Source organism: Pelobates fuscus, chromosome 5 (assembly GCF_036172605.1).
Source record: "Pelobates fuscus isolate aPelFus1 chromosome 5, aPelFus1.pri, whole genome shotgun sequence".
Taxonomy (NCBI): Eukaryota; Metazoa; Chordata; class Amphibia; order Anura; family Pelobatidae; genus Pelobates; species Pelobates fuscus.
The window spans coordinates 101,496,396-102,073,111 of record NC_086321.1 but is presented as its reverse complement, the minus strand read 5'-3'; the positions used below and the strand labels follow the sequence as shown (position 1 = coordinate 102,073,111).

General features: G+C 40.3%; 2 protein-coding genes across 2 annotated transcripts; both read right to left on the bottom strand.

Annotated features, from left to right (window-relative positions):
• Positions 1-126,060: 126,060 nt before the first annotated feature.
• COMMD10 (COMM domain containing 10) lies at positions 126,061-519,023 on the bottom strand. The gene is made up of 8 exons (XM_063456932.1): positions 518,966-519,023; positions 518,852-518,935; positions 507,298-507,388; positions 495,034-495,144; positions 482,259-482,414; positions 410,236-410,346; positions 130,538-130,597; positions 126,061-127,630 (listed from the first exon to the last, which is right to left on the bottom strand). The coding sequence occupies exons 2-8, from the start codon at positions 518,881-518,883 to the stop codon at positions 127,592-127,594; spliced, it is 600 nt and encodes a 199-aa protein (XP_063313002.1). The 5' UTR covers positions 518,884-518,935; positions 518,966-519,023; the 3' UTR covers positions 126,061-127,591.
• Positions 519,024-523,253: 4,230 nt separating this feature from the next.
• ARL14EPL (ADP ribosylation factor like GTPase 14 effector protein like) lies at positions 523,254-541,794 on the bottom strand. Its single transcript, XM_063456931.1, has 5 exons — positions 541,754-541,794; positions 539,058-539,238; positions 526,749-526,858; positions 525,432-525,568; positions 523,254-524,290 (listed from the first exon to the last, which is right to left on the bottom strand). The coding sequence occupies exons 2-5, from the start codon at positions 539,104-539,106 to the stop codon at positions 524,065-524,067; spliced, it is 522 nt and encodes a 173-aa protein (XP_063313001.1). The 5' UTR covers positions 539,107-539,238; positions 541,754-541,794; the 3' UTR covers positions 523,254-524,064.
• Positions 541,795-576,716: the final 34,922 nt, after the last annotated feature.

The window sequence follows — 576,716 nt, the reverse complement described above, 5'->3', positions numbered from 1 at the left end:
AGCATGTCTGTGTCAGTATGTCTGTCTGTGTGTGTGTCAGTATATCTGTGTGTCAGTATATCTATGTATGTGTCAGTATGTTTGTGTGTCAGCATGTCTGTGTGTGTGTGTGTGTTAGTATGTCTGTGTGTGTGTGTCAGTATATCTGTGTGTGTGTTTCAGTGTGTATATATCTCTGTGTGCGTGTATATGTGCATACATCTCAGCATTCACACACTAACACTACACACAAATACACCCCTACATTCAAATTTCAACACTACATACAAACACATGTCTGTGTTACACACCAAAATTATATGTAAATACACCCCTGCATTCAAAAACCAACACTACACAAATACATGCTTGCAGTCACGCCAACACCACATACAAACATATTCCATACAAAAACCTGTTTACATTCAAACACACAAAAAACGCTTAGTGCTAAGACCTGGAAACATGGGTAAATGGTAGAGCCCCAGCTGTCAATGCATTACTGGAGTTGCACGCCAGATGGGGATCTACCTTTTAATCACTCGTGCAACAGGGAGGCCCAAAAAAATTCTTGCACCTCTCTACTTTAGGTCCGCCACTGCGTTTAGGTGGAGGACGTGATTGCACGCCTGGGGAGGGGGGACAGGGTCCAGGGGGTCCCAAACAAATGCTTTGCCCAGGGTCCAGTCAATATTAAAGACGGCCCTGCATATACGCACAAATACAACGATACAAAGCAATTACAGTAAAAATAACACAAGCAGGATACGGCAGCATACACACCTCATTTAAAAAAAAAAATAGGACCGGCACGCTACGGGACATCACAATCCTATATCGGCACAGTGCTGCTAAAAGGTTGCCTACCCCTGCTCTAGGTATTGATGATTTTGTATCATCTCTTTTTTGTTCCCTTCTATGTAACTACGGTCGTTTATTCCATACTAGACCGTTAGTAACAGTCAGGGTTATTGTGATTACGTTTGTGTTCGTCCCTTCTATGTGACTACGGTCATTTACTCTATACTAGACCGTTAGCAATAGTTTGGGCTATTTTGATTACCTTTATGTTTGCACCTATTTTCTACGTTTGTCTGTATCATTAAAGTATTATTTTTTAACTGCTTCACTTACTTCACCACGTATAGTTATTCTACTATTTGGAGTGACAGACTCTCCTTTCTCTCTTATTTGTATCATATCAACCCTGTCTCGTCTTTCCTCCAAGCTTTACATGTTAACTTTTCATGGTAAGTTTTATCCTGCAAGCCCTTCTCTGAACTCTCTCTAAAGTATCAATATCCTTCTGGAGATACAGTCTCTAGTACTGTGTGCAATACTCCAAGTGAGGTCTCACCAGTGTCCTGTACAATTGCATGAAAACTTTTATCTTTCTACTGCTAATACCTCTCCCTATACAACAAAGCATTCTGCTAGCATTTTCTGCTGCTCTATTACATTGCCTGCCTACATCCAAGATGCAGTATCTTGCACTTATCCACATTAAATGCCACAGCTCTGACCATTTTTCTAATTTACCTGCATCATTTGCCCCTTGGTTTATCCCTTAGCTGGAACATCAACACTGTTGCAAATTTTAGCATCATCATCAAAAAGACATACCTAACCTCAAGACCTTCTGCAATATCACTAATAAAAATATTAAAGAGAATGGGTCCAAATACAGATCCCTGAGGTACCCCACTGGTAACTAGACCTTGCTTTGAATATACTCCTTTGCCTACAACCCTCTATTGTCTGTCATTCAGCCACTTCCTAACCCATTCAACAATATTGGAATCCAAACTTAAAGATTGGCTTCCAATCTATTGATGAGCCTTCTATGTGGAACAGTGTCAAAAGCCTTACTGAAATCTAGGTAAGTCATGTCTACTGCACCACCCTGATCTATTATTTTAGATACCCAATCAAAAAAATCAATAAGATTAGTTTGGCATGATCTCCCTGAAGTAAACCCATGTTGTCTCTGATCTGGAAATCCACGTGATTTTAGATGTTCAACAATCCTATCCTTTAACATGGTTTCCATCACTTTCCCCACTACTGAAGTAAGGCTTACTGGCCTATAGTTGCCCGACTCATCCCGACTACCTTTCTTGTGAATGGTAACAGCATTCGCTAATTTTCAGTCTTCTGGGACTACTCCTGTTAACAATGATTGGTTAAATACATCCGTAAATAATTTTGGTAGTACACCACAAAGTTTTAATAACGTTGAGTGTATCCCATCAGGCACCATCAACTTATTTGTCTTTACTTTCAACAAATGAAATAGAATCTCTTCCTCTTTAAACTCACATATAACAAATTACTAATTTGCCCCTTTTCTTAACTGAAGTCCCTCACTTTCATTTTCATCTGTAAATACTGAACAAAAATATTCATTGAGGCAGTCAGCGAGACCTTTATCCTCTTCTACATACCTTCCTTCTTTTGTGTTTAATGTATTTAATCCTTGTTTTACTTTCCTTTTCTCATTTATATATCTAAAAGATGTTCTATCCCCCTGTTTTACTGACTGTGCTATTATCTGTGTGTGTGTGTGTGTTGTAGGCTCTTATAACTTGCTTTGCCTCTTTCTGTCTAATCTTATAGATCTTTCTGTCTTCCTCACTCTGGGTTTTGTTATAATTACTAAATGCTAACTTTTAGTTTTTTACTATTTTGGCCACTTCTGTACCACAGGGGTTTCTTATTTTTTCTGCTCTTCCTTTCAAACCTAATGGAATTTTCTGTTGCTTTCAGTAATGCAACTTTTAAATAATCTCATTTATCTTGGACTCCATTTAAATTGCTCCAGTCTAATAATGACTCCTTTACACATAGTCTAATTTTAGAAAAGTCTGTTTTTTCTAAAGTCTAAAACCTTTGTTTTTGTGTGGTGTGACTCAGTCACCGTCTAAGAATGTAACACCTGGGTGGGTCTGTGCTTATTTGCAAACAATAGCAAACACCTAACTACAGGTGGTCCTCATTTAGCGACCTGCCTGTTTTTCGACGGCTCGCACTTATGACCAGGCATAAGTGCGAGCCATCATGGGGATTTCCTGCTCTGGAGGATTCCCTGCTCTGGCATGTCTATGTTCTGGAAACTTTCCCGAACATAGACAAATGCACAAGAGCAGGGAATCTCTGTAATCTATGTTCGGGGAGTGTGGGACCAGTGGCTGGACTATGCAATAGTTTGGTTTGGATTCTGCTGAGGGTAGGTTATTGTCCACTTTGGGTTATCTTTCGTCCTTGTGGGAGCGTGCTGCGTCGGTAGCTTCGGTGGAACGTAGTTTGCTCTTTCTTTTCTTATGCGGCTTATGGGGTGGGAGGATGTTTCCAAGGATTTTGTGGGTGCTTTGAGGATGGAGGAAGGAGTGGGTTCCAGATGGTAGGCGGCTGGTGTCTCTCCACCTGTTGGAATAGTTGTGTGGGGTTCTTTCGTCGGTGTGCTTCTCCCCCTTCGAGGCAGTTTGGGGTGGCCTTTTCTCTTTGTTTTTACGCAGCACTGTGGATTGGGGAGTTGGTTGCCTCGTCGGCTAGGGTAGGTGCATCTCTCAGGAGGGAGGACGATCGCATGGGGTCGGATGGAGTAGAGCTGTTCATACGGAGGTCCAAAACTGATAAGCTAGGGTGTGGTAGGATGGTTAGTATTGGGATTATGTGGGGTAGATGGTGTCCAGTGGTGCTGGTGGGTTGATACCTGGGTTCCCGGCCGTAGTCTGCTGACTCCTTTTTGCTTCACGCTGATGGTTCGGTCTTAACTTGATGTTAGTTCTCTAGTGTTTTTAGGGTTGGATTGTGGGTGTTGGGTGTGGTGGATACTCGCCACACTCTTTCTAGATTTGTGTACTGATGCAGGCGCGCCAGTTAGGGCTGTTCGATGCTGCGATTCAGCGTATGGTTCATGGGATTCCCGCAGATTTCAGTTGTATATTCGTCCTTAACTGTTGTAAAGCTGTGTTCAGTTAAGCTGTGTTGTGTTCTCTTTACAGGTATGCCCCATTTTGTTTGTATCCTCGGTCACTCCTTTATTTATTGGGCGGCTCGGCGGGCGGAGCAGAGACCTTACAGCAGGAATCTAGGGCTCCCACATGAGCAGGTCAGGGTATGCTGGTGGGGGATACGGGGTACATATGGTGGACTTGATTTATGCGTGCAAACACGACTTGGCTCAGTGTGTGGCGTTGTTCAGCGACGTAACGCTGGTGTGGGCCAAAGTCATTCCTCGTCCGGGTTGGGGGGGGTCGCTACCACAGGCTAATGCACTGGAGCTCATTAGGCACCGGTTCAACTTGACGATTTCATGTTTTGTGCAGAGGTTGGGTGGTGTAGTGGTTTGTCATGGTAAACTGGAAGGGAACAACTCAAGCTTGATGCGTGATGATGGAGTACATCTTAATGACATTGGGTTGGACATTTTGCAATTTGGGGCTGCAATCAGCAGTTGGAAAAGCGCTGACTTCGGGGGGACGCAGCCGTCTCCAGTTATAAGGGAGAGGTGGTGTTTTTTCTTTCGCCAGCAATTGGAACGGAATACATTGCCCGGATGGCAGTTGCAGCCTGGTCTGGTCAAGGATGGACTTAAGGCTGAAGAGGCTAAGGAAGATGGAGTTGATTAGTAGCTGTCTGTTGGGGAATACTGGCATTGGACAGTGGTTATTATGTTATGCTGGTTGATGAATAAAGCTGTGGCCATTGCTCTTACCCACAAAATTTGGTTGTCTGTGAGTTATTGGGAGGGAAGGGTAATGAAAGGAGGAGTAGGGTCAGCATCTTTTAGACAGTGACCTTTCTCCCTTTGGCACTTTTTTCTGGTGCTTAGGTACTAAGTGGAGATTTACTAACACCCTATGCATTAAAGGGCCAGGACTAATAAAGCCTATATGTATAATGCAGAATAAGGCTAATTCGGTATTTATTTTTAGTTGGAGTTAGTTTTTTTTTGTGTTGACACTTTGTTATTTCAGATATTTAGTGGTCTCCCTCTTGTCACGTTGTTCCATACCACTGGATGCTTTGGTGCCTACATTTTTATCTCCAGTCAACATTATATTTAGTTTGTGAATTTTTGCTTCTTTGTTTCTGTTCTCAGTGAGACAGCCTCTCTTCTTAAATTAGCCTCTCTTTAAATGCAGTAATTATTTAATTCCAAATAGTTGAATCTGACACATTATGTCTTACACGGATTATTTGCCTATGTTGTAGAGAATGAATGACATGAGGTGGGTGGAAGATATCAGAAGAAGGCTATTCTGAACAGTGGGTTTGGGAACAAGATCTGTAAAAAAAAAAAAAACACTGATCAGACTTGTTTAATTGTAAGGTCAGAAATGTATCTCCCAATTGCATAGTAAAATGCAGTTCATCTGTGGCATTACTCACTATGTAAAATAATTTTATTATTTAGGGTACTGGGTCATGACTGAGCCCATTTCACAGCCTTTTATGCTTGTTTTCAATCAATAGTTTAGAATCTATTGCCTCTGTGTTCTTTTATTTTTCATGTTACCACTAGAACCCATTTCCTGCCTCATTACACCTATAAACATACTGCTAAAAAAGGATAATTCATACAACTCTTCTTGCCCCAGGGTCTGTCTGCTCTGTGTCTTGGCTTTCTGACAAACCATAAAACAGTTATCCCTGTTCCTCGACTTTAATTTAGATACACAGGGAAGTGTAAAGGGCAAACACATCTGGTTTCTTACACACAATAGAACAAGATATAACATGTTTATGAAACTAAATTGACTTTTCTTTCTAGATTTGTGTTCTTTGATCTGTTTCACTAGATTCAGAGAGGTAATCAACCTTTTATTTTGTATTTCCATTAAAGTGAACCCCCTTGAATTCAGGTGCCTGAGAATTCAGCATCTCATTAAATCTGATCTTTATGATAGTGATGTTCTTCATATGTAGCTTGATATGTTACATCTAAATTTAAAAAGCAGAATAGCAAGCAAACTCATTGATCAAAACATATGGAGGTGCAGTAAGTATTTTTACCCATCCCTTATTATAATTTGTCAAAGCAAAACTAAAACTTTACAGTTACTCAAAAAACAATAGAATTTCTCATTTTTACATTATCAGTTATTATTACTGGTATAGAAATAGCACCAACTTATTCTGCAGTGCTGCAGTGCTGCAAGCTTACAATACAGACGAGTGGACAGCAAACAAACAAGGTTAATAAGTAGCAAAAAACAAGTAATGGTTGGTTCTTTGGGAGAGAGCAAGAGACAGATTTGAGATTTGAAAGTTACTCTGGGAGACCATAAGCATTTCTAAAAAGATGCTTTTTGAGGGACTTCTTAAACAATTGAAGACTAGGGGAGAGTCTGATGAGGGCAGGCAGGCTGTTCCAAAGGAAAGGAGTCACCCGTGAAAAGTCCTGCAAGCAAGAGATAGCAGTAAAGGTGCGAGCAGCGGACAGAAGAAGATTACCAGCAGAGACTGAGAAGGGAAATACCTACAAATCATTGAAGAACTGTAGCAGGGGCTAGAGTTTTTTAGACCTTTATAGGTAAGGGTTAGAATTTTGAACTGACACCTAGAGAATACAGGAAGTCAGTGTAATGATCGACAGAAAGGTAAAGTATGAACGGAGAACAGGAAAGAAAGATCAGCCTGGTGGCAACATTCATTACCGATTGTAATGGGCAGTACGGCTTCTGAGGAGACCAGTTAGAAGAGAATCACAGTAATCCATGCGAGAAATTACCAGAGCATGAAAAAGTTCCTTGACAGCGTCTTGCATAAGAAAGGTGGAATCAATAGGTTGTAGCAACAGACTGGGTATGAGGCAGAAAGGTGAGTCCAGGATCAAAGGTAGCACCAAGTCAGCGAGCTTACAGGGATGCGCTAATGCAGGTACCATCGACTTACAGGAGAAGCATAAGAGGATCTTCAGAATTATGATGAGGAAAAATAAGAAGCTCTGTTTTAGAGAGATTGAGTTTCAGAATGCTGGAGATAATCCAGTCAGAGACTGAAGAAAGGCAAGTGGTAACATGCTGTAGGACAGTGGGGAAGAGATCGGGGAGGAGAGATAGATCTGGGCGCCATTGGCATACAGTGGTAGTGGAAGCCAAAGGAATTAATGAGTTTGCCAAGTGAGGCAGTATGCAGAGAGAACAGAAGGACACCAAGAACAAAGACAGGATAATGGTCAGTATCATTGGGCAAGCAGTCACTTAACTAACGTTGGGAGAGATAAGAGGTGGACCACGAGAGGACAGTGTCTCAGAGACCGAGTGATTGGAGAGTTTGGAGAAGGAGGACATGATCAACAGTGTCATAGGCAGAGTAGAGAGGTCAAGACAAATTAGGGTGGATTTTTGCTTTTGGATTTAGCTGTGATTCGGTAATTTGTAACTTTAACCAGAGCAGTCTCAGTAGAGTTGAGGGAGCAGAAGCCAGATTGGAGAGGGTCGATGAGAGGGTTAGAATTGAGGAAGCAAGCAAAATGAGTAAATACAAGTCTTTCTAGAAGCTTTGAGGAAAAATAGAGCAGGGATATGGGCGGAAAGGGAAGGCATGTCAAAACATAGCTATTTTAGGATGGGAACGACAATAATATGTTTAAGGGGAGTAGGGACAACACCAGAAGAAAGAGAGCAGTTGAAGATCTGCTCTAATGATGGTACAAGACAAGGGGAGAGAGATGTTACCTCTGCGTAAGGTGTTTACTGCAGTGCTTGGATGCTTTGAGTCCTGGGAGTTACTTATGAATGCTATTGTGTGGGGCCCTCTCTCTGCACAAGGCATTTTCTGGAGTGCTTGGTTGCTCTGAGTCCTCTTTGGTGCCCAGTCTGTAAAAGAAACTCTGTGTTTGTGTAAAACAGCAATTACAGGTGGGGAGACATGTAGATATTGAGGTAAATTAAGGGGAAAGCAGAGGAGATAACATATGAGATTTAAAGAAATGATGGAATGATAGAGATCAAATAGGTGAAAGTCATAAATAGTGAACATAATTATCAAGACTACGAGTGTAAAAAGTAACACCAACTAAACAAACATTTAACAAAGCAAACGTTGAGGATGGAAGATACAATAGTTATTAATTAAGCAGTGAAACTATAGGGGAGGGAGGAGGAAGGGAACACAATTTAAAATTAAGAAATAGAGGAAAAAATAATTAAAGGGACACAATGGTCACCAGAACAACTACAGCTTAATGTAGTTGTTTTGGTGAATACAATCATTGCCTTCAGGCATTTTCATGCAAACACTGCCTTTTCAGAGAAAATGCAGTGTTTACATTGCCCCTAGGGACACCTCCAAGTGGCCACTCCTCAGATGGCCACTGGAGATGCTTCCGGGCTCAGTGCTGCACAGTAGGCAAAAGTCTCCACGCTCTGCATGGGGATGCTGAATTTTCCTCATAGAGATGCATTGATTCAATGCATCTATATGAAGAGGTGCAGATTGGCCAAAACAGTGTTTGGCCCCGCCCCTTGCCGATTTCAGCCAATCCAATGCTTTCACCATGGGAAAGCATTGGATTGGTTAAAAATCGTCAATTCTAATGTCACCAAGAGGGGGCGCGCACTGGAAATAAGGTGAGTTTTAATTGCTTTTAAGGGGACTAAGGGGGGGGGGGGGGGCAAGCCACCTAAATGGTTGGTTTAACACTATAGAGTCAGGAATACATGTTTGTGTTCCTGACCCTATAGTGTTCCTTTAAGTTCTTATTATACAGTTAATCTGCACAGAAATTATATCTAAACCAGTTTTGTGAATTAAATGAACACACATGTTAATCCTGTTTTAAGGAGACAGAATGTTTAATGGCTGAAATCTGCACATCTTATAATTTTAATGTGAAAAGGCTATGTTTCTCATGTATTATAAAAATGGATTGAATCACAAATGAGGGAGAACTGCCAAACTGTTTAATTTTGACAGTAGCTTAACTAGCTACAAGACAGAATCACTCTCATCAACTAATCTATTTTCCCCTTAAAACATATTCCCAGTCCAGAATTGACTGCGATGTGAGTTATCCATGAGTAAGGCAGAATTCTGTTAAAAAATTAAAAGAAGCTCTAATTATATCATCAGGATTTATTCACATTTTAAATCTCTAATATCCAGCTCACAGACGATAGCATTTGTTATATAACAACATTTGTCTTCATAACGAAAAACATTCAATAACAAATTTTATTTATTTTACAGGAAAAATATCAAGATAAATGTAACCTGACATATCACTCCCATGAAAGATGATGTGTATTATATAAAATCTGGCTCCACAGCTTGAGTGGAAATTCTCTGTTCTATTTAGCGACTTCAACTGTTTGCCCTGCCTTTGTGTCTCTGCCTTACAGAGTCCTTGACTTGGTACAAATCCTTCCCAAGCAGCGCACAGCCTGATGCAGTATAGACCTGCAGGTAGCTTTATTTCCATCTGTACCTCACAGATGGCACACAGTTTTGAAAGGACATTTTCTGGTTTTTTTTCCATAAAAAACACCAGCCAGCATCTGAGCCTGTGAAGAACGTTGTTGGATATGTAACAAAAGAAGTCAATATCTAACTGATTCACCCATTGGTAGCTTAAATACTTACAAATAAACATACAGGTGAAAATTAGACTTTAGGATTCTCGTTAAGCTGTATGTTGTTCCGCTAAAGCTCTCAGAATTATAGTTATGGCTAAAACCTAGGGAGAGGTTAATTTATGAGGAAAATGGGTTAAAGCGAAAATTGACCCCATAAAAGTCTAGATGTTTTTCATTGTATCTCTCTTTCCACCCTGGTCTTATTAGTATGACCTCTCCAGAACACTTGGAAATAAATAGAAGCCTAATTGGCTATCTCAGAACTCATCACAGGCAGGCTTTATCTCACAATGCAATCGCTAAAGGAACTGTTTATAACACGACAAAGTCCCATTGTCATCTCCTAATTATTTTGTCAATACTTTGTTGTAGACCAACTTCTACCAAATCATTATATTATTTTATTTTATTTTATCCCTACAATTATTTCTGGTCTGCACTGCAATCTCGTGAGAAAGTGACAGTTTTAAGACATATAAAATATACAGCAAAATATACAGGTGAAAAGTTTAATATAATTATGGCTGAAGTCAGAAATTGCAGGGCTGCTTTTTTTAAGGGATCCCCAGGACATAATCCGAGATATGCAGGCAGATATATACTCAAAGACATATGCATTCACAGACAAATGCACACATGGATACTCTCTACCAGATTTACAAACACATTTGCAGCTTCACATATGCATTCTCATACAAACACAGAGATACACATTCACATAACACACACACATAAATACATATTGCTAGACACACACAAAGATACAGACACTGATATACACAATATTCACTGCTGACAAACATATTCCGAGAACTACAATGTCACACACCAATGCATACTGCTACGCTGACACAGAAATAATTGCAGTGTATTGCAGCAGACGTGCCGGGAGAGGCAAGCGTGTCACACTCACTCACCAGCCGCCGACTCCTGCAAGAGTTCCACATGAGTTGCAGCGTGGGAGTTGGGAGAGAGAGGAGACTTTAAACCTGTTTCCTGGTCCTTAAATTTTGCTGCCTGACTTTGACTTTTGCTTGCCTGACCCTGCCTCTGGATTATCCTATTAAAGACTTATAAGGGACATTATAGTCACCAAAACAACTACAGTTTTATTTAGTTGTTCTGCTGTGTACAGTCTGTTCCTGTTGGCATTTTAATATAAACACTGCCTTTTCTGAGAAACAGCAGTGTTTGCATTGCTGCCTAGGAACAGTGGCAGTCACTCAAATTGCCACTAGAGGTGCTTCCTGTGTCAGTGCTGCACAATGTGCAGTACTGGCATTTAGCATCTCCATTCTCTGCATGGAGGCGCTGAACTTTCTCCATAAAGCTGCATTGATTTAATGCATCTCTATGAGGAGATGCTGACTGGCCAGCGCTGTGTTTTGCTGCACATTTTCATTAGCTTTACAATGCTTTCCTATGGGAAAGCATTGGTTTGGCTGAGATTGTCAATTCTGATGATCTCAGCAAAAGAGGCGGAGCAGAGGAGAAGCCAGTGCAATGATGGCTTAAAGGTAAGTTTTAACTATATTTAAGGGGGTAAAGAGGGAGCGGGGGCTTAACCTATGTTTTAGAAACTATAGGTACAGGAATACACATTTGTATTCCTGACCCTATAGTGATCCTTTAAGCCTGCTTCCTGATCCCGAATATTTGCTGCCTGGCTCTGACATTTACTTGCCTGACCCTGCCTCTGAATTGTCCTGCCTGTTTAGATGCATTCTGAGTTTCAGAGACTTTCTTAAAGTGACAGTTCCTTGCTGCTATCTGTCTGCATACAGAGCTGATTCACCTCAAACTATTTAATTTACCCACCATCCTATGTCCATACCTTTTGGATGCAGGAATGAGGTTTTGCAGGGACCCATTAGGAGAGTGCTGGTCCAAGTGTCTGACTTTTTACTTTTGTGTCTCTGTATGTGCAAAGCGGAAGTGATCTGCGATCACTTCATCACAGTCCCAGTGCTGTCATATGAAGTTGCTGCCGGGGCAAAATGGACACAGTCAAGGGGCTGATCCAATGCAGATATTTAATACATTTCCATTTTGAGGAGATATTTGTGTGTATCCAAAGGGATCACATAGTATTAAACTGCCCCAAGCAGGCCCCTACTCCACGGGGTATCTGGACACAGTATGGGCTTTCACACCCTGATGGCAGGCCCATGATGCTACCTTCCATAAGATGACCAGCACAAAAACTAGTTCAGCTAGTAAACATGTAAATAAATGTGAAACTGGTCATTAGAGATGTCCCGAACAGTTCGCCGGGAACTATTTTCCGGCGAACATAGCTTTCTCGCGGTCACCGCGGTGGGCGAACATATGCGATGTTCGTTCCGCCCCCTGTTCGTCATCATTGAGTAAACTTTGACCCTGTACCTCACAGTCAGCAGACACATTCCAGCCAATCAGCAGCAAACCCTCCATCCCAGACCCTCCCACCTCCATGACGAATAGGGGCGGACCGAACATCGCATATGTTCGCCCGCCGCGGCGACCGCGAACAAGCTATGTTCGCCGGCGAATAGTTCCCGGCGAACTGTTCGGGACATCTCTACTGGTCATGTTATGTTGTACATGGCACTGACGGCAGTGTCATGAAAGCATTCCATGAAATTACAGCATCAGTAAAATGTCTATGCTTTTTATTGTTGGCAAAGCATGAGATTTGTGTGTTACTTGCTCTGTGTTTTAATAAGATCTCTCGGGATCATTACATTTTGAAGCACGGAGTGTTGTTCCTGAGAATATATGGAACATTTCCTTCAAGTATCTGCATGTAAAAGTGTTCCAGAACAGTGACTTTACAATAAAAGACAGTAGAGAGGCTGTCATGGGCAGGAGTCCTGGCCAAGATACACACTAAAGCATCTACAAACACACAGCCAATAGACAAGCACACTACAGCCCCTAGCCACACACAACACAACTGAAATCAGCCTATTTAACCAAAACATCAAAAACAGCTCACTCTAAACACACACAGTCCTTCGAGCATTCTACAAATACATTCACAACACTCTTTCCTGACCCTTTTGTCCTTTGGTATCGCAACTATCGAGATACCAGAGACAAGTCACAAGCAAACACTGTGCATGCATGCCATTAAATTTGCTTGCGTTGCACAGAACAAGCACAGAGCTCTGCACATGGGCTGCCCTGGAAGAGCATTGAACTCACTTGGAGACTTGTTACTGGCACACAGTTTGGAAAGGACATTTCTTGTTTCTTGCTTGTTATTGGTGATGACAGAACCAGTGGCGGATCCAGAGCCTGATCTCGGGAGGGGCACTTGTAGATTATTTAAATAAATAATCCAGACACAATAACCACTACAGCTCAGTGTAGTGGTTATAGTACCAATAATGCCAAGACCCCCTCCCAGAGTAAGTAGTCAAACTGTTTAAGAACTGTTTGACAACTTACCTGAGGTCCTCTGGGAAATGGGGCTGTAGTAGGGCAGAGGAGCAGTGGTATGTGTGAGTGGTGCAATGTGTGAGGGGTGCAGTGTGTGTGTGTGTGTGAGGGGGACAGTGTATTAGCAGTGTGTGTGTGTGAAGGTTGCAGTGTGTACGTGAGGGCGGCAGTATATGTCAGGGGTGCAGTGTGTGTGTGGGTCAGTATGTGTGTGTGACAGTTACAGTGTGTGTGGGGGCAATGTATGTGTGTGGGGGCAGTGTGTGTATGGGGGCAGTGTATGTGTATATGGGGGCAATGTGTTTATGGGGTGCAGGGGCAATGTGTGTATATGGGGGGCAGGGGCAATGTGTGTATATGGGGGGCAGGGGCAATGTGTGTGTGTATGGGGGGCAGGGGCAATGTGTGTGTGTGTGTGTATGGGGGGCAGGGGCAGTGTGTGTGTGTATGGGGGGCAGGGGCAGGGGCAGGGGCAATGTGTGTGTGTGTGGGGGGGGGGGCAGGGGCAATGTGTGTGTAGAAGAAGGATAGGGGGGGACTTTTTTTTTTATGTGTTTTTTTTTAAATTTTATTATTAATTTAATTAATTTATGTCCCCCCTCCCTTCTTACCTTTACTGGGAGGAGGGGGACATATTTCTTTCCCTGGTGGTCCCAGTGGGGATTCATTGGTGGTCCCAGTGGTAGGAGTGAACTCTAGCCCGCGCTCCAGGGCTAGAGTTCACTCTCGCGAGATTTGGAGCGTTGCCGTGGTAACCGCGGCAACGCTCCAAATCTCGCGAGAGGAGGACCCGGAGGAGCTGCTGGTAACAGCTCCCGGGTCCTCTCTCCCTCCCCTGCCGGTCGGCTGTCACTGATCTCCCTCCCCGGTCTGCAGGCACAATGCAGGGCTGGCACTTGGGCAATGTCAGCCCTGCATTAGCCGGCAGGGGAGAATCTCGGGGGGGGGCAATTGCCCCGTTGCCCCCCCCTGGATCCGCCACTGGACAGAACACACACCCTCTCTGGCCACACCTTCTCACTTTTGGCTGTCCTGACTAAAATTACCCAAGCCATGTAGCCATGTATTGCTCCCAGTCCAGAACTGTCTGAAATGGACTTCCTATGATGTCAATCTGTTGTTATTATAAGAATCATGTTAGCGTACCCATACATGTGCACTGTGTATGGAATGTAAAAAAAAACAAGATTGAAATAAACAAAATGTCCGTAGATTATTTTGAGGAAATTATTAGATGTTTTGAAATAAAGAGTATATAACACATTCCATGTTCAAACAACTTGTTCCACTTTGGTAGAACCATTAGAATAAATCCCAATATTATCCTATAAAGCTATTCAGCTTTATGTAATGACTGTCTTTACTTTTTACAATACATACCGTTTATTCCAAATTACAATATTGTTTCACCATCTCATACCATAATTTATTCTTATCAACTTGTAGTATGTTTCCCAACCTCTGAACATTAAATGATAATAGCACACATGCATACACTTTTCTTTGACTGTACAAAGCATTTTGCCCTCTTTTATCTCTAAATACTAATTGTAAATAACACAAATCTGAGCTGAAACCTCATTCAAAATATCTCAGAGTAAAATGTATTTGTTTGGCATCATGCTATTTACCTCCAAGGTCTGTGCTATATAAGCTAGTTTTCTATGCTTGGCCTTGCCAAATCTAACTTGTGACAGATGCAGCTGCTTTGAAGGCCAGGTGATGAAAGATGCTGGCACAGTGTAGCCTGATTGTATCCATATGCACCCAATACTCCCATATTCGACTTCTGCTGCCACAGCAGGGTCTTGTTGGTCATTTCTAGTCTATCACAGCTTGTGGGATTTGGAGAGCATGACACATTACTATCTGGACTGTTGCACACATGGTAAACACTATCCTTCATTAAACTTGGACTGCACAGGGATATCCAACTCTGTTGTTGCTATTGGCAACCAGTATCCTGACTCCTAACAAGAGACAAACGAAACAGGTGCGTTTTTCTGTACGCTCACAAGGATGCACTGAGCTTCATTTATTACAATGCCACTAGCTCCTAGTGAGACCTTACTCTGCAGGCTTTGGCTTTGTAAAATATCCAGCTGAGGAACCCTTAATTATGATCAGCCTTGCCTGAATAATCACTTTAATCTGCTAATGAGTTATGTACTAACAACTCACTGCATATACATCATTTTTATGAGCATGTGGCTTGGTGATAGCAGCTCTCGAGTTAATACTTTCAAAACAGCCGTAAGGGCGTCCTCTTCCTACATTGAGCTAGAATGACAGCTTTCTCGTATGTCCTGCGGAGAATTTGCAATACAGAGTTACAAACACATTACAATTTATTGCAGAACTTGGTCAATACTGAGTTATACATTAATATACAGTAGAATTAATAAAGATTTGGTAAAGTGAAAATTATATATTATATATATTTATATAATGGCATAGAGGAAATTATTTCATACTATATTAAAGTGAAGAATAACTAAGGTATCATTATACCTACCTACTGCTCTCATCCTGCTTAGGAAGCCACAGTCATCCATTAACAATATATCGTCATGCAGTCTGACAAATACACAAGGGTCAATGATTCACTTGATAAGTAAATGATGTTAAAAAAAAAATCACAGACAGTTTATCACTACAGCAAAAGTTTTAATTAAGTTTGAATGAATGATTATTAAGAATTATAAGTAGTAGTGTTATTTATAAAGTGTCAGTGGCTAGGGACAGGCAAAGGTAAGATTTAATTACCTGTACTTGTCCCCTTAATGGGTGAAACATTTTCACCCAGTGGGTCCTCTTCAGCTCCTGGTGCTTCAACATGCGCAAGAGTGCAGCTTTAAGGTCTATGGGGCTTGCAAGTATTCCACGGTATTCTCCATAGATAAAGCCAATTCCCTGCAGCAGATACATAGATAGATAGTAATCTAGATGAGAAAATACTCATGTCCATCAAGTACAAACCAAGTTTAATTGATATGCCTAAGAAATTAGTTTTTCGTGTTTATTGTAAGATGTGCATTTGGAATCGAATGAATCCTATTTTGGAATTCAGAAGCTTCCTAATTAATTTGAGGGAGGGAGGGGGGGAGAGGGTACTGTTTTCATTTGAGTGAGGGAAGGGCACTGTATTAATTTGAGGGACGAAGGGGTCACTGTATTAATTTAGAGGAGGGAGGGGGCACTGTATTAATTTGAGGGAGGGAGGGCAGTGTATTAATCTGAAGGAAGGGCACTGTATTAATTTGAGGGTGGGAGGGGGCACTGTATTAATTTGGGGGAGGGAGGGGGCCAGTGTATTAATTTGAGGAAGGGAAGACAGTGTATTAATTTGGGGGTGGGAGGGGGCAGTATTAATTTGGGAGAGGTAGGGAGTAAGTGTATTAGTTTGATGGAGGGGCGGCAGTGTGTTAAATTAGGGGGAGGGCAGTGCAGAGTGGTAGAGGTGTGAAGGATCAGTGTGTTAAATTGGGGGAGAGGACAGTATATTAATTAAAGAGAGGGAAGGGGCACTGTAATAACTCGGGGAGGGAGAGGGCCAGTGTATTCAATTGGGAAGTGGTGGCAGTATATTAATGGGAGGAAGGCCAGTGTATTAATTGGGAAGTGGTGGCAGTGTATTAATGGGAGGGAGGGTGCAGTGTATTAATTTGGGGAAGTCAGGGGCCATTGTATTAAATTGGGGAAAAGGGGGGTAGTGTATGTATTTGAGGGAGGGAGAGGGTCAGTGTATTAGAGTGGTGGTGGGGCAGTGTGTTAAATTTGGGGGAGGGACAACGGTGTATTAAATAGACATGTGAAATTAGTTTCGGTCCGAATATGAATTCGGACGGATTTCGGGCAATTCGGACATTCGGGTACTTCCGAATGTCCAAATTGCCGAAGTGCCGAGTTGCCGAAGTTCCGAAATTACTGAATTTCCGAAGTGTCGAAGTGCCTAAGTTCCGAAGTGCTGAAGTTCCGAAGTTGTCGAAGTTCCGAAGTGTCAAAGTGCCGAAGTGTCAAAGTGCCGAAGTGTCAAAGTGCCGAAGTGCCGAAGTTCCCAGTGAAAGAAGAATGTTACATTGTATACAATTTTAAATAAAAAGTATACAAACATAGCCAGGATTCAGCTGTAAGCATTTGCAACACTTACAGCAATCAAGTAACATACATTCATATAAAATGTAAGTTACTTGGCCAGTCAATGTAATGACAGGAATAATGAATAAGTAGATAACTCCCTAATTCCCACGGTATTAGGGAGCTATCTACTAAAAGGCTGAAATACCTAAATTGGTCTTTAAGCCAAATTTACTAATACTAAGTAAAGATTACTTATTATTAGTAAAATATGCCCCTACTCGCTATACCGCGAGTAGAGGCATGTCTATTAAACAGTGAGCAGCCTATAGCTGCTTACTGTTAAAAAAAATATGTTTGCCCCCCCCGGCCCCCACCCCTGAGCGGCGGGTGGGGGCCCCAATGTAAAATAATGGGGGGTACCTATTGTCCTCCCCCCTGGCCCCCACCCCTGAGTGGTGGGTGGGGGCCCTAAATACTAATAAGGGGGGGACCTAATGTCCTCCCCCTGGCCCCCACCCCTGAGCGGGGGGTGGGGGCCCTACAGTAAAATAAGGGTGGGACCTAATGTCCTCCCCCTTGGCCCCCACCCCTGAGCGGTGGGGGGGCCTAAATTATAATAAGGGGGGTCCTAATGTCCTCCCCCCTGGCCCCCACAACTAAGTGGTGGGTGGGGGCCCTAAATACTAATAAGGGGGGGGACCTAATATCCTCCCCCTGGCCCCCACCCCTGAGTGGTGGGTGGGGGCCCTAAATACTAATAAGGGGGAGCCTAATGTCCTCCCCCATGGCCCCCACCCTTGAGCGGCGGGTGGGGGCCCTAAATACCAATGGGGGACCTATTGTCCTCCCCCCGGCTCCCACCCCTGGGCGGCGGGTGGGGGCCCTAAAAAAATCCACCAATCAGAGTGTTATGAGTCAAATTACAAAGCGTGGGAAAATTCCAAAGAACTTTCCCACGCTGTCTAAAATGACTCAGAGCACTCTGATTGGTGGATTTCAAACCAACCAATCTGAGTGCTGTGACAGGTAAATGTAGAGACTTACCTGTCAGTCTCTTCATTTACCTGTCAGAGCACTCTGATTGGATGGCTTAAACCCACCAATCAGAGTGCTCTGAGCCTAATTGAAGGGTGGGGCAAGGCTTTATAAGCCTTCCCCCGCCCTGCAGAGCTCAGTCTGCGCGAGCCCTCCATGGGTGAAGATGGATTATTATTTTTTTGTGCTCGTTTTTTTTTGTTTGTTTTTTAATTGCGTCGGTTATTATGGTTTTTTATTTGGCCTTTTTTGGGGCTGAAAAAAGAAGATTTTAGAAAAACAAAAACATCGAATGGTGTTTTCTCATTATTTTTAGGGTGAGAGGGGTAGGTAGGGAAATATTTTTTTTGGGGGGGAGGGGGTGACTAGGGGTTTGGGTACCCCTAGTCACCTGGGGGGGACATTTTATTTTAGGGCCCCCACCCGCTGCTCGGGAGGACAATAGGTCCCCCCCATTGGTATTTAGGGCCCCCACCCGCCGTTCAAGGATGGGGGCCAGGGGGGGAGGACATTAGGTCCCCCCCTTATTAGTATTTAGGGCCCCCACCCACTGCTCAGGGGTGGGGGCCAGGGGGGAGGACATTAGGAATTTCGGAATGCCGAACCGAACCAAAAATTTTCCCCATGTACATGCCTAGTATTAAAGTATAGTGGTGAGAGTGGGGGCAGTCTATTCAATTAGACAATTAGAGAGGAGGGGCAGTGTGTTGGATTTGTGGGCAATGTATTGGATTTGTGGGCAGTGCATTAGAGTGGGAGGAGGAGCAGTGTGTTAGATTGGGTCTGCATGGAGGCGCTGAACGCTCCCCATGGAGATGCTGATTGGCCGTGCAGATTTTTGCCACACATGCACAATAACCTCCCAATGCTTTCCTATGGGAAAGCATTGGATTGGCTGAGATCATGTCACGACTAGTAATGTGGTCCAGCACGCAGAAACTATGTAAACATATACATAAGAAAGAAAAGGAAAATAATAGGATAGAGCGTAAACCGGACCTTAGAATGGCCGGACTAATACGCTAGAGACAGAGAATGGTCAAAGGGAAAGCCGAGGTCAAGGAAGCCAGAAAATACTCAATACCGATTAAACAAGCCAAGTCAGGGAAACCAGAGATCAGAATAACCAGGGAAACGCCAAGGATCAGGATACCAGGAAATCAGAAACACGAGAATAGCACTTTCAGGAAACCAGGAAACTGAAACCACGACATGGCAAAGTAATGGGGAAAGCTAGGGGTTTAAATACCCCTCTCTAGGTTATGATTGGTCAGAGGGCGACCTCTGACCCCAAAACGTGCGTGTGCGTTGACGTCGTGACGTCACGCACACGTTGGTATAATTCTCGGGGGCGGGGCTAGCAATAGACGCGACCACGCGGTCGGCGCCATCTTGGATCTGGGCGCGATGCCCGGAAGAACTACGTGCGCGGTTCCCGGCTCGCCGACGAGCAGGTAAGCTCGTGTAGTCGGAGCGGTCGTGCCGGTCGGGCACGACCGTGAGGCTCGGCGGGCCGGTGACCGCAACAGATCATCAAGTTTGATGATTTCAGCCAAAGTGAAGAACACACTCATAGAACTTCAAAATCAACAAGATAATGTAATTTGTTTTTTTACAGCTGTGCAACAGCATACATTCGCCATTTCAGTCCCATTACCAAGGTTGTCTTAAGATGTCAAGGTAGTTGGACTGAAACGTTGTTCATATGTTAATGCATTTCTTAAAATAAATTTGCTCTTTTGTTTGCTTTGAAGCCCTACGAGCGCGAGGATGTCCAATGTCAGTTAGGCAACTTTTATAATACCGTACTTTTCTAAATAAACCTATGTTTCTATGGAAAATGAAGTTGTTGTTTTTTGCAGCCGACATAAACGTAAACCTTTTTTTATTTGGCCTGTCTTAGCCTTTGAGTTTGAAATGCTTGGGTTAGAGGGAGCAAGTGGTGGGTCAGGATGACAGAAGAAAGACAGAAACATCGTCTTGTTTAGTGGATATGAATGAGCTTAGGATAGAGGAGGGTATGGGGCTAGTGGGAGTGTGAGTAGGGAAGCAGAAAGTGTCTCATTGCATCTTCTCTGTGTTGTGAACTGCAAAGTTTGGATTGGTCTTGTTAGTAGGAGAGGGAATGATAATGGGCAAAGTAGTATGTTTATCTTTGTATGTTTAGACTCGGTTTAATGCCATTGGATCAGAAACAGATAATACTGGACTGTTGGTAGACTAGAGGTATAATTTAATCACTAGCAGGGTTACATACTAAAGAGTTCGGCTATTTTGTTTTCCAGTTCGGCTTTTTTGACTTTAAATTTAATATCCACTTTGAAATCACAAGTAATAAAAATTTTTTAAAAAAAACAACATCAGCTTTTGCACATGTGGGCCTCCATTTAATATTTAAAAAGCTTTTCAAATTATTTCATATTTTTGGATAAACTTTTCAAATGATTTCATAGTTTGAAAAATATTTTAATATTTTGACATATTTACATATTTATTTATATGTGATGTATTTTTTTTATAATTTAAAGGAACACTATAGTCACCTAAATTACTTTAGCTAAATAAAGCAGTTTTAGTGTATAGATCATTCCCCTGCAATTTCACTGCTCAATTCACTGTCATTTAGGAGTTAAATCACTTTGTTTCTGTTTATGCAGCCCTAGCCACACCTCCCCTGGCTATGATTGACAGAGCCTGCATGAATAAAAAACTGGTTTCACTTTCAAACAGATGTAATTTACCTTAAATAATTGTATCTCAATCTCTAAATTGAACTATAATAACATACAGGAGGCTCTTGCAGGGTCTAGCAAGCTATTAACATAGCAGGGGATAAGAAAATCTTAATTAAACAGAACTTGCAATAAAGAAAGCCTAAATAGGGCTCTCTTTACAGGAAGTGTTTATGGAAGGCTGTGCAAGTCACATGCAGGGAGGTGTGACTAGAGTTCATAAACAAAGGGATTTAACTCCTAAATGGCAGAGGATTGAGCAGTGAGGCTGCAGGGGCATGTTCTATACACCAAAACTGCTTCATTAAGCTAAAGTTGTTCAGGTGACTGTAGTGTCCCTTTAATATTTTGAAGAAAATAAAAACATTTTCAAAATGTATCCAAAACCATTACATCAATTGAAAAGCTTTTCCAAAAATATTAAATAAAGACTGTGATTTAAAAATTGTAAAAAAAAAACATTGCCTGTGTAGACTAGTTTGCAAGTTACGCACGAATGGCCTTTTCTAACTTTTTAATTATTTTCCCTCTGTTTAATTTTAATGAGTGCATTATGTTACATTTTAATCTTTAGAATTTCAAGATTCTGCATTTAACCTTGCCATATCAGCGTTATTGTGGCAATTAGCGCAACATATGTTTGGGCTTCTAAGGTCACAGAATACGTGGTACCTCATGTGTTAGTGACATATTTAATATAATACTGCATATAAAGTATTCACTAGGTATGGGAGAAATCTCCCTGTCTATTGGAATAGAATAGAAAACTGCCTAAAAATCTGTTTGTTTGTTTTCCAATTATAAAAGGAGCTCTTAACTATTGTGAATTGAAAGAAAATCTCTTATAAAAGGTTTATGAAAACTTTCACAAAAATTCTCAAAAAGTCCTGCCCGAACACTTCATAAAACTAATATTTAGCTACAAGATTTCTAGTCATCCCACTGCATTGCATAGAGATACTAGAAATTATGTCAGTTGTCACACACAGGAGCTTGCAATCAGATCTTACTATTAAAGGGTTTTGTGCACACAGAGCATATTTGCAGATGTCAGTGCTCTGCAATCTAATATAGATGCCTGGTTTTATGCAGGCAACTATATTTACTGTTGGAATTATATGCAGGCAACATCATGATGTTTACCTTCTGGTGGAATTTGGAAATCCATATTTTTACAAATACCAGTACATTTTCTACAATCACCATTTCTCTATCACAGTTTGTAAATTTACTTTTATCTTCGAGCATGTATATATTATTAAATTGCTATTTTGTCTTTATACCTTAATTTTTCTCAACTTGTCAGAAGTGTTGCAAGATAAGGAAAGATAAGGATGTAGGTTCCGGGGACTGGAGTCATGATGCAAAGGTAGACTTGCTGCATACCGACACTTGCAGAATGATGATTTTACCAAGTGGCCACTTGTCCCAACAGGATATGTTCTTGATTATGTAGAGGCCACTTAAATATTTCCTGACCCTGGCATGGTAATGTGGAAAGTTAGTGCGACACCAGAAAGCATCAGACTGCAGAGGAACTCAAATTACATACAGGTTAAGGTCAGGACAGTGTATTAACTCTATTTTGCAATGAAATAAAATTCAAATCACAAAACTGAAAGAAAAACATCTGATCTGAAAAATGTATCCAACTTGGCTAGATGCAAAGCATAGTCATTTTAGCCACAATTTCATGATTTCGATTTTAATTTGATACAATTCTAAATTTAGAGTACAGGGAGTGCAGAATTATTAGGCAAATTAGTATTTTGACCACATCATCCTCTTTATGCATGTTGTCTTACTCCAAGCTGTATAGGTTCGAAAGCCTACTACCAATTAAGCATATTAGGTGATGTGCATCTCTGTAATAAGAAGGGGTGTGGTCTAATGACATCAACACCCTATATCAGGTGTGCATAATTATTAGGCAACTTCCTTTCCTTTGGCAAAATGGGTCAAAAGAAGGACTTGACAGGCTCAGAAAAGTCAAAAATAGTGAGATATCTTGCAGAGGGATGCAGCACTTTTAATATTGCAAAGCTTCTGAAGCGTGATCATCGAACAATCAAGCGTTTCATTCAAAATAGTCAACAGGGTCGCAAGAAGCATGTGGAAAAACCAAGGCGCAAAATAACTGCCCATGAACTGAGAAAAGTCAAGCGTGCAGCTGCCAAGATGCCACTTGCCACCAGTTTGGCCATATTTCAGAGCTGCAACATCACTGGAGTGCCCAAAAGCACAAGGTATGCAATACTCAGAGACATGGCCAAGGTAAGAAAGGCTGAAAGACGACCACCACTGAACAAGACACACAAGCTGAAACGTCAAGACTGGGCCAAGAAATATCTCAAGACTGATTTTTCTAAGGTTTTATGGACTGATGAAATGAGAGTGAGTCTTGATGGGCCAGATGGATGGGCCCGTGGCTGGATTGGTAAAGGGCAGAGAGCTCCAGTCCGACTCAGACACCAGCAAGGTGGAGGTGGAGTACTGGTTTGGGCTGGTATCATCAAAGATGAGCTTGTGGGGCCTTTTCGGGTTGAGGATGGAGTCAAGCTCAACTCCCAGTCCTACTGCCAGTTTCTGGAAGACACCTTCTTAAAGCAGTGGTACAGGAAGAAGTCTGCATCCTTCAAGAAAAACATGATTTTCATGCAGGACAATGCTCCATCACACGCGTCCAAGTACTCCACAGCGTGGCTGGCAAGAAAGGGTATAAAAGAAGAAAATCTAATGACATGGCCTCCTTGTTCACCTGATCTGAACCCCATTGAGAACCTGTGGTCCATCATCAAATGTGAGATTTACAAGGAGGGAAAACAGTACACCTCTCTGAACAGTGTCTGGGAGGCTGTGGTTGCTTCTGCACGCAATGTTGATGGTGAACAGATCAAAACACTGACAGAATCCATGGATGGCAGGCTTTTGAGTGTCCTTGCAAAGAAAGGTGGCTATATTGGTCACTGATTTGTTTTTGTTTTGTTTTTGAATGTCAGAAATGTATATTTGTGAATGTTGAGATGTTATATTGGTTTCACTGGTAATAATAAATAATTGAAATGGGTATATATTTGTTTTTTGTTAAGTTGCCTAATAATTATGCACAGTAATAGTCACCTGCACACACATATATCCCCCTAAAATAGCTAAAACTAAAAACAAACTAAAAACTACTTCCAAAAATATTCAGCTTTGATATTAATGAGTTTTTTGGGTTCATTGAGAACATGTTTGTTGTTCAATAATAAAATTAATCCTCAAAAATACAATTTGCCTAATAATTCTGCACTCCCTGTATAAATCCCATGATAATCAAATAAACTGTAGCCATAACCAAGATGTTAAATCTTACTAGAGCAAAGGGGAAATTTGACAAAATGATGGATTTCTGGTTTATATGCTAAATATACATCCCAATTAAATATTATGTTATTTTTTTAATGAAATGTCTTTATAATGCCTTCAGGACCAACATTATTCAAAATATTAATAATGCTCATTGGTCTTGGTTTTATGATAATATGTAATACCATGCCTATATATCAACAGCAACTTTGTAAAGTATTGCAATGCTAAAAAGGCCAAATATCCCAAAACATAGTTTTTAAAGGCCAATTTGAGAATTGTGATAATAGTTTAGATAACTATAAATTCAAAATCATTCTACTCTATGTTTGCAATATCATTGACTAGTATAAAGCATAGTTATCCACTTATTTGTAGATGGCAAGATTTCTCTAAAAATCAGATACAACTTTTCTAAACATAAGCTGTTTTAAACGGTAGTGGCATTTCAAATGTCAGGGAATCAGTAAATCGTATTGGGAAATGACCATCAATACGGTATCCTGATGCTTATCTCTTGGTTTGCCACTGTGGGATAAGCAGTGTGCTTAAGTCTGATAATGTTAAGACCTTAAGGATGGAGAGTACAATTGCAATGTATCTCACCATGTGCAACGGAATTTTGCGACAAAAAATCCATAAAGTTAGCTTAGATGTTTGGGTTACAGCAGTATAAAGTAATTTTGAAGGTCAAATGAAGCTAAAAGGATCTAAAGACTCAATCTACAAACAATTACCCCTAATCCTAGTGGTTTTACTACAGAACAATTGAAAATAAAGTATTTTTACTTTAAAAGTTTATACTGGATTCTAACTAGAGACATTACATTTACACCCAATGTTTTCAGCCAAATTATTATTATAATTTTTTTTTTAATTTATATGGAAACCTCTGAATATAAAAGAAAAAGGAGAACTGGTCTCAGACAAAGAACTGGTACCGGACTCACAATGTTACCACTATAGATATCCAGGTCCTATGTGTAGCAAAATTGAAAAAAAGAAAACTTTATTAGATGGCAATGACGTATAGTAGTGCCACAAACAATAAAAATGAACCACAGATAAACACTTAACCGTGATAGTGTTACACACAGTGGAAAAACAAAAGTAATTAAAAAGAGAACCAATTGTTTTCAATGATTACATATGGTAGTGAAAACACTAGATGTAATATTTAATAGCTTGGGGGTAGATTATATCATAAAATGATTGTAACCAAAAGTTATCCACCTGGCTGTTTGATACAAAAACAGTGTTGCCAGGTTAAAGAGAGTCACTTAATAGTCTCCTTATGATTGGTTTCCTTATGAATTCTAGACTATATTCGGTGCACAGTAGCTATAATAAAAAATGGTAAAAGAGATAGCACTTAACCAGTTGTAAGCCAGAATATAAATCCATAAGTACTATTCAACATGACAAGAAGCCTCCTAAAACATGTACAATCGAGTATAATTTAGAATAAATGCCAGGGGTAAAAAATATATACCAGATAATATATCTTAGTAATACAGCATTCGTATCTACCGCAGAAATAGTCAGAGAACCAGGAGGGGAATAGGGAGTAAAAAGGTCTGGCGTGGGAAAATGCCCAATAACGTTGCTTGTTTGCTAAACAACCTGCACCAATCCACCTCCTCCACCCTCCTTACTGCTTTGTGGCAGTCCCCTTAATAGCAGTCTAGTATACAGCCGCCGCAGTGATAGACAGGGGATCGGGAGGGAAAGGGAGTAATGAGGTATAGCATAGGAAAATGCCCAGTAATGTTGCTTGCTAAATAACCTGCACCAATCCACCTCCTCCACCCTCCTTACTGCTTTGTGGCAGTCCCCCTCAGCATCTGACCTAATAGTGAATAAAGAAAGTTACATGAAAGCAAAATAAATTGGAATCCCTGAATAAAAGAATGAGTAGCATCCGCTTGACGCATGTTTCAGCACTCAATTGTGCCTCTCTCAAGAGCAATGAGGCTGGTCTCAATCTACAATAATATAGACCATAAAAGTGCCGTTCGCTTGTAAAAAAAATGCGAAAAACATCACTTTTACTTAAAATATCATCGTTGTAATACAATTTACCAGTTTGAAACACTAATATTTGAGTTCAGCGAAGTCTCCCGAGTAAAACAGTACCCCCTATGTACAGGTTTTATGGTGTCTTGGAGAGTTACAGGGTCAAATATAGTGCTTGCAAATTAAATTCTCTGCACTTTCTCCCTGTGTTGTCAGGCATGTCAATCAAATTTTAATCAATCAAATCACATAATTACGTTAAAAGATTATTTAAATATACACGTAGAATTTTAATATATATGCATTTATAGGTATTTAAATTCTACGCGTATACTAATGTAATCTTTTATGTAATTATATGTATTTATCTATATATATATATTTGCGGTTATTTGTATTTTATATCTAGATAGATATATATAGAATGTCATTCTAAGTGTATTTTGTTACCGATATATATATATTAATAACAAAATACAGTTAGAATGAAATTACATATGCATATATAATTTATATTAAATTTTGTTTCAATATTTTATTTATTTATTTTATTATTTTATTTATTTATTATTTTAATTATACGTATTTATATAATATATATCTATATATGTACATCTATTATATATATAATATATATACATATTATATATATGTAACGTCATTCTAAGTGTATTTTAATATTAATATATGTACTTATATTAATATTAAAATACACTTTGTATGACGTTACATATATATAATATGTATATATATATATTATATATAATATATATACATATTATATATATATATATAAATATATTTATTTTATTTTTACACATGTCTAATTTATTTTTTTTACACCTCCTACCAGCAGGGGGACTGTCTGATATTTCAGACAGTCCCCCTGCTGGCAGTTCCACAGCCAGCTATAGGGGGCCATGTGATCGCTCTTTGAGAGCGATCACATGGCCCCCGGGGGCCTCATTTGCCGGAAGGGGGCTGCCTGGGCTCTCAGGCAGCCCCCCAGAAGAGGATCGCGGCGGAGGTAAGTACACCTCTCTTCTTGGGGGCTTAAGCCGTTACGGCGTACCATGCCATCGCAACGGCTTTAAAGCCCATTTAATGCGTGACGGCATGGTACGCCATAACGGCGTTAAGGGGTTAATATATTACTATATGTTGGAGCAGATTGATCAACTATGCAGCTAGAGACCACTCAGCACATATCAAAATGAGGTAAGGACCTACCAATATTGGGTATTTTGATATAATGGTTAGATTACACAGTATGAACATATGATCCCCCGTCTTTATTTAATATATCCTTTTTAGAAGTCTTGAATGATTACATAATGAATTAGAAATAGTGTTGAGTATATTGAGATAGAATTATGATGCAGATGCTTAGTGCAACTTTATAGTCAATGACCAGCATTAACAAATGTTTCACACAGGAGCAGATCCAGGGGGGAGCAAGTGAGAAGGAAATATGAGGGAAAAAAGTACTTGATCCCCTGCTGATTTTGAATGTTTGCCCACTGACAAATAAATGACCAGTCTATAATTGTAGAGGTAGATGTATTTTAACAGTGAGAGACAGAATATAAAAACAAAAAAATCCAGAAAAAGGCATGTCAAGAAAGTTATAAATTGATTTGCATGTCAATGAATGAAATAAGTATTTGATCCCCTATTAGCAAGATTTATCTTTTATACAAGTAACAAGATGAGATTAGGAGCACTCTCTTAAAGTGAGTGCTCCTAATCTCAGCTCATTACCTGTATAAAAGATACCTGTCCACAGAAGCAATCAATCAGATTACAAACTCTCCACCGCGGCCAAGACGAAAGAGCTGTCCAAGGATGTCATGGACAAGATTATAGACCTACACAAGGCTGGAATGGGCTACAAGACCATTGTCAAGCAGCTTGGTGAGAAGGTGACAACAGTTGGTGCTATTATTCGCAAATGGAAGAAACACAAAATAACTGTCAGTAATCTTGTTAATGATCTCAAGGCAGCTGGGACCATAGTCACCAAGAAAACAATTGGTAACACACAACACCATGAAGGACTGAAATCCTGCAGCGCCCACAAGGCCGCCCTGCACAAGAATGTTTGCCAATGAACATCAGAATGAGATTCAGAGGAGAACTGGGTGAAAATGTTGTGGTCAGATGAGACCAAAATCGAGCTCTTTGGCATCAACTATACTCGCTGTGTTTGGAAGAGAAGGAATGCTGCCTATGACCCCAAGAACACCATCCCCACCGTCAAACATGGAGGTGGAAACATTATGCTTTGGGTTGTTTTTCTGCTAAGGTTACAGGACAACTGCACCACATCAAAGGGACGATGGACGGGGCCATGTACAGTCAAATCTTGGGTGAGAACCTCCTTCCCTCAGCCAGGGCATTGTAAATGGGTCATGGATAGGTATTCCAGCATGACAATGACCCAAAACACACAGCTAAGGCAACAAATAAGTGGCTTAAGAAGATGCACATTAAAATGTCCTGGAGTGGCCTAGCCAGTCTCCAGACCTTAATCCCAAAGAAAATCTGTGGAGGGAGCTGAAGGTTCAAGTTGCCAAACATCAGTCTCGAAACCTTAATGACTTGGAGAGGATCTGCAAAGAGGAGTGGGACAAACTCCCTACTGAAATGTGTGCAAACCTGGTGGCCAAGTACAAGAAATATCTGACCTCTGTGATTGCCAACAAGGGTTTGTCACCAAGTACTAAGTCAAAGGGGTGAAATACTTATTTCACTCATTGACATTCAAATCAATTTATAACTTTTTTGACATGCGTTTCTCTTTTTTTTATTTTATTTTTTATTTTGTCTCTCGCTGTTAAACACCTACCATTAAAATTATACACTGATCATTTCTTTGTCAGTGGACAAACGTTCAAAATCAGCAGGGGATCAAATACTTTTTTCCCCTCACTGTAAGTGTCCTATTCTTCTTCTCATGCATCAGCAGTGCTAAACCTATTAGAGGCGAGTGGATGCGAATATATTACCTCATCGCTGCAACCCTGGGCAACCTCATCTAACATTCTGCATGGGGACAGTTATATACAGAAGGAAACATGGGATGTGGACAGTAATATACAGAGGGAAACATGGGATAGGGACAGTAATTTACAAGGATAAAACAGCATGGGTGGGCAAAGTGGCATGGCTGCAGTGAAATGGCAAATGATATACAGGGAGAGAAGAACATTGGCTGTTGGCATGGTTGGGGTAGCTTGGGGAGAAAGTGAATAGAGCAAGTGGGATGGAGGTAGTTAATAGAGTATGCAACATGGAAGTAGGTGTTAATAGGGCATGTGATCTGGGGGAGGAGTTAATAAAATATGTGATATGGGAGGAGGGGGTTAATAGGGTATGTGACTTGGGGGAGGGATTAATAAAGTATATGGCATAGGGTGGGGGTTAATAGGGAGGTGTTTTTTTAGGATATGTGACATCGAGGAGGGGGTCAATAATGTATGTAACATGGGAAGCAGGGCTTTTTAGGGTATGTGACCTGGAATAAAAATGTTTAGATTAGGCTAGTGAATAGGGCAAGTGTCATAGGTAGGGATGGGATGACAATGAGTAAGTGCATGGGGCAAGTAAAACACTCATTTGCTCTGTTGTTGCTGCAATAGTGCATGGACATGGGCTCTGGATCTGTCCCTGGTTGCATAATCTGTAGTTTTACAAGAAAACAAAGCAACATTTGTTTGTAGTGTATCTAGGGTAGGCTTCTATTACAAGAGACAAACTCAACTCAATTCAGACTGAATAGCATGTCTCCCTTTGACATCTAATGGAAACTACTTTTTAATAAGCAGAAATATGCTTTTCTCCTGTAATAGAATACAGCATCCCTTTGGATTATAGATTTTCAATATGTAACTCATGTGGATATAAATACATGTGGATGTTGTATTCATTCTAATTATGTTGGGCTTTGTCCAGAATACCATGGAACAATAAATGTGTTACTAGTGGTCTATTATTAAACCTCCGATAAGCATTTGATTTAACTTTTCTAAATAATGGAGTCACTTGCGTACATGTGGATATATGGTAGGCAATTAATAAAAATGGCATCAAGTAGGGTCCAAAATTGTACATTGGGACATTCCACATATAACTTTCGTGCAAGGGGGGCGGAGCCTGACACGGACCGGAGCGGCCGCACATTACCGGAGCTCCGGTACAATCCACTGCAATCTGCAGAAATCGGGGAGAATCCACATCACCCACAGCCACACAACCGAGCACTGACCTCGGAGAACCACACTGACCCACCGATGCCGTTCCTCCTGACACCCGGCTCCAAAACTAAACGCCGAGGCGGCAAGGCCTACAGGACGGGAGGGCAACCTCAGACCCATTTGGGAACGCACTGGCCCTGGAACGTCCCAGACTTTGAGGACTGGTACCCCGACACACTGAGCTCAGGTGAGATGGGCCGCAAGACGCAAAAAACGCCCCAAAACACCGCAAAGCCACAGCGCGATATAGGCCAAATGCTACAGGCCTCAAACGCAGTAAAGGCCCAAACTCCCCGAGACACATCCCCACAGCCTTCAGAGGAAGGAGACACACAGGACAATCCACACCCCAGTCCCCAGCACCCAACACCCACATGGACAGCAGACACTAGAGCACCGGCCTCCAAAAGTGACATACAGGCCATGCTGACAGGCCTTCAGCAGAATCTCAGACAAATGAGGGAAGCAGATCTAGCAATACTCAAATTGGACGTACACGCGGTGTCAACGCGCACACAGGCAATCGAAGAAGAGGTCAAGGGACTGAGGGAGAACTACCTAGCCCTAGGGGACAAAGTGCGACAATTACACACCTCACAATTGATAATGGCCAGGCAAGTTAATCTCCTGGATGACAGAGGGCGCCGTAAAAATATAAAAATTCGAGGGGTGTCGGAATCAGTGCCATTGGAAGAATTGCCACACTTCGCTAGACGCCTTGTGGCCACACTTTTACCAGCCAAACAGGCAAAAACATTCCAATTCGACGGGATCTGTAGGATAGCTAAATCCCCACAAGCACCCACCTCAGCTCCACGGGATGTAATATTAAGATGCCAATCAATGGCAGACAAATTGGGGCTAATGGCAGCAATACAAGGGCAGACCCCATTCGACTTCGAAACATGCAAAATTTCCTTCTTCCAGGACTTGAGCAGAGCCACACTACAATGGCGCAAAAACATGCACCCGATCACCAAGCAACTCCAAGCAGTGGGTATAGCCTATAGGTGGGTGACCCCAGGGACTCTCTGGATCACTAAGGACGACAAGCACTTCAAGGCCACCGAACCCACGGAGGGCCCAGCACTGATGACTGCCCTGGGACTACCAAACATCACAGCGAATATGGGGACACCACTAGACCCTCAGCCTGGGACATCCGAAGCTGACATAACCGAGACTCCTGGAAGAGGCAGATGTGCCAAACCCAAGACCTGAGGGACATACTTAAGCCGACAGCTGACTAGGCTTCTGTTCGAACATTTTATTTCGTTTAAATGTTTTGTGTAGCTAACCCTGATTTTTAAACCATATGTGGTTCTTTATTTTTTCTCGTTCTCACAATTGTTGCAGTACGAACGAGGCTCACTAGAGCCAACCACCTTTGCTCCGACGACACCTCCCCCCCCTCTCCCTGGGGTTATAGGGAACCGATATCGAGGGCGACATAACTACACGGACTGGCATCAGGCACGTCAAATAGGTTGTTAACCATAACCTGGAACCACACGGGTTCGACCTGATCCTGTCATACTATAGTGACCTGTAATCGTCTAGACATACTAGCCATAGCTGTGAACTGATTTAGCGACTATACGCAGCCACCAATAGACAGAAGGGGCACCTTAAGACTCCTTACATGCCATGCACACAGGTGCACCTAATAACCTTAGTCAGATACGAACACGAGAGCGGAACCAGACCTAAAAGAGACACCCACAGAGGGATCCCACGACCACCATGGTCTACTCCGGACCTATGTACAGATGGGCCACATCATAAACCCACATCTTCGGGACATAGGGCAAGACGTTAGACATAGTACCCAGACTTAGTCATTCCCACCCTCTCCCCGCAGCTCACGACCCTGAAATACAAGGGGTGATATTAGCAGACAGGTACCCTTTACCATCACGATTACATGCCTTACATTACTCATTATAACATTGAGACCAACTGTAATTATAAAATGTTTGTGAAACGATTCTAGTCATCCATGTGCATGATATTTACTGTTTCGATGTGTACAGGCTTTTGTGACCTTACACATAAGTTCATAATTTTCACATACGAAAAATAAAGATTTATAAAAAAAAACAAAAAACTTTTGTGCAAGGATGAAATTAAAGATTCCACCGATAATTTTGGGGTAACTGTCCAACTCCTAAATTGCAATTACAAAGGAACGAGCTATAAGATGTTTCCAGGAAAATATAATTTATCAAGGAACACCCTTTTAAAAAGATTTTTGAAAAGAACATTTTAGTGACAGCTCTAGTACAAGAATCTTTGACAGAACCTCATTCATTGCAGCCAATATCACATATCAGATGAACACGAATGAATATTTTACAGCTATTGAAAGATTAGCATTATTAAAAAGCAGTGCAGTGTTTAATTGTACAACCCTGTATTATAGTTAGAAAATGAAACTTTAAGAAAGCAGGAAATTAAAATCAGCTGAATACACAGTTACCTCTGTAAACTAAACATTTGTGGTCACCGCTCTAGTTATAAAATTACGAGCAGGCCAGACAAGTTATACAAAGGAATGAAATACATGCAGTTGCTAATCTTGGATGCCCTGGTGGATTACAATATATTGGACAAGGAACACTTAGAACGTGATATACAGGAACACATTCGAAATATAAAAGGTTACCAGAAATAACAGTGCTTCATGATGTTACACATTACATTTATATATTATATAAATGTATGTGCATGTGTAAAAATGTTTAAAACACATAAATCAATAGGAGACATTAAAACTGTTATAAATAACAATAATCTAAACATGTTTGTAGTATGTTTGCAACTGACATGAACCTTTTAAACCGTTACGTCATGTTAATAATATAGACTAAAAAGACTCGCCCATCAAGTTCATCCTTTACACATGACTGCTTCTGCTGTAAATCCACAAAAAGGATATTGAAGTGATTTCCAATGTCGCAACAAAATGGCAAATTATTCATTCTTGACTCTAAATGGTACTCCGATTTTCCATTGGATCATCAAGCTTGGATAAACTATAGCATCCTTGATGTTTCTATTTTTTTTCAAAAAAAGCATCTAAATGTTGTTTAAAATCATGCACATAATTTGATTATAAAGAAAAACCTCTATGGGCAGAGATTCTCACATCCTTTTGTTCTTGCTGTTCATGCTTCTCTTCATGTCTAAATGGGTGACCTCTTGTCTCTAGTACAGTCAAATTAACAGTTTAATATAGAGTTGTTTGTACTGACCCTGTGTATACTTGTACAATGTTAGCATAAGACTTTTGCGATTTTCTTTTTTTCTAAATTAAACACATTCAACTTTATAGCCTTTTTTTTTATAAATAAAATCTTCCATTCCTCTAGTAAATTTTGCTAACCACCTCAACATTTTTTTCTTTTTCCATAATATTCTTTAACCCCTTCCCGACATCGGACGTACCAAGTATGTCCGACGAAATATGGTCGCTAACAACATCGTCCGATAGCAAATCTCCCCTTACATGATTGCTGGCTATCCCCCGCCCGCGATCGCGATGTGGGGACTTGTTTGGCATCCCAGGCAGTCCCTCTGCATCTGATCCGGCCCCCCCAGGCCATGTGATAGCAGGGTCCTCGCGATCACATGGCCAGAATACACAGCTTGTGCAGTGCCTGCAAGGGGCCTGCCTGAGCTCTCTGCAGTCCCCCTAATGCCTGCAGAAAAGTTTTACAAAGTTTGTAAACCTTAAATAATAGTTTAAAAAAGTAAATATATATATATATATATATATATATATATATATATATATATATATATATATATGATCTATATATATATATATATGATCTAAGTACTTTTACATACATACATCATTATTAAAGTGTATTTTAATCTATATAATTATAATTATATATATATATATATGTATATATATATATATATATATATATATATATATATATAAAATTACACTTGGAATGGGGGAGGAGCGATGACGCGCGTTTGCCTAGGCTCGCGGCGATGCTGTGAGTCCACGAGGATTATACCGCGAGGCTGAGCGATGGGGAAGCTTGTTGGTGGTCTAGAGAGAAGGGCTGAGCAACTAAGAGAAACCGTGAACAATTGTGAGTCGCCGCTGAATTCCACGCTGCTGGTTCACCGTGGATTGGCCTGCATGATATTCAGAGGAAACTTAGCAGGTCTCTGCCAGCACCCCCTGTAAAAATGTGTTAAAGGAGAACGGGGAGTTATTAGGTCCCTAGTAGGACCACGTTTGAAGAGGACGAGGGGTATAACATACCTGTGCATAAGATAGGCCCGCTAACTAGCCTGAGAATCCGAGGATAAAAAAGAATATAATGCTTTCAGTATCCCTGATGCTATTCAGCTGAAACGAACAAGTCCCACTGAAGTGAAAACCAAGGTAATTTGTGAGAGACGTTTGCTTGAATTAGCTTTTTTTAATGTTTGCTTATTATAAACCTATCTCCCACACTATTAACCCTGACTCTGCATCGTAGAAATACTAAAAGTGCGTGAGACAGCATTACCAGGGGATCTAAAAGTTTCTTCAACCATAAGGAAAGGGGAAGGAGAAAAAAAAAAAGGAAAGGAAAGAAAAGAAAAGAAAAGAAAATCTGAACCTACTGATTAAATGCGCTGAAACACTGCTTAATTATAACTGCAGATTTGGCAGCACCCTTCATTCACCTAACGTCTGCTACCTGATAGCAATATTGTCCAAACAGGCAATGCAGCCTTGAAACTCTAGTAAAAAAAACAAACAAAAAAAAACATATCAAAATTACCTACTTAATAAGTTCTTAGAAGGGGGATAAGAGAGAGTGTGCACCAGAGAGGCACATGATATAAACTTAATTAACATCAGATAAATTCCACCACAAGCCTCTAGAACTTGTAAATAGACCGAGAAGAAGAAATACTTTTTGTATTTTTTTTAAAATGGCTTTAAAAAAAACAAAACACAAGACAGCACCCATCTTCCTAACGGAATAAAATAGACAACAAGATTGAAAAAAGACTGTCTTTATTTTACTCCACCTCATGTCCAGAAAGATGCAGTGCCGCACATTTACTTCAATCAATCATCCTCTTCAATTGATATTTCATACATTCCAAAATTAAACCAACTCCCAGAAGATTTTCCATCGGTAGGCAATGATCTGCAGCTGTATTTACAGACCTGCTTTGATCAACAATTAGAAAAAAGGAAATACAAACAGGACTTGAGCACTGGAAACTAGAGTTAAATCTAATGAAGAAAAACTTGAAGTGATAGAAGTGCAATACAATCAACAAGCTAAATCTGTTGAAGATCTAAATAAGAAAATCTCAGATTTGGAATTTAAACTAGCTGATGCAGAAGACAGATCCAGAAGAAATAACCTACGATTAAGGGGAATTTCTGATCGAAGATTCTCCTAAGTCCGAAATCAATCTATTACAAAAGACAATCTTGAAGAATATATATTGAATTTCCTTCAACATCTCGGTTTACAGACAACTCCTTCAATAAAACTAATAGAACGGTGTCAGAGTGTTTAAACCATCCGTTATACTGGATCCCTCACCAAGGGATATCCTTATGTGCTGTTCATCTTCTAAGATTAAAGATCAAATCTTGAAAGCAATCAGAAATGTTTCCTCTTAAGGAGCCCTATAATAAAATTAGATATTTTGTGGACTTGTCTTACTACACAAGAATGAAAAGGAAACCATTTTCTAGTTATACGAACGTTCTCCGACAAATAAATCTTCGATATATGTGGGGATATCCATGCAAGATAATCATCTTTCATGAAGCCAAATCTTACCCTATATCTAACATAGAAGATCTGAAAAAATGGTTTAAAGAAAATAACATAGAACTGGGAAATGAATCTGGAAAATAAGCTTATCAGATAAAAATCTAACTAATGACTGACTTGCATTAATATCTCTTGAATTCGGTACTACTTAATTGTAGGAATTGGGAGATTCACATTCACAAGAATTTAAGATAGAAAGGATTCTTAAACTAAAGAAAGGTGGCATAATTAAGGTATGACATTCCAAATTTGATCATTTAGAAGAAGCACTTAGTTCTATTAGAGATAAGAAATAAAAAAGAGAGTATATGAGTATATGCACTTAAATTTAGCACAATAATGCCGTTTCCCCCTCTCTTTGGTGTGTTTATTATCACATTTAAAAGTAACACAGGCCCTAAAGGCTAAAAATGATAAAATTCAAACAAACAATGTTCACTGTAACAGCACGTAAGAACTAATAGGAACTGAAGTAAGATTCAGGTTTTACACATATATATGAACTTTACTTTTCACCTTCACAGGAATTAAGCTATGGAAAATAGGGGTATATTAAATGGCATGATAGAATAATTACAATTGTTGATGAAGTTACGCTGAGGTAACATTGAACATACAGCTATGAAGAAGTCAGCTATTATTATTATTATTATGCCATTTATATAGCGCCATCAAATTCCGCAGCGCTTTACAGTGGGTGGACGAACAAACATGTAACCAGACAAGTTGGACACACAGGAACAGAGAGGTTGAGGGCCCTGCTCAATGCTATAAATATGTACAGCGTTAATTCTGTTACAAAAGAAACAAGATAGAGATTACATGCACTTCATTTAGATACAAATAAGGAGTTGCCTATTGTTGATCATTTAAATAGTGGAAATAGTGGTATTTTATGTCACTATATTAGGGAAAATGGGGATAAAAGGAGAAATTTTTTTTTTTTCTTCTCACAAGATAATTTTTTTCCTCTTGCAATGATTGCACAGCATCTAATTGATTGTTGTTTTTTTTTGTTTTTTTTTTAATTGATCACACTGATTTGGAAATTGAAAAAGTGTTTGCCCAGGGAATCCCTTTAATACTTCCTAATAGGGTCATACATATGATATTTGTATTTCTATGTATATGTATTTTTTGTGTGTGTTTTCATGAGAACGGTAAAATGATTGCAAAGTCAATACATATTATATATGTTTGCTTGGTTTCCCCGCTGGTTCTGTTGGCTTAATTTTTTTGATAATATTTAAATGGTAAACATAGTGTCTATAAACGCCCAAGGCTGGAACTCCTTCCAGAAAAGGAAAATTGTGATATGATCTCCTGAAAAAAGAAAATATCCATATTGCAGGTATTCAGGGGACCCATTGGAGATCAACCAAGATTTTCCAATAGTAATTAAGTACTCAATGAAAAAAAAAAAAGGAGTTGCTATTTTTTATCAAAAAATATTGATGTATCAATTAAATTCTAATTAATAGAGAAAATGGAAGATTGGTCATATTGATATGTTCCATTAATGGAATAATATATACAATTGCCAATATATATGCTCCAAACTCCACTCAAATTGAATTTTTATAAAAATTATTTTCAAAATGGAACAAATATAAGCAAGGATCTATGATTATATCAGGAGATTTCAATTGTGTTCTACACCCAAATGTAGATATAAAAAAAATCAGAACAATCTAAAAAGCCATCAAACAATGTCTATAATCTAGCCAAAAGTTTTAGACAGCTAATTTCAAACGAAGCTTTATTCGATTCATGGAGAATATTTCACCCTAAAGATAGAGATTATTCATGTTTTAGTAAAACTCATTGTGCCTACTCCAGAATAGATTATATACTACTTGATAGAAATACTATAGATAAAACAAAATCTTCCAATATAATTTAAATAACAGGACATGATGAAAGCTCCGTACAAAAGCTGAAACGTTAACCGTTTGGAACTGTAAGAATAAAGAAGAACTTTTTTTTACCAAATCCTGGAGTGCCAGTATTTCTTTCAATATTTATACTTTATGTGACCAGAGCACCAAGTATTTATTTTGTTAAAGTTGGAGTGCAGGAGCTTTGGATATATATATATATATATATATATATATATATATATATATATATTATTTTGTTCTAAGTGTATTTTGATACGGTGTGGACGTGCTAGAACCGGGTCCACAAGGAAGGCATAGCACGCCCAAAATCCTTAAGGAGTTACTGCTGTGTTACTCAAGTCTGGACTCACTCTAAGACAAAATTGTATTTCCTTTACGTTCTCATTATCTTTTTATTTGTATGTGTTTGTTAGCAGAGTATTGCTATAGACATTCTCTTGCAACAATGCTTATTAAGCAATACTCTGTTAGTTTTTACATTTCCTGACTTATGAATATATTTGTATGTCCTTTATATCTTGAAAACCTAATAAAAAAGACGTAAAATATATAGATATATATATATATATATATACACACCGGTAGATACACAATCCAGCGCACTCGCTTATTCACTAAACAATGATTTCAAATCTTAGAGATTGTTATAGTTTTATTTAAAAACACCTTGCCTAGGCAAAAAATAATGGGGGTTTAGTTACATTATATGATCATATATTGCATAAGTACACAACGTTAATGTACCCCATTCTTGGCAGGTCCTATCCTAGTAGCAGCCTAATGCTTGCTCTTATGAGATTAATCTACTTACTTGGGAAATACTTCCTTACTGGGACTCTCTGAAAGTCAAGGCTAAATAGGATCCTGGAATGAGTCACCTGTGACAGCGATGGGTGCAAATCAAGGAGTTGGCTTGGACTCGGACATATATAAATGAAACCAAGAGGGCTGCACTCACCTGAACATGCATACATTGTAGGGTGCTGCTGGGGCTAAAATATACAAAATCCAGTGTACTCGCTTATTCACTAAACAATGATTTCAAATCTTAGAGATTGTAATAGTTTTATTTAAAAACACCTCACTCAGGCAAAAAATAATGGGGTTTAGTTACATTATATGATCATATATTGCATAAGCCTGCCACAACGTCAATGTACCCCATTCTGGGCAGGTCCAAGATGTGTAAGTGGTTGTGGGGGTTAGGGTTTGGGTGGGGGTAGGGTTAAAGATTTGTAAGTCCTGAATTTCTGAAGTCCTGAATTTTGGAAGTCTCGAACTAAACTGATTTTTTTTGCCCATGCACATCCCTAGTGTTTAAAATAGTAAAACGCATCACGATGATGAAATCACCTGTAAAAGTGCAGTTTTTGTGTAAAATAAAATTTGAAAAAAAAATATGAACGCTAATTTTGGCAAGTGTTTGTAGACGTGGCTACTTCAAAAGACTGGACATACCGCATTTTGAGTACCCTGGGTTGTCTACTTTTTCAAACGGTATGTCATAGTGGGGTAAATTTTCATTTCTAGGCTGCAATACCGTCTCAAAGGCAACATAGCCAATCTGGTAAATAGCAATTTACAAAAACGGAAATTGGCAAGTCTTATGTTTGACCCTGTAACTTATCAAATCACCATAAACCTGTACTTAAGGGGTACTGTTGTACTCATGAGACTTTACTCTACACAATTATAAGTGTTTTAGAGCAGTACAATTTAATATACTGATACTATCATCAGTGAAATGGCAGTTTTTGTGTGAAAAATGCAAAAAAACTAATATAAATGCTAATTTTGGCCAGGATTTTTTAAATAGGTGGCTACTAAAAAAGACTGGACAAACACCATTTTGAATAACGTGGATTGTCTACTTTTACAAATGTTATGCCATGATGGGGTTAATTTTCATTCCTTGGCTGCCATACGGTCTCAAAGGCAGCATAGGCCCAGTAAACCAATCTGGTAAATTTCAATGTGCAAACATGGAAAAGGGGAAAGCCATAGATTTGACACCTGTAAGTTTTAAAAAAAAACAATAACACCTGTACATTGGGGGCACTGTTGTACACAAGAGATGTTGATGAACACATATTAGAGTATTCTTTGTCAGTAACACATAACAGAAACTAAGAATACGTGCTTAAACTACAATTTGATAAAAAAAAATGACCAAAAGTTTGACAAAGACTGGTGGTAGAATTAGAGCATGGAAAGTGTTAAAATACCATACAGGGCTCGGCCACGCTACAACAGAGTTAGGGGAGGGGGGAGGAAGAGAATGACAGGGAGGGAGGGGGAGAAAAAAGAGAGTGACAAGGGAGGGAGGGGGAGAAAAAAGAGAGTGACAAGGGAGGGAGGGGGAGAAAAAAGAGAGTGTCAAGGGAGGGAGGGAGGGAGGGAGGGGGAGAAAGAGTGACAAGGGAGGGAGGGAGGGGAAAAAGAGTGACAAGGGAGGGAGGAAGGGAGGGAGGGGGAGAAAGAGTGACAAGGGAGGGAGGGGGAGAAAGAGTGACAAGGGAGGGAGGGAGGGGGAGAAAGAGTGACAAGGGAGGGAGGGAGGGGGAGAAAGAGTGACAAGGAAGGGAGGGGGAGAAAGAGTGACAAGGGAGGGAGAGAAAGAGTGACAAGGGAGGGAGGGAGGGGGAGAAAGAGTGACAAGGGAGGGAGGGAAGGGGAGAGAGTGACAAGGGAGGGAGGGGGAGAAAGAGTGACAAGGGAGGGAGGGAGGGGGAGAAAGAGTGACAAGGGAGGGAGGGAGGGGGATAAAGAGTGACAAGGAAGGGAGGGAGGGGGATAAAGAGTGACAAGGGAGGGAGGGAGGGGGAGAAAGAGTGACAAGGGAGGGAGGGAAGGGGAGAGAGTGACAAGGGAGGGAGGGGGAGAAAGAGTGACAAGGGAGGGAGGGAGGGGGAGAAAGAGTGACAAGGGAGGGAGGGAGGGGGAGAAAGAGTGACAAGGAAGGGAGGGAGGGGGAGAAAGAGTGACAAGGGAGGGAGGGAGGGGGAGAAAGAGTGACAAGGAATGGAGGGAGGGGGAGAAAGAGTGACAAGGAAGGGAGGGAGGGGGAGAAAGAGTGACAAGGGAGAGAGGGAGGGGGAGAAAGAGTGACAAGGGAGGGAGGGAAGGGGAGAAAGAGTGACAAGGGAGGGAGGGAGGGAGGGAGGGGGAGAAAGAGTGACAAGAGAGGGAGGGGGAGAAAGAGTGACAAGAGAGGGAGGGAGGGGGAGAAACAGTGACAAGGGAGGGAGGGAGGGGGAGAAAGAGTGACAAGGAAGGGAGGGAGGGGGAGAAAGAGTGACAAGGAAGGGAGGGAGGGGGAGAAAGAGTGACAAGGGATGGAGGGAGGGGGAGAAAGAGTGACAAGGAAGGAAGGGAGGGGGAGAAAGAGTGACAAGGGAGGGAGGGAGGGGGAGAAAGAGTGACAAGGGAGGGAGGGAGGGGGAGAAAGAGTGACAAGGAAGGGAGGGAGGGGGAGAAAGAGTGGCAAGGGAGGGAGGGGGAGAAAGAGAGTGACAATGGAGGGAGGGGGAGAAAGAGAGTGACAAGGGAGGGAGGGAGAGAAAAAAGAGAGTGACAAGGGAGGGAGGGGGAGAAAAAAGAGAGTGACAAGGGAGGGAGGGGGAGAAAAAAGAGAGTGTCAAGGGAGGGAGGGGGAGAAAAAAGAGAGTGTCAAGGGAGGGAGGGAGGGAGGGGGAGAAAGAGTGACAAGGGAGGGAGGGAGGGAGGGAGGGGGAGAAAGAGTGACAAGGGAGGGAGGGGGAGAAAGAGTGACAAGGGAGGGAGGGAGGGGGAGAAAGAGTGACAAGGAAGGGAGGGAAGGGGAGAAAGAGTGACAAGGGAGGGAGGGGGAGAAAGAGTGACAAGGAATGGAGGGAGGGGGAGAAAGAGTGACAAGGAAGGGAGGGAGGGGGAGAAAGAGTGACAAGGGAGGGAGGGAGGGGGAGAAAGAGTGACAAGGGAGGGAGGGAGGGGGAGAAAGAGTGACAAGGGAGGGAGGGAAGGGGAGAAAGAGTGACAAGGGAGGGAGGGAGGGGGAGAAAGAGTGACAAGAGAGGGAGGGATGGGGAGGAAGAGTGACAAGGGAGGGAGGGAGGGGGAGAAAGAGTGACAAGGAAGAGAGGGAGGGGGAGAAAGAGTGACAAGGGATGGAGGGAGGGGGAGAAAGAGTGACAAGGAAGAGAGGGAGGGGGAGAAAGAGTGACAAGGAAGAGAGGGAGGGGGAGAAAGAGTGACAAGGGATGGAGGGAGGGGGAGAAAGAGTGACAAGGAAGGGAGTTAGGGGGAGAAAGAGTGACAAGGGAGGGAGGGAGGGGGAGAAAGAGTGACAAGGGAGGGAGGGAGGGGGAGAAAGAGTGACACGGGAGGGAGGGAGGGGGAGAAAGAGTGACAAGGGAGGGAGGGAGGGAGGGGGAGAAAGAGTGACAAGGAAGGGAGGGAGGGGGAGAAAGAGTGACAAGGGAGGGAGGGAGAGGGAGAAAGAGAGTGACAAGGGAGGGAGGGAGAGGGAGAAAGAGAGTGACAATGGAGGGAGGGGGAGAAAGAGAGTGACAAGGGAGGGAGGGAGGGGGATAAGGAGAGTGACAAGGGAGGGAGGGGGAGAAAGAGTGACAAGGGAGGGAGGGAGGGAGGGGGAGAGAGTGACAAGGGATGGAGGGAGGGGGAGAAAGAGAGTGACAAGGGAGGGAGAAAGAGAGTGACAAGGGAGGGAGGGGGGGAGGGGGAGAAAGAGAGTGACAAGGGAGGGAGGGAGGGGGAGAAAGAGTGACAAGGGAGGGAGGGAGGGGGAGAAAGAGTGACAAGAGAGGGAGGGAGGGGGGAGAAAGAGTGACAAGGGAGGGAGGGAGGGGAGAAAGAGTGACAAGGAAGGGTGGGAGGGGGAGAAAGAGTGACAAGGGAGGGAGGGGGAGAAAGAGAGTGACAAGGGAGGGAGGGAGGGGGATAAAGAGAGTGACAAGGGAGGGAGGGGGAGAAAGAGTGACAAGGGAGGGAGGGGAGAAAGAGTGACAAGGGAGGGAGGGGGAGAAAGAGAGTGGCAAGGGAGGGAGGGAGGGGGATAAAGAGAGTGACAAGGGAGTGAGGGGAGAAAGAGTGACAAGGGAGGGAGGGAGGGGAGAAAGAGTGACAAGGGAGGGAGGGAGGGGGAGAAAGAATGACAAGGAAGGGAGGGGGAGAAAGAGTGACAAGGGAGGGAGGGGGAGAAAGAGAGTGGCAAGGGAGGGAGGGAGGGGGATAAAGAGAGTGACAAGGGAGGGAGGGGAGAAAGAGTGACAAGGGAGGGAGGGAGGGGGAGAAAGAGTGACAAGGGAGGGAGGGAGGGGAGAAAGAGTGACAAGGGATGGAGGGAGGGGGAGAAAGAGAGGGACAAGGGAGGGAGAAAGAGAGTGACAAGGGAGGAAGAAAGAGAGTGACAAGGGGGGCAGAGGGGGAGAAAGAGAGTGACAAGGAAGGGAGGGGGTGAAAGAGTGACAAGGGAGGGAGGGGGAGAAAGAGTGACAAGGGAGGGAGGGAGGGGGAGAAAGAGTGACAAGGGAGGGAGGGAGGGGTAGAAAGAGTGACAAGGGAGGGAGGGGGTGAAAGAGTGACAAGGGAGGGAGGGAGGGGGAGAAAGAGTGACAAGGGAGGGGGAGAAAGAGTGACAAGGGAGGGAGGGGGAGAAAGAGAGTGAAAAGGGGGGAGGGGGAGAAAGAGAGTGACAAGGGAGGGAGAGAGATTGACATCCATCACACACACACACACACAATCATGCAACCCTTACACACACAGAAACACACAATGCATTCCTTACACACACTCAATGCACCCCGTACACACACTCAATGCACCCCTTACAGACGCACACACACTGCATCCGGTACATACACAGAAACACACCTTGCAGCCCTTACACATACAAACACAGATTCACACAATGCATTCCTTACACACATATCAGGACATCCCCTACACACTCCACCCCCTGTTAACAAACTCATTGGTGGAACATGAAGGTGGACCCTGGGACCCAGACCTTGAGCTGTGTAAAGGGCCCCCAAAAAATGGAGCTGCTTCCCGTTCTCCCAGAACATTGATTTTTGTGACCACAGTTACAAACAGCCTCCAGAGAGCCTGTTCTACACCAGACCAGTGGAGCCAGACTGCAGCTAGAGCCCATCATCATCCTCATCTGGTTGTAAGTAGGCAATCTAGTATATTATTCGTGGCACTAATCTCTAATTTACCTCACATTAAAGAAACACTATAGTCCCCAGAACCACTGCAGCTTAATATAGTGGTTCTGGTGTCTATAGCCTGTCCCTGCAGGCCTTTTAATGTAAACACGGCGGCACTCCAGCACTGGCGTTAGTTAACATGGCAGAAAAATAATTGGAAAGGGTTAGGGGGGCTACTAATAAGGATAGGGGGAGAGGGGTAGGTAGAAAAATAATTGGAAGGGTTTAGGGGGGGGGCTACTAATATGGATGGGAGGAGGGGGGAGGTAGAAAAATTATTGGAAGGGGTTAGGGGAGTACTAATATGAATGGAAGAGGTAGGGTGGGTTCTAATATGCGTGGAAGGGGTAGGTGGGGTTCTTTGGTGCATGGAAGGGGTAGGGGTGGTTCTAATATTCATGGGAAGGGTAGGGGTGGTTCTAATCAGAAGGATCCCGGCGTTGTATCCGGGTAAGTAAAACCCCTTCCCTGTAGTGACCCTTTAATGTTATTATTTAATCATTTATATAGCGACTGCAATTTCCGTAGCGCTGTACAATGGGATAAACAACTCCTAGTTTACGGAATAAGAATATACCCGGTGAGTAAAAATGCTATCCCCCCCAGATTTTTTGCTGTTCCTACGCCCATGCTCGGGAACACATATTGGGGTATTCTTTGGCAGTAACCCTTAAAGTCCTCAGTACATGTATTCTAAAATTGCTATGTTTGTCAAAACAAAATCACGAATTATTATTATTTTTTTACATTTGGCATAGATTGGTGGTAAAATGGTTGCATGAAAAGTTTAATACCCTAGGTTGTCTTCTTTAAAAAATATATATACATGGGAAGGGTTATTCAGGGATTCCTGACAGATATCAGTGTTACAATGTAACTTTAGTTAAATTAGAAAACAAAATTGTATAAAATAGCAAAGTGCTACTTGTACTTATTGCTTTATAGATTTCCAAAAAAAAGCTAAGAACATGTTAATATTGTGTATTTCTAAACTCAGGACAAAATTTAGAAACTATTTAGCATGGGTGTTTTTTTGGCGGTGGTAGATGTGTAACAGATTCTGGAGGTCAAATTTAGAAAGTTTTTTTTTCATATTTTATAAATATTTTTATAGTAAATTATATGATATGATGAAAATAATGGGATCTCTAGAAAGACCATTTAATGGTGAGTAAAAAAGTATATAATATGTGTGGGTACTGTACATGAGTAAGAGGAAAATTACAGCTAAACACAAGCACAGCAATAAAGTAAAAACAGCCCTGGTCCTTAATGGTAAGAAAATTGAAAAACAGTCTGGTCACTAAGGGGTTAAACAGGTGTCCAAAGCTACATTGCATTTTCAAGTGTGGGACTAACACTGATTATTAAAGAGAAAAAATTATGTTTTAACTCCATGAGTTAATATTCCTTTTAATATATGATGATACCTCACTAGCTTCAGCAGCTGCAGTCTGACCTTGCACATGGTTGCCTTGTCTTTTGACTGTAATTATTTGTACGTCCTTCTTATTTATTGTTCTCCTAACTCAAAGGCATTTAGGATATAGTTTGTTTGTGCATTCTTTATCCAGATATGCATACATTCACATTTATCTACATTAATTCTTATCTGACATTTGCCTGCACAGTTCCTTAATTTATTCAAATCCATGGAAACAAAAGTAGTATCCTGTTTTGACTATATTACACTAATTCATGACTTCCAATGCTTATTGCAAGATAATTAATAAACCGACAAAACAATATTATAATATAACAAAATTCAAATATTTTTCATAATATTAAAATTATTCATTGTAAAAGTAAAATCATTTTAAAGGTTTATCTAGAAATATGAAATCATTTGAAAAGCTTATCCAACATTATGAAATCAAGGCCTTGACATGATCGGTCTTTAATTAAACAAGGCTTATGCAATCAGTTTTGGCTGATTCGGCAATTTGGAAGCATCCAAAATTCCAATCACAAAAAAGAAATGAAAATGAATGGATCCGTAACAAATCTACTTTTTTTTTTTTTAATTTTGATTTTTCAACAGTTTAGTGGATATCTCCCTAATTCGGTATCCTTAAACATGGGAATCCCACATAGGTATTGCAAATTAGGAATTTATCTATAGTTACTTCTTTGCAATATACGAATTAAGTGATTAAAATGTATTCCTTCCTTATCCTCATTTACTAACACACCATTTTGTGAAGGCTGTCATGCAGGATACAGAGCAGCCATTTATCCACCGTGTTACAGGAACCATATCTTGTACAGAGCATATTGAAGGTGCTCTCAGAAGGCTGGCCTCATTAAAGTGTGTGAAATTTGGGTATTATTTGATGCCTCGGGATTGAGGCATCAGCCCTTTGGGGGTTTCTATTTGAAAAGCTGAGTTTCTGTTATTTTTCTACCATTTACAGTCATTCTGCTGAGATGCAGAAGAGTAGAGATGGGCCACTCTGGAATGAAAAAATAACACTTTAACAATTGGGAAGGCAGGTGTAAATTAAGGATTATTTATCTCCAATTTATTTTGCTATGCAAAATAAGTGATGATGGTATATATTTAGTCCAGAGAGGAAGGGAGTTAATTAATATTTATTTTAAATATATTACCTTATTTGGGATAAACCATAAAAAATCTCTAAATGAAAATGTGCAATGATAAACAAGAAACATTTTTTAATAATTAATAGAAGATTAGCTTGCTGAATCTTCGTCACAAATATCTACTACACAGGTGAACCAGAGTGCCATACTTTCACACTCCAAACCTTCATACATATAACCCCGGTGCCAGAGATGTAACTAGAAATTACAGGGCCCTGGTGCACAAATTGTGTACATGTTCTTGACTCTGCTTTCTGTCCTTCTCTGGTTCTGGGTTTGTCTAGTCTAAACTTGTCTTATATTCTTTGGTGCCGGTTCTAGTCTTGCCTTGTTTCTAGTACTGGATACATATCTGCTGCAGAGCCTCCCTATCCAGATCCTGGGAGGTCTGCATATTTTTTCCTAGTTCCTGGGATCCGCAGAAGCTGCATTAGGGCCCTGGTATTTGGCCGCACAAACCCTGGTGCCAGTGGCGTACACACAACCCATGGGGCCCCGGTGCGAAACCTGATCCGTGGGCCCCCCCCCCCACGCTTACTCTGCGCGGGCTGGGGTCGCAACACATGGCGGCGGGCACCTGGTCGCAGGGCTGCGACCCGTGCGACTGCGGTATGTACGCCAGTGCATGCATAAACACATACACTTAAAGGACCACTACAGACACCCAGATCACATCAGCTCAATTAAGTGGCCTGGGTGCCAGGTCTCTCTAGTTTTAACCCTGCAGCTGAAAACATAGCAGTTTCAGAGAAAACGATTGTCACTGTGAAAATCACAGTGAGAAGACGCTGAACGTCCATAGGAAAGCATTGAGTAATGCTTTCCTATGGGCGGTTTGAATGCGCGCGTGGCTCTTGCCACGCATGTGCATTCGTAGCTGAGAGGCAGATCGGGACGGAGAGATCCCCAGCGCCAAGGGAGCCCGGCGCTGGAGAAAGGCAAGTGCTTTAGACACACACACACACACACTCTCATGAACAGACGCACACATTTACTGACAGACACACACTCAGTGACAGACGCACACAAACATACTCAGTAACAGACACACACACTCACACACACACTAACACACACACACTCACTAACACACACTAACACACACACACTAACACACACAAACACTAACACTAACACACACACTAACACTAACACACACACTAACACTAACACACACACTAACACTAACACACACACTAACACACACACACACTAACACACTCACTAACGCACTCACTAACGCACTCACTAACGCACTCACTAACGCACTCACTAACGCACTCACTAACGCACTCACTAACGCACTCACTAACGCACTCACTAACACAATCACTAACACAATCACTCACACTAACACACTCACTAACACACTCACTAACACACTCACTAACACACTCACTAACACACTCACACTAACACAATCACTCACACTAACACACTCACTAACACACTCACTCACACTAACACACTCACTAACACTAACACACTCACTAACACTAACACTAACACACTCACTAACACACTAACACACTAACACTAACACACTCACTAGTTTTTTGGTTTTTTTTTTAAATTTAATCCCCCCAGCCTCCTTACCTGTGGGAGAGCTGAGGGGATTCCCTGGGGTCCAGTGGTGTCGCTGGCCCTGCTGTCACCCGGCTGGCGGGCGCGCGAGGGAGCACTGTCCCCTGAGTGCTCCCTCTTCAGCTCCCTCGCGCGCCGCGTACTGATGCCGGAGCCGGAAGATGACGTCATCTTCCGGCTCCGGTTTCAGTGCGGTGCGCGAGGGAGCTGAAGAGGGAGCACTCAGGGGACAGCAGGGCCAGCCTAGGGGGGCCCGGAGGTGGCCGGCTCCTGGCTCCCCCAGCAGAAGAGTCTGTACCTGTGGGTACATACCTGTGTCGCAGGGCGGCCGGGCCCCCTGGTGGGCTGGGCCCGGTCGCAGCCGCGACCCCTGCAACCCCGGTATGTACGCCACTGCCTGGTGCTCAACACCGGGGGGCGTGTGGTTACCCTGCACCATAAAGAGGGGCTGAGGAAGGGAAGAAAGAAAGAGGGGCTAGGGAAGGTAGTAAGAGACACAGAGAGTGGCTGGGGAGGGACACACAAAGGGGCTGAGGGGAAGAGAGAAACACAGATGGGCTGGTAGGGAAAGAGAGACACACAAAGGGGCTGTGGAAGGGGAAAACAAGGCACACAAAATGGACTGGGGCATGGAGAAGGAGACATAGAGAGGGGCTGTGGAAGGGAAGAAAGAGACACACATGAGCACACTTAGTGGGCGAGAAAGACACAAAAAGGGTCTGGAGAAGGGGAGAAAGAGACATACAAAGGGGTTGAGGAGAGAAAGTCACACAGACTGTGGTTAAAAAAATAGATACACAAAGGTGGAGAAAGAGAGACACACAAAGAAACAAGGGGGAGAAAAAGACAGAAAGCGGCAGGGAGAGAAAGAGACGCAAAGTGACTTGGGTAAAGCAAGAGGCACAAATTGGCTGTGGAAGGTAAGAGACACAAAGGGGGAAAATGGGTGATATAATACACTAACAGAGGTTGTAAGACACAAAATGGGAATATGATACACTATATAGGGGTGTTTACTTTATCACTAAAGAGATTTAAAAGAGGAAATAAACACAAAAGAAGGTAAGACATTTAAAAGAGAGTTAAGAAATACATTTTTGTTGTGGTAGGGAGGAGGGGGTGCAGCAAAATGCATTTTGCTTGTGTAGCCAAAAATCCTTGCACCGGCCTTGAATTTATCAAATATTTTCTGCAAGCTCTGAGGCAAGAAAGAGTTAACTGACAATTTTGCTGTACATGCTCTCCATCTACCGTAAGTTGTTTCTCCATTGCAACTTAACCTGCCATTGACCTAAAAACAAATAGAGAACTTTCACTACAATATCTAACACTTTGTGACAGTGTTCTGGCATTCTGCTTCAGCATAGTCTAACAGGCCTCAGTCCGAACAGACCTCTCCTTGCAGGTTCAATTCACTAAACAGCACATCGTGGAAACTTGAGAAGTTATGACTGTATCTGTTCTATTCTAAAATTTGCTATTCCGTTACAAAAACGTACTGAATATGCCCTTATTTCTCTTCCTATAGATATAGGTTTATATTTAATAAAAGAACATGGTGCGTAGAACAAAGTTAAAAAGCTAAATTTTTAGCAACTGCCCATGCCAAAATATAAAATGAGCTGTGAATTGCTATCATTTTTAGCAATATATTTAATATGCATATTTAAAGATCAGCTCTCAGGTTTATGATGCATGCATATGTGCAGAATAAGATTTTACTGTCATGCAATCGTGTTTCTATTTATTCCAGATATATATTTCTGTAAATAGTGTCAAGATACCTATATGCATCTGAGCCCCTGAACATTTTAACAATTATGACATTAGACTCTGCCCCCATTCAGTCCTTTTTATGATACACAGGTCTACCATCCTTTAAAGTAGGAGTGTCAAAATAATTTGTTTTGGAGGGCCAAATTGTCCACTGACATAGGCATAGGGGCCGAATTCATAAAATGTATATCTACACATGCACATGTAAGAAAGCCGGCACAAAGAAAAAACTTTACATAATGTTATCAATATAATATATGACTTTCTTACAACAATAAAAAGTGTATTTGTATAGTGTTGGTGTTTGAATGTAGCTGTGTGTTTGTATGTACTCTTCCATTTAATGCAGTGGTGTATGTGTGTAGTGTTGGCGTTTGGGGCGAGAGAGCCACTTTAAGATTAGGTTGTTTTGGTGCTTATAGTGCCTCTTTGAAGTTATGAAATCCCATTGGATCAAAACGGTCAGGTTTAGAGGCAGGGATTGGCTATGGGAAGAACTGAATATGTTTCTCTCTGGTTATTAGAGGCCCATAGAGGTTCTGGGTTAATCACAACATTTGGGTTGTCTGGCAGCCCAAATAATCATGCCATAGAAGTTAGCACACATTGTAATCCATTTTGGTATCCTTTTTTTCCTTATCTTAGATATCTAATCACAAATAAAATTATGGACCCCTATTTATTTAAAGCATAATCTACCATTGCTATTAAGCTTGTAGATCAGGCAGCAATGACCCTTGAGGGAAAGAACTAGAATAGTGATTCTGGCCCTTGATCACTTGGCCAGATTGCGTATTAATTAATACATTGCACATTGCCCCATTTCAGGAGGATATATGCAATGCACTAGGGGGGGTCTTTCCGGACTGTCTGGATAGGGGAGGTGGTCGTGGTCGACTCCATACCAGACATGTTGTGAGTACTCTGCAAGTTGTTTGAGTCTTATAAACAGTCCCGTTCCCCTATCGTTCCTGGTTTGAACCAAGAACTGGTGAATGGAGACTAGAGGTGACTTAATGGTTAGACCTTTGCTTTCTTCAGTGTTACACTAAGATTGAGAGCTATTCAAAATATCCCAAGCAGCAATCAGCAAGCACGTGTATTACAGGAAGGGACATCACAATTCAAACTACACACTCCACGTGTACTGTACTCCTGCAGACTCTGTTGACTATCTTTCCTCCTGAAGCCACAGATAGCATTAGGCCAAGGGTGCAACTTGCACAGTCTCAATTTCCACTCAGCCTTTGTGAGGGGGCAAATTGAAATTCTGATCTCTGAATTACTAGTTGCCTCCCATTCTTGCTGCTGTCTAAATGGGCCATTTTTTATTTTTCTTAATAAACTATCTTTCCAAGAACTGTAATGCAATGCATTGGGACCTTCAACAGGGAGTTTTAAGGCTTAAGGAAAATGTAATTTTTTTTGTCATTAAGTTTATATTGCAAGACGCTAATCCCTGGCTGCTCTAAATAACGAATCAGGATTTCTGAAAAACTCTGACAAAGCAGCAATTACATTAAAATAAACAAGTTTCTACTAAACGTAACTGAAAATCCATGAAACAGACAGTAAGAGCATTAATGAGAAAATGCTATTAAGGTAGATGCAATGTTAGATAATGAGTCATACGGTAGGCCGTTTTTCCAATGTGTTCAAACTCATAAAAAGGAATATGGCACCGTATTCTTAACAAAATCATAATTTAGCACTAATGTTTAAACATCTCTAGCTAAAGAGCACTTAAAGGCAATTATTTACATTTTATATTTCCAGTACTATAATTATATCAGGTGTGTTCTCACACTGTAGGATTCCATGCCATCAAAATTATATCAGAACTATCACAATAAGTTTATATCATAGAAATTATAATTTAGCAACAGGTTACATTGGACAGTAATAATTTTACAAAGAAATCACATGAACACCAACAATGCAATGAAGGCAGAAAGGGCCAGTCTTTGTATTTATGGGACATTTTTCACTATCGAATCTTATCTTTGTACTTATGTATAATCTAAGATTTGTTTTCAGTTAATACTAAGTATTAATAGTATTAATACAGCAGACCTGCTAACTCGAGAGATGGAGGGGGTAAGTGCAGTTAGTCACAGAAAATATGTCTGCTTGCAATAGGGGGACCACCATGCTGATGTAGATCATGTGGATCCGGATAACTGGTCGCCCAGCAGAGCAACCAATCAGAGCAGCTCATAATCCTAGCTTTGTTCTAGTGCATGTGCATGGGCTTAAAACGCACCGTATTGCATAAAAGTTATCCTCCCAACCAGAAGGATTGAGGGCAGGTGGTGTGTCACATGAAGATATATTGTAACATGGCAGATCTATGATAGATCAACAGACTGACAGACAGGATCAAAAAGGATCATTCACATAGACTGCATACTTCATCCATCACCATATTTTATCCATCATAACTTTATTTTTCATAATCTACACCACATCCCAAAAACACCTGTTCCCAAGGGCAAATGCCTGAGCAGAAACGGGCAACTAATCCATATTCATCTATCCTGAGATATATCCTCCATTTTCTTAAGTGGGTTTGTATGTACACAACTTGACTGAAACAAATTGTCAGTAAATGTGATTATTTCTTTATGTACACAGTGCCAGCGTATGTGTTTAGGTGTTTCTGGCAGACAAGTGTTAGTGTGAGTCTGCCTATACCTTGCCTCCCCTCCCACCTTAAAAAAAGAGCATATTATATTTTTTTTAACAAAGATAAAATCTCATATTGTTTGTGTTGGTATTGCAGTGAAATTGTAACCCAGTCAAAATGAATGATAAGACAAAGTAGGGCAGGGCTGTTAATAGCTGGGTGGACTAGAGCCCCGAATGTGGGGCCCTATAACCTCAGATCTTGTCTCACTGCACGCACTTAGACACAAAATGGCAGAACTACCGCCAGTGGAGCTGCAAAAGACCCACAAGATTGGAGATCCATCAGCTGCGACACTTTCATAGCGCACCATACCGGGCCACTGGTAAAGCTGCAGTTTGGTGCGGGTAGAAAGGGAATACCAGTGTACAGTCTTCCCAGTGTACAGAGAGCCACAGAGGGAGGTGGACAGTGAGGAGGGGGAAAGGAGAAGGATGCAGTGAGTAGAGAGCTTAGTCACAGACTCCCATCAACATCAGCCAGTACTTGCTGCAGCCAGTGGAAAACAGGATGGTAGCTAAAATATGTAAATTCTGACTTCTATATGTGAGTGTGTGTGTGTGTGTGTGTCAGTGTGCATGTATATCTGTATGTCAGTGTGTGTTGTGACAAAAGTACTCATTTCCCTTGGTACCTTGTCCTGGGATTGGGGTGTTACACACAGTCTTTTCAGGCTTTAGAGACACTTCACACGCTGGATGAGGTAAAAGGACTTGCTCGTTTATTGTGGTTCCAAAATAAATGCACAGTAAGGTATAAAAGGTAACAAAATATATAAAACAAAATCCTTGCTCTTCTGAGCACTAACTAAACAAAATAATTAGCTAACTGGGTTGGATGGCTTGTCCATTTCCCAACATAAACATAAACAACCTTACTGTTTCAGGGTTTTCAGCTCTCTGTTTCCACTCACAGAAATCAAACACAATCTCCCTCCTTCCTTGGCAGGGGAGTACTTAATAGCACCGGTAATTGACAATCCTTTTCAGGTGAGTTAAATTAGGATTCAAACTCTGGAACTGGACTTCTCACCTGTAGGTTACAAGCAACTTCCAAAATGTGGAGTGGAGCACTGGCCCACCCTACTCTCCAAGTGCTCCACCCCAGGGCCCAAATATACACATATTTAAAGTGCAATATTCATTTTAAAATAACACATTTCCCTGGGGACAAAGTAGGAACCTTGCAAAATCTGGAGAGGTATATAGATTCCCTCCAGCACAATTCCTTGCTTTTGGTCACAGTGTATATGTGTGTGTTTGTGTGAATGTGCATACATTTAGCATTCAAATGCCCTCACACCACACACACATATCCCTGTTATCAAACGCCAACACTAAACAAACACACCAGTGCACTGAAATACAAACTCTACACACAAATACACCCTTGCATGCCCAGCTGGCAAAGCATTGTGGGACTTGAAGGATCTACCTTTTGACCACCCTTGCACTACATGGTGGCCCAAAAAAATAATTGCCCCAGGGCCCCCTCTGTATTAGCTCTGCCTCTGACCCCATGCCCATTCTCCTCCATGCCCACTCTCCTTAGATAATAGTTTGTCTTGGAGCATAAGCAGTGCAGAGATAGAGATGTGCCTGTCTGTATCTGTGTGTTCCTTGCTTGCCTGTTTCTGTCAGGGATTGTCTTTGTCTGTATGTACCTATCTGTGCTGTCTATTTCTGTCTATTCCTGTCTGTGTGATGCTGTCTGTACCTATCTGAGCCTTTCTTTGTCCACCTCTTCCTTTCTGTGTCTGTCGGTGCATGTGCATACCTGTGTGTTTACCTGTCTGTGTGTTTCAATCTGCACCTGTGTGTCTATTGGCTTGTGTGTGTGTGTGTGTGTGTGTGTGTGCCTGTGTATGCCTGCCTGTGTGTGTGTGCACACCTGTGTGTGCACCTGTGTTAGTCTGTAAGTAACTGTGAATGTGTCAAGAAGCGTGTTAAGGGGCCAGGTCTTAGGAAGGGTGTCACCAAATTATTTGTAGCCCCAGGTTTTTTAACTCTAGCAATGCCCCTGAAGTAGCAACTATTTTGTCTTATGTATTTTTCTGCACTTGACAAAAGATAGAGCTACCGCTGTCAAACTTTGTCAAGCCCCCAGCCATCACTAACGGAAGATGAAGCACCAGAAGCAAAAAAGGATGTACCGGATCAAGATGGCGGCTATGAGGAACAGGTTCAGGTAAATAAGGCCTACTTTTCCCTGCACCCCTGGGCTACTGCACTGCAAGTGGAATAGTCACCATTGGAGGTCTTTGCAAAATATGGAAAGACCCCAGAATAGAGCTGTGCCGCTTTGAATACATGTTAGAGGTTCTGTATTTTCAATATCGCATGTGAATGTATACAGTCATTTTAAAGTAAGTGGCCAAGAACCAGGGCCCACATATTCTCTGCATTCTCAGTTGTTTATTTATATTTACATAGTCTGTCACAGCTAATATATCCTGTGTTTTCAATTTTAGGTACAGGCCATTTTTCTGAATCCTAAGTCCTACTGCACTTCTATCCTCCGCAAAAAATCTAAAACTTGCATACAGCAACTTAAACATATATCCTATAGTATGAAAAACCCCAGATATCAGCAAGCAATCAAACCATTATATTTAGGAATGTTACATAAAACATGTTCATCTTTCTTTGCTCTTAAAATGGTTCTCGATACATTTCAAAACAAATCTATCTCACTCAAACACTCTAGGAATGTTTCTTACTCCTGATATATACTTTCCCCGGTTTACCTCTATCCTTTTTTGTACTGGCATTGATACAAACCTTATCAGGCCTGTTATCAAACCTTATCAAAGCCTTACCTTGGCTGTTATCCACCAGTCTTGACTCATCAACAATAGTTTTAGTACTATAAGGAGGTAATGATGCCAAGGGGAAATCTTCTATTCTATTCAGGTAGGTTTCAGTGACTTGGACAAATCAAATCACTTTAGAGAAATGCCTGAAATGTTCACTTTTCAAAGCTCAGTCTCAGCTGTTAAAAGAAGGCAATTTGTTCACACACTTGCCAAATGCTGTTTACCAATGATATTCACAACTGGATTATATAGATTTGAAAGTCAAGCCTCCAAATCAAATAAATCACTTGGAATTCTATTGCTGTTTGGGAAATAAAAATAAGTTTTTCATTTTCTAGCAGATATCTGTGTTACAGGTCACAAGTTTAAAACAGCTTTCACAAAGGTATTCCAATCACACTGAAGTGAAGTGCTGGTCTTTGTTAGTTTTTTGTTTTTGTTTTTTTTCTGTTACTATAAACCAGTGATGGCGAACCTTTTTGAGCCCGAGTGCCCAAACCGCAATAAATGCCAACTTTTTTTCCCCTCAAAGTGCCAGCACAGCAACCTGAATACTGAGGTTTAAGTTTATAAAAAACAACTCGTACAGTTGTCCGAACGAATTAACATCTTTTGTTATAAAAGAACATAACAACAGAGAGTTCAATGATACAAATTTTAAATAATGATATTAATAATAGCTAAAATTAAGCTTATATTTATTAGTATCTCCAACAAATGCAGTACATACACACAGACTGCTGAACACATTCACACACCGACTGCTGAATACATACACACACCAACACATAGCCTGCTGAACACACACACAGACTGCTGAATACATACACACAGTCCGCTGAATACATACACACAGACTGCTGAATACGTATACACAGTGTGCTGAATATGTACACACAGACTGCTGAATACACACACACAGACTGCAGGATACACACAAACTACTGAATACACACAAACTGCTAAATACATACAAACTGCTGAATACACACACTGCTGAATACACATACAGACAGACTGCTGAATACACATGCCCACGCACACTGCTGAATACACACACATAGTCTGCTGTGTGTGTGGGGTGCTGTCTGTGGGGGAGGGGTGCTGTGTGTGTGGTGGGGGAGGGGTTCTGTGTGTGTGGGGTTAGGGGTGCTGTGTGTCTGTGGGGGGTGGTAAAGATACACACACAAAAAAGATACATAACATCTTTATCCCCTCCTCCCTTCTTCTTACCTTTGATGAAGGAGGGGGGGATACAGTTAGCCCTGGTGGTCAGGTGGTGGTAAGCATTTGCCTGGCTGCAGCTCTCCTGTCCTCCCGCTCAAATCTGTGTGGAGCGTTGCCATGGGAATGCGCGGCAACGCTCCACACAGATTGCTCGCAGGAGGACAGGAGAGCGGCTTCCCAGATCCCTCCCCCTGCCTCCAGGTACTCCCGACACAAAAGCAGAGTAGGCGCCTGTGGGGTGGGGTGCAGGTGAACTGTGTGTGTGTGGGGGGGTAGGGGTGCTGTGTGTGTGGGTGGTAGGGGTGCTGTGTGTGTGTGGAGGTAGGGGTGCTTTGTGTATGGGAGGTAGGGGGGCTGTGTGTGTGTGGGAAGAGGAGTGCTGTGTGTGGGATCTAGGTGTGCTGTATGTGTGGGAGATAGGGGTGTTGTGTGTGTGGGGAGAGGAGTGATGTGTGTGTGGGAGGTAGGGGTGCTGTGTATGTTGGGGTGCTGGCTATGGGGGGGGGGTGCTGTGTGTGTGGGGGGGTAGGGGTGCTGTGTGTGGGGGGGTAGGGGTGCTGTGTGTCTGTGGGGGGTGGTAAAAATACACACAAACAAAATACATAAAATCTTTACCCCTCCTCCCTTCTTCTTACCTTTGGTGAAGGAGGGGGGGATACAGTTAGCCCTGGTGGTCCGGTGGTGGTAAGCATGTGCCTGGCTGCAGCACTCCTGTCCTCCCGCTCAAATCTGTGTGGAGCGTTGCCATGGGAATGTGCGGCAACGCTCCACACAGATTGCTCGCAGGAGGACAGGAGAGCGGCTTTCCAGATCCCTACCCCTACCTCCAGGTACTCCTGTCACAAAAGCAGAGTAGGCACCTGCCGTTTTGGGCTGGCAGGTGCCTACTCTGCAGCGCCAGCAGCCCCCTTCCCCGGTGACCTATGGCCGCATGCCCACAGAGATGGCTCAGCATGCCACCTTTGGCAAGGGTGCCATAGGTACGCCATCACTGCTATAAACCATATCATTTTATAATACTTTGAATATAAATATTATTAAACTGTAGGAGATTATATATATCTAGTCAGTGTCCATCAAGCAAGAGAGCACGAGGTCAGCACGCAAGAGTAATGTTCTACTGTTACATAGTTACAATTCATCAAATGAATCTTTGATCTATCCCCATCACAGCGCTATGGGTGGGGTTGGTATAGCATAAAGTGGGAATTAGTGTATGGTTAGCATCAGGGCACAGGCGGCCGCCTTAGGGCGCACCGGCCCGGGGGCACAAAAGTCCGGGTGACCGGCAGGAGGGGAGCGCACAGCTCCCCTCTCCGGCCGGTCACTTCTTGTAGCGTGGCCGAGCGCGAACTGCAGTGCCGCGGACTGTGTGGAGGGGCGGGGATATGAACACGTCATATCCCTGCTCCCTCTGTAGCACACAGCGCGGTTGAGCAGGAGAAGGCAGAGAGGAGGGGGGCTGGGCAAGACCAGCTCCTCCAACTCCCAACTACCTATGGCAGCACTTTGGATCCCAGGTAAGCCACCCTCCTGAACCTGTCTGTCAGTGTGTCTGTGTATGTATATGTCTGCCTGTCAGTATGTGTATATGTCTGTCTGTCAGTGTGTCAGTGTGTCTGTATATGTCTGTCAGTGTGTGTATATGTCTGTCTGTCAGTGTGTCTGTGTGTATATGTCTGTCTGTCAGTGTGTCAGTGTGTGTATATGTGTGTATATGTCAGTGTATCAGTGTGTCTGTGTGTATATGTCTGTCAGTGTGTCTGTGTGTGTATATGTCTGTCTGCCAGTGTGTCAGTGTGTGTCTGTGTGTGTATATGTCTGTCTGTCAGTGTGTCTGTGTGTGTATATGTCTGTCTGTCAGTGTGTGTGTGTGTGTATCTATATGTCTGTCAGTGTGTGTGTGTGTATGTCTGTCTGTTAGTGTGTCTTTATGTGTTTGTGTATGTCTATCATTGTGAATGTGTGTATCTATGTGTCTGTCAGTGTGTCTGTATGTCAGTGTGTGTTTATCTGTATGTCGGTCAGTGTTTGTGTGTATCTGTATATGTGTGTGTATCTGTGTGTCTGTCTATCTGAATGTGTATCAGTTTGTGTATATGTGTATCTGCATGTGTGTCAGTGTGTGCATCTTTGTGTATGTGTATCACAGTGTGTGCGTGTGTGGCAGTGTATGTGTAAATGTATATGTGCATATATCTCAGCATTCAAACACCAACACTACACACAAATAAACACCTGCATGCAAACGTCAACACAACATACAAACACACCCCTGCATTCAAATGTCAACACTACATACAAACACACCTCTGTATCAGACACCAAAATTATATATGAACACACACCTGCGTTCAAAAACCAACACTACACATAAATGTATGCTTGCATTCAAACGCAAACACTACATACAAACAAACCCCTACAATCATACAAACATACTCCATACAAACACATGCTTACAGTCAAACACACAAATACTGCTCCGTGCTAAATACAATCCTGCAAGCATGGGGAATCGGTAGAGCCCCAGCTTTCAAAGCATTGTTGAAGTTGCACGACAGATGGGGATCTATCTTTTAGCCATCCTGTGTACATACACAGACAGTCATACAGAGACATACAGTCTGTATGTCTCTGTATGACTGTCTGTGTATGTATTCAAAAGGAATAAACGCAGGCAACACTCCAATAGTAAGGATGCTATATTTATTGATAGGTGAACCACCCCAAAGAAAGTGCGATGTTTCGGCTCAGCAGACCCTTATTGCGGGAGCTGAAACGTCACACTTTCTATGGGGTGGTTCACCTACCAATAAATATACCATCCTTACTATTGGAGTGTTGCCTGTGTTTATTCCTTTTGAAGACTTTACTGGTGGATCCAGGGACGTCCTCCTGACACGGAGCATCCACCACTGTGGATGGCCGGAGCATTTACACGGTATCAGTGTGCAGGGTTCTTTGTTTGTCTGTGTTTGTATGTCTCTGTATGCCTTGTCTGTATGTATCTTTATGACTGTCTGTGTATGTATGTCTCTGTATCATTGTGTATGTATGTCTCTATATGCCTATCTCTATGTTTCTTTATGTCTGTGTCTGTATTTATGTGTGTGCCTGTGTCTGTGTTTGTACGACAATGTACCTGTATGTGTAGATTGTATGACTGTGTTTTTGTGCCTTTTATGACTGTGTGTATGTATATCTTTGTGACTGTGTGCCTGACATTCAAGAGAGTGGATATGCAACACTAATGGGGGTAAGAAATTCAAAAGGGGGCTACGAGACACAGAGGTGAAGATGCATTGTTTATTTTTTTGGGGGGGGGGAGCAAGGGGCGTCAAAATGCATCTTCGCCTGTGTAGTCAAAAATCCTAGCACCGGCCCTGGTTAGCATTAGCTACCAAAAATTAATTTAGATCCTAGAAATACGAGGCATTTAACATTCAGGACTGATACATGAATCCATTTGGAGTTCTATTTTTTTTTAGTTGCACTGTATATGTTAGCATTTTTAGAAGCAAACATATGTTGCATTGGGTATCATCTCATCAAAATATCCTGGAAGGTTCAGTAATGTTAGGGTCATAAAACTCCTTGCTCCAGCAAGTAAAGTATGTGATCCAATGATCTTGACAACCTTTTGGCTCACCATTGGCCCATTTATTTTTACACAAACTGAATTTCAATGTGTTAATCTAAATTGCTAATTATGTAATTGGACATAAATAGCCAGAATCCTTTGTACTTAGTGGATGTTCTTTATGCACTGTCATATACAAAATCTGATTGTTATTTTCTATGTAGGTGTCATGTGTAGGTGTCCAGGACATATATCACTTATACATATTGATGGCCTCGACATGAGAAGTTATGCTGTATGCCGTAATACGCAAAGCTCAGTGGCTGCTGTATGAAATTAAAGGGACACTTCGAGCACCAAAACTATCTAAATAAAGTTGTTTTGATGCCAGGAGGCCCCTGGGGGCACTCTTACCTCAAGGGGTAAAACCATTCTAGAACAGTTTAACACTTAAGTTGCCTCCAGTGCTGTCTCAGCTCCACCTGGTAGCATCCTGCTTCAGAATTTTCACTTACAGTAGGTGCGGAGTGCTGCCACGCAGGGGTTCCGCAGATTGGCTGAGATACCGCAGTCAGCTGATGCACTCTGCCAATCAGTGACTCCCCATTCACTAAACTAAATTTTGAAAAAGTACTTCAGCTGGCAAGCTTCAGCCAACCAATGGTGCCTCTTCCTGGTGGCACTTCCCGACTCCTATAAGTGGAAATCCTGAAGCAAGATGCTGCAAAGGGGAGTACAAGACGGCACTGGAGGAAACTTACACCATTCGAGAACAGTTTAACGCCTTCAGGTAAGAGTGCTTTTAGGGGCCTCCTGTCACCATAACAGCTTCATTTATATGTGAGGAATCCTGCAGCGTTTATGTTATACATACTGCAGGGATCCACTTTTTATGTGTTGCCATTTACTTGATGAAATTATGTGTGCCCTGGAAATCATGATGGGCATGGCGACCCTATTTCTATTATAATTTTTACTATTTTAATATTTCTCAGCCAAGGTTGGCAATTTGTAATCATCTTTCTTTTTTTTTTTTTTTCTGGAAATGCTATAAATAAACTTATTCCAGTAATTTTGCAATGAACAGATTAATGCAATATTAAATGTGTTAATTCCCCCTTAGATAGGAAATGATGCTTGTTGCCTTGTGACCTATAGACAGAAAAAAGATGAAGCTTTGTTTACCGATGAATATTGTAGTAAACCCTTAGTGTGTGAGGTCCACACCTAAACTTCCACTGAGTCAGCATACTTCCTGTTATGGAACACTAGATTATCTGGGAACAGTGTGCAATACATTATGGGTGTCAGGGAACAGGAGGCTGTGCAAACACCATTTCCTACGTGTATCCTTCCTTTAAATATTATTCTGTACAAGAAGTTACGAATACACGATACGCAGAACATAGTTTAACAAGGTTAAAGAAATCTAAAACAACATTTGGCATTGAAATTAAATCCTTACTTTCAGCAATGTTAATCAACTATTATGAAATTACATTTAAAGGAAGATGATTTAGAATTTAATCATAGCTAAATGTGATAAAATAGTTATTGTAATACCAAATCTTCCATAATTCCCCCCAAAAAGGAAAATTGTGAAAGTTTTAAAATAGTCATTGTTAAACTTTTCTTTAACTTATATTTAGTTTCAGATAGTATGTTGTTTTTATGGAAGAGTTCTAGTTTACTATGATATATAGTGATGTCCTGAACGGTTCTCGGGCGAATAGTTCCCGGCGAACATAGCTTGCCACGGACGGCGAACATATGCGATGTTCGGTCCGCCCCCTATTCGTCATCATTGAATAAACTTTGACCCTGTACCTCATAGTCAGCAGACCCTCCCTCCCAGACCCCCCCCCCCCCCCCACCTCCTAGACAGCATACAATTTAGATTAATTCTGAAGCTGCATTATTTTTTTTGTTTTTGTATTTTTTGTATTTTTTTATACAGAAGTGTGTTATATTTGAGCATGCTAGGCTGAACGTGCGTATATCATGGCTAGTTGCACTGAGGGTATGAGTATATAGCAGTACATTGTTGTGAAAGATGGCTGTCATGTTTAGGGTGTAGCTTGCACGTTATCAACTGCGTATTTATATCAGCAGCTCCACCACTAGTTATAAATCAAGTGTGAGTCGCCCCATGAGATGAGACTAGTGAATAACATAATACATGAATGGTTAAGGTAAAGGCATGTAAGGAACTACGACAATAAACTCTTTAGGAGGCGAAATAATGACATGTTTAAACGCTTGCTACTTTACGATTAGTTAATGTGCAGAGAGCAGTTCATGTGATGGAGGATGGGCTATAGTGGGACATGCTTGGCAGGCTGCTATTTACTGCTTGTGCTCATCCGATCCCTTCTGGGCGCCAGGTGCAGACCCTGGGAGTCCCTGATACCTGGAACAACAAAGGCAAGTCTCGCTGATTACCGGGTTCGCGGCCTGAGGTGGTGGAAGCTTGTTTTGTCGGGTGGTCAGATCTGTCCCGGTGGTGCTTCACGTCCGGTGCGGGATTGTGGTGGCTTAAGGTGGAGGTGAGTGCTTGACGTGGGGCAGGCTCTTTATTTCTGTTTATGCCTCCGGTCCCGTCTTAGACGCCTTTTGCGTTGGTGGATTTTAATGGGGACTGCTTCGCTTAGCTGTGGTAGAGCTTGTTGGGGCTGTGGTGGAGCTTGTTGGGGCTTCCTGCTTGTTATTTGCTTCCAAAATTGATTAAAGAGTCTGTCCAGCTTAGACTCAATATCCTGCCATGCTTTGCAGGTACCAGGAGGACACGCGGATGCCGCCATATTGGGAGAGTTGCAGATGAGTATGTCAGCCTGGGCGGCTGTGCTCTGTGCGTCCATTAGCTCCAGACAGCCTCTCAGGGGTGGACCGGGATAACCCCCACCGGTCCGAGGTGGGGGATAACGGAGCTCCTGCCGGGAAGTAGCTGCTCCTGGGCATCCCAGGATCGGGAGATCGGCCGCCTCTCCTGCCCGGTGAGCACCAGGCCACACTTGCCACGCGGAGGTAAGTAAGACTCTGTCGAGTTGCTGACCGCTATTAAGCATGTCGGGTCGGTCAGGTAGGAGCAACATTGCTGGGTCATCCCCTTCTAATATAATAGCAATCAGTTTCCTTCACATGTGTGCGTTTCAGGGCCTGCCAGGGCACAGTGTCACACCAATGCAACTCATATCTGGTGTAACAGTAGTGTACATAAAAAAAAAACTAGAAATTTGACTGTGAAATAATAGCAGTCAGTTTCCTTCACACGTGTGCGTTTCAGGGCCTGCCAGGGCACAGTGTCACACCAGTGCAACTCATATCTGGTAGTGTACATTTAAAAAAAAAATACAGGGGGCTTGTTGTCACCTTTCGGGGACCCTTGGTGTTGTACATGGCTGGGTGGAGGAAGAGACCTTCAATTACATCAGTGAGGACAAGGAACAGGACATGGCTGGATACAGCCTTGTGCAAATGGGGAGTTTGCGGTTGTGCAAATGGACTGTTTGCGGTTGTTTGCGGTGCGTTAAACGGGGAGTTTGGTCTGTCACTGTGAAGCGGGTGTAACCCTTACACTTCCTGATTGATACAACATCATACCTGATGTTTTAAAGCATGTTATTCCAAACAATTTTGGAATGTTAGGTGATTTATGCCCTTTATGGATTAAAACCAGACTCTGCATCAACTGTGCAATTTTCCATGGGAGTTTTGCCATGGATCCCCCTCCGGCATGCCACAGTCCAGGTGTTAGTCCCCTTGAAACAACTTTTCCATCACTATTGTGGCCATAAAGAGTCCCTGTGGGTTTTAAAATTCGCCTGCCTATTGAATTCTATGGCGGTTCGCCCGGTTCGCCCGTTCGCCAACATTTGCGGAAGTTCGTGTTCACCGTTCGCGAACGGAAAATTTTATGTTCGCGACATCACTAATGAAATATTCTTAACCATCAGAAAATGATTTCCACTAATATCAACACATTCACTTCACAGTGATTGTGTAAACATGGCAAAAGTCCATAGCTTAAAGTCAAAACTGTGATTTACGAAGAAACAAATCTATTTGTCTTCATAAAGTAACTAAACTTTATACTTAATTCTCAGTAAAAGTATTTATTCAACCAACATCTCACAGATGGACCCAGCAATGTTTCAGCCCCATAATGCCTTTGTCAAACCTGGGTTATATTAGCACATACATTCCATTCAAACCTCAAGGTGAACAGTAGCCATAGCAGTGAGAAAATGTGTGTGTGACTATACTATTTTTTCTCCCCTATAGTATAGTTTCAGAAGCTGTGTAGGTGTACATTATCAAGTCCTGCTTTGCGTGTATGTCACCTACATATATATATATACATATATAAATGTCCCAGACTCTGGCACTCAACCTCAACGAAAAAATGTATATCAGCTGTATATTACCAGGGTGCCTCCAGGCCCTTGATAAAGACCCTGAAGGGTCGAAACGTTGATGTTGAAGGTGTGATTAAATAGTTTATCTACATTTGGAAAATCCAAGCGAGTGCTCCTGATTTCTACCTTTTTATATATATATAAGGTCCCGTACTCTAGCCTTCCTGTCCTCATTGGTCTTTTTCCCACTACTGAGTTGCAGGGATTTTGCTGACTGGCTACAAAAAACCCTCTTTAATTAATTAATAACTATTAATTGTCCCACTGCATCAAGTGTATGTCTGGGTCTGTGTCTGGGATCCAGGAAAGAGCTAACTACCTTTGGGTAGTAATCCAGCTAATAATCAAGTCGTGCTGGGAGAAACAAATTGCTGCTGAGATCCCTCATAGAGATAACATGGGCAAACATCATGGGTGGGACAGGGTTGGATTGACTCTCAAACTAGAGACTGGCTATCACAGTCCCAATAAAGCCTGCATTACCAAAACCTCACCGTATTATCTATTATTGTTATTATCATTACTTACAAATTACCGACAAATTCTGCAGCATTGTACAATGGGTGGACTACAAGACAAGTATTTGTAACTAAACGAGTTGGATCTACTTAGCTGTTGGCATATGTCATACATGGAATGGGATCCAAGAAACCGGTCTTCTACTAATAGTCCGATACAATTACACCCACTCTATGAGTGAGTAAATTACACTTTTGGTGATACGAGTAATTAATAGATGTGTTGTCCACATGTTTACATATTTGTACTGATAGTCCCTATAGTTATGTGAGTCAGTCACACTTGCCACAAACTGCGTGATATTGGATTCCTATTTATCCTTATTTTCAGGCTTGTTCATTTTAGTGCAATATTACAGCTCATCTCCTATGTTTTTAATACATTTACATGAAAAAGACAGCTGAACAGCAGACAATGTGGGTACACATCTCCCCTCCCCCAACCTCAGCCTGTGTTCTATATTGTGATATTTGTTAGAAAGCTCAAATATTTTAATGACTTGTGCAGCCATATTCCTTGGACTGCTGCCAATTATTGCATCTGCTGCTAGCTCTTTTGTAATTGCAGTGCTGAAACTCTATACATGGAAGAGCACACAAGGTTACATTCTCTGCTTCCACATTTAGTTTACATTGTCCCGCACGCCCAGCGCCAACCACTGATTGGTCCCATCAACTCAATTTTCTATTTAATAGAAGACTACATTCTAGGTAATATTCACTGTCAATCATAAGAGCTCAGTGAATTTCTCATGTGTAAAATTTACATTAATATTTATATTATTCTGATTATTGCTTATTAAAAAATAACCCTTGATTTTCATAGCAATTAACATGTGTATGACTATTTGCTTTATTGCTTTATTGAATTTCACTTAATAATTATAAAGAATTAATGTCACATTAGATTAGCTAACAATATTTCTAGATCTAGCGGCATTTTCATTAGCATCTTCGCTAATATATTAGCGACACTAGATTGAGGTTGTCTAACCGGTAAAATCAGCGTTCTGCCTTACAGAAACTTTAGATGTATCAATACCATTTAATGGGGTTTATTTATCAAACTGTTTTAAGGCTGCAGACAAATGGAGCTATTTTCTAATTTTTAAGAAAATATATTTATTGCTATATACTTTTAATTCAATATCCACAAGTCAACATACACTAGACAAAAGTGTGAGAGCTGAAATACTGTCTATGGCGTAGATGTGTTGTCATAGACTTGCTGACATCATAACGACCACACAGCACATTGCGAAATGAGGGCCCATAAATGGGCAATCTGTGGCTTGGTGACAACAAAGTAAGAATGGTGTCTGCCTTCTTTTCAAACTAATTTGTGAGTAGAAAAACTGAAGTGTTCCCATGGGCACTGCACTGTTTTGTATTTCCCCGTCATATATTGAAGCACCCATATAGAAGTTGTAGACTTTTTTTAAAATAAAATGTATGTATCAGAATATCTTAAATTCTTCATAAATGAAAAGCTTAAAGGAACACTATAGCACTGGGAATACAAACATGTGTTCCTAATGTAATAGTTTTTAAAGTGTACAATATTAATGTCCCCCCTGCCATGTGAGGGTTGAAATTGTGAGTTTTGCTTATTTTATAACCACTCACTGCACTGGTGTCCACAGGGAAGCTTCAACTCCTTGTGTGAGATCATCATGATCGATGATTATCAGCCAGTCCAATGTTTTCCCATAAAGAAGCATTAGGAAGATAGTGCGCATGCACGGTAAAAAAAAAAAAAAACACGCGGCTCCAATCAGATGGCCTCTGTAAAACCATCACGTTTTACTTGGCAATTTCAGCAGAGGCACCTCTAGCGGCAATGTTTTGACTTGCAGGAATAAAATTACAGAGACCACTTTATTAAGATAAAAGCTTCCTGGGTGACTATGGAATCCCTTTAAAGAAACAGGGAGAAACTTTCTCCAGTTGAGAATATCAGAAACAGGGAGAGTCGATAACTCATTAACAACATTTAAGTGATCCCAACATTTGTCATCTTGCACTATGTTTTAGATACAGTGAACTCATGTTTATAACAATATGTGTTACTGTAAAACGGTAAGTCAGATACTGGAACCACATGTATCTCAGTGATATAACTCCCACAGGACATAAACTCTTTATCACGTTGCTTTGGAAGACAGAGCACATCCTTCTGGAAGCGATATGACTAATTCAGTCCAACAAAACAAGCCGATATATTGTCAGAATTCTAGATAACTCGTTTCCTAGTTAATAATGCTATAGCGAACACAGGTGTTCAGTTCTCTAGGCTGATCATGCAATTGTAGTTCCACCAGGTAAAAGAGAAAGACACGAGGGCTCTGATGTTGATGCTTTGATTACTGCCTCTTGAGATCAAAGGCTGAGTTTCTGATCAATGCTTATTTTATTAGCTTGTCATCACTGAGAAATACATTTAGCAACAGTAGTGTTTAGGGATAGAATAATTTTATGTACTAAGCTCATAAATGTAGATCCCATAGCTCTTTTCTAAATACAAGCTGTTTAATACTTAGTCACAAAGGTATATTCTGTTTAAGTCATCAAAAAGTAAGGCTATGTTGTACGTGTGATAATTTCACTTACTGCCTTACTGTACAGCTCTGCTGTGTGTGTTATCACTTTATAAATAGGCTAATGATTTTATTCAATATATTGCATCCACAGCAAATGATGTATGCTATAAGCACACTTAATGAAAAGTGAGAATTATAACAGCTGTAGATAGGAACTGTTGACTTCTAACCTTGTGTGTTCAGTCATCATACCAGTATTTCAGCTAACATAGGCCTATATATAATGTGTATGGATAACCTTTGAAAATCATGTATCTGCAGCTGGCACCATTAATGCCTATAGGGATATTTGTAGATACATCTCTTGAAAAGCTTATCCAAAAAGACTAAATTGAAGCCATAACAGGCCGGCATAATATGCTTACCATGTACCAGCAGTTTGTTAAATGCTCACACACACACACATTATATAGAGAAGAGTAATATGTGACATGTTATGGAAATGTGTTAAAGACACAACCATTTTAGATTACTATACTTTATAAACAATCAATGTTATTTATATAGCGCCCACATATTCCATAGTGCTGTACAATCGGTAAATCATGGCAAACTATTAATTCTTACAAAGGACATATGACATAAAAGAACAGTAAGTAAAGAGGGTCATGTCCACATGAGTTTCCAATCTAAAACCATTAAGTGAGCGGATCAAATGAAGGAAGTGAGGAATATAAAGCTACACTATTTCAACAGATCAGTGTAGCTCAACGTTTGAGAAAGACTAGAGCTATACACCACAACATTAAAAGAAAGATCTAATATCATGTAGGTCCCCCCTCATGCTGCCAAAACAGCTCTGATGCATCAAGGCATGGACTCCACAAGACCTCTGAACGTGTACTTTGGTATTGTTCCAGCACATCCCACAGAAGCTTTATTGGACTGAAATCTAGGGATTTTGGAGGCAAATGCAACACCTTGAACTCTTTGTCATGTTGTAACGAGAATATACCCCTACACGCAGGATCCAGCTAAACAGAAGGCAGTACAGAGGTGAGATACGTCTACCGGACCTTAGAATGGCCGGACTCGACGTATATAGGAGAAGTACAGAGTCAGGAATGATCCGAGGTCAAGGGCACAAAGAGACAGCGTAAACGAGGACAAGCCGGGGTCTGGTACACAGGAAACAGCAAGCCGGCAAACAGAACAGACAAGGATAAAGCAAAAACGAAGTCAGAATACAAAGCCAAGGTCAAATACGGAGGAACACAACTGAACACAACAAGCGCTAAAGGGAACTGAGACAGAAACCACGATAGGGCAAGGAACTAAGGGAAAAGGGTAAGTATAAGTAGTTTCAAAACTAATTTGGCTCCTGTCACTTCCACACCCCCAAAAGGTAAGTGTATGGGGTGTGTGGGATGACAGGGGCCAATGGGAGCCTTTTGGCAATTTAGGCTCCCACTGTCTCTTTAAGAGCGCGCCCGAGACTCGCGGCGCGCTTTAAGATTCAGGCGGGACATGTGACCGCATCTCGCGGTCACTGCCCGCCTTCCTGCCAGAAGCGTCGGATGAGCCGTGCGCGGCTCGTGCAGCCGCAGGACCGCACGCGGCTTGAAGAGAGGACCACGGCCGGCCCCTGGGAAAGGTGAGTAACGCTACACATGTCCATTAAACCATCCCTGAACATGTTTTGCAGTGTGGCAGGGTGCATTATCCTGCTGTAAGAGGCCACTGCCATCAGGGAAAACCATTGCCATAAAGGAGTGTATGTAGTCTGCAGCAGTCTCTAGGTAGGTGGTAAGTGTCAAAGTAGCATCCACCTGAATGCCAGGACCCATACAGAACATAGCCCAGAGCATAACACTGCCTCTGCCAGCCACCGACCGGTCTGCTGCAATGCACCCCCATACGCAGCAAACTGCGATGCAACGTGTGTTCTGACATCATTCTATTGTAACCAGCATTACGTTTTTCAGCACTGTTTCAGCAATTTAGGATACAGTGGATTTCACCACTTTTGGTAGGTAGTAACCACTGCATACCTGGAACACCCCCATAAGACTTGTCATTTTGGAGATGCTCCGACACAGTCGTCTAGCCATGACTATCTGGCCCTTGTCAAAGTCACTCAGATCTTTTCACTTGCCCATTTTCCTGCTTCCAACATATGGTATTCAAGAACTGTTCACTTGATGCATAATATATCACACCCCTTGACAGGTGCCATAGTAATAATCAGTTATTCACTTCACCTGTCAGTGGTTTTAATATTGTGGATGACCACTATTATAAATTACAGACGTTATGTCTGAAACACATTCAAATCAATGTTGAAATAAAATGCATTTCTGTTTATTTATTTTTTTTCATTTAAACAGTGCAACTCATACCAAGAACTCATATCATGGAAAATACCAAGAAGTGAAGATAATAAAAAAAAATTGCAGCATAAAAGGTTTACTTAATATACTGATTCATACCTTAAAATGTATTTTATGTAAGAAAATAGAGGGCCGAGCTAGGACCCATACTCCTATTGTACTACTCAATACAAATAACTATGATGTATGTATTCAACACAAATAAATATCCTTGTATTTCATTATGCTAGTTAACATTTGGTGAATGTCATGTACAATCATTCTGTATGAATTGTCACGAATTAAAAGAGAATTCAAATTTAGGCTACAAAAGCCAAACTGGAACAAAATCTTAGTTAGCTATATGTACTTTTTGACTCTTTTGGTAAAAATATTAAATACATTTTGAGCTCACTGTGAATTCACATCAATCCACAATTTTGTGATGCAAAATAAATAGATGAATTATCAACTATACATTAGATTATTGCATATAAATAAATAATTACCCATATAGATAACTAAATCAAAGTTTCTTTCCAACAGTATTGGCAATGTAGTATGTAATAAAGATGGAGATTGTAGTATTAAAGTTATTGTAGTTTGACTTTTTTTAATCAGTTGTACCATACTAATAATGTATTTTATCCCTATCAATTCCATTTTTGTAATCGGTAGATACTTTCTGTAATACATAAATACAAAGTAATTAAAAATATACGAAGTATATTGCTAATAGAACTTTTTTTTTCTATTAGCAATATATGAATTGTATAGTTGCTATAAATAAATCATTTTGGAATGATGTTTACTTGTAATTAGTAATGCATTAATGAGGGAATTTAGCCTTAGGATAAATGAGAAAAATGAATACGAGAGCTGTCGGTTCAAGGGCTGGCATGCTGCCCTATTACTATAAATCTCTTTTTCAGCTGCAGACATAGCAGGGTCAGTTATATAAGCAGATGGACACACAGCTATGTCACACAATATTCCAGAGGCCACTTTGGGGATAAGAATACTTAGAACGTCTACTGTCTCCTGAGGATGAAAAGGTCATTTCCTCAGATGGGTACAATTGCCAAATCAACAAAGTTGACTTCATAATTGCAAAAAAATCTGTTTTCCTTATTTAGAAACTTTGACAGTCACAAGAGATCACTCTTTCTAATTTGCCCAGTCAGCTGCTCCATATTAAGGGTCTTAAAATATTAAAGAGCAAGAGAAGCCGTCTCATGTTGGCCTTTAATATTTTTTTACCGACTTGTCATTTGCTTGCATACTAAAAACATATACAGAAATATAACAGATTATACTAAAAATACTGAAATAGGAGAACTCTCAGGGTTATTTACTAAAATGTGAATTGTTGAGAATTTAAAGTGAATTCGAAAATAGCTAAATTGGAAACATTGACTTTGATTCTATTCGTATGGCCTAACGTATAGGATTCACTTTAATTGTAGTGGTGTTGCCAGGGGTGGCGCTATGAGACATTTTAGGTTTACTAATAATAATTTGATTAAAGGCAGAAAAGTATATGGGTAGTCAATGAAAAAACAAAAGTAAATGCTTGCAGAGGTTGTCTAAGGAATATAGGCCTTGATTACATTTCCACTAATAACAATTATCGGCCCCTGATAAGCCTTTTAGTGGTTCAAATTTATTTATTTCCAGCCACTAAAGGCTTATTGATTACTGATATATATTGATTCTAATAATATATATTCTCAAATATTTATGCTGGTATAATGACATAATGCTATTGGTCTGTTATACAATTATTTCCAAAGCTGGATTTTATCCCCATTCTGTCACTGATGTGGTGTGATGTCCCTGTGTTATGCTTGTAAAAAGGTGTGCTTTACCTATGTTGTACTTGCAATAAGGTATGTTTTACTTATGCTGTGTTTGTCATAAGTTGTGATGTGCCTGTACGATGCTTGCAATATTGTGACAAGCATTCCTCTGGCACATCAATATCATCACACAAGTATAAATATGTGTGTGTAAATATATATTTATGATTTGAGGCCGATAACACATATTATCATTGGCATTATTGGGAAAGCATTGTGTATGGAGCTTTGCTATTTCATGTGTACTAGCAGATAGGGGGGTTTGTAGGAGTTCTCCTTGCACTGATTTCATATAGAGGGGAGGACTTTGGGTGATTGGCAGGATTCTGTTCCTAAGAAACCTCAGGAACAGGTTTTATATTTCTTTTGAATGTGATACAGCATGTTTAGCCTAAATCTCATGTGGATACTATGCTCAAATACAAGTACCATGCTCACTATAGAAATGCAACAATAAAAAATGATTGAAATAGATCTAAAAAAAAACAACCTGAAATGTTTACTTTTCCATGGGTGGGGGGGGGGGGGGGGGGTGCCAATACAGCTTCTCGCCAAGGGCGCTAGAGACACTAGGTAAGCCTCTGCATATGGTAGCCCAGGAATGTGAATTAACCTAATCATGGCATACCATTTTCAAATGTAGACAATCCAGGGTATTCAAAATGGGGTATTTCCAGTCTGTTGTAGTAGCCACTTAGTTACAAAGCTGGCCAAAGTTGGCGTTTTTATTATTTTTTTGCATTTTTCACACATAAACTGCCATTTCACCGATTATATTATCCGTATAATACATTTTACTGCTCTAAAACACTTTTATTTGTGTAGAGTAATGTCTCACGAGTACAATAGTACCCCTCAAGTACAGGTTTTATAGTGATTTTGGAAAGTTACAGGGTCAAACATTTTAGTTCATAATGCTTTTTTATTGGAATAGATTCCTTTTCGATGTCATTGTTGTAGAGACAAACAAAACAGCAACATAGGATATTTCATGCATACATATACATACAACTACATACATTTATGATACAATATAAGTAATTTACATTATATACTTTACTCAGATGGCCTCAACATAAACATTTGGCTGAAACAAGAAAATAGAGGGATGGGCAAGTCAGCTAGGGTGATCTTTTAATCTTAGATATCATATTATCAGAGTGATGAATATACTTTCTATCGTTATTAAAATATGCAACTCCTCTTTCCATTTCAAACTAGGCTACCAATTGAAATACTATATAAGTACCATACCCTATATACTTTGCACAGCTGGTATCGGCATAATTAACATTAAACAATACTTGGATAAGACAAGGAAAGAAAGAGATGGTCAAATCAACTGAAGTGATCTTTGATTTTAGATATCAAGTTATCAAAGTGATGGATATACTTTCTGTCATTATTAGAATAAGCAACTCCTCTTTCCATTTCAAGCTGATATAATAATTGAGTTATAAACTGTCTACTGTCAGGTGTATGAGTTTGTTTCCAGGTTCTTGCAATTAATATCTTCGTCGCTATAAAAGAGTGGATAGTTAATATTAACTGATCTTTTGGGAGTTTATCCCACCTAAGGTGGAGTAAGCCTGTATATGGGCACTTTTTAATCTTAATATTAAAAAACTCTAGGAAGCAATATACTGAATCCCATAAGTTAGAAATTATTGGGCAACTCCACCATATGTGTAGCATATCTCCTTCATACTTGTGGCATCTCCAACATAAAGAGGAATTAGATACAGATATTTTAGCTAATCTCGTTGGTACTAAATACCATCTATGGTAAACTTTAACCTTTACTAGGTTTCAATTAAGTTTAAACAATGTATATGTTTTCTCAATATTTTCATGGGTGTACACCAATCCTTATCAGTCAATACTATGTTAAAATCTTTTTCCCATTGTTTTTTAGCCGTGGGATAAATGTCTGAATAAACTTGTCTGATCAAATCAGTAGCCATAGAGCATATCGATTTTGTTGTTTCTTTCTCAAAAATCTTATATACCAAGTTATTTAAGCCACTATCTCTTCTTAGTAGAGATTAATTTATAAATCCTCTAGCCAATTTCTGTTTTTGTAAATTGCTATTTGCCAGATTGGCTATGTTGCCTTTGAGACGGTATGGCAGCCCAGAAATGAAAATAAACCCAACCATGACATACCATTTTGAAAAAGTAGACAACCCAAGGTATTCAAAATGGGGTATGTCCAGTCTCCTATTTGTTTTTTGCATTTTTTTACACAAAAGCTACACTTTTACTGGTGATATCATCGTCGTAATAAGTTTTACTTTTGAAAACACTCATATTTGTGTTCAGCGAAGTCTCCCGAATATAACAGTACCCCCCTGTTACAAATCGCTATTTGTAACTGGCCCTTTAAATGGAAAATTGCCCTGCTTCCCTGGATTGTGGAGAAGCCTATTTGCCAGCCTCCTGCCTCATGACTATGGCCCCTGGAAGATTGTGCCCCTGAAAACTTATTAACCTATATTGGGCTGCTGCTGGCCCTTTAAGAACTGTCTGGGGCCAGATTGGGACTTTGGGTAACAATACCCTTTAAGACTATGACCCCTGGAAGGTATTACCTGTTAAAGACTCTTTTAGCAGATTGGAGTTTATAAGACTGTCCCTTTAAATAATTTGGAACAGTGCTGCAGCTTTAAATGGGTGCAGCCGAAGTGCTGAAGTATTCGAAGTGGCCACCATTCGACAAACGAACACGTGGCGGCGGCCATCTTTGTTCATTCGAACGAGGTCAGCGGTATGTGTAGCCAAATTCATGGAACTGAAATCGGCTACACATTTTACCGAACACCGCTGACCCTTACCTTCTCCTACACTTCGTTTTTCAGCTCCAGAGACTAAGTCCCGTTTGAAATGGGACTTAGTCGTTTTTTCGGCATGAAATTGACCGGCCGCACAGCCCAAATCTATGGAACTGTTTTGGGCAGGAAATTGTGCTTGCGGTCGGTCAGTCACTTTTGATCCACTGGGGGGATTTGGCTGATTTTTGGAAGTGTTTATGTTTGAAGTATGCTGATTCCAAATATGTTATGGAGATTGAATGTATAGTTTTAAAGTTACAGTGTATGTGTGAAAACTGTATTTTTACTGTATGCTATAATTATGTTATATGTTTATCTGAGGGGAGGAGACGTGGGGGTGGTACCATGTATGTGATTGGTTAATTTCATCCTCCCCCTGGGAGTGTCCTGTGTGTACCTTTTTGTAATAAAAAGCAGGCTGGGTGTTCCAGTCCTCAGTTCTTCTTGACCCTTCAAAACGTAGCCTTGTCTCGTTATTGGAGGGAATTGCTGTATCACACTGGGGATTGCTATGCTCTGCATATTCCCCTGAGCTTAATCACTTAGCTCTTTTAAGAGCTTGTTCCGGATACGCTCTCCTGGAGGAGGGGTCTTCCCCACACGGTCCTGGAGGACAGAAGCCGATCCAGGGTGGAAGGAAGACGGCGCGGCTCCAGTTAAACTACGGCGGTTGTGGGGTCTGCGGAGGTTGTGGTGTTGTCTGCAGTGCTTGGAGTCCTCTGTAAGCGCTAGGAGCATCCATCAACGGAGGGTACTCGGTCGGAGTGCACGGAGCTCCGTTACACCCCCATGTACAGGTTTTATGGTGTTTTGGAAAGTTACAGGGTCAATATAGTTAGATATGGTTTGCTAGATTGGTTTGCTGGATCTATGTTGCCTTTTGAGACCCTATGGTAGCCCAGGAATGTGAATTAAGCTTATCATGGCATACCATTTTCAAATGTAGACAACCCAGGGTATTCAAAATCTGGTATTTCCAGTCTTTTGTGGTAGCCACTTAGTCACAAACGCTGGCCAAAGTTACAATTTTTATTAGTTTGTATATTAATATCAAAATACAGTTTGAACAAATTTAAACCGGTATATAATTGTTTTTAAATGTAATTTTTTTTTTAATTTTCAATTTATCTATTTCTTTTATATATATATATATATATATATATATATATATATATATATATATATATATTAAAATACACTTAGAATAATGGATTGTGTATATAAAAGTACTTGGATCATATATATATATATATATATATATATATGATCCAAGTACTTTTTATGTACTTTATTAACTTTTATTTAACGTTTACTAACTTTTAAAAACTTTCTTTCAGGCTCTAGGGGGACAGCCTGAGAGCACAGGCAGTCCCCCTGCAGGCACTGCACAAGCCAGCTATCCTGCCATGTGATTGCAAGGACTCTGTGATCACATGACTCGGGGGCCGGATCAGCTGCAGGGGGACTGCCCGGGATGCCAGGTAAGTTTCCACATTGCGATCGCCAGCGGGGGATAGCCAGCGATCAGGTAAGTCCATATGTGCCGTGGACGTACCACGTATGTCCGATGTCGTTAACAACCGTTTTTTGTCAGACGTACCTGGTACATCCACAGTCAGGAAGGGGTTATACAAATTTTAAACAATAATTATTTCTATTTTATGGATTCCTTCCATATACAGATACTTGGGACGGCGATGGGGACCAGGTTTGCATCCAGCTATGCCAACCGCTTTATGGCATATTGGGAAAAGTCATATATATATGAGATGCATGGCTGGGTCGGGAACCTGGTCACCTATCATCAGTATATAGACGACCTATTCTTCATTTGGAGAGGGTCTGAGGAAGACCTCTTATTATTTATGACCCACCTGAATTCAAACTCCTGGGGAATCAAACTCACCATGAACCATAGTGAATCACAAGTACACTTTTAAGACCTGGACATCTACATTATAGATAGTCAGATCTGTACACAAACATTTTTCAAGTCTGTCAATGTAAATAGTTTCATTTTTTTCAGATAGCTGCCACTATGGCCCATGGTTGAGGAATATCCCTAAGGGACAACTAAGGAGGGTGAGAAGAAATCGCTCCAATTTAGAAGAGTTTACACAGCAGGCATTAAAACTTATGGAAGATTTTAAAGAAAAGAACTATTCCGTAAGTTCAATGGAAGGAGCATATTGTAACGGATCACGTGGCACCCCGACTGTGTACCTCCGTTGATGGATACTCCTAGCGCTTCCTGAGGACTCCAAGCACTCCATCCAACACCATAACCACCGTAGACTCCCTCAGCAAGCAAGGAGGGAACAAGCTCTTACAAGCGCTTAGTAGTGATTTAGCAAGGGAGTATGACAAGCATAGCAATCCCTTGTAGCAGATTCCCCCAATAAGAGACGGCACTCCAAATTGATGGTGAAGTAGAACTCCCAGAGCTGTGGGTTTATTGTTCTTACATACACATTCTTACACATATTAGTACCACCCACAGGGTTTTGTACAACAACCAATAAACACGTACAATACACTCAGACACTCCCACACAAAATCCTCCCCTTTGCCTGTGATACAATTACCTTACACAATGGGTTAATGTAATTATCACAGGCAGGAAAATACACAGTTTTACACAATATTCATAACTTTAAAAGTATGCATCACATTCACATTCAGAATCAGCATACTCCAAATACAAACATATGTCAAAATCATACAAATTGGTCCAGTGGGTCAAAAGTAAGATCGAAGTCCTTTGTGACTAAATGAAGCATGGCTTTTCTGCCCAAAACCGGTTCCACAGAGTCTTCTATCCTAGAGATAATTGGGAAGTAATCCAATTATCTCCAAGGACAGAGGCAAAACTCTATTAGCCACATGGTAGCAAAAGACAATAAAATACATAAATATATATCACTGTGCAGCTATTGCATAAAACAGGTACATATCCCCAGATAGCTTAGATCTGAGCGCACATTATTACTGAATGGCGCTCAGATCACATACATACAGTTCAATTGCCATGGAGCCAAAGTTTTACACATAGTGTTTTTTTATACAAATGGGCTTAATGGCATAGCTATCTGGGGTATCTCTGTTCAAATAGGGAAAGTGCTGAATGACCCGGCTTTCGGGTCTTTGCAGGGGAAAATTAAGCATTTCAACATGGGGCCATAGTCACAGGGCAGGAGGCTGGCAATCAGTCTTCTTCAAAGCCCAGTGGCGAGGCTGGTTCCGCCACACATATAATGAAGTCTACCATATGAATAGGTTAGAGCTAATTAAAGGAAAGAAAACAGAGGAGAATAAAATTAAAGAAATCATAATGGAGGTACCATTAATCTTTTATTATTCAGGGAATGAAAAAGTTTTTAAAAAGATTATAAATAAATATTGGTTCATCCTATCTGAAGATCTCCAACTGGGAGATATGATTGGAATAAGACCTAAAATTATTAATAGAGACGTCCCAAGTATCAAATCCAAAGTGGTCAAGAGCAGTTTTAACATTATGAGTGGGAAAGGAGAAAATATTTTTTTAAATGATGATAAAGGCTTTTTAAATGTGGCTATTGTCTAGCCTGTAGAAATACAGGAGCACATAAGGAAGCAATAAGGAACTTTACAGGTGGCCGAACAGGGAAAGAATATAAAATAAAACAATTAATTACCTCTCATACAATTTTTTTTTATTTATTTATTAACATGCCCCTGTAATCTTCATTATGTGGGTAAGACAACAAGACAAATTCACATAAGAGTGGAGAAGAGTGTTCATAATATCAGGAGGGGCTTTAAAGAACACACGCTATCCTCACACTTTATCAAAGAGCATCAATGAGATCCAAGCCAGTTACCCTTTTTGGGATAGAAAAGATTAAAAAGGATTGGAGAGGAGGGTATTTTAATAAATTGTTATCCCAACAAGAGATGAGGTGGATTTTTAAATTAAAAACATTACACCCCACCGGATTAAATGGAGATTTTGAGCTATGCCACTTTTTATGATTTACCCCTTTAAGAACTTTGTATGTATATTGTTTTAGTCAGTGACTTCTTATGATTTATCCTCTTAAGATATTTTTATTGAATTGCGTATTGAGAAATTTTGGCTTAAATATGATTATGATAAGATTTTACTTTAACAATAAATTTGCAGATGTTTTATTTTCAAAAAATAGAATTTATTTTAGGGTTAAATAATATTAAATATTAAGACTGAAATCCCTAATGAGGAATGCATTCATGTTTTATAACTTTTAGAAGTTTTTATAAATAAAAGTAAAATCTTGATTTAGGGAAATAATCCCCCTTTTTCGAATAGAGTCATTTTTTGTGTTCTTCTTTTATGTATACAATATACAGAGAGCACTGTAACAAAATATAAGTTCCTTTTTATTTATTTATTTTTCAATAAAAACGACATTTAGTGGATAATCCCCAAGTATCTTAATAATTGTTTGTAGACCTTAATTTAAAAAAAAAATCTATTTCACTTTGAGGCTAGATACTAATAACATAAATAATGAAATCCCTAATAAGAAAATGTATGAATATTCTATAAGTTTTAACAACCAAAAATAAATGTTGATTTAGGCAATAATCCCCTTTCTAGTTAAGGAAATACTTTTTCTCTATGTAAATGATTTAAGTGAGACTTTGGACAAATAGAGAACATCTAAACAAAAATTAAATTCCTTTTTTATTCATTTATTTATTTTAAAATATATATATTTTTAGTAGATAATCCCTGAATTATCTGAAAGGAACATATGAAGGAGGATAAATGATAACATGGGGTTTATAATATGTGATGTATCTATGTTCTGAACAAATAATGAAACAATTCTTTGTCTTTCAACATGAACATTTATCCTTTTAATGCCGATATGTATGAATCATGAGCTGTAAGTATGAGGACTCTGAATAACTTCCATGAGGAAGATTGAATGGGGAACAAGATTTGCATATCCAAGGACATAGTTCACAGACTCAGCCAATCAGAAACGAATGGGGGTGGAGCTATGGACGTAAATAGGCAGTGAGCAGCATGAAGAGGACGTCTGAGGAAGCCCAGGTCAAGTAGGTGAAACGCGTTACATCACAAGGGGCAGAGCCAGGATCTGAGATAAGGGAGCAACCAATGAATTTAAAGCACTTTTTGTGGGAACTTGTACATCACAAGCCCACATGTTATTGAGTAAGCAGTTTTAATTGTGTTACTAATAAATCTATCTTTTATACTGTGCCATTGGTGTGCTCTTGGTTCTGTCTTCCATACAGTGCTGCAGAATACGCTTGGTTTGGTGGAATACGCTAGGTTATCCCACCTGAATGTGGGATTTTTCCGTCTCCATAGGAGCCTTCCCCACCCAGAGACAGGGTTGATTAGGCTCTGGGAAATGTGAGCGTGAACTCCAATTTTTAATAAGTGTGCACAACTAAAATATTTAAGATCTGATGGTCTGCACTATATTCGTTTTATATGTATCTTTGCAGATGATTCCATGAAAAAAAAAAACATTTCTGGTGAGATATATGAACTGACTAAGTATAGTGAATAATAATTTAGCGCAACACAATTTCTTTGTTTTTGGATGTTATCAGTCACTTATTTGGGTGATTGCTGCTGGTTTTATCAATTTTGTGATTTTGTGATTTTTTTTGACAATCTTTATTTTGGATTTTCAAAAACAAAGAAGATACAGAAAAAAAGAATACGAGAGCTTTGCATTAGTGATACATTCCAGGGTACACTCAAGAACCACATAAAAGTCATTCTATAAAACAGTACTATCTATAAAACAACTGTGAAATACAGCCCATCTTACTTCTTTTTCCCTTCTATTCTATTTTTTTTTTTTACAATCTTCATTTATCTGTTATTTTCAGGGTTAGATGGGGATATAGGAGAGAATAGGGTAAGGATTGTAGTCAGGAGTAGAAGATTCGTCTTAGCTGTAGCGAACTTCCATAGTTACAGGATTATTACGTTAAATTTTGTCTCTCTTTTAGCTTCTTGCGATTATCTAGGTTATAGCGGCATGAATAGAGTTTGCTTGCTTATCACCATGTTTCAAATTAGCGTTGGACATATATATCGTACGTAGTGGTTCTCGTCAGTGTTTTAGATGGTCAGCCGCATTTGGATGGTTACTTCGCCTCTTAAGTATGTTCGTCCTGGTGGAGGGTTGTCTATGTGTGGGCTAGTCGGGCAGGTGTACCTATGTGGCTGGCCCTACTGCGGTGTCCATAATGTGTGTAGATATAAGTCGATGGGCATCTAGGGTGACTTAGGTGCACGCGGTATAATATTCTGATTATGTGGGTCTTTGTCTGTCAGTCTCCCTATCACCTGCGTGGGCTGTGGCGTCTGTGCCCTGATCTTTCATGGCGTGCATGTTCTGGACCATATCTAAGAGTGAGACAGTCTAGTCCAGCAACGGTCTGAATGGGGGGTGGGGGTGAGGAAGAGGGGAAGGGTGTAGGGTGGGGTGAGAGAGAGAGAGGAGGGGGGAGATGGAAGTGGAGGAGAGGGGGGGAGGAAAGAAGAGGGCCAGGGTTAGGGTGCCTTTGTTTTAGGGTACAGCTCTGTCCGCAGCAATGTACAGGAGCCAGGGGGTCCATGTCAGGGTACATTTTTCTGTGCGGCCCTGGATGGATGCCATCATGCTTTCCATAGTATGAATTTCGCCCACTCTATCTACCCGCTGCTGGAAGGTGGGGGCTGCCGTTTGTTTCCATAGGGTGGGTATCAGGGATTTTGCTGCTGTTTCGTCAAAGATTTCGTGTTTCGTCAAAGATTTCTTAGAGGTTTTTAGTGTCATGCTTGTGTGGTGTAGTAGCATGGGGAGGGGCTAAAGCGGGAGTTCCGGGTCCGATATTTCACGTATTTTGGTATTTACCATCTCCCAGAAGGGGGCGATGGCTGAGCATGTCCATGGAGCATAGTGCCTTTCTCCTCTCTGCACCGCCAACATGTATCTTTCATATCTGGGTTCATGCGGTGTAGCACGTCAGGTGTTCTGTACCAGGTTGTTAACAGCTTGTAGCTCATCTCTTGAAATTTTGAGCTAATGGAGCTTTTGTGTGTGAGCAAAAATATCTTGTCCCAGTCCTGGGTTGTCAGGGATTCTCCGGTTTCTCTTTCCCATCTGGCGATAAATTTTGGAAGCGGCTCATCTCCCCCATCTATAAGCATTGTGTACAGGGTCGAAATCCCCCGAGCCATGTGCCGCCTACTAGCGCAAAGTGTTTCAAAGTGCGTGTTTGTGATTTTATGTGCTACACTTTGTATTAGAACTTTTAGCGCTGTCTACATTTTTGGGTTACTTAAACATGTATTTATCTAAAAACCCCAGATGCAGGGCACAAAGAAATAAAAGGTCCTTATAATAATACAAGTTCATAATTAACAGGTTAAAAGACACGTCATTTCATCTTTTACTAGGAAACACACTTGTATATAGATATAAAAGTCATGGTTGATTATATATTTCCTACCTGTTCTATGTTAAATTTGTATATATTGTGTTTTAATATTGTTTTTGTATTTTATTTTACCCTAATGTAACAATGCAATGATTTGTTGACCCAGGACATACTTGAAAATGAGAGAAATCTCAATGTATCTTTCCTGGTAAAATATTTCATAAATAAATAAACACTACAATGTTAAAAACAAAGGACTGGCTGATAGGACTAAAAAAATCATTTAGAAAGATTATTATTTGGTGGCTTAGTCCCTTTAAGACAAACGTGGTTTCAGCCTCCACATAAAGTGTAACTAGGCCGTATTTAGACCATATGCCTCTTGCATCTAACACCTTCCATGCAGTAGGTTACAGTACAGTAACGACAGTCACAAGAAACTGTATAAATTAGCAAAATAGCTTATTTGTTATGTAGCTACAAATTAGAGAATATATATATATATATATATATATATATACACACACTCCTAGAACACCCTGAAATTCATAAACACTAAAGGGACAAGAAGATACTTTCAGTATTTGACAAGATGGTGGAAGTTATGAGTTGTAAATGTTACAATGTATGCTGTTTATATAGCTAGTCTTACACATCATACTAAATATAATGGTTACAATTTATCCTAGTTTCTCGGTGAAGATCAATATTATCATAAACTTTAACAGAGTAAAGAGAAGAGGGGTTTTGTCTCAGTCCTAAAATACAGTAACAGCTAAGGGAATCCTACATAGGAGCTACTGTCTGACTATCACATAATCCAGTCCGCTCTTCTAGATTCTCAATCAGCTGATTCACACCTTTTTCCTAAGGATTCCCTCCTAACAGCCGTGCTAATCATGTTTTAGTACCCAAAACGTGAAGTGTGAGAATAAAAGATAAAAAGAATGTCCAACACGCGTTTCGGCAATTAAGTGTGCGCCTTCGTCTAGGGCTGGATCAAAATGATCACCTGTATGACATTTTAAAGGGGAGAGGGGTCCTCTAAACCCACCCATTAATCAACACCTGACTGTCCATCTAACATAGGTGGCAACGGAAAGAGGATGAAAAAGGAGTATCATTACAAGGCACACACCTCCACCAATGGTAGAAGTCCACATAGTAAGAGGGAGGGGATTAAACCTCCCGCTGTCACAATCTTTCTTTGAATGTTGAATATACCCCACAATTAAGTAATTCTGAAACACTGTACACGCTACAAATCTGAATCTGGATGGATCATAAAGGGAAGACAACCGATAGGACCAAAATACACTTTTTTAGTTGGTCTTTTTTGGTGGCGAAGAAAGGAAGTTTTAAGAAGACATCAAATAATATCTTTTAATTTAACTGGGCCCTCCTTCACTATTATTAGGGTGAGGGGCATACACATTGAGTTATTTTTATTGGGTGCATGGCAAGGGGCTTGGGAACCCCTAGTCACCCAGAGAAATAGACAATGGCATGGCATTGGGTCTCCCCATTTATTAATATTAGAGCCCCTACATGCTGTCAATTGGTGAGGACTGGGGGAGGACATCACGTCCCACCCCCTCATTATTATATTAAGAGTACCACCGTGGGGGCACAGTGGGACCCAACCTGGAGCTCATAGGTGGCAGCACAAAGTCCCCCCAGTATGTTTAAAGTAAACAATTGCTGGACAGTCACCAATCTTTTATTGTTTAGCAACGTGCTCCCACTCACAGCATGGCAAGTGGTGACACAGTGGTTGTTTAAAACATCCCTTGCACTAATATGGGAGTCACATTGACCCCCACAGCTATTTATGTTGTTCTGTGAATAATATCTAAGCAGATCATTAGGAAGAAAGAGACATGAGACACAGGTAACCAAACTGTCCCAGTCCACCAACATTGCAAAGACATAGCTTAAATGGTTACTCCAGACATCATAACCACTATAGCCCACTGTAGTGGCTATGATGCCAGGGGTACCCTGGGCCAATTACCCATAAATGGAGTACCCTTTCAGGTTCTGAGGCTCCTTGCTTGTTGGCTGATGTGCTTCTGGCCAGGGCTCTTTTACTTCTAGGGGGCTCAACACAGCTGCCTGCCCCGTGGACCCTGCTGCCCTCGACAATTTTCTCCCCTCACACCCATGGGCCCTTGGTGCATCCTGGGGATATCTAAGGGCCACCGGGTGGGCGTTTGTAAGCAGGGGCCCGGTCGCTTTTGGGCAGCATTGGAGGAAGTGACTGCAGTGAGTCACTTCCTCCCAGAGAGAGCCACGTGGGAGAGACAACACCAGGAAGCAGAGAGGAGGGGGGCTGGTGCAGAATGCCAGTCGGCAACCCCCAACAGCCTCAGCCACCACTCTGGACACCAGGGAAGCAGTCCTTCAAGGTAGGAAACAGGGAGTAGATTTAAAAGTGTGAATGTGTCAGTATGACTGTGTGTCTGTCAGTATGTCTGTCAGTGTATGTCTGTGTATCTCAGTGTGTCTGACAGTGTATGTGTGTGTCAGTAGGTTGTCTGTCAGTATGTCTGTGTGTATGTATGTGTGTCTCAGTATGTCTGACAGTGTATGTGTGTGTCAGTAGGTTGTCTGTCAGTATATGTATGTGTCTGTGTGTGTGTCAGTATGCCTGTCAATGGGTATGTCAGTACGCCTGTTAATGGGTATGTTAATGGGTATGTCAGTGTCTGTCAGTGTGTGTCTTTGTGTATGTGTCAGTATGTCTGTCAGTGTGTGTCTGTGTCAGTATGCCTGTCAGGGTATACGTGTGTGTCATTATGTCTGTCAGTGTGTTTGTGTCTGGGTGTGTCAGTATATCTGTCTGTGTCAGCATGTCTGTCAGTATATGTGTGTGTGTGTGTCAGTATGCCTGTCTGTGTGTATGTGTCAGTATGTCTGTCCGTGTATATGTCTGTGTAAGTATGTATGTGAAAGGTGCAATTGCATGCCAGGGAGTAGGGGTGCCCAACGGGGCCCAAGAAAATGCTTTGCACAGGGTCCTAGTGATATTAAAGATGGCCCTGCTTCTGGCTTCTGTAGAAGCCTATCCAATCAAAATTCATTATTTAAACAAATATTTTAAATCACTGAAATAAACAATATTTAAAAAAATAAATATATCAGTGCTCCAGAGATTTATTTATTGCCTGGTATTTAATTTTCTCTTGTCCTGATTGAAAACATTCTCTGACCGACTCGGAACACAGCGCCAAGTAAGTCCACCCCTAGATTGATGTATTTATTAATGTCAATAGCTTAATGCTGTGGCCCTGATACATTTTCTCTGAGTCTGTGTAGCACCTAATGCTGTGAAAGGTTAAGGTATAAGGCGTGCATACTTGTTTGAATGCAGAAAAAATACTAATAATTATAACAGCAGCTCCAAGTGATTCAAATCATTGTAAGTAGTGCAGCTTCAAGGCTGCCGGCTTCAAGGCTACAGAGATCACATTTGGGAAACTCATTTCTATTTGATGTTTCATAGAAAGGACACACACGTGTATTATGAAATGAAAACCTGCTTATTTAATATCTTATGCTTGTTCTCTGGCAAGGTCAGTCATCCTACTAATATCGTATACAGAAGTTACAGTACATGTAATCAAATTAAAGATTCATCAGAAATACAAATTTATTTTATAAAAATAAATGACTCTGTGCAACATCAATCGAAGTGTCTATGAAGTAAATGGCATATTGCATTGGAAAGATAAAATTAAGAAAAAGAATCCCACATTATTTTACTTGTCACATTTCATATAATCTGACAGAAGTCCAATGAGTGTATTAAGTCCAATTCTATTTATGCCCAGGTGTGGGAGAATATTTAGCTAACATCTGCTTAGCTACCCAACAACACTACCCTCCATTGATTAAAAGCTTAAAATAAAAAGCCACACTTATGAGTCAGTTTCAGATACCATCTGTTTGCAGAATGCTGCAATTTAAGCCTTAGAACCCCTGCAGTTTACTAAATGTTTCATAATATCTCACCCAATTCTGAAAGGGGCCTGCGGGTACCATTGTGTCCCCATCCCACCGGGGGTGAGATAATATTTTTTTCCCACACCCTTTCTATTTTATTATCCACTTTATTTTAATGCATGTGATATTTGTGTGTGTATATGTGCATATATATATATATATATATATATATATATATATATATATATATATATATATATATATATATATATATATAAAAATAAATATACACACACACGCAGTTGTAATCAAAATTATTCAACCTCATTGAAAATCAGGTTTGTTGTCAAAATGTACAGACCTTCAGTTGTTTGCAATGAACAAATCAAACAAAAGCAATTGGAATAGCTCAACACAAGGTATGCTTCAAGTGGTTTCCCCCAAATTCAACTGAAAATGAAACTTAAAATGACTTCTCCAGTCACAAACTATTCAACCTTTGCATGGCAAGCATCTTTAGTACTTAGTAGAGCATCATGCTGCTGTTATGACCTGCTGCAAATCAGCTGCCCTTTGCTCATGAACAATGAGTTCATATTCTTGGGTTTGCATGCTGCAAGTGCCTTCTTCAAATCCCACCAGGTTTTCTATGGGCTTCAAGTCAGATGACTGTAATGGCCACTGTAGTATTTTCCAGGACTTCTTCTGCAACCCAGCCTTGGTGGAATATGAAGTATGCTTGGGATCATTGTCTTGTTGGAAGGTCCAATGACACCCAAGCTTCAGTTTCCTCACAGATGGCATGACGTTTTCTTCTAGGATTTCCTGATACTTCAATGATTCCATCTTGCCTTCCACACACTACAGTTTTCCAGTGCCAGAAGTTGCAAAGCAGCTCCAGAACTTCACTGAGTCACCACCATGCTTAACTGTAAGTAGAAAGTTCTTTTCAGTGTATGCTTCATTAATCTTCCTCCTGTTTGTATTCTGTTCCTTATTTGTGGAGAGCTCTTCTCTTAACTTAGTGGACTGAGTGTCAAACGTGACACTCAGCAAACCAATAGCCAGTGCAGGTATTGCAAGTGTTCCAGCTCAAGGACACCTGGTGCAACTAATGAAGCCCTTGATTAGTTGCATTGGATGTACTTGAGACAACACCTGGTTTGCAAATTTGTGCTGTTGTAAGAGATTCTATTCAGGGGGTTGAATAATTTTGAGACTGAAGAAGGCATTATAAGTTGCTTTTTCAGTTGAATTGATTTGCTTTTGTTTGTTTGTTCATTGAAAACAGCTGAAAGTCTGTGAATTTTGACAATAAACCTGATTTTCAAAGGGGGTTGAACAATTTCGATTATAACTGTATATGTATTATATAGATCATAGGAATATATATATATATATATATATATATATATATATATATATATATATATATATATATATATATATATATATTGTGTCCAGGAACTTTAAAGCCATATAGAATATAACTATAGTGTGAATAGGAAACCATTGCATGAAGAAGTCGGTTGTAGTGTGCCGAAACCGACTGGTGGTTAGACCTGTAACAAAGAGGTACAAAAAGGTAAATAGGTGTGTAGGCGCTACCAATAAAGATAGGAGTGACAGGTGCAATATAAGTGTATCCCACAACACTTAAAAGATAAATGACACAGACTAAAAACTAAATACTACACCAATCAGCAGAAATTCTAAAAACTGGATCAATCTAGAAAACAAAAGTATCATACATAGTGCAGATTGTAAACAAAAGGAATAAGCCCCTATATAGGATAAAACGCACAGGATGTAGAGCCGTCCCAGGCTCTATATGACATGCTGGAGGGTGCCTGAACAGATCCGCATTAACCTCTCTGTCAAACTGCTCCTGAGTGTAGCGGGGCGCCATGCTTGCTCTTCCAAAGTTGGTTCCTTTGTAGATAGGGGTACTGTATGGGTACTAGTGTTGCCCTCAATTTGTAATCTAGGAATTGGTGTTGTCTTGTAGCTGTCCTTCTGGGCTGTGGGAATGATCCCGACGCTTGCCACCAATTGTAACGGACCATTTTGCACACAAGAGGTTAAAAACCGTTTAGGCGATATTCCCCTTTTCAGATACACAGACAGCTACTGCAATCACCAATCTCCCGAACTGCAAACACATGAATTCACCAATCTCCCAAACTGCAAACACATGAATTCAACAATCTCCCAAACTGGAAACACACGAATGCTGTAAACAGCCGAACAGGAAAAACCATACGAACAGTTTACACTCCTGGCAGTCGCACTGTAACAGCATACAATCCAATTCCCCCCAAGAACGAGACGACACTTCGTTTGAGGGTCAAGCAAAACTGATTTACTGGGGCTACCTGCCCGGCTTTTATGCAGGTCTCCCACCTGGTGGACACTCCCCTAGGGGACCAGATGGAAGACAGGGAAACATATTGGACATTGACCAATCACAAGCTCACAATCCCACAATGCATCACAATCCCTACTCTCTGTCCTGGAGATAATTGGGAAGTAATCCAATTTTCTCCAAGGACAGAGGCAAAACTCCATTAGCCACATGGCAGACAAAGGACAATAAAAGACATAAAATTACATACTGTTACATTTATCACATAGAACATACACATTCTACATATCCCCAGATAGCTTAGATCTGAGCGCACATTATAACCGAATGGTGCTCAGATCACATACCTACAGTTCAATCGCCATGGAGCCAAAGTCTTTCAGTATACGAATGGGCTCCATGGCTTAGCTATCTGGGGTAACACTGCTCACATAGGGAAAATAAAAGGTTTTTAATGCAGGGCCATAGTCCAGCGGCAAGAGGTGGGCAACCAGGCTCCTCCAGTGGCAAGTGGTGAGGTTGGTTCCGCCACATATGCCGCACCGGAAATAGGAAGTATCACAGGTGTACCGAGTTCAAGATTGATTCAACAGTATTTATTGCGACCAAGAAGAGAGCACTTCAGCACTGAGGAAGACTCCAGCCGGAGTTGAAACGAGTCTGCTGTTTTACTCAATTATTGTTCTTTGGGACTTTTTTATTTACTTGCGGTGTCTATTTAGGCTATATGCCTTTTTATACTTATTTGTATATACAACACTGCTTAATTGTCCCTTCTTTTATTATGTATGCCCAATGCATTTTGTTATACCTTATTTGATTCCTGTGCTTCTCTCCATCCAGGATGTCATTTTAGACCGTTCAGGCACCCTCCAGCGTATCATATAGAGCCTGGGACAGCTCTAGATCCTGTGAGTTTTATCCTATATAGGGGCGTATTCCTTTTGTTTTCTAGATTGATCCAGTTTTTAGAATTTCTGCTGATTGGTGTAGTATTTATTTTTTATTCTGTAACAAAGAGGGCCCACCAGTTGTAATTGATGTAAATAAGGGGAAGAGGTGGGAGGGCCACTTTGAGAATATGGCTGCAGGTAAGGAGAGGGTGTTGGAGGCTTTATATGCTGTATAACCCCTCTCACAATTCCAGGCTCATGCCTTCTGTTTGTGTCCATAAACTTTAAAGTTATATAAAATATAATTATAGTGTGAATGGGAAACCACTGTATGAACAAGCTGATTGTGGTGTGCTGAAACTGATGAGTGGTTAGGCCTGTAATAAAGAGGCAAAAAGTTTAAGAATGCAAGTTTATTAAACATAATTACAATTAACAATTACAGTGCTTTGTTGTGAAATGCTGATCTAACCTCTTTCTCAGGGTTAGGGATATACCTACTGTAAGCGGATGATTTGCATCTGCCCATGTTTTTGATGACATGAGTGGCTATATTGTGATTTGATGCTGAAGTGGCTGATCCAATCCTAAAAGAATGGCCGGTAAATGATCCTGGGTTTAAACCTAATCTTACTACCAACATCCCAATATATAGCATGCATTTTTGAGTGGTCAATGGTTTACTATGAAGGCTTAACAATGGTGACTCTGGTTTATATGTAGGAGAATAACTTATTAGTGATTTAACCCCTTAAGAGCCAAACTTCTGGAATAAAAGGGAATCATGACATGTCAGGTGTCCTTAAGGGGTTAAAGGCCTTGACTGAACACCATTTATTACCTGTTGGGTAGAATGGAATGTTTGTATGGTGTCCTATTTGGTCTGTTTTAGACTATTTAGTAGATAGAGAGAAGTGATCTTCTATTTTAACTAGATCACCATTTCTAATGCATGTTTGCATGTCTGTAGATTTGGCAACCGTAAATTATTTTGGTCTTAAGAACCTGTAAAATGCCAAGTAGTAACGCTTATCGTGTGGTATTCAAAAGGGTTGGTGTCCAGCAAATCTGAGATTGCTCGGAAAATCTTACTATATATAGGCAATTGTTTGGGGGTTTATGGACCTGAAGGCGTTGAATACCTTTAAGAACGCTCTTCACTGGTTATGTCCTTAGAAAGGGATTATGATTTGGATAAGATGTTAGTAGGCAATGTTGGATACATGTTAAATACAGTTTGATGGTATTGTAGGCTAATTTTAATGAAATATGGCAAAAATATGTCAAAAAGTTGTGAAAGCAACAATAGATTCTATGGAAGACATTTATTATATTGAAGTCTGCAACAAACTTCATGAACAAGTTATAAACTATTTGATAAGCTTGGGACAGCATTTTACTTTGAGCTAAGAAATAATTAGGCCATTATTAACTCCCTGAACTCTTTAAATTGTGGGTTCGTTATAGGTTGTAACCAAAAGAATTCCTGAAATTTAGATCGGGACAAGGTGTCAGCAGTTTCGTAAAGCACTCCTGGAACATGAATGCATTCTAAGAAAAAGTGATGAGTAGCAACCAACCAAGTCAGTTTCTAATCAACTTTATACTGGTAAGAGACCTTCCTTTATTAACAATATGACAATCTGCCAACTGCATAGTTTCAGGAGGCCATCGGGGTTGTACCCACTTGTCACCAAATATGGCTGCATAGCTGACTGAACCAGCAACATCTGTCAAAACAACTGGCAAATTATCCAAAATGTCTGGAATAAATAGTGATCTGCCATTCCATGATGTCAGGAATCCTTTCCACATGGCCAAATCAGCCTTGGCTTGTATGTCGAGAGTAACCCTAGAGTCATCGTCTGGAAGGCCATGCAAAATATTAAGTAACCTGGAAAGACCTAGTGGTATCACCCTCATTGCAAAGTTAAGTGAACCCAACAACGATTGGAGTTGTTTCCTGGTGCACGAATTTTGATTGAGGTATGTTTGGATGTATTCTAATATTCTTTGTTTATTGTCTTGCGGTAAACTTGCCTGCATCAATTCGGTATTTAGATGAACCCCCAAAAAGGTGATTTAGTTACTAGGACCCTCCGTTTTATCTAGCACCACAGGAACATTAAGATTTTTGAACAAGTCTATTGTGTACTGTAGGCCGACAGGTATGGTGTCAGATGTTTCGATAACAAGGAAATCGTCAAAGTAGTATATAATCTTTGGCCACCTGTATGCATTAAGTAATATCTAGCACTCACCTACGATGAGGTTTCTATTGATGCAGTCAGTTTACATGTTGGTAATGACAGCCAGAGTACGATATGACCAGCAGCAGTCCACGCCACCTTTAATACCAGAGGACTAGTAGCATACCTGCAATTTGCAGAACACATAGTTGCACCAAGTAGCATTGACATTTTTATAAACTAGATCCGCAAGACATTCAACAGGTGAAGCAGAGTACCGGCCTCAAGATCCAACAAAAAGGATTACCCAAATTTTCATATGTGGTAATATTTATGTAATTTTAGTGTGCTCTCACCATTTTGTTATTTGTTAATATCTAGCATAAATTTCGACAAAAATGTCGAACAGCCTGGGGCTGCTCTTAGAACAGAACGTTAGCTTCGTAGCAAAGAAATATTGCTGATCAGACTTAACTCCATGCAGGTGCCACAGAGAAGGATGTATGGGGATATATAAATCAGGGAAACCTCATGTGAGAATCGCTAATTTGGTATTTCATAAAACTAAGTAATTGAATTAAATGTCTTCAACAGTAAACAATGTGTGAGAAGATTGCTGCAATATAGCAAAAGATAACCATTTAACCGTCTGTTCAATTATATAACAGGCTTTATTTATCCATTGCCAAAAATGAACATAAAACTGACAGTTGTATCTATATGATAATTAGATATTTTGATCCTAAAAACCAAGCCAACAGATGATATATATTAGTATAATAAACATCCATTTAGAATCATTTACAATAATTACAATGTCCAAATTATCTGGGGAAAAACAAACAAAAAACAGTATTTATAATAGGGAGAGATCACCTAAATTGTCAATTGGCTGTAATGGTAGTACATAGGGTTATTGGAGTAGAAACGTAGGGTAAGAATTGTAATATAAGTATGCAAAGCGAGATGATATTGGAAGATCTGGAGAGATAGGAGGGAGAAGCTAAGTAGCTTTTGACACAGCTTACGTAAGTATGACGGTAATCAAAGGTAGCAATTATCTGGAGGCTTAAAAGTGCCTATTTCTATACATATAAGCTGCTCCTTATCCTGCAAAAAGTCCACTTATCTATAGTCTGGACTATTAAAATACAATTGCCAAAGTCCCTTAATTACTGAACCTTCAAGGGTGCAAAAAAAGAAGTAAGTATAAACTCCTGCAGCTACACGAGGTTCTATTAGTGCCTGATACTGGTATCCTTTATCACCTTCATGGATGCTAATGGTATAAGTCCCTGTATAAATGGCTGAAATGGAGTCTCCTATCTTCTAGTATACATAGGTAAACCCTAACTTAACCCCCTGGAGCATCCTCACAATAAAAACAAAAGTGGTGATCAGGCTTTGTGCATAGTGAGTAAAGTGCTAAGTGAAAAGTAAATAAAAAAGTCCTGACGCGTGTTTCGGTGCCATTAGAGTACTGAAACGCGCGTCGGGACTTTATTTTTACTTACTTTAGTATTAGTATTAACCCAAGATAATATATATATATATATATATATATATATATAGTAACCATTTTTTTTTTTTTAAACCAACATTAATATTCTTCTTGGCTTGTATAGATTTTAACTGAATTGCTTTTCATGACATTGTAATTCGTGAGATTTGAGCGGTTCGTTAGTTTCTTATATCTGTTTGTGGTTTTTAAATGGTTAGTGCGTTTAACTGTTCATGGTTTTATTCACATTCGAGAGCTAGAGTACCTGAATTTGAGCAGTTCATGAGTTTGTGCTGGCCATTCGTTTGAACGATCGTGAGTTAGTTAGTGAGTTTCAATACAATAAAATAGCTGTTTGCCGAACAAAGTGCATGAGGCGCGAAAGGCTAGGTTACTTACGATTGGCAATCTGCTGCCAGAGGGTTCTAGGCTGTCTGGTTCACAGAACGAAAGTCGATACTTACAGCGGTTGAACTGTTAGACCAAGTTTGTTCCTGAAAAATGGGAACTTCACAGAGGGTCACCTTCTCCTTGTCACGATTCCGGGAACCCAACACGCTAACAGACACACACACACACAGAAAAGATGCCGTACCGGACCTTAGAGTGGCCGGGCTAAGCACCCACAGAATAGTCAGGAGACAAGCCGAGTCAGGGGAACCAGAAAACAGGATAACGATAAACAAGCCGAGGTCAAAGGGTAGGAGAAAGTCACAGAGTCAGATTAACAAGCCAGAGAGTACGTAACCAGAAATCACAAGTTCAGAATCAATACTATACAGCAAAGACCACAACAGGGCAGGGAGGAACAGGAAAGGTGAGTATAAATACCCTAGGTTAAATTCTGATTGGATAACTTCCAATCAGAATTAACAATCACACGTGGGAGATATCTAAGCCTCCCACTGTGATTGTGGTACTGTTGCTTTAACGCCGGGTCACTCACGTGACCCCGGCGTTTGCATAAATCAACGACCTTCCAGCGTGCAGCGTTATACATGCTGCCGCTGGGAGGCGTGACGGATGCGAGCGGCGAGCGGCGGAGAGGAGACGCCGCTCGCCGACAGGTAGGAGGAGGGGAGACCACGGGCGGCGATGGACTGAGGGTGAGTGCTGCGAGCTGCGAGCAGCCTCCCCTACTAGCCGCCCGCGGACCCCTGACATAACCCCCCCCTCGAGGACCGCCCAACGGGCGGGAAGCCGAAGGCTTCAAAGGAAACCGCGCATGAAAGGAGCGGACCAAAGAGGGCGCGTTCACGTCAGAGGCAGAAACCCATGACCGCTCCTCAGGACCGTATCCCTTCCAGTCAATCAGATACTGCAAGCGACCCCGAGAAAAACGAGAATCAAGCAGGGCAGCCACGTCGTACACGTCACTAGAGGCTGCGCGGAGGGAAACTGGACACCTGAGAGGACCAGATAATCGATTACAGAGCAGGGGCTTCAAAAGGGAGGTGTGAAAGGTGTTAGGAATACGCATGGAAGGAGGCAAGGCCAGGGAGTAGGACACAGGATTGACCCTACGCAATACCTTGAAGGGGCCAAGGAACCTGGGTGCGAATTTCATAGAGGGGACCCTGAGGCGGAGATTCTCAGAGGACAACCAAACCCTATCACCCGGAACATAAGAAGGAGCAGCACCTCTACGGCGATCAGCAAATCTCTTCTGAGCAACAGCCACTCGAGAAAGAGTAGCATGGACCTGATCCCACATCTTCCGTAAGGAGGTTAGGTGCTCGTCCAAAGCGGGTATTCCCTTGTCGGAGAATACGCCGGGAAGGACAGAGGGTTGGAACCCATAAGCAACCAAAAAAGGACTTAAGCCAGTGGACGAATGAGTCACAGTGTTTCTGGCGAACTCAGCCCAGGGAAGGAGGTGAGACCAGTTGTCCTGGTGTGCATTCGTGAAGCAGCGTAAATACAGCTCCACAGATTGATTCGCCCGTTCGGCAGCTCCATTGGATTGTGGATGATAGGAGGAGGTAAATGACAAGGAAATCCCCATCTCAGCACAAAAGCCCCTCCAAAACCGAGAGACAAACTGAGGACCCCTGTCGGATACGATATCCTGTGGTATACCATGCAAGCGGAAAACCTCATTGGCAAACACCCGAGCCAACTGAACCGCAGAAGGTAGTTTTTTGAGTGGAATAAAGTGTGCCATCTTAGAGAACCTATCAGTCACAGTCAAAATTACTGTCATTCCATCGGATGAAGGAAGATCAACAATAAAGTCCATGGATAGGTGGGTCCATGGTTTCTTGGGTACGGACAAAGGCATCAGGAGACCCTGGGGTTTAACAGTAGGGGACTTACACTGTGCACAAACACGACAAGCCCGCACATAATCCACTACGTCTTTCTTAAGTGAAGGCCACCAGAATTGTCGAAGGAGACCTTTGTATGTTTTGGTAACCCCTGGGTGACCAGCCGTTTTGGCGGTGTGAAATAAAACCAACAATTTCTTTCTATCTCTTTCTTTCACGTATAATCTATCAACAGGTGTCTCAGAGGGTGCTTGGGTTTGGTATGCCTTGATACCATCCAGGAAAAGGGACGAAATAACCAAACGGGTAGCGGCTATTATCTTAGACGTGGGTACAATGGGTTCAGGAGCGGGGGCAATAGACTCCAAAGGTTCGTATTGTCGGGAGATAGCATCAGCCTTGACATTACGGTACCCAGGCCTATATGTGATAATGAACTGAAAGCGTGAAAGAAATAAGGACCATCTGGCTTGACGAGAGGACAATCTTTTAGCATCAGCTATATAGGAGAGATTCTTATGATCAGTGATAACCAGGATTTCGTGTCTGGCTCCTTCTAATAAGTATCTCCACTCTTTAAAAGCCATCACAATAGCTAATAGTTCCCTGTTCCCGACATCATAATTTTTCTCCGAATCAGATAGTTTTTTAGAAAAGTAGCAACATGGATGGAGGGGTTCGTTATAGGATAGTCTTTGTGACAATACAGCTCCCACACCTGATTCTGAAGCGTCTACTTCCATTACAAAGGGAAGGGAAGGATCGGGATGGTGTAACACAGGGGCAGTGGCAAATGCCTTTTTGAGAGTCTCAAAGGCTTTAATGGCTTCAGGAGTCCAAACCCTGGGGTGCAAACCCTTTTTAGTCAGTTTAGTGATAGGAGCAATGACTGATGAAAAGTTTTTAATAAATCTGCGGTAATAATTGGCAAAGCCTATAAACCGCTGTATTGCTTTAAGGCCTTGAGGAAGAGGCCAAGACAACATGGCTTCTAATTTTGAAGGATCCATGCTGAACCCCTGTTCAGAAATGATGTACCCTAGGAATTGTACTGATTTTTGGTCGAATAAACATTTCTCCAATTTACAATAAAGACCATTTTGTAACAATCTCTTAAGTACCTTCCTCACATGGGCATGATGAGACTCCAGATCAGGAGAAAACACAAGTATATCATCGAGATAGACCACGGCACAGACATGTAGTAAATCTCTAAGGACATCATTGATGAGGTCCTGAAAGACAGCAGGAGTATTACACAGTCCGAAAGGCATGACTAGATACTCGTAATGCCCACTGCGTGTATTGAACGCTGTCTTCCATTCATCGTTTTCTTTTATGCGAACCAAGTTATAAGCCCCCCTGAGGTCTAGTTTGGTAAAAAATCTAGAACCTTTGACACGGTCAAACAACTCAGTAATGAGAGGGATAGGATAAGCATTTTTAACTGTTATATTATTCAGGCCTCTATAGTCTATACATGGCCTTAAATCGCCCTCTTTCTTGGCAACATAAAAGAAACCAGCACCAGCCGGAGAGGAGGACCTTCTGATAAAACCTTTACGTAAGGATTCCTGTATGTACTCCTCCATGACCTGGTTTTCTTTCTCAGAAAGCGGGTAGACCTTGCCCCTAGGAGGCATCTTTCCAGGTAACAGGTTTATGGCACAATCATAATCCCGATGTGGGGGTAGTCTATCAGCTTCCCTTTTTTCAAAGACCAATGCGAGGTCTGCATAGACAGGGGGGACAGAAACAGAAAGGGGTTTAGCTGTAGGGACATTGAGTAAACAAACGGGACGTAAACGGACCATACAGTCTCGTTGACAGGATTCCCCCCAGGAGAGTATATCCAAACAACCCCAATCAAGTACCGGGTTATGCTTAACTAACCAGGGGAAGCCCAGTATGATGGAAGCTGTAGGGGAGTCAATTATTTGGAAGGTTATCCTTTCTTTGTGTAAGGCACCCACGGCCATTACCATTTCTTGGGTCTCATGGGTCACCAGGGGTTTCTCAAGTGGTCTACCATCTATGGCCTCAACGGCCAAGGGTGTGGCCTTTTGGATCAGATTCAAGGCTGCGGTTTTAGCAAAGTTCTCATCGATAAAGTTATCTGCAGCACCTGAATCGATCAAGGCTTTAGTTGTAATCGTGGTTTGATTGACCAAAAGAGTAACCGTAATGAATGGTCTGGAGATGGACACATGAGGGGAAAAAACCATAACACCCGAGGCCGACCCCTCTCTAGGCCTTAGGTGCTGTAGTTTCCCTGCAAACTAGGACAGTTACTTCGGAGATGCCCCCTCTTACCACAATAAAGGCACAAACCCTCCCTTCTGCGGTATGTCCTTTCAGCTTCAGATAAGCCTACAGCACCTAATTGCATGGGTTCGGGAGGTGGTTGAGTAGGGGGAGGTAACGCTAGTAGTGCAGTACTGGGTAAAGCAGGTAACCCCTGTGTATTCATTCTTCTTTGACTACGCCTCTCTCTTATACGGTTGTCAATTAGAATGATATAATCTATTAGATCATCCAGAAGAATAGGCAATTCCCTGGATGCTATTTCGTCTAATATGTAAGCGGCCAAACCCTCCTGAAAAGCTGTTACGAGGGAGTCGTTATTCCAAACCACTTCAGCTGCCAGAGTGCGGAATTCAATGGTATAATCCGCTACTGATCTACTGCCCTGTCGGATCCTGAGCAGAGCTTTGCCAGCAGAAGCAACCCGGCCGGGCTGATCAAACGTACGTTTGAAAGCTGTTAGAAAGTCTGCAAAGGACATTGGGGACGTGTTCTCCCACATGGTGTTGGCCCATGCTAGAGCTTTTCCTGACAAATGGTTGATCAGAAAAGCAATTTTGGCTCTGTCAGTGGGGTATGAGCGCGGATTCATCACCAAATGAATATCAATTTGGTTGAGGAAACCACGGCACGATGCTGGATCACCGCTATAGCGCTGAGGTGGCGTCATGTGAACCACGTGAGCAGGAGCGGTTACCGGATCAGGGCTGGGTTCTGGCCCAGCAGCAACAACTTCTTGAACGGCAGGTTGCAAGTGGGCAGTACGAGCCAGTATGGTTTGTAAAGCCTGGGCAAACTGATCCATACGATGGTCTAAACCATCCATTCTAGCCTCCTGATTAACTAGGAGCTGTGGAATGTCAGCAGGTTCCATAATGGCCCTGTTGTAATGTCACGATTCCGGGAACCCAACACGCTAACAGACACACACACACACAGAAAAGATGCCGTACCGGACCTTAGAGTGGCCGGGCTAAGCACCCACAGAATAGTCAGGAGACAAGCCGAGTCAGGGGAACCAGAAAACAGGATAACGATAAACAAGCCGAGGTCAAAGGGTAGGAGAAAGTCACAGAGTCAGATTAACAAGCCAGAGAGTACGTAACCAGAAATCACAAGTTCAGAATCAATACTATACAGCAAAGACCACAACAGGGCAGGGAGGAACAGGAAAGGTGAGTATAAATACCCTAGGTTAAATTCTGATTGGATAACTTCCAATCAGAATTAACAATCACACGTGGGAGATATCTAAGCCTCCCACTGTGATTGTGGTACTGTTGCTTTAACGCCGGGTCACTCACGTGACCCCGGCGTTTGCATAAATCAACGACCTTCCAGCGTGCAGCGTTATACATGCTGCCGCTGGGAGGCGTGACGGATGCGAGCGGCGAGCGGCGGAGAGGAGACGCCGCTCGCCGACAGGTAGGAGGAGGGGAGACCACGGGCAGCGATGGACTGAGGGTGAGTGCTGCGAGCTGAGAGCAGCCTCCCCTACTAGCCGCCCGCGGACCCCTGACACTCCTCATCTCTAAACCGGAAGTGGATCAGGTACTCTAGCTCTCAAATGTGAATAAAACCATGAACAGTTAAACGCTTCGAGAATACGGCTGCACGTAAGGGGAGGGTTTGGGAAGCTTTATATGTGGTATAACCCATCCCCCAATTCAAGGCTCATGCTTTCTATAAATACAAGGTTATTGATTCTCCATTTTTACACCCCAGTTAAACAGAAAAAAAAACAACTTACTTAACTGATGCAAGGTAGGGATAGGTTTTGGTGGTATTTTAGATTGTTCAAGATATTTTTTGAGTATATAAGGAATCCTGGCTTCCTGGATAATCTTCCATGTACCATTTCTGCTACCAATATTTAGACTTGCATAAATGTTGATGCAGAACACTGCGACACAAGACCTTATTATTTACTTTTGTACTTGTGTCATTCTGGTGATGCTGTGATTCAGGTGTTACCTTTTTTCGATATACATAAATGTTCTGGAGACACAGGAATGTAGTCCCCTATTTAACCACCATTTATATATACAATATGACAATAACAACATAATTGCAGAGAGTAAATACATGGAAAAGAAAGAAACTTCCATTTATAACAACAGATATATCACAATACTTCCTCTGGTCTTCAGTGTAGATGTGATAGGGGATGTTGCTATAACAAAAAAATAGAAAACCAAAACATAGTGTGTAACTATATAAACCAGAATATAATTATGTGATGCAATTGGCCACTCACACTTAATATGTAACAATGTGCCTTGTAACTATCCTCCAATATGGTATCGATGATGATATGTCTTGGCTGAGCCAGATACCCAGCATCAAAATTAGTTCCTAACAGTATGAGACCATAGGCATGGAAAAGATGAACAGATGGATGTAACGAATGCATAAAGATATATCCAAAATAAATTATTGACTTACAACTTGGTTAAAAACAGCTAGTGTATTAAAAAATGGGTCAGCACAAGTCGACCAACACGTTTTGTCCTTTTGGGACTTCCTCAAGGATAATTATAATTTACAGTTAAAAAAAACCCACACAAGTACATACTACCCCTCCCCTCACACCCAGCCCTTCTTTGAAATCCCACTCATATTGGTGCTCCTCTTCTCCCGGTAGATTGGATTCTTCTCTTCTGATCATCTTGTTCCAGGTGCAATGACTTCACATCTGAGACACGATGGCATGCTTTCCATCACTCATTTCATTCACGAAGGCGCATTGCGATATTCTCTATGTGCCACCCAGGTTTCTGAAACTATGTGTTCCACAGTGCATCCCACTTAATGATGTTGCTGATCTTAATTAAGTGAGCGATTCAGATTCCAACAGTATTTCAGCGGGGGCATTTAAACTATAGGAAGAAGAGAGTATAAACATACAAACGAATAAAAAAAGATTACATAATTACCCCTAGAATATCCATCTGCTGATATAAGGACAAGGAAGGCAAAAAAAAAAAAGATAACACAAAAATATATATGTGTAAAAGCTGTCTATCACTGTACACATGTAAATGCACAATTCCAACGTAATCCGCTTCTACCCTTGCACGCAGCGCAATGAGCTCACCTGCACGTAAAAGCTTACATTTCCTCTCCCTTTCTCCCTGCCTTCTTTCAGGCCTCCTTGCCTCAATGCATTTTTCCCAATTAGTCTGCTTTGTTACTTTGTTTTATGAAAAAATTAGAAGCATTTTCTTGGACCACAGAGAGGGAAGCAGTGATGTGGGACAGGACATGGAAACCAATGAGGGGAGCTTTGCCAGGTGCTGGATTCATGGTCATTTTATGTTCATTTTACAACTTTATATGAGGGATAGGGCATTATAAGTAAAAACAAAAAAATTAAACAACATTGGAGTAACACGTTAAGATCAAAGTAGCTAACCAGAAACCATGGCTGACTTAGAGAATGTTTCCAGTTCAAATATTTTGACCTTAAATTTGAAATTCCCTTTGAATTCTAATTTTAGTTAATAACTCTGTATGTCTGTCTGTGTCTTTCAGCCCTACAAATATTTTGTAACTTTATTTACTTACCCGTGTCTATCATTTTAAATCCTTCATATGCCTTTTAGCAATATCATGAGCTTCACCCAATTTGTGAGTTTCACCCCCTTTGCCTAAGGAAGTCCCTGATTCCTATCCTCACTGTCCTAGAAGGGTTCGTTGCTAGTAAATCATGTAAATTCTGTCTCCAAATGTATCAACATGTGCTTTTCAAGATTAATGGACATGCTGTGGAATGGAACAAGACCCCCATTTCTAGTGATATTGCTGTGTATGTGTAGTCCCATAGTCAGTGGTCATTTCCGTAATAAGTCATCAAAATAAGTACTATTCTGGCTAATAACACTTTGTAAAGGAAGCAATAAATAAACAAATAAACAAATGAAAAAAGAAAACACAATACAAGCACAGAGTCTACTGATCTACTGCTCTAATGGAATAAAAATTATACACAGTTATGGCAGACTGACTTGTTGAGCAGTCAAATACAATTTAAAATTTTGGGCCTAAACAGTCAGTTTGGAAATTTCTCCAAAGAAGTAACGCTATCAGTTTCGCAAATTCCCATCAATTCATGCTTTAATGTATAACCTGTGTATATCTATATTTATTAACTGGATTTTTGTCTATGGATGTCTTTAAAATATATTATAATTAAGCTTACCAAGTGCAACTGTATCAAGTTTTGCTTTGTAATGTGCAGCAAAATATAACGTTTTATTGTGGTCATACAGCCCTTCTTTAAGGCATGATTAATGCAATCTGCAAATACTGAAATAAACTATTTTCTCGAGTGGTCCTCGACCCTTTTTCAATAAATCAATCATATTCTACCATATCTACTTTTTCCCAGACATAAAGAAATTTGCTTCACCTACTATTGCTCAAACCCACGCTCTCTTCTTTATAACTTTGCTTTTCATCTCTGGCCCATATCCAACTCCATAATGCTCTTTTGTTTTAGCAGACTCACTGTTCTGTACGATGTATGTCCTATTTCTATTTTTAACGGCAATCTCCAAACCCTGATCAAAATTTCTGCTTTTCGTAATTTGAACTGTGAAAACTGCATCGACTGTACAATGTTTCTTTATTCTGTTAAATTCCCCCGAGGAACACGCTCTAGTGAATTTAAATAGCAACTTGAAAAATGAGCATAGCTATTAAAGTCTGCTTTTCAAACTTTGTTTGTGGTTAACAATGTCATATATCACATAGAAGGGAAGATATAAAATATTTCGCAACCCCATTTCGTACAGTTATAATCAGAGATACTGATTTGGGGTATTCTACAAACATTCGCAGCTTCAGTTGACCTACATGTTTTGATTGTGGAAGAGGAGATATTAAATTATTTAATCAACACCGTATATTATTTTGGATTCTAACTATACATGTAGACCAATCACCCTGGCCAGATTACCAAGAGATTACTTATGCATATGATTTCCTGTGTTATCATAATTATTTTATTGTCAACAGCTGCAAGGAAACACTTTATCATTTCTGCTGCCCACACATTTCACTGATAGTTTAGAAATGATTTCAGAATTCAAAAGTCACTTCAGGATTGTTCATCTACAATTGCTGATTTGAAGTTGTTTTATTTCTGATGGGCTGTGTACATATATATATATATATAATCAGGATAAGTGATTAAAGCGTACATAGTGCTGACGTGTAAAGTCTGATTGCTGACAGCTTGGTTGCTATGTGATGCATCACTTGTCCCGCATGAGCACTTCCCATTGATTGGGAAGGGGATCCCACTCAGAGATTGGCAAGTCACTTATGTTTTTTTATCTTTCTAAACAGTAAATGTACATTGAACTGTTGATTGTGAAAGAGACCCAAATGGGTCAAAACGTCGATTAGGGTGCATGTAATTGATTTCATTTAAATAAACACTAAAATTCACTAAAAATATATTTTAGTGCACCCTATCTATTTTTTAATATATACACATTTTGAAATTTTAGCTGTATTAGACAAGTGATGCAGAATAAAACCACAGATTAGTATCTTGTAATACTATGTTTATAGAGAGAGAGAGTTCCTGGGGCCCGGCAATGAAGTCTCCCTGTGTTCTTGCCTAAGTGCAATAACTCCAGCCAAAAATATGTAGCTTGATAGAGAGCACTCGAAGGTCTTAGAATAACCTTTTAATTCTGCTTTTATTGTGCAGTAAGTAACGATAACTCAACATTGGTCCATTCTCTGACTTTTCTCGAGACAAGCAATAACCACCAAATGGAGATTTAAATAGAGGTGAGGAAACAAAAATGAGGGCTACTGTGATGAAAAAGTGGCTTATGGCATAAGAACTAGCGTAAACCAGATACAACACACTTGAAGACATGTAAACAAAGCAGTGAAAGTAAAAGAGAGAATAAAAATGTGTGATATTCATGGCAAGAAAAAAAAAAGAGAATATCAAAGCAAGAGGAGCACAAATTGATACAATATATTATAAAATATACAATGCCTCAAGTAATAGTTTGCAACTCACTATGTCAAGGCATGTCAATCTTATCATTACCATACCATCATATCATACCCAAACTAAAACAATGTACAACAGATACTATGTTGCTGAAAAATACTTCTAATTTAATCAAAATGGTAGCCAATATATTACACTCACCATGCAAGATCGTGCATGCAATATATCGCAAAGCTTCAGAGACCAAAGTACATGCAGCAGATTGCATACCAACGTAGGAGATTAAAAAAAATGAAAAAGGACAAGAGGATAAGAAAGCAGGACATAAAGTCCATTGGTTTCCTGTCTCATAGAATGTCCACAGATTGATAAATCATTTCAGAGGCAAAAAACAATATAAGGAATGCTATTCATTTAGGCGCAAAGGTGATAATGTTCTCAGGGTATGTATCCAAAAGACCTCCCTTTTCAGAAGTTCCAAATCCTGATTGCCCCCATTTGTAGTTTTGATATGTGATCAATACCCATGAACCTGTGTGAAGGCAAAATCTTTTGCCTCCATAGATCAGATTTTTTGGATTGGGATCTGGGTAAACACCTTGAACTCTTTGCCATGATCTTCAAACCATTCCTAAACATGTTTTTGCAGTATGGCAGGGTGCATTATCCTGCTGAAAGAGGCCACTGCCATCAGGGAACATAATTGCCATTAAGTAGTGTACAAGGTCTGTAACAACCTCTAGATACGTGTCAAAGTAAAATCTACCTGAATGCAAGGACCAAAGATTTCCAAGCAGAACATTGCCCAGATAACACTGCCTTCTTCCCATAGTGCAACCTGCTGCCATCTTTTTCCCAGGTACATGCATGGGCGTAGGGACCGGGGGGATGGAGGGATGCATCCCCCCCCAGCAAATCATGCAGGGGGGGGACAGGTTATGGGGAAATCCCCGCCAGCTCCGCCGGCCCCCTTCATGCTGCAGCCGCCCGAGCGCTCTGTAGAGAGCCTCAGGCGGGTGCAGCTTTGCCTGGGATGGTGCGTCCATGAGGGTGCACCGCCCGGGCGCAGCATGAGGAGAGGGGCTGACAGGAGGGAAGCGCTCAGCGCTCCCTCCTGTCACTCCCTCACTGAAGCATGGCCGAGCCCTGGATGGTCCGCGGGTACCGGGAGCATCTGTCTCCTGTACCCGGCCGGACTAACAGGAAGTGCACACTGAGTCAGTGTGCACTTCCTTTTAGTCCGGCCGGGTACAGGAAACAAAAGCTCCCTGTACCCGCGGACCATACAGGGCTCGGACACGCTACAACAGAGGTAGGGGAGGGGGGAGGAAGAGAGTAGAGAGGGAAGGGGGGTGAGAAAAAAGAGAGTGACAAGAGAGTGGGGGGGAAGAGAGTGACGAGGGAGGGGGAGAAAAAAGAGAGTGACAAGGGAGTGAGGGAGGGAGGGGGAGAAAGAGTGACAAGGGAGGGAGGGAGGGGGAGAAAAAAAGAGTGACAAGGGAGGGAGGTGGTAGAAAAAGAGAGTGACAAGGGAGGGGGGAAAGAGAGTGACAAGGGAGGGAGGGGGAGAAAAAAGAGTGACAAGGGAGAGAGGGTGGGAAGGAGGGAGGGAGGGGGAGAAAGAGTGACAAGGGAGGGAGGTGGAGAAAAAAAGAGTGACAAGGGAGGGAGGGAGGGAGGGGGAGAAAAAAAGAGTGACAAGGGAGGGAGGGGGAGAAAGAGAGTGACAAGGGAGGTAGGGGGAGAAAGAGAGTGACAAGGGAGGGGGAGAAAGAGAGTGACAAGGGAGGGAGGGAGGGGGAGAAAGAGAGTGACAAGGGAGGGGGAGAAAGAGAGTGACAAGTGAGGGAGGGAGGGGGAGAAAGAGAGTGACAAGGGAGGGAGGGGGAGAAAGAGAGTGACAAGGGAGAGAGGGAGGGAGAGAAAGAGAGTGACAAGGGAGGGAGATGGAGAAAGAAAGTGACAAGGGAGGAAGGGGGAGAAAGAGTGTCAAGGAAGGGAGGGAGGGGGAGAAAGAGTGACGAGGGAGGGAGGAAGGGGGAGAAAGAGTGACAACGGAGGGAGGGAGGGGGAGAAAGAGTGACAAGGGAGGGAGGGGGAGAAAGAGTGACAAGGGAGGGAGGGAGGGGGAGAAAGAGTGACAAGGGAGAGAGGGGGAGAAAGAAAGTGACAAGGGAGGGAGGGGGGGAAAGAAAGTGACAAAGGAGGGAGGGAGGGGGAGAAAGAAAGTGACAAGGGAGGGGGAGAAAGAGAGTGACAAGGGAGGGAGGGAGGGGGAGAAAGAGAGTGACAAGGGAGGGAGAGAGATTGACATCCAACACACACACACACAATCACACAATCATGCAACCCTTACACACACAGAAACACACAATGCATTCCTTACACACACTCAATGCACCCTGTACACCAGGGGTAGTCAACCTGGTCCCTACCGCCCACTAGTGGGCAGTTTGGGATTTTAGGTGGGCGGTGGTGGGTTCTGCAGAAAACGCCCGATGGGCCTCGATGGCTGTGGGCCAAGGTCAGCAGGGGAGATCCTTTCATCTCCCCTGCCAGCCCATGCAGAGCCAGCTTTGTTGTAAGCCTTCTTGGGCTGGTGAGGAGATAAAACATCTCCATCACTGGCCCGCTGGCACTTCGTTCCAGCAGAGGGAGGGAAAGTCCTGGGAGAACTGTGTTCCTCCCGCGTGCAGACTGGTCAGAGCGTTGCCGTGTGCTGCCATGACAATGCTCCGATACAGTGCTGTGCTCGCAGGAGGACAGGAGAGGCAGCTTGCAGCCGGAGGACCTGCAAGCTAAAGTGAACATGCCACCACTGGACCACCAGGGCTTGCAGCATTATGTCCCCCCTCCATGGTAAAAGGTAAGAAGGGAGGGGGAGACATTAAGCTAGATTTTCACATCTCACCCACCTACACACAGCATAGGGCACCCTTGACACAAACACACACACACACTGCCCCTCTCACACACACCTCCTCTTACAAACTACACCATCACACATACAGACACACTGCTCCCTCCCTACCCCCAGCAATGTTTCAACCTCTCAAGCTTGAAAAAGACCTTTTAGAAGGTCGAAACATTGCTGCTTTTTTTGTTTCATTAAATCTGCCTGCGGCTTTAACACTCTGAGTGCCTGGGAATTTCTTTGTTACACACTGCACCTATGACACACACTGCACCCCCCACTCACACAGTACTCCTCACACACACACACTGCCTCACAATGGACCCATCACACACACACACTGCCTCACAATGGACCCATCACACACACACACACACACACACACAGACTGCTCTCCTCAAATAGACTGCCTTGTCACACACACACACACACACACACACACACACTGCACCCATCACACACACACAAAAAAGTAGAATAGAAAAAAAGGGGGGGGGGAATAGATAAATTACATATTTAAAAAAAACAAACTAATATTTGTTACTGCGGCACTGGTGGGCAGTAAGGAGATTTTACCATCCACAAAGATACAAAAGTGGGCGGTAGGTATTAAAAGGTTGACTACCTTTGCTGTACACACACTCAATGCACCCCTTACAGACGCACACACTGCATCCCGTACATACACAGAAACACACCTTGCAGCCCTTACACATACAAAGACAGATTCACACAATGCATTCCTTACACACATATCAGGACATCCCCTACACACTCCACCCCCTGTGAACAAACTCATTGGTGGAACATGAAGGTGGACCCTTGGACCCAGACCTTGAGCTGTGTAAAGGGCCCCCAAAAAATGGAGCTGCTTCCCGTTCTCCCAGAACATTGATTTTTGTGACCACAGTTACAAACAGCCTCCAGAGAGCCTGTTCTACACCAGAACAGTGGAGCCAGACTGCAGCTAGAGCCCATCATCATCCTCATCTGGTTTTAAGTAGGCAATCTAGCATATTATTCATGGCACTAATCTCTAATTTACCTCACATTAAAGAGACACTATAGTCCCCAGAACCACTGCAGCTTAATGCCCTGCAGGCCTTTTAATGTAAACACAGCGGCACTCCTGCACTGGCGTTAGTTAACATGGCAGAAAAATAATTGGAAAGGGTTAGGGGGGCTACTAATAAGGATGGGAGGAGGGGGAGGTAGAAAAATTATTGGAAGGGGTTAGGGGAGTACTAATATGAATTGAAGGGGTAGGGTGGGTTCTAATATGCATTGAAGGGGTTAGGGGGTACTAATATGCATGGAAGGGGTTTGGGGGGTACTAATATGTATGGAAGGAGTAGGGGGTTAATATGCGTGGAAAGGGTAGGTGGGGTTCTTTTGTGCATGGAAGGGGTAGGGGTGGTTCTAATATTCATGGGAAGGGTAGGGGTGGTTCTAATCAGGAGGATCCCGGCGCTGTATCCGGGTAAGTAAAACCCCTTCCCTGTAGTGACCCTTAAATGTTATTATTTAATCATTTATATAGCGACTGCAAATTCCGTAGTGCTGTACAATGGGATAAACAACTCCTAGTTTACGGAATAAGAATATACCCGGCGAGTAAAAATGCTATCCCTCCCCAGATTTTTTTGGGTTCCTACGCCCATGGGTACATGATGCACATGCACCCGGCTATCCACCTGATCTAAATAAAAATGGGATTTGTCAGACCAGGCAACCTTCTTTTATGGTTTAGTTCTGATGCTTATGTCCCCATTGAAGGATCTTTCAGCAGTGGAAGGGCACATCATGGGTATTCTGACCAGTCTGGGGCTAGGCAGCAAAGATACACAGACAGGCATATGCATGCACATACAGACAGGTACACAAAAACATAGACAGGCTCGCACAGGTACAGATAGACAGGTATACACAGGCATAGACAGCAAGATGCTGTCCTGAAGAAAGTCCCGAACTGGGACTGGAACGTTGACGCTATTCGGCATCACACTTGTACTTTTACGTAAATAATAAAAGTTAGGTTTTATGACGACCGTGCGTGCGGACCATCGTTTTGATTTTGTATACAGTATATTACTGTGTATATATATATATTAGCAGTAAGTAAGTCTGGCACTCTACTTGAAAAACGAACTATAGACTTAAACCAAGAAGCTGCACTGTGCTGGGTGAGTATATGCAAAAAATATATATAAAGATTAGTGCACTCATTGGATTTTCAATGTCATTAGTGTATTCAAATGTTGGCAATAAGGATCAAGGTTTCGACCTTGCGGTCTTTATCAAGATGATAATATATATAAGCACATATACTTTTCATGAAAATTGTACATTGCTAATTGTTATTACCAATGACCAAGATTTTTACTGTATTTCCCATGGTTTTGGAACCATTGGAATAACATGTTGCCTCTAGCATCTGTGACAGTGGCTATCAGCTGTGGTTCCATTTTCAAAGCAGCACATTGTGACTATATTCCCTACTACATAAACAGTTCAAGGCAAATTCCTCTCATGATAGCGGTGTGCCATTAATGTGACATTGAAGTATTAAACCATGAAATATTCAATGATATAATTGTCATGGGTTCCATGTACTAGACCACCACTCTGTGGTGTCAAATGCTTCTAACGAAGTGTGACTTGGGAAATAAATATCATACGTGTACATATTCATAAAGAGCAAACACTCAAAAACCTCTCCCACGCCATCGTAACACGCACATCTGAATAAACAAACAAGAATATTTTTTGGTTATAACGACACTGTTTTCATTGTGCTCCCTTGGAATGTATATAATTAATGCTTTGTCTCAAAATAACCAACTGGCTTAAAGTGAACCTGTATAGGAAAAATGTACTTGTTAAATTGTTCCTGTATACATTTAATGCATCGTATATCACAAAGACTCTGATGTATTTGATGTAAAATATAGAGAGATATACTCACATCTCCTCTGTTTTGTGGGTACACCCATGTAACACCACCTGTATGGCTGTACTTAACTCTGCCTCTAGTCTTCTTTGATTTGCCCTACTTGGTGACACTTTCCCAAGCAGGGCAAACCTCCTGATGTCAGCATGCTGGCTTGGTTGCCAATTTACCAGCATCAGAATGGAATGACATTGCTTCACTCAGTTACTATACTGCCCGACCAGCACTAGAAGCATCGGCCATAGCAATTGTAGCACATGTGCCATGGCTGCTATGCAGTGAGTGTCTGCAGAGACATTGACTGAGACCTAGGAGAAAAAAAAAATATTTTCCAATAGCTATTCTCCCAAACTATGTATTTGGTAGTAAAAATGCTAGCACAGAATATAGATCAAATCTGAAGATCTTTAAAAAAGAACATAAGAAGAATACAGACTGCAGGTATCCATAGGGCCGGCCTTAGGGGTGTGCGGGGTGTGCGGCCTGTGCGGCCGCACAGGGTGCCATAGGAGCAGGGGACACCGTGCGGCCGACACAGCTCACACATGGTCGGCCGGAATAAAAATAAAATAAAAATTGCAGCGGGTCGGAGCTGCACTGCCTTTACAATGAACAGAGGTAACAATGTGTGATTGTCTGACTGTCTGTGTGTTTGACTGTCTGCCTGTGTGTGTCTATGTGACTGTCTGCGTGTGTGTGTGTGACTGTCTGCCTGTGTGTGTATGTGACTGTCTGCCTGTGTGTGTGTGTGACTGTCTGCCTGTGTCTGTGGGTAGGTATGACTGTCTGCCTGTGTGTATCTATGTGACTGTCTGCCAGTGTGTATGTGACTGCCTGTGTGTGTGTGACTGTCTGCCTGTGTGTGTGGCTGTCTTTGTGTGACTGCCTGCCTGTGTGTATGTGTGTGTGTGTGTGGGGCTGTCTGCATGTAAGTATGTGTGTGTGTAAGTCAGACTGTACGTGTGGCTGTGTCTGTCTGCCTGTGTGTGTGTGACTGTCTGCCTGTGTGTGTGTGTATGTCTTTGTGTCACTGCCTGCCTGTGTGTGTGTGGCTGTCTGCATGTAAGTATGTGTGTGTAAGTCAGACTGTACATGTGGCTGTGTGTGTGGGGCTGTCTGCGTGTGTGTGTGTGGCTGTCTTCCTGTAATTGTGTGTGAGTGTGTTTATCTGCCTGTAACTGTGTATGTGTGTTACTGCCTGTATCTGTGTGTTTCTGTGACTATCTGCCTTTGACTGTGTGCATGTGGTGTATTTGAAAGTGTATAACTGTGCATCCGACTGCAGGACTCTGCAAAAATATACACCGGGGGGGGGGGGGGGGGGCTGTGAAGATTTTTCGCACAGTGCGCCTAAAGCCGGCCCTGGGTATCCTTTAATTCTCTTGATTGACTTACGATGTTCTGCTTAAACAACCTAGGAAATCCCAATTAAGCCAAGGTGCAAAGAGTTTTTATTTGCTTATGCTGTAGGAATGGAAAGGTGAGTATTACTTACCTGAACTTGTCCCTCGCGGCATCCACCATCCTCTTCAGCTCATTGTGCTTCATCTGCCAGGATCCAGTGTTGGTGCTGTACTCCTGTGCATGCAAGACCATGGGACCCTCTACAGACAAAGCCTTTTTTTTTACCTTAGCCATCACTAGTGATAGCCCTGATCTGCGTGTCCAACATATCCAAAAATCACCAAGTCATTTATTTGACCGACCGCAGGCATGGTCCCATTGCCGAAAATAGTTCCATAGAATTGCCGCTGGAGGACCAACTGGGAACCACAAAGTTTTCATGACGAAAATAGTTCCGGGGCATTCGCGGATAAGATGCGAACAATGCGAACAAGATGGCCGGCATCCCGTGGTTGTCCATAAGAATTGCGGCCACACAGACGAACACTTAGACCACTGCGGTGGAAATTGCAACAATGTATCAATTAAGCTTAACAAGATCCAGGGTGGTCTCCGGTTCGTGCGGCTGTTTGGTAAACGAACCATATAGTCCCTGTTTAAAGTATTTTAGCCATGTCTATTGCAGGGGCCATAGTCACAGGGTAGGAGGCTGGCAAACAGGCCCCTCCAAAAGCCAGTGGCGAAGTTACTATTGTCACAATGTGCAATTCATTTTGGTCAGAATTTAAATTCGTCCGAATTTCGGCAATTCGGATGCTTGGGATTTCTGAAAAGTGGCAAGGGGAGGTAAAATTAAGGAAATGATGACAGGAATCTAACCCTAGCCCTAACAAGCCCCAACCTTCCTCTAACCTTAACCCTACCTCTAGTAGGGTTAGGTTTAGGGTAACGGTTAGGGTAAGGGTTAGAGGTAGGGTTAGGGTAAGAGGTAGAGTTAGGGTTATGGGGTAGGGTCATAGAATTGCCGAATTTACGAAGTCCCAAACCGAAGTGCCTATTTTTTGCCCATGCACATCCCTAATTTTCATAGAGATTTTACCTTTTTTATTTTCTGGAAAGGGGGGTTTAAAAGAGCTACTTTGAATACTATGTGGTCTCCTTAGAATAATAAGAGAAATCCAGGAGTATATTAGTAGTGAGATAAATACTTCCTGTGCTTGTCCAGCTTTAGTGGGTTCTTAGGATCTCCACAAAAACCTGAACACGGACTTGAACACAGCCTTTTTGAATCATGAACAATGTGCAATGCAGTTTGGGGATATACAATTGGAAATTGTTTCAGTAAGATTTCTTTTAAATTGTGATCAGTAACAAAGATCTCGAGTTCATGGATTTTAATTTATTTATTTTATTTTCAATATATCTTTATTCTTAGTTTTTTTTCCATTATAAAGAAAACAAACTACAAAGCACAGACATAACATATAGACATGCATGAATTGTGCCATGGACTTAATATATTAATTACTAAGTTCAGTTATTTGTCTGTGCCCTCTTAGTTAAATAGCACAAACCAAATAGATTATTCCTATAGCATACATCTAAAACATGTAAACACAAATACACATAACATTTCCCTTTTCCTCGCAAAGCCATGATTTTATCTCCATTCTATACAGTAAATGTTGCTATTATCATTATTGTTCAGGGCTCTCTACTCTTTCTAGCCCATCACCAGCTATCCCTCAATAAATGATAGCCACCTTTTCAATCCCTTTGATATCTCACTGCCAGAGTTTGCAATAATGCCTTCTTCCATCTTCAGTTAATATGTTATTTGATTTTTAATCTGGGGCCAAGTAGGAATTTCCTGATTTTTCCAATTCCTTGCAAGTGAAATTTTAGCTGCAATCAGGATATTTGTAACTAAATATTTAGACATTTTATTCATTTTGGGCCATGTAAGATGTAAAATAAATTATTCTAACTCAAAATGTATCTGTCGGAGCTCTAAATTCAAAAGAAGATTTCTAATTATTTCCCAATTTTATTTTACCATATACCATCTATGGATGATTTTATATCATTATTTTGTACCAGTCATTCATTTCAAAGGTTCTACCTATATTTTACTCCCAGTTTTGGAAAGCATTTAACTTCACATCTATTTTCTTATTTGCGTCTATTTATCCCATGTCCAAGATTTTTATAATATTATAATCCTTGTTTAGGACTTCCTGAAGTTGTTTTTCCTTTTTAAAAGGGTTCCCTTTAATATTTTGGATAAAGAAGTATATAACTCTTAAATACACAAAAATTTATTTTTGACCCATATTATATTCTTGAACAAGAGAATAAAAAGGTTTAATTTCTCCGTTATTAAGTAGAGTGTCAACTGTAGTTATCCCTTTTTCAATCCATTCTTTAAGATTAATATCCTGTATTTTATATTCTAAAACTTTTAACGGAGTTGATTTTATTCTTAATGGATTGAGATTATTCTTATTAAGAAATTTCTTCCCAAATTTTACAAGGTTTTCTACAATTAAATGTGACCAGCTTTGATTCCTACTATCTATCTACAAAATACAATTTAAATCAACATTGTCAAATGCTTCCGTTTTATATAATACTTCAGAAAAAACTTTGATCACACCATTTCTTTAGATGCAGAATCATAGATGCACCGTGATATCTATTAATCAAAGGTCATTTAAAAGGTGGCATTCCTTGAAAGGATAGATTTTGCAATTCTAGGTCTTTTAGAAAACCATATATAATGATTAAAAACCCTTAGTACGGGGCGGGGCCTGACAGCCGACCAAGATGGCCGCGTAGAGCCGGAGCTCCTCCAGAGGGAATACTAATAATGCCGCAAATGGGCCAAACGAGACCCCAAACAGGGCCAAACCCTGCATCTCAGCCCGGGGGACACCCTCGCTGCCCCCCGGAGCGAAATAAGCCTGCAACTCACGATCCCAACCGGCACCAGACCTGCGCGACGCCCGCAGCAACACACCTCGTTCTCAAAGTGGACTCAGCCGGTCGGCTCGGGGCACCAATCACCCCCCTCTGGGCCGGCGGGGGATATCCCAGCCCCCAGGAGACTGCCTAGATGCTCCCCTGGACAAGCGACCAGCCAAACTTAACTGTTGGGGCCCACCCAAGGTGGCGGCACGGCCAACGACGAACACACACATCCAGCCACCCAAGCATACCTCAGAGTTCTTTGAAAAGATCTGTGCAAGCCTCTGGACGCTGCGCTGTACTCTGGGACGGTCCTTCAAGCTAGCAATCAGGGAAGTGGCAGCATGGATTCGTCCTGCAACCCACCGCCTGTGTGGATACCCGGCTCAAGCCTCCAAAGCGGCCACCCGATGACAAAGACGCCATAGCGCAGAAAGGCGGGAAGCAGCATTATGTTCCTCAGGCGCAGGCCCTTGTTCCCACGAACACCAGAGTGGGACCAGCAAGCATGACAGACCTGCATACTACTCAAAGGCATCAGAGTCTCCTACCCAGCGAAGCACACCTTTGCACTCCAGGACTCCTGCCGAACGCTGCGAAACTCAGAAAACATGCGGAAATCTACCTGCGATCACTGCCTACAGCACCCAACACAAGCTATACAAGAAGAAGGCAACGAAGGAGCCTAGCACTGGAACTCTCAAAGGGCTGATGGTACCGGGGGAAACCCCCACACGTTATATGGCTACCGCCACACTTGCTGGCCCGCCACTATACCTCCCATTGCGAGACTCAGCTGTGATGGTGACTGGCATAGGTTGATCTGAGCTCCCTAACTCGTAGCCATTACACCAGACTATCCCATGCTGTATATATGCCAGTAAAGTGTACCTTGGAACATTATTTTACTTTTTTCACTATTATTTTCTGGTCTCACCACTTATACCTATATATTTTTTGGCAGCCTTTTATTGTGCACTCTCTCCTCCTGCTGTTTTGCTTGGTTGTTATTTAGATATGCATTTACTGGGTAGGGCAATGCAAGCCTCTCACCTGTCGGCGCTAAGCAAGCGATTTATATATAATCAAGCGCAGTGTTCATAAAGTACAGCTCAGAGTAAAGGGGATTTTTATCTGTTCTACTGAGATACAACCTGCTGCAATGTTAGCGAGAATGCCTAAAATACTACTATGTGTTTATGTGTAACCAAGCATAGTGCTTATAAAGAACAGCGTAGAGTAAACGCGCTCTCTATTTGTCCTACTGTGATATAACCTTCTGCGATGTTAGCGAGAACCACTGAAACACTTATTATATTGCTTATTATAGCGGACCTAAAACAACGCAAGTTTAAGCCAGTTTAACTTTTAACTTACTATAGAAATGTCTAAGCATGTACAAACATTAACAGGTTGGTAAATATGATGGTCAACCTTCTAACAAAGTTCTGTCATATCCTAACAATACCTAAGCAACATAAAACCAGATTGTTTATAACTTTAAAAATGTGCTTGTTTTATTATGTACCTCTATGTTTGAGTGTTTTAATGCGCTGGAGGATTGCCTTTGGGGTACCTCTCGAGCGATTGTTATAAGCTTACGCACAACCTTTGGGGGAAAATTAATGGTACCATCCTAAATAAGTAAGTACATTTAGGGAGAATATAGGATCCTATTACATTTATTCTAGCCCACCATGACAATACGTGAATTTATTAAGATTTTCTTTAGTTTGAGATAATAAATCTTGAAAATGTAATTCTAATATATATATATATTTTTAAATTCTTTATTTTTCGGTTTTGGTGCAACATATTTAATTTTTTACAGACAAGTGTGCACAAAAGTGCACCATTAAAGTATAGATTCAGTGTCGTTAGAGATTTGCACCATTTTGGGTCAAGCAGCAACAAGTTCTGGAACAACAGTAACGTGTTAAACAGTACATAGTGATCAATACAGAGGTGTTATGATGTTTTGTGTACCTTTGGGTTTAGGATGGGACATGGTGTACTGCGGCAGCGCATGTTAATTGTGGGTCTGGTGGTGTTGGTAGTCTATGTGAGCGTTAGGGAGTTAGTTGAGTCGTGGAGTAACAATGCTTCATGGTCTGGCTCTTTGTGCTGTGCAGAGCGTAGGTGTCTGTATGCTTTAGTGAAGATAAGCTTTTTGTTGTGAGTGATGTATCTAGATTGATTACCCCTAACCAAGGGGGGCAGCGGGGGGGGGGAGGAGATGATGTGTCGGTCGTCAAATGATTGGGCGTGTGATGTGCTGGCTCTCCTTGACTTGAAGAGCCAAGGCTCCCTATGAGGAAGGGGTAGTGAATCATTGACCTGTGGTGTTAGAACATTTATAACGGACATTAAAAAACAGTTAAAGAAAATGAATACGTAATTAAAGTCACAGTAGGAACTCAAAATTTAATGTATGCAACAGTTGCGTTGGCAAAACTGGTGGGATCAGTTCACACCGCTCATGGTACAGGGTGTTGTGATCCGCTGGGTCTCGGTTCAGATTGTCACATTGTCATTGAATATTTACTCAATATTTATAAGTCCCCGTTCCTTAAAGCAGTTTGTGCTGCTACCTTATACTGGAGCGCCGACGCTTACGTCATAACTCCACCCCAACTGGATTTTTATTTATTTTCATTCTGGCCACTAACCATATTTAGTTGTAATACATATAAGTAAATTGTCTACTTTCTTGTCTTTATTCCATTTTTAGAACAGTTCGAAAGTATATTTAAATGGTGAACAATTTTATTTTCACTTTTATTTATCCAGAAAATATACATTTGATAGGATATCGAGGGTCTTCCTTTATATGTGAGCATTTTATACCAGAACAAAGCTTTGATCTCATGTTTTCCTTCTGTTTCTCTACACTGCTTTCTGAGTTCTTTCTAAAAATAAAAAATAGAACAATATTAATAGCACAGAGTTCTAGTACTTACACAGCTCACACATATATATGTGATTTTATTGTTTTACTCATAAAAATGAAAGAAAGCCATTTATATTTAATAATTGAAAAGCCCGTTATATAAAATATATTTGTGCATTGTGTTTCTTTCCTTTAGACTTTCATTTACATCATTTATTTAGTCCAATATTCAATTACACAGACATACCTTTAGGGTGTTGACCACCCTAGATTGAAGGGTAAAAGCATAATTGAGTGTCTAGTGTTTTGCCACAATTGCGGTTAAAAAGGGGATCTTTTCAGACACATTTGGCTGGGATATACAGGGCTGTTTCTCAGCACTCGTTTAATAAGTTCAGACAGGTTGATAGCTATGTGCCCTAGAGCATAAACTTAACTGAAAGACTAAAAACAAGATTTTACAGCAGAAAACATCACTCACATTTCTGATCTAAGGGAAGTGAGGATAAAATTGCTTATAAAAGAAAGAATAAAAAATGAAATCAAAATTGATCCAAATTCATACGTGGGAATAAAATAGCCACTTAAGATGAATGTAGACACAGTTTCGTTTGCTACAGGTGGAACAAGTCTAACAGACTTAGAAAAGTCATTAACATTCATTACAATTAATCAAAGACTTAACAATATTGTTCTTATATATTGGGTCCATCACACAGTAAAATTGCAAGACACCTGTAAATCTAATGTTGATGAAGGACACCATTCATTGCGACAAGGTGGATAAACTGATTAAGTCCACTTTCTTGGCTAAACAGATTATTGCTTTCTTACTTTTTGGACCACAGGCCCTATCTTTCTGGAAGTAATAAAATGGTTTATAGGCACATGATGGGGAAAGTAAATAACTGCTTGAAATGTTGACAAACTGCGAATATGTACCTCAATGAAACAAGCCTGAAGCATTTTATTTTGGCTAAAAAGTACTAAAATCATATTCTCTTAACCACAAGCACTTTATGAGAAAAGGGTTATTTTATGATTTCCATGATCTTTGGAAGACCTTCCAGTGAGAGGTAAATATTCTGCTCAGCACTTCTGCAATGATCATGAGCTTTAAAGAAATATTATGTCCTTATCCTGTAATCATAGCATGCTGGGCAAAATAATGTAAATTCGGAAGCATTTTGTGTTCGCTGATAAAGAGGCACATTTCACTTTTGATCAAAAAATTCATTTTACTCAGGAAATGAAAAGTCTTGAATTTAATAACGCTAACCTTTTTTTAAAAAAAGGATTGAAAAAAGTAAGTATTATAAAATCGCAATTCCTCTGACCAGCACACATAATAAAATGAAAGCACCCGACTATGAAATAACATCTCCACTATTTTGAACATTTGTTTGATAATTGAAGATATGATTAATAGCTTTTTGCAGCCTTAAGGATGAATGTCCAATTCCAAAGCAATACAATGGTAACCTTCCATAGAGCTGATGGTTTCTTGACCAACAATAGACCACGAGAAGGAGGTCACTTCCTGAAGTGTCCATTCTTCGTCATTAGAAAGGAACTTATAAAAAAAATCTCTCAGGTGTAAAGATAAGCTTAAACTTTCAAGTAGAAAAATTATATTTTGTAGAATTTAGAGAAAAAAAAAATCCACGGGGCATATTTTATAAAAGGAGAAGAAATGAAAGATGGTTATGGAATCATGATAAAATTGTAGGAACCAGTGACATGTTCATTGTAGGTTAAAAATGTTGCAATAAACCATACCAATTGTATTTCTTTGGGAGGAAGCAATGTAACTGGGGATATTTCATTATTTACATAGTTCCAGTATATGCTGTAGCATTTTAATACACTGATTAACAAAACAACAAATACATGACAAGTTAAGGGTCCAGGTCCAGGAGAGAAGATCAGCATCATGGTATGACTTCTGCATCTCCTTAAAATAATTAAATAAATTTAACAGAAATAAAATAAAATATATATATATATATATAAATATGCATATGAAGTTTGAGGAAAAGCTCAAGTAGAGTAGAAAGGTGAAAGTGAAAGTATATAATATATTAAGTGGGAAGAGGCAGGGGCCAACTGATGTAGAAAACATTAATTCCCTAACCTGTTTATTTTGAGGGATTCCTTTAGGATGGCAGACCAGGGAACATACCAACAGGAAAGGTAGGGAATTTCATCTTATATTCTGGGAATAGGTGAATTATTATACTTTTTCCCATTCCCATCAATGCATATGAAATTATACATTTCTGAAATATAAAGAACTTTCGTTGAAAACCATTTTTACTTTAATTTCACCTTTAACACATTCACTAACAGAATTGTGTAGTATTATATTTTTAGCATTTATATGGGACCAACATATTCTGCTTCGCTTTACAGTTATACAGAGAGAATGTAAAATTGCCATACAAAGTAATGTTGACAGAAACAAGAGGCGAAGAGGCCCCTGCTCAAACGAGCTTACATTCTAGAAGGAAAGGGTAGAAACACAAGTGGGGAGGAGAGGATAATAGATGTAATGTTTGTGTCTAGTTAATTTTGTGGAATTTTCCTATCACTGTAAATTAGGGGGTCTCTCGAAACTAACATTTTTACATAAACTGGCAGAACTTACTATGAAGAAAACTGTAACTTTGTCAATAACTGTTCAGAATACTATGATCAATACTCCCCATTACTTCTGTAACTCAAAATGTTTGTACATTTCTGTGGCTCACATGTTAATATCTACGCATAGCATGTATTCTGGTTTTAGGGCCTTCAACAAAAACTTTTAAAACCAGAAAATGGTTCACCAGCTTGACTATATACTCAGCTGGAGTATTTTCAAAAATCATTGTTATTATAAGTGCACTCATCACTCAAAGGAATGTGCTTCCAGACATCATACATGTTCAGTCTAATTATCCTCTGAGAGGCTCAGCGTGTTCTAGGGAGGAGCTGGTGCTTCTAATTTTTTTTCTTAATTTGCTCTATTTAATACATTTGAAAAGGCAGTACTTACATGTGTCCAAAATAACACCTCTAGTGGCTGTCACTCAGGAAGCCTCAAGAGATGCTGCCTATTATGGCCCTTTATTCTTTGAAATAATGCATCTCTATGAGGAGATGCCGTTTGGCACAGCTCTACGATTGCAATGCACACTCAGTAGGGCCCTCAATACTTCTCTATGGAGTAGAACTGAATTGTCTGATATCATCAGTAATTATCTCAGCCTGGGGAGGAGCGAAGGTGAGACTGCCACTGTATTTGAAAGAAGGTAATTATTTATGTATTGTAGGGGCCGAATATCTAAACAGCAAAGACCTAGCTCTAAGGTTAGAAGTACATGTTTGTATTTGTTAGCATGCTTCTTTATTAGCAGGGTGCTAAAAGTGAGTGCCAATATTTCCAAAAGGGTGAAGTAAAAGTGTAGCATAACAAACAAATCCTATTAGCAAATATTTGTTTAAAAAAAAAAAAAAGTCAACATCCTCAAAAACAAAACAGAAAAGTAACCTAAAGGTAGACATCCACAACTCCTGTGATATGAAGCCAGCCTTTAGGCTTTAACAGTTTTTAGACTTAAACCTCCTTATCCCAACATACAGTTGCAAGAAAAGGTATGTGAACCCTTTGGAATGATATGGATTTCTGCACAAATTGGTCATAAAATGTTATCTGATCATCATCTAAGTCACAATAATAGACAATCACAGTCTGCTTAAACTAATAACACACAAGGAATGAAATGTTGCCATGTTTTTATTGAACACACCATGTAAACATTCACAGTGCAGGTGGAAAAAGTATGTGAACCCCTAGACTAATGACATCTCCAAGAGCTAATTGGAGTGAGATGTCAGTCAACTGGAGTCCAATCAATGAGATGAGATTGGAGGTGTTAGTTACAGCTGCCCTGCCCTATAAAAAACACACAACAGTTCTGGGTTTGCTTTTCACAAGAAGCATAGCCTAATGTGAATGATGCCACGCACAAAAGAGCTCTCAGAAGATCTACGATTAAGAATTGCTGACTTGCAAAAGCCTTGCTGTTCATCAGTCCACAGTAAGACAAATTGTCTATAAATGGAGAAAGTTCAGCACTGCTGCTACTCTCCCTAGGAGTGGCCATCCTGTAAAGATGACTGCAAGAGCACAGCGCAGACTGCTCAATGAGGTGAAGAAGAATCCTAGAGTGTCAGCTAAAGACTTACAAAAGTCACTGGCAAATGCTAACATCCCTGTTAGCGAATCTACAATACGTAAAACACTAAACAAGAATGGATTTCATGGGAGGATACTACAGAGGAAGCCACTGCTGTCCAAACAAAACATTGCTGCATGTTTACAGTTTGCACAAGAGCACCTGGATGTTCCACAGCAGTACTGGCAAAATATTCTGTGGACAGATGAAACCAAAGTTGAGTTGTTTGGAAGAAACACACAACACTATGTGTGTCGAAAAAGAGGCACAGCACACCAACATCAAAACCTCATCCCAACTGTGAAGTATGGTGGTGGGGGCATCATGGTTTGGGGCTGCTTTGCTGCGTCAGGGCCTGGATGAATTGCTATCATCGAAGGAAAAATGAATTCCCACGTTTATCAAGACATTTTGCAGGAGAACTTAAGGCCATCTGTCTACCAGCTGAAGCTCAACAGAAGATGGGTGTTGCAACAGGACAATGACCCAAAGCATAGAAGTAAATCAACAACAGAATGGCTTAAACAGAAGAAAATACACCTTCTGAAGTTGTCCAGTCACAGTCCTGACCTCAACCCGATTGAGATGCTGTGGCATGACCTCAAGAAAGCAATTCACACCAGAGATCCCCAGAATATTGCTGAACTGAAACAGTTCTGTAAAGAGGAATGGTCAAGAATTACTCCTGACCGTTGTGCACGTCTGATCTGCAACTACAGGAAACGTTTGGTTGAAGTTATTGCTGCCAAAGGAGGTTCAACTAGTTATTAAATCCAAGGGTTCACATACTTAATCCACCTGCACTGTGAATGTTTGCATGGTGTGTTCAATAAAAACATGGCTACATTTCATTCTTTGTGTGTTATTAGTTTAAGCAGACTGTGATTGTCTATTGTTGTGACTTAGATAATGATCAGATCACATTTTATGACCAATTTGTGCAGAAACCCATATCATTCCATACTTTTTCTTGCAACTGTAGATATAGCAGTATAAGGGAATGGCGGGGAGATATTGCTAGTACCATGGGGAACGTGGATGGAGATAGAGGGATAGGCACCTAGTATCTGGAGAATGAGTATCCCTCTGCATAATAGTTTGGAAGGCTAATTAACGCATTTGTGCTGTTAGAACGTGTCAATATGTCCTGAATGGCATGGGCTTTAATGATGTTGGGGCGTAATGAAACATCCTAACGTCAGTGCCCCTGCAGCTTCACCGAATCATACTTACCTCACCGGACGCTATCATCAGCGGGACTAAAAGACAAACCAGGCAGCCAGCACCAGGGGACACCACAATCACATGATTCAGATCAGCTTGATTGGCAGGATTGGCTGCAGGGGGCTGCTTGGGTTGTCAGGCAGAACCCCCAATATATCATTAATAAAATAATGTAATTATATATATATATAAATAACATATATTATATAAAGAAATTGAATATGCACACGCAGGACGTGGAAAAGGTGGCGCTAAATAGTTATAGAATTAAAATGAATCTAGCTGCTATACACACTCCGTGGGTACTCCTATAAACCCAACACACATAGAAAATCACCAAAAACAACAAAGAAAATTTCCAGATTTATCAGGTGTCTATCCCTTTAAACCCTTAATTTTCATGAGTGTAGCGCTAAGTATAAATACCTGCACTGTGAATGTTTTTTCTACAGAAAGTTGGTACCGCTATGGGAACCAGGTTTGCTCCTAGCTATGCCAATTTATTCATGGCATTTTGGGAAGAAGAATATATAAATAATAATGAAGATTGGAGAGCAAACCTGGTTTCCTATAAGCGGTACATAGATGACATCTTTTTCATTTGGAATGGTTCAGAGGATCTACTTAAGACATTTTTAACTTTTTTAAACACAAATGATTGGGGAGTAAAATTAACCACGGAACACAGTACAGAGAGTGTAAACTTTTTAGATCTTACAATTTTTATAGAAGATAATCATATCAAGACAAAAACCTTTTTTAAACCTGTAGACGTCAATAACTATATCTTTTTAAACAGTTGCCATTTTTCCCCCTGGTTGAGAAATATTCCAAAAGCACAATTAATGAGAATCCGTAGGAATTGCACTGACCAAAGCACTTTTGAAGTTCAAGCCAATAGAATTAAAAATCAATTTATGGAGAAAGGATATGAAGAAAGCTCCCTTACAGACACTATAAAAGAAGTAGAAATCATGGAGAGATCTTCACTACTAAAATATAAACTCAAAATAAAAAATGAACAAAACACCTTACCTTTTATCTGTAATTTTAATCAAGAAAGTCACAAAATAAAATGGATTATAAATAGACACTGGCCTATGTTAAGAAATGACCCAATGCTACACGCCATACTACCAGAAAAAACGAGATTTATATATAGAGGAGCTCCCAATTTAAAACAGAAACTAGTACATAACCATATAAGAAACCAAACATCTACCCCTTTTTTTTCAAAATAAAGGTTTTTACGGTTACAGACAGTGTCTAGCCTGTAGGAACACAAAAAGTGGAAAAAGACACATTACAGAATTTTTTTATTCCAAAAGGGAAAGAAAATATAAAATACACGAAATGACTACATGTTTCTCAAAAAGAGTAATATATATACTGAAATGCTCTTGCAATGTCCTCTATGTAGGTAGAACGAAACGCCCTTTGAATGTAAGAATAAATGAACATGTACGGAACATAAGAAAAGGTTTCAAGAAACATAGTGTTTCAGATCACTTCAGATTAGTACACAACAATGACCCACAATTTTTAGATTTTTATGCTATCCAAAATGTTACACTAAATTGAAGAGGGGAAGACGAAATAAGGAAATTAGGAAGAATTGAATCAAAATGGATTTTTAACCTGAACACTTTAGCCCCCTTAGGTCTAAATGCAGACTTTGAATTATGCCATTTTTTATAGTTTTTTACCAATGTACATATATCTTTTTATATTTACATATTTAATATATGTTATACATATTACTGTGAATTTTTAATTAATTAACTTTTTAATAAATTAATTTAAACCATTTTATAAATAAATCTTCTAAATTAATACACTTTTTAAAACAATCAATTATTAATTTCATGAATAAGTTTATATTTTAAAGTATTTTACATGATTGATTAAAAGGCAGGATGCATTTACTGCAAGTGAAATTAACATTAAAACTATTTAAAGTTATATATAGTCATAATTCTTCCATACTAGAGGAATCTGTGTATAAGTCTGTTATATAAACACATAAAGTATAATGCATTTTTGATTCAGATGTGTCATAAATGAGATTTAGGGGTAATATTATTCTTAACATTGATATAATACATTTGAAAGTCCTCAATATAAGGTCCACTTTGAGTATCCCCCCCCCCCCTTCTATCTTTGAATAAGTACACAGTAAGATAACAAGGAAATATTTACTAACTGTAAATTATGAATTGTCCACAAGATGTATTTTATGCACTTTTTATTCATTTATACTTTGAAATTTATATTTAATATGTGGCATTGAACATTGATATATGTTTTTCTGTTCCTTTGAAACTCCTTTTCGTCATTTCGGTTTTCTATTTTGAGTCTTATACGGACTGAAATATAAACTAGAAAGTGGCGATATTTAGGACTACATTACCCATCACCATAGTGAAATTTACCGGAAGTGACACCCACGAACGCAAAGGACGATGGGACATGTAGTACGAACGAACCGGAAGTGACGTGACGATATCTGGCCGCGTCACACCAAATATCACGGATTGGTAAAGAAGAATTTTGGTGGGCAAATAAGGATTTAAAAGAGACAGAAGACAGAAGACACCTTGAAGCTGACTGAGGAAGCCGATTTTCGGTGAAACGCGTTTTGGCTGCATGTGGACCTATACTAGACCACTTAATACATTAGTATTGTCCTCATATGATTTTATATTTTTTTGTTTTTTAGCATATAGTATGTATACATTTTAATGTTGATAATAAATATAGTTTTTATTAATTTTACTTACTGCATCCTGTACAAGTGAATCCTGAAAGGGATAGTGTCACCCTACAAATTGACACTGGGCCTATACACTTAGAGCCAGTTATCAAAAGACTCTAAATAAGGTGAGCACTTTTTGTATTTTACCTATATTGATATATATCAGTATTTTAAAATACTACACAGTTTGGATCATCTCTGTTTCCTCTTGTATACTTTGGAGAGCAACACACACTTCTTCGCTGTGAGAGAGGGGTTGTGTGGTCTACCCAAAAGACACAGACGCCTGGAAGTTTAGAGCCTTACAACTGTAAAAGGCTCTAAAAAATGTGAGTGTATTTATATTATAACTCACACAAACAATTTTAATACTATTTTTTCTGGCATATTGCACTATTATTTGTATATATTTCTTTTTTCTCTATATATATACATGGAAATACAAGTATGATATAGAGGGTAAGTGCCCTTCAGCACTATATACGTATATTCACATATTCTTATATTTATACTTAGCGCTACACTCATGAAAATTGAGGGTTTAAAGGGATAGACACCTGATAAATCTGGAAATTTTCTTTGTTGTTTTTGAACATATATTATATACTTACAATGAAATTACACACACGTAATGCCTTCTGTAAAGTTTGGTGGAGGAGGGATAATGGTCATGTTGACTTGAATGAATTCCAATTTGTGGCAACAGTGAGGAAGGTCTTATCTTGTGACTGTGCCCGTGTGCACAAAGCGAGGTCCATGAAGTCATGGTCTGACAAGTCTGGCATGGAGAAAAATGAGTGTCTGGCACCAGAACCCTAACATTTGGAAGGAATTGCAACGCTAGTTTCAAGCCAAACCTTTTCACACAACATCAGTGTCTGACCTCACACATATAGTTATGGGTGAAAGGGCACAGATTCCCACAGAAATAATGCATGTTCCTGTGGAAATCATTCCCCAAAGAGTGGTGGTTGCAAGAGTTGCAAATAGGAGCTGCAAATGGGAGGAGCAACTCCATATTAACGCCCATTGTTTTGGAATGGGATGTCCAACAAATTCATATAGGTGTGGCAGTCAGGTTACCACATACATTTGGCTATATAATGTATTATATTTGACTTGGCTTTTAATCATGTAAATCATGTATTTTTGCAGAACATGTGTTTCCTTCACTTATAACTTGTGCTTTAACGGCTAGACCCTTGTGTGAATAAGAATATACTGCCAAGTATAGTTTTATTGTGGATATATCCATACATGTGACTGCGCATTGAAATACTACACAATACATTCTCACACAGCACAGATCAGTCATTGTTTCAATCCACCATTTTATTTCACAACATTAGCCTTCAGGGAAAATCATTGCATTTCAGAAGTAAACATTTGGTTTATCGGTACAATATTAAGAGTTCTATTCTGATGAGTCATATTACATTATACGTATATACTTTTTTATTTAGTTTAATGATTCCCAGCAAATGAACAGCACTTGCAAATCTTTAAAATTATATAACAAGCGGCCACAGTTTCGACTTTCAAGTCAATCAATATGTTATATATCACGTTTCATGCAATAAACGCACAATATTTAACAATCTGCAAGTACTGTCCATATTTGGAAATCTATATAGCTACTACATTAGCAGACATGCAGTGAGCTACTAAACATTTTTTATATATTAAAACCAACCCGTATATATTTAACTTGCAATGATTAAGCGGTCTTGCAAAAATTAAGAAAATACTGCAAACTAATTGTGGCGCTGAAGATGTTAAGGTGTGGAATAAACATGTCTTTGTATGTTTTTCTATATACCGGTATGTAATTGTGGTGCTCCCAATACAATTGATTAAACCACATGTTTAAAACCCCGCTATAGAATTCTGTTTATAGGTTATAAGATCATTGCCCTTAAGTGTATATAATATTCTTCCATACTGTGTAGTTTACACGGATTTCATTATACAGAATATTTTATAATCCCGAAGGAAGAGCAGAATCATCTTGAGTATTACTATTGAAGTAATATATAATGCACCTTGTAATCACAGAACTCAACCAGAAAGTCAATTAGGCTCTAGGCATTGTTCACAGTGATATCCCTTGGCTAATGTTGCTAGTCTAAGAGGAGATAAGCCATATAATTTTACAGGAAGCAGACCATTGATTCCTTTAGCAAACACAGCTTGCCAATCTATCTTCAATACAAAATAATGAGGTGGCAGGAGTGCGGCAGAGGAACCCGTCTTTAAGACATCACGTAAGGGAATCCAGCTGTGCTTGGATAGTCTCGAGCTATTAAGAAAAAAAAAAGGAGAAGAAAAGATTTCATGTATACAGATTATTTACACATACAGAACAGTGTCTGAAACTATGCATATTAAATATATTTGCCTAGGGTTATTAAAAACACAACAGAATCTCAGAATATCTATTTCATAAGAATCCATTTAAAATTGAAGCTTTGATGAATATTCAAGGATTCAGAGAATTGAACACCTGTTTTGTATAATGGCAAATTACTATTTCTCATTTGGAACTATAGAAGAGGATGAGCCATGATGTAGAACGAGATTTGCTCCTTTGATTGTGCTTAATCTTCTATGCATAGGGAGGTAAATTGATGCTCTATGTAAAAAGAAATTAAGCACAACTTTTCAACAGAAAAGAGAAAAATATCTTTTATATCCTTTAAAAAGGTAAAGCCTGTAAAACCCAATAACAAAAATCTCCACTGACGCCACTAGCTATTTTATAGCAGATTGGTATCAAGAACCTTGAATACTTGTCCTTGTATATCATATGAAGATCTCATAAACTAAGCCTAAGGTATTGAATTAAAACAAATGAAAGGCAAAGGATAAAGTAAAAATGCAACACTAATACAGATCCCCAAGCTAACCATGATTTGCAAGTTTTAACAAGGCACAAGTACCTTTTACCCCTGAGTCACAAAATGCAGTGAGCCTATTACAGACCCATTGGCTACATTGTATCTGGCACCCAGACTGAATTTTATTTATTTGTATTTTTTTATCAGAAATTATTCTCATGGAAAACCAAGCTTGTCAGGATTTGCAAATGTTACCTGAATCACTGCTAAAGCTTCAACTACTTCAAAATATGAGTTTATTTCTTAATAGAATATTGTTTTAAGGGCTAGACTGATTTTAATTTTTACAAGCGCAACTGCTGTAGGATTGCTTAAGCAATCACTTTAAAGAGTTAAAACATGCAGATCGCAGGGGCTTTCAATGTTATAGTACCTGCAATGACTTGAAACTCTCACCCGATCAATGCCATTCAAAACTAACAATGTTGTACAGACGCATAACTTTTAAAAAATTATAATATGGTGAGCGAGAATCCGGATCACAAGCCTCTCGCAGATCCCTCTGTCTGTGTAAAACCTCTGGAAAAATGTTTGACACAGAAAAGGGGGATGTGCCAGTAGCCTGTTAGCATCATAGTCATTACAATTGATTATGGTGCTTAGAGCGTCCTTTTCAGAACTCGAGTGATCCGCATTTTTTAATAAATATGATATTTACACTTAACTAAAAATAATTAATGTGGAACATTGAAAGTACACATGCTAAGTATGTAGGTTAATGTTTGTAGTAAAATGCAAGCTGTCAGGACTAAGCGGACATGGTTATAGCTATCATAGTAATGCAAATAAAGGGACACTCCACTGCCCAAACACAAAATAAATAAAAATCACAAGTTAGTAGATATATCCCAAATGACAGAATGCATGCTTTTAACTGTGCATTGTTTCATTGGAGATATATCGAAAAAAACTTTTGCAAAACCTGCAGTTGTCTTGTCTGCAGATTTTTTCAAACCCTGCCCTACTAACCCAGCCCAGACTTTTGGTGACTGTCCAATCACAGGCTTTCCAATGCAGCTCAATGAGAAGTCTTTGCAAAGCAGGTGATATGGGCAGTTGCTGCCTCTTGAGTTTAGCTGCACTAAACTAGCCAAACCAGGAAGTAAAATCACCTCGTCTTCTTGAAAGCCAGGGTGTGTAAACAGTTTAATTAATGAAAGTGTCAATTTCTATAGAAATCTGCACTTTTGTAAAATGAAAATAACAGGACACACTCTTAACATATAAAGCTTTTTAGCAAGGTAAAGTGCTTTAAGATCTGAAGGGTCCCTTTAATCTCTACTCCAGCAAATAGAAAGCTGTAGCACACACAATGGTAGTGCATTTTTCTGTCATTAATGTTATGATCCTGCAACTGTACACTGCCTTTAGTGGTTTGGTGGTGCAGCAACATCATGACATCATGCATTACATTGGCTGCAATGGAAAAGAAGGAAAGGGCATTGGAGCAAAGCACATACAGACTATCTTCTAGGCATTATAAAAAGTCCAAGTCCTCATTTGTGTTAGATAGGGATTAAACATGCAGAAAACTCAGTGACACCATGCATAATGGAATTGACTCTGTGGCTTGTTGACAAAATCATTGTGTATGATTTTGTTAATGACAATATCAATTAAACCAATTACATAGTATGTGATCAGCATAATCATATTAATTATTTGAGTATGCACCATAACACTTAGCAAAATTTACTCTGAATAGTCTTATTATTCTGCCAAAGTAAAGCTAGGTTACATGTACAAATCAAAAAGCATATGGTAGCAAATAATAGCTGCTTTTATTCTTTTGTCAAAATTGCCTCCAACATTGTCATGCAACATTGAAAAAACATAGTAAATTAAATGGTCCCATTGTCCGTTTCCATTGATATGTAAGCAAACCAATCTAATTTATGGAGAACATCATTACTTATGGTATTTGATCTTTAGTGGTGCAATACTTCCAAAGGCCAGATTTTAATGCTCACAATTACATGTGTTATGGTGTTAGGCTGACTACGGCAATATTGGTTTTCTTTAGCTATGTCAGTGCTACTTTTGAAGCCCATATCAAACAATGACAAGGGGAACTTTAATAACATATTAATACATTAATATTAATAACATATTACCACTGAGGTGTGAACCAGCTACAAATAGTTGTTCCAGAAGCACATATGTTAATAATTGCTCTGCTAGTTTTGTCATTTAGATGAACAGATGTGCATTACACTAGAATTCACAGTTACCAGAAAATAGGGCAAGGGTTCAAAAATAAAAAATAATGGATCTATGGAAAACATAAGCAGTTTGTGAACAATCCTCACCTTGTTATAGAATTCCAACAGCTCCTCGTGGTTAAACTCCACAAAAACTTTCTCCAGATCCTAGAGAAACAAGAACTCAGATTTAGTAGAAAGCTCTAGAAAACCGATTTAATCAATATAAGTTCCCAAAATACTCTTCAATCTTATTGTTATGGTCGCATTATGGAATAATACTGTTTGAAACTTGCAAGCTTGGCATAAAACAAGTTTAGATTAAGTAATACATTTTAGTGTATAGACAATGCCCCTGCTCTCTCAGTGCTCAAATTTCTGCCCTTTAGAAGTTAAATCACGTTTATTCCTGTTTATGAAACCCTAGCCACACCTCCCCAGCATGTGATTAACACAGCAAGCATTAAAACATGGTTTTATGTTCAATCTGATGTTAACTTGCTTTAGAAGATTTTATCTCATGCGCTGTAAATTCAACTTTAATCACACACAGAATGCTCCAGTCAGGTCTAAAAGGCTATTATCAGAGAGATTATCAGGAGATAGGAAATTCTAAATTGAGCAGAATGTTTCAGGAAGTGTTTAGGCAGGCTGTGAAAGTCACATGCAGGGAGGCATGACTAGGGATGTATTAACCAAGTGATTTAACTCCTATGTGGCAGATAATTGAGCAAGGAGACTGAAGGGGGATGATTTATATACCAAAACTGTTTTTTAAGCACCTTTAAAGGTGCATTCTAGGCATTATTACTGTACATGACCACTATGTCCCCTAGTTTCTGGTTTATTGGTCAACACTGGGGTGTCTGAGGCACAAATGTCCTAAAATTGCTAATGCAGTAGGTCTAATTTCTCAATTCTTATAAATAAATAAAATAGAGTGTACAATGGCTATAATGTAATATATTTTTATATCACCCATACATGGTACAATGAAAACATACCAATACATATATATTATCGTAGAGGAATGCACTCAGTTAGATTTTTATTTTAGTAGATAAGTAACATTTATTTACATAATAAATTCTTCAATTCTTTAATATACTTTAAAATATATAAAAACCTCCATAGTGTAATATGCAACAATCACACTTTTCTGAGTTATAGCTAGGGTTACCATATCCACCATGTATTTGGGGACACATATAATTTGGTCATATTTATGAAAAGGGTTTCCTCTGCAGTATGTATAATGCATATTCTGTAGGATTGTATACACCTTCTAAATTCTACATACTACAGGGCTGCCCTTGTCTTGTGCTGCCCATCAATATATATACTTAAGATGCTTACCTGAAAACATGGTGAATATGGTATCCCTAATTGTATTTGACCTGGAAGCTTTATGGCATATGCACAACTTTTGCATTGGCCATAATGGATCCCAACAGCAATGTTTCTAGTTGTGGTCACAGCTGATTGTATTTTTTTCAATTGCAAGAATATTGGGTGGGCATATAAAGATCGGTAATAGGGGATGTGGCTTTTAAACCTCTAAAGAAGTCGATAGGATACCAATCGGACTTTGTGTCTGTGATTCTATAAGTCGAGAGTGCCATTGCTCCAAGAGTGGATCAAAGCAATTCCGCTAGTGGAGGCAGGTAGTGGAGGACCTGGGCTTCTCACTTGTCAGCTTTTTACCCGGAGGGGCGAGGGTGGCCACAAAGCCTGCTTAGCGGTGATGTGTTTGTAAGTGATATGTACATCTTCTATATGTAAATTGTGTGGTTGCTACATTTTACATTATAGAAGTTTTTATCTTTTTCAAATATATTAAAGAATTGAGTATTCTGTCATTTGCATATATACATATATATATTGACATGTTTTCATTGGATCACATCTGGGTGATAATATATTTCACATTATTTTAGACAAAAGAAAAGGGGTTTCTGCGCACACTTTGGATGTTTGGATATTTGATGTACTCTTTAGCACATTGTTTAGATGCTGCTCTGCACAGACCTGTTCTCTCTCTCTCTCTGAGAGAGAGCAGGTCTGTGCAGAGCAGCATCTAAACAATGTGCTAAAGAGTACATCAAATATCCAAACATCCAAAGTGTGCGCAGAAACCCCTTTTCTTTTGTCTAAAATTTCATATGTAAGTGTTTTTAGGTGACTAAAACACGGGTTTGGTTTTTAGACGCACTGGGATTTTATGTGCATATTGCCTAGCGCCATTTCACCTAAAAAGTTTGTGTGTGTGTATATTTCACATTATGTTCAGATAGAATATATATATATATATATATATATATATATATATATATATATATATATATATATATATATATATATATCTTTCAATGACAATGCTTTAGAGTTTGACCTTGGGTGTTGGTGAAAGTTTATCAAATAATTGTTTCAAGGTGGTTTCAGAACCCAACTTGGTTTTTGTTTCTATTTTCTAATCAGCAATATCTATTTTAGCCAAGTTTTAATGTTATTCATTGGTTCAGCCCATCATATAACATGCATAGCCATTAAGTGATGTTAAATGTGGCTGAAACTGACACTGCTAATGTGTAAATGGAACCGCCACATTATCAATATGGCAAGCAACAGTGAGTGCTTTAGGGACTCCAGGTTTTGGTTACACAGCTCAAAAACAGCGAGCAACAGTACCCAAAGTCTAATGGCCCCATAACCACTACACTGCTTTTTTATGTAACTAGAATTTCCTCTGCTCCCACCTTTCATTCTATTTTAAACTGCTTGAACGTCGGTAACACTTAAATAATTATCGAATAAAAGTTTATAATTTTCCCTCTTAATCTCAATACATTTTCTTTTCCACAGAACTTTCTCTACATAACCGTTTGTATAAAACATTAATACAATATGTCAGTATGACATACATGTGTTTTTTTTGCTAAACACCAATTGTGAATTGAACATCAAACTGCAGCGTTTAACTAACAAGTGCTGATTAGGAAACAATATTTAAAACCTCCTTAGCCATAGCTTGGCTATCTTTTGTAATTTGATTTTTAATTCATCACAAGTAGTTGCATAGTGAATAAGCACATAGAGATACACTTTTATACATGGTTAAAGTATTACATGTTCCATGGTGGATAAAAATCTGAATATTTAAAGTAGCACTCGCATTTTCTTTCATTTCCTTGTATTTTCATGTATACTTGCCAACTCTTCTGCCACTTGTTTTTATTTATTTTATCATCATGTTGAGATAAGAAAACTAGTCTCTCTCTCTTTTTTTTTTTTTTTTACACATATGAAAAAAGTAAAGGGGGGGAATAAAAAAAAAAGACAGAACATAAGTAACATGTTGAGATAACAAAAACTTTTTTCATATGTGTAAAAAAATGAAAAAAAGGGGAATAAAATGACGGGAAAATATAGGACGCAAAAAACATTTTCTTTAAAAAAATAAATAAAAAATAACTACTTGCAGAGTGACAATTAATATTCCTAAGGAAATACAATACAACAATACAAGTATGAGATAACTGTTGCATATGAGCATACTAATTTAATTTGTTTAGTTTAGTTATCTGTAAATTATATGAGTGAACACCCACATATTGTCATATTTATTATCCACACAAAATAGACACTGTACAAGCAATAGAGGCCACGATTACGATATTGTTGTACACTGTTAGTGGAAATTTATATCGATACAGATAGTGAATATATTACAGATAAGTAGACATGTGTGAAAGATCTTTTTTTTTTCTAACACTTAGAAACACTTATGTGGAAAAACATATTCCATGATGGTTTATATATAAGCACATATTCTAAATCTTTTTTACAGACTTAAAGGATGCCCAAGAGGTTCAAACTTGTTTAGGTTTTATGTTTCATACACTGTAGGAAAATGTGTGCAGTCACCCAAAGGTTATATTCCAGACATTATCTATGTAAGAAGAACTCGCATTACAGCTAAAATGTTTAAGGGGTTAGTTATACTATTTAGAAATAGAAATGTTTAATAAAATTAAACAATTCTCTGTGGCTTTTTATGATTCCAAGGTATTTGCAACACAGATGTAAGTGTTTAGTGATTACATTTCTATACCATTTATCATACCATTCCATAACAGAAATGGGATTTAGTTCTACTGGTATGCTTGAGAAGTTGTACTTATTTACGTTAAAAGAAAAAAAAAAAAAGGATATGATTATATTATACAATTATGTATAGAACCTTTACTAACATCTGTGACCTGCAAAAAAGTTAAACACTGAAACTATTTTTGAACATGGTCCACACCACCTCTTCTTCCTGTAAGTCATACTTGTCATGTAATCATTTTTGTCTCATCCATCCATTGTACATTGTTGCAGAATATGTTTGTGCTACATATATCATTTCTAATACACTGAAAAGAAATTTCACTTCCATCTAGGGAAATGGGTATTTACAATAAGAACAATGCATATTTGGCATTATCTATTTAGAAAGGTTGTTCTACTCTGTGAAATATAGCGATAGAGCAAAACCTATCAGGGAGACGGTGTCAGGTTACTCTGAGGTAGGGGGGGGGGATAACCCCCCAGGATCAATGAACTAAATAATAGAGAGAAGAAACTAAAGGGTGAACAATTTAGTAGGTGAACCCTTCTGAAATACAAGTAACCCAGATAAAACTTAACTTTTAATGAATAAAGTGTAAAAAAATTGATGTAATAAAAAAATAAGAACAAGCAGAGTAAATATAGCTTCTGCTTAGATGGGAGTTAATAAAACTCCTAAATCACATAAGGAAAAAATAAATAAAGAAATAATAAATAAAGAAATATAACCCTATTATTTGGATAACGGAAAGAAATAACAGAAAGAACGAAATAATAAGAATTCAATAATATCACTCTGTGAGTCAGTGGTAGTTAGAAGTAAGAGGAAATACTGCAAAAAGTAGAAACAGAATAACAGCAAATGTAACTGCTAGCAAAAGTAACAAATGTTGCCAGTCTAATAAATAGAGAGGAGGGACAAAGATAAATGCGGTTTGAATACTAGCAGAACGGCAAGCCGTGCAGGAGATCATATATATATAGGCAGGAGAAGAAGCCTATATTTGTATGGTGTGGCTTCTATGATGAGGGAAGACATACTTTAATATATTCAGACTATACCACCAATACAAGATTTATCATTTTATATTTATTTATTTTGTTTGCACTTTTTCTTCTATTCCTTATTCCAGTTTTCGTCCTGTGATTTCTAAACATCCTGCATTTACTCTACTTAGAGGAGGGGAGGTGGTTACTAGTATTTAAGGGGTGCCCTCGGAGGCACAGCAGAGTAGGGAAGCTAGTCTCTCCACTTTTAGCTTTCTCTCCTGCCTATATATATATGATCTCCTGCACGGCTTGCCGTTCTGCTAGTATTCAAACCGCATTTATCTTTTACCTTCCTCTCTATTTATCAGACTAGCAACATTTGTTACTTTTGCTGTTATTCTGTTTCTACTTTTTGCAGTATTTCCTCTTCCAACTACCACTGACTCACAGAGTGATATTATTGAATTCTTATTATTTCTTTCTTTCTGTTATTTCTTTATGTTATCCACTCTGCTTATTCTTATTTTTCATTACATTGATTTTTTACACTTTATTAATTAAAAGTTACGTTTTATCTGGGTTACTTGTATTTCAGAAGGGTTCACCTACTAAATTGTTCACCCTTTTGTTTCTTCTCTCTATTCTTTAGTTGGTTGTTCTACTCTATTCATAGAGATCTTTAAAATCGGTCAATGTAATTTTGTTTTTGGCACAAAACAACGGTCTCTCTACCTCTAATTATTTATAAAATATTTACCAGGAAGGTTACATTGAGAGGTTAATTATAATACACAAATACAAATTTAGACCACCCAGGTGCAGTGTAAAACAAGAATAAAAAGAATAGTTACTTCCTTTTATGGTCAGATATAACAAAAGGATTCCTCTCAATCCTCACAGTACATATAGGATAAAACAGAATATATCTAGACCTATAGAGAAATAAAAGAAAGCGCTCATAGGGGATTAATCCCCTATGAGCGCTTTCTTTTACTTCTCTATAGGTCTAGATATATTCTGTTTTATCCTACATTGAGAGGTTGTTTTTTTTTTTGTTTAGAATTTTTTTTTTATTATTCTTTTTTAAAGATGTTTTAAGTATGTTTCCAGTATGTCATGGACTGGCAGAATGTACACAAAATTAGAAAATAATTATGTGTATATATCACGTTATAAGCCAATAAACAATATCATCCTTAACTTCCAAAATGTAACATTTGATATGAGTGCTAGTAACATCTTGTTGATTGAAGTTGGGTTTGTTGACTTCCTTTGGATCGCCAGCAGACACCGGAATGTGCAACGTTTGAGATTGATGGGCTTGAGTCTCTCCTACCCATGTTTGAAAACGTGGACTACCCTATTCTTTCAATCACAATGATATTTTCAAAGTGAAATATATATTTTGCATAATTTAAAATATAGTATAGTCAAATAAAACATAAAAGTATAGTTGCACTATACAATAAAACATATGGTCTTGCAGGCAACTCAATATGTCAATTTAATTCCATTATGAAGTTTCTTGGCACTTATTATGGATTTATATCACAATTGTGCATCACTGGGTCATGTATTTTCTTTGCATGAGATTCCAGCATTGTGTGTTTCCTGTGTTAATATTTATATTTGGCATCAATATGTCTTGTTACAATTTTTGAAATGTGGTTATTATTTTAGATACTTACTCGTACAAGTTTGTTGATATGAGCTATTAGAATTCTTAATGCACAACATTTAAAAATAAACAACATTTTCAGCTCTAAACCACGCCATAAATCTAGGCCATTGGATATTTGCTTCTTAGTGTAAGCTTACATTCTTCTTCTATCTCAGTTCTTGTTACTATGAACTTACCAACTTAGGCCCCCATTTAATAAGCTTTCCAAATGATTTAATACTGTTAGAAAAATTTCCAAACCACTTATCTACAAGATATTACATAGACTTTAATAGTGACTTCTGTAGATAAATCACTTGGAACTTTTCTAACAACACTGAATCATCAGGGTTTGTCCGACTTATACATCATCCATTAAAACAAACTGGTTCTCATGACCATGGAATGTCCCCTCTTTTATCATATCCTTACGGTCTTATATACAGAGTATTTTTTTAAATTCTATGGCCATCAGCCATAAAGCACTGTGTCCCGGTAATGCTATATGTTCCATATGGAGAGATATAAAAGTCTACTCTAACTGGACCACATTATGGATTGATGGATTGGTAGTGAATCAGGCACCTTACCTGCCTGTGCAGCAGCACTGGGGGAAGTAATGTCATATAACATCCTGCCAGTACATGAAAGTAGCCAAGTGAGTGAACACTGTCCTTGCACTGCGGTAGCCTGATCCCTATCCGACTCCTGGGAAGCAATCCTCCTGATGCAAATGTGTAGATGAATCTGAACTGTATTTAAATATTTTTGTGTCAGTGTGTGTGGATAAGCATGTGTGCAGTGGCGGAATTACCGCTGGTGCAGTCGGTGTGGTGGCGCTGGGTCTGTCAGGGACCCCAGGGGAGGAAGTGAGTACAAGTGAGTATTTTGTTGTGTGTATAGGTGAATGTGCCTAGGAATGCATATATGTGTGTAAGCAGTTTGTCTTGTTTGTGTTGGGAACCTTGAGAAATATTTCTTTATTAATTAATTGTAGCTATCACATTGCATAATATATAGATACAAACAAGAAAAATTGGATTTGTTATTCAGCACGAGGTTAGTTCATCGCCACAAAAAGATCATACATTACGGAGTAAAACATAAGTACAAATGTTTACTTTGTGTTTCAATACTACAGAAAAAGCTTTTGTTTTTCCTTAAATGACCTTACATCAAATGTCCATCTATGCACCCCCCCCCATCTCTTAGCCCATCTGACCCGAATATACATCTCTCGCCCACAGTCTGATTTTTAAACATACCCAGTCCAGCATAGAACTCAGAGCTCCATCAGCTGTTCCATGGCCATTTGAAACAGGTAGCCTTCTGGAAGACTGATTTCCCTCCCACCCTACCCCTCGCCCACCCACCCCATGCTTAATTCCTCATTTATAGATAGTCTGCCACACAACTTTCAATCTCCTGAAATGACAGGTGCAAACACTGATCAGCACACCCTTCCAATCTCTTAACCCCATAGAACACATACCCTCTCTTCCTACAAATAGATATATCACACACAAATACTATATACTTTTATTTAATTTTAGTTTTTCACGAATTCTGTTTCATTTTCAAATACACACCTCATACCACTAACATGAATCCAAATATAACCATACTGATACTCTTAATAACCCTTTTTTCAATCCAATTTTGTTCACACCACTACCAGCATAAGCACACACCTCAAACTGGAAAACAAATTATCATACACCATGGCCTGCTCTGTTCCTGTAACTTATCTGCTGAGTGCTGGTGGAGAGTTCTAAAAAATAGCCCTCCTACCCCCACCTCACACAATTATAAAGTATCCCATTCACTATATGGCCAAACAAAAATTATGTCTAAATTCCTATTCCTTATGTTACTTGCCCTTGCAAATGATGTGGAGTCTAACCCTGGTCCCCCAGCTAATTCTAGTCCTAATCTCAAGGGCTCTCTTTTGTGCACTGCAACGTCCGTAGTTTACTCCATTACAAACCAAAAATCATTGTGCTCTCTGAATCTTGGTTAACGACTAAAATACCAGACACCGCCATTGCAATACAGGGGTATTCATGTTTTAGAAATGACAGAGCAAAGAGAGGACGAGGCATTGTTATTTATGTTGACAATTCCATAAAGTTTACCCCTTTAAAAAACCTTAGTCCTCCTGCCACCTTTGATTTCCTTTCTGGCACAATTGAGATCCCATGCAGTAAATCAATCATTGTTGCAGGAATCTACCGCCCACCTAGCTCCCCTGTGCATTCCCTTTCTGACATAGCCCATCTCCTTAGTGAAACCATAGCTCAAAACCCTAAAAGTGAACTGTTGGTCTTTGGAGATTTTAATTTTGATTTGCTGAATCCAAAAAATAATAGTTCTTGCACGCTGTTTAAGACTTTGCAGCTAACGCAATTAATCTCCTCCCCAACTCGCATAAACATTAAAAGCCATAACCATACCCTGCTAGATTGGATTCTCTCCACTTCTCCTGATAGAATCCAGGAGGCCGGTGTTCTCCCAAACACTTTCAGTGATCATTGTTTAGTGTACTGTGTGCGCAAAATAAAGGCTATTAAATCCTCTCCCAAGGTTAAAATAACTAGGTCCTTCAAAAAATGTAATCTTGAATCCTTTCTAAAGGACATCAAGAACCTCCCATGGCACAGATTAAACATTATCCCAGATCTAGACTGTTCTGTTGAATTCTTTCAGTCTGAACTTGGAAATTTGGAATTTGCATGCCCCGCTGCGTAAGTTGAGGGTAAAAGGAGCACATATGAACTGGATCACAGCTGACCTCATCCAAATGTACCAGTTTCGGGATTCTTTGTGGTCAAAGTTTAAGCGTACTGGCTCTATGAATGATCACTGTTCGTATAGACAATGGCGAAATATATGCACAAAACAGACTCTCCCAGTCACGTGTGGTGTTCCCCAAGGTTCCATTCTAGGCCCCCTACTATTTAAATTATTTATAAATGATCTGCCTAATGTCTGCAAATCCTCAAATGTACACATGTACGCAGATGACACGGTAATCTATGTGAGTAATTCCGATCTACCGCAGCTTGAGGCTGTGCTCCAAGACCAGTTTACAGAGGTAGAAAAGTGGATCGCAAAAAAAAAACCTCTTCCTGAACACTGACAAAACTGTCACAATGATCTTTGGAACAGTACCTAAATTACACAAATTACACAATTCCCACCTATCCATCAAAACAAATGCAAATGGCACACTGACCGCAGTCCACTCTTTCAAATACTTGGGTATGTTGTTAGACCCCAATCTATCTTTTGGCCTGCACAGAGAAAAGCTTGCATCTAAACTTTATCCAAAACTAGGTGCCCTGCACAGAAACAAATCCTGCCTAAGCCCTTCAGTAAAGGAAAAGATTGTACAGCAAATGCTGATGCCAATCATTGATTATGGGGATGTAGTATATGCATCTGCATCGCAATCCCACATTAATAAACTCAACACATTGCATAACTCGTTCTGCTGATTTGTGCTACAATGTAATTACAGGACTCATCATTGTGTCATGCTAAAAGAGCTAAACTGGCTGTCGCTGGAATCCAGACGCACCCTTCATCTTTCCAGCCTTGTGTTTCAGAGCTTTTCTGGGAAACTCCCACCCTACCTGAACACAATGCTTTCCCCGGCTGTTCCCACTTCCTATAACCTCCGATCCAGTACCAACACTTTACTTAGTCTACCTCAATACAAAAAGAAAGCAGCCCGATCCTCCTTCTCCTACAGAGCACCACATTTGTGGAACGACCTCCCGCACAATTTAAAATCTTCCCTAAGCCTAAAGTCCTTTAAGAGATCCCTCTCTACATACCTCAAAACAGAATGCACCTGTCATGGTTGATTTTATATTTCCTACCTGTTCTATGTTACATTTTGTATTTATTGTGTATTAATATTGTTTTTGTATTTTATTGTACACTAACTGTAACAATGCAATTATGTGTTGACCCAGGACATACTTGAAAATGAGAGAAATCTCAATGTATCTTTCCTGGTAAAATATTTTATAAATAAATAAATAAATAATAACAGTACTTTTGTTTATATTGTATTACTTGTTGAAAACTTTTTTTTCATTATGATTGTATTTACTTATCCCCTTAAGGACACGACTTCTGGAATAAAAGGGAATCATGGCAGAATATTTCCATCATGTGTCTTTAAGGGGTTAAATCATTACTGAATTTTGGTGCCATTTTTTAAGTGCTTCCATTACTCTTTCAATACATTATATAATACATTTACACACTTTTGTTTTGGACAAATGAATTCAGATGACATGCAGGGTTATCAAACAAAGAGACAAACTGCTAAGAAAAAAAATCTGATTATATACACCAAATTCTAATTCTCTTTAGCAGTTCAACAATGCTTACCATTCACCGAGTTTGCAAACTGAATAGGCAGACAGATGTATAAATGTATGGATGTGACTTATAAGAGCCTTGCAATTTAGATGTGATAACAGAGTAAATCCTATTACTGTCACATAATTCACTGGCATTTAAAGGACAGAAAAAATATATATAATTTCTGTTTTATTGTTTTGTATATACAACCAAAGCTGCATCTTTTTTCTTTCTTTCTTTACAAAAATATAATTGAATGTATTCCCTATTCACTATTTTATAATCTGCAGAATCCTTCAGAAGGAAGAGTTCTACATAATATTTGGTTGCCAATGTAACTCCAGCACCCCTATTCAATAACATTCCTATTCTATAGGAAGTTAAGTTATACAAATCCAGTAATGCGTTAGCTTTACATCAAGTGCAGGTATGTTAATTCTCCATTAAGCGCCAACTTTTCATGATTTAAAAGCTGGATGAGAAAGTAACAAGTAACCAGATAGATACAAAAACATCAAGTATGCATTCCTAAGTATTCCTGCTGTGTAAAAGCATGGTTCTGGAGTACACATACTTTACAGCACTCTTTTTTTACTATAATCTACTGTGACCTTTACAGGACAGGTTTAAAAGGAAATCCGTGTTGAGGCTCAGGTGAGTCAATTAATTGCTGTCATTTTGACTTCAACTCAGGCACTTTGCCTTTCATATTCCATTAACAGACTGGATTCTAAAATTTTTACAGCATAAAAGCCTTATTATTTTCATCTGTTCTATTAAAACCTACATTTAGAGTTTAGAATTAATATGCAAACTAAAGTTAGTAAGACTTTAAAAGGGAAAATGTATTTCACAACTCTGCGTTTGATATTTCATATAATTAGTATGGCCCGATATGCGGTTTAAATTGAGTTTAGTTCCCGAAGGATTTATGCATGAATCTATGTCTAATGTAACACATTTTTTACTTTTAATTTAATATTTTGGTAAACTGCAGGTAATTAAAAACAAGACTCCTGGCAGCATCTACACTACTGTGGTCTTTAATGGCCCGAGAGCGAATGCTCAGAGTATTTCATATCTGTCAAATACCTTGACATCCCAAAAATATTAAATAAGTGTTTTGATTGACGTCACTTCCTGTATGCATAATGCAAGTTTGTTTTCCATTAACTAGTAGTAAGTAATTATGTAATTTATGATTTAAATAAAGACATTTGAAGCCAAATATTACCTCCTTGGAGATACACTTGGCCAACACAACTGATCAGTAATGATTGTATTTACACTACCTTAACCAGAGGCGTAACTAGAAACCACTGGTCCCCGGTGCAAAAATTGCCCTGCCCTCCCCCCCCCACCCCAAGTGCCTCTTTCCTCCCCGTGTCTCATTCTTCCCCCTTAGCCTCTCCATGTGTTTCATTCCCCACCCTGCCCCTCCACATGTCTCATTCTCCCCCTGAGTCCCTCCACATGTCTCATTCTCCCACCCAGTCTCTCCACATGTCTCATCACCCCTCCATGTGTCTCATTCCTACCCCTTAGCCCATCTATGAGTCTCTCCCCCTCCCCAGCCCCTCCATGATCTCTCCCCCCTCCTCTGCCCCTCCATGATTCTCTCCCAAGCCCCTCCATCATGCTCACCTGCCTCCCCTGCCCCTCCATGATGCACACCCCCTTCCCCAGTCCCTCCATGAAGCTCTACCCCTCCCTAGCCCCTCCATGATGCCCCCCTTTCCAGCCCATCCATCATGCTCTCTCCCCTCCCCTGCCCCACCATCATGCTCTCTCCCCTCCCCCACCCCTCCATCATGCTCTCTCCCCTCCATCATGCTCTATCCCTTCCCCCATCCATCATGCTCTTTTCCCTCCCCTTCCCCTCCATCATGCTCTCTCCCTTCCCCTGCCCCTCCATCATGCTCTCTCCCTTCCCCTGCCCCTCCATCATGCTCTCTCCACTCCCCTGCCCCTCCATCATGCTTTCTCCCCTGCCCTTCATTGTGATCTTTCCCCTCCATCATGCTCTCCCCCATCCCCTGCCCCTCCATCATGCTCACTCTCCCCTCAGCTGCTCCGTTATGCTCTCTCTATCCCCAGCCACTCCATCATGCTTTCCTCCCTCTCTTGCCTCTCCATCATGCTCTTTCCCCTCCCCTGCTCCTCCATTGTCATGCTCTCTCCCCTCCCCTGCTCCTCCATCGTCATGCTCTCTCACCTCCCCTGCCCCTAAAAGTCAATGGTGCTACCATCAGCTCCACCACGCAGGCTCGCTGCCTAGGTGTTCTCTTTGACTCTGACCTCTTCTTCAAGCCTCATGTTCAATCTATCGCCAAATCCTGTCATTTCCATCTCAAAAACATTGCGCTCATCCGCCCCTACTTAACGCCAGATGCGACTAAGGTGTTGGTCCATTCCACTGTCCTTTCTCGCCTTGACTACTGTAATCCGCTTCTCAGTGGTCTTACGTGGTCCCAACTTGCGCCGTTACAGTATATAATGAATGCAGCAGCGAGGCTCATCTTCCTGTCCGCCCGCACCTCCCATGCCTCACCATTCTGTCAGTCCCTAGATTGGCTTCCTATAAAATATAGAGCTCAATTTAAAATTCTGGTTCTTGCTTTCAAATCGCTACATAATGCTCCTCCCACCTATCTATCCTCCCTTATACACAAGTATGTCCCGTCTAGGCCCTTACGTCTATCTTCTGTCCGTACTCCCACCTCTGATGCTCGTCATAAAGATTTCTCGAGGGCTGCACTGTTCCTGTGGAACTCGCTTCCCCCCTCTGTTAGATGCTCACCCAGTCTCCACTCCTTCAAAAAATCGTTAAAAACCCACTTCTTCATAAAACCGTATCAATTACACTGTTAATAGCTCCTGACTGATTCCTCTTCTGCAATTGTCACTAGTCTAATACTATCCTTACCTTTTTGTGTCATTTTACCCCACTCCCTCTAGCATGTAAGCTCATTGAGCAGGGCCCTCAACCCCTCTGTTCCTGTGTGTCCAACTTATCTGGTTACAACTACAAGTCTGTTCGTCCACCCATTGTAAAGCGCTGCGGAATTTGATGGCGCTATATAAATAACATAATAATAATAATAATAATCATGCTCTCTCCCCTCCCCTGCCCCTCCATCATGCACTCCCCCCTCTCCTGCCCCTCCATCATGCTCTCCCCCCTCCCCTGCCCCTCCATCATGCTCTCCCTCCTCCACTGCCGCTCTATCATGCTCTCCCCCCTACCCAGCCCCTCCATGATGCTCTCTTCCGCCCTCTCCCCTACCCCCCATGATTCTTTTCCCCCTCCCCTCCTTACCTGCTCGATGGTAACGGTTCCCGGTCTGCCAGGAAGTGCTCTCTCAATGAGCACTTCCTGTCAGACTGTGCACCTGCTCGGCCACGCTACACACAGTGACCGACTGGAGGAGAGCACTGTGCTGTGTGCTCCCCTTCTCCCAGTCTCCAGGTAACCATGGAAGTGATGTGGGTGGCCCATGGTCGCAGGGGTCGACCGTGCGGCCGGGCCCCCTGCAGTGACGGGCCCAGTTGCAGTTGCGACCCCTGCGTCCATGGTAGTTCCACCACTGACTTCAACACAGATGCAGCTAACGCACAGTTAACAACTCTTAGTAAGATAATACAATAATGTGAAACATTTATATAGTTCAGTGCTTAGTTTATCTAAAAATAAAACACTTAGGCACATGTTCGAAGCTCACGGTTTCCAAAATCCCTCTGCCTCCAATCACTAGTTTACTTAACATAGAATTACTGGCCAGATACTGTCCTTTAAGAAGTACATGCCACATGCCAAATCGTAAACTATGTTTTTTTCTATATAAATGATTGATCACAATGTAGACAGTTATAAGACACGCAAGTGTTCATGAAAAATTAATGTGTTAGGAGAACTGGACTGGCTTTGCAATACGAAGGTAGTAGCACACATTAGTTGGGCTAAAATATAACAGCTGGCTGTGCTTCTCGAAATACACAACCATTCATGCGCTTGAATGTTGCTTTCGTAATCAGGCACCCTACAACAGATGGATGTAAGCAAAAAAAATAAAAATACCACAAGCCATGAATCAATGTTATACCTTTCACGACTGAGCAACAAATATATTGTTTCCGATTTTAACATTTAACCACTTCTGGGCACAAAATTAGAATTTGAATGAGCTGTAGATCTGACATAAGGAGGTGATACAATGTATTTAATGTCATATGAAATAATGTTCGGGGTAGTTCCAAAGACAGAAATATGTGCACTCATGGGAACAGCACTAAATATTCAGGTACTAATACTTTATAAATTGGATCCTGCAAAAATGTAACAAAAATATTCTCAGAGTTACCCTTCCAAAAGCAGTGACTATATTAATGTGTGATTTTGGATAGAGGAAATCCCTTAAAGGAACACTCCAGGCACCATAATAACTACAGCTTCATGTAGAGGGTTTGGTTCCACGAGTGCCCTGGAGCTCCTCACTGGTCAAATTGTTTGTCGAGTCTGGTGCTTGAGGGTGTTCCTTAAAAAGTGAAGCCTTCTGGAACATCTCTGTGCATTAATTTCTTTTCTTTATTTATTTAACCAGAAAGAATACAAGTCATACTTATTAGTGTTTGAATTTTTTAAGGTGTGGGCACAGAGTTGTATGACTGAATGATGATAATATAATTGAAGAAGCCTGCTATAGCGCATCAGTTCACAAAAAATGCTCCGCAGGATTTTGTTTTGCATATAATTTACAGCGTGTGGAGCCTATCAAAGCCTCCTATAGTGAATAGGATTTTATGTGTGGCAGATTATTACAGTAATATTCAAAAGGGAAAATTGAAGATTCTGGTTAAGTTGCTGTGAGATGATTTTTTTAATAAAGAGAATGTTTGGCGATGATAAGACTACAGGTTAGATAATTGCAGTGGGCATGTGGTTAGACGATTACGAGAATGTATGGAGTTGGAAGAAAACAAGGTCAACAGCCTGTCATTGACATTGGAGATATTACAAAAAGTCAAAATTGACAAGTCCACTGTATGACAATAGATTAAGAAGGAAATATGTTTGGAGCAAAGGTTGAAAGATAATTTGCACATGGTGACATTCTTACTATTATATTTACATATACCTTAGATTTAACAAATCCATATTTGCAAGATCTGAAGAAATAAAATTAAATGTACAAATCTGTATTGCTGTATTTACTTTATCCTGAAACGGAGTGCCTCCATCTTTGTTCCTTGTCACTTTTTCCTTTCCATCATTAATCTAGTTTGTGGAGGTGGAGAAACAAAAACATGGAGGAAATTTATTAAAGTGGCATCTTCTAATAAGTCCCAAGTCCATCGAGTTGGTTCTGCTGATTTCCATGGCAATCACCAAACTGTATAACTTTTTACCACTTTCAGATGAAACTTTGATAAATCTTTACCAATGTCTGTTTCATTTACTCCAAAGCAATATGTGCCCTGGCTGTGCCCTGGCTGTGCCTGGCCTGAACTAGATTGTGATGCCAATTGCATAAATTTGAATATACATTTAAAGGAAAACGAAGCATTACATCAAATTGTGGAACACTGAAAGGTATACAATTTGAGAAAGACATATGGTACGGTGATCCAACAATTTGGAAAGTGTTTGTAAAGAAAATCTACTAAAAATACATCTAGAGTGAAATTGAAGGGAAAAAGAATATAAAGAAGATGGTCACACACAAAAAAAGAATACACTGTGTGCAGAATTATTAGGCAAATGAGTATTTTGACCACATCATCTTCTTTATGCATGTTGTCTTACTCCAAGCTGTATAGGCTCGAAAGCCTACTACCAATTAAGCATATTAGGTGATGTGCATCTCTGTAATGAGAAGGGGTGTGGTCTAATATCAGGTGTGCATAATTATTAGGCAACTTCCTTTCCTTTGTAGAAAAGGGTCAAAAGAAGGACTTGACAGGCTCAGAAAGTCAAAAATAGTGAGATATCTTGCAGAGGGATGCAGCACTCTTAAAATTGCAAAGCTTCTGAAGCGTGATCATCGAACAATCAAGCGTTTCATTCAAAATAGTCAACAGGGTCGCAAGAAGCGTGTGGAGAAACCAAGGCGCAAAATAACTGCCCATGAACTGAGAAAAGTCAAGCGTGCAGCTGCCAAGATGCCACTTGCCACCAGTTTGGCCATATTTCAGAGCTGCAACGTCACTGGAGTGCCCGAAAGCACAAGGTGTGCAATACTCAGAGACATGGCCAAGGTAAGAAAGGCTGAAAGACGACCACCACTGAACAAGACACACAAGCTGAAACGTCAAGACTGGGCCAAGAAATATCTCAAGACTGATTTTTCTAAGGTTTTATGGACTGATGAAATGAGAGTGAGTCTTGATGGGCCAGATGGATGGATTGGTAAAGGGCAGAGAGCTCCAGTCTGACTCAGACGCCAGCAAGGTGGAGGTGGAGTACTGGTTTGGGCTGGTATCATCAAAGATGAGCTTGTGGGGCCTTTTCGGGTTGAGGATGGAGTCAAGCTAAACTCCCAGTTTCTGGAAGACACCTTCTTCAAGCAGTGGTACAGGAAGAAGTCTGCATCCTTCAAGAAAAACATAATTTTCATGCAGGACAATGCTCCATCACACGCGTCCAAGTACTCCACAGCGTGGCTGGCAAGAAAGGGTATAAAAGAAGAAAATCTAATGACATGGCCTCCTTGTTCACCTGATCTGAACCACACTGAGAACCTGTGGTCCATCATCAAATGTGAGATTTACAAGGAGGAAAAACAGTACACCTCTCTGAACAGTGTCTGGGAGGCTGTGGTTGCTGCTGCACGCAATGTTGATGGTGAACAGATCAAAACACTGACAGAATCCATGGATGGCAGGCTTGTGAGTGTCCTTGCAAAGAAAGGTGGCTATATTGGTCACTGATTTGTTTTTGTTATGTTTTTGAATGTCAGAAATGTATATTTGTGAATGTTGAGATGTTATATTGGTTTCACTGGTAAAAATAAATAATTGAAATGGGTATAGATTTGTTTTTTGTTAAGTTGCCTAATAATTATGCACAGTAATAGTCACCTGCACACACAGATATCCCCCTAAAATAGCTAAAACTAAAAACAAACTAAAAACTACTTCCAAAAATATTCAGCTTTGATATTAATGAGTTTTTTGGGTTCATTGAGAACATGGTTGTTGTTCAATAATAAAATTAATCCTCAAAAATACAACTTGCCTAATAATTCTGCACTCCCTGTATATATATATATATGTATTTGTGCTCGGAATTTATCTAATACGTAATGGAATGTAGAAGGAGAAGCAAAGTTGGATTAGGTGTGCCCAAACCAACGTACGAGTAGGCCTGTAAAAGAGGGCAAAAAGAGGAATCAAAGAAAACACACTTTATGCAAGTTAAATACAGCGTGGGTATTGAAAGCTTGTAAGGAGCTTATACTCTGATTGAGGTACCGTATTTTTCGCTCCATAAGACGCACTTTTTTTCCCCTCAAAAGTGAGGGGAAATGTCTGTGCGTCTTATGGAGCGAATATGATGCTTTACTTACCTGTCTTGCAGCGTTGGCCGGCAGCACAGGGCGCACCGCGGTAGTGGAACTTGAATTTCATGTTCCGGTTTCCGGCGGGACTGAAAGGAAGTGCGCACAAGCTGAGTGCGCACTTCCTTTCAGTCCCGCCGGAAACCGGAACATGAAATTCAAGTTCCACTACCGCGGTGCGCCCTGTGCTGCCGGCCAACGCTGCAAGACAGGTAAGTAATTATAGGACAAGGGGAGGGGGACAGTATGGGAGGGGGATGAAGTCTATGGGGAGGGAGGGGGATGAAGTCTATGGGGAGGGAGGGGGATGAAGTCTATGGGGAGGGAGGGGGATGAAGTCTATGGGGAGGGAGGGGGATGAAGTCTATGGGGAGGGAGGGGGATGAAGTCTATGGGGAGGGGGGGGATGGAAGTCTATGGGGAGGGGGGGATGGAAGTCTATGGGGAGGGGGGGATGGAAGTCTATGGGGAGGGGGGGGATGAAGTCTATGGGGAGGGGGGGGATGAAGTCTATGGGGAGGGGGGGGATGAAGTCTATGGGGAGGGGGGGGATGAAGTCTATGGGGAAGGGGGGATTGAAGTCTATGGGGAAGGGGGGATTGAAGTCTATGGGGAGGGGGGGATGAAGTCTATGGGGAGGGGGTGGGTGAAGTCTATGGGGAGGGGGTGGGTGAAGTCTATGGGGAGGGGGTGGGTGAAGTCTATGGGGAGGGGGTGGGTGAAGTCTATGGGGAGGGGGTGGGTGAAGTCTATGGGGAGGGGGTGGGTGAAGTCTATGGGGAGGGGGTGGGTGAAGTCTATGGGGAGGGGGTGGGTGAAGTCTATGGGGAGGGAGTGGATGAAGTCTATGGGGAGGGGGTGGGTGAAGACTATGGGGAGGGGGTGAGTGAAGACTATGGGAGAGAGGAGAAGACTATGGAAGGGGGGGACACTATGGGACAGGGGAGAAAAAAAATATTCTGTACAAACTGTCCCATAGTAAGAAACACTATGGGACAGTTTGTTCAGAATATTTTTTTTCTGGGTTTCTTCCTCTAAAAACTAGGTGCGTCTTATGGTGAGGTGCGTCTTATGGAGCGAAAAATACGGTATATATGTAACTGCGCTGAGGATTAGCCGTGGCCCCATCACTTAGTGATGTAGACTGGGGTGTAAGAGCTTGAAGCTGCTGATGCAGCGCTTTGTGACAGAAAGACCAGCGAAGGAAGCCATGATGTATCTCCATCTTAATGGAAGGTTTAGACGTGGAGTAGTGGATTAGGACTGATAGTGTGTGGTTGACCTTGGATGTGACAGCATAGGAGATTTAAGTAAGATGCTTGATTTGCAGGTTTGGAGAAAGAGGCAAAAAAAAAACCCAAAACATATTGTAACTGCAAAAGGAAGCCATGATGTATCAAGCAAACTCTAATTGTGATATGCACAATATACAAGGCCCTGGCGTGAGTGATGGAGTAGTCATGAAACTGCGTGACGCGTGCACACCTGTACGTGGTAAAATTGTGTGCTTAATCCAAGATTAGCTCATGGAATGGTGGTATCTTGGATGGTATGTAGTGGATCGTAGGGAGTGCCTGAAAGAAAACCTTAAATTGAGAGTGTGCAAAGTGTCAGCAGTTTGGGCAATGCGCACGAAGATTACAATATAGTCTTGCTACTGCAGGGAACGGGCCTGGTCCGGGAAACCTAAGGGGAAAAAGATGCTAGTGGGTCTGAGGCGTGCCACTAGTATAATGAGTGTAAAAATGTTGAACGTATGGGTAGGTGTGTATCAGAGATACTGTAACGTAAGAACTTGAGTAAGCTGAGGGACCTGAATGTAGGTCCGTAAATTAGAGACAAGCCCCTGGGTTCCCACAAATGTGAATATTTTTGAATGAAATGAAGGCGAAGTGAGGCCTTAAGAAGAAACGTAAACGTAGTGAGTAAGATTACCAATACCTGATACTGTAATGCAGGGAACCAGGTAGCCTGTATGTTATCGATGGCGCAGGACTTGGCGAGCTGCGGTAATGACGCAGGTCTAAGTAATGATATGTAGAACTGAATGACAAAAACATGTACCGTTAAATATGGTAGTAATACAGTGGATTATGATAATGAGATTGTTGTTGAGGAATCTTAGACCAGGTACGTTTTAAAGTTTAGAACCCACTTTGGGAGGTGGGGGGCTGTATGAGACCGCAGAGGCTGAATGAGGTCTCAAGGGAAAACTTAACATTTTTAAAACTTCTTACCTGTTACCGAAATGCGGGGTACTAGGAACCTCTTATTGGAGCTTTGCTTGAAGAAAAGTATAAGTAGAAGCAAGGTGGTGTAGGTTTGTGTGATTGATGTTATAATCGTAGTGAGGAAACACAGATCTGGCCCGTTTGAAGTTTAGAACCCACTTTGGGAGGTGGGCAGGCTGAATGAGGCCGTGGAGGCTGAATAAGGCCTCGAGGGAAAAGAGAACTGGTAAACCTTTTTACCTGATACAGTAAAAAAACTAAAAAACATATGCAGACTAAGTGTAAGGAACCAGTATATAAGGACTTTTAAGGAGTTTTTTTTAAACCGTGCTAATGGTCTGTAATGAGCCTGGTGAAAAAGAACCGTAAGGCTTAACCTATGAGCGGAGACCTTAGTTGCGTAGAAGACTAATACATAAGGGAAAGTACAATAGACTAAGTCTCAGTAGGGTATGATAATGCCTGGAGGTGTACTTTATAACTTAACTTATAAGAGAAAGTGGACAAACTGTGCCTTTAAGAAGATTTACCCTGTAAAAGATAGGTGTCCCATAATTATGTGACTATAGCGGAAAATTAGAAACACATTATTTAACCAGTAGTGACTTTAAGAGCCATATAATACACATAAATACATATAGGATAAATAATGCGAGTGCTTAGATACGTGAAAGCATAACTATGTACTATTAAAGTAGATTAGTGAATTTAAACACTGAAGCCTCTTGTGTTCGATAAACGAATGAACAGGAGAACTGTAATGAGAAAGAACTCCTGCGTTCGGCTAAATGGAGCATACAAAACAGATTTTTAAACGAAAGCCAATTGTACCTGTGGTCGGATGAACAAACAAACGAACGAACAGATGAAATAGTCGAACGTAAGTTCGTTTAGTGCGGTCGGTAGTTAGCTTATACGAAAATAAACGAAAGGGGTGTGTACTCTGAGGTCGGCTGTTAGCTGCACGAATGCAGAAGTACACGAATGGTGTAAAATCACAAATGGGTAATAAATAAAGGGAGCCTATCCCGTGTTTTTAGGCCCGAACGTGGGAAAAAGCTGAACGCCATTTCCCACGTTTATGCTTACGTGGACGTGGACGTGCCGGTCTCGTGACCGGAAGCCGGGTAGCGAGTGGCGGAGTCGGGTAGAAGCCGGTGGACGGGCACGGAAGATGGAGGCAGGAGCTGCTGGCGATGGACTGCTTGATGGAGACAGCTTGAGACAGGACTTGGGAACGACGAACCGGAAGTGCAGGTAACTATGGAGATGACAAACAGCTTGCACGACAAAGGTAAGTAGGGGGTAGGGTTTATATAGGATCATAACTCCTCCCACAAATGCAGGTCAAATGGCCTTCCAACATATATATTCTGATTTCTTATCAAGATGCATACAAAAGAAAAATGGTAAACAGTAAAACGTTATATTTCTTTTAATAAATCGAATTTGGAACTGGCAAATCTCTAACTGCATTGCTACCTCTTTTTTATGTATTTATGTATGTGTATATATATATATTGTGTGTATGTAGTCATACAACACTTCAGCACAAACATTTAAACTTCTCCATCTATGTAATATATTCCACACTGAGGCTGCAACATAAATCGGAGAGCAGACTTGGGCACTAATGATAACATAATTTCTTAAAAGTCAAAGAAAAAATGAGTTTACAATAGGCCTGATTAAGCAAATGGTTAATACGGGTACTGGTTGCATTATTTGTAAAGAGAACATATATTGGCACAACAATGAAAAACTAAATGACATTCAGTAAAAATGGACATGGTGTACATGTAGTTAAATGGATAATGTGACTTGTAGTACGAGTAGTGTTATCCAACTTCATAATGAGAAGAGTCATGCACAATTCAGGAGGGGCCCAGACAGTATTCTATTAAAGATTCAATTAGGAAGTTAGATAACCTCATTGTGATATTGTATGCTAAATGCATAGACTTCAGGCACTAAGGTTTTCCTCAACAAAAATAAATTTAAAAAAACATGGCATTCCTGCATCATAACCACTACAATAAGCTACAGTGGATATAGTGGATGGACTATTCTTTTATAGAATGGCTTTTTGCATTTAAGTTAGTGTCATTATCCTATTTATTGATTAATCATTGCCAACTTTTTTTTTGGACGCTGTTTTCCTTTGCACTTTCATTAACTATGATTACGTGTTCTGGTTAGGTTATGTTGTGTTTTATTTCTAAAAAGCAACTATTTCTGCCAACCCGTTTCATCTAGTTGGCATATCACAAGGTGAATGGAATTGCAAAATATGTTTAAAGGTGTTTAAAAAACATGTTATTGATCTCCGTACAACAACCAAATGGATTATAGCTTGAATATTCCGCTGAGGGAACTGCATACTCCAAAGAACATACAGACAATTATGGTTGTAATAAGTCATGTTGGTAGATACTGCTTCAACTTACAACTTTACATGTGTCACAGCTACAGTCTATCTGGATATTATGTTGCTTTACTGTGTACTCGTAAAATTAAATAGGGGGAATAAAGAAGAGGAACAACAAGGTCAGTGTTTCTTAGAATATATACAGTACAGATGTTCAGCTTCCTGTCTGTTGATTAAGACCAATTTGTAGAAATAGAAAATAATATTAATTTATTTATTATAATGTATACAGATATTTATATATGTTGTATTGTAATGATTTCACTCTAATGTAATCACCAATACTTTAAATGTATTAGAAAATAACTGAGAGGGCACAATTGTTACATCTGCTTACCCTAATGTGTACTTTTTCTCAATATACTGTGTGTGAATATATCTATCTATCTACACACATACAAGGCAGCACTAATATTGTTCAAAATTATACAGTAAACAATATATAATATTTGTTCACAAAGAAATGCTAGAAAACAAAACCCGCAGAACAAAATATCAAGGTGAAATTCAACTGTGAATGTACTGTGATTGGTTGGCATTATAACTCTTGCTCATATAATTTCTACAGTTGCATCAGATTTTTTTCCCTCACGTTTTTGGCTTAATATAGAGAATACATTAACAATATTCAAGAAATACTTTTGCAAGTATTGTGCACATGCCATAAACCTTTGCTGGGCTGGTGTTTATGTAATATGCTCAGTTCTGCTACAGAGAGCAACTGTATGGCCAAAATGGGCATGCAAAGAGTGGCCAAAGGTAGATCCTCAATTGCCTTGATGCTATGCCAGCTAGGGAGCTACCATATGCCCATCCTTACAGGGTTGTATTTGTGAGCAGTGTTTGTGCACTGGAATGTAAGCATGTTTTTGCAAAGAGTATATGTGTGCATGAAGGGGTGTATTTGTTTTTACTGTTGCCATTGGAATTCAGCAGTGTACTTGTGCGTGTTGTTTGTGTTTGAATGCAGGGGTATGTTTGGATGCAGTGTTGACTTTTAAATGCAGGTGTGCTTTTGTGTGCAGTATTGGTGTTTGAATTAAGCAGGGTTTGTATAGAATGTTTACATTTTAATACAGGGGTGTGTTTGTATTTAATGTTTGTGTTTGATTGCAAGAGTGTGTGTGCATGTTTGTGTTGGTGTTTGATTGTTGGGATGTATGCACATACACATATGTACTCCCACATAATTACACAAATATACATACACATTAACACACAGATACGCTCCCTGAGACATAGACCCTTTTACACACACCATGACACAGATATGCAAACTGGCATATACACACACAGTCTGATACACTCACATAGACACATACATGTCATATTTTTATATTTGCAACCACTATAGGCACCCAGACCACTTCAGCTTAATGAACTGGTCTGGGTGCCTGGTCCAGCTAGGTTTAACCCATTTTTCTATAAACATAGCAGTTTCAGAGAAACTGCTATGTTTATATTTGGGTTAATCCAGCCTTTAGTGGCTGTCTCATTGACAGCCGCTAGAGGGCTTGCGTGCTTCTCACTGTGAAAATCACAGCGAGAAGACGCCAGCGTCCATAGGAAAGAATTGATAATGCTTTCCTATGAGACTGGCTGAATGCGCAAGTGGCTCTTGCCGCGCACGCGCATCCAGCCGAAGAGGAGGAGAGGAGGCGGAGAGGAGGCAGAGAGGAGGAGGAGAGCTCCCTGCCCGGCGCTGGAGAAAGAGGTAAGATTAACCCCTTCCTCTCCATTCTGCCCAGCGAAAGTGGGTCCCTGAGGGTGGGGGTACCCTCAGGGCACTATAGTGCCAGGAAAACGAGTATGTTTTCCTGGCACTATAGTGGTCCTTTAAGCTTACCTTCTGTGTACAGGGGGTGGTATGCTTGTGGTCCTGCTGCTGCTGGCTGAGTCTAACAGAGAGTGTGGGGGTCTGTGCTTCTTTCCCCCCTGCTGCCAGTGCGGCACATCCTTCTCCCTTGCGGAGCTCTCTTTTTTTAGCTGTGAGGAAGTGACTGGCTCTTACTTCCTCCCAGCATCTTATATTACAGGGGCCCCTGTTCAGCAATACCTATTGGGTGTCCCTAAGTGCATGGGCCACCCGATGGCCCCTAGAATGTTGGCCATGGTGTAGCCTCATTGGCTGCACTGGCAGTAGCTCTGCCACTGGGCAGTGGTGTTAGGAATGGTTTACTAGAGAAGATTTAAATCCTGAAGATTTGCAAAACGGAGACATAAAATGTAAGTAGCCTTTTTATTTTTTAATGTTTCTAATTAAGTATCTGCAATATTCCTTGCATAGTGTCCCTTTAAGTGACATGGCAAAGTATTTCCCTTCAGTTGAAGCTCATGGACAGCAAGGGGTTACTAGAGATGGGCGAAAGTCCCTGTGAGGATGCTTGGGAATGTTTTGTACTGCCCTACACAGAAGAGTTTTAACAGCTTCTTCACATCTTTTCTCACACCAAAAAATATAAGGCATAATGTATTCAGTACTCAGAATTTTCTCCGCAGTGTTTGTCTTAAAAGGCAGAAAAGAAATAGATTAAGTGAAATATTAAACATTGTGCAGCTGTGAAAACAAGAAATCTGGAATCCAAGCATCTAGGATGTAGAGACAGGGTTCTACAAATCCTGATATCAAGTTAATAAAGTTAAGTGCAGAATTGTTATAATTTCCTGTTAAAATAAAAAATCAATTTAGAAAACGATGTTAGAATAGGAATGAAAATACTTGAAGCAGTTCACTTTTTGATTTTATTACAAACTATTACAGTCTGTCACCTAAAAATATTGAACACTTAATTAATCAAAAGAGCTTAAAAAACATGTCATACTCATGGCTACACACACGGGTCTGGCGTCGAAGTTGAAGTCTTTCTAAGAGTGTTTGGATTCAACTTCCAGATCAGAACCAGCGCCTTGCTGACAAGACTATAGTCCATGGCTGACTTCTGGTCCTTTTTGGATCATAACCCATAGCATCCAATGATAAGGGTATGCAAGGTGAAGTCTGAAACACAATGCCTGTCTGAGCTTATTTGCATATCAAGCCAGGAAATCTGGGATTGCTAAGGAGATACGATAGCTCAAACTTCCAAAGTCTAATTTGAGATAAACAGATGATGCAAAACAGCCTTCTATCCATCAATCCATCAAATCCGTGCTGCTATTTAATTCACTTTGGTGTCATGCTGTGTCTATCTGCATGGTTCTTGAAGTGGCACTATTAGACGAAGTGTGATTATTTCCTACTAAATGCAGTCAACTACTTGAGTAAGATATTTCCCTCCATCTCATTTTAATCCCATATACCTTAAGGTTTTCTTCTGATTCTCCTTAATATCTCTTACATGTTTGGGTAGTATTACTGAAATCAAACAATTTCCCCAATGTAGTAGCATGTAACATGCCCAAAAACCATCTAAATAAATTGCCATACTTTGTGCTTACAAAAAAGTCTGTTATCTAAATGTAACATTATAAAAAACATATAAATCCTGCTCCAGTTGTACATCAAGGAAGAAAGAAGACCCCCAAAAAAATATATCACACATTGAGCAAACATTCGGAAAGAGAATGGTGTTAAAAGCTGCTAAATAATATAGATAAGTAAATTATGGTCGACTGTTTATATAAATATCATTGTTTGTGACAAAACCACTTCAACCCCTTAAGAAAGATGGCCATTTTAGATGTCAGTATTAAAGGACCACTACAGGCACCCAAACAACTTCAGCTCAATGAAGTGGTCTGGGTGCCAGGTCCCTCTAGTTTTAACCCTGCAGCTGAAAACATAGCAGTTTCAGAGAAACTGCTATGTTTCACTGAGGATAAATCTAGTGGCTGCCTCACTGACAGCCGCTAGAGGCACAGTGAGAAGACGCTGGACGTCCATAGGAAAGCCTCCGACGTCGGGGAGACAGCGGGGGCCCACTGAGGCCTGTAGGCGACGGGGCTGGGGGGGGACAGACGACTCCCCCGCTCTCAAGTCTGCTGAGCAGGCCACCCTCGCTCTGACATCCCCCCCCCCCCCTGGACCAGTGGGGGCTTTCCCGGTCCCTGCCGAGCCGACCCACTCAGTTCTAATGCCATTACAGACGGCACCTCTACCCACAGAGTGTACACGCATGCCTGCCAAAATGGCGGGAAGGCCTTCAATGAAAGAACTGAGCCTGACACCAACCAGTGGGACGGAGGGCAGCAGCGTGGAGAGCACCTCGAAGAGACTGGCGGCAATTTTCCAGGAGTTTTGGACAAGATTGGAAAGTCTCATGGCAACAACCGAGCCGCATCCTAAAGAACAAACATGAAAGAAAACGCCACTCTCGGTCAGATCGCCTCAGAGTTGCAGGCCCCGATAGCATCCTGCCTCTCTACTAATGTGCACACCCAAGCCGCAAAACAACGGGAATCTGACCCCTTCCCAACCACCAAGAGGGAAGAGGGTTGCACCTCGCAAGATGACAGGGCACAGAGCCAAGTTCCGACTCCAGCGGAGGAGGGAGAGGGAGACCACGCTCCAACACGGGCGGTAGCGGAGAGCTGCGCTCCGACTACTGTTTAGACGGAGGCAGAGTGCTCAGCACCTACCCCACCCATGCACAGCAGCAAAGCGGAGGGAACCGGAGAAGCCAGGGCCTCCTCGGGCGCCCACAACATCAGGGGGGACCCTGCTCCAACCGCACGGCCCAGCAGTTCGAGACCAGAAGAACTCATGCAGCGGCACTCATGGACACAGGGAAGTGACTCCCGATCCAAACCGGACACGGAGATCGGTGCGGCTCCAGCACTGCATGAGAGAGCTCAAGCGACACCCGACCAAATCTTGTTCCCAGCAGCACCTTGTCACGGCAGAAGGCTGCTTAGCAGCCGACACAGAGAACTCTGTACCACGGCCTGCACGTGGCGTTGGTTGAATGGCGACCAGTGATGCTACCTGCCATTTGTCCCTAATAATGCTTAGAAATGTTTAATTTCATGTTTGTCATTGCATGTATATTGTTTCATTGTTTTATCAATTAATGTCCACTTCAACAGTACCCAGCGGTATATCTAAAGCTCAGTAATCTAACTACTCTACTCTGACTAATAGCTACACATACATGTCTTGACCAGCCTAGCATGCAGCCTGATTGCTTACCCTTGCTTTATTACCCACATAGTTATACAGATGTATTTGCTGGGCTCACTTAATATGTCTTAAAAGTCACTGAGAGAAATTCTTTTTTTCTTAATACGCTTCTCACAGTTAATCACATGATCGTAAGGGCATCTCACTTTCTATATAACAGTGGCTTGTTTAGCGACATTAAGCACATAAAATACGCCATGCTGACAGCCATACTAACAATACACATGTACTGGTAATTTTTATTTTAATTAATCGTACTGTTATCCTATGTTGAAATCTCCGCCATATAGTCTATGCCTCTCATACAACAGTCTAACTAGAAAGACATCACTAACAGAATAGCTTGTTCATAACATAACAACTATAAAATGTGCCGACACTCTCATGCCATAAATGTAAAACCACTGTGTTTATGCCTTTAAATATGCTGTTATGGCATTGATAAATGCTTTGTTATTCCCTGATAGTGTGGTTTAAAAGCTCAGAACCTTCAACATAATGGGGCAAGTGACTACTTGTAATCTTCACACAGTGCCAAGCTACAGAAATGTCAGTTTTATATTTGAACAATAGTTTTTGTTCTGGTCAATGATAACCATTAACCACTTTTTTAGAGTTTGCAACACACTTAAACGAATACAAAGATACCTTTCGACAGAACTTTTACAGCCAGAAATTCATATTTGAAGAAGTATATAAAAAAAAATTGCATAAGCATTTCAAAATAGTTGAACCAAAAAGGATCAATTTACCTTGTAGCTTGTTATCACATATATTGTGATGTTCTCATTACAAAATGTAACAGTGTTCATTATGCCAGCCTCAGAAGAATGAGCAGATGGGTTCACTATGTCAGGGATAAAACTTGCAGCTCTCTGCCTCGTTCTATTGGGCCTTATAATTGAAACATTTTATATGCTGACAGGTAATTTCATGATCAATCACTCTGAAATATGATCTTGTGGCTCATATTGTGACATTTCAGCCAAAAGTAACCCAATCCAAAAGACTACATATCTAAGCTAGACTTTCTAATACCTTTACTGAGAGTATGTCACATTTCAAAAATATACAATTTATACAAAAAAAGGACACAAAAATGTTCTGTATTTGTAAAACTGAAATAGTATTCTGATTCTGGATATATAGTAATTACCCTTAAAAAAAATTAAAACAACCCCCCCCCCCCCCTCATTTGTGTGAGACAAATGAGGGGTGTAGGACTGAAAAAAATGAGAGTATAAATGTTCCACTATAACAGCTTGTATCCACCATTATAGCTTAAAATAAAGATATGTGAAACATAATATCCAAGATAGCTACAGGTTTAAACTAAGAAATAAGGGAGCAAAGTGGGTTTATATGAACAACAAAAAACTTTATAAGTCCATTCAATATACAACATATTTTGATATACACTATGAGGATTGAGAGACTTGCTTATGGTTCAACTTGGATATCACAAGTGGAATCCCAAATAAAACAGCCAGGCACTGTGAACATTTTGTTCCCTGCATCAAGGAAACCTGTTTCTAGGCCTTGCACGAAAGCTCTCCAGAACACTGCATTTCTCCAAAATGGGGGGCAAAGATTTTTTCAGTATTCTATAGACAGTGGAGAAAAGCGTGTTTAACATGTTTTATACATTCAATGTTTTTTTTTTTAATGCATCTATAAGCAATTACATATGTAAGTTTCCTTGGAATGGTGCATTTAAAAGAAAAATGCTATTTTTTTCATTTCAAATGTTTGTTTTGCAGAAAAAAAAAAGAATATTTCTATTAAATTACATAAGCGAGAAACAATTTTCAACATGCTTGTCTCCTTCTCTGTAATTATCAATTTAAATTCCCCTGGTTTTCACAATTTCCAGATGCTAATTGCTTTATTTAATGTTCTTTCATATAGCTTTTCCTCTTTAGAGCACATTCAAAACGCGTGTCTGTGTATATTTTCAATTATGTGTTTCTTTAATGTATATGATCAATTTGCATTTTAATTTTTTTTTAGCTTTGGTAACTAACAGAAACCACCCACTGAATAAAATACAGCAATACTCCACTCTCCTATGTAGACTCAAAATCCATACAAACTACTATCCAACTACTGACGATATTTTGGAGTAGTGGTAGGTAACCTTCGGCACTCCAGATGTTGAGGATTACATCTCCCATAATGCCACACACAGTTACATAGCTTAAAGGAGACATGCATCCATCAAGTTCAGCCTCTCTCATCTGTTTTTGCTGTTGAACCAAAAGAAGGGAAAAAAAAAACTGTTGGTAGCGCTTCCAATTTTGCAACAAACTTGGAAAAAAATATTACACCCCAAATTAAAAATTATATCCATAAAAATTATGTTTTTGCAAATATTCATCCAGTTTCTGTTTAAATATCAGACTTTAATAAAACCACCTCTTCAATCAGAGAATTCCACATCGTTATTGTTCTTACTGTAAAAAAAAACTTTATTTGCCTTAGACTAAATCTCCTTTCTTCCTGTCTAAATGCATGTATGATCTTACAGCCATAATGCTGGTAAAGATGCAAGCAAAAATATAGTCCACAACATCTGGAATATCAAAGGTTGCCTAATCCCGGTTTAGGGTATACCACCATACCACTGAATTATTAAATTAATCAAAAGGCTGGCTTTCACCATGTTTTTCGTGAATTTTTCACTATGCAAAATTTTACTGACTTCTGATGAAGCAAATTATAATGATAACATCAATGTTCTATCACACTTTCGGAGATATCTACTCTTAAAGAATATTTAAATTCTTAGTGATTATGGACTCTCTCAATTACACGAATAAGACAAAATAATGTTTTATCACATCATCTATTTAGCTTTGAAATTGTTGTTAATAGTCAATAGTTTGTTCATATATAACACAATGGATATAAAGATGACAGCCTTAAATGTTTAATTTCTGTTAGTGGATGAAGCTTTCATGATGTTTTTCCTACTGCTGTAAGTGCCTTTGAGCTAAGACAGATGGAAGTAAAGGGTATGTTACTTTCACTTCATGTTTACTACCCCAATTTTTGTCAAACCACTTCAGTATGGCGCTTAGAATGCCGCCATAAAGAGATTACCACCAAAAATTGTAACATTTAATCCATGCTCATCAACATGAAGGCTGGAGAATAGGAACCAATGAGAGGTCTAATTTCCGATGCATTTCACATTTGTGTTGGACTTGATGAAATATAATCATTACTATGTAATCAATCATTTGTACCTTGATATTAATTTAACCCCTTAAGGACGCAAGACGGTTCAGGACCGTCATCGGCATTTTTGCGTTGCCGACCGACGACGGTCCTGAACCGTCCTAAATTTAAAATGTACTTACCCGATCGCCGTCGTTCCCCCGGCGGCGATCGGCGGTGCTCCCGTTGTGGGGAGACTGCCTGCAGCCCAGACAGTCTCCCCATGGCGGATTAGGACCCCTGGGGCCATGTGATCGCCCAACAGGGCGACCACATGGTCACAATAGGTGTCCTAGTCTCTGCCTGCAGGGGGACTGTCTGTGCTGACAGGCAGTCTCCCTGCAACTGTAAAATCATAAAAAAATTTAAAGTGAAAGGTAATAAAAAAAAAAATTATTATATATGTGTATATATATATGATATATAGACATATATTATACCTATATAATATATGTCTATATATCATATATATAATGTCATGCTAAGTGTATTTTTATATTAATATGTACATATATTAATATAAAAATACACTTATAATTAATTTACACACGTATATATATAATATATATAATAACTATATATATATTGTATATATATATTATTATAAAATACGAATAATAAATAATTTAAATTAAATTAAAAAAATTAAAAATAATAATAAAAATTAAAAAAAAATTATATATCTATACGAAATGTTATTCTAACTGTATTTTGATATTAATATATATATATTTATATCAAAATACACTTAGAATGAAATTGTATATATATCTATGTATATATAAATAAATAAAAAGAATACGAACTATTCATATGTCCATATACAAAATGACATAAATAATTATATAAATATACACGTAGACTTCAAATATATAAATATGCATATATATTTAAATTCTACGTGCGTATTTATGTAATATTTTTACATAATTAAGTTATTTTATTGATTGCAATTTAAGGGACCTGCCTGCCAACCCAGGCCAAAAGTCTAGAGAATTTAATTTGCTAGCACTGTATTTTACCCTACGACACCCTAAAACCTGTACATGGGGGGTACTGTTTTACTCGGGAGACTTTGCTGAACACAAATATTAGTGATTCAAAACAGTAAAACATATCACAGCGATGATATTGTCAGTGAAAGTGACTTTTTTTGCATTTTTCACACATAAACAGCACGTTTACTGATGATATAATTGTTGTGATACATTTTCCAGTTTTGAAACACTAATATTTGTGTTCAGCAAAGTCTCCTGAGTATAACAGTACCCCCCATGTACAGGTTTTATAGCGTTTTTGAAAGTTACAGGGTCAAATATATGGGTCAAATATTTTTACATTGAAAATGACCAGGTTGGTTACGTTGCCTTTGAGAGCGTATGGTAGCCCAGGAATGAGAATTACCCCCATGATGGCATACCATTTGCGAAAGAAGACAACCCAAGGTATTGCAAATGGGGTATTACCAGTCTTTTTTAGTAACCACTTGGTCACAAACACTGGCCAAAATTAGCGTTCAATTTAGTTTTTTACTTTTTTCACACACAAACAAATATGAACGCTAACTTTGGCCAGTGTTTGCGACTAAGTGGCTACTAAAAAAGTCTGGACATACCCCATATTGAATACCCTGGGTTGTCTACTTTAAAAAAAATATGTACATGTGGGGTGTTATTCAGCATTTATGACAGATAATAGTGTTACAATGTCACTATTGATACATTTTAAAAATATATGTTTTGAAACCGCAATATCCTACTTGTACTTATAGCCCTATAACATGCAAAAAAATAGCAAAAAGCATGTAAACACTGGGTATTTTTAAACTCAGGACAAAATTTTGAATCTATTTAGCAGTTTTTTTCATTCGCTTTTGTAGATGAATAAAAGATTTTTCACATAAAAGTCAAAAAACATGTATTTTTTTCAATTTTTCATCATATTTTTTCATTTTTTAAAAATTAAATTACATGAGATTATATAAATAATGGTATGTAAAGAAAGCCCCTTTTGTCCTGAAAAAAACAATATATAATTTGTATATGAACAGTAAATGAGAGAGCGGAAAATTACAGCTAAACACAAACACCACAAAAGTGTAAAAAGATGCCTGGTCGCAAATGTACAACATCGCAAAAAAAGTCCAGTCCTTAAGGGGTTAATATTGCTCAAAGTATTATTTGACAATACCATATGTGTTGTTGTTCCTACAGTCCATTAGTATGGCATCTTTTTCCTACATTTTCAACATACCGCATGATAATAATGATTAAGGATAACTGGTCGCAAAAACATTGTCGCTAACAAATAGAGAATTTCTGAACTTATGAAGTTTGGCACTATGTCATCAACACGCAGCATACTTCTATCCAAGGGGATCTAGAAGCTGAAGTAGTTAACAAAGGAGCAACATTCTATTCTCTATTCTCTTGTATTCTAAACACTGCACACAAAATCTATTGTATGATTTCTCACATCTTTGAGCAAACATTAGCATACTTCCATTCTGTTATGCTGTGATAAGAGAAATCATTTATGTAAATCCATCAGTTCACTTTGTAGCACTCTCAAGAGTAAGGAATATATTATCCTTATTGCTCTTCGTATACCTATCGATATATTATATTTAGCTTTACTAAGGTTAGAGAGACTGTTTTCATTACTCTAATCTGATAAATCATATATTTCTTTTGCACGCACAATTGTCTGAGGTGGTAGATTTAAAATACATCGCATAACGTTGATCGTATTTGAATCCGTATCGATGAGATTAGTCTATTTATGGTCACCTGGTGGGAGTGTAATATTATTTTTCCATATTTAGGCATGGATGTCTGCAAAGCTAAGTTGATCTTTAAAAAGTATCACCTAAAATTCAAAGTGAGCAGATCGTAGTGGACAGCTGGCCAGTGGGATATTGGAGTATGGAATTTATTGGAGATATTAAATATTTGTATGCCCTATGGGGTTAATTAAAAGTTTCTGCTTTTTAAGTGACTGCAGTATGAGACTTCTATCTAGATTCCGAGAAGCTAATTCTCTATATTTTACCAGATTGCCAAGTGGATGGACTGATAATCATGAGGATGTATAGCTATTCTGAGTAACTGCCGCTTTGTAATTTGATCATATATTTTATGTGTTCTTTCATTGTAATCCCTTTGACCACTGCAACGTTTTAATAGCCAACCAGGCGAAGTGATTTTTTTTGTCCTTGTTGACTTTGATTTCAGCAGGAATAGCTTGGTATTGTTGTGGTTAGTGACACCTGGACTTTCAATCAATGACATACACATGCAGGCTTATTCACGAATGTGAGAATTGAAACGGAATTCAGAGAGAATTACAAACGTAAGGTCAAAATAGTCAAACTGGAAAAATTCCCTTAGACAGCTATGCCTCCAGTTTGGCTGCTCTGGCCTTAAACTTGAAATTCACTTAAAATTCTCTTTAGTAAAGTGCCCAGTAAGAACATACATTGTGTCTCTTTGGTTACCTTCCAACATTTTGAGGAATAAAATTGGGATGGAAGAGGGCAAGGCTTCAGTACAAAAGTGCTAATGACTTAAAGCAGGACTTCCATATATGACACATTAGTCATGCTAACCATTCAACTGACCTTTCGTTTGCATGGGCATTAAATTGCATTAGCTGTAGTGCAAAATGGAGGTGCTTAAATGAGGTTATTGTGCTGCACATTTTGGGGACTATTCTCTAATGATTTCAGAAGCAAGATACCAAAAAGCAAACAAAGGACTAACTAGTGTGTGTATGGGGGGGGAGGGGGGAGGGTCATATTCGGAGTGTACCTCTAAATGTAAGACTGCTAGAAGGTTTGGAGAAGCTTGCTGTAGTGCCTGACTCAGCCTCATTCTCTAATGTGGGCTATCTAGACTGCCTTACAGGCTTTCGAACAGTCAACACAATTATGATTAAGTTTAGGTTCAATTCTAAACCCAGCCATCACAGCGAGTGCATTTGGAGAACATTCAAGTATGAACATGTATGCACTCATGTGTACTAGTGTGATTTTCTATGGTTACTGGGTCTATCCGCTCAATCTGTGATGTGAAAAAAACGATGGATACCCATCCAGCAATTCTGCGTAAAGCTCAATATTCTTGCCAATGAAGCACAACATGATTGATTAGCTTTACCAGTCCCAGGGATTTAAACTATTCGCTGTTCTTTTAAAGGTATACTATAATTTTAAAACTGCTTGTTCGATTTTTGTTTACTATTTTACAAGCCAGAAAAATGAGTACAAAATCAGTCTCAAACTCATAATTAAATCATAAGTAAAACTAATGACACGAGAACAAGTAAACCAATCAAAAATTTTTGTTTATTTTTTTCAAAACAATATGGCCATAACAAATAATCTAAAATTATCATTTTATTTTATTAAGTTTATTATTATTATTATAATTATTTTTATATCTTTTGAGATGTTACACATGGTATGTAGATTCTCCAAGGATGTAAAACCATATTTTATTTAGTTTATATATATTTGCTCTGCCTTTCTCATGGGCACCAGATAATTGTACTGTTATGCATCAGTAGTCCACTGTGTGTCATATTCAATTTTTCACAGGTATGGAATGATGCAGTAACGACATTATGTGAAATCCTACAGAACACACATTTCTTTCTTTTGCTGGTCAATCTAATTAAACTGATTATTTTAAATTGTTCCATTTTTATTGGACATTATAATATATGGCTGATCTATATGACAAAACTAGTTTCTCTATTTTGACAGCTAACAGCATTTCCTACAACATCTTGCGACATATATCTGCTAAGAGATATTAATAATATGCTTTATCATGATACATTATCACATTTTTAAATTGCATGTGTTCATAGAAAGAAGATGTATATCACAAGGTAAAATATTCCACAAAAAGCAAATATATGTTCCAATATATGTTGACAGGCATTGGAACTAAAGAAAATCCCCACACATACAGATATGCACTGCTTGGCTAACGCATGTAATAACTTTATATGACAGTAATCACTCAGCCTCGGGGCAAATTCAGTAAACAGGTTTCTGTTAGGGTAAGAAATAGAATGATAGCCTATTGCTGGTCTGAATAGTGACGCAAATAGTGTCACTCGAACAAACAGCTTCTTTGGAAGGCAAGCAAAGAGCCATGTCCAAATTAGTCGCAAGTCTCCTCTTGCATTTGATCAAATACCGTATATACTCGAGTATAAGCCGACCCGAATATAAGCCGAGGCCCCTAATTTTACCCCCAAAAACTGGGAAAACTTATTGACTCGAGTATAAGACTAGGGTGGGAAATGCAGCAGCTACTGGTAAATTTCTAAAAAAAAATTAGATCCTAAAAAAATATATTAATTGAATATTTATTTACAGTGTGTGTGTATATAATGAATGCAGTGTGTGTGTAAGAATGCAGTGTGTGTAAGAGTGCAGTGTGTGTATATATGAGTGCAGTGTGTGTGATGCAGTGTGAGTGTGTGCACGAGTGCAGTGTGAGTGTGTGCATGAGTGCAGTGTGAGTGTGTGATGCAGTGTGTGTTTGTGTTGCAGAGCCTTGGTGGGGGGTGGGCATTTTTATAAATTTTTTTTTTTAATTATTATTTTAATTTTTTTTGTTATAATATTATTATTATTATTATTATTTAATATTAGTTTATTTATTATTTGTTTTAGTCCCCCCTCCCTGCTTGATACATGGCAGGGAGGGGGGCTCTCCTTCCCTGGTGGTCCAGTGGATCCCAGGGAATGTTTCTCAGTGCTCTTGGCATAGAGGAACCCTTACAAGCTCCATCAAGGCCCACTCTTAAAAGTAAAAATTTCTCTAGAGTGGTTCCATTTCTCCCAAGTGATGGATAAAACTCATTAACATAAGTGAATATACTTTTGTTTTACAGTATACGTTTTATAATTATTTTCTGTTTTTTATCCATGTCATTGCAACAAAAATAAATTATGCTCTTGAAATGACTATGTCCGTACTAACATACGTTACAGAGTTGAGTATTATATGTCCCCCCTTTTTGACCCACTTAGTTAGAGGTACTTTGCCACCTTGGAGTCTTTTATGCAGATTTGTAAATATACATGCTTACTGCACATATTAGGTACATATGTATTTCTTCTATTATGCTCTCATATGAAACTATCATCCATATACTAAAAAAATGGGTGTTGATTATCACTAATGTGCTTTTCTTTTACTACTTTAATGCATTGTAGAGTTCTTAAAATTATGCTGTATTGTAACCACCCACAAAAAATATTAAATAAAAAGTCCCACATACATTTTAATTTACTCCATTGCTGGTTTACACCCCAGAAAAAAAATCTAAATCTGTAATGGATCTTAAACGCACTTACCTCTCCTGCAGCTCCTGTCAGCTCCCTCCTCCGCGCCGGTCCGTGCAGCTCCTCTGTCAGCTCACACTGTAAGTCTCGCGAGAGCCGCACTATGACCCCGCGGCTCTCGCAATACTTACACTGGGAGCTGACCGAGGTGCTGAACGGACCGGCGCGGAGGAGGAGGGAGCTGACAGGAGCTGCAGGAGGAGGTAAGTAAACGCTCTGCCGCCCCCACAGCCCCCAGTCTGTATTATGGCAATGTAAATTGCCATAATACAGACAGTGACTCGAGTATAAGCCGAGTTGGGGTTTTTCAGCACAAAAAATGTGCTGAAAAACTCGGCTTATACTCGAGTATATACGGTACATTTCCTTGGGATATGCAGCAAAATACAATTATAGGGTCTTTGAAGGAGTAGGACCCCCTTCAATACCATTGAAACTCACCTTTAAAGTTCAACAAGTATGTGGAAGAAATACAAATAAAATTTTTAAAATAAAAATAAGATTTTGGTCAAACTGGTGATAAAACAGCCAAGTGAGAAGACTGATAATGATCAAAACAAATAGCCTAAGCGGTTGTCTTGATATATCATGATAGGGACAAAGTTCTTTACCTATACCCATACCTATATGGGCCCAGTAAATCGATTGGTCCCCCCCCACCCTTTGGGTCCCACTCCCGCCAGGCTCTAGGGGGAGGAAGGGGTTAAATTCTTACCTTTCTCCAGCGCCAGGCTCCCTCAGCGCTGGGGACTCTCCTCCCTCTTCCAACGTCATCCGTTGAATGCGCATGCGTGGCAAGAGCCACGAGCACATTCAGTCAGTTTATAGGAAAGCATTACTCAATGCTTTCCTATGGACGCAGGCGTCTTCTCACTGTGAAAATCACAGTGAGAAGCGCGGAAGCGCCTCTAGCGGCTGTCAATGAGAGCCACTAGAGGCTGGATTAACCCGAAACTGCTATGTTTACAGCAGGCAGGGTTAACCCTAGAAGGACCTGGCACCCAGACCACTTCATTAAGCTGAAGTGGTCTGGGTGCCTATAGTGGTCCTTTAATGTTGCCCCACTGCCCCTGGCATCAAGAAATTAGCATGCATTACGCTAGCACACACATGGGTTCAAAAAAGCCCCATTAGCCTCTGCTGGCAACCAAACATTAAAGGGATATCCTCACCTCTGAGATGCATACACCAACAAGATATACTTGCATCACCCACACATATGGCATCATGTAAAGCAGGTAGTGATAGTGTTTCAGACGAAAATTCTGCAAATTAATATCATTATTATTTTTACACTTCTAGGATTCTTGGAAAGGCATAATAACCCGTCTTAAAACCTTTTCGAAGCTAGGGCACAATTATTCCTCTTCATGCAAGTGGAAAAGTAAAAGGGAAAAAAAAGTAAAGAAAAGAACAATGCAGCCGTACTGTTTCTGACTCTAAACACTATTAATGCTCTTCAAATGGTCACTAAGAGACTTCCCAACATTATTTGCGCTGGCGAACAATGCAGAAACAGATTTCAGGCCACTTGGCACAGCTACACTTCCAGTTTTGACTGAGAGGTGATAATTAAATAGGCAGGAGAAAAACGCGATTGCAACTACCAAGGGGGATTGAATTAATACCACCATGTAGTGCTGCTTCACATATACTAACTCACTGTGTAACCAATTCCCACGTGAAGAAAAAAAATAGAACACATTACATGTAATTTCATTTCATTTGTTTTTCATTTTTGGAAGTTTAGCTATTTTTTTTTTTCAGTCAGCCGTATAGGGAAATTCGCCTTAGCGTGGCAAAGGTTATCAGGGCGGAAAGTTACCAAGCCGAATCTTTTTTTTATTCAGGATTCTGTGTGAATTATTGAAAAGCAGAAGGGATTACTTGTGTTTTCAGCATGCCGCCATTTCATTTGCAGTTCCCTGTTTAAATCAGCAGTAGATGGAAAGCGCCTGTCACAAGCTGTGTTATCTTTTATTAAATCAACAGTACATTTATTTACAGATAGTATGATATATATACAGACTTGAGATCATACTGCTTCTTTTATTTAAGCTTCCATCTAAAAGGGAGATTGTATTTCTTTAACCCTGACATTTTAAATATAGCACCATAAAATGTAAGGGTAGAAAATATTAACAAAATATCGCGTATCCCTCTAAATAATTATGACAACTCAACTTTGAATTCTATGTGTCGTCTTGCTCAGAAATTCTTCAGACTTGAGAAAGGGAGGTTCTCCCGAAAGCTTGTCATTAAAAAAATATGTTAGTCCGATAAAAAAGGTATTCCAAGATATGGATTTTATCTTTTTTTGTACTTCTAAATAATTAGGATAGATAGTTAAAGGGACTCTCCAGTGCCAGGAAAACAAACCGTGTCCCTTGGCGCTGGGTCAGGGTCAGCTCATGCTTGGGATGACGTCGGCGGGGGAGACCCATTGAGCATACGCGATCGCCGGCGTGGGAGACCTAATGCGCGTGCGTGGCGATGATGAAATCCTATGGGGATTTCAGCAACGCTGGAGGTCCTCACATAGCGTGAGGACGTCCAGCGACATTATAGCGACTTTTCATGTGCTATAAACACGGAAGTGCCTTCTAGTGGCTGTGTAGTAGACAGCCACTAGAGGAGGAGTTAACCCTGTAAGGTAATTATTGAAAACTGCAATAATTACACTTGCAGGGTTAAGGGTAGTGGGAGTTGGCACCCAGACCACTCCAATGGGCAGAAGTGGTCTGGGTGCCTGGAGTGTCCCTTTAACACATGAATGGTTGGAGTTGAAATATATATTTTATTTTTGGATCTGCATATTGGGTAAATATGTATGTATATATACAACTATAGAGAATCTTGTAATTCATGGTATGGCATAATCCCATGATTTTATTCCTGTAATTCACTTCATACTGTGAATTATGCTTGTTTTTTTAAATCTTAGTGCAGCTGTGGGAGGTGGGTGGTGTAAAGCAATATGTATGACCTAGACTGCCTAAAGATTGATGATCTCAGCCATGAAGGCGGGGCCAGCTGTGGCGAGGGAGAAAAGTAAAATTACAATTTCACTGCAATCAGAGAAAGCCTGACCCAAAAACAGCCACTCCAGCACATCCTCTAAAGGAGCACTCTAGGGACCATAAGAATTTAATTGTGATTAAGTTTTATGTTTCCCGGAGGTCCTTGATGCTGGCTTAGCTTATGGGGTCAAACCCTCAACCATTTAACCTCAAAGTCTTCTCACCAGTACCGTTTAACTTTGCCCCTGTCTTTCCGTTGCGCTCATATTGCTTAAACAGGAAGCATTGGACTGCCACAGACAGGTGCGCCACTGATTGGCTGAGAACAACACTAACACCTAAGTCACAGACACAGCCTTTGCCTAAAACTAATGCATGTTATCCACTCCAACAAACTCTGTAAATACATGCCCCATAAAAAAATAAGACGTATTTCTCTACACTATCTTTTACCTACAATTCACAACAATTATACACTGAGATATTCACAACAAAACCTACTACTGTCTATACTACTACATGCCCCCTCCTATCGGACCTTTCCCATCCCTTGTCCCTATTTTTGTACTTTTTTTATGATTCTACCTCCTCTGTTTTGCCTGTTTGCATTATTTTTCTTTGTTCTCAACTTTCTCCAATTCATTGTTCCTTGATAAGTATATATGGTGATCAGAATTGTGCTTTTTGTGTTCGCTCTTCATTTAAAAAAACATTACCTATGTATATTTTGAAGGTACAATATTGGGTGATTCTGCAAGTACAGCTTTAAGGAACACTATCATTATATAAAAAAAAAAACTTTTTAAATTTTTTTTACAAAAGTTATTTTTGTTTTTTTCTTCCCATTATTTATTCAGCCCACTGTGAAAGATTTTTTTTTAAAATGATCAACGCTGCAGCTGCTTCTCCATTTCTGATTTCATCATTACTGATGTTCTTGGGCAAATCCAATGTTTACTGCAGAGAAGCATTGGTGCCCAACTTTATGGGTGGGGCAATTACCATATTCAGCCAATTGGAGGTTTCCCATAGAAGTATTAAATCCAATGCCACTGTTTGTCTATGAAAATCATTAAAGGATCACTATAGGGTCAGGAACACAAACATGTATTCCTGACCCTATAGTGTTAACACCACCATCTAGCCCCCCCCCCCCCCCCCCCGGGCCCTTCATGCCTCCATAAATATAACAAAATCTTACTTTATTCAAGGCTGAAGCTGTAACTCTGCATGCTGTTTGACTCAGAAAAACAAGCAGTCTGCTGATATCATCAGACCTGATCCAATTACAATGCTTCCCCATAAGATTGGCTGAGACTGACAAGGAGGCAGATCAGGGGCAGAGCCAGCACAATTCAAAAACAGCCCTGGCCAATCAGCATCTCCTCATAGAGATGGATTGAATCAATTAATCTCTATGAGGAAAGTTCAGTGTTTGCATGCAGAGGGAGGAGACGCTGAATGTTTGGATGCATTTTAGGCAGCCATGACCCAGGAAAGATCTCTAACGGCCATCTGAGGAGTGGCCAGTGAAGTTATCACAAGGCTGTAATGTAAACACTGCATTTTCTCTGAAAAGACAGTGTTTACAGCAAAAAGCCTGAAGGTAATGATTCTACTCACCAGAACAAATTCAATAAGCTGTAGTTGTTCTGGTGACTATAGTGTCCCTTTAACAGTGTTCGGTGTCTTTATGCTATGCCTGATGACACCAAGCGTTGAGACTTAAAATTATTGAAAGTCTTATAAAGTAAGTCAGACAACCACTATAGGCACTCTGGAAAAAAGTACACAGTGCTGTTTTACATAAAGGGAAATGTTTACATTTGTCAGACTGCACAGATAGGGTCTATAGTGGTGTTTGTGCTTAGCATGATCCTTTAACTTTTCATTAGAACTAATAATGATTTCCATGTATGTTATATATAAGGAAGCCAATAGAAAAATACCACCTAATGTCAAAACACCATATAGTCTAGTATTCTGACTACAGACCTTCTTTGTTATGATTGCATTGGAAAGCTGCAGAAGATTGACTTAAAGGGCCTAACACGGCGACTGGCTTAACCCCAGGTATTGAGTGAATGGATGCCAGCTACTTGTAAGTATTAAAGGCTTGGAGAAGTGGGACAGAGGCAAAAGCATGATCTTGGTTCTTTGTTGTGACATAGACAGTTATACAATAGCATAAAAAGAGGGAAAGAACTAAGATCATTAGCAGCAAAGGGTCCAAAAACGCACAGATAAAGACTGCCACCTGTTTCAATATATTTGACTCGAGAAAGTGAGCCTAGCAACTGAGGGGAACAGTATTAGTTTTAAGGAGAGAGCAGCATGCAAGTTACTGAATAATATAGAGATATACAATATGCGTAATAATGGATTATGAGCCTAGCAAGCCTGCTGCTAATGATTATGATAGGCCAGAATCTTTTTCATAGAAAGCACTAGAACAGCCATAGCTCCCAACTTTCTTACTCTCTAGTTTTCATTCCTTAACCTTGTCCATCTTACGATCCACACAGCTCTCATCTCCTCTCTCACTAATCACAATGTCTGAATTCTCTCTCCCCAGCATTCACTTATCCACTCTGTTCTTTCCCTTCTTACTAGCAGGTTGAAGCTCCTACTATGTAGCCTTGAACAGAGAAAGAGGTGGATATAGTGAGTGTAGCAGACACCCCTTTGTGTGTCTCTTTCTCCCCATCCCCATCCCCTCTGTGTGCTTCTCACCCCTCTATTTTTCCTTCTCCCCCAAGCCCCTCTGTATTTCTTTCTCCCATATCCCTTTCTATGTGTCCCGTTCTGCCCTTCCCAGTCCCACTGTGTGTCTCTTCATCCAGCACCTTGTCTCTTTCTCTCCCCCAGTGTCTCTGTGTCTGTATTGCGCTTGCTGCTGGCCCCCCCAGGACTTAACAAACCACTGGACCACCAGGGAATACTATATCCCCCCTCCCTGGTAAAAAGCAGGGAGGGGGGACTAAAAGAAAAAAAAAAACACAATTTAAATATTAAAAAAAAAATATTTACATAACCCCCCCCCATATTTACACAAATTACATCACTACACAAACACACTACACACACTGCAGTACATACATGCACACTACACAAACACACACTGCATTACATACATCACTACACAAACACACTGCATTACATACATCACTACACAAACACACACACACACACACACACACACACACACACACTGCATTACATACATAAATACACTACACAAACACATGCACTGCATTACATACATACACAAACACACACTTCATTACATAGACACACACTACACAAATACTCACTGCATTACATACATACACACACTACACAAACACACACTGCATTACATACACACACACTACACAAACACACTGCATTACATACACACACTACACAAACACACAATGCATTACATACACACACTACACAAACACACACTGCATTACATACATACACACTACACAAACACACACTGCATTACATACATACACACACACACTGCATTACATACACACACACTACACAAACACACACTGCATTACATAAATACACACACACACTGCATTACATACACACACACTACACAAACACACACTGCATTACATAAATACACACACACACTGCATTACATACACACACAACACAAACACACACTGCATTACATACATACACACACACACACTGCATTACATACATACACACACTACATTATATACACACACTACACAACCACACACTGCGTTATATACATACACACTACACAAACACACACTGCATTCACTTTACCCACACTACACACACTGCATTCACTATACACACTACACAAACACACACTCTGCATTCACTATACACACTACACAAACACACACTCTGCATTCACTATACACACTACACAAAGACACACTCTGCATTCACTATACACACTACACAAAGACACACTATGCATTCACTATACACACTACACAAACATTCACTATACACACTACACAAATACACACAGCTCCCCTGTCTAAATACACTTCATCCACTACATGTGGCATGTATATTTTGTGCATTTACCGTTAGAAATTGTTTATTTTTTCAAAATGGTAAGTGTACAGAATATCGGCAAGTTATCGGCTATCGGCCTGAAAGTTCACAGATTATCGATATCGGCTCTAAAAAATCAATATCGGTCGATCCCTACCATGTGCCCCTCAAACTGGTGCACCCTAATGTGGCCGCCTGTGCCGCCTTATGGAAGTGCAAGTCCTGCAACCAGAGCACAAAACGTTTCTCTCCCCTAAGTTCCTATACTCCGTTACCATGCTGTAACATCCTACAAGAAAATCACATGATGAATTGTGAAGCATACATAAATATAAATATATATGTATTTATATATAAACTATATAGTTTCTGTTTTATATTTTCCACTGGGCCTATTGCATGGGCTTAGAGCAGCAGCTTAATTCGCCCCTATGTTAACCTGGCCCTGTATGTAATATGGAGGTCATTTAGTTACTCCAATTGCCATTATATACACCCCTATATACTTATTAACCCTTAATAGGGTTTCCTATTAAGGGTTAATAAGTATATAGGGTAGTGGTCCTTTTGACGGATGCTCCTAGTGCTTCCCAAGGACTCCAAGCACTCCACTAGACACCATAACCACCGCAGATCCAAGAACCGCCACAGCTTGGTTGGAGTCTAGCCGTTGTCCACCCACTCTGGACCCAAGACCAGGATCCAGCTTCCAGTAGGTAGACCTCTCTTAATCCAGAGAACAGGAACAGGAACAGGAACAAGCTCTTACAAGAGCTTAGTGATTATACTCTGGGGAGTATAGTGATTATAGAAATCCCCAGAGTGTGAAGGTAGTTTTCCAATCCCCCAAACATGAGCCAAAACTTCATGAAGTCTGAGGCTTTATTGGTACAGGTTTGCTTATATACAATTCCTCAGCCCTCTGCCTGTGATACAATTAACAAAGACAATGGGCTAACTCAATTAACCCTAAACAGAAAAAACATAAATTTTTACAAACCCCAAAAAGTACCCCAAAATACAACATATCCCCACATCCTCTGATAGCCCCGATCTGGGTGAACAACATATCCAAAAAATCCCCCAGATCGGTTCAGGGTTTCAGGAATTTCTTGGAAGTCTTATTTTTGCCCCACCGTGAACATGGTCCCATGCCCAAAACAGTTCCATACACTCGACGACAAAACACAGTTGGACAATTTAGGATGGCTGCCACCACATGTTTGAATCTGTTCCAGTTAAAAGTCCAAAGGGCAGAAACAGTACTTTTGAATATGGGTTATCACAGAGCCCATAGTTCCAAAGTAGGAGGCTGGCAAACAGGCTCCTCCAAAAACCAGTGTCAAAGTGGATTTTGTCAGTTTATAAAAAATACCTCTCTGTTTCATTAGAGATATCTTTGCCAGAGGCTCAAGGAAGCAGGGTGAAAGGTCAGTGTAGGACCAACCTAAGGGGGTCTGCCCTGACGTTGGCAGGCGGGTATTCCCTCCAATGGCCATTGGAGTAACTAAATGACCTCCATTTGTTTAAATTTACATAGGGATTAAGGAGAGAGCGCAGGTAACTTTTTATTTGTTTTTACTGTATGTATTGGGGCTGATGTGTACTGTGGTCGTTGCTGCTGCACAGGAGTGATGGGAGTGAGCGCAGGACTTTTTTTTTTTTTTATTTGTATTTGTATTCACTTCCTGTGCGTAATATGTTTAACAAGATGCTAACCGAGAATTTTGTTTTAGAATTGGATGTCTGCCTTCAAAGAAGAAATGTATACAAGAAATGGATGCCTGCCTTTCTTCAGCTTTGTAGAACTACCACATGTTTTTCCTAATAAGCAAGTAAACACTAAATACTTTTTTATCATTACAAAACTATTTTTTATTGTAATTCATACTCATTAATTCCCAGCTGTATGAATTTTTTTTTCCACAAAATACTTATTCTTGTTTTGACATCTCAGTTTCCACTGCTGACAGCCACAAGATAAAAAAAATGATCATGTTTAATACAATCAGCAATTGTACATATCCATACGTATCAAATTAATGAAGTTGTAGAACATTCCAATTACGTCAACAGGACCACATGGTGAATAAATTCATCCAGGTCAATCTTTTCACATTGTTACTACCTCTCTACACAAAAATATACATCATGCATTGTTTTTATTTTAATTTACAGACAATGGTTTCTATGAATTATTGACTGTAGTTAAAATATGCAACTTTGCCATCAGATGTAGCAGAACAGTAGTATAGTATCAAATATAAATAGGCTAGGCAATAATAAAAAAAAGCATTTTAACGTCTCATAAACATACAAAGGCTAACAATGTAAAAAAATCTAAACAAATTATTTATTTCTAATTAATGGTGGGTAATAGATTGGTGGAAGCCAGGAAGAGTGGTATCACAGAGCACCTCGTCCTGGTGTCATTATTGCTCTTCCTAAGTCTTGCTCTGCCATAAAGCAAGTGTATGGATAGGATTGCACATGGGGAAAGATATTTGGAAATGGGAAAATTAAGAGACATAAAAAGGGGAGCAGGGCGCATTGGGACAAAAGAGCACGATGAGTAGGGAGAAAATGCACAAGTGGAGAGAGATGGGGAAGGAGACATAAGAAGGGAAAAATGGAGCATGAGACACAAGCGAGAAAGATCAGGAGGTAAACACAAGTTGTGAGATATAGAGACGGAGTTAGAAATGGGTAGATAGAGGTACAAATGAGGAAGAGATGGCGGAGGCAGACAATAGTGGAATAAAAACAACAACGGGTGATGCACGTGAAACTGAAATAAGCGGAATTCCAGACAATTTACAATTCAGTAAATAATTCTGTGAATTTCTTATAAAATAAATATTCCTTGTTTTTGTTCACTGATGTAATGCAGTCACGGTAGATTTCTAGATGGCGTGCAGATTAACTATGGCAGCTAAGTGTCCTGGAATTTGTTTTCATTATCTGCCACGGAGCAATGGCTTTCAGCAGAATTAGTGCTGAAATATTAAATGACATATGCAATGATCCAGCAGCAAATTTGGAGAAACTGAACATAGGTGGATATGGAGATATTTTTCAGAAAGATGAGAGAATGCTTCACTTTAAGATGTACTCTCTGCAGTAATTGGTATTAAATATTGTTTCTTCTGCTATCCATTCATTAAAATACACATCATATCAAGATTGTTTTCATTTTAAATAATGCTATGTACACAAGACTTTACTAACAAAAGTAATTCCTCTGGGCATTCTAAGCATATATCAAAAGGGTTAAATACTTCAATTAGTAACATCTGCATATAGATTCCTTTAAGTTTAGTATGTTAATTACTTAAATATATGGTTTGTCTTTGGTCTAATTATAAAGCTGCCATTCTGCTTAACTAAGTTTGAGAAAGCTTACAAATAACAGTGGCTATAGTGGGCACTCATAACAATTTAAACAAAAAATTCTTGTCATATTCTATTTCTCTTGAATTTTTTTCCAATATAGATTTTTTTTTAAAGGGATATTCTGGAGCACACTTTATGTGTGAAGAGGATGTCCTCTTTTTTCATTTTACAAAAAGAATAGAAATTGACACTTTTCTAATTTAACCTTGTTATACCCCATGGCTTTTAAGTAGACAACCGGTTCTGTTACTTCCTGGTTTGTTTAGCTCAGTGGAGCTAAACGCAAAAGGCAGCAATTGCTCAAAGCACCTTCTTGAAAAAACTTCTAATTGAGCTTCATTGGAAAGTCTGTGATTGAACACACACAGAAAGTCTGGGCGGGGTAAGAAGGGTAGGGCATCAAACATAGTACTGCATGTTTTGCAAGTTATTTTTAGAAATACCTTCAATGAAAAATGCATTATTAAAGGGTGCAAGATTTAATTTGGGGTGTATCTGCTAAACAGTGATTTTTAAAATGTATTTTGTACTTGGGCAGTGGAGTGTCCCTTTAATGCATTTCATGCCTTATTGGACATTATTCTTTAGCCGTCCCTAAAGAACTATGGCCTTCATTTAATTTTTTGGGGGATAAGCTTTCCAAATTACCACAATCTGTTAGGAAAACTTTTCAAATTTGTAATCTAGAAAAAAAAATTGAAGACTTAAGTCTTATAGCGTATTTATTTTAAAAGTTTCTATAACAGATTGTGATCAATTGAAAAGCTTATACAAAATAATTACATTTAGTCAAATGTAAAATGATTTTAATTGATTGAGATTTATATTTATTGGTGTATTTAGAGGGGAAGAGCATAGCAATGCCAGCATAAAAAAGTATATGCAAAAAATCTCAAATATACAACACCCAGGGGTACAAAAACAGAGAAATGAAAATATTCTATAAATAAATCACCAACAACATGCCGTTGTCAACCCCCTATTTCTAATTTTAACAACTTAAAAAGTTAACACATAAAAAGTGTTTTTTTTTATTAAGTTGTTAAAATTTAAAATATGGTTGACAACTGCATGCTAAAAAAAAAGACAAGGGGGGGCGGAGCTAGCGCCCAGCGGGATCGGACGCACGATTGCAGCTCTCCCGGTCGGCTAACACTAAAAGCTTCAATACAGCCGATATAAACCTGCACAGGACCCGGCCGACGGTCGGAAAGAGCGCCCACACCGATGGGGAGAAAAAACAAAAAAACGTGAGCGGATCAGCCGCGGTTTACAGCAGACATAGGAGACCTGCTGAGGAGACCGCATGGCGCGGTCATATCCAATATGGCGGCCGAGTACGACGACTTCATGGACAGCTCAGAAGAGGCTCCAGTATACAGCCCAGGTACACAGGTGTATAAAGGGCCCCCCAAACCACCACAGCAGACAGCTGGCACCTCCACCCGGTCACCACGGAGATAATTACCAACCTTCTCACAGACCTCCGCCAAACACTCTCCACTGAAATTTCACAGGTGAGGGAAGACATCAGGGGGTTCACTGTCCGCCTTACTACAGTGGAGCAGACCTCCCAAACAACCTCAACACAGGTCCAGGCACTACAGAAGCAGGTCACCGACCTGACAGCTGCTCACACCACTCTCATCCACCAACTAGCATCTATGGAGGATAAACGACGGTGGAAACACGTTAAAATCAGGGGCCTCTCTGCCGAAATTCTCCCAGCAGAAATGCCTCACTTTATGCGAAGGCTATTCGCGGCCCTCTTATACCCCAGGCAAGCTAAAGGAATACAACTAGATGGGATGTTCCACCTGCCCAAAGCAACAACACCCTCAAGCGCAACTACCAGCGATTTACTGATTAAGTTTCAAAACGGGCAGGACAGAGCAGCCTTCATGAGCGCCATCAGAGGGAAAACCCCCTATAAATTTGAAGATATGGAACTGTTGTTCTACTCTGACCTCTCCTGCAATACTCTGCTCTGGAGGAAATCCCTTCATCCGCTGACAACTACGCTGGCAGCTAGGGGAGTGAAGTATCGTTGGGGACCTACACATGTACTCCTCATTCAGCAACAAGGCACTGAACAAAGGGTGGCAGACATTTCTGAGATGGACGCTGTCCTGGCGGACCTGGGCCTCACGACCCCACCCCCCTCTACAACCTGGGACCCAGCAAAAACTGTCCCATTCATCCCTGCTTCAGAGGGAGGACCTGGGAGGGAGAACTCCTGACTCATCAGCCTAAACATTCCTTATATGTTGTTTCTCTCTATGTTGGGCTTAGCCCTTTATTAAATGTTAACTATGTGACAAACGTTTAGTACACTACACAATGTTATGACACGACCACCCACAGAGGCCATATACGGCCAAGACTGAGAATTTCCCCAGACACGCTGGCTCCTTTTTAATAACCACCCCCCCCCCAGCTCCCATCATATGCACTTATCATACACAATCCACGGAGAAGCTGTATAAGTACGCATTCGGAGGCGAATCAGTCCAACCTACCCAAAAACCACACTCACCACAACAAGTGCCATGTAGTCACCCTCTAATAATAACCGCATGCCGGAGCTACCAATGTGGCTTGAAGCTCTACTTTACCTACACACAGAGGTACATGACTCAACCACCTACAACCCAGACACTATTCATAAGGGCTCGGTCCCAGCACACCAGGAGCAACCGACCAATCCCTCTCTGAACCCTCTGACACATATACTCTACAGCCCCATGAACATCGCTCCGCAGTACCTATATTACAACATTTTGCTTACTTGCTCTGTTTAAACTCAATTAAAAATGTGCAAATTTCTCAACTGTCATTCTAAAGCCTAAAGTTATAATACCTGTTCCAGCTGATGTGGCCAAACAGGCTGATGTGTAAACTATGCACGACAAAAATAAAGAATAATAAAAAAAAAATGTAAAAAAAAGACAAAACCAAGAAATAAAATACAACTGAAGCCATTCAAGCCAATTATTTCAAGGAGAAGCATCCATCAGGATATACTTTCCAAGAAAAATACTATGCTTTAACCTTAAACAGAACAGCAAGTCTGTAATATACAAAGCTAAACTAATTCTGTTTCTTAGTGGGATTTGGAGGTGTCTTCACCTCTTTGTGAGACTAACTCTGAAAGGAAATTGTTATTCTTCTAGCTTTTTCCTTGACAATTCCGTATCTTCTCAGAAAAAGAAAGAAGATCTTAAGCTCTGAATTACTGACATCAGACCACTATTTGTTATCCAGCTCTTGTCTGCGTATGAAAGAGATACTTTACTTAATCAATGAGCTAGCACCTAAATCAGCTCTACACTATTATTTTCTGCTCAAATTGTACAACCGTATAAATGTGTGACGCATCTTCCTCTGGAAGAAAAATGTCTTATATTATCTTACACATCCCTGAGCTTGTGGATAAGCTCATGCCTAACTGTAAATATTGTATTCCAATTTATGTCTTTAACTGTTACTGTTGAATATAAATGGTGAAACAATAAAAGAGAAGAGAAGATCCATTAATTCCCGGACAAAATTAATGTTTAAATAGAGCAATATTTCTAGAAAACACTATTTTATATGTAGGTTTTATATATGTCGCATGTTATTCATGAGTTAAGTTTTTTTTTAAAATCATTCAAAGGAGTCAAAGTAGCTCTGTCACTATGAGGAGTCTATGCATATTTTGCAAAGACACCCGATGGTGACTGCTCCGCTTCCCGTGCGGTGGCCATGGGGTGCAGGGCAAAATTAGTTTTAATTATCTAAAGCTGTCCTTCGTGGCTGCTTCCATCCTCATCCAGACGGTCTTCTTCAACACCTGGCACTTCACTAGTCAGGAGCCCATGTCAATGTTGTACTTTCATACATGTAAAATCCTCCATTGACAATGCCTTTTCCCCCATAGCTCACACTAGTGATGACTGGGGGAAATGATAAACTCGACAGTGGCAACTGACGTTTGTCAAGTGTAGGGAATATACATAAGACAAAGAAGTCCATATTTTGTCTTAGAAGATTTTTTGACTGCATTGGAATTTTAGTGAAATTCCAACACAGTCAACATTAGTTCATATAGATTTTAACTTTATGAAACAGTCATTTTACAAAGAGGGGTGACAGAGGCACTTTAAGAATAATTTTAACATAATACTGACTTACTGCATTAATGTTTTGTAGCAGTCTAACAAATAGAAGAAAAGAAAAGAAATAGGGTGGATGTATAAATAACATATTTTACCAATGACAACGGTTACAGGTATATCGTTAGTCTTAATTAAGAACGGTTATATAAGAACTAAATATCACAGCTCGAACTTAGATTTGGTAAATGAAACAGGACATTTCCAAAAATGTCCAAATATTTGGTGAGGATTCATATGACCATTCCTTCAGCAATTTCAGGTGTTTATAATACCGTAATGAGACGTGTACTCATTCCTACAACCAGAGTAATGCACTTGTCATAAAGGTTTACCATCACTATTAACAATCCTTACTGCTGTAAAGACCCATGAATTAGACTTTCAGCATCACAGATCCTCACAGAAATGTCCTCTCTCCTTGCTGTTCTCGGAGAAATTTAAGAATATTTCTGCCAACAATCTAAGTTTACAAGTTGCCAACGTTTATCCTTTACAAGTAAACTTAATTTAGAAACATTCTTTATTTTATATATACATTATCAACAAAGTCATGATATACACTAAATATTTAGGGTATATCATTTCAAGGTTAATGTTCTTTGTTTTCAGACTTCAAAACATTGTCTTGGCAACAAGCGAAGGTAAAATTTAAAAACCTTTTATGAAACTCCAGACCCCTCCTGAACGTTCTGGTGAAACTAGAGATAGCCACATCTGTGACATACAGGATGAAGATTTGGAGATATCAGAGACCTGTAATGCATGGTATTTAGATATGAAAAACAAATGTTAAATAATCACAATATGACCACAGCCTAGTTGACATGTGGTCATTTTGCATATCTGGCTTCCAAAGAAAATTTTATCAAGGTTACATAAAAAGATTTAAAAAAACCAAAAAACTGTTTAAGGTGGCTGTGGCACTGATATTTTTCTTTCTGTTTTCCTTACCTTCTGACCCTTGTATCGTAATGGATATATTTATCTCCCCCTGCCACTTGCCTTCAATTATATTTATTATTATTTTTTCATTGCTATGGATCTCAATACCCAGATGCCTTCATGTTGTTCTCCTGTATCCATGATGTCTACAGTATGTCCTCTTTGCGAAACAGTTTCACAGATCATGCTCTATATAAGAAGTAGCAGACTGTACTTTTACTTATTTATGAAAACAATTTAAGTTGAACTGCAAACATTTAAAACTAAGGAAAATTAGAGGGACTGAGAATGATTCATTAAAAAAAAAAACAAAACAAAAAAAACAACCCTACAAAGTCACAGTGCCTCTTTAAGTATATCTAGAAGGAATCATTTGATGTTTTTAATATATTTTTGACCTCACGAGGTAACAAGAAATTGCATTGGGTTTAGAAAGATTGTAGCAGTTATTAACTGTTGTGTTGGAGGTTTAGGTTAGAAGTAATAGTATCCTCTAATAAATCCTAATTGGTGGGTAAGTTTAATCAGCACCACAAAGCTGGAAGGCCACTTTTCGTTGAAACCAGTGCCCTTGATTACACTATAAATACATGAAGGCAAATACCGTCCAGGTGTTTCATTAAGAGACATTATTTAAAGAAATAACTTTAATGTTATTAAAGCCTTTACATAAATTAGGGATAATGGGATAATTATGTGGAAAAAGTAAGTAAGTAATATGAAAAAAGTAACCAAGTAACCAATACCCCCAAGTCACACTGAATATCAGGCATACAGGTCATAAAGGAGGGAGATTAAGACGATAAGATTGCCTACTAGTTGTCCCATATATACCGTAATTATTTATTTGAGATAACCTAAAATATTTTTCCATGCTCCTAAACCAATTTTTTTTTTTCAAAGCATTAATATACTGGGTATGATATGTTGTACTTGGCTTCATGTGATAAATTAATAAATATAACAGGCAAGTAAGTGGCAGTAAATGATTGGTGAGTTGAAAGTATTTCGTATTACAATTCAATCAAATCTACGCCTGTATCCCATGATATTATATGGCTGCCACTGGCATGACCAAACTATCTTTTTAAATATTTCATATAATATATCTGTGCACTCCATGGAACATCATATTTTTTTTTTACATACACCCGTTGACCACTATTAACACAAATGTAGACTGATTCGCATAATAGTAGATATGCCTTAAATATTAATGTATAGACGTCATTAAAAGCGCGTAGGATAATATATTCACAATCAGTATACCTTCGAATTTGCCCATTAAATAAATATTTAAATGAAATCTACATGTGCGACAATCAACAAATATCACAGAACAAAGGTGTTGTAGGCAAAGCCACTAATCAGGGATTTGACATATATATTATAATTAAGGGAACATTGTGTAAGCTTTTAGCAAACTATGCAAGGATCTCATGAAACGAGGCACAGCTTTTACTGTGTAAAATTAGGTTTTTCCTTCAGTGTGCTATAGAAGTGGGAGTAAAGATTGGTCTTTAGACAAAAGAGAAGACTGTGGCTGATTACAGTTTCTGAGATGCATTGTGTGCCTAAATACAGTTCTAAATTCTGATTCTAAAATCCTAACACATTTAGAATAAGACAAAACACTAAACTTTATGAATATTCTGGTAAAACTATACTGGATGTTTGTAATGGAGGCACGAGATAATGCTTATATTGTGGGATATCTGTTGAGCCATGGATTTAATTCCTCTCTTCTCTACAGATAAGACTTGGGATAATGTTAACGGCACAGATACATTTAATGTTAAAGCGGACTATTCTTAACAAAATTTGTACTGTATAATGTTTTGATCTTCCCACACAGCTGCGTACCAATTTCCACCTCTAAATTATTGTTACCGGTACTTTTTCTTGTCATTATTTAGGTATTGCCTTTTATCAAATATGCCAGAATGTATAGAATGTTGTATTTTGGACAATATCTTCATTGAGTCTATGGCTTTTCTGCTTTCTGTGATGTAGAACCCTAGCTGTAGATATACACTGTGACTACGTGCTATAATCACTTAGTGCATCTTGCAGTTATACTATTATTAACAGCAAGCATAAAACAAAGTATTCTAGTGAATATGGAGAAAACAAAAAACAGCAACTTATCATCCCATGCTGTTTACGCTATGTAATATTTATATTGTGATATTCCCTCTGATGGTTAGTTTACCATCCTGTAAAGACCACACAAAACTAGTTTGTTGTTTATTTAGTAACTGATGTTACTAGATTTCCACGACTTCCTAACCTCAGCTAGTCAAGCTTGGGTTCATCTGCTGAGAAATTGCCTTAACATTTGAATCCATTTGGTACCATGTGGAGAATATAGCATGTTCCATATTATATTTATTTTAACTGGTGTAAGTAGTGTCATTTCTATCACCCACAAGTTGGGTGTCCAGAGCCGCAGTTATTTGGGTTTACAACCTGCTATGATGTTGGAGTTGTCTAATATAATGACATCATCTAGCTTGTGTATTGATAAGACCATCTATAAATGATACATCCATACACAACCCCTAGAAATTATAGATACTAAACTTGTAGTTGAAATGCTAGTAAAACCATGTCTCCCTTCTGCCAATTCATTGCTGGAACAATCAAACTCATATGCCTTTTGCATGATATTCATATACCTAAAATGTGAAGAATTCCTTTTTTTTTTTTTTATTCTGTGTTTTTCCTATTATTTCTCAAAGAGACACCTTGCACAGTTTGTAATCTGTTAAAAGACTGCAGGCTACTCCATTTAATAAATTTTCTTAAAAGGTCCTTTGCCTGCTAAATCATCCATTAAGGATGCCATTCCCATTACATGCATCTCCAGAATAGCAGGGTAACGATGTAAAAAGCCATTGTTAATCACAAATGGGCATGCTTGTGTAATAGAAAGCAGGCATTTATAGATAAACCTTCATTATACAGCTGAATTAAACAAGAGCAGTTATGTTAAAAAATATAAACAACCAAACATTAGCTATGATCCTTTTCATAAACGCGCAATCACATGGCCCAGGGGGGTGGATCTGACGCAGGAGGGCTGCCTGGGATGCCAGGCAAGTCCCCCCATCGTGATCGCCGGCGGGGGGTCGCCAGCGAGCAGGTAAGTCTCCTGGACAGCGGGAATGTACTATGCCGCCTGCCTGCATTTAGAGCCGGATCCCCAAGGAGAGCATAGCACGCACACCATCCTTAAGGGGTTTAGACTACCGGATCTTTGTTTACCAATTACAATATACTGCCCACCCTTCTCCCCCTGCTTATCAAGAGACCAATCTTCTCTATCCCAACGTGCTGCTAACACAACGAGAAACGAATGGGGTACAGATGTCCAGATGTTGTGGGGAACAGATCACTCAGGGGTCCAGTAAAAGCAGGGATATTTAAACTGTTTAGTTTGTAGTTAAATCCCCCTCTTTAAACAAGTGTCCAGCTAACATTGTAAAGTTCTGTAAAATACGATAGTACAATATAAATGCCAATAATATAAACTGCACCTACCTTCTGCAGTGATGCACTTTTTAAATTGACGTGGACAGGGAAGAAAGGAGAAGTCCATGGGTCACGTATCTCATAGTAAAATGTATTCCAGTCCATGGGTTAAATATTTTCACAAGAGCACCTGTTTTCTATCCTCTTCTTCTCAGAGAACACAACCCTATTACACACAGACCGGTCGGCCATCAGAAATATTGGGGTCCATTTCACAGCTCAAGGCCTGGGCCCTGAGGACCCACCCCATAGTCTGCATATATCTATCTATCTATCTACCTCATACCTGAAGTCAGGGAGGATGGACATTACATTTCCTGGTGGACTGGTGCCACAGTAGCTCAATTTTCACCTCCGGCAGGTCCTCTCCTATTGCACCAGCCAAAGGTGAAAGATGGTGTCTGCTGGGCCACATCTTCAATATAAAAGCCAGGAGTGGCTTAGGGGTCCCAGTGGGGCCTGGTCCCATACAGTTGTATCAGTTTTACTCACCTGATGGTGGCCCTGCACACAGGGCACTGAAGTATGAACTGATGTCAGCACTATAGTCTAATTGAACTCTTAGAGACAGAATACATCAGATGTGCTCATTGACACAAAAGTTAGATTGGGTCATTACTGGCACCCCAATACCTAATAAAGAACAAGTCTCATTGAACTGTGGTTGTTGTAAAGCTATGAGAGAAACTCAATTTTAGAAAGGTATTTCTAAAGTATCTTACACTCTGCCCCGTCTGACTAAAACAGATTCAGTTTCGTAGTAAAGAAATATGTAGGATTAATAAAAAAGAGAATGTACAGTCTCCACTTCCATTGACTTACACTATATAAGCAATCTAATTATGTACATGATGATATATACATGCTACCTAGCTTTTACTGCTATTAAATGACACAGCAAATAATTTATTTCAATCCAATGTGACAGCCCTATAATTTTGTGATTATAGTACAGCAGCAATATAGGCCAGAATTAGTTGGTAAAAAGCAAAGAAAACTAATAAATATAAGATTTATTTTTTTAGATACAAGCCAAGATCGGATTGCTTTTGTGCATTTTTAAAAATATTTTTTTTTTAACACTGGCCCTCATCAACAGACAAATATACCAGGGCAGTATGTATTTTTTCTCATGCAAACAGCAAAATTATTTTGCACATAATTCAATGTCATATAGTAATTAATATAATATTTAATATAATTAATATAATATTTAGTAAACATATTTCTTCTCCACCCCAGACTCCGAGGCATGATATCTATATGTATCTTCACTAACAAACCTCCCAACATGGAATGCACAAGTATATTCAGCACTGTATTTAGCACGAGGCTAACAAGGCATTTGCCTTGGGAGGCGGCAAAAAAAAGCTTCCCTTCAAATGCCCTGGCAGATGCCTTGTCAGCATCTTGTTCTGGGGGAACCAAGAGCTGGCCGACTGGCCACCTCAGGGCCTCCCCAAGACTGGCATCTGTTAATACTGAAAGCAGGCAGCGAGGGAGCGCTGTCCCCTGAGCTCTTCCTGCTCAGCTTCCTCACATGCCCCACAGTGATGCCGGACACAGGATATGACGTCACTCCGGCCCATGAGGGAACTGAGCAAGAAGATCAGAATTACCTTGCCAACTCCATTGACCGCCTGGGCCATTGAAGGGATCCCCACTAGACCCCAGGGAAATAGAGAATCCACTCCAGCAATCCCAAAGGTATGGAGGCTGGGTGGATTAAAATAAAATAAAAAAAATAAAAATTGTGAACGTATCAGTGTGTATCTGCTACATAGAATGTGACAGCAGATAAGAACCATTCGGCCCATCTAGTCTGCCCAATTTTCGAAATACTCTCATCCCCTGTCTAGTTAGTGAGTGTATGTGTGTCTGTCCGTGAGTATATGTGTGTCTCAGTGTGTGTGTGTCTGACTCTGATTTGGTGTGTGTCTGATACTGAGTGAGTGTGCATTTCTGACAGCTAGTGTGCATGTGTGTCCGGCAGTAAATGCGTGTCTGGCAGTGAATGTGAGTGTGTGTAAATTGAAGTGAGTAACTGTGAATGAGGCAGTATGTATGTCTGTGAATGTGTCTATTAAACAGTGTGTGTGTTTCAGTAAAAGTGTGTGTTGATTAAACAGTGTGTGTGCCAATAACTGTGTATCTGTCAGTGCATCAGTGAGGGTGTGTGTCTGTCAGGGGAAGAGCGTGTTGGTTTTAAAAAGGAAGAGAAATTTAGATTGAGAGGGGGGCAGGAGGAGGGGGGGCTGCCCAAGGTTCGTCATGCCTAGAGTAGCGCAAAATCAAAATACACCACTGAGTATATTATTATTACTGTCTTATGAGAGAAACTTGAATCCACGTGTGATGTGTGTATTTGGTTATTTAACCTTTCTGGAAGGTAATGGGACAGACTACTTATTCAAACCTGTCAGTAGAAATTAGAGTAAACATTAGACAAGCTAAAATTCTGGAGTACAGAGAACAGAATAGTCGATTATCAAGCCAAGATCAAGTATCAGGGAATCAGAAATGTCACAAATGCATTATTGTGCTAAGCAAGAACTACAACAGGGCAATTGTGACAAGAAATCCTGGGATTTAAGAACTATACACTTTATTTTGATTGGGCCACATCATAGGGGAAGGCCAGAAGATGCGAGACCAGCAGATTGCCGATTTCACGTCACATCATTAGTGAGTGCCAAATAGGCACTCAGGGAAGAGCCATTCAGGTGCTGGCCTTCTATTGCACTATACTAGAAAGGTAACCCAGCAGAGAGTTGTATCATAGTGTGTAATACTATATCAGCAAATAATTGAAAATTCCACTGCAAGGCATGCGTCATTTGCTTAACATGGGAAAGCTATCACACAACAAACCGAACAAGTAACTGAGATGACAATGCCAGCTGATTTCAGTGCTCAACCTCTGGACGGGGGATAACCAAAACAAATTTACTGCTCCCAGTCAATGGGCCATGTTAAAGAGAAACAGTTTAGCTGGACACTTAGCAATCAGCAGTTAAATGGACTGATATTAAGAAAGAAATACAGTTGTATTCATTATACTACAGTCAAATTAATTAGTATGCCATCTTTAAGAGATCCATCTGTCCATTGCATCAGACGATTAATTTTAATATCCAGGCTACCGGCTCTTTCTTGCCTATAACAGCGTGTTTGGTCGATTGAGCACTCTGTGCAGTTCTGCATCAGGCAATGTATAAATAAGCCATGCATATTAATCCTATTAAATGTGTCAGACTCTCCATCCCAGCTTGTACATTTTCCTTCATTTTAAAGTCGTCTGACACCTACATTCTCTAAATAGGTTAATACATAATGTCAGCTACTTCTTTTCCTTAGAATTTAGAAAGTAATTATATTCTGCATGTAGGCAATGCTCTTAGCTGTACAACAAACCTATACTCCGTCACTGCACCCTTCTGGCTTAAAAAAAAAACATAGGTTAAGGACATGTCATGCAAGACATTATTACATTCTTTATTCAAAGTTTCTAAAACCAAGTATAATATTAAAATAACACAAACATTCATTTAACCATAGATAGACACTTTAGTAAGTTTGTTAAATCTTTACCTTGGAACTTTTGCAACATACTTGTTAAAATTGGTGGATTTTCTTTTTGTTATAGAATGATAGATTACTTATAAGCTGCTTTTTTTTCTGGCTCAGGTAAACTAGTTATAATATATTTAGTTATAGTTATATTATGAGTAATTCATAACACTATTAGTCCAAAAGTCACAACCATCTTTGAAGGCGCCGGACGTATCCTACAACATCTGGTAACCACACACGAGGCTCCAGCATCCAGCGGATGCTGGATTCAAACTATCTTGCTTGGCACCTTAAGCATTCCAACGAGTTTAGATCGTGGACGGTCTGCTTCAGTGCACGAGGCAGACGCTGGCTCCTCTGGAGGATCTGGTAACCCATCTGAATATCTTGCTGATCCTATTGCTTACTAAGCTGTTAGAGCGCTGCTAGAGATAAGTACCACGTTTTTACCCTGTAAGAGTTTCTGATTTGGGGGGATTTTTTGTACAAGGATATTAAACTCACATTGTTACACTATATTCTGTTTCCTTAATTTTTAAGGTATATCCAGTATACTTGGTGGTTCAACACAGAAGTGGACACAGATTTTGACCATTCCCCTTTGTGACTATTATTTTTATTACTATTTTTACTATTATATTTTATTTTTTATGGGACCTATAGACTCTCTATTAGGAACTCTAATTACACAGAAATGTTTTCTCTGATACCCCTGAGAATATCCCATAGGGACACATCTATTAAGCACTGACACTGTGGATTGTATTGTTATTTTAGAATTTGGGAAAGTTCTTGATGTGTTTTAGCAGCTGGTTCATATATTATGCCTATGGTATTTTAATTTATTATTTAATTTTGTCTATACCGTAAGTTATGCAGATTTAGGTTTTATACAATTTAACCATACTGCACATCTCAACTCACATATTATAGCTATTTTTTGCTCTCTCTTTCCTATAGTCGCTTTTAGTGTATGCCTATATAAACATATTCATCCCACAGAAAGCTTTTCAGCAAGCTAATGTATTTAAGGTCTAGAGTGTCCCTTTAAACGTCCAATGTGAGAGATTGTTGGGGCTAAAGCAGGAGTAGTGCTGTCATGGCCCATTACGGGAATAGAAAATATGGGAGTATGAATTACATTTCTATTTTGGTACTGCTGATATTGCAAATTTTTGTATACTGTTATTGTGTATTTCAAATAAATAAAATTCAGAGGTAGCTAATCATAATCATCCTTTTTCCCTTTTTTTTTGTACTACGGACTTAACTCCGAGTCACAAAACAAATTAAACTGCTTTGTTTACTCTATGATTCATCCACATGCCAATTTGGAATTACAGAATTCGAGCGACCTGCTGATCACACAAAATTTGGACAAATTTGTTGTATAGTATATATGAAAACAGCTTGAAATTTGCTGTGGGCTGATAATCTAAATTACTAAACATAACAGATTTAAACTGTACTATAAACTGTGTTACTAACAAAAAAGTTTGTTTTATTTATTAAAATCTGAATGGCAAAATAAGGCTAAAAAAGCCTAGATTTCACTGGCATAAGTTGGAGAATTATTCTAGATCCGCAATTTTTACCACTCAGATTTTACATTTGCACAATACGGGGTGTAATGTATAAACCAGTCGGAATCTACCCATTGACTATGATACCAGAGTAAAACCTACACTTGGAAACATTCTATAACATTGTTGTTTTGGCATACATTGTGTACCTCTATTTTCTATTTGCCTCAATCCACTTTTTAGTGAATAAACTCTGTAATCAATTGCCAAGCAAGATAGTTTGAAACAGACGTAGGGTGAAGTCATCACCAAGACCCAGGCCATACACATCTGCTAATTTGGTTTATTATTAAAATGGCTCTGTCAGCAGAATTATTCTTTGCACTATCATATACCGATTTAATAACTGCCTTCATCCTGTACGGAAAATATATAAATCTGTTCAGCAACTGTTTTCTTCAACAAATGCAGTCAATAATGTCTTCCTAACCTGCATTTTCTATGTGTCTAGTAGGCATTCTGGATAATCACACTATATATTTTGTTTTTCTTTCAGATGAAAGTGCAACTTTACATCATACCAATTAACTATAGATAATTTTTATTGGTGCTTAGTTCTAATTCTCAGTTAGCTACAAAGCTAGATCTGTTCACCTCTTTATATATAATGTGCAATGTACCCAATGTTCTCTAGAGTGCTACTGCATCTAGAACCTTGCCTCATGCCGTATGCGGTAGGAAACTATTTAAAACTCACTTCCACGGGAGGCCATATCATTTATCAGATTTCACTTTTATCTAGTTTACATTTGCCAATCCATACAGTAAAGGGATGATTGTCAGTGGTGTTAAAGAGATTGAATTGTCTTGCACCGGCTGTTCAAGAATATTTAATTAGGAATTCATCTTGATGTAGCCCTTCAGGACAAGTGTGTTAGAATCAGATACTGCGCAAAGCAATTCATTACTGCAGATATGGAAATATGAAGTTGCTGTAAAATGCGTATAGGCATAAATGTACTAAGATGGAGTCATAAACAAGTTGCGATGGTGTTATTGCTTCTTATGTAATCTAATTTACTTGTTTTGTTTTATTACAATTTCCTGTATTTCTCAGCCGGTGTGCGGTTTTATTGAGCTATTGAATTTGTGATGTTTGTAAATATTGTTTTTAGTATTCAGCTATTAACAATTTAACCTTTGAGTGCCAGTAACATGCCCATCTTTGGTGCTTGAAATGGTAATGTCATATTGCATAAGAAATAGGAGATTTATTTTTTATTAAGTTGCTCCTTCCCCCACTGGAAGTGGGTGCTACATTAGAATGTCAGCCATGGACCTCCATTCATGATCGCAATTGGACGCTGTAGAGGAAGTAAGTGCCTCTCTGATACTGAATACTGAAATACATCTTTGGGACCCAAATCCCCCTGCTGTTCTATTGTTTTATTTGTGTAGACAGCATTTGCATCTATTTTCCACCACTAGGACAATTTATTCCTTGTTTTTTACTGTGATGTGTCAATTTTTGTTCTCTAGTTTTCTAGGTCATATATCAATAGAACAATTTCGTAGGAGAGTACATGAATATAATATCATCATCTCATTTCCCTAGTGTTCCTCTTCTCGGTAAAAGAAAGCATTGTATACCCTAATTGATGGGAAAATTGTTCATTTAAAAACCATATTGAATAGCATTGTGTTCACTCTTATTGGAACCCATTTGTCATTGAATACTAGTTGGGAACCTATTAGTTCCTTTACTCAGAAAAAGCTGTATAGAATTCTATCCATTTAATTATCTCTGTATTTAGGCTACTTACATACCAATTAGAAGTACATTTGCTGTAAAATGATATTTAAAGCAGAGAGGAAATGACTTATTTCTGTAGATCTAAAAATTGTCTTTAGTTATAAAACGGGTAAAAGAAGTGCCTACTCACGTTAAGTAGTCCACAAGAACTAATTAAAATAATGCTGATTTTGTCTTTTTATTCAGTCCCGCACTGGGTATATATTGTTGCCAGTACTCTTTTTTCATTTTGAAAATAGTTTAAATTTCAATAGAATTTGACACATTTATAAATTAACCTAGTTACACCCACTTGGCTTTGAAGCATACAACAGGTCCTGTTGCTTCCTTGTTTTGTTCGCTCAGTGGAGTTCAAGAGGCAGCAATTGCTCAGTGCACCTGCCTTGCAAAGATTGAGCTGCATTGGAAAGTCTGTGATTGGACAGCCACAGAAAGTCTGGGCGGGATTAGAAGGGGAGGATTTGTAAAGGCAGTAGACCTGTAGGTTTGGCAAGCCATTTTTAGATATACCCCAATGAATACATACGTATGTTTTCATTTGGGGTATGTCTAGTAAATGATGGTGGAAATAATTGCATCTGAGAATCCCTTCTCTTTTAGTTGCAACCTTTCAGTCTCACAGCCATCAGATGAAGTGTTTGCGGAGCTGGATAAAGCAATGGCCCTTGTGTCAGAAGATCCTCCTTCACTGGAAGATACATGGGGTCCCCCTTGGAGAGGCTCAACAATAATGGAAACTATGGTCTTCTTGTTTAATAAAGAATCACAGCAATAACCTCCACCTGTTCTCTCTGAAACCTCTTGATATTGATATTATAGCAATCGGAGGATTTACATAACCCTTTTGGAAGTTCCAGGAATGGGACAGGGTATCCCAGTCCTCTGCTAGAAGGTAAGTAAATCAGGATAGGAACATCTGTACCTGTGTGTTCTTTGCATTGGCCATCATGTCAATTTTTGGAGGACCCCAACAATGAATCATCATTTAAAAAATACAAAAAAAATTAAAAAGTAGACATGGGGAGACTCAGCGCAGTAACACATAATGCACTAGAAGAACTTCAATGTTACAGAAAATATCAAATGAAAGAAAGAAAGTTGCCAGAAGGCAATCTTTCTCCCTACTTAGAGAAAATCATGTGTCTGGTATGCATGCGTTTCATAACCAGAGCATCCATGTAGGGCGATGCATTTTGGTGTGCTGTAGGTTTTCACATGAAACCATAAGTGCACGCAAGAATGCACTCACGCTGCACTTTGAGGAACATCAGAGAAAATAGGGGAAAAACATATATGACCGTTGACAAACATTGTTATAATTTAGTCCTTGCTCAGGGCACAGAGTTTTAACCTTTACATAGGTAAACTATTTAATCAACTTATTTGACTGTGTACCTAAAGTCTAGCAAGGTTCCCACTATTTAGGAGATACAGCAACCCTAGATGATTGTCTCCTTGGGCTTTGTCACCGAGTTATGGTATACTGAGCAAGGGATTTTAATCTAGATTACTAGTTAAACTAAGTGAGACCGTAAGAATATGCAAACATGGTAACAAATTAACAGTTTGCCTTTTCAAGTAAGCCATGTTCAAGTTTTAGCTCACACGTGCTACTCCATTTGTATTGCAGAGTGACACCCAAAATGCCAGTCCAGTACCAATACTTCATGCAGGACCCCACTACACAAGAGAAAGAGCCAATGCTCGATTATAATAGTACACCAAGTATTGCACAAAATAGACTTTATTCACACAACATGTGCATAACAGTGCAACATCAAATACCACAATGACCCACAAATAAGGTGCGCATACATGAACCCACAAGTATACTGACCAAGGACTGGAGACCAAAGAAATCCCCCAAAATGTCGGCTAGTTGCCTTCCTTAATGGGATCATGATCCACCCTGAGTTAACAACCCCTGTTTTGGTGCTTTTACAACAAAGGGAGAAGTTTGGACAACTAGAACAGGGTTCCAAATCAGGACTGTCCAACCGGATCTGAAAAATGTGGCGCTGTTACGGGATATATTCAATGTGCCCTTAGAAACATACAGGAGCAACAAGAATGTTTTAAACTCTTCTAGGACTGGTAAATGAGGGTTTTTGTTTCTCATAATCTCTATAATGCCTTAAAAAAAGAGTTCCTTAAAAATCAGCAGTGAAGCAATCACAAAGTTAAAAAAAAGAAAACCCTGCAATAATGTCCCATATCCAATATGACCTAAATAATACACAATGCAGAGAGATCAAGCTGTTTAGACCTGGATTGCAAACTCCATCATTGCAACGTGTGCTGATTAAAGGCTGCAAAGTGCATAGACAAAGCCAAGGCAGCTGTCAAATAATGAAGAAACCTACATGCTGCTGACTATTATTACCATTGAAATGACCAGTTGTGCGTCATTTAAATAAGCATCTTGGCTGGAAGCAACTCCCTTATGTAAATAATTCAGTGGTTTTCCCGAGGCTGGAGCTGGGCTGTACATTTGCTGTAGATGTTTGAGCATCGACCATTATATTAAGCATAGTGGAATACAGCGTTTCCACATTACATCAAGGACTGGTTATCATAATGTGCTATGTCTTAATATATCAAATATATGTATTGAGCTGACTTCTACCCAGGGAGTATCTTCATAGCAGTTTATTATATTGTTTGATAGCTGCAATAAAATCCTCACACACAAACACTGCTATTTGGCACATGAATGTGTGCACCATATAAAGACTCCTCTGAATAATATATACTGTGCTGATTGCACAATTAAAAGCTTTTGTTAAACCCAGGTATTAAATAGTAGACATGAAAGGCATATATCGTAAGAAAAAGTGCATAAAATATTAATGTTCCTGGATTATAATTCACTGAAATGCCAGCACAATCAAATTATATACATAAGACAAAGCAGAAATGATTAAGGAAATAGCAGAATAATGCCACAGACTTGGGGTGAGGGTACAGAAGTGATGTAGTCCATGCCAGCCTACATTCCATGGGTTGAGGAGATAAAAATGGCAGTGCCAAGAATAGAGAACATCAGACAAGCTAATGCCCCTCATTTTGTCTTCCTCAGTGCACCACCATGCAGCAGACATGCCACCTGGTGGTGTCATTGGAAAAACTAAAATTAAAAATGTACAGAAACACACACAGAAGTGTTCTAATGGACTAACAACATATATACCTCCATGTATACCTTCTGACCTTTATCTCTAATATATTATTGTTAATAAAACTAAATAAATAAAAAAAATCTCATTTACCAAGTACTAGCTAAAGGAAGCACCATAATTACTATAATGTAAGTAGTCAAACTCTTTGCTAATGGTTTGACTTCTTACCGGGAGTTCACCGGGAGTCCACTTTGTGCCAGTCGCTTTGATCTTGATGAAGTGCCTTGTAGTGCAAAAATATACGCGTGGATTGCTGTGGCGTCGCTAAGCGGGGGATTGTTACCACTGTATGTAAAGGATATCTGTATATTTGAAAACTCAGTGGTATAATCATTTTGAAGATCACAATATCCAATTTAAATTTCTGTTAACATGAGGACTGACCTTCTTTCCGGAGATCAAAAGGAGGGGGCTATAAGTTGTCGCATGATATCTAAAATACTATAATGGCAAATTTTTTTGAAGGCTGCTTAAGAGGTTAAGGAAGCTGAAAGTATCTGATGTAGTATTTCGTACACATATATACACATGTGAGTCAGTTCAGTCATTAAGAGCTGAAAGCTCTCAATAAGCAGCTTCAATAAGTTCCTCTAAACTCAATTCTGCCATGCATAGTCAGCTCAGTGGCTGAGAGAGTTGCATCTCCAGGCTTCGATCTATGCAGAGAGCTTCTGGCTCTGAAGACGCAGTGACCCTAGGTAAGTTGCAAAACCAATAGCAAATGATTTGACTACTTACACTGGGAGGTGACTGTACACTCCTGGCACCAAAGCAGTGGCAGTCGTCTTGTTATTGTGTGTGACCACAGATTTGTACTCACAACTGCAGAGCCAATATATACAACTTAAAGGGTTACTCCAACCTCCATGACCACTTCTGCATTTAGAGGTGGTCATGGCTCAAGGAATTTATATTTGCAGTGCTTGAGGATTCCACTACCACCTGTACGCTGATGACACCCAGTTATTTATCTCTCCTCCCCTAACCTCTCCCCCGTGCCGTCCTGCAACGTGACACTGCTTGCCTTTCCTCCATCTCTGACTGGATGTCCTCCCGCTTTCTAAAACTAAATCTCTCTAAAATTGAACTCCTTGTCTTTCCTCCTCCTAATACTGATCCTCCTCTTTCGCTCTCCCTTGAAGTCAGTGGTATCCACATTAGTCCATCCTTGCAAGCGCACTGTCTTGGTGTCACATTTGACTCTGGCCTCACCTTTGAGCCTCACATCCAGCATGTTACTAAATCCTGTAATTCCATCCTAAATACATAGCCCATATCCACCCCTGTCTTACGCAAGATGCTACTAAAGAGTTTGCCCATGCTCTAGTAATTTCCCGCATGGAATATTGTAACCCTTTCCTAATTGGTCTTCCCAAAAAACATATTGCCCTGATACAGTCTGTAATGAATGCTGCCGCCAGACTGATTTTCTTCTCTAGTCGGTCCTCTTACCACTCACCCCTCTGTCAGTCCTTACATTGGCTTCCTGTATCCTATAGGAGTCAACTTAAAGTGCTAACCCACACCTATAAAGTATTGACCAATTCTAGCAACTCATATCTCTTCACAGATCCATAGGACCCTTTCTCGGTCTCTCCGCTCTGCCGTGACCTTCTTCTGTCCGCTGCTCGCACCCATAAGGCCAAATCACGCTTGCAGGACTCCTCGCAGGTGGCTCCCTTCCTATGGAATAGAATACCTACTGCCATCAGACTCACCCCTAGTCTTCAATCTTTTAAGAAGTGCCTTAAAACCCATCTCAATAGGAAGCTTATGGCCTCCCAGAGTAACCTCTACCTTATATACATGTATCTTGCTCTCTCCTAAAGGGCAGCACTCTACTCTCTCCTCCAACTCTGCTTCACTCCAACCTATTTTGATTGCTATTGCATGTCCTATTGTGTTTTACACTTCACCTCCTATAGACTCTAAGCTTGTTTGAGTAGGGTCCTCTTCAACCTATTGTTCCTGTAAGTTTTCTTGTAATTGTCCTATTTATAGCTAAATCCCCCCTGTCATAATATTGTAAAGCGCTACAGAATCTGCTGGCACTATATTAATGGCAATAATAATAATAATACCCATTTCAAAATGTGTTTTTTTCCCTTATTTTTTCTTGTAGTGCAACATTAAAAAAAACTTTTAGAGTAACCATCTAAAAGAGGTTGGTTAATGTAAAACCAAGGCTGTAATGACATGGTACAGATCAGTTTTAAAAGTAAAATACTCTTAAAAACTGGAAAAGTTGATTTAGTATTACACGCTTTTGTTACTCACAATCTACACATAAACCTGTGATAATCAGTCAGCACTATCGCCATGCTGTGCAAAGTGGAACAATAACAGGTGTTGCAGTGAGTCTAGTTTGATTCATAGCAATCATCACAGGAGATTGTTTTCCAGAGCATAACGGCATCAGACATTTAACATGCAGATTCCTACTTTGTGAATTTTTACAAATCAGGAAATGTGGGGATAGATGATAAAATTAGTGTTTTTATAGATTGTGTTATAGTGCAGATAGTTCCAGATAATAGTCATTTTGTGGGAAATGATGACAGGAAACGATCAGCAATAAAATGCTGAAAGAACACATGTCCCAAACAAACATGTTTTTTTCTATGTAATTGCAGCACTTGCCGCAGATCGGTGTAGACCGTGTAGACTATTACGCAATAGAGTCTTGAAATAGCTAGGGAGATACTCTAACATTATTTCCCATTAGAAAACCTGTGTTCACATAATTCTGACTGTTCATTTGTGTTCCACTACACCATAGGTGATTATTCTAATACAGTGATTACTAACCATGGCTACATATCCCAAGATGTGTTCAGTTCTGAATTATCTGGGGTGCTAAGAATAACCACCACTGTAGTATTACATACAGGTAATTTTTGTACTCTATAAAGACTTCTTGTTCATATTCACATTTGCGCATATTCAAATGTTTTTACTTAGAGGGTCACTCTAGACCAGTGACGTCCACACAGCCCATGGGGCCCCGGTGTGAAACTGATCAATGGAGCCCCTCTAACTCCCCCACCCCCCAACAGACACACACATACATAGACACACAAACACACACACACAGAAACAGACAGACAGATACATACTGACACATACATACAAACAGACAGGCACACATACATACAGACACAGACAGACACACACACCCACCACAAACATACATACAAAGACACATACATACAAACAGACAGACAGGCACACATACATACATACATACATAAAAACAGACAGGCACACATACATACAGACAAGACACACATACATACATACATAAAAACAGATAGGCACACATATATACATACAGACAGATAGACACATACATATAGACACACATACACACAAGACACACATACATACATACAGACAGACACACACACACACACACACACACAAAGACATACATACAAAGACACATACATACAAACAGACAGGCACACACACATACATACAGACACAGACAGACACACACACCACAAACATACATACATACAAAGACACATACATACAAACAGACAGGCACACATACATACATACATACAGACAGATAGACACACAAGACACACATACAGACACATACATACAAACAGACAGGCACACATACATACAGACAGACACATACACATACATACAAACAAAGAAACACACACACACACACATAATATTTAAGTCACCCTCCTGTTTCCTACCTTTTAAGTGCAGCAGGGTGACCTTTCCCTGAGTTCCAGTGGTGGCTCAGGTTGATGGGAGTCAGAGCTCCCACTCTGACTCCTTCTGTTTCCTCCCGCGCGAGCTCTCAGTGATAGCTGGGAGGAGTGACAGGGAGTCACTTCCTCCCAGCATGTGATGATCTCATCACAGGGGGCCCAGTCGCGCTGTTAAAGCGCCGCAGCGCTGACTGGGCTCCCTGAAAATCTATACCCATTGGGTGGCCCTGACAGCATGGGCACTGTAACATGCGCAAATGATGATGGCGGGCACCCGATCGCAGGGGTCTGCAGGGTGGCCGGGCCCCCTAGAGTGACGGGCCTGGTCGCAGCTGCGACCCCTGCGACCGCTATACGTACGCCAGTGCTCTAGACTCCTAAGCAAATTTAACTTGTTGAAAAGCTGTATGTGCTAGGAGTGTGACCTCTTTTTTTCATTTTGAAAAAAGTGCAGATTTCAATTGACTCTTTTATAAATGAACCAGGTTACATCCCCTTGGCTTTCAAGCAGTCAACAGGTAATGTTACTTCCTGGTTTTGTTAGCTCACTGCAGCTGATCTAAAGAGGCAGCAATTGCCCAGAGCACTCGACTTACAAAGTCTTCTCATTGAGCTGTATTGAGAAGTCTGTGATTGGACAGCCACAGAATGTCTGGGAGGGATTAGAAGAGGAAAGCTTTCAAAGGCAGCAGACAAGAGAACTGCAGGTTTTGCAAGCTGTTTTTTTAGATATGTCCTCAATGAAAAATTACATAAACATATGCAGTTTTCATTCAGGGTATATCTATTAAACAGTGATGTTTATTTATTTTGCATTGGGCAGTGGAGTGTCCCTTTAATATATCTTCCTGTATCATATAAAATACACCCTACTGGTCATGTAATGTCTTCTTCTTATAGGGTTTAATCTTAGATTTGCACAATGTATTTTGTCTTCAAGCTTTTAGCTAGATGTATTCTTTTATCCTCCACATACAATTAGTACATTTAATGCAAAAGTACTACAGCCAATAGAAAATAAATAAATCATTGGGCGTTTAATGTAATTATTAGACAGTCGTCATTTGACAGCAACTCAGCACATAAAAGCAGGAAAACAGTAAAGATGTTGAGTTGTTGTTCAAACCAAAGATTGGGATAGGAGATAAATGTGATCTTAACGGAATGGAATGACAAAGGAATGACTGTTGGTGTTACAAATCTGCGATAAATAAGACTTTCAGGGTTAATTACTAAAGTGAGAATCGTCAGAAAATCTGAGTGAATTTCAAATTTTGGCTTACATAGCTGGAAGCATAGGTGACTTGTAGCATTTTTTCCAGTTTGGACTTAATTCCCAGTGTTTCTCACTTTAGGGAATACCGTAAACATAGGACCTTATGTTTGAAATCTTTAAAAATGTATTATTAATACAACATGAGTTATTAAGTAACAATTTGGCTATTCCAATTTCTCATTAATGGCATACTCTTTAAAGTGATACCATGGTGTGTTTTTTATGATGGTTATGTTTTAAGACAATTGTGCCAAAACAGTTAGTAAATCCTGTTAAAGGAACACATATTCCTGACCCTATAGTGTTAAAACCATCATCGAGTACCCCTGGTCGCACCTTGCTTTCCTAAATATAGTAAAATCTTACTTGTATTCAGGTCTGAAGCTGCTGCCTCTGCCTCTGATCTGCCTGCAGTCTGCTGACATCATCAGAAGTGATTCTGTGAGCCAATCACAATGCTTTCCCATGGGAAAGTTCAGTGTCTGCATGCAGAGAGGGTGGAGACACTGAATGGTAGTACGGCCCCAGGAAGCGGTTCTAGTAGCCATCTGAGGAGTGGCCAGTGGAGGTATTTCTAGGCTGTAATATACTACTATAATGTTTATACTACATTATCTCTGAAAAGACAGTGTTTACTGCAAAAAGCCTAAAGTGAATGATTCTACTCACCAGAACAAATACAATAAGCTGTAGTTGTTCTGGAGGCTACAGGGTCCCTTTAAGCACCTAATCAAATCCCATACAATATGTACATTTTATTTAATATGGTTTTATCTCGCAAACATTAAATACATTTTTCAAAGGAATATTGGATTTAGGTCCAAAGTAAATTACCCACAATATTTAAACATGTTCAATATAAAAGGTCTGCTTCAATGTTTAAAATATGTTACTAGCTACTAACAATGATATATTTTAGAGGTAAAATCTGAATAATCCTGACACATAATTAACATTTATTTTAATAACACAAATCTGAAATAAATCCGTAAGTTTGTTAGATTTTTACATTGTCAATTAGTACATGCAAAGACATTAGAATCGTGTTCATAAACCTGCACAGTAAAGGTAAGACTGCAATGTCACTTTATTCCCATGGGATAAAACAAGGTCTAAAGTCTGTAAAGAACATTTTAAATGATATCTCCTTTTGCCAATTAGAAAGAGTAAAGACAACGGCAATTAATTCTTTTTTAGCTCATGAAGGACACGTACAATGCCATCATTAGTCCACCTTCCAGTCTGCTGAGCGTTTACCAGGTCTTACAAAGTCAAACTAACAAATCCAATACTATATAAATGTTTTTTCTCTGAAATAAATATTTTAACAGTTTTTCACAAACAAAATGGTATTTGGTGAAAGAAGCAAAAAGCACAAGTGCCTATGATGCTATAGTGTGCAATACATATGTACCGCCAGAAACTCCATAAATTGTTTTCTAATTATAAGTAGTTTATTTATGCACTTGCATTACTCTGTATTTTAAAATAAATATATACCATTGTTCACTGCTATGTGTAGTGTTAATGTGTGGCACACTTAGAAGGTTTGCACAAGCTCTTATTGCATTGCAGGATAAACGTCAGTGTTTGGGTGCCTCGACAAGATAGAAAGGGTAGAAAGAACTTGGGACCGTTTTGGTACTGGAATGTTTGGGTGATTTGAAAGCTGTGAAAAATAAAAACAGCATCTAAAAAGATGGAACAGTACACGAGAAACATACGATAACACAGTGGTTCCAAAACCAGCCCTCAGGGGAGCCCTACAAGTCCAGAGATTTAGGGATTACCCACTTGTGTCTAAGGCGTTCTTAGAAGAAGACAACACCTTAGACACAACTGAGTAATCCCTAAATCCTGGACTTGTAGGAGTGCCTCGAGGACTGGTTTGGGAACCACTGGGATTACACATAATGTAGAGAAAGGTGGGACCAAAAAAGAGCAAATGCCACAAATTTGATGGGATATTCTGGTTTGAGTTTAGAACTTCACCATTTTCTGGAGCATAAAGAATGATCATTCAAATTGCAAATTGCATGTGCAATGTCAACTCAAGTGATATCTCATATTTATCCACAATGTCACTTGAGGATTATTATTCAGACCATATGGAGAATGCATGAATCAGTAGACAGGATTAGTAGCATCTATCTAGGTTGAACCACCTGCAGGAGTAGCAACTATTCCCATGAACTCCTCTACTGAGGTCACGACCAATCAAAAATATATATATATATTTTTGTCTTCACCTTCGAATCTTAGATATGATTGCCTGGCATTCTAGATAGTGTGTGAATGCAATACTGATTGACATGCCTTCAATGAAAGAACTTCGTTTGAAGTACCCACTTTGCATTTTTGCAAATCACCCAATCATTTTTTAATTTCAAATTGAATAACTGTTTTTCTGTGGTCTTTGTTGTCTGTCAGTTTGGTTATTCGAATATTTTAATAGGATGTCAGCTTAAGAGCAAAGACATGTCATGTATAATATTTTAAAGTAGATACTTTGAGGGGTGTTGCAAAGTAACATATTTTCTTGTTTTTTTGATGTTCTTATTTTTCTAATATGTCGACATTTCAAAGTTATTGTTTGGTAGAAAAAAACCACAAAGATAGTATATACTGTACTAAAGGTAATGACGGCTGTACCTGAAATATATTCATTAATGGTATAAGACAAAGTATTATTTTCAGCACATTCCACAAATCAAACTGCATTTCAATATATTGTGTTACACTTTATTTTCCATTAGGAGATCGGATTCCACCAACTGCTGACTATATGCAATGCAATAAAAATCAATAGCCATATTAAGGTGCTGTCCTTCTAATTTGATAGTAACTTAAAATATTGAGGATGAGGTAATACATTTTCAAAGATGTATAGTTTAATTCAGAATCCTATTTTCTAAAAGATTGTTCCATCTCACATGTGAATTGGGAAAATTACCCAAATGAATTGCACTCCAGAACTCTATTACTTTATAATTTTCATGTGTCAGGGAGTGAAAAATGTAATGCCTCTGATTCAGTACTATACTTCAGAGACATCATTTTCAAGTCATAAGACAAAATATCATACCACCTTTCAAACGCGCAAATTCTCATCATGCATGTGAATAATGTCACACAAAATTTGTTTTTTAATGAAAAGATGAACAAATGAACTTAACTTAATCAATAAATGTGTGTTCACTGATGTATATGTGTGTGTATATATATATATATATATATATATATACACACAATAAGGGAAAAAAGTATTTGATCCCCTGCTGATTTTGAATGTTTGCACACTGACAAACAAATGATCAGTCTATAATTTTAATGGTAGGTGTAGGTGATGTATATTAAAAGTGGGAGACAGAACAACAAAAAAAAAAAAAATCCAGAAAAACGCATGTCAAAAAGGTTAGAAATTGATTTGCATGTCAATGAGTGAAATAAGTATTTGACCCCTTCGACTTAGTACTTGGTGGCAAAACCCTTGTTGGCAATCACAGAGGTCAGACATTTCTTGTAGTTGGCCACCAGGTTTGCAAACATCTCAGGAGGGATTTTGTCCCACTCCTCTTTGCAGATCTTCTTCAAGTCATTAAGGTTTCGAGGCTGACGTTTGGCAACTCGAACCTTCAGCTCTCTTCGCAGATTTTCTATGGGATTAAGGTCTGGAGATTGGCTAGGCCACTCCAGGACCTTAATGTGCTTCTTCTTGAGCCACTCCTTTGTTGCCCTGGCTGTGTGTTTTGGGCCATTATCATGCTGGAATACCCATCCACAACCCATTTTTAATGCCATGGCTGAGGGAAGGAGGTTCTCACCCAAGATTTGACTGTACATGGCCCCGTCCATTGTCCCTTTAATGCGATGCAGTTGTCCTGTCCCCTTAGCAGAAAAGCTCCCCCAAAGCATATAGTTTCCACCTACATGTTTTATGGTGGAGATGGTGTTCTTGGGGTCATAGGCAGCATTCCTCCTCCTCCAAACACAGCGAGTTGAGCTGATGCCAAAGAGCTCGAGTTTGGTCTAATCTGACCACAACACTTTCACTCATCATTGGCATACTTCAGACGGGTCTGTACATGTGCCTTGTTGAGCAGGGGGACCTTGCGGGCACTGCAGGATTTTAATCCTTCATGGAGTAGTGTGTTACCAATTGTTTTCTTGGTGACTATGGTGCCAGCTGCCTTGAGATCATTAACAAGATCCTCCCGTGTAGTTCTGGGCTAATCCCTCACCCTTCTCATGATCATTGAAACTCCACGAGGTGAGATCTTGCATGGAGCACCAGACCGAGGGAGACTGATAGTTATTTTGTGTTTCTTCCATTAGCGAATAATTGCACCAACTGTTGTCACCTTCTCACCAAGCTACTTGGTGATGGTCTTGTAGCCCATTCCAGCCTTGTGTATGTCTACAATCTTGTCCCTGACATCCTTGGACAGCTCTTTGGTCATGGTGGAGAGTTTGGAATCGGATTGATTGCTTCTGTGGACAGGTGTCTTTTATACAGGTAACAAGCTGAGATTGGGAGCGCTCCCTTTAAGAGAGTGCTCCTAATGTCAGCTCGTTACCTGTATAAAAAAAAGACACCTGGGAGTCAGAAATCTTGCTGATTGATAGGGGATCAAATACTTATTTCACTCCTTGACATGCAAATCAATGTATAACTTTTTTGACATGCGTTTTTCAGGATTTTGCTTTCTGTTTTTCTGTCTCTCACTGTTAAATATACCTACCATTAAAATTATAGACAGATTATTTCTTTGTCAGTGGACAAAGGTTCAAAATCAGCAGAGTATCAAATACTTTTTCCCTCACTGTATATATACACACACATAATGGTTAACTATGTATCATGAGAAAATAATGCTATTTAGGGGTTCAGGATACATCCTAATAAATCACAAGACCAAAAATCTCGTATTTTTTAAGTTTTAAGTGAAGGAGTTAATGGTTAGAGTTAGAGTACTCTAAGAGTTAATGTATAGTGATAGTGTAACCTAGTGCAGTTTAAGGGACACTGTAGTCACCAGAACAAGTATTATTATTATTATTGCCATTTATAAAGCGCCAACAGATTCCGTAGCGCTTTACAATATTTTGAGAGGGGGGATGTAACAATAAATAAGACAATTACAAGAAAACTTACAGGAATAATAGGTTGAAGAGGACCCTGCTCAAATGAGCTTACAGTCTATAGGAGGTGGGGTATTAGAAACATTAGGATAGGAAATATCAAGTAAGAGTGAAGCAGAGCTGGAGGAGAGAGCAAAGCACTATCCCATAGGAGAGCAAGAGACAGGTATGTAAGGGAGAGATTACTCTGGGAGGCCATACACTTTCCTGAAGAGATGGGTTTTAAGGCCCTTCTTAAATGATTGAAGACTAGGGGAGAGTCTGATGGCAGTAGGCAAGTTATTCCATAGGAGAGGAGCCGCCCGTGAGAGGTCCTGCAAGCGTGAGTTGGCCGTACGGGTGCGAGCAGCGGTCAGGAGGTGGTCGAGGGCAGAGCGGAGGGTACGAGGAGGGGCATACCTCTGGATCAGTGAAGAGATATAAGAGGGGCTGGAATTGTTCAGTGCTTTAAATGTATGAGTTAGCACTTTGAATTGACTCCTATAGGATACAGGGAGCCAATGTAAGGACTGGCAGAGGGGCGAGGTGTGAGAGGACCGACTGGATAGGAAAATCAGTCTAGCTGCAGCATTCATTACAGACTGTAGCGGGGCAGTACGGCTTTTGGGGAGACCAATCAGGAGAGGGTTACAGTAATCCATGCGGGAAATTACTAGAGCATGGACAAGCTCCTTGGTAGCATCTTGCGTAAGAAAGGGGCGGATGCGGGCTATGTTTTTGAGTTGGAACCTACAGGACTTGGCAACAAACTGGATGCGAGACTCAAAGGTGAGACCAGAGTCAAGTATGACGCCAAGACCGCGCGCTTGTAGGGATGGACTTATGTGGATATCACTGACTTGAAGGGAGAGTGAGAGAGGAGGATCAGTATTAGGAGGAGGAAAGACAAGGAGTTCAGTTTTAGAGAGGTTAAGTTTGAGAAAGCGTGACGACATCCAGTCAGAGATGGAAGAGAGGCAAGCAGTGACACGTTGCAGGACGGCCGGGGAGAGGTCCGGTGAGGAGAGGTATATCTGAGTGTCATCAGCGTACAGGTGGTAGTTGAATCCAAAAGAGGCAATACGTTTTCCAAGAGAGGCAGTATAAAGAGAAAATAGAAGGGGACCAAGGACAGAGCCTTGGGGACACTAAATGAGCGTTGGGAGAGATAGGAGGAAAACCAAGAGAGGACAGAGTCACAGAGACCGAGTGATTGAAGAGTTTGAAGGAGGAGAGCATGATCAACTGTGTCAAAGGCAGCAGAGAGGTCAAGGAGAATTAATATGGAGTAGTGACCTTTGGATTTAGCGGAGATTAGGTCATTAGTCACTTTGATAAGAGCGGTCTCAGTAGAGTGGAGAGGGCGGAAGCCAGACTGAAGAGGGTCAAGGAGAGAGTTGGAATTAAGGAAGTGAGACACACGGGTAAAGACAAGTCTTTCCAAAAGCTTTGATGAGTAAGGGAGCAGGGATATGTGACGATAGTTAGAGGGGGAGGACGGGTCAAGAGATGTTTTTTTCAGGATAGGTATTACAGTGGCATGTTTAAGGTCAGCAGGAACAGTGCCAGAAGAGAGAGAGCAGTTAAAGATGTGTGTTAGGATAGGCACAAGACAAGGGGAAAGAGATATGATGAGGTGAGATGGGACAGGATCAAGTGGGCAAGTGGTGGGGCGAGAGGAATGGAGAAGTGCAGCCACCTCTTGTTCAGTAGCTGGGGAGAAAGTCTGAAGGGTATGGAAAGCATGATTTGTGTGTGGTTGAGAAAGAGAACGGCAAGGAGGGGAGAATTGTTTCCTTAGCTGTTCAATCTTGTCAGTAAAGTAATATGCAAAGCTATCAGCTGTAAGGTTAGTTTAATGCTGTAAGTATAGCTTAATGTAGTTGTTCTGGTGAGTATAATAACTCCCTTCAGGCATTTTCATGTAAACACTGCCTTTTTACATTGTCCCTAGGGACACCTCCAAGCGGCCACTCCTCAGATGGTTACTGGAGGAGCTTCCTGGCTCAGGGCTGCACAGTAACCAGCCCTGCCGTTCAGCATCCCCATGATTCAATGCATCTCTATGAGGAGGTGCTGATTGTCCAAAACGGCAGTTGGCCCAGCCCCCGTGCCGATGGGAAAGCATTGGATTAGCTAAAAATTGGCCATTATGATGATGTCACAGAGGGGGAGGAGCCATTGCTGGCAGGCATGTCCAGTGCTGGCAGACCCGTCCAGCGCTGGAAATAAGGTGAGTTTTTAACTTTTATCGTGGGACTAAGGGGGGGGGGGGGGGGGGCAAGCCACCTAAATGGTGGGTTAAACACTATAGGGTCAGGAATACATGTTTGTGTTCCTGACCCTATAGTGATCCTTTAATGCTGTGGTTGAGCAGAGGATTTTACTATAAGGGCAGATTTAGGACATGCATGACCCAATGCTAGTTGAGATTAATGGGCAGTCCTGGGCAGCAGCTATTTCAGTTCCTGTCCTTAAAACAGTGGCAGGTGCAGCTTGGGAGTGTAACACCCACTAATTATGGGCAAACTATGTTTCTGTTCTGCCCAAGATTAAAGGGACTCTACGAGCACTATAACCATCTTATCTTACTGAATTGGATATAGTGCCAGGAGTCCCCTGGCTCTGTCCCTCCATTCAGTGTTTAAAAGGACATGCATCACTTAAGACAACTGTCTCATTCAACTACTTTAGTTTCACTCTGTATGCTGAAAAAGCTGCTGAAAAGAAGGCAATCATGACTTTTTCATATTACCTGTTTCTTCTTACTTATGCTTTCCACACACTCCATAAGGGGCAGTGATCTAGCCAATAAGCATCATATTCCTAGGAATGCTGGAAATGCTTTGGGCATGCTTGACAGAGTCACACATGAGCAGTTGGAAGATCTTTCCACCGTGCAGCATTGTGACACACCATAGGAAAGACTGTGCTGTCAGTGGCCAGCTTGCTGCTGCTGCTGCTGCTGCACAATGATGTCCTGCTTCTGTCATTAGTGGACTGGTCTGAAACAGAGATGGGTGGATACCTGGATATGTAAGAAGCGGGGAGGGAGAAACTCGACTAAGCGGAGAGTTGTGTCCAACAATGAAATCTGTCCAAGTTTATAGTAAGCTAACAAAGCTTTCTTACATACTTTTCACAATTCTCCTGCCTTATTTTGCTCTCTCTATTTGTTTAAAAGTGTGTGCTTCGTGGTTTGTTTTTTAAATAAAAAACATTAAGTTATGCATTTAGCCAAATTCTAAAAGTTCAACCAACTACTGGATGTATGGCTTAGTCAGAAATCACACACTTCCTTCTATTCATACCATATCATACCAGCACTGGGTACTTTAATGGGTTGAAAGCAATCTGACACTTTCAACCAATCACAACGACCCATTGCTGCTCCAGCTAATGCTTCCTCATCATCCCATACAGTGCAGAGGGGATGGGATGCTGGGCACTATTGCTTAGCATTAAACTATCAAAAAAGAATGGCACCAGGTGACTCCAGACACTAGAACCACTTAATTTAGATAGAGTAGTTACAGTGACTACAGTTTCCCTTTAATAAGGACACATGACATGTGTGCCGTGTCATGATTCCCTTTTACTCCAGAAGTTTGGTCCTTAAGGGGTTAAGGCCTGCCAACTGCATTGGGTTGATCTGTGCATTGCTTCATGTTCATTACAGCAGAAACAGCACAGATCATGTCCCCTTGCATGCAGTATGGGAACCTAAAACATGAGATGTCTGTTGAAATAACAGGAAGATCATGTAATATATTAAAAGCACAGATTACCAAAAATATAAGAACAACTTAAAAAAAAGCCTCTATTCATAGATTGTAAGCAGAATAATAAGGTGTCAGCCGACCCACGTTGTAAAAATAAGTTTATTATGTTATTCCTGATTTCACAGAAAGAGAGAGAGATATTGCCTTTATTATATATTGCTCACAAACAAACTTGCTTAGCTGTGTACGGTAGATAATGGTAGACATTTATAGGGACAGGTCACAAGGAACTCTTGGCACCATAAACACTAGAGTGCACCGTAGTGGTTATGGTGTTTGGACTTCTCACATAAAATTAAGAAGTACAGTTGACCTGATAAAACTAAATACTGAAGTGATGTAACCTGACCATCAGGTAGGATTGGTACTGACAATAAACTGACTTTATAGTCTTGATGAATTATACGACAAACAAGCTAATGATTCCTAGAAGGATAGTGATGTACCACAAAGAAGGCTTTGTGCCAAACCGTGAGCCATGAAATTTCCAGTCAAATAATCACTAGAAACAAAACAAAAAACACTGACTTTATGCAGGTCTCAGATTTTAGATTATACTAAAATTAACACAATTCAACTGGACACTGCTGAGTCATCAGCTGTACTACACTCAGCTGACAATGTTTAGGAATAAATGTGTCAACCGTATCTACTATAGAAGTATCTCCAGTTTAACAGCCACATTATATCTTTCTTCAACAACTCGCTATAAAAATAAATGACAGACAAAACTGTGAGAATTAGAAACAAAGAAAGATATTGTTCCATTCCAATACAATAGCAATACAATAGATATAACACCAACAGTGACTCTAGAATTTTAGTGTGAATCGCAACAAGTGAGCAAAATCTAATTAACTAACACTTAACTAAACCCTAATAATTGTCCTATTATTTAAACCCATTCTTTTATCTCAAATGTAACTAAAGGAATGTGGTGATCTGCTAGTTTTGAAGTCAATTAGGCTATGATGAATGTGAGTACTATCAAGTAGACAACCATTTGTTAGTGTACACCAGAGTAATATAACATAAACTAGGGCAACTAGGACATAAGGTAATAGATAAGTAAAATTAAACTTGATTTGATTAAAATAAAATCGTCAGCTATTTTAATTTAATCAGTTTAATTATATTATTAGGCTCACATTTTTGGTCAGGTAAAACCACAATGCAGCCTATACATAAAAAGACAAGCCTTCAAACCCACATCTTAAGATTATATTAAACCGTTTTTTTTTTTTATTCTTTATTTTTGTGTGCAAAGTGGTAACAACATTGTGAACGATGCCACAACAGCTATTTGCTCACGAGTAACACATGCATTTAAAACAAATGTGGCTATATTATTCTTGCACTTTTTATATTGATATGAATATTGCAAAACAGGAAAAACATAGTGTTGTAATGATTTTAGGCCCTGTGAGGGATCAATATTCGTGTAGCCTAGTGGTTAAATAGTTGGCTCCAAAGGGCTTCCCCCCATGGGGGGGGGGGAGGGGGGGAGGAATGTCGGGGTATCACGCTACAATTTGGCTGTATTGTGCCTTTATGTGTAGTGTGCTCGTGCCAGCGTCTGTGTGCGGTTTAGTTGGGCGTGTACTCTTTTGTGTGGTTGGCTATGTCATAAACGGTGGCCATCCTCGTGAGAGCGAAGCCCCCTTGTATTGCCCACTAAAGACATAAGAAATAGGCTGTACCCCCTATAACTGAGGTGTATGAGAAACAAAAACAAAAGTATATCTAATAAGTAAGATTATGACAACGTTATATATTAGTGTCCAGAGAGAGTTAGGAAGTCCGAGTGTTGAAGTCTCTGACTATGCGGACCATTGCTTCTGCGTGGTTGGTGGAACGGGGTGGTGAGGGTAATCCTTCTAGTAGTGGCTGGTCTCCATCTTTTCAGGTGGGCGATCCGCCAGAAGAGAATCTAGGGGAGTCCCGTGGGACGAATTCTCGGATGCCGGCCGGGTTCAACTGGGACAGGCTTCTGTTGTTTTCTGGCGCCTTTGGCAGTATGCCGATGGTTTGCAGGTGGGTTTCCAACTCCTGCCGGTTCTGTGCCTTGAAATGGGTCTCGTTATGGGTAAACTGTATGGCCCGAGGAGTGCCCCATCTGTATTGGATGTCTCTGGTACGGAGGTGGTGTAGAAGGGGCTGCAGTGTTTTCCGCCAGTTGATCGTATTTCTGGTCAGGTCAGGAAACACCGTGAGCGACGACCCTTCAAACTTTAGGGGAGTTTTGCCCCGCAGTGCCGTGAGAAGAGCAGTCTTGTCTGCCAGCGTTTGAAACCGCAAAATGAGATCCGCGGTCGCCGCCCTCGGAGCTCGAGGTGACTTCGGCAGCCGGAACATGCCATCTAGTTTAACCGTTTTCACCTGTTTCGGTGGGAACAGGCTTTCCAGGAGGCGCCTGATATAGTGGGGTAAGTCCGTAGGAGCTACCGAATCCGGTATCCCCCTTACTTTGAGGTTGTAACGTCTCCTCTGATCTTCCATGGCATCTAGGCGGTCAGCGGTCGCAGTTTGCCCGTTGATCAGGTCAGTTAATTTCTGTTCGACATTTTGAAGCCTCTCCCCCTGGGTGCTAGTGCAGGCCTCCAACTGAGTAATTTTTATTGTGGCTCCTTCTATGGCCTTACGGTAGCCAGCCATGTCTGCTGCCAAATCTTTGCGGAGTTCCGCCAACATAGCCTTGAGCTGGTCAGCCGTGACCGGGTCCCCGGTTGGTAGGCTTTTGGTCTTGCCCTCCGAAGGGTGTCTGTATGCGGCCCCCTCTGGGACTTCTGTAGTGAAATCCTCCGATGAGTACGAGGACAGATCATCAGGCAGCGCCATTTTGGACCATGCGGCCTGTTGCGTGGCCCGGAGCATTTCTCCGATATCCCTCCCGTGCGGACTTTTGTCGGCTTTCGCCTTTTTAGATTTTCTGCCCATGGCCTTCCTGCTTACACCAGGGTTGATTGTGGGTGATATCTGGCCCGTTTTCCACCATATAATACAGCTTTGTGGTAGTCAGAGACGGAGCTCCGAAAAATGCGACCTCTCTGCTGCACGGTTAGCTCCGCCCCCATTAAACCATTTTTAATATGGCTTTAATCATGGAAAAAAAAAAGAGCATGTGGATTTTCTTAGTGAATTAACCCATTTATTAGGAAAATAGAAATCAACGTGTTTGCTACTTTTCTTTGGGAAAAGTGCAATACTTAGAACAACAAAAGAGTGGTTAATAATGATCAATAATTAATTAAAATAAGCAATATTGGCTGCCACCACGCTAAATATAGCGGAGTGGGTCAGGGCATCTCTGAAACGGTAAGCCTGAGATGAACTGGTTAGTACATACCAAAAGACGTGCAAGGGAGGACAACCAGTGAACCGGTGTCAGGGTCAAGGGCAACCAATATCAGGTCCCTTGCCGCTGTCGCACGGCTCGCGGCCGCTTCCGGGTATCATGCACCGCTTGCGACAGCTTCTGGGTTGCCTTTTGCTCCACGCCATTTGCGGCGGCTTCTGTGGCCTGTTCACCGCTGTCTCGGTCCCCGCCGGCATGCTTAAATAGGCACCTGACTCGGCGCGCAAATATGATGTCGCAGGCCAGACTGAAAAGAAGAAAAACCTGCCACGTATTATAATTAACACTAATGGGAGACTAGCCAATCAGAGACAACCTAAGCATATATAAATAAACCCTCCCCTTGCCTCAGTTCTCTGTTGTGGTCTTTATTAGAACAATAGCGCGTCATACTGTGTCTGGATTATTTGGTTACCAAAATTTGACTTATCTTACGTTTACCCTGTCTTCTCTGATCCTTGACCTCGACTTGTCTTTTCGTATTCCGTCTCTCTGTTATCCTTGACCTCGGCTTGTACACTGACTATTCTATTTTTTTGCATTGCCTAGCCATTCTCAGGACCTGTATTGCAACTCTGTGTGTCTGTGACCTGTCTGCGTGTTTAGGTTCCCCTGGCAACCGTGACACCCAAGGCTCATTGATGCACACGACGAAGGCTTACCTGTCTCGTCCAATGACACTGAAGAGCTACTGTAGTTCAAGATCCTGAAAAACGTAATGCTGGCCATGTTAGAAAGGTGTCAGAACACACTTTGTATTGCAGTTTGCTGTGTATGGGACTGCATATGCGTACACCAGTCAGAGTGCCCATGAAGAACCCTATCCACTGCTAAAACCACCTTTAATGGTGATGTTGGCACCAGAACAAGACTATGGTGCAATGGAAGAAGGTTGCCTGGTCTGATGGATCATGTTTTCTTTTAGATTAGATGGATGGCAGGATGGCTGCATGTCATTTACCTGGAGAGAAGAGATTGCAGCAGGATGCACTAAGGGAAGAGGCAAGGTGGCATTGTTACATTGTAGGCAATGTTCTGCTGAGAAATATTGAATGCAGGCATTTATTATTATTTATTATTTATATAGCGCCAACAAATTCCGTAGCGCTGTACAATGGGTGGACTAACAGACACATAATTGAGATCAGACCACGTACAGGAACAGAGGCGGTTGAGGGCCCTGCTCGATGAGCTTACATGCTAGAGGGAGTGGGGAATAGTGACACAAAGGGTTAAAGTAGGGGAATTAAATAGTTTGTTAGATAAGGGTTTATTGAGTGCTTGGTATGTCATTTTTGACAGTTGCAGGAAAGGAGTCATGGGGTGGGGGATGAGAAACCTGCTGACAGTGTAACTGATACGCTTTAATGAAGAAGTGAGTTTTCAAAGATTTTTTGAAGGAGTAGAGGCTGGGTGAAAGTCTGATTGAGTAGGGAAGGGAGTTCCACAGAAGAGGTGCAGCCCTGGAGAAGTCTTGAAGGCGAGCATCAGAGGTGGGGATCTGGGCAGAGGATATGCGTAGGTCTTGGGCTGTAGATGTTACTTTGACATGTACCACCGACCTAAGGATTGTTGCAAACCATGTAATACCACTTCATAGCAATGGTGTTGCCTGATGGAAGTGGCCTCCTTCAGCAGGATAATGAACCCTGCAACACTGGAAACATTGTTCATTGAATAGTTTAACCCCTTAAGGACCAAACTTCTGGAATAAAAGGAAATCATGACATGTCACACACGTCATGTGTCCTTAAGGGGTTAAGGAACATGACAAGGAGTTCAAGGTGTTGCCTTGGCCTCCAAGTTCTCTAGATCTCAATCATACTGAACATCTGTAGGATCTGGCATCTGTAACAACAAATTTGATTCATGGAGGCCCCACCTCGCAACTTATAGAAATTAAATGATCTACTGCTAATGTCTTGGTGCCAGATACCACAACACACATTCAGAGGTCTTGTGGAGTCCATGCCGCGACTTATTAGAGCTGTTTTGTGGTCCTACACAACACTCGGCCAGTGGGACTAATGTTGTATAAACAAGATACAAGTTACAGTAGTTCACACTGAGTGATAAAAAAGAAAACTAAACTTATCAGGAAGAGCTGTTTCCCAGGAACTGCCCAGATCTCAGATATATAAAATATGCACAAACATAGGGATAACCAGCAGCATCCTATAAAATATAAAATAAAAAGAATAATGGTGCAGAACCCCTGAAAAATCACCACCAGTGCATAAAATTGCACTCGCAAACTCAAGTATTAGATGGCATTTAATATAAATTTGCTTTTTCTTCATAGCTTCATGGATCATCAATCCTCAGCAGAGGATATGCAGCATCAGTGCTCTCTATATTATCCTAGTGACCTGAATGTAGGATGAGTGTTTCTAATGATGCCCTCAAGCTAGATACTGATCCCCGGTGTCCCCAAAAGCAGATACCTGGGAACAAGGTCAGGATGGAAGGAAAGGACTCTGAAATTGTGACTGTTAGAAGGCCTGCCAAAGTTAGGACATAATGAATAATGAACCGTGTGCAGACATGTAGTTAATGTATACTGCGGAGAAACTGGGTAAAGTTAACATGATAGAAAGAGGAAAGCCTTCTTTTTGATCATAATTTCTGAGAAATACAAATAAAAGACACTCTATACCAGGGGTGGGCAATCTTCGGCCCTCCAGATGTTTTGGACTACATATCCCTTAATGCTTTGCTAGCATTATGGCCCTAAGAGCATTATAGGAGATGCAGTCCAAAACATCTGGAGGGTCGCAGACTGCCCACCCCTGCTCTGTACAATTACAGTTTTTGGATTACAATGGATCTTTAAGCTATTGAGAGAATGACTTTGCAGCGGCCCATGTGTCCAGACAAAGATAGGACTTTACAAAGTGAAAGTGTCATAATGCTCTTGGACAAATCCTACAGAGGATAACCTGAAAGTAAGACCTAAATATAAAACAGCGTCTGAACATCTGTTAATTGCTTTGGGTAAAAATAGTTTTTCAAGAGCTTGTTGCCCACAGTATTTACAGTAAGTAATTAGAACTCATCCGACCCCCAAAAAATAGTTAATCAGTCCAATACTCTCATCTTAGAACGTCAGCACTTTTTTTTAACCAGTCTTACAGTTAAGATGTTAAAGGGACACTATAGTCACCAGAACAACTACAGCTTATTGTATTTGTTCTGGTGAGTGTAATCATTCCCTTCAGGCTTTTTGCAGTAAACACTGTGTTTTCAGAGAAAATGCTGTGTTTACATTACAGCCTGGTGATAACTCCACTAGCCACTCCTCAGAAGGCTACTAGAGGTGCTTCCTGTGTGCAGTACTGCCATTCAGTGTCTCTACCCTATGCATGCAGACAATGACCTTTCCTCATAAAGATGCATTTATTTAATGGATCTTTATGAGGAGATGCTGATTGGCCTTGGCTGTGTTTGTGCTGGCTCTGCCAGGAGCAGAGCCATCATCAGCAGACTGGAATGAAAATAAGATTTCACTATATTTAGGAGGATAAGAGGGGAAAAGGTGGCTAGATGGTGGTTTTAACACTATAGGGTCAGGAGTACGTGTTTGTGTTTCTGACCCTGCAGTGTTCCTTTAATGTTTATAAATAAAATATCATCATATCATACAGTAATTAAAAATTCCTGGGAATATGTTAAACTGACCAAGTCAATGAATCAGACAGCCCTGTCAAAGAATTATAAACATGAATCAGAAGAAGAATAAATATATTTCTGAAGGCTTACTTATCAGCTTTACAGCAGTGTCTGTGCTCTGCTTTAGTTTATGTCCATCTAATATTGTGCTGCTAATTGTGCTTAAAGGGACACTATAGGCACCCAGATCACTTCAGCTTTCTGAAGTGTTGTGAGTGCATAGTCCAAGGTCCCTTAACCCTGAAAAGGTAACTATTGCAGGTTTTAATAAGTTGCAATAATTACGAGCAAGGATTAACTCCACCTCTACTGGCTGTCTACCAGACTTCCAGGTCATTAAGCGCTATGCATGAGGACATGGAGTATGATGCAAAACCCCATAGGAAAACATTGTATAATGCTTTCCTATGGGGGAAGTACAACGTTGTTTTCCTGCCACTATAGTTTCCCTATAATGTAAATAATCACAAGAAGAAAGAAAGACAAAAAGGGAGAAATAAGTGAGAGTGTTAAGAGTGTAAGTAGGCATGTAAGGCGAGTAATGGAAGGAATCCAGGCAGGGAGTCACTATGAGTTATAATTGGGGGTATATGTTCTGAATCATAGAAATGATTTGCATTATCTCTACAATGGATTAGAAAAAAATAATGGGTCAACTGTAACTCCTTTAAGATGCTTCTTTGAAGGCAAAATGCTGGTAGTGTGTGTTTGGGAATATTGCATTTACTCTGGAGTACAACACATACACTTCAAATTCTAAATGTATCAGGGGAAAAAAAATCTTGTTCTGCAATCACAAAACCTGATTACTGAGAAGAAAATATATATTTGCTGCACTCATAATCCACCAATCAGCACACAATGTGCTTGTCAGGCCATGCATTCTGTATTATGCAATAATTATCACTTTTGTTCAGTCCAAAGCTAAAAAATATTCACAATCGTTACCAACAGACTTCCTGCTTCACAGTTTGATTGCAAAAAGTGTATATATTTCATTGCCCGGTGTTATTTATTTGCACTGTACTGTCTTATGAGAATTAAAGAGGTTGCATAAATTTACACCATTATTTAAGCTTTCACATTAAGTGCTAATGTAATGTTACCTCAATGCAAATCTACTTTGAATGTGAAACTCAAAGGAACTAATAGTCTTTTTGTTTAAAGGAACACTTTACTGTATTTCTAACGCTATAGTGTCCCTCTGCCATTGCCCAATGACGAGTGAAGAAAAAAAAAACAAAAAAAAAAACACTTTTTTTTCCCTTACCGAATTCCAGCGCTAAGGTCACTTGGCACTGGATCGCTCACCACCTTCTCTGATGTCAGCGCAGGGGGGGAACCTTATGCGTTTGACTCAAAGCTTTCCTGTGGAGACTTTCAAGACACTGAATGTCCTAATGGAAAGTGTGAGGAGGTCTAGCGTCGTTTCACAGGGTTAAACTCCGTGTTAATCGAGGAAGCGCATCTAATGGCTGTCAGAGAGACGGCCACTAGAAGAGGTCTTAATCCTGTAATGTAAACATTTATTTAATGTTTTTCTTAAAGGGACGCTACAGGCACCCAGACCTCTTCAGCTAACTGAAGTGGTCTGTGTACAGTTACCTTGTCAGGTAAACCCTGCAATTGTCCCCCAATGTCAGCTGTGAAAGGGAGGGGGGAGCATGAGCAAGGGGAGCACTATAATGTTAGAAATACAACTTTATATTCCTAGCACTGTAGTTTCCCTTTAATGACTGTTCATTTATTAGTGTTATCTTGATACATGCTGATTGTTATTATAGTTTCCTTTGTTAGAATTGCAAATGTATTCAAAGAAAACAATTCACAAGAAAATGTCCATGTTATAAAGCCGTCAGTAACCATCATCTATAAAGAAATTAACAAAATACAAAAGTTAAGTTTTCTGTTCAAAGACTGGATCAAGAGAACATGACTTTTAAAGTTGGAGAAATAGAACATTAGAGATAATGTCTGGAATATATATGAATGAACACATTGAAGAAAAAAAGAAACAAGTGAAGATTGCTGTGCTAAGCACAAAACTAAATGAAGAACACGGTCTGTGCTTTTAGCTAGAGCACGGAGAGAATATATCTCTATTTGTAAAAAAAAATGCATCCCACATCCCCATATTTGTACGGCCAACATGCCACTTGCATTGTAGCAACAAGGAACATGCTTCAGCTGCTACAGAGTCTCTTAGTGAAAGAATTGGTCGATCAGTGCTGTGCTTTTTAGCTTTGGACTCTGGCACTGCACTGCTAAATAGTAACTGATGCGGCTACTTTTCAAAAGCTTTAGCAACAGATATGCATTGCCTTCCCAGCCTGACAAATGACTTGGATCCTGCTCTGAATGCCATTAAATTGACTATAACTTTTTTCCACACCACAGCACCATTCAGCCTACTCTCTGGTCCTGACATTACTTGATCTTCATTCTGATTGGCTCTGATTTAATTCTACATTACTTCTCTGTGAATAAAAGTTGGTGCCTTCCCCTGTTTTCTCTCAATGGCATTGCCAGGGTCCTGGCTTCAGCAATGTCCTTGGGTAAACTTGCTAAAGTAAAGAAAAGCTGCGTTTCCACCCTGCGGACACTTGTGTGATTCATTATGGATTTTGAACCCAGACAGAGCAAGCTGAGGCCTTCCATCACAGATGTCCATGTTTAAAAGAGTGGATGAGGCAATCTGCTTCTATGTGAGAATACAAATTGACCTGGTGTTCTAACAATTATATAGATATTTCACTTAAATAGTTCTCTGTCCTCTGGTGGGATAAAATATCAAATGTAAACATCAGTTATGAACCTTGTCGGATCTATACAGTGGCTAACATGCTTAGCATAGATCATAGATAAAGCTTGTTGCAATCCATATTAGCACATTAACCATTTGTATGAAAACAAAGTAGTATTGACTATCCTCTAGAATTTAAATGTTTAAACATACATTGGGACCTGCGGTTACCTTCCTACGTGGATAAGATTTTCCCCTACAGCAGGGAGAGACAACAGGCATGTCTACAGAGATCTACAAATTGTCAGGACACTTTGCCTGCATTAAAGCCAAACTGCCTTAGAGAATTCAGAGTGGTTTCCAGATGGAGGCCCACAAGTGAATAAACCACTTTGAAGAATAAAACCTGCTGTTCTCTCCGTTTAGTACATTTAAGGTGAAGTACAAGCCTTTTTATAGAAAAAAAAAAAGAAAAAGGTTCAAAATGCATGAAGTGCAACCTTATTTATAAAATGCTATCCAACCGTAATGGATGGGAACTTCTTACAATATGCTGTTTCGCATTTATGAGTTGTCTTAAAAAAGGTAATATATCTATTTAATGTTGTTGAATGCATATATGACAGCTAAGGGAATATTAATATACAGTAAAAGTCAGATTGTAATTTCACCAAAATCAATTGCAAGGTTAAAATACCAGCAGGTTAATAACACATAATTACCATGTTATAGAACTCTACTTATAGTAATGGGACATTTTTTGCACCTTGATATCTTCTATATTGACAGGGTAAGGCATTCCTTTACCAGCAGAAATTGAAAATGTTTTACAATTTATCCTCATCAACCTATTGTTCCTGTAACATGTTGTAATTGTCTCATGTATTGTCAAATTTCCCCCTCTTATAATATTGTAAAAGGATGTGGAATAAGTTGGCGCTATATGACATGCGATGAAAAACATTTCATGATTTAGGCTAAACAAATGCAGTGGGGAAAGTGGGCTTTTTCCAAAAGGTTTATAAACTTTTCACGATTTGATGTTCAGACCACTGTTTCTCTGGATACTGAACATCATTTTGTGCTTAACTAATTTGAGGAACATTACTGTTATGATGTGCAGTTATAGCTTAAGTGAAGATTTATTGAGCGAATTTACATTTCTGGCAAGAATTCTGAATACCCTGCTTCAATTATCGACTTATTTACCACTTTGTTGCGCATTGATAGAGTTACGCCAAAGCCATAATTCTTACTCTAATGCTGGCACATCTAGCAGCGAAAAAAAAAAAAACCTTAGGTGCATTTACTAAAGGATGGATTAGCTGTGAAACGTACGGTCATTCATCTGCTTTGAAATAGCTTATAAACACAACAGAACATCTACGAGGGCAATTGTTAACAAAACAAAACAATAATAAATTAAATATTAAAATTGTAAATTGAGAAATTTACTGCCAAACTTAACCATGTTTAAACCTGCAAGGAGATTTTTGCTATTACACTGGTGAAAGTAACTGCTTAACAACGTTCACTTTCAGAAACCCTTCAGAAATATATCCAAACCAATTCCATGCCACTGTCCTAGAGTATTGACAGGGAAGAAATAACTAAAGAAAAGCTAAATAAATAAATAAATACTTTTAAAAAAAGTGATTTTTTTTTTAAAGATTATTAATTATTCATTAATATTACTGTTCTTTTGATTACCAATTAAAATTATATATTTTTTTTGTATTAGTTTTTTCCACAGACTAAACCTGAAGTTCTCTAAATTGCGTTAGTAAAATAATCACAGTAAGGCTCAAGGGACCAACCATCTTTTATTGAGTTTGGTTCATTCTACACATCTTTGTTATTAAACTATATTGGTGCCATCAATCATTCAAACGCAACTCTCAAAGAGAAAGTTAAACCAACAACCTGTCTTCTATTTAAATACTTTACAACAATTTTGAGTACAAAGATGATTAGGGGAATTTTCACTTGAGATAACATCGCTGTGTATATATTGTCAGCTGTATCATGTAAGTTCGAACTTGAAAAAATAGGCAGAAAGACAACAGAGGTCTGTGCTTGTTTTGGTGATCCCTTTTGATAAATGGTGGGCGACTGCAAAGACACACATCAAAGAGAACGATGTAAAGAAAGACTTCAGGTATCATTTGTTTTGTGTTTTTTTTTTTTCATTTTCTTTTTCAAGTGACTTGTTAACGCAGCCCAAGGCACTTAACCTTTTACAGAGTCTGGATTTTGTGTGCCATACAATTATTGACATTAAGAGCAAACTTACAGCCAAAATGGGTAACAGCTGCAATAATGAAACCAGTTTCGGTATTAACAGCTGTATAGACTGCATTAGTTCTTTGTATAAACATTTTATTCCAGTATTAAAATGGTTTACAACATAATTGTTATGAAACAATTAAAATATAATCCATAGTGGTTTATCTGCGTTTACAATGCGCCTCACAAACATGGCATATGCAGGAAATGCTATATTTCCATAAGTAATAACCACACGACATGTATTGTCACTTAGGATTCTGATGACAAGACTAGAGAACTTTTATCGTAGCATTATGAATGAATGTTTAATGCGGTACAATGACCAATTTTAGTCTCAAAATCCGGTTCACTATGTTCAATAAATAAAGTGAGCTATTTTTACATTGCTTAGTTTAAAAGTGGAACATTACAATTAAAGACTCATACAAACAATTGAAACAGTCACTAATGCAGAACAAAAGGGCCTGAGGAAGGGGAGTCCCTGTCTTGTATGTAAATATAGTGGTGAATTTAGGCTTATGGTGGGATGTTTATGTAGGCAACTGGGAGCAGCGCTATTGCCATCATCAATCACCACATCATCTAACCCCTCTGAGGAAGAAGTGGACGAGCAATACTCTATGCTCTCATCTCCAGAATGCCATTGCACCATGTGACCTATTTCTCCAAAGTATTAAAGAGGTCTCTGTAATGTTATAACATTTCCCTCCAAAGTATTGTCTTTGGATCTAGAGTTTTATTTCTCAGTCTTAGGTTGGAACATTAGAGGATTCTTGTTTGATTATACATATTTTCCCATATTCAGGGGTATAACAGTAGTTTGAGAGTCCAGTGGTAGGATGGCATCCCCAGTAGTAATTACTGTGAAAAGGTGAACAATTTAACTAAGTAAAAACATTTTTCTGGCAAATGAATAGCAAGGTACGAGACACAATCTAAGGTAATCTTAGAAAGTAAATAGATATAAGATGTGATCATATGTCTAAATTCTATACTTAAAGTGAGGTAAGACTGGATTAATCAATATGCTAAATATTCAGACTTTTTATGACTAATGATTTCATTACATAGAAGTAACAATAATGTAAAATAATTGACTCCTTGAACATGATGAGATTATATGAACACATTCAGGTTACAGTTCTTGTGCAGTGTTTTTTTTTTTTTTTTTTTTTAAATGTCTTGGGAAAGAGACTTATGTTGCAGACACCATTACCTAGCCATGTCTAGTGACAAAGGTGGGAAATGGGAGACTGGTGAGAGTCTCTGTACTTCAGCTCCTATCTATGTCAAGACAAGCGTGGGAAAAGGAAGACTATAGCAGTAACAATATTCCATATCTCACTTAATCAAGAATAGCACTAATGATGATTCATGGCTTTCTCCTTTATAAATTGATACTTCTGAATAATGCACGGGTAGGACTGGATATCCCTTGTGTTACACCAGTTTTGGTGAAGTGCCAGAACTAATAATGAACCATAACTTATGGAAACCAAGATGTGTTTAGATTTAAGTAATTTTAGATGCTCATTGGGTGGCTCCACTGCTAGATGTGTATAAAACACAAAGAAAACAAATACTAGCAAAAGGTCATATAGCTTACACTTACGTCTACCATCTATAGGCCACTTGAATGTATACAGCTATGCTGAGGTCTTAGTGCCTTTAAAAACGTCCACCCCTTACTGGACTTGTGATAAGGACATCTAATTATATGTGTATTTATTTTTATTTTTTTTTTAAAGCTATTTTTAATAACTCTCTTGCCTGGCTTATCCCGCCTATTCACTACTTCCTGTGCCTCACTATTGTACTCGCAGTTTGCCTTAACAACAACACACTCCTCCCAGTCCATGGCTGGTATCTAGTCACTAATCCTTTTTGATCATAGCTCATGAGTTGATTTAAATAAATAACACTTGTGTTTAAAAGTGTTCATTGTTGGTCTTAATTAAAAGTTACGTTTTATTTTTTTTTGTGCTACTCATCTCTTTGTTTTAGATAGAAACTCCTCTGATTCTGATATGTTTCTAAAATATTGTTGCTATACATTTTTTACAATGCGTCCACTTTCTAGCTACTTTAAATGCTGACTATTTACATTAGCGTTTGTCTCCATTATATCACTTAACCAGCTCTTTCTGTAACGAAAGATATGAACTCGGGGTGCATAGACATTGAAAGTAAAGTCATACTGCTTCCTAGTTGACCTCTTGTTCATACATCTTATAAATTAATGACTGGCCCAACTATTCTATTAGTCAATAAAAGCTTTACCTAAGATGTAAAGTGCTTTCTTTACTAAAAATGATTAATCACAGCTCCAAAGAGTAGCTAAAATGATATAATTAAGTCAGTTAAGTGAATAACAAAATTGAAGGGCATATGTTGTCCATCTTTATGTTGGACAGGAGAACTCCTCTCTCTGATCTACAATCATATACAAGTAAATAGGTCATTCTACATTGTTTTAGGATAATGTACAATCCATATTGCCTCCTCTGAAAATATTTTCATTTTAACCTATATTAGACAGATACTCTTTATCTGCAGACTTAGCTAAAGCTGTAAACATAGGTCAAATGTACGGACACCATCTATCATATTGATCCACTCGAAAGCACCACCTCATACTTAACACATGCTCAGTATTAATCTTTCTCTACTGTGGTGTAGAGACTTATATGTCTTTTTTAAAAACTACATTTGACTGTCTCAGGCCCCCCTCTTCCCACATTTCAGTCTGCAGATTCGCTTGTTTTTACCTTGACACCTATAACACCTAGAATTTTGCCTCCACACCCTCCCTTTGCATTTTTATTTTCCATTACCTTAGTCATCTTCTTTTCCATTTTCTCTGTTCCAGTCCTTCATTGTCACGCTCTCTCAAAATACCATTTTAGTTTGCCTTCCATTTTGGTCAGTGTTTATCCTATCCACTCACTCATGTTTGGTAGTTCAGGGTTTAAATAATAAAAAAGTAGGTCACTTGGACTGCGTGGAATCCGTGGCCTAGATCATTTTGCCATACATCACCACATCTCATTGTGTGCAGGTGGTTGTCCATTCTCCCAGGCACAAAAGGACGGGCACAATGTTTTAAAAGAATATACACTGAACAAAATTATAAATGCAACACTTCTGTTTTTGCCCCCATTCTTTAGGAGCTGAACTCAAAGATCTAAGACTTTTTCTATGTACACAAAAGGCCTATTTCTCTCAATTATTGTTCACAAAACTGTCTAATCTGTGTTAGTGAGCCTCCTTTGCCGAGATAATCCATCCACCTCACAGGTGTGGCATATCAAGATGCTGATTAGACAGCATGATTATTGCACAGGTGTGCCTTAGCCTGGCCACAATAAAAGGCCCCTCTTTACTTAAAAGTGTGCAATCTTATAGACAATCCACTACTGTATAAAAAGTGCAGTATCTTATAGTAAGGAAGCTGGAAGAGGAGAGGCAAAGACTTTGCGTGGCCAAATAAAATGCAGCACTCTTTTATTGCTGGGTCACTATCTATAAGCAGCCAATTAGTAGTACCATGGAAGGAGAACACACATTTAACAGCTACAATTGTGGTGATATGCATGCCTAATTATGGCTATATCCATGAATTACACTTCTAAATTACTGCATGCAAGAGGCTGCTTATATATAATTCTAACTGTTGAATATTTTGTCTACTAAGCAGTTTGACCACTAGATGCTATGGTATGCTAAGTGTGCTAGGTCAGCACTGTCCAATATAAATCTACAACAGTGAAAAACATTTTAACTTTATTACTGTATAATAACCTATGGTTTCTAAGGTATACCAAAACACTGCATTGAGTCAACAATTTGTCCAGAGACACAGTCCCTAGTCTCTAGTGCCCTGCTTCTTGGAGACACCAGACACAAACCGAGTGAGCACGTTATTGATGCCAGAACATATTGTGCCTCATCTATAGACAAGATGAATACAAGTGTACACAGTTTCGATTGACCTTAATTCTATAAGTTGCCATTAAGTCTATAAGTTGGCACTTTTTGACTAAATGGTGGTGTGTCACTGTGATGACCCCTTCATCAGTAATACCTACACGTGCACCCTGCATCCATAATGCTATAGGGCATCTATAGATACAGCCACGCTCCCCCACCTCTTTTCACCAGTAAAAATAAAGAAAAAAGGTGGCAGGTGGGACTGTCTTAGCTTTGTCTCCAATCTAATACTCCTCATAGAGGAACAGAGGGGACAAGGATTGAGCTTGCAGAGAGCGCTGCACGCATCCAATCAAATGCTTCTCATAGGAAAACATTGAATTCAATCGTTTCCTTTGACCAATATTTGGTCATATGACCTAGTTTTACTTGGTTTCTCATGGGGGAAGCCCCTGAAGACAGACACTAGATGATTGTTTAACCCTACAAAGTAAATTACAGGGCCAGTGCACCCAGACCACTTCACAGATGTAGTGGTACTTTAACTTAGATGTCCCCACGTGATATGAGCAAGCATAATTGACAATCTTCCCACCAAACCCATTACATGTAGGAAACATTCTCACATCCAGGGTAGCTGTTAAAAAAATTATTAATTATAGTAGTCCCTCCTTTTTTTATCAACTACAACAAAAAAGACATGAGTTATAGGCAAAATGCAACGCACAGGCTACTATTGACAATTTCAAATCCTCTTCAGGACAGGATCAATTAGATTAGATCATTCATTACCTGTCATTCTAAGAATGTGGTATATATGCTCACGTGTCCTTGTGGCTTGCAATATATAGGCAAGACCTCTAGATGCCTTAAGACAAGCATATCTACAATATAAAGAGAGGCTATCTTTTTTTTTTTATATTTTTAAAGATGCCATAACAGTGATCCCACAACTCTACAATTCTGCGGAATTCAGATTGTACATAGACATTGGAGAGGTGGCAATTTGGAGTTCACATTGAGCAAATGCGAGATGAAGTGGATATTTGATCTAGATACTTTGTCTCCAAATGGACTCAATGTGTACTTCAAAATGGCAGTTTTAATCTAATTTAAGTTTAAGAGTCCTGTAATATATAAACGTTTTTACTTTTATACTTTTTTATATTTTTTATATGTGTCTAGGGAATGAAGTAATGGCACTGTTATATATACATAATGAACTTTACCCCAAAGATACGATGGCGGCCGATGCGTCAAATAACTTTATGAACTACATAACATTAAGAAACACCACAGAGGGCCGTCAGATGCAAGTTCAGAGGGCACATATCCGTAACGAAGTGACATGCGTGCGCCAGCGCGCACGTGCGATTACGTAAGACGCAATTGGAAACGGAACCCGGAAGTTATTGTACTCTTTGAAAAACGGTGCCAAAATCCACCACCAACTAATTAGAACACTTTAAAAACGGACAGAGGGTAGGATGGATTATGCCCCTAAGGAAGACCTATATGGGTGAACTCGTTGTGCTTTTATTGGACATTTTATGGACTTTTGTACTGCTGCTATCCCTGTATTTTGCACTTTGGTTGAAGTCAATTCTTCTTGATACTCATCAAGTTTCCCTGTTTGACATCTGTGGAGGAATAAAAGCTACAGGATCCAGATTCCATTGCAGCAATTTCACTTACAGACAAGCCAACATAGCCAGAGCCTGCTATACGTGGCTCTGGGAAGTGTGAGTGACCCATTACCTCTGTGTTTTAAGCATTTTTTATGTATACAGTATTAGGCTATGTAAGCTATTTATACCTTGCAGATAAACCAGAGGTATAACATCAGGTCATCCCTGACAGAAGTATAACTCACTGTGAGTTTGGTGTTTACTATTGCGCACCCTGTACTTTGTACTATTTGCACAGGCTACTACAGATGCAGCACTGCATTTAAAATATGGACGTTTTATTTAATTAAGAAGATAATTAAGAAGATGAAAAAAAGGTAATAAAATAATTGTCTGCGAATAATGATGTCATGTCCAGATTTTGCTTTGTGGACATTGCGATGCAGGAAAACCAAGCTCACTTGCTTGAATTCTATATTGCTCCACAGGTTCAATAAATGGCACTTAAACATATTACTTTAAAAAAAAAAATGTGTTTTGTCATTTGGAAACAAGTCGGTCTATAGTAAAATAATAGAAAGGTTTGTTGATGAAGGAAAGCAACTTCCTGTAAATAAATTTCAGGCATTTAGAATCCTAGTAATGAATATTTCAAACGCGTGAATGGCTTCACATTAAATAAAATGGTATCAGATGACTGCTGCCACATAAAAGATGCAATGTAATAATGAAGCCTTGTAACTTGCAAATGAAACTATTTAGAATGGATATAAAGCTGTGCTTCATTCCAGGTGCTGGTTAATGATTGGTAATAATTTTGGTTAATAACAGTAGTTCATTGCAGGGCCTAATACTTGTTCTTCTAGTCTGAGGGTATGCACAAACACCACCATGTCTGGCATGTGACAGCACTACATAAAGAATGGACACTGTGTGCGTATTTTGATTTTTATGTGGTATTATTCACCCCAGTAAACACTAGGGTAACTAGGATGACTGGAATGCAATATTAAGCAGACGGATATATAATTATTTTTAACTTTTTGTGACCAATGGCCCAGCGATCATTTATCTATCAGCTGTCATGGGAGTTTTCATTTAAAGGTACACAAAACTAATTTAGCTTAATGAAGTAGTTTTGGCGTATAGGTTATGTCCCTGCCATCATACTGCTCAATTTGGTGCCAGGTAGGAGTTAAAACAGTCCTTTTGCAGTCCTTACCTGTGCGCTAGAACAGTGAAAGTGCTGGACAAACTAGGTGTTGCTGGGGTGTGAATTGGCAGGAGGATTTGTAAAAAAAAACATTTCCCCAATTTTAATTAAATAATCTATCAAGTGGATATTATTCACCTTTTTGACTGGGACACCAATTGTATAGGTTGCATTAGCAGAACAACTCGCTTTTTAATTACAATATCAGCTCAGTGACCCATTCTTTGCAGTGGTTCCTGACCTTTTTTGGGCCAGAGCACACTTCAATGAAAGAAACATTTCCAAGGCTCAAATTTTTCTTTTCACATTCATCATGTGCTTATAAATGTCACATTTACGTGCAGCTTTTTCAGCAAGATATGCATATCTAGCCAAAGTGACATATAAGTTTAAATTAATTGCCAGACAGCGACCACAAATTTATTTTTAGACATTTGTAAAAAAATAAAAATAATAATTTTTAAGGAATGAATTAAATCTATTACAGTCCTCAATGTGTTTGTGCTACTCTTTACAGTGGCTTGAGGAATCTGGTTGGAAACCGTTGCTCTGTTCCACCGATGAAGGAAACTAACAAGTTGTTTTTGATTGGGAGAAGACTAACAAGATGTGGCTGCATCCACCAACAGGAACCCAGAATTCCTAATTAACTAGTTAGCTTCCAATCCTAATGTGTTTCAAAAAGTTTTGCTGTTTGGGTGTGTGCCAATCCAAAAAGGGGCAGTGTCAACCTCTCTACCCAGCTCTCCTGAAGACAACGCATAATGGGTTGGACAGGACCTTTAAATTTTGGAGGTAATAACCAAGCAACTACAGAACTACCCTTGTCCTCCATTCCTTTCCAAATAGTCCATCTAAGGTGCCCATGTCTTATTGTACAATATAAACAAATGTCGGAACTTGGTCATCAGTTCATTCATTATGTATGTGTCCCATAGCTTGAGATGACATACGTATTTTTTTAACTCAAGTAAGACATTGTTCTTAGCACCTAACACAACACATAATGATCACAGTCCTAATATGAAGGCAGAAACATCTAGATATGCAAAATTTAAAGCACATAACTCTAAATAGCATTACATTGTGCACATATAACCTAAATGTAAATTGCAAATAGTCATTTAAAGGGACACTATAGTCACCTGAACAACTTTAGCTTAATGAAGCAGTTTTGGTGTATAGAATATGCCCCTGCAGCCTCACTGCTCAATCCTCTGCCATTTAGGAGTTAAATCCCTTTGTTTATGAACCCTAGTCACACCTCCCTGCATGTGACTTGCACAGCCTTCTATAAACACTTCCTGTAAAGAGAGCCCTATTAAGGCTTTCTTTATTGCAAGTTCTGTTTAATTAAGATTTTCTTATCCCCTGCTATGTTAATAGCTTGCTAGACCCTGCAAGAGCCTCCTGTATGTGATTAAAGTTCAATTTAGAGATTGAGATACAATTATTTAAGGTAAATTACATCTGTTTGAAAGTGAAACCAGTTTTTTTTTTCATGCAGGCTCTGTCAATCATAGCCAGGGGAGGTGTGGCTAGGGCTGCATAAACAGAAACAACGTGATTTAACTCCTAAATGACAGTGAATTGAGCAGTGAAATTGCAGGGGAATGATCTATACACTAAAACTGCTTTATTTAGCTAAAGTAATTTAGATGACTATAGTGTTCCTTTAATAGAGATTGGATTACAATACTAAATAGTGAGGATATGATTGGTTGAATTAGTCTAATTGACTACTCCACCCAAATCCAGCGAAACAGGGAATTCACAATAATTATTTATCATACATTCACTGTATGTTAGGTGAAAGGATGGGAGAGACCAGTGAATCCGTTCATGCATATTTTTCCTGGCAATATAGCGATTTTTTTTATTTTTGTGACTGTGATTATCATAATATTAATGACAGTTAATGCATGTGTCTAAACACATACATTAAGAAGGCCTCATCTAGGACCATTTAAACTTACAAAGTAGCAAAGTCCACAAAATGAATTTTGAAAATCCACTTGCAAAAACAATTCTGTTTATACATAATAACAACTCCTTGAGGAGATAATTCATACTAATTAGCAGGTCAAGCATCACTCACCTACCTCTATTCTTAAAATGAGCTGTCGAGGGACAAGTTAGGCAGAAAGCGCAAACAGTGACAAATTAGGTATGACATACAAAACACATTTCCAGGATTTTAACTGAATGCACTGTACTTTCCATAATTAATTTTAGCATTTTTTGCAGTGATGTACAATTGGTATCAAATACGTTTGTTAGCACTTACTTTTTAATATAAACTAAACATGCATTTTATGAAAAACGTAAGGACTATTTTATGTACTATAGTATACTATACTATCTTATGTAAAAAGGAAGACATAGCGTGATGTCATCATAACAAGCTAAATTAGCGTAACATTGGAACACAACAAGATATCTATGGAAAAAGCATAGGTAAGTATTAGAGAAAAGAAAACGCTAGCAAAGAAAAGATAAAGGATTCAATTCTATTAGTAGTGATGAAATCTGTGTAATCCCTCCTTTATTATAACATCTTTTGGGCTATCCTATTATTTGAGAACTTGAATCGAGTCATCCAAACAGTGCATGAAATACCAGTCCATTTTGAATAGGTGCATTTTTTGCATAAAGAAACACTACGAGCCTGTTATATAAATAGAAAAATATAGCGGTTGTGGAAAATAATGTTTGCTATCAAATAACTTTCATAATGCAAGTTAATTTGCAAAATCCTAGACAAACCGTAATAACTGTGCCAGAATGTGTCCATATTTATTTTGTGAGGACGCGCACATGGCTAATGAGTACAACACAGGAGTTCTTGGCATTATGGGTTTGGAGAACATTATTTTATACATAACACACATGATTACAGTGCATGTGCACATAGTCGTACAGTTACATCAATGCATCATTTTTTTCTACTTTCTATTGACAGTAACAAAGTGTTTGCCTTATCGCAAAGGAGAGTGACTGGGGGAAGGACAAGAAAGGAAATGACATGCAGAGGGGATGAAGATTGTGGCGGAACCTACCGCCAATTTTGTATACTTTGCCGTTGTTCGTGTATTTTTCCCTTTTTGCGTTTGGGCGTTATGATATATGAATATGCAATACGGTAATATAGTGATATAAACCCTGAGAGAGAGGCTGCACTGGACCAAACTTATCAAGAAAAATATTAAGGTTTACATTCGCACAAACATTCAGTGCACACGAAATTTTGGATCAGGAAAAAATTTTGCACAAGAGAAAATTTCTGCGCACATCAACTAAGAAAAAATAGAGGGAACATTGTCCATAATATTATACTTTTTATTTTTTTATTGATGCTAGCTTCATTTTATCCTTTACTATTGCATGTCTTTCATTTAAAATATTTTCAGGAACACAGGAATTAAATAAAACTATTAAAACCAGTTACGATCCAGTCAGTATCTTAGTACTAGAACCATCTGTGTAGAAGCTTTGCGATGCAAAACTCTAAAGTGTCATGGCATCTGCATTTTTTTTTGTTCATTTCCTGACTTACATTAAATCATCCATTCTAAGAAGAGTGAAGTAGTTAAAGTAACATCATTCCGGCTCCCTCCCAACAATCAGTGCTGTTATCATGCATAATTCTGCGGTTGGCATGGGAACTGGAATTCGAGTTCCATTCAGTACCTTTTGTGTGCACCACCTCAACACTGAACCCAATTACAGAGCAGCATAATAAATTAAACGTGCATCTTCCTACCTCACAGTCTTATTAGACACTGTCCACATAAACATTTATCACAATAAATCGAGCCAGTCCTTTTCTGATTGGAATTCTGCACATTTCGAGTAAAATTAAATTTCAGGTTGAGTACATTTCAAAATTAACCTATTAAAATTCAACCCCGCTGCCTATATGCCAACTTGTTAAAGATCTGTTCTGTTTGCCTCAAGGTCTACAATTTGCAATACATTCTCTTAGAATCATAGACAGAGCCAAGCGGCGAATAAAATATGTTTTACAGGATTAAACAGAGTGATCCTGAAATAAACAATCCAAAAATGCATATGTAGGTCCAGGTCTAGGTAAATGCTTGCATATTGTGAGCATAGGCGTGCGCAGCCTATTGCATTAGGGTGTGCACCCTAAAGCACAAGCACACGCGGTATATATATATATATATATATATATATATAAAATTCCAAGTGGTGTTGCACTCACTGAAGAAAATATTCAATGCCGGGTGCTTACAGCACTCCACGGACTCCAATCTTCAAATAAAATATAACTTTTATTGCTCCAAGTTTAAAAGAGTCAACGTTTCAGTCTGGATAACGTCCTGATGAAAGTCTGGTTATCCAGACTGAAACGTTGATTCTTTTAAACTTGGAGCAATAAAAGTTATATTTTATTTGAAGATTGGAGTCCGTGGAGTGCTGTAAGGATAAAATGAAGCTAGCATCAATAAAAAAATAAAAAGTATAATATTATGGACAATGTTCCCTCTATTTTTTCTTAGTTGATGTGCGCAGAAATTTTCTCTTGTGCAAAATTTTTTCCTGATCCAAAATTTCGTGTGCACTGAATGTTTGTGCGAATGTAAACCTTAATATTTTTCTTGATATTAAGCTGTGTGCATGCCCCAATTAATGACATGGGCACGAGAGCCGGCATCATGACGTCAGTGGGGCCAAACCCACCAAACACCAACGACCCCTCATATTTTGGTGGCGTGGCTATACACGCCCCCAATTACATAAAAGCCCAGTACACAGTGGCTGTTGTGGTTCTTGGGTTTCCAGTGTCCTGAGAGAGCGCTATTATTCTGTATTTTGTCATTTTGTTAATTGACTCGGCTTATCCCTGACTATCCTGTTTTATGGCTCCCTTGACCCGGCTTTAGCGATCGTTCTTGTGATTTTCTGGCTCCCTTTGACCGTGGCTTCTTCTGAATTTTATAAATTTGTATTGTATTCTATTTTATCTGGCCATTGTAAGACTTTCTCTGTCTCTGTTCTGTTGGTTTATATATATTCTGACACATATCAGCTCATGTGGACAATGACTCTTATGACCTCACAGACAGACTGCTTCTTGGAGACAGTCGAGTGATACTTTAAAGACTCACTTCTCGGTCACAGACTTACAGGCTAGCTAAAGATGAAGTACCCTCTGATGCTCTGTCAAACACAGTCTATAGCAGCTTTAAAGGACCACTATAGGCACCCAGACCACTTCAGTTCAATGAAGTGGTCTGGGTACCAGGTCCCTCTATTGTTAACCCTGCAGCTGTAAACATAGCATATTCAGAGAAACTGCTATCTTTACATATGGGTTAATCCAGCCTCTAGTGGCTGTCTCACTGACAGCCACTTGAGGCGGTTCCGCTCTTCTCACTGTGAAAATCACAGTGAGAAGACGCTGGACGTCCATAGGAAAGCATTGAGAAATGCTTTCCTACGGACTGTTTGAATGCGCACGCGGCTCTTACCGCGCATGCGCATTTGGCACTAACGTCGGCAGGAGGACGAAAGTTTCCCAGCGCTGATGGAGCTGGAGAAAGGTAAATGTTTTAACCCCTTCAGCCCAGCGGGAGTGGGACCCTGAGGGTGGGGGGGACCCAAAGACCCTATAGTGCCAAGAAAACGAGTCTGTTTTCCTGATACTATAGTGGTCCTTTAATGTCAAAGCAGAGTTGTAGATCAACTGTTAGATCCCATTTACTGGGATTTCAAACAAAGGGCTGAATAGCCCATATATCTGACAGTTTATTTGCAATAGCATTTCCTATAATGCTGTTTAGGGCTGTTACACGTTGTAGAAGCAATTATATTGTGTGGATCTGCAGAATACTGTATATATGCATTATCTCAGCTAGAAACTGGACATCACAAAATACATAATTTTCTCGCTCTAAATCAGACTGGACATTTACAGCCCCCAGTGTGATAATGGACAGCTCTATGCTGCCTCTCTTACGTATATATGCAGTCTTTACTTTAGAATAAAATATATAATGGAATACCATAAAAAAATCAAGGCGACAAATGCACACATTTTAATATGACAGTTATATACAGCAGGGTTTCATTTCAATTTGTAAAAGTCATACATAATGTATTTTTCATTGTAACAGCTTCCTGCTGAACAATTTATAAAACTACACATTTTAGGAGCTCATCTGTGGCTTTCTGGCATACAGAGTAATGCCAGTCACTCTGCTGTTCAAATTGCGGCTCTCTATGGAGAGAATTATGGTTTTAGACAGATGACATGGAACTAGTCAGACCCTTAGTTGACATTATGCCCCCTTGGCTGCAGGTGGATGGTTAATATGAACTGTGAGTTATAAAAGTTTAAAATTTGGTGAAAACAAAATGTTAAAGCAGACCTGTCACTCTCTGGAAGTGACAATTGCTGATTCTCTCACCTATGTTAACACTATTGACTTGTACAGTAGCACAGCAGAGGTAAATATAAAAAAACAGTTCTGCAGAACTTCTGTGTCCAGAATGACATCATTGCTCCAAGAAGCTTCCAGCATGTAGCTGATAAAAAAAAAAAATGCAGTGCAAGGGCATATCCGCTCAAGAGTTTCTAAATGCACTTACTAACAGCATTCATATGCATGACACCACCAAGTTAAATTCAATTGCATGGTATAATCTGGTTGTGTCAGTTCCTCTTTACACTTAAAGGGACACTATAGTCACCAGAACAACTACAGCTTATTGTATTTGTTCTTGTGAGTATAGTATAGCCCTGAAGACTTTCATGTAAACACTGCCATTTCAGAGAAAAGGCAATGTTTACATTGCTCCCTAGGGAAACCTCCAGTGGCCACTCCACAGATAGCTACAAGAGGAGCTTCCTTGGGCAGTGTTGCACAGTGTGATCTGCATGGAGACGCTTAACTTTACCTACAGAGATGCATTGATTCAATGTATTTCTATGAGGCAATGCAGATTGGCCAGGGTGGTGTTTGGTTCCACCTTAGTCCCAGCTCATTGGCTGAGATCATCAGAATTGACAATTTCAGCCAATCCAATGTTTTCCAATGGACATATATCCCCTTAACAACCGCGGATGTACTGGGTACATCCAACAAAAAATGGTCGTTAAGGACCGCAGACGTACCTAGTATGTCCACGGCAAATAGGAGCCCTGAACTTACCTCCTTACGATCCGCGCCAATCATGGTCGGGGGGGGGGGGGGGGAGGCGGGTCTGCCCGAAACCCAAGCAGCAGCTCTGGCCACTCCAGCCCTCCAGGGCCATCTGATCACCATGATCACGTGGCAGCAATAGGAGTCTATGGAGCTTCCAGCAGGGGGACAGTCTGAGCTGTCAGGCACTCCCCCAAGCTGCTAAAAAGTAAAAACAAAAAAAAAAAATCTAATATATATGTATAATTTATTATAAAATAATTAAAGCAATTAATTGGAAGGCCAATTGGCTTGAATTTGTGAATTTGTGAGAGGAGTTATGACCCTATATAAAACATACTTACCTTTGCCGTTCTAGCTGTTTTGACTATCACCATAGTTACCTGCATTTCCTGTCAGCCGTTCCCGCCAAAATTCTGCAGCAAACAAGCAGTCTCCCTCCAGCAGCATCTACTGCAGACTTCAGGGCTCATCCACCGGCTGCGCCACGGCTTTCCCGACTCGCTAGCCGGCTGTCGAGCTTCCGGTCACGAGACCGGCACGCAAACGTAAGCTTCAACGTGGGGAATAGCGTTTGGCTATTTCCCACGTTCTGGCCTAAAACCGTGGGGATAGGCTCCCTAGATATATTACTTACCCGTTCGTTTAAACCGTCGTTCATGTACATCTGCGTTCAGGCAATTTTTAGCCGACCGCAGAGCACACCCGAATTTCGTTCTTTCTTGCGTTTAAAAATTTTACCGTATGCTTATACTCTCCTTACGTTCGACGAAACACATATGAACGGCTGGGTCACTAAACATTTATTTTTCATTAATCTAACCCACCGGTCATATTCTATCTCTCTCGCACGTTTGGTAGACGAATGAATAAGGTTCTATGCATTTTATAAAAAAAATTATATTGAAGTATGTTCCTCTATGTATGATTTTATTTATGTTCACAACACTACCTACATTTTTTCCTTATTCTTAATGTCATTATTTCACCACACTGTCACATTTAAATTATGTATATATCCCAGGCGTTTTCTCTTAAAGGAACAGTTCCCCTTTACGGTTAAAGGGCTTGGCCCCACAAAAAACCTCTTAAAGTTATCAAACTCCATGCTCACTTTTCCAGTAGTTCTTATTTTTAAATCTGTTAATTGTAATACTATACTCAGGTTCACCTTCATATCTGTCAAATAATATTGCTTAGTTGTGGGATCCCAGGGGCTTGTCTCAAAAAAATTTTTGGACCTACGTTCAGGTCTCTCTCATTACACAAGCGTTTATGATACAGTGTTTCTGTTACACACCATTCCATACGTTCTACATTTTTACACTTGAATTACCAATTGCACGCCTCTGGCATACTAGCATCTTTCTTACCCCTAGGTTCCTGGACTGGACCTGATTATACAAAGTATATATAGACATATATATTGAAGTTGCCTGAGCAATTTCCAAATATACAGAACTAACACTCAAGGTCAGTATCTACATACGTTACATACTTCCTGCAAGAGACAAGCCCCCGTCAGGGTAGAGAATTGGCTTTCAGGGTCAGGTGCTGTAATTTGCCTACATTCTACTATTCCAGCATGTAGGGATACATGCTTAAGCAATATAGATATATCTTAGACTAACACTCTTTTATGCTCTTAAATTACAGGTCTCCGGCCGGGCTCCCCCTCCGGCACACCTTCAATCAGCCAGGACACCATCGTTCCTACGGCTAACCCTGGTTTAAACGAACTATTACTCCACGCACAAACACTCACGCACCAAGCACTGTCTCCCAACACCACTATATCTTACGCTAGGGCACTGACTATCTTTAACAAATTCACAGCCGAGTTTTGCTTACAAGGTGACCTTTCCATTTACACCTTAAACGCTCTCATAATACCATCAAACTCTACCTCACCGGAGTACAACACCACATCCTCACTTTGTGGAATTTGTGGTGCCCTGTACATGTTCTGGATATGCTCCTGGTTTCTCACCTAACGCACTCACCAGATACTCCACTACTTCTACTCCAAGGACACCCACTCACCACAGCTAAATTCATATCACACATCAGAATTTTATTGTCTAGGTTAGGCTACAACCCAGCTTCCTTCTCTGGTCACTCATTTCGCATCGGCACAGCATCATCAGCCTCTAGCACTAACACCCCGGTACACATCATTAAGAGGCTGGGACGCTGGAAATCCTCAATATACAACTCCTACATCCCTCGATCAGAAAGGGAGCTCAGGCAGGCTTTCAGAAATCTTGCAATTTAAACTTGCAATAAAGTGTGTTTACTTTGAATTCCTTTTTGCCCTCTTTTTTACAGGCCTACTCGTATGTTGGTTTCGGCACACCCCAACCAACTTTGCTCCTTCTCTACATCCATTAACATAATAGAGATTCTGAGCACAAATATATGTATATATATATATATATATATATACACACACACACACACATACAGGTAGTGTGAAGATAGCACTCCCAGGACTTAATATATTAAAGTAAAACCTAACTTTTAATGTCCACAGTTAAGGGATCAACGTTTCAGTTTGCAACCCAAACTTCATGATGAAAGTTTGGGTTTCAAACTGAAATGTTGATCTCTTAACTGTGGACATTAAAAGTTAAGTTTTACTTTAATATATTGAGTCCTGGGAGTGCTATCTTCACGCTACCTGTCTAATTTTGCTGATAAGCACTGGGCAACGACACCAGTAAGTGCAAACATTTTTTTCTTTATATAAATGTAAAAAAACATTTTATATATATATATATATATATATATATATATATATATACATATACACACACTAAATATATATTTAACTATTAATTACATAATTATTTGATTTGAGGGACCTGACAGACAACCCAGGCAGACAGTCCAGAGAATTTAATTGGCAATCCCTATATTTAAACTCGTAACTTTCCAAAACACCAGAAAACCTTTACATGGGGGGTATTGTTATACTCGGAAGACTTCGCTGAACACAAATAAGAGAGTTATAAAAAGTAAAACTTATCACGACGATGATATCACCAGTAAAAGTGCAGTTTTTGGCCAGCGTTTGTGACTAAGTGGCTACTACAAAAGACTGGAAATACCCCATTTTGATTACTCTGGGTTGTCTAAATTTAAAAATGGTATGCCATGATGGGGTTAATACATTCCTGGGCTACCATATGGTCTCAAAAGGCAACAAAGACCCAGCAAACCAATCTGGCAAACTGAATTCGCAAGCCCTATATTGACCCTGTAACTTTCCAAAACACCATAAGAACTGTACATGGGGGGTATTGCTATTCTCGAGAGACTTCACTGAACACAAATATGAGTGTTTAAAACAGTAAAACTTATCACGAAGATGAAATCACCAGTTAAAGTGCAGTTTTTGTGTAAAAAATAAATATGAACGCTAAATTTGGTAAGCGTTTGTGGCTAAGTGGCTAGTATAAAAGACTGGACATACCCCCCATTTTCAATACCCTGGGTTGTCTACTTTTACAAATGGTATGTCATGGTGGGGTTAATTTTCATTTCTGGGCTGCCATACCGTCTCAAAGGCAACATTCTGGCAAATAGGAATTTACAAAAACAGAAATTGGCAAATCTTATGTTTGACCCTATAACTTTCCAAATCACCAAAAAAAACCTGTATTTGAGGGGTACTGTTGTACTTGTGAGACATTACTCTTCACAAAAAATAGTGTTTTAAAGCAGTAAAATGTATTATACTGATAATATCATCGGTGCAATGGCAGTTTATGTGTGAAAAATGAAAAAAAAAAACTAATATAAACACTAATTTTGGCCAGGGTTTGTAACAAGTGGCTACTTAAAAACACTGGACATACCCCATTTTGAATACCATGGGTCGCCTACTTTTCCAAATGGTATGCCATGATGGGATTATTTTTCATTCCTGGGCTGCCATACGGTCTCAAAGGCAACATAGGTCCAGCAAACCAATCTGGCAAATGTCAACATGCAAACATGGAAATGGGGAAAGCCCTACATTTGACCACTGTAAGTTTGCAAAAACCCATTAAACTTTTACATTGGGGCACTGCTGTACTCAGGAGATGTTGCTGAACACATATTGGGGTGTTCTTTGTTAGCAACAAATAACAAGAACTGAGAATCCATGCCTTAAGTACAATGTGAGAGAAAAATAACAAAAAAAAAAATGACTACCCAAAACTGACTTGTGGTAGAATTAGTGTATGAAAAGTGTTAAAATACCCTAGGGTGTCTACTTTAAAAAAAATATATGGTTTGATAGGGGTAAATTACATTGGCCAGCTTCAAAAATGTTCCAAATAGGACATGGGTGCATGATGACCAGCTGAGAAAATTCCTAGTTGGAAAACTGGAGTGTGATGATACTAAGATATGTAACAGGGTTGATGTTCCAGGAGGGATAAGCCAAATGGCAAATGATTTAGGTAAACTAGAGAAATGGTCAGAGTTGTGGCAACTGACATTTAATGTGGATAAGTGCAAGATAATGCATCTTGGACGTAAAAACCCAAGGGCAGAGTACAGAATATTTGATAGAGTCCTAACCTCAACATCGGAGGAAAGGGATTTAGGGTGATTATTTCTGATGACTTAAAGGTAGGCGGACAATGTAATAGAGCAGCAGGAAATGCTAGCAGAATGCTTGGTTGTATAGGGAGAGGTATTAGCAGTAGAAAGAGGGAAGTGCTCATGCCATTGTACAGGACTCTGGTGAGACCTCCCTTGGAGTATAATGCAGTACTGGAGACCGTATCTTCAGAAGGATATTGATACTTTAGAGAGAGTTCAGAGAAGGGCTACTAAACTGGTTCATGGATTGCAGGATAAAACTTACCAGGAAAGGTTAAAGGATCTTAACATGTATAGCTTGGAGGAAAGACGAGACAGGGGGGATATGATAGAAACATTTAAATACATAAAGGGAATCAACACAGTAAAGGAGGAGACCATATTTAAAAGAAAAAAAACTACCACAACAAGAGGACATAGTCTTAAATTAGAGGGGCAAAGGTTTAAAAATAATATCAGGAAGTATTACTTTACTGAGAGGGTAGTGGATGCATGGAATAGCCTTTCAGCTGAAGTGGTAGAGGTTAACACACTAAAGGAGTTTAAGCATGCGTGGGATAGGCATCAGGCTATCCTAACTATAAGATAAGGCCAGGGATTAATGAAAGTATTTAGAAAATTGGGCAGACTAGATGGGCCGAATGGTTCTTATCTGCCGTCACATTCTATGTTTCTCTGTGTGCACCCTCCAAATAAGGTCTTTTAGCCCCCAAAGAACCCTACAGACCTATACATGGGTGGTATCACTGTACTCAGGAGATGTTGAACACATATTGGGGTGTTCTTTGGCTGTAACCCTTAAGGTTCTCAGTACATGTATTATTAAATTGCTGTGTGTGTCAAAAACAATCACCAATTACTTTCTTTTTCTTTTTATTTTTTTGGTGGTAAAATTGTTGCATGAAAAAAGTCAAAATACCCCAAGTTTAATACCTAAAATTGTCTTCTTTAAAAAAATGTACATGTGAAGGGTTCTTCAGGGATTCCTGACAGATATCAGTGTTACAATATAACTTTTGTTAATTAAAAAAAAGAAATAGCAGTGCTACTTGTACTTATTGCCCTATAACTTGCAAAAAAAAAAAAAAGCTAATAACATGTTACCAGTGTCACATGTTATTAGAAACTATTAAGCACAGGTGCTTTTGACAGTTGTAAATGCGTAACAGATTTTGGGGGTTAAAGTTAGAAAAAGTGTGTTTTTTACATTATTTAATCATATTTTATAAAATATTTTATAGTAAATTATATGATATGATGACAATAATAGTATCTTTAGAAAGACCATTTAATGGCAAGAAAAACAGTATATAATATGTGTGGGTACAGTAAATGAGTAAGAGGAAAATTACAGCTAAACACAAATACCGCAGAAATGTAAAAACAGCCCTGGTCCTTAACGGTAAGAAAATTGAAAAACGGCTTGGTCTCTAAGGGGTTAAATGCTACAATTTTTAGTCAATGATGTACATGTTACTCAGTGCTCGAAAATTTACCCATAATTTATGAGTCAGACAAAAAAACAATTTTCAAAATTAAGTGAATAATAAAACTAGAAGTCCATTTTTGGAATGGGTACCTGCGCCAATTACGCTTCCTAGTTATCCCTGAGATACTATAAGCACTCCACTGGACACCATGAGCACGGTAGCCCCTTAGCCGCCACAGCTTGGCTATAGTCTCACCTTCTCTGCACACTCTGGACCCAAGTCCTGGATCCAGCTCCCAGTGGGTAGACCTCTCCTCCAGAGAGTATCACAGGTATCGTAAATAAAAGAGCAGTACAGACACTCCTCACTTACCGACCGGGTTTCGATCCTACGACCTGGTGGTAGAACAAATTAGTCGGTAATGGAGGAGATAAGGGAACATGCTCTGGTGCGTTCGTCTGTGTTCGGAGAAATTTCCCTGAACATAGATGAACGCACCAGAGCAGGGAAATTTCCCCGAACAGAGATTAGAGGGATTCCCAGCTCTTGTGCATTTGTCTGTGTTCGGGGAAGTTTCCCCGAACATAGAAATGCGCACCAGAGCAGGGAATCCCCACAGCGGCTCGCACTTACGCCTGGTCGTAAGTGCGCGCCATCGTAAAACAGGTAGGTCACTAAATGAGGACCACCTGTATAGCATTCCCCCCATTCTCCTGCCTGCAGAATTAGCAATATGCAAATCTACCCAGATATGCAAATTAGCAAGTCTTGCTTTTCAGGTAGTGCATACAGCTGTTGCTAGATCCTTGCAACCAACAGGTGGCGCTGTACAGGCTCCACAACCAAATCCACCTAGTTGATTGCAAGTATTAGCAAGACAGGATAGCACAATACCTTTAACCCCAAACAACCACATTACACACACACCCTGCACCTACAATGGACACAGGGTGACTTAAACATAGGAACAGTCCAGGGCCCTACATAAAATGTCTGTATGAAACCCTAAGTGATGGTGACTACCATCACACTCTGCATTTAAACTATTATATTAACAGATTCTAAGTGCTATCATCATTCTCTCAAGAGATGTAATGAGCAACTCCCGGGATTCATTGCAGTATTTTACAAAGAGGACAGCTTTGGCAAACTACATCCACTTTTTGACTTATCCCTCACGATCACCAACACACTCCATCATCTTGCATAGAGACATATATAATAACATGTTAAAAAAATATATGGTGAAACAGGAAGAATATACCTGTATACCACTGGCATATCTTTTTACAAATTTATACAAAATGAGGCAATGCAATGTTCACCTTAGGCTTTCTCCGTAACTGTACGTGTCCCAATAGCTGGCTTATACTGTTAACCCAAGTTAGAAATGGAAATCTCCCAATGTCAAGAATAGTTAATTTAAAACACGGGAGACGATCTTTCAAACTACATCCACTTTAAAATCCCAATTCTAACAAATCTGTATAGAAATGAGGCAGTTAGGTTAACTTGGCATCTAAATTAAAGATACAAATCTATGATGTCAGGGGATGATTCACACATTTAAAAGTTAATTTATTGGAGGGGGAAAAAACCTCTGTTTTAGATCAGGTTAAGCTCTTTGCTGTTACAGTTTAGAAATCAGAAATGCCCTGAGAACCAAGTGTCAACGTCAACAGACAACACATTGGAGTCCTTTGAAGGATCTGCTTCTTAAGATAAAAAATGGTAATGAAACTAAGGGAATTCCAAGCTCCTACTGAAACCGAAATCACCTTATACTGTAGACATTAAGATATATATATACCTAAGTTTGTTTCCTGATCTGTATGATGGCAACATACATCTGCATGTTTTAAATATGTAAGATATAATAGCCCAATATTTACAGTGGGATGTGTGAAAGACACGCGCACACACACACACACACACACACACACACACACACACACACACACACACACACACACACACACGTAACCACATGTTCTCAGGCTAGTTTGCAGGCAGGAACCATTGCTGATACCATACATTTTATTTAAGTAATAGGCCAGACAAGCTCCTGGGAGGGAGAGACGCACAGTTGGGTATGCATAAAAAGTGCCTGTTCTGAAAAGTGGGAGAAATCTGAAAAATTGGATGAGTCCCCAGTGGAACACGCCTGCTAGTTCCACTGTTTTCCCTGGCGATTGCCCCACTTTTAGTACTTTAGAGTAGACGTTTCACAAAACAACACTTAATGTCACACAGACTGCATGCAAGTGTGACATTAACTGTGCAGTAAAGGGCTGGGAACATGTAGATTATAGAGAATTCCAAATGTCTATAGTAATGTAACTTTTAAATAAAATAATGGCACTGCTTATTTATAAGCCCACGTATTCCACATCCCAAGTACAATAAGGAAACAAAACAAACAAACAAAAAACAAAGTAAATGATGATAAGACAATGGTGACGAGGTGATGAAGTTCCCGCTCAGAACACTCCATAGTTAAAGGATTCTCGGGGTGCCCAGATGGGGTGAACTGGTGCCTGCCAAACCAAGACTCTTCTTACAGCAGGTTTAGAAATGAATATACTTTAACTAATACATGGATTGAGGTCAGAGCTAAGCCTCATCACCCCGAAGATACGGAAGTGCTTGGGAATATTCCTTTTAATACAACTGAAGTACTATAGAAATTAATGGCATATTCACCCTGATGTGTTCTATAGTAGGGTTCACTGGCATGAGATAGTCAAAGCCACTTCTCGCCTCTGTTGCATTTACTGGGGTGTGAGAGCTGTCCTACTTTTGATAATCTTTCAATTGTTCTTTTGAATGTGGATATTGCAATGCAATGACTAACTACATACTATTTCATTTAATGAGGTTATTTACATTGGTACATTTTCAGGTACATCCTGGGTGGTTCTCAGCCAGCAATCCCACCTATGACTTTGAGACACTGCAAGCGGAGTAATATCTATTAAGCTATCTCACAGGCTAAAACCCATTTCTAAAGATTAGGATCGAATTAGATGTGTCCAAAATGGACTGTGACCAATGGCTTCTCATTTCCATCTCAGCTCCTTTAACAAAAAAAGAAGCAATAGTCAACCTTCACACTCAATACAAAAAGGCTTTGGTCCCTAAAAGGCAGTTGCTCATTGAAATGTGGAGAAATGCTTCCGTGCGGACAGGGGTATAAAAATAAAAGCTTTAGCAGATACAAGGGGGTATATAATGCAGACCACCCATTAAGGCTAATCGTTATTGGTGACCCTTTTCAGCACTATGGCTTAATGCTAAAAGTAGCAAGGATATTGGAATTCCTGTTGAAAACATACACCCACATGAGTTTATCTGCCAGACAAATGGTTAAACGTGCTAGTCTAATTCAGCTCTAATATCATTTAAAGTCAAGCTACTAGCACAGAGGTATTTCGCCTGTGGATTGGAAGCCACACACAGCTCTTCAAAGCTCTCAGTATGGCTCTTCTAATCCTCAGAATGTTAAAACAGCATAGAATACAATAGATATGTTGAGCTTACGGCTGCAGAAAGAGGTCCATTGAGACACTGACACTGGTAATGTCGCTTCCTGAAGGGCAAGAAGTACTACTGTTCAATGCGATTCTTTATTGGTCAAGAATGGGAATTGAAATGAAGTTGTGGCATAGGCTACATCCTGTCACTTTAAATGAATGGCTGCAATGACATACGCGTTTAATTCCAACCATAGAAAGAGAGTACAGTACTCTGTTTGCTTATCTTATTTTCTCTCATGAATAGTGTTGCTACTTGTTGTTACTTTGCAAATTAGGTCATTATCGTGGTTAGTGAACGGACAAAACAGCTTTACGCTACGCCTTGCTCCTGACAATTCGCTATTGTTTGCACATTAAACATTTGCTAGTTTCCTTGCTGGGTGAAGATAAAATGTTTCCTTTGTAGAAATAAGCCTTACTTATTTTTGATGCTCACGTTTCATGTTACTGTATCATTAAAATAACGACAGAGGGTTGCCTGGAATGTGCTGAAGCTCGGCATTATTATTCCTTTGTTGTGTCAGATTTTTCAGAAATGTCTATGTTGTGCGTAGTAGCTGATGCTACAGTGCAAATCCTTGATCAGAGCATGTCACTGTCTGGATTAACTGTGTACTGTCCGCATTTATGGTTTGGGGGAAGAAAGGATACATTTTTGTTCTTTAATAGAATTCACAATAGACAATACATTTCCACTAAATTTCTCAGTAGATTCCAATGTTGGCCATGGTAGCTCTAACAGGGTTTTTTCACTAAAGGGCGAATTCAAGGTGAACTCAAAATAGATTTCAAATTTAAGGTCAAAATAGCCGAACTGAAAAATTCTCTCAGTCATTTAAGCTTTCCATTCAGCTACTCTGGCATTAAATTTGAAATTCACTATGAATTAATCTTGTATTTTCACTTTAGCAAATAACCCTGCGAGTGTTTCAGTACATATCTTAAAGTAAAAAGAATGATATCGTAAAATAACATTCAGTGTGTATAAATGTAGAGGTGAATTGTGATTTGGCTAGATTCTAACTTTTACATTCAAAGGACAGGCAGAAGCCATGGTGTTTCCTATGTCTAGTCACCCTAATACTCCCCCCCACAGTTCCCCCCAATCCTCTCTTGGCATCTGTACCCACATTGAGCAGACTTACACTCATTCATTCTCTAACTGGACCAATACTCATGAGATGTCTTGCATATTTAATATTCATGCAGATATAAAAACATGCTTTAAATCATGTAAACTTCCACATTTTACACATTTGCTAAATTGGGCATCAAATTGATCTTCATATGAAGACGTGTGGTCAATGGCAGATGTAAATTTAAAAGCTGGCTTGGTGTTAATGTGAAGATATTAATTTGTTGATACAATAGTTAAATAAAACTTTCTGAGAATTGGGTTAGGCTAATCTTAAAGGGACACTATAGTCACCTGAACAACTTTAGCTTAATGAAGCAGTTTTGGTGTATAGAACATGCCCCTGCAGCCTCACTGCTCAATCCTCTGTCATTTAGGAGTTAATTCCCTTTGTTTATGAACCCTAGTCACACCTCCCTGCATGTGACTTGCATAGCCTTCCATAAACACTTCCTGTAAAGAGAGCCCTATTTAGGCTTTCTTTATTGCAAGTTTGGTTTAATTAAGATTTTATTATCCCCTGCTATGTTAATAGCTTGCTAGACCCTGCAAGAGCCTCCTGTATGTGATTAAAGTTCAATTTAGAGATTGAGATACAATTATTTAAGGTAAATTACATCTGTTTGAAAGTGAAACCAGTTTTTTTTTTCATGCAGGCTCTGTCAATCATAGCCAGGGGAGGTGTTGCTAGGGCTGCATAAACAGAAACAAAGTGATTTAACTCCTAAATGACAGTGAATTGAGCAGTGAAATTGCAGGGGAATGATCTATACACTAACACTGCTTTATTTAGCTAAAGTAATTTAGGTGACTATAGTGTTCCTTTAAGTTTACGTTGATGCACAATGCTCACAGATCAGTAAACTCCAGCTATGAACATGATCCAGGAGCAGAAGTCTTCTTGGTATAAAACTTAAATATCAATATATAATCATGAGCCAGACAGGTACATGCAAAGGAATTAAATTATACTGGGGAGGTTGGGATTATTACATCCATAAAGCACTGTTATCATTCATGTTGTATAATTACTATAAGAACATTTCTATTATTATTTTATTTTTTTAATTGCCTCACACACCTTGTAACTTACATTCCAAAAAAAAAAAACAAGAGACAAGCCAACAGGAAAAGACTTCACACTTTCTGCAAACTACTGCAAAGCATAAAGTGCTCCCTTATTTTGCTAAATATCACACTCAAGTTTGTCAGGCTAACAAGTCTCCTTTGCACTGATGTACTCCCTTTTTAAGCTTTATGCCTGTCCTGCCTTAAATGTGACAGCTGCAGTATTGAAAGGTATGCATTTCTGATTAGAAAGCCGTACCTGCCAATCTTCACTGCCCAGTTTGCCGATTAAGTGCTTTGTGCATTGTCCTAGTACCCAGTTCACTCCTGCATTTCTAAATCTGCTGCCAAATTTCAAAATGCGGGACAGATCCTTGGGACCTATTGTTGCTGGACAGTACTTCAAAATGCAGTACTGTCTGAGCAAATTCGGAACTGTTGGCACCTATGGAAAGCTATGTCAGGACCAGGATTAGCTAAGCAATGCTGGCAGTTTCCTAGTGGAAGAAGATTGCGAAAGGATTCGGGACTGGTGACCGGATGAAAAGAAAGGGATCCGTATTTAAGAATTGATACATTAATTTCATGATAAATGCATTGTATTTTAATTCATAAGTGAGCAGTATATCCGATCTGGGTTGTCCCTTTCTCACTCTCCATCCCTGGAGCTGTATTTGTTTGTCTGTTGTAACAGTGTTACATTTCTGTTTTCTGTGCATCAGGATTTTTCAAAGCAGCTTCACAAGTTCCCTCTGTAGATGAGTTCACATGTCATTGCGCCTTTGATTTTCTGGACTAACCGACTGTACTTGTTCATAGAGAAGTATAAACAGAGTGCCATCCTATCTAGTTAACATCTGTCCTGCGCTTAGCACATGCTGTCAGAGTCTATCAGCCCTTTACGCATTGGACACAGAGCAGGTGCTTCTTATAAACGCTGCCCGTGGACATAAGGGCACAGATTGCCATGTCAATATGTGGCTAAGCAAAATATTAACTTTTGGACAGTATACTATCTGACTTAAAATTTATGAAAGGGTTTTTATTTTAGCCATCACGATCTCCTTGAGTTATATTCAATAAGCCAACTAGCAATACTTGCTGCTGGTCAAGGAAAAGAAAATCTATCTGAAATAACACTAAACCGAATGTCACAATATATTTTATTTACCCTGCACACAAAGAAACTAATTAAACATCTAAAGAAAATTACAAGAGCCATAGTTGTCCAAGCTGATAGAAAGAAAGAAAAAACAACAACAAAAATACAAAAAACAAACAAACAAACAATACAAAGGTCCACATAGACTTATTGAAAGGAAATTCCCAGTTCAATTCACTTAGAGGCAAGAAAATGCTATTCTTCATGGTTATAATTTAATTACTATGATTATAAATTAGTCTTGAAAACAAAGGCAATATAAGTCAATGGCAGGAAATTCAAGATGAACAAAGCACCTTCTGTTGGTAACAATAATCCTTTGCAGAGAGGTAAGGAAGAAAAACAAAAAAATAAACATCTTTTCTGTGTGTTGATCTTGATTACCTGTCCATACAAGCTTATCTCAAAGAATTGCATAATGCTAAAAATAGAAAAATACTATTCTAGCAGTTTGTATCCCTGAGAGGAAATGAACAGCTATTCATTTATCAGATTGAGGGCAGTGTAAATCAGCTACTATCAGAGAACCCAGAGAACATTCACGTTTGGAAGATGCAATATAAAAGCTAGAACAGACAATACTGTCACAATTAAAATAAACTTGAGCATATGTTTGAATAAGATATGGGAAACAAGCCAAAACAATCCCTTAAAAAAAACAAGAAGAAGCTATGAACTGGCCTGTAATCCCCTCACTGAAACCCGTCCTCCTGTGAAATCATCAATGCTGAGGACATCTGTCCAATCAGGTGCTTCTCACGGAATAACATATTGTGCATGCGCTGCAGCCACTGCAATCTACCCATTCAGTGATTTTTCGGCAAGAAGTGTCCAGGATCAGCACATCATAAAATAGATTCAGTTAGTTAAGCTATTTGTGTTTGAAGCCCACTAGTAGGGGGTCTACATTAGAAGACAGTTTCTCAGAAACAGTACTGTTTTAATTTCCAAGGCTGCAGGGGCAGAATTTATGGGGAACAGAAAGGCCTAGAGAGGGTTGCAGTATCTTTCGTGCAGGCAGAACCTGCCAGTATTTCAGATCTGGGCTACCCTTATTGGCTGGATCAATCGGACATAGGTTCTCTCTGTAACGGCACAAGTGAGCAAAAACATGGTTGAAACTGGAGTGGGAACTAACAAAGACAAACTCTTAAGGTTTGTTTGCATTCTTTTTTATTTAATCAACCATTCTTTCTTGGATGAATAGGATTCTAAGATTTTATTTAAATACATACGTCATGAGTAACAGCTAGCATTTAGTACTAGATAATGTGTTTCATCTACGGTACAATCTGAGATCATGGAGAACCTAATTTATTCCATATCATTATATAGTCTGAATTTATACGGGACATAAATGTAGGTTGTTGTTTTTATTGGTTTTGTTTTTGTTTACATTCCTTAACCCCATAAGGACTGAGCCAAATGTACACGTTGTGATCAAAACAAAACGTAAACAAAAACTTGAATTTGCACTATATGTCTGTTCAGGCGTAATTCGCCTCTTTAATATTATGTGCACCCACACTTATATATAATTTTATTCAGGGAAAACCAGGCTTTCATTTATCAGATATTTAGGTGTGAAACATAATTTTATATGAATAAAATATAAAAAAATGGGAGAAAATAAGAATGTAAAAAAATGTTTTAGTTCTACGTGACATTTTAACTGTGAATGTCATAATACTGTTTGCTTTTACTGCAATAAAATACACATATTTGTATTCAGTGATGTCTCACGTGTAAAACAGTACCCCCTATGTACAGGTTTTATGGTGCTGTGGGAAGTTACAGGGTCAAATATAGCAGGTTAAATTTTTCCGTTTTTTCACATTGAAATTCGCCAGAGTGCTTATGTTGCATTTGAGACCGTATTGTAGCCCAGGAATGAGAATTACACCCATAATGGCATACCATTTGCAAAAGTAGACAACCCAAGGTATGGCAAATGGGGTATGTCCAGTCTTTTTTTAGTAGCCACTTAGTCACAAACACTGGCCAAAGTTAGTGTTAATATTTGTTTGTATGGGGGGCGGAGCCTAACCGCTGAAACGAACGGACGCACACTGCAGAAGCTCCGATCGACAATCGAGAAAAAACCCTCTAAAAACTGAATATTTCACTCCTAAAGACAACCACACAACCAGGGGAACTATCCTGTCCTCATGGGACGAAAAAATAAAAAACTAGGGGCGGACAAACCTGCTCCAGGGCTGACGATAGGAGACATGTGGCGGCAAGCACGCAACACGGGAGAATCCAATATGGCGGCCCTCCACGGAGGCTGCTCGGATTTCTACTCAGACGACTACTCTGAAGGTGCAGAGGAGGATTTCCTCCCACCACCAGCCCCTAAACAGCCGGCGAAACCTAATAAACCCACAGCGGACAAAGATGCTGACCTAGTTACTACCGGCGTACTGAAGGCACTGCTAGCCGACCTACAGAGGAATATCCTCACGGACGTCACCGCACTGAGGGGAGAGCTGCAGGGCCTGACAGGCCGCATAACAACACTGGAGGCCTCCTCCCAAGATCACCAGCAGCATATATCCTCCCTCCAGATGGCCGTACAAGACCTACAACGCCAAAACTTATCATATGAAAGGCGCTTTGCTGCCCAAGAGGATAGCAGAAGGAGCTGTAATCTAAAGATCAGAGGGGTCCCTGATGACCTGCCAGAGACGGAGTTACCTCAAACGTTGAAAAAAATGCTGACGGCCATACAACCCGCCAGCCAGGCCAAACCCATCACTCCCACGGACTTTTTCAGAGTCCCCAAACCTTCCGGGGCCCCGGCCACAGCCACCAAAGATACCATCCTCACCTTCCGAAACAGGAAGGACAAAACGGCGATCCTCGCCACACTCCGAGGCAAGACCCCACTACAGTTTGAAGGCATGAGCCTGACATTCTACGCCGACCTGTCCGGGGCAACACTGGCATGGCACAGGTCACTCCGTCCCTTCACAACCTTGCTTCAACGCAATAATATAAGGTACCGCTGGCGACCCTCCCAAACACTCCTCGTTCAACAAGGGGACAAAACACACCAAATCCACGACGCTCAAGAAGCAGCCAACCTCCTACAAACCCTGGGCCTACCACAGGTTACACATACCCAGGTGAGTTCCCAAGAGCCTACCTCCCCAAACCGCAGCTGGGACCCGGCACGAATCCCCGCATTTGTGCCGAGAAATAATACACCAGACGCCTACGCCTCGATCACCACTTGAATGGAGAGGCATGGGCTATCCCACTCGCCTGCATAGAACAGTGAACTACCTTCCAGAGCTCAACACTCTCGGACCACTTGTCCAATATCCAGTTGCAGAGACCTGATCCTCTGTCCACCGACCTACAAGCAACACCTTTTTTTTATGTGGGCATCGGCCTCCACGGAACAACGCAGCTTACCCGAAAACCAGTGAACTCCAACTCCACGGACAGTTTTCCCTTATCCCCTGGCAGCGACAACTCGGAAGCGCACTATGCACACAGATCGACTGCTCCTGCTCCTGACAACGTTCGCCTGTAACGACGTCCCAACATCAGATTGGCATACTAGACCACCGAGGAAGGCATCGGCCGACGGCGGGGTGCACTCGCAGGGACTTACGCTACCCACCGATGTTCTGGCCGCACTATCTAAACGCGCAACCCTGGGACATCGTCTCTGAGTTGGACTTTTATTAGGACTGCTAATGTTAAGGACGTGTTTTCAGGTATCCTCAGTTATTACTGGTCAAGCAATAGCCAGGCTGGTACCCCAAAACGCTGCCATGCGAGAGAGTTGTTCAGCTACATAAGTTAAGTTTTGTTTTGTTGTGTTTTTGTTTTGTTTCGAGCCACTACTGTGACACTGACATGCATTGGGGGAATTCGGTCAATCCGGCACTAGAGCAGATGCGATAACATAGTTTACCACATGGCGCAAAGCAAGCTTATTTCTATGCTTCGCGTTAAAATTACCCTACACACAGTAAGTCACGCTTTCCGTTTGACTTCCAGTTACACCCACGCTAAGACATCTATTGGCTAATACACTACACCTTATACCATTAATTGACTGCCCTGACAATTCACCTTAGCAACACCACCAATCACTTGAGAAAGTCAGCCTAGTTACGAACGCCTTGGGCCCCCTGGGATGGGTGCCCTGAACCTGGCAGGATACGCTCCTACACACCCTGAGCAGGCAATCGCTAATTTCATGTGCGTCAGTCTTCTGGCCCACTCAGCATGCTACCTAGCCGGACTCAGGCTAGCTAGAGACACCAGCTATCACCTGTAGACGGCACTAGGACCACTCAGCCGGTTTTAGTCTCTTGGTTTAACGTTTATACTTCTGTATTAACTGTCTAGATCCGCTCTTAGGCTAGCTAAGCGTTCTGTGCGTTATGTAGACACGACCTAACAACATGTAGTATCTAACACTAATTCACTAAGCAAGCTAAAATACCGACAGTACACACTTTCATTTTGTGACCCATTCTTGTTTATTTTCTCAGGCCAGCCCTGACCTGTAATGCTCAGTCCGACTGTAATTATATAACGGCGGGACGCACATAGCTACTTGGTTTAGGCAACTTACACCAACCTGTAAATTGGCCCCGACTTACATTGTTTTAGGCAGCATGTATAACTTGAATGGTGCTATATGGGCATGCCTGTCTCTGCTCACACCTGAAGGTTCCTCTCATGCCATGCTTGTTAAGCTAACCAACTGCGTTACTCGTTCCTAGTTCTGAACCCTGCACAGCCTCACCTGCATAACTTTTTGCTTCTGTGTTCTCATGTATACTCTTTACACACAGTTCTGCTTTGAAGGTGCAGAAGGTAGCTCTGCGGATACAGAGCAGAGCATTAGGGATGCAAGGAATAGCTTTATTTCACATACCGTCTCCACAATGCCCTAACTAGCCCTAGCATAAAAGCGACACACGTCCTTCTTAGTAACCGGACGTTCGTGAAACTTGTATAGCACTCAGTCAGCTGGTATGTCTATTTCCTAAATCATATGTCAAACATACACATTGCCAGATAGTCTCATTCCTAAGGCTCACCCTCAAATAGTCAGCCAGCATGGCCCTTGCTTAATCATTTCGCAACACACCACTAGCGTCCACATAGCAGCAGGACTTAACGTAGCACACGTACTTAACACAGCGAGACACTAAACTATCATAACTAACAGGGCAGCACACCTAACCATGCCACCAAGTGAGAACGTTTTTGCTATGTGCACATATATCCTGGCGTATCTATTGCAATGGCAGATGTCCCATAACCTGTTTACTCTTAGTTATTATCAAGTTAAAACAAAAACTAGGCTCTTCACCCAGACCCAGTAGGAATACTTTATAATGTACGTTTATGCTTTTTATTCCTCTGCAGCACTCCGTAGGCATGTGGACAGATCGCCTGTTCCCATTTAATCTTACTTGAACTAACATGTTTGCCTAATATTTTATTCGTTTTTTGTCTCTTATGTTACTTTAATTTGTTAGCTTGCTACCTACCCATGTGTCACCAGATGGCGGATTATCATTATTTAGCAAGTTACCAACAGGATCTTATGGTCCATAACTTGTGTTATCTACGAAAGTTTAACGACAAAACAAAATTTTTTTAAAAATGAGGCATTGCAACTCTGGAAATGTAATTTAATTTTGCGTATGTATGTATCAACCCTATACTGTAATTCACTCAAACGTTTCCTCCAATTTCTCTTCTGTACCCCGTATTACATGCCTTTAATAAAAGAAAGATTGACAAAAAAATTATTTGTTTGTATGTGAAAAATGCAAAAAACTAATTTGAACGCCATACGGTCTCAAAGGCAACGTAACCAATCTGGCGAATTTCAAGGGGAAAAAAATGAAACGCAAGCCTTATATTTGACTCTGTAACTTTTGAAAACACCATAAAACCTGTACACGAGGGGTACTGTTATACTCAGGAGACTTCGCTGAACACAAATATTAGTGTTTCAAAACCGTAAAACGTATCACAACAATTATATCATCCGTGTAATTGCCATTTGTGTGTAAAAAAAAATGCAAAAAATTTCACTTTCATTGACGATATCATCGTTGTAATACATTTTACTGTTTTGAAACACTAATATTTGTGTTCAGCGAAGTCTTCCGAGTAAAACAGTACACCCCATGTACAGGTTTTATGGTGTCTTGGAAAGTTACAGGGTTAAATATAGTGCTAGCAAATTAAATTCCCTGGACTTTCGGCCTGGGTTCTCAGGCAGGTCCCGCAAATTGTAATTAATAAAATGACCTAATTATGTAAAATGATTACATAAATATATATGTAGAATTATATATATATATATATATATATATATATATATATAATTTTTTATAATAATTTTTATATATATATTTCGTTCTACGTGTATTTTGATATCTATATATATATATTAATTTTAAAATACAGTTAGAACGAAATTACACACATATATATTTTTTATTTATTTTTTTAATTGTATTTAACATATTTACATATATATTTATTTTATATCAATATAATGATAATTATATATATATATATATATATATTTAATCAATATCATTGTACGTGAACTTTGATATTAATATATATATATCATTATTTATATATTAATATTAAAATACACTTAGATTATGTATGTGTATATATGTGTATTTATGTGTATAAATATATATATATATATATATACTTATATTATTTAATTTTACGCCGTCCATGTGATCGCGGGGACCTCGCAAGGACCTCGCAATCACATGGCCCAGGGGGGCCGAAGAGGAAGGAGGGGGACTCCTTGGGCTCCCAGGTAAGTCCCTATACCGCGATCGCTGGCATGGGATCGCCGGCGACCGGGTAAGTACATAGAACTGCGGGGACGTGCTATGCCACCCGCCAGCGTTTAGAGCCAGGTCCCTAAGGACAGCATAGCACGTCCCCTGTCCTTAAGGGGTCAACATTCTTACAACTCTGATCTGGTATAAGAAAAACATAATTCACTATTCGATAAGCAGATCCAAGCTTCCCAGTGGCTAAGGAGCTTAACTTAAATCATTGTCTAAAATTGCAGGTGTGGCCCCTAAGTTAAAGTAGCTCTGTCACCGAAAACTTACCTTTCTCCTATTGTTTCTTCTTCTCTTCCTTTTTCCCAGTCTTTTTTTTTATTAAGTATCAATTTTTTGCTCTAAAGCATAAGACAAAGTACGAACTTATTACATAGTTACATAGTTACATAGTTAGATAGCTGAAAAGAGACTTGCGTCCATCAAGTTCAGCCTTCCTCACACCTGTTTTTTGCTGTTGATCCAAAAGAGAAAAAAAAAAAAAAAAAACAAACAAACCCCAGTTTGAAGCACAATTTTGCAACAAGCTATTTTTGTCTTATGTATTTTTCCTACACCTGACAAATGTGAAAAGGGTGGAGCTTAACTAAGCTCCACTCCTTTTTGTCACAGTTAATTTTCCCACAATACTCACCTCTCTACCCTGTCCTTCCTCCATTGCCTTGCAAGATTTTGTGCCTTATTTTTACTGATTAAGACTCAGTTGCATACTTGCGCAGGAGAAGGCAGTGACGTTACTTCACTGCCAGTACAAAGAAGAGGGAGGAACTGTGAATAAGGTTCTGGTGCAGCGAAAATCAGCAAAGTTATAGGTAAAGGAGGGTGATATGGAACAAAGAAATATGGAAAGTGGAAAGTAAAGGGTTGAAAAGTACGGGAAGGAGGAGATAAAAAGAAAAAAAAGTGTATGTGTGTCAGAGCCACTTTAAGATTAGTGAATATATTTTTTCTTTGTATCCCTTGGCTATACCCAGAACAACTGACCACTTTAAATTTAGACCCCTAGGTGGTCATGATAGTCAGGGCCAGTTTTGCTATGTGTTAAAAATATTGTGCTTTCTGAGTAATCCCCTTAAACTATTAACCCTTGGCTCTAAAGGAGTTATAGCGGAATGACAGGGAACAACATACAGCTATTTGAAACACTGCATCCATGTCATCAGCACTATTACTAAAAGCATTTTCATGCTCCCAAAAAAATAAAAAAGCTCAGTCTTTCAAGTTTCTGTGACTTGTAAAACCTTCACTTTGTGTAATTTGTGCAGGCGCAGCACGCGGGTCATCAGAAAGCACTCCATCACTATCTCATTCTTCATGCTCGCATGGCAGCCTATATTCTTGTGATAGCTGAGACAAATAAACAGACTCCACTTTGCTCTGCCTGACTGCGCTACGCAGACCTGTCCTTTAAACTGATGCGCACATAATTTACATCAGTTTTACTTCGTCACGGGCGGCAAGACCGATCTCTATAGTGTGAAGTGAGAATTACTCTCAGTCTATCAAAGCTGAAAACCATCTCAGGCTCTAAGTAACCACAGCTATGAAATCGGCAGTGTTCTTACAAGAATGAAAACGCGTGTCATTCTCATTTTACGTAGGCACCGAGTGTTATGATAAAGAAAAGAGAAAAAAAAGCAACCAGAAAATCAAAACAGACAACCGCCTGCTAAATATCTCAGAGGTTAATTATTTCTAAAAGTTTTTTTTAAATGTATAATTTTCTCCATGTAATAATTATTTCGGCATTCACAAGGGGCACATACATTTTTGAATTAAGCATTGAATATAAGCGTATTAAAGTTCGTGCAGAGTACTTATGAGTAAACACCTGAGGAAAGCATCTAAATAAATAAATATAATAAATAGATAGAGAGAAAAGTGGGAGTGGGAGCCAGAATGAGGTTGTTACAGTGACGGAATGTGCATGAAGCTTAGTTATAGGCACCCCCAAAAAGAATGGCCATTCAGCAAAGAATGTCAATATATATATATTATTATTATTATGATATTTATAGAGCGCTGTAAAATTCCGCAGCGCTTTACAATGGGTGGACGAACAGACATGTAGTTGTAACCAGACAGGTTGGACACATAGGGGTTGAGGGCCCTGCTCAATGAGCTTACATGCTAGAGGGAGTGGGGTAAAGTGACACAAAAGGTAAGGATAGTATTAGACTAATGACAGTTGCAGAAGAGGAATCAGTTGGGAGCTATTAACAGTTTAATTGATCCGCTTTTATGAAGAAGTGGGTTTTTAACGATTTTTTGAAGGAGTATATATATATATATATATATATATATATATATATTGTGCCCCAGAATCAGGAGATGAGAAAAATAACTGATAACTAGATTGGGGTTCTAAAACAATGAAAGATAGTGTTAAATATGCGCACCAATACGTAATTGGTATAGCTCATGTTGATACAACAGGTACTAGTAATACAATAAAGTATAGCTAGGAGTCACCCAATCAATATTAATGCATTCGTCTAAAAGCCTGACTGATTAAAAACCCAAGACAGTATTTATACAGAACCACTAGAATGCAGGTTTATACATTAGGCAGTATTAATGCATTATTCCTATAACTCCTTGGGCACCCCAAGGATTATGTTAATTAATACCCTTGGCAGTATTAAAACATGACTTAGGGCTCAATATGCAATGATGCAGTATCATTATTCGACTACTGTATTCCATGTAGTTTAATAATTCAATAAGTATTAACCCTTAGGATCCAGTTCAATAAAATAACTTACTATCACATGCCAGTCCATAACAGCTTAAAGCATGACTCCTAGACTTCAAGTTGAAATCCACAGTTAAAGATTGGATAAAGTTTGGTTTAAAGTATTATTTTCATAAGCAATGTAAACAGAAAAGCAAAGCAGAAAACATGGAGGCAAACTGCTAAATACACATTCCAAGAGCTAATTAAGAGACTTGCATGCATATTGTACACTCTAACTATGAGAGCCCAGAGACTAAGCATCATCATCAAGGGTACCGAGTCAAAGAACAGTAGGGCTTGCAGAGCACATGCGCTCAAAATTCCATGGGGAACGTAAACGTGTCAAACACAAAAATAGCTTTAAGTTAGCACTGAAAATGTTTACAAAACCTAAGGGCATCATTTTATTGATGTCAACTTGTAACATATCATCCAACATTGCTAATACAATTCCTCAAGTATCTTTCTTTTGTTCGGCTTATTTGCCGCATGTATAATGATTTTAACAATTCTAATAAAGTTTACATCTTGACTTCTGATTAGTTGCGGTTGTTTTTGTTGCCTTTTTTTTAATTTATTTTTTTTAAAGATAAAATAAATGTGTTCTGTAATTAAGCACAGGTTATTCTTTTTTTATTTCATAGCAGAATGTCCAGGAGCTGATAACACCAGATATTATAAGTATGGGATTTTAATAATTATGCTTCTTACATATGTTTCTTTTTAGGACATCTAGCCCTCTATAATATTAGCAAGATAATAAATGGAGCCCCCACAGCAGACTTACATGAATAAAAATCAGATTTCGAACCATGGCCTCCTTTTAAAAATCTCTCCAAGTGATTCAATACGGTTAGAAAAAAAATGTACAAATAATTAATCTACAAAAATACCTTCAGACTTTAATGGTGACTTCTGTAGATATAGTCATTTAGAACGTTTTTCTAATAGTGTTGAATCATTTTGGAAAGAGTATCAAACCGAACCCCATATATGCCTTGGCTAACAATAGTCTTTATATAATAAGATTTCCAAATCATTCAATACTGTTAAAAAACAAACACTTCCCAAATGACATAAGCCATCATTAAAGTCTATGGGATTTTTTTTTAATAAATAAATAATTTGAAAAGCTGTTCTAACAGTATTGAATCATTTAATTTGAACCAAAAAATGTCTTTTCCAAGCAAATGGAAAGAGAAGAGGTAGAGATACAGTTATACGTGACAAAAATAATCTGCACGCAATGCATCAGGCAGGACACAGAGCTAAGGTCGAGAGTTTGTTGTGAACCAACGATATTGGGGTCAGATTTTTATGTATTGTTACTATAAAACATAAGTAATTTGTACTGTAACACTATCTTGGCTAACAATCGGTTTTGGGTTGGATGCATCAATAACATCTATTCCAACTACACACAAGCCTTTACAATTAAACTTGTAAAAATCTCACAGAGCATGGATGAAATGCAGGAACTAGTTAAAGCGGCACTGTCATGCCGAACTTACCTTTCCTCAATCTCTTCCTCTTCTCCCCCTCTCTCAGGATCTGTTCTTCTTTTCTTCCTGTCTTCTTTAGTTTTCTTTAAAACCATAAGACAAAGTAGGGACTCTTTGTCTTATGGGATTCCTCCGCTTGACCAGCTCTGACCAGCGGAGGAGCAAAGTGTGCTTCATTTCCGCTGGTCAGAGCAATTTTCCCATGATCCCTAGCTTTCCTCCCTGTTCCCACAATGCTTCCTGTCAGTATTGCCGAACGTCCTGTCACTTAGACAGAACGCCGGCAAAACTGCCGAATTGCATCCTAACAGAATGAGCACTGTTTCTCCATTGGTGTTAGGATGCAATTCGGTACTTTGTTTGTATCGGAATTTCATTCTAATGAATGAAACTCCGATCCTATTCATTGCTGTGGCTGCATCTTGCAGCCGCTTAGTAGATAACTCCCTAATTCCCACGGTATCAGGGAGCTATCTACTAAAAGGCTGAAAGACCTGAATTGGTCTTTCAGCCAACTTTACTAATACTAAGTAAAGATTACTTAGTATTAGTAAATAATATGCCCCTACTCGCTATACCGCGAGTAGGGGCATGTCTAGTAAGCAGTGAGCAGCCTGTGGCTGCTCACTGTAAAAAACAAAAAACAAAAAAAACAACTAATAAACACCCCCGTCCCCTGCGCGGGGGTTAAAGATTGGGGGGGGGGGGAGGCTACTGTCTTCCCTCCTGGCCCCCACCCCTGCGCGGTGGGTGGGGGCCCTAATAAAACAATAAGGGGGGGGGACCTACTGTCCTCCCCCCCTGGCCCCCACCCCTGCGCGGTGGGTGGGGGCCCTAATAAAACAATAAGGGGGGGACCTATTGTCCTTCCCCCCCTGGCCCCCACCCCTGCGCGGTGGGTGGGGGCCCTAATAAAAACAATAAGGGGGGGGACCTACTGTCCTCCCCCTCGGCCCCCACCCCTGAGCGGTGGGTGGGGGCCCTAATAAAACAATAAGGGGGGGGACCTACTGTCCTCCCCCCTAGCCCCCACCCCTGCGCGGTGGGTGGGGGCCCTAAATGAACCCCCCCCCCCATCAAGGTGACTAGGGGTCCCAAGCCCCTAGTCACCCCCCACCCAAAACATTCTATCCCCTACCTACCCCCCTCACCCTAAAAATAGTGAGGGGGGAATAAAATAACTAACCTGTAAAAAAAAAAAATAAACTTACCATTTGACGTCTTCTTTTTTCTAAATTCTTCTTACTTCAGCCCCCCAAAAGGCCAAATAAAAATCCATAAACCCGTCGCACTTTAAAAAAAAACCAAAAAAAAAAAAACGAGCGCAAACAAAAATTAATCCATCTTCACCCATGGAGGGCACGCCGCGTACTGAGCTCCGCAGGGCGGGTCACGGCTTATAAAGCCTTGCCCCGCCCTGCAATTAGGCTTAGAACACAATGATTGGTTGGTTTAAGCCAATCAGAGTGCTCTGTGTCATTTTACACAGCATGGGAAAATTCAAAAGAACTTTCCCACGCTGTGTAAAATGACAGATCACTGTGATTGGATGGTTTTCAAGCCATCCAATCACAGTGCTCTGTGTCATTTTACAAGCGTGGGAAAATTCCAAAGAACTTTCCCACGCTTGTAAAATGACACAGAGCACTGTGATTGGATGGATTTCAAACCATCCAATCACAGTGCTCTGTGTCATTTTACACAGCGTGGGAAAGTTCAATTTTCCCACGCTGTGTAAAATGACACAGAGCACTGTGATTGGATGGCTTGAAATCCATCCAATCACACTGCTCTGTGTCATTTTACAAGCGTGGGAAAGTTCTTTGGAATTTTCCCACGCTTGTAAAATGACACAGAGCACTGTGATTGGATGGCTTGAAAACCATCCAATCACAGTGATCTGTCATTTTACACAGCGTGGGAAAGTTCTTTTGAATTTTCCCACGCTGTGTAAAATGACACAGAGCACTCTGATTGGCTTAAACCAACCAATCATTGTGTTCTAAGCCTAATTGCAGGGCGGGGCAAGGCTTTATAAGCATTGACCCGCCCTGCGGAGCTCAGTACGCGGCGTGCCCTCCATGGGTGAAGATGGATTAATTTTTGTTTGCGCTCGTTTTTTTTTTTTTTTTTTTTTTTAAAGTTGACGGGTTTATGGATTTTTATTTGGCCTTTTGGGGGGCTGAAGTAAGAAGAATTTAGAAAAAAGAAGACGTCAAATGGTAAGTTTATTTTTTTTTTTTTACAGGTTAGTTATTTTATTCCCCCCTCACTATTTTTAGGGTGAGGGGGGTAGGTAGGGGATAGAATGTTTTGGGTGGGGGGTGACTAGGGGCTTGGGACCCCTAGTCACCTTGATGGGGGGGGGGTTCATTTAGGGCCCCCACCCACCGCGCAGGGGTGGGGGCTAGGGGGGAGGACAGTAGGTCCCCCCCCCTTATTGTTTTATTAGGGCCCCCACCCACCGCTCAGGGGTGGGGGCCGGGGGGGAGGACAGTAGGTCCCCCCCCCTTATTGTTTTTATTAGGGCCCCCACCCACCGCTCAGGGGTGGGGGCCAGGGGGGGAGGACAGTAGGTCCCCCCCCTTATTGTTTTATTAGGGCCCCCACCCACCGCGCAGGGGTGGGGGCCGGGGGGGGAGGACAATAGGTCCCCCCCCTTATTGTTTTTATTAGGGCCCCCACCCACCGCGCAGGGGTGGGGGCCAGGGGGGGGAGGACAATAGGTCCCCCCCCCTTATTGTTTTATTAGGGCCCCCACCCACCGCTCAGGGGTGGGGGCCGGGGGGGAGGACAGTAGGTCCCCCCCCCTTATTGTTTTTATTAGGGCCCCCACCCACCGCGCAGGGGTGGGGGCCAGGGGGGGAGGACAGTAGGTCCCCCCCCCTTATTGTTTTATTAGGGCCCCCACCCACCGTGCAGGGGTGGGGGCCAGGGGGGGGGACCTACTTATTACCATTTTTTTTTTTTTTTACAGTGAGCAGCCACAGGCTGCTCACTGTTTAGTGGACATGCCCCTACTCGCGGTATAGCGAGTAGGGGTATTGGGGAGATTTTAATCTCCCTTGTGCTATTATGGGGGTCATATTGACCCCCATAGAGTGAGGGGGGGGACATGGGGGGCTTAGGAAGTGGCGAGGAGCACTGCTCCCTGCCGCTTCTATAGTTACATATTACAAGGAGGGAGCTGCACGCCAGTAGCTCCCTCCTTGTAATAAACTGAACGAACAAACTAACACTGATACACAGTGTTAGTTTGTTCATCTGATTTTTTCTATTCATTCATTCGTCTGTCTGATGAATGAATGAATAGGTGAAATTCCCGTTCGCATGTCCAGGTGTTTCACTGGGCATGTGCGGGAATCTCACAGTCTGTGTAGTGTGGGTAGATGACGTGTCCCACAGGGACTTCACCTACCCACACAAAGATGGCGGCGCCCTGAATATAGATCGGGGCAGAAGATAAAGAATTAAAAAGAGGTAATGTGGGGGGCTTAGGGGCATTTGGGGGTGACTAGGGGGTCGATTGGATGTAGTGGAGGCGGGTTAAAAAAAAAACGGGATTCGGCATGACGGTGCCGCTTTAAGATGTATGTATGCCAGGCACTCTCACGCTTTCAATTTGTTCATCTAATAGGCGGTATGTCTTGGAACCATTCTAATAAATTCCATCATCGAAACTATGCCCTACTTTTTACTACCAACACTTGTATCAATAAGTTTTTTCAGACGGTCTTAAAGACCCCAGAACAAGGTGTGCATACCTGTTTGAAGAAGACTAGATAAGGTATTCTCCTCTGGGCAGGAGCACAACTACAGAAATTATCCAGTAACAATGTATCACAAGGGAATTCAAAATATATAGGAGCTATGGTATAACATAAAAAAATAGGTGAAATAAATAGGATACTACAATTTAAACGCTAAATGCTTGAAATCCAACCTTGCCCACGCAAATATTGCATCGTATGCCTTCACTTGAAGATCACATACAACACAATCAAAAGACATCCCTCATCAACACACATGGCAATGCAGAAAGCAACTGCTTTGTAGTCAGCTGTGCTAGAAACCCTTCAGCTGGTCCCATCCCAATCTCTTTAAACACATGTTGGCAACAAATGTAGACCTTGACATAGTGGCAGGTGGATGAGTATATTTCACGGAAGACAACATATGGAGTCATTAATAACACTCAGAGACCTAAATCATATCATTCACATTGTCATTATAACATAGTTTTGGTTCTGAATACACCTAGCTTAGCAGAAAATCCCCTATTATAAATGCAATTTTTATAGTGATGTGGTTAAAGAGGCACCCATAATTACTACAGTTCAGCAGTAGGTATGATGTTTTAAGCCCATGGATGCTTTTCTATTCTTTTTTTTTTTCTTTGTCGAACTGTTTGGGGACAAAAAATCTGTTTCCTCTGACAACTATAGATTGCACCATTTTGGGGCAAAATAACAGTTCAAAAACTAAAGTTTCACATGATTAAGTGCAATTCCAATCACCCAAATGGCAATGATATGTCAAGGGCACTGGGGAAAATAAAAAGTGAATGTACATATGGTAATAACAGGGCACAAGAGCCAATGATGAACCAGTTGGTAACAAATTGTGTAACATTAAAGGAACACAAGGTGTATTTCTAACATTAGATGGTTTTACTATCAGCTTAGCTTATTGGGCCCACATAAAACAATAATTAAATCTGTTTTATATACATTTTAGACCTTGCTGCTACAGTCACTCCATGGCCAGGGCACCACCCAGCCGGCAATCATTAATGACGGTGATATCACACAATTCAATACTTACATATAGGGAAGCCACTACAGGTAACATTTTGGTCTACTGTTTAAAAAAGGTCTTTGGAAGAGTTTGAAACATTATCTGGTTTTGGGCACCAATAAAACCACCTTGTTATTTTAATATTATATGTAAGGGAAATGGTATTCACCCTTGGCATACCAGGGCCCTCTATGGGCACAAATGTAAAAGCTATTACATCAATGAAGGCAGAAGTACTTACATTAACTTCTATTAGATAACTAGTAGAGCGAACCCCAAAACCTTTGATCGAGATAGAGATAGTCAATCAGTCAAAGGACAACGTACTAAAAAGTATATAGACAAAATGACGAGGGACCCTAAAGATTATAAGGGAAATAGATAGCACAGCCTTTGATTAGAAAAGAGGCACATTATGCTCATGAACCCCGAGGAATATTACAGATAATGGATGAAGTGTACCGTGCTATGTCTGAATAGTATAATTTACAGCTCTCACATTAAATAAAATCATTTCCAATATTGTGTTTTGCACTCCTTTGCCTGTAACCATTGCTTGCAGAAGCCATGACCCTTACTTACTTTTGAACACTGTATTGCATACTGACATGGTGTGCGGCACTGTGAATGCATGTTTGCTACGCAAGATTTTTAGCTCATCTCCAGTGAAGATTGAGGCAAATCAATCTGCCAAAAACATACTTATTATTACTGACAGGCTAAGTGGCACTTTCAAAACCAGCAACTCTGTTGTTCTGGCTTTATGATATCATTTATACCTCAAAAAGCTCTTACTAGCACTGCCTAAAAACTTCAGAACAGTGCAAATCCTACAGTGTATTGTTATTGTTTCAGCTGCTTTATAACAAGTCACAGGAGATCCAATGCTGCTATAGTGGAGCTCAGCATTCAACACGATGCAGTATTCTGTTTTCTTATAAAGTTTCAGAGATGCAGGTAAATACAACATTTTTCCTTTCTCGTGAATGCAAATACATCCCAACAATCACTATTAAAAAAAAAAGTTTCCCAATTTCTTTATTTACAAAATGCTATGTATGAGACTTAATAGTAACCAAAGCACAAGCATAAGACAACTGAGGTTTTCTGCAACAAATGAAATCACGACTAAGCAGGGCCGGCACAACCTATAGGCGAAGTAGGCGCCAGCCTAGGGTGCACAATTGAAAAGGGTGCTCCGCGCACGCCTCTTCAAGCGGCGCTTGTAGAAGTGCTGCTGCGGCAGTGTCGGCGCGTGGCACAACGGAGAGAGGTGTGGGCACCAGGAGCGTCTACAATTTGCTGCATAGCGGCCCGGGAGTGCAGACTTGGTACCGGATCCCCCTTCCTGGCCCAAGGTAAGCCTCAGGGAGGGGGAAGGAACATAAATAAATAAAATACATATACATATATATAGATAGATGAAAAAAGCCAGCACTCTGGGTCTGGTAAATGAAACTTCTCAGGTTTTATTCCAATAGTCAGCGTTTCAGTTCTTGATGAACTTTCCTCAGGACATAATCTATTGTCCCTAACCACTCACTAATGCCCCTAACCACCCACTACTACCCCTAACCATACAATATTTGCCCTAACCCTCTACTACTGCCACTTAACCCATACTATTGTCCCTAGCCACCCATCACAGGTCGTAACCCACCGTTACTGACCCTAATATCCCACTGCAGGTCCTAACCCACCATTGCCTAGGTTTGATAGCCAAGAATGCAGTGGCTGTGTGGCATGGTGATTAGCAAAGTATTAACATCATCCTAGATCAGCGCTTGCAAAAAATATATATTTTATGCCTGTATGCAAATGATGTATCTTGTACAGATAAGCATACATATTCGTCAAACAGATTGTCCACTGGATGAAACAATTTTTTTAAACTCCAAGTTTCTGTGTTTGCTGTCTATGACATTAAAAGGAGTATTTCAAGCTTCAAATGTTGTCTTCTGGTGTAATTCATCTCTGGCACTCATAATAATGACTGGCATTATACAGGAATCACAATAAAAAAAAGTCCTTTCTGCAATAGATGCGCTCTTCTTTTATCACAAATACAGCATAGTCCACCTTTAGAGCCTTAGTCATAGATAACAAGGACCAATTTTCAAGTAATGCAAACAATGCAACTGAATTCCAGCTAACATATTGTGTGCAATCTCATGTTTCAAGTACTCTAGTTTAATTATCCTGTTCCATTATGCTTGTTGTCCCTCCTAGGGGTTAGAAAGAAGCCTCTTAACCATGGATTTGCTTTGTACCACTATGTGAAGAAAGAAGGGAGTCCCAAACCCGTAACTTGGCTAAGTGGGATCTTAATGATACACTCACATGGCAGAGAAGGATTACGTTTGTTCATTCTATGCAGAGCTAATGGAGAACATCTCTGCCAACGCTAGCTGGTATGCAGGATTGCATCTCAGCTGACATGCCTACTACTTGACCAACTCATATCAGAAGTGACATGCATTGTCTCACTTGAGGCTCAGCCCACATACCCAATTCCAGACCTGTAAATTCTGTAATTCTGTCATGTAGGGAGCAGCACAAACATCAAAGATTTAATTTAGAACTCTCAGATTCTTCACTTAAGTTACAATATATTATTGACTTGATTTAATAACCTTTTCAAACGATTCCATTTTGTTAGTAAAACTTTACAAATGGTTTATCTCCGAAATGTCCCATACACTTCAATGGTGACTTCTATAGACAAAATAATTTGGAACGTTTTTCTAACAGTATTGAATTATTTTGTAAGCTTATTAACCCCTTAAGGACCAAACTTCTGGAATAAAAGGGAATCATGACATGTCAGACATGTCATGTGTCCTTAAGGGGTTAAAGAGACACTGTAGGCACCCAGACCACTTCATCTCATTGAAGTGATCTGGTTGCAGTGTCCCAGCGCTGATGTCCCTTTGTGTTCTGCCTTCTTAGACATCATCAGTTAATGCTTGCATATGGGGAGGATCTAATGTGCTAGTGGTGCTCGCCACGCAAAAACATTAGCACAGCATACAGCCTGGTTCAGTGAACTTGGCTGTTTACAAACTGATAGTAGCTGCAGTATGTCTTTTGTTTACTAACCAGTTTCATTCATTCAATATAACCTGGTATAAATTATAATGCACTGTATAGAACTGCTCTTGGGGATAAGCTGCATACTCTACGAACACCTTCTGGACAGGAACAAACAACTTTGGAGATATAGGCCTCAATTTAATAAGCTTTTTAAATGACTGACAGTTAGAAAAACTTTCCAAAATCAATTATATACAGAAGTCATCTTTAAAGTCTATGGAAATTTTTGTGTATAAATAATTTGGGAACATTTTCCAACAGCATTGAATCACTTGGGAAGCTTATGAAATCAAGGCCATAGTTGTTGTTTTTTTTATTTTGTTTTTTATGTATGCAGTTTCTATAAAACGCACTAAGAAACATAGAGATAATTCCCTCCTCCGTTGATTTCCTTTAATATAGTAGGAAGCAAACATGGAAAAGGTCATCAAGCTGGACTGGACATCTGACATGTTAACTGATAGACTGATGGACCACGTACATATTACCTAGCAAACATTTGTATGGTCATATTTTTCACATCATGATGTACCTTTAGAATACAAGAGTCAATATAGGTGGGTAATCGGTGTGGCATATATTGGCTAATGTCATCATTTTCATGGGCGTTAAGGTACCACGTCCTGTGAATGGTATGCATTAATTCAAGTCTTGTTGCAGAGATATGTCTAGTTTACAAAACAGCTGCTTGTTAAGTCGAAGACTGTTCCAAAGTTTCTCTTTCAGCTGCTCTCAGCTACATTAACTCAAGTGTAGTTTAAAAGCCTTATTTCATCCATTGCATTTTAATCCCATCACTCGCCGCTCCGCATTGCAGTCATTCTAATAAGTACTTGGTCAACATTCAGACTTGTTTGGTTTTAATTGTGCACATCCCTGCACACCTCACTATTCTATCCCCTTAGTGGGACACCAATTATATTTTTTAAATGTTCTATCCTCTTATCAGGGACTAACATAAGCACGGCAATTAGAGAGATAATTAGTTAACTCTGTTTCTGATTATATAGGTACTTCAATATGTAGCTGTTCAAACTTCTCTCATTCCCTTCGGGAGAGAGCATTTACTATGAACGTCATGGCAAAGTTTGCTCCCCTTTGACTTCACAGACAACTCCAGACCAATAGTGCGTCAAATATTCAATTGACCTGCCAAACACTAACATCTAAGTGCTATGGATACTGAACATGCTTGATTTTCCTATATTCTACATAAAGATTCATTGTACTGGTATCAACTGGAGTGGGAGTCATTTTTGTATTTTTATTTTAGTAACATTACACAATTTTTATTTGCAACACTAGTGGATATTTAAACTATAGTATGGCACAGGGCACAGTTCTGATCAATGTACTTTCAATTTAATACAGTTTACCACACACTAAAGGATTACTTTCATTATAGTCACTACAGATGTGCAGCAAATTATTTTCTGTCTCAATTACAACATATTGCTCCCAAACTCCCCAACTCTATCTACATGGGTAATTCTGGGACTGTTATTTCAGACACTGTACGTTACATTCCTCCCACAGACAACACATTTGTACTCTTAGTGCAGACATCAGAATGAAAATCACTCTACTTCACAGACATTACAGTCAGATAATAATGACTGACTAAAACAAATCAAATCCTGGCTAATGCTCAAGGTTCCCTGGCCCCTCATTACCTCAGCTGTACTACTTAAAGGGACAGTGTAGGCACTACAACCATTTCCTCTCATTGGCACTCTCCTTCAATTCAGTGTTAAACCGTTTTCAAGCAGTTTAGCAATGAATGAGAGCCCCTGTCTTCTCATAGCCTGGCCCCTACTGGAGGCATGGTTAAGACAGAGATTACACACTTATTTGTACCATACCGATTCATACCTGTAATGGCACTGTGATAAGGCTGAAAGCGGTCAGCTGACATTGTCAGCCGCACACTGCTGCTCCTCATTAGCCAAGGTACCACAGAGGACATGGGTTGCTGGGGATTCTTGTGTAGCATTAAAACATTGCAAATGGTTTAATGCTGAATGGAAGGATTGTGTACGAGAATTCAAGCCACTATGACAACTTTGGTAAGATAAAGCAAGTATGGTGCCTACAATGCCCAATGACCACCTAGCAATTATACTGTGCCAACTTTCTTCCTGTCCATCAAATACTCATTAGCAATGACGTATGCAGTTTGAGATGAATTGTTATGAATACCTGGGCCAGCCAGAGTAAAGCAGTTTTCTCCACAGGTTGCAGGTATATCCTATTCTAGAATATTGAGGCAGCATTATCCAGGCACTCCACCACACTTCATCTTACTCTTCATAGGTTATTAATAATAGTTTTTAGGTAAGCAGATTTTCTCTATCTTTGTCAATGTCTTATGAAGAGTACCTCTGTACTCAACGTTAACGTGTGGTTTATCTTTATAAGCCACCTTGTAATTTACTATCAACTCTTCAATAAGATGATAAGATGATTGTTTCCTCATCTCATATGCACTTTGATATCAATTTCTACCACCTACCTTCCAAAACTGGGAGGCTTCCATCTTGTAAACAGAGATATGGCTTAAAATGGAGTGTCCCGACCTGATACACATACTGAATATCAACATATGTGCCCTACCCATGCACACAGAACTGCGGTGGCCCTGGACCAGTGCGTTTGAGATATTCTCATGCATGTATTTTTCAGTCATTTTTCATGTCAAGATGTGGATCCTCAATCAATCCAGTTTGGTAGTGGTTTTGCATATCATTCCCAGTCAGTTTTATTTCATTTAATATTTCCTTCTGAGATAAGACAAAAATCTGGAGATACCTGCGTCACACATACTGCATCTGATACTGGGGTATTACTGCCAATGACAAAACAAACAAAAAAAAAATTTACCTGTATATCGGCTGGACTATACTCCCACACATATTTTCCCTTGAAAACCGGCTGTATTATTCAGAAAGGTCACACCTCAGTAACAATTCTATCTGCAGCTTCAATAATAGGCTATGTGTGGGGACACAAGGACCAGTGAGAGCAGAGAAAGTGATGTATTGCCTACAGTCAATAGTAATTGACTGTGTGTGTGTGTGTATATATATATATATGTGAGCTCAGTGGTGTAAAACCAAGCGTAATCCTTCATGAATTCACACTGAATGGATGAGTTGCACGCTACAGTTTACTGCACAAAGCTATGTTTGAGAATCTTAAATAGAAACCAGTGATAAAAAAAAACATCCTTGCACTTCTCTTGCACTTATCTTTAAATGTAGGGTAGAGTGTCATGTGTTCTACTATTGTGGTAAAGATAAGTGTTTGTTCTTTATAAAAGTGTATTGATCTGGAATGCCAACATGCTCAGACTCATCAAGTCAATATCCATCATGAAAGCATAGCTTTTGTATGCGGTCTGATGGTATCTCTGCCTTAATTGAGTCAGCTGAGTCATATTCTGACAGCTAAACGTCAATAGAATAAAGCACCCACTATAACGTAATTAGAGTGATATCACAGTCCCCTATTATTTAATGACACTAGTAATGTGACTGTAGATAGAGATGGAAAAAGGACATTTTTAAGATAAAAATTGGAAGTTTTGCTCCGGTGAGTGCATTCTTTAAAAGGTTAGGTACGCTTTTTCTTATTTTTTATTTAGTTTTTTTTTCCAGGTTTGGAAACATGCCTAAAATAAAGTTATAAATCTGTGTTTTTATTTTAAATCAAATATGTAATATTTTGAGAATTTGCCCTATTTAAATAAATAAATGATTGGTAAACTATATGTTTTGAAACGAAAATATAGAACAAGTCGTCAAACTTTTTTTTTTTTAACAATATTAATACAATCAGGGCTGGATAAACTTTGGGACCATTGGAGACAAATCTCCAAGTAAATAAATTACAAGAGGCCTAGACTGCCTAATTTCTCTTTTTTTTCTGTGATCTTTTAATGCTCTAAAACGTTAGGTGCCATACTCCTAGCATATGGCCTAGCTAAGCATCATTGGAATTACCATTCATAAAACTTAAAGAGCTAAAGATAGCTGTGGCACTGTATATACAAATGTATAATCTGTGCCCGGAAACAACTGAAGGCATCTAAATGTGCCCTAGGCCCAAGACACACAGAACCAGCCTTTCGCTTCTCTAAGTTCGTTCTAGACAAACCCTCTGTACATCACTACCCATGAGATGGGCTCTCTGTACTCCATGGTCCACCGGATGGATGGTGACCACCCCTTTTTACCCCGTGGTTTCCAAGCTTACCATGATTGTGAATATAGGTTTTAGATTTTTCGTTTCTAAATGCATTCTGGGATGGTTTTATGGATGCAAAGTTTAGTTGCAGACTGAGGTCAGGGACATGAGAACAGAGACACAAATACAAATTTCAGCCCAGCACAATGCTCCAGTCTCATGAAATCCCTAACCCATAATAATAATCACAATCCATAATTCTTTAGTATGGAATCATATCACACCAAACATACCATAAGTAGCTCTGCGGTATTTGGGTGTAACGCATGCATAATGAGATTCCATTTGGCCATTTGATTTGAACTGCATTATAGTGCTGGTGAAGAATTAAAATATAGTTAGAAACAATGCAATTCAGGCAGGTTGCTGGAAATCAAACTGATTAAGCACCACTGATTGCAATAATAAACATTGCGTAATTAAATAAAACATACGGCCTCATCTAAAAACTCAAAATGTAATGAAAAATACAGCAATCAGGAAGAGCTGCAACAAAGATGAGAATGAAAAGGAAACTTTCCTCTGTTAAAACTGTATGTTTAAATAAATCGCATGCTTATGTTCTAACGAGGTAAGGTTTATCCTGTTGAAAGTAGTTTCAGATGTGCTTTCCTGCATCTATACTAGCCATAATAAGTGATTTATCTGGGAACACTAATCTACAGTGACCTTCGAAAATCTCTGTGTACAAGTCTATAACAAAACTATCTTGTGTTTGGAATGAGCAATCTGCAGAAACAGGATAAAAGCAGGCTTGGCACCCAACCGCTGATAGTCTGCTGACCTTCTTCCTGATGTATTATGCTAAGTATGGGCGCTGCCCCAATTTGGCAGGGTGCTGGATGACAAGCAAAACAGAGAGATCTCTCATGCAAAGCAATCACCTCAAATTCAAATAATGCCTTGTGAACATGACTTGAATATATCAGCACTAAATAGGAATGTGCTAGGATGTAGTTGAGCTGTAGATACTCTGGGAATTACAATGACGGTGTAATTAACATACCGTTTTTACAGTAACTTACATTGCTACATTCCAAAATGAAAAATTACCCTTTAACAAATAGGAATTCTAGGAATTGTTTGGCTGTGTTAAAGGAACACTATAGGGTCAGGAACACAAATATGTTTTCCTGTCCCTATAGTGTTAAAAACACTATCTAGTCCCCCTGCCACCCATGTCCCATCCCCCACTCCCTACCTACATATAGTAAAATCTTACTTTTTTAAGTCTGCTGGTGCTTGCTAAACCTCTCGGTCTGCGTCCTTGGCTAACATTTTCTTATAGGAAATCATTGAATTGGCTGAGATTGTCAAGTCTGATGATCTCAGCCAAGGAGGTGGGCTGGGGGCAGAGAGAAACACATAAGTTATAAGTTATTGTACCACCCCTGGTGAAAATTCTAACAGCCTTGCTGATGGTCGATGTGCAATATGTATCTAGTAGTCTAGGGCAGGGATAGGCAACCTTGGGCTCTCCAGATGTGGACTACATCCCCCATAATGCTCTTACACACATAATGCTGGCAAAGCATCTAATTGAACCTACATGGAAAAAAAAAAGGATAGTGAAATTCTTGTACTCCCACAAGCTAGATCTGCCCATTGAATTCTGCTGAAGTCAGAAACTTTCAAAAATATATATTTTTTTAAGGACAAAATGGGCTTTAAATTTGACATATAGAGTATGAAATCAAATTTATTGAAAAAAAAAAAAAAGCAAAACATGAAAATAACAAACATCCCCCCCCCCTCAAAGTTTTAGCAATAATATCATGAGTGCATAATTAGTTCAACTCAAGAAAAGTAATTCAAAATAAATGCATTTATTTGTTCTGAATTACAGAGAATATCATATGCCAAGCATTTCAGTTTATTTTTTGTAAATATAGGTCACAAAATACAAAAGGAAAAAGATAATTTCAATGTAGAGCGATTTAAGAATTTGGTATGTTTGTCTTCTAAATGTAATAGCCCACATTGAAAACTAAATTTCTACACAAAAGTATAAATTTATATAAATTAGACATCAGAGACTATTTACTTAAAGGACCACTCTAGGCACCCAGACCACTTCAGCTTAATGAAGTGGTCTGGGTGCCAGGTCCAGCTAGGTTTAACGCTTTTTTGTATAAACATAGCAGTTTCAGAGAAACTGCTATGTTTATATAAGGGTTAAGCCAGCCTCTACATCCTCTAGTGGCTGTCTCACTGACAGCCGCTAGAGGCGCTTGCGTGATTCTCACTGTGAAAATCACAGTGAGAGCACGCAAGCGTCCATAGGAAAGCATTGTAAATGCTTTCCTATGCGACCGGCTGAATGCGCACGCAGCTCTTGCCGCGCATGCGCATTCAGCCGAAAGGGAGGATCGGAGGCAGAGAGGAGGAGGAGAGCTTCCCGCCTGGCGCTGGAATAAAGGTAAGTTTTAACCCTTTCCTCTCCCCAGAGCCGGGCGGGAGGGGGTCCCTGAGAGTGGGGGCACCCTCAGGGCACTATAGTGCCAGGAAAACGAGTATGTTTTCCTGGCACTATAGTGGTCCTTTAAACATATTTTGGCACTTTTTACGTAACCAATTAAATGGACACTGTAGGCATCCAGACCACTTCATCTCATTGAAGTGGTCTGGGTGCTGTGTTCATTTTGCACCCAGTGCTGCAATGTTAAACATTGCAGTTCCAGAGAAACTGAAAGTTTTACATTGCAGCACCAAGTCTGCCCTCAGACAGCCTCTAGAGGGCTTCCTGGATTGAAACGGACCTTTGGTCCGGTATCGGACGCTGGACGTCCTCACACTCTGCATGAGAACACCCAGCATCTGATTTTTCCTCATAGGAAAGCAAATGATTTAATGCTTCCCTATGGGAAGGCCTAAAGCACGGACGCCATTTGCCGTGTATGTGCATAAGAGATCACTCGTCATGGGACGTCAGAGGGGGTGGAGCATTAGCCTAGAGCCGAAAGATATCAGCGCTGGAATTAGGTAAGTTAAGAAAGGGTTTTTAACCCTTTATTTACCTGGGTGGGGTGGCGCAAAGGTGCGAGGAGGAAGTGGGAACTATAGTAACAGGAATACAGCTTTGTATTCCTGGCACTATAGTATAGTATAGTATAGAATAGTAACTGCCAATCTCTGCTAAATAATGTATTAAAATTATTCATTTTTCTGCGTTCCATTTGCACTCTGTAATATCTAGCCATGAAAATACATGTAAATTGTCCCATAACTTAGCCACATCTCTACTTGTAATGTACTTCCCATATGGTATATACATATATTTACATTACACCATCTGTACAATACTTTACAAATCATTGTGTTCTAAAACATTGTGGATAAAACACAATGATTTGTAAAGTATTGTACAGATGGTGTAATGTAAATATATGTATATGCCATAAGGGAAATACATTACAAGTAGAGATGTGGCTAAGTTATGGGACAATGTACATGTATTTTCATGGCTAGATATTACAAAGTGCAAATGGAACGCAGAAAAATGAAGATGGAACGCATGCCACTTCCGGATATATACAACTTCCGGTTTCACGAGCACAGTTGGAACGCATAGCACTTCCGGTTTCTGGAACGCACAAAAGTGCCGAAAATAACCGGAGGATCATTGAAGTGGTCGAGATCAGCTGTGAACACTGAGGATTGTGATCATCAACAGATGATATTCATCTACACAGGACCAATGAGGAAGGACAGAGAGGCACATGTGACTAAACTACATTTAGGGATTAGCCCTATTTAAAGGACTTGGGGGTGGTTAGGCTGCTTTTTTGATTGTACTGCATTGATTGTTTTTTAACATTGAGGAAGTCACATATTCTGTAGAAGGGACGAAACGCGTAGGACCATTGTTTGTATTTATTTTATATTTTTATACAAATTAAAGCCGCTTTTTTCATACCTTCACCCGGAGTCCTGTATTTGAGTGGAAGTATCCAGGGGATTCCCTTAAGCCCCCCATATCATCAGGGGAGGCACCATATATGCCTGAACTGTCCAAGATCCTGTGAGTGCATTTTATATTGCGCAGTGTAATTATTGTCAAACTGTATCACACTATATTTATTTTGTTCATTTCCATTTAGACAATCAGCCGGTTCCCTCATTGTGTTTGTATATGCTATAGTTCAAAAACTAGTAGAATTATAAGAACATGATGGAATTATGGAATTACTATACAGTTAGAGGTGACACAATGTCATAAAATAAACATGCATTTAAAAGAGATGCGATTTACCTTTGTAAACCTTTGTTTTCCCAGAAACCTGAGCCACCCCCAGGTGACTGCCCATTGATATCTGCTGAAACCAGAAACTGTCAAAGATATCTGAGACAGTCTCATGTTTCTTATTGCAATGTCCACTGTGAAGGGCATTTCTTCCAGTTTAAATTTGCAGCCTAGAGTTTCCTAATTTTATTTTAGAGATGTGCACAGCCAAAAAATGTGTTTCCTTTCATTCCAATTCGTTAATCTTTGGATTTTGGTTTGTCTAAAATTAGGAAACTATCGATTTGGACATTTTGAGAAAAAACATTTTTTTTCAGGAAGTTGGATTCCATTATTTCAAAGGATTCCAAATTAGTGTGCTGTTAAGCAGATAGCTAATTTGGTATCAAATATGATAATCCCACATTAGGGTACCAAACCGGAAGTTATCCACTAAACACAGCTGATAGATGAAAATAAAGTAGATTTTTTTCTTAATTTATATATCTCAGCTATTTAGTAGATACCTCCCTAATATGATATCCTTAGATTGGACTCAATTTTCCTGGCACTAGAGAATACTACAGTGCCCCCTACCTCCTGCCCCCATCCCATGATGCTGAAGGGGTTAAAATCCCTTCAGACACTTACCAGAATCCAGCGCCGATGTCCCTCGGCACTGGGTCAGGCTCTGCCCACGCTCCTCCCCCGCTGACGTCCGCTGACGACCTAATGCGCATACGTGGTAATGGCTGCGCGTGCATTAGACCTCCCCATAGTTAAGCATTAATCAATGCTTTCTTATGGGGATTCTGGCGAAGCAGGAGGTCCTCATGCAGAGTGTGAGGATGTCCAGCATCGTTTAAGCGACCAAAAAGTTGTTTAAGAACCCTGAAGTCCCTCTAGTGGCTTGTCGGATAGACAGCCACTAGAGGAGGACTTAACCCTGCAAGGTAATTATTGCAGTTTATAAAAACTGCAATAATTACACTTGCAGGGTTAAGGGTGATGGGAGTTGGCACCCAGAACACTCCAATGGGCAGAAGTGGGCTGAGTGCCTGGAGTGTCCCTTTAAGGATACCAATTTAAGGGGCAATCTGCTAACGGATAAAACAGCAAAATTAAGAAAAAGGCCATTTTGTTCATTTTCAGTTTCTTTGCTTAGTAGAATAGTGCTTACCTTGAATGATTAAACACACCTCTAGTAACCTCTTCTGTTGTACCAACACAGTGGAACTGAGTCACGTGACATTTGACGCCCATGATGATATCGAATGTTATCAAATACTGCTCATATACATTACATTTAAAGAGACAGTATAGTCACCAGAATGTGAGTATGGTCAATCTATACTCTATAGACTGGTGAGTAAATCCATGCAGTCTTTTTGCAGTAAACACTTCAGAGGAAAGGCAGTTCGTACATTACTGCCTAGGGACACCTCTAGTGGCAGTCACTCAGTTGGCTACTAGAGGTGCTTCCTGGAGCTGTGCAGCACTGAAATTCAGTGTCTCCACCCTCTGCATGTAGACACTGAACTTTCCTCATAGAGATGCATTGATTCAATGCATCTCAATGAGGAGATGCTGATTGGCCAGGGTGGCATTTGGCTAGACCGCTAGCCTGCCTCCTTGGCTGAGATCATCTGAATTGACCATCTCAGCCAATCCAATGATTCCTATTGGAAAGCATTGTGATTGGCTGAGAGCATCACTTCTGATGATGTCAGCCAAGTACGCAGATCCGGGGCAGACCAGCACCAGCAGACTGGAATAAAGGTAAGATTTACAATATTTAGTATTGTGTTTTTAACACTATAGGGTAAGGAATACATGTCTGTGTCCCTGACCATATAGTGTTCCTTTAATGATTTGTTAGGAGAAGCATTTGATTGGATGCTCAAAAAGATGATTGAATAGATTTTTTTTAAATTAGTTTTATTGCAGTGGAGAGGGCCTAAATCTAATATGTTTGCATTCCTAACGCTATGTTGTACCTTTAAAAGGTTACTCAAAGCACTATGACCACTTCAGTGATTGAAGTTGTCATGATGCAAAGACTCTGTATGCGCAGTGTTTTTCTTTTCTTTTTTTCCATAATTTTAGGGTGGGCAGGATAGGAAGCATTGCCCCAACCAAAACCAGTGTTTTCTTAAACATTGCTTTTAGGTTGGAGTAATCCTTTAAGTACTTTAATCTCTGTGCATCTGCGCAATTTACAATGTTGGTGAAGCCAAATGTACAGGGTATGGTATCCATTAAAAATGTCTCTTCACATTGCTGGTATCAGTGATCACTAGTGAGGGTGTCTTGCAGCCTGCATATGCCCTTTCTTTGTGGTACATGATGACTGCACGCACTTTTATCAATTAAATAATATAGCTTAAAATTAATTAAACAAATAATAAAATCAACATTGGCTTAGATTAGAAAAGTAGTCATCGCCGTGTGGCGAGGCACTTCATTTGGTATTACTTTCTAACTACTTCACACATTACTGTGTCATCGACCCTAAAGAAGTGATTTGCAGTAAAATCTAAGTCTGTGTGACAAATGATTAAAATGTTCACTTGGCATGGAAACAAGTATATGGTCTTCATTATAGTAAACAGATGTTACATTTGGACAGCAACACTACAGCATGCTGAGTCCCTCAGTCTTTGCCATGTACAGTTCTAGTACTTGCATTTCCATAAAGTGGGTATTAGAGAACTGAGCTGGCACATGTTGATTTATCAATTAAACAAGTGCATTTATCAAAGACCGTCACACAAATGTTCATTCAAATTGTTGAGTTCACAATACATTTTATCAGGGGAAGTAGGAAAATCCTACACAATTTACAATGAGCGGAGTGAGATTCTCAAATTTATCATAGCTGACACTGAGTAACTGGAGCAAAAGGTTACAATTTAAAGGCAAACTATAACGCCAGGAAAACAAACTCGTTTTCCTGGCACTATAGCTTCCCCCTTTGTCAAGGCCCCTGTCTCCCCGGTGCAGTATGTGTTAATAACCCCTTCTGTCACTTACCTGGCTCAGCTCCACCCAAGCTGCTCCCCCACCGACATTAGCAGGGGAGACCTAAGGCGCATGCACAGCAATGTACACGCTCGCATTAGGATTCCACCATAATAAAGCATTATTCAATGCTTTCCTACGGGGATACCGGTGACGCTGGAAGCCCTCGTGCATAGTGTGAAGATCTTTTAGGTGCAGTGTCGTTTAGGTGACCAAGCGTCGTCTTATCATCTGAAAGTCCCTTTCGTGGCTGTCTAGTAGGCAGCCACCAGAGGAGGAGTTAACCCTAGCAGGTAATTATTGCAGTTTACAAAAACTGCAATAATTACCACTCTAGCGTTAAGGGTGATGGGAGTTTACACCCAGACCACTTCAATGAGCTTAAGTGATCTGGTTGCCTACAGTGTCCCTTTTAGCAATCAGTGATCACGAACAATCAGAATGTATTGTCACTGCCCCAAATGTAGCACTTTGTCTCAAATGTGCTCCTGTTTTCCTTTAGTAATAATAGACCAAATAGGTGGTACTGGTGTTTAATTACATCCAACAAAAGCACGGCTCAGTGACACAATCAAAGACTACTAAAATTGGGGGAAAAACTGTAAATGAATTAAGGAGCAGTAAACATGTTCAGCTGCTGAGACAGTTGAGTACACTGCAGGTCTCTCAACAGTCCAGATTTCAGCAGGACAGTCTAGTTCCCACTTTAGGGGTCTGTCTTACTATTCTGCCATAAGTGGAAAACCAGGGAACTATCCAAAAACATCCCTGCATTGTGGGCTTGCTGAGAACAGACAAGCATGATTGGTGGGCTGCTTGGGGTGTATTAATGCTAGATTGATGTGTCTACTATTCGGGCAGGTCCACCGTATTGGGCAGCAGCAATTTGTGTCACTGACCTGCCTCCTTTTACTCTGCCTACCGTAAGTCGATGTTGGGGGTATACCTTGTCGTTTATAGAGGTCTATAAATGTGTAGCTAACAGAACATTTCTCCAACATAAGTAATCAATGATATTAAAGATTTGGTTACATTCTATGGCAACTGCTCCAGATTTATAATGTAATTTTAAAAAAAACAAGGATGCATTGAAAATCTTTTAAGGGTTCACAGCAGATTATTGCCTGAGTTTGCAGAGTGAACTCAGGATTCAGCTACCTATTTCAGATAAACATCCATTTGGTTTAATTACTCTTTAGCAATACTTTCTCAAATATAGAATGCTTTAATTACTTATCATTGGGTTAATTAACTTAACACAAAACAATGGGGAGCTGAGACTTGCAAAATCTAAGCTAAAACAGAAACAAATGTATATTTCACAAGAATTTTATATTTTTCAACTACGGTAGTTTTGTGCCTACGTTTTGCAAATACTCACGGTTTACTGATTCGTCCTCGTAGCACACAATAGGTTTAGAAAGCCATTTTTTGTGAAGCGTGTTTGCCATTAAAAACAAATTAGATACTTTACGAAACCAACTTTTTATCTTACAAAAAAAGGAAATAAATGCCTAATTGCTTTGCTTGCAGTTGAAGCCATTTGACAGATGCTTCTTGTGTTTTTATACCCAATGCTCCCATTTCCCAGCTCAGACTAAAAAATAAAAGATGTCATGGCAACAGCTCAAAATATTTAAATGAAGGACAACATAGCAAGGTTGAAGTAGTTGAAATCAGTGAAGTGGACCCGCCATTGTTAAATGCTTGGATGACAAGCCCCACTTCAGGAAAGAAATAAAAATCCATGTATATAACGTGCTGACTAACCACTAGAAAATCCACAGATTCAGCGGTCTTCTTATTTTAGTGGTCAATTTCCAAGCCATTTTGTTCACTGCCTCAACCTATGTTAGTCAATAGATTGAGGCAGTCATTCTGATTAGAAACAGAAAGAGATCTATGTATTAAGTGACCAGATGTAAATAGGTAGGTTAAAAAACTTATTCTTAAAGGGACACTCCAAAACCATAAAGCACTTCAGCTTGTAGAATTGCTTTAGTGCTTAAAGGAACACTCCTGTGTCAAATACATTTATTTAAAATAGCGGTATTTTGGAGAGTCTAATGGGGCCCAATGTCTGTTAAATAAAGAGAAAACTTACCATTGATATAACGGCAATAGTCCCTCACTGCAGCTCAGTTCCGCCTGCCAGGGGATCATCAGTATAGATTATAGAGAAGCGTCGGCAATGTTTCTCACCACAGTTATAGCAGAAGCATAGTCTTAAACTATCAGGATAGAGCGATCAGGAAGAGCACCCCTAACGATCTGATTGACAGCCAGGAGAGTGCATTCTTTTGAACCTCCTACCATTTTGTAACCTCACATTTGCCAATAAGCAATCAAATATATCAACCCGGGGTTTACATTAGGGATCGACCGATTATTGGTCTGGCTAATATTATCGGCCGATATTCTGCATTTTCAGCAATATTGCTGAATGGCCTATAAAGATACCGATATTGCCGATAATGCAGACAGTGGCCTGTACCCAATACCGGCTACCTGCAGAGTCTCTCTGCAACTCTCGCGAGCCCACGGCCGTCAAAGCATTGCCACGGATTACCACAGCAATGCTCCGTGCAGCACACCAAGCTCAAGAAAGTTGGAGAGAAGACAGAAGATAGCGTACACTGGGTCCAGGCCACTCACTCTACAATGTGAAACACCATGGCAGCGTACACAAAGTCACTGGACCACCAGGGAGAGTAATGCCTTATTTACCTGTGGTGACAAAGGGGGGAATAAACTGAAAATTATTTAATTTTGTAAAAATTTTAAACAATGGAATAATTATATAAAATTATTTTAATTTATAAAATAAACAAATAAAATCAACAGATTAATACACCACATCATTACACACAAACACACTGCATCCACTACACAACACATACACACACTGCATCTACCACATAAACACACACACACACAGCATCCACTACACACACACTGAATTGACTAACCAAATACTCTCACTGCATCCACTGCACACACACACACACACACACACACAAATATTCTTGAAAACATAAAAAAATCTGACTGGCATGTATATTTTGTGCATTTACCACTTAATAAAAATAAACATGTTCAGTTAACAGTACATTTGTGTGGAAACTGTTTCTTTCTTCAAAACGGTAAAGGAACAGAATATCGGTATCGGTAAATTATCGGCCATCGGCCTGAAAGTTCACAGATTATCGGTATCGGCTATCTATATCGGTAGATCCCCAGTTTACATAAGTGACAGCTACACTTTAAAGCAACTCATGTATGAATGTCATTTCCACAGATGATTTTATTTTTCAGTAGAAGTAGTTATCAGTGGAGCGTTTATAGTTTAATGTTGGGCTCACTGCATTGACATTTGGATAAATATGTTTTTAGTTCCTCAAATTCTAGAAAAAGAATACCCTGCTACGAGGTCCCTTTCCTCAATTTCCACCCTAACCTCCGAATAAAAAAATGACCACCATCCAATTCTTTCAGTGCTGCGTGTACAGCTATGATGTGTTAAACTCTTTTCAACAAGTTAGAAAGACTTCCCTATTGAAATCTGCAGCTCATAGTAGAAAGGCAACAGAGGTCTTATTATGCTAGACTCCTGCAGCTCAGATTAATTAAGAAAAATCTGCTGCTTTAATATTGTTCAGTAGTTTAAACATCTGAAGCAGATACACTGTGGCGTGATACATTGAAGCAAGAATGATTATAAAACCCATGCATGGTAAAAACAAAACTGCTTATTAAATAGAAAAGTTTTTTTTTAAAAAGTGTATATGTTTTCAAACATTTATGGGGAAAGGAGTTAGTGGGTAGTCTTTAGTTAGAACAACGTGATATAATAACATAATTGTTACCGTAAAAAATAGTAGGGGAGCTGTTACAATTTGCTCTTTTGTTCTGTAATAGCAATAAGACAGGATATGGCAAGAAAGCTAGTGTTCACAGGTCCATCAAATGAAGTACTTAATCCAAGTTATGCATCTGGTCTGCTTTTTACTTAGTAACATTAAAGGTCTCTTTCCGCCAAAAACGTAACTTTCTACAATAATTTCCTCTTCTCTTGCTCTCTCAGAATCGGTTCTTCTTTTTTTCATTTCTGATCTATTTCTCATAAAAATACATAATACAAAATAGGGATTTCTTTGTAATAAGTATTTTCCTACGCGTTAAAGGAGCACTATAGGGTCAGGAACACAAACATGTATTCCTGACCCTATAAGGGTTAAAACCACCATCTAGCCCCCCTGGTCCCCTAATGCCTCTCTAAATATATATGTCAAGATTTTTAAAGGGACAATATAGTCACCAGAACAAATTCAATAAGCTTTAGTTGTTCTGGTGACTATATTGTCCCTTTAAAAATCTTGACAAAGGGTGGAGCTCCACTTCCTTTGTCAAGTCCCATATTCCCACAATACTCAGCTGTCCGTCACAATCATCCTCTAGAATCTTATCATCTATCATCTGGCTTTCCCGATAGCCTGGCACATAACCAGCACAATTGCCTTTGCTTTTGGCTTCCTAGGAACGCACGGCAGGTGCAGAAGATCAGAAAGAGGGGTGAAGGCAGGGCAGAACAAGCCAGTGATGTCTCATTAGATGAGCTCGCACTGTGAAGCAGGCACTAGGACCATGCACGGACCACTTCAGCAGCGCTCCATACACTACTCCATAGTGTTAATAGATGGGGACTCGCCAGGCAGATTGTAAGGTGGCGAGTCTGCACCTTTTTTGGACTGACCTGCCCCTTGTGGGTGTTGCTAGTGACATGTCTCACGTAGCTGGTGACACCCCCTCAGAACCTGTACTCAAGAGATTACACGTTGGAAGGTATGGGCATAGGAAGACAAACGGGTTGGGGGAATTAAAACAAAAAAAACTATTGCCTGTGACAGAAGCATATTATAACATTTCACAACAGTAATGATAGATAAACATATATTATTTTAGCAACAAAAAAAAACAAAAACACTTAAAAGTTCTCTGGGGCATGTGATAGAATTTGTACTGGCGTGGCTAGCTGGCTGGCAATTTGCATGCCCACCTCCATTTTTTAAAGTAACACCCCTGCAAACAGAGGTTTTATATACCAATAGTACTAAATGAGACGCCATCACATTTACACTTGAAGAATAACATTGTTATGTAAAATAAAATATTTAAACCCTACACCATCTGTATTAATGTGAAAAATGCCTTACGGGTGTGCACAGCATTGTCCTAATGACTATTTTGGCAGTTTTATCAGAATTAGGCAACTGGGAGATTTAATAAACAGCTTGCTGTTCCTGACAAGAAGTACCATGAAGTATTTTAAACAACTGTTTCTCTAGTATGGGGCTGGATGAACTCTTTTAGCACCAAAATGGTGTAAATTACAAAAGAGTAATAGACACCTGTTTCACACGCCAATTCCATCCTGGATAAACACTAATTTCTATTTCCCAATGCGTAATGTCCTACTCAGTGATCTATTTATTAAATCTCACAGCTGCATGAAAAAATAAAAATAAATAAAGCATAACAATTTTTTTTTGAACACCGTATAACTATTAAAAGACGTGCCTTTATCTGTATTGATAAGCTAAGCAGAACTGTTTGACATGACAAATGAACTTAGTGCGATTGATTTATGGTTCATGCAATGCAAGCATGAACAGAACAGACTTGTTCTACAGCGGGTTTCCTTTCAGTGAAAAGTTAACTCCAATAAACTACTAGTTACCCTGAATCAATTTATTTGATACTTTGAATTCTTGTGTATTGTTTAACCCCTTGAAGACGGAGGCAATTATACATGTTATGATCAAAACAAAACCTAAATTACCCAGACAAACAGACACAAGCCTACATACATACAGATGCAGACACACAAAGACACACATACAGGTCACAATTGTAGCTACCCTTCAGTTTCCTACCTTATGGTAGCAGGAGGGTTGCTTCTTCTGGCTGGGGCTGTTGGGAGTTAGGAACTTGCTCCTCTCGCTGGTCTGCTGCTGGTTCATGACCCCTCCACCCAAGCGGCTTAGAGTGGTTCATCTGGGAGAAAGTGACTGACTCTCACTTCCTCCCAGCTCTTCCTGCACAGAAAAAGCCGAAATATATGGGCCACCTGATTGACCCCTTAGCCTGTGGTTCCCAACCTGTGTGGTGCGGTTGCACTGGAAATGATATGAGTAGAATATTTGACTACCCCCAGGAAACTGGATTGTATCCCTGGAGGAACGTGTACCACAGGTTGGGAACCCCTGTTTTAGAGTGTCACTGTCTGCTAATCAGCAGAGCTCCTGCCAGGTGGCACTCCACACTTCCTGAAACTCGTTTTAGAAGTTGGATGCCATTGGTGATCGTGGAGATCTAGTGCTGCACGGAGCCTTTGGGGTTCGACCATTCAAGAAAGGTAAAAGAGCGCCCGGTGACCTCCAGTCACCATAACAACCTTGTTTAGATGAAGTTGTTATGGCGAACGGAGTGTTCCTTTAAATAATGAAACACCCCTGGCTGTCAAACAAACAGTCAGGGAGGTTTCCTTCTGGCTTCCTTCCGCTCCCCTGAGCTAGCGGAATTGTTAGGCGCGATCAGACCAGACTAGCATTCACTCTGAACGCTGTGGTGTGCACGGAGGGAAGCTGCAGATGCTTCTCAATGAGAAACCTCTGATTCATCCAGGGAAAAAGGAGAGATTTTGCAAAGGTTTTACAGGTTTTTTTTTTTGTTTGTTTGTTTTTTTTAAGATAAACTCCAAAGAACACATGTATGAAAAATGCATGCATGTATTATTTATGGGTATATTTACTAAACCATGTTTTGTTTTGTTTTTGTCATTTGCAGTTTGAAGGGTTCTTTTAAGGTTGCCCAACTAATGCCAGATTTACATGATCTCCAGATGTGTGAATGGCACTGTTAGCATGGATCAGAATTCCCATTTATGGGTGTTCTGAGATCTTATACTATACAACTGTGTAAGTCAAGGCTAGGGAATTGCATAAACGCATAACTTCCACCAGCTCTCCATACAGAGTACAGTTAAAAAGTACAGGTACAGGAATTACTTCTAAATGGAAAATGATAGCAATTAATCAGACTTCACACAGCAGATGAATGAAATAATATAAAAGGCTTATTTAATTGGTGTGATTTTAGCTCATCACTACAGAAGTATACCAAGATCACACTGCAACCCTGAATACACTAATGGAGAACGAAAGAGTTACAAATCAAAGTCACACTTTAAATTTAATTAACCATGATATGAGCGGGTAGGAATCTGTAACAAATACTACAATTAGGTTATGCCCATCAAAAGTTTAATAAATCTAATTACCATCACGGTGTATAAAAAAAAAAGTTGAAATAGTGAAAGGGAAGGAAAAAACCCTTAGACATTGCAAGAAACAAATAATTGGATGACTAGGTACCATCGATCTCAATTTAATGTCTGCTTCTGAAAGAATGAATTATGCTATTTATCAACCGCTATATCAAAACTGCAGGCAAGAAGTCTTTTAATGAGAACAGAGGAGGGACTAGGAACGACACACTGCAGAATTCTTCACAGAGATAAGAGGGACTGTAAGTCCGCACACTGTGACCTTGGATCAGTCTATAAATTATCAGGTTATTGTACTTTGGATGTGTAAAACAACCTGGAACCATTAAAAAAAGATCTTACAAAAAAAAAAAAAATCTCAAGATATAAATACTGTTTTTTTTTTCTTTCTGTTGTAAAAAGAGAAAAAGGTTTATAAATTGAGTGTTTCATAAATAAACACCTTTTGCTGTGTGCAATAGATTTTAGCACTTTTTTTTATGAAATGGTATACCAAATATCTGAGTCACTAAAGGAAGTAGTTGCTAAAATCCTACACATATTTCCTGGTGATAAATGGAACATTGCTTGACGACCAGAGACTGTGGGGACAACATGTGTATGCAACACAAAACATCACAAGTTAACTTATTATAACAACAACAACAAAAAGATGAAAGTTGTGTTGACATCATGTCTTAACAATACTTCATTTGTTGTTGTTGTAAGACAGATTTAAAAGGGCATTCTAAGCAATCAAACCACTATGGTTCGCTGTTGTGGTTAGGCTGCCAAGAGTCTTCGGGTGCTGTACTTCAATAAAAGCTGCTATGTTATCGATAAACATATTTTGAGCATTTCTTTAAGTCAACTTTTTTATGAAATGCTAATAAAAACTGTTTGAATCTCATTGACATTCCAATGCAATAAAGAGCTATCATAAGACAAAGTAAGGACTACTCTAATGGTAAAACTCTGGGGAAAAACTCTGGGGAAAAACTCTTTGGGGAAAAACTCTTTGGGGAAAAAAACAAAACAACGCAGACCTACTGCCATCAAGTTTTGTCACCCCCCCCCCCCAGTCTTCACTAGAGATGACTGTGGGAATAAGGCATTGTCTCGCTCACTGTGAGATAATATCTACGGAAGATCCAGCTATACCCTTCACAGACATCAGTGTTGTACTCTCTGTGGCGGATCTGGTATCAGTCCCTGAGGTTGCCTGAACCCATATTTCCTTTTCCCGAACAATACCGTATTCCTTTGTTTGGGAACCGAACAGAACTTGTGTGGTCCTCCTCATTACTGACTTAGAACACAGACCATTATGTTTTTTGGGGGGTATATTGTAATATTTTCTGTATTTCCTGTAACTGAGAGATGATCGAGTTATCAAAATTCCCAGCTCAATTATCTCTCAGACCCAGAGACTTTTAATAAAAACCCCTGTAAACTTGCTATAGAGACCCCATACACAAAAATCCGTGTGTGGGCTAATAAAAACCAGTTGACTCCCAAAACTGTGTGTCATTCAGCTACTGGGGAATGGGTTATATTCACTAAACAGTGCTTCCATTCCAGCTTCAAAGGATTCCACAGAGATCTTCGGTCCCAGCACTGCAGCTCTGCAACACTCTCACCTATGAGCAAGGGTACAGCATTGACATGGGCCCTGGCAGTTGAAGCATCAGGGGCTGAAGATTGAAGATGGCGGCACCTGCTATATAAATAATAGGAAATACTCACAAAAGTGGAGCCTAAAAAGATGCACTTGGCTCAGGTGTTTAGCACCTGTGAATCATTAAGGGAGATCCAGCACCTTTTTCTTGTAGATGGATTTCAAAATAATGTAAAACCCCACTAAGAAAGTGTGAACATGTCTTGGGTGCCTGCTTATTGCAAGACTTTATACCCAATTGGGTTTTGTTTTTGTTATATTTCCAGCATTTGTAATATTTTGATTTAATAAATAGTTTACACTTTCAAAGTGGAGTTTTACATTATCTTGAAATCCATCTACAAGAAGAGGATGCTGGATCTCGCTTAATGATCCACAGGCGCTAAATACTAGAGCCAAGTGCATCTTTTGTGAGTGTTTCCTATTATATCCGGTTTATCTGTATTTCCGCAAATGATAGGCACTATTGGCTTTTCTTCTGTTTCATTTCCCCAGAAAAACATCAATCCAGTGTATAACACTTACTTTAAAATAAAATGTAATTTCAATGTACGACACATATACGTATGTATGTAACATATTATTTAGAATTGAAGCTCCACCCCAATTCGTGTTGTTTTTGTTGTGTTTAAGGTGTGGGCTAAGGGTATCCCCCACGGAAGTGTTTGTACCATTACCACTGAGGATATTTTAAATTTAAACATACTTCTATAACTATATAAGGACGCTGTATTCCAATAAATACAGCATCATTAAAAAGTCACGAGGATATAACAATTTCAGCTTTATAAGAAATGTTAAAAAGGGAATCAAAACCTTTGTTATCGTTAATCAATATTTTGTGCTCCTAAATAAAATTCCCAGACAGGTATACGAGACACAAGCACAACATGCTCAATTTTTCACCCAAGAAAAGTTTAAAAGGATTGGTGGCTGTGAAATATAAAGTGGGAAAACAGTCTTGTAACAGCTCTCCCATAAAAATACAAAAACAAACAAACAAAAAAAAAAAAAACATACAAAAAATAAAATATATGTATATAACACCACCTCAAAAATCAATGTTAATTTCTAGTTTATATTTCACTGCCGACAAAAAATTAAGTATAAAATGTAAATTTAGAATAAATGTAATATTTACTATTAAGTCAAAATAGCCAAACACAAACCATAGCTTACATTTTTTATAATTCATCTATTTTGTCCTGAAATTTTAAATTCACTTTGAATTCTCGACAATACAATGTTACAACTCATAAAACATAAAAAAGCATCTATTCTTCAAAATCTCTACAATATTGTTTGAAATGCAGTGCCACTTTCACACAACCAAGGTTTTTTGTTTTGTTTTTCTTTTAAATCATCATAAAGCAGTAACACAATAAAGTTCATTACTCATCACTATAAGACATGCAACATTTGTATCTCTGCCTAATGAATGTACATTTCATCGATAACAACACATCATACTTCATGTTAACAAGCACCCAAGGAAGAAAAACCATAGCTGCACAGTATAACCTGTAGCATCTGCTCAATTATATAGGAATTAATAGTCCTAAACTAAGCCTTTATCTTTAAAATAAAAATATTTATTCGACAAACTCCTGTAATGATCATTTTAGTTAAGGAATGACTAATAGTAAGTTTGCCAGCTGCTATTGGATCTGTAATCTCAATTCTGCAAACCATTAAGAGAATCATTTGTATGGGGTCAGTGCATGAAAGTCTGTATAAGTACAGATGCAGGACCTGGGTGATGAAAGGTCGCAGGCCTGGACCCCTAATTAAAGGTTATGCTTTTGCTATGAGTTGCCTCCAGGGATTATTTGTCAAAATATTTCCAGTTTACAAAACGAGTGCAGAAGAGCTGATGACTTCCCCTCCCCCCCACCCCCCAAAACAGCTATTTTAGCCAAGCGAGTCAGTTGTCAACTTATGACATCTCCATTTTTATAGAGTAACCTCCTTGTGATGTGCTTATAAAAAAGGTCATGGGAGCATACTTGTGACAGCCCTCTTGCCTCTGCAATTTCCAAGGAAAATGGGAAATCTGTAACCTTTCATTTCCCTAGTGATTTTGTGGAAAGAACAGGAGACCTATGTAATGGGTAGTGTGATTCTTCTTTTCCACGCTGTACACATGGATAGCCCTGTTAGAAAACAAGCACATGTGTCAGGATGACATGTGTGAGTTGGGCTTACACCCACCTGCTACTTGTTGCTGCCACCTTACCTCTATAGCCAAGCCTTCGTGATATCCTGGTTTGGGAGGCCAATGCCTCCCAAAACCTCCCTTTGTAAGCACATGTACTGATTTGTTTGCCTGACAGTATGAGTACCAAGCAAATTTCAATTTGATATGTAACCTACACACTTTTTAAAGGAAAGCTCCACTACCCAAATATAAAATAAATAAAAATCATTGTTTAGTAGATATACCCCAAGTGAAAATTTGCATGGATTTAATTATGTATTTTATTTTTCCATTGGGGTATATGTAAAAACAGCTTGCAAAAGCTGCATTTCTCTTATCTGCTGCCTTTGCAAGCCCTCCCATTCTGACCCTGCCCAGACTTTATGTGGCTGACCAATCACAGACATTCCAATGCAGCTCAATGAGAAGTCTTTGAAAGGCAGATGCTCTGAGTAATTGCTGCCTCTTGAGTTTAGCTCCACTGAGCTAACCAAACCAGGAAACGACAGGACCTGTTGTCTGCTTGAAAGCCAGGGGTGTAACCAGGTTAATTTATAAAAGTGTCAATTTCTATTGAAATTAAAAATCAAAATGATAAAATAGGGGACACACTTCACACAACAGTTTTCAGCAAGCTAAATTGCTTTAAGGGTTTGGAGTGCCCCTTTAACTGTTTTGCCTGCACAATCTAATGATTAACCCCCAAACGAACAGTGACATTTTCTGTTATGATAATCTGGGCCATGCAAACTCTATAACAACATGAGGACTTTTGCCATTTCACGAACATCAGTTAGTAAGACTCCTGTTGTCAGGCTGAGTATATATCAGATAAAGGATCAGATCGCTAAGATGGCATAGCCTATCATTGGTGCCTAAGGGGTTAAAAACATTACTGTTTACCTAATGTTTACCTACTTTAACTATTTCAAAACCCTTTGCGATGGAATGTACCATACAAAACAGCTGAAAGAAATGGCTCAAAACTAAATACCGTTTTTAATTAAAAGGAAAGTATCTGCTTCAGTTTGTAATTATGGGAACATGTGAAGGTTGGAGAGTTGCGGTGGAAAATGAAAGGCCTTAGGGAACAAGAAACCTAATTAAACATGGCAAAGGAAGAAGGGAGATTGAAGCCTCATTAATAACTTATGAACGTATCTGATAAGACGTTGCCGATGGGAGACCTCAACGCTGCCTTTCGCTAATTTATAGGCTCTTTATGATTACCTGAACGCTGGGCCCAAGACATGAAAGTCTAAGCTAATTTTCCACACCAATCTTCAAAGAATGCATAAAAACTACCTTTATACAAACAAAATGGAACTTCTACTGCTAACTTGAATAATTATGCAAAAAAACTTACAACCATGAAAAAAAGAAAGCTATGGATTTACACAGTGATCATTCCTACAACAGATTGGCATTTCATTTATAATTACAAGGCGAAAGGAAGAGAGATTACTTCAGTGTTAGTGAAAGAAACAGGCCTAATTATTTTTAATGAAACATTTGTGGGGTGGTTTGTATCCAGAGTGGGATAATTGTAGTGGTTTTGGTTTAGAGGACCAAACCGATAGCTGTGGTGGATGGAGAACTAACTTCTTATTTGTTAATTTCTACAACTGCTAAAACCATTATTACGCAACTGTGTTTAGATTAACATATACATATTTGTGAACATACCTATTTTTTTATTTATAATTTATACTTAAAGGACCACTATAGGCACCAGCTCAATGAAGTGGTCTGGGTGCCAGGTCCCCCTAGTTTTAACCCTGCAGCTGAAAACATAGCCGTTTCAGAGAAACTGCTATGTTTACACTAGGGTTAACCCAGGCACTAATGGCCGCTTCCGTGATTCTCACTGTGAAAATCACAATGAGAAGACGCTGACGTCCATAGGAAAGCATGGCTCTGCCGTCCATGTGATCATGAGGTCCTCGCAAGGACCTCATGATCACATGGCCCAGGGGGGCCGAAGAGGAAGGAGGGGGACTCCCTGGGCTCCCAGGTAAGTCCCCACACAGCGATTACCGGCGTGGGTTTGCCGGCGATCGGGTAAGTACATAGGACAGTGGGGACGTGCTTAAGGGGTTAATGTTACTTATATATTGTACTCCCAAAATTAAATGGGAAAGCTTGTTGTGGAATCCCTATTGAAAAGACCGGAAAAAAAAACAAGCGTTTACTCACCTCCTCCAGCTCCCCAGTGTAACTCTCGCGAGACCCGCGGCCGTCAGAGCTGGCCGCGGGCCGCGGGTCTCGCGAGATTTACACTGGGGCGCTGGAGGAGCTGCTGGGAGGTGAGTAATAGCTTGCTGCCCGCCCCCCCAGGACCGCCGGGCTTGTAATGAGCCTGGCGGTCCTGGGAGGTATTATCGGCAATATCGGTATCCCTATTGGCCGATACCGATATTGCCGAAAATACCGAATATCGGCCGATAATATCGGTAAAACCGATAATCGTCGATCCCTAATTTAAACATTGTGTAATTGTCCCATCTATTGTTACATTTTCCCATTCATAATATTGCAAAGTGATGTGGCATATGTTGTCACTATAAAAATGCCAATAATAATAATAGACACACTTGTCCAACCTTGCTTTAGAATAATTTATGTCACAAATTGGCTTAGAAGATACTTTACACCTATAGATCTATATTACAGCATCAGGGAAGCATCCTCAGACTGGGACTATGCTGGGGTTCTGTATGGACTTACAAACATTAATCTAGCCAACTGAGGAAGCCACGTCAGGCGAAACGCATTTTGGCATTATTAGTTTTATTCAAATAGATTTTATCTACATTTATTTTTATCTGTAATTCAATAAATTTTTCATTTTACATCTATCTGGATTTTCTGCTGTTTACCACTGGGAGGAACTTTCCATACTACAGGTATCCAAATCAAGCATCCAGACCAGATATCCAGACCATCCACAGAGGGATTCGGATCACCCTAAAAAGATCCTAAGGTCATCCACACAGGAGCCAGGTCCAATATTGGCTCTACTCTTGTGAGTGTATTCTTGCATATGTAACTATTTCATTTATGATTTAGAGTTATCTGCACTATTTGTATACCTCTCTGTCTCCACAGCATTGCTGAATTCATTGAAAAGAGAGGAAAGTATACTATTCGCTCCACCTATTGTGTTTGTATTATATGCTGGGGTTTTGGCCTGCAGGTCATCAATCTACTTCTCAAAATATTCGCAAGGTGAGTATGCACAGAGTTACATTTAGCTTTGCTTATCCCCAATGAGATTTCTCTTTATATATCAACGTACTGCTGATGTTCTGGCATCTTTTCCCTTGCGTTGTCCTTTTCTTTTGTCATTAGTTTGACACCATTTGCAAACAGGTCATTTTATAATATATAATATAACCTTGTTTTGTGGTGAAATCAACATTTTATTATTCCACACAAACTGACACTACTTAGCTTAGTATTAGAACAATGGCAACATTTACATGATCATAGACATTTCAATAGTAAACCTGTAAAGAACAGCTGCCTAAGGTTTTATTCAAACACAGTGATGGTATGTGTAAAGATTTGCTTGTCTACAAAACAACAGATCTGTGTGCCATTTACTGTTACCAATGCTACCTGTGAAAATACCCACTTCCCCATTTAAAGGGACAATATAGTCACTAAAAAAAAACCTTTAGCTTAATGAAGTAGCTGTGATGTACAGATGGTATCCCTGCAGTCTCACTGCTCAATTCTCTGCCATTTGTTTATGCAGCCCTAGACACACCTCCCTGCATGTGACTTACACAGCCTTCCTGGACACTTCATGTAAAGAGTCATATAATGTTTACACTTCCTTTATTGCAAATTCTATTTAATTTAGAATTTCTTATCTTCTGATATTGTAATAACCTTTTAGACCTTGTTGGAGCCTTGTGTGTGATTAAAGTATAATTTACAGAGCAGGATTTAAAGTAAGTAACATCTGATTGAAAATGAAACAGTTTTTTTCATGCAGGATGTGTCAGTGAGGTTTCTAGGGCTGCATAAACATAAAAAAATAATAATGTTTTACCTCCTAAATGGCAGTGAATTGAGCAGTGAAATTCAGAGGCATGATCTATATACCAAAACTGCATCATTAAGGTAATGTTGTTTTCGTAACTGTAGTGACCCATTAAAAGAATATAACCTAAGTAAAACAAAACAGAAAAACGTAGAAGACTTTCTCCACAATCCTTTTTGCAAGCTTCCAACGTTTGGAGTGATGCGTCACAAAGACACACTGCTGAAAAAAAATGCTAAAATGTTATGTATGAATAATAAAACACCTGTGTTCGCTTTTTCACCGATTAGTTGGCTGAGCAATATAATCATTGCTTTTTAGAATTTTGGTACACTTCCTTTTCCAGGTCAAATCATAATTATTCAAGAGCACACAAACCTTTTGTAATTCTCAGTATCTTGCTCAAAAGAGTTTTTGAACACTCTGCCAGCTGTTAAAGATCACGATTGTCTATCACCTATAGTGGAATCGTTATACTGTCACTCAGACCTAGCAACAGGAGTTTTGGAAAATATACAAAATGACACTGTTCAAACATTTTACTTCCACATAATACTTCCCTATGGTATGGGAGTTTTTTTGTTGCTTCTAATTACTGGTTTAGCAAGGATTTTGTCACACCTGAGAAATGAATAGGACTCATTGTATGTCTGGAACACAAACTCCAGATGTGTGAAAACGTACACCAACTAGATGAATCATTTTTTTCCACTGCGCCGTCACAGAGAGGCTAAAATAGCAAATTTGTTGCATTTGAAATTTTAGAACAAAATTCATTTAATTATGAAATGCTTTATGGCACTGCACAGAACTTTGATAAAAGACACATGTCCTTTGGCAACCAAATTAAATTACTTTAATGCATTCTGGGTATTATTTATTGTTTAAATGATGTGTGCAGCTGAATATGTACTATAATTCAGTGTGATTTAATGTATATAAAATCACTATATATTCATGGATAAGTAAATGTGCTGAAGCAAGGCTTATCTAAACAATGGTGAAACGACTGTGCGGATAATATTGCTGCCAAATGAGTGCTTTGTTTTTGGAATATGTAATGATATATTTTTCGTTAAATAAATATGTGGAATTATTTCTATGATAGCAGTAGACGCAACAGAGTTACAAAAATATGTTGAGCATGTGAGATGTAGTATAAAAAGACAATGGAGGCCTAGTTTCTGCACCAGAAGATTACATTTGCTGGGCAATTCCTGTTACAAATTGACATGGGAACTGCACAATTTAGATTAAAAAAGCCAAATTGGAACCAGTTTTACACCCTTACGCCCTCCTATGTTAGTCTGTAATTTGCCATTATCTTCTCAAATCTCCACAGCTCCCTGTTTAGTGAATATGACCTTTTTAAGTTTATTGTTTAGTAATAGATGATAAATTAAACATTAGCAGAGATCTGCTACTATAAAAGAAATTATACCACCAAATAAAACATTGAAAATATCTGCTTCATAAGCTACTCACTTGGTGTAAAAATTCCATCTCGAGTTATCTGCAGTACAAGGCTAAATAGGGCCCTGGGATGAGGCACCTGTGACTGGGAGGAGTGCAAAACCAAGGCGTTGGCTAGACTTCCAAATATATATATATATATATGAGAAAACAGGGGGCTGGCTGCACTCAACTGAATATGCATAAGTAGGGTACTGCTGGGAGCCTTGAACTGCAGAGAACTCTAGATGGATTTTTTTTTCACCCAAGTAAGTAGCTCATGAAGCAGACACTAGGCTGGTAGTGTAGGACCTGCCAAAGATGGGGTACATTGACGGTGTGGCAGGCTTATGCAATGTATGATCATATAATGTAACTAAATCCCCATTATTATTTTTTGCCTAGATTAGGTGTTTTAAAAAAAAAAAAAAAAACTAACTAGATCTGTCAGCACTGAAGTTGCTGTTTAGTGGATAATGGAGTGCGCTGGATTTTCTGTTTTTATTGTGGTAACTACGTAGAACAGAAAGTGCTAAAATGAATTAGTCAGTCATGACCCACCCGTACATTTTTTACATTTCTTGCAAGTGTTGCAGCATCCCTGCTACAAACAAGTTTTAAAATTTTTTATTTCCATACAGTGTTGTAGAGAGTCACGCTGCACATGCACTACCTCCATAAACCTCTGGCTGTTTCTTCAAATATGAAGAGGAACTGAATGGAAGCTGACAGCAGACTGCACAATAAGTCATTGAAAATGTATGGCATCTCTAGAGCGGGGAAAGTACAGGTAGTTGTGCATTTTATAGAATGACAACGCTTTCATCATCTGGTTGATAATGATGCAGTCATATGCTCTAAGTATATGGGGGTCCCTTTAATATCTGCAATTCTATTCAAGTGCTTTAATTTTATGACTAACAGCAGTTCTCTTCGAGCATGTCCTAACCTGGTCCATTTCACAGTTTTGTTTTGTTTGATGCAATCAACTTTGCCCTGTTTGAAAAGTATAACAGTAATCCTGGCTTCTAACATTAATTAAGGAAAAAAATAAATAAAACAAAATTGCCTTGTAGGACTATAAAACCACTCTGAAATATTTTTATGGCTATTCTTTACAGCCAAATAGCCGTCTAATGCAGGGAATGTGCACTGAGCTTTAAAACATTTTTACAATAAAAGTTTGGCAAAGACTCAGAGGAACGCTTTGTTCAGATATTAAGGTGCTGCTCCGTGGAATCTGGAAAGCAGAAATCTGACAAACACACATAAAAAATGACTTATAAAAAATAAAAATAAAACAAAAGACTTCTCATTTAATTTTTTTTCAGGGACCATGTCATCACTTTGTCTGCATTGCGGGAATCCAGGGATTTAGATTGAAATCATCGGATAAGAATAAATTAACCACTTTAGAACCAAGGTTGACCGAACCCTTTTGATCATGAAGGGGTTACATTTTAACTGTTTAATGGGGATTTTTGTTCAAGAGAAACTAAGAAGATAACTTTGGTCTCTGCTGTCAAGCTATCCTAGCAAATTCTACTTTCTCCATATACATATAAAGTTAACTTTACAGACATAGGTTTCATGTGTCATTTGTTATACTGATTGATATATATTAAATGGGCACTCCAGGCACCATAGCAACTTCATCAGAATTATGTTGTTATGGTGCAAGAAGGTCATGGGCACTGGCTTACCTTTATGGCTTTAGCAATTAATGAATGATTTAACCACAAATTCTTCAATCCAGCACCCGTTTACCCCTTCATATTTTTTTTTCAATCTGAGGTTTTAATCAGTAAACCTCAGACCAAATACCACTGACACAAAACAGATAGGGAGGAGCAGCACTCCACTCAAAATGTGGGTGTGAATCTCCAAGGTCGCCTTCTAATTGCCTCATAAACAGTACAAAAAATCATAAGGAACCGCAACACCAAAAGAAAATCTATCAAAGAGATTTATTCCACCTATGTGAAACCGGCAACGTTTCAACCTAACCTCATGGAATATCACTAATAGCCTGAGAGCAGCCTTCAATTTACAGAATGGAGTTTAAAAAAAAAAAAGTTCATATCTGTTTCACTCTATTTTGTGAATGGGGAGCTACCGGTAGGATGAGAGCATCAGCTGATGTTCTCAGCCTATCAGCAGTGCCCGGTTCATGGCTTCCAGCTTGAAGCCTCAGATTGGAAAAGAATTGAAGGGGCAGAGATGACGGGGCCAGGTTTAAGACTTTGGGGTTAAACTGTTCATTAACCCTGAATATAAGTCATTAATAGACAAACAAGGAGAACCAGACCTCAAAATATAAGATTTGGTACAACATTCAAGAAATGAAGTCACAACACCAAATATCAACATAGGAGATTTCCAGTCATTTATTTTTTTATCTGGCACTAATATAACGCTGACTGGATATTTACTCTGTCTCTCAGAATAGAAGCACTGGAAGATTAAATTCAACCCTGCAATCTAAAGATCTGAAATCTTTCAGAAAACACTAATTCAGGTGAACTCTCCCACTTTGTATGAAGGCTCATTACGGCTGTTAACATCGGTAGCATAGCACAGAAAGAAAAATATCCTTCCATACCAGGTTATGCCCCCTATGATGTAGCTGAAACAATTGCTGATAAGCAGCAATGAAAATAAAAAAAAATAAAAAACTGCACACTTATGAATCCTCCAAACTTACCTTATTGCTTTCACTGTGATGTTCCATACTCCACTGGTGCTAATCTTTCAGAGTAATTACTCAACACTTCTAAATTAGGGGAGCAGTGCCTATGAAGGAATTCCCACGCTCAGAGCGATATGGAGGAGGGAAGGAAAAAGATATGAATATAGTGTAGTATGTTGAGATCTTAAGTGATGGTACAGACTGTTTTTTGGGAAGTTTCAGCAGCCACATACTACAATTGCAAGTACTGATATTCCACCTACCCTTCTATACTTCTAAGTTAAAGGACCACTATAGTGCCAGGAAAACATCCCACTACCGCCAGGCTGTATGGAGAGGAAGGGGGTTAAACACTTACCGTATTTATTCGAGTATAACGCGCACACGTGTATAACGCGCACCCCTGATTTTCGATAAAAAAAAATCGGTATAAAATGTTGTACCGATTTTTAATCTAAAATTAGGGGTGCTCGTTATACTCGAATAAATATTAGCCCAGCAGAAGAGGGAGGGGGTGCTCCGATAATACCTCCCAGGACCGCCGTGCAGCAAGCGTTTACTCACCTCCCTGCAGCTCCCCAGTGTAAATCTTGCGAGACCTGCGGCCGTCAGAGCTGGCCGCGGGTCTCGCGAGATTTACACTGGGGAGCTGGAGGAGCTGCAGGGAGGTGAGTAAACGCTTGCTGCCCGCCCCCCCAGGACCGCCGGGCTTGTAATGAGCCCGGCGGTCCTGGGAGGTATTATCGGAGCACCCCCTCCCTCTTCTGCTGGGCTAATATTTATTCGAGTATAACGCGCACCCCTAATTTTAGATTAAAAATCAGTACAAAATTTTGCGCGTTATACTCGAATAAATACGGTACCTTTTTCCAGCACCGAGCTTCCTCGGCGCTGGGGACTCTACTCCTCCTTCCGACGTCATCGGCTAAATGCTCATGCGCGGCAAGAGCCGCGCGCGCGCATTCAGCCAGACTCATAGGAAAGCATTCTCAATGCTTTCCTATGGATGCTGGGGTCTTTTCACTCTGAAAATCACAGTGAGAAGCGCGGAAGCGCCTCTAGCGGCTGTCAATGAGACATCCACTAGAGGCTGGATTAACTCTAAAGTAAACATGGCAGTTTCTCTGAAACTGCTATGTTTACAGCAGAAAGGGTTAATCCTAGGTGGACCTGGCACCCAGACCACTTCATTAAGCTGAAGTGGTCTGGGTGCCTATAGTGGTCCTTTACATTAATATTGTGGAATTCCCCCGGAGATTTTATTATAGAATACAATTGTCCACTTAATTAATTAACAGACCTCAGAATCCAACAGAAGTTTGTATTACTGCTGAATTCTGCTATTTTGTTTGAAGATCAGGCGTGGATTGACTATGGATGAAACAACGGGGGGAAAGGGCTGCGCTAAAAAGTAGTAAAATACAGTGTAAACCAGACCGGATGGTCACAATCTGATAATAATGGAAAACGTAAGTCTCTTACACCAGGTAAAGAAATTATCTTATGGAAAAATATATATATCTTTGAGGAGAGTCTTTGCAGATAAAAAAAAAGAGTATACAATAAAAAAGTAGTAGTAAAAATGAATAAAAATTTGATGAATAAAAAATAGTCTCACTGATATAGCTTGGTGGGATATCTGTACAGTCCTCAGGAGTTGATCCGTCCGGGGAGTAGGATGATCCGTATATGTGGAGACAAAATAGGAGACACGACAAACTGCCAATAGTGAAGAATTGCGGCTCCAAGGGTAAAATGAGAAAATAATATGATAATACACTCACATTTGAATGAGCTTTGGACCAGCTCTGGACTTATAGGCGTTGCAGCGGTATGATCCCCGCTACCAGGATATACTGGAGAAGACGTCTGGCGATCCAACCTTGGTACTCCGGAATGTATAGAAAACAACAATAGTGCTCTCAGTAGGTAGGGTATGTGAAGTAACAGTAAATGAAATATACTTACAAATATAGAGCAGGAAATACTGCTCTATTAATAGGGCGCTGGTGGAATAATCCCCACCTGGGATTTCTTTGGATCAGGATCCGAGTATGAGAGGTAAAAATAGTAGTGATTGTAGAATAGAATAATATAATAATATTAAGTAATAATATATATATAAAAAATATGTATATAAAAAATATATATATATATATAAAAAGAAAAAAAAATATAATAAAAATAAAATATAAAACTGCCAGGAATAATAAAATAGTATATCAAATAAAGTAGGAGTTGGTCCTATAAAGAAGGTAACCAAAATCACTTTAATATTAAAATACACAATTTAAAACCATTAACGCGTTTCACCTAAACAGGCTTTTTCAAAATGGTAATATAACATTAAACCTGGCAAGATACAGTATATATAAGACAATGTAAATTGTTAAAATTTGCGCCAAAAAATGATTGGCCAATCAGAAAAACACTTAGACTAAAACACTGTTAGACCTTAAATAAGTTAAAAACGAATGTGCATACAAATGGTCATAGGTAATATATACATAAAGAAACACAGAAATATAAAAAACGAAGCTTATAATATAAAATTAAGATTATTGGACTTGTGTCACATGACCGGACTTGGGGTGTATGGGAAATGTAGTATCTGAGCGCTATGCGCGTGCGGTATGCGCCCCTCCCCGTGAAACTTTTACCCGCCGGCACTACTATGGAGCTAAGCCTCATGGGGCTTGTAGTAGTGCCGGTCAGATGTGCGCACGCACGGGGGGGCGGAGACCGGGAGGCGGAGACCGGGAGGCAGCTCGCTGAGTAGATTAGCAAGGAGCTGCTTCCTCAAGGGCACAGTACGGGTGCCTATATGGATCAAAATACTAGACGGCGAAAATAGCCGTCAAAGAGGAGGGGAGAGGGAGTGGGAAATGTTGGCATAAATAAAATAAAAATGAAAATGAATACCATAGTTAAAAACTATGGGTAAAATTAGTAACAATGAAAGAATGGAAGAATGATAAAAGTATAACCAACTAGAGTCTAAAAAATAGAAGTGAAATATAAAGTATAGTCATAAAAAATTGTATAATCATAAAAAATTGTGCAGATCAAAGTCTGCATTTAAACCTTGAGGTGAGAGGGTCTGTAACTTATAGACCCACTCCATTTCTGTTCTTCCCAAGACATTTTTAATATCTCCCCCTCTCCAGGGTAAAGTGCATTTTTTTATCCCCATACATTTTAACAATTTAGGGTCTTTATTATGGTTAATAAAATGTTTGGATACTGTATGATTCAAGTATCCATTTTTGATGTTTCTACAATGTTCGCTCAACCTGATTTTCAGGCACCTTGTGGTCATTCCAACGTACTGGAAGCCACAAGGGCATTCGAGCAAATAAATTACATTTTTGGTATTACAGGTAATAAACTCTTTGATATTATACACAGTGTTAGTCTTATTTGAAACAAACTGAGTCACCCTAGATGCAAATGTGGGATCTGTGGTTTTGCATACAATGCATGTTTTACATTTGTAGAACCCTTTAGTTTGCGGAAAGAAGGATACAGGGTTTTTCTGTACAATAGTTTTGGTAAAATTCGTGGTTAAAATCGATCTAAAATTGGGAGCTCCTCTAAAAACTATATTTGGTTTTTCGGGAATAATTTTGTTAAGTTTATCGTCTTGTTTTAAAATATGCCAGTGTTTTTTAATAATTTTTTTAATTACACTGCTTTTGTTATTGTAGTTAAAAGTTATAGGGAGGGATATGGATTCGTTTGTATTTTTGGTTTTATATGTTAGAAGTTCACTCCTATTTTTGTGTTTGATCAAATTAATATTTTCTAATAAGTCGGTCTCTGAGTAATTTTTTTCGATAAATTTATCTTTTAAAATATTTGCTTGTTCATTAAAATCATCTAATTCGGTACAGTTTCTGCGTAGCCTTAAAAATTGGCTTCTAGGAGCACTGTCGAGCCAGGGTTTGTAATGGCAGCTGTTTCTGTCAATTGCTGTGTTTACGCAGACTTTTTTGAAGAAAGTTTTCGTGTGGATCTGCCCGTTTTTGACAAATATATTTAAATCTAAAAAGTTAATTTGTACTTTGCTAAATTCATGGGTTAAAGTTATGCCTCTATCATTTTTGTTAAGATCATGAATAAAAGAAATAAGACTATCTTCGGATCCATTCCAGATAAAAAACAGGTCATCAATATATCTAAAATATGAGACCAGGTTTGCCCCTAGCTTGTCTCCATCGTATATAGCTGAGGACTCCCAGTCTGCCATAAATAAATTGGCATAGCTAGGGGCAAACCTGGTACCCATAGCGGTTCCTCTTTTTTGGAGATAAAACGAGTCGAGGAACCAAAAATAGTTGTTTTTTAAAATAATATTGATACCATCTAATATAAAATCAATTTGTATTTCAGAGATCCTTTTTTCTTTTGTTAAAATGTTTTTTATCGCTTGACAACCTATATTGTGTGGTATGATTGTATATAATGATTGCACATCACAAGTTACTAGAATAAAATTTGGGTCCCATTTAAAATGACTTAAAAAGTTTAAAAGAGACATAGAATCTTGTAAATAGGATTTCATTTGTTTAACAGCAGGTTGAAGAAGAGTGTCTAAGTATTGAGAAAGATTGCAAAGGACAGAACCTATACCCGATACTATTGGTCTCCCTGGGGGTTTATTCATGTCTTTATGTATCTTGGGGAGAAAGTAAATAACTGGACTAATTGGAAATTTTTTGTTTAAAAAGTTGTACTCTTGTTTAGTTATGATATCTTGAGCCTGTCCTCTATTTAAAAAATCACATAAAATATTTTTAATAGTTGTAGTGGGGTCTGATGTGAGTTTTTCATAAACAGCAGTGTCATTAAGTTGTCTATGTGCTTCCTCAATATACATAGTGCTTGATAAAATAACCAGGCCACCTCCTTTGTCTGCTGGTTTTATTACAATGTCATTGTCGTCTTGTAATTCTTTAAGTGCTTTTTTTTCTGCATTTGTCAAATTGTGTGTATCAAATTTGTTTGATTGTATTTTGTCGAGATCTTTAGTGACCATTTTTTCGAATACTGTGAGTGGTGCTGATTTCATAAAAGCAGGATAAAATTTAGATTTTTCTTTAAAATGTGTATTGATGATATGATTGTCTTGAGGGGGGGAAGGGCATGAGGTAGGAGTATATGCAGTCTTATCAATAAAAAATCGTTTTAGGGTGGCCTTCCTAACAAATTTGTTGACATCAATAAAAGCTTCAAAGGGTTTAAAAGGATTGGTAGGGGCAAATTTAAGTCCTTTTCTTAAAACCGATAATTGGGCAATAGTGAGAGTTTTTTGAGAGAGGTTAAAAATCCCATTGGATTCCTCACTTAGGGGAATTACTGTCTTTCTAATCTTTCTCTCTTGTTCACGTCTGCCACTTCTTCGTCCTCTAGGCTTAGTGTTCGTTTTTGAGATCTTGACTGGTGGGGTGTTGGAACGAATGTGCTGGGGTGGGTACGGATTTCTAAAAAATGATCCTCATTTTCAAATTCGGAATCGATGGACAATAATTGATATCGGTTGTGATGGTGGGGGATAGTGGGTGATATGGGATGTTCGTTGCGTTCATTTATATATCTGGATCTTTGGGGTTTTGGTGAGAGTGGTCTTCTATGGGAGTGGGTGGTGTGGTGATGTGGTCTGGATGGTGAAGGGTAGGATTGTCTATGAGAATAAAGTGGTTTAGCTTGTGTGTAGGGTAGTGATGAAGGGCCTGAATAGGAGTTGTATTTCTGTGGTCGCTGTTTATAAGGTGAATGTAAAGATTGTCTGGTGGCATAATTTTGGTATTGTCGTGGATGGTGATCATAGTGACGAGTGGTGGTGCTGTGTTTGTTGGTTGTTGTTTGTGAAGGTTTCTCTGTCCCTACATAGTGGTTGTTTGTTTGGAAATGGTCTTTTTGGACATGATTGTATGTGGTATGCCTTTTGTTTAGATGATATGTTCGTACTTGCTTGTTTGAATAGTCTGTCTTATCTCTAATGTACTTCTTGATTTTAATGTGTTTGGTGTCTGTTTCAACCTTTTCAATTTTGCTCTGAATTAATATGCAATTTTGGTTGTATGCTTTGGTTTCTGTGAATGGCATAAGCTTGTCCCTGAGATTATTGATTTCAGAATCTAGTATTGATAATTTTTTGCTTTTTTTAATTATCAGTGTCTCCATTAGACCAAGAGTGCATGATTCTAATTTGTTATTCCATTCCTCCATGAATTCAAGATCATCTTGGTCGGAGGTTGGTAGTTTAAGTAATCTTAACCCTCTTGGTGTAATTCTTTCATCGATGTATTTTTTTAAAGTGGCTATTTCCCATTTAGAGGTAAGGGATCTTTCCAATTTAATAAACAGTTCTTGTTGGCTTAAACTTGGAATATTAATTGGAATTGGGCTGGTAATTTCTGTGTCAAATACATTTTCCACGTCAATAATGTAATTGTTTCTGAACTCAAAAATAGACATAATAAGGTAGTTAGAAAGCAGCTGACTCTAGAGGGAATTACACAAATAGAAAAACAAAGAGAAGAGTCTGCGCTCAATAACAGTAAAAGCTGCAACCCTAATTAGGGAATCCCACAAAACCCTAAAAACAAACTGGAAATGAAACAACGGGGGGAAAGGGCTGCGCTAAAAAGTAGTAAAATACAGTGTAAACCAGACCGGATGGTCACAATCTGATAATAATGGAAAACGTAAGTCTCTTACACCAGGTAAAGAAATTATCTTATGGAAAAATATATATATCTTTGAGGAGAGTCTTTGCAGATAAAAAAAAAGAGTATACAATAAAAAAGTAGTAGTAAAAATGGTAAAAATGAATAAAAATTTGATGAATAAAAAATAGTCTCACTGATATAGCTTGGTGGGATATCTGTACAGTCCTCATGAGTTGATCCGTCCGGGGAGTAGGATGATCCGTATATGTGGAGACAAAATAGGAGACACGACAAACTGCCAATAGTGAAGAATTGCGGCTCCAAGGGTAAAATGAGAAAATAATATGATAATACACTCACATTTGAATGAGCTTTGGACCAGCTCTGGACTTATAGGCGTTGCAGCGGTATGATCCCCGCTACCAGGATATACTGGAGAAGACGTCTGGCGATCCAACCTTGGTACTTGATTACTTAAACTACCAACCTCCGACCAAGATGATCTTGAATTCATGGAGGAATGGAATAACAAATTAGAATCATGCACTCTTGGTCTAATGGAGACACTGATAATTAAAAAAAGCAAAAAATTATCAATACTAGATTCTGAAATCAATAATCTCAGGGACAAGCTTATGCCATTCACAGAAACCAAAGCATACAACCAAAATTGCATATTAATTCAGAGCAAAATTGAAAAGGTTGAAACAGACACCAAACACATTAAAATCAAGAAGTACATTAGAGATAAGACAGACTATTCAAACAAGCAAGTACGAACATATAATCTAAACAAAAGGCATACCACATACAATCATGTCCAAAAAGACCATTTCCAAACAAACAACCACTATGTAGGGACAGAGAAACCTTCACAAACAACAACCAACAAACACAGCACCACCACTCGTCACTATGATCACCATCCACGACAATACCAAAATTATGCCACCAGACAATCTTTACATTCACCTTATAAACAGCGACCACAGAAATACAACTCCTATTCAGGCCCTTCATCACTACCCTACACACAAGCTAAACCACTTTATTCTCATAGACAATCCTACCCTTCACCATCCAGACCACATCACCACACCACCCACTCCCATAGAAGACCACTCTCACCAAAACCCCAAAGATCCAGATATATAAATGAACGCAACGAACATCCCATATCACCCACTATCCCCCACCATCACAACCGATATCAATTATTGTCCATCGATTCCGAATTTGAAAATGAGGATCATTTTTTAGAAATCCGTACCCACCCCAGCACATTCGTTCCAACACCCCACCAGTCAAGATCTCAAAAACGAACACTAAGCCTAGAGGACGAAGAAGTGGCAGACGTGAACAAGAGAGAAAGATTAGAAAGACAGTAATTCCCCTAAGTGAGGAATCCAATGGGATTTTTAACCTCTCTCAAAAAACTCTCACTATTGCCCAATTATCGGTTTTAAGAAAAGGACTTAAATTTGCCCCTACCAATCCTTTTAAACCCTTTGAAGCTTTTATTGATGTCAACAAATTTGTTAGGAAGGCCACCCTAAAACGATTTTTTATTGATAAGACTGCATATACTCCTACCTCATGCCCTTCCCCCCCTCAAGACAATCATATCATCAATACACATTTTAAAGAAAAATCTAAATTTTATCCTGCTTTTATGAAATCAGCACCACTCACAGTATTCGAAAAAATGGTCACTAAAGATCTCGACAAAATACAATCAAACAAATTTGATACACACAATTTGACAAATGCAGAAAAAAAAGCACTTAAAGAATTACAAGACGACAATGACATTGTAATAAAACCAGCAGACAAAGGAGGTGGCCTGGTTATTTTATCAAGCACTATGTATATTGAGGAAGCACATAGACAACTTAATGACACTGCTGTTTATGAAAAACTCACATCAGACCCCACTACAACTATTAAAAATATTTTATGTGATTTTTTAAATAGAGGACAGGCTCAAGATATCATAACTAAACAAGAGTACAACTTTTTAAACAAAAAATTTCCAATTATTCCAGTTATTTACTTTCTCCCCAAGATACATAAATACATGAATAAACCCCCAGGGAGACCAATAGTATCGGGTATAGGTTCTGTCCTTTGCAATCTTTCTCAATACTTAGACACTCTTCTTCAACCTGCTGTTAAACAAATGAAATCCTATTTACAAGATTCTATGTCTCTTTTAAACTTTTTAAGTCATTTTAAATGGGACCCAAATTTTATTCTAGTAACTTGTGATGTGCAATCATTATATACAATCATACCACACAATATAGGTTGTCAAGCGATAAAAAACATTTTAACAAAAGAAAAAAGGATCTCTGAAATACAAATTGATTTTATATTAGATGGTATCAATATTATTTTAAAAAACAACTATTTTTGGTTCCTCGACTCGTTTTATCTCCAAAAAAGAGGAACCGCTATGGGTACCAGGTTTGCCCCTAGCTATGCCAATTTATTTATGGCAGACTGGGAGTCCTCAGCTATATACGATGGAGACAAGCTAGGGGCAAACCTGGTCTCATATTTTAGATATATTGATGACCTGTTTTTTATCTGGAATGGATCCGAAGATAGTCTTATTTCTTTTATTCATGATCTTAACAAAAATGATAGAGGCATAACTTTAACCCATGAATTTAGCAAAGTACAAATTAACTTTTTAGATTTAAATATATTTGTCAAAAACGGGCAGATCCACACGAAAACTTTCTTCAAAAAAGTCTGCGTAAACACAGCAATTGACAGAAACAGCTGCCATTACAAACCCTGGCTCGACAGTGCTCCTAGAAGCCAATTTTTAAGGCTACGCAGAAACTGTACCGAATTAGATGATTTTAATGAACAAGCAAATATTTTAAAAGATAAATTTATCGAAAAAAATTACTTAGAGACCGACTTATTAGAAAATATTAATTTGATCAAACACAAAAATAGGAGTGAACTTCTAACATATAAAACCAAAAATACAAACGAATCCATATCCCTCCCTATAACTTTTAACTACAATAACAAAAGCAGTGTAATTAAAAAAATTATTAAAAAACACTGGCATATTTTAAAACAAGACGATAAACTTAACAAAATTATTCCCGAAAAACCAAATATAGTTTTTAGAGGAGCTCCCAATTTTAGATCGATTTTAACCACGAATTTTACCAAAACTATTGTACAGAAAAACCCTGTATCCTTCTTTCCGCAAACTAAAGGGTTCTACAAATGTAAAACATGCATTGTATGCAAAACCACAGATCCCACATTTGCATCTAGGGTGACTCAGTTTGTTTCAAATAAGACTAACACTGTGTATAATATCAAAGAGTTTATTACCTGTAATACCAAAAATGTAATTTATTTGCTCGAATGCCCTTGTGGCTTCCAGTACGTTGGAATGACCACAAGGTGCCTGAAAATCAGGTTGAGCGAACATTGTAGAAACATCAAAAATGGATACTTGAATCATACAGTATCCAAACATTTTATTAACCATAATAAAGACCCTAAATTGTTAAAATGTATGGGGATAAAAAAATGCACTTTACCCTGGAGAGGGGGAGATATTAAAAATGTCTTGGGAAGAACAGAAATGGAGTGGGTCTATAAGTTACAGACCCTCTCACCTCAAGGTTTAAATGCAGACTTTGATCTGCACAATTTTTTATGATTATACAATTTTTTATGACTATACTTTATATTTCACTTCTATTTTTTAGACTCTAGTTGGTTATACTTTTATCATTCTTCCATTCTTTCATTGTTACTAATTTTACCCATAGTTTTTAACTATGGTATTCATTTTCATTTTTATTTTATTTATGCCAACATTTCCCACTCCCTCTCCCCTCCTCTTTGACGGCTATTTTCGCCGTCTAGTATTTTGATCCATATAGGCACCCGTACTGTGCCCTTGAGGAAGCAGCTCCTTGCTAATCTACTCAGCGAGCTGCCTCCCGGTCTCCGCCTCCCGGTCTCCGCCCCCCCGTGCGTGCGCACATCTGACCGGCACTACTACAAGCCCCATGAGGCTTAGCTCCATAGTAGTGCCGGCGGGTAAAAGTTTCACGGGGAGGGGCGCATACCGCACGCGCATAGCGCTCAGATACTACATTTCCCATACACCCCAAGTCCGGTCATGTGACACAAGTCCAATAATCTTAATTTTATATTATAAGCTTCGTTTTTTATATTTCTGTGTTTCTTTATGTATATATTACCTATGACCATTTGTATGCACATTCGTTTTTAACTTATTTAAGGTCTAACAGTGTTTTAGTCTAAGTGTTTTTCTGATTGGCCAATCATTTTTTGGCGCAAATTTTAACAATTTACATTGTCTTATATATACTGTATCTTGCCAGGTTTAATGTTATATTACCATTTTGAAAAAGCCTGTTTAGGTGAAACGCGTTAATGGTTTTAAATTGTGTATTTTAATATTAAAGTGATTTTGGTTACCTTCTTTATAGGACCAACTCCTACTTTATTTGATATACTATTTTATTATTCCTGGCAGTTTTATATTTTATTTTTATTATATATTTTTTTTCTTTTTATATATATATATATATTTTTTATATACATATTTTTTATATATATATTATTACTTAATATTATTCTATTATTCTATTCTACAATCACTACTATTTTTACCTCTCATACTCGGATCCTGATCCAAAGAAATCCCAGGTGGGGATTATTCCACCAGCGCCCTATTAATAGAGCAGTATTTCCTGCTCTATATTTGTAAGTATATTTCATTTACTGTTACTTCACATACCCTACCTACTGAGAGCACTATTGTTGTTTTCTATACATTCCGGAGTACCAAGGTTGGATCGCCAGACGTCTTCTCCAGTATATCCTGGTAGCGGGGATCATACCGCTGCAACGCCTATAAGTCCAGAGCTGGTCCAAAGCTCATTCAAATGTGAGTGTATTATCATATTATTTTCTCATTTTACCCTTGGAGCCGCAATTCTTCACTATTGGCAGTTTGTCGTGTCTCCTATTTTGTCTCCACATATACGGATCATCCTACTCCCCGGACGGATCAACTCCTGAGGACTGTACAGATATCCCACCAAGCTATATCAGTGAGACTATTTTTTATTCATCAAATTTTTATTCATTTTTACCATTTTTACTACTACTTTTTTATTGTATACTCTTTTTTTTTATCTGCAAAGACTCTCCTCAAAGATATATATATTTTTCCATAAGATAATTTCTTTACCTGGTGTAAGAGACTTACGTTTTCCATTATTATCAGATTGTGACCATCCGGTCTGGTTTACACTGTATTTTACTACTTTTTAGCGCAGCCCTTTCCCCCCGTTGTTTCATTTCCAGTTTGTTTTTAGGGTTTTGTGGGATTCCCTAATTAGGGTTGCAGCTTTTACTGTTATTGAGCGCAGACTCTTCTCTTTGTTTTTCTATTTGTGGATTGACTATGGACATCGTTCTTGTTCTCTTGCCCTGTGAGCTCCGAAGGCCTCCACTGCTATATCGGACTATGTGTAATGAGAAGTTACTTATTGTTTTTTTTAATATTGTTTTACTTACGTTATCGCCTCTTTTCCTGCTTATGCCAACCCTCGGTCAATTGTGAGTAAAGTCTAACATTAATATTTGTCATAATATTACAAAATTATGATAGTTTATGTGACCTCCCAGTCATTAAATAATTCAAGACAGATCTAGCAACCCTACATTCAGATGCCATTCTCATGCTTAATCTCAAATAGTTGTCAGTTTTATGTTATGCTTCAAAAAATTTTAATCTGTTCTTTATGCTCTCTATTCACATTTGAAAATACACTGTATGAGTCATGCAAAACATAAAATAAAATATAAAACTACCGCTGTTTTTGCATAAATAAAGCATCCAGTCTCATTTCCACAAGAAAGAGATAGATAAAGAGAGAGACAGAGAAAGAGATATTGATGGGTGGACGGACAGAGAGACAAATAACTCAAAGCTAAAAGCTATTCCATATGAATGCAGTGCCTACTTTATTTTATGTTGACTACGTCAATAACATTATTACAAAGACTAGATGTTATTCCAGTGGGAAAGCAGGAATGTGGAGAGAGAGAAGCCCGGGAAGTTCTGCTTAGAGGCACAGAGCACACAGGCAGCTGAGCAATGAACTATGCTGCAATCATTTATTCCTTCTCAAGTTGACACCCATACCAGATGTGGCAGGATATTGTCATAGACAGGTGGACTGGCCTTAGTGTTGCAACAACTATTAATGAGGCTGAGTTCACATAAACAAAGCATGGAATACATACAAAACAGAGCAATGGTAGTTTGGGTGTTTCAGAGGAAATGTTTTAGGCCTGGCAGGAAGCCTTCTCAGAGGATAGAAAATGTTAAGACATCACTATAATCTACTGGAGTTTTGCATATATAACCTATCCAATATCTTGGTGTAAATCAAGTTAATATGTCATCACCTTAATCACACTGTCAATGCATGCTGTATAAACACCTGTTTGCCATCTGGAAACAATTTAATGGTTTTCCAAACTCATGCTGGTAGTAGCTGGGCACCGATTTTGAATAATTATGGGTAGAAATAACCTTTAATTAAACATGTATTTACTTATTTATAAAATATTTTACCAGGAAGGATACAATGAGATTTCTCTTGTTTTCAAGTATGTCCGGGATCCACAAAACATTGCATTGTTACAATAGGGTACAATATTACAAAAAATACAAAATATATTCACACACACACAAATATATTGATATATATATATATATATATATATATATATATATATATATATATATATTAACACATAACAGGTGATTAATATACTCAAATTGCCATAGATTACTTAAAATATTTTAGATTGAATGAAGATGTGACTGTTTCCCTGAGGTTATTCCATAATTGTGGCGCTCTGTAGGAAAAGGAGGATTGAGCCACTTTATTTTTGTATTGCGGTATACTAAATATCGTGCTGGTACTGGATCTGAGGTTATAGGAGATGGGAACAGCTGGGGAGAGCATTCTACTCAGGTAGGGTGGGATATTCCCAGAAAAGCTCTTCTGCACAAGGCTGGAAAGATGAAGAGTGCGTCAGGATTCCAGCGATAGCCAGTTTAACTCTTTTAACATGTCAATGGTGGGTCAAGTAATTACATTCTAGTATAAAACGGCAGAACAAATTAGATCAAGTATTACGTTTTTTAAGAGAAGATAATGTAAGAGAAGATAATGCGTTATTAAACTTTTAAAGAACCAATTGGTTTATAATCCAGTTGTTCCAACTGACAAGATCTTATATCCCGTGTTTGATGTATTATGTTCAAAAATACTTAATCTCTTTCAAGTTGAAAACATGTTCGAATATAGATAGGCCTTTAAATTTATTGTTAAGATGAACAGAAAACATTTTTAAAACCATACAATAGCTACAGTTTTGCTAAAAATGGCCTAATCACTCTCCTTTTAATGATATGCTGGAAGAGGAGTGGGAGAGGAAAAAAAAACCAGACTGGCATTACTTACATGTCCCTTATTTGTATATAAATGTATCTATATCTAAACATGCATACATAATACATACACACACACAGACCACACTATTGTAGCCAAACTTTAGAATTTTGCCTCATCTTATTTTACCTACACAATATCAATGCAAGCTTTTTTTTGCCCATATGAGAGCGTTTCCGACAATACTTTGTGCTGGGGTAGCTCTGTTATGTTGTACATACACTTATATTTATTGAGCACACTTGCTGCTGAGTGTCACAAGCGTTCTCTATTTTATACCTCCTCAATGTTTCCTGTTATTGCAGTGTATGGTACTTCTGAGAGAAACACGCACTACCACTGCACGCCCGCTTACCACTGACAGTCAATTCATCCATCTAGTAAACCACTAGTATCAGGAGATCCAACACGGTAAGTACATTAGCAGCATTTACATGAGGAACACTGCTCAAAACAATACCTTGAAGCAGTACAGCAAATGATTAGCTTTAATGATCCCAGGGCTAAAAGAAAAAGATTGATTGCCCCTTTAACCAATTGAACAGACAACACAATAACATTTATCTTTACTAGGCAATATAAAACTATGAGCAGGAAGCGTAACAAAGGGTGAAGTAGTCTTTTCTTTCCATTAAAGTTATGGGTTTACTATTTCACAGGTAATAAAAATTCTGAGCAATTAAGTAGAGTACAGGCCAATAAAAGAAAATAATAAAGAAAAAAAATGCAATACCCCAGGTTTTCTTTTTTAGGCATAAGAGCAAAAAAACATAGTTGACTTGAATCCACATAATTTATTAAAATGTTCTTGCTAATTAGGCCTGGCAGTATTTGCAGATTCCCAGAGGTATAGGCTATAATCTGTGCTCTTGTGCTTCTCTGCTTCAAGTTGTTCTACATATGCTCGCCTATCCTTGCTTTCAGCACAGTCCCGGGCTATGAATTTCTCTGGCAAAGAAATATACAAATTGCATGATGTAGCCTGCAGGTGTTTCGAACTCTGGGGCCTCTGCATATTGAGGACATCGATCCAACAGTTATCGTTAAAGTGTTCTGTTCGGAATAAAATAGAAAGGCTAAAATGTGATGACCAATTGGGGAGATGACACGTGCATGATCTAGATTAAAGTGAAGTGAATGAACTAGTATAGTAACAAGTGTGTGCCAGGATATGCCTTGACCTAATTCCCTGAACATTTTTCGCAGGGCGTTGAATACAATCCTGTTTTTCTCTTCTTCTATACAAAGCTAGTTTCTCAGAAAAACAATAAACATCGGTGAGACCACACAAAGCCCATGTTTGGCCGCTAAAGCTGAAATAACATAATGCATTAGAACTTAAACTGGTGATAAAAATTCAAACAGTGAGCCTGCAAAACCAGTTCTACACATTGTTTCATGTGTTCGTTAACAGGATAAAATATCTTGAAATGGAAAGTGGACTATAACATTATCAACCTCCGCAATCTCTAGGACTGTAATTAAATATTGTTAGCTTAACGATGCAACAAAACAGGTATAAGAAGGTTGTAAAATATAATAACACAATCCAGATCTTAATTGGCCAAAGTGGACAACGTAGATAACTTGGATTCTACTTTGTTTATGCTTACACACAAAAACAAAATCTCTGGGCTGTTTTCTGACTTTTAAGTAGCGAATAGGAAGCAATTGCTATGTATGTACGTAGTGGGGAATTACGATGCAGCATAAACATAATTAAACCCCATTCAACCTCCCCCCAATAACGACAGACAACGTGGTATGGATGAACAGGCCACAGCATTTATTAAAACATAAATAAATTACTGTATAACACACCCATAACTCCATATATTAAACTCTTCTTTCTGTAACGAAATTGTTAGCAACAAAACATAAACAACATATATATATAAATAACAATTCAACATAAAGTGCTATACAGAGAACCCCCCGTCCTTGCCAATAAAAACCTGCAGTGGCTCCTAAACACCACTGCCTCTCACCTCCCCCCCCGTCATAAAAAACATATTCCAATGCCTGCCATCAGCCGACCTTATCCACGCTCGATGGGCACGAGACCTCAGGCAACCTAAAGTTAAACCTTTTGAAGCAGGGGAGGCTGAGACCTGTAAACATGAGGAACTTATTCCATCCTTAACATAACCACACTTAATTGGCAAGGACATACCCCCGACTCGCTGTGACTAACTAAATCTACTCGGGGTGGGCGGGCGGGAAGCTGTTCACTGGCCCGAATCCCAAGTGGCACTGAGGTAAGACCTCCCCCCTGCTAGCTCACATAGCCCTAACCCCCACCCACACAATACACCCACTGTCAAAGACCCTCCCCTGCATCTATCCCCACACTCCTACATGTGCCCTTGTCCGCTTAGCTGCGCTATCTCCCCAGGGCCTTGTATGTACGTAGTGGGGAATTACGATGCAGCATAAACATAATTAAACCCCATTCAACCTCCCCCCAATAACGACAGACAACGTGGTATGGATGAACAGGCCACAGCATTTATTAAAACATAAATAAATTACTGTATAACACACCCATAACTCCATATATTAAACTCTTCTTTCTGTAACGAAATTGTTAGCAACAAAACATAAACAACATATATATATAAATAACAATTCAACATAAAGTGCTATACAGAGAACCCCCCGTCCTTGCCAATAAAAACCTGCAGTGGCTCCTAAACACCACTGCCTCTCACCTCCCCCCCCGTCATAAAAAACATATTCCAATGCCTGCCATCAGCCGACCTTATCCACGCTCGATGGGCACGAGACCTCAGGCAACCTAAAGTTAAACCTTTTGAAGCAGGGGAGGCTGAGACCTGTAAACATGAGGAACTTATTCCATCCTTAACATAACCACACTTAATTGGCAAGGACATACCCCCGCCACCAGACCCGCTGTTTTACCCCTAAATCAGCGGGGAACCCCACCAAAACCAGCCATGGCCTGTTCCACCGCCTCCTGTAGGGCGAGATTAAAAAGGTCGAGCCCGACATCCGTGAGATGTACCCCGTCCCTGCAAAAAAAATGAGCCGCCTCCTTTTCAAAAACCCTATGGCGGACCGGGAGTCCATGAGCCCCCAAAACAAACTGGGAAACCCGCCTATTCAATTTGCGCCGGCAACGCTCCATGGCACTCTGACTCCTGGCGCCACGCCAATAGTTGCGGGCGACAACTTCAGACCAGATTAATCGCACGCCCGGGAACAAAACCAAGATGCGGGCCAAGTCCCGCTTCACTGCCGAGATCAAATCCCAAATGGGCACCGAACCCAGATCATTCCCCCCCAGGTGGATCACCAGGACCCTCGGCGCACCCAGGAGCTGAGACAGCCGCACTAACTCGGGGAGGAGCCGTGACCACCTCATACCCCGCGCACCGAGCCATCGAACTTCCGCTTCGGTAGGCGTGAAACCCAACATCGAACCTCCAGGCCGAACCGCCGCCCGCTGCCCAGCCCAGTAAACGTAAGAGTGTCCGACGATCCAGATCCTGGGGGAAACAGAAACTGTGGAAAGAAATCACGTCAATAAACCGGCCGGACGAACATAGGAAATGTAGCGCCCTGAGTCCCACCTACCAATCCTCTGAACCACTTGCGCTGGCATGCCTAGCCGAGAGGCCTCGGTCGCCGCCCCAATACGGAAGGAATGGCCCCCGAACTCCCTGCTATCCAACCCCATTGCTTCCAGCCCCAAACGAAACACTCTAACAAACTGGAAATGGGAAAGGAAACTACCATCTCCATGCACCAGGAGAGGCAGCGCAGGCGAAGAGCGCACAGCACAATATTCCCCAAAGGACCACACGGGGCAAATGCCGGAACCCGGCACAGCCCCCAAACGGACCCACTTACCCTTCCCCAAGACATCCGTCTTAGAGCGGCGTATCCGGAACGAGATCTGATCAGTGACGCACGAAACGTCACCAAATAGCACCCCCCCTACCTGCCGCCGGCTGGGGCATACTAGCTCCCCAATCCGCATGGCGCCGAAAAATGCCAGGGAAAAGGCAAGGCGAAACAGCCGAACCTCGAAATCCGAATGGCAAACCTCGTGCAACGCCTCACACAAAGCTGTCAGGAGCGTGCCCGAGACCGGACGCCTTGAGTCCGGCACAGACACCCTCCCCCGTCTCAAGCCTTTTAGTGCCTGCCGCACAATGAACGCCTTAGTAGCGTCCTCCCAACCCCGTAACTTAAACAGGAAGCTGAGTCCCGACAAGCGAGCCGAAATGGCCGAGGGCGACAGTCCTGCGGCCTCCCAATCCCCCAAGAGCCGAACCAAACCCTGCAGACGAGAGGATGAGTCCCGGAAGCCCCCGTGGGCTCCCTCCCACCCTTCCCATTCCCGCCAAACCTTATTATAGCGGTCCCATGTTGCCGCAGTGACCGACCCACGGACCAGCTCCATCAGTCTGTCAGACCCAAGGACCACATCTCTGCCGGACACGGGACACCCTCCATTTCGGCCTGTGGAGCCACGGCCCGAAACACGTCCCACTGTGAACGAGAGAGAGCATCGGCCATCACATTACGCACACCCGGGATGTGCACAGCCCTACAATACACATTCAGCTCCAGACAGCGCAGCACTAGGCGCCGGAGCAAGCGAACCACGGGGGGGGAAGATGCAGACAGCTGGTTGATAGCCTGTACTACACCCAGGTTGTCACAATGGAAAACCACCCGCCTATCCACCAGCAGGGAACCCCATACCTCCAATGCTACCAAGATTGGGAAGAGCTCCAGAAACGCCAGATTCCGAGTGAGCCCCGCCGCATACCAGGACTCCGGCCACGAGTCAGCGCACCACCTAGCCCCTAGAATGGCTCCAAAACCGGCAGAACCCGCCGCATCGGTAAACAAATGGAGGTCCGCATTAGAGACCTCCGGTGCCTGCCAGTAAGACCTGCCATTATAGGAGGCCAAAAAGGAGTCCCAGACAGCCAAATCGGCCCGCAAGGGCCGGGTAAGCCGGATAAAATGCAGCGGATGAGCGACCCCCGATGTCGCCGCCGCCAGGCGCCTATTAAAGATCCGCCCCATTGGCAAGATCCGACAGGCAAAATTAAATTTCCCCAGCAAAGACTGCAGGCAGCGCAGCTGGATCTTACGCCGACCTAGTGCACGGGACACCGCAAGGCGCAGGTCCAAGACCTTATCGGGCGGCAGCCGACATTCCCCAGCCATCGAATCAATTTCGATGCCCAGAAAACTCAAGCACGTGACCGGACCCACCGTCTTGTCGTGCGCCAGCGGGACCCCGAAGCGCTGAAACACCTCCCCGAGAACCCGCAGCAGGAGAGCACAGACGTGCGACTCCGCCGGGCCTACACACAGGAAATCATCCAGGTAGTGCAGGAGGGAAGCGACCCCCGCTTCCCTCCGCACCACCCATTCCAGAAAAGTGCTAAAGCACTCAAAATAAAAACAAGATAGCGAGCAACCCATGGGGAGGCACATGTCCACAAAAAACTGGCCCTCAAAGGCACACCCCAAAAGATGATGGCAATCCGGATGCACCGGGAGCAGCCGGAAAGCGGATTCCACATCCGCCTTAGCTAGCAGCGCCCCCGGGCCCGCTGCTCTCACCATGCGAACCGCCGCATCAAAGGATGCGTAGGAAACCCTGCAGAGTTCCGTGGAAATGTCGTCATTCACCGAACCACCACGAGGGTATGACAAGTGGTGAATCAAACGATATTTCCCGGGTTCCTTCTTGGGCACCACACCCAAGGGAGAAACCCGCAAATTCGCCATCGGTGGGGCGGAGAAAGGGCCGGCCATCCGACCCAAGGAAACCTCTTTATCCAATTTCTCCCGCACCACTTGGGGAAAGGCCCGGACGGACTTGAGGTTCTGTACGGTGAGCATAGGAGGGCGCTCCGTGAACGGGATCCAAAACCCCTGTTCAAACCCCTCCACTAAGATACGCGCCGCAGCCCGATTCTCATAAAGGTCGAGCCACGGGCGCATCGCGTTTACGAGGACCGGCGTCGTCGCCCTTTGCCCCCATGTCCCCTTTTTCCCCCGTTTTGCCCCGCTTGAAACAGCGGGAGGCAGGATGGGCCCCACCGCAGCCGGAGCATTCGTGCTTAAACCGGCACGAGGACCCCCACTTACAGAGACTGTCGTTAAATTTCCAACAACAGCCGGACCTCGGACTGGAGGCCGATGAGGAGGAGGATGCGCCCCCACCGGCCCCCCCGAGAAAAGACGAAAAAGCACCCTGTTGAGGGGCAGGACGAGTCATGATGGAGAGCCACAGACCGATATCCATCTGGTCCCACGACAGCGAGGGACGCACCGCCAGCCGCTGTCGAAACTGCTCGTCGTACCTCCACCAACCTAATCCCCCATAGGTGCGACAAGCGTTCCAAATCGTGTCCTGATAACAGAACAGAGCGGAACACTTCTGGGGAGACTTCTCCCCCACCACACTGGCCAAAATAGAGAAAGCCCGAATCCAGTTCCCAAAGTTTTTGGGAATTTTGCGATAACGGTATTTCTCCCTATCCTTTTCTGACTCCTTGCTGTCCTTGTCCGCCACTGGAGGAGCCTCCTCCAGCGGCAGAAGGGAAAATATCTCTACAAACTCCCCCTTCCAAATTTTTTCTTTAGTCTCCTGCTTCAAGTGCAAGCCCAGGGGGCCAGACCAGCACATGTAAGCAGCACCTCGCGCCACGTCTGCGACCGCGAGACAAGCATCGTCCGCGGCGGAACCAACACTGGCCACCGTGGGCGCCGGGGAACCCAGAGGCACCGCACCGCCACCCGACCCGGGAGGGGGCCCAGTAGTAGGAGAAGACTGAACCTGAGGAGGGAGCAGGGCAGGGGACCACGCTGACCGGAGCTGACCATCAATAGTATTACCGCTAACCGCCACCCCCTTCTCCCACTGATCCAAAAAACCCCTAAGACCTAAGAGGAACCCCCCCAACCCGGGACCCGCAGCGCTAGAAACGGAAGGAACAAGGTACTCACCGGTCGCAGACTGGCGATCCAAGCCCGGTACTGCGCTCCCAGAAGGCTGAGGCAAGGAAACTGCAGTTCCAGCATCCACTGAAGACGTCAGTTGGGATCCAGACGCCACCTGCTGGACGGATCCATGAAGTGCAGCAGTATCCTGAGAAGAGAGCAGCAGAGAGGACGTGAGCCCATGCCCCAGCGGAGATGGCCGAGGTAAGTGACCTGCAGGGGGGGGAGGGGGGCCAGGCAGGGCAGAGGAGGCAGGATAGAAGGGAGGGGGGGTAGACAGGGAGGAAAGGGGGGCAGAAGAAGGGGAAGAAAAGACAGGAGGAGAAAGAAAAGAAGGGGGAGGGGTAAGAAACGAAGGGAGAGGGGGAGGGGGCCCCCCAGAGGAGGAAAGGGAGGGGGCAGAAACCGGGCCAGATGGAGGGGGACCAGGGGGCCCACGAAAGGGGAGGCTGGGCCCCCTGGAGGAGACAGCAGAACGAGGAGGGGAGACAGAGCCCTGGGAGCCATCCTCACTGGCAGAGGAGGCTCCCGACGGGCAAGGAGACCCCCCACGGACCCTCAACGGCGGTACAGAGGTACCCCGCGCGGCCCGCGAGGGCCTACTCACCGCCCTACTGCCCCGCCGGCCGCGGGGGGACCTGGAACGTTGCCGGGCGGCCGCCTGCCGCCCGGATGGTATATGCCGCCGCCCACCGCCCCCGGACCGCGAACCAGCACAGGCGGCCGGGGCGGCAGGTGTAGTAGGGGATCCACTGGTAGGCCGCGCGGCACCCGCACCAGGGGGCCGCGCGGCGGAAGCAGGCCGCATTCCCGGCCTGGGAGTGATAGGCCGCGTGGCCGCAGGCCGCGCGGCGGACGTAGGCCGCGTCCCCGGCCTCGAGTTGGTAGGCCGTGCGGCAGTAGAGGCGGCTGGCCGCGCGGCAGTGGCAGGCCCCGTGCCTGAAGGCCGTGCCACGCGCGCGGCCGCAGAAGGCCGCAATGAACTCCTAGTAGCAGGCCGCGTGTCTGGAGCCCCAGACACGCGGTCCTGGCGATGACTCGGGCCCGGGCTCCCAGTCCTCAACCGGGCCCGAGGAGTAGGATCAGGGGAGAGCCTGGCAGGCGGCCGGGAACGCCTGCCAGTGCTGGTGCGGCCCCCAGGGGCAGGGACCGTAGAGGGAGCAGCAGGGGGGACCACAGAAGATACCCCAGGGGAGGGTAGGCCACGGGGGGTGCCCACACCGCTAGCCATACCTCCAGTCATGTTGGCAAATTGCTCCCTCAGTTGCCGGCCACCATCCAGCGCAGCAGCAGCCCTGAGGGACGACAGGATCGCCTCAACATCCATCCCTCAAACTGTGGAGACTAAAGGCCCAGGCAAACAGGAGCAAGAGACAGGAAGCTGTTCACTGGCCCGAATCCCAAGTGGCACTGAGGTAAGACCTCCCCCCTGCTAGCTCACATAGCCCTAACCCCCACCCACACAATACACCCACTGTCAAAGACCCTCCCCTGCATCTATCCCCACACTCCTACATGTGCCCTTGTCCGCTTAGCTGCGCTATCTCCCCAGGGCCTAAAGGTTTATTAATAACACAGACTTAGACAAAGTGACCCAGCAGATACACTAGCTGCAACTTGCTGAACACAGAGATCTGAAAATGCTTATAGCATTACTTAGTAGGGTCAGAATGCAAGTCTAAATCACAAAATGTGAGGAAAAATCACAAAATTTGGCATGCAATTGCAACTTGTAAACACATTTTAAAAATGACCTCAAATGTAATCCAGAGAAATTTGGTGTCTGCTAAAAATGTAATCAACAATGTCAGAATACTGTATGAAAGGAAACATTAAAATTACCCCAAACTGGAATCGAGCTTGACTACTCTATGGCACATTTGGAAATGTTCCTTATTGAATAACCCAATAAAGTCACACATATGTGTTCCTTCCTTTAAATTAACTCTTGAATCCTCTCTAAAGCACTTCAGATTGAAGCTTTAAAGACATGAATTACATGATTGTGATTGCTGCGCATGAACCGCAGGTTCCTATGAGAAACATTGGATTGGCTTGGAGTTCATTATTGATGATCTCCCTTGGGCAGAGCGGAGACAGTCTCAGCGCTGATTTACAAGTGGGTTTACTTTATATTATTTTGAAATCATTATGGAGTGTAAGATCTATAATATATATTCACATAAAAAAAATATCAAAATTGTATTTAACAATAGAGTATTCTTTTAAAAAAAAAATACACAAAGTATTGCGTGCATAAATATACAAGAAAAAGAATGTAAGAAAATATAAAAGCAGATTATCGGAATGGATAAATAATTCGCTTACGAATATTGAAGAAAAGGGACTTTAATAAAAAGGCTAGAACACATTGTACAATGATGTATTATGCATGTCTAAATCTGTATATAGACAATTAAGTGCATGTCCCATAAGCCCTCTAAAATATTAACAAAGAAAAGTTTTAAATTACATTAGGCGAGACAGGTAATTTTAGTTTAACAAATGTAAAAGAATGCTAAATTAAATTATGACTATTACACAGTTCATATTTTAGGTCTCAATATCAAATGATAGAACAGAGAATAATATGTAGATAGAAAATATTCCTTAAGTTGTTAGACACTGGCTGTCAGATCACTCAACCAGATGCATACCTCCTAACATTTCAAATAGCCTCATATTAGAATCTTTCATTTTAGGGGTGTGTGCTTAGAGTTGTAAACGGGGAGGGAGCTATTATGGGATATTTTCATTATCTTAAGGACATACCAATAACCATTTATTTTACGGAGAATGTGATATATTTTATTTACAATGATTCTTTTCTTAACACATTTATTATAGTTTAAAGACACACTGCATTGAGTTCTACTGGGATTGTTATTAATATTTTTTATTATAAATAACAACCCAGGAATAAAACACATAGAAACATAGAAAGTGACGGCCCATCTAGCCTGCCCAATTTTCTAAATATCGTATATACTCGAGTATAAGCTGACTTTTTCAGCACATTTGTTATGCTGAAAAAGCCCTCCTCGGCTTATACTCGAGTGAGGGTCCTCTCAGTGAGGAATGTGGATGTGCACTGGCCATTTCGAGGCACTAAATACCCCGCGCCACCTCAGGACGTTGGAGCCCCCAGATTGGTGGAGGTATCAGGGACTGCAGTGGTGATGACCCCTCCCCCGTTCCAGAGGGGGGGGGGGGGGGAAACAGATCTCAATCCAGCCTGCAGGGTCCTGCCAGAGAGATCAGTTGCAGCTCCCAGGCGGTAACACTTGTACACCTCCAGGCATCAGTTCAGCCTGGATTGTCAGAACACAGGTAACTGACTCCCAAAGGACCTGCTAGAATTTATTAATTGATTATTAATTGATTTGCCTTCGGCAGCATATGAATACTACATAAGGCAAGGAAGCTTTTTTTATATTCTGCCTGACAACATATATAAATTATCTGTCACGTAAAACATAGCAGATCTATAACCCTAGTACTTGTAGCTTAGATAAAGATGCATGCATAAATTGCCATTGTGACACTATATTTAACATTAAGCTTATAACCAGACAGTATTAAGTATTTTTATGCTGATTTGCACTATAGGCTATTGACATCTGTGATAGGGGAACATAGTATTATTGTTAGCTAGACCAGCAATGTTTTCTGTCCTTTATATATAAATATCATGTTAATATTTTTTTTTTTTTGTACAGCATAACTCCTAAGTGTCTCTATTTAGCAGGGAGAGTCCCTATTTTGGGCCCAAATCCCTTTGTCCGTCTTTTTTATCCCAACGTTCCTTTTTTTTTTCTTTTAAATTTACCAGTAGCTGATACATTTCCCACCCTAGGCTTATACTCGAGTCAATACGTTTTCCCAGTTTTTTTGTGGTAAAATTAGGTGCCTCGGCTTATACTCGAGTATGTACTTTCATTATTTCCTGGCCTTATCTTAAGTCTAGGATAGCCTTATGCCTATCCTACTCTATTAAACTCTATTAAAAAGTCACGAACACCAGGATTTATAGAAAAAAGGGGCATTAAGATCAAAAAAGAGACAATGTGATTTGATGAAAATAGTGACGGTCTAACTGAGAGGGACACTTGAGTGGAATTAAAGGAAAACTGTATGCACCATAACCACTTCAGCAAATTGGAGTGACTATGGAGCCTGGAGTCTGTAAGGTACCAGGTCTTGCATGACTAGTAAATGGTTTACTCATTATTTGGTAGAGTTTCTGGATCCCCAACAGTCTAAAGTCCAGCTGCTAATGATGAAATGACAGAGACCAAGTACGCTCTGCTTCACGCCAGACCAGGGGTTCCAGGCAGAGGCCGTTTGAGAGCATCAGCTGAGCACTCCTTTAGCCAATCATTGCCCCATTTCCTGGTATTAATTAGTATAAGCACAAGGGAAACAGAGCTCTGCCACAGCTCTTCGGGCTGCTGAGGACCAAGAATCTTTAAAGGGCGAGTAAACCATCCACTGAAATGGTTATAGTACCGACTATGCTCTTTTAAAGGGGGACTACAAGAAGGAGTTCCAGGAGCCCAGTTTCCAAATCAGAAACGGATTGTTGAAGAATTGTCTACAACACACAGCCCCTCTAGTTGAGGGTAACCACTAACCACTAAGTCCTTACTGTAACTCACAAAGTGACCACTGTTCCTGAACACAGGGCAGGTTAAAAGGATGGAGAGAAACAAAAATGCAGAGGGCACACTTGGCACGACTAAGTTGAAAGTGAACTCTGTCTGTCTGGTAACACTTGGAGCAGGAACATAGTTATGGAAAAGATAAAAACTATGGTAACTAAATGGCCACAGATTGTGCATTACTTTGCAAGTAAGTTATTGTACACAGAATCATGGATGGGAAATAATTCCCCTTAAATATAAAAGTCTGATCACATTACATTAAACCAGTGGGACCAAGTCTACAACAAGACTGTAAGTTTATTAACAATAAAGGGTTCATTGCACTCAGATGAACTGGTGAGGCACTGGTATAGTGGCTTAATATATTAATTGCGCTGTATATACATTACATTAAACCCTTCTCTGAACCTCTACTTTAATTTTCATGGATCTCTTACCCCAGTTCCCATTACGAGCTCATATTTCCAAATGTAGTCTCTTAGCAAACATTACCATCCAGGTAGTATTAGTGGCTTAACATCAGTAATGGGGAAAATAAAAATAGTTATGAAGCTGGTTCTCATTAACATTTTATAATCTAAATGGAGATTTGGTCTAACCTTGAACTAAATTTTTTCATATATTAATCCTATTAATTTAATAAACTTGAAATACCCATATTGGGGTTAAGTAAACCGATGAAAAAAACAAAAAAAAAAAAACAACAATCTTTTATTAAATGACTTTGGATGTGTTCCCTTGCAATATGTTATCATATTATTAAAATAGGACAAGATCTCGATCCTGCCCTCCCACAGCTAACATGCCATGGTTGTAACAAAGCTCATTTATCAGTACTGCAGAATAAACACAGTCAAATTCCCCAGCTCAACCACCTAAGGAGTTTTAATACAGCATGTGCAATTTAAATGGGGCAGTTCAAGTTGAAATGAGACTGCCGGTTTCAAAGAGTGCACATCACTAAGTATGTGATGCTTCGCTGCAAAAAGAAAAAAAAAGCTATGGTGTCTTTCAAAGGTAGGAGACAGATTAACCATTTAAATACTCCACTGAGGTTTAAGTAGGAGACAGATTAACCATTTAAATACTCCACTGAGGTTCAAATAGGGAATACATTTACAGACAGATCAGAGATCAGATGCCTAGTTTTGCATGGCCTATAAGCCCATTTAAACTCGGTAGTCTAAGAAAAACCATCAATTGGCACATATTACATTTTCCTGCTACCACTCTAGGAAGCTCAGATAAAACGGCTTACCCTAGCATACGTCTGTACAAAATAGAAGCATAAATGTCTGAGCACAGACGAGGTATTTATGCCACCAGCTTGCCAGATCTCATACCTCTTTCTGCTAGACCAACAAAAATGATTCAATTGGGTTGCATTAACGAATACCTCAGAACCTCCTTCATCAATATAAATATACTATAAATGAATGCTGCTTGCACATCTCCAGTGCAGTTATGTATCATTTACATCATAATAATTAGTGTTAACGCTAACACTGGTTAGTGTTACATTTCAGGGTTATTTTTAGGGTAGCGTAAGGAAAATTGTTAAAGTAAGGGGTTTAAGTACTTGTACATGGCAAAAAGTGTGGTTTGTCCGAAGAACATTTTTGCTTGGAGTGAACTGAATTTCATCTATGCAAGAATTATTTGGACAAACTGAAACTTAAAGGGACACTATAGTCACCTGAACAACTTCAGCTTAATGAGGTTGTTTAGGTGAGTGCTACAGCTACCCGGAGCCTTTTTCTTGTAAGCACTGTATTTTCTGAGAAAATGCAGTGTTTACATTGGAAGCTTGGAACACCTCTTGTTGCAGTCAATCAGACGGCCACCAGAGGGACTTCCGAGTTCAGAGGCCCTAAAAAGGCCTCTCGTCCGATGCATTCTGGGTGAATGCATCAGACGGGCTATCAGCACACAAAGCACTGTGAACGCGCTTTGTGTGCTGACAGCCTGAGCGGTGAGTGGGGGCCCTAAAAATAAGGGTGGCACATACTGCCCCCCCGGCCCCCACCCCTGTGCGGCGGGTGGGGGCACTAAAATTATCAATAAGGGGGGACCTATTGTCCCCCCCCAGCCCCCACCCCTGTGCGGTGGGTGGGGGCCTTAAAATAAAAAATAAGGGGGGGACATACTGCCCCCCCGGCCCCCACCCCTGTGCGGCGGGTGGGGGCACTAAAATTATCAATAAGGGGGGACCTATTGTCCCCCCCCGGCCCCCACCCCTGTGCGGTGGGTGGGGGCCTTAAAATAAAAAATAAGGGGGGGACATACTGCCCCCCCCCGGCCCCCACCCCTGTGCGGCGGGTGGGGGCCCTAAAATTCACAATAAGGGGGGGGGCCTACTGCCCCCCCCCCGGCCCCCACCCCTGAGCGGTGGGTGGGGGCCCTAAAATTCACAATAAGGGGGGGGACCTACTGCCCCCCCCCCCGGCCCCCACCCCTGAGCGGTGGGTGGGGGCCCTAAAATTCACAATAGGGGGGGGACCTACTGTCCCCCCCCGGCCCCCACCCCTGTGCGGCGGGTGGGGGCCCTAAAATTCACAATAAGGGGGGGGGACCTACTGCCCCCCCCCCCGGCCCCCACCCCTGAGCGGCGGGTGGGGGCCCTAAAATTCACAATAAGGGGGGGGGACCTACTGCCCCCCCCCCCGGCCCCCACCCCTGAGCGGTGGGTGGGGGCCCTAAAATTATCAATAGGGACCTACTGTCCCCCCCCGGCCCCCACCCCTGTGCGGCGGGTGGGGGCCCTAAAATTCACAATAAGGGGGGGGACCTACTGCCCCCCCCGGCCCCCACCCCTGAGCGGTGGGTGGGGGCCCTAAAATTATCAATAGGGACCTACTGTCCCCCCCCGGCCCCCACCCCTGTGCGGCGGGTGGGGGCCCTAAAATTCACAATAAGGGGGGGGACCTACTGCCCCCCCCGGCCCCCACCCCTGAGCGGTGGGTGGGGGCCCTAAAATTCACAATAAGGGGGGGGGACCTACTGCCCCCCCCCCGGCCCCCACCCCTGAGCGGTGGGTGGGGGCCCTAAATACAAAGGGGGTGGGGACCCTAGTTAACCCTCTCCCCCCCCCCCCCCCCCAAAAAAAAAAAAAACTTATCTCCCTACCTACCCCCTCACCCTAAAAATAATGAGGGGGGACCCTTTAACTAAAAACCTGTAAAGAAAAAAAAAAAATAAGATAAAAACAACTTACCATTCGATGTTTTCTTTCTTCTAAAATCTTCTTTCTTCAGCCCCAAAAAAGGCCAAATAAAAATCCATAATAACCGACGCAATAAAAAAAAAAAACCCGAGCGCAAAAAAAATAATCCATCTTCACCCATGGAGGGCTCCGCGCAGACTGAGCTCCGCAGGGCGGGGGAAGGCTTATAAAGCCTTGCCCCGCCCTGCAATTAGGCTAAGAACACTCTGATTGGTGGGTTTAAGCCAATCAGAGTGCTCTTTGTCATTTTACAAGCGTGGGAAAGTTCTTTGGAATTTTCCCACGCTTGTAAAATGACACAGAGCACTGTGATTGGATGGATTTCAAGCCATCCAATCACATTGCTCTGTGTCATTTTACAAGCGTGGGAAAATTCCAAAGAACTTTCCCACGCTTGTAAAATGACAAAGAGCACTGTGATTGGATGGCTTGAAATCCATCCAATCACAGTGCTCTTTGTCATTTTACAAGCGTGGGAAAGTTCTTTGGAATTTTCCCACGCTTGTAAAATGACACAGAGCACTGTGATTGGATGGCTTGAAATCCATCCAATCACAGTGCTCTGTGTCATTTTACAAGCGTGGGAAAATTCCAAAGAACTTTCCCACGCTTGTAAAATGACAAAGAGCACTCTGATTGGCTTAAACCCACCAATCAGAGTGTTCTTAGCCTAATTGCAGGGCGGGGCAAGGCTTTATAAGCCTTCCCCCGCCCTGCGGAGCTCAGTCTGCGCGGAGCCCTCCATGGGTGAAGATGGATTATTTTTTTTTGCGCTCGTTTTTTTTTTTTTTTTTTTTAATTGCGTCGGTTATTATGGATTTTTATTTGGCCTTTTTTGGGGCTGAAGAAAGAAGATTTTAGAAGAAAGAAAACATCGAATGGTAAGTTGATTTTATCTCATTTTTTTTACAGGTTTTTAGTTAATGGTCCCCCCTCATTATTTTTAGGGTGAGGGGGGTAGGTAGGGAGATATTTTTTTTTTGGGGGGGAGGGTTAACTAGGGTCCCCCCCCCCCTTTGTATTTAGGGCCCCCACCCACCGCTCAGGGGTGGGGGCCGGGGGGGGACAATAGGTCCCCCCCCCTTATTGATAATTTTAGGGCCCCCACCCGCCGCTCAGGGGTGGGGGCCGGGGGGGGGACAGTAGGTCCCCCCCCTTATTGATAATTTTAGGGCCCCCACCCGCCGCTCAGGGGTGGGGGCCGGGGGGGGGACAGTAGGTCCCCCCCCCTTATTGATAATTTTAGGGCCCCCACCCGCCGCTCAGGGGTGGGGGCCGGGGGGGGGGACAGTAGGTCCCCCCCCTTATTGATCATTTTAGGGCCCCCACCCGCCGCACAGGGGTGGGGGCCGGGGGGGGACAGTAGGTCCCCCCCCTTACTGATCATTTTAGGGCCCCCACCCGCCGCTCAGGGGTGGGGGCCGGGGGGGGGCAGTAGGTCCCCCCCCTCATTGATAATTGTAGGGCCCCCACCCGCCGCTCAGGGGTGGGGGCCGGGGGGGGACAGTAGGTCCCCCCCTCATTGATAATTTTAGGGCCCCCACCCGCCGCACAGGGGTGGGGGCCGGGGGGGGACAGTAGGTCCCCCCCTCATTGATAATTTTAGGGCCCCCACCCGCCGCACAGGGGTGGGGGCCGGGGGGGGACAGTAGGTCCCCCCCCTCATTGATAATTTTAGGGCCCCCACCCGCCGCACAGGGCGGGTGGGGGCCCTAAATTATTATTGATAATTTTAGAAAGCGAGCTGAGCTGTCAGTCAGACAGCTCAGCTCGCGAACGCGCATTCCGCGCACATGCGCGGTAAAGCGCTCAGGTTCTTCATAGGGCGGCATTCAATGCCGCTCTATGAAGAACGCGATTGGTCCAGCGCGAAGCCGTCCCATTGGGCCCCGCGATTTCGTCATTTTGACGAAAAAGGGGGCGCGGCCTAGCGGGGAGCTCGGCGCTGGAACGGAGGTAAGTTTTTAATATAAAAACACCGATTTTTTTTTTTTAATGAATGAAAGTTCATATAAAAGCAAGAAGGAAGGCTGGGGGACCTGTCTTTCTTGCTTTTATATGGTGACTATAGAGTCCCTTTAAGATAAATAAATGTTTTTAAAAGCCTATGGGGTTCAGTATAAAGGAGTTTTAGAGCTTCTCTTATTACCCCACCTGCTATGCTTAAGGTGGGGCATGGTTAAGGTGGGGTATGGCTACTAAAGAGAGACCAGTCACTTTAAATAAAAACTAGCAACGGAGCATCTACTTCTGCCCAGTCACTGAGAAAGGACCCGTGCAAGTTTTGTGAGCAATGAGATTTACCTGTCAAAGCGCTCTGATTGGCTATCTTACAAGTCCACCAATCAGAGCGCTTTGACTGCTATTTCATTGTGTTGGTAGGCCTTTTTAACGTTTAAGTTTGTTCTCTGCCCTTGCAGGACTCACATGGAATATTTTTTTTTTGCAGAGTGGTTTTTATTTTTTAGTCGTTTCATTTTAAATTCTGGTCTTTTTTGGGGGTTATTTTTTAATAGTAGTGTCGGATGTATTTACATTTGCCGTTTTCCACGGCAAATATGAACGCTTTCAGCCGCTCTAAGGATATTGCAGCAATGCCTCGATGCCTGAGGTAATCCTAAATTACTTACCCGATCGTTGCCGTTCTCCCGTCGGTGATCGGTCTTCTTCTCCACTGGGGGGACTGTCTGACAGTCCAGACAGTCCCCCCTCGGCTAAACAGGACCCCTTGGTCCGCAATAGGCGTCCATAGTGTTGCCTGCAGGGGGACTGCCTGAACTGACAGTCCCCCTGCTGGTGAAAAAAAGTTTTAAAAAAGTTTTAAAATAAAAAAATAAAGTTAATACATTTAAAAAAAGTAATATATATATACAGGGAGTGCAGAATTATTAGGCAAATGAGTATTTTGACCACATCATCCTCTTTATGCATGTTGTCTTACTCCAAGCTGTATAGGCTCGAAAGCCTACTACCAATTAAGCATATTAGGTGATGTGCATCTCTGTAATGAGAAGGGGTGTGGTCTAATGACATCAACACCCTATATCAGGTGTGCATAATTATTAGGCAACTTCCTTTCCTTTGGCAAAATGGGTCAAAAGAAGGACTTGACAGGCTCAGAAAAGTCAAAAATAGTGAGATATCTTGCAGAGGGATGCAGCACTCTTAAAATTGCAAAGCTTCTGAAGCGTGATCATCGAACAATCAAGCGTTTCATTCAAAATAGTCAACAGCAAGAAGCGTGTGGAGAAACCAAGGCGCAAAATAACTGCCCATGAACTGAGAAAAGTCAAGCGTGCAGCTGCCAAGATGCTACTTGCCACCAGTTTGGCCATACTTCAGAGCTGCAACATCACTGGAGTGCCCAAAAGCACAAGGTGTGCAATACTCAGAGACATGGCCAAGGTAAGAAAGGCTGAAAGACGACCACCATTGAACAAGACACACAAGCTGAAACGTCAAGACTGGGCCAAGAAATATCTCAAGACTGATTTTTCTAAGGTTGTATGGACTGATGAAATGAGAGTGAGTCTTGATGAGCCAGATGGATGGGCCCATGGCTGGATTGGTAAAGGGCAGAGACCTCCAGTCCGACTCAGACGCCAGCAAGGTGGAGGTGGAGTACTGGTTTGGGCTGGTATCATCAAAGATGAGCTTGTGGGGCCTTTTCGGGTTGAGGATGGAGTCAAGCTCAACTCCCAGTCCTACTGCCAGTTTCTGGAAGACACCTTCTTCAAGCAGTGGTACAGGAAGAAGTCTGCATCCTTCAAGAAAAACATGATTTTCATGCAGGACAATGCTCCATCACACGTGTCCAAGTACTCCACAGCGTGGCTGGCAAGAAAGGGTATAAAAGAAGAAAATCTAATGACATGGCCTCCTTGTTCACCTGATCTGAACCCCATTGAGAACCTTTGGTCCATCATCAAATGTGAGATTTACAAGGAGGGAAAACAGTACACCTCTCCGAACAGTGTCTGGGAGGCTGTCTTTGCTGCTGCACGCAATGTTGATGGTGAACAGATCAAAACACTGACATAATCCATGGATGGCAGGCTCTTGAGTGTCCTTGCAAAGAAAGGTGGCTATATTGGTCACTGATTTGTTTTTGTTTTGTTTTTGAATGTTTGTTTTATTTGTGAATGTTGAGATGTTATATTGGTTTCACTGGTAAAAATAAATAATTGAAATGGGTATATATTTGTTTTTTGTTAAGTTGCCTAATAATTATGCACAGTAATAGTCACCTGCACACACAGATATCCCCCTAAAATAGCTATAACTAAAAACAAACTAAAAACTACTTCCAAAAATATTCAGCTTTGATATTGAGTTTTTTGGGTTCATTGAGAACATGGTTGTTGTTCAATTATAAAATTAATCCTCAAAAATACAACTTGCCTAATAATTCTGCACTCCCTGTATGTAGATTTGAGATTTATATAAAAATATTATATCTACATATATCGTTATACTAAGTGTATGTTTTATTAATATATACATATAATACAAGTAAAATGACACGTATATATATAAAAAGTAATATATATATATGTAATTTTATTTTAATTGTATTTTCATATTAATATATTTATATCAAAATACACTTAAAAATATATATATATATATATATATATGTCTATGTACATATAACTGAAAAAAAATATGAAATATACATATGTCCATATACAGACTTACATAAATAATTTCATAAATATACATGTAGACTTCACATACCGTATATACTCGAGTATAAGCCGAGTTTTTCAGCACATTTTTTGTGCTGAAAAACCCCAACTCGGCTTATATTCGAGTCAGAGTCTGTATTATGGCAATTTGCATTGCCATAATACAGACTGGGGGGAGAGGGGGCTGGCAGAGCGGTTACTTACCTTTCCTGCAGCTCCTGTCAGCTCTCTCCTCCTCCGCGCCGTCCGTTCAGCACCTCGGTCAGCTCCCAGTGTAAGTCTCGCGAGAGCCGCGGCTCTCGCGAGACTTACACTGGGAGCTGACAGAGGGAGCTGCACAGACCGCGCGGAGGAGGAGAGAGCTGACAGGAGCTGCAGCAAAGGTAAGTAACCGCTCTGCCAGCCCCCTCTCCCCCCACTGAACTACCAATGACACTGGACCACCAGGGAAGGAGCCCCCCTCCCTGGCCAGCTAGCAAGCAGGGAGGGGGGACGAAAAAAAAAAGATAATTAAAAAAAAATAATAATAATAATTAAATAATAAATAATAAAAAAAAAAATAATATAAAAAAATAAAAAATAATAATAATTAATAATATATCAAATGCCCACCCCCACCAACACATACACAAACACACACTGCATCACACACTCACACTTCATTCATATACACACACTGCACTCACACACACACACACTGCACTCACACACACACACACACACTACACTCACACACACACACACACTGCACTCATTATATACACACACTGGAAATAAATATTCAATTAATATATACGCACACACACTGCACTCATACACACACACACACTGCACTCATTATATACACACACTGCAAATAAATATTCAATTAATATATACACTCACACACTGCACTCATATACACACACACTGCACTCACACACGCACTGCACTCACACACGCACTGCACTCACACACGCACTGCACTCATACACGCACACACTGCACTCACGCACTACACTCATTATATACACACACTGTAAATAAATATTCAATTAATATAATTTTTTTAGGATCTAATTTTATTTAGAAATTTACCAGTAGCTGCTGCATTTCCCACCCTAGTCTTATACTCGAGTCAATACGTTTTCCCAGTTTTTTGGGGTAAAATTAGGGGCCTCGGCTTATATTCGGGTCGGCTTATACTCGAGTATATACGGTATATTTAAATTTTACGTAAATATTTATGAAATATTTTCACATAATTAATTTTATTGATTGCAATTTGGGGGACCTGCCTGACAACCCATGCCTAAAGTCCAGAGAATTTAATTTGCTAGCACAGTGGTTCCCAAACTTTTTAGGTTCAAGGCGTCCTAAACCCCTTAAGGACACCTGACATGTCATGATTCCCTTTTATTCCAGAAGTTTGGTCCTTAAGGGGTTAAAGGGACACTCCAGGCACCCAGACCACTTCTGCCCATTGGAGTGGTCTGGGCACCAACTCCCACTACCCTTAACCCTGCAAGTGTAATTATTGGATTTTTTTATAAACTGCAATAATTCCCTTGCAGGGTTAACTCCTCCTCTAGTGGCTGTCTACGACACAGCCACTTGAGGGCACTTCCGTGTCTATAGCAAAGGTTTTGTGCTAGAGCGTGTGAGGACGCTGTGTGAGGACCTCCAGCGTCGCTCAATTCCCCATAGGAAAGCATTTTCAATGCTTTCCTATGGAGAGCTCTAATGCGTGTGCGCGGCAATGCGCATTAGGTCTCTTTAGCCGGCAGGCGGGATCAGGCTCGCCCACCGGCTGACGTAAGGAAGGGGAGGAGCGGCGGCAACCTGAAACCACCGCTGAGGGACATCGGCGGGGGTCTCAGGTAAGTGACTGAAGGGGTTTTCAAGGGGTTTTTCCAAGGCATCCCAAGTCAAAAAAATGTTCTAGGTTGTATATATGTACAGTGCTGCAGCATATACTGGGCCCCTAACTTGGGAGCGGCACTAGTATATTATTTAAAGAAACAATCCAGGCACAATAACCAATACATTAAGTTGTAGTGGTTATGGTGCCAATAATGTCGTAGAGCCCTCCCAGCATAAGTAGTCAAACTGTTTAAGAACAGTTTGACAACTTACCTGGGGTGTGCTGGGATAGGGGGGTAACTTTCTAAGACACCCTAAAATCTGTACATGGGGGGTACTGTTTTTACTTGGTACACTTCACTGAACACAAATATTAGTGTTTCAAAACCATAAAACATATCACAGTGATGATGTTGTTAGTGAAAGTGGCATTTTTTGCATTTTTCACACAAACGGCACTTACACTTATATCATTGTTGTGATATGTTTTATTGTTTTGAAAAAAACAATATTTGTGTTCAGCAGAGTCTACCGAGTATAACAGTGTCCACCATGGGCAGGTTTTATAGTGTTTTTTTAAAGTTACAGGGACAAATATAAGCCTTGATTTTCTGTTTTTTCACTTTGAAATTTGTGAAACTAAACTCAGGACAACATTTTGAAACTATTTAGCAGGGGTGTTTTTTGATGGTTGTAGATGCATAACAGATTCTGGGGGGGGGTCAAAGTTCGAAAAAGTGTGTTTTTTTAACATATTTTTTCATCATATTTTATAAAAGAATTTATAGTAAATTATATGATAAGATGAAATAATAATAATAATAATAATAATGGTATCTTTGGAAAGACCATTTAATGGCAAGAAAAAAAGGTATATAATATGTGGGTACAGTAAATGAGTAAGAGGAAAATTACAGCTAAACACAATCACTGCAGAAATGTAAAAACAGCCCTGGTCCTTAATGGTAAGAAAATTGAAAAATGGTCTGGTCACTAAAGGGTTAAGAAAACACTAATTAGAAGAAGGTAAGCATGATTTTCTTTTACAGCAGAAGGGTTTTTTTTTGGGGGGGGGGGGGGGGGGGGGTTTACAGCAATTTGCCCACTGTCTGCCAGCAGGCAAATAGATAAGATTTTAACTCCAAATCATGAAACAAATGAAACTGCTCTTCTATTGGCCATTTCACTTGTTTCGTGATAAGTCCATATGGCGTTTCGAATTTTGTGGTTTTGGAAAAATTGCAGCTCTCTCCGGACTCATTTCAATTTCTCCAAACTCAAATTCACACGTCTAGGGGTATTGCATTTAGTGACAGTTGTGTAGGTATTAATATAGTGTGAAAAATAATAGAAACAATAGTATCTTGAATGGTAGGGAGGATTAAAATGTCTTAAAGTACATATATTTCTAAATCCTGTTACATGTTTAATTTGTTAATTTGTTCACCCTATTAAATAACTAAGCTATGGTTTTGTTTTTAATTTTCTTACTTACAAGCCCAGAATGTTTGTGACATCATGATCTGTACTTGTGCCCTTCCAAGTGTGAGTCTTTATCTCTGTTTAGACAGAGGTTTACATTTAGCCCTGCTTAATTTTCATGTGCATGACCATGAGATAAGCTGTATTAACCTTACCTTTCTGTGATATTTCTAAGCTACACTTGAATGCATCAATATTCCCTTTTGTTATTCTAAAAAGCAAATTGATGGGTCATACATATTTTGTAAATTGTTTTCCAAGACAATATACATAATTTTATGTGTTCACAGAGTTTTCAATGCAAATGCTCATTTGTCTCGTTTAAGACATTTCTCAAGCATAAAATTTTTTTGTCATTTTAATGCTGTAACATTAACCACTTAAAGGACCAAGGTTTTTTCATAATGAGAGACAAGCATCATCTTTTAATAGCTTAATAGTTGGGCTAGAACGGTTTTTAATTGTGTCACATTTTGGCACAATCTGGCATTTGATGCAAATTACTGAAGACCCATGTAAAATCCTTGCTGGTTATCTTTCTGAGCTTGCAAGTCAGTGGTTCACCACACCATGTTTAGTGCTTTTGGTAAACAGGACACATTATCTATATTTACCACATACCACTTTCTCCCCCATATACTATATTGCTATATTGCTTGAAAGGGAAAATTGACACAGGTTATATCAGAATATCAGAGGCACATATATGATTCATGGTTAAGGCACAATCAGAAAAAGTGAGCACTTGATATATACCAGGGATCGGCAACCTTCGGCACTCCAGTTGTTGTGGACTACATCCCCCATAATGATCTTACATCCATAATGCTGGCAAAGCATCATGGGAGGTGTAGTCCAAAACATCTGCAGTGCCAAAGGTTGCCTATGCCTGATATATACTGTAAAATGGGAAAAGCCAGCGCAAATATTTACCCAATTTACGAAAAAGTGCATATGACGAAGTTTATCAATAAGCTGCTTATAACACAGTGTACTATCTTATCAAATACACACAAGGGGAAGGGGAGGGTCACCTCGACGGACCCATGTGATCTTAATACTTGAGCTAGGTGTATAGGTAATAAATTTGTGAGTGTTTCCTTGTCATACTGTAACACCACTTTTTACTGTACGATTTTACACTATTGTATTCTCTTATAGGTATATGACCTTGATTAAAAGATCACATACCATCAGGTATATACATTTTGCAATTGGCACTTTAGTACCCATATATTTGTTTCACATTAGCACTATACTGTATTGTTCAGTAACATGCTATTTACTAATATACCCAATCATTAAAGGGACACTAAACTCACCATAACAACTACAGCTCACAGTAGTTATTCTAGTGTCTATAGCCTGCCCCTGCAGAGAAAAGGCAGTGTTTACACTACAGCCCCTAGGAACACCTCTAGTGGCAACTCAGATGCTTCCATCAGCGAATATTTCCCATAGAGATGCATTGATTCAATGCATCTCCATGAAGAGGTGCTAACTGGCTAGGGTGGCATTTGGCTCCTCCACACCCCGCCTCCTTTGCTGAGATCATCAGAATTGACGATGTTAGCCAATAGAGTGCGTGAGCAAATTATCACCAATTAAAATACTCAGCAATAACACTCATTCCAGTCATGAACATCTAAACCTACTGAGTTATTCACTAAAATTTGAATTGTCAGGAATTGAAAGCGAATTCAAAGTGAATTTAAATTTAACACCAAAAAACAAACCAGGACGCATAGCTAACTTGGGCAATTTTTACAGTTTTATCATTTTGACCTTAAATTTGAAATTAACTTTTGAAGATACTCTGAATTCCTGACAATTCTCATATTAGTGAATAATCCGTTTGCGTTATTGTCTATTATTCAAACACATTTTCTGCTATTTCCAAAATGTAACACTTGTAAGCACTAGGCTTTTTAGCTTACAGTGTGTCCAAAGAAAAGTAATTGTTATTTAATTGGAGAATAAAAAGCTTACATTCTGAGCATAGCATAAAGCCTACCCTGAGCTTAGAGAGAACCTGCAGAGCAGGAGATAAATCAACACAGCTGATAGGGGAATCTGGACAGAAGAGGCATCAATGCTTTCATGCTGATCTATGTGTTTTAAGCCAGTTTTATTTTAGAATGATACAGTGTGTGAAGTAAAGATGGAGGAGGCAAACTGCATGTAGGTTTCTGCTATATGAGAAAACCTGCTTAGTTTGTATCAATGTCAGTAAAACCTTGTTTAAATGTATTGTACCGGATTTGTACCCCAGCCATGGGTATCTCATTTTTCTGTCCCACTAAAGGCTGTAACACATAATCAAGAATAAACGATCTTGGAAAATTTAAAAAAGATCCCACTAAGGAATATGTAAAACTCTTTATTGAGTCGATATTTAACACAGTCCTATACACACAAACAATAATGCTGTAGATTTGCGTCCATGCGCAAAAGTACAGCACTGATAATCTGTGGAGGATCCCGCAGTCAAAGAATACAGCTAATATCTCTTCAGCCCACACTGGCGACGGCTGGGCGTGATTGACACTTCTAGACAGAGGTACCTCCCAGTAAAGTGTCAAGAAGTGTCAGGCGTAGGAAAAATACGGAGATAAAGTAGTACCTACTTTGCCCCCAGTATATCTTTTGACTGGGTTGGAATTTATTCCAAAAAGTGAGAATTGAAAGAAAATTTCAAATTAAATGTCAAAATAGCCAAACTGGAAAAAATAAATGTCTGCCAGCTATGCTTTCAATTCAACTATTATGGCCTTAAATTTGAAATTCAATTCTCACGTTATTAGAGAAAAAAAAAATCTGAACAATTTCTCCTTTAACATAAAAAAGATAATTAACAGCCTCACAGCAGCATTTTTTTTTTTTTTTTTGCAGTTTGCCTGTTATAGAAAAATGGGATAGGGGCTACTTTGCACCATAAACTAGACAACAAGCCGGTTACTATGGTGTTTGGAGTATGCCTTTAATACAGTGACAGTGCTACAACCAGCAAACTCTCTGTACTACAAAATGTGCTGCTTCCACCTCTCTCACAAACATGTCTGCAAAGGCAAAAAAATGCCAACTCAAATAATGTTATGAAATATAATACGGACAAATTCTATTTATCATATTCATATTGCAAAAAAATCTGTAAGAGAATATGTTTTAATTACTTGAATATACAGTCAATATGCAAAACACACAAAACTACAATAAACATGGGTGAGGATTTAACCTAGCCCCCCTGCCCCCCTCAAATCCTCACCCATGTTCTTCTAGTTTCCACGTTTGACAAAATTGGCTTTCATTTTCTTTACATATTTTTTTGTCAAAGTATCATAAAAAATCAATATCAATTCTAAAAAGAAAAAAAAAAAAGATGAAAAGTTGTGACCTCTAATTGCAAAAGTGACATGAGAGAACTGCAGAACACAGCCGGCCCTGTCTGACTGATTAGATCCTTGCAGAGCTTACTGCATCTATAGCTGGGAATGGAAAGGTCAGATCTGACACTTCTAACTCTGGAGGCTGGTTTGTACATAAGCCCTAACTTCTCTGTCAGAATTAAATAGCGTGTCATATATAATACTTGTCTTACTTCCTATAAGGACCTAAAAATACATGATCATGTGTGTCTGGTTTAGTATAAACTACCTTAAAGGGACAGTCTTTTTTTTTTTTCCAGTGGAAAAATAAATTGATATAATTCTCGGGTACCAAAAGGCATCTCTTAGATAAGTGAAATAAGTGAAACAGTCCCTTGTTCCTCCTTTTATACTATAATACTGATATGCATCCAGACCACTCCATCCTATTGAGGTGATCTGGCTGCAGTGTCCCTGACCCCTTAACCCTGCAATGAGAAACATGTTTACATTGCAGTGTTTATACTGCCTCTAGTGGCTGTCTACTAGACAGCCATAAGAGGCACTTTCTGAAGTTTCACAGAGTTTGACTACATGAAACCAAACTGGACGACACCTTGTTTTGCATAAAAAGGTCCAGCTTTGATAAAATCTCCATAGGAAAGCATTGAGGCAATGCTTTTCTACTGAGATGGCCTAATGCACGCATGGTGCTCATAGCACATGCCCATTAGGTCCCCACTTCCATTGGCTGACATCGCACGTCCAGAAAGAAAAGCACGTCCAGGTGCAGAGGTACATTTGGGCTGGAATTGGGTAAGTTATACAGGCTTTTCAACCCTTTCTCTGCCGTGGGAAGGGAGATGGCCAGTGCCCCACATCAAGGGCTGGCGCTACGATAAAGCAGCACAGGTGGCGGGCTCCATACAGAGAGAACTTTGTCCCTTCACGGCATGTGGGGAGATCAATGATCTCAACGGCCCATTGCAGTTAGTGCCTGGATCCAGTGAGTTTCTGGGACTGCACCCTAATTAAGTGGTAGCAACCACTGGATCGTCATTCTCACCTTCACAGCCAAAGGTAAACTTTGTTTTTAGTAATAATAATTAATATTAAAAAATATGAACTTGCTTCATCACTCCCATCATTGAAAAGTCCTATCTCACCCACACAATATATGACCCCTATCCACCACACACTACATCCCCTACACACACGCACATAACTTCCCCTAGGCACACACTACATTCCCTATAGGGTGCTGCAAATTTGTCTTGACCAAGGGCCTGTTAATGGTTATCCTGTTATCTGCATATACCTGCAAACAATCAGGATGGTTCGAGCAGAACTCAGTTTTTTGCATTATCTAGTGGCATCTCAGACAGTTATGCATTTGCATCTGAAATAAAACACCAAGGCACTAGCTGAGTGTCAGGATTACAAGTTGATCCAGCACACAGTACTGTGTCACACCTAGGACAAAGGATAACGTATAACCGGACCTTAGAATGGCCGGACTTCAAAACGACTCCAAAAATAGTCAAAATACTTGCCGAGGTCAGGGACACAGAATCAGACACAAGGGAGGGAAAGCCAAAAGTCAAGTCAAAACAAAGCCAAAGTCAGATACCAGAAAATCAAGATCAGGAAAGCACTCTATAACCATAGGCATGAAACCACGACAGGGCAATGAGCAAGAGGAGAGCTGAGTTTAAATACCCCTGTCGTGGATCCGATTGGCTGTTACCGGCCTTTGACCCTAAAGGCAATTACCAGGTCTGTATGATTGATGCTCAGCACAAAACCATCTGTGGATTTGATTGGCCATGCACATTACCTTTGACCCCAAAAGTAATTACCAGATTTGCATAATTGCTGCTTGGCAAAACTTTTCCAGTCAGGACGGTAAATGCCATTAACCACATTTTTATGTGCGAATGAATACGTGACACTGAGCGACTGCAGGTGTATTATGCTGGGTAATTTGTTAGATGTGCACACACACAACCAACCTATTTTTCACAGTTTCTGGAGTAGCAAGACACAGTAAAGGTCAAACTACACCACAAACGTCTGATTCTGTCATGCATTGTTTCAAAGCTTAGATACCCCCAAAAAACTGTGGTGATATTGAACATTTTCAAACTCTCTGAGAAGTCCTTCTTGGGTAAAGAAACTCAAGAAATCATTGTGTATTTGACTTAATATTGCATTTCTGCAGGTATCATAAGCAACTGACAGATTTCAAACAAAGCATATAAAAAATAATTATGGAAAAAAACAAAACATAAATCCTTTTTTTACAACAATCCCATAGTTCCCGGCTTGACAGGCATTATGTTTCAGACTTAATACTGCATTTCTGCAGATACCCCTAGCAATGGACACTGTTTTAAACATTTTTTGTAAAACCAAAGCATGTGCTGTGACCCAAAAGTACCAGTGACCAGAAACCAGCCGTCAACAGCAGTTTCAACTTTGAGTGTCTCATCAGCATAGCACCGTTCTGGTCTGGAATCTGAAATACCTCTGAGAATCTAGACTATGGTGAGACCAAACATGTCAAAAGTCCGCACAGAGCAAATAGAAAAATTACTCCTATTCATCACCTGCGTATCTCATGTTTCACACCTGTATATCTCAAGTATTATTGTGTTTAGTTTCATCACATTCTTTTTGGTATAGCTTTTTGATACTGCGCAGAACCCTCAAACTCCCAGGCCCCTGGTAGAGGCCAAGAGAATGATTAATACACGAAAAATATACCATCCGGAGGCCTTAAAAAAATCAATATATTAGACTTTCTCAATGGCAGATGAATGACCACAATTGGACAGCACCAGTACAAAAACATTCACTTGCATTAAAGCTAAATGCAATCATAATTTATAAGTGACATTTAATACTGACTCGATTCTTTGTGCATATGTGCACTGCAAGTTTAGTTATGAGTAAATGGTAGGAGAAACTCCTCGGTGTTAATGCTATATACTTTGAAAAGTGAGCATGCCAAGTTTTTCTGCAAACCCTCACTTAATCTTCAGAGCAATTCAGTATAACAAACTCAGCAGAAAAGCAACCATAACTTTTTTTTTTTTAAATGTTGCTGTTGTTCTTACCAGCTATGCTTAATGTTGCCCTACTGTGTTATTTGTTTTGTTCGCATCAAGCAATCTTTCACAGGAGGCCATCACACAGTGTGATAAAATACGCAAAGCTCTCTAGATTTCTTCTCCTTTGAAATGGCAATGTTGGAAGGTACAGCTAAGATGAAAATCCAGCAATTTTCGAACTAGTCATATGAATGAATTATAAAGATTAAACCATGTACATCAGATCTGGCCATTTGTTTAACAAGAAGAGGAACAATGGGATTCACAGATTGAGGAGAAAACCCTTTAAAATCAAATGAGGTTTCTTACAATTAGAAATGGGCAGATGAACATCAATCCCAGGATCCTTCGAATAATTCACCCCACTGGTATTGGAAGTCCACCAACAGGCTCTGTGCAGGTGGGTACACAAAGGTCAATCTGCTGCTTCATAATTCCAAGTGCCCACCCAAATGACAGGTGGTCAGTGTCCCAGACCCCTTAACCCTGCAATGAAAAACATGTTTACATTGCAGGGTTAAGACTGCCTCTAGTGGACGATACCATGCTTTGCATAAACAAGTCCAGCTTCGAGAAAATCTCCATAGGAAAGCATGAATAATGAAACTCAATCCAACCCGTGTTATGGACTTCTATATATGATGATTTATTCATAAATCATTATTATGTGCACAAAGATGCAGAGCAAATGAATACAACTCCTTCTTCCATAAAAGCTGCAAAAGTATACTGTGTTTATAATAAACAAACAAATTTAGTTACAGACTTGTAAACTGGAGAGCCTCATTAGCCAAATCTTCAGAGAATATCATTTCCTTTGTAAAATACGCACGTTTTTCATTTTACAAAAGCTCTCTCATGGAAATCTGGTCGCAACATATGATTGTACATCTTCATGTACATTGTTCATGTTGGATAAATGTATATTTATCCCTCAAGGAACAGGACACAACACGTTTGTATCAATTAGGGCTGTTTATAAAATATGCCAATCGACCAGCAGCTTTCTAGGTTTTAATTAAGTTTACTGCATTACTTTATACCACCACATCTCAATGGTTAAATCCCTAATTTACAAGCAGATGAGATGTATGTTGCAGTTTCTATAACACGCTACCCTTATTTTCTAGTTAACTCTTATCAACAGAATATGTTATCTAAACTTTAAGCCCATACATTTATTTTGTTTTGACGTGGGGATATATAGAACACAATAATAAATAGGACTAGCAGGATTAAACATAAATCAACTCTAGGCAGCCTGCTAGGGCCCAGGGGTTAGACGTGTCCAAGAACCAAGAATTTGATTGGTCATATGAAACACCTCTATGTAAAGAATTAATGCTCCTCTGCAAATACGGTTCTGTTTTGTGAGCGGCACCCTCTGTTATTAAATTGGGAACCGGGCTTGGTACTATGATACCAAAGCATTGCCAGGTCCACTTGTGGCATGGTTTAATAAAATATATCACTGGATTCGGACTGCAAAGTAACAGGATTTTAAACTTCTGCGTCTTAGACTGCTCAGATTTGGGAAGTATGCATCTGCACATAAATATATATAACATAACATTCTATTTTTAGTAATTCTGGGACTAAATTTTACATGTAGAGCAGATTGAGTCTTTATTTTGGTCAGATGGATATATTTAAAAAGTACATCTGTTAATATTTTATGTAAGTGGGGGATAAAATTACAAAATTTGGTTAAGTCTAATTGACCACATGTAAATAATCCAGTAATTAAATAGAAGTATTTTTTTTTTATTTAGCTGACATATACAAGTTAATTGCATTGGTTAACCACAGCTTGTTGTTACGCTTGGCCTTGCAGTTATTATGTAATGTAGAATGCATAGTAGACTGTAGTTCTGGAAAGTTTTATTATATTGGTCTCTCCTATTATCTCTAAATGCTAAAAACTGCATTTTCTACACTAAATCACTCAACTTAATTTGCTGGTATAGACTTGTAATAAATTGGTCGTAGGGCTTTTTTTTTATATCGAAACAAATGTAGTTTATCTCTAGGGCAAAAACACAGGACTTCATTTGATACAGATGGAGCTATTTGAAGGGATTCTATAGTGTTAGGAATGGAAAGCTGTAGTGCCCTCTGGTCGTCATCCCGCCCCCTCTCCCCCCTTCATGCATCCTTCCCCCTAGTGGACCATAAAGGTTTAAAAACCCTTTATTAACTCACCTGATTCCAGTGCCAATGTCTCCCAGCGCTGGGTCGGTGCCCCGCTTCCTCCAACAGAGGAAACTAATGGGCATGGCTCAATGCTTTCCTATGGGGATTTTAGCAACGCTGGATGTCCTCATGCAGAGCGTGAGGATGTGCAGCGTCAGCTAGGTGATCTAGACTCCGGTAAGATCCCGAAAGCGCCTCTAGAGACTTTTACATTGCAGGACTACATGGGACAGTGACATTGCACCCAGACCACTTCAATGAGCTGAAGGTGCCTGGGTGCCTATAGAGTCCCTTCAACAGATATTAGACTATCATAAGGGTGGTTCTGTATTCTACAGGTAAATTTATAATGATATCTTCAAGGTAGTGCAGGTCATCAAAGTTCAGTGAATTGATTCAAACTTTAAATGTAATTGTAATTGTATTTAACTTAATATAACAGATTTTATTTTTTTTATCAATATCTTTTTTTATTTACGTAGTATCGCACACAATGACTGTCACATGCAAGACAATTGAGAAACAGGACCACATTTCAGTTAAAGTTAAAAGAAAACTATTCTCACTAAGCAAGGAGCATGCATTAATGTAAGCAGAACATATAACGAACCATAGCTATATGTCAGTTTTTATAACAATAGGAGAAAAATGAAATAGCAATGCAAGAGAGCACTTTAATTATTGATCTTTACTGTCCACAGTGATCAAATTAGGACGATTTCACAAGCCCAAAAGCAGTACTTTAGCTGCAAGCAGTGTTTTTATAATTCTCCACCATACATGCCTGCTTCCAGATTAGGGAGTAAATGTATTCAGTATTTTCTTGGGAAATTCTATATTATGGTCAAGTCAAGGTCAGTCTATTATTTTCTGACTATATTAACCTATAGGCTTATCTAATGTGTTTCTTATGAGATCCCGAAAGAGTGATTTGGCTCCATTGCATTGTGATTGTTACTTTTTCTATTTTTTATTTTTTTTAACACAAGTAATTTTTATGTCTGTGGGCAACTATCTACATATCCTGAAAGAAATTTTGCTCAATATTAACATAGCAACAAAATTAAAAATAAATAATTAAAAAAAGAAATAATTTTATACAGAAATGGAGAAAGTGAAAAAAATTCCAATTGGCCAAATGCAGAAAATAACAAAAGAAACAACAACTAAATTGCTTGTTGGACAACAAAGTTCTGTTGTTTGTTTGCTTGCCTATTTACAAAGAGGGAACTGGAAGGCTCCCTACGTGTCATTTGATTACTTAAAAAAAAAGAAGCAGATGGCCTAGGGTAAGGACTAAATAAATTAGGCCTATTTCTATAAGGAAGAGTCAAATCCTCTCTCATGCCCCCACCCTACATGCTGCAGGTAAGTGCATGTCTATAAAACAGCCAGCGGATGCTTACTGTCCTAAAACAGTCTCTAATCCTTGCCTTCACAGTGGGGGAAAAATAACAATAATAAAGCTGCAGAGCATTGTGGCCATGGGTTGGAGGCTATTAAATGAAATAAAAATGGAGTACCTGGGGTCCCCATAGTACCCACTCATGAGCGGTGGGTTGGGGCCATACAGTAATCAGGGAGCGGATCTATTGTCCCAATCATTTGGCAGTTGGTGGGGGATCTAAATGTAATAATGCAGGGATACCTATTGTTCCCAGCAGCACCCACTTATTGATGCTGGGTCAGGACTTATAATAAAATTCTGTGCACAAGCCCACCCCCTCCTCCATGAAAATGTGTCCAATATATCACAGTCCTCTGACTAAACTTGCATAGCGTAAGAAAGCATTGTAAGGGCTTTTCCAGCAATGCAAGCACAGTCTGTGCCAAGCCTTCACAGGGTGAAGAAGGATTCATTTTATTACGAAATGTATTTCTTTTTCAGTTTTTTTTTTTGTTTGGGCTGTTTTTATTTAGTAGTTGTAATGCGACTTTGTGGTTTGTTTATTAGGCCTTTTTGGGGGCTGAAAAGAAGGTTTAAGAAAACCGACATCTTATGGTAAATATATATTTTTTCCACTTGAATTTAATTGATTGTTGTCCCCACCACACCATTATTATGGTGAGATTTTAGGTAGGGGATTTCTATTGGGAAGGTGGCCTCGGGGCATGGGGAACCTTAGCCACACAGGTCACAATTTTGCAAATTAGGGGGTGGGGAGGTGGATATAATTTTATTATTAGCCCCTAGCAGCCACCAATGGGTGGTGGCTGTTGAGGGGCAATCGGTCCTTCCCTGATTATTTTATTAAAGAGTCTCCGCCCACTACCCTGTTATTTTAGAGCCTCTTCTTGCCACCAATGTTTGGGGGTTAGGGGAGACAATTGTTTCCTTCCCTGTTTATTTATTAAAGCCTCCACCCACCACACATGAGTGGGGACGGAAGGACATAAGACCCCCCCATTCGTTATATTTACTTGCCCCCCATCTGCTGGCCACAAGTGGTGCATAGGTGACATGCTTTATATCCAAGAAGTTTATCTATATATATGCTTTCAAAATACAGCTGTAAGATAGCAGAATTTCATTACTTCAAATTAAAGTCTGATCTGAAAATAATGCGTGAATTTCGTCTCAACCAAACGGTCTAATGGATGACAATCAACTCGGACAAACCAACATTTCCTGCTGTGACCAAGTCTATTGTACAGCACTGCATAATATGTCTGTGCCTTGTAAATAATAATATCTTGCCTTGATTGTTTCTACTTTGGTGTCTGAAGCCCATTTCTCACAGAACAGTATGGAGGGTAATGATGAGGTGTGATCAATAAACATAAACAAGGCAAATGAAAAGCAGTGAACCGTGGCAAAATGAAAACCTAAATGCAAACGTCATGCCAAAATTGCAAATTGAAAAAGTTTTCAACTCGGCTACTGTCACAGTCTGGTTATCCTAGCTTGGCTCTGGTTCACCGTTTAGTAAATAAGCTCCTTCTGTGCTCATGGTTCCTTATGGCAAACTAGAAAGCATTTGTTTTCTGAGTGTGAAATGCAAAAATTAACTGCTGATATAAAATAATAGAGAATATAATACCTGGATGAAAAATATATTTCCTGCTACCAGAGGAGAATAAATCTTGGAAATATTACTGTTATAACTCAGGAGGGTTGCATCCACATATGTCAAGGCAATCAATTTATTTCTTGTCTTGAGGTAATACACTCCTGTTAAAGTAATATTTCAAGTCTTGTTTTATAATATTTCAAAGCAAAGTACTTTCATTTTACAGAGGAGGAAAATGCAATTCTGCTTTAGGTCCTTTTGTTCCTGAGAGACTCTTCTCCCGTGGGTAAGAATCGAGAAGCAGCTACTTGGGTTTTTACACCTTTCTCAAGAAACATGCGGTTGTACGACAAGCATTTCTTAAAACACTATTAAGGATATAGATCATTGTCACAGGCAGCAAATAAGCAGACATTCATGGACAAATGTGTTACTGCTACTAATAGCAGAAATAATGTATTTTATTATTTATTTATTTTTTAGCATAACTGAAAGCATGTGATACATCACTGGGTCCAAATGCCCATGGTGGTGCAATAAGGTATGTTACAACGGTGTACCAGATATTGTATATAGTAAAAACAATACAATATGAAACAATTCTTATGAAACAATGTTATATATATATATATATATATATATATAAATAATTCTGCGTTCCCTTAGAATGTTAGATTAACATCCCCCTTTTTAAAAGCAAAAAACAAAACATCCTTACATTTATCATGAATCCAGAAGAATTGCTGATATACGGTGTCTGTGCAACAATTGTCGCAATTTAATGCGCGCTCTAAGGAGCACTGAATCTAAAGCTTCCCATTTTAGATCATGGGAAGTACACCCATCATCAACAAACTTTGCATGAGTGGATATCCGGCATAAAAGAGATTCAATAATTCAATCTATTTAGTCCAAAGCCCCTAGTGGCAATCATTTCTCCAGGAGAATGTAACATGCACATGCTTCTAAAATCTATTAATCATACAGTAAAACAAAACTGAACAGAACAGAACTGCATTACTCTAAGCACATCCTTAGTTAACGGTCATTCTCTTTAGCAGGTAAATTCGGACTAAGCCAGAGTGCACACAGGTGATATATTGCAAGTGTGGATATGGAGTTCTGGTGACTGTCTCACACCTGTGCAAACAACTACTGGTCTTGTGTGTATACTGTGACAGACTAGATGCCACTGCTACAGCAGTGTTCCCAGACATGTAACCACTCCATCTTTTTGGTTTAACTTTATGTTTGATTACTTGCAGGCCAATCTCAGGAGGGGCTAATGTTGACAGTCTTTCCTAGCCAGCCCTCATTAGTTCTGTGCCATCACTATTATCCGGGAAAGAACAAACATCACCAGCGATTGGCACTGTCAACACCTGCTCTCTTTCCTTGCAGACTAGCTAGTTTTACATTACAGCAAACATTCAATCATTATGGTCAGTTTTTTCAGTCGACACGTATAATGCCTGTGTGCTTAGGCCATTGTCCTATATATCATTGTCCTACTTACTTGTAATTTGATGCCATTCTCGTTCATATGTCCTGTTTTGTATCAACTACTCAGGTATGGTTTTAGTATAAATGTTAAATGCAGTCTCCCCTGTAGCCGTAAATTGCCCCGTGGTAGTATAAAGCTACTGAAAATAAGACTATTGTAGCTACTGCCCTTAAAGGGGCATTCTAAGCACCATAACCACTACCGTGTATTGATTTGTTGTAGTTATGGTGTCCCTGGCGCCATCCCTCTTTTAAGAGTCAAATCATTTTTAAGCAGTTTGACACTTACCTGGTTTCCCAGAGTCTGGCCCCTTTACATAGATATGCCTAAAGTGGAAGTTTCCTTTCTATATGAAATAACTCTATTAGTACTTATTTAATTGGAGGACACTGTCATCCAGTAAATTCTGCCGAATGATGGAATTCACATACTAATGCTGAAGAAAGAACCTCTGCTTTAGTGGTATCTGTGAAGAAGAACTAGACTGCGAGGTATGCATGAGACCCAAGTAACTGCCAACCTGTACTAAAATGGTCTGATTCTTAGCAGTGAAGACACACTAAGATACTCTTGGCACCATAATGACTACAATGTGCTGTGGTGCCTAGAGCAGAGGCATGCAACCTTTGGCACTGCAGATTTTGTGGAGAATCTCTCTCTTGAAGCTTTCCCGCCATTATGGCAGATGTGGTCTACAAGATCTTGAATGTCGAAGGTTGCCTACCTCTGGCCTAGAGTGTTCCATGCACCATCTTACAATGCTAATCTATTTTTGAATGATTTAACACTATCAGCTAATAGCGAGACACTGACTTGGCGGCCTGTGATATGCTGTGAGATTCAGCTGATGCTCTCAGCAATCACTGGATGCCCATCACAAATAATACATCCCTGAGGAAGTCACTGCAGTGACGAAACGCGTTGGATACTACACTTTGGACTTTTTATATTATTTGTCATTTTAGTCTATTGTTATTATAGTCCATTTTTTATTTTATTTTATTTTTTGCATCTCTACCCTGGGATCTCTTTTCATTTCCAGCTGGAGACCTGGTCATCACTCTATTGTGGAGATATTAGATAAACCTGGTCTCTGGTTTGGACAGTACCCCTGACAGGGTGACAGGCGTGATTACTACTTCTCTTTTGTAAGTTCTCTACCACGTGCGCCACCTATCTTATCCTTATTTACTTCACCATATTTTGTATTTTGTCATTTTGTAGATTCTACGTTCACTATCAGCCATAGCCAGGTTGTATTGTTCTGTACCACCCTCTACCTGTGTATACTACCCTTGGAGACATATACACGTTTTTGCACAAATAATACATACTCTCCTATCACTGGCAATGAAACCAATGCTTCACTAACAGCAGTGGCCTAGGAGAAGACCAAGGAGGCATTGAGATAGAACAGGGGACAGAACTTTGGTGTTAATTCAAAAATGGTGTACCATGAAAAGTTAAATTGGTGCCTGGGCACTTGATGCCCCATAATAAGGTAAAGTGGCTCTATCAACTTCATGAGTCTTTGTTTATTTTGCAAATACCCCAATTGGTGATATGGTCGCTTGACGTTCAGTGGCCAAGGGTTTCAAAGGAGATGAGCTATAATTACCTGATGCTGTCTCAGTGGGCACAGCCATCTTCAATCTTTAGCTCCCAGTGCTACATGTAAGCCCATGTCAGTGCTGTACTCGCGCACATGCAAAAGGGTATAACACTGATGTCTATGGAGGATCACGTGGGAGTGCAGCAGACTCTATAGATATTATCTTGCAGCAGCTGTGTCTTTTGTCAGGTTTTCCTGATGTTATAGTCACTGGGTATTGCCACATCCACCACTACTGCAGTCTTCTGTTCCTTGTCAGCCAAATGAAAACACTGACGTTTCTCAGAAGCAGCAATATTTTACATTGTCTGAGAAAACCACCTCATCAATGCATCAAAATGTGATGGTTTCCCAGGTTGACTAGATCGAGGAGGGAAGACACAGAGCTGAGAAGGGAAATGCTGGGGGATGGGGCAACGAATAGAGGGGACAGGACAACGAGCAAACAACTCATACCCAGAGCGAACTACACGTATAGACAACAAGGGGACCAGGGGAGCCCGAGCCAATTTATAGTCGAAATAGCAATGCTGAACAGAGTATAGGACGAAAATGTGTTAAAGCATTATGTGAAAAATTGTAAATGTACGTGACCCCAATGATGTAACAAAATGTCCTGCATAACCCACTCTCTTTTATTCTGTACCCTGGCGAGCAGGAGCCAAACGCTAAACAATGTGATGCACCAATAAAACCAAGTTTCAAATTGAAAAAAAAAAATGCGATGGTTTGTGGGTAATAGAGTTTCCCATTAAGGCCTATTAAGTTAAGACAGGCCTCAATTCGTCACTTGTGGCTTGCCCACTGTACTTGCATGTAATACGTTATTTCAACAGGACAGTGCAATTTAAAACATTTCAGGTATACTATATATTAACGACAGAGGTAAAAAAAATATGACTTAGATTTGGCACCTGCATTATGACATATTCAACAACCTGAGTCACTAAATAATTGTCTATAAGAGTTGACGTTACCTGAAGCTCTGCAAGCTGTATTGCAAATTAATTTGGTTAGGGCTTATTCTCTGTTAAGAAGATAGGCCTCCCACAAGAATATTTGATTTTGTACCTGCGTTCTCATACTAAGTAAGCTGAGTCAGCCACAATTTGCTGTCTGTAACAAGTGATAGATATGTGGTCTTGTCTGCAGGCTTAGGTAAAATGAATAAAGTAAAGGCCTACACTCTCCTCACAAGAGACGCGTCCCATATGCCTGATTAATTTGGCTGCTGTGTATTATCACATTCTGTATAGTAGGTCTGTACAATTACAATCATAAAGCTGATTTTGTCCCAGGTTTCTCTGACAAAGGGTCTTTTTTAAATGACTAATTAAATCAGCACCTGTGCTTTAGCTCAATGGCTGCATAGCTAAAGATTCAGCCACTATTCACATGTCTTTAATGAGTTACGCAGATGTGATCTGCATATTACATTGCAAATGGACATATATTCAAGTCTTATTCTTTGCTGGCAAGGAAGGACTTCCATACGACGGATTAATTTACCTCTGTGTGTATTATATGTGACAGGTGGTAAATTAAGTAAAGTTACGCAAAATAAATTTTAATCATAAATCATCAAGGCTGATCCCCTTTTAGACCAACATTTGTATGAGCAAGAACATGCCTCTTTGCCACAGTCAGTACTAGCAAAAGCTATGAGAATGGACATAGTTTGACATTGGAAAGTCAGCCATTTGTGAACCTGGCCTTTGCCCATAACACACATTAGCCCTACTTTGCCTTATGATATTTTGATTGCACTGATTGCAATATATTGTTTGCACTGGAATTTCAACATGAATTTATGATGAAATACTCACAAACTGACCAGAGGTGACATCCAGGTGACTATCAGAGCAGGTATCAGAGCACCCATCCCCCAGTTTTAAGAATTCCTTAGTGGTTACAAGATTCAATTATGATGCTAGAAGATCTCTGGCGATTGCTTACCTTTAGGGTTTAAACCGTTATTGAATGGTTTAACTCCAAAGAGCTGAATCCAGCAACGTTTAGCTCTGCCTCTATCCTTCTGCTTTTGGCTAAAGCTTGAATTGTTTTTTTCTCAAGATGTTATGTGAATGGAAGCTCTCAGCCCATCAGCGGTGCCCCTGTCCAAGGCTTCCTGATTCAAGCCTTGGACAAAAGTGGAAGGTGAGGGGCAGATCTCAATATTGCTGGATTCAACTATTCGTTGACAATTTAATCCCTAAATATAAACGAGTGCAAGGAACCCCCTGGCACCATAACAACTTCAGGAGTTTCCTTCTATGTCTATTACATCTTTGGTTGTTGTTACAACACAATCTTCGATGTTGTTTATCTTGTCCTATCTCCTTTGAGTGGGTGGCGTTAACATAATATATGTGCTGCTTTCATTAGACACAAATGGGGAACTCAACTGTATATGCTGCCATGGATAATAGCCAGGAAAATTAAATTATGGTAAGTATGAATACATATCCCTCTTCTTTAATAAACACACAGAATATTATATATACCCTGATAATATGTTCAAGTTCTTTGTCTTGCCTGAAATCAATAAAAAATGAATAGTTCTTAACCCCTTAAGGACCAAACTTCTGGAATAAAAGGGAATCATGACATGTCACACATGTCATGTGTCCTTAAGGGGTTAAAAAAGTTAAACTAATGAGAACCAACAATGAGAAATCACAACTTTCCGTGTGGGAAACAGAAATTCATATATAATTTGTTAGCGTAACAATTGAACATTTTCACACAGCGTTACTAAGTAATTATCTCCGTCTTGCTAAATTATATCTGTCCTAGCACCAAAGAAGCAGCTGTGTGTGAGGTTTGAAACAAAAAAAATATATTTTAATGTAATGTAGCTGTTATCAGGGAATATTAGAAGTCTGCGATTATGATCAAGCTTCAGATGGATTGGAATCATTAGCAGATATTAATAAATATCAAAGAGTGCATAGTTTTCTTATGCAAGCGAAAGATTCTGACAGAGTATACATATTGAGAAGCACAAACATTAAAAAATATTTACTATATTGACATGATCAAGTAGCTACTGCCTTTCATGCAATAAAATACAAGAATGAATAGTACTTCTTGGAGTACATCTTAATATTGGATGTAGAAGACAGTTTAATAGTATTGGTGGGTAAATGAAATTATTTGTATAAGGCAAGTATAACTCTTCCGACAATCTCTGCATAAAATATTTAAAGAGTAAATAAGAAAAAAAAACAAAAAAAAAACAGTAAATTCAAAGATAAATTTTAATGTATCAAGCTTTGCATGCAATCAAAATGAAATTTAAGACAATGCATATTTGCATATATTTAAATTATTAATAAAGAATGTCTCTCAGAAGACGCCTTAATGGCATTCTAAGGAGCTGGAGACAATAAGAGAATCTATTTTACAAATGGCAAGAATGAAATGCTTTGCTCTGAACATAACTGTATATCAAAGGTTTTATGACTATATTGTTTTCCTCAAGGCATCTCAATAATAAACCTGATTCAATCTGCTTTAATTTTAATATCCTCATCATAAAAACACGATTTGTTTTTGTCCACCGACAGTACACACAAAATGTTATATCTCACAATATATTCTCCTTGGGCTCCAGAAGTGATGAAGGCATTGTCGTGAACTTAAGACTGATGTCAAAAGACCTGCTCACATCTTGTAAGGGAGCTTTAGGATACGGAAGGAGTCCACTTATTTCAGATCTCTTTCTTCTTTGGATGATTATATAAACTCTCACACCTCCGTTCAAGATTCCATCACGTTGAATTGCTTTCTGTGGTATCTAGGTACCACAGTGCATTCTTATGATGGCCAGTCTACAATATTAAGCCAATATTTACCGTAGAAATGGCCACCAATTCAATAAAAATGTTTACAAAACTTAAAAACTCACAAACAGCTAGAGAGGCAATTGTGAATATTTTCCTATTGATTAAACTTTAAAATGATCTGCTTGCCTCTGTTTACCTGTTATATAAATATTGAATAAATAATAATATAGAAATAAATCATATACGTATTTAGAATATTACCTTGCCTTGCCATGGTAGCTATTTTACTTTAACCCCCTGTGCATTGCTCCATCTGCATTTTTTCTGCTGTTTAAGAGGATGAAGTCGCTATTATATTGCATTTTCAATAGTAAACCATCTCTAGAAGAAAAGCCGTTCAAAAGTATGGAGTAAAGGTATAGTTCGCTTAGTTAAAGAAACACGATAGGGTCAGGAACACAAACATCTATTCCTGACCCTATAGTGCTAAACCCACCATTTAGGTGGCTTGCACAGCCCCCTTAAAAGGAATTAAAACTCAAATTATTTCCAGCGCTGCGCATAGGGAAAGCATTGGATTGGCTAAAATTGGCAAGGAGGCATGATGGGAGGCATGATGGGGGATTTTGGCCAATCAGCAGTTGCATTGAATCATTGCATCTCTATGAGGAAAACTCAGCGTTCCCATGCAGAGCGTGGTGGGACTTACGGTTCGTGGGACTTACGGTTATGTCCCTGCCTTCAAGATGCTGTGGGCTGTAACTAAACCACGCTAAATTATCATAATTCAGACTATTTGTAGATGAAAGGGATGGGGAAATGATACCGCACAACGCCATGGACATGCAGTTCCAGACACCAGGAAGGCAGTGGTTTCTATCCTTTTGCCCTGCTACACAAACCTTGGGTGGGACTGGAGCCAGGCTGCGAGGTGCACGAAGGAGTACAAGGATTATTTGTTTTGAGCAGTGACATGACATACACGCCCCAGTAGGAGTTACTCTATTTGCATCAACTGTAATCACTCCCTTGGATTCTGGCACAACTGCCGGAGGTTCCCAGCATTCACTCTAACTCAAGGAATGCCTGGACTTAGAGGGACCAATTACCGAGGTCTGCATCAACCGGAGTTAACCACCACAGATTCAAGACTAGACTAGACCACCAGGCCGAGTTAACTCCTACTGAACCATGAGGGACTAGCATCCACCCCCCTTGGAGCCACCAAGGATCCCAGACCCTCTTCCTGCAGAAAGACCAGCAGCAGGGGACTTAAACAGAGAACCAATGCACATATCACATACAACCAGCACACACAGACACACACATCACATACACCAAGCACACAAAACACACATACAGCACACACTCCATATACAGCCAACACACACCACACACAAAGATTACACACCACACACAGTCAGCACATTATGACAAAGGGTTACAGAGGGTGAGAGACTCAAGGTAATTCCCCAAATAAATCCCAATGGCAAAACTAACCATGTTGTGACTAAAGAAAAGTTAAAAAAAATATTTCTAGATCAGCTGTTTTTGTTTTCAGCTCTAGTATGTGAAAACTCAGAATTTAGCTAATAACCCTGTTAATATCCAGGGCTCTAGGCAGGGACCCCAATAAATGTATTTGAAATTATTTTGTATCAGGACAAGTCGATTGTCATGACGGACAACTATATTTGGCTACTACTTTCATCCCTTAGACAAGTAGATCTTTTTAAATCCCTGAATGAAGGCAAACATTACTGCATAAACCACCCTACTAGCTTTAATCCCAGAAAAATATTCCCGTCCACCCAAGTGGAGTTGTTCTTAAGCTTGCCTGAAACCAGTTTTTTCTTCCTTCAGTATGGCTGTCACAATGGATGAAGTAGCAGCTATCAAAGATACCCCATCCCAAAATACACATGACATCCCACAAAGCATAGCATGAAATCACACAGAGAGTACATAGCGGATATCTGTGCTCAAGTAGTTGATTTCAGAGCTATTGTCCACTGACAACTAAGTTAACTGTTTTATCACATATTTATCCAGTAATATACCAGAAAGCTGGCATGGTTTCTATTGTTCCTGAAGGTATAGCATTTTTAGACAGTACAAGCCTAAATCCATGACTCTATAACAATAAGGTTTTGTTAACAGAAAGGAAACAGGTTGAAAGGATAAGCAGTTTGTGGAAGACATGATTACGGATTACAATAAAAAGACACTGTGTACTTAAAATGGCAAACAGAACCAGCGACATCCTATTTAAAGATATGCTCAAACTAGCTCAGAGAAGCGTTGAGTACATATTTGGCTTGTTTAATGGAGAAAGGGGTAAAAAAAAAAATGAAGAATAATACATTTATTTATGCTGTACTTTTTGGCACAGCAATTTATTTAATTGATTTGTTTTTAAAGAATTGGTTAAAACAGCACAAATGTTACGCAAATTTTTTTTTATGGATAAGCTCACGGTTATAGTAATAATGCTATTAAATCAAATGAAAAAGTGTGGGCCCTGTGGAAGGAAGCTGTAGGCGGAAATGGGGTCATGGCTCGTTCCTCAAGGAAAGAGGGTGCTGGGTCCCGCAGTGGGTTCATGTTACCTGCCAGGCCTACATAACTTAGGCAACTTCATACATAAGGGCACAAGAGACACAACTATTATTTCCAGTAATAGAGTCATATTGGTTCTTGTATGTTCTTTTTTTTTTCTTTTGGTTTGTTCTCTCATTATCACTCACAATACTTCAGCACAGTAATTGGCACCATCACGGAAGACGGCTGAAAGAACCAGCATAGCATGGAGTCCTCTGATTCCCGTTGACTGGTTCCAAACAGCTTTATTTACAGCAGTGTTCTTTTTCAACTGTAAAGTGATTTATATTTAATATTTCCCTTTTTGTGGTTTGTTTTTCTCAGTTTCTATCTCAAAATGTGAAATGCAAGTACCGTATGTAATGTTTTAACGTTGATGTACTGTATTGCCAACTTGGTGCTTGACAAAAATAAAGAATTAAAGAAAAAAAAAAAAACAGCACAAACGCAAAAATATTAGGGAAAAAGAGTTGCGGGAATATACCATGATTTGTGCATCACCAAAATAATAATCAAACTCAGTTCTCCGCAACCACAATTCATGTAGTCCAACATGCCTGATGTAACCGCAATTCATGTAGTCTAACACGCCTGATGTTTAGATCGTAAGCTCATGAGAAGAGGATTCACCATTCCATTTGTCTCTATTTCAACAGTGTGGTGAAATCTACTAATGCGTCATAAAAAAAATAATAATAATAATGTCTTGAGTAGAGCAATCTTACATCACCATTTACTGTGTATTATACTGTCAACAAATAGTTAAAGGGACACTATAGTCACCAGAACAACTACAGCTTATTGAATTTGTTCTGGTGAGTAGAATCATTACCTTCAGACTTTTTGCTGCAAACACTGTCTTTTCAGAGAAAATGCAGTGTTTTCATTGCAGCCTAGTGATAACTTCATTGGCCACTCCTTAGATGGCTGTTAGAGATCGTTCCTGGTTCATGGCTGCCTAAAATGCATCCAAACATTCAGTGTCTCTACCCTCTGCATGCAGACACTGAACTTTCCTCATAGATATTCATTGATTCAATTCATCTCTATGAGGAGATACTGATTGGCCAGGGCTGTGTTTGAACTGTGTTGGCTCTGTGCCTGATCTGCCTCTGTCAGTCTCAGCCAATCATATAGGGAAGCATTGTGATTGGATCAGGCTACCACTTAGGCAACGGGCAGGTCGAAAGGAAACAGGGACATGTAAGCAGCTGCGGACTTGAATACAAGTAAGATATTACTATATTTGCATGCATACATGTTTGTGTTCCTGACCGTATAGTGCTCCTTTAAAGGAACACTTTGGGCAATATAACAATTTCATGTAGTTGTTATGGTGCTAGTAGGTACTTGGCAATGTATGACCCTAAATGGATTAACCATTTACAAATAGTTTTATCCAAAGAAGGGCTAAGATTCCACGGCCCCTAGGCAGGTTACCAGTTTGTCATCCACCTTCATTCTTCAGTAGCCCCTCCACCCTTCATTTTTCACTTTACCCCTGTGCCCTATGGCACTTATGGTTATTCCTGCACTTAACCTCAAAGATGTCCATGCGGTGCCCATCAGCTGGGACCATAATTTATAACTTTATCATGAATTTCTCTCAATGGGAAGTTAGTAAAAGGTTGAGAGCAATATCGCAGACACAACCTCCAATACTTCTTCATTGAAGCCAGGGACTGAGCCATCGAAGAGGCCAAGCTGACGGGCTCCAAATGGACACGTTTGGGGTTAAACTGTTCATAACCACATTAGGATAATACGGCACCCAGGATCTGCAGACACCATAACAACTTAATTGAGATCAAATTATAGTGCTTGGAGTGTTCCTTTAAACTTTTGATATGTATTTGAAAAGTCCATAGACACATGACAATTTCTGTAATTCTGGTTTGACTGAGAGTCTGAGAGTGTTATTAGCTGTGAAATTACTGCATTCCTCCTAGCTGTCCCACCCAGATTTTAAGGGTGCTTTCCCGCAGTCTCACTTCAGTTCCTTGGTGTCCCACACTTGGAGACACCAGGGAACGGTCCCCTGATAGCAGAGCGCAAGCATATAATTAGATGCTCTGGCGCTCTGCAGCATGCATTAGGAGCATCATGGTCCCTGTATGTTGCTGATAGCTGGAGGCCAGCAAGGCTGCCTGTCAGGTGGTGGCCCAGCCCCATTTTTGAGCTGATCCGCCTCGTTTGTTAGCAAGGCCACCCTTTCCAGTGTAGCCACACCCACTTACTACGCCTCCTCAGGACTCACAAGTCCCGACTTCAAGTGGCCGCATTTTGGGAGGTACGTTAATGGCAGGTAAAGGGTAAAACCCAATTTCTTGTAAGTCTTGTCATTGTATCTATTTCACCAATGGTGCAATTACCAAAAAGCCTTGATGATCAACTGTAGCTTAATATGGATTACTGGTTGTCTAATAAAGAGGATTTAGGTTACAGATAGTACAGAAAATAACTCACCCTGCACTCAGGTACCGCTTAGCAGTCCGGCTATCGACCAAGGAGGTGCTCTGTATGAAGGCCGACACCACAATTCAGGATAGAAATACAGGTAATAAGAAAATACAGGCAGCAGGACTGAGAAGTCGTCCTGCTAGTGAATTTATATAGGAGGGTATTTTTTTTTTTTATACTTGGTGGTGAGGAGCATCTGGGTGCATACATGTTAAGTAAGAAAGAAGTGATCTATATGCAATTACATACTTTGATCAATTAATTTGCTTGAGATTTAAACAGTGTGATGTATAAATTATATTACCATCGGAAGATTAATCTGTCATAAACATGACTTGGGACAGCATGTTCACTTTAAATCTTCGCAATATGTTTGATGGCTACTTGCATTTTCCTAGCAGTCTGGTGTATCTCAATATAATGTAAAATTCATGATAATTACATACATGTAATAGGTATCTCCAGTAATTGCCCGGATCAGAAAAATCCTAAACCACAAATGAATGCAATCTGCTCAGGAATATAAGCAATACAATTCCCATAAGTCAGCTAATTTGAGCGTGCATTATTGTTTGTGAAGTTTGTCAGTAGAGAATATTAAAGTTGAAGTACTGGATTCCCTCCAGGAGTATTCAGGGAAATTATTGAGTAATGAGGTCTCTAGGTTAGTTTCACAGCACATGCCTTTGTTGCAATCCATTGACCAAAGGGACAAAATTAACACACATTCCAACTTTGCCTTAAAGAGGAAGCATTCACCTTCGAGTTGGTGAATGTTTATTGTTCACTCAGCTAAGTAAACTCTTTAGAAGTGTGCATTGAAGTGAATGTTACTGGCAAGCACATTTTAGCAACATCTTCCCACATGCACATAGGTGTCGTCTTCCAAAACAATGATGAGATTATGGGATACCGGGAAATTTACAATGTACGCCAATTCTCTCATATCATGAGAATTTATATTTCTTTACTTTTAGTACTTTGAAAGAAAAATAGCACACAAATCAAAATTATGTTGTGCAAGAATCTATCCACGGATAGTTCTTTAAAAAAAAAAAAACACACACAAAAAAAAAAACATATGCACAACAACCTTATCAAAGGAACACATAATGAATATCATGTGTAATGGTAATTAGGATTTGGCGCTGATGCTGTTCTAGACCACATTGCACATTATGCTCACCAAGACACTCTAACCACCAATACAACTTTGGCTTAATTAAAACATAAAGTCGACCAAGCAGAAATCCTAAATATACATTATTTATAAATGATTCCTGCAAATTAGCAGCAACATGAAAAGTAATGTACACAACGTTATTTAAAGGGACACTATAGTCACCCAGACCACTTCAGCTCAATGAAGGCCCCTCTAGGCTTAACCCTGCAGCTGTACACATAGCAGTTTTTTATGTACTTGCTCACAACTCCCTTAATATGCTTGACTGTATCTTACCATTAACTACTTTTGACTACCGGTATATTGTTTCTTGAAATGAGTCCCCTATATGTAAATCTTTTGTATTTCCATATTTCAAAATATGGCTTGTAAAGGGTTAAAACATAAATTCTACACTTACCTGATTCCAGGTAAGTGTAAAAAAAGGAAAAAACACTTATGATCTGTTCACATCGCTTAACAGCAACCACGCCTAAATATGAACTGCGCGGAAGAAAAATCCCCAACAGATTTTTTAATGAAATATTCGGCTTGAGCTAGCTACTCTTCTTTAATAAATGGGCAGCAAAAGTTACATAATTTTTTTCAACAAAAGAATGTTCAGGCAGGTTGAGTGAGCATTTCCAGTTCCTGCCTGTCTCACATTTGTAATAAAAAAAAAAAAAAAAAAAAAAGTGTGTGTACAAAGCTCTTTTTCCCCCAGATACCCACATCCGTATTATCATGCGTTACTCCAAATAGATTTCTTGTAGGGATAATTTTAACCAGAAACCTTAAATACCGACATTATTGGCTCCACATTTGTCACTATAAAACAACACATTTAAAGATAACCATCCAATTTACACATTGTAATTGAAATATGTCACATGTGAAACAATCATTAATAGCTGCAAAAAGAAAATAAAAAAAGACTACTTTAATTAAGACTTCAACCCTGTTTATTCTAATAAGAGAACATTATGATTAAATAAAATTTACAAACTATAGCTTTTGGAAAATGGCCGCATGGTGGCTTGCCACCTCTCTTGGAAAAAAAAAAATACTGGCCGTGCTAATTTACATAATCAATTATATATTCATAACATCACCAAAGGTAATATAACATCACAAGCACTGACATAAGAGAAAAAGAAAAAAAATATTTAGAAGGGGAAAATTCCATAAATCATACAAAACTACTTAGAATGGGAGCACTATTTCTAACTGTGAGTGTAGGATTTATTATGAGTAGCGAGTGTGCATTCTGTGTCTGGGTGTGTATGTTCAGCAGTGTGTGAGTTATTGTGTATATATAGCAATGTATGTACCAGACATGTTCTGTAAAATAGAAATGGGTATTCTAGCTCCATTTCTCTCAACGCTCTCCAACAGTCCAGTCAGAGAAAAATACCTGTATTTTTGCTATAAAAGCACTAGCTAAACAGCCTCAAATACCGGCTGAGCGGGTAAACACTGGTCACCTGGCAACCCTAAACCCATGGTTCTGAAAATATTTTAAATACCTGTGAAACGCGTAATGTGAGCACATTACATCTTTCATGATGGACCACTTAGTGAAGATGTACGAGACTGCTGTACAAGATGGCAATAATCAATGCAATAAACATGGAATGCCGAAAACATCTTTCAGCAGAAAAAGGAAATGCACATTGTATAAGTTGTGCTAAGCAAATTCTTAGCACTTAATGCTACTCACAGGCACAATGTGCTTCAAATTGGTTACCTGATATACCTATTGAATGACATAGGACATCATGCCCATTATGAGCTATCATATCCTTTCTGCATTCTACCATAAGATGTCCATGTAAGTCTGCATGCAAAAACCGGTGTCAAAACTAAAAGGAAAGGTCTTACTAGAAAATATGAATTGACATACTTATTACGGTGAAAGAAAATATTCTGTAGACATGTTAAATTGCAGCAATAGTCATGGGGGAAAAAATCTGGCATTGCTCTAAATTTGCATTGATATATATGAACCTATATAAAGAAAGACAGACAGACAGACAGAAAGAAAGATGACAGTCCTGGATATCTCCTGGTTATATAGGAAACCTGTGGATTTTTTTAAATTTAAACACTGTACATTTTGAAGGTGAAAATATTCCTATTGGGCTAACTTCCATAACTGTTGATTCCTCACCAGTTCTGTAGATTTCCAGGCCTCCCAACCGTCCCAATTCCGCCAGGACAGTCCCTGGTATAGGGTCCTTTCCCACCCTCCTGAGTTTGCTCCCTGGTGACCTGATTTTCAGACCACCAAGGAAATGTCCCCAAAAGGCGTAGCAAAAGCGCATCATTATCATTGTGCTATGCTCAAGGGCCTGGGACCAAGCAGAGAGTGCTGTTTTAGCACTCTCTGCATGGTCCAACCTTGGTGGACCGGCCTTTGGGCGGACCTGTCCCCCTTTGGGCAGCATCAGTGAAACAGTTTGTGTCATTGACCCGCTCACTTTTACCCCTTCCCATTGGCATCCTGTATCCTGCTTCACATAACACCAATGTTGTGGGTCATCAAACACTATTTGGTCTATTCTGAACAAATTCACTTTTGGATAAATTGGTATACATTTTAGTTTCTTTAACTGTAACATGATAGTAAACGTAGTGATTTTCATTCTATTTGAAGGCACCCAAGCGTCTCAAATAATTTTAGCAGATTGTCCTCTAAATAGAAAGTGTTAAGTACTTCAGAATTTTAAAAATATTTAGAATCTTGACATATCTTGTCATTGCAGGGACATTATTTTCGAGCAGGGTTAATTGCTTTATTCCAAAACCTTTTCTTTTCCCTTCTGACACATAAACTCATTTAAATTCAATAAAGGGTGAAATGGGTCTGATTGATTTTTAAATGCACTGTTAGATTTCTCCCAATCTGAGTAAATCATGCATGCTCAAATCGTATACTGCAGGGAGACTGGGCAGGGTGAAAATGGTATTAGAAAGAAAAAATCATGAATCCTACAAAATTTGTAATGAGTACAATGTCACCCCGTGGTCGGAGTCACATTTATTTCTGTAGCTGAACATAATATTTCAGATGTATACATTTTTTTTTAATGCATACAAATAATACATCATTTTAAAATATAAAATTAATATGAACTACATTTAAAAAAACTAAAACATATATAGCACTGGTCAATACACATGGCCTTGCTGCAAGAGGCGGCTCTAGATTTTGATGCCTAGGCGAAGCTCAAAGGACCACTATAGTGCCAGGAAAACATACTCGTTTTCCTGGCACTATAGTGCCCTGAGGGTGCTCCCACCCTCAGGGTCCCCCTCCCGCCCGGCTCTAGGGGGAGGAAGGGGTTAAATTTACCTCTTTCTCCAGCGCCGGGCGGGGGACTCTCCTCCTCAATGCTTCCAATGCTTTCCTATGGACGCTGGCGTCTTCTCACTGTGAAAATCACAGTGAGAAGCGCGGAAGCGCCTCTAGCGGCTGTCAATGAGACAGCCACTAAAGGCTGGATTAACCCTATTATAAACATAGCCGTTCCTCTAAAACTGCTATGTTTATAGAAAAAAGGGTTAATCCTAGCTGGACCTGGCACCCAGACCACTTCATTAAGCTAAAGTGGTCTGGGTGCCTATAGTGGTCCCACATTCACCATTTATGTGCTCGATAGCCCTAAATGTCTTCTATGCCCAACTTGCTTTGTTGCAACTACTTGTTAGTTAATCCTTTTATGCGGAATATGTTTGCACTTTATAAGTAATAATGATAATAATAATGGTTATGGTGATGTGTTCATATAACAGAGTTGGAGATAAGAACTTATAAAATAAAGTAAATACACTGTGCTATAAAATGATCTATAAACCAAAACCACTTCACAAAGCTACAGTTGTTTTGTATACTTAGAGCAGTGGTTCTCAACCAAGTCCTCAAGTACCCCCTTAACAGTCCAGGATTTAGCGATTACCCAGTTGTGTCTAAGGTGTTTTTAGAAAGAAAGGGGGGAACAAAAACACTCTAGACACAACAGGGTAATCCCTAAACCCTGGACTGGTAGGGGGTACTTGAGGACTGCGTTGGGAACCCCTGCCTTAGAGTATCATTTTAATTACATTTTCCAGCACAATGGCATGTGTGATGTATAGCAAGGTTGAGCAGACTCCTCCTGCTTGACTCTTCTCTCTGACCAATCACAACACTGAATCACACTTTCACAGCCACCCTATCTGTAACAAAGGGAGCAGGGATATGACGTTTATCATATCCCAAGCCCCTTCACACAGCCTCCATCATAAATGGAGACTGAGGCCAAGCAGAGGGAATGGACTGCAGTTTATTAAATGCTAAAAAGTAAAGGAGCAACTTTTTCCAATACTACAAAACAGCCTTCACAAGAACTCTGGCCTTGGTCAGAGTTCTCAATCCCCCCCTAGCACTGTGCGAGGCTTTAGGTAGTTGCCTAAATGGTCACCTCGATGCAGTTAGCTCTAATAAAGTTAGAACCAAAGTTTGCAAAGATTTGCCTGGTAAAGATATGTACTATTTATCCCCTGCATGGTGCTTTTAAGTTTCTAGATTAAACATGCAAGCTATTCCAATCACTGCTACCCGCAATGGGAGATTCGTTTTAACATGAAATCATTATTATTATTTTTGGCATTTATATAGTGCCAACCTATTCTACAGCACTTTACAAAATTATAAAAGGGGGAACACATTTAACAATAAATGAGACAATTACAAAACGTTACAGAAACAATAGGTTGATGAGGATCCTGCTCAAAAGAGCTTACAGTCTAGAGCAGGAAGACATATCATCATCTAGCCATAGGAATATCCCAAACAGTGGAGACACAATATCCATTCATATGATCGATTGTTTGACAAACTTGCAAAGTATATATAAAAACCTTATTTTTTAAATAGCTCAAACATAGAAATTTTACAATAATTAGACTACAAGCAAAAGATGGAAGATAATTACCCTCCACAGAGGTAGATGTTTCTAATTATCTCTCTCTCTCTCTCTCTCTCTCTCTCTCTCTCTATATATATATATATATATATATATATATATATATATATATATATATATATATATATATATATATATATATATTCTATTTATTCATTTCTATTTAAAGAATTGAAGTTTGAATCATTGTCTTTTCAGCTTGGTTGGTCACATCTCATAATTTAAAAATGTTAAATGTTGTAAGCTTTATATATATATGTAAAATATACTCCATTTGAAAGTACTATACATTGTTGCAGTTTCTGATGACAGCCACTTTAAATCTTAAAATTCAGTCTGATTTATAACCTATAAAGCAAGCTGAAAAGAATAAAAGGTAAGACACTACTATTAAATTCAAATTACAGGCTTTTAGGCAAGTTCGAGTTGGGTCCAGGTTAGTATGATTTACTATTCTTTATTTTTGTTGCAACCACTACTTTTATGAGCAATTTAAAATAATAATAATTTTCAATGGGAATGTGGTACAGAAAAGTAAAGTAGGTGTGAAGAGAGAAAATGTGAAAAGTCTTTTTACTACATTTATGATCTCAGTTTGATATTAATGGTCTGAATAAATATAGATTTTAAAATATATATTTGGCGGACTTTTGATCTTAAATGGGAGGCTTTCTCTTCCACAACACCGCAATTGCAGAGAATGCATCATTTTTTAAATAATTAAGAATCCAAATAGAGATTTTTTTAGAACAGGTGTTACCATCCTGGTAAAATATTTTATAAATAAATAAATAATTGTTCTGTGTAACCTTTATCATCTTATAGTTTGAATATTACCTGAAAAGATGTTCAGAGTTATGGTGAGATTACATACACTTGAACATGACAATTTTGTGGAACATTCCTATCTCATAGAATTTAAATAATCTATTTGCAAAATAAAATAGCCATTATATGTGCAAGTCTGTTTCAGCAGTGCTTGTCTATGTGGTTAGGCCTTTTTCTATCGCATGCCTTCAAGCATAATGATATATATCTATGCCTAAGATTAAGTGCGGCACAAAAAGAGTTATGTAATTATTCTGGGGAACACTTTTTTGATTTATGTTTCGATGTCCTAATTTTTCTATTTTATACAGGTTTAATAATAAGTTATGTTTTACTAAATTCATGAACCATGGACTACTTATTAAGAAATATTGCTATTAGTGTTAGGAGGCATATCCACACTTGTGCCATCTATCACAACTGGCACTACTACTGCGTTCACTTTCCCCATCCTTTTTAGCTCCTCTTTCAGTCCAACTTCTAATGTTCCTTTTTCTTATATATAGCTACAGCTTACCAGGAACAAGTCTACTAGCACACAAATAGGCTTTACCCAGTACAGCCACTTATTAAGTCATGGTCTCTTTGAGAAACATGTGGCAGGTATGGGAAAACCTTTATTTACGTGCTCGCTATAAGCAATGCCGTTTCGTCTTCTTTCAGATTAGAGGTATGGCGTGAACATGAAGCAATAATTTCTGTGAAATATTCGCTAAACTTGTGCAAGTCTTTATATTAGCCTCTCGCCAAAATTCATCCAAGGTTTACCAGTTGTGTCTTATTAATTAAATAAGACTCTAAATGTAAATACTGGATGGATCTATTCAATCGGGAGAGGGTTAAAAGGCTGAAACTGTAACCTGCTCAAGGTAATATTTGCACGAGGATAATATTTGCCCCCCCCCCCTTTTTTTTTATAACAAACTGCCCACTAGATTCTGAGCCACTGACATAGTAACCAGTGCCAGATTCATGTCATCTAGGTGGCTGAAACAAGAAATTAGGGTGCAGTGCACTAGTTGACAATATAAGAACACTTCATCTCCAAAGATGCAACGAGGCAGTGCCTGCATCTCACTCAAAATGAGTTTAGTGATATCTTTTCACAAATACATATTACCTCCATTTATTTTTATATCATAACAGCTTTGATTTTGATGCAATAAATACTAGCAATTTTACAGTATTGCACTATTGCACTGTCATTTTCTATATAAATATATGAATTCAGAAAGTAATGCCCAAGTGGATTTGAAAGATCTATTTTTCCTAACAAGTTTATTGAATAAAACCCCATCCAGGTTCAGGTCTCAAAAGAAATAGTCCTTTTATTTCCGTAACCCACGTATTAAAGGAATAATGACATATTTAAAAAAAATACATACTTGTAATAATTTCAGTGGATAACTTGGCTTATCCTTTCTCTATGGAGGGAGCCATATTTAAGTTCTACAATTTAAGTAGAAGCACCACTTACCTGACTGAAGACCATACATAATTTGTAAGGATGCACCGAAATGAAAATTCTGGGCTGAAACCGAAAATTCAGGATACCTTTGGCCGAAAACCAAAAATGACTTTTTTCCCCAAATGATTTTTAAAAAGTTTGTTTCCTATAATTTTATTAATATTAGACTTTTTAGTGAATTTAATCTAATATGAAAAACTTCCCTTCTCTTTTAGTGCCCCCCCTTAATGTTCCTCTCTCCCCCTCTAGTTTTCCTCTCCCCTCCCTCTTTTTTAGTGTTCCCCCTTCCTCTCCAGTCCCATATTGTTATTTGCCCCCTCCCCTGTCCCATAGTGTTCTTCCCCCCCTTCCCTGTCCCATAGTGTTCTTCCCCCCCTTCCCTGTCCCATAGTAATCCTCCCCCCCTGTCCCATAGTAATCCTCCCCCCGTGTCCCATAGTAATCCTCCCCCCGTGTCCCATAGTAATCCTCCCCCCGTGTCCCATAGTGTTCCTCCCCCCGTGTCCCATAGTGTTCCTCCCCCCGTGTCCCATAGTGTTCCTCCCCCCGTGTCCCATAGTGTTCTTTCCCCCCCTCCCCTGTCCCATAGTGTTCTTTCCCCTTCCCCCTCCCCTGTCCCATAGTGTTCTTTCCCCCTCCCCCTCCCCTGTCTCATAGTGTTCTTTCCCCCTCCCCCTCCCCTGTCTCATAGTGTTCTTTCACCCTCCCCTGTCCCATTGTGTTCTTTCCCGCTCCCTGTCCCATTGTGTTCTTTCCCGCTCCCTGTCCCATAGTGTTCATTCCCCCTCCCGCTCCCCGTCCCATAGTATTCATTCCCCCTCCCGCTCCCCGTCCCTGTGTTCTTTCCCCCTCCCGCTCCCCGTCCCATAGTGTTCTTTCCCCCCTCCCCTGTCCCATAGTGTTCTTTCCCCCCTCCCCTGTCCCATAGTGTTCTTTCCCCCCTCCCCTGTCCCAGAGTGTTCTTTCCCCCCTCCCCTGTCCCATAGTGTTCTTTCCCCCCTCCCCTGTCCCAGAGTGTTCTTTCCCCCCTCCCCTGTCCCAGAGTGTTCTTTCCCCCCCTCCCCTGTCCCAGAGTGTTCTTTCCCCCCCTCCCCTGTCCCAGAGTGTTCTTTCCCCCCTCCCCTGTCCCAGAGTGTTCTTTCCCCCCCCCTCCCCTGTCCCAGAGTGTTCTACTTCTCCCCATCCCATAGTGTTCTCCCCCCCATCCAAAGTGCAGTATTCTTGACTTTTCCTGTTATCATTACTATCTTTCATTGTGATATATAAATAATCTGAATTGTTAATGCAAGCATGTCTGTTAAACTATGCACAACAAAAAAAAAAAAATATATATATATATATATATATATATATATATATATACATACATTCATTTTTATTTATTTATTTATTTAAATTTCTGCTATTGGACCCGTTTTCGGCCGAAAATTTTGACAACCGAAGTTTAGGTGCATCCCTAATAATTTGAATGGCTGAAACCAGTTCACATAGGGTTTAAAATGCTCAGCTTTTGCACATGAGGCCAGAATTTGTGACTGTGTACTAGCACTAAATTATTTTTAAGGTTCTTGGTAATACAAGCACTGCGGATAGTTAAAGCAAACAATATTTACCTTATAACTTTATACAGTAATTTTTATTTACATATTCCCAACCTCATTTGAAAAGAAAAGAACAAACATTCTCAAAATAATCACATACTATCCTCCAGAAAAAGAATAAGATAGCAATGCTTTTTTTATTTGTGTTCTCTTTTAATAAAAACAAAAAAAGACAGGTATCCAAAAAAATGACAAAAAACACTCAAGCTATTCCGAGTTATGAACTGTATGGTTAAAATGCATTGTGGATATATGTATTTTAATACACACCTATATCCCTAGCTGTCATATTTTACACCTTACATATTGGTAGCACCTCCGGATCTCACAAACAGACAAGAACCTAGGACAGAGCTACATTTCTGTGTTTTGAAATTTTCACCTTGGGTACTGTTTCAAAAGTGATATGGAAAAATACAGAATAAATAAATGTCAGAAGCTCCTAAATCAACAGAATAAAATGCACACGATCACAATACAAAAAAAAAACATTCGTTCATCATTATCTCCACCAGAAAAGGCTTGCTTTTCCCCATTTAGTGACCTGCAGGAACACTGAAAATGGCTATTTTTAGCACACGGCAGAGCTCATGGGAACATGTACAAGAGCTTTCAAGACCACAACTGCTTTTGGATTAGAGGCATCTTTTATAAAACCATATGGCAATGGATGTGAAAGCATGTATAATGTATTAATAAGCTGGTAATTTGGGGTGGCATGAATTCAACAAGCCAAGCATGGTGTTCTCATGTTTACAATTGTTATGCAATTTCTTCTGTGAAAATTATGTCTACCTATTGTAAGGAGCTACAGCTTCATAACATGTATAATATTTAAATTGCATTCATTTGGTTCAGAAGTACAATGAGAAATGGGGCCCATGAAAAAATATAGAGCTAGTATCTCTTTGTGATACTGTCCCCCTTTGGGATCCGCCCCCTCTCCCGACACCACCTCCTCCTCCTGCGAATTAAATGATACTGAATGAATGGTAAGCGTGTTCCTGTTTATCTATGTAGGATATTTCTGTGTGATTGATTTGCAAACTATTTAAAATAGAAGATAGAGAAAGCAATCTATATGTTAGAGCATCTCCCAAACCAGTCCTCAAGACCCATCAACAGTCCAGGTGTTGTTAGTATCCCCATTGGAATAAAACAAGGAAATACATAAATCCTGGACTGTTGGTGGGCCATGAGGACTGGTTTGGGAACCACTGTGTTAGAGAAAAGGACAAAGAAAAGAGAAGGAGAAGGGAAGGATAAGAGAGGAAGAGGGATTTAGATGAGAAGAGAAAGAGTGAGGAAGGAGGGGAAGAGAGAAAATGAGAAGGGATGGGGAAAGGAAAAGGAAAATTAAATAGTTGGATAGAAAAATGAGAATAAAGTAATTGCCATGACTCCTTTTTTTCCCGCACCATCTCGTAAGAATCTTATTAAGTACCAAATAATTCTTGCCCAAGATGTATTAATGTTATATTGAAATGTTTGTAATTGTCCTTTTGTAATATTGAAAAATTAAGAACTAAATATTTTTTTTAAAAATTGCATTCAAGCTTTAGTAGAGTTGTTTTACGCCTAAACAGCTGGATAGTTATAATCTACAATATTTAAATAGTTTATATTCATAGATAATATATGAAAAAAGCGGTGAAAATACCAACTACCTGCGCATGCTGTATTTAATTAAAGAAACACTCGAAGCACTATAACAACTACAGCCCACTATAGTGGTTATGGTTCCAGGGCTACCTTGCCACCTTCCCAGCATGATTTGTCAAACGGTGAATGGTTTGATAACTTACCTGGGTCCACTGGACGCTCATGCCTTATTCAGTCTTCTCCTGCACAAGAAGCCGAATGTCTTCATTGAGCTGGTGAGTACTCAGCTGACGCTCTCATCCAGTAAGCATGGATCTTCATGGTCTGTGAAGATAACCGGATTCTCGTGCTGGAGGAGACCTGATACAGGGACTGTGACTGCAGGCACTGATCTGAACCCAAGTAAGTTGTCACACTGTTCTAAAACAGTAGACTGTAGTAGTTATGGTGCTTGAAGTGTCATTTTAAGTAATACAAAAAAACCAAACATTTTAACTACACCAAGGTCTTTATCAAGATCAGGTGAAGCTGGTGCACCCGTAATTGAGGGTTCTGTAGTTCAGATTTTCAGCTATTAAAAGCGTAAATGCATATCAGAGGAAGCAGGTTAAAGTCAGGTAATGCCATGAAAGCAATATCACAGAAATATTATGAGTATGTCTGCAATGTATCTCTTTTACAGATGTTAAATGCTGGTAATTAGAAGCTACAGCCTGGTTAGCATCTGGTCTAAAATCATGTTAACGAGTTTTTTTGCTTTGAATAATTCTCTATATTCATGTTTACTGTCTTTATCGAATATATGAATGAGTCTAGCAGTTATCTATGTGTAACATTTCTACATATAGATCATTCAAAATTAAAATTTTTACTGGGGATAAGAGAAGCACTGAGAGCCTCCATAATACATCAGCATCCGTGTGCATTCGGGTTTATTGCCAGAATACATATGCAATTAACACGCCCGCAGAAAATTAAGAACGGTCATTAAGGATACTTTAAATGTAATGCTAATGGCGCATTGCTATGGCTAAATGAGCACACTCCCATCTTTACCTCATTTAAATGAATTCATTATAGACTTGTCTACACAGTGACTGTTGATGCATAGCTTTGCTTACCTGCGCAAGCATATTGCATATATTATTTTACGAGGATAACTATAATTATGTAATAAGGCGCAAATCTTCTCAGATATTTAAAGGTATCTATACGTCAGCCAACCTTGGTGACTCATGTGTATTCTTAATGCATCATTCTATAGAACTTTGAGAACTTTCCTATAAGTTCAGCTTCCATATCAGGTGAAGTCAGAGAACATAAGTTAAGTGCTTAGAGCCATGTAAATCCTTATTTATCATAGAACTACATCTCCAATGTAGGTCAATTAGTCTTATGGCTGACAAAGTATAGTGGAAGTTGTACATCTACATTTGGTTGCATGAACATGGCTTATAGTTCCTTGGGTTTTTACTCAGATGTGGATAGTTTTTATATATGCATCCACTAGTGTGTTGATGACAAATCAAGTCCTACTGGCTCACATTTGTCCTGGAATGGAAAGCATCACCAGCGTTGCTAATTGTGGCACACACTCAAGTCACTCCACCTAAATCCACTCCCTTTCCTGTTCCGGTTTCATATTTCCAAATGTTGGCAAGTATGCCAGCCATTGACATCCAGTGGCTATCTTGGAGATGCGGCACAATCCTACAGAAAGAAGAGCTATGAATCTAAGCATAAGTCTCATTTGTATAAACAAAAGATTTTTTTACGACTGTAGAGGTTTTGTTTTTTTGGGGATTTTCTTTTAAACATATAAATATGTTCTCAGGCAGGCTCACAAGAAATAGTCAGTCCAATTTAAAAAGCTCCCAGTTCTAGACAATGCCTGTTTGCATAAAGTTGATGTGTCAATTGAATAGTTCAACCAAATACATTTTCTCCAAGACTTTGTATTGCCAACTTTTTTTTTTTATTATTATTAATCCGGGGCCATTAAGTGCAGTGAAGCTGGCTTCCGAAGACTAGTGTTGGTGCATTCTCACAGTAAATGTCACATAAATAGAATTTAAGGATACTTGCTGTGCTTTTGCAGCAACAAATGAAGACTTGGTCTCTTTCTGTTCTGTAACGTTTTGTCCTCATTCAATGAAATACAGTGTATCTCGTGTTAGGTAAAGGTGCATTGTATACACAAATCATTTTTACATTTCTGCTTGTGAATATTATTGTTTTGTGTGATGAGAACCCTTATATGAAACACTTTGATGGATTGCTTGTGAAAAAATCTAGCGGTGTGTAGCATGTTTAAATCAAACATGATTTCACTGGATATGACACATCCTTACTTGCCCTTGCTTCTGGAATACCATAGCTCACCTCTATGACAGGTTAATGTTCTAGAATATGGTTGAGCAACTTGCAGCCTACATTTGTTGTTTGGTCTCAACAAACTTTGACTGTAGCTGGCTGAGCTTGATAATAACAGTATGTCTTTCATTTGTGCAACTCTAGATTTTGCGGCATAAAAAAGCATGAGCTTTGGAGGTATATAGTCTATTAGTTAGGGCTCTTTATATTTTAATATATTTGTAGCTCTATAATACCCAATTCACTTGACAGCTTTTTGAGTTGCAGCTATTAAACTTTTTGAGTTGAAGCTATTCTAGAAAAACAACTGATCCTCAGTTGATCCTCCGGTCTAATGCAACAACAACTGGAACTCTGGAGCTTCCGATGCAATAGCAACTGGATCTCTGGAGCTTCTGGTGAAATAATAAGGGGCACTTTAGTGCACTAAATGGAGCTCTGCAGCTTCAAAATAAATAAATATAACTGGAACGTCACATGTTCTAGTCTAATAAAGCTATTCAGGCTCCAGTCCAAATACTCATCACACAACATATGGAAAGAAATATCACCTAAGGGAAAAACTGAGAAAAACTGAAATTGCCAATAAATTCTACTATGTGAACAACTGCACCCTCCCACCAATATTTTCTTTTCTCCTGTATTCAAGACTGCCTATATGAACACTCAATGGCAAAAAATTTTTTTTATGTATATAAGAAGTAAAATCAGTTATAAGCGAAAGCATATGCTGGTTATATTCACTTACATCTTTTTAAATAAACATTTCAAGAGAACATACAAAACAGGGCATTACATACCAGGAGAAGGGGATAAAGTGATGGGTGGAGGGCTGGATCCTATATCATCATACCAAAGAGTTCTGTTTTCGACTCTGGTTATATTAGCAAATGCTTGTTTCAATGCTGGTATTCTAACATTTATATACTGTCATCTGAGAATTATTTCTCCTACACCTGTTTGATAAACTTCAAACCAATTCTGCACCAGACTATCTTTGAATATAAATCTCGAGTGCAGCAGTATCTGTTCTAATGCACTTAGCCTGGACCTCTCATCTAGAAATGCTTATAACAACATTACTCACCATCTAATACTTTATGGACAATAACCACTATAGCAGTGTAGGGTCTATGGTGCCAGGGACCCCAAGTGCTGTCCCCAGGAAAATACACTTATTTGGGTCCTCTGGTCTCCATAGAGAAGCATAATGATTAAGATAAATCAGACAAGAGATACAAGACTGGAGGCTCCAAGAGGACTCAGGTAAATGCCAATCCACTCAAACAATTTGACTCTTACTCCTGTACTGATTAAATAATATGTCTTCCAGATGTTTCACTCCCAGGGCTTTCCATGCTTTTATGTATTTCCACTCCCTATAAAGATGTAGCTGCTTTGACATTTAACTATTGATGCCTTGCATATTGCTTTTCAATACATGACCCCATTTTGTGATCCTTACTTGCCCAATTATGCTCGCAGGGTCTAACCCTGTAACAGCAGGTCTGCCCTAGAAATGTGTCTAGTGAACAGCTGGTACACTCTGGCCTGCAGGTCAGAAGCAGTTGTCACTCAACAGTTGGTATCAAGATGTGTAGCATCGACACACTTTCATAACTCCAGACAACAACCCACACAAACAAACAAAACAACAGCTTTAAATTCTTTGTTTTCAAAAACAAGAAAATGCCTGTGGGTGAACTTTTTTTCTGTGGCAATCAATAATTTCATTTGTAACCTGGAGGTATGTAAGTGTAAAGATTTGTCTTGCTACTTCTCTTTTACCGTCCAAGCTAATATTTTATAACCTCAAACCCAGCAAACAACTGCAGTTTGCACATACAAACCAGAAAATCATTCCGCTTCGCAGCTTCTTTGCTATACAGCATGCAGCCCAAAAACCAGTACTGGGGTACTACTGTGTATAGAAGAATCAGCAAGCTAGATGACTTCCATACCGCCCCCAAAAATGTTGAATTATAGAAGAAAATGAGGCTCCAGAAGTAGAAAATGTTTGCGGATGTGACAGACAGTACATGGTGTACAACAACTAGAACCCCACCGCAGGCATTTTTGCATGGAAGTACTTAAAGATGTGCTTGCTCTTGTCATTTATACTTCAGAATGACAGGAAACTAATACAAATAAAAATCACTATACAACATGGTGAATCTGTTCAATTATTACTTAAGCCAGGTACTGGTATAGAAAGAATATGATTAGTATCTTTGAAAACTTCCCATACCAGCTATTTTGGGTATATTTAACAACAGTATATCTGCATAACAAATGTATAGGCGATTTAAAGAGCATTACTTTTATCAACCCACTCATTAAGGTGGGGACATGTATAGACAACAGCTTCTGAGGCTGTGGTATGGTCTGCTTGAGATAAATACTGAACTCAAAAAAGTAAGTTTTCATAGATTTAGATCAAAAGCCTTCAGGACTGGGACTGTTAAAATGGTTGTTTCTGTCACCCATCCCAGTATGGGCATTCCTCTGATTTCTCTTCCAACCTCACCACTGAGGATCCAGCACTCTATGTGTGTGTGTTAAAGAGCAGGGATACAATGTTATGTCATGTTCCTCCATCTTTATACAGTACACTCTGCTCAAGAGTGCTGGACCTTCAGTGTTGAAACTGGCCAGAGGAGAAACCACAAAGAAGCAGCTTCCGCCAAGAGTTGAGCTACACTACAGGCATATATGATAGAAGGGAGATTGGGGGCTGGGAAGAAGCTTAGGGAGAGGAACACAAAATAGGGAGGGTCGGGAGACTGCCCTGTTTTCACATGCTACACACATTACATACATGCACACTGACATTCCATACATACACGGCTCTGTGATCTTCATACAAATGCCACAAACAAAAATACCTTTCTGCATTCAAACATATTGATACTAGACAAAACGTACATACATTCACAGCTTATTTAAACAAATGCATATATGCATTTTCGCATAACATACTGTACACATAAATACAAATATACATTAAACTATATTCACATACATGTACATTATTATTATTGGCATTTATATAGCGCCAACAGATTCCGTAGCGCTTTACAATATTATAAGAGGGGGGATTTAACTATAAATAGGACAATTACAAGAAAACTTACAGGAACGATAGCTTGAAGAGGACCCCGCTCAAACGAGCTTACAGTCTATAGGAGGTGGGGAATAAAACACATTAGGACAGGAAATAGCAATCAAATTAGGTGGGAGTGAAGCAGAGCTGGAGGAGAGAGTACCCTTTAGGAGAGGGCAAGAGACAGGTAAGTGAGGTAGAAGTTAGTCTGGGAGGCCAAAGGCTTTCCTAAAGAAATGGGTGTTAAGGCACTTCTTAAACGATTGAAGACTAGGAGAGAGTCTGATGACGGTAAGCAGACTATTCCATAGAAGTAGTATGTTACTACTTCATAAATAATTAAACAAATTAATATACTAAGCATTATGCATGTTGAATTTGACTTGCACCATGTTCCCCTTGATGCACAGTTATTGACTTGGCAAATTAATAGCAGAGTACAATAATACAATGGTGTATTTATATATATACACACACACACATATGCCAATTAATGTGCCCATGTTTAGCCATCGGTGAGGAAAATTAGGTCCACATGTCTTGTCAAAGATGCTTCTTAACAAAACAGTAAAACATATCGTGTTTGAGAAGTAAAGGATGTGGAGAATATCTTGCTTGGTAAATGTAAAACCTTTTAAATGGGTTAAATACCCTTTTTTAAGTCATAATTTTTATTTTTTTAAATGAATTAAATTCAAAGTGAAAAATTAACAAACAACAACAAAAAATATAAAAGCAATATCTTGTTCTAGAATGTTGATTCCCTTTAAATAATTCTGACTAAAACCTGACCAAATAAAATGATACTTTTCCTACACCGTGTAATTTTATGCTTCAGATCCTCAAATCACACGGATTTTCATAACTGGAAGTTGACACATTTGCAATACAGGGATTTTAAAAGTGATAACCGCTGTTAAATGGCAGCAATCACTACTGAGCAATATAATACAAATGCCTATAGAGAGACAGCATTCACTAGAGAGGAGATGATGAAAATTATCATAAAAAAAAAAAAATACTAACTGTGTGTTGCCGGATACTCCTGCACACAAAGGACAGGCGTATTTAAATTTCCATGCAGGGTGGATTTCAATTTAATGAAGCCTGGCTTAGATTACACAGTGCTGTATTGTAACAAATATACAGCCACAGTTAATGCATATTTACATATATTCTTCATGCAATGACATTAAGTCAATGCTCATTAGTTTAAAAATAATTGCCTTTCTTCCCCTTCAGTGAAAGATTATTGCTTAAGCTAGCTACTTGAAACATTAAATTAAGAATATTTTGAAAGATGCTGAGGAGTATGCCTATAATGTCTAACGAGGAGGCATCTCATTGCTTTTCACATGAGGTGCTGCATTCCTCCCCAACTTCTTCTCTTTGTTGACATGGAATATTAGGATGATACAGCATTTTCATAAACAAAGTTCTTTTATGAGTTTTGGTGTAAACGCTTAAATCAGTGGCGTACACACAATCCATGGGGCCCCGGTGTGAAGCTGATCCATGGGCCCTCTCCCCCCCCCTTCTCACTCTGACTCCCTCCTCTGCTTCCTCCCGCGCGGGCTCTGTGTTATTGCTGGGAGGAGTGGAAAACCCTCTGCGCTCTACATTGGGAGGTTTCAAAAGTCTAAATGCGTGATCTAATTTAGTTCTGCACAGTGCCAATGTGTGGTTATCAGGACTGGCTGCTTATTCAGATGGCCTTGGCTGCTGCCAGTGCTATCTGAATAAATCTAGGATATCTCAGGGACTGCTAGAAAATATACCAAAAATGGACAGTGGAAATGAGAAGTGTAAAGAGAACAATTCAAAAACAATCTCTAAAAACAATGAAACAAACCAGCCCCCATATTCCCACATTCCAGGTATTTGGAGGACGCTCTTGGTACAGGGGAACAAAAAAAAATAGCTTAAGTAGTTTGTTTGTTGCAGTCAGAATGTCATCAGAGGACAGGGAGGGGAATAATGTTTAGATTTGAAATTGGAAAAAATAAAAGGGGATTTGAAGTTTCTAGTTGCCATAGAGTTACGCTTCTACGATAATGAGTGTCTACACAATTTCCAATGTAGTATGGGCATCTTTTGTGCAAGGATTGAAGAAATTGGATGGGCAACTATCGTGGAAATACGGCTTTGAAATGAACGTGAGGAATCTTGAATATTGCAAGTAATAATTATGTTGGAATCACATATTTCTGTGTTTAATGGCAGATATAAGTAAGGGGTTATGTGAACACTCTGTAGAAATTTCAAAAATGGTGTGTGAAGTTAATAAGATAAATTTGGGGAAAGAATTGTTGTTCCATAAAGCAATTAGAGAATGTATCCCGTCCCAAACTCCAGTCCCAGAGATGGTATTTTGCTACCAAGTTATCTTCAAATGAGGTATACCGTGGCTTAAATTAAACCTATAGTGTTAGAGCCATACTCACTATCTTTCTGTGCCATAGGAAGGCAGCAAAAAGTGAGTGTAGACTATGCACATCGACTTGTGAGGGTATAGTTGTTTGGGAAATATGGATTTTAAAAGACCTGCTCTTATATTGTAAGAGAAATATGTCGCAAATCCTTCTATTGAGTAGTAATGAGAAGAATCATATGAGAAATATTAAACAGTTACTCCAACCACCATGACCACCTATGCTTTTAGAAGGGGTCATGGTGTAAGCAACTTGCATGTGCTGTATTTGAGTTTGAAAAGCTTCCTACAAAGAGATTTTGGGCAGGGTTAGTTATACCACCAGCACACATGACTTAAGTAGTCTAAAACTAAGCATACCACGAAAAATAAAAAGGTTAACTCAGCTTATATGTGATTTCCAATGTTTGAATTTTTTTTTTCATGTTGTAACTTCCAGAGAAGTGATTGTTCCTCTTTAATAAATTAACCATTCTTTCTAAATTACTAATATCAATGGAAATTACAGGTTTACTGTAAAAAATACTTTGATATTTACAGGATATGAAATGTCAACAAAGATGGCTGCCACTGAGAGGTACTTAGCCATTAGTAGCTGCATGTCTTTTATGCTGCTCTAGTGCTGTTTGAAATGGTTTAACTTCTATGAGTTCTACAATGGCTTAGCCTTAAATTTTATAATAAAGCAAATGAAATATTTTATTATAAAGGAATTTAAATAAAAATGAATAATTTAGAGTACTAAAGATTTAACCAATGTACAAACATCCCTTGCACCCTGTTTTTTTGCTCTCCATAAGTTTAAAGGGAAAGCCAGACGTGAACCCCTTGCTCACGGTGCCTAGAGAGATATCAGCTATGCCTCACTGATGATACCTAACAAGGTTGAAACGATCGTCTGGGGTTGCTGTGTCTCTCGTGCAGAGGGAACTTGCTGGCATTTCGGATCTGGACTGCCTGTATGGGTGGGACCAGTCTGATATGTTTCAGAGATGTTCTCTCTGTCATGGCACAAGATGAGCTAAAACCAGCTTGAGTTCTGAGCGGGGACCCACCGAAGGGAAGGCTATTTCAGCTGCTGCCCGTTCTCAATATACTCTTGCGCCCTGTTTTTTTGCTCTCCAATGTACAAACATAGATTTGTAAAATAACACAGTAACGTAGGGCCAGTGAAGCCTACAGCTACCGGAAAGCTATCTATTCTAAAGGGGCTGCAATGGTGAAATAATGAGGACACTCTCAAAGCGGAGTGTTAAAAGAAAAGTAAGATAGGGAATATAGCAGAGTTGAAGAATTTAATTCCAATTGAGCAATTTTAAAATTTAAATTCTTCACAATATCCAGCTCAGTATATGCAACCCTGACTGTATTCAGTTCCTGTAATACTCAAATATCATAAATGTAAAGGGTATAATTTTTAATGCGTAGAGCAATCGAGGTTGCCTGTTTGTAGCTTCATTTTAATTAATGTCAGCTCTTTATTGATTTTGATATAGATTTCCCATATGCCAACTGATGACTTGGACCATGAACTTGCACATTTTAATTTTAGATCAGTTATGTTACAACATAGTTTATGTAAAACAACACTGCTGTACATGTATCTGAGAGGGTAATTTATTCTTAGTGAATTTGCTTAGCTGGTAGAGAATTGATGGTGAGTGCTCAACATTCTTATGGAATGAAACAGAGAATGATGAATACATTTAAGAAGGCACGCATTTTATGGCTCGTTTCCCAAATGTACTTGTGAATTAACAAATTCTAAACCTAAACCTGTTATTCCTGGTAACTACTACTACCAGTCAATTTAGCACTGTTATTAGAGGGGCTCTGTAAAGTCAAATCTTTAAAAGGGCAATCACCAAAACCATTACAGCTCAATGTGGTGGTCATGATGCTAAATGCGTAGTGACTCCATCCCACTGTTTATTGTCAAACTATTTTCAAGCTGTTCATCAAACACCAGGAATCTCCATATTACCCATAGCCATAACTCTATTGAGCTGAATTGATAATGCTGAAATTAATATACATCAGTAACGTAGATTCTGTCCAACTTGGGAAGCAGTGCTGTGTTGTGTGAGTTCAGTGCTCAGCCTATCATTGGCAATCGGCTGTAACAGAACACCACTTGTTAACAGCTCACAAAGCACTAACATATATTAGATATCATAGTGATCAATCATATATTGTTGTGCTTTGGGTACGGTTATAATCTTGCTTACTTGCAGCCCCGCACTCTACGGCAACCATTCTCTGAAACACCTCCCCCAATGCGGCCCTATGCCTGCTGTGATTGGCCCTGCCTGAGGATTGTGTCCCATACTTACCTGGTGAGAGTGAGGAACTCTTGCTGGAGGAGAAACAACAGTGCAACAGAGATTAAGAGAATGGCCTGGGGCACGGTTCTCTTGTTATCCTGTAACTTACTACTCGCCATTAGAACCTGTTCCATGAGAATATAGGTATAATGCGGAGTATTTGACTGAAAGGTAAAGGAAGAGACAAACTTTTAAATAGATTTAGAAAAAAATCTATTAAAGGGACACTATAGGTACCCAGACTACTTCAGCTCCTTATCACTATTGCACTTAGTGCTGCAATGTAAAACATCCAAAGGAACTGCAAACTGCAATGTTTAGATTGTAGCACTAAGTCTGCCTCCAGTGGCTGTCTCCATGCTCTGCATGAGGACAATCCTGCATGAGGAATCAATGCTTTCCTATGGAAAGGTCTAATGCACGTGTGGCATTTGGCGCACATGCGCATTAGCGCCGCTTGCCTCGAGATGATGGAGGGGGTAGAGTGTCGATCCAGCGCTGAGGGACATCGGTGCTGGGATCAGGTGAGTAAATAAAGGGTTTTTAACCCTTCATGTTAGGCGGAGGGTGCGTTGCGCAAAAAAGGTGGGAGGCAGGGATAGCGATCGTATTCAATTAATCATTTCTGCTATCACAATGTATAGACTGAATTTTAACATTTTCAAACTGAATAACTAGTGGACGAATATTTCCTTTTACATTATTTGTGTGATGAAGAAAACAAAACTGAAACATTCAAGTCTTGTCCCCTCTAGCTACAAACAGGTTAATGTCAATGAAGATTTTTTTTGTCCCCTGAAAATTTACATTAGCAAGCTTTAATTTGACTCAATGTCATAATTCACTTTCCATAAACCAAGCACCATCTGTAACCTGAGCTCGGTCCAACTTCCTATAACATAAACGAGATTTATTTTTGTTGCCAAGGTGATTTTTATCTTTCACAGAAAAAAAAAAGACAGGAAGGAAAATGAGCTTAAGCTACAGTCTACAAGACTGAAGGATAGCAAAGGCATCCGGCCACAGCTATCACAGAAGGAAAGAATCAGGTATATCATTCCATCCTGGAATCTTCTAATTACCGGTGCCATCAAAGCTTCAGCTATTTTCTTATGTGTTCTCTAAGACAGTAGGAAGACACCGGCTCTCAGCTTTCTCGAATGTGAAATTAGTAATCAGTCAAATGCCTACACCTTCATTGCTGCGACTTTTCTGTTGCTATTTGAGCTCTTCACAAAGAGTTGGGTAACTCTTTGTGTCATGGTTTGTTGGAGATGGATGTCACTGGTGCACATGCTACTGGTGAGTCACTAGTGTGAAAAGAATATATACTTTTTGGTATTTTTTTTTTACAGAAAATATACTGTTGTTTTAAGAAATACCTTTTCTTTTTCCAGAACTGGTCTGAAATATAAGCATTTAAGGCAGAAAAAAAAAACAAAAAAACATTTTTGTCACAAAAAATAAATATGTTTCTGTTCATCCGAGAAGACACTTTTTTTGTAAGAAATATTCCCAAATATGTCACCAAAATGTAACAATAATTCCTGTTAATGTGCATAACACACACAAAATGACTACACAAGCGAAAAATAAATAGGTTACTATAAAGTATAAAAGAAGAGGGCACAAGACGAGTTCCACTGTACTACATAGTCACAATGGAAAAAATGTGTTTCTCTGCCGAGCTAAGACGGATTTTGGAGCAGAATATTGCACATGACATTGCTTGCAAAGTCTTTCCCCACATTTATTACAGTAATATCATGTCTTCTCATGAAGATAAGTGGTGGCTGTGGAGATTTGACAACATTTGTTAATGTTATTGCCGACCATCATATATCTCAACCCTCTTTTAAGAGCTTTCCTAGTCTCTTTTTTTCTTCCCAAAGTCACATCAATCTCAGTCTACTTCTGGTAGCCCTTTATCAAAACTAGAGCTAGGAAAAGGGGGGATACATGTTGAAGGACATATTATGGTTAGTGTTAGAGTCAGAGATATACCTGTATACAAAATATTTAACCTCTAACTCCCCTCAGAGTAGGGCAGTCATACTATAGTTGTGTTTACGGACACGTATTTAAAATGTATATGTTCCTATAGTACAACATAGTAGAAAGACAACCTATGGCGCAGTTATCATCACTGGCAAACAGAGACTATGTATCAGTCCTATCAGGGAGAAAATGAAAATCCCACTAGGGAAGCAAGACAAGAGAGTAAGTGTGAACACTTAGAGCGCCTGGGCGCTAAAACATTTGCCATCACTGGTGCAGAGCTTGCAGAGAACGCCCAATGGATGTGGCATGACCTTTGCAGATTTTCCTTAATAATTAATTCATTAAATTAACTTTTGATTTCAGAAAAGGCTATGTATCCCTGTGAATGGAAAATCTGTGGGGCGGTGAATCAAATCCTGATCACATAACAATATGTAAACATTTAACACTCCTGGCTTCATAACAATTTCATCTCAATGACATTGTTATGGTCTTGAGCACAGTTAGAATTAACCATTTACATACACCTTAACCCCTAGATTTGGCCAGATAGTGCCAATCATCCAGGTCTCTGTGTCTCCTACTCTGGCCCAGCTTTAATGCGCCAGTCTCGGACTTGGCTGACACTCTCAGCGTATCACTTGATTCCACTGAGGATAATGCACATGAAAAATGTGTACCTTTTGCATGCATTTTTCTAGAGTAAGACAGCACCAGGACCTCGAGGCACCACAGCAAATTCATGTGGGGTGTAGTTATGGTGCCTAATGTTCCTTTAATTGTGGTTTGTATTTTAGTTAATCTATTACTAATATTGGTACATATCCTCCTTCCTCTTTTGTGCCCAAGTCTCGGACTCAGCAGAGAGCTTGTCCCATATCCACAGGCATATGCAATCAGTGGTTCGATACATTTTTCTACATAGACTCCTGTTCACAAGACTGTGAACCGTCAGTTAATAGTTCCAAAATGTCTGAAACAGGTGCGCAATATGCCACCTAAAACCCGTTAAATACCGTGTTTCCCCGAAAATTAGACCTACCCCGGAAATAAGCCCTAGCTGAATTTTCGGGGTGGGCTGCAATATAAGCCCTACCCCGAAAATAAGACCTAGGCATTTTACCTTTGCGGCCCGGCGGGACTTCCTTCTTCTATGAATAGGAGGGGGAGGAGCGTTGCGGGCTGCGGCATCGCGCAGCGTGATGACGACGTGCGCAGCGTGATGACGACGTGCGCAGCGCCGTCAGTCTGCCTTCACGGATCTTCAGCGGAAGGATCCAGCGGAGGCACCCAGTGGTCGGACTCTTTGAACGGTGAGTGGATACCGGCATTTTATGTCTGGGACTTAATTAAAGGGGGGGGGGAATTAATTAAAGGGGGGGTGAATTAATTAAAGGGGGGGTGAATTAATTAAATGGGGGGATGAATTAATTAAAGGGAGGGTGAATTAATTAAAGGGGGGTGAATTAATTAAAGGGGGGGTGAATTAATTAAAGGGGGGGTGAATTAATTAAAGGGAGGGTGAATTAATTAAAGGGAGGGTGAATTAATTAAAGGGGGGTGAATTAATTAAGGGGGGGTGAATTAATTAAAGGGGGGGTGAATTAATTAAAGGGAGGGTGAATTAATTAAAGGGGGGTGAATTAATTAAAGGGGGGTGGATTAATTAAAGGGGTGGTGGATTAATTAGAGGGGTGGTGGATTACGTAATTAGAGGGGTGGTGGATTAGAGGGGTTGGATTAATTAGAGGGGGTGGATTAATTAGAGGGGGTGGATTAATTAGAGGGGGTGGATTAATTAGAGGGGTGTGTGGATTAATTAGAGGGGGTGGATTTATTAAAGGGGTGGATTAAAGGGGGGTGGATTAGAGGGGGTGTGGATTAATTAGAGGGGGTGGATTAATTAGAGGGGGTGGATTAATTAGAGGGGGTGTGGATTAATTAGAGGGGTGTGTGGATTAATTAGAGAGGGGGTGTGGATTAATTAGAGGGGGTGTGGATTAATTAGAGGGGTGTGTGGATTAATTAGAGAGGGGGTGTGGATTAATTAGAGGGGGTGTGTGGATTAGAGGGGGGTTGTGGATTAGAGGGGGGTGGATTAATTAAAGGGGGTGGATTAATTAGAGGGGGTGGATTTATTAAAGAGGGGGGTGGATTAATTAAAGAGGGGGTGGATTAATTAAAGAGGGGGTGGATTAATTAGAGGGGTGTGTGGATTAATTAGAGGGGGGTGTGGATTAATTAGAGGGGGTGGATTAATTAGAGGGGGTGGATTAATTAGAGGGGGTGTGGATTAATTAGAGGGGGTGTGTGGATTAATTAGAGGGGGTGTGGATTAATTAAAGGGGGTGTGGATTAATTAAAGGGGGTGGATTTATTAAAGAGGGGGGTGGATTAATTAAAGAGGGGGTGGATTAATTAGAGGGGGTGGATTAATTAGAGGGGGTGTGGATTAATTAGAAGGGGGTGTGGATTAAAGGGGGGTGTGGATTAATTAAAGGGGGGTGGATTACCGTAATTAGAGGGGGGGTGTGGATTAATTAGAGGGGGGTGGATTAATTAGAGGGGGGTGTGTGGATTAATTAGAGGGGGTGTGTGGATTAATTAGAGGGGGTGGATTAATTAGAGGGGGTGGATTAATTAGAGGGGGTGGATTAATTAGAGGGGGTGGATTTATTAAAGAGGGGGGGTGGATTAATTAAGGGGGGGGTGGATTAATTAATGAGGGGGTGGATTAATTAGAGGGGGTGGATTAATTAGACAGTACGGTATTTTGATCCCCAGACAAGATGAGTGCAAAGAGAAAGAGCTATTCTGTCGAGTACAAGAAAGGAATCGTGGAAGACTCCCACGGCAAGAATCTGACCACTTTCTGCAAAGAGATGAAGTTAGATCTCCGAATGGTCCGAAAATGGCGAGCAGAGTATAGTAACCTCAGTCAAAAGGTGGACGAGGGAAATGCTAAGAAGCGCAAGTGTGGATCAGGTCGCCAGCCATTATATCTTGAGCTGGAAGATGTCATCTGTGAATGGATTGCTGACAAGAGAGCAAAGGCTTTGGTTGTGCGCAGGGCTGATATTCAAGCATTTGCCCTTGAAATGGCACCACAATTCGACATATCCACAGAAGATTTCAAAGCATCACACCACTGGCTGGATGGCTTCCTTAAGCGATATGAACTGTCTCTAAGAAGATCGACAACACTGTTCAAGCTGGAAGATAATGAAGTTGTTAAACGTGCACTTGCATTCAAGTTCTTCATTGATGGCATAGACTTTTCTAAATACAAACTCTCCAACATGATTGCAATGGATGAAACTGCAGTGTATATGGGCCAAGGATATCAAACGACAATTGATCAGAGGGGAGCCTCCTCAATCTACGTTCCCTCCACTGGTTATGAAAGTGCACGTGTTACTTGTGTTTTGGCAATTCGTCTGGATGGAACAAAAGCCACAACTCTAATTATCGCAAAGGGCAAGAAAGATAAGATTGAACGCGTTTCAGGCATTTATGTTCTTGAAACAGAAAAAGCCTGGTGCACACAAGCAGTTATAAGAAAGTGGATCGATTTAATGCTGCCACTTGTTCTGAGAGGTGGCCAAAGAGGTCTGCTAGTCTGGGATTCAGCCAGCACTCACCGCGCAAAAGACATGAAGAACTTCCTTGCAGAGAGAAGAATAGATCAAGTAATGATTCCTGCAGGAATGACTGCTTATCTCCAAACTCTTGATATTGCAATAAACAAACCATTCAAGGAACATTTGCGCACGGAAATCAATGAATACACTGAAAATAGATTGGTCAGAAATCAGCGTGGAAACTTTGTGAAGCCTAAACTGCTAGAGGTCGTGACATGGGTGAAGAATTCCTGGGATAAAATCACTGACAGCTGTGTTGCCAAAGCACTACGAGCAGGCTACATGGACAAGAAGTACTCGTTTAAGAAGAGCTATATTGCTTTACATGAGAGATTAGGCCCAATGGTTCAAAAGGAAATGGAGATGCAAGAAATTCAGGCTGGCAATCAGGGTTTGGAGAGTTATGATGACATTCCAGAAGAAGATGACATGATTGTAATTGAATAAATGTTGTTTATGGTAGGGAGAGCTACTGTACCATATATTGCTGTAAATGATAGATTAGGACCAATGGTTCAAAGGAAAATGAAGATGACTGTACCGGTATTTGAAGAAAAGTTGTTTAAATGTTGTTTAAATGTTGTTCAATGTACATACCGGTACCGTAAATAAATAAGCCCTACCTGAAAATAAGCCATAGTGTCTTATTTTCGGAGAAACACGGTAGAAAGTACCAAAGCAACTCTAGCTTAATGAAGCAGTTTTGGTGTATAGATCACAGAGCTCCACCTTTTGTCAACTTTTATCTACCTCAGGCTTTACCATAAGTATTGTCTGTGGATTGTGTTGGATTTTCAATCCTCACTTAGCCCCCTGTCACCCCCTTCTTCCCTCACTGTACCCCCAGTCACCCCCTCACTCAGCCCCCTGTCACCCCCTCACTCAGGTCCCTGTCACCCCCTCACTCAGGCCCCTGTCACCCCTCATTCCCTCACTGTGCCCCCAGTCACCCCCTCACTCAGCCTCCTGTCACCCCTCAGTCAGCATCCTGTCAACCCCTAACTTATCCCCCCGTCACCACCTCCTTCCCTCACGCTGCTCACAGTCACCCCTCCGTCACTCTGCCACCAGTCACCCCATCCCTCCCTCACTCTGCCACCCCCTCCTTCCCTCCCTCTGCTACCTGTCACCTCCTAACTGCCACCTGGCACCCCCTCCTTCCCTTACTCTGCCACCTGGCACCCCTCCTTCCCTTACTCTGCCACCTGGCACTCCCTCCTTCCCTCACACTGCCACCTGTCATTCTCTCTCTCTGCCACATGTCACCCCATCCCTCCCTCACTCTGCCACCCCCTCCTTCCCTCACTCTGTCACCTGTCACCCCATCCCTCACTCTGCCACTTGGCAATCCTTACCCTGCCACCTGTCACACCCTTTTCCCTCACTGCCACCCCCTCCCTCCCTCACTGTGCCACCTATCACCTCCTCCCACCCACACTCAGCCACCCAACCTCAAACTCTGTCATCCCCTCCACGCACACACACACAGTCACCTCCCTCCACGCACTGTCACGACCCCCCACACACACTGTCACCATACTCACACACACACTGTCATACCCATAACCCTGCCACTCACTTTAACCCCTCCTGATCCTGTCACGCGCACCTCCCCCAACCAAACTGCCCTCACCTCCCCTCGCTCTGCCACACTCGAATTAACGCCTCCTACTGTTACACTCACCTTTTTTCCCACGGTCACGCTCACCACTCCTCTTCCTGTCACACTCCCTCCTCAAACGTGCCAAGCTCACCCCCAACCCTGCCTCACTCACCTTTACCCCTGCCACACTTACCTTGTCACATTAACACCTCAAATCCTGTCACAACCCTATCACTCTGCCACACTCACCCTGTCAATTAACCCCCTTAATCCTGTCACATTCACCTCCCCTTGCCCTATCACACTCATTGCAATAATGCCATATACCTGTCAACCTTTTGATACCTCCCCAACCATGCCACGTTCACCCTGTCACATTAATAATTTAATCCTGTCACGCTTACCTTATCTCACCCTGTAACTTGCCCTCCTCCAACCATGTCATACTTGCCCTCCCTCATTCTCACACTCACCCCCCAACCCTGACTCATTCACCCCCTCACCCTGTCACACTCATCCTGCCACAGTTTCCCCTTTACTCACCCTGTTAGAGTCACCTCTGAAGACAATCATACACACAACAGTATAAAACATAGCTTCACCATAAACACAGTGCACAAAGGCCACAGGCAGCCCCCCATATACACAAAACACTGCAAGCAGCTACCACACACACATACAGTCCCAGGCACAAACATACACATGCTCACAGAAACATACATTCACATACAAGTATACTCACTGTCAGACACACATTCTCATGCACACATGTATCAGTGTGTATATGTATTTGTGTATAAGTGTTTATATGTGTGCATGTATTAGTGATGTGTGTATGTCTGCAATGTGAGGGTGGTATGGTATGGGCAATGCAAAGTTAAAGTTACAAGCAACATATATATTATATGCCTACATACATATACAATACATGGGCACACACATATATGATAATATACATGTAAAGGATTATAGAACATGTGGGGAAAATGTCTATAACATTGTTTTCTTATCTGTAACTTTATTATTTGGTAAATTATTTTTTAGAAACCCAACCAAAATGTTCATTTTTGTTCCAATAACCCCTTCACACTGGCACTTATGTATACACGACTGCCAGGCTATACAAGCATACCCAGCAATCGTGAACAAATGATAAGCATCATTGCAAATGAAATTTTCCTATTGCAAATTATGCAATAACGACCCTCCGATAGCTCACAACGCAGCGGCATAGGGAGCCGCGACAATGCAAGCCTCTGAAGATGAATACAGAGAATACCTCTCTGTATCCAACGCTGCAAGCTTCTCATTCAATATACCTACAGCTCCTTATAAACACACAAGGCAACCCCTTTTTTTCACTAATGGTGTTAGTGGGGGCCTCATTTCTCGCAAAGTCTAGAGCCGCCCCTGTTTACGAATATATGTAGTCAAGTTACTTATGTATTTACAGTGTAGTACAGTAGGGTATTGTACATACCTAACCCTATTCCAATGTCATATTAATTATACAATATAATTAACTACTGGCATAAAATACTGTTTTTCTTGTTATTAAGATTATAAGAGAAAGCCAAACTCCTCTCTTCACATAGTGGGCCGTATGTAAAATCTTTCCTTTCATTTACAGCCGAACAAACTATCCTATATTAAAGAATAATCTGTTTTTTGTGAGTCAAGGATGGATCACTGAAGATGGCCCTTCTTCAGGAATATGTCAAAGCTTTCTAACAGACAGAAGGAATAGATCAGAATAACTTTTTGATCAATCTACGCCATAGAAGTCTGCAGAGGATTAAGCTGCAATGCTTGGATGCTCTCTCTAGAACTGCATTGGTTAAGCTGTTCGCTGTTGTGCTCTGCCCTGGTTTGATGAATAGGAATTCATTTGCTAGAAGTGCAACAGAAGACCATTGTTAGGCACAGATTAGAAATGTAAACACTTCGCATTTCCCACAGCTACTGGCTTCACAATTGATTCTGAATGCTGCTTTCAAGACAATAAATTTAGAGTGTCAGTACAAAGACAGGCCATAGAAAGAACACTACTGCCTCCTTGTGGAAAAGGCAGAAGGCAAACATTTCCCAAGCACTCTCTCGGCTGGCTCTGTTTGTTTACAGCTGTAACAATGACAGTTCTCCCCTGCTTATAGCTAAGCTTGTAAAAAAGGAATTGAACCATTCCCAGAGTTTACATTTCAAATTTAGAAGAATATTAATAAAATAGCAATATTCTCAACAAAACAAAATGTTGACATAAAATATATATAAAGCCTCATTCTAAAGACAAGTGCCAAAAAGGCAACAACCACCTTGGATGCCAATAATACATTCCTGCTCATTGCTGCAAGTTTAGTGTTTTCATGCAGAGGGTCACGAGGATGGCCATCAGCCTAGCACTCAACACACCTAACCTGTTGAGGACAGTAAACATACTATAAAATATTGCTGGAGGAAGAATACAACCATGTGACACATAAGACAAAGATCAATTATTTATTTGTATAGTTACTTAGAACCCAATAAAGGAATGTACTCCTAGAAAAAGCTCTAAAATGCATTAGATGGAGGGATTCTAAAAGATGAAAGAGTACTAAAATAGAAGACTCGCTACAGGGACATTGCAAGAAGCATTAAAAAGTATGCTCATCACATAGGCTTTAGAGATTGAACCTTGCACACAACTGCCTATAAATGCAGCAATGTGTGAAAATGACTGCAGCTACAAGTGCACCATTTTACTACAGTACATCAAAGGAAAAAGCGCTGACCTATTTAAATATCTATGTGCATGGTACACATGATGTCTGTGTCTGTATCTGTCACATCACCACATTAGTTTACCGGCATGAGTAAGTGAGCAGTGGCTACATACATGCATGTGTTATTAATGGAGATCACACAAGTGAGAAGCCCAATCCCATTCACAAAACTGTGACTAGGGTAGACATCAATAGCATGTCATGAGCCACAGTATGGTAGCAACCAGCTTATTCAGTCATTCCACACACCGGATCCAATGAGTGGAACCAATGGATCTGCATTTTCCATAAACCATTGCCAGACAGGTAGAATAGAGTAGAATGTGAGTGGCAGGGTTCATGTTGATGTTGCTTGTCTGTAAATATACAGGAGGTGCAGGAACGTTCAAGGTGAGTATCTTTTTTTATTTTTATTTTCTTTGCAACTTGTAAACAATACAATTGAACCACAATGTAGACACAAGGAAGAACTTACTTTTCATTGTTTCATTTTTAATCAAGTTGAAATAAATGTCAGGTTGTATTTGTCATTAAGATAGCCACACCTTTCTTTTTGGATTCAAATGAAAGGAACACTAAAGGGTCAGGAACACAAACATTCCTTATAGCTACGTTTGTAGAAAAAGAATTGAACAACTCCCAGAGTTTTCATTACAGATTTAGAAGAATATTATTACATTTATTAATAAAATTTCTTATGATAAAAATATATGTGGTTAATCCACCATTTACATGGCTTGCCGCCCCCTCCCCCCCTTAGGAAATGTTAAAACTCACCTTATTTACAGCCCCGAGCGGGTCCGCCGATGCTGGCCCCACCCTGATCTGCCTCCATGGTGGCATCATCAGAATTTCCAATTTTGAGCTAATCCAATGCTTTCTCACAGGGAAAGCATTGGATTGGCTGAAATCGGCAAGGAGGCAGGATTGGGGCGGGGCCAAATACTATTTTGGCCAATCAGCACCTCGTCATAGAGATGCATTGAATCAATGCATCTCTATGAGAAAATGTCAGTGTCTCCATACTGCCCCAGGAAGCACCTCCAGAGGCCATCTGAGGAGTGGCCACTTGGAGGTGTCCATAAGGGGCAATGTTTTCAGAGTAAAGGCATTGTTTGCATTAAAATGCCTGCAGGCAATGATTATACTCACCAGAACAAATACATAAAGCTATAGTTGTTTTGATGACTATAGTGTCCCTTTAACTCTGAAAGATACTCTCTCTGCCCTTTGTCCTAGACTTTTGTGTTTTCGCACTCAGTCTAATCTTCTTTTGTTTTTAATAAATTGTACTACAGACCCAATAAGGGATATCCATGTACAAGTTAACCTTAATACATACTAGAACAGAGGTCACTGGGAACATACTGGAAAGGCTACGGATGACATACCCTGTCTGAGAACATGAATTTCCATTAACATTCAGGTTATACAATAGCTTGAATCTTCTCCAAAACAATAAATAGAGCTCTTTACTTTATAACAGATTTAAAGTTAAACGGTATGCCATAAAACACATCTGTGTGGGAATCAAAGCCAAAGTGCTCGAAAACGGGATATTTGCTGTTGTCAGTCACATAATCTAATATTCTTGTTTAATATCCAGAAAACTTGCTTTTTTTGGCTTCATCATCACTTGTGTTTTTACTTTTTTCCATTTTCTTATTTTTTTCCCTATCCATCTACATGAAACAGAAAATGTTGTGGCAGGAAAAAACAAGCCAAACAAAATCTGTTTGTTTCTAAAATTAATTGACGTGTGATTATGCCTGGAATATGTGTCAGAAATTCATAAACGGAACATTCCTGCTGCTCATGTGCAAATCACTGCAGAATGAAGCAGACAATCTCAATATTCTGGCGTTCTATTATATATAAAAGAGGCTGCCTGTCAAACATTGCTATTATTCTCTCCACAAAGCAACTGAACTGTTCTAGTGATCTAATACCTATGCAGAAAAGAATATGGCATTGAACCAAACCTAAACAAATATACGCATGATGTGATTTACTTGTGCTGGGCACCATTCAGTTAACTATTAAAGTAACAATCTCAGCAGCATAACCGCATGCTGCCAGGAGCACACTAGTAGGTACTAGTACTGTCAAAAATATTTCTGCGCAAAATGGGGATGACACACTTTAAAAAAACACTCTTACAGCACATTATGTTTATTTTACAAGTTATCTACTGCTCTGTTAATTGAACTTTAATTACACACAGGAGGATGCTACAGGGCCTAGTTGGAGATTAACAGAGTTTGCAATAACAGAAGTTTAGAAATGTGACTCTTTCAAGGAATTGTGTATGGAGGCGTGGCTAGGGCGTGGCTAGGGCTGCATAAACAAAGTGATTTGATTGCTAAATGGCAGAAAATAAAGCAGTGGGATTACAGGAGCATGATCTATACACCAAAAACATTTAATTAAGCTGTTTTGATGCTTGGAGTTTCCTTTTAAAGGGATAATATAGTGCTAGGAATACAAAGTTATATTCTTAGCACTATAACTTTCTCACACACCCTCTTCCCCCAGGCATAGTAAGGTTTAAACTATCCTTATTGTACTTACCCGATTTCATTGCTGCAATGCTTTCCTATGGGGAATTGACCGACACTGGATGTCCTGATGCATAGCGTGAGGACATCCAGCATCAGTTAGGTAACATAAGGTTGCCTAAACACCAAGAAGTGCCACTAGCGGCTGTCTAATTGACAGACACTAGAACAGTCTTAACCCTGCAAGGTAATTATTGCAGTTTTTCAGAAACTGCAATAATAACCACTGCAGGGTTAATTGGACAGAGACACTGCACCCAGATCACTTCAATAAGCTAAAGTGGTCTGGATGCCTATAGTGTCCCTTTAAGCAATACAACATAAAGTTAACACAAACTGTACTGTAGGTTGGAATATATTTTTTTTAAAGCATTATATAGAAAGGGTGAAAACCTATGAAAAATAATATGTTGTATGCTGTTGTGGGGATGTTGGACCATCATATCTGGTGAGTGGGGAATATACCGTAGTATTGCATAATGAAAAGAGGAGCGGAAAGGGAAGAGAAAGGCGAAGACAGGAAAGGAAGAACCAAATAGTAACTTTAGCTAGGTAACAAAAAAGTTCAACATCCAGGTCATTTGGACCTGAGTAAAGCAAACTACCAGTAAGGCAGGACCCCCATAGAGAAAAAAAAAAAAAAAGAAGTCCCTATAAATTTTAATTGACCTAAATATCCTTGTGCTATTTTATTTTTTGGTTGTCCCATTTTAAAGCTGGTTTGATTTCTATTGTAAACGTAGCCTCGGTATTAAATCAATGAATACAGTGGAAAGGTGGAAAGACTGCAAAACAAAATTGCAAAAAGGAGAAAATAGTGTCAGTAAGAATGTACGTTTTCAAATGTGAGTAGAAATGAAGAAAGACAGAAAATCTGTAATTTACTAAATAATAAACAGTCCCTGAATTATACATGTTCCTTAGTGTGCTTCTTTGGTTTCTTTCTTTTTTATTACATTCAGTGGTTAGCAAAAGGACTGAACATTAGAGGATTTGGGTCATTTCTCACAAGCAGGCTACAAGAGGAATTTAAAGTAGCGGGATCTGCATTTTGTACTTGCTGCATGTTTTATATGCTCAGAAGCACTCGGCTAAAAAATCCCATTGACAGCAGAGGGAATTTGCACACAAAGCTATCGGATTGGCAGCTTCAGAACCTATAGAAAAAGCTAGCAAAAGTACAATCTTTTCTAGCGTTATCTTTTGAATGCTCTTTTGGGGAAAAAAAACAAACAAAAAAAAAGAAGAAATAGAAAACACAAATCCTACAAAAAAATAATGGTCTGTTTACGTCTTTGAAAGAGAACATCATTAACTCTTCAGTAAATATAGGTCAATCTCTTCGTTTGCAAAGACATCATCATTTAGTTTTTAGGGAGTTAATTGGTTAATTTGCGAGCACCAGGAATTCTCTGATGCAAAATTGTAATTTTCTATAAATAAAAGGCATTCTCATGTATTTATACAGAGAGATGAGAGAAAAAAAGACGAGACAGTAAAATAATACGTATAACGGTGAACAGTGTATTTAATGGATAGTAATGCCATTGAGGGTTTCTGAAGACACCATAATAAACCACAACACTGAAGGTTAAGTGGTTTGTGAAAGTCTCTACAATCCAATTATTGTATTGCTTTCCCCACACTTCACGGTTACGAAACTTTCATATTGTATGATTTTTTTTTTAAGATTTAGAGCTAGTTTTCCGTTATTTTAGCATAACACTGGACCATAAATTGCCAAGTTTACCAGATATTGGTGAGAGGTATATTTCTGGACAAAAAGGGTCTGGAGAAGTTTTGCCTCCTTAGTTGTTTTCGGAGACATACATTTTACTTATGGAAACAATCTTAAAGGGACTTTAGAAATTTTTATCTCCTGGTCTGTAAAGTGAAGAGACTCTTGCAGGGCCAAGACGGCTATTAACAACACAGAAGGTAAGAAATGATGAATGAAAAAGACTTTGCTATAAACAAAGTTTAAAGGGACTCTCCAGTGCCAGGAAGACAAACCGTTTTCCTGGCACTGCAGGTCCCCTCTCCCTCCCACCTCCCATCCCCGGTTGCTGAAGGGGTCAAAACCCCTTCAGTGACTTACCTGAGGCAGCGCCAATGTCCCTCGGCGCTGCTTCTGGGTCCACCCACGCTCCTCCCCGTCACCACGTCATCCGGCGGGGGAGACCGATCACGCCCGCCGGCATTGCCACGCATTAGACCTCTCTATAGGAAAGCATTGGAAATGCTTTCCTATGGGGATTTTAGCGACGCTGGAGGTCTAGAATCCCAGAAGTGCCCACTAGTGGCTGTCTAGTAGACTAGACTAGAGGCCACTAGAGGAGGAGTTAACCCTGCAATGTAATTATTGCAGTTTATGAAAACTACAATAATTACACTTGCAGGGTTAAGGCTTGTGGGAGTTGGCTCTCAGACCACTCCAATGGGCAGAAGTGGTCTGGGTGCCTGGAGTGTTCCTTTAAACATTAGATGTCTCTGCAGGAAGTGTTTAGGATGGCTGTGCAAATCACATGCAGGGAGGTGTGACTATGGCTGCATAAACAAAGTGATTTAACACCTAAATGGCAGATAATTCAGTACTGAGAATGCAGGAGCAAGAACTAAACAGCAAAACTGCTTCTTTAATCCCTTAGTGACCAGACCGCTTTTCAATTTTCTTACCGTTAAGGACCAGGGCTGTTTTTACATTTCTGCGGTGTTTGTGTTTAGCTGTAATTGTCATCGTACTCATTTATTGTACCCACACGTTATATACAGTTTTTCTCGCCATTAAATAGTCTTTCTAAAGATACCATTATTTTCATCATCATATAATTTACTATAACTTTTTTATATAAAATATGATAAACAAAGTAAAAAAAACACACTTTTTCTAACTTTGACCCCCAAAATCTGTTACGCATCTACAACTACCAAAAAACACCCATGATAAATAGTTTCTAAATTTTGTCCTGAGTTTAGAAATAAGTACAAGTAGCACTTTGCTATTTCCAAACCATTTTTTTTTCCAAATTAACGCAAGTTACATTGTAACACTGATATCTCTCGGAATCCCTGAATAAGCCTTCACATATCATTTTTAAAAGAAGACAACCTAAGGTATTAAACTTGGGGTGTTTTGACTCTTTCATGCTCTTTTCATGCAACCATCTTACCACCAATCTATGAAAAATAAAAAATAAATAAAAAATAATAATGGATTTTTTTGACACACATAGCAATTTAAGAATACATGTACTTAGGACTTTAAGGGTTACTGCCAAAGAACACCCCAATATGTGTTCAGCAACATCTGCTGAGTACAGTAATACCACCCATGTATAGGTGTGTCGGGTTCTCGGGCTAAAATACCTTATTTGGAGGGTGCGCATTCCAGTTTTTCAACCTGGAGTTTTCACAGTTGGTCATCATACACCCATGTCCTATTTGGGACATTTTTGAGGTCGGCCAATGTAATTTACCCCCACCTAACCATATATTTTTGAAAAGTAGACACTATAGGGTATTTCAAATGGTGGTATTTTAACAATTTCCATGCACTAATTCTACCACCAATCTTTGTCAAACCTTCGAGTAGTCAGTTTTTGTGTTATTTTCCACTCACATTGTATTTTAGGCATGTATTCTCAGTTCCTGTTATGTGTTACTGACAAAGAACACCCCAATATGTGTTCAGCAACATCTCCTGAGTACAACAGTGCCCCCAATGTACAGGTTTTATAGGTTTTTGCAAACTTACAGGGGTCAAATGTAGGGCTTTCCCCTTTTCCATGTTTGCATATTGAAATTTGCCAGATTGGTTTGCTGGGCCAATGTTGCCTTTGAGACCGTATAGCAGCCCAGAAATGAAAATTAACCCCATCATGGCATACGGTTTGTAAAAGTAGACAACCGACGGTATTCAAATATATATATATGTACACACACACACACTTATTTCTTTTATACATGCGTAAAATAATATATTATACATATATATGATTTCATTAGAAGTGTATTTTGAGAAATATGTGTATATATCTCAAAGTACACTTATAATGAAATTATATATATATATATATATATATAATATATTATAAAAATAATAATTTTATAATATAATATACATACATATGTGTTGAATATATTTTTTAAAATTCTTATATAATTTTTTGAAAATGTATTTTATTATTTTAAATTTATTGATTATTTTTATTGTATGTATATATATTTATTTATAATTGTATATATATATATATATATATATATATATATACCGGTAATTAACATTATTCTAAGTGTATTTTAATATTTTAATAATATATATATATATATAATATAATTATATAGATTAATTTTAAAATAAATTTTTAATAATGATTTTTGTATGTGTATGTATGTGCATGTGCATATAAAAGTACTTTTTATATATATATATATATATATATATATATATATATATATATATATATGATCTAAGTACTTTTATTAACTTTTATTTACTTTTTAAACGTGTGTGCAGGCATGAGGGGGACAGCCTGAGAGCTCAGGCACTGCCCCTGCAGGCACTGCACAAGCTGGGTATTCCGGCCATGTGATCGCAAGAAACCCGCGATTACATGGCATGGAAGGGCTGGATCGGGCAGAGGGGGTCTGCCTGAGCTCAAAAGCAGACCCCAGCATCGCGATCGCAGGCTGTGGATCACCAGCGATCAGGTAAGTGGGGATTTACTATCGGACATACCAGGTACCTCCACGGTCGTTACCGGACGTTTTTGTGAAGGGGTTAAAGGAACACTATAGCGCAGTGATGGCTAACCTTCACACCATAAATTGTTTCTGGACTACATTTCTCATGATGCTCAGCTAGCTTTGAGACTCTAAATGCTAGCTGAGCATCATGGGAGATGTAGTCCAGAAACTATTTATGGTGTCAACGTTAGCCATCACTGCTATAGCGTTAGGAATACAAATATGTATTCCTAACACTATAGAACCCTAGTTACCTAAACGGTGACTATGGCCCTTCAATGGCAAATAAATAGTTAACCATTTATTTGCTTACCTTAATCCAGCGCCGGGGGAGCCCTCTCCTCCTCTATCGACATTAGCTCCCAAGTGGAGTCGAATGCGCATGCGCGGCCAGAGGCACGGGCGCATTCAAACCCGCCCATAGGAAAGCATTACTCAATGCTTTCTATGGGTCTCTTTTTTGACGCTGGAGGTCCGTGAGGTCAGTTTTCACTTGCCACTAGCCATTGACAATTGAAAATGTAGCCCTAGGAAGTAGAAATTCATCCCTGGTGCCCTCTCCTCCTCTATCGACATTAGCTCCCAAGTGGAGTCGAATGCGCAGGCGTGGCCAGAGGCACAGGCGCATTCAAACCCGCCCATAGGAAAGCATTACTCAATGCTTTCCTATGGGTATCTTTTTTGACGCTGGAGGTCCGTGAGGTCAGTTTCCACTTGCCACTAGCCATTGACAATTGAAAATTTAGCCCTAGGAAGTAGAAATTCATCCCTGGTGATTATGTCATGGGCTCTCCAGCTTGCAGTGGCATGTAACATTTAAAGCCCTGCAAGTAGTGTAGGACACACATACCCTCCTGGACAGAGGAAACTTGAATCCAGCTGTCATTTGGTACCCTGGTTTTACACAATTTAATTCAGAATATTTCTGCAAGTAAAATGTACTCCAGTAAAGGAATGGAGGAGACAGAAACAATGTGATTCTGTCTCTTTGGCTCCTCAACAGCTCCCTTCTTGCTTCCGCTCACCAATCTCTGGAAGCGGTGAATTGACGCTACATTGGACCTGTGCAAGCTCTATTTAATTTTCCTTCTTTTTTACTGCTAAGCGCTAGTAGTACCACTTTAGTCAGAGGCACTCATTAATATGAAGTGCACATTTCTTTGCCATGTTATGCTGTTTCCTATTAACTGATGTTGTAGTGAATCATGTTAATGTTACATATTATTCATGGTTCTTTCAAGTACGCACAGTTTATTTACTTATCTAACTGTTGATTTATAACTTACATTTATAATTGTTATAACTTACATTTTAGCTGTATAAATTATAAGTAACTCACCAAAATATTCTCAGAACAACCCCACCCCTGGCCACATTCACACCCCTAAAAGTGAAGTGTCCCTCTTTGTATGTTTGAAATGCTGGGAGCTATGCTTTAAGCTTACAAGCAGTGAGCAAATACAAACCTGCTGAACAAACAAATATAGTTGTAGAAAGCAGACACCCTCAGGATATTTACCCAGGAATGTTCTGACAGTTTCATTTACCATTTTATTGGTCAGCTCTGACACGGATACACACAACATTATATTTGCACCATGACTCCTGATGTGGGAGAATACAGAAAAAGCCCAGTTGGTATTAAGTTACATAAATTGAGAATCGCAATAGCCTATATATAGTTCATTTTCTGAGAAGTTATAGGCAGGGCTGCCATCAGAAATTTTGGGCCCCTGACACAGCTCAAGGTCTGGGCCCCCCGGCGCCTGCACCCGAGTCCCGCCCCCCCCCCCCCCCCCCCCCAGTCCGCCCACAGGGATGCAGTGTCTGCAGGGCCGGTGCAAGGATTTTTGCCGCCCTAGGCAAAAGTAAAGTTTGCCGCCCCCCCCATGTGACATCACAGTGCCCCACCCATATGATCTGCCATGTTAACTAACACAGTGCTGCAGTGCCGCCGTGTTTACAATAAAAGGCCTGCAGGGACAGGCTATAGACACCAGAGCCACTACATTAAGCTGCAGTGGTTCTGGGGACTATAGTGTCCCTTTAATGTGAGGTAAATTAGAGATTAGTGCCACGAATAATATACTAGATTGCCTACTTACAACCAGATGAGGATGATGATGGGCTTCAGCTGCCGTCTGGCTCCACTGGTCTGGTGTAGAACAGGCTCTCTGGAGGCGGTTTGTAACTGTGGTCACAAAAATCAATGTTCTGGGAGAACGAGAAGCAGCTCCATTTTTTGAGGGCCCTTTACACAGCTCAAGGTCTGGGTCCCAGGGTCCACCTTCATGTTCCACCAATGAGTTTGTTCACAGGGGTGTGTGTGTGTGGGGGGGGGGGGGGGGGATGTCCTGATGTGTGTAAGGAATGCATTGTGTGAATCTGTGTTTGTATGTGTAAGGGCTGCAAGGTGAGTTTGTGTATGTATGGGATGCAGTGTGTGTGTCTGTAAGGGATGCACTGAATGTGTGGAAGGGGTGCATTGTGTGTTGCTGTGTGTAAGGGATGCATTGCTTGTGTATGTGTGTCTGTGTGTAATGCATTGTGTTTTTCTGTGTGCAAGGAGTGCATTGTGTGTGTGTGATGGATGTCAATCTCTCCCCCTACTCCCGTCAATTTCCTTCTTCTCCCCCTCCCTCTCATTGCCTTCTCCCCCCTCCAATTTCCTTCTTCTCCCCCTCCCTCTCATTTCCTTCCTTCTCCCCCCTCCAATGTCCTTCCTCTCCCCCCTCAAATTTCCTTCCTCCCTCCCCCCTCAAATTTCCTTCCTCCCTCCCCCCTCAAATTTCCTTCCTCCCTCCCCCCTCAAATTTCCTTCCTCCCTCCCCCCTCAAATTTCCTTCCTCTCCCCCTCCCTCAAATTTCCTCCCTTCCTCTCCCCCTCAAATTCCTACCTTCCTCCCCCCCCTCAAATTCCTACCTCTCCCTCCCCCTCCCTCAAATTTCCTTCCTCTCCACCCCAAATTTCCTACCTTCCTCCCCCCCCCCCCAAATTTCCTTCCTCTCCCCCCTTCAAATTTCCTCCCTTCCTCTCCCCCCAAATTTCCTCCCTCCCTCTCCCCCCCAAATTTCCTCCCTCCCTCTCCCCCCCACTCCCTCAAATTTCCTCCCTTCCCTCCCTCTCCCCCCCACTCATTCAAATTTCCTCCCTCTGCCCCCCCACTCCCTCAAATTTCCTCCCTTCCCTCTCCCCCACTCATTCAAATTTCCTCCCTCCCCCCCACCCCACCCCCTCAAATTTCCTCCCTTCCCTCCCTCCCCCCCCACTCATTAAAATTTCCTCCCTCCCTCTCCCCCCCCACCCAAATGTCCTCCCTCCCTCTCCCCCCCCACCCCCACCCACTCAAATGTCCTCCCTCCCTCTCCCCCCCAACCCCACTCACTCAAATGTCCTCCCTCCCTCTCCCCCCCCCCCACTCACTCAAATTTCCTCCCTCCCTCCCTCTCCCCCACCCCCACTCACTCAAATTTCCTCCCTCCCTCCCTCTCCCCCACCCCCACTCACTCAAATTTCCTAACACCCGGCGGGCGCGCGAGGAAGCACTCTCCCTGGCTGAGTGCTTCCTCTTCAGCTCCCTCGCGCGCAGCGTACTGATGCCGGAGCCGGAAGATGACGTCATCTTCCGGCTCCGGCATCAGTACGGTGCGCGAGGGAGCTGAAGAGGAAGCACTCAGAGGAGAGTGCTCCCTCGTGCGCCCGCCGGGTGTCAGCAGGGCCAGCCTCTGGGGGGCCCTGAGGTGACCGGCTGCTGGTCCCCCCCCGGATAAGAGGCTGGCCCAGTGGGTACATACCGGGGTCGCAGGGCCCCCTGCGACCCGGTATGTTCCCACTGAATGTGGGGCCAGGACGACCTGAGCAGTCCGGGCCCCCCAGGACCGCCGGACCCATGACAACCGTTGTCATGCCCTGATGGCGGCCCTGGTTATAGGATCCCCATATTAAAGTTCAGATATTTAACAGATGTCATAAGTGGGCACATAACCCTCATTATTGCATACGTTTGCAAAAGAGAACAGCCTTGGTTATTTTATATGGGGTATTTTGAGTTTAAGCATGCGTGGGATAGGCATAAGGCTATCCTAACTATAAGATAAGGCCAGGGACTAATGAAAGTATTTAGAAAATTGGGCAGACTAGATGGGCCGAATGGTTCTTATCTGCCATCACATTCTATGTTTCTATGTTTCACATTTGCAATTTGTTTAGTAAACACAAGTATAGTCCCAAATCTTTTCTTAAAGGGACTCTCCAGTGCCAGGAAAACGTATCAGTTTTCCTGGCACTACAGGATTCTGCAGTGCACCTCTCCATCCCGTGTTGCTGAAGGGGTTAAAACTCCTTCAGTGATGTCCCTCAGTGCTGGGTCAGGCTCCACCCACACTCCTCCCCTGCTGACGTCAGCCGGCGGGGAAGACCTAATGCGCATGTGCGCGCATTAGACCTTCCCATAGGAAAGCATAATTCAATGCATTATTCAATGCTTTCCTATGGGGATTCCGGCAACGCAGGAGGTCCTCATGCATAGCGTGAGGACGTCCAGTGTCGTTTAAAACACTTTTCGTGTTCTAAGAACACGGAGGTCCCTCTAGTGGCTGTCTGATTGATAGAAAGATAGATAGATAGATAAATAGTTTCATAGACAGCCACTAGAGTATTACTTAAAGGGACACTATAGTCACCACAACAACTACAGCTTATTGAATTTGTTCTGGTGAGTAGAATCATTACCTTCAGGCATTTTGCTGTACACACTGTCTTTTCAGAGAAAAGGCTGTTTACATTACAGCCTAGTGATAACTCCACTGGCCACTCCTCAGATGGCTGTTAGAGATCCTTCCTGGGTCATGGCTGCCTAAAATGCATCCAAACATTCAGTATCTCCTCCCTCTGCATGCAGACACTGAACTTTCCTCAAAGAGATTCATTGATTCAATTAATCTCTATGAGGAGATGCTGATTGGCCAGGGCTGTGTTGGAATCATGCTGGCTCTGCCCCTGATCTGCCTCTTTGTCAGTCTCAGCCAATCCTATGGGGAAGCATTGTGATTGGATCAGGCTACCACTTCTGATGTCAGCAGACTGCTTGTTTTTTTGAGTCTAACAGCATGCAAAGTTACAGCTTCAGGCTTGAATACAGTAAGGTTTTGCTATATTTATAGAGGCATGAGGGGCCCAGAGGGGCTAGATGGTGGTGTTAACACTATAGGATCAGGAATACATGTTTGTGTTCCTGACCCTATAGTGATCCTTTAACCCTGCAAGGTAATTATTGCAGTTTATAAAAACTGCAATAATTACATTTGCACCGATAAGGGTGGTGGGAGTTGGCATCCAGACCACTCCAATGGGCAGAAGTGGTGTGGGTCCCTGGAGTGTCCCTTTAAGGTGCTTGAGAATCAGAATTGCCTTTTAAGAAGTCAAGATACTTGGTATCCTACAGACCATGTTTATTACTTAATTAGCTTAGGATTTAGAACTCACACTTACATTAGAAGGTTAATTTTAAATGCTACTTAAGAACAGTTAGTGCTGTATTATGGAGTTACTTAAAAACACCTAGTTTGAATGAACTGATTAGCATAATTAGCTTACGTGGCACAAAGATTTTAGTATTTAAGAATTAAAAGTCTATAAACAATTTAGATGCTTTAAATCTCTATGGATAGGTACTGAATCTATAACTGGTATGGTAATTTCACTTATTTTTCAGACGAGTATATTTTAATCATTAATTACTCTGCTACGTGGAGGAAAAACATGTGATGGCAGGCCTGAATTCCAAAATAAAAACACAGTGTGACATTATTTGCATAGCTTGTTGCCTTATGTGTCCTGGATCCTGGGGAAGCTGTCATGAGACCCCCCTTTTCCACACAGAGATAAAACAAAAGCTTTGACAGACCCCCAAAGGGGGATGCCAAAAAGAAAACAAAACCTCTACCCACAAAAATTTGTGAACAAAATATAAAAGTTAACTTCATTAACTCATCCAAAGTATACAAAAGGCTGTAAGCAACAAGGATGAAGACAAAATAATAATAATAACAAAGTATTTAACCAGGAAAGGTACATTCAGATTACTCTGGTTAAATGTTTCTAATGTTTCTTATGCCAATTAACACTTCGTCAGGCACTAAGTCAACATTTACAATAATATTTGTTTACACCCATATAACTTAGCCATATTTGTTAAATGACCTAATATACCAATGTTGATATCTAGTTAATTGACATTATCTGGGTCGCTAGTGGTGGCTGGGTAAGCTTTAATAAGGTAGGGTACCAGACTCTATCCATGGCATTATGGAACTGTTTAATGCCTTAACGATAGGACTTTCCATACGCACTAACAATAGAGGGCTTTAACATCAGTTGGATTGTTTTGTTGTGCGCATGGTTAAATCCCTCCTCACAGTGGAAGATATCTGAAGCTCCCCTCTGTCAGAAGGGGCCATATTTAGTGGCCCCAGACTGAAAAGAAAGCTGTGTGCAGTCGTCAAAGTGATCACTGAATGCAGCCCTTTACACCAATCATCCAATCATGCTCAGCCTTGGTGATTCTTGGCTTGACCCCATTCTGAGGGAAATTCCTCAGTGTCTGAAAAGACCCTGTATGTCACCCTGATGATTGTAATCAATGCTGGGCTTTGCTAACTGCCCAGCACCAATCACAGAGTGATGGGCAGGGACAACTGGCTGGAGCTGAAGCATGAGAGGGAGATTTCCCTCTCGTGCTACAATCACCCAGGAGATGACACTCACAAACAGCTCTCTACTGTTTTAGCTAGGAAAGTCAGTTAGATGTTTGTTAGAGTTATGGAATATTGTTTAATATTAAGTATAGTGTAGGATTAAAATTAGGAATAAGGTAAGGTTAGATGTACGGTTAGAGTTAGTGTTAGCATAGGATTAAGGGTTCGGTTGGTGTAGGGTTTAAAAGCCAATATATAGTATGCATAAGTGCTCTTAGAGAGAAGCACTCAAATGATAGTGGAACAAATGGCACACATTCCAGATTTTGTTCTGGGTCAGAGGTTTGACAATTGCCTCCACCTTAAAAGGGTTGAACAAATACAAATATGATTGTTATGCTTAAAGGACCACTCTAGGCACCCAGACCACTTCAGCTTAATGAAGTGGTTTGGGTGTCAGGTCCCTCTAGGATTAACCCTTTTTTTTTTATAAACATAGCAGTTTTAGAGAAACTGCTATGTTTATAATTGGGTTAATCCAGCCTCCAAAATCCTCTAGTGGCTGTCTCACTGACAGCCGCTAGAGGCGATTGCGTGATTCTCACTGTGAAAATCACAGTGAGAGCACGCAAGCGTCCATAGGAAAGCATTGTAAATGCTTTCCTATGAGACCGGCTGAATGCGCGCGCAGCTCTTGCCGCGCATGCGCATTCAGCCGAAAGGGAGGTTCGGAGGCGGAGAGAAGGAGGAGAGCTCCCCGACCGGCACTGGAATAAAGCTGCACCCTCAGGGCACTATAGTGCCAGGAAAATGAGTATGTTTTCCTGGCACTATAGTGGTCCTTTAATATTTTAATTGAATTTTAAAGCTTCTACTAAAACTGTTCACAGATGTAAACCTAACCCAAATCCTAGTATTAAAGGGTTACATTAACTTTTTTGAGAAAGGGGACCTTTCCAGTATAATATGCCCTGTGTTGGGCACAATGGAGTACTCTCAATTTGTAGTAAAACCTGCAAAAAAAATTATTTTACTTACCGGGAATCCAGTGCTGGACAAACCTCCCGGTGCTGATATTCCACACCCTCTCTTGATACTTGGAACCAAGCTCAGTCCAATCACATGAGAGGGTAGGAAAGGAGGTAGGAGGGAGAGAGTGGGAAGGAGTGAGTGTTTTTTAAGATAAAAAAAACAAACAAAAAACAAGCAAACAATGTGGAACTGAGGGAAGCGAGAGGGAGTGGAGAGTGGGTGGGAGGGGAGAGCTAGCTTTCCCTTGTAGTCCGCACTGACAACAGATATATTTTATTCACAGAATTGACAATGCCAGCCAAGAACAGAGTTCTGGACTGCTAGTGTCATTTGTGCTGCGGGTGTAATTAGATTAACCTGAAGTAGCCATTTTATGCCAACATTAATGTTAATCCTAATTCGAACACTAATCATAATCTTACACTACAGCATGGAGCATGCCTTGTTACTAAGTGATTGGTTTCCAGAGACATCACAATGCCTGTGAATATATTGGTATGTGTTGCTGGGAATCTTACTGGCATGATCACAGTGTGTACTCAGTACAGATAAAGCCTCCAAAACTGTGCTGAGCTGAGGAAACCATCACTTTGACAGCTTGTCACACTCAGATACAGTATTGCTGCTGAGAAACCTTGTAATATCCCCTTAAAGGGACAACTGTAATGGTTTCATCTCATTGAGATGGTGATAGTGTCTATAGTGTATGCTTGGAGTGGTCTTTCCATTTAGCGTTAAACTGCTTTTAAATGCTTTAATGCTAAGTGAGAGTCCCAACAGCCCATTCCCTCTGTGTTACTTGTGATAATGAGGAAGCATTAGCCTGAGCACCAATGACAGCAGTGGCTGGCTGGAGAATGTCAGCTGACCGCATTCAGCCTATCACAGCACCGTTTGATGGTATTAATTGGTATGGCTAGAATGAAGTGTGTAATCTCTGCCTTAGTCATCATTAGTAGAGACTGGACTGTTGAAATAGTTTTAATTCTGACATTAAAGTCCCTTTAAACAATCAATATGCACAGGAACTACCAGGAGTCCCTGATGCCGTTCTTTAATAGCGTCCATCCAAAAATTGCTGCATGGAGCCACAGTCATTTATGCCCAGGGAAGCAGAGTAAAGATTAGGGCTTTTTGTTTCTGAGGAAGCAGAGCCAAGGGTAGGGCCACGGGAGCCTGAGGAAGCAGAGCCAAGGGTAGGGCCACTGGTGCCTGAGTAAGCAGGGCCAAGGGTGGGGTCACGGGTGCCTGGGGCCCCAAGGTTTGTCAACTCAAAATCTGTTTGACACCTAACTGGGTGAGGGAGTCAGGGGCATGCTGGAACCATACTAATACATCTCTCTTTAATGGTGATGGTGCTTGAAGAGTCATTTTAACTCACATTTGAGTACTAATGTCAAAGCACACAGGCAGCTTGCTCACTTACCACCTTTAAGAACCAGGATTACCTTTTCAATTTCCCTAACTGACTGTGAGGCAAATTCTCTTCTAATTTCTGTGTTAAGCCTTGCAACATTGCATTACTTCATTCACAGTTGTGGTTTTCCCATTCAGTGACTATGACTGGCTGTTTAGCTGTATTCTGTGTGGTTTAATAGCCAGAATTAGCCAGAAATTCTTGCAGTAAATCTTCTTTTTTAAAGTACTTTAAAGCATTCTTCACTGTGTATTCTTCACTAATGTTGTTGAAAAGACAGGTGATGAAAAGCAGGTCAACTAATTTACAACCCACCAAGCACAGGCAAGAGATTTGTGCTGACAAACCACAGATCGATGGTGTTTCAAGCAACAACAAAAATTAGTTCTTAATCCTTGAGACCACATGCAGCTTTATGAGAAGATTAAGGTTATTATTTGTTTGTTTAGTTTTTATAATTTGCCAAAACCCACCACGCGCCATGCTTCCAAGTGAGATCTTTGACCGATATCAAAGGGAATTTTCAACTTAAAATAGCCCCCGCAGGTTCATTGTCTTGTAATTACAGCCCAAAAGGCCAACAAAGCAAAGGTACAGTTCACTGGAGCAAATCACAGCAAAAAAACTAAACATTAAAAACATATATTTGTTTTAACCTCTTCAACCCATTTCCTTAACATAAATGCTGAGAGCAGGTTAAATAAAAGTGCAAAAATAAAGACATGATCTTATGCTTTGCTCTATTGAGAGAGCAGAGCCAGCTCAGCAACAGATGTGCCTTCCTACCTTTGTGTCTTCAGTGCTAACTCCAAGTTCTATTACAGCCTGGGGAGATTTCATTTTTGCTTGGGTGGTTTGAGCCATCTGGAGGTTGAGCTGCCAGGCAGTCGTCTTCAGCTAGACAACAATACAAAAAGAGAAAAAAGCAATAGTTCCTGTTATATCGTTGTGTGCTTCGGAGCCTACATACACAGAATATAACAGCAATTTTGGCATTCACTTGGTATAATTATAAAGCATTTCTTTTTTATGTTGATTCTGGAGCCATCTGTGTCACTTACTGGCAGAGAAATGTTATAATTTGACCTAAACTGCATTAGGTGGGCACACATAATGACATTAATATGACATTTCCATCAGCATAGGTAAACAAAACTGAGAATTAATCAGTGAGGCTGAATAATACCGAAGAAATATCAACTCCACATTAGAAATGCTTGTCACTGAATAAAATTGTTATGCTATCCAAAAAAATAGTTTAACTTAAAGGGACAATCTAAGCACAAAAACAAGTCAGAATTTGTTATCATCTGCAACAGCCTCATATGTGTGATTACAGTAAATTAACATAGCAGAAGATAAAAGGGACACTATAGTCACCTGAACAACTTCAGCTTAAGGAGGTTGTTCAGGTGAGAACTATAGCTCCCTGCAGCCTCTCATGTAAACACTGTATTTTCTGAGAAAATACAGTGTTTACATTGAAAGCTAGGAACACCTCCAGTTGCAGTCACTCAGAGTGAACCAGAGGGACTTCGGAGTTGATGGAGGCCTAATATGCCTCCATCCACTCAGATCTGCTGTCAGCAGAGCACAGGGCAGCACTGTGCATAGCATCCTGTGATTCAATATCTCCTCCCACTGCATGCAGACACTGAACTTTCCTCATAGAGATTCATTGATTCAATTCATCTCTATGATGAGATGCTGATTGGCCAGGGCTGTGTTTGAAGCATGCTGGCTCTGCCCCTGATCTGCCTCTTTGTCAGTCTCAGCCAATCCTATGGGAAAACACTGTGATTGGATCAGGCTACCACATGTCAGAGACTGCTTGTTTTTCTGAGTCTAACAGTATGCAGATTTACAGCTTTGGGTTGCATACAGTAAGATTTTTACTATATTTATGGAGGCATGAGGGGCCCATGGGGGGCTATATGGTGGTGTTAACACTATAGGGTCAGGAATACATGTTTGTGTTCCTGACCCTATAGTGATCCTTTAATGTATGGAGATTAGTTTGACTAGGTACAGAAGATAGCATATTTTAAATGAGCTCTCCACTTGCCGCCTCACAAAGTCGGGCTCTTTCAATTGCATTGTTCATAATTTTAGTGAAAGGATCACTATAGGGTCAGGAACACAAACATGTATTCCTGACCCTATAGTGTTAAAACCACCATCTAGCCCCCCTGGGCCCCTCATGCCTCCATAAATATAGTAAAAATCTTACTGTATTCAAGCCAGAAGCTGTAGCTCTGCATGCTGTTTGCCTCAAAAAAAAAAAAAAAAGCAGTCTGCCGACATAATCAGTGGTGGCCTGATCCAATCACAATGCTTCCCCATAGGATTGTCTGAGACTGACAAAAAGGCAGATCAGGGGCAGAGCCAGCATGATTCAAACACAGCCCTGGCCAATCAGCATCTCCTTATGAAGATGAATTGAATCAAAAAGTCTCTATGAGGAAAGTTCAGTGTCTGCATGCAGAGGGAGGAGATACTGAATGTTTGGATGCATTTTAGGCAGCCATGACCCAGGAAGGATCTCTAGCAGCCATCTGAGGAGTGGCCAGTGAAGCTATCACTGTAGGCTGTAATGTAAACACTGCATTTTCTCTGACAAGTGCCAAGTTTCTCTCACCAGAACAAATTCAATAAGCTGTAGTTGTTCTGGTGACTGTAGTGACCCTTTAATGTTTGAAGCTCTAACGCTCGAATTGTTGCATGGATATAATCCTTGAGTTGCTCAAGTGTTGGTTAATTCATATACACCTGCTCCCTCAGATATCCCTACAGATCAATTCAAAGTTCAGAAAACATCTTTTGTGTTGTTAATTCTCAGATATATAAGAAATTGCATTTACTGCAATTGAGAAACACCACTATTGCAGAGACTTGCTGGCAGAGGTGGGCAAATTCTGCAATTCAGCAACATGTCAGTATATTTTTTGCATAAGTGCTGTCTCTTTAAACAATAAAAATAACTTTTTGCATTTTCATAATTTATTTGTAATGAACATGATAATACATATTAAGTGGAATTCATACATATTTAGACAAAGCATTATTAGGTATTCCCAAGTAAACCATCTACATATTTGCCGAATATATTTTACTTAAAGGACCACTATAGTGCGAGGAAAACACTCGTTTTCCTGGCACTATAGTGCCCTGAGGGTGCCCCCACCCTCAGGGTCCCCCTCCCGCCAGGCTCTAGGGGGAGGAAGGGGTTAAACTTACCTCTTTCTCCAGCGCCGGGCGGGGAACTCCTCCTCCTCTCCTCCCCCATAGCGACGTCATCAGCTGAATGCACATGCGCGGCAGGAGCCGCGCGCGCATTCAGCCAGTCCATAGGAAAGCATTCTCAATGCTTTCCTATGGACGCTGGCGTCTTCTCACTGTGAAAATCACAGTGAGAAGCGCCTCTAGCGGCTGTCAATGAGACAACCACTAGAGGCTGGATTAACCCTATTATAAACATACCAGTTTCTCTGAAACTGCTATGTTTATAGAAGAAAGGGTTAATCCTAGCTGGACCTGGCACCCAGACCACTTCATTAAGCTGAAGTGGTCTGGGTGCATAAAGTGGTCCTTTAAACATACCAAGAGTCTGCACAGCAGAGACAGACAGAGACATATAATGTAATGAGTTCATATCAGTGCAGCTTACAAAAGTAATGGCTAACCTTCCTTCTGCTGATGTTTACGGACTGCACTTCCCATGATGCTCAAGCAGCCTGGTTTATAATCTAAGGATAGATTGTAAAGGATTTGCTTGTAGTTGATATGCTTAAGAGATAGTGACTTTAAATTACACAGCTAAGATATATACAGAATGTTTTATTATGCTCCTTCTGTAGTAGCCTGGCTTTATATGGTAATTCGCATATTTAAAGTCTCCATGAATAAATCACCACAATATAAAACTGGAGCTTTTATAACCTAGGCAATTTATCAATTCATGCTTGGCTGCTACATCTAGTAGCTGATTAAGGGTTTGAAACTGAGATCAAGTCCTGATGAATTATACCAACTTTGAGAGACATCTTTTATATTTTCTTTCATTGAACCAAACATCCCTGTCTGCAAAACAATGCTGCGATGTGGCGAGAATTTCCATGTAAGGTCTAGGAGATGCACCCGTATCCCAGTGGGGGGAAACGGCTATTTACTATGCAGAGAGAGATAGAAAGGCTCCTATTTTAGGATGGATTTAATGTCAAGATATGAAAACCAGAGTGCACTCAGTCGTGCAGGAAACCATGCAATTCAGCCTTTTAACGTGGAGACCTGCATTTGTATTTAGACATTAAGCGAGTATTTAGAACTCACTAAAGCATAACTGATAGTGACAGGAGCTTTGCTGTAAAAGCTCTTTCTTCTGGTTCTGCTGTGAGACAGACAGGAAAATGTGAAAAATAATGGAAATTCTATGCATGCCAAACTAAACAAGTTGCCTGGAATCAAACATCTGGAGTGTGTCACTGCAGGTCAGACTTGGTCTCTGCATATTTTTTGTGTCAACATTAAATATCATCAAAACCTAGGCTGAAAAGTATATCCGCATACAGCCTTCTGTAACCCTGCCTAATGATTCTCCTTTTTAATTAAATTGCCCTCATTTAAATTACTTAGAGGTAATCCCGGTGAAATGCTCTAAAAAAGTGTTTAGACACACCGGTCATCCAGCACCAGAAGAAGGTACCGGCGCTGACTTCCCTCCTCTGTCTGACATCACAGTGTTCGTTGCGCGGCCAATCACAGGCTTTTCATAGATAAGCTTGTGATTTAGACCACATGATGGGCCTGTGAGTGGACTGGACAGAAAAGGGAAATAATAAAAAAAAATGTAAAAAATAAATAAATAAATAAATGTGGGAAGGAGGGGGGGGGAGCAAGGAGGGCATATTTTATGCACAGAATTTACATTAGGCACGTGTGCTAGGGGTGAAACTAGCCCCAAGCACACAATTAATAACTCTATATGTGCAGTGTTTCTGCTCATACCACCATGACCACTTCAAATCACTGAAATGGTCATGGTGGTTCCTATGGGGAGGGCCTAATGCGCTCACCACACATGTGCGTTAGGTCCTCCATCGGATGATGTCAGAAAAGGACATTGGAGCTGGAATCGAGTGAATAAAGAGTTTCTAACAATTAATGTTCCACGGGGGGCCCGCAAGGGAGGGAGTGGGGGGGACAAGAGAGTGCTATAGGCTTTCGCAATGCAGATTTGTATTCCTAACACTTTTGAATCCCTTTAAGCTTGCTGTGTTGCAGAGTACAGTTCACAGAATCTTACTATAGTAGAAAGAGATATCTTGGCAAATAGAAGCAGATATCGCTTACTCTCCCCATTAAAAAACATGGATTTCACCTCCTCTGCCCTCTTGTCCACCAACAAACGTATGCTTACCACAGTAGCACAGTCAATGACCAAAACAATACTCCTGCACAGACCTGTGCCTTATTATGCCCATAAGCAGCTATTATTTGGGAATTTATAGCATTTAAGCAACAAATAGTTGGATATTTTAACATCAGGGAAGTTTCTAGCTATAAAATACTGAAAGATTAAGAGCCTAACAGTAATATTAAGGAGTCATAGTTCCCTGGTACCGATCAAGTCCTGCTATTGCACATTACACTGAACAAGTAATGCATTACAATATTTGGCTATTCATCATGGGAGTTGCAGCTTGTAGCAGCTGGAGAGCACGAGATGGCTTGCCCTCTTCTGCAGAGTATGGAATGAATGACAGATAACATTGCAGGTCCTGCTATAGCATAGAACACCCGACAGAAGAATGCTATCTTATAGCTCATTTCTAGACCCATGTTTAACATTCTTGTGCGTCTCAATTAATTCATCACTCTATCTGTCCTTCACTTAGCTTGTCACAGATAAATAGCCAAGTAATTGGCTTCTTTGATATACCTTGAAATGTATTCTAGCACAGACTTGGTTAATAGACCATTCTTTATCACGTGCGATAAGCAATAATTTGGTATTATTACAGGTCAAACATATTGCTTTAACTGAATATTTTCAAAAGCTCATTGACTGTCTTCTCCTCCTTTGATATATGATATAACGATCTCCTTCTAATTGCCAAGGAGTGTTTAATTGGCGATCTGGTGCATGCAATGACAAACAGCTCGGAATAATGTCCAATAGCCTCACTTCAGTAACTGACTGCTTGCGGCCTTTGAGTCATCTGTGTTATGCCTCAGGTTTCTGTAATTATGTCTTCAACGAAGAGCAGTTTAATCATTCCTATACAATTTAACAATGCGTTCAATAGAAACTCCCCAACATACAAGCTATTGTGGAAAGGTTTGCCCTTAGAAAAAGTATTATTATCAGCATTTATATGGCGCCAACTTATTCTGCAGCGCTTTACAATATTATAAGAGGGGGAAATTTAACAATAAATGAGACAATCACAAAATGTTACAGGAACAATAGTTGATGAGGATCTTGCTCAAACGAGCTTACAGTATTGGTGTTTACAGGACAGGTGAAGGACACATGCACATACCTTTTTCTAACAGGATACTAGACAAATATTGGCAAATTCCTTATTGGACGCAACAGTGTCAGCATCAATACTCACAGTAGTATGCATGTTTGTAGAGTATAGAATATAGGGTCCATACACAACAAGCACTCTGGCTACAGCAGATTTGCCTAATAGGTAAATTCCCAGATTTTGCGGAACTACAACTCCCATTATACTTTGTCATTCTAAATGCATTCTAAAGGCATGCAAAGCATCATGGGAGGAGTTGTTCTCCAACATCTGGGGATCTACCTATTGGTTAGTCCTGGTCTATATTAACACACACTGACAAGTTCATCAAACACTAGCTATTAAAACAGAAATTATATTGAACAATTAACATTTTATTAAAAACTAACTACAGTCATAATTTAAGATTTTTTTGTTTGTTTTTCTTTTTTTTTTTTTCATAAAGCTTTGCTTTAATTGTGGTATAGATTTAACAAGAATCACAATGATACAGGCATGACAAATTCAATATAATCAATAATGTGAACGAGAACAAGAATATGTGTCCGCAATGGTTAGCACAATAGAGGCATAGTCAGCACAATATGAAAACATATTATAACTAGAAAAGCTACAATTTCTGGGGAAATTGTGTGAAGTGTTCTTGCCTCCACCAGTAGTTTACAACTGGAGTGGGTGGGGTAACTGTTATTATTTATTTATAAACGTTGTTGCCCAAAGTGCTTCACAGTTACATTAAAACATACAGCTATAAAAACATTAGTGGCAGCAGGGATAGCTGAACGTTTTGATATAAGATTTGTGTAGGTGGGCCTGACAATGAGGGAGTGGTGGCAGTTTAGAAATCATGTCCTGATTTTTCAGCTTTTGCCAGCTCCCACTCTAGCTTTGCCATTCATTCCTATGGGACAAATTTCGCCACAAGAACGACGATATTCCATGAACCATTCGGCGAAACGTTCCACAAAGTAATAGCAATCCGATCGGGAACAATCTGCACGTTTTGGTAAATTTTTGTCTATGTAGTGTAAAAACTGTGGGAGGAGTTAGGGTGGCAAATTTGGCTATAATAAGAATAATAATAACTAGAAAAGCTACAATTTCTGGGGAAATTGTGTGAAGTGTTCTTGCCTCCACCAGTAGTCTACAACTGGAGTGAGCGGAGTAACTGTTATCATTTATATAGCACATTTAATTGCAATGTTGTTGCACAGTTACATTAAAACATACATTTATAAAAATATTAGCAGGTGTAGAAAAGGCTTTGTCTATGACAGTGATGGCGAACCTTTTTGAGCCCGAGTGCCCAAACCGCAATACATGCCAACTTTTTTTCCCTCAAAGTGCCAACATGGCAATTAAACCTGAATACTGAGGTTTACGTTTAGAAAAAAACTACTCGTACAGTTAACAACTTTTGTTTTAAAAGAAGAACACAACAGAGAGTTAAATTATAAACATTTTAAATAATGATATAAATTAAGCTTATATTAGTATCTCCAACAAATGCAATACATACACACAGACTGCTGAACACATTCACACACCAACTGCTTAATACATACACACACCGAGACACAGACAGACTGCTAAATACACACACAGTCCGCTAAATACACGCACACTGCTGAGTACGCAGTCTGCTGAATACACGCACGCAGTCTGCTGAATACACACACACACACACACTGCTGAATACATAAAGACTGCTGAACACACACACACATATACTGCATTGAGGGGTGCAGTGTATGTGTCTGTGTGTAATGTTGTGTGGGGGGGTGGGGTGCTGTGTGTGGGGGGTTGGGGTGCAGTGTGTGGGGTGCTTTGTGTGGGGGGGTAGGGTGCTGTGTGTGGGGGGGAAGGGTGCTGTGTGTGGGGGGAAGGGTGCTGTGTGTGGGGGGAAGGGTGCTGTGTGTGGGGGGTAGGGTGCTGTGTGTGTTTGGGGGAAAGGGTGCTGTGTGTGTTTGGGGGAAAGGGTGCTGTGTGTTTGGGGGAAAGGGTGCTGTGTGTGTTTGGGGGAAAGGGTGCTGTGTGTGGGGGGGGAAGGGTGCTGTGAGTGTGGGGGGGGAAAGGGTGCTGTGAGTGTGGGGGGGAAAGGGTGCTGTGAGTGTGGGGGGGAAAGGGTGCTGTGAGTGTGGGGGGGAAAGGGTGCTGTGAGTGTGGGGGGGAAAGGGTGCTGTGAGTGTGGGGGGGAAAGGGTGCTGTGAGTGTGGGGGGGTAGGGGTGCTGTGTGTGGGGGTAGGGGTGCTGTGTGTGGGGGGTAGGGGTGCTGTGTGTGGGGGGGTAGGGGTGCTGTGTGTGGGGGGGTAGGGGTGCTGTGTGTGGGGGGTAGGGGTGCTGTGTGTGGGGGGGTAGGGGTGCTGTGTGTGTGGGGGGGGTAGGGGTGCTGTGTGTGGGGGGGTAGGGGTGCTGTGAGTGGGGGGTAGGGTGCCTGTGTGTGGGGGGGTAGGGGTGCTGTGTGTGGGGGGGGTAGGGGTGCTGTGTGTGGGGGGGGTAGGGGTGCTGTGTGTGGGGGGGTAGGGGTGCTGTGTGTAGGGCTGCGGTGGGTAGGGGTCCTGTGTGTAGGGGGGTAGGGGTGCTGTGGATAGAGGTGCTGTGTGTAGGGGGATAGGGGTGCTGTGGGTAAGGGGGTAGGGGTGCTGGGGGTAGGGGTGCTGTGGGTAAGGGGTGCTGTGGGTAAGGGGTGCTGTGGGTAAGGGGGTGTGGGTAGTGGGAGTAGGGGTGCTGGGGGTAGGGGTGCTGGGGGTAGGGGTAAGGGGGGTAAGGGGGGATAAGGGTGCTGGGGGTAGGGGAGTAGGGGTGCTGTGGGTAAGGGGGGTAGGGGTGCTGGGGGTAGGGGTGCTGTGGGTAGTGGGAGTAGGGGTGCTGGGAGTGGGGGTAGTGGGAGTAGGGGTGCTGGGAGTAGGGGTGCTGGGAGTAGGGGTGCTGGGAGTAGGGGTGCTGGGAGTAGGGGTGCTGGGAGTAGGGGGAGTAGGGGTGCTGGGGGTAGTGGGAGTAGGGGTGCTGGGGGTAGTGGGAGTAGGGGTGCTGGGAGTAGGGGGAGTAGAAGGAGTAGGGGTGCTGGGAGTAGGGGTGCTGGGGGTAGTGGGAGTAGAAGGAGTAGGGGTGCTGGGGGTAGTGGGAGTAGAAGGAGTAGGGGTGCTGGGAGTAGGGGTGCAGGGGTAGTGGGAGTAGAAGGAGTAGGGGTGCTGGGGTAGTGGGAGTAGAAGGAGTAGGGGTGCTGGGGGTAGTGGGAGTAGGGGTGCTGGGAGTAGGGGTGCTGGGGGTAAGGGGGGTAGGTTATTAAATCAATATTCCCCCCCTTCCCTTCTTGTTACCTTTGGTGAAGGGGAGGGGGGGGACACAGCCATCCCTGGTGGTCCGGTGGTGGTATGCAGGACAGGAGGACAGGTCCTGCAGCTCTCCTGTCCTCCCGCACGATGCTGTGTGGAGCGTTGCCATGGTAACGCGCGGCAACGCTCCACAAAGCTCGCGGGAGGACGGGAGAGCTGCTTCCTCGATCCCTCCCCCCTGCTTCCGGTCCTGCCGACGCGGAAGCAGAGTAGGCGCCTGCCGTTTTGGGCAGGCAGGCGCCTACTCTGCAGTGATGGCAAAGCTATGGCCGCGTGCCCACAGAGAGGGCCCGGCGTGCCACGCGTGCCATAGGTTCGCCATCACTGGTCTATGACATCACTTGCTGCTGCAGCCTTGCACAGGTCAGAGTATTTTGGCGGTTGCCATCTTCAAACGGTCGTATTTTAAAAACTATAAATCCTACAGTGAAGAGGTTTATATTGTGAGAATCACAAGACCCAGACCTACATTTTGATGTATAGTATGTCTCTGAGATATTAACAATGAAGGCACAGTCGCAGTTTAGAAATTGCCCTTCAAATGTGAGCTTTGCAGAGTGGAGTTTCAATGAATGTTAATGGACTGCGTGAGTTGCAAACAAATGGTCATATTGTGAAAACTATCAGGACTATGACTTAGCTGTGGACATTTTAAGTGGCAGCAGGGATAGCTGAACATTTTGATATAAGATTTGTGTAGGTGGGCCTGAAAATGAGGGAGTGGTGGCAGTTTAGAAATCATGTCCTGATTTTTCAGCTTTTGCCATCTCCCACTCTAGCTTTGCCATTCATTCCTATGGGACAAATTTCGCCACAAGAACGACGATATTCCGTGAACCATTCGGCGAAACGTTCCACAAAGTAATAGCAATCCGATCGGGAACAATCTGCACGTTTTGGTAAATTTTTGTCTATGTAGTGTAAAAACTGTGGGAGGAGTTAGGGTGGCAAATTTGGCTATAATAATAATAATAATATATATGTGAGATAACAGTAAGTGGTCTTGCTATGCAAGAACACTTAATAATATATATGTGAGATAACATTAAGTGGTCTTGCTTTGCAAGAACACTTAACTAGAAAAGCTACAATTTCTGGGGAAATTGTGTGAAGTGTTCTTGCCTCCACCAGTAGTCTACAACTGGAGTGGGCGGAGTAACTGGGTGGAGTGGCTTGAGTAACTGTTGTGTGGTTGGATTGGCTGGAGTAACTGTGGAAAGATTGGACTGGGCAGAGTAATTTTATGGAGTGGGCAGAGTAACTGTGTGGAGTGTTTGGAGTAAAGATAGTAAACATTACACTGACCAATTGATTGATCGAATTTAAAAAGTGCACATGGCAAGCTTGATAGAGTGAAATATGCATTTCAACTTTTATTTATTTATATAGCACATTTAATTTCAACGATGTTGCCCAAAGTGCTTCACAGTTACGTTAAAACATACATTTATAAAAACATTAGCAGCATTAACAAGCCTAACAGATGAAGGGGGGGGGGGGGGGTCTCAGCATCTTGACGTAGAATGGAGGTGAAGGTGTGCTATCTGTTTGATGATAATCAGTGTTTACAACCACTGTTTCCTGGCAACGCTCATGCCCTGTTTATGCAGGCTCTAAGCGTGTTCACAACCACTGCTCAAAACACAATACACGGGATCATGATAGCTGTAATAACTGTGCAGTACTCCTGACTGGAGACAGTGTTGCACCCTGGAGATGTAAATGTGATCCAACAGTGTGTTTTGTTTCTGTGGTGGCTGCCCAGACCAGTTGGGTATATCCTCTTGAGTGAAGAAGGTCAGATATTGGCTTCTTTGCGCTGCACAAAAAATCTTCATTGAAATCTCTACAGAGTATTATAGGTTGGCAATCCATTCTTTCCAAAGATTCCAAGAGGCCCAGCATGTTAGTAAGGAATTGGCCAATACTGTAATCAGGTGGCCTGTAAACAACGGCGATCAAAGCTTGTACAGGGGACTCCAGTTTGACAACCAAGAACTCCAGGTCAGTCACATTGTGATGATACTTCTTTTCAAAGGCCTTGAAATGGTTTTTGACATACAAGGTGACACCTCCGCCACCTTTACTTGCAATGTCAGGACGGTTCGTGTATGAGAGGTGTCTGTTGCATTTGAACAGGTTGTAGTCCTCCAGCTGGAGACTTTCAGCAACAGAAGAGCCTGAGAGATGAGTTTCAGTGAAACATAAAACATCTCCAAGTGTCAACTCGTGGTGAGCTTTGATATCTTCAATGTGAGCTGGTAATCCTTCCGTGTTGTGATGGATAATTGTTAATGTTTGCTGTTTGTCTGTTGTCTGTAAAAACTTTAAGAGGGGCATAACACTTTCCAGTGATGCATTCTTCATTGAGTCCAGGGAGGCTGTGATTTCAGGATCAGCAAAGATCTTCTTCTCATCAAAGTCGGTTATGTGCAGTCCTTGCAGTGTAGTCGTTCTACTCAGAGCTACATAGGCCATTCCCGGTTGGAAGACCCGTTTCAATGAGACCACTGCCGACTGTATCGACATCCCCTGACACTTATGAATCGTACATGCAAAAGCCAACTTCAGGGGGAACTGCCTGCGAACAACTCCTTTCTGTCTCAGGTTTTCCTCTACCCTTTCTATGTACACCAAGTTGTCAGCATCACAAGATGACTTGTTACGGTATCTCTGTCCTGCATTTGGATTGTCCAGCACAAGCCCAAGCTTGTTTACCGTAGTAGCACCATTCTCTGTCTGGATGATTATTCTTGCAATTTTGCCAAATGTCCCATTAACAAGCCCGTCTTCAACATCAATGTTTCTTGTGATCATGATACGGGCACCTTCAGCTGCTTGCAGTGTGTCAATCAGATTGTCTTTGTGTCCTTTGAAAGGTTGGTGTTGCCTTTGCATCACTCCTGTTTTAGGGTCTTTTCTGTAATCGTCGGCATCTATGTTGGTGACGTTTGAATGGAGAACAGACACAGTTGCGGCATTATATTGTGAACCTCTTTGTTGGTGGCAAAGATGTGCAGCACGTCATTAGGGCAGTGGGTGGGATCTGTCAAAGCCTGAGCAAGCAGAGCTTTGTCATCATTGCTTAAGGTGCCAGTCTTTTGCTTGACTCTGATTCTATTCAAAAGCTCAGCAAATGAAATGTCATCCTTCTGTCGCATGATCTCTGTCAGCGTGATCATCTGAAAGTAGTCTTTCCAGACGTCATTGGTATTTTCCTCAAATACGCAGAGTGGCTTACTTTTTCCCAGCGGGGGGACCTGGTAAAAGTCTCCTACTGCTAGTACTGACATACCACCAAAAGGTTTCTTACTGCCTTTGATTTGCTGTAATCTCCAGTTGATGTAGGCAAACAGGGGCTTTGAAATCATTGACACCTCGTCAATAACAATGATCTCCGCATTTGACAGCTGTGCCCTCACTTCATCTATGAGATTTCCAAGTCCTTGGTAGGGTGGCTTCAAGCTTCTTGGCAACTTCAGCAGAGAATGCAAAGTGTTGCCTGAAATGTTGAAAGCTGCTGTTCCTGTAAATGCAGTTAGTAAAACGCTGGGCATGGATATGTCTGCTTCCTCACGTAGTCTGGTAAGTTTACAGAGTATCTTTGTTGCCTCAGCATAGATGCACTTTATCAGGTGTGATTTGCCTGTCCCTGCGCCACCAGTGACAAAGTAATAGAATGGGTCAGGATTTAGGCCACGCACACGGTTAGTGCACCAGTCACAAACGGAGTAGAATGTCTGAGCTTGTGTGCGGTTAAGTTTTCTGTACATTTTATGAAGGAAATCAGGGCACATATTTGGGGCCTTCACAGTAAGCGCAATTCCACCTGTTTGTTTGTGACGTGTATACTCCGGAACATCATCTTGTTCATTCTCATGAAGTGGCTCCCCTTCTTTGCGTTCCTCTATACATTCCAACCTATCTAACTCAACTTCTGGGGCAAAGGTGTTCCAAGCATCTTCAACAGGGCCGTTTTTTTACAAAATCATCCAAGACTTGTTCCACAATTTTGTTGTGTTGTTCGAATTTCTTTTGGTTGCTGGTAACAATTGCAGACACTGCTCGGATTGCTTCTTCTCCTGGTAAGCTCACACAGGCGCCTTTGTAAAAATCCTGGTGTGTTGGGAACCTTACAGTTTTCAGTGATGACTCTGAACGGTGGGGGAGGTAGAGTTTAAGCAGTCTGCCGTAGTAGTTCTCGGGGTCCTTTTTCTCTGAGAAGCGTGCGTACCTGATGATTGCAGGCTTCCCTCTTGTGCGTTTTTGAATCGTTCCCATTTCATTCAAAAGGCTGACACGCTTGCCGTCTTCCTTTTGCTTGCCATCTTCCTTCTGCTTGCCATAGACAACCCTGTAATGGGATGCAAAGTCTGCCAGACACATGGACTCAAACTCTGGTGTTTCGGGTCTGGCTCTGTATTTGTCGACAAAACTCGTCATCCACACATTAAGAGAATCGGCTGGTTTGTTCTGCAATGCACTGAGCGGGAGACTCATTTTCAGTGCGTTGTCACCAGTTGGCAGAAAAACAACCTCACGTGAGCAAGACTTCATTTTCATCCTGCACGTACGGGCCACAGACTCCTGGGCGCTGACCTCTCTGTGTTTTGAATAAGCCTGAAGAACCTCTTTCATTTCTTCTCGTTCTGTCTCTGTTTCTGGGCTCATTTCTTTGACTATTGTTTTGAGATGGTCACTCAGCTCGCGTTCTGGCTTGGATATATAGGACAACATGTACATGATGCAACCATACTCATCAAGAATGTACTGGATGTCCATGTTGGCATTCCAGGCCGTCAGCAAATGTGGATTGTAGTTGTTCACCCAGCGGTCTTTGACATCTCGCTTCATTACAATCACGCTTGAGGAGGTCAATGCCTCAATGTCCGAGTTGTATTGATTCAAAGTCATATCACACTGTGCCAGTAGCTGTGACATGTCTTCAAGCTGCACTTTCGGGTTATTAAGCAAATCCCAGACTGGTTTCAGTTTGTTTTTGGCTGCTTGTGGTTTCATTGCACAATCTCCTTGTTCTTCTGGAATCGGGTAAGTTATCCTCGTTTTTGTAATAGGTGGCTTTGGAAATCCAAATCTGCATACTCTGTTACCTTTCTTGCACGATTTTGAATGAGATCTGCTGTGCATTTGAAGTTCTGTTACAAATCTGTGAAGTAGGGCCTGTTTGGCTTCATCAGGCAGCTGGCATGAGATGTTATGATCTATAAAGGCACACACCTGGTCATCATTGTCTTGTCCAAATATAGGAGCTCCTGCTACCCAACAGAGACAATGTATATGAGGGCTCCCTCTCGCCTGAAATTCAACCCGGTAAAAGTAATCGATAACTTCACCGATTGGCTGTGCAGGACCCAACAGCAGCTCTCGCATCAGAGCATCAACCCGTTTGTCAAACATGCGCATGGTGGTCACTGGGTTGCCTCGAAGGATGTCACACTTTTCAGCCCAGTCTAGCTCTGCAAAATCCACCTTTTGACCTTGTTGCGCCTTTATTGCCGTGATTACCTCTGGCCATCTGAATTCTGCAGCAGAGAAGGTAAGAAAAAATGTTGGCTTACCCAATTGTCTGACCATGGCTAGCAAATTCTTCAGATTTTTATCCCAATAAGCTGGACTCCCTCTCAGTGGTTGCATGAACCTTGTGGCATCTCGGTTTCGCACCAACCTCTCAACCTCACGCTTGTCCTGTAGCAGCTTGTTGGATATTTTCTGTCCATCCCTGGTATTGGGTTTTCCTTTCCTTAACTGGATGGACATGCTGCTTTTGGCCATGTGTGTTTCTGTGACAAATTGCGCAAAGAAGAGGTAGCTTGTGTCTCTAGCAAAACGAGTATCAACACAAAAAAGCCTTGCATTGAAATACATGCTCGGGGACAGTTTGACTTGTCTTGCCTGGTCCAATGTATTCTGTCCAGTAGGAAACTGAACAGGAAAAGCCATTGCCTCAAGCCTAGGAACTTTAAAGAAGCTGACAGGTGTGTTTCCTTGTGCAGGTGCAATGCTGAATATTCCATCACCGTGTGTCAGTGCTTCCTCTCCAAGGTCAGATGGCTGCAAACAACTGTCTAGGCCAATTCCAGGTCTTAGTAAATCCTTCTCATCCTCAGCATTGGGAGGTTGTTGGTCATGGCCTTCCTGTTGCTCAGAAGCAGCCAGTAAACATGCAGACTCTACCTCTGATGGATCACAATTTTCGATGCGTTCAAGTATCTCCATCATTTCAGTTTCATCACAACTGTCGAGTTCCATCCCATCATCATCATTATCCGCATTATCAGCAGCGATTGTCTCATCCACTCTGATTGAAATGTCACTGTAGTCGGGGTGTGAGTCAATGAGTTTTGACAGACCTGCTACTACATTTCTCATGTTGACATTGTGAAACAGCTGGTGGCCTTTGTAAGTCAGACGTCTTTTCAGCTTCACTCTGTGTAACTGGGATGTGCTGTGCGATCTTGGTAGAGTATTGACCGTGGTTTCCACCTCAGATGGCACACACACTACAGCGCCGTGTATAGCTGCCTGTCGACCTTTGGGAAGTGTGATGATCTTGGCAAATGGCAGTATTTTGGCCAAAAGTTGTCTTTCAAGAACATTCAAATCGCAAAGCTCTGGGGGAATGGGCGCCAGCTCCATGTTGTTAGCCACAGCGATGGATGATTTGTGTCCTGCTTTTAAATGTGAATCACAGTTGTGACAAATCCATTCTTTGGTCCTTTCATCTGGTACGGTGCATTGTTCAGGGCCTTGACAGTGATTGTTGCACACATGGACATATTTCCCTGTCAAACAGGCAGCAACAATGTGTAGATTCGTCTTGTAATTGCTGTGAATGCAATGTTTCACTTGGTTAGGGAAAAGGGTGCGATGACACATCGTGCACACAAAAGTTGGCCCAGCTTTAATGCATTCATGGAAAGTGGATATAGCTGTCTGCATTAGGCTGTTGTCCACTGGTTTACTGCATTCCCGCATGACATGAGTCCATCGTCTATATTTCATTCTTATTTTGAAGGCACATTGCATCTTATGGGTTATGCGAAAGTCTGCTTGAGTGTGACGCTTCAATTTCATGTAACTCATGCAATGTTGCAAGTGACGTTTTCTGAAAGCAGGATCATTATGATATTTTCTGGTGATGTATTGCTTCTGCTTCAAGTTGAAATTGGCATTTGTCGCATATTTTCTGGTGATGTATTGCTTCTGCTTCAAGTTGAAATCGGCATTTGTCGCATATTTTCTGGTGATGTATTGCTTCTGCTTCAGGTTGAAATCGGCATTTGTCGCATATTTTCTGGTGATGTATTGCTTCTTCTTCAAGTTAAAAATGGCATTTGTCGCATATTTGCTGGTTGTGTATTGCTTCTGCTTTAACTTGAAACCTGCATCTGTTAGTAGTGTACAGCTACACAAGTCATCAAACTAACTTTTGACATGTGCCCCGCCCCTTTTTAGTAAACCACGCCCACTGCGCAATATAACCCCGCCCATTGCGCATTGTTGTGTGATCCGCTGTGATGTAATTCCAGTAAAATACAAGTTTAGCAGGCTAAGATTGCCACAAGGCATATGTATGTATATGTGTTTGTAGTATCAGTTAGTTAATTACACGTAGCTAAGATACTGTTATCACTGTACTGACCAGGTGCAGGAATGTAAGAACTGGAATTACGCGTCCCTCTCCTTTGTATCAGATGAGCCACGTGGTTAGACCGGATGGATGAGTTTAGACTCTATTTATTAAATAGGTTAAGGGTATGTGTGGGTGTAGTTAATTGTGGGAGGAGCTACAGTGCTATATAAGGAATGTACTCTATGTATTCAGTACTCAGACTTTGCTGTATTTTGGTGACGCTAGTCCCTCTGAGTCCCGATCGGTGATCCAATAAAGAATCTCTTCCTTCCTGAAGAAACCTGTGTCCATCTCTCTGTGCTTGGCTTCCGTCAGTTTCTCCGGTATCATTTGGTGCATTGGCCGGGAAGCTCATCGTTCAACGGTAGCTGAGAGGCAGAGGCGTGAGACGGTCTATCTTTGCCCACGTTCTCTACGGCTGCACCCCTGAACTTCTGCGTGGACCTCCCTTCGTCTCGGCGCCACTGGTCTGTTGTCCAGGAGATCATCGGCCTCTACGTGAGAAGTGCTGGGGTGTCCCCGTCGATGAGTGTGAACTCAGGTTCAGGAACGAGGAGGTAAGACAACTGCTGTTTTAGACGGCAGGACCCACTAGGGGTATACCGATTGTGCGGTAGGCCCAAAGGGGTTTTGAATCTGTGTATCTGCCCCCTCTGTCGGAGGGAAGGAGCGAAGGCGCACCGCTCGATCGAACGCTCTTTAGTCAGACCGTTTGATTTGGTTAGTCAGGCGGGGTCCTGGTGTAAATAGCCCTAGCCGGACACCGGTGTCTTGTCTAGACTAGCGTTCTAGGGTGTATATTACGTTCGCTAGGTCGGAGGGACCGGGAGACTAAGCGGCGCCTGTGTAAATTCGGTTCGCTAGTTCTCATCCTATCTGGGCTAAGTGGGAAGGCGTGTAAATTTGGAACCCACTAGACTTTTGATAGTGCGACTAAGAGGCGCCTGTGTAAATTCGGTTCTCTAGCTCGCTATATATGTGGTGATTGGGCAGTGTGGCTAACCAAAACGGGTGTATATAGTTTTAGGTAGTCCATTCAAGGTACTGGCCAATAGTTTAGTTGGGAATTGTAAATGTGTTAACGATTGTTTTAGTAAAGTGTATATCTTGTTAGATAGCGCGAGCTCAGCCGTCTAGCGAGAGTGTTAATAGTGTGTTGCTGTATTATAGTGCACGGTACCATAACCCTGTATATTTACTGACATTATATAATAAGTACTAATCATTGTCGTCCATTGCATGTTTAACACCATAACCACTAATAATTGTATTGTGACCTTAACTTGTGCTTTGACCTATGCTAACCGTACTGTAACCGCTATTTGTAAAAGACGATGTTACTGGGGTGTGTTATAGACGGGTAATTCGTATATAGAGAATTATAGCGTGGGTGACTGTATAGTTACGCCAAAGGGCATAATATTGATTATATAGTGACTGGTGTAACAGCTGTGTGTGTACGGGAATTCCCTGAGTGTTTATTGTTATTGTGTACGTTTCACTTGGTAACCGTACCACGTGGTGCTGTTGCCAGAGGAAACGGGTGTGACTGTTGAATAGTACGCGTGTATAGTATTCGTTGTCGACGACGTTCCATTGTTAAGTATGGGTGCGTCGCAGTCAACGATTCCGGATCCCTTAGGTTGTATGGTGAAGAATTTTAAAAAGGGATTTAAAATTTGTGATTTTGGGGTAAAGATGTCTCCTGTGCGTTTAGTTACTTTGTGTACTAGAGAGTGGCCTACTTTGGTTGCGGCATGGCCGCCACGTGGCAGTTTGGATCCAACTCTGGTACAGCGCTTACACGTGGCTGTATCGGGTAGGCCTGAACTTTACGGCCAGTTTCCTTATATTGACTGTTGGAGACAGGCCGTAAATGACTCGCCAAAATGGCTCCAGACATGCCACGAGGAGCAGTGTCGCCTCATGGTAGCTAGGACTTGTTCGTCCACTAGGACCGGTGTTAGGCCCATTTTGGACACGCCCCCTGAGTCCGAGATCCCTTTGCCGCCCCCTTACTTTCCGTTAAGAAGAAGTGACGCAAACGCAGGAAGCCCTGCACCCCTCCCCTCATTACCCTCATCCACTTCCGCTTCCTCCTCCAGTACAGGATCCACCCCCCCTCGTACTAAATCTCCCCTTCCGGAACCAGAACCCACCCCCATTAGAAACGAATATCCTGATTTGGCGCCACTTCAGACTTCCGGTCAAGCTTCATCTAGCTCGACCCGAAGTGTTTTATTTACGACCTTTTCCCAAAACCGACCTCCCACATCCCCATACCCTATCTCTCCCCGACCGGAACCCATGACTGACGCCTCTCTACGTAGCCCCATCCAAACCCGACAGTTGACTGGTGCCCAACAATTAAAGCACTATCAGATGCCTCTTCGTCTGAATCCCGGGTCAGCTTATATCGATGCCGCAGGTCAAATGGCACACGCTGACCCAGTCTTCGTATATGTCCCATTTACCACAACCGATCTTTTAAACTGGAAGACCCATAATTCCTCGTATACTGAGAAACCACAAGCTATGACTGATCTGTTCACCTCAATAGTACAGACGCATAATCTGACATGGGCTGATTGCCAGCAGTTACTAATGACTTTATTTAACAATGAGGAAAGGACAAGAATAAATCAAGCAGCCGTTAAAGCATTAGAGGATAGAGCCCGTGCTTTGAACCAAGCCAATCCAGCAGCATGGGCCGCGACACACTATCCCAACACCGATCCCGATTGGAACGTAAATGGTGCTGATATGGTTCAACTCAGAGCCTATAGAGACGCTATAATTGCTGGCATGAAAGCCGGAGGAAAGAAAGCCATTAACATGTCGAAGACAGTTGAGGTGATCCAGAAAAGCGATGAAGCGCCCAGTGTCTTTTATGACCGATTATTGGAGGCATACCGCTTGTATACCCCCTTTAATCCGGAAGACGCAGACAATTCCCGAATGGTTAACTCCGCCTTTGTCAGCCAAGCATACGGAGATATTAAGCGCAAGCTACAAAAGTTAGAAGGGTTTGCAGGTATGTCCATCACCCAACTAATGGAGGTAGCAAATAAGGTCTATATGAACAGGGATACAGAAAGTAAGAAAGAGGAAGAGCGCAAGATGCGTAAAAAGGCTGATATGCTAGCGGTAGCGATCGCAGGCGTAGATAAACGGGGCCCAGATAGAGGCAATAATAGATGGAGTAGGGAGCCTTTGAGTAGGGATCAATGCGCGTATTGCAAGGAAGAAGGGCATTGGAGGAACGAATGTCCGCAAAGAGAGCAGTACGAGAGAGACCAACCCAGGGCAGGCTACGGAAACTTTAGAGGTAGAGCGAGAGGTAGAGGAGGCCCCGGAGGGAGTAATGGTTATAGAGGGAGTAATGGGAACAGAGGAAGTGTTAGGGAAGACAGGTATATTCCAGCAGCGCAAAGGTCCCGCGATAGAGAAGGTAGGGACTTTGTAGGATTGGCTGACACTGTCATGGAGGACTATTGATACCGACCGGGCTCCATCCCCCTTGGTCGAGCGGAGCCTATGGTCGATGTATCAATAGGGGGGAAAAGGAGTGCGTTCATGATCGACACTGGTGCTGAACATTCAGTGGTGACTAATCTAGTTGCTCCTCCATCTGGAAGGACTATTACTGTGATAGGAGCAACTGGAAGAAGTGCTGAAAAACCGGTTCTTAAAAGTCGACTCTGTACATTGGGAGGCCACGTAGTAAAACACCAATTCCTTTATATGCCTGAATGTCCAGTCCAATTGCTGGGACGTGATATGCTATCAAAATTACAAGCGCAGATTACGTTCCTACCAAATGGAACAACATCCTTAAAGTTTAATGGACCTTCAGGTATTATGACTTTATCCGTACCAAAGGAAGAAGAGTGGCGACTTTATACAGTGTTGACTAGCCAAAACCCTAGGAGTGATGAGACATTGTTTAACATACCAGGAGTTTGGGCAGAGAACAACCCACCAGGACTGGCCCGCAATATTCCACCTATAAAAATTGAACTAAAACTTGGGGTTTATCCAGTAAGCCTAAGACAATACCACATCCCACAGAAGGCTAAGAAGAACATCCAATCCTATCTGGATAAGTTCATACGGTATGGTATCCTAAAATTCTGTACTTCCCCCTGGAACACCCCATTGCTGCCTGTTCAAAAGCCCGGTACAGATGAGTATCGACCTGTACAGGACTTAAGAGCAGTCAATGATGCGGTTGTTAGCATACATCCAGTTGTACCCAATCCATATAACCTGCTTGCTTTAATTCCGGGCGGGGCTACTTACTTCACAGTCTTAGATCTCAAAGATGCCTTCTTTTGCCTCCGAATTGCCGCAGAAAGCCAATGTATTTTCGCTTTCCAATGGGAGAACGCTGTAACGGGCTCAAAACGCCAAATGACTTGGACAAGACTGCCCCAAGGGTTTAAAAATTCACCTACCCTATTTGGTTCAGCTCTAAGTCAAGATCTACTGGATTTCGAGTCTATCCCAGGAGAATGTGTATTGTTACAATATGTAGATGACTTGTTGATAGCAGCAGTTACAAAAGAAAAATGTCAGCAAGCAACGCACGATCTACTACACATTCTCTGGAAGGCAGGATACAAGGTGTCTAGAAAGAAGGCTCAGTTGTGTTTGCCAACTGTCAAGTATCTGGGATTCCATATCTCTGAAGGTCAAAGGATTATGGGGCCAGAGAGAAAAGAAGCTGTCTGCCAAATACCAATACCCAAGAATAGAAGACAAGTGCGAGAATTCTTGGGGGCAGCAGGCTTCTGTAGGATATGGATTCCCAGCTATGCGATACTGGCAAAACCTCTGTACGCAGCCATCAAAGGTACAGAGCATGACCCCTTCTTATGGACCCAAGAACAGCAAACGGCATTTGAAGATGTGAAGAAGGCTTTGATGAGTGCCCCAGCATTAGGTCTACCTGATCACACACGACCATTCTACTTATATGTACACGAGCAAAGAAGAATGGCTGTGGGAGTATTGACACAGTACTTGGGATCATGGCAAAGACCTGTTGCCTACATGTCTAAGCAACTGGATGCAGTGGCCAGCGGACTTCCACCTTGTCTAAGAGCCGTAGCTGCAGCCGCCCTGCTAGTAGCTGAAGCCGATAAACTCACTCTGGGTCAAGAACTTTATGTACGAGTCCCACATGCAGTACAGACGTTGTTGGATTACAAAGGAAATCATTGGTTTAGTAACAGCCGTATGACCAAGTATCAAGCAATGTTGTGTGAAAACCCAAGAGTGCATTTAGAGACTGTAAACACCTTAAATCCAGCTACCCTTTTGCCGCAACCTACTGAAAGTCAACATGATTGTTTGGAAGTAATGGATGAAGTATTTTCAAGTAGACCAGATCTTCGTGATTTTCCCATCCAGAACCCCGATGTTCAATATTACACCGACGGCAGTAGTTATGTGAAAGAAGGGATCCGCTATGCAGGATATGCAGTGACAACAATAGACAAGGTGATAGAAGCTCGGCCACTGGCGAAAGGAACATCAGCACAAAAGGCAGAATTAATAGCACTAACACGAGCGTTACAATTGGCTGAAGGTTTAAGAGTAAATATCTATACGGACTCTAAGTATGCGTTTTTAACCACTCATGCCCACGGAGCTTTGTATAAAGAAAGAGGACTACTGAATTCAGAAGGCAAAGAAATCAAGTACGCAGCTGAAATCCTACAACTATTGGAAGCAGTGTGGGAGCCGAAAGAAGTCGGTATCATACATTGTCGAGCGCATCTGAGAGGAGATGGTGATGTAACCAAGGGAAATCGGATGGCAGATAGTGCAGCTAAGCGTGCTGCTGAATCAGGAAGACAGGAGTATGTGGGGCATATAGCTGCTCTTATACCAACTCCACTGTCCCAATGGACTCCAGTTTATACAGCTCAAGAAGAGGAGTGGTTAAAGACTGAACCGGGAAAGTATTTGGAGAACAAGTGGTATCAGCTAGAAGATGGAAGAATAGTTATACCAGCATCACTAGCAGTAGAAATTGTCCAGAACTATCATAATGGGACACATTCTGGGAGAGACAGTACAGAAGAATCTCTCAGGAAACATTTCTACATACCAAGATTGTCCAACTTGACTCAGGCCATTGTACGTAGATGTGTAACGTGTGCTAAAAATAATGCAAGACAAGGACCAGTAAAGCCACCAGGAGTCCAGTTTATGGGGGGACTCCCCATGTCCGATCTACAAATAGACTTTACAGTAATGCCTAAATCGGGTGGACATCGTTACCTGTTGGTAATTGTGTGCACCTATTCAGGTTGGGTAGAAGCATGTCCTACTCGTACAGAGAAAGCAGGAGAAGTTGTGAGATTCCTGCTACGAGAAATAATACCCCGATATGGACTACCCTGTTCTATAGGATCGGACAATGGTCCAGCTTTTGTTCATCAGTGCCTACAACAACTGACTCATATGCTTGGTATAAAGTGGAGGCTTCATACTGCATATAGACCCCAGAGTTCTGGTAAGGTAGAGAGAATGAATAGAACTATAAAGAACCAGTTGGCTAAAATGTGTCAGGAAACCCAACTTAAGTGGAACGTTCTCTTACCCATAGCTTTATTGCGAATCCGCAGTACCCCTACCAGAAGGATGGGCCTCTCTCCTTTTGAAATCATGTATGGGCGACCACCTCCCGTACTTGGTAACTTAAGGGGGGACTTGAGTCAGTTGGGAGAAGGAATTACCCGGCAGCAGGTTGTAGAGTTGGGTAAGACTATGGAGGAGGTACAGAAATGGGTACAAGATAGATTACCTGTGAATATTTATCCCCCTGTTCATAGTTATCATCCAGGAGATCAAGTGTGGATTAAAGAGTGGAATAATGTACCGTTAGGGCCCAAGTGGAGAGGTCCTTATGTTGTTCTTTTGTCTACCCCTACAGCGATAAAAGTAGCCGAAGTGACTCCGTGGATACATCACTCCAGGGTTAAACCAGCAGCAGTCGATTCTTGGCAAATTACAGCAGATCCAGAGAATCCCTGCAAGATCCGGTTGAAACGCACTACTCAGTCGGAGTAACGAGGAATTATTGTGGATTACAAATTTTATTGTTACAGGTGTGAGTGAGAAGGCCATAATAAAGCCTGTCCGCTTACCAACACATAGTGTATAAGCCAGGAAAGTCTCGAAGGGACACCTGTGAAGACGAGCAGAACTCCATTCCCTGCAGCCCTCACATCCTGGAAGCTGAGGTTCCATCGCACGGACGAAGACTGAGGATGACGGCGAAAGATGTGCTTTTGATTGTGTTTATTTATATGTGTTTTTATATTCAGGAAGGTAGAGGTACCGACACTCCTAGCTGTGAGGTATGCATTAAGACTACGAGAACAGGTAACCATATTTCCCAAATCCTAATTTGGCATTCACAATACGAATGTAAAGGAGAGGTATCAAGATGTAGATACCTAAATATAGACTATAGTGTGTGCCATTTAGGAGTAGGAGAACCTAAGTGCTTCAGTCCAGAGTATCAACCTCGTACAATTTGGTTGACTCTCAGGAATGGAGATCCTCAGGGGACCCTAATTAATAAGACGGTGTTAGAATCCGTACATTCTTCGGGTGTTCTGCTATTTGATGCATGTAAGGCGATATCAAGTGGTAGAAAACCGTGGAATGTATGTGGGGATCTTAGATGGGAGAGGACGTATGGGTCTAATGATAAATATATTTGTCCCAGTAGTAAAAATAAATATGTGAGTCCTAGATGCCCAAATAAAGACTATAACTTTTGTCCATATTGGTCTTGTGTGGGGTGGGCGACTTGGGGACAGACAGTAGATAAAGACATGATAGTGACTAAGTTGCCGACTAGCCCTTATTGTAAGTCTATGGAATGCAACCCAGTCCATATACTTATTAATAACCCCGACAAGTTCCTAGATAAGTATGGAAATTTATTTGGGTTTCAGATATACGGGACGGGTTTAGATCCTGGGACATTATTGTTTATAGGAATAGAGACTGATACGGTATCCTCCCAGACTCATCAAGTATACCATTCCTTTTATGAAGAGATGAGTATAGATAATAAGATCCCCCATAACGCTAAAAACCTGTTCATTGACCTAGCTGAAAGTATTGCCGGTAGTCTTAATGTTACCAACTGCTATGTGTGTGGAGGTACTAACATGGGAGACCAATGGCCTTGGGAAGCAAAGGAGGTAATGTCCGGTTCTGAGGCAGTTGACCAACTAATATCTACACAAGCCGATTATCATTTGAGTGTTAGAGGTAAATCTGAGTGGAGATTAAAGACCTCCATCATAGGTTATGTTTGCATAGCAAGGAAAGGAATAATGTATAATACTTCTGTAGGAGAATTAACTTGTCTAGGGCAAAAAGCTTATGATGATGATACTAAAAATACAACTTGGTGGTCGGCTTCAAATGTCTCAGAACCATCTAACCCGTTTGCTAGATATGCCAGTTTAAAGGATGTGTGGTTTGATTTATCCATCACATCTACCTGGAGAGCCCCAGCAAATTTGTACTGGATCTGTGGTAAGAAAGCCTATTCGGAGTTGCCACAGGACTGGGAAGGGGCATGTGTGTTGGGTATGTTCAAACCATCCTTCTTCTTGTTACCGATTGAAACAGGTGAGACTTTAGGTGTTAAAGTGTATGATGTGAATCATAGGAAGAAAAGGGGACCCCTAGAGATAGGTACCTGGGAAGATAATGAATGGCCTCCCCAGCGTATCATAGATTATTATGGGCCAGCCACGTGGGCAGAAGATGGTACCTTTGGTTATAGAACCCCAATTTATATGCTCAACCGTATTATAAGATTACAGGCGGTGGTTGAGATTATTACTAATGAGACCTCACAAGCACTCAATCTTCTAGCGAAGCATAATACCAGGATGAGGACAGCAGTGTACCAAAATAGATTAGCCTTGGATTACCTTTTGGCAGTAGAGGGAGGTGTATGTGGGAAGTTTAACCTGAGCAATTGCTGTCTTCAAATAGATGACGAAGGGCAAGCAATAGCTGAGCTTACTAGCCATATGGTTAAACTAGTGCATGTGCCTACTCAGGTATGGAAAGGGTACAATCCAAGTAGTTGGTTTGGTAGCTGGTATGAGTGGTTTGGAGGGCTTAAGGCAGTGGTAGGTGGAGTCCTACTGATTTTACTGTTGTGTCTACTCCTACCGTGTCTTATACCCTTAGTAGTTAGGTCTGTGCAAAGCCTGATAGGAAGTATAGCAGAGAGGAAGGCTGCTGCACAGATAATGGCGATATATAAGTATAAGGCTCTAGATCAAGGAGAACCAATGCAGGAAGATGAGTGTTAAAAGATTCACATCATAAGATAAGTTTGGTCTGGTTCATGGTAACCTGAGGTATATGCAAACCAAGGTTAAGTGATGCCTCAAGTAATTGTGAAATATCAGAGGCATCAAAGGGGGGAATGTGATGTAATTCCAGTAAAATACAAGTTTAGCAGGCTAAGATTGCCACAAGGCATATGTATGTATATGTGTTTGTAGTATCAGTTAGTTAATTACACGTAGCTAAGATACTGTTATCACTGTACTGACCAGGTGCAGGAATGTAAGAACTGGAATTACGCGTCCCTCTCCTTTGTATCAGATGAGCCACGTGGTTAGACCGGATGGATGAGTTTAGACTCTATTTATTAAATAGGTTAAGGGTATGTGTGGGTGTAGTTAATTGTGGGAGGAGCTACAGTGCTATATAAGGAATGTACTCTATGTATTCAGTACTCAGACTTTGCTGTATTTTGGTGACGCTAGTCCCTCTGAGTCCCGATCGGTGATCCAATAAAGAATCTCTTCCTTCCTGAAGAAACCTGTGTCCATCTCTCTGTGCTTGGCTTCCGTCAGTTTCTCCGGTATCACCGCCCCTTTTTTGACTAAACCACGCCCATGACACCTTATGGGACCCGCCCCTAATACATTTTTATTTTGTCAGGTGCCCCACCCCTATTTATTAAACCACGCCTGTTGCGCAATATGACCCGCCCATTGCGCGACGCTGTGTGTACCGCCCCTTCTTTACTAAACCATGGCACTAAACCACAACCATGGCACATTACGTCCCCAGTGCTATTTTTGACGTAGTAACGGCCATTTTTATGAGTCCACACACACGGCGTGTTATGACCACGCCCATGATCTTTATTACATATTAGCGAACATTTTAATGAAGTCACATCACGGGGTGTTATAGACACGATACAATGTTCATAGAGTGTGCCACCATATGGTTGTATGAGGTATTGCATTCTTTGATTGGATTTTTTACATTTATTTTTAATTTCATTTAGAGGAGGGATATTGCTGAGTAAAGGGATTGTGTCTGGGCATGTTTTTGAAAGATGTGTCTGGGATCTTTTTTAAAGTATAGAACAAACACAGAGGACAGATTTATATAAATCGGAGAAATAAATAAATGCCAAATTAACTCATATAGCAATGTTTATTAGACAAAAAAAAAGTCAATGCAATATTCACAGGAAAAACAATAATACAATATCCGCAGGAAAAGCTATAATACAATATATGTAGGAAAAGCAATAATCATCAAATGTATTAGTCAGAAAAGCAAGGAATAAACATCACAAATTCAACCAATCAGCAGGATGCTTTAGTATACGTGGGCGCTTCTTAGGTAGCAAATAGCCGTGAGATGTAGTTAATCCCGGGGTGCTAAAAGAAATATTTGGTAACGATTGTCTCTTTTGAAAATGGGGTGTTATGTCCCGAGTCTCACTTGGAAGGCTCTGCAATTTCAATCGTTCCAAATATTGCTGAGTAAAGGGGATGTGTCTGGGCATGTTTTTGAAAGATGTGTCTGGGATATTTTTTGAATGCATAGAACAAACACAGAGGACAGATTTATATAAATCGGAGAAATAAATAAATGCCAAATTAACTTATGTAACAATATTACTAGACACGTGTGGCAATGCAATCAGATCTAAAACCAAAAGTGTTTAGATGAGCAATGACAGACAGATGGCATTTACAACCAAGACAGGGGTTCCCAGGATGACAGCCGTAACAGAATCAACAACTTAAATGTTTTCCTTAAACACATGGGACAGTATGACTATTGACAGACAGCCGGCATTTACAACCCAGGGGTGGGGTCTCATGGTGACAGCTGTAACAAGATAACCAACTGAATAGTATTCTTTAATCATGATGCCCAACAGCAATAATATATCAGCATTAAAATCAATATATTACACACCAAGAGAATCAGGTAGCTACAGCGGTATTGATAAATTCTATAACTCAATTAAAAAACATAACATAAAAAGAGCAGTTGTTAAAGAATGGTTGGCAGATCAGGACACTTACACGTTACACAGGCCAGCAAGACGACGATTTGAACGCAATAAGATTTGCGTCTCTAATATTGACGAACAATGGCAAGCTGATCTTGTCTCAATGATTGACTTTGCTAAGCAAAATGATGGTATAAAATATATACTGACCGTCATAGATGTGCTGTCAAAATATGCATGGGCTGTGGCTTTGAAGAATAAATCAGGAAAAAACGTTGCTGCTGCTTTTCAGAATATTTTCAGGTCGGGACGTGTACCTCAAAAGTTGCAAACAGACAAAGGCAAAGAATTCCTGAACAAGAGTGTAAAAACAGTCCTAAAAAAATGTGAGGTTATACACTTTACAACCAATAATATGGTGAAGGCCGCTATTGTCGAGCGTTTTAACAGAACATTGAAAACTAAAATGTGGCGCTATTTTACAGCACGCAATACATACCGCTATGTAGATGTTCTGGATGATCTGATATATAGCTACAACCACACAGTACACAGAACAATACGGTGCGCTCCTGCAGCGGTGACGCAGAAAAACACACGCACGGTGTGGAAAAACATTTACGGGGAGTATTTCAATCATAAAAGGATTAAACCAGCGCTGAAAATTGGAGACCAAGTCAGGATATCAAAGTATAAAGACATTTTCAGTAAAGGGTATGAGCAGACCTTCACTGATGAAATATTTGTAGTGGACTCATTAAATACCAAAGGTATAAAACCACTCTATATGTTAAAAGATTGTAACGGCGATTTAATTGAGGGATCATTCTACGCTGAAGAAATACAGAAAATACCTCCAAATCACAATCGTATTTACAGAATTGAAAAAGTTTTAAGACAGAAGAGCGACAAAGGTAAAATATTGTACTACGTTAAATGGTTAGGTTACCCAACGTCATTCAATAGTTGGATTGACAAAAAGCAGTTAACCAACCTCTAAACAACAACACGACTATGGAGGATACAGCATTTTACGTAACACTGCCTAGTAACGCATCGCACAAAATATACCCTCAAAACGAAATATCCAATTATACGACAAAACTATCCAAGCCGATTATCTTAAAAGGTGAATGGGAAGTTGGTTTAACAGAAATACAATATCCCCATACATGGAACACTTTTGAAACCGCTGAAGGCTACATATATGTTGGTTTAGCCGGCGGACCCCTAAAACAGCTGAACGTAAAATCAGGGTATTATGATGATGTTCAGAAGCTGGTTCGGAATATTAACAAGATTATTGCCGCGAATAATGATCTGCCGGTGGATATTAAACTGGAATATGACGTTTTGGAGCGCTATGTACATATTGTCGGCCGTGATACATTTATAGCCAGCGACAAATTGACGCATATACTTGGAATTGACTCTAATCATTTTGATAGAACTATTTCAGGAACTATTTGTGCAGATATAAAAAGCAGTTTTTATACCCTGTTTGTATACACAGATATAATAGAGCATCAGCGGGTGGGTGATAGCTTTGTACCGCTGTTACGGTCCGTTGAAATTACAGGTAATAACAATGAGATTATAACTCAGAAGTACATCAAACCGGATTACTTACCAGTAAGTAAGCATCATTTCGATACTATCACAATAGAGATAAAGAACGACCAAAATAGAAACGTCTCATTCAAGTACAGAAAGTCTATCGTTAAGCTTCACTTTCGCCCCCGTCGCAGCGTCTACTACTAGCAAAACAAACATGGTTGCTGTTAAAATCTATGGCGAACCACACATTTACAGTAATTATTATAAGACACAGGCTGGTCAGGGACTGCCGGGATTTCATGGTAGTACGTATATGTACGGTCGTGGTTTAGGGGGCATATTTAGAAGCTTATTCCGGAGAGCCGTACCATTGTTCAGGCGCGGTTTAGAATTGGTGAAACCACACGTGAAAACAGCGGCTAGGAGTATTGCAAAGGATGTTGTGGGTAGAGTTTCAACGGCTGCGATGAATAAAATAGCGGGTGAACCCCAGGACGGCTCTGGTTTAGTATACATAGGTACAAATAATCCTAAAAGGAAACGGAAACGATCAGGAGTATTTCCTGCAAGTACAACGTACACCCGCAACAAAAAGGCTTGCACTCCTGCTAAAAAGAAGAGAAGAGTATCACGAAGGAACGCTAACAACATATTTTGAACAGCTGACATGTCGTTTATCCATACTGCATCCGTAGAATGCGCCAAATCAGAACTGGATCTTTTTGAAATAAAGCCTACTCAGACCAGCATAGAAAAAAGCCTGTATGTGGAAGTACAACCGTTGGCCGCCATTTCGGAAACTTCACCACTCGAATTCTACATAGCAGGAAGCGGTGAACATTATTTCGATTTGAATAACACGCTGTTGTACATTACGTGTAAAATTGTTAAAAATGACAATACGCCGATTGCAGATGGAGCACGAGTGAGTCTAATCAACTACCCGATAGCGACACTGTTTAATCAGCTAGATGTTACACTCGGGGATAGGCTGATATCACAATCTAATAATCTCTACGCTTACCGAGCCTACATTGAAACACTGCTCAATTACAGCGCTGATGCTTTATCAACTCAGTTTACAGCCGGATTATTTTACAAGGATACTGCGGGAAAACATCAAGACAGAGTTTTGGATGGTGACAACACAGGATTTACAAAGCGGGCACATATGACAGCACGCAGTAAAACTGTTGAATTACTTGGACATCTACATAGTGATCTATTTTTTCAGGACAAACTAATACTGAACGGTCTGGATTTGAAAATAAAGCTTACCAGAAATAAAGACACGTTTTGTTTAATGTCCGCAGACGCTGTACCGTATAAACTTCAAATTCTAAATGCATCTCTGTTTGTTAAAAGAGTCCAGATATCCCCGGCAGTGCGAATAGGTCACGCGCAAGGCCTTCTAACAGGCAACGCTAAATATGCCATAGAGCGCGCTAGTATGAAAGTGTTCAGCGTACCCACAGGCAGTCGTGTTTGCAATCAGGAAAATATATTCTTGGGACAGATTCCAAAGCTGGTCATTTTAGCATTTGTCGACAATGAAGCTTTTTCAGGCGCTTATGACAGAAATCCCTTGTGTTTCAAACACCATAATGTGAATTTTGCGGCACTCTATCTGGATGGTGAACAAATACCTGCAAAGCCTTTTCAACCTGATTTTGAACATTCTAACGCAGTGCGTGAATATATGTCATTTTTATTATTGGCACAGAAGAATTGTGGTGATTCTGGAATTATAATTAACAGAGAAGAATTTGTGGCCGGATATACATTATTCGCCTTTGATCTATCACCTGATCAGGAATGCAGTAGCCATTTTTCACTCATTCGTAGCGGTAACCTAAGGGCGGAAATACGTTTTTCGAGGGCCCTGGAACGCACTGTAAATTTGCTTGTCTATGGACTGTTTGAAAACATTATTGAAATTAATCAAAGACGGGAGGTTCTTTATGATTTTCTCTAAAACCTAACCATGAACACCTTAGAAATAACGCATATTTTACGCAGCGACCCATATTCCAGAGGTATATTCGTTGGTGTGTTCCCGTGCGATTTACTACCAACCTCTAAACTGGACAGCGTACCAGCGGCATTCATTATAAATACGGATCCACATACATTATCCGGGGAGCACTGGCTGGCTGTTTATATTGATGATAAGAGACAGGGATATTTTTTTGATTCTTACGGACTAGCACCGACAAGTGAAATATTCCCTAAAGAAATACTGATTTTTTTAAAAAGAAATGTTAAACAGATATTCTTTCAAAATGTTCAGTTGCAAAGTACTCTGTCTACAGTGTGTGGGGAGTTCTGTATTTTTTTTATTCATCATATGTGTAAAGGGATTGCTTTTAAAGAGCTTTTAAGCCATTTCACAAGTGAATTAAAACAAAATGATCGTTTAGTATCCCGTTTTGTGTGGCAATATATGCGTGGGTTAAAAAATAGACGTGTTCATAGCGTTCATGTACAGAGATGTACGGCGTGTTATCGTCATTAATATCTTGTTATGATTTTTCTTGATCTCAATAAAATCAGTTTTGTCTGTTACAATTAGTATGTATATATTTATTACTGATGACCCTCATGCACCTGTCTGACCACATCACAATGACCCTCATGCACCTGTCTGTCCACATTTACACAATGACCATCATACACCTGCCCGAACCCATCAAGAAAACACAAAAAAAAAAAAAAAAAAAAAAAAGGTATAAAAAGACATGGCTCAAGACTAGGGGTCATAAGGCATCTCCTGGTTACAACTACATAATGAATACCCAAGACACAGATATGGTAAGTAATTCTAAATCATCATTCTTTTATATTTAAAATTGTATGTTTTTTAAAATATGAACGTCTATGGGATTGTTTTATTTCTAACTGTAGGGGACTGTAGTATAGACTGTATGCCATTTGTATTTGTTTTTATTTTCAACAACGTAGGGGTCTATTATATAGAGTCTGCACTGTTTGTTTCCGCGTCTTTCTGTTCTAAAATGTTACGTACTGAACATAGTTAGTAATGTTTTTAATGTATGCAAAATCCTTATCTATGCATTTGCGGGGGTGTTATGCTGTGCTTCTCCGTGCATGTTATAGCATAACATTTTTTTAAGTATGCTGTGATGCTACAGCATCAATGGGATTGTTTTATGTCTAACTATAAGGGTCTGTAGTATAGACTGTGTGCCTTATGTTTTTTGCGTTTTATTTTTAACAACGTAAGGGGCTATTATATAGAGTCTGCATTGCTTGTTTCCGTGTCTCTGTGTTCTAAAACGTTACGTACTGAACATAGGTCTAACTCTTGTTTAGACACTAAGTACTTTTTCTCAGCATGGGCCATTAACGGTTAGTCAAAAGACCGGTCAGCAGAGGTATAGCAAATCCCAACAGAGAGCCAATAAATCCTCCAGACTGTTTAACCAACTGCTTCTTCTTACTAAAAGACACCTTTTTGTTGCTCAGTGCTTTTATATTTTTTCGCCACTTTTTTAGCTTTTCTACTTGTTGTTGTGATAAAGGTATCTTACCTTTAAGGGTATTAAGAGCAATTTCACATATAGCCGTGACTAAATCATGAGATGCGGAGCATAAAATATATTTTTTCTGTGATGGCGAGGCACTTATTAGACTTTGTAAAGCCAACCAATTGCGACGTATACGCATAGACATCCTTACAGGCTCTGAGATTCGGCAGGGAATGACCTGTTAATGGTATGTTATCGGCTTTTAGAGGGCTGTTTGTTATAAGTATATGCCGAGGGAAGGTCGGGTGGGAAGAGACCAGTTCTTAAGCGGTACTCTTCGAGGGTTGTAGATCTTAAATCTACAAGTAGATAACCATAAGATTTGCGTGTGGCATCTTCAAAAGCATCTAGAAAAAAATGTGATTTACCGGGGTACATTTGGCGGGCCAGAGTAGTGATTTGCAGTTTATCTCTTGGGTTCTTAAAAAGTACCATATATTTAGTGTTTAAAGCTATAGTACGACTTTTTTTACCTTGACAAAACACATTCTGCACCAGATACATAATACTCAGATTTCTGTGGTGCACATACTTGGTAAATGCTTTCTCAATTTCTGAACTCTCACTAGCAGCCTCCATTAAGTCATCAACAATAGTCAAATTTACTCTGTTAGGGGGAAACAAATTATCGTCATTAAATGTTGTGGGTAAACCCTCTATAAAACGAATATTTGGGGTTGTGAGTAATAATTCATCATAAAGCACTTGCCAGCAGGCATAAAACCAAACAATGTTATCAGGAGTGTGCGACATTAATGTGGTAGCATTCTGTAAAACCTGTTTGACAAAATAACTTTTCCCTGAATTAGAAGGGCCGGCCAATATGCATGAAAAAGGATGTTGTAAACGAGTGTCCATGGTGAATGGTTAGTAACCAAATGGGAGAGTGGTAAAGTTGTCGACCAAATATCTTTTTGTATAAACACACTTTTGTGTTTTCTGTAGTGGTCGCGTCTCTATCTGCCAAAGGAGTTTATTTCTGACAATTGAGGTCTGTCGTACCACTATTCTTTTCTGTTCATCAGGGTCTGAGTGCAAGGGGTAGTCCAACACCAGGTCTTTTAAACTGTCAAAGTTAATCAACTGGGCATTACTGGCATGAAGCGTTATGCCTTTCACCTTTAGAGATGTTTTATCCGTCGATAGTTTGTAACCATAAGTCTTGGGCCCTGCAGATACAAACTCTGTAATGTGTGTGTCACAGGGTATTTCACTAGTCAGCTCGCCTAGATAGTCCCCTAGAGGTGGATTCCAGTCACCCGCTGTACTAACAAAAATAACAGAGTCAGTGTCGTGGTAGAGACATCTCTCATTAAGACGGTCTAAAACATTATACAGTTCAAGTCGTGCATAGGCGGTGGTAAAACATGCAATAAATATATTGGTATTGCGAGACGGACTGTGACAGCCCTGGGCGTACTTCCAACTGAGCATGGCTGTGTCATCATTTATGAATGACAGAGAAGACACCTCATATTCAGGTAAAAATACATACCCAAAAAGCTTGTCAGGATCAGATACAAGACTTGTGGTTTGCAAATTAGGTTTCTGACCAAATTTGCCCCATAAAGAATTAAGAAACAATTTGGCAATCTGTCTTTTTGCAGGGTTTACTTCTATTTTCTCTGGTCTTAACAAAATACCCTCTTTAGCGTAATAAGCATCGATGTATTGGCGTCTTTTTTCATCAGTCGTACACCATTCAGGGTAACCTGAGGATTCCTGTTTATCCCTAAGGTGCACCTTTATATACTTTTCAAATAACGTATCGGAAGAGTAAGGAAAGTGCCAAATCTCAAAGATTTTTCCCAACCTGTAGCCCTTAATCAGGGCTTGTTGTATTTCAATAGTGCACCAAGTACCTGTCAAAGATCGTTCCTCCTCATTATGTTCACAATGTGTTGTTTGGTTATTGGCTGTGCATGTGCGACATAATGGGAACATAAGTTTGCCATTCATTTTAACCGGTAGAACAGGGAAAAATAAACCTCGGGGTGGGTACACTGTTACTTTAGCAAGGCCAAAATAGTGTTCAAAAGGCTGAAAATTATCATAAACGATTACCGGGTGACCCGTGGGATATAATTTTGTTTTGTTGACGTAAGGGTATAGACTGGTAAAATCATAATAGTGTATGCTCTCACCTGGGGCCGCTTTGTGGTACAATTTGATTGCGTTTGTGCGGCCCCCATAAAGGGCATCACGAGGCTCCAGCGGTTGTGGAAAATCTTTATCGATAAGAAAAGCCTGTAGATCCTTGTCAGTTTCTAACAGGTTTGACCAATCATGTTCCCACATCTCACGGACCACATAACCCAGCATTTTTAGAAAATGGGTTTTAACATTGGTTTTGTGGTGTAATTGTGCATAGGTAGTCTTTGTAACTGTGTTAAATGCCTTTTCATTAAAACAAACTGGGCAACCGTGGTAGAAACAACCCTGAAATTCAAAAGCTGTATGCTGGCCATCAATCAGAGCGTACCCATCCAAAAAATAGTTACCAACAGCCCTTTCACCACCCTGTAGAGCGTGCTGAATAGTGATCCCCTCTTTGTGGGCAACATACATTAACCACTGTATAGACTTTGTTGAGAAACGTTTCTGATTTGCATGGTAATTGTCAGAGGGTAAAATTGCTATGGTATTTTTCGGTAAAAACTTAAATCTGTACATGGCCATGCACACAGACGCTAATGTAGTGAGTTGGAAAGGGTCAATATCATTAATGACGGTTTCAGGACCGTCGGGGCCCATAATAGTTTTTACCTTCTTGGTCATCTCCATCACACTTTCTCTGTAGCAGACACAGGCCTGTTTCAAGATTTTAACATCATCTATACAGTATTTTTTAAGTTCATCTTGAAAATTGAACTGGCAATGTTGGTTCTCTTGATACCAGACCATAAACTCCTTTTTATCATCACACATCATTTGGTCATAACCATAATAGTCTACCGAAGGCATAGGGCCAATATAGGACTGATTCTGGGATGTGTTAAAAAAGTGTGGAAAATATCCTTTACAGCCGACGAACCCCAGGGCCTTTGGCAATTTACTTAGTTTCATGGGGAGAAAATTTAAAGAATCGATAAATCTGATACCTAGATCAGCGACAGTCACACAAAGTAATTTACCACCTTGCGCCAACAACTCGATAGCTATTTTCTCCTTAAGAAGTTGATTCACCACAAAGTAAGAGTCATACCTACCTGCATTATGCGCTATGAATGTGTAGCTACTAAAGGGTTTGTTTATAAATGTTATTACAAACTCCTCTAGGCACGATGTACCCTCAAACTCCCAGCACTTATCCCCTACTAACTCTGAAGCATAGATATAGTTGGGGATATGTACACCGGTCTCCTGCATACATTCAAAGTCATAAAAAATGTATTTGTTAGTAGGGTCTTCTGGGGTGTATCTTCTCATATAACAAACATGGCCATCAAGCGTGACTACAGTGTCATAGCAAACCTGACATTGGAAACCTTTACACTTATGCTCGGCCATTACAGTGTTGAGAAAAAGTACTTAGTGTCTAAACAAGAGTTAGACCTAATACAGCGAACCACTCAGAGCTCTGAGGCCTCTCGTGAGTCTGTCACTCAGAACCTAGATAATGAGATTATGTCTATTCTTCAAAATAGAGGTGTGTCGGATGATGAGAAGATAAAGAGGTATACCACTATATTGCATAAATACTTGGTACGTGCTAAACAGAGTGAAAGCGAAAAGTTGGGTTTGACACTTTTCTTACCTCCTGGAGAATCCTCAGTACCAAACACCCCTGTAGCACATCCTCATGCTGCTGGAGTCTCTGATGTTTCAGACGCTGTATTTCATGAAGTTGTTAATAATGTAAATGTCCGCTATAAAAAAAATGCTGAATTGTTGTTGAGTAGAATGTCTCAATTTAAGCACATTACCGCTTGGAATGATAAGGGTGAATTTGTTTATAAAAACACTGTTGTACCGGGATCCAGCATACTCGATTTGGTACGTAGTGTTACCCAGAGTCACAATGTTACGGTACGTAAATTACCTCTGGGCTGGGATACTTTTCTTCAGGCTATGGCTGACCTGAACATACCTTCTACAGTTGTGGGCAACACATCAAATAGAGACTATTTGGAACGATTGAAATTGCAGAGCCTTCCAAGTGAGACTCGGGACATAACACCCCATTTTCAAAAGAGACAATCGTTACCAAATATTTCTTTTAGCACCCCGGGATTAACTACATCTCACGGCTATTTGCTACCTAAGAAGCGCCCACGTATACTAAAGCATCCTACTGATTGGTTGAATTTGTGATGTTTATTCCTTGCTTTTCTGACTAATACATTTGATGATTATTGCTTTTCCTACATATATTGTATTATAGCTTTTCCTGCGGATATTGTATTATTGTTTTTCCTGTGAATATTGCATTGACTTTTTTTTTGTCTAATAAACATTGCTATATGAGTTAATTTGGCATTTATTTATTTCTCCGATTTATATAAATCTGTCCTCTGTGTTTGTTCTATACTTTAAAAAAGATCCCAGACACATCTTTCAAAAACATGCCCAGACACAATCCCTTTACTCAGCAATATCCCTCCTCTAAATGAAATTAAAAATAAATGTAAAAAATCCAATCAAAGAATGCAATACCTCATACAACCATATGGTGGCACACTCTATGAACATTGTATCGTGTCTATAACACCCCGTGATGTGACTTCATTAAAATGTTCGCTAATATGTAATAAAGATCATGGGCGTGGTCATAACACGCCGTGTGTGTGGACTCATAAAAATGGCCGTTACTACGTCAAAAATAGCACTGGGGACGTAATGTGCCATGGTTGTGGTTTAGTGCCATGGTTTAGTAAAGAAGGGGCGGTACACACAGCGTCGCGCAATGGGCGGGTCATATTGCGCAACAGGCGTGGTTTAATAAATAGGGGTGGGGCACCTGACAAAATAAAAATGTATTAGGGGCGGGTCCCATAAGGTGTCATGGGCGTGGTTTAGTCAAAAAAGGGGCGGATCACACAACAATGCGCAATGGGCGGGGTTATATTGCGCAGTGGGCGTGGTTTACTAAAAAGGGGCAGGGCACCTGTCAAAAGTTAGTTTGATGACTTGTGTAGCTGTACACTACTTCTGTTGCATATTTTCTGGTGATGTATTGCTTCTTCTTCAAGTTAAAATTGGAATCTGTCGCATATTTGCTAGTTGTGATTGCTTCTGCTTCAAGTTGAAATTGGCATCTGTCGCATATTTGCGAATGATATATTGCTTCTGCTTCAACTTAAAATCAGCATCTGCATCAGCGTCTTCAGTTTTTGTTGTTGCTGTGCATTTAATTTGGAAAATGCCTTACTGTCCTTCCATATGCCCTGTGAGGATTTTGCATCAAGTGACCTTGGAGAATGCTTGCTGGCTGGGAATCCAGTGTGTGTTGCATCTTTGGTCATCTGTGTCACTTTGTTCTCCACATGCTTTCCATTATGTGGTTTGTCAAATTGCACCAGTGGGGACAGCAAACCATCTGACAGACGTCTTGCACGATGAAATGAGACTGGCATGAAGTCATACTGCAGTCCATCAATAGGGCCTCTGGTGTCTGTAAGGAGCAATTCATACAAATTATAAATCCTTGCCCCCATATCACTCAAATGTGTAAAAGTGATCATAACAGCTTTTCCTTTTCCAGCGGCAGGAAGTCCATCCTTATTTCGAATATGAGAATCAAACAGTCCATATCTCCCAGACTTGTCTCTGAACAATGCAATGCAATATGGCACTACTATAAAAAGTGCATGTGTAACATCTGCATTGAGGCACTGTAGTCTTGTGGAGAGGTCAACAAACCAACCTTGGTTGTCACAGTCTACCGTGGCTCTCACACATCCCGATAACACTGGAGATTTAACAACGTTATACTCATATTTTTCAGTGTTGACTCTGAGGGGCACTTCTTCCATTGTCAAGTGTTGGTGCTGATAGACATTTCTTCGTTTTAACTGTTGTATTGTTGTGCCATACAAGCTGTTGCCCTTCTTCAGTATTTGATCAAGATCATCCTTCCTCACATCATCAAGCTCACTGTGGTATGCCAAAAATGTCAGAGCCATGCATGTACACTGTTTGTTCCTTAAACTTCCATAGCCATGATGACCCTGATGAAATGATGCCTGCACAGATATCTCACTTGGTACGCATGGTTCTTGCATGCCATGGTTTTCAGAAGTGGCCATCACACTGTCAGTGTGCTCTTGAACTTGACACTTAGTTGAACATGGGAATGACACCACAGGTTCACTATGTACCTCCTTGGCACATGCACTTTCACAAACCTCCATTTCCACTATGCTGCTGTGGGGCTCCGGATCCCAAAAACGTGGGTCTGAAAGGTGCAGTTTAGTCCAGCGTATCTTTGCAGCTTTAGATCTCTTTCCTTTAGATGGCATGATGATATTCACACAGCTCTAATTTTACCACATGACAGGAGGCTTCACATTTGCATAACTCTCTTTACTGAAAATCTCCAGCAGCACAGAAACACAACAACCAATCTGAAAAAAGTCAGTAGGTGTACAAAAGGCCCTGTCTATGACATCACTTCCTCTTTCTTTGCTGCTCCAGCCTGGCACAGGTCAGAGTATTTTGCCTCTCCTGATTACTTTTCATTCTTCAAACGGTCGTATTTTAATAACTGTAAATCCTACAGCGAAGAGCTTTATATTGTGAGAATCACAAGACCCAGACCTACATGTTGATGCAATGTATTTTTTTGAAATATTAAAAATGAAGGCACAGTCGCGGTTTAGTTTCAATGAATGTCAATGGACGGCATGAGTTGCAAACAAATGGTCATATTGTGAAAATTATCAGCACTATGGCTTAGCAGTGGACATGTTTAGTGGCAGCAGGGATAGCTGAACGTTTTGATATAAGATTTGTGTAGGTGGGCTGAGGAACTGTGGGCAGAGTAACTGTGTGGAATGTTTGGAGTAAGTAAAAATCGTAAACATTACACTAACCAATTGATTGATCAAATTTAAAAAGTGCACATGGCAAGCTTTAAAGAGTGAGAAATGCATTTTTAACTTTTATTTATTTATATAGCACATTTAATTACAACGTTGTTTCCCAAAGTGCTTCACAGTTACATTAAAACATACATTTATAAAAACATTAGCAGGTGTACAAAAGGCTTTGTCTATGACATCACTTGCTGCTGCAGCCTGGCACAGGTCAGAGTATTTTGGCAGTTGCCATCTTCAAACGGTCGTATTTTAAAAACGATAAATCCTACAGTGAAGGGCTTTATATTGTGAGAATCACAAGACCCAGACCTACATTTTTATGCATAGAATGTCTCTGCAATATTAACAATGAAGGCAAAGTCACAGTTTAGAAATTGCCCTTCAAATGTGAGCTTTGCAGAGTGGAGTTTCAATGAATGTCAATGGACGGCGTGAGTTGCAAACAAATGGTCATATTGTGAAAACTATCAGGACTATGGCTTAGCCGTGGACATTTTTAGTGGCAGCAGGGATAGCTGAACGTTTTGATATAAGATTTGTGTAGGTGGGCCTGATAATGAGGGAGTGGTGGCAGTTTAGAAATCATGTCCTGATTTTTCAGCTTTTGCCAGCTCCCACTATAGCTTTGCCATTCATTCCTATGGGACAAATTTCGCCACAAGAACGACGATATTCCGTGAACCATTCGGCGAAACGTTCCACAAATTAATAGCAATCCGATCGGGAACAATCTGCACGTTTTGGTAAATTTTTGTCTATGTAGTGTAAAAACTGTGGGAGGAGTTAGGGTGGCAAATTTGGCTATAATAAGAATAAGAATAATAACTAGAAAAGCTACAATTTCTGGGGAAATTGTGTGACGTGTTCTTGCCTCCACCAGTAGTCTAGAACTGGAGTGGGCAGAGTAACTTATTATTTATTTATATAGCACATTTAATTGCAACGTTGTTGCCCAAAGTGCTTCACAGTTACATTAAAACATACATTGATAAAAACATTAGCAGGTGTACAAAAGGCCCTGTCTATGACATCACTTGCTGCTCCAGCCTGGCACAGGTCAGAGTAATTTGGCAGTTGCCATCTTCAAACGGTCGTATTTTAAAAACTATACATCGTACAGTGAAGAGCTTTATATTGTGAGAATCACAAGACCCCGACCTACATGCATAGTATGTCTCTGAAGTATTAAAAATGAAGGCACAGTCGCAGTTTAGAAATTGCCCTTCAAGTTTGTGCTGGCTAGAGTGAAGTTTCAATGAATGTCAATAGACGGCGTGAGTTGCAAACAAATGGTCATATTGTGAAAACTATCAGGACTATGGCTTAGCCGTGGACATTTCTAGTGGCAGCAGGGATAGCTGAAGTTTTTGATATAAGATTTGTGTAGGTGGGCTGAAAAATGAGGGAGTGGTGGTAGTTTAGAAATCATGTCCTGATTTTTCAGCTTTTGCCAACTCCCGCTCTAGTTTGAAACATTTTGCCATTCATTCCTATGGGACCAATTTCGCCACAAGAACGACGATATTCCATTAACCATTCGGCGAAACGTTCCACAAAGTAATAGCAATCCAATCGGGAACAATCCGCAAGTTTTGGTATATTTCTGTCTATGTAGTGTAAAAACTGTGGGAGGAGTTAGGGTGGTAAATTTGGCTACAATAATAATAATAATATATATGTCAGATAACATTAAGTGGTCTTGCTGTGCAAGAACACTTAATAAGGATTGTCTTGGAAGAAATACAGTTTTGTCGTTTAGGTATTTTATTAAATAAAAATATAAATATAGACATATAAAATCCATTACAATACTTATAGCAGAGTTTATAAGATTAAACTATATGCTTGCAATGTCATTTTAAATAGAACTAGAAAAGCTACAATTTCTGGGGAAATTGTGTGAAGTGTTCTTGCCTCCACCAGTACTCTGCAATTGGAGTGGGCGGAGTAACTGTTATTATTTATTTATATAGCACATTTAATTGCAACGTTGTTGCCCAAAGTGCTTCACAGTTACATTACAACATATAGTTATACAAACCATTAGCAGGTGCAAAAGGCCCTGTCTATGACATCACTTGCTGCTGCAGCCTTGCACAGGTCAGAGTATTTTTGCGGTTGCCATCTTCAAACGGTCGTATTTTAAAAACTCTAAATCCTACAGTGAAGAGCGTTATATTGTGAGAATCACAAGACCCAGACCTACATTTTGATGTATAGTATGTCTCTGAGATATTAACAATGAAGGCACAGTCGCAGTTTAGAAATTGCCCTTCAAATGTGAGCTTTGCAGAGTGGAGTTTCAATGAATGTCAATGGACTGCGTGAGTTGCAAACAAATGGTCATATTGTGAAAACTATCAGGACTATGGCTTAGCTGTGGACATTTTTAGTGGCAGAAGGGATAGCTGAACGTTTTGATATAAGATTTGTGTAGGTGGGCTTGAAAATGAGGGAGTGGTGGCAGTTTAGAAATCATGTCCTGATTTTTCAGCTTTTGCCAGCTCCCACTCTAGCTTTGCCATTCATTCCTATGGGACAAATTTCGCCACAAGAACGACGATATTCCGTGAACCATTCGGCGAAACGTTCCACAAAGTAATAGCAATCCGATCGGGAACAATCTGCACGTTTTGGTAAATTTTTGTTTATGTAGTGTAAAAATTGTGGGAGGAGGTAGGGTGGCAAATTTGGCTATAATAATAATAATAATAATAATAATATATATGTGAGATAACAGTAAGTGGTCTTGCTATGCAAGAACACTTAATAATATATATGTGAGATAACATTAAGTGGTCTTGCTATGCAAGAACACTTAATAACTAGAAAAGCTACAATTTCTGGGGAAATTGTGAAGTGTTCTTGCCTCCACCAGTAGTCTACAACTGGAGTGGGCGGAGTAACTGTTATTATTTATTTATATAGCACATTTAATTGCAACGTTGTTGCCCAAAGTGCTTCACAGTTACATTACAACATATAGTTATACAAACCATTAGCAGGTGCAAAAGGCCCTGTCTATGACATCACTTGCTGCTGCAGCCTTGCACAGGTCAGATTATTTTTGCGGTTGCCATCTTCAAACGGTCGTATTTTAAAAACTCTAAATCCTACAGTGAAGAGCGTTATATTGTGAGAATCACAAGACCCAGACCTACATTTTGATGTATAGTATGTCTCTGAGATATTAACAATGAAGGCATAGTCGCAGTTTAGAAATTGCCCTTCAAATGTGAGCTTTGCAGAGTGGAGTTTCAATGAATGTCAACGGACTGCGTGAGTTGCCAACAAATGGTCATATTGTGAAAACTATCAGGACTATGGCTTAGCTGTGGACATTTTTAGTGGCAGCAGGGATAGCTGAACGTTTTGATATAAGATTTGTGTAGGTGGGCTTGAAAATGAGGGAGTGGTGGCAGTTTAGAAATCATGTCCTGATTTTTCAGCTTTTGCCAGCTCCCACTCTAGCTTTGCCATTCATTCCTATGGGACAAATTTCGCCACAAGAACGACGATATTCCGTGAACCATTCGGCGAAACGTTCCACAAAGTAATAGCAATCCGATCGGGAACAATCTGCACGTTTTGGTAAATTTTTGTTTATGTAGTGTAAAAATTGTGGGAGGAGTAAGGGTGGCAAATTTGGCTATAATAATAATAATAACTAGAAAACCTACAATTTCTGGGGAAATTGTGTGAAGTGTTCTTGCCTCCACCAGTAGTCTACAATTGGAGTGGGCGGAGTAACTGTTAATTATTTATATAGCACATTTAATTGCAACGTTGTTGCCCAAAGTGCTTCACAGTTTCATTAAAACATACAGTTATAAAAACATTAGCAGGTGCAAAAGGCCCTGTAATAATAATAATATATATGTGAGATAACAGTAAGTGGTCTTGCTATGCAAGAACACTTAATAATATATATGTGAGATAACATTAAGTGGTCTTGCTATGCAAGAACACTTAATAATATATACAGGGAGTGCAGAATTATTAGGCAAATGAGTATTTTTACCACATCATCCTCTTTATGCATGTTGTCTTACTCCAAGCTGTATAGGCTCGAAAGCCTACTACCAATTAAGCATATTAGGTGATGCGCATCTCTGTAATGAGAAGGGGTGTGGTCTAATGACATCAACACCCTATATCAGGTGTGTATAATTATTAGGCAACTTCCTTTCCTTTGGCTAAAAGAAGGACTTGACAGGCTCAGAAAAGTCAAAAATAGTGAGATATCTTGCAGAGGGATGCAGCACTCTTAAAATTGCAAAGCTTCTGAAGCGTGATCATCGAACAATCAAGCATTTCATTCAAAATAGTCAACAGGGTCGCAAGAAGCGTGTGGAGAAACCAAGGCGCAAAATAACTGCCCATGAACTGGGAAAAGTCAAGCGTGCAGCTGCCAAGATGCCACTTGCCACCAGTTTGGCCATATTTCAGAGCTGCAACATCACTGGAGTGCCCAAAAGCACAAGGTGTGCAATACTCAGAGACATGGCCAAGGTAAGAAAGGCTGAAAGACGACCACCACTGAACAAGACACACAACCTGAAACGTCAAGACTGGGCCAAGAAATATCTCAAGACTGATTTTTCTAAGGTTTTATGGACTGATGAAATGAGAGTGAGTCTTGATGGGCCAGATGGATGGATTGGTAAAGGGCAGAGAGCTCCAGTCCGACTCAGACACCAGCAAGGTGGAGGTGGAGAACTGGTTTGGGCTGGTATCATCAAAGATGAGCTTGTGGGGCCTTTTCGGGTTGAGGATGGAGTCAAGCTCAACTCCCAGTCCTACTGCCAGTTTCTGGAAGACACCTTCTTAAAGCAGTGGTACAGGAAGAAGTCTGAATCCTTCAAGAAAAACATGATTTTCATGCAGGACAATGCTCCATCACACGCGTCCAAGTACTCCACAGCGTGGCTGGCAAGAAAGGGTATAAAAGAAGAAAATCTAATGACATGGCCTCCTTGTTCACCTGATCTGAACCCCATTGAGAACCTGTGGTCCATCATCAAATGTGAGATTTACAAGGAGGGAAAACAGTACACCTCTCCGAACAGTGTCTGGGAGGCTGTGGTTGCTTCTGCACGCAATGTTGATGGTGAACAGATCAAAACACTGACAGAATCCATGGATGGCAGGCTTTTGAGTGTCCTTGCAAAGAAAGGTGGCTATATTGGTCACTGATTTGTTTTTGTTATGTTTTTGAATGTCAGAAATGTATATTTTTGAATGTTGAGATGTTATATTGGTTTCACTGGTAAAAATAAATAATTGAAATGGGTATATATTTGTTTTTTGTTAAGTTGCCTAATAATTATGCACAGTAATAGTCACCTGCACACACAGATATCCCCCTAAAATAGCTATAACTAAAAACAAACTAAAAACTACTTCCAAAAATATTCAGCTTTGATATTAATGAGTTTTTTGGGTTCATTGAGAACATGGTTGTTGTTAAATAATAAAATTAATCCTCAAAAATACAACTTGCCTAATAATTCTGCACTCCCTGTATGTGAGATAACATTAAGTGGTCTTGCTATGCAAGAACACTTAACTAGAAAAGCTACAATTTCTGGGGAAATTGTGAAGTGTTCTTGCCTCCACCAGTAGTCTACAACTGGAGTGGGCGGAGTAACTGTTATTATTTATTTATATAGCACATTTAATTGCAATGTTGTTGCCCAAAGTGCTTCACAGTTACATTAAAACATACAGTTATAAAAACATTAGCAGGTGTAAAAGGCTTTGTCTATGACATCACTTGCTGCTGCAGCCTGGCACAGGTCAGAGTATTTTTGCGGTTGCCATCTTCAAACGGTCATATTTTTAAAACTATAAATCCTACAGTGAAGAGCTTTATATTGTGAGAATCACAAGACCCAGACCTACATTTTGATGCATAGTATGTCTCTGCAATATTAACAGTGAAGGCACAGTCGCAGTTTAGAAATTGCCCTTCAAATGTGAGCTTTGCAGAGTGGAGTTTCAATGAATGTCAATGGACGGCGTGAGTTGCAAACAAATGGTCATACTGTGAAAACTATAAGGACTATGGCTTAGCTGTGGACATTTTTAGTGGCAGCAGGGATAGCTGAACGTTTTGATATAAGATTTGTGTAGGTGGGCCTGAAAATGAGGGAGTGGTGGCAGTTTAGAAATCATGCCCTGATTTTTCAGCTTTTGCCAGCTCCCACTCTAGCTTTGCCATTCATTCCTATGGGACAAATTTCGCCACAAGAACGACGATATTCCGAGAACCATTCGGTGAAACGTTCCACAAAGTAATAGCAATCCGATCGGGAACAATCTGCACGTTTTGGTAGATTTTTGTCTATGTAGTGTAAAAACTGTGGGAGGAGTTAGGGTGGCAAATTTGGCTATAATAATAATAATAATAATATATATGTGAGATAACAGTAAGTGGTCTTGCTATGCAAGAACACTTAACTAGAAAAGCTACAATTTCTGGGGAAATTGTGAAGTGTTCTTGCCTCCACCAGTAGTCTACAACTGGAGTGGGCGGAGTAACTGTTATTATTTATTTATATAGCACATTTAATTGCAACGTTGTTGCCCAAAGTGCTTCACAGTTACATTAAAACATACAGTTATAGAAACCATTAGCAGGTGCAAAAGGCCCTGTCTATGACATCACTTGCTGCTGCAGCCTTGCACAGGTCAGAGTATTTTTGCGGTTCCCATCTTCAAACGGTCGTATTTTAAAAACTATAAATCCTACAGTGAAGAGCTTTATATTGTGAGAATCACAAGACCCAGACCTACATTTTGATGTATAGTATGTCTCTGAGATATTAACAATGAAGGCACAGTCGCAGTTTAGAAATTGCCCTTCAAATGTGAGCTTTGCAGAGTGGAGTTTCAATGAATGTCAATGGACTGCGTGAGTTGCAAACAAATGGTCATATTGTGAAAACTATAAGGAATACGACTTAGCTGTGGATATTTTTAGTGGCAGCAGGGATAGCTGAACGTTTTGATATAAGATTTGTGTAGGTGGGCCTGAAAATGAGGGAGTGGTGGCAGTTTAGAAATCATGTCCTGATTTTTCAGCTTTTGCCAGCTCCCACTCTAGCTTTGCCATTCATTCCTATGGGACAAATTTTGCCACAAGAACGACGATATTCCGTGAACCATTCGGCGAAATGTTCTACAAAGTAATAGCAATCCGATCGGGAACAATCTGCACGTTTTGGTAAATTTTCGGCTATGTAGTGTAAAAACTGTGGGAGGAGTTAGGGTGGCAAATTTGGCTATAAGAATAATAATAATAATAACTAGAAAAGCTACAATTTCTGGGGAAATTGTGAAGTGTTCTTGCCTCCACCAGTAGTATACAACTGGAGTGGGCGGAGTAACTGTTATTATTTATTTATATAGCACATTTAATTGCAACGTTGTTGCACAGTTACATTAAAACATACAGTTATAAAAACATTAGCAGGTGCAAATGGCCCTGTCTATGACATCACTTGCTGCTGCAGCCTTGCACAGGTCAGAGTATTTTTGCGGTTGCCATCTTCAAACAGTCGTATTTTAAAAACTATAAATCCTACAGTGAAGAGCTTTATATTGTGAGAATCACAAGACCCAGACCTACATTTTGATGTATAGTATGTCTCTGAGATATTAACAAGGAAGGCACAGTCGCAGTTTAGAAATTGCCCTTCAAATGTGAGCTTTGCAGAGTGGCGTTTCAATGAATGTCAATGGACTGTGTGAGTTGCAAACAAATGGTCATATTGCGAAAACAATCAGGACTATGGCTTAGCCGTGGACATTTTTAGTGGCAGCAGGGATAGCTGAACGTTTTGATATAAGATTTGTGTAGGTGGGCTTGAAAATGAGGGAGTAGTGGCAGTTTAGAAATCATGTCCTGATTTTTCAGCTTTTGCCAGCTCCCACTCTAGCTTTGCCATTCATTCCTATGGGACAAATTTCGCCACAAGAACGACGATATTCCGAGAACCATTCAGCGAAACGTTCCACAAAGTAATAGCAACGCGATCGGGAACAATCTGCACGTTTTGGTACATTTTTGTCTATGTAGTGTAAAAACTGTGGGAGGAGTTAGGGTGGCAAATTTGGCTATAATAAGAAGAATAATAATAACTAGAAAAGCTACAATTTCTGGGGAAATTGTGAAGTGTTCTTGCCTCCACCAGTAGTCTACAACTGGAGTGGGCGGAGTAACTGTTATTATTTATTTATATAGAACATTTAATTGCAATGTTGTTGCCCAAAGTGCTTCACAGTTACATTAAAACATACAGTTATAAAAACATTAGCAGGTGTAAAAGGCTTTGTCTATGACATCACTTGCTGCTGCAGCCTGGCACAGGTCAGAGTATTTTTGCGGTTGCCATCTTCAAACGGTCGTATTTTAAAAACTATAAATCCTACAGTGAAGAGCTTTATATTGTGAGAATCACAAGACCCAGACTTACATTTTGATGTATACTATGTCTCTGAGATATTAACAAGGAAGGCACAGTCGCAGTTTAGAAATTGCCCTTCAAATGTGAGCTTTGCAGAGTGGCGTTTCAATGAATGTCAATGGACTGCGTGAGTTGCAAACAAATGGTCATATTGCGAAAACAATCAGGACTATGGCTTAGCCGTGGACATTTTTAGTGGCAGCAGGGATAGCTGAACGTTTTGATATAAGATTTGTGTAGGTGGGCTTGAAAATGAGGGAGTAGTGGCAGTTTAGAAATCATGTCCTGATTTTTCAGCTTTTGCCAGCTCCCACTCTAGCTTTGCCATTCATTCCTATGGGACAAATTTCGCCACAAGAACGACGATATTCCGAGAACCATTCAGCGAAATGTTCCACAAAGTAATAGCAACGCGATCGGGAACAATCTGCACGTTTTGGTAAATTTTTGTCTATGTAGTGTAAAAACTGTGGGAGGAGTTAGGGTGGCAAATTTGGCTATAATAAGAATAATAATAATAATATATATGTGAGATAACATTAAGTGGTCTTGCTATGCAAGAACACTTAATAATAATAATAATAATATATATGTGGGATAACATTAAGTGGTCTTGCTATGCAAGAACACTTAATAATAATAATATATATGTGAGATAACATTAAGTGGTCTTGCTATGCAAGAACACTTAAATATATATGTGAGATAACATTAAGTGGTCTTGCTATGCAAGACCACTTAATATATATGTGAGATAACATTAAGTGGTCTTGCTGTGCAAGAACACTTAATAAGACAGTGTGCAAAATGCAGACCCTTGTGCCCAAGTGAGGCAGATATCAGACTTTAGTAGAGGGTCGGCCGCCTCCTCCACTGTCAAGTTTTAAGTAGGCCTCGGGACAGTCCGGCATGGTCCACAGCAGCCCGGACCAATAGACCACTTACAAGTTTGTTAGCAGAGTGTTCCCCCAGAGGCTGGAGTAAGTAAGGCAAGGTATAGAGTAGTTTTGCAGGTGAAACATCAGTTTGTCAGACTTAGTCTGAGGAGCTCGAGCTATGAGCAACCTGCTCAGTTGGCTGTCAGGCCCAGTCCCCCTTGTATGTTTCGTTTTAATAACAGAAAATGGAAGGGATTATTACAATAATTGTCTAGGAGCTAAAATGTAGGTGATCCTGAATTCCTGAATACAGGTAAAAATATTTTCCATTTTCCATTTCATTTTTTTTTTCAGACATTTGTAAAATATAGGGTTAAGCATACATAATGCTAAAAGTTTTTAGAAAAGATAGTTCCCTTTTAAACCGTATTTGCATTTCCAATTTGGTTAGCCGTTGAAATCAGCCGAATCTGTATATCAGTATGATAATTCGACTATAAAAAAACACAGCTGGATTGCAACAGAATCTTCTTCACTCATCTGATCAAATTCTCTCAATGCCGCCCAGATGAACTGCACCTGCAAATCAAAGCTCTCCTAATCCTAAAACCTCCAACTTTTATACACATATCCCATTATAACAATACCAAACACTAAATCTTCCGCCATAAAACCCTATTTTTATTGTAGCAAGATCTTTTATTTTTCCCTCACAGCAAGACTATTGGTTGGTCATTTAGTTACAATTTGGTAGCAATTAGTTTGCAGCTAAATCAAATATTACTTCTGCAGAGGTCCATTTAAAAATACATCAGACTCATTTTGCCAAATTAAAAATAATTGAGTTAATAAGTAAAATAGTGAATAAACCTCTTGTGTTTCAAATACAATCCAGACAGAATAAGAGAAAACAAGCATTTGTCAGAGTTGCATTGCATAAATAATATAAAAATAGTTTTTGAATGAAATTATAATGATGCCATTAACAAACAGATGGAAATATACTATGACAAATATCAGAACATAATTCATTGCACTTGTCTAGACAAACCATAAACATATTCCTGTTTGATAGATACCACATTGAAGGAGGTCAAAGCCTAATATTGTTGGACTCAACAATGCTCTAAAAGTATTTCATGACAATATTCTTTACTAGTGTACCAAAAAAATAGTACTATAATATATAAGAACATTTAACAAAAAAAAACAGCTTGGTTTATAGCAGACCTCACTAAAGCTAACATTTGCAATAATAATGCTTGTTTGAGAGAAAAGATCTCGATAAGACAAAGGCTAAAATAATAGCTTATGAGCAAAGCTAAAAAAATGATATTTGTACCCCCCTTTTCCCATTCTATCTTTTCCTCTCGTGTGATATAGAGTATTACGGTGTTTCCAAAATATTGTATTTGCCAATAATAAAAATCCATAAGATTAAAGGAACACTGCACAAACCTACTGACACAATACCTGTCTCTTCTGTGTTCTGATGCACATCCACTCATACCTAGTTTCCTGGTGCCTCATTATGACATCACATATGACACGGAACCCTCCCATTGGTCTACCTTTATAATGCCAGTCTTTGTGGTAGTTTTTGATGATGTGTATCATGGCCCTCTGTAAACAATCACAACCCAGTACGGGGTATCTATACTTCCTGGTTGTCCTTGTTTCCTTGCTATGGTTTCGGTTTACCCAACAGTGCATTGTATATTATTTATTATTCTGTTTTCTGACCTTGACTTGTCTCACCATTCTTGATCTCTGTCACCCTGACCTCGGTATGTTAACGCTTATTCTGTGTCTGCTTGCATACTTTCTAGCTATAATCTCAGTGCTAGCCTGGCCACTCTAAGGACCCGGATGCATAACTTCCTAGCATTTACCTAGGTTTGTGTGTTAAGGTCAGGTCAATCCTGAAGCCTGTTGTAGCGGTTATTGTGCCAGGGTCCTGGCACTTTTCCACAGTAACATGTTAAACTATTTCAGCATGACTTGACAAGATAACTAGCTCCTGCTGGAAGCTTGTGGCCACATCCTCTGCATCCAGTCTTACCCAGCAGGAGAAGCTAGATGTCTTTGTAGAATAAAGCACAGCCGATGCAGGTTCGAGTCATTGGCAGTGAGCACTCAGCAGACATTTTCTACAGAGCAATTTGGATTCTCCAAATAGAGAAAACCTGATGTGGCTGATGCAGACATGGCTCCTTCCAGAGCCCAAGCATTTTGTCAAACTCACCATTCAAATGTGAACATGCACTTTACATGTACACATATAATTTTCATATTTTAAATACATGTATATTTCTTAATTTCCCAATTTCTCTCTTCTTACAATGCAACACAGAATGAGCATTTTAATACGTGCAACTGGCCACTATTTACCATCAGAGTAATTCCATTTAACAGACAAAATATTACCCTCCATGTTCTTGTGCTGCTTTTGAGAGGAAAGAATGTCTACCAATCAAACACATTCTATAAACATTCTGCAGCCATTTATTGACCTGCAAAGATTAGTGGCTCGGCAACAAAAACATAATTAGCCTCAACAGCAGCGGAGTTTGACAAATTAGGTATTTCATCTCCTGCCACAAGCAAACAGGTTAATTACATCATTGAAATGCTGCTCCATGAAATCTATTTGGGTAGTTTTGAAAGTGGAAGGATAATTTAAAAGTTTGATATTAGTGAATCTTTAAATTTTTATCACTGCCAGTAGAGTTTAATAAAATGGCTTTTTTCCCATCATTAATTTCAGCATATTTTTTGTGCTATATTTATCACAATTAAAATAAGGCAGTATTATTAAAATAATCTGACATGAACACATTTCCCAAAGGCATTTAAGGTGAGGAATTAAATGGACACTGTCATCTTTATGACATTTTAATCTGCAAATAATTTTGGAACGTGTAGGCTGAACGACTAGCAAATGTAGGGATTAGCAGGTATTAATATATTAAGTAATGTACTGTCCAAAGAAATAGATCATTTTCTATCCCATCAAAATTTATATGTAATAATAAAAGTGATTAACACTGAAGAGACATTCTAAGCAACAGAATCAAAAGTCCCAGTTTTATGGGTTCAGGACAAGATCCGTCACACAGGGCAGCCAGTTTGAACTGGTCTGGAAGTGTCCCTGGTCCCATTGGAAAACAATAAGACATGAGAAAGGGGAAGTAAAATAACAAACAAAAAATAAATACATTATACAAACCCTGCACCTATAATGGGCACAGAGTGACCAAAACATAAGAGTAATCTGGGGACCTACATAGAGTGTCCATTTTCCATCTCCAATGATGGTGACTAACATCACATTACTTTTATATCAAAGGACCGCTAACGACACCCAGGCCAGTTTCTCTCAACGAAGTGGTCTTGGTGCACCTGTCCTGTCCTTTTAGCCCTGCAATGTAAAACAGTGCCATTTGTAGATAGGGCATTGGTTTTATTGGTCTTATTATAGGGCTAATACAACTCTAATGGCGGTCTTTTTGACAGCCACAAGAGGCGCATTCGCTGAACAACAGAGTCAGACTCTGACATACAATCAAATGCTGCTAGTAGATTGGCACAGAGTGCTATTTTGTTGTGTATATGCACTTGCCACCCAATGCTTCTCTATGGAGAAGCATTGGATTGGCTGAGATCATCAAGATTAATGATCTCCGCCAAAGAGGCGGGTGGCAGCCGCTGGAACAGCATGCCACAGGACATAAGGTAATTAAAATCTCACGTTTAACCCTTGAGGGAGGCCCAAACTTCTAAATAGTGAGGATAGCACTGTAGCTTTAGGAATACATGTGTGTATTGGGAACACTGCATTGTTTCTTTAAAACAAAGGGTAAGCCACAAGCAAAGCACATATATGGCAAGTGATATTATACAATGTAGCAAACTCAACTGCCACTTTTATAGTACAAATTGTTGTATGTAAAACAACTCATGAACTCTTAGGTCCTCAGGATTGAGAGCCTTTGAGATTTCTTTGGTAATGTTACACTGCAACTATTATATATAGTGCCTTTCGGAAAAACTGCAAAAAATGGATCTGAGTGCAATATATTCCAAGGTTTCCTAATCATTTTCATTATGCCACCATTATCACAAGAAGCCTGTGTAACAAAAATGAGTCCAGAGGTCATCCCAACTATATGAGCCTGAAATTCAATATGAAGACAGATTTACAAGAAATCACTCATTACTGTTCTTGCCAACCCCGTGCCCCACAACTCAGAAAACTTTCAAAAATCGTAGAATATTTTGGTCATTTATTTATAACTCTATTGTCATGGTTCACTTACATATTTACAATTGTTTTTGTAAACCAGCCTAATATTCAGGTTTCGTATACCAATAGCTACTTAGTGGAATTTATTCAATAGATTTTTAGATGACAAATTATTAGAACAAAAGAGGAGTATACTATGTTTGAAGAAGAGTAAAGAATATATATATATATTTTTTAATAATGGTAAAATAAATTAATTCACTAACTCACGTGTGTTTTTCCCTCAAAATGCACATTATTTGTGCTATAAGACGACACACAAATCAATAGTGTTAGCTTGACATCACAAATGTAATGACACAAATGCTTTACAATATAACAAAGTTAAATATGATTGTAAAGATCCTATCTTACAATAACTCAATAAATATATGACCAACTCTGAACCACAGAATGGCATTTCAATGGAAAAGGAGATAGTGAAAATCGATGTTTCGGGTGAAGAGAGTTTAATCATTAATTCCACAATGAATGGTATAGTTTATCTGCCATTCTATTTTGGATTCATGTACAATACACAGATAAATAACATAAAAAGACCGTCATAAAACAATTGAGAGTAACTGCAAAAAATAAACCACAATAACAACCATGAAATACAGTAGGACATTTAGAGGCACGTCTTGCAGATTGTAGAGAATTACATGCTGAAAATGGTGGAGGGCAATTAAAAAAATACTTTGTAGAAAAAAGGAAGAAAAAAAAAAACAAAAAAAAAAAAAACCAAAAGGGATGTCTTATATAAAGACCGCCCAGAGGGTAAATACCCAGTCCAATCTCAACAGTAGTGTAGTTGCCAAAAAAATAAAAAAGCCTTTATTGAAATCTATTAAAAACCTGGGTTATCAGTGATGGACAGAATAATATAGGGAGAAATATGTATGGGAGGAACAGAGCTAGTCAAGAGCCTAATAGCCAAAAGGAACCCTCACAAAAAACGGAGAGGGGATAGAAGGCAATATGTACCCCCATACATAACTCAGGTAACAAAGCAGTAGGAGAGAACAGGGAAAGGGAGAAACACACACTCCCAACCAAACAGTAGTGCTATGCTAATACCCTATCTCCTATAAAACACCTTCGTGGGTGTTCTAATCTAAATGCTGTCATAACATCTGAAGCCCCAGGTTACATACACATGCTAGAAAAACATAAATGAAAAAGGTGCTCAGAGCAAAGTGCTCAAAGAGTATTAAAAACACAGAAGAACCCGACATACGTTTCGGCGTGACCACACGCCGTCCTCAGGGGTATCAGCAGTGAGCAGAAACTGTCCGGGTAAATTTATACCTTAATTTATACCTTAAGCTCATAAGCTTTATTGTAATCACCTGTGATTGTGTCTAAGCTGCTCTGGTCCTCCTGCGAATGGGGCTGTGGGGGTGTGGTGTAACACACCATAGTGTCAGCCCACATTTCTATGTCAGAGGTGGCCAGAACAGAAAGCTGAACATAATCAGGTGGAAGGGAATTAACCCTTTGAGTGCCCCGCTCGGAACAGATATAAATGGATACTTACTATGTCTAAAGGGCAGTATCCATAGCTTAACAATTAACCCTTGGAATGTCCAAATTGTGTCATATAGGTCAAGTATGTGGATTGATTCTTATGGCTGTATTGTGTAGCTTTAGTACAATTAAAGAAACAACTTATAACCGTTGTAAACCAGTAAGGGATAAGTACAATGGCTATATGGGCAATCATACACAAAAGCCGACAATTATTTTTGTTTTTGCCACTGTAAATAGTAACCCATTAGTTTTGCAAACACAAAACAGACCCCTAAACTCTTAGACCTATAATACAAGTAAAGTAAATGGACATATGAACACCAAATATTAATAGAAATAAATAAAGAATATATACATATATACAGGCATAACTTAAGATACCATTTATTATCAGAATTATTGCAGTACTTTAAATAAACGGGGAATATGAAAACCCTTCATTTAACCCCAGGGGAGATAGCGTTTTGAGATGGTAAATCCAAAACGCCTCTCTTTGTCTTAGTTTTAGGTCCCAGTTTCCTTTCCTAGGAGGCTGTGGTACATGTTCAAGACCCATGAACCGGATGCCTGCCGAGGAGTGATTGTGATGTAGATGTAAATGCCTTGAGACGGGTGTTTCCAAACGTCTCTTGACAGAATTGACATGTTCACGTATCCTTAGCTTAAAGTGGCGAAAGGTCTTGCCTACATATTTTAGGCCACAGGAGCAAGACAGTAGGTAAACTACTCCTGTTGTGTTACAATTAAAGAAGGAACATGGTTTGAAATTCATTAAGCCCTTGCTGTCAGAGGCCCTCTTGGTAATAAACGGGCATGCACTGCAGTGACCACATTGGAAAGAACCCATTGGTAGGTATTTTTGAAAATAACCTGACGGGGACGTAGTTGAGAGGTGACTAGGTGCTAGGATATCTCTCAAGTTTTTGCCCCTCCGTGCTGTAATTGAAGGGAGTGATGGCAGAATTTCCTTCAGATGCTTATCTGATTGGAGGATAGGCCAAATTTTTTGAAAGACATTCAGCATAGTGTCCCATCCTGCATCATATGTACCGATGCAGCGTATTTTATTTTCCTCAGTCTTACGACCCCCATCTGTAATTAGGGTTTCCCGTTCAGTGTGGATTGCCCTCAGATAGGCTCTTTTCAAAACCTATTTGGGTAACCTTTGGCCTTAAACATGTGACGCAGCTCATTTGCTTTTAATTTGAACTCCTCCATCGTGGAGCAGTTTCGTCAAAGTCTCAAATATTGGCCTATTGGGATACCGGATTTGAGTGATATGGGGTGATGACTAGACCAGCATAGCAGGTTATTTGAGGCTGTCTTCTTTCTGTACAAGGTTGTTTCAATTGTGCCTTCTTTAGATACCTGTAGTGCTAGATCTAGAAAGCAAAGGTTTTGACCCCCTACTTCACTAGTGAATCGTAAGTTAAAATCGTTGCTGTTCAGCAGACATACAAATTCTTTGAATCTCTCTGATGTATCAAGCCAAATCAAAAACACATCATCGATGTATCTTTTCCAATAGAAGATCTGATTAGTGTATGATTTCAGCTTGGGATCTGCCCTAATACACCTCTCCCACCAGCCTAGATGGAGATTGGCATATGAGGGCGCACAAGACGTCCCCATAGCTGTACCAGTGGTCTGGTGGAAGATTTTGCCATTGAACAGAAAGATATTACGAGTCAAAATGAATTCAAGTAATTCCATCACAAAATTCACATAATGTTCAGGTAGGTCAGTTTCAAGATTTAATAGTTCACGGGTATGTTTAATACCTAGGTTATGAGGAATTGAGCTGTAAAGGGCCTCCACGTCAAGGCTGCACAGGATAGCGTTTGGGGGTAAAATAAGGTTGGTCAATAAATGCAACATTTGTTTAGTATCTCTAAGGAAAGATGGTAGCTTCTGTACTACTGGGGACAGAATTTTATCCACATAAATGCTTACATTCTTTGTTAGGTTATCACAACCAGAAACTATCGGCCTACCGGTCGGATCGGTTAGTGATTTGTGCACTTTAGGCAAACAATAAAAAGTAGATAGACATGGTTACTTTGGGGTCTCTGTTTGAACAAGCAATTCATTCCCCCTTATGAAGCAGGGCAGAACTTTTCATGTACTGCTCAACAGAGTGAAACAAACATTGGGAATGCATTACAGATCTGACAAGCCTAGGGAGAGGTAAAACAAGGTGTTCGTTAAAGAAGATAAACAATAGAGTAGGTGCAAACCTTCCCCAACCTAAGCAGAGGTTTCCTACAAAACATTTCTACTGTACCAATGACAGGTTGGCACACTTGTACTTGCGGTAGATAATTAACCTTTAATAGATAGTGCTTTGCAGCAGAAAAAATATAGACAATTTAACAGCTATTCATTGTAATCAAGTACTCGGGAATAATTATGCTTCTTCTGAAAAATGAAACAAAGAAATATTTTGTTGAATACTACAGATAAGGGAGTTATTGTGCACTAATTGCACTTGTATTCTTTAACTGTTTGACAAATGGTGACATTATAATTACTTATAAACAATAGCATATCAGGAGGGAATGACAATTTGCCAGTACACATGGGTGTCATCAAAACACTAGAAAGACATTAGAGAAAATTGAAGGTTGGACAATGTGCCCAAATCATCCCATTTCCATGGAAACAGTGACAACTGAACAGAAACCGACCATGAATATATGTCCTTTAACCTGTTCATTACAAATCACATTTAAAAAAAAAAAAAAAAAAGAACTCCTGAGTTCAAGTTTTTTTTTTTTTCGTTTTTTTAATGTAATGGAAAGTCAAGTGAAGTTTTGTCAACTTGAATGCTATTAGTCGTCTCTGGTTCTCCGTATGGATTTTACAAAAACTCAACTGGTTAGGACCAAATTAAAATAAATTTAAAAAAAGGAGTTTCGGACACAAATTAGATCATTTTTGTTTTTGGTGACAGAGACTTTAAATTCCATCACTATATGGGCTAGACCTAAGTTAGAAACTAAACAATATAGTGACATATGTAGAATCAATGTGGCTACACGAACACTCCATGTGAATTTGTCTCAAATTATATGCACTGATAATGCTTTCACTTCAATGCAACCAGCTACTTACCCCAGTAGTGAAAACAGGCATAAAATGCTTCTAGCATGGATTGTGCCAACAGATATTTATAAAATGAAATCTAAAAACAATGGAGCAAAATAAATGCATTAACTAAAGATTAGTTCACAGCAAAATAGATATCTGCTGCATGAGCTGGTTACCAAGTCCACCTTTTTTTTCTTGATGCAGGCTTGGCATTTATCTTCACCTCCCATTAAGGCACGGTGTGAATTCTATACTTTGATTAGATGTGCAATTACCTGAAACGTGGCAAATGTGCATTATATTATTTTGGCACTTGTCACATGGCTAATTTAGTGCAGTTAATATTCAGAGCACTACACTTTGAAAACAAAAATCTTCCCCTTTCTGTAAATAGAAGCAGCTAAGGTAAGTTAGCAAATTCAAATGTTTATTGCTAAATACTATTATTTATCAATACAGAGAAAAAGACATATAGGAAATATTAACCCCTTAAGGACACATGACATGTGTGACATGTCATGATTCCCTTTTATTCCAGAAGTTTGGTCCTTAAGGGGTTAAATGAACAACATTTGGCCTATCTGCCCCATCTTGCCTTCATAAATATAGTAACATATTACTTGTATTCAAGTCTGCAGCTGCTGCCTCTGCCCCTGATCTGCCTGCTGTCTGCTGACATCATCAGAAGTGATTATGTGAGCCAATCACAATACTTTCCCTGAGGATTGGCTGAGACTGCCCAGGAGGCAGATCAGGGACAGAGCAAGCACCAGCCAAACACAGCCCTAGCCAATCAGCATCTCCTCATAGAGATGAATTGAATCAATGCATCTCATTGAGGAAAGTTCAGTGTCTGCATGCAGAGGGTGGAGACACTGAATGGCAGTATTGCACACTGTGCAGCACTGCCCCAGGTAGCACCTCTAGCAGCCATCTGAGGATTGGCCAGTGGAGGTATCCATAGTCTGAAATGTAAAACACTGCATTTTCTATATTATTCCTCAGTATGCTCCCAGTGAGCACTGTCATCTTCTTACTACTGGCATTGATCAGCCATAGTTCTCTTCTGTCCATGCTCCTTCCTATGTTCACATCCCTATGCATGCCAGACAAGATGTCCAGGGTCAAGAAAAATTATCTTGCAAGGCTACGTAGGAAGGATTGGGTGAAAAGGGGAGTATTGAGGAAAGATTTATATGACAAAGAAAATAAAGCTTACTTAAGCTCCACCCTCTGTCAAAATTTGTCAAGCAGAGGGAAAATACATAAGACCAAGTAGTTCCTACTCTGTCTTATGTTCTAAAACAGAAATAGATCAGAAATGAAGAACATATAATAAAAAAGAGGAAAGGATTGGAGAAAGGTAAGTTTGGGATAACAGAGCCACTTTAAGATTTTGTGCTTATATTACATATTTTATTTCCGCTTTTACACAAACGGACTTTGAGATAGATGCTCATTATGAACACTGCCATATATTTTGCTTTCAGCATATGGCAAACTATGATTCAAGGGAGATTTGTTTAGGATGTCCATCTGGGGAAATAAAACCGCAAAGTCAACCAAACGGAGATTCTAAATATATATTATTTTAAAATGATTTATGCAAATTAGCAACAACATGAAAAGAAATGTACACAACATTATTTAAACATTAAGCTGCTGTGGGACAGGGAAAATATTTTTTGTTGAGACAGACAGTTTTTAGAAATTTCGCTTTACAGCTATTTTTACTCATGAGTCCAACTGGCAACATCCAATCTAGAAACAATTTGGTTTTCTTTTTTTTTTCTGTTTTAATACATTGTAAAACTTAAGGAAATCTGACAAAATAAATCTGAAATTTTTTAATAGAATGATGTAATCACATGGCTACACGCCTCTGTATTTCTTCACACATACCAAATACAAAAGATCACAAGCATACTACATATAAAAACAAGCTGTGAATCTATTACAACTAGGAAAAACAGTGTCAATAATGATAGCAAGACTGTTTTTAAAATCCCTCTAGGACCACACTCATAGTAATACAAGTTCATGTTTGTTTTTTGTTTTTTTTAAATATGTTTAAACTTCTCTAGAATCTTCCCACAATGCCTGCGCTCAGGTCACAGTGATGTACATATTTTTGCCAAATGCCAGACAATTTAATTGTGCATTAAATATGTTCCTTTTCATGAGCCTTGGATCATTCGTCATAGGTAAATGTCCTTCCCAAATATGCCTCTCATTTAATTGTTACAATTGAATCTGTCAAGGGGTGGGATATATTAGGCAGCAAGTGAACAGTGAGTTCTTTAATTTCATGTGTTGGAAGGAGGAAAAATGAGCAAGTGAAAAGTTCTGGGTAAGAGCCTCTCCAAAATGGCACATCTTGTAAGGTGCAGTGGTTAGGACGTAACTGCCCATGCAGAGTGGTGCAAGGAAGGACAGCCAATTAACAGGGCATCAGAGTCATGGTTCCCCTGGGCTCGTTGATGCACCTCAGGAGTGAAGACCAGCCCATCTGGTCCAATGACGCAGCCCAAACTGCTGAAAACGTAATGCTGACCATGACAGAAGAGTCTCAGAACACACAGTGCTTCACAGTTTGCATAGGCGGAGACTTGTCAGAGTGCCCATGATGACCCCTGTCCACCGCCAATAGTGCTTTTAATGGGGACATGAGCGTCAGAACTGGACCAGGGTTGCCTGGTCTGATGAATTCGATTTTCTCTTATATCAGGTGAATGACCGGGTGAGTGTGTGTCAATTATCTGGTGGAAGAGATGGCAGCAGGATACAGTAAGGGAAGAAGGCAGGCCAGCGGAGGCAGGGTTATGCTGGGAAACCTTGAGTCTTGGCGTTCATGTAGATGTTACTTTACACGTACCACCTATCTAGAGATTGTTGCAGACTACGTATGCCCCTTCATGGCAGGAGTGTTGCCTGATGGAAGTGTCCTCTTTCAGTAGGATAATGCACCCTGCCATACTGCAAAAACTGTTCAGGAATGGTTTGAAGAACATGTCAAAGAGTTCAAGGTGTTGTCTTGGCCTTGTCTACCCAGATCTCAATTCGATTGAAATCTGTAGGATGTGCAGGAACAACAAATCCTATCCATGAAGACACCACTTCACAGCTTGCAGGACTTAAAAGATCTGCTGCTAATCTTTTGGTTCCTGATACCACAGGACATGTTCAGAGATCTTGTGGAGTTCACTGACTCAGCGCAGTGTGGAGAACTGCACAATATTAGACAGGTGGTTTTAATGTTGTGGCTGATCAGTACATAACATAACAGTATCATACAACACTGCATAACATGTGGCACAAGAGGAGTGCTAACTGGAGAGTTAAAATTGGATAGTACAGCATATCTATAACTGGACACTAAGCACCAAAACAACTTTAGCTTAAAGAAATGTCACAATACCTGTCCCTTGTGGTGTCATGCAATCACGAAAGTGACGTCTCTTATGTGTTCCGATGCGCACGATATGTTTCCCACTTGTTCCTAGCTTCATAGTGCCTCATTCTAACATAATTTATGAGAAGGGACCATTTCTCTGGTCTTTTTTTATAATGTCAGCAAACATGTCAGCCAACAAATGGCGCATTTTGATGATATTGCCACACTTGTGACATCACAGCCCTCTGTAACCAATCACAACCCAGTATAGGGTATATATACGTCCTGGTTTCCTTACCCTGTCATGGTGCTTGTTACCAGAGAGTGTGTTTATACACTGTATTGGATTTATTGTATTCTGTATTTGACCATTCTTGCTCTTTGTTATCCTTACCTTGGCTTAACTATGATTCTGTGTATCTTTGGCTCTAGCAGGCTATTAACAGGGCAGAAGATAAGCAATCCTAAATTACATATTCTTTGCAATAAGGGAGGTTGAAAATGTTGAGCCTGTTTTAAGACAGTGTGTAGGGAGGCTGTGAGCCACATTCAGGAGAGGTGTTGCTGGGGCTGAATAAACAAAGTGATTCTTAAAAGGCAGTGAGATTGCAAGGGCAAGATCTATACACTTACTATTTTTAAGGGGCAGTCCCTATTCTGGGCCCTAATACCAATGTCCCTCTTTCCTGTCTTAATGCCCCTGGAACCCACCCCTGGCCATATCCCATCTAACATTCGTAAAATTAAAGTGACCCTCTTTGTAAAATTGAAATGTATACACCAAATCTACTTTATTAAGATGACGTTGTTTTGGTGCTGGCCATAGTGAAACTTTTATATGGAGGCCTTACGTCCTCTTACTGTCATGTAAACTGTGGAGATACAATCTGTAAAAAGGTCCTGTAATATTACCTGGAGAGTTCTAATGATTTACAGGAAGGTCCTGCATTATAGTTCCCATTGGTATATCCAAACACATGGACTTTGGAATTGTATAAATATAACTGAACTAAGTCCAAAAAGCCCAACATGAGATATTTAAAGCTTTTCACTCTGAGTTTATCAGGCTAAGAATGCAAATTGATCCCATCATAAGGATGGAAACAGACTTTTTAAATGATGGACATTGTTTTTTTCCAAACTAAATTCCATTCAATGGTTTATTTAAACGTTGCTTAAAATCTGATTGCACAAACATAAGATCTTATTAACGTTCAATAATGCAACTGACGTAAGCAGAGAATCTAAAGTTTGCTTTTCCACATTTTAATCTATTCTTTTCAGATGAAATCTCTGGTGTCTGGACTGAGATTAGATTATACAGCGTCACAAGGTCAGAAGGCTGCTCTAAACCATGAGGCTGCATGCGATGAAATACAATAATCTTAAAAAATACGCTACTTTAACAAGATCCACTGGGTCTTAAACAATGAGCAATAGTACATATTGAAAAACATTGAAAAGAAACTTTTCCTTAACCCTGTGAATAACAATGATTATAGTACTTTCCACATCTAAAACAAATGTAGACATGGCTATTGAACAGAATATAATACAATACATTCTCTGAATGATATGCAGTTCATGGCAGAGATACAGTGACAGGTTCCCCAATAAATATGTAAGAGGTGACTGGGGTATTAAATGAGTCATCCATGAGGCACTCTTATCCAACATTCACAGGTGCGAATGAACTAAAATACAGTCAAATACCTATTAAGAACATATTGAGCTAGTGTACCTCCCAATAAAAGCAAACAAATTCAAGGACTAGTCTTTCTCTTGCAATGTTTAAGGTTATTGCATCCTGGGATAAGACCACAGGACCCTGGGTAAAATTAGCTCAATCTAATTTACATTACTTAGTCAGAGCTCAGGTATCCCATTCCAGTTTGTATTCTCATTGGTGTAAATAATGTGTAAATACTTTTCCTGTGTGTGCTGTTGTCTTTTTAAGAAAGCTGTGGGTTTAAGAAATAAAGAGTGTTCGTACAAGTTGCCAGCAAGAAGCGTGTTGTATTGTCTTTTTGTTGAGGTCTTGGAATCCATGCTTAGTTTAAGTCATGCAGGGGAACTAGATTCAGTGAAGTGTATTGCCACTGCAGCAAGCTAGTTGGTATACAGTACTTTGTAACAGCCGGAACATACAACTGCAATGTATCCTGGGTTGCTTGTGAGACTGCTAGCAAGCAAATGTAACCTTAGGGCTTAACTGAGCAGTTAGCGGTGCAGGTTAAGCAAACAAACCCACAGACGATTGCATGCCTGAACTGGGACAGCTCTGGGGCCAGAGACTCCAGGGCCATATTGTCACCATTATCCAAAATGTTGTTTTATAGTTTGCAAAAGCATATTTTTTTCTTCATTTTTTAATGTATTGAACTGCATTTACCACATAGACCAGTATCAGTCATAAAAAAAAGGCATGTTGATATGAAGTGTTCCTTAAGAATATTTTGGAGCAGTTTAACATTGAATGAGGAACCCTGACATTCCATAGTTCGCCCCCACTGGGGGGCTAAGGCAGAGATAGCACAATTCTTTGTAACCATACTGATTAATACCCGCAATGGCACTGTGATAGGCTAAATGTGGTCAGCTGCCAATCACAAGTGCCCATTGTTGCTCAGGTTAATGCTTCCACATTAGCACAAGCATAGGCTTGCGCAGCCAATTGCATTATGGTGTGCACTATAAAGCACAAAAATATGCCACGTGTATATGTATTTTTTATATCCATACACAAATATATACATATACATACATACACACACATATATATATATATATATATACAAATATACATGGGGTGCAGTGTGTGTGATTGTGAGCGGTGCAGCGTGTAAGGGGTGCAGGTTGTGTGATTGTGAGGGATACAGTGTGTGTGTGATTGTGAGGGGTGCAGTGTGTATGATTGTGAGGGGTGGGTTGTAGTGTGAGGGGTGGGTTGTAGTTTGAGACCACCCATCTCCCCTCCTTGTTTCTTACCTGCATCCAGGGAAGAGGGGTGGTCAGCATATTCCCTTGTGGTCCGGTGGCACTGTAGGGGCTCTGCAGCTCCGCCGGGTTAAGGCTCTCTCGCGAGTCCTGGCACCACATGGAATCGAGCGTTGCCGTGTGGTGGCTGAAAGTGTTTGGGAATGGTGATAGTGTATGTGTATGGTGTGATCATGTGTGTGCGTGGGGATGACAGGAAAAGGGGATGTGACAGGGTGTGGGTGACAGGGTGTGGGATAGAGTGGCTGTGACTGGGGGAAGAGTGGCTGTGACTGGTGATGCAGGGGAGGAGGGGCTTTGGAGGGGGGGTGAAGGAGCAGTGACAGGGGTGGGGGAAGGAGCAGTGACAGGGGGTAGAGTGGGTGGAGGGGCAGGGACAGGTGGTAGAGGGCCAGTGACAGGGGGTAGGGGGGTGGAGAGGCAGTGACAGGGGGTAGATGGGCAGTGACAGGGGGAAGGAGGTTGGAGTGGCAGTGACATGGGGTAAGGGGGTGGAGGGGCAGTAACAGGGGTAGAGGAGCAGTGACGGGGTAGAAGGGCAGTGACAGGTGGTAGTGGGGGTAGAGGGGCAGTGACAGGTGGTAGTGGGGATAGAGGGGCAGTGACAGTGGGTAGTGGGGGAAGAGGGGCAGTGACAGTGGGTAGAGGAGCAGTGACAGGGGGTAGATGGGCAGTGACATGGGGAAGGGGGTGGAGGGGCAGTGACATCGGGTAAGGGGTGGAGGGGCAGTGACGGGGTAGAGGAGCAGTGACGGGGGTGGGGGGAGGAGCAGTGACAGGGTAGAGGAGCAGTTACAGGGGATAGAGGGGGTGGAGGGGGTGGAGGAGCAGTGACAGGTGGTAGAGGGGTAGTGACAGGGGATAGAGGGGGTAGATAGGCAGTGACAGGGGGTAGAAGGGCCGTAGAGGGGCAGTGGCAGGGGTTAGGGAGGGTAGAGGGGCAGTGGCAGGGGGGTAGAGGGGCAGTGACAGGGGGTAGGGTGGGGGTGGAGAGGCAGTGAATGACAGGGGGAAGAAGGGGGTGCAGGGGCAGTGAGTGACAGGGGGTAGAAGGGGGGTGGAAGGCTAGTGAGTGACAGGGGGTAGAATGGGGGGTGCAGGGGCAGTGAGTGATGGGGTAGAAGGGGGGTGGAGGGTCAGTGAGTGACAGGGGGTAGAAGGGGGGTGCAAGCTACGGCAACGCTCTTACAGGCTGGAGATCGTGAGACATCAGCCAGGGAACCTGTGCTAGAGTGTCGCTGGACGTCCTCACGCTGTGTGAGGACCTCCAGCGTCGCTCATTTCCCCATAGGAAAGCATTGAAATTATTTTTCAATGCTTTCCTATGGGGAGACATAATGCGCATGCGCGGCATTGCCGCGCATGCACATTAGGTCTCCTCGGCCGGTGGGCGGGATCAGTCTCACCCACCGGCCGACGCAATACAGAGGAGGAGTGGCGCGGAGGAGGAGACAGAGGCGAGGGACATCGCCGCTGCCTCAGGTAAGTGACTGAAGGGGTTTTCACCCCTTCAGTAACTGGGGGTTGGGAGGTGGGAGGGAGAGGGACCCTCCAGTGCCAGGAAAAGATCTGGAGTTTCCCTTTAAGTTCTCACTCTAGTGAATAACCCTGTTTGAATTGGTTGAAAGGAATGCAAATACTAACAGGGTTATTCACTAAAGTGAGAATTCAAAGTGAATTTAAGTGGATTTCAAACTTCAGGCAAGAGTAGCCGATCTGAAAGCATAGCTGTAGAATTTTTCCAGTTCGACTATTTTCACCTTAAAATTGAAATTCACTTTAGTTATTTACTTTTAACCAATGCAATAAAACAATTCATCTAGCATAATAAATAAATTGAAAAAAATAAAATATAATAAATACATTTGCTCCTTCCAGACATGATCTGGTCCTTCAATTGAGCAAAACATAAAAGATGCAATAATTATAATTGCCTAACAAAAACCAAAAAAACATATAATTTCACATGCAGAGAATTGCACAACACTCTTATTTATTGAACTGCAGGACCCTCAGATAATTTATCTTACGTCAGTGTATACTTTATGATGGTAACTATGAGATTGCTCTTATAAGAATGTACACAAGGCAATTTCCTGAGAAGTCATAACTCAAATTATACCATGGGTTCCTTTGATACGCTTCATGACAGTTAATGATTTTGATCCTGTAAGTTTATAGCTAAACAAAAACAAGCCTTACACATATTAGTTGCTGTAAATGGTTATTGGCTTTGCCCATTTAATGTGGCAATTACAGTGACATTTTCTATATACTGCTAATTTTGATGAATGAGTCGGCTGCGTAATAGAAGCTCGATCCTTGTCAGTTGAGGTAATGGAGATTACATTTTCCAAGCAGTAGGGAGGAAGTGATGCACGTTGGATGTGTTCTGTATATGAATTCACACAAATCTTCTGTGACATTCCCCAGATACCTAAATGTATTTTGCCATCTGCAGAATAAATGTATCTTCCTATTTTAAGAAAACTAAAATGATGCAGTAAATTAAACCATGTGGAAGACCAGAGCATGGTTAATCACTTTGAGTATCCCTTTTAAGCAACTGATGTTTTTAGGGAACAATTTCTTTTCCATGAAATTCCTACATTTCTTGGGAATATAGTTAAAGAAACATCCCAAACACTATAATCTCTACAGAGCATTCTGAAATGATTTGGCTACATACAATGAGTGAGACAAACACTACACAGGCAGGATGGCGCGAAAAACTTATAAAAGGATAAAAAAAATTGTGTATATCTAAATATGCAGCAACCCAATCAAATCAGTCCTGGTGATAGAACTAAAACACAATCCAAAAATCACAAAATTAGGTGCACCAAAAGTATAAAATCCCTATATATATATATAAAATATACTTCATACCCCATGCATATGTGACAATGGGTGTTATATATTAAGTGACACAAATGTGACAGATTCTTATATCACAATAAAGTCGTGAGAAAAATCAGTGCACAGGAAATTACAGCCCGATACTTGCAACAAGGAGATTCTCAGTCCTTAGATCTGTGAAGTAAATAAGTAAATAGAGCAATATATCAAGTATCATGAATGGTTAAAAAACACACTTAAAATTTAAAAACCACAAAATTAGAGTGGTTAAAGTACCACTCTCCACTATAGGGCTCTGGGGGATTAGACCCTGGTGACCGTGGGATCCAATGGATACACTTGTAGCCGGATGAAGGGTAACATTCTTTATTACAAACTTCTTAAAACCGTCTTAAAAACAACTGAGTGCAAGTGAGAAAAGAGGTCTTTAGCTTACAGTCTTTGTAAAGTCCGTCAGAGGTATCTCCAATACAAGTAGAAATCCTCCATCGGCTTGACTGTTTACTTCAGTTTCCACTGCCCATGCGCACCAGGGTCTGATCCCCCCCCCCCCCCCCCCCGAGCCCTATAGTGGAGAGTGGTACTTTAACCACTTTAATTTTGTGAGTTTTATGTGTTAAGTGTTGATATATTGCATCAGTGATTATCTTATGTATTTACTTATTACTTATTTACACAGATCTAAGGACTAAGAATCTCCTTGTTGCAAGTATATTGGCTGTAATTTCCTGTGCACTGATTTTTCTCACATTCACATTCATGGACACAAAGCGAGAACCTTGACCTGCATGCCTGCTACTACAGCAGACCCAATTAGAGGGGCTACATGAATGTATGTGGTAACTATGGATGATTAACCCCTTAAGGACACAACTTCTGGAATAAAAGTGAATCATGACAGAATATTTCCGTCAGCTGTCCTTAAGTGGTTAAAAGACAATAATTTACACTAACATTAAAACAGCTGGTTACACAATGTTTGAACATAAAGAGGAATCATTCCCATACCCACACTTGTACTTTATAGTATTGCCAACCTACACCTGTCCTGCACAATGGCATAGATGCATATATGAGGGATGTCCTTGACCTCTGGACTAGACTACCAAAGATCATTGTAAAACTGCCACAAGAAAGTATTTTAGCATTGGTTAATGAGGCACTATCTGCTACCTCAACCAATACCATCACAGAAACAAACATTAGTGGTCCTCAATATGCTTGACTTCAAGATCAGGCTGAAAGGGAAAAATGCCCACCATGGAGATTGGAAGTCAAGTTAAAGTCAACATGCAACAAAGCTATTTAACAAGATCAACTTCACAAAGGTGAAAATATCAAGGATAGATTTTGGCTACTGAGGAACTAAAACGGAATGGTAGTAGTTCCAGTGGTGAGAGAAGCACTCTCTCTGTAACCCCCCAAGTTGGGAGAGTGGCTTTAGCAAATTCCAGGTGGGACAACTGAGATCTCTGTCTAGAAGAGTGTAGTTCTATCAAAAGCTACAATACCATGCAGAACCCTTAGACACCCAGGTCTCTTATAGAGTAGTACCCAAGCATGAGACATGCTAAATTTAACACCCAGAAGGTTGAGAAAGTACACGTAATGTTATTTTAATTACTATAATTATGTGATTTAATAAACTAGGCAGAGTAGGCACATATCTCTGTATTCTGCATTCAGCTTTTCTTTGTCAGGATTACTGTTTGATCCAGCACGTAGAACTGTATAGCATGGATGACAAATAAGTAACGTATTACCGGTCCTTAGAATGGCCGGATTTAACGTACAAAGAATAGTCAAAAATACTAGCCGAGGTCAGGGAACACAGAAAGGGACGCAGCGATGAGGAAAGCCAGGAGTCAGGATACCAGAATATAGAGAAGTCAATAAACAAAGCCAAAGACCAGGTAGAAAACTATAAACAGGAACGCGCTCTTGGACAACCACAAGGGAAACCATGACAGGGCACTGAGCAGGATGAGAACTGGGCCTAAATACCCCTCCTCTAGATCTGATAGGCTGTAACCGGCCTTTGACCCCAAATTCAGTTACCAGGTTTCATTTGCATAATTGCTGCTCAGCATTAACCCTTCTGTGGATTAGGTTGCTGCTCGGCACAACTTTTCCTGTGTGGACAGTAAATGTCATTAACCACATTTTTATAAGCGGATGTAAACGTGACATTCTTCAACCCTGACCAGTCTCACAGTACCTGACAATGAAAAGCACCCCCAAAGCATGATACTACCACCACCATGCTTCACAATTGGAATGGCATTGTGTGTGCATTGAGCGGTGCCTGGTTGTCTCCAGACAATGTTTTGAAGTGAAACATAACAGTTCAATCTTTATTTTGAAGAAACTTGTTCCCTACTGTCTTAGAGTACTTCAAGTGTTTTTTTTTTTTGCAATCTCAAAGGGAACTTGAGTGTGCCTTGCAGTAAAGAGAAGCTTCAGTAAGGCCTGTCTGCCATAAAGGCCAGATCAGTGGAGTGTTACAGTGTTGTTATTCTCATTCCAATACAGGGCTCTGGAATTCACCCATAATGGCCACTGGGTTCTTGGTCAGCTCTCTTACCAAGTTCCTTCTGCTTCAATTGTTTAGTTTGACTAGGTGGACAGTTCAATGAATATAAATACATAGTTACACAGGGTGAAAATAGGCATGCGTCCAAATTCAGCCTCTTACATCTGTCTTTACTGTTTATATATATATATATATACATACTTTCTATATCACTCATCTCTGAGGGTGTTGATTAGCTATAACAAACACTAATCACAAGCATTATGTTCATCCCCATTGTTGAAAAAACTAGAGCACAGTTGGGCCAAGAATAGTGGAGTACTACTATATCAGCTATGGTTCTCAAAAGGGAAGTCATAAGCAAGTAATGGAACACCTACTGCCCTTCATCTAAATAGCAGAACTGCCACCGCATGTAGCCTATATGTAAAACACTTTCCAATTATGCTCCTTTGGACTGTAATAATAAAAATTGCCTGTGAAAGTGTAAATGACATTGCCTCTGTCTCAGAGATTTAGATATTTTCCAGAAATTGAAAATGAGAACATATAATAAGAAAACTGCTCAATGGAGTAAAAATCCTGCATTCTGAGATCTCTCAAGGGTTTAAATCTCATACCTCGTGACAAAAACTAATGTGAAGAATGCCAGGAGATATTAAGATAAACAGTCTGAAAACAGCAGGTCACTAAATATCATTTAGCATTGAACAGCAGGCTGTTAAATGAAAAGGAATTATTACTTTGTAATAAAATCTATAGTTGTAAAGAGGCTGCATTTACAGTTATTACAGTAGTACGATCACTGTTGTGGTGCTATAACGTGTCATCTAGGAGTTTGGGTTTGACCCCTCTACTCTATTCACTCTTATCTCCTGCTGTTGGACGAGATCATTTGCTGTGATATTCTATTCTGGGCCATGTTCTCGGGATCAATGTTCTTAAAATGCCTCAATTAGCAGGTACCTTGCATTGATTTCCATGGTGATATCTCTATATTTTCAGAACTCTGCCCTACAACTGCTCTTGTTGTATAATCCCTAAAGCATAGAAAGAGACTATTACAATAACACGCTCCGTGTTTAAGGTGAACTGGTCACTTCCCCAAATACTCACCTTGTAAGGGAATCTATCTAAATTTGGCATTATTATTTCTCATATTTAATGTATTACACCAATTGTGTGGATGTCAATGTGTCCTAGCTGTTTCAAAATGGGAAGCAGAGAGTGGAAAGTTGACCACAGGTGAGTAAAGTTTGCAAAAATTAATTTTAAAGTATATTACGACAGTCAAGATACACTCTGCAGAGGAGAAGCTGTATTTAAGGTAACAATCCAAGCACCATAACCACTACTGTGCCCTGGCACACCCAGTATAAGTAGTCGTACAGTTCTAGAATGGAGGTGCAGGGTTTATCTCACTGACCGAGAGTGATCAGTTGATGCTTTCATTCTATGAATTGGCACTGCTCTGAAGGGTTTAACTCAGTAGAGATTATGGAAGTTCCCAAGCAAGGCCATCCAGCTGTCTTGAAGGATGAGAGGCAGAGAGCACTTTCGGTTATGCTGCTTGGCGTGTTCCTTTAAAACAGAAACTCATATCTTTCTCGAGGAGAATTTCAGGTGGCCAATACCTACACAGATCCACTTTCATGGCAGACTAATCCCAATAGTAGCAGGTAATATAAAGGTAAAAAACAGCTCTATTGGCTCTTCCTAGAAAGGGAACAGATTATTAATTTTTAGAACAATTATTTAGGGTATTGAAATCATTACCTTTTTTGGTGCCATAGTCCTTTGTCTAAACTTTTCCACAGTTTCTTGCCCAGCACTCTCCCATGCATTAGCAAAGGCTTCGGCTTTAGACACATCAAGATGAATGCTCTCCAGCTGCTGACGTAAGGCTGCTGCTTTTATATTATGATACACAGCCTAAAAAACAAAAAGACAAGTATCATAGGGGATGCCACGTACAATATGGCACCTGCTCACAGTACATGATGTCATTATGTTAAAGCCAAATATCAGTAACGTGGGTGTATACATCTTTGCAGGCATGTTGCATGCCTAAAAGTGGCTACCACTTGTTCTATTATAGGATGACAGGTCAGTCAGCACAGGAAAAATGTATATTAATGGCATTCAAAAGGAAATGGGCATAGTGTGTGTTGCATACATTTCTACAAACATGTCATTGGGGCACTTATATAAGCGGATCCAAAAAGGAGATTTCTATGCCAATGTTTACTTTTGTCTATGATCATTTATACAAAACTACAGCAGCTCAAAACCAAAAAATAAAGAGGTTCTTTTATTATAGATAAATATATTAAACCGTAATTAGGAATATTGGAACAGTATCATCTTTATCTGGAAAGCACAATGATCATAATGGATAAAAAGTAAGGGCTAAATAAATGCTTTGGAGGCCAATTCCAGACTTCCGTTCAAGGAACAAATTGTGAATGAGAGTGAAGTTTAAAAAGCAGACCCAAGCAATGCTCACTAACACTGTCTTTTGAATCAACAGCAAAAACAAAATGTGAGGAAGGCTGAACTTGATGGACACATATCTCTTTTCAACCTATGTAACTGTATGGATCTGCTTTCTCACATTTGTTTTCGCCTAAGAGGAATGTCCTACACATTGCTTCTGTTTTGTGTCGGTACCTGGAAGCTCATTTAAACTGTAGTAAATTATGTTTTCTTTTTTTTAATAAAGGTTAAAAAAAACAAAACAAAAAAAAAAAAAAAACAGAACTCTAGCCATGTGCGTATTCACAGAATTAAAGAAAGATATAAATGAGGAGGAACTGGAGAGAAATAGGGCACTCCTAATCTCTGTCCAGGTCGACCAGGACTGGACACCCCTACCTTGCTGCAATGCTAAAACTTAACCTTTAATGAAGTAAAATAAAACAATGCAAATACTAATAGAAAAAAAATATATAAGTGTAAGTGATCACAGTGAAAACAAAAGAAAATAAAAAATAATAAATAAAAAAGATGATAAGGAGTGGTGTCTATATTACTGTGATAATGGACAATAACACCAAATGGAAAAAATCTATTGTCCTTGATAACCACCTGAGATTCAAATCCAGAGTTAACCCTAGTCACTGATCGATCCTATAACATACAGGGAAGGGTTACTGGAGAGTGGCTCCTGTGTTGATACACCGGTAACCGGTAACACTATGTATCAGATAGGCAAAACATGCCGATACTTCCATATAACACAAGGAGCTGAAGTACCTCCCCCCCCCTTTTTATTAAATGTTATCAAGTAAAGGATACACACTTGAATCAAATTCGGATACAAACTTAAATATAAGTTCAGCCCAGGAAAGGAAATAAAATTCTAATTTCCTCCCAGAGACAACCTTCAGAATTATTAACTGATCGTTCCTATATCATGAGAGGAAGGAAAAATATATGTATAGGAGTACAGTGTTGCAAATGCAGTTGGTAACACTGAGTATCAATCAGGCAAAACATGCCCAGACTCCCATATAGCAAAAAGATGCCGGAGTTACCACTACCCCCCTGAAGGCAGAACGTCAAATGAAGGATGAAAACTTAAATAAATAAATAAGGATGTAAATTTGTAGTAGAGCTCAGGATGAGGAATACTAAAAAATTCAAATACCCTCAAATTCCCTCCCAGCAACAACCTCCGAAGATTCAAATAAACCCAGGATCAGTAGAATAAACTAGGCTAACTAAAGATAACGGAATCTGGAACCACTCCTGACTACCTAACGTACGTTTCAGCGCTTTGAAGTGCGCCTTCGTCAGAGGTAAAACATCTGACTGCCCCCTTAGCGGCTCTTTTATGTGTGTTAGACCGGCGGACTCGTTCGCGCCGAAAAACGGCGTTCAAATCTGTCCCGCCCCCTCAGGATACGTCACAGCATGATTGACAGGGCATGCAGATTACTCTAAAGTGTCTCATCACCTAAACATAGAGTTAGAGAACCGTCAAAGCCCTGAAATACACTTATTAGCTAATAAATAATGATGATAGTGTAAATGGACATTCAAGGGTAATGGTATTAACACAGAAAAGGGCCTGGTCATATATGACTGAAAAAAAAGAGAATATTTTTATATATATATAAATTAAATGAACAAAAGTTATGTACAGAACAAAATAAATAAATACTTATTACTATATAAAGTCCATAATAAATTCACTTCTCTCAGAAATAATTTAATGAAGTTTATGGTTTGTTTGTTTTTTCCATTTATCTTCTTAAAGGGACAGGCTTTTGTGATCAGTGTAATTCAAATTATAACAAAAATATTTACAAAAATTAATAACTAAACTATATACAAAATAAGGCGAGATGCATTACTGATGATGAAAAATAATGCTCTCAGTGTAACTCATCTTTCGATGAAGGGAGTAAATGTAAACCCCTCATTCAAACCATTGGGGGGCCAGTGTGTTGAATCTATAGATCCAAAAGGATTCTCTTCTGAGGAGGGTACGATCTAAGTCGCCACCTCTCCTGCCCAAAATCACTTTTTCAATCCCAGCAAATTTCACCCCTTTTGTATCACCTTGATGATTATTTCTGATGTGTCTAGCAACAGGGGTGTCTTTGAGGTTTCTGACTGAATGTATATGTTCCATAACGCGCCTCTTAAAGGGGCGTATGGTTTTCCCAATATACCTAAGTCCACAAATACAGGTCAGTAGGTATATGATACCTTTCGTATTACAGTTAAAAAAGTGCTTTACTTGACACACTGAGTTGTCAATCAGGTTTGAAAGTGTTTTCACAGAATTATAAAGTGATTGGGTCGATGTTTAGGTGTGTTTTATGTAGTCACAAGTTACTGTGAAGGTTTGTTTAGTTTTAGTATTCAATGGTAAGTCTAAAGAAATAATAAATGATAGCAAAGTTTGAAAGATGTGCTTTTTGTAACATGCAATATACAATACATTAATTTATTCTGTAAAAACATTACATAATTTGATAAGAAAAGAAAAAAAAGAAAAGTACAGATAATGAATGAGGCTGTAAGCTGTAAAATGCATACAATTGTGATGGTTCTTGGGGTTTCCCTTTAACCCCTTAACACCGCAGCTTAATGTACAAGTTGTGAACGAAACAAAATGTAAACAAATCCTGGCATTTGCGCTATATGTCTGTCCAACCGTAATTCACCTCTTTCATATTAAATGCACCCCCCCTTATTATATATAATTTTATTCAGGGTAAACAGGGCTTTCATTTAATATCAAATATTTAGCTATGAAACATAATTTAATATGAAAAAAATGGGAGAAAATAAGATTTTGTTTTATTTTTTTAGTTCTACATGACATTTTAACTGTCAATGTCATAATACTGTTTGCCTTTACTGCAATAATATACACATATTTGTATTCAGCAAAGTCTCACGTGTAAAACAGTACGCCCTATGTCAGGGGTAGGCAACCTACGGCACTAGTGCCATTCACGGCACTCGAGGTGTCTTTGCACGGCACTCAAGGCTGCTAGAGTCAAACAGGCTCTGGCCTATCAGGAGTCCCAGTAAAACTTCAGATATCTGCTAATCCGAAAAGGTGGTGAAGGACAATCCTCAATTTATGCATTGCAGCACGTAGAGGTAGTGATCTCAGATCACTTCCTCCCAGCACTTGTGAATAGGAAGCCACACTGTAGTAGAGCAGCTCGCAGTTGCTGTTGCAGCTCCTGTCCTTGACATGTACCTGGCCGGACTAGTCCCCACTGGAACCCAGGGAAGTCACCCACACTGCTAGATATACACAGAAATGCAGAATAACCCTCCCCTCATACAAATAATACGGAGAGCCCACACACAAACATACACACAATCTGCACAAACGAAACACCACTAACAATCCACATACATGCACACAACCCCACATGCAATACCCCAAACAGCCCCCACACACTACCAAACACACACTTTGACATATCCATCCACACACACACAATTCCACAAGCAGCACCCATACACAGCTTACATTCATATGTATCATACACAATACCATAAACTACTCGTGAACATAAACAATATAATAGCTCATATACGAAGGGCCATCTTTAACGCGGGGCAAACTGGGCAGCTGCACCGTGAGCCCTGCTGGCCTCAACTATTTCTAACCCTCTGGCTGGTAATCTGCACACTAAGGAGGCCCACCGGGTGGCCCATGCACAAAGGACCACCCGCTGGGCTTCTGTCAGCAGGGACCCGGTCACACGCTGAGGTGCTTTAACAGCGCGAGCGGGCCCCTTGCTTTTCGGCAGCAGGCTGGGAGGAAGTGATGGCCACGCATCATTTCCTCCCACAAAGAGAGGAGCGCGCAGGAAAGAAGAGTAGGCAGATTGGAGGGGGGCTGGCCAAGAGCTCTAGACCCCAACTCCCAACGCCTTCAGCCACCAGCAGGAAAGGTAGGAAACTGGAGGGTGAGTTTTAAAGTGTATGTCTGTGTCAGTATGTCTGTCAGTGTGTGTGTGTCTCATATCTGTGTGTGTCAGTATGTTTGTGTGTCAGTATGTCTTTGTGTGTCAGCATGTCTGTGTGTCAGTATGTGTCAGTATGTCTTTGTGTGTGTCAGTATGTTTGTATGTCAGCATGTCTATGTGTGTGTCAGTATATCTGTGTGTGTGTGTGTCAGTATGTTTGTATGGCAGCATGTCTGTGTGTATGTCAGTATATCTGTGTGTGTGTGTGTGTGTTTGCAATCATGCCAACACCACATACAAACATATTCCACAAAAACACACAAAAACTGCTTAGTGCTAAATACAGACCTGCAAACATGAGTAAATGGTAGAGCTCCAGCTGTCAATGCATTTCTGGAGTTGCACGACAGGTGGGGATCTACCTTTTAATCACCCGTGCAACAGGGAGACCGCCAAGAATTCTTGCACCTCTCTACTTTAGGTCCGCCACTGTGTTGAGGTGGAGGATGTGATTGCATGCCTGGGAAGGGGGGGACAGGGTCCAGGCAGTGGCGTACATACCGGGGTCGCCGGGGTCGCGGCTGCGACCGGGCCCGGCCCACCAGGGGGCCCGGCCGCCCTGCGACCCAGGTATGTAGGTCACTGGGCCAGCCTCTTCTGCTGGGGGGCCCAGGAGCCGGCCACCTCCGGGCCCCCCCGAGGCTGGCCCTGCTGTCACCCGGCTGGCTGGCGGGAGCGCGAGGGAGCACTGTCCCCTGGGTGCTCCCTCTTCAGCTCCCTCGCGCACCGCACTGAAACCGGAGCCGGAAGATCAGTCGGAAGATCAGTTTTCGCACCGGGGCCCCATGGGTTGTGTGTACGCCACTGGGTCCAGGGGGCCCTAAGCAAATGCTTTGCCCAGGGTCCAGTCATTATTAAAGACAGCCCTGCTTATATACGTACAAATACAACGATACAAAGCAATTACAGTAAAAATAACACAAGCAGAATACGGCAGCATACACACCTCGATTTATAAAAAAATAGGACCGGCACGCTACAGGACATCACAATCCTATATCGGCACAGTGCTGCTAAAAGGTTGCCTACCCCTGCCCTATGTACAGGTTTTATGATGTTTTGGGAAGTTACAGGGTCAAATATAGCGTGTTACATTTGAAATTGAAATTCGCCAGATTGGTTACGTTGCCTTTGAGACTGTATAGTAGCCCAGGAAATAAATTTACATCCATAATGGCATACCATTTGCAATAGTAGACGACCCAAGGTATTGCAAATGGGGTATGTCCAGTCTATTTTAGTAGCCATTTGGTCACAAACACTGCCCAAAGTTAGCGTTAGTATTTGTTTGTGTGTGAAAAATGCAAAAGACGCCAATTTTTTCCAGTGTTTGTGACTAAGTGGCTACTAAAAAAGACTGGACATACCCCATTTGCAATACCTTGGGTTGTCTACTATTGCAAATAGTATGCCATCATAGGGGTAATTTTCATTCTTGGGCTACCATAGGGTCATAAAGGCAACGTAAGCAATCTGGCGAATTTTAATGTGAAAAAAATAAAACACAAGCCTTATATTTGACGCTGTAATTTTTGAAAACACCATAAAACCTGTACATGAGGGGTACTGTTGTACTCGGGAGACTTTGCTGAACACAAATATTTGTGTTTCAAAACAGTAAGAAGTATTGCAGCAATAATATCGTCTGTGTAAGTGCTGTTTGTGCGTGAAAAATGCAAAAAACGTAACTTTTACTGGCGATATCATCGTTGTAATACATTTTACTGTTTTGAAACACTCATATTTGTGTTCAGCGAAGTCTCCCGAGTAAAACAGTACACCCCATGTACAGGTTTTATGGTGTCTTGGAAAGTTATAGGGTTAAATATAGTGCTAGCAAATTAAATTCCCTATACTTTCGGCATGGGTTGTCAGGCAGGTCCCGCTAATTGTACTTAATTAGGATACCTAATTATGTAAAATTATTACATAAATATATGTGTAGAATTAATATATGTGTATATATATATATATATATACATATGTGTATATATACGTATATATATATATATATATATATATAATTTTTTAAAAATATTTTTATTTATATATAGGTATATACATAGTGATATATACGTATATATTTATGTATATAGATATATATATTATTTCGTTCTACGTGTATTTTTATATATATATATATATATATATATATATATATATATATATATATATATCACAATACAGTTAGAACAAAATAAAACACATCTATATATTTTCAATTTTTTTTATTTAATTTTTTTACGTATTTACATATTTTTTTATATTATATATAAATATATATATAATAATAATTATATATATATTTAATCAGTATCAGTCTACGTGTAATTTGATATTAATATATATATAATTATATATATATATATATATTAATATTAAAATACACCTAGACAGTGTATGTGTGTGTGTGTATATGTGTATATATATATATATACTTAGATCATATATATATATATATATATATATATATATATGATCTGAGTATATATATATATATATATATATATATTTTTTTTTACACTTATTTTAACTGTTGTTTATTTGAATTTAGCCAGCAGGGGGACTAACTGTCATTACAGTTAGTCCCCCTGCTGGCATTGCTGCAGCCAGCTATCCCGGCCATGTGATTGTGAGGTCCTCGCAAGGACCTCACTCTCACATGGCCCGGGGGTGCTGAAGAGAGCAGACGTGCCGCGGGGGGCTCCCTGGGAGTCCCCCCAACCGCGTTCGCCGGCATGGGATCGCCGGCGACCGGGTAAGTTACTAAAAACCGGAGGGCGTACTATTACGTCCTGCGGCGTTTAGAGCCGCTTTTAAAAGGACGTAATAGTACGCCCTCCGGTCTTAAGGGGTTAAACTAACACAGGGACAATCGAGCATGTCAAACTCAAATATGCAATATATGGGAATATGTAATTAGCAACTACAGCACAATGCTGTTTCATCAAATTCATCTATCACTTTAAAAAAAATAAAAAAAAAATATATATATACACACACACACTGCTCAACACTTAAACAACACAATGTAACTCAAAGTCAATCACACTTCTGTGAAATCAAACTGTCCACTTAGGAAGCAACACTGAGTGACACTCAATTTCAAATGCTGTTGTGCAAATGGGATAGACAACAGGTGGAAATTATAGGCAATTAGCAAGACACCCCCAATAAAGGAGTGGTTCTGCAGGTGGTGACCACAGACCACTTTTCAGTTCCTATGCTTCCTGGCTGATGTTTTGGTCACTTTTGAATGCTGACGGTGCGTTAACTCTAGTGATGCATTAGACGGAGTGTACAGCCCACATAAGTGGCTCAGGTAGTGCAGCTCATCCAGGATGGCACATCAATGCGAGCTGTGGCAAGAAGGTTTGCTGTGTCTGTCAGCGTAGTGTCCAGAGCATGGAGGCGCTACCAGGAGACAGGCCAGTACATCAGGAGACGTGGAGGAGGCCGTAGGAGGGCAACAACCCAGCAGCAGGACCGCTACCTCCGCCTTTGTGCAAGGAGGAACAGGAGGAGCACTGCCAGAGCCCTGCAAAATGACCTCCAGCAGGCCACAAATGTGCATGTGTCTGCTAAAACGGTCAGAAACAGACTCCATGAGGGTGGTATAAGGGGCCTGACGTCCACAGGTGGGGGTTGTGCTTACAGCCCAACACCGAGCAGAACACCAAGATTGGCAAATTCGCCACGGGCGCACTGTGCTCTTTCATAGATGAAAGCAGGTTCACACTGAGCACATCTGACAGACGTGACAGAGTCTGGAGATGCCGTGGAGAACGTTCTACTGTCTGCAACATCCTCCAGCATGACCGGTTTGGCAGTGGGTCAGTAATGGTGTGGGGTGGCATTTCTTTGGGGGGCCGCACAGCCCTCATGTGCTTGCCAGAGGTAGCCTAACTGCCATTAGGTACCGAGATGAGATCCTCAGACCCCTTGTGAGACCATATGCTGGTGCGGTTGGCCCTGGGTTCCTCCTAATGCAAGACAATGCTAGACCTCATGTGGCTGGAGTGTGTCAGCAGTTCCTGCAAGATGAAGGCATTGATGCTATGGACTGGCCCGCCTGTTCCCGAGACCTGAATCCAATTGAGCACATCTGGGATATCATGTCTCGCTCCATCCACCAACGTCACGTTGCACCACAGATTGTCCAGGAGTTGGCAGATGCTTTAGTCCAGGTCTGGGAGGAGATCCCTCAGGAGACAATCCGCCACCTCATCAGGAGCATGCACAGGCGTTTTAGGGAGGTCATACAGGCACGTGGAGGCCACACACACTACTGAGCCTCATTTTGACTTGTGTTAAGGACATTACATCAAAGTTGGATAAGCCTGTAGTGTGTTTTTCCACTTTAATTTTGAGTGTGACTCCAAATCCAGACCTCCATGGGTTGAAAAAATGTATTTCCACTTTTACATTTGTGTGTGATTTTGTTGTCAGCACATTAAACTATGTAAAGAACAAAGTATTTCAGAAGAATATTTAAATTGTTCGGATCTAGGATGTGTTATTTTTGTGTTCCCTTTATTTTTTTGAGCAGTGTATATATATGTTTAGACCTTTAAATAGTAATGTTGCACAAAATGTGTTCTCCCTTCTACTGATAAAGTGCATGGCAATAGGAAAACACCCCACCATTGTATTATACAAATAGATACATAAGTCATTTTGAAATTCATTATTTATTAGTGCTCTCCGTTCCCCCGCTGGTCACCACATGGTGGCAGTGTAGCAGTCATTATTTCATGAAAAGGAGGTATTTTATACTAATGCTCAGTTTGCTAACAAAAATCAGTTTCTCTCAATTACACTCATAGTAGTTATTTTATTATCCAGCATTACAGTCCATGGGGCTTCTCAGTAATACTACAGAACAAAGTATAACATAGAATTCATTTTAAGGCTTTTTATCCTGCCAACTGATGCATTTACGATCACCAAAAGCATGTTACAAACAAAAATAAAAATGTATCCCTTTTAAAATGATATAGAAGATGTTACTCAAACTTTAAGAGTATTGGTCCCTTGTGAGATTTCGAATTACATTTAAAACATTTATAAGGTGTAAACACAAGTATTATTCAGCTCCACAATCAATGTAAAGTACTCCAGATAAGGTAAGTGGTATAAGAAATGTAAACCAGACACACAGAACACATCAATATCCTGCAAGTTCTGAAACATAACAAACCCATAGTGATCCATCTCACCCTGATCCCTAAATTGACTATTAATGAAATATTGTATTTATTGAATTATTATGGATAAGCTTTTGAAATGATCACAATCAGTTGGAAAGGTTTTTCAAATGATTTATCAACTTTTCCCATAAAGGTTGGTGACTTCAGTAGATAAATCATTTAAAAAGGTTTTTCTAACAGATTATGATCATTTTTAAAATCTTATCCAAAATAATTAAATTGAGGCTTATACTGGCTCCGTTCATTTTGTGATCTTGGGGGTATACACACCATACATGTTAAAGGTTTCATCCTTACCATATAGGACTAGCTATAGTATGGAATTATATTGAGCATTTATCTTGAATATCCTTCAATAGTTTCTAGTTGTATCATGTCATGCTATCCCATAATATATCACAAGAATTTAAATGTAGAAGCCAGGCCACCTGGAATGTCACAGTACCAACACCTCCTCTTACATTTATCATTGTTATGTTATTTGTCATAATATACAATATTTGACTGTAATAATGTCTCTCAAGTTTAGTAATCACTCAGTGGAATGAATACCTTTAGCTTTGGTTCTATGCAGCATGGTTCAAAAATCTGAAAATGGACCTCACCAGAAGCAATTCAGGGAATTCACAATTCATCAAGCTGCGCGCGCATTCAGCCAGTACATAGGAAAGCACTCTCAATGCTTTCCTATGGACGCTGGCGTCTTCTCACTGTGAAAATCACAGTGAGAAGCGCCTCTAGCGGCTGTCAATGAGACAGCCACTAGAGGCTGGATTAACCCATTTGTAAACATAGCAGTTTCTCTTAAACTGCTATGTTTACAGCAGGCAGGGTTAATCCCAGATGGACCTGGCACCAGACCACTTCATTGAGCTGAAGTGGTCTGGGTGCCTATAGTGGTCCTTTAATGACCACGGATGTACCTGATACGTCCGCGGGGAATATATATCTCAAAATACACTTATAACGAAATCATATAAATGCATTATATACATACATGTGTGTGTATGTATATGTATATGTATATGTATATATATATATATATATATATATATATGAAACAAGGGGGGGGGGGGGTTGGCTGCACTCACCTGAACATGCATAAATGGGGGTGCTGCTGGGGGCCAAATTATACAATACACAAGATCCAGTGCACTCACCTATCCACTAAACAGCAACTTCAATGTTGAAAGATTTTATTTGTTTTTTTTAAAAACACCTAATCTAGGCAAAAATAATGGTGGTTTAGTTACATTATATGATCATACATTGCATAAGCCTGCCACAACGTCAATGTACCCCATCTTTGGCAACCTAATGTCTGCTCTTATGAGATTAACCCACTTACTTGGGGAAAAAAATGTTTTCCCAAGTAAGTGGGTTAATCTTATAAGAGCAGACATTAGGCTGTTAGTGTAGGCTGTTAGTGTGCACCAAGTTTATTACCTTAGGTTGTCTTCTTTTAAAAAAGACATACATGTGAAGGGTTATGCGGGGATTCATGACAGATATCAGTGTTACAATGTAACACGTTAATTTTGAAATAAAATGGTTTCGAAATAGCAAAGTGCTACTTGTACTTATTGCCCTATAACTTGCAAAAAAAGTTAAGAACATGTTAACATTGGGCATTTCTTAACTCAAGACAAAATTTAGAAACTATTTAGCACGGGTGTTTTTTGGCGGTTGTAGATGCGTAACAAATTTTGGGGATCAAAGTTGGAAAAAGTGTTTTTTTTTCTTCATCATATTTTATCATATTTGTTTATAGTAAATTATATGACATGATGAAAATAATGGTATTTTTAGAAAGACCATTTCATGGCGAGAAAAACTGTATATAATATGTGTGGGTACAGTAAATGAGTAAGAGGAAAATTACAGCTAAACACAAACACCGCAGAAATGTAAAAAGAGCCCTGGTCCTTAACGGTAAGAAAATTGAAAAACGGTCTGGTGACTAAGGGTCACTATGAATTCGCCCCATATTTATTTGGACAAATATTCTGTTGAGTTGATGTTCATCAGTTATTTATGTTGCAAATTATTTTATTACTTTTAAAAAGAGACAGACACATGCCAAAAAGTATAAAACATCACATAATTATTTATGGTACGAAGTGAAAATGATTGTGGGTGTGATACAGGATAGGGGAAGGGGAGGTAGTGAAAACACAGAGCTATATACCTGTTGGCAACAGAAAACTATCCAATGTAACAAATACTTTTACTTTTTAGGAGACTGATTCACCCAACAGTAACTTATGGCGATTTAACATAAATTGACAATAACTTAAATTAATAAGAACTTCGGTTTATACTTTGGTTTACATTTTGAAACTTCCTGTTCTTTGAATCAACCTGTAAATGTTCAATAAACCTTGGAAAGTGAATAAAACCCATCAAGGGCTGACGTAAAAATAGGTCAAACTATTACTTTGTTAACAGATGGGTAATGATTTATTTAAAAAAAAAAAAAAAAGATTTCATCCCAATTTTAATCTGCCAGGGAAGCAAGGCAATGCTTTTTACATGAAAAAGATAGCATACAAGATCACTGATTTAAACCAGAGAGTCAGGAGCCCTATAAATCATTCCGTTTATTTGAGAGTGAACTTCATACACATTTTCAGACAAAATTCTCTTTATAAGCTCTGTCAGAAATATTAGCTCATAATTTATTTACTAACATCAATAATGCATGCAACAGTTTTTAGATTACAACTAGTGAGCAATTAATATTTGATAAACGGTTTAAATATTTACAATGTAGTCAGATTCTCACACTACTTTGGTCTGTGATTGGTACATAAAATATACTGAACAGAAATGTACCTGTTCCAAAATAAAGGAAATTGTCTCCAAGACTAAATGGAGGTCTTGCTTGTCCAAGGAAAATGCAGCTTGGAGTTTTTCTTCTTCTTCCTCACTAAAACTTTGTTCTGCCTAAAATAAGTAAACAAGAAGAAAAAAAAACAGGTTAAACAGATTTATTCCAGTTATCTGGCAATATAAATTTGATCTAGGCGTTCTATCTAAGCAACTGATAAAAATCAGCACACTGTGAAAACTTCGTATGGGGTACTGGAATGTCCTGACCTCAAAACATTGTTTTACATTCTTCCACTACATATAATGGAGTCGAAAGTATTGGATTTTCTTTTCTTTCTTAAAAGCCCTCATGGAACAACTTTGTGCATCACTTCATCTTAAAAGACCAATCCAGACCTTTAAAGAAATTTAGCTTGCTGAAGTGCCTTGTATGTTCCGAGTGTGTCCTCTATTTTTTCATTTTACAGAATATTTCCACAAAAATTGGCAGGGTTTTTTTTTCCCCGTCTTTTTTTCTTTTTTTAATTCTATAGGCAAGCTGACTATGCCACGATAGCAGAGTCCAGCACATTAGTGGTTGCATGTCTTGACATAGATGTGGCATGCATGACAATTACACATTTTTTGTGAAGATATGTGAGAGCATATCCTTTTAGTAAAAACAATGAGAAATTGTTGTAACACTATGCTAAAAACCGTTTAGTTATAAGGAGTGCATGTGACCGTTAGTTCATAAAAGGAAAGAAACATTACAAGCTAACTATGTGCGTCCAGATCGCTAAGCTGCATTAAAGGCACATAACTGGGCAGGCCCTCTGGACCTCAGGGGTATATTAGGTAAGTAATACAAAGGTGATAGACAATGAGTATTCACTGGAAAACACGTTAGCCATTGTGATAAAAACAGATATATTATACATAGAAACATAGAATGTGACGGCAGATAAGAACCATTCGGCCCATCTAGTCTGCCCAATTTTCTAAATACTTTTATTGGTCTCTGGCCTTATCCTATAGCTAGGATAGCCTTATGCCTATCCCACGCATGCTTAAACTCCTTTACTGTGTTAACCTCTAGCACTTCAGCTGGAAGGCTATTCCATGCATCCACTACCCTCTCAGTAAAGTAATACTTCCTGATATTATTTTTAAACCTTTGTCCCTCTAATTTAAGACTATGTCCTCTTGTTGTGGTAGTTTCTTCTTTTAAATATAGTCTCCTCCTTTACTGTGTTAATTCCCTTTATGTATTTAAATGTTTCTATCATATCCCCCCTGTCTCGTCTTTCCTCCAAGCTATACATGTTAAGATCCTTTAACCTTTCCTGGTAAGTTTTATCCTGCAATCCATGAACCAGTTTAGTAGCCCTTCTTTGAACTCAATATATAAGGTATCAATATCCTTCTGAAGATAGGGTCTCCAGTACTCTGTACAGTACTCCAAGTGAGGTCTCACCAGTGTTCTGTACAATGGCATGAGCACTTCCCTCTTTCTACTGCTAATACCTCTCCCTATACAACCAAGCATATTATTATTATGTTATTATTTATATAGCGCCAACAAATTCCGCAGCGCTTTACAGTGGGTGGACGAACAAACATGTTGTTGTAACCAGACATGTTGGACACACAGGAACAGAGGGGTTGCGGGCCCTGCTACATGAGCTTACATGCTAGATGGAATGGGGTGACACAAAAGGTAAGGATAGTATTAGACTAATGACAGTTGCAAGAGAGGAATCAGTCAGGAGCTATTAAAAGTTTAATTGATTCGCTTTTATGAAGAAGAAGTGGGTTTTTAATGATTTTTTGAAGAAGTGGAGACTGGGTGAGCATCTAACGGAGGAGGGTAGTGAGTTCCACAGGAACGGTGCAGCCCTCGAGAAGTCTTGAAGGCGAGCATCAGAGGTGGGAGTACAGACAGAAGATAGACGTAAGTCTTCAGCAGAGCGCAAGGACCTAGACGGGACATACTTGTGTATTAGGGAGGATAGATAGGTGGGAGCAGCATTCTGCAGAGATTTGAAAGCAAGAACCAGAATTGTAAATTGGGCTCTATATCTTACAGGAAGCCAATGTAGGGACTGACAGATGGGTGAGGCGTGGGTTTTGTGGGCGGACAGGAAGATGAGCTTCGCCACCGCATTCATTATGGACTGTAACGGTGCAAGTTGGGAGCACGTAAGACCACTTGCAGTAGTCAAGGCGAGAAAGGACATTGGAATGGACCAGCACCTTAGTCGCATCTGGCATTAAGAAGGGTGGGTTGCGCGCAATGTTTTTGAGATGGAAGCGGCAGGATTTGGCGATAAACTGAACATGAGGCGTGAAGGAGGCGTGAAGGAGAGAAAAGCTGACATGCTGCCTAAGGCCTCAATTTAATAAGCATTCCAAATGATTCAGTTTATTTATAAAAATGATTCATCTACAGAAGTCACCATTATGGTCAATGGAAATTTTTGTAGGTACATAATTTGGACATTTTTTTTTGTAAATCTTTCTTTTATTATGGCATATGTGTTATAGAGTACAGAATAGAAAGAGGAGGCATTGTGGGGTAACACGAGTTGATGATAACAAGATGGTGAGCAATACACCTCTAAGAAAGACTGCCATATTTTTTGATTTTTTTTTTAACACGTCATGTAAACAGATTGATACGAGCTTGGTTAATAAAATAAAAATAAAATAATAATAAAAGTATTTGTTGCTTAACAGTGCTAAATCAGCTACATCGGTGTAGTCTTAATATACCAACATGTCTTACAAAGTAGTAGTAGCTAGTTAGTATATGATTCGGAGAGAGGTCATTATTATGAGAAGAACATGCTAGTAATCATTGCTTACGGAACATAACATGCTAGAGTAGTTAGATAGAGCGAATACAGTAATATTACGTTTTCTCCCATGCAGGGCTGCTTTATTGTATGTTGAAGTAAGTCGCTTTATCCGAATAGCTGTGTAAGGCAAGGTAGTAGGGATTGAACGGGCAGGCTGTGTACAGCGCTGAGAACCTGTAGATTGACATGCATGAGGATTACGTTTAAGGCTCGGTGTTGCGGTTAGAAGGGCATTCTAGATATAAGATTATAGGTAAGTACTATGAAAGCCACTGAGCACATCTAGTGAAAGGCAGATGGTATAGTAGGACATACATTGCCTGGTTGTGCTGGGCAGTTTGGTAGGTTTCTTTTTGTAGGTATCGAATTAGTTTGCCTATGCGTGTCTACCATGCAAAGAAACAGGCTGCATTATAACTTTAAGTCAGATACGGCAGCGATAAAACAAGAACATATAAACAGTGACATAAACAACTTGCTGGAGCAGTGAAGAAATAGGTTAATCAACGCTTAAGTCTGTATAGGTCTCGTCCCGCCAGACAGCTCTGCTGCAACGGTTGTTCACCCCTGGAGCCATGGGGGCTCGGTGAGCTTGTGTCAGTGTCTCTTTTAACCAACGCCTTTGGATGGGAGTATGTCAGTGCCCCCTAGAGGTCCGCGGTTCGGGTGCGTCGTGGGCCAGGTCCCCTGCTGGTCGGCTATGCGGTCCTTCGTAGGCCTGATGCTTCGGAGTGCATAGGAACCTTGTGATGTGGGCCACCCCCTGCGTGCATCATAGTACCCCTGCGAATAAGCCTCTCTGTCCGGTCCCCGGGCGCTGGAGAGGCCTGCACCAGCGTTCCACAGACTCTGTTACCTCTTGGGGCCGTGTCTCCCCTTTGTCGGGTGCCTCTGGAAGCCCGGATGTTCTGCCGCCGCCAGCGGCGGTCGGGCTTCGGGCGTTGTGGTTGGTGCTTTGGAGGTAGTCTCCGGTTGGCCATCTTCAGGTAGGCCCTGAGGGCGGACAGCAGTGGCAGCTCCACATGCGGTGCCTTGGTGCGGCCCGTTCTCATGTCGTCTCCTACTCCGTTTGTGCTGTTCGCGGGGGTGCTTCTTAGGGGGAGGCTTCCACCCGTTGTTCAGGCAGGTTGTAGCTGCTGCTCGTTGGGCAATGCGGAGCCAGAAGTTATGGCAGATGGCATTAAACCTGGCCTCAAAGAGATCTTCCCAGGGAGTGTTCTGTTCGTCGGGCTTGATGTTCCACGTGGCGGCCATCTTGGTCGTGCCTTGGGTTCCCTGTCGGGCAGTGCCCTCATCCTCCGGTTGGGGGGGGGTCAGAGTGCTGCGGGTTCGCCGGTCGAGCCGGAGCGTCGGGAGGTCGGCCGCCTCTCCCCCGCCTAGGCGCCAGTAGGCCGCAGCAGGGCTCTCGGGTTATTGTCGGTAGCGATGCTTGTAGTGCGTTTGAAGTCGCTTGCCCGGAGTCCCCTGGATGCCAGTGCTTCCATACATTGGTAGTTGAGCCCTGTATTTAGGCTTTTTTATTGCTTTATCGTCGAGTTGTAGCAGGAGCTCATGTAGTGTGCGACTGCTCTGCTTGGCAGTCAGGCTCCGCCCCCAAATTTGGACATTTTTATAACAGTACTGAATCATTGCAAAAGCTTATTAAATAGAGGCCTTCGTTAGCAGCAGCTTCATCATGTCTGCTATCCGCTTGATTACAGCTCCACTCAGAGTTGAGCTGTTAGATGCATACAAATCTGGGAAGAAACCTCTAGGGAAGTGTTATGACTTGTATAGAAAGGGCACACCATATAATTGCTTGGAATAGCCAAATTAAATTATTAGCTATTATTCCCAACATAACACTTACGTGTGTTTGGGAATTAAAGTTACAACGATTTTAGCAAACTGATTCATTTAAATCAAATTTGCAGAAACAAAGGCTGTGAACCGACACATAGAACACAAGTTCTTATGGCTCTTGATGTGTCCCATCAATTACCAACCAACAATTATCATCAAAGATTACAGCAATGCATAACTTATGTTGCCATCAGTGATAGTTTTCCAAACGTTAAGTTAAAGTAGGAGGAAGTAGGGGTAAACCAAAGGGGCAATTACTCATGTTCTGGGGATGGGGTCTATACAAAATGCATATACTTCAAAGCTGAACTTTCTGCAGTGTGCAAGTACAAAATAGCATTTCAATGATTAGAAGGTAATTTAAAGAGGCTCTATTATGGCAAATTATATTTGAGTTCCCCCTTATCAATTTGTTGTGATAGTAAAAATAACTGCACATAGGAAACATTGTCACACATTTAGACTAGAAGAAAGGAGATTTAGTATATGGCAAATGAAAGGGTTTTTCCCAGTAAGAACAATAAGGATGTGGAATTATCTGCCTAGGGGGGTGGTTTTATCAGAGTCCATACAGATGTTTAAACAGCAATTGGATAAATACTTGCAAACCATAATATTCAGGTATATAGATTTTTAATTAGTGAAGTAATAGTTTCTTGAGACAAGGATACATCTGTCTGCCATTCTGGGGTCAAGAAGGAAGGGATTCTTAGTTAGTTGCAAAATTGGAAGCGCTTCAGATTGGGATTTTTGCCTTCTTTTGGATCAAGAGCAAAATAAAGATGTGAGGAAGACTGAACTTGATGGACACATATCTCTTTTCAGTTATGTAACTATGTAACAAATGTATAAATACAGCATTATTTTACCAACAGTACAGTCCCTGTGCCAAATAGGAAAATGTTTCTGTTCTCTGTAAACTAGAAAACCAGCCACGACAGACAAATGCACACGCATCTTCTTTTACAAGGCAGATGCAGTAGTAAAGTAAATATATCCTTTACTGCATACATTTGCTAGGACAATGTAAAAATGACATCCCCATACCTACCTGGAGGGAACCACTTCATCCACAAGGTGTGTGGATTATTAAGTCCCTTTAATTTACTCTTCCTCACATAATGTACATAAAGTATTTGTAGGTCTTCCTATTTAAACCTCTACGGCCAAATGCAACTCGCATACATCTCCTGCAAGTATGACTTCTGTTCACAAACAAGCACTAAAATGAATACTAAGCAAGGCACAAATGTAATAGACTTTTTTTTTTAATATATATATATATATATATATATTATAATAATAGCATAATAAAAACTCTACAAATTTAAAATTTGCAAGTAAAAGACAGAACACGGTTTAAAATATAAAGTAAATCTTGAACCCTATGAGATTCTGTTTACAGACATCCAGAGTTTTTGTCTTCCAAAGCTTTCAAGCGAAACACAGTTCATTATTTACTAGCTTTTCTTTTATTACATTTGTACCTTCCTTGAACAAAGAAATCATTTAGCAAAAACAAAAGCTATTATGGCAATGAAGGCTGAATACCTTCAAAACGTAGAATGAAGAATATTAGTTCTTCCATACTTTTGTTTCATTACCCGACCAAATCAGACAATTATTTTTACATTCGCAACAGAGAGCACTGTATATTTAAAAAGAACACAGAAGAATACCATAGCAAAAAAGAATACAAAGAATAAAATTAGAGTGAAATCAAATTTCTGGCACACTACCAGATACTCAGCGATGATTTAAATGTATCTTAACCCCTTAAGGACACAGTTTTATTTTGCTTGTTTTGTACTTAAGTCACCAGAACATCTACAGCTTATTGTATTTGTCCTGGTGAGTATAATCATTCTGTTCAGGCGTTTTGCAGTAAACACTGTCTTTTCAGAGAAAATGAATTGTTTACATTACAGCCTAGTGATAACTTCACTGGCCACTCCTCATATGGCTACCAGAGGTGCTTCCTGGGGCAGTGCTGCACACATTCAGTTTCTCCACACTCTGCATGGAGACACTGAACTTTCCTTATAGAGATGCATTGATTTGATGCATATTTATGAGGAGATGCAGATTGGTCAGGGCTGTGTTTGGCTTTGCTGGATCTGCTCCTGATCTGCCTCCTTGACAGTTTCAGCCAATCAAATGCGTTCCTATAGGAAAGCTTGAGAATTTCTGAGAGAATCACTTATAAAGATGCCAAGCAGGCAGATCAGGGCAAAGCCAGCAGAAGCAGACTGGAATAAAAGTAAGTTTTTAGTATATTTAAGGGGGCAGGAGGGGGAAAGTGGGGCTAGATGGTGTTTTAACACTATAGGGTAAGGAATACATGTTTGTTTAAGGACCAAATTCATTTTTGCATGTTTGCTATGTGTGTGTTCAACTGCCATCTCCATATTTGTCATTTATTGCATCAACACATATTATAAACTTAATGTAAAACAGTGGAGCGCTACATACTTGTAAAGTGCAACCAATGTGCTAAGTGCAAAAATATCAAAAGGGCAATAACCGTCTGTGCAAGCAGGTATACCTTAAAAGGGAAATCAATACAAAATAGTGTAAGATGCTGCCCCTGCAACCTTGAAATCCACCAAACATATACGGTTTTCAAACACTGGCTTCCAACCATTTAACAGATATGCGCCACCAGCAACACGTCTAGTGGGGGCTTAAGAGGGGACGTAATGGAGGTCAGAATGACCCTTGTGCACTTTATTTTTAAAGTCGGCCAACCGATACAAGATTTACAGAAAACCTGTAATGATAAAATCAATTTAACTTAAACCACCCTCATATACATTGTATACATCATATATCACAAACATACATCATGTATTCAATGTAAAATATTGAGATATCCTCAATTCGCCTCCATTCTAGCGCCACCATCTTCAGAACTTTGCGGGTGTTACTACAGGGAGTGCAGAATTATTAGGCAAGTTGTATTTTTGAGAATTTTATTATTGAACAACAACCATGTTCTCAATGAACCCAAAAAACTCATTAATATCAAAGCTGAATATTTTTGGAAGTAGTTTTTAGTTTGTTTTTAGTTTTAGCTATTTTAGGGGGATATCTGTGTGTGCAGGTGACTATTACTGTGCATAATTATTAGGCAACTTAACAAAAAACAAATATATACCCATTTCAATTATTTATTTTTACCAGTGAAACCAATATAACATCTCAACATTCACAAATCTACATTTCTGACATTCAAAAACAAAACAAAAACAAATCAGTGACCAATATAGCCACCTTTCTTTGCAAGGACACTCAAAAGCCTGCCATCCATGGATTCTGTCAGTGTTTTGATCTGTTCACCATCAACATTTCGTGCAGAAGCAACCACAGCCTCCCAGACACTGTTCAGAGAGGTGTACTGTTTTCCCTCCTTGTAAATCTCACATTTGATGATGGACCACAGGTTCTCAATGGGGTTCAGATCAGGTGAACAAGGAGGCCATGTCATTAGATTTTCTTTCTTCTTTTATACCCTTTCTTGCCAGCCACGCTGTGGAGTACTTGGACGCGTGTGATGGAGCATTGTCCTGCATGAAAATCATGTTTTTCTTGAAGGATGCAGACTTCTTCCTGTACCACTGCTTGAAGAAGGTGTCTTCCAGAAACTGGCAGTAGGACTGGGAGTTGAGCTTGACTCCATCCTCAACCCGAAAAGGCCCCACAAGCTCATCTTTGATGATACCAGCCCAAACCAGTACTCCACCTCCACCTTGCTGGCGTCTGAGTCGGACTGGAGCTCTCTGCCCTTTACCAATACAGCCATGGGCCCATCCATCTGGCCCATCAAGACTCACTCTCATTTCATCAGTCCATAAAACCTTAGAAAAATCAGTCTTGAGATATTTCTTGGCCCAGTCTTGACGTTTCAGCTTGTGTGTCTTGTTCAGTGGTGGTCGTCTTTCAGCCTTTCTTACCTTGGCCATGTCTCTGAGTATTGCACACCTTGTGCTTTTGGGGACTCCAGTGATGTTGCAGCTCTGAAATATGGCCAAACTGGTGGCAAGTGGCATCTGCACGCTTGACTTTTCTCAGTTCATGGGCAGTTATTTTGCGCCTTGGTTTCTCCACACGCTTCTTGCGACCCTGTTGACTATTTTGAATGAAACGCTTGATTGTTCGATGATCACGCTTCAGAAGCTTTGCAATTTTAAGAGTGCTGCATCCCTCTGCAAGATATCTCACTATTTTTGACTTTTCTGAGCCTGTCAAGCCCTTCTTTTGACCCATTTTTCCAAAGGAAAGGAAGTTGCCTAATAATTATGCACACCTGATATAGGGTGTTGATGTCATTAGACCACACCCCTTCTCATTACAGAGATGCACATCACCTAATATACTTAATTGGTAGTAGGCTTTCGAGCCTATACAGCTTGGAGTAAGACAACATGCATAAAGAGGATGATGTGGTCAAAATACTCATTTGCCTAATAATTCTGCACTCCCTGTATTCTTGTAACACCCAACTCCTTCGACTTTCCATGCTTGTGGACACGTCCCCAAGTAGGGCAAATCTCCTCGGCAACGCCGATATACTGGCATCGGAATGGAGTGATGTCATTCTGTTCCAATATTCCCTAGCCAACACTAGCAGCATTGGCTAGTGTTTCCATAGCAACTACAGTGCATACTTTTTGGTGTTTGTTTTTTTTAGCTATTTGCAGATTTGCCAGCAGGCAGTTCGACTTTTTTTTTATTATTTTTTTTTAAATGGATCTGGACTTTAACAATCAGTATTTTATTAAAACATGACAGATCTGCATTATTTAATTACGTATTAATGGCAGTTTTTTTTTTTAGCATTTGCTAGAATTCTTGACACTCAAACTAATTCCAGACTCTCTGAAATTGCTCTATAGGGAGAGAGAGGGGCATCTTAAATACTTAATATAACTTATTCATTGGATCTGACAGTCGGTGTATTTATTTATTGAAAGAAATTTGATGCCAATTGTATCTGCTTAATGCAAAAGCAACATTTTAATTTACACTGATAAACCTCTAATCATGCAAGGCGTACAGCAGACTGCGTAGACTTTGTAGCAGCAGTTTCTAAAGAACTTTGCTTGTTTTAATGTACATCTGGGCACAATAAAATTTAAATCACCTGAAACCCGAGACAGCAGACTCAATAAGAAATTAGATAATGGAAACAAAATGAGTACACATTGTCTTCTCTGCTCCTTCATTACCAATGCGGGAAACTTTCCCCTGTTAAATTGTTGTAAATAATTGTCAGATACTGTTAAGGAACAAAATGTTTTAAAACCACCATGCTTTAACGTCATTCGCCAAGGGCAGCTAAAACAGTGTCCCAGTGTCAGGCCCTAAAACACAACGAACAAACATGCAAATGTATATTTCTACCTATCGTAAAATGCTTTTTCTGTAGTGACTTGCAGTACCAAGCAATGGATATACACTCCTTTTCATGTGCTGGACAATTAGCCTGATGATATAGAGAGTCCCTCCCATTGTCTTTTATATAGGACAGCTTGACCCCAAACTCAGACAGGTAGGTGGTTTGTTGTTTTATGTTTTATTTGACTTTTCTTTTTTAGTTTTAGTCTTATTATTTTTTTGTTTGTTGTTTTGTATTTAGTTAGCCAGTGGGGTTTGGGATCAGTTTCAAGGGACACTATCGTCACCAGAACAACTACAGCTTATTGGATTTGTTCTGGTGAGTAGAATCATTACCTTCAGGCTTTTTGCTGTAAACACTGTCTTTTCAGAGAAAACGACACAGTAATCTATGTAAGCAAATTCGAACTACCCCAGCTTGAGGCTGTGCTCAAAGACCAGTTCACAGAGGTAGAAAAGTGGATCACAAAAAACAAGCTCTTCCTAAACACTGACAAAACGGTCACAATGCTCTTTGGGACAGTACCTAAATTACACAAATTACTAAACTTCCATCTATTCATCAAAACAAAATCTAAAAGCACACTGACCGCAGTATAACATACTCAAATACTTGGGTATGTTGTTAGGCCCCAATCTATCTTTTGGCCTACACATAGAAAAACGTGCATCTAAACTTTATCCAAAACTAGGAGCCCTGTACAGAAACAAATCCTGACTAAGCCCTACAGTAAATGCTGATGCCAATCATTGATTATAGGGATGTAGTATATGCACCTGCACTGCAAACCCACCTTCCTTAATAAACTTAATACATTGTATAACTCATTCTGCTGTTCGGCTGTTCCCACCTGCTATAGGGGTTACCTCCCAAGCTTCTAAAAAATAACCTGACACTCTTCCATTAATATCTCTGTTTTAAATTAATACCCACCATCTCGTTTAACGTGCACAGTCACTCTACAGCTGACACCTGAGGCACTTATGATGAGGCTAGTTGAAAAGTTGTAATGCTTCAAACTGCAGGACTGGGGCTGTGACTCTGAGGACTTATGGGATATTTTTTTTTTATGTTGTGCCCAGCTTGTTTCATTGTATGAACACATATGTATTATGTTCAGCTCTCTGTATAGTATGAGTATCTCTGCCTTAAATAGGGAGGAGCAAAATTTATTGGGGAGGAGTCTGGCACCCCACCATCTTAAAACTTCACCAAGCGGTCAGTACAATTACAACACAGTCTTTATGAGTACATAATGTATCTAATTTTATAAAAAATTCACAAGTTAGTGTGTTCCTTATAGTTATGTTCTGCGCTCAAAAATAAATTTAAAAAAAAAAAAACCTTTATATGAAACACATTACTAAGCACATTTGTATCTGGTGCGCATTATCCATATTCAAAACTATTCTTACAAATATACGGTATTCACTAATGTGTGGATTTTCAGGAATTCAAAGTGAAATAGAAATTTGAGGCCACAATACCCAAACTGAAGGCTAGGATTTCAGTTCAGTATTTTCAGTATAAAATGTAAAATTCACACTTACAGGATTATATAGAGTGTGAACTGAAATGAACATCACATTCCTCATAATTCACAGCTGTACATAAATGGGTTCTACACAGGCACAGGTTCTGCAGCTGGAAGACCAGACTCTGACCAAGAATAAGCTCCACCATTTAAACCCTCTCATTCTGGTCTATGGGATATGTTGATATTTCTCTTTTAGATTAACAGATTAATACTGTACTATGAGTGGAACTGCTTAATAAGTTGATAGCAGCCATACTGCAACATTAATTTATACAAATCTCAGTTCTGTTTCGAAAAACAGCTTTGAGCAGAAATCTGCCAATCCACTGACCAGAGAAGGAGAAAGATATCTCAACCAGAGTTGCAATGCATTCCACTACACGCTGTGCACACAGTGGATGGATCTCAAATGACAAAGGAGATCGTAAAACGCTCCAAAGTCATCAAAGACACAGGAGGCTGGCTTACAACTGCAGCTCTATTTGAAAATAGCTGCAGTAATAATCCAAACTCAGCAAGGCGTCAACAAGCACTGTACTCTCTGCACCATAACCTTTGCAATAACCCAAAAATTTTAGTGCTGATAATCTTTTAATTGAGATAATTAAGCCTGGGATTCCAGGACTTATTGATACTTTAGATTTACGTACCTTTAGATGAAGTCTTTGAAGGATTCGGGAGAGCAATCTTGGAAACTTGCCTTCGTCCAATTCATTCATAATGGATATCGCTTGCTTAATGCTAGGACATAGAAACAGGTCTGTGAGAGAATGTTCTTGTGAGTAAGAAATAAATGCTATTCGTGTTGGCTTGACAAAACCATTTAAATGTACGAGCCAAACAAGCAAACTGATTAGATGTTTATTTTTAGGTTCCATAAATTACTGTAACAAACACCTCATAAAAACAATCAAGAATACAAGAAATTTTGTATTCACAGCAAACAAACATAACAAATATAGTCACCAGAATAACTACAGCTTAATGTAGTTGTTCTGGTGAGCATAGTTAGTCCACGCAGATGTTTTGCTGTAAACACGGCCTTTTCAGAGAAAATGCAGTGTTTACATTGCTGCCTAGAGACACCTCCAGTGGGAGTCACTCAGACAGCCACTAGAGGTGCTTCCTAGGTACTGACGTTCAGCTTCTCCACGCTATGCATGAAGGCGCTGAACTTTCTCTATAGTGATGCATTGATTTGATGCATCTCTATGAGGAGATGCTGATTGGCCAGCATGGGGGTTGGCTCCGCTCCCTGCCTCCTTGGCAGAGATCATCAGAATAGACGATTTCAGGCAATCCAATGCTTTCCTATGGGAAGCCTTGGATTGGCTAAGATCGTCAGTTTTGATGATCTCAGCCATGGCGGCGGATCGGGGACAGGTGGACCAGAGCGTCGCTGGAAAAAACATGAGTTTTATACCTTTTTAAGGGAGGGCAATTGTTTTTTTAACAATATAGGGTCAGGAATACACTGTGTTTCTTACCCTATAGTGTTCCTTTAATTAAGCTCTGTAGTTAGGTATTTTATTACTTTATCGCAGGGCTCGACGAATCCAAGGCACATTGGATTTGTGAGCCTGTTCAGCCCAAGGTGACCGGCTGCCCGATTGGAGGCGAGCAGTCAGGCGGACAGTCTGTTTATTGAGAGATGAGGGAGGGAGGCGGGTCGCTGAAGGAGGGTTGCGGACGGCTGAATGAGGGATGCGGCGAGGGAGCTGTAATCTCTCTTCTCTGCTCTCTCACGCGCCCTCCAGTGATGCCGGGAGCCGGAATATGACGCCATTCCGGCCCAGCATCACTAAACAGCGTTTTAGGGAGCAGAGAGATGACAGCATCCCCACTGAACCCTAGGGAAAGCTAATCCACTCCAGCCTTATAAAAGGTAGGGATGCTGGTTGGATTTTAAATAACAAAAAGTAATGCTTTGTGAGTGTTGCACTGTGTGTGTTTGAAATCAGTTAGTGTGTGTTTCTGTCATTGTGTGTATGTGTGTCTGTCAGTAAGCGTCTGTGGGTGTGCGTGTCTGTGGAAGGAAAAATCACAAGTACACTAGCCACCCACAGATAAGAGCACTTTCTGTATGTATGTGTGTGTGTGTGTGTCTGTCAGTGAGTGAGTGTGTTATTGAGTGAGTGTATATGTGTCAAATCAGTGTGTCTGTCTGTCAGTGAGTGTGCATGTTTAGGTGACCTACCCCCCACCAATCACATGGGAAAGGTGTTTTTATTCGCCCTTATTCCCGTGTTAATGGTGCCATGGCTGGCCATACCTCCATGACTGAGACCATCAGTCTTGATGATCTCAAGCAATCCAATGCTTCCCCATAGAAAAAAAAATGGGAGACTATTGACATGCTGCGCAATAACCTCCCCGCATAGAGATGCATTGAATCTACATTATGGGCAGCATTAATGTAGGTGCTTTACACTGTGCACCCACCATAATTACTATAGTGCACTCTAGTGGTTATACTCTAGTGCTTTGAGTGTTCTTTTCAGTTTTGGTGGGGTATATAGAAAGAGCTATCTGTGGGTGGCTAGTGTACTTGGGATTTTTTCCTTCCATTTGTATTGCCTGGTTTTAAGTCAGTCAAGAAATAATGATTTTATAAACCAGCTTTCATATCATATATGTGGATTTCTTCATTATTGATATATTGATATATCAAAATAAAGAGATTTTAACTGTGGACAAAAAATTAGGCCAATTATTTGTTCTTAAAATTAACCTTCTGCAAATCCCAAATAGTAAAATATTATTATCTAGTTTTACATCAAACTCACATGGAAAAGAGAAACAAATAAAAAAAAAGAAAAGACTATCTAGTGGCAACAGATGATGTTACTTCATTATATACTGTGACTGACCATATGAAGGGCATCCAAGCAGTAAGGGAGTTTTAAATGATGATCCTCAAATTAACAATTTGCTGGTAGATTTTATACTAAACGCCATTAAGTTCATCCTTTTCCACAATTTCGTTTGGTTTAATGGTAATTATTACCTGCAAACATGTGGGAAAGAGATGGCCACCAAATTCGTGCCAAGCTATGCTTACATCTTCGTGGCAAATTGGGAGTTGAAGAATATCTGGCTTAATAACCCCTGGTGCTCTAGAAGCGTTACATAGATAACTTTCTGATTATTTGGGAAGGACCCAGGACGACTTTGAACGATTTTTTGAATTATATCAATTCCAACACTTATAATCTGAAATTCATTGCGGATATTCAAGAAACAGAGATCAATTTTGTAGATTTGACTTTTTTCATTAAAAATGGGCAAATACAAAGTAAAACCTTTTTTAAGTGCACCGATGGCAATAGTTTTATCAAATTTTAGAGCTGTCACCACCCATTCTGGCTCAAGAACATTCCTAAAAGCCAACAAATGCGGCTTTATAGGAATTGCGCTGAAGTAAATGATTTTTAAAATCAAGTACAAATCCTAAATAAATAATTTAAAAATAGACATTACCCAACGGATCTTGTAGAAGGATCTCAAGAAATAGTGGAGAAGTGCAATAATTTTTTTATTTTTTTTTATTCTTTATTTTTCGACTCGACAGGAGTAACAAGTGTACAGAAACATTTTGCTTGCGCAGAAGCCAACATTGGTATTACAATAGAATGCAGAATATGTTTCAAAAGACCCTTATGATACCTTTTTAATATATCTTTAATGTTTGTCTCCCATCGAGGGTTTTACATATATCAGGCAATTTGAGCATAACTATAGGAGTCCTATAATGGTATCTAACCGGATAGCTCTAGCTCTCCTTGTTCCTTCATTATTTTGACCATGCCTGAGGAGATTTAAGTAAAAAATTAAAAATAATAGCATAAGTAAGAGAGGTATCCTTCCCTTAGGAATCGGGAAGTAAGAAAAAAGGGATCTTAGCAGGAGAAAGCTGGAAAGGTAGTGAGAGAGAAGAGAAAAAGATGGGGTGCAGGTTCCGGGAGGCGAGGAGCAAAGGCCGGGGGGAGACCCATTTCGACGGAGGACAACCAGAGACCCCCTGCACTAACTGTTAAGTCACCTGTATTTTTCGTATTCTATTTTATCTGTCTTCGGTGGGTCCCACTACCCTACTATCCCATGGCTCCCAGAGTTTCAGAAATTTCGCTGTCGTCCCCCTCACCCATGCTGTCAGGTCATCCATTATCCTACATTCTCGGATCCTGGATATCACTCCCGTAAACTCCGGACCTTCAGGCGAGAGCCACGCGGTGGCTATTGTACGTCTCGCACTGAGAGTTATTTTATGGACCAGTTTCTGTTCTCTTTTGGTCCAACCATCGAGAGTCCTATTCAATAAATATATCCATGGATCTAGTAGTAGGGCCTTGTTAAATGTTTGTTTCAATAAATCCTCAACTGCCTTCCAAAATCTACGTATTTTCGGGCATTCCCACCACATGTTGAGGTACGTTCCCCGGGCTCCACAGCCCCTCCAACAGTCATCTGTGTCCAGTTTGCGCATCTTATACAGTTTTATGGGAGTGGTATACCACCGGAACATGGTTTTCCACGTCTGTTCCTGGAGTGTGACACAGATAGAGGCATTTTTATTCGCTTCCTAGATTTCTTGCCATTGCACTCCTTCTAAAACTTCCCCTAGATCCGTCTCCCACTGGTCGGTGTAAGTCAACCGCCCCCATTCTTTGTTCTCCGTGCTAAGGTGGGCATACATGAGTGTTATCATGCCCCTGGGGACCACTCAGTCCAGGCATAATTTCTCATAGAAAGTCAGCCTTTCCCGGATCTGAATATATCTAAAGAAATCTGTCGGGGTTAAGTGGGAATCTTGTTGGAGTTCCTCAAATTGGACGAGGTACCCATTGTGGTATAGTTGGTGGGTCCGTTGTAGTCCTATTCTTTCCAAGTTCCTAAAATCTCTAGGTAAATGTAGAAAATTGATAGAAGTGCACTCCACCCCTTGCCAAGGAATCCAGGGTGCTTCACTGGATATGTCCCAGTACCCAAATGGACCAAATATAATAGTAGAAATAGAAAAATGAATCCAGGCACTCCAAATGAATTCCAAGAAAAAGGTAATTTATTGGAACCAGCAGCTACAAAGCGACGTTTCAACCCCTAAGGGTCTTTATCAAGCTGGATAAAGACCCTTAGGGGTTAAAATGTCGCTTTGTAGCTGCTGGTTCCAATAAATTGCCTTTTTTCTTGGAATTCATTTGGAGTGCCTGGATTCATTTTTCTATTTCTCCTAAAATCTCTAGGGGCCATTCCAGGTTGAAATTCTCTGTTCCGAAGTATCTGAGTCAGGTGGAAGGGGGAGGCTGCCAATCCATATTTGAGTTTGTTCTCATCCCATATGTGAAGTGAGTTGAGTATGGACGGGCAAGTCACTCGTATCGTAGGCCTATATTCCCTTGAGACCCACATAGTGAATTGAGGGACGTCCCATCCCACCATCTATTTCAACCCATCTTCTCTCTTCAGGTGGGGAGTGCCACATCGCCACCTGCGTCAGTTGGGCCGCAAGGTAGTAGAAGTATAAGTTTGGCAGGCCCAATCCCCCTCTATCTTTTCGTCTGTAGAGAACCTGTCTAGATATTCTGTGCCTCTTGTTCTGCCAAATGAAGTCACCGATTGATCTTTGTAACGGTGTCAGTTGAGTTTTAGTAACGCGTATAGGCAAGGCTTGGAATAAGAACAGGATACGTGGGAGGATATTCATTTTGACAGAGTTAATCCGTCCTATCCAAGAAATGGGTTTATCCGTCTACTTTTCTAAATCTCCCATCAAGATCTTAATCAAGGGACCATAGTTAGTGGAGTACAGACGTAGAGGATCAACTGTTAGATGAATACCCAAGTACTTCAAGGTGTTTCTTTCCAAGTCGGAAGGTCTCTCGTATGCGACTTATGTCAGCCTCTTGCATATAGATCGGCATTGCACTGGACTTTTGCTTGTTAGCTTTATATCCAGATGCTGCTCCATATTCCTTTATCACATCCTGCAGTGCCGCCATAGAGTCCAAGGGGTTCGTGATGGTGACGAGGACATCATCGGCGTATGCCGAAACGGTTAATTCGCTGCCTCCCACTCGTACTCCTCTAATCCCTGGATGTTGTCTTATCGCTTGCATTAAGGGTTCCAATGCTAGTATAAACAGGAGGGGAGAGAGTGGGCACCCCAGGCTGGTTGCGTTAAATAGCCGAAATGGTGTCAATGGGGCTCCTGTAATCTGCACCTGTGCCCGCACTTCATGATACATCGCTTTCGTAGTCGTTATAAATTCGTCCGGGAAACCCAGGTGTTTCAACACTGTAAACAGAAATTGCCACCGCACCCTATCAAAGGCCTTTTCTGCATCGATGGAGACCACTAACGTGGGTGTCTCTGAGGTCGCCTGTTTCCAAATCAGATCTATGTTCCTCCTGGTATTTTCAAACAGTTGTCTGCCCTGAATGAAACCCACCAGGTCTGCATGGATAAGTGAGGTCAGCAACGGATTCAATCTATCAGCTTGGATTTTCGCCAAGATCTTCAGATCTTGGTTAATCAGTGATATAGGTCTGTAATTTTCTGGTCGGAGTGGATCCTTATTGGGTTTGGGTATCAAAATGATTGTAGCTAGGGCCATGTCCGGGTCCAACCGTCCTCCCTGTCTTAGGTTGCCGAAAAGTCCAATTAATAGAGGACTTATAATACGTGCCATCAAATCCATCAAGTCTTAGTGCTTTGTTGCCTTTCAAGCTTGATATGGCTCTATATAGTGCATCTTCGGAAATGTCCGCCACTAGGGTACTCACCGCCTCTCTCCTGAGTTTAGTCATCCCGAGTCTAATGAGATATCCGAGGATATGTTCCTCTTCATTTTCATTATATGTGTGCTTATCCAGAGTATGATTGTATAATTGTTTGTAGAATTCCTCAAATACCTTTACGATCTCGTCAGGCCTCGATTTTGTCGTGCCGTCTGGGTGTCTGATGGCTGTGATATGAGATCGTTCCTGCCTAGGTCGCAATGTCTTGCGAGGAGCGAGTCCATTTTATTGGACTTTTCATAAAAAGTCCGTTTTGACCAAACTATGGATCTAGCTGCATCTTCTAGTAGCAAAGTCGGAATGTTCCTCCTCACTGCTTCCAATCGCCTATAGGTCTCATTGTCAGGGGCTGTTTGGTGTTTCAGTTCAAGGGTCCTCAGCTGTCCCAACAGAGCTTCCAATTGAGAATGTTTCATTTTCTTCCGTCTGGTAGCTAGCTTGATAAGGGATCCCCTTATCACTGCTTTATGAGCCACCCATATCGTGCTTGCATTGACGTCCGGGGTGTTAATTGTGGCAAAATATTCCAGTATTTCCGACCGTATCTGTTCTCTCAGTTCAGGGTCTCGCAATAGAGACGTGTTCAATCTCCAAGTCCATGGAGAGGCCATGCACAGATTACTCACTGTAATGGACACATCAGCGTGATCTGACCATGAGATATTTCCAATCATTGACCCTATCATGGGCATGCCCGACGCGTTGGTCAAGAAGAGGTCGATCCTGGAAAACGTACCATGCGGTGCCGAATAGTATGAATAGTCCTTGTCTCCCGAGTGGTGTGCTTGCCATACATCCACTAACCCTGTGTCTGCTAGAAACTCCTTAAATAATCGATCTTGTCCCCCTCTCCCCTGGGACCTCGGTGTTACGTCCCGTGTGCTCCTATCAACCGCCAGGCATGGGGTCGCATTGAAGTCTCCTCCCACAAAGGTCATACCGCGTGGTAGTGCCGCGATTTTCTCTTGGAGTGTCTTCCAGAACACGGGATCCAGCTGGTTCGGTGCATATAGATTAATCAGATGGACGGTATGTGAGTGCAGGATGCCCGAGACAATAATATATCGACCCTCTGGGTCCGCATCTTGGGCTGTCTTCCGAAAGGGGCAACTGTTTCTAATAAGAATGGCTACGCCGTTGCGTTTACGGTGCGATCTGGCCTCATATGATCTCTTGAAGACATGGTCCTTCAGACCGAACTTAGCCTGTTTAGGCAAGTGGGTTTCCTGAATATATGCTATATCTGTGTGTAGTCTCTTTAGTTCTTTGAACATAAGACAACGCTTCCTAGGGGCATTAAGGCCCTTTACGTTCAATGTAGTGATTTTAAGTGTCATTGTGTATCGTGGTCATCTCCGCTGCATGGTACATAGAGCCCTGAGAACCCAGAAGGCGGACGCTAATACCCCGCGAGACGTGATCGCTCGAATTCTTTATTTTGGCACCAAGGAAGCCTTAATGAAAAAAAGCCGCGATGGGCCGATACGGCACGAAGGAGCCGTGATTTCCCTATATCAAGATCTGGCACCGTCCACGCTTCAGCGACAGAGGGAGTGGCGGCCGATAAAGGAGGCCCTACGAGGAGCAGGCCTGAAATATGCCTGGGGTTTTCCCTTCAAATTAATGGTGTTCCGAGGAGAACGGGCGCATATACTGACACCGGGAGGCGACCCCCAACGTATCTTTAGGAACCTTGGGTTACAACCACGCCCCGGGCTTCCAGATATCTCATTGTACCCAGGTGATCTTCCACAGTTGCAGAGCGAGTGGCGAGACGCAGGTGCGAGGGGCCATCGCTGATGAGCAGAGGGTATCGTATTATTCTTGCACCATACACGACCGTTTACAGCCTTCTGAGAAAGTCTACAGTGGGGTGTCTTTATTGCATCCCCTTTGGGTGGGGGCTGAGGGCATAGGATCCCTGTGGGACATAGCGATATCCACCTTATATTTTTCATATGGTTGGGGAGCGGAGGTGGAGTCCCGATTTGGGTCTGAAGCTATTTAGTTACAGTTATATTTTTTCAGTTTTTTCCCTAAGTTTTCTTACATTGCTATTCATAGAGGATGCGGTATTTATCATGGGGTGGGGGAGATTACGTACTTCAGTTCCTGAACGTTTATGTCGACTGGATTGGGGCCTGGGAATCTTGCTCCAATACAGCACGCCGGGATGTAGGGACTTGTGTGAACCTGCTCCCTATGACGGCTGAAGCTATCTTATTTTGACATTTATTTTTGAAGCAACACAACAGCTACGACCCAGCTACGCCTCTCTTAGATGCCCCAATATTGAGAGACACATGGGACAAATGTTTTCTCTTGGTCAGGGACCCGATTGAGCTCTTGGGGGTAAGATTGGCCCTATTGGTGACGCAATGATATTGACCCTTCACAATGGCAGGTGATGGGTCTGTGTACCCCTATGTAGCCCACCCCCTCCTTTTCCTTCCTCTCCCCCCCCCCCCATGTACTCCCCCTCCCTTCCCAGAACCCATAAGTTGATGAAAAAAAATAAAAAATAATAATTAAAAATAATTATATATTTATGCCATATGAGGGACCCTTCGCCCCTTCTCCCCCACCCCGCATCTCTCTAGTATCCTAGCAGAATGGTGCGCGTATTGATACTTGCCAGCCCGGAGTATCTACTTTCTCTACGTTGCACTAAAGTTAAATATACTTTAAAATGAAAATGTTTTTAAAAAAAAACATAGAATAAAGGCGTTACATACAGTTTTAGGGTCTAGGTATAAAACCTTCTAGTAGAGTATGGGATGTACCGTAGGAATTCCTCGAGTTCCATATTTGATTTTTGGGGAATGCTGTGATAATGCTTAACAGTTTTACATTGCTTCGACCTGTACAACCTTGTCAAACATGTTATATGTTGGTGGACTAGCTGTGTGGGGGGAAGGAGGTGGGATCTGGGTCAACTGCCTGTCATCGTGAAATTTTTTTTTGAAGATCATGACAGCCTGTGGGACGCCCGCGGTGGGGAGGGCACTTCCAGTTTCCCTTTCTGGAGTTTCCCTTTAAGATTGATTCCCAGATTCCTTATCACTAACGGTATGTGGATTAACATCCGGTTGAGGCACTGAGATAAAGACTGCTAACTGACGTTCTTGGGGACTAAGCCCAATTTGAGGCTAAAAGCACTTGTGCACATTTTTATTTATTTCAATCGTGCCATTATCTTTGTGAGTATTCCTATTTTCATTTTTTTAATATTTTGTGTTTATTAAAGTTTGTGTTTATTTCTTTGTTTCTCTTTTCCATGTGAGTTTGATCTTTAACTCTACATTTTGGTAACTATAACCACCTCATATTTTGTGATTGTGGCACCCTTTACTGTATTTTAACTTTTGTGATGTACAGTTTACTTACACTGTAAAAGATGGGCCACAGAATAAGTCTGTGAACAAATGGGATAACAGGGTGCTTACTTTTAGGTTCTATTCCACATAGAACCTAAAAATAAGGTACATGTACTACAGAATTAGGAACTCAACCAATATAAATAAATCAACTTTAATATGTAAACCAAAAACACTTGGTAACCCCATGAAAGGCATCAAAAACACTAACAATGTGGTGCTAATAAAATATATGCCACATTAAAGTATATTTGTACATAGATAATGTTTATGTCAATACAAAACAAAATATAACCAAATATGAAAAATGATGAAAACCATTAAAATAATAACTATTATGCATTAAACATTTAATGTTATCAGGCCAGATGTCATAAATCATGGAAAAACACAAAAACTACAAAATACATATCAAACGCACATCAGAATATACAAGAATTGTGAGAAGAGGTAAATATCCAAGTAAATGCCCCCAATGTTTCTCCGAAAAAGCCTTTATCAAGGGAGCATGTCTGTGCTCCTCATTCTATAGTATAAGACCCAAGGTGCAGTCTGTGCAAAAAGGCCTTTGAGACAATCCAGCACATAGTAGCTGTATGCAAGATGTTAGCAGGAACAGCAACCACTGAAAGGCACAACCAAGATGCTGGGATTGTGTACCAAAACATCTGCTGAGAATATGGATTGGACCTGCCTAAATCCAGATGGGTAGTTGAGACAGGACTAAGATCCTGTGGGACTTCAAGATCCAGACAGACAAGCAAGTACTGCCCAACCAATCTGACATCGTGTTGGTAGACAAGGAACGGAAGACTGCAGTGGTGATGGATATTACAATGCCCAGTAATAACATGAGAAGATGTACAAACAGCAAGGACTGAAATAAGAGCTAAAAGGATCTGGAAATGGAAGGCAGTAGTAGTCCCAGTTAAGATAGCAGCACTCCGGCTGGGACTCCAACAGATTCGAGGTGGGAAATCTGAGATCGCTGTCCAGAAGAGTGCAGTTCTAGGAACAGCTAATATACTGCGCAGAACCCTCAGACTCCCAACACTCTGGTATAGGACCTGAGAATGAGGAACAAATATATCACCAAGGTAAGGTGAGATTTTTTTTTTTATTTTTTTTATTTTTTATATGTGTTAAATAAATTAAGTGTGTGTGTGTGTGTGTGTATATATATATATATATATATATATATATATATATATAAAAAAACACTTTTATATCGGAGTGTTCCTTCAATCTTATATTATGTCCCAACTACATATACAACTGCAAGCAGTATGGAAACAACACACTTACTAGTGATTGATTTACTACTGCTAGCACTCTTGGTATAACAATAAATAACATTATTTGCTCTACTCTGCTCACTGTCCTGAATGAAGTAGCAAGGCACATTTTACATTATTTACAAGTAGAATTAGGTGGCAAAATACATTTCTCCGAATACCGGTAATGTCCATAAAGTGGAACCCGCTACTCCCCACCTTTCTTTGCAAATGGTTTTCACACGCCTATTAAACCCTGACATAATAACAAACTGCAGCACTTTCAAAGTCATTTACAAGAGAGAATGGAAGCATGACTGGTTGAGATGCTATGGGTACCAATTCCTGTAAGCACAAAGATAGCAGTAATGTATTATAGACATTAGAGATAAATTAGATCCACACTAATTCTATTACATACCACTGTCCTATTTGACAGCACAGAATAGCACTGGATACTTACAAATCACACTTATAATCAAAGGCATAATTCTGAAAGTGGAGCAGTTGGCAGGTGCTCTACTGTTTCCATGGTAACTGCTTAACCCTCAGAACACTGCCCATAAAACCCCCAGTATGGTTTACTTATGTAACCAAAAAACATATTAATTCCAAGTATGAATGCTGCCACCATAGCTCCACATGTTTCTGTATGTTGTAAATTCACATGGATGTGACAGGTAACTTGTTACATTCATGTTCCCACTGATAGACACCATACTGATCACTCTGTGACACTGCTCATCTGTCACTACCTTGTGGTCTCCTTGACTATTGCCGTTGCCATGGTTACACCGCGCGCCGGTAACTTTTCTGCCAAGCCCTGGGTACAGCCCGAGGTATAGTAATCTGATAGAACACCGGTGTAGGCGCCTAGGCTGCACAAGTCATGTGATCCACTTTGGAGCAGTCAGCTGACCAGCTCACCCGGAAGTAGTACGGCGAGTCGGGTGCCTCAAAGTGCGAAAGACAATTACTGAACGCGGTTATCTCTATCCCAGCGCTGGAAGCCTGGTAGCTCCTTAACACAGCTGCAGTAGCTGTAAAACTTTACCAAGTATCCAATGTGATGGGAGCTCGCTTGTGGTTTGTTTTATTTTGTTAGCTTCTGCACTCTGCGATCAATAGGTTGCTTAGCATGTGCTATATATTTATATATTCTTTAATTGATATACTGTAACACATTGTATCATGTAGAAGGAAAAGTATTGTTTAAGAATCCCTGTAAAAAAAAAACTGAGGCTCTGTAGAGCTATATTGTATTGGTCTGCAAACTATGGCACATGAGGCTGCTACCCCCAAAGAGGCTGGGGAAATCTGAGTATCATCCTCAGGACTGGTCTGATAGAGGTCCCAGTAGGGCTTCTTCTGATATCTGATAGTGCCCAATGTGGTGAGGGACAGCCCCAGGGCCGGACTGGGAAAAAAATTAGGCCCGGGCATTTTTCAAGTGTGCTGTATATGTGTGTCTGGGGGTGCTGTGTGTGTGTCTGAGGGTGCTGTGTGTGTTTGGGTGCTGTGTGTGTGTGTGTGTGTGTGTGAATGTATATTTTATTTAAATATAATTTTTTTTTTTTAATTAATAAAAAAAAAAAAAAAGTTATATCCGCCTCCCTTCTTACCTTTAGCCTGGGAGGGGGGGAGGAGGGGTGCCGTGCTGCCATCCTTCCCTGGGGGTCCAGTGGTGAGAGTGAACTTTAGCCTGAAGGCTAGAGTTCACTCTTGCGAGATCTGAGCGTTGCCGTGGTAACCGCGGCAACACTCAAACCTCGCGTGAGGACCCAGCGGAGCTGCTGGCTAGAGCTCCGCCGGTCCTCTCTCCTGCCTCCCTCCCTCACACACTCTCCTGCCGGCGGCCGCCTGTCAGTGTCTCTGGGCCGGTGAGGGAGATCTTTGATCTCCCCACCGGTCCATGGAGACACACAGCAGGGCTGGCGCTCGGGTAGCGGTGGCCCTGCAGGGGCTGGCAGGGGAGATCCTGTGATCTCCCCTGCCGGCCCCGCGGCCATCGCGGCCCACCAGGCATTTGGACAGCCCTCAATTTTTCAGGTGCATTGTAAACCATTCTAAAATTCTACTGGATGCACTCCTAGCACCATAACGACAACCCCTTAAGGACCAAACTTCTGGAACAAAAGGGAATCATGACATGTCACACATGTCATGTGTCCTTAAGGGGTTAAACAACAATATTAAGTTTGAGGACTTAGACTTGAGTGACTAATCACAAAAAGGCCAAGAAAGTTTTCGAATAAACAAAAAAGGAATGTTGGGCACTTAAAGCAGTTTAAATGTTATTGTTAAACTATTTAGGAAACACAAATATGTAAAATGAGTGCAGATAATTAGCAATAAGAAGGTTGACCTTGCAATCTAATATATTTTGGCCTATTATAGGCAAACTGTCACTTCTCTGCAATTTGCTCTATTGAATAAAACATTGAAAAATCACCTATAACTTGTGTTCAACTTTTTTTTTAATGAGATACTGTTTTCTTCTAACTGTTTCTTTCTTCTAAAACAATTTGCAAATTACATCATAATCCAGTTCAGACAAGGCAGACCAAGACTGAAAAGGAGAAAAAAAGGAGAAATTGTTTCTCCTCTGTATGCTGACTGGCAGGTGAAGGACTTATAAGGATGATTAAAAGGGAGCTAAGATGGAGTTGTCTATTTGCAGGATAAAGAGGTGTTGATTTCTACATTTAATTTTATTCTTCACACCACACAAATACATTATTTCCTAAATTTAGGGATCTGTTAATGTACTATTAAAAATCCATGGAAGTCACAGTTCCCCTTTAAACTTTTATTTATAGCCTTTAGATTCAAATGAATCCCAAATGGGGTTATTCTCTAATGCAAAAATTGTGTAGAACTGACTAGTGAACTGTAAATTTGAATCCATATATGCCAATGTTGAGAAGTAGTTGAGTTTGCCAATATGTCACTGTGGTGACTTCTGCGCTCAACAAATTTGAAACATTCCCCAAGTCCTCACATTTGAATTTCCAGTGCTTCCCAAATCAAATCATTCTCAAATCGGTGAAACTCAAACATGCCCAATGACTAGTGTGTCTTTTGAGCGATTTATCAATATACCACTCAGGGGCGTTTTAGCCGTGAGGCAAACAAGGCATTTGCCTTGGGCGGCATTTTCCAGGGGGCGGCAAAAAAAGCCGCCCCCCAAATGCCCAAGGCAAATGTCTTGTTAGCCTTGCGGCTAACAGACATGCTGGGCGGTCGGGCGGCGCGCGAGGGAGCACTTCCTCTGAGCTGTCTGCTCAGCTCCCTCGCGTGCCGCACAGTGAGTCTGGGAGCCGGAATATGACGTCATATTCCGGCTCCGCCTCCCAGCCTCACTGTGCGGCGCGCGAGGGAGCTGAGCAGACAGCTCAGAGGAAGTGCTCCCTCGCCAGCCGCCCAGCAGCCACTGGACCACCAGGGAAAAAAGATGACCCCCCCAGCATTCCGAAAGGTAAGGAGGCTGGGGGGGGTTAAAGTAAAAAAAAAAAAAAAGTGTTAATGGGAGTGAGTGTCTGTTAGTCTGTTAGTGTGTGTGTGTGTGTCTGTTAGTGTGTGTGTCTGTTAGTGTGTGTGTCTGTCTGCACAGTGAGTCTGGGAGCCGGAATATGACGTCATATTCCGGCTCCGCCTCCCAGCCTCACTGTGCGGCGCGCGAGGGAGCTGAGCAGACAGCTCAGAGGAAGTGCTCCCTCGCCAGCCACCCACCAGCGCCGCCCGACCACCCAGCAGCCACTGGACCACCAGGGAAAAAAGATGACGACCCTGCCCCCCCCAGCATTCCCAAAGGTAAGGAGGCTGGGGGGGGTTAAAGTAAAAAAAAAAAAAGTGTTAATGTGAGTGAGTGAGAGTGTCTGTTAGTGAGTGTTATTGTGTGTCTGTTAGTGAGTGTTATTGTGTGTCTGTTAGTGAGTGTGAGTGTGTGTCTGTTAGTGAGTGTGAGTGTGTGTCTGTTAGTGAGTGTGAGTGTGTGTCTGTTAGTGTGAGTGAGTGTGTGTCTGTTAGTGTGAGTGAGTGTGTGTCTGTTAGTGTGTGTGTGCCTGACTGTGTTAGTGAGTGTGTGTGTCTGTTAGCGAGTGTGTGTTTCTGTTAGCTAGTGTATGCGTATCTGTCAGTGAATGTGTGTGTGTGTATTTAGAATGCGGGGCAGGCGCGCGGGGGGGGGGGCGCCTGAGTTTTCTCCTGGCTAGGGCAGCACAAAACCAGGATACACCACTGGGTGTGAGGGAATATTTAAATATTAACACGGACACTCGTGGAAAGATGGAGGCAGGGCTATTTGAGGCAGAACACAGTCCAAATGCTTCACTTGCAGATCTGCTCACAGCGTTCCCTGCAAGTTAAAAAAAAAAAAAAAAAAAAACACACTGACATCTGTTGCCAGCATGCAGTTTTGATGACATATGTTTTGCTAAGAATTGACATTTTGCAGTCTGGGTCAGAGTTTTGTGCTGCCAAGTCACGTACAGATTCCATCGTGCATGACCACTTCAAAAAGCATAAGTGGTCATAGACATTGGAGTAACCCTTTAAATTTCAAATTCACTTTGAATAAATTGTCACTTTTGTGATTAACCTTGCAAATGTTTGGGTCGATGGATGCCCCAACAATATTGAGAATAAGATATTCATAGCAATTTTGTAATAGCTTTGCCACTCTGTGTTTCCATCGGTGCACATTGTTACATTTATAGGTTCTCTTTAAGTGTGGTTATCTGAATAGCTGAAATGGAGTTTGTCCAAGCTGCCTGTGGAACAATATTTCAATGCTGCAAGTGAATAACTTGTACAATTTCTTAATACATGGAAGAAACCTCTCAGAGCCCATTAAAATAATACACAACACCAAATAATTAACAAAGCATAAAAAAAAGTTTTATTGGAAAACCCCAATATTAACAAAATGTTCAATTTTACAAAGTTTTTCTCATTCAGATACATTTATGTACAACAATGCGAAAATTTACATTCAACGTTAGCAAGACATTTGGTTCAACATTTTACTGCCATTTCCTTTTTTAGTTTTTTGAAAACTTAATTCAACCATATATTATGAGTACCTCGCAAGAAAAAACAAAATTACCATAATATATATATTCACAATATATACGCTCAAACTATAATGTAGAAAAAGGTTACAATTCACATTAGAGGGTCTATTTACAATTCTCCAAATCACATATAGTCACAGTTTGGCGAGTTTAACATGAATTTGCAATTGTGTTTTGAATTATAGCATGGAACCTAATATATTATCCAACATTTCTATTCTAAAAAGTACTTTAAAAGTAAATATGACCCAAGGCATAAATGTCTGAAATATACTAGTATTTTATGATCTTATGTCCAATTTTATTGCTATTATCGAATTCTGCTTAAGCTGTACAGCACTAGAAAATGAAGATGGATTCTACCATTAATCATGTGTAGTGGCTGCTCAATCATAATATTATGCTAGTTGGAGAAACAGCAGGTTCTTTCCTTATAAGGGAGCTGATGGAGGATTTACCAGGAAATTGCACATTTTAAGATAGTATAGCCAAAATGAGTTCACTTTCCATTTTGTCCATTATAAGGGCTGCAATTCCACAAGGCTTGGTTTAGAGGAAAACCATGTACAGGATATCTTCAAGCCATTAAATATCAGCATATTCTGCCTAAATCTTAAACATGTGGGTTTTTTTTTTTGGAGTGAGTAAATAACTATCAGCCTATGATAAAGCTCATACAAGTCTGTGGTAAACTTCTCAGTTCAACTCAATGATTTAAAGAGTTTTCAAGTATGGAAATTAAAACAGTGAAAGAGAGGGGGGGAAACAAATCACAACGTTTAAAACCAGTTGTTTTAGCAACTTGTTTCAAGTAATACTAACAAAGCAAATTAGTTTTTACACATATTCTGTAATAAACAAATGATAATGTCATTCTCTGGTGACTGCCACATTTAGTTGGGAACATAAAATGGCAGCTTTCTGATGACCTTACCAGACTCTGTTTGGATTCGGTCATACACCCATTTCCTGTTGCAGCGACATTCTGGTCCACATTTTGTAGAGCTACATTTGGGACAGGGATAGAAGCATCCTTGGCATTTTTCTTCCAGGCAGTCACATAAGTCTCTGTTATTGCAAAGGAGTTTGCCTTTCTTGTCATACTTCTTCAAAGAAACCCTGAGAAAGACAGGAAAACGGCTAATATTCTAAATATGTCAGACATGCTGACGTGCTTAACTTCTATCCTTGCAGGTGGAGCTCACTCTGCACTCCCTCCCTTTTTGAAGCCCAACCTGCGTTGCTTTTGTTAAAAAAAAATTCTTTTCCTGTTCACCCCATCCCTGCACAAAGCGTGCGCATGTGCTCTGATTTGCTGAAAATTTTGAATCACATACTTCTTTATGAGAAGACTGATTGGACCACATGAGGCCTCCTGCTGACATCAGATATGGGAGGGTGATCAGCACCAGGAGACAGTAACCCTTTATGGTCCATCTAATTATATTTCATGAAAACATGTGAAGTAAAGTAGCAGCAGTCACAAAGTTACAAGATAAGCATTCACTTCCAAAAAATAGCAACAATAAATAAAGGGACACTGTAGGCACCCAGACGACTTCAGCTCGTTAAAGTGGTGTGAGTGCAGTGTCCCATCACCCTTGACCCTGAGCATGTAATTATTGCAGTTTTTTTTAATAAACCTACAAAGGTTAACTCCTCCTCTAGTGGCTGTTTACCAGACAGCCACTAGAGGGACTTCCGGGCTGGAAGGTGACTTTTGGTCACCTATAGAACACTGGATGTCCTCATGCTATGCAAGAGTACTTCCAGCGTCACCGGAATCCCCATAGGAAAGCATCGAATAATGTTTTCCTATGGGAAAATCCTAATACGATATCAGCATGCGCATTAGGTCCCCCCCCCCCGCCAACTGGGGAGGATTGAAGGCGGACCCAAGCTAGCACCGAGGGACTTTGACGCTGGACCCAGGTAAGTGACAGAAAAGGTTATCAACCCCTTCTGCACTGTGGGGGTTTTGGCAGAGGGGGAAGCTATAGTACCAGGAAAACAAATTTGTTTTCCTGGCACTATAGTTTCCCTTTAATATGCAACCCACCAGTTGAGCAGACTACATTTGTCATTATGTTCAGTCAAGCAGATTCCACCATGAAGTAAAAAAAATAAAATGTAAAGTTGATGATGTAATGTAAACTAGATTACCAAGAGTTCACAACCAACTATCAAAAATATAGAGATGGGAAAATGTATACTATATTGATCCAACTGCCCGTTTAGCAAATACGCTTGTGTATCTTACTTGTTTGTAGAGTAATATCCATTCATCTGGGACAGGTAAGCTTTCTTCTTCTGGATTCTAGTCTCTGGGTTGAAATCTGCTACCTGAGGTCCAGGGTTTTGAAAAGCTAAACATTTCAGCTGCCGTTCAATCTGCTGCTAAAATATGCATAAATATATTTAAAAAAACAAAACAAAAAAAAAAAATTTAAAACCAACACTTCTGCATTCACTAGGTTATGTAATGCTCATCTAGATTAAAACATATTGCAAAAAATGTAAAACCAGTGTCAGTCTAAAAAAACAGAGTTTGGTATTACTTCAGAAGTCAAACATTACCATGTGTACGAAATAGGCAAATGAACTTACAAAAGATACAAATAGGCAGAAATGGCACTGCTCCCAAAGTTTCAATTACATTTATAGTTTTGGCTCTGAGTGACAAAAATCAAACAGTATCCTTTTCTACATTACAAAATGTACTGATTTGGCTCAAAAAGTAAGCGTTCCACATTATAAAGCACGTTAGGTACCAACAAAACCATTATGATTCTTTTTGCTTTTGGCCTAAATAAATAAATTGTTTTTGCATCTTGATAGTTGTAGATCTGCTAACACCTTTCCTACTGTAAATGGTTGATACATGAATTTAAATATCTAGAAACCCTTGCTCTACTACAAAGCTTTTATAGGATAAAAAAACAGTAGCTAGAAGACAAAAGGTTCTTTAGAAAATCCCACTAACAAATCTGGGTATCTATTTAGCTAGCTGCTACCAGTGGCACTTGTAACTACTTTGATTGGGCTATAGCCTGATCCTAGTGGAAGACTGGCCTACTAATGGGCATGAAGATGTAGTTGCAAAATACAGGTTTTTGAATATCATATCTTGTTCTATCAAGAAAACACCTCTCTGCCATGTTTATTTTAGCTTGACATATGAAATTTTCAATTGATGCATTCCCCCCCACCCCCCCCCCCCCCCCCCCCATTTTCCCCATGTTCCTTTTTGCCATGTAAATTTCTTATTAACTAACTGATGAAATACACCTAATGCATTACCTAAGCCAGTTTTCCCACTATCTAATATCTGACTTTTGGATCAATAAATGAGTTGGGTCTGAAATTTGTACAGTGTGTCTGTGCTGTTACTTCGAATCTCAGCTCCCAGGGCACCTTGTGTTTCCCTGTCTCTCTCTCTTTAGATGTATATCTACATACATATTATATACACACACACACACACAGGGTAACAGGTTTGCTTATCAATGGAGTATTTTTATATTGGTAAACATTTCTCTTTTATTTTAGTTACATTTTTAATATCTAAGAAACTTACCAGCTGTTTTTGTGCTTTGGGATAATCCTCTTTGTGTGTCTCTGTCTGGACTGGTCTGTCATCATTTCTCATTGTGCTTGATTTCTCGGATTTAACACTCATGTCCAGACCTAGTAGAAAAATATATATGAGAGTAACATATTGGAGAAGACATGATTCTTCTGTTTAGTATGACTTTATTGCCAAAGCAAAAGCCATTATTACAATGTCAGCAATATCTAAATAAATGGCTATAATATAAAACAATTGCACATTGGGTCATCCAGTTTTGCTTTGTGAAGCTTATGAGTTTTGCCAGGCATTATTTGATATTAGAGAAAGCAAAAACTTCACAAACTCTTTTTTTTTTTTTTTGTATTCTTACTGGCTGCTTGATGCCTTCTTCAGCCAATCAGAATGCAGTTAGAAAACTTAGTCTAGTCGAGAAAATCCACCGGGGTTTAGTCAATAAGTGGTCAATTGCAACCAAACTCTCTACACAGGGGTTAAATGGCAATCAGTTTTCACAATCTGGCATGTTTACCAACTATAACCCGTTCATATTTTCATAAAAAGACAATTCCAGTTATGCCAACTAAATTTGCACTTCCATTCAGCAACCAGTTAATCGTCTGTTAAAATCAGGTGAATCTCCATTTGACTTGGTGAAATGCAATGAACTTGAAACTAAAGTTCCATAATTCAGTTGATCCAATACCTCTGATAGAGAACAAGGGAATTGTACCCATAACACTAAGCCCCCTAAACCCAAGTCATCCAACTTCTATCTCCATTCACCCCCATAACAATACACCAACACTAAATCTCCAACAACAACATCCTAATACTACCTTAAGAATTTTTTTATGTTGTTCTTTCACTAGTGACACCTAAATAAAAGGGTCCCTGGCTGCCCACAGCCCTGCGGCCTCTACTGGATGTATGGCTAATTCAGAGATTACACACTTCCTTCTAGGTATACATATTCATACCAGCAATAGGCACTGTGAGAGGCTAAAAGCAGTCAGCTGACACACTTCTCCAATCACAATCACCCATTGCTGCTCATGCTAATGCATGTTACTTCACTGACAAGATTGAACAGCTAAGGAAAGAATTCTCCCCTCCTTGCCTTTCTGTTTCTCAATCACACATAGATCATGCCTTTCCTACCCTTCAGACATTCTCCCCAGCTACTGACCAAGAGGTGGCTGCTCTTCTTTGCTCCTCTCGCCCCACCACTTGCCCGCTCGATCCTGTCCCATCTCACCTTATTAGATCTCTCTCCACTTGTCTCGTGCCTTCTCTAACACACATCTTCAACTGCTCGCTCTCCTCTGGCATCGTCCCTGCTGACCTTAAACATGCCACTGTAGTACCTATACTAAAAAAACCATCCCTCGACCCATCCACCCCCTCTAACTACCGTCCCATATCCCTGCTCCCTTTTTCCTCAAAGCTTCTGGAAAGACTTGTATTTACCCGTGTGTCTCATTTCCTCAATTCCAACTCTCTCCTTGACCCTCTTCAATCTGGCTTCCGCCCTCTCCACTCTACAGAGACTGCCCTTATCAAAGTTACTAACGACCTAATCGCAGCTAAATCCAAAGGCCACTACTCCATACTAATTCTTCTTGACCTCTCAGCGGCCTTTGACACCGTTGATCATGCTCTCCTTCTTCAAACTCTTCAATCGCTTGGTCTCTGTGACTCTGTCCTCTCATGGTTTTCCTCTTATCTCTCCCAACGCTCATTCAGTGTCTCCTTTTCTAATGATACCTCCTCCCCTTGCCCTGTCTCAGTTGGAGTTCCCCAAGGCTCCGTCCTTGGTCCCCTTCTATTTTCTCTTTATACTGCCTCTCTTGGCAAACTTATTACCTCTTTTGGATTTCACTACCACCTGTACGCTGATGACACCCAGCTATATCTCTCCTCCCCGGACCTCTCCCCTGCCGTCCTGCAACGTGTCACTGCTTGCCTTTCTTCCATCTCTGACTGGATGTCCTCCCGCTTTCTGAAACTCAATCTCTCAAAAACTGAGCTCCTTGTCTTTCCTCCTCCTAATACTGATCCTCCTCTTTCGCTCTCCCTCCAAGTTTGTGGTACCAACATCAGTCCATCCTTGCAAGCGCGCTGTCTTGGCGTCATACTTGACTCTGGTCTCACCTTTGAGCCTCACATCCAGCATGTTGCCAAATCCTGTAGATTCCATCTTAAAAACATAGCCCGCATCCGCCCCTTTCTTGCACCAGATACTACCAAGGAGCTTGTCCATGCTCTAGTAATTTCCCGCATGGATTATTGTAACCCTCTCCTGATTGGTCTCCCCAATAGCCGTACTGCACCCTTACAGTCCGTAATGAATGCTGCTGCTAGACTGATTTTCCTCTCTAGTCGTTTCTCTCACACCTCACCCCTCTGCCAGTCCTTACATTGGCTTCCTGTATGCTATAGGAGTCAATTCAAGGTACTAACTCACACCTATAAAGCACTGAACAACTCTAGCCCCTCTTATATCTCCTCACAGATCCATAGGTATGTCCCTTCTCGGTCTCTCCGTTCTGCCCGTGACCACCTCCTGTCCGTTGTCCGCACTCGTACGGCCAACTCGCGCTTACAGGACTTCTCGCGGGCGGCTCCCTTCCTATGGAATAGCCTGCCTACCGCCATCAGACTCTCCCCTAGTCTTGCATCTTTTAAGAAGTGCCTTAAAACCCATCTCTTTAGGAAAGCTTATGGCCTCCAAGACTAACCCTTACCTCACATACCTGTCTCTTGCCCTCTCCTAAAGGGCAGCCCACCTTATTTGATTGTAAATTCCTGTCCTAATGTGTTTTACACCCCACCTCCTATAGAATGTAAGCTCGTTTGAGCAGGGTCCTCTTCAACCTATTGTTCCTGTAAGTTTATTTGTAATTGTCCTATTTATAGTTAAATCCCCCTCTCATAATATTGTAAAGCGCTACGGAATCTGTTGGTGCTATATAAATGGCAATAATAAATAAATAAATGGGGTGCAGAGGACTCTTACTTAGAATTTGAACATTAAAAGAAACAGTTTAATGCTAGATTGAAGGACACCAGGTGACTCTATAACCACTTAAATGAGAAGACAGTGTCACTTTAATGTATTGGTGTTCACCAGTCTGCTGAGGTTTATTCCTCTAATGAATTTCTCTAAACATTATTTATGCAAAGTGGACTTAACAGAACAATACAAGCACCACAAAGTGTCCTGGAGCCCTGTCCATGTACGTAATTAAACCGTTTGCTAACAGTCGTCAGGCCAGACAGGTATCCAGGTCAGGTATCTGTATGTCCACTTAATTTTTTTTTTTGCTGAGGCCTGGTTTTTCATAAAGCAGCTGGCCAATGTTTCTGCTCTATCAGCTCTTCTCCATGTAACCATAATCTATTGTCCAGTGAAGCCCTGGAATTCCCTCCGCTCACACCTTTTATGGTAATGAATGTTTGCAGCAGGAGCCAACTCACACAGAAGTGGGCTACCTCTCCCACCCCAGCCCAAACCACCTGACCTAACAAGTTTAGACAGAAAGAGGCAAGTGAAATGCCTCAGAGTCCTCAGTGCCAGGCAAACTACAAATGCCCAGCATGCCATGATTGATAATACGCTTCTATGTGTGTGCCAAGGAATTTGTCTGTAGTGATTGTGTCAGAGCTTGTCTGCAGTGATCGTGTGGGTCAGAGAGCTTGTCTGCAGTGATCGTGTGGGTCAGAGAGCTTGTCTGCAGTGATCGTGTGGGTCAGAGAGCTTGTCTGCAGTGATCGTGTGGGTCAGAGAGCTTGTCTGCAGTGATCGTGTGGGTCAGAGAGCTTGTCTGCAGTGATCGTGTGGGTCAGAGAGCTTGTCTGCAGTGATCATGTGGGTCAGAGAGCTTGTCTGCAGTGATCGTGTGGGTCAGAGAGCTTGTCTGCAGTGATCGTGTGGGTCAGAGAGCTTGTCTGCTGTGATCGTGTGGGTCAGAGAGCTTGTCTGCTGTGATCGTGTGGGTCAGAGAGCTTGTCTGCTGTGATCGTGTGGGTCAGAGAGCTTGTCTGCTGTGATCGTGTGGGTCAGAGAGCTTGTCTGCTGTGATCGTGTGGGTCAGAGAGCTTGTCTGCTGTGATCGTGTGGGTCAGAGAGCTTGTCTGCTGTGATCGTGTGGGTTAGAGAGCTTGTCTGCAGTAATTTTGTGTGTGTGTCAGTCAGTGAGCTTGTATGTATTGAGATTGTGTGTTCCAATGAGTTTGTCTGTAATAAGCTTCACAAAGGCAATAGTTGCTTAAATGTTTGCTATTCCGGTTATACTTCACTGCAAGTCAGAGTTTATTGAGTAAACTCCACTGTGATACTTTGCAGAAATTCATCCCTACACATTTATGGTGCTTTTCTATGTGTACATACACTAATAAGGAAATCTTACTCGCATGAGAGGGGCGTGGCCAAGGAGGCAGACTTCTTGTGCAGCATTCTGCAAAACTTTTTTAGTGCATTAACGAAAAAAAGTTTTGAGCATGCAAAAATACAGCTTATTAATGAAGCCAAAGCATCACATGCGTTATTATTATGCAGTTTTATTGGTGTTAAGAGTTTCCCTTCATACCGACCTTGGTTTTTATGCCATTACCTGAGCAGTAAGGACTCCAAACTCTACACTTCAGCCCAATAGAAGCCCAATCCCCCCAAATAACATGGCAGGATCCCTGACTGTGTAGCACATTATCCACTTGTGTAATCTGAGAATGCAGTGATTATAACATGATAGCTTATAGTAGGGAAATTATATGCATGAATGGACACCCTTTTTTAACAAATTAGAGATTAAAAATTGTCAAACCAAAACAAAATAAAAAGCTAACTTTTAAGAGTCCAATAACTTGACTTTAAGCACCTGCACAAGTTTGTGATGTTGCTGGCAGATGTATAAAGGAAAGCAAAATGTTTAAATACAATTATAAGGTAAACTGAGATTTAAGCTACAAGAGAAACCGAGGGCAAAACAAACAAGCAAAGCCCTGAATACTACACAAGTGTCCCTATTTAGGAGGGACAGTCCTTATTTTGGGCCAACATCCATCTGTCCCTTTTTTTTATGAGCTCTATATTGTTGGTGTGGAAATCAGAGTTCCACAGCAATAACTCTCACAATGATAGCAATAAATGGGTTTAGAAATTAGCTTGTGTAAATAAGATATATTGTTCACGTTCTAAATTACATTTTAGTTGCAGAAATTAGTCATTAAGTCGCCTAAAATGTATCAGAACAGTCCCGACCCTGACAACAAACCCCCCCAAAAACCTGACTCTTGCTGTAGTTTATCACCTTGCGTGGATTAATGGAATTGTTTCATAAGGTGCTAGCAGCCATACCACAACTGCTACCTGCCCATTTGTACTTCTGATTCACATAGAAATGTTTTTTACACATCTTAAACGTTGTCAGGATGGTATTTACTGTCCTGGCAGGAATAGTTGTGCCCATCTGCAACCCAGTATGTCTAGGGATGCCGGCCGCTGCGGATCTATGCTACTTTATAGCCCCATGGCTGCCCACGTTGATGACGACGTCTGCGTGCGTGTGACGTCACGCACACATTTTGGGGTCAAAGGCCGGTTAAAGCTAATCGGATAAACAGGAGGGTTATTTAAACTAAATTTTACATTCTCTCATTGCCCTGTCGTGGTTTCTGCCTGATGGTAATCCAAGAGTGCGTTCCTGATATTTAGTTTTTTGACTTTGGCTTCATTCTGACTTCCCTGATTTCTGGTATCCTTGACTTTTGGCTTTTTCTCATCGTTGTGTCTGATTCTGTATCACTGACCTGGCAAGTATTTTGACTATTCTTGAATACATTAAGTCCGGCCATTCTAAGGTCCGGTTAGATGTTATCCTTAATCCTAGGTGTGAATACAATTCTGCGTGCTGGATCAATTAGTAATCCTGATACCAGGGCTGTGTGTGATGACTTGATAAGCCACTCACTAAGAATGTGCGTGGTCACAACACATGTTCTCTAGAAAGAGATGGTAAGCATGGGTGCCCAAGAGGTAGATAAACAGATGTTTTAAAACTACAGCTTCCCAGATCCCTTGTCATTCTAAAGGCATGCATCATGGGAGCTGTAGGTTTACAACATCTGGGGGATCTACCTTTTGGGCACCCCTGTCCTAAAGTATACACAGAAAAGTTGGATCTATAATGGATGGCAGAGGAGGGAAAAAATAAATAAAAAAAGGTTTACCTTTAATATTATCTGAAATCCAGGATAACAGACAGATAGCTGCAGCCGTGTTTCTCACATTGCTGCAATTATAAGCTCTTCTTGTGTAAAGTACTCCCTGTGCTGTAACATTTACAATAGTTAAAAGTTGTTATGGTTGGAGTGACCCTTTTAAAATGTATGCCTGTCTAGAGGAGGCCTTGTCATCTACACATTGTAAGGATGAGATTCCCTATAAATAACGATCACACTAGTTTGCTAGACTGAGATTCAAAGTAACACACAACACAATTTGTTTTTTCAAAGTTGTAAGAGTTGTGGTTTGAAATGTGTAACTTATCCCAGCTTTCTCTATTGTGTCTGGGGAGAGCAGCTCTCTCTACCTCAATAATGTATAAACAGACATGTTTTAACTTTAGTTCTCTACAGAAGCAAGACAAACATTGTGACTGTGTGTGGGGTCTGTGAGTGTATTTGAATTCTAGAACAAGATACGACTTGAATGTAGCAAACACTTCAGTTTACGCGCAGCCTCATGTTATGTATATATAATATATAGATCACATTTTTTACGGAGTCAATATTTCTCACTTTGTGGAATGTTCCTGTCCTGAAACCAGAACCAGATTCCAACCATATGTTGTTAATATCAGGATTCCTTTAGTAGATGGATTAGGATCATAGGCATCTGGTGTGCACTATAGTTACTTTGGTTTGACAGCTGCTAAGGCACTTTTGCAGGTGATTGGTAATCAAGATAATCTAAATCTTGCAGGTTTTCTGCATTAAACATGTGGATTTGCTTTACACAGGATAGACTTTACTTTTACATGGGAAACAGAAAACGAGAAAAACAAGTGGCCATATTTAGGACAGACTGTCCTTACAGTGGACCCAAGTACCCCCAGTCCTTTTTTTTCCTGGAGTGCCATATTGTAAGTGCGACTTAGTGTATTACAGAGCTATACAGTAAAACAAAACTCTTAACACTCTAAATGTGTGTTTAAAGGGTAATCTGTAAATAAGATACATTGTTGTTTTAAGTTACATTTTAACTTTATAAAAAAAGTTATTAGTAAATCACCTAAATTTCCCAGAACAGCACAGCCCCTGGCCACACCACCAATAACACCTAAAATGTAAGTGTCCCTCTTTGTCCATTTGGAATATTGTGAAGTATTCTCTTGCAAAAGGTCCTAGCAACCCCAGCCTGGACAGCTAAGCTGTTTCCAAGTGAAACAATAACTAAGGCAAAGAGTTCGTATTACCAAATGTATTCCTCTTACCAGTGTATATACTGAGATGTATCTAGGAGTTTTACGTCTAGTCCTTCAACCTTTATTTATGAAAGGTATCTGCTCACTGAGAGAGTTTGGTTTTCTCAGACCTGCATATAAGAGTAGGGATTTTAATTTGGGGTAATGTGAAAATCTGTGCTAATTGGGCCAAGGCTTAACCCTTTTGTCCCAGAGACGACTTAAATGTCATCCTTCCTGTCCTTTAACCCTATCACGGCACTTGAAGACTTGCAAGCCTCAGCAGGCTTTGGTCACATGTGCAAATATGTTTACTAATCAGTTGTTTTCAATAGGCAGTTTAGTAATTGACAGGTGAATTAGATAATCAATCAGGCTAATTTGGAACACAGTTTAAATATAACTCTCTATCCTACCAAGAGTAGTGATGTCCACTCATTTTATGGGGAAACTAAACAGCTTGACATGCCAATGCCATTATTGTTTATAATTCCTCCAATGATGTTTATTTATGTTCTTATAGTAAATAGTTTTATATAAACCAGAAAGGATTCATAGGAAACTCTTGGTCTCTACACAGATATGGTAATGAGTCAGATCTAAAGGTATGATGTGCAGATCCGTTAAAGTGTTACTGTGACTTCTCTATAAATTACACCATTGAATAAAACACTGGTTATCACCTATAGCTTCTGTTTACCTATTTTCCATTAGATTCCCCATTTTATCTATATATCTATATTGCGAATTCAGCCAAGGCACACAATGCAAACGAGAAGGAGAACAGAAACGCCGTTTTAGTTTCTCTCTTCTTTCCGTAACTGTGTACAACGGCAAAAAATTAGAAATTTTATAACAATAATTGATAGGCTACCAAGATGGAGGCACCCAGCTCCAGGATGGGTTACTTTTCCCTATACTGGAAAATAAGTATGTAAATTATAAAAATACAAAACAAAAAAAACACACCTCATATTTCACTTATATCGGTAGGGTCACTCTAAGTAGTGTATGACTTATCTAGGGTATTTACCTGCCACGCTTTATAAACGCTACTAAGTCGTAAAAGTCCGGCTTTGCTCTACATCTCAGACACTATTAAAAGGTAACACGATTTGAAATGACTAGTTTATCTGATCTGGTAATTATCTAATTTAGTATCTATTTTTGTTGTCATATCCCATGTCTTACTTTGTTCTCTCTCTGTGATAGTGTTAAACCGATTTACTGAATGTCAAGCATGGTCTTTTCCTTCTCTGCGATGGATAATATGTACGGAGATGTCGCAAAGAAACAAGGAAATAATAATGTAAATGTTATGTAAAAATGAAAAACAAAACTTTTCTAGCACCTAAACTTTTTGCAGATGGCAATAGTTTACACCATGGGTATACATGTGGCAAGTTGCAAGCCTACAAGTGACAACATTTCACTCGATGTTATGTAATGTTTTTAATATACTATTTATATTAAACTTTTATAATTAAAATAAATGGTGTTTTTTTTTTTTGTTTTTTTTAAATACACTGAAATCTACTTATATTTGACTGTTGTTGGTTTGGGGAGCCAGCCTGGCCATTTGTTGCCATCCATTTTAAACTGACAGAAAACAGTTGACTGTGAGTGCTCACTTCACTCCCACACGGTGTACTGACTCAAAGACAAAGGGGGCTATGTATAAACAGTGTCTGTTCTGAAAAGGGGTGCACATGAAAAAAGGGTGGAGTCAATGGAAAATGCCTGCTGCTTTAATTGGTTTCCATGGTGACCTTTCATACTTTAGACAACTGTCTAAAGAACAGAACACTTTTTATACATACAAAGTGAGTTAAAGGGTTACTATAACCCTATTGGTGGGGGGAGGGCTTCCCATCTTAAAATGCCCTACTGGGGCCCTCTCTCAATTAGTAGTGTGTGCTGGGTGAAGTACCCGTGCCCCTTCTGACTTCTCTGGGTCTGCATACAGTCCAATCACAGGATTCTCATACAGAAGCCTGTGATTGAACTAATTGCTGGCTTTGAGCACAAGTGCATAACAAGGGGAGGTAGATGGAGAGAGTAGGACAAAGGCAGAGAGGTAGTTTTTTATTTTTCTTATTTTAAAAAGACAAATATTGTGGGAGCACATGCAATGTGGTAAGGAGAGCTATCTTCTGCACGCAGACAAAATACTTATTTTATGCCCAGAATTTACATTAGGTAGCCTAAAATAGAGTTCTAGCCTGCCTAAGTCACGTGTGCTAGGGGTATACAATTAGCAATATCTGCGTATGTGCAGTGCTCCAAGTAGAAACACTGCATGTACTGACTCCTACAACCATGACCACTTCAAATCACAAAAGTGGTCATGGTGGTTGGAACAGTAGCGTCTCCAGAATTCATACTTGGGGGGGGGGGGGCACATAAGGGGCCAGGGACAAGAGTTGGGGGGCAGTTATTAAATGTGTCTGGTTTGTATATGTACAGTGGCGTACACACGACCCACGAGGCCCCGGTGCGAAAATTGATCCGTGGGCCCCCCCCCCCCATGCAACACATGGCGGCGGGCACCTGGTCGCAGGGGTCACAGGGCTGTGACCCATGCGACCGCAGTATGTATGCCAGTGCATGCAGATACACATACACTTAAAGGACCAGCTCAATGAAGTGGTCTGGGTGCCAGGTCCCTCTAGTAATGCTTTCCTATGGGCGGTTTGAATGCATGCGCGGCAGACGGATTCCCAGCGCCAAGGGAGCCCGGCACTGGAGAAAGGTGGAGAAAGGTAAGTGCTGAAGGGGTTTTAAACACACACACACATACTCTCACGAACAGCATACACACTAGCTAACAGACACACACATTTACTGACAGAGACATACGCAGTTACAGACATACATACACACTCATTGACAGCCACACACACATGCACACAAAACATACACTCTCATTGACAAGCACACACTCACTAACAGACATCAAACAGACTCACTAACAGACACACACTAACAGACACACACAAACTGACACTCCGTAACATACACACACACTGACACTCACTAGCAGACACACTTAATAGCAGACACACGCAAACTAACACACACACTGACACACACACTCTAACACTAACACACACTCTCTAACACTAACACACACACACATGTTTCTTTAAAATTTAATCCCCCAGCTTTGGGAGAGCTGAGGGGATTCCCTGGGGTCTAGTGGTGCTGCTGGGCGTCCGGTCACCGTGCTGGCTGGTGGGCGCGCGAGGGAGCACTCTCCTCTGAGCGCTCTCTGCCCAGCTCCCTCATGCGCCGCTTACTGATGCCGGAGCCTGAATATGACGTCATATTCCGTCTCCGGCATCATTGCGGTGCGCGAGGGAGCTGGGCAGAGAGCGCTCAGGGGAGAGTGCTCCCTCGCGCACGCGCCAGCGAGCCTGCCCGCACGGTGACACCAGGGTCAGACTCAGGGGTCCCTGAGGTGGCCAACTCCTGGGCCCCCAAGGAGAAGAGGCTGGCCACACTGGCGTACATACCGGGTCGCAGGGTGGCCGGGCCCCCTAGTGGGCCTGGCCCGGTCACAGCCACGACCCCTGCGACAACGGTATGTACGCCAGTGTGTATATATATATATATATACATACACACACATACATTCACAAAGCTTGACAAATTCCAGGTGCCAGGTCACCATGGTGACTAGACATTTCGTCCTGGTGCCTGGCATTTGTCAGCCCTTTGCTAAGCCGCGCAGGAAACATTAAAGCCAGCCGCTGCGGGGAGCATGGAGGCAGTACGCAAGGGAGCAGTAACCTTCCTGCAATTCCTCTCTGCTCCCTTGCGTGCTGTTCAGTGACATGACGTCACTCCGGGCCAGCATCACTACAGAGAGCGCGCAGGGGAGCAGAGAGAAACTGCAGGAAGATTGAGAGGAGACACACTGGATGCCAGGGAAAGATCCACTCAGATCTCCCAAAGGTAGGGAGGCTGGGTAGATTTAAATAAAAATAGCAATTTGTGAGTGTGTGAGAAAATGTTTGTGTGTGTCTCAGTCAGAGAGGGCGGGCCTGTCACTGTCTGTCAGAATGTGTGTATGTATGTATGTCTGTCAGTGTGTGTCTCAGTCAGAGATTGGGGACGGAGCTTCTGCACAGTGGCAGAACTAACACAGAGTGGGCCCTGGTGCAAAAACTGTTTTCGGCCCCTGAAGACGCATGCCCATCTATACACGGGCCACTCGATGGGCCCCCGGTGTAACTGCAACACCAGCACTCTCTGTAGTTCCACTGCTGCACCTTCCTTATTACAGGCAAGACACCTTTTTTTTTACAGAAACTAGAAATCCTTTTCAGGAGATGCAAGATAATTTTACATGGTGTTTAGAAGAGGCTGTGGTGAAGTGTGTGTATAGAGGAGTCTGATTATGGTGTACTATGTGTAACTAGGGGATGTAGTGTGTTCATGTATAGATTTTGAGATTGTGTGTGTTGAAAGAGCCTGTAAAGTGTGTGTGTGTGCATCTATGGGCTGCATTGTGAGTGTATGTGTATTGGGGTTGCATTGCATGCTTATCAAGGAGCTGTAGTGTGTATGTATGTATATATATATCTTTGAGATTTGGTGTGTAATGGGATGAAGCATGTATGTGTGTGTGGGGGGGGGAAGGTATGTTGGGAAGAAGTGTGTATGTGGGTGAATAGATGATGTGTGTGAGGGATGCACTGTGTGTGTATGCAAAGGTGTACTCTGTGTTGGAGGGGGTTTACTGTGTTCAATGGAATGTAGAGAGCAGGACAGGGAAGAGCTTTACAATTTTTACTTTAATAATTGTTTTAAAAAAACAACAACAATATTCCCCTTTCCCTGATCTTACCTTGCAGGGAGGGGGTGGCACAATCACATCTGTGGTGGTTGAGAAGCATGCCTATCCATCGGGTACAGGGTCACGAGATGAGAGGTATCTATCTTGGAGCTCAAACACTTACACAGACTGACCCATACAAACCCACAGACTGACCCAATGCCAGGATGTAGGGGATAAACCTCACGATACACTGAAATACAATACAACATTACAAGTTGTCGCCTCACATCGCTGGGAAGACTATCGCGATCGCGACAGAGCCTATTGATACACATCGACATATGCACACATGCACCCTGACACACACAAACATTGATACATGCCCACACCATGACACAGATACACAATGACATAAAAACACACACCCTGACACACAGATGCACATACACAGATGTGTGTGTGCACACAGACACAGAAGCACACTGACATATATATATATAAATATATATATCTACACACACAGATGCACACCCTGACACACACACTCATACACATACAAACACTCACACTCATACACATACACTCACACACACACACACACTCACACACACTCACACACATACAAAGACTCATACACATACACTCATACTCATACACACACACACACTCATACACATACACATACAAACACACACACTCATATACATACAAACACTCATGCTCACACACACACACTCACACACATACACACGCTCAAGCACAAGTAATTTTTTTTATATCTCAGGCCGCCCTCTTGTTAGCTAACCTTATGTACCAGGAGGGTGGCTTGGAGTCATGCTGCTGTGGGAGTGAGAGGTCTGGAGCTCTTCATGCCCCTCACGCTGCGGCTGCCTCCTCTCCCTCCTCTCCCTCCTGCTCTGTCTCCCTGCAGGATGCTGGGAGGATGTTACAGGCTGTCACTTCATCCCAGCCAGCCGACATTACAGGGGCCCAGTCCCAGGCACTCGACCGGGTCCCTGTTGAGCAGTAATGTTTCCCTGGTGCTATAATCATAGCACCGGGGAAATATTCCGCTGCACCCCTGTGCACAGTTTGGGAACCGCTGGTCTAATCCAATGCTCCTCATAAAGATATTGGAGCATTGGTGCCCAGGCATGGCGATGCTCTCCTATGAGCTTCCACGTCATGTGACATGAGTTGTGCTCAGTCAGTGCAGTTTTACTTGGTCAGTTCAGGAAATCACCTTTAGTGTAGACATTGTTAAAAGGACAGGGCCACTGCAACCAGACCACTTCTTTGACTTTAGAGTCCCTTTAAGGCCAGAGTAGCTGAACTGGAAGTAAAATAACTCAAAATTATATTTAAGTTGTTATTTCCTATCCTATAGCCAACTGACTTCACATATCAACCAGATTCATGTTGGAGAGAATTGTGGCTGCAGGTGCTGACTAGTAGCTGACATTCCATATTATAGCTACTTCAATCATTTTCTGACCTTCACAGTGTATCATTAAATGACAACTGTCACCTCAAATAATATTTTATATAATACTCATTTCATCAATTATTGAAAGGTAATAGGTTTGTTTTAATGTAGTATATGTGTAAAAAAAGAAGAAGAAGAAGAAGAAACATTAGTTAGTCTCTATGGTCTTCCCTGCTCTGTGTGTGGAGTGAAACAGGGAAGACCGTAGAGGCAAACTGCTGGTTTTCAAGCACTGTCTGACAGAAGGTGTATAACTGTGAACAGCCATAGAGATCTTCTTGGGACCTCATAATAAATCACAACAACAAGGGTCTCCAGAACACCAAAATGGCATAATTTCCCCCTAACACTTAATTGGCTATTATGTATCTTAAATATATGAAGGTTTGTTAGTGCAGTTGTTAAGGCAGTGCAGGGGTTAATGGTTATTAAATGGTAAGTGTAAAGGTTGAGGGTTCGTGTTAGGGTACTATAGTTAATAGTGTAGTTTACTGTATGAGTAAACGTTTAGTGATGATGTAATGTTGTGTAGAATTTAACTCCTTAAGGACACAACTTCTGGAATAAAAGGGAATCATGACGGAATATTTCCGGCATGTGTCCTTAAGGGGTTAAGGGGATGATTTTACTGCAACTGCAGCACCAGAACATGCACATCCAGTGCTGACCAAGATTAGTAGGAGTCATGAGTATAGGTATGAATCCCCCTGAAGATCTGGTGTGGCTTTTAAGATCGTATGATTCACTGTTTAAGAAATATATTTAAAAAAAAAATGACATTGTTTTAACCTACTCTACCAGCAGACTCCCTTGTGATTAATATGTTATTTGCTTGTAGAAAACAGCATGTTAAAATGTATGCAAAGATAGGCTAGGATTATTATGAATACCTGCCCCCTCCCCCTATTTAATTTTATTTGTTTTGTTCCTGCTCTGATGGTGAGAGTTACAATGCCAAATGACATATATTTCAGAATATCATATGATAACTGCCTATAGCATATCTTTTCCAAACAGTAGCCAGTACTTGGAAGGTTCTTGTTGGAAAAAAACAAAAAACAAAAAACAAACATGAAACAAAATAAGCAATGCTTCAGCCATACATTTATAAAGCACACTATAGAATAATTCTACATTGATCAATAAAGAAAAAACTGAATAAAAAAATATTGATACAAAAAAGCAATGCTTCAGTCCTACGTTCATGACATTTAGCAAGCATACCATACAACGTAATAAAGAAAAATGTAATATAGTTCAATAAAGAAATAAAACTTACTCCGAGTCCACACCCATGTGCAGTCACCAACAAGAAGTGCGACACCCAAATGTTACACCCTTATGAGTTCTGAGAAAAGATAAGGGATTAAAGTAACAGAAAATGTTGCCTTTAAGGATGAAGACTTTTTTTGTGATGTGATGCGTTCGTGACCAAGGCTTTTTTGGCCCTTTTGCAATGCGTTCATTCTAATATAATTTCCCTAGAGCTATTTAGGTACACCCATCTATATATTATATATAATATTTTTTATTTTTTTGATACCCAATATGTAGTCATGACTCAATATTAAGTAGACTAACTACACTATTCATCACATAGCGTTATAGCCCTTCCTGCTACAGCATATGCTAAAATATTTTTATTCCCCATAGCAAAGTCAATGGCTAAGCCATATCAACGCACAAGCACACACACTGACTTGCAACATGCTACTGTTCTTTAACCTTAAAAAATGTGCACAGTCCCTCATGCCATGCATTTGTAATTCTCTGTTTCTGAAAACTACAGTAATCGCTGTTGTGGCATTACTAGACTAAATGTTATCTATATATCTATGCACGAAAAATAAAGAATAAAAAAAAATGACACAATATTAAAATATGGAATCAAATATTTTAAAAAATATAAACATTTTTTAGAAATATTTTTTTCCCCTCAGTTCACATTTAATAATTCCTATACACCAAGTATAAATGAAGAAAACTAACTCAAAATAGATTCACTAATTAGTTCTGATTGCTAAAATGTCCAAAATGTCTAGGATTTCAATACATTTTATAGGTTATAAAACAAATACCGCAAGGAGTGAAATACATTTTAAAGCTAAACCTTTGCAAAATCTGGCATGCTGAGATTACAAAAGTAATCGTAGTCACAGAATCCAAAACTGGTACACAAGTATATACGTAGAAAGTACATACCCCAGGCTATGTAACTAAGAGCATTTTGACAATCTTTAACTATTTTATTACAATCCTAGGTAAAAAAAAAAAAAAAAGTCTTATTTTAAGGAAATTCACCGTCCATGCGTGCCCCTTAAACCATTCCTGAACAATGTCTTGCAGTGTGGCAGGGTACTGTGAAGTAGTGTTGGGCTTAACACAATATGGCCATATGGTGGAACTAAATCCCCACGTTTGTTTGCTGAGAGAGGTGATTGTAAGTAGCCTTATAAAATGTTAAAATGTAATTTTATGTGCTCTGTTCCATAATCTGTTTTATGCCTTCTTCCCATGGTGAATCCTGCTACCACCTTCTTCAGGTAAACAACGCACAAACATGAGGCCAGCCACTTAATTTAACCCCTTAAGGACAGAGCTTCAGAAGCTTGACTTACGCTTAATGACACAAGCAATTTTTGCATTTTCTTGCTGTTTGCGTTCAACTGCAATTTGCATCTCTCTCATTTATTGCACCGACACATATTATATACTGTTTTTTAAAGGACAGAAAGGGCTTTAATTTGACATAACATATAAATATATAAATGCTTACTTATTATAAAAAAAATACAGAAAAATGCAAAAAAAATGAAAAATATTGTTTTTTTTACAGTTTTTGCAATCATAATGTGTGCATAATTAGTGCAGGTTAAGGAAAGTAATTAAAAATAAATTAATTTATTTGTTCTGATTTACAGAATATATAATGTGTCTGGGATTTTCAGTTTTTTTTGGTAGTTACAGGTCACAAAGCACAAGGAGTAAAATAAAATTTTAATATGGAGCGATTTTAGAATTTGGTATGTTTGTCTTGTAAGCCTAATAGCCATAAAATAAAACAAAATTGCCACACAAAAGTATATATTTATATAAAGTAGACATCACAGGCTATTTACCTAAGGTTGTTTTGACACTTTCTACGTAGCCATTTTACCGCCAACCTCTGCTAAATATTGGAGTAAAATTCTGTTTTTGGGGGGTTTTCGCACACAAACGTATAACAAAGAACTTCTCATGTGTATTTTGTAAAGTTGTTGTGTGCTATTCCTGTACAAAGTTTTATTATGTGTTCAGTTACTTCTGCTGAGTACAACGGTACCCCCATTGTATGTCTTTGGCACTATTTTGTGAAGCTACAGTGCCATATAGGAGACCTGTCCTTTTCAGTATTCACAGTAGAATTTTGAGAGACGGATATAATGAGCCTATGCTTCCATTTGGGGTATTATAACAGTTTGACTGTTCAAAAACCCCCACAAAGGCCTACCATTTGTAAAAGTAGACACTCCAGGGTATCTCATAAGGTGCATATTGTGCCTTAACATGCCCCCACTTTTTTACCATTACATGCCAAAGTATGTGGTAAAAAATAATTGTGTGCATTTTTTACATACGGATTGCATTTTTGCTGGGCATTTTGTATATTTCATATGTGCCACTAAGTTCAAACCCCCCAAATTATGCTCAGCTAAGTCTTCTGAGTAAAAGGACACCCCCATTGTATGTCTATGGCACTATTTCGTGAAGCTACAGTGCCATACAGGAGACCTGTCCTTTTCAGTATTCACAGTAGAATTTTGAGAGACGGATTTAATGAGCCTATGCTTCCATTTGGGGTATTATAACAGTTTGACTGTTCAAAAACCCCCACAAAGGCCTACCATTTGTAAAAGTAGACACTCCAGGGTATCTCATAAGGTGCATATTGTGCCTTAACATGCCCCCATTTTTTTACCATTACATGCCAAAGTATGTGGTAAAAAATAATTTTGTTCATTTTTTACATACGGATTGCATTTTTGCTGGGCATTTTGTATATTTCATATGTGCCACTAAGTTCAAACCCCCCAAATTATGCTCAGCTAAGTCTTCTGAGTAAAAGGACACCCCCATTGTATGTCTATGGCACTATTTCGTGAAGCTACAGTGCCATACAGGAGACCTGTCCTTTTCAGTATTCACAGTTGAATTTTGAGAGACGGATTTAATGAGCCTATGCTTCCATTTGGGGTATTATAACAGTTTGACTGTTCAAAAAAAAAAAACACAAAGGCCTACCATTTGTAAAAGTAGACACTCCAGGGTATATCATAAGGTGCATATTGTGCCTTAGCATGCCCCCATTTATTCACCAATATATGCCAAAGTATGTGGTAAAAAATAATTTTGTGCATTTTTTTTACATACGGATTGCATTTTTGCTGGGCATTTTGTATATTTCATATGTGCCACTAAGTTCAAAACCTTCAAATTATGCTCAGCTAAGTCTTCTGAGTAAAAAGACATCCCCAATGAATGTCTTTGGCACTATTTTGTGAAGCTACAGTGGCATATTGGAGACCAAGCCATATCAGTTTTTACAGAACTTTGAATTTTGACGCTGGACCTATGTGCAATTTCCAAGCATCTTCGTAAGTTTTAAATTCAAACTACCCCACAAAGGCCTACCATTTCTTAAAGTAGACACCCCAGGGTATTTCAAAAGGCATATTTTGAACCTTAGCGTGGGATAATTTTTCCGCTAGCTTGTACCAGGTGTAGTGGTAATAAGCGTTTTTTCTGCCTTTTTGACACACAAAGTGAGTTTGCACAGTATATTTTGCAAACCTTATGTGTACCACCACTCTATAATACTTTATATGTTGCTCAGCTATGTCGGCTGAGTACAAAAATACCCCCGTATGTACCTTTGCCAGGTATATGTGGACATCGGAGGGGCACATTTGGGACACAGCCATTCCATTTTTTTTTCAAACTTTACATTTTTACGCTGTGCCCATGTCCCATTTTAGAGTATTTTACCAGGCTATATAATCCAAATACTCCATAAAGCCATACCATTTCTTAAAGAAGACATCCCAGGGTATTTCAAAAGGCATATTTTGAAAATTAGTGTGGGATAATTTTTCCGCTAGCTTGTACCAGGTGTAGTGGTAATAAGCGTTTTTTCTGCCTTTTTGACACACAAAGTGAGTTTGCACAGTATATTTTGCAAACATTTTGTGTACCACCACTCTATAATACTTTATATGTTGCTCAGCTATGTCGGCTGAGTACAAAAATACCCCCGTATGTACCTTTGCCAGGTATATGTGGACATCGGAGGGGCACATTTGGGACACAGCCATTCCATTTTTTTCAAACTTTAAATTTTTACGCTGTGCCCATGTCCCATTTTAGAGTATTTTACCAGGCTATATAATCCAAATACCCCATAAAGCCATACCATTTCTTAAAGAAGACATCCCAGGGTATTTCAAAAGGCATATTTTGAACCTTAGCGTGGGATCATTTTTCCGCTAGCTTGTACCAGGTGTAGTGGTAATGAGCGTTATTAAATGTATTTTTTTACTTTTTAAAACTTTTTTTACTTTTTAAAACTATTTTTTAAACTTTTGTTTTGCTTATTCATTTTTTTAAAGTTTCCTAAACTTTCGTAAAACTTTTTTTTACAGATTTAACATTTTTCTAAGCTTTTTCTTTTACCGTTAACCCCTAACTAGCAGTAAGCAGCACTAACAGTAAATTCCCCATTTTCCCATAACTCCCACCCACCCCAGCTAGCAAAATATTTAATTATACAATATTTAAATTAGTTAAATAAATTAATTTAACCCCTGAGGGTTAAAAAATAAATAAAAGTTAATCGTCAGGGGTTAAAAAAAAATTAGATCACAGTATAATACTGTGATCTGTATTTTGATCACTGTAGGCAGTGATAGACTGGCAGGCAAGGGGTTAATTTTTATTTGGACTGGGTAAAGGGTTTTTTTTTTTTTTTTTTTTACTTAAACGTTATTAAAACTTTTTTTTTACTTAATTTTTTAACTTTTTAAAGCTTATTTTAAAACTTTTTTTAACGTTAACCCCTAGTTAGCCTAACACTAAATCCCCCAATTCCCCACTAACTTCCACCCTCCCCAGCTAGCTAAATTTATAATTTTAAAATATTTAAATTAATTAATAAAATAAATTTAACCCCTGAGGGTTAAAAAAAAAAGAATTAACCCTCAGGGGTTAAAAAAAAAATCAGATCATATTAAAATGTAATCCCTGCCAATTGATCACTGTAGTCAGTGATCAATTGGCAGGGAAGGGGTTAATTTTTTATTAATATGGGTAAAGGGGGGGTAAGATTTTAATTTAACTTTTTTTTTTAACACCAGGGGGCAGGATCACTGCAGATCCGGCTCCCTGCACTTCACACTGAACCCGGAAGTGCAGGGAGGCGGAGGTGAGTATAGAGAGCACATGTGCCCGCTCTGGCATGCTGTCAGAGCGGGCACATGTACTCTGACAGCCCGATCCGGTGCTCCCGGTCTGCCTCTAATGCAGAGGCAGACCGGAGCACCATTAACCCCACGATCGCCGCGATTGCGGCGATCTGGGGTTAATTTTACCGCGTGACGGACGAGGTCCGTCACCCGTCGTTAAGGGCATCCCCAGGATGACGGACCTCGTCCGTCACCCGTCGTGAAGGGGTTAAAATAAAATGTGCTTCATCAAACCAGATGCTTTTCATGGGCACTCTGATTGGTATGCGGCTATGCAGCCCCATACACAGAACCCTGTTGCTGGCTCGCCAGTTGTCCTTCCCTCACCACTTTTGGTAGGTACTAACTGCTGCATACCCGGAGCACCCCACAAGATGGCAAGTTTTCTAGATACTCTGACCTAGTTATCTATTTGGCCCTTGTCAAATAGCGACTCAGATCTTTTTGCTTGCCATCCACCGGATCTAAAAAAAAATTGTGATTCTTTAGACCAGGCAACCTTCTTCCATTATTCCATGGTCCAGTTCGGAGTCTCAAGTGCCCATTGAAGGTGCTTTTGGCAGTGCCAGGGGTCATCATGGGCACTCTGGCCAGTCTGCGGCTACACAGTCCTATACTCAGACAACTGATATACACTGTGTGTTCTGGCCTTACTATCATGTTCATCATTGAGTTTTTCAGCAATTTGAGCTTCAGTAGCTCTTCTGTGTAAATGAACCAGATAAGCTAACCATCGCTAATCACGTGCATTAATGAGCCTTGGGGAGCCATGACCCTGACGGCGGTTCACGAGTTGTCCTTCTTTGCATCGCTCTTGGTAGGTACTAACCACAGCATACCGGGAACCCCCCACAATACTTGTCATTTTGGAGATGCTTTAACCCAGTCTCACTATAGGGCCTTTGTCAATGTCACTCGGATCTTTTTGCTTGCATTTCTTTCTTGCTTCCAACACATGAATTTCAAGAACTGACTGTTAACTAGCTGCCTAATATATCACACCCCTTGACAGGTGCCCCTGTAAAGATATAATCAATATTATTCACTTCACCTGTCAGTTTTAACCCCTTAACGCCGTTACGGCGTTCTATGCCGTCGCGGCTTTAAAGGGCTTTAAAGCCGTTGCGGCGGCATAGAACGCCGTAACGGCTTGCAGCCCCAGGAGCAGAGGTGTACTCACCTCCACCGCGATCCTCTTCTGGGGGGCTGTCTGAGAGCCCAGGCAGCCCCCCTCCGCCAAATGAGGCCCCCGGGGGCCATGTGATCGCTCTATGGATCTGCCAGCAGGGGGACTGTCTAAAATATTAGACAGTCCCCCTGCTGGTAGGTAGTGTAAAAAAAAATATTAAAATGTTATAAAATAAATTAAATGCCTTTTTATATATATATATATAATATGTATATATATTATATATATAATATATATACATATTATATATATGTAACGTCATACGTAATGTATTTTAATATTAATATTAGTATATATATTAATATTAAAATACACTTAGAATGACGTTACATATATATAATATGTATATATATTATATATATAATAGATCTACATATATATATTATATATATATACGCACAATTACAATAATAAATAAATAAAATAATTAAATAAATAAATAAAATATTGAAACAAAATATAAAATAAATTATATATTCATATGTAATTTCATTCTAACTGTATTTTGTTATTAATATATATATATTGGAAACAGAATACACTTAGAATGACATTCTATATATATCTATCTATATATAAAATACAAATAACCGCAAATATATATATAGAGATAAATACATATAATTACATAAAAGATTACATTAGTATACACGTAGAATTTATATACCTATAAATGCATATATATTAAAATTCTACGTGTATATTTAAGTAATTTTTTAACATAATTATGTCATTTGATTAATTAAAATTTGATTGACATGCCTGACAACACAGGGAGAAAGTGCAGAGAATTTAATTCGCAAGCACTATATTAGACCCTGTAACTCTCCAAGACACCATAAAACCTGTACATAGGGGGTACTGTTTTACTCGGGAGACTTCGCTGAACTCAAATATTAGTGTTTAAAACTGGTAAATTGTATTACAACGATGATATTTTAAGTAAAAGTGACGTTTTTTGCATTTTTTACAAACAAACTGCACTTTTATGGACTATATTATTGTTGTAATATGTTTTACTGTTTTAAAACACTAATATTTGTGTTTAGTGAAATCTCCCGAGAATAACAGTACCCCACATGTACAGGTTTTATGGTGTTTTGGAAAGTTAGAGAGTCACATATAAGGCTTGCATTTCATTTTTTTGACATTGAAATTTGCCAGATTAGTTATGTTGCCTTTGAGACCGTATGGTAGCCCAGGAATAAGAATTACCCCCATGATGGCATACCATTTGCAAAAGTAGACAACCCAAGGTATTGCAAATGGGGTATGTCCAGTCATTTTTAGTAGCCACTTAGTCACAAACACTGGCCAAATATTAGTTTTTTGCTTTTTTCACACAAAAACAAATATGAACGCTAACTTTGGCCAGTGTTTGTGACTAAGTGGCTACTAAAATAAACTAAACATACCCCACGTTCAATACCTTGGGTTGTCTACTTTTTCAAATGGTATGCCATTATGGGGGTAATTCTCATTCCTGGGCTACCACACCGTCTCAAAGGTAACATTACTAATCTGGCAAATTTCAATTTGAAAATGGAACGTTCTATATTTGACCCTGTAACTTTCCAAAACACCATAAAACCTGTTAATGGGGGGTACTGTTGTACTCGTGAGACATCGCTGATTACAAATATGTGCATTTTGTTGCCGTAAAACCTAACAGTATTATGACATTTACAGCTAAAATGTGAGGCGGAACTACAAATTTAAAAAAAAATTCAAATTTCTCACAGTTTTTTTTAATTTTATTCATAATAAATTGTTTCATATACAAATATTTTATATGAAATGAAAGCCCTGTTTCTCCTGAACAAAATGATATATAATAAGTGTGGGTGCATTTAATATGAAAGAGGGGAACTACGGGTGAACAGACATATAGCGCAAATTCCAGTTTTTGTTTACGTTTTGTTTTGATCAGAACGTGTACTATTTACTCCGTCCTGAAGGGGTTAATGTTATGACTGGTCAGTGTACATGTATGCAACACAAATGTAGTTATGTAAGTCTGCCACTAGATGTCACCTTTGTTCTTTAAAAGTAGGCTGGTTTACCTCACACAGCATGAATGAAAACTTTGCAAGATGAGTAACAGATGACATGAGGTGTGATACAATTGTGCAAGTCAAAAAGACTAACATATGTCTGAAAGATGTGCAAATGCCAACAGAGCAAAATGTAATGTTCTCATTTATTCATATTATAGGAATATATTTGAACACTACATAAAGGGACACTGAAAGCACAGTAACTGCTTCTTTTGATTGAAGTGGTTATAGTGTCTGGAGTCCCCGGGCACTGTCCTTCCATTCAGCGATAAACTGTTTTTACTGTTTAAATGCTAAACATTCCATCCCATCTGTGCTACTTGGGCTAGTGAGAAAGCATTAGCCTAAGCAGCACTGCGTTTCTGTGATTGACTAAGTTTGTCAGCTGACCACTTTCAGCCTGTGACAGCGCCCATTGCTGTATGAATTGGTATGGCTAGAATGAAGTGTGTAACCTAACCTGGATAATACCTCCAAGAGTGGGTGCCTGGGGATGGCCAGGAAACCTTCTTCAGTGCTAAACTGCTGGAAATGTTTTAACACTGACAGTGCCAGGGGACTCCATCTCTATGAAGTGGTCTGGGCAAGGCTGCCGTCAGAAATTTGGGGGCCCCTGGCACAGCTAAAGGTCTGGACCCCCGGGACCCGCTTCCCCTGAGTCCGCCCACAGGGTTCTACACACAGGGCCAATCCGGAGTTGCCCACATAGATGTGAATGCAGAATGTGTGTTTGTGTAGTTGATGTAGTGTGTGCATAGTGACTGCCGAGTGTTTATAGTGAATGAAAAATGTGTGCTTGTGTAGTGGATGTAGTGTATAATAACGACAGAGTGTGTACCATAGTGAATGCCATTTGTGTAGTGGATGTATTGTTTGTGTGTATAGTGAATGCACAAATATGCTAAAAATCAATATATATATATATATATATACAGTTGCAAGAAAAAGTATGTGAACCCTTTGGAATGATATGGATTTCTGCACAAATTGGTCATAAAATGTGATCTGATCATCATCTAAGTCACAACAATAGACAATCACAGTCTGCTTAAACTAATAACACACAAATAATGAAATGTTGCCATGTTTTTATTGAACACACCATGTAAACATTCACAGTGCAGGTGGAAAAAGTATGTGAACCCCTAGACTAATGACATCTCCAAGAGCTAATTGGAGTGAGATGTCAGCCAACTGGAGTCCAATCAATGAGATGAGATTGGAGGTGTTGGTTACAGCTGCCATGCCCTATAAAAAACACACACCAGTTCTGGGTTTGCTTTTCACAAGAAGCATTGCCTGATGTGAATGATGCCTCGCACAAAAGAGCTCTCAGAAGACCTACGTTTAAGAATTGTTGACTTGCATAAAGCTGGAAAGGGTTATAAAAGTATCTCCAAAAGCTTTGCTGTTCATCAGTCCACGGTAAGACAAATTGTCTATAAATGGAGAAAGTTCAGCACTGCTGCTACTTTCCCTTGGAGTGGCCGTCCTGTAAAGATGACTGCAAGAGCACAGCGCAGACTGCTCAATGAGGTGAAGAAGAATCCTAGAGTGTCAGCTAAAGACTTACAAAAGTCACTGGCAAATGCCAACATCCCTGTTTGCGAATCTACAATATGTAAAACACTAAACATGAATGGATTTCATGGGAGGATACCACAGAGGAAGCCACTGCTGTCCAAACAAAACATTGCTGCACGTTTACAGTTTGCACAAGAGCACCTGGATGTTCCACAGCTGTACTGGCAAAATATTCTGTGGACAGATGAAACCAAAGTTGAGTTGTTTGGAAGAAACACACAACACTATGTGTGGCGAAAAAGAGGCACATCACCAACATCAAAACCTCATCCCAACTGTGAAGTATGGTGGTGGGGGCATCATGGTTTGGGGCTGCTTTGCTGCGTCAGGGCCTGGACAGATTGCTATCATCGTAGGAAAAATGAATTCCCAAGTTTATCAAGACATTTTGCAGGAGAACTTAAGGCCATCTGTCTACCAGCTGAAGCTCAACAGAAGATGGGTATTGCAACAGGACAATGACCCAAAGCATAGAAGTAAATCAACAACAGAATGGCTTAAACAGAAGAAAATACGCCTTCTGAAGTGGCCCAGTCAGAGTCCTGACCTCAACCAAATTGAGATGCTGTGGCATGACCTCAAGAAAGCAATTCACACCAGACATCCCTAAGAACAGTTATGTAAAGAGGAATGGTCAAGAATTACTCCTGACCGTTGTGCATGTCTGATCTGTAACTACAGAAAACGTTTTGTTGAAGTTATTGCTGCCAAAGGAGGTTCAACCTGTTATTAAATCCAAGGGTTCACATACTTTTTCCACCTGCACTGTGAATGTTTACATGGTGTGTTCAATAAAAACATGGCAACATTTCATTATTTGTGTGTTATTAGTTTAAGCAGACTGTGATTGTCTATTATTGTGACTTAGATGATGATCAGATCACATTTTATGACCAATTTGTGCAGAAATCCATATCATTCCAAAGGGTTCACATACTTTTTCTTGCAACTGTATTTGTTTGATTATTACATAATTCAATAATTGGCGGTCTAGGTGGGAAAGGAAGACTGCATAGATTGTCTGTCTCATCCTTCCGTTTCCCCATCTCTTATTTTAGATTCTCCATATCTGTTCACCTTGCACTTGCCTCTGCTCCTAATTTTTACCTTTTTTATTTAATCTATTACACTCTTAGATTTCTCTCCCTGAGGTTTTTGACTTTGGGTTTGTTTTTAATTCAGCCCATTTATCTTTTCATTTTAAGTAACAGTTTTTTTCTTTCTATTTCCCCCAACCTTCACTAGCACTTTACAATGTGGGAGCTGTGAATTTAGGGGGCTGTATGTATGTGCAATGAAGGTAGTGTGAATCACCCCCTACTTCCACCCTTCCTCTTTGGGTCTCTCCCCACCCCACAGCCCCTTGTGTGTCTTTCTCCCCATCCTCTCTATTTATCTTGTCCTCCCGAAACCCCTTTGTGTCTATTTTCCCATTCCCCAAGCCCTCTCTGTGTCTCTGTCTCCCAGTCCATTTTGTGCATCTTTTATGCCCATTCTTTAGCCCCTCTGTGTGTCTTTTCTCCCCATCATCTCTGTGTGCCTATTTTACCCTGTCTCTTTTCCTGTCTCTTTCATCCCCCAAGTCTCTTTTGTGTGTCTCTTCCACACGGCCTATTTTGTGTGTCTTTTTATCCCTTCCCGTCTGTGTGCCCCCCTTTCCATCTGTGTGCCCCCCTTTGTAGTCTCTTTCCCCTTGCCCCTGCTGTGTCTGCTTACCTCCTTGTAGTGTGGCCGTGTGGACTGGGTTAGAGGATCCTTTTGTATTCTCTTCCCAGTCTGACAGAAAGTTGTTTTGGTGCTCAGCAAGTAGCTTCCTATCAGACTGGATAGCGCAGTGGTTCCCAAACTTTTTAGGTTCAAGGCGCCCTTAATATTTCAATATTTTTACAGTGTGTGGCTGGGGGGCAGGTTGTGTGAGGGATACAGTGTGTGTGTGGGGGGATGCAGTGTGTGTGTGGGGTGCCGTGTGTATGGGCGTAATTGGGTGTATGGGGGATAGTGTGTGTGTGTATGGGGGACAGTGTGTGTGTGTTTATGGGGGATAGTGTGTGTTTATGGAGGTAGTGTGTGTGTATGTGGGTAGTGCGTGTATGGAGGGACAGTGTGTGTGTATGGGGTCTCTGGGGGTAGGAGGGCAAATTAATAAATTTTTTATTTCTTTTTAATTAAAAATAAAAATGATATCCCCCCTCCCTGCTTACCTTTGCCTGGGAGGGGGGAGAGTACTGATCCCTGGTGGTCCGGTGGGGAAGCCCTGATGGTCCCAGTGGTGACAGTGGACTCTAGCAGGAGCTGCTAGAGTTCACTCCTCGCGAGATTCGGAGCATTGCCGTGGTAACCGCGGCAACGCTCCGAGCTCGCGTGAGGAGAACCCAGCGGAACTGCAGGTTAGAGCTCCCATGGGTCCTCTCTCCCTCCCCTGTATTATGATAGTCAGACAGATTAAACCCTTGGGAGGTTGTCCTCATTTCACATACACAGATTGCAGAGCCCCAGAGAAATAATTTATTGTAGTAATCTACAGAGAATCTCTCCTAATTAATGAATACTATACATAGCTAAATGGATGGAATGAGTGTGGCATGGAGATCTAACGAGTGAAAAAATCTTACAGTAATAAAATCAAATGCTTTCATACAAAATACAAAAAAAAAAGATTGTTCAGAATGCCCTTGTCTGAGCAGAGGACTTTTATAAAACTTTTATTTAAAACAAAAATAAATAATAATAATAGGAATCTTTTTTTTTTTTTTTTTTTACCAAGGCTTAATAAAAAAAATCCACATGTTAAATACCAATATCTACGACAGTCCATCCAGGAACTACTTGCCCAATATTTTTTTGTATGCTATTAAATGTGCAAGAATGTCAATTAAAGGACCACTCTAGGCACCCAGACCACTTCAGCTTAATTAAGTGGTCTGGGTGCCTGGTCCCTCTAGGATTAACCCTTTTTTTTTTATAAACATAGCAGTTTCAGAGAATGACGGCAGTGTCTAAATAAAAATGATATTAAAAAAATAAACAAATACATAAAAAAAAAAATATATATATATATGTATATATATTTTTTAAATTCATTAATTTTTTAATATTTTTATTTAGACACAATTATTTAGTTAAACCAATTTCCACAATTTGATTCGAAATTGTCCTAGTTTATTTCGATGCACAATATTAATGTAATTGAGGGAAAATAAATGTTTCCTTCATTACTCTATCTTTCACTCACACCTTTTGTTTTGTTGTGATCATATAATGTTTTCTAATAAAATATCTTTATTTATGTGCAGTATCAGTCTTGTTCATTTTCTGTAACTCGGAATTCACAGGATTGTAGTAATGGCTGCACTCTGCTAACCCGGACACAGAGGGTGGATGCATTATCATTACCTAGTTCAAACATCTGCCACTATTTTTCTTTTCTCTCACTTCTATTGTACATTCTCACAGTGTACCTGGAGAATTCCACCCTGAAACTAATTCTGAGAAAGCCCTGACAATTAACACTTTGTCTGCCTGTGTGCTGAGCAATAAAACTTGCTGATTAGAGTTTACATGCCTAATAGTCACATTTTATTACATAACCACGATCCTTGCGTTGCCTTTAAAATTACTTGTTTTATCCAGTTATCACTCTAACAAAGTTAAACGCTAAAGTGAATTCAAAGTGAATTTAAAATTTGAGGTCAAAATAGTCATTATCAGAGTCAGTTATGCTTCCAATTCAGCTACATTGTCCTTAAAGGAACACTCTTGGTACCATCACTACTTCATTGAAATAAATTTGTTATGGTGTCAGGAGGCCCCAGAGCGGTTTCATACTTAAGGGCTTAAATTGTTCTCGAATAGTTTAACCCCAAAGGTTTCCTCTAGCTGCAGATTGCCAATGACCCAAGCGGCAATTTCAGAAGCCATATGTTGCGGGCGAATTGGAGATCCGTTGCTGGAGGGAACCTTTGGGGTTTAACTGATCGAGAACAGTTTAACCCATTCATGTAAGAAAGCTCCTGGGGGCCTTCTGCCACCATAACAACTTAATTTCTACGAAGGAATTTAAATTTCATTTTAAATTTGAAATTCACTTAGAATTCTCACTTCAGTAAATACCTCTGTATATATCTCTACAGTGTCTCCTTGTGACTCAGTACCCAGCATGCCACCTGGAGTTTTAAATTAGCAAGGATACCTAGAATTGCTTTTAGGGTACGTAGTCTATATAACTTTGCTATGCAGCTAACCATCTAATTGTTACTTTGTAGTGAAGGCATGACATTCTATGTTAGTCGTTACAGTTTATCAATACAATCATTTAAATTAGCAACAATTCACTTCCAATAGTTTACAATCTGACAATTTTACAATGGTAGCACAATAAGTAGTATCTCTCTATGAAATATTGCACTATGTATCATTTTAAAGCAGGACATTGAGCTGTATTATAACATAGCATTAGTATCCTATAATAGTTACTGTCACTTTTTGTCTAGTTTAAAACAATACCAGATTTAATATTTAATATTGTGCTGTCCATTAAAGTTAGCTGTCCTAGCATTATTCTTACACTGTATGTGCCAGTTAAGCAGAGGGTATCTAATGCGTAAAGCTAAAATAACTGTGTGATGTACCTGTACATACCTGGGAAGTCCTATCTTCACCTGTCTTCACAGTATCACCTGTGCAGCAAAAGATGAATGGAGGCCCCCAGTCTGCAGCACGCAGAGCACACAGGGAGGGGCAGACTTGTTTTTTGTTTTGCTTTGGTGCTGAATTTACTAGGGATGCCCCAGCTGGCTCATCTAAAATGACGGCACCAGTCTCTGGGGTGTACCTGGTTTAATTTTACATTCAGGTATTTGCACACAAACCTTCCCAAGCAGCAGGTGTGAAATGTGGAATTAAAGATAAAAAAAAAAATGATTTTCTTGTCATAAAGCGTGCTTTTGCACATTTCAGCTACTTTGTTTATTGTGAATATCATCTAATAACTGTTCTATTCAGTTACCAATGCTGTTTTGTTGTTGTTTTTTTGCACATTTTGCTGATAATGTAATTATTAATAATTAATAATAATAAAAGTATTACCCAGTGAGGAATAACACTATTTTATGTGTGATAACTATACAAAATATAGGTGAGCACAATCAATAATAAATGTTTGAATTACAGTGTGTTGATTGAAAATATGTCCAGCAAATGGTTAAAATATAATGATGCCTGATCATTTTTGCATCTGTTATAAATTGTCCTAGTTATTAATTCACACGGTACTGATATTATAGATTGTTAACTCCTTCTGTTTATTATTAGGAGTACTAAATTGTAGTAGATTAGGCAAAAATATTTGGTTTGGAAAAAATGTCCAACTCAGGTAGTCATTAGTCACTATTTAGCCAGTTTATCCTTATCTGGTAACATAGCTTTCAATATACAGCCATTCACTGTTAAGTAGTGATGTCCCGAACGGTTCGCTGGTGAATAGTTCCTGGCAAACATAGCGTGTTTGCGTTCGCCATGGACGGCGAACATGCGATGTTCGGTCCACCCCTATTTTTACATTTTTTTTTGTGGTCTTTCAGCCAAATTTACTAATACTAAGTAAAAATTACTTCGTATTAGTAAATTGTGCCCCTACTCGCAATACTGCGAGTAGGGGCATGTCTATTAAACAGTGAGCAGCCTCTGGCTGCTCACTGTTAAAAAAAAAAGGGTCCCACCCGCTGCTCAGGGGTGGGGGCCCTAAATACCAATAGGAGGGGGGGACCTATTGTCATCCCCCCCGGCCCCCAGCCCTGAGCAGCGGGTGGGGGCCCTAAATACCAATAGGGGGGGACCTATTGTCCTCCCCCCGGCCCCCTACCCTGAGCGGCGGGTGGGGGCCTAAATACCAATAGGGGGGACCTATTGTCCTCCCCCCTGGCCCCCTACCCTGAGCGGCGGGTGGGGGCCTAAATACCAATAGGGGGGACCTATTGTCCTCCCCCCGGCCCCCACCCCTGAGCGGTGGGTGGGGGCCCTAAGTACCAATAGGGGGGGACCTACTGTCCTCCCGCCTGCCCCCACCCCTGAGCGGCGGGTGGGGGCCCTGAATACCAATGGGGGGGACCTATTGTCCTCTCCCCGGATCCCACCACTGAGCGGCGGGTGGGGGCCCTAAAAAAAACAATAAGGGGGGACCTACTGTCCCCCCCCTGGCCCCCACCCCTGAGCGGTGGGTGGGGGCCCTAAAAATAACAATAAGAGGGGGACCTACTGTCCCCCCCGGCCCCCACCCCTGAACGGTGGGTGGGGGCCCTAAAATAGGCAATAAGGGGCGGACCTACTGTCCCCCCCCCGGCCCCCACCCCTGAGCGGTGGGTGGGGGCCCTAAAAATAACAATAAGGGGGGGACCTACTGTCCCCCCCCAGCCCCCACCTCTGAGCGGTGAGGGCCCTAAAAATAACAATAAGGGGGGACCTATTGTCCGCCCCCGGCCCCCACCCCTGAGCGGTGGGTGGGGGCCCTAAAAATAACAATAAGGGGGGGACCTACTGTCCCCCCCCAGCCCCAACCCCTGAGCAGTGGGTGGGGGCCCTAAATACAAAGGGGGGGACCCTAGTCACCCCCTCCCCACACCAAAAAAAATTATCCCCCTACCTACCCCTCTCACCCTAAAAATAATGAGGGGGGGACCGTTAACTAAAAACCTGTAATAAAAAATTAGATAAAAACAACTTACCATTCAATGTTTTCTTTCTTCTAAAATCTTCTTTTTTCAGCCCCAAAAAAGGGCAAATAAAAAACCATAATAACCGACGCAATAAAAAAAAAAAAAAAGAGTGCAAAAAAAATAATCCATCTTCACCCATGGAGGGCTCCGCGCAGACCAGACTGAGCTCTGCAGGGCGGGAGAAGGCTTATAAAGCCTTGACACGCCCTGCAATTAGGCTAAGAACACTCTGATTGGCTGGTTTAAGCCAATCAGAGTGCTCTTTGTCATTTTACACAGCGTGGGAAAATTCCAAAGAACTTTCCCACGCTGTGTAAAATGACACAGAGCACTGTGATTGGATGGATTTCAAGCCCACCAATCAGAGTGCTCTTTGTAATTTTACACAGCGTGGGAAAATTCCAAAGAACTTTCCCATGCTGTGTAAAATGACACAGAGCACTGTGATTTGATGGATTTCAAGCCATCCAATCACAGTGCTCTGTGTAATTTTACACAGCGTGGGAAAGTTCTTTGGAATTTTCCCACGCTGTGTAAAATGACAAAGAGCACTGTGATTTGATGGATTTCAAGCCATCCAATCACAGTGCTCTGTGTCATTTTACACAGCGTGGGAAAGTTTGTTGGAATTTTCCCACGCTGTGTAAAATGACAAAGAGCACTCTGATTGGCTTAAACCAGCCAATCAGAGTGTTCTTAGCCTAATTGCAGAGCGTGGCAAGGCTTTATAAGCCTTCCACCGCCCTGCAGAGCTCAGTCTGCGCGGAGCCCTCCATGGATAAAGATGGATAAAAAAAATTAGCGCTCGTTTTTTTTTTTTTTTTTTAATTGCGTCGGTTATTATGGTTTTTTATTTGCCCTTTTTTGGGGCTGAAAAAAAGAAGATTTTAGAAAAAAGACAACATCGAATGGTAAATTGTTTTTATCTAATTTTTTTTACAGGTTTTTAGTTAAAGGTCCCCCCCTCATTATTTTTAGGGTGAGGGGGGTAGGTAGAGGGATAATATATTTTTACCGCTCAGGGGTGGGGGCCGAGGGGGGACAATAGGTCCCCCCCTGATTATCTTTATGGCCCCCACCCGCCGCCCAGGGGTGGGGGGCCGGGGGGGAGGACAGTAGGTCCCCCCCTCATTACCATTATGGCCCCCACCCGCCACCCAGGGGTGGGTCCGTAGAGGGGGAGGACAGTAGGTCCCCCCCTCATTATCTTTATGGCCCCACCCGCCGCCCAGGGGTGGGGGCTGGGTGGGGAGGACAGTAGGTCCCCCCCCTCATTATCATTATGGCCCCCACCCGCCGCCCAGGTGTGGGGGCCGGAGAGGGGGAGGACAGTAGGTCCCCCCCTCATTATCTTTATGGTCCCCACCCGCCGCCCAGGGGTGGGGAAGGAGAGTAGGTCTCCTCCCCCCCCTTCAATCACTATTGTGGCCAGAAAGAGTCCCTGTGGGTTTTAAAATTCGCCTGCCTATTGAAGTCTATAGCGGTTCGCCCGGTTCGCCCGGTTCGCGAACATTTGCGGAAGTTCGCATTTGCGGTTCGGGAACCGAAAATTTTATGTTAGCGACATCACTACTGTTAAGTAAATAAACCTCCATGTTATTAATTAGCCCGTTCCCCACTGGGTTCTATCTAGTCTAATGTAACTAACTCTACACTGCAAGGCTTAGATCAGGAGAACTAATAGGGGTCCGGGTATTGAAGCTTCTGGCCCTCCAGCATCAGTTGTGGAAAAGGGGAATGAATCTTAGCAGGTATTTGCGCTTATCGAATTTTTGAAGACTGTTAAAAAATTGTTCTCCTGGCACCATAATCACTACAACAAACTGTAGTGGTTATGGTGCTGTCAGGAATGTACAGAGTCCCAACATGCAGATCTCTAGTAAAGATATACAGTTGCAAGAAAAAGTATGTGAACCCTTTGGAATGATATGGATTTCTGCAGAAATTGGTCATAAAATGTGATCTGATCATCATCTAAGTCACAACAATAGACAATCACAGTTTGCTTAAACTAATAACACACAAAGAATGAAATGTTGCCATGTTTTTTATTGAACACACCATGTAAACATTCACAGTGCAGGTGGAAAAAGTATGTGAACCCCTAGACTCGACATCTCCAAGAGCTAATTGGAGTGAGATGTCAGCTAACTGGAGTCCAATCAATGAGATGAGATTGGAGGTGTTGGTTACAGCTGCCCTATAAAAAACACACCAGTTCTGGGTTTGCTTTTCACAAGAAGCATTGCCTGATGTGAATGATGCCTCGCACAAAAGAGCTCTCGGAAGACCTATGATTAAGAATTGTTGACTTGCATAAAGCTGGAAAGGGTTATAAAAGTATCTCCTAAAGCCTTGCTGTTCATCAGTCCACGGTAAGACAAATTGTCTATAAATGGAGAAAGTTCAGCACTGCTGCTACTCTCCCTAGGAGTGGCCATCCTGTAAAGATGACTGCAAGAGCACAGCGCAGACTGCTCAATGAGGTGAAGAAGAATCATAGAGTGTCAGCTAAAGACTTACAAAAGTCACTGGCAAATGCTAACATCCCTGTTAGCGAATCTACGATACGTAAAACACTAAACAAGAATGGATTTCATGGGAGGATACCACAGAGGATGCCACTGCTGTCCAAACAAAACATTGCTGCACGTTTACAGTTTGCACAAGAGCACCTGGATGTTCCACAGCAGTACTGGCAAAATATTCTGTGGACAGATGAAACCAAAGTTGAGTTGTTTGGAAGAAACACACAACACTATGTGTGGCGAAAAAGAGGCACAGCACACCAATATCAAAATCTCATCCCAACTGTGAAGTATGGTGGTGGGGGCATCATGGTTTGGGGCTGCTTTGCTGCGTCAGGGCCTGGACAGATTGCTATCTTCAAAGGAAAAATAAATTCCCAAGTTTATCAAGACATTTTGCAGGAGAACTTAATGCCATCTGTCTACCAGCTGAAGCTCAACAGAAGATGGGTGTTGCAACAGGACAATGACCCAAAGCATAGAAGTAAATCAACAACAGAATGGCTTAAACAGAAGAAAATACGCCTTCTGAAGTGGCCCAGTCAGAGTCCTGACCTCAACCCAATTGAGATGCTGTAGCATGACCTCAAGAAAGCAATTCACGCCAGACATCCCAAGAACATTGCTGAACTGAAACAGTTCTGTAAAGAGGAATGGTCAAGAATTACTCCTGACCGTTGTGCACGTCTGATCTGCAACTACAGGAAAAGTTTGGTTGAAGCTATTGCTGCCCAAGGAGGTTGAACCAGTTATTAAATCCAAGGGTTCACATACTCTTTACACCTGCACTGTGAATGTTTACATGGTGTGTTCAAAAAAACATGGCAACATTTCATTCTTTTTGTGTTATTAGTTTAAGCAGACTGTGATTGTCTATTGTTGTGACTTAGATGATGATCAGATCACATTTTATGACCAATTTGTGCAGAAATCCATATTATTCCAAAGGGTTCACATACTTTTTTCTTGCAACTGGGTAAATGTTAATATAAAAGGCACCTCTTACTGGTCCTTAGAGATAGCCTGGCTTAACATATAAGGCAGGTACAGAATGGTCAGGTAACAAGCCAGGGATCGTAGGAGTAAAAACAGGATAAGAAAATAAGCCAAGGGTAGAATAGGAGAGATCAGCAAAAGTCAAGTTAAAAATAACATACAGGAATAACAATAGCATGCAGGAATAACAATAACGTACAGGAATAACAATAGCATACAGGAATAACAATAACATACAGGAATGACAATAGCATACAGGAATAACAATAACATACGGGAATAACAATAGCATACAGGAATAACAATAACATACGGGAATAACAATAGCATACAGGAATAACAATAACATGCAGGAACACACCTTGTGGCTACTAACAATACTGACAGGGCACTGAGCTCAACAAGGAGCAAGTAAAAATAGGCCTAGAGTCTGACATCATCACTATGGGCCAAAATGTCAAAGAACAGCTATGCCGGGATGATGCCGGGCTTGCGTAATTATTGTTAAATAAACAAATCGGAATCTTGTGTCATTGCCTTGACTGCACAAGGCTTAATTTTCCTGTTGCTGGCAAGGAAGTCTTCCGTCGATATTGTAAACGATGTCATTAGGATGTTCCAGGTTAGGAAGATTTACTGTAATATGGACGCTGGGATGGTGCACAGTATGGTTAGCATGGGAAGAAAGATGCCGTAGTGAGGTAGGTACCCTGACAGTTCCTTTAACCCATTAAGGACCAAACTTCTGGAATAAAAGGGAATCATGACATGTCACACATGTCATGTGTCCTTAAGGGGTTAAAGGGTTATTCCAACCATCATAACCTCTACAGCCCGCTGTTTTGTTTATGATATTAGGAGTACTCTGGTGCTATTCCTTGGTGATGGGGCAAAACATTCTATAACCAGATCCTCCCCGGTGCGGAGGGTTCTCTGAAGCTGGGTTTACAGCATCCAGCTTTTGCAAAGGGAGAGCAGAAACTGTCAGCTGACTGCTCTCAGCCAATGAATTATACTCTGTGAACTTAAATGTGCCCATAATGAAAATTAGCCAGCCCGTAACTCTAGTTCTAGTCTGGTTGTGAAACCCCAAACATAGCAAATGGCTTGAACTCGGTATGTACAGCATTTCAAAGTGCTGCATAAATAGATTTACAGCACCATGACCACTTCAAATGAATGAAGTGGTCATAGTGCCTTGAATAATCCTATAACTCTACTGGCCAATGACAAATAGCACTAAAGGATGAACATACTGCCTCTTTTTTATTCACTTTAGATCTGATTCCCAAGCCTTCAATCCTGCTCCATGTAGGAGATGGCCTCTGTTTTAGGAAGCATTGTCAAGGAGAGCCAATCACATACGACGGTGGTAGGATCATGGATGCATGAGGCGACGATAGGTGTCACATGAGTGTAACTCCCACAAACCCAGCATAATAGTGGTATCAGAGCTGTGGAGGAAGTAAACAATGAATTAATGTCTTATTAAACAATAAATATATGATTTAAGGTTTTGATAAATTATATGTTCTTTGCTTACGAAATTGATATCAGTGAAAGTGAACCTGTCATGCAAAACTTCCTGTCTGTCATCTATTCCTCTATAAAGGCATGTGTAGATGTGGTCATGGTCTCATTAACAATAATGTCTTAAAGGAACACTGCACTGTACAAATTAACAGTGTCCCTTTAAAGAGCAGGAGACGCTGTGGCAGTGAGGTTTCACATGAGCAATTCTACTGGCTTTCAATAATAAGTATATACGCGTATATCAATAATATTTATTTAATCAGTAGTATTCAATTAATAAACACAGCACGTGTGGGCAGTATAGAAATAAATGATATGCATATATTATATGTTCATTATATAACTTCTTTTGTTAAGACAAGAGTGAGGACACAGCATAAATTATACCCATATATTTATTACATTGCATTATTTTTTTTTATTTTTTAACTTCATTGTATCATACTTTGTTTCACACTCTATCTAATAATTACTGTGTCTTGTGCCTCTCCATGATGCTCTCACGTTTAAATGTTTAATCTTTTGAAAAATATAATATTTAGATTTTTTTATATATTGATAAAAAATTTTATATTTGATATACTTTTTAATATTGTAAAGAATATTGTTAAAATGTATCCAAAAATATTAAATAATTTGAAAAGTTTATTGAAAAATATTAAATTAAGGCCTTAAACCTTTAAATCAGGGGTTCCCAACCTAGTCCTCAAGGACCCCCTACCAGTCCAGGATTTAGGGATTACCTGGGTGTGTCTAAGGTGTTAAGAAAAAGAAAAAAAAACACATTAGAGTCTATTTCCACATCAAAATTGCACTCTTAAAATAAAAAATTATCTGAATAATATCTTTCACAATCTGCTGTTATGATGAGCATTCCAGCACTGGCGGTGCAAGGACTTTTTGATCCACAGGCGAAAAAGCATTTTGCGGCCCCTCCACCCGCAACAAAAATTCACCTTTCTCTGTGTTTCTTTTAACCTCCTTTTGCATTTCTCACCCCCTTTGTGTTACTTATCCCCTCTATTGATTGTGTTAGCCGCTTTAGTGTAACTTATCCCACAGTTTTAAGCTTTGTGTGTCTTACATCCCCCTTGTGTGTCTATTACAATCCACTTTGTGTGTCTTTCCCCCCCTAGTCCCTTTGTGAGTCTCTCTCTCCCATCCCCCAGCCCCTATCCAATCCTCTCAGCCAATGAGAAAGCTCTGTGTTGCAGGGCTAGCATAAGACAGAGAGCAAACATACACAGATCAGCCACAACATTAAAACCACTGACAGGTGAAGTAAATAACATTGATTAAAACATTTCAAATGGCTAAGCAAATAGATCTGAGTGACTATGACAAGGGCCAAATAGTGATGGCTAGACAACTGGGTCAGAGCATATCCAAAACGGCAAGTCTTGTGGGGTGTTCCCAGTATGCACTGGTTAATACCTACCAAAAGTGGTTCAAGGAAGGACAACTGGTGAACCAGAGTCAGGGTCATGGGCACCCAGGGCTCATTGATAGGCATGGGGAGCGAAGGCTATCACGCCTGGTCCGATTACACAGAAGAGCTACTGTTGCTCAAATTGCTGAAAAATTGAATGCTTGCCATGGTAGAAAGGTGTAAGAACAAACAGTGCATCACAGTTGCTGCATATGCGGCTACATACTGGTCAGAATGCCCATGATGACCCCTGCCCAACTTCAAAAGTGCCTTCAATGGTAGTATGAGAGTCAGAACTGGACCATGGAGCAATGGAAGAAGATAGCCTGGTCTGATTAATCATGTCTTTAAGATCTGGTGGATGGCCGGGTACATCGTTTACCTAGGGAAGGGAAGGCAACAGGAAGAAGGAAGGTCGGTGGAGGCATTGTTATGCTCTGGTCAATGTTCTGCTGGGAAACCCTGGGTCCTGGCATTCATGTGGATGTTACTTCGATATGTACCAGCTACCTAGAGATTGTTGACGACCACGTACACCCCTTCACAGCCCTGGTGTTTCCTGATGGCAGTGGTCTTTTTCAGCAGGAGAATGCACCCTACCACAATGCAAAAATTGTTTAGGAATGATTTGTGTAGCATGAGTTAAAAGTGTTGCAATTCCCCAGATCTCAATCTGATTGAGCACATATGGGATGTGCTGTAACAATAAATGAGATACATGGAGGCCCCACCTCGCAACTTGCAGGACTTAAAGGATCTGCTGCTTATATCTTGGTGCCAGATACCACAGTACAGGTTCAGAGGTCTTGTGGAGTCCATGCCTTGATGCATCAGAGCTGTTTGGGCAGCAGGAGGGGGACCTATATGATATTAGGCATGTGGTTTTTGTGGCTCATCAGTGCAAGTTCATTAGCAGGAGCTTCTGACTTTGTCAGAAGTAGGGGAGGTGGAGAGCAGTGCCCATTGGACCCCAGGTATAAATTCAAATCATTCTAAAATGGTTTGAATAGTTACAATAGGGGGGCGCCAGGGCACCATAACCACTATAGAGGGCACCATATCTCCCTTTCTATTATGGATTACAAAAGGACTGTGATACATCTATATATCCATATTAATGAGTGGGAACAGATGCTGTTGAATGTGCAAGAAGCTTGTAATTTTATTAATGATTAAATATGGTTAAATTAACAGATTAACCTGCATTAGACTAAGGTTGTGAGAGCTAAACTGTTTGTGTATACCTCGGTCTGTGAAAAGGGCTCAGTTGAAAGTTGGCCACATGTACATTACAGGTTACAGGCCCCTACAGTAGACAGTAAGACATGTAAAGTACAGCAGACAGAAAGGTAATTGATTGTTAACTTTGGCAGTTAAGAGATGTCCAGGGATCCTGCAGAGGTCAGTTTCTGCATCAATTTTGCATTCAGGCCTAAAGGATGGTGTATTTCTATTCCAAACATGTGTACAGCTTCTTTGAACTCCTAAAACAAAACTAAACTAAAAGCCCTCTTTGCAGCAATTAAGTAGTAACGCCAGGGCTCGAGTCCTGCAGGAACGCATGGGAACGGCGTTCCTGCACTTTTTCCAAAGCAGGAACGCCGTTCCCAGTCCTGCAGGACCTGCCCTGCTAACTGCACATAGGGGCCATCACACGCGGCGTTCTTCTCCAGCTCTCTCAGCTTCAAATCTCGCGAGACCCGCAGCTGTAAGAGCGTTGCCACGGGTTACCATGGCAACGCTCCGCACAGGCGAGTCTCGCGAGAGTTGAAGCTGAGAGAGCTGGAGAAGAACGCCGCGTGTGATGGCCCCTGTGTGCAGCGGCTGCTACCCTCCACCGGACCACCAGGCGATCTCCCCCCTCCCTGACAAGGTAAGAAGCAGGGAGGGGGGAATAAAGTAAAAAAAACACATAAAAGTTAAAAAGCAAATGCATCCCCCCCATCATCCAGCACACACACACATAATCCAGTACACACACACACACACATAATCCAGTACACACACACACACACACATAATCCAGTACACACACACACACACATAATCCAGTACACACACACACACACATAATCCAGTACACACACACATAATCCAGTACACACACACATAATCCAGCACACACACACACATAATCCAGTACACACACACATAATCCAGTACACACACACATAATCCAGTACACACACACATAATCCAGCACACACACACACATAATCCAGCGCGCGCACACACACATAATCCAGCACACACACACACACATAATCCAGCACACACACACACATAATCCAGCACACACACACACACATAATCCAGCACACACACACATAATCCAGTACACACACACACACATCATCCAGCACACACACACACATAATCCAGTACACACACATAATCCAGTACACACACACACACATAATCCAGTACACACACACACATAATCCAGCACACACACACACATAATCCAGCACACACACACACATAATCCAGCACACACACATAATCCAGCACACACACACACACATCATCCAGCACACACACACACATAATCCAGTACACACACATAATCCAGTACACACACACACATAATCCAGCGCACACACACACATAATCCAGCGCACACACACACACATAATCCAGCACACACACACACATAATCCAGCACACACACACACACATAATCCAGCACACACACACATAATCCAGTACACACACACACACACACACACATAATCCAGTACACACACACACATCATCCAGCGCACACACACACATAATCCAGTACACACACACATCATCCAGCACACACACACACACACATCATCCAGCACACACACACACATCATCCAGCGCACACACACACACATAATCCAGGACACACACACACATAATCCAGGACACACACACATAATCCAGGACACACACACATAATCCAGGACACACACACATAATCCAGGACACACACACATAATCCAGCACACACACACATCATCCAGCACACACACACATCATCCAGCACACACACACATCATCCAGCACACACACACATCATCCAGCACACACACACACAATCATCCAGCACCCACACACACATAATCCAGCACACACACACACATAATCCAGCACACACACTGCATTCATTATACACAATCTGCACTTACTACAAACACACTACATTCATTATACACACTCTGCACTCATTACAAACACACTAAATTCACTGTACACACTGCACTCACTACACACACTACATTCACTATACACACTCTGCATTCACTACACGCACACTACATACACTGCATTCATTATACACACTGCATTCATTATACACACTGCATTCATTATACACACTGCATTCATTATACACACTCTGCACTCACTACAAACACACTACATTCACTATACACACTCTGCATTCATTATATAGACTCTGCATTCATTATACACACTCTGCACTCACTACACACTACATTCACTATACACACTCTGCATTCACTACAAACACACTACATACACTGCATTCACTACAAACACACTACATACACTGCATTCATTATACACAATCTGCACTCACTACAAACACACTACATTCATTATACACACTCTGCACTCACTACAAACACACTACATTCATTATACACATTCTGCACTCACTACAAACACACTACATTCATTATACACACTGCACTCACTACAAACACACTACATTCACTATACACACTTTGCACTCTCTACACACTATATTCATTATACACACTGCACTCACTACACACACACTACATTCATTATACACATTCTGCACTCACTACAAACACACTACATTTATTATACACACTGCACTCACTACAAACACTTCATTATACATACTCTGCTCTCACCACAAACACACTACATTTATTATACACAATCCGCACTCACTACAAACACACTGCATTCATTATACACACTCTACACTTACTACAAATACACTACATTCATTATACACACTCTACACTTACTACAAACACACTACATTCATTATACACACTGCACTCACAACAAACACACTACATTCATTATACACACTCTGCACTCACTACAAACACACTAAATTTATTATACACACTGCACTCACTACAAACACACTACATTCATTATACACACTGCACTCACTACAAACACACTACATTCATTATCCATACTCTGCATTCACTACAAACACACTACATTCATTATACACACTGCACTCACTACAAACACACTACATTCACTATACACACTTTGCACTTTCTACACACTATATTCATTATACACACTGCACTCACTACACACACACTACATTCATTATACACATTCTGCACTCACTACAAACACACTACATTTATTATACACACTGCACTCACTACAAACACTTCATTATACATACTCTGCTCTCACCACAAACACACTACATTTATTATACACAATCCGCACTCACTACAAACACACTGCATTCATTATACACACTCTACACTTACTACAAATACACTACATTCATTATACACACTCTACACTTACTACAAACACACTACATTCATTATACACACTGCACTCACAACAAACACACTACATTCATTATACACACTCTGCACTCACTACAAACACACTAAATTTATTATACACACTGCACTCACTACAAACACACTACATTCATTATACACACTGCACTCACTACAAACACACTACATTCATTATCCATACTCTGCATTCACTACAAACACACTACATTCATTATACACACCCTGCACTGCACTATATGCATAGGAGTGCAATTTTTTTTAAGGCGGGGGGGGGGGGGGGAAGGAGGCGGAATCTTGGGTGAGTTCCCACACTTTTTTCCCCAGGACTTGACCCCTGAGTAACGTAGTTAAAGTGAGAATTCAAAGAGAAGTAAAAAATTTAAGCCAGAGTAGATTTACTGAAAACATAGCTGACCAACAATTATTTCACATTCAGATTTGACTTTAAATTCACTTTGAATTCACTTTAAATTCTCACTTTAGTGTATAACCCTGTGTATGTTTTAAAGGGACACTATAGGCACCCAGACCACTTCATGTAATGTTTACATTGCAGCTCTAAGTCTGCCCTCAGTGGCTGTCTACCAGACAGCCACTAGGGGCACTTTCTGGAACGAAACGGACCTTTGGTCCGGTATCTAACGCTGGATGTCCTCACGTCCTGCATGAGGACAACCAGCGCCAGATTTTTCCCTATAGGAAAATACTGATTCAGTGCTTTTCTATGGGAAGGTCTAATGTGCGCATGGCACTTGCTGGGCATGCACATAAGCACCTGCTCGTTGGGGGACATCAGAGGGGGTGGAGTGTCAACCTAGCACAGAAACACATAGGCGCTGGGATAGGGTAAGTAAATAAAGGGTTTTTACCCTTTAATTAATGTGAGGGAAGGGGGGTGGGGGGAGCAATAGTGCCAGTAATACAGCTTTACATTCCTGGCACTATAGTATCCCTTTAATATCTCTGAATGGGGTGCTGAGCAATCCTGACTCAGTAGCAGAGGACCTTACCACAGTTGAATCCAGCTGAACTCTCTTTTGCTTCTGTTGTTCTGAGTTTGGCTGTTATGTTCATTAACCCCTTCCCGACCGGTGACGGAAATTTTCCATCAACCTTGTCCTTCAGTTAAAGACCGTTGACGGAAAATTTCCGTCATTTACTAAAGTTAACCCCAGATCGCCGCAATCGCGGCGATCGCGGGGTTAACGGTGCTCCGGTCTGCCTCTGCATTAGAGGCAGACCGGGAGCACCCGATCGGGCTGCCCCAGCTCATGTGCCCGCTCTGACAGCATGTCAGAGCGAGCACATGTGCTCAATGTACTTACCTTCCGCCTCCCTGCACTTCCGGGTTCTGTGTGAAGTGCAGGGAGACGGATCTTTAATGATCCTGCCCCCTAGTGTAAAACAAAAAAATGAAAGTGAAATCCCACGCCCCCTTTCCCCTGTTTTAATAAAATTAACCCCTTCCCTGCCAATTGATCACTGACTACAGTGATCAATTGGCAGGGTATACATTTTAATGTCATCTGATTTTTTTTTTAACCCCTGAGGGTTAATTATTCTTTTTTTTAACCCTCAGGGATTAAATTTATTGTATTAATTAATTTAAATATTTAAAAATTATATATTTAGGTGGCTGGGATGGGTGGAAGTTAGTGGGGAATTGGGGAATTTGGTGTTAGGCTAACTAGGGGTTAACGTTAAAAAAAATTTCAAATAAGCTTTAAAAAGGTAAAAAAAAATGTTTTTTTAACTGTTTTAGTAACGTTTAAGTAAAAAAAAAAATACCACCCCCCTTTACCCAGTCTAAATACAAATTAACCCCTTCCCTGCCAGTTGACCACTGCCTACAGTGATCAACATACAGATTGCAGTATTATACTGTGATCTAATTTTTTTTAACCCCTGAGGATTAACTTTTATTTATTTTTTTTAACCCTCAGGGGTTCAATTTATTTAATTAATTCATTTAAATATTTTATAATTATATATTTTGCTAGCTGGGGTGGGTGGAGTTATGGAAAATGGGGAATTTACTGTTAGTGCTGCTTACTGCTAGTTAGGGGTTAACGGTAAAATAAAAGTTTAGAAAAAAAATGTAAAAGTGTAAAAAAAGTTAAGAAAATGTAAAACATGTAATAAGTAAAAAAAAAAAACAGTTTAAAAACGGGTTTTACAAAGTAAAAAAAGTTTTACAAAGTAAAAAAAGATTTACAAAGTAAAAAAATACATTAAAAAATGCTCATTACCACTACACTTGGTACAAGCTAGCGGAAAAATGATCCCACGCTAAGGTTCAAAATATGCCTTTTGAATTACCCTGGGATGTCTTCTTTAAGAAATGGTATGCCTTTATGGAGTAATTGGATTATATAGCCTTGTAAAATACTCTAAAATGGGACATGGACACAGCGTAAAAATTCAAAGTTTGAAAAAAAACTGGAATGGCTGTGTCTCAAATGTGCCCCTTCAATGTCCACATATACCTGGCAAAGGTACATACGGGGATATTGCTGTACTCAGCCGACATAGCTGAGCAACATATTAAGTATTATACAGTCATAGTACACATAAGGTTTGAAAAATATACTGCGCAAACTCACTTTGTGTGTCAAAAAGGCAGAAAAAATGCTTTTTACCACTACACTTGGTACAAGCTAGCGGAAAAAATATCCCACGCTAAGGTTCAAAATATGCCTTTTGAATTTCCCTGGGATGTCTTCTTTAAGAAATGGTATGCCTTTATAGTGTAGTTGTAATATGTAGCCTGCTCAAGTGCTCCAAAGTGGGACACGGACGCATCAAAACCTTCCATGAAAATTCACACTTAAAAAACTTAACTTGTTATGTCTCTTTTACAGCAGTGTAACTTCACAAAATAGTGTCTAGGTCATACATTGGGCATATTGTTTTAGTCAGAAGGCTTAGCTGAGCATAATTTGGGGGGTTTGAACTTAGTGGCCCATATGAAATGTACAAAATGCCCAGCAAAAATGTAATCCATATGTAAAAAATGGCCAAAATTATATTTTAGCACATACTTTGGCATATATTGGTGAAAAAATGGGGGCATGTTAAAGCACAATATGCACCATATGAGATACCCTGAGGTGTCTACTTTTACAAATGGTAGGACTTTGTGAGGTTTTTTTGAACAGTCAAACTGGTATAATACCCCAAATTGAAGCATAGGCCCATTAAATCCGCCTCTCAAAATTATACTGTAAATGTTGAAACGGACAGGTCTCCTATATGGCACTGTAGCTTCATGAAATAGTGCCAAAGACATACAATGGGGGTACCGTTGTACTCAGCAGAAGTAACTGAACACATAATAAAACCTTGTACAGGAATATCACACACCAACTTTACAAAATACACATGAGAAGTTCTTTGTTATAAGTTTGTGTGCCAAAAACCCCAAAATACTAAATTTTACTCCAATATTTAGCAGAGATTGGCGGTGAAATGGCTACTTAGAAAGTGTCAAAACAACCTTAGGACAATAGCCTGTGATGTCTACTTTATATAAATATATACTTTTGTGTGGCAATTTTGTTTTCTTTTATGGCTATTAAGCTTACAAGACAAACATACCAAATTCTAAAATCGCTCCATATTAAAAGTTTATTTTACTCCTTGTGCTTTGTGACCTGTAACTACCAAAAAAAACCTGAAAATCCCTGACACATTATATATTCTGTAAATCAGAACAACTAAATGAATTTATTTTTAATTACTTTCTTTAACCTGCACGAATTAGACACACATTATTATTGCAAAAACTGTACAAAAAACACAAAAATTCTCTTTTTTTTGCATTTTTCTGTATTTTTTTTAATAATAAATAAGCATTTATATATGTTACATCAAATTAAAGTCCTTTCAGTCCTCTAAAAAACAGTATATAATATGCGTCGGTGCAATAAACGAGAGAGATGCAAATTGAAGTTGAACGCATACAGCAAGAAAATGCAAAAATTGCTAGTGTCATTAAGCGTAAGACAAGCTTCCGAAGCTGTGTCCTTAAGGGGTTAACAATCTGTTCTTTTTTTATGGAATTGATATGGGTTATTAATAAGTGGGTCTGTCATAATAAACACAAGTAAACTGAATTACCTTCGGTCTGTATCAACACTGTCTGCTGCTCTATTGTAACTCTACAAGAAGAATGCCCTCTGTTATTTAGTAGCAATTTGTAGTTATGTGTGTTATGTTAAACATTCGGTAATGTTTGCTAGACATCAATTTGTCTGCTGTGATCTGATTATATTGTAGTACACTGCAGAAAACCACAACATTCTACTAAAATAAACAATTGCCTAGTTTTGCCTCTGTCCTTGGAGATAATTGGATTACTTCCCAATTATCTCCAGGATAGAAGACTCTGTGGAACTGGTTTGGGGCAGAAAAGCCATGCTTCATTTGGTCAAATAGGACCTTCCCTTAACTTTTTAACCCCTGAACCGATTGCCCTGATTTTTGAGTATGTGTATATTTCAAGCATGCTGATTCTGAAAATGTATGTTTTATGTGAATGGCATGTATATTTTGGAAGTTATTAATATTTTGTAAAAACTGTATTTCTCTGTCTGTGATAATTATATTACCCATTGTGTTCAGTAATCATATCATAGGCAGAGGGGAGGATTTTGTGTGGGAGTGTCTGTGTGTATTGTACGGATTGATTGGTTGTATTTCAAAACCCTGTGGGCAGTACTATGTGTGTAGATTGTGAATAAAAGAGGCTGTATGTGCCAGTACAGTCAGTTCTGCTTGACCTCAAAACAAAGTGTTGTCTCGTTATTGGGGGAATTGGATTGTATGCTGATTGCCAGGAGTGTAAGCTGATTGTATACTTTTCCTGCTCAGCTGTTTACAGCATTCATATGCTCGAGATATGCTTGAGAGCATTCATATGCTTCTCCGGTTCGGTGGTTGTGGTGTCTACTGCAGTGCTTGGAGTCCTCAGGAAGCTCTAGGAGCATCTTTCAACGGAGGTACCCAGTCGGGGTGCCCGTCGATCCGTTACAATAGTCTTTTGACTAAAAAGCCATTTTAGATTTATTCGTATTTTAGTCATCTGAATTGTTGTAGTTTTAGTCGACTAAATCTCCAGTCGATTTTAGTCAACACAACTAAAATCTAATGGGTTTAGTTAAAGCCTCGGTCTCTTTTGCCCCTTTCCCAGCCCCTCAGTGTCTCTGAGTCCCCCCCCTCTAGGTGTTTCTCTCCCAAGCCCCGGTCTCTCTCTTTCACCCTTTCCACAGCCCTATGTGTCTCTTTGTGTCCCCTAGAACGTCTAGGTGTCTCTCTCCCAAGCCCCTGTATGTCTCTTTTGCCCCTTCCCCAGCCACTCTTTGCTCTATGTCCCCCTAACAACCCCTTTGAGTGTGTCTCCATAGCCCTATTTGTGGGTCTCTCCCTCCCGTCCCTCTATATCGCTTTGTGTCCCCCCAGCCACTACATGCAGCTCATCTCCCCCACGTGTCTCATTTCCCCAGCCACCCATGTGTCTCAATTTCTCCCCCAACCCCTTCACGTGTCTCATTCCCTCAGTCCCCCATTTAGTTTTAGTCATAGTAATTTTAGTTTGTCATATTTTAGTCTAGTTTTAGTCGACTAAATCTCAAAAATCGTTAGTCGACAAAATTAACACTGTTGCATGGATAGTTTTCTAGAACGCCATGAGTGAGCCTCTACAAGTACAATTGGTTACAAGTGTGAGGGAAAGTTATACATCCTGTCTGATATTTGAGTTGTGTTAACACTATTAACTAGTTTAAGAAAGATCGAGACAAGAAACACTAAGATACATGTTTTGTCAAATGTTCCTCACTTTGACACAATATTGTAGTGACTATGGGTGCAGTTTTAGTTATAAGTGTTTTGTTATCAGGACTCAACATTTTAAGTTCTACACTTCTTGCCAGATCAAAAAAGCAAGCATCACTGCACAGCTCACCTGCCCCCAAATGGCTCATACAGCATCCAACAAATTTAAGCATGTGGGTACAAATACTAGTAGGCTCCATATTTGAAGCCTTTCCTTTGCATTTGTGTTAATAAAAAAGAAAGTTAAAGTGAAACGGAAATATCTTAAAGGGACACTATAGTCACATAAACAACTTCACTTATGTTGTATATATAATACCTCTGCAGTCTCCCTGTTCAATTTACTGCCATTTATGAGTTAAATCACTTTGTTTATGCAGTCCTAGTAACACCTCCTTGCTTGTGTCTTGCATAGCCTTTCTAAACACTTCCTGTAATGAGAGATCTAATGTTTATACTTTTTTGCAAATTCTAAATTGCAGAGAATTGAGCAGTGAGACTTTATAGACATGATCTATACCAGACACATCTGTACAATGAAACTGCTTGATTAAGCTCAAGTTGTTTTGATGACTATAGTGTTCCTTTAAGTATTAGCACAGTGCATAGACGAACTTGTACTCATGTAGTACATCATTAAAAAATAATGTATCTCTGCACATCTACACATATGAAAACTTGGTGAAAGGAACTATCTTGTTATCTCTCCCTCCTACATAAATCTTTTCATTCTAGCCTTTAACCCCTTAAGGACCAAACTTCCGGAATAAAAGGGAATCATGACATGTCACACACGTCATGTGTCCTTAAGGGGTTAAGGAACCATGTGTGTGGTGCCTGTGTTAGGTAGTGTTGGTTGCTTTCTGCCCTCTTACAGAGATTTAAACTGCCAGTGTCCTTACTCATATTCCATTGCAGAATTTTAACCAAGCACCGTCACTGAGAACCCTTACAGGCATTACAGAGTTAACCCCTTAAGGACCAAACTTCTGGAATAAAAGGGAATCGTGACATGTCACACATGTCATGTGTCCTTAAGGGGTTAAAGGGCCTATGCATTTTCAGTCAGCAGAATTTCTTTTTTTTTTTACTTGCTCTCTATATATATCTATTTTGCATGACCTGCCTCGTGGATTACCTCGGAGAAGTCTGGGGGCTAACCAGGACATAACCTAACACACAACATTATCATCCAAATGAACTCCTACTCTACACATTAGCCATTTTGCAACACTAACATTCAACATTAACCCATTCGTTACCATAACACTAACCCTTTAACACTTACATTACCACTAAACCTCACCTGAAAATACATGGTTCACAGTGTAATGTATACATATTAT

What these genes read in the sequence shown, in the direction of transcription:
- ARL14EPL (XM_063456931.1), bottom strand. Translation starts at nt 539,106, where the DNA reads ATGCTTCTCAACCACCACAGATGTGATTGTGCCACCCCCTCCCTGCAA. An exon ending in TGCCACCCCCTCCCTGCAAG is followed by an intron (nt 526,859 to 539,057) that starts GTAAGATCAGGG and finishes TTTTTCTACTAG; the next exon opens with GTCTGGACATGAGTGTTAAA. An exon ending in GGATATTACTCTACAAACAA is followed by an intron (nt 524,291 to 525,431) that starts GTAAGATACACA and finishes TGTCTTTCTCAG; the next exon opens with GGTTTCTTTGAAGAAGTATG.
- COMMD10 (XM_063456932.1), bottom strand. Translation starts at nt 518,883, where the DNA reads ATGGCAACGGCAATAGTCAAGGAGACCACAAG. An exon ending in TTTCCTTTATTTTGGAACAG is followed by an intron (nt 482,415 to 495,033) that starts GTACATTTCTGT and finishes TTTGTTTTTTAG; the next exon opens with GCTGTGTATCATAATATAAA. An exon ending in TTAGCACTGAAGACACAAAG is followed by an intron (nt 130,598 to 410,235) that starts GTAGGAAGGCAC and finishes TTGTTTCTCTAG; the next exon opens with GATCTGGAGAAAGTTTTTGT.